This window comes from Rana temporaria, chromosome 4, assembly GCF_905171775.1.
Source record: "Rana temporaria chromosome 4, aRanTem1.1, whole genome shotgun sequence".
Taxonomy (NCBI): Eukaryota; Metazoa; Chordata; class Amphibia; order Anura; family Ranidae; genus Rana; species Rana temporaria.
In genome coordinates, this window is record NC_053492.1 from 427,950,899 (window position 1) to 428,478,477 (window position 527,579).

At 44.8% G+C, this 527,579-nt stretch overlaps 5 protein-coding genes and 2 long non-coding RNA genes across 14 annotated transcripts; 5 read left to right on the plus strand and 2 right to left on the minus strand.

The window, feature by feature from the left end:
* The first annotated feature begins 85,703 nt into the window (after positions 1–85,703).
* Positions 85,704–235,087, plus strand: RAB3GAP2 (RAB3 GTPase activating non-catalytic protein subunit 2). Its single transcript, XM_040351419.1, has 34 exons — positions 85,704–85,886; positions 111,317–111,381; positions 119,768–119,891; positions 122,238–122,319; positions 123,213–123,260; positions 128,058–128,133; positions 131,148–131,249; positions 134,941–135,040; positions 150,404–150,502; positions 164,605–164,753; positions 164,833–164,912; positions 170,725–170,954; positions 182,174–182,390; positions 184,351–184,494; positions 184,861–184,943; positions 185,375–185,439; positions 187,042–187,132; positions 189,112–189,239; positions 193,482–193,695; positions 195,655–195,752; positions 198,141–198,246; positions 200,509–200,669; positions 200,909–201,137; positions 202,837–203,007; positions 204,486–204,598; positions 208,520–208,586; positions 220,137–220,207; positions 220,327–220,362; positions 223,668–223,742; positions 224,068–224,286; positions 228,197–228,286; positions 230,314–230,532; positions 231,963–232,121; positions 234,506–235,087. The coding sequence occupies exons 1-34, from the start codon at positions 85,787–85,789 to the stop codon at positions 234,656–234,658; spliced, it is 4,164 nt and encodes a 1,387-aa protein (XP_040207353.1). The 5' UTR covers positions 85,704–85,786; the 3' UTR covers positions 234,659–235,087.
* Positions 151,793–156,150, minus strand: LOC120937887 (tigger transposable element-derived protein 1-like). Of its 4 annotated transcripts, none has more exons than XM_040351425.1 (5): positions 155,836–156,150; positions 155,555–155,726; positions 154,994–155,445; positions 154,433–154,884; positions 151,793–154,325 (listed from the first exon to the last, which is right to left on the minus strand). In XM_040351425.1, the coding sequence occupies exon 5, from the start codon at positions 153,985–153,987 to the stop codon at positions 152,026–152,028; it is 1,962 nt and encodes a 653-aa protein (XP_040207359.1). In that variant the 5' UTR covers positions 153,988–154,325; positions 154,433–154,884; positions 154,994–155,445; positions 155,555–155,726; positions 155,836–156,150; the 3' UTR covers positions 151,793–152,025. The 4 variants fall into 4 exon arrangements, with proteins under 4 accessions (XP_040207359.1, XP_040207358.1, XP_040207357.1 ...); XM_040351424.1 differs by having other exon boundaries at positions 154,994–155,165; positions 155,274–155,445; positions 155,555–156,150; XM_040351423.1 differs by having other exon boundaries at positions 154,433–154,604; positions 154,713–154,884; positions 155,555–156,150.
* Positions 235,088–236,142: 1,055 nt separating the features above from the next.
* On the minus strand, positions 236,143–324,756 carry IARS2 (isoleucyl-tRNA synthetase 2, mitochondrial). The gene is made up of 23 exons (XM_040351420.1): positions 324,496–324,756; positions 319,908–320,030; positions 318,565–318,724; positions 310,686–310,834; positions 310,475–310,524; positions 300,130–300,239; positions 297,260–297,350; positions 294,465–294,580; positions 293,639–293,808; positions 290,862–290,952; positions 288,257–288,408; positions 282,938–283,098; positions 261,772–261,874; positions 258,884–258,980; positions 254,034–254,142; positions 250,327–250,429; positions 245,327–245,452; positions 242,825–242,956; positions 242,065–242,171; positions 239,566–239,711; positions 239,261–239,451; positions 237,434–237,578; positions 236,143–237,324 (listed from the first exon to the last, which is right to left on the minus strand). The coding sequence occupies exons 1-23, from the start codon at positions 324,688–324,690 to the stop codon at positions 237,182–237,184; spliced, it is 2,970 nt and encodes a 989-aa protein (XP_040207354.1). The 5' UTR covers positions 324,691–324,756; the 3' UTR covers positions 236,143–237,181.
* LOC120937888 lies at positions 270,073–272,011 on the plus strand. Its single transcript, XR_005748765.1, has 2 exons — positions 270,073–270,449; positions 271,827–272,011. It is a non-coding gene; the product is annotated as an uncharacterized LOC120937888 (long non-coding RNA).
* Positions 324,757–328,431: 3,675 nt separating the features above from the next.
* On the plus strand, positions 328,432–360,355 carry BPNT1 (3'(2'), 5'-bisphosphate nucleotidase 1). The gene is made up of 9 exons (XM_040351426.1): positions 328,432–328,540; positions 337,941–338,068; positions 339,596–339,700; positions 341,070–341,177; positions 345,969–346,017; positions 346,182–346,273; positions 348,524–348,721; positions 350,723–350,828; positions 359,848–360,355. The coding sequence occupies exons 1-9, from the start codon at positions 328,480–328,482 to the stop codon at positions 359,994–359,996; spliced, it is 996 nt and encodes a 331-aa protein (XP_040207360.1). The 5' UTR covers positions 328,432–328,479; the 3' UTR covers positions 359,997–360,355.
* A 14,861-nt stretch (positions 360,356–375,216) lies between these two features.
* EPRS1 (glutamyl-prolyl-tRNA synthetase 1) lies at positions 375,217–511,949 on the plus strand. Of its 5 annotated transcripts, XM_040351429.1 has the most exons (36): positions 401,235–401,373; positions 419,104–419,188; positions 423,365–423,464; positions 428,708–428,864; positions 431,758–431,879; positions 433,290–433,384; positions 436,426–436,552; positions 438,726–438,918; positions 441,856–442,027; positions 442,218–442,451; positions 444,357–444,441; positions 446,694–446,753; positions 446,983–447,003; positions 458,550–458,660; positions 462,792–462,928; positions 463,820–464,027; positions 465,594–465,706; positions 466,801–466,918; positions 469,098–469,380; positions 469,414–469,523; positions 470,793–471,014; positions 472,897–473,136; positions 474,156–474,383; positions 478,092–478,375; positions 478,499–478,550; positions 481,868–482,077; positions 483,175–483,247; positions 484,763–484,842; positions 484,968–485,069; positions 490,212–490,367; positions 491,281–491,478; positions 496,989–497,162; positions 499,868–500,028; positions 503,948–504,026; positions 509,034–509,098; positions 511,652–511,949. In XM_040351429.1, exons 1-36 carry the CDS (start codon positions 401,334–401,336, stop codon positions 511,800–511,802), a joined length of 5,046 nt encoding a protein of 1,681 aa, XP_040207363.1. In that variant the 5' UTR covers positions 401,235–401,333; the 3' UTR covers positions 511,803–511,949. The 5 variants fall into 5 exon arrangements, with proteins under 5 accessions (XP_040207362.1, XP_040207363.1, XP_040207361.1 ...); XM_040351428.1 differs by lacking the exons at positions 401,235–401,373; positions 446,983–447,003 and adding an exon at positions 375,217–375,357 and having other exon boundaries at positions 469,098–469,523; XM_040351427.1 differs by lacking the exon at positions 446,983–447,003 and having other exon boundaries at positions 401,236–401,373; positions 469,098–469,523.
* LOC120937891 lies at positions 381,015–381,340 on the plus strand. The gene is made up of 2 exons (XR_005748766.1): positions 381,015–381,057; positions 381,138–381,340. It is a non-coding gene; the product is annotated as an uncharacterized LOC120937891 (long non-coding RNA).
* Positions 511,950–527,579: the final 15,630 nt, after the last annotated feature.

Here is a 527,579-nt window from a genome sequence, read left to right on the forward strand (position 1 = left end):
TAGATATATAGTAAAACCTTGGATTGGGAGCATAATTTGTTCCAGAAACATGCTTGTAATCCAAAGCACTTGTATATCAAAGCAGATTTCCCCAAAAGAAATAATGGAAACTCAAATGATTCGTTCCACAACCATTTATTCACAAATCCTTCGGTTTATAGGCCATAGAAAAAGATTATAGCAATGTGGTTGTGTAACCATAAAATGTCCATCCACAAATGGAAGGCTCCACAAGGGGGTTAAAAGCAAAATCCAGCAGGAACTACAGAGTATAAAAGAGAAGAGAGGCGCCTCTAAGTGTAGCAATATGTTGCTAAATGTTGTACCTTCATTAAATGTAACCATATGGCTACACGTAGAGGCGCCTCACTTGTGTATCAAGACATCGCTTGTATATCAAGTCAGAGGGCCAGATTCCCGTACATCCTGCAAGCACTTGCTCCGTAATTTGCGGCGGCGTAGTGTAAATGGCCCGGCGTATTGCCGCGTAATTCAAAGGGGGCGGGTTGTATTCAAATTAAGCGCGCCCCCACGCCGATCGAACTGCCCATGCGCCGGGCGGAAAAATAGCCCAGTGCGCATGCTCCAGCTCACGACGGAAAACGTCAATGACGCCGACGTGAGCGCCATTGACGTAAAGTCGTATTCGCGGACGACTTAGTAAAACGACGGAAAAAGACGACGTGGACCCGACGCCATACTTAACATGGCATACGGCGGACTGGCGTAAGGTTACCCCTCATATAGCAGGGGTAACCTTACGCTTACGGAAACGACGTAAACGACAACGACGCGGCGCAAATTCGTTCCGGAATCGGCGTATCAGGCTCATTTGCATAGTCAAATGAGAACTGAACGTAAACGCCACCTAGCGGCCGGCGTCGAATTACATCTAAGATCCGACGGTGTAAGTGACTTACACCTGTCGGATCTAGGCCGTATCTATGCGAAAATGACTCTAGGAATCACTCGCATAGATACCCGGGGCCAAAAACAGAGATACGACGGTGTTTCCTGAGATACACCGTCGTAACTCTTTTGAGAATCTGGCCCAGAGTTTCTAAAAAAAAAATCAGCTTGTCTTGAAAAATGCTCTCAAACCAAGTTACTCTCAAACCAAGGTTTTACTTGTAACTAAAAACGACAGCTCCATGTTTACCTGTTAGCAGATGTACAGTAGCTGTGCTTTTCAGTGCCAAAAAAAAAAAATACATTTCTACCTCTACAGATTATCTATGAACACATTTTTTTCATTTTCTGTAACTTAAAGTGGAGTTTCACCCATTTTTTAGTTTATTAAAAGCCAGCAGCTACAAAAGCATAGCTGCTGACTTTTAATAATCAGACACTTACTTGTTCCAAGGTCCAGCGATGCGGCCACCCAGAGCCTCGCTCCTCTCCCCCTCCTCTCCTCGGTGCCGTCATAGCAACTGTGGTCACCCGGCCGTGACGGCTTACGGCTTCACAGCCGGGTGCTCACTGCGCATGCGCGAGTCGTGCTGTGCTCTGCTATTGGCCAGCCAATGCGCTCTGCTATTGGCCAGCCAATCTTATGCGCTCTGCTATTGGCCAGCCAATCTTCTGGGACCTGTGACGTGTCCCAGAAGATCGCTGGCAGAGAGGGGCCACCTAGGCGGAGAGGAGGAATCGCCTAGGCGGCCAAGAGGAGACAGTGGGACAGGAAGTCCCTCTGAAAACAAGGTAACCACTCCCTCCCCTAAAAAAAAAATACGTGACAAATGTGACATGTCAGGGCACGAGGAGTGCTTAAAGCTTTTGGGTGGAACTCCACTTTAAATATTAGGGCACTTGCCTGTCTAGGGAGCCTGCAATGTCAGCACCCGGATTGACTCCCGGGTGCTGCCACCGCTATCCTGGTAAAGGAACCCGGCAGTAAAGCCTTTTGGGTTCACAGCTGGTTTCCTACTGCGCATTCGCGAAGCATGCTGCGCCTTCTAATTGGCCCGGCAGCAGGGGAAGGAGGAGGGGGGTGAACTCCTGGAAGATCGGGCCGCGGCCCCATCTCCGGAAGTGGGGAAGGGAACCTGTCAAAAACAGGCCCCCCTACCCCCCCGAAAGGTGTTGAGGAAACAAATAGGTAATCTTCATATTTAGGCCACACAATATAGAAAGATACGTTATAACACAGGTCAGCAAGTCGCAACACGCTGTTGTTCATTATATTCAGATCGCTTTTCAGAGGGCAGTAAACTGCCCCGCCTGAAAGAGCCTTCATCACCCCTCTCTGAGACCTCCAAAGCCTGCACTGCTCCTTTTTCCATAGGTACAAACTGGCAAGTTCACGTGATATAAATTTGAATGATTGTATGAAAATCGTTCGGTGGTTGGATCGCACATGTTAGACCTGGCCTTCTTTGGATATAAGAAACTAGACATGCACTGCCGAAAAATGATTTTGTTTTATTCGGGGGGTTTTCGGGTCATTCTTGTTATGATCGCAATTTGTAAATTAGAAAATCGGAAAATGAGAAAGAAAATCCAAAAATTCTAAATACCAGTAATAACTAACAATAACTATTAAATGATAGGTATTGGAATTTCCTTTCAAATTTTACTTTTCGTGAACTAAACTAATACAAATTTATCCGAAGTTACAAATTATCCGAAATAACGAATGCTGCATCAAAACAAATGGAACTGAACAAATGAATAATAATAATAAAACGTTTGTATTATTTATTATTATTAATTTGTTACGTTCCATTCGTTTAGATACGGCATTCGTTATTTCTGATAATTCGTAACTTTGGATAAATTTGTATTCGTTGCGTTCACTAACAGCCAAATTTGAAAGGAAAATACAATACCTATCATTTAATAGTTCGATATTATTTCAGCTTTTCGAATTTACGAATTTTCGAATATTAGAATTTAGGAATATTCAGAAAAATGAGTTAAGTGGGTTTTCGGTAATTCGGATGTTTCCGAAATTAACAAATTTTTTGAAATTTGTTTAAAAACGAATACAGAACAAAACGAATTGCACATGTTTCTAAGAAACCCGTGACTGATTTCCACCTCCGAGTTCCCCTCGTACTTAAATGGATTCTATCATTTTTTGTATAAGTGAAAGGATTGCTATAGCTGGAAAAAGTTAACATTTACCTTCTGATAACTTTATTTAATCACCTTATCTCTTATCTTGCATGGATTGCCAATATTTGTTTTGAAACCTCCATCACCCTGTGAAATACCTCGGAATTTGGCTATAAAGTTTCTTGAAGTGTATCTAATGCCGCGTACACACGATCATTTTTCGTCATGAAAAAAACGTTGTTTTTCAAAAACGTCATTAAAAATGATCGTGTTTGGGCTTCACATCATTCTTCAGGTTCTGAAAAACGACAAAAAAAAAATTCGAACATGCTGCATTTTTTAACGTCGTTTTAAACAATGTCGTTTTTCGGGTTGTAAAAATTGATCGTGTGTGGGCTAAAACGACGTAAAAAAACCTGCGCATGCTCAGAAGCAAGTTATGAGACGGGAGCGCTCGTTCTGGTAAAACTACCGTTCGTAATGGAGTAAGCACATTCATCACGCTGTAACAGACATGCTGAAAAACAACGTTTTTTTTTCATGCTGAAAAATGATCGTGTGTACGTGGCATTACACCAATGTTTTTCTTTAGTTTCAGGTAGAGTGGGAAAGGGTTAGAAGCCCTTTCAGTTTTTTTTTGCTTTCAGTGTCCCCATTAGGGAGCTTCACCTTCTCTGTTTTTGTCCTGGTGATCATTGTAACCAGCAGTGTTGCCAGCCGTCAGTATTTTTACTGGCAGCCAGTAAAAACCGGGCACTTTTCTCCTGCTAGTAAATGCCAGTGACAGGAAAAGGTTGGCAGTTAAAAATATGGATCTGACGCTAAGCTCGGAACTATACATGTGCAGTTCCGGTCCAGAGTTGGCCGAGAACCTTTGAGTGCATGCTACAGTGCGTTCAGGCAGCAATGGTGGGGGGCGGGTCTGGTGGCGGAGGTGGTGCCTGAGCGTGTCATGTGACATCATAGTGCAAGAGAACCGAGCAGAGCAGCCGGAGCTTTGGCAATATCTACCTTAACCGCTTGCCGACCAGCCGCCGTCATTATACTGCGGCAGATCGGCTTGTTCCCGTAGCTGTACGTCGGTCCCTTTAACAGCTACAGCAGGCGCGCACCCGCTGCACGGCAGGGGAGCTGATGCACGTGGCCGGCGGCCGCAATGTCTGCCGGCCACCCGCGATCGCTCCACAGAGAGCCAGAATGGGGATCTGTCAAGGTAAACAAACATATCCCCGTTCTGACAGGGAAGATTGTCATACAATCTGTATGGCTGAATTTGCATCGCACACACATCGTATGTGATTTGCACAGCAAATCACATGCGGTGTCTGACATTGCAGTGTGGACCGGCCCTTAGTGCTCTTAACTGAGACAAGTGCACACTATATAGAGGGATATGCTTTGTTCATATTTCATAGCTGAGGTTTACAACCACTTTAAGACAGTATTTTCTCTATGGTCTCTAATGTAACGGTTTCCTTTCTTTGGGTTGATTAATTTTTTCTACCTTTTGTAAATAATTTAAGAAAGCTTCTTTGTACTTTCCTTCCAAGATCAAATCAATATTATTTTGATCTGTTGTTGGGCCCTTAAATGGCATGGGGCCCTGGGGCACTGAGGCCTCGTACACACGACCGAACATGTCTGCTGAAACTGGTCCGTCGGACATGTCCGATGGTTAGTACGACTCATCGGACATGTCCGCTGGTTATGACGTATAACCAGCGGTCCGAAATCCCACGCATGCGTCTAATTAATTCGACGCATGCGTGGAAGCATTGAACTCCCGTGTCAGAGAACGTTGGTGTCTTCTACGTCACCGCGTTCTCTGTCCGCAGGGATTTTGGTCTGATGGTGTGTACACACATCGGACCAAAATCTCCCAGCAGACATGTCCGATGAAACGGGTCCGCGGACCGTTTTCATCGGACATGTTCGGTCGTCTGTACAAGGCCTGACTGTTCTACATTATGACCTAAAGCTGTGGTTTCCAATCGTATTGATGAACAATGTATCATACTTATTGCATCCCTTTATTGGATCCTCTTCCTCATGTTATACTTGATGTAACCATCATACTGTCGCGCTAATCTGTTGAATTTTTTATTTTATTTATATATATATATATATATATATATATATATATATATATATATATATATATATATATATATATATATATATATAAATTTTTTTTTTCTACTAATAAAATCATTTTGTAAGAGAGAAAAAAAAATGGCATGGGGCCCATAGGCCAGTGCCTACTCTGCCTATTTGCTAATCCGGTAATGTACGTGATCAGCAATCATAGGAAGACAAGGAGCAAGTCTGGGACGAGAGGGATAAGGTAAGTAAAACTAGTTTTTAACCCCTTACAGCTTCTGTACTAGGGCAGCACAGTGGTGTAGTGGTTAGTGGTTAGCACTTTCACCTAGCAGCAAAAGGGTCGCTGGTTCGAATCTCAACCACAACATCATCTTCCTGGAGTTTGCATGTTCTCCCTGTGTCTGTATGGGTTTCCTCCGGGTACTCTGGTTTCCTCCCACACCCCAAAGACATGCTGGTAGGTTAATTGGATCTTGTCCAAAGTGGCCCAGTATATATATATACAGTATGTGTACGAATGTGTGTCCCAAGCATGTCGAGATCCTATGGGGTAAATGACCGCACTAGCCAGGCAGACACTGGCTGCAAAAAGCGCCTTGAGGCGATTCAGCTCGCATTTGTAGCGTTATACATGTTACTCATTCATTCATGTGACTGCTGTGATTTTTTCTGTGACAGGCCTTGGTCAAGGCTTCTGATTGGGATCCAGTGGGATGGATTCCAGACCAGAATATCAGAATCCATGACGGAGCTGTTGACACTGAGGCAATTTTCATGCGTTTTAGCTCTAGAAATAGTGCCTGAAAACTGCCTCCCATTCATTGCAATGGGGTCTTTCACACCCAGGTGGTGCACTTGCGTCATTAGGGCTGTATACATCGCTCCCAAAACGCCCCTGCCCATTGAATGAATGGGCAGCGCTTCTTAAGGAGATTTTAACCCCTTTTTTGGGGTTAAAAGCGCCCTGCTAGTGGGCAAAAAGCGGTGCAAAACAGCTGTAAAGTGCCGCTAAAACGAGCAGCGCTTTAACGTGAACGCACGGGTGGCCCTAGTGTGAAAGGGGTCTAAGTGTATTTGGAGTACACGCTCTCAGCACACAGTCTCACGCCGCTCTGAGTGGCAGCTTTGCGTTAAAGCCCACCTTTCTTGCCCCCTGCACATATGTGTTGCGTGGTGTGCAATAGACTAATGTTCCCCCTAAACAAGGACAAGCATTTAACCCTTGCAGTGAGGCCTTGGATTTCTCCTGTCGTTCAGCTTTAAAGCTTTCTTAAGGCAGAAGGACTCGTTTTGGCATTTGGTCACATGACTATTAGCAGTAGGAAGTATCTCAAGAATTCTTTAAATATTTCTGCATTTGTATTTTTAAATTGGCCTTTTCCTGTGTCCTGTCACTAAAGTTCAGGTTTAACTTTACTGCAGCAAACTGCCAAGAGCGCTTGAATCATCTTCATTTTATTGAGCGGGGAAGCCTGCATGCCGGCCAATGTTCAGCTGCTTGAATGACATCCACTTGGAGGAAGAACACTTCATTCCTTTGTGTTGATGTCACAGACCACACGTGGGAGGGAGATCCTAAAAACACTGAAAGTTTTATTAGATGATCATCACTTTCAATATTAAAGGCCTAGTACCACCACCATCGTTGCTTTAAGGCATGTTTCCTATGTGGCTGTGTGCCACACGCTAGTACGTTAGTCTTCTGTCGTGTGCTGAGCTGCAACACACCATCATCAGCGAGGTGCATTGGCTGCCATTCAGAATAAATGGTGACAAAAAGCATCAATACATGTAACATGTGTAGCTGTGCGTTACATGCTATAGTCGCAATGTGTAAATGGGCCCTAAAGCTGAACTCTGTGTAAATGGGGCAGTGTATTATTTTCAAAACAACAAAGGGCCTGTTTACACTTGCATTGCCTTCTGAAGAGTGAGCCATGGTACACTGCATTTCAGGAAAATGTTTTATCATTTTACAATAAAAGCACTGTGTTCTGCGTTACAGGCCTCAGACAAGCGTTCAGAGCACTGTGTGCATTAAAGGCCTCCTCAGACCACCCACCAGAGCACTGTGTGCATTACAGGCCCCCTCAGACCACCATCCAGAGCACAATGTGCATTTACAGGCCTCCTCAGACTGTCCAGAGCACTGTGTGCATTTACAGGTCTCCTCAGACCACCATCCAGAGCACAATGTGCATTTACAGGCCTCCTCAGACTGTCCAGAGCACTGAACATTTATAGGCCTCCTCGGACTGTCCAAAGCACTGTGTGCATTACAGGCCCCCTCAAATCAGAGTCCAGAGCACTGTGTACATTTACAGGCCTCCTCGAACTGTCCAGTGCACTGTGTGCATTTACAGGTCTCCTCAGACCGTCCAGAGCACTGTGTGCATTACAGGTCTCCTCAGACTGTTTAGAGCACTGTGTACATTTACAGGCCTCCGCAGACCGTCCAGAGCACTGTGTGCATTACAGGCCCCCTCAAACCGTCCAGAGCACTGTGTGCATTACAGGCCTCCTCAAACCGTCCAGAGCACTGTGTGCATTACAGGCCGCCTCAGACCATCCAGAGCACTGTGTGTATTTACAGGCCTCCTAGGACTGTCCAGAACACTGTATGCATTTCAGGCCCCCTCAGACCACCATCCAGAGCACAGTGTGCATTAACAGGCCTCCTAGGACTGCCAGAGCACTGTATGCATTTCAGGCCCCCTCAGACTGTCCAGAGCATTGTGCATTACAGGCCCCCTTAGACCACCACCCAGAGCACGGTGTGCATTTACAGGCCTCCTAGAATTGTCCAGAGCACTGTGTGCATTTACAGCGCTCCTCGAACTGTCCAGAGCAGTGTGTTCATTACAGGCCTCCTTAGACCATCCACACCACTGTGTTCATTACAAGCCTTCTTAGACCGTCTAAAACAGTGGTTCTCAACCTGGGAGTCGAATGATGATTGGCCAGGGGTCACCAAATCCTGGGCTGTTCCTGAAGCCCGCACCACTCTCCTAGTTTTTTCGTGGCCGCCCAGCTGGGCTATTCCTGGAGCCCACGGCCACCCACTCAGCCTCTTTGCAGCTGCCCATTCACTTCACAGCATGGCTGGGGGGAAAGAGACTAGAGGTCAGCTGACTGGTGAGGAATGTGAAGTGGGAGGGGCTGGAGGAGACCCTATCTCCTGATTTCGGCATAGGTGTCACTGCTCGAGACACAGTGAATCCGAAGACACAGCGAGTAAAACTGCCTGTGATTATAGTTGCCATTAAAAGTCCCCGCTACAGTTCTCAGATCAGCAGATGCCCTTGATCAAGAGCACCTAAGTTGGCTGATCAGAACTCCCCCCAACATTGCCACTCATCCCAACTCCCCGCCAGCACTGCCACTCATCCTGTTCCCCCCACCAAGGAGTAAGATGAGGAATAAAAATAGAGAATACATAGAAGGGAGAGGAAAAAAAGGGGAGGAACAAAGAAAACGGGAGAGAAAGAATAAGAGAGAGTGCAATAAATACGGCTAGAGAGAGGGATGGGGGGGGGGGGGCAAGAAATTAGGATAGAGAGAGATAAAAGGGAAAGAAAGGAGAACAAAGAGAAAGAGTGGTACAAATTAAAATGTACCATAAGGGGTTTACTACTGTTCGAGTGGAAGGGACTTGTCTTGCCTTGGATACGGACAACCCACGCTACGAAAATAATTTTACTGTTAGGGGTCCCCACAACATGGGAAGTTTTATGAAGGGGTCACGGCACTAGAGAGGTTAAGAACCACTGGTCTAGAGGGTGGGGGACTTCCTGTCCCACTTCCTCCTTCCGTCCAGGGACCACTAAGGCGATACGTCATATCGCCTTTTAGCGGCCCCTCCTTGTAGGCGATCACCTGGAATACGTGACAAGTCCCAGGCGATCGCCTGTCCAATCAGAGAGCGCTGCGCCGTTCGCGCATGCGCAGTGAGTGCCCGGCCGTGAAGCCGAAAGCTGTCACAGCCGGGTGCCCACAGCTGCAGTGGAGGTGCCAGCGGTGAAGGGGGGGGGACGGGAACGAAGCTCCCAGCGGCACGTCGCTGGACCGTGGAACAGGTAAGTGTATGTTTATTAAAAGCCAGCAGCTACACTTTTTGTAGCTGCTGACTTTTAATAAACATAAAAAAAGCCTGGAACACCCCTTTAAGCACATCGAGTATTATAATAAGAGGCGATAAGCGATATGACAACAGGAAAAATCATAGGACAAAACAAGGAACCAACAAGTATCAGGCGAACACAGGGATGGACTGACCATTGGGACTACAGGGAGTTTCCCGGTGGGCCGATGGCTCAGTGGGCCGGCTTCAGTGACAGCGGACTGCCGTCCCCCTCTCCTCCTCTGTCTCTCCCTTCCCACAGCGATCACCTCCTCTCCCTCCCCGCAGCGTTCACCTGGGGGGAACAGAGATGCAGGGGGAGGACCAGAGGAGCAGGGGGGACAACAGAGGAGCATGGGGGAGGGGACAGACAGCTGACTCAACAGCTATGGCCTGGGAGTTTCTCGCTTCTGCCTAATCTTGTCCCATAAGGGGGGGCACGGAACTGATTCTTTGCCCCGGGTTAAATAATGTCTAGCTTCCCCACTGGTACTGCCTAAGAGGACCAGTACCAGCCATTCTACTCTAATAAAAGTAGAACGGCTAGTGAAGGGGGAGAGCGGGCTTGGGTGGCTGGGGGGGGGGGTGTGTGGGAGTTGCCCAGCTGCCATGGGAGAGACCTGTCAAAGTGGGCCAGTCTGGATGAAGTCCAGGGCCAAATTTCTGTCCCAGTCCAGCCCCGGGCGAACATAGTACAGCAGGGTACATTCCAGATTTTGTTAACAGGATAACATCTGAACGGACCAGAAATACCCTATCGTCGCACATGATGGGCCTGACTCTAGAGAAATGCTTAAATAATGCCTTATAATTTAACTAATCCCATTGGATTTTAGACAACTAAAATGATTGTAATCGATTAAAATGTACTGGAGATTTTAGTCAACTAAAATACGACTAAAACTAAAACAATTGAGATGACTAAAATATGACTGAAACTAAAATGGCATTTTAGTCAAAAGACTATGACTAAAACTAACTCAAAATATGACAATAAAATTACCACTGTTTATGTTGCAGGTGATTAAACACATATTTACTCTGCGTTCAGGAACATTAAAAGAATGCGCCAAACTCGTCTTTCCGGAGAAACGTTTTTGCGATATTTACTCGATGCCCACAGAATGGCATAAACTCAGGGGCAGATCCACAGAGCGAGTACGCCGGCGTACTTTCAAATTTCCTGCGTCCTATCTTTAGTTTGAATCCTCAAACCAATATACGACGGCATCTGGGTAAGATCCGACAGGCGTACGGCTTCGTACGCCTTCAGATCTTAGATGCAATACTTCGGCGCCCGCTGGGTGGAGTTTGCGTTGTTTTCCGCGTCGGGTATGCAAATTAGCGATTTACGACGATCCACGAACGTACGCGCGGCCGTCGCATTTTCTAACGTCGTCTGTAGTCGGCTTTTTCCGGCGTATAGTTAAAGCTGGTATTTTGCGGCGTATAGATAGACTTGCCATGTTAAGTATAGCCGTCGTTCCCGCTTCGAAATTTCAATTTTTTATTTTTTTGCGTAAGTCGTCCGTGAATAGGGATGGACGTAACTCACGTCTGAGTTAAAAAAATGAAGTCCTAGCGACGTCATTTAGTGCAATGCACGGCGGGAAATTTCGGGACGACGCATGCACAGTTCATTCGGCGCGGGGACGCGCTTCATTTAAATGAATCACGCCCATTAATCGCCGATTTGAATTCCGCCGCCAGAAATACACTACGCCGCCGTAACTTACGACGCAAAATCTTCCAGGATTCGACTTAAAGCCAGGTAAGATACGGCGGCGTAGCGTATCTCTGATACGCTGCGCCTATCCAATTCTATGTGGATCTGGCCCCATGTTTTAAGGAATTTGAGGGAAATCTTTATGCAGGGTATTGCTTAGGTACAATTACAATTTCTAGATGTTCCCTATAACATAGCAAATCTTTATGTTTTAGGTTCAGGTCCACTTTAAATCAAAATGCAACTTAGCCTGAACAGCGGTGACGGCCAAGTGATTACACAACTTGGGAAGGACATTTGCTTGCTCCAAAAAGGAACTAGAAGCTATTGACCTGGAATGTCATTCTTGAGAGCGCAACATGATCCTTGCGTTATTCAGGATCACACAAATGCATGTCTCATGAAAAAATGATGACCGCGCACAACGGAGCCATGTGCATTAACCCCAACACTCCCGCCTCCAGCTGCCTCGCTGCCTGCAGTGGCTTGTTAGTGTAATGTGTCACCCCGGAGAAGAACATGACTAATCTACATTTTAATGTGTGCGCCTTGCCTGACAGTTACTCAGGATCAGGGCGGCTCTGGGGTACTTCTTTATCATATGGGAGACGTTATTAATGAGCCATTTGGTGCAGAAGGCCTAGAATTCATTTATCATCTTTTTATTTTTATCACAAAGCAAAGGAGGGGAAAGATTTTAGTGAAGTGGAATCTGCATTTTGTTTATTGAGCTGCTTAGGTGAAAGTTGCTTTAGCACTTAATTTTTTTCTTTGTTTTCCTTATATAAATAATGATTGGGGGGGGGGTATAGTTAGGGTAGTTTATTTTATTTCATTTAGTGTACTTTTTTTGTTTTGTTTTTTTCTGTTTTGTTTGAAAAAATAATTATTAGGGAAAATAAACTTCATGATAGGTTTCAGAATGGCGGCTGGTGCTCTATATATTTCGGGGAGGGGACGGCAAACAAACCTGCCCTCCTCTCTCACACAAACGCCCCCCCCCCCCGGGAGACGGACAGGAAGGCAGCGATCGGACAGGAAGGAGGCGATCGAGTCTCAGGACCCGCTTCCTGATTGGCCGGGAGGAGAAGCAGGAAGACATTAGAGAATATTCATTTGCAAATGTCACACAACTGGGTGGGCTCAGGGCGCATTGCTTTGCACCACAAGCCCACTCTTTTTTTTTTAAGCCAATTAGAGCCCCAAGCTCATATTATGGGCACAGAGTCTGCAATTGATGGGGCACTGTTGGCTGCATTTGCTGGGCAGAGTGGCTGCATGTTATGGCCACAGAGGCTGCAAATGATGGGGCACAGTTGGCTGCATTTGATGGGCACATAGGCTGAATTTTATGGACACAGTTGGCTGCATGTTATGGCCACAGAGACTGCAATTGATGGAGCACAGTTGGCTGCATTTGATGGGCACAGAAGCTGCATATGATGGGCACAGAAGCTGCATATGATGGGCACAGTTGGCTGCATATGATGGACAGAGTGGCTGCATATGATGGACAGAGTGGCTGCATATGATGGGCACAGTGGCTGCAAATGATGGGGCACAGTTGGCTGCATTTGATGGACACATAGGCTGCATATGATGGGCACAGTTGGCTGCATGTTATGGCCACAGAGACTGCAATTGATGGGGCACAGTTGGCTGCATTTGATGGGCACAGAAGCTGCATATGATAGGCACAGTTGGCTGCATATGATGGGCACAGTGGCTGCATATGATGGGCACAGTGGCTGCAATTGATGAACACAGAGGCTGCATATGATAGGCACAATTGGCTGCATATGATGGGCACAGTGGCTGCAATGTATGTTTTTGTTTCAGTATTTTTCAGTTAGTTTGCACCCCCCAAAAAATTGTGCGCACCAGCCGCCACTGATATATATATAAAATATATATATATATCAGTAAAAACATGCGCGTGTGTGTTTGAGCTTTGGGGTGCACACCCTAATGCAGTAGGATGCCAACACATATTGTGAGGGATATGAATCGAGGAAAGGTAGAAGTGTCAAGGTCGTGGAAGAAATGAGAAGGCACACACCAGGAGAGTCTGGTACCAGCTTGGACCAATGTAACTATGTATAAACCACACCTGTAAGATCCCTGTGGAAGCTTTCAATTCTCATACCAAGTGACTGCCCTGCAGCTTTGAACACAGGAGGTTGCCGCCTTTGTATGCAGGGCCGTTTGAAGGTATTTGGGGGCCCCAAGCAAAATGGATATCGAGGCCCACGCACGCAAAGCCCCCCTCCCAATGTTTTTTTTTACTCCCCCCTCCCTATGTTCTTTTTACTCCCCCTGCCCCAATCCCTACCAGGTTCATACCGCGTGGCAGGAGATTCAGTTTCCTGTTATCGGAGGACTGAAAGGAAGTGTGCACTTCCTGTCAGTCCAACCGGGAACAGGAAACTGAACTCCTGTACCGCATGGTATCCAGACTGACAGGAGTCCAGACTGACAGGAGGAAGTGGATCTCGGCCACGCTACAGAGAAGGGGAAGGGACGACTCGAGGCAGCAGTGCTGCAGGCTCTCTATAGAGCGCTCAGGCAGCTGCAGCATATAGGAAGCTTAGCGCGTCAAAGGGCCCTGCTTGGGGCCCCAGGCTAGCTTGGGGCCCCAAGCAATTGCTTGGTTTGCCTGCCTTGTAGCGACAGGCCTGTTTGTATGAGTACCATTCAAAGAGCTCTTTGCATTTTCTCAATGAATGCAAAGTGTTCTTTAACCACTTAAGGACCTTGGGTGTTTTTCAGATTTAGTGTTTACAAGACTAAAACATTTTTTTTTGCTAGAAAATTACTTAAAACCCCCAAACATTATATATATTTTTTCTAACACCCTAGAGAATAAAATGGCAGTCATTGCAATACTTTTTGTCACACCGTATTTGCGCAGCGGTCTTACAAGCGCACTTTTTTTGGGGAAAAAAATCACTTTTTTGAATAAAAAAATAAGACAACAATAAATTTGGCCCAATTTTTTTATATATTGTGAAAGATAATGTTACGCCAAGTAAAATGATACCCAACATGTCATGCTTAAAAATAGACCTCAGATCTCATATTTAGACTTAAATGCAAAAAAAAAAGAAATGGAAATTTTGTCATTTGAAAAAATTACAACAAAAAAATGTGCCTTTAAGACGCATGGGCGGAACTGACGTTTTGACATCACTTCCGCTCTGCTATGCTATGGGGACGGGTGGGGGCCATCTTGCCCTCACTCGCATCCCCACACAGCAGGCTGAAGGACCCGATCGCCTCCGCTCCGGTAAGCGGCGGGAGAGCGGCGGGAGAGTGGGGCCCTCTCCCGCCGCCGATAACGGTGATCTCGCGGCGAATCCTGTGCCTTTGTGATTTGCTTTGTGTTTTTGTTTTTTGTTCTGTTTAACCACTTAAGGACCGCCTAACGCCGATATACGTCGGCAGAATGGGTCGTAGGCGCGCGCACCTGACCTGGTCCGAAGCTCCGTGACCGCGGCCCGCCAGTGTCCCGCGATCGGTTACTGGAGCTGAAGAACGGGGAGAGGTGTGTGTAAACACACCTTCCCCGTTCTTCACAGTGGCCGTGTCATTGATCGTCTGTTCCCTGATATAGGGAAAGACGATCAATGACATCACACATCCAGCCCCGCCCCCCTACAGTTAGAAACACATATGAAGTCACACTTAACCCCTACAGTGCCCCCTAGTGGTTAACTCCTAAACTGCAATTGTCATTTTCACAGTAATCAATGCATTTTTATAGCACTTTTTGTTGTGAAAATGACAATGGTCCCAAAAATGTGTCAACATTGTCCGATGTGTTCGCCATAATGTCGCAGTCATGGAAAAAATCACTGATCGCCGCCATTAGTAGTAAAAAAAAAAATATTAATAAAAAATGCCATAAAACTATCCCCAATTTTGTAAACGCTATAAATTTTGCGCAAACCAATCGTTAAATGCTTATTGCGATTTTTTTACCAAATATTGGTAGAATATGTATTGGCCTAAACTGAGGGAAAAAAAAATGTTTTATATATTTTTTGGGGATATTTATTATAGAAAAAATTTTAAAATATTATTTTTTTTTCAAAATTGTCGCTCTATTCTTGTTTATAGCGCAAAAAATAAAAACCGCAGAGGTGATCAAATACCACCAAAAGAAAGCTCTATTTGTGGGAAAAAAAGGCCAATTTTGTTTGGGAGCCACATCGCATGACTGCGCAATTGTCAGTTAAAGCGACGCAGTGCTGAATCGCAAAAAGGGGCAAGGTCCTTAAACTGCATATTGGTCCGGGTCTTAAGTGGTTAACACATATTTGCTTTAGGTCACAGAATAAATATTTACATGACTAAAGTAGCAACAGGGACCCCTGGTGGTGGCTACAAGAAGTAGAAAATTCTAATAAGCTAATTAAAAGGACACAATTGTTGCTTTGAATTTAATTAATGCCACAATTTAAAACACGTTCCGCATATCATTAAAGACATTGACCAGGTAGAAGAATCTCTTGCAACCAAGTCATCGCAAATATATATTTACAGGTTAAAAATTGTACATATGTGATTATTCTATAGACTTATCAATGGATTGTCAGGTATTGTAATGTGTTCTATACGCATACGGGGCTTTGAAAAAGAATATCAGTAACAAGTCAAAGAATATTCCAACATTCCAAAGTCTTCTTGGTGAGTTGTGCAGCTAGATTTCATCTGATTCATTTGAGTTGTTTTCTTAAAAGAGATGTGTGAGATTTGAAAAAAAGAAAAAACCTTTATATTCACCTAGGTGGATACAGCATCGGTTTAATGCTGCAGCATCTGGCTCCCCCTGCCATGAAGTCCGAGAACTGAGTGGTGAAAGACTGCTGATCTCTCAGTTCTAAGGTCCCGATTTCCGCGGATTTCTATGCGATGGAGTGTACTCACCATCGCATTGAAATCCGCGCCAAAATCCTCTGGCAATGACGTGTCGCGGCGACGTGCGCGACGCTGTCATATAAGGAATTCCACGCATGCGTCGAATCATTACGACGCATGCGGGGGATCCCTTCGGACGGATGGATCCGGTGAGTCTATACAGACCAGCGGATCCATCCGTTGGGATGGATTCCAGCAGATGGATTTGTTTGGCATGTCAGCAAATATTCGATCTGCTGGAATCCATCCCAGGGGAGATATATCCGCGGAAACAGATCCGCTGGAGTGTACACACCATAGGATCTATCCGCTGAAACCCATTTGCTGGGATTTTTCAGCGGATGGATTCTATCGTGTGTATGGGGCCTAAAGAGTTTCCAACACATTGGCATAACATATTTTTGCAATTTTTTCACTATTGTGTGCCTTATGAGTCCCTGACCTCACCATGAATCTGAATGAGTCAGCAGTAAACAAATGATCAAAAAATTTCAGGAAACTCAGTAATACAAAATGTAGATCTATTATGCCGCGTACACGCGACCGTTTTTCATGACGATTTTTAAAATTGGTCATTAAAAACGCTCGTGTGTAGGCTCCAGAGCATTTTTCATGACGTGAAAAATGGGCATTACAAATTTAGAACCTGCTCTATTTTTCCTCGTCGTTTCTCACGGCGTTGTTTTTCTTGTTGTGAGAAACGGTCGTGTGTAGGCTTTAACGACTAAGGAAAAAACGTGCATGCTCAAAAGTAAGTGATGAGAAGGGAAATTTGCATAATCAGCCCAAAGGTTGGCACCATTCGAATAAAACTTCCCCTTTATAGCGCCGTTGTACGTGTTGTACGTCACTGCGCTTTGCTCCAGCATTTTTTATCATGATTGTGTGTATGCAAGGCAGGCTTGAGAGGAATCACGTCGAGAAAAACGTTGCTTTTTTCCATGACATGAAAAACAGTCGTGTGTACGCGGCATTAGGATCAGGCCCAGACTGGCCATAGGGCACACCGGGCATTTGCCCGGTGGGCCAGGGCCGCCTGGCTCAACCTCAGGCCGCGGTCCGATGCCTGTTGATGACCGGGCTGCACAGCGGGAGGTACATTACATTACAGTGTGGGGGACCGACTCCGTGATTATCCCGTCACCAACCGACCTCGCAAACAGGCGGTTGCTGGAAAATTGGCTGCTCAGTCTAAATTGCACAGGCCTATTTTTTATCCCAGTCCGGGCCTGATTAGGATAGTTACATCTACACTCACCCCACTTGCAAAACCATGTTTAATGTCAGCACAGCATTATGTAAGTATTCCTCTAGTTTGCCATGACATGATTGAGAGGAACACTGGCCACACACTGGAAGATAAAATGTAATTGATCTACATGTACGGGCCAAAAGTAAAAAAAAACTGTACTTTTCTTAACAGTATAAACAAGATATTATATGAGCAGTGTGGACACAATGATTGCTTTATGACATCTTTGTTAGTTTTTCTGACTCGCAGAACTGGAAAAGCAAACAGTTCAGCATAACAATTTCCTCACTTTCAGACGTAACTGTTTCCCAATCCGGACCAGACGTCGTAAAGTTTAATATGACAGAGTTGCATATGATATGTTATGTGTGGACGGCAGGTGATGTCAGGAAAAGACAATTGTAAAAGCAGCCCAATGCCCAAACAGATGTAGTAACAGGTGTAACTCTTGTAAGATGATATTTGTATGACTTTAAATAGACACCACCAAGATACAATTTCAAATGATTACAGTATTCATTTGGAAATATAAACAAATAAAAAAAATAGTAACCAAAATGATTTTAAATATTAAAAATGGGCATGTTATTCCACCATTCAAATAAGGGGCGCCCACCAAAAAGGTTAAACCCCAACCAATCACTAAAATGATGTATAAGCTTTAGTATGTTAATGTCATTTCAAAAGTGATTTTCAATCATCTTTAAATCAGCAACTTTCATTTAAAATGATCCTTGTGGATCTTGCCATGAAGGTCTTCGTTCAAACCCTTTCTGTTACAGGGTATCAACACCCATCCCTGTCTTTCAACTGTGCTCCTATGTTGTCACCCTGTCACAGCTTCCAATGGAGACTACACGTGGCTGCTTCAACACACATTACATAAGCCAGGCCACAGGGAACCTGGACATGTGAACCAACTCACCTTGCAGGCTTAATGGATGTGTAGCACCCTAATGTTTAGGCAGGGTTGCTAGTAAATTTACCTGCCAGGCATAGTTGCCTTGGCCAATTGATAGGAGATCAATTGATTCCACCCTAATTCTGGAATTGCTGCACTTGTCTTTTCTGTCACTAGATGGCCGGGTCTATGGTGGCATTAGTTAAGACAAGGGCATCGCAAGAACAGATTACGGAATAGATAGGGTATCTCAGCCAATGGGCAGAGATCATCTTGGGTCCCTTGGCCTGCTGGGAGAGCCTATTTATTTGGGTGAGGTCAGGTGATCTGAATTCTGTGCCACCTGGAGGGCCGTCTGGGTGGATGTGTGTTGTGCTGCCCTGGGCTGCTAGGTCAGAGCCTGAGGCCTATCCTGGGACGTCTGGCTGCTAGGCTGTCTGAGGGCCTATCTAGAAGCAAGAGAGCAGCGTAGGGTTGGGATTGTGGCTTGCAGTCCAACCAGAAGTAACGGTTCTGCCGACATGAGAACCGGTCATGGTCAGAGGTAGAGGGGAAGCCGTCTACTCTAAGGGACCATACATCTTATTACCAGGGACCACAGTGAGTAGCTGAAACATGTACCAGAGCAGTATTCTCACCAACCGGGGACGGTGAAGAATTGGGGAATTTCAGCAGGTGACAAGCCAGGGACCCAGCCAGCCGAGGTGAAGCTTGCAGAGCAGCCTTGTGTGTCAAGCCAGGGACCGAGCAGGCCAGTGGGGTGACCCTTGAGGAGTATCTTGGATGCCAAGCTAAGGGCCCAACAGGGAAGCGGAGGTGACACTTGAGGAAGATACTGAGCGAGAGAAGAGCTCAGGAGATCCAGTGGCAGTGGATCAGCAAGTCTAGTGAGAGTGACTGAGCTCGGTTGAGTGAAGATAAACAATAGGAGATTGTGGAGGAAGTAAAGAGTTCGTATAACCTTTGTTAGAAACTGTTCAAGATCGTTGCCATAGGAGACAGCGTGTCTACACATGCAGATGTCGTGTCTGGCTGTGTGCCTTTCCCTGCATGGCTGTCTACCTATAGAAGACTCGGAGTCTGCTAATCAACTTGCATCTACTAAAGAGTGTCCTGGCCCTAAACCCTCTCTCCCACAGTTCTGTTTAAGAGACAATAAATCTCTTTGCATTTAAGAAATGTCTGGTGTCCATGAATCTACCTTGCACTACACCCACCATGCCTTGTAACCCCCTCTACACAGAAGGATGTCAGCTATCCCTAACTCTGGAGGTTCTCATTAGACCAATGGGTGCCCGGGACTTGGCTACAGATGCAACCCCACCTATTCATGTGAAGTGTCCATGGGATAAATACCTCCAGTTTGGAGGACTGTGAAGTTATCTAGTGACTCTCTATTATGATATATGTTGCAGGGTTTCTTATCTATTAACTATACAATTGTAGCCTGAATTGTTCTCAATCTTCCAAATCAAGTGGATGGATAGTACAGTATGTTAACTGCTAGTGGGTCTACACAAGTTGGGAATCTGTTGCAGTTTATTTCACATTGAGGAGGGTTGCCCTCTATGCTCCAGCGCCCGCTCAGGAAGCCACTGTGCCGGTGCTATTCTGTGTTGAGACGAGTGCTGTGTGGTTTTCATGGACCGGTCCCTGATGAAGCAAAGGTTTTCGAAACGTGTCACTACATGAAGACCCTTTTGCATCAGCATTAATCTCCAATGCATATTTAAAACACAGTGAATTGTATTGGCACCATTATTGTTTTAGTGTAATGAATGTATGGTTTTATAACATTTATAGCGCCTTGTCCTGGCCTGTACAGTCCGATATCTCTTTGCTCATTCTCCATATCTATTACATAAGTATGGTCAACTATTGTCACCATTAGGTAACCCTCCATAAGAAAGTACTTGTGGACAGAAAATCACTGCAAAGAGAAGTCAGCACTGCTCTCTGCATTACCATACTGTGAATGAAAGGAACCATGGTGACCCCTCAGCGGGTAGGCCTGTGACACCCTGCCAGTACATTTCTTGGTATTCCAGGCTGGTAATCATTCAAACCAGGGCACTAAGGACACCTTATGGAGATAAAGAAGTACTGCAAGAAGGGGGGGGGGGGGCGGGGGGCTGGATTAAGGAAAGTACTGCAGCTTGGGCTGCTTTTTTTAATTATTTAAAAAACATGCCCAGTGTAGTAGATTTGACAGATTAATATACAATAGCAGGAAACAGATCCTTTACGTTTACTGCTTGCTTTCATCTCTAGATGTAAAATAAAAAACAAACCACATCAATTTAAACATGAATGACATGTCATTATCATGAAACCACTGGCATACTCCACAAACCACAAAAGAATAAAAAAAACCCCACACACATACAGGCTCAGTTCAACAAGCTATAATGATTGCTATTTTCAGAAATAGGTGCTAAACAAACTTTGACATTTTTGTCTGTACTTACCTTACTAAAATGTGCTGAAAAATGTGCTTGGCTTATTATTCTGGGAGACTTCGTTTTCTTGCCATGTGTATTTCTTTTTATGTACTGTGTGTGTGTGTGTGTGTGTGTATATATATATATATATATATATATATATATATATATATATATATATCAATCCTTTATAGATACATATAGATAGATACAGTAGGTAAGGTTAAGTGAGGGTTTAAGGTTAGAGTATGATAAATGGTGGATGTCATGTTAAGGGGTGTGTACATCTTATCTACCCTGGTCATGTCCTCTCTCCTTTCATCTTCATCATCCTGGTAGATGGCAGCTGATTTTTATGAAGAATGTCTTAATACATTTTTTTATTCATACTTCTTTCAATGAAATGAAGTTTGCCTGTACCGTATTATGCCCCACACCATGATGTTGCCACCTCCAAACTTCACTGCTGGTATGGGGGTGTTGTTGGGGTCATATTTCAGCGCCATTTGACCTCCAAACATGGTGGAGTTCAATTTTGTTCTCATGTGGCTAGACTATATTCTCCCAGTATTTCACAGACTTGTCTAAATGTTGTGCAGCAAACTTAAAACAAGCTTCGAGATGCTTTTTCTTCAGCAATGGAGTCTTGTATAGTGAGCGTAAATACAGGCCATGGCAGTTGAGTGCATTACTTATTGTTTTCTTTAAAACAATTGTACCTTCTAATTCCAGGTCTTTCTGAAACTCTCCCCAAGTGGTCCTTGGCTCTTGGACAACTCTTCTGATAATTTTTTTACTCCTCTGGCAGAAATCTTGGTGAGGAGCACCTGGTCGTGGCCGGTTTATGGTGACTTCAGGATTATGGTTCCAACAGTGCTCACTGGAACATTCAGAAGCTTAGAAATCCTTCTGTAACCAGTGCCATCATTATGTTTTGCAATAAGGATGCTTTGGGGGTCTGTGAGCCCTCAAAGCACCATGTCCCCATGTTGATGGGGACAAGGGCCTCATCCCCACAACCCTTGCCCGGTGGTTGTGGGGGTCTGCGGGTGGGGGCCTTATTGGAATCTGGAAGACCCCTTTAACAAAAGGGACCCCCAGATCCCGTCCCCCCCTATTTGAGTTTTTACCCCTAACATTTCACAAAGAAAGTGTAAAAAATTAAACAAAAACACACAGACACAGTTGGGATAAGTCCTTTATTAAACACCATTTTTTTTTTTTGGTGCGGAGTTCCTCTTAAAATCCATACCAGACCTTAAGGGTCTGGTATGGATATTTGGGGAGAACCCCACTTCATTTTTTTTTTTTTATCAATGACTTTCAATGACTTTTCTCTGTATTGCCGACAATTCATTACAGCCGCGAGTAGTTTTAACCACTTGCCGACCGCGCACCGCAGTTATACGTCCACAAGGTGGCTCTGCTGGGCGAGAGCACGTAATATGACGTCCTCTCTTCCAGCCGCCACTAGGAGGCGCGCGCGCGCCCCCCGCTCGCCCCCTGACTCCCGTGCGTGAGCCCGGCGGGCGCGATCACCGCCGGGCACACGCGATCGCTCGGTACAGAGCGGGGACCGGGAGCTGTGTGTGTAAACACACAGCTCTCGGTCCTGTCAGCAGGGGAAATGCTGATCTTCGGTTCATACAATGTATGAACCGAGGATCAGTGTTTCCCCTAGTGAGGTCACCCCCCCCCCCCCCCCCACAGTAAGAACACACCCAGGCATACTTAACCCCTTCCCCGCCCCCTAGTGTTAACCCCTTCACTGCCAGTGGCATTTTTATAGTAATCCAATGCATTTTTATAGCACTGATCGCTATAAAAATGCCAATGGTCCCAAAAATGTGTCAAAAGTGTCCGAAGTGTCCGCCATAATGTCGCAGTACCGAAAAAAAAATCGCTGATCACCGACATTACTAGTAAAAAAAATATAATAAAAATGACATACAAAATACCCCCTATTTTGTAAACGCTATAACTTTTGCGCAAACCAATCAATAAACGCTTATTGCGATTTTTTTTTAACGAAAAATATGTAGAAGAAAACGTATAGGCCTAAACTGAGGGAAAAAATTTTTTTTTATATATTTTTGGGGGATATTTATTATAGCAAAATGTAAAAAATATTCATTTTTTTAAAAATTGTTGCTCTATTTTTGTTTATAGCGCAAAAACTAAAAACCGCAGAGGTGATCAAATACCACCAAAAGAAAGCAGGACCCAGGTCCCCAAACACTTTTTATGACAATAACTTGCATACAAGCCTTTAAAATTAGCACTTTAGATTTTTCATGTTTGTTTTCCATAGACTTTAACGGTGTTCGGATGTTCGAACAAATTTATTGCCTGTTTTCCTGTTCTGATGTGAACCGAACTGGGGGGTGGGGCAGTGACCATTTCCTCCTGAAAAAGCGGTTGTTTCCATGAAACATGTTGAGGATTTATTGTACATTGAGGATTGATTATATCTTCTGCCCTCAGCCGATGTCTGAGGATATTACATTACCACCATAAATTGTTCTTACCAGTTCAATAACACATGATTTGAAGATATTATTGTTGTTTTTGTTCGTATATGTGAATATGTTTTTTTTTTTTATATTTTGTATCATCAAAATACTTTTTTTTTACTACATTATTGTAAATGTTTGTGTCCCGAGATAGTCCATTCTCCTTTTTTCTGGGTACATAGTGAGGAGTGCCCCAGTTCTCTATAACCACTATTGCAAGGATGATGGTACCCCCATACCCTTCAGCCCACCTGATCCGTTAGAAGCCCACACTTTACGCAGATGTGGTGGCTGCATTCGCTTTCTTTTCTGTGAGGAAAGACAGATCGTAAGCTCCTAATAGCTAGGAACCACGATCTGTAATTTCCTCTAAGGTCATTCCCATCCTCCTACAGTTAGAAACACATGAGGGAACACAATTAACCCCCTTGATCGCCCCCTAGTGTTAACCCCTTCCCTGTCAGTGACATTTGTACAGTAATCAGTGCATTTTTATAGCACTGATCGCTGTATAAATGCCAATGGTCCAAAAAATGTGTCAAAAGTGTCTGATGTGTCCACCATAATGTCGCAGATCGCCGCCATTACTAGTAAAAGAAAAAACTTAAAATGCTATAAATCTATCCCCTATTTTGTAGATGCTCTAAATTTTGCACAAACCAATCAATATATACACTTATTGTGATTTTTATTACCAAAAGTATGTAGAAGAATACGTATCGACCAAAACTGAGAATTACCACCAAAAGAAAGCTCTATTTGTGGGAGAAAAAACCCGTAAATTTTGTTTGGGTACAGCGTCGCAAGACCACGCAATTGTCAGTTAAAGCGACACAGTGAATCGCAAAAAATGGCCTGGTCATTGGGCTGAAGTGGTTAAAGGGGTTGTAAAGGTACATGTTTTTTCCCCTTAATGCATTCTATGCATTAAGGTAAAAAAACATTCGAGGATTAGAGGCTCCCCAGCACCCCCGTTTACTTACCTGACCCCTCGAAAGTCCTGCGCCGTGAACGCGCTGGCTTCTCGGCCAGGCTTCTCAGCTCATTCATTGGTTGATTGATAGCAGCGCAGCCATTGGCTCCCGCTGCTGTCAAGCAAATCAATGACGTGGCGCGCCGGGGGTGGGGCCGAGTGATACAGTCGGCGGCTATAGCTGCCGGATGTATACCGGGAGTGTACCCGCAAGCTAACCCCCTTGGGAGAGAGCTTCCCATGAAGGGGGTTAGCTGATGTGAGAAGGAGCCGAGACAGTCGCCGAGGGACCCCAGAAGACCAGGATCGGGGCCACTCTGTGCAAAATGAGCTGCACAGTGGAGGTAAGTACAGGGGCGGACTGACCATTGGTTCTCTCGGGCACTGCCCGAGGGCCCCATCAGGGTTACCAGGCTCAATAAAACCAGGGACAGTATGTCAAAATCTGTGTTTTTTTTACATCTGTCCCTGATATGTCCAAAACCAACATGCTTTTGATGTGAAAATTCTGAGATTTTAGCTGCCTTGCCTATGCAATGCCTCCTGGCGTGGTGGCCATCTGTAAGCCCGGGGGCCCCATAATCTTCTATCGCCCAGGGGCCCCATGAGTTGTCAGTCCACCCCTGGGTAAGTATGACATGTTTATTATTTAAAAAAAAAAACAGAAATCTTTAGTGTCCCTTTAAGTTTTTGAGCAGTCAGTCTTTTTACTGGAGAATGGATATGCTGTGTGGCAGATTTAAAATACTGAAAACATTTTGAAATATCATTACCATGCTATGATGTATATGTGATTATAGTGATTGGGCTGGATTCAAGAAGCAATTGCGCCTGTGTAACCATAGTTACACAGCGCAATTGCTTACTTGCCCCGGCGTAACAAATGCTCCTGATTCAGGAACCTTGTTTACGCCGACTGCAGCCTAAGATATGCGCGGCATAAGGCTCTTATGCCCGCATATCTTAGGCTGCATTCTTGCGATGGCCGCTAGGTGGCGTTCCCGTTGTGCTCAGCGTATAGTATGCAAATTGCATACTAACGCTGATTCACAACGTTACGCGAGCCCTGCGTACGCAGTTTACATCGTTTCCGTACGGCGGTTTTCGCGTAAGGCTGCCCCTGCTATTAGCAGGGGCAGCCAATGTTACGTATACCCGTCGTTCCCGCGTCGTGAAATTTCAAATTTACGTAGTTTGCTTAAGTGATTCGTGAATGGCGCTGGACGCCATTCACGTTCACTTTTAAGCAAATGACGTCCTTGCGACGTCATTTGCCGCAAATTGCATGTCGGGAAAGTTTCCCGACGGAGCATGCGCTCTACGATCAGGGCGGGAATGCGCCTAATTTAAATGATTCCCGCCCCCTACGGGATCATTTAAATTGCGCGCGCTTACGCCGGGCATTTTGCCGGCGCGCCCACGCAATTTACGGAGCTACTGCTCCGTGAATCAAGGGCAGCGCAGTAAATTTGCGGGGGCGCAGGGCAAAAACGTTGCCCTGCGCCTCCGTAAAAAAAGCGCAAATCTACCTGAATCCAGCCCGCTGGATTTAGATCTGCTTTAAACTTGGCCATTCTTCCTCAGGGTGTAGAATCTTACAGTACAGTGAGGGTTAAGCTGACGTTTAGGAATACATGACATGTCCGCAAGACTTCGGGGTGGAATTAGGATCGGTTACAGTGAGGGACAGATGGACAGAATCAATAGCACTAAAAGTCTCTCTCTTTACTATTGTCCAGGGACTGCAGTGTACTCTGGGCTGGAGGTGAGGATATTGAATGCAGCATCCAATCCATTCCCAGATAATACTGCAGAATCATTGCTTGAGACAGCAGTACCATTATGTGTAGGATATAAAGATCGCCACAAAAACTGCCTTATGCCAGGTGATGTGCGTTTGGAATTCCATCCTTTAAGAGTAAAACTGTACTATATTTCCTTGAGCAGTATTGTCATTTTTACTGTAAAGTACATTTAAATGCAACTTTCCCATATTACTTTCTTGCTCTAGCATACTTCCGCTAAAGTAATAACATATGCAGAATTGTAGATACTCCCTTAGGAAACATACAATTTTGGAAGCTTTCCATCGGCTTTCAATCATAGCAGTCTGCCACTTACTGTTGTAGGCCCAGATCCACGAAGAAGTTACGTCGGCGTATCTATTGATACGCCGCGTAACTTCTAGGATGCTCCGGCGTATCTTTGTTTTGTATCCACAAAACAAGATACGCCTGAAGCTGTGCTAGATCCGACTGACGTACGTCTTAGTACGCCGTCGGATCTAAGGTGCATATTTACGCTGGCCGCTAGGTGGCGCTTCCGTTGATTTCCACGTTGAGTATGCAAATTAGCTAGATACGCCAATCCACAAACGTACGTCCGGCCGGCGCATTTTTTTACGTCGTTTACGTAAGGCTTTTTTCGGCGTAACGTTACCCCTGCTCTATGAGGAGTACGCAATGTTAAAGCGGTGGTTCCCCCTAAAACAAATTTCTAACAATACATTCGTAAGACCCGTTACACTGCGGGTAGGCTGGCTTTTTTTTTTTTTTTTTAGTACATTCCTCGATCTCGGCCCTTGGCGGTGGGCGTTCCTAGTTGATTGACGTTCCTTTGACGGGCGCATACTGCGCGTCACGACTTTCCGACAGAAGCCGAACGTCATTGCGCAGGCGCCGTATAGAGTCGGCTCTATACGGCGCCTGCGCAGTGACGTTCGGCTTCTTTCGGAAAGTCGTGACGTCACGTATGTGCCCGTCTGAGGAACGTCAATCAACTAGGAACGCCCACCGCCAAGGGACGAAACGCCGAGATCGAGGTATGTACTAAAAAAAAAAAAAAAAAAGCCAGCCTACCCGCAGTGTAACGGGTCTTACGAATGTATTGTTAGAAATGTGTTTTAGGGGGAACCACCCCTTTAAGTATAGACGTCGGGCCAGCGTCGAATTTTCCGTTGTGTACGTCGTTTGCGTAAAACGTTCGCGAATAGGGCTTTGCGTAAATTACGTTCACGTCTAAAGCATTGACTTGCGACGTGATTTCGAGCATGCGCACTGGGATACCCCCACGGACGGCGCATGCGCCGTAAAAAAAAACGTCATTTACGTGGGGTCAAGTAGAATTTACATAAAACACGCCCACATCTATATCATTTGAATTCCGCGCCCTTACGCCGGCAGATTTACGCTATGCCGCCGTAACTTTAGAGGCAAGTGCTTTGTGAATATAGCACTTGCCTCTCAAAGTCGCGGTGGCATAGCGTAAAAACGATACGCTGCGCCTGCCTAAAAATAGGCCGATCTACGTGGATCTGGCCCGTAGTTGTTTCCTGGTATCAACGAACCCAACAATACAAACTCTGATGGAAATGAATCAAAATGAATGCAATGCTAGTTGAAAGATCATTTCCCAATTTCCATTAGTTTTCATCATTCTGTCACTCAAAACCGCACGAGGATCAAAATGTTATCTTACAAATGTAGCACCCTGCTCTCAAAGATAGGGGCGCTATTTCAAATTTTAGGGGATATCTGGGCCCAGACTTGTTGAATTATATGCACATTTGCATCTGTTCTAGCTGTGGTACTGCCTGGTAGTATTTTCCCTTGTTGCCACTTCAGGCTCATGTTGGAACGCAGGTGTACCATGGTGTATTGAGTGTCCCTCCCCGGCAGTGGTACGGTGGGAGTGGCAGGCTGTCGGAACAGGACAGGCAAAACAGGCGCCGAGCTGGCCTGGGGCCCCAGCAGAGCGCCGCCGCTGCTTCCTATAAATTCTGCAGCCTGTAGCGTGGCCGAGCTCCTTTCCTAATTCCACCTGCAGTCCAGCTGGGTACCGTAACCACGTGGTACAGGAGATTCAGTTTCCCAGTCGGACTGACGGGAAGTGCACACACACTGCTCACTTCCTTTCAGTCCGGCCGGGAACAGCAAACTGAATCTTCTGCAGCGCGGTATGCAGTAAGGGGGGGTAAAAAGAACATGCAGCAGCAGCAGCAGCTGTATGCGGCAGTATGCGGTAGGGAGGTGGGCAGCAGCTGTATGCAGCGGTATGCGGTAGGGAGGGGAGGGGGGGTTAAAAAGAACATGGGGGGAGGCAGTCAGAAGAAGTACTAGCCGACGTTCGGCAGCAGCAGCTGTATGCGGCAGTATGCGGTAGGGAGGTGGGCAGCAGCTGTATGCAGCGGTATGCGGTAGGGAGGGGGGATTAAAAAGAACATGGGGGGAGGCAGTCAGAATAAGTACTAGCCGACGTTCGGCAGCAGCAGCCCCTTGCTTGGGGCCCCCAAATTCCTTCAAACAGCCCTGGGAAGTGGTGACCCCGCTGCACATGCTGGGAGGGGATACTGTAACAACACAGGATAAAGATAAAAAGACAACATTAAAGCGGAGGTTCGCCGGTAAAATGCTGTTTTTACCCTTAGATTGATGCTCATTTAGTCTAGGGGAATCGGCTAGTTGTTTTAAAATCCGAGCATTACTTACCGTTGTAGAGGGCGATCTTCTCCGCCACTTCCAGGTATGGGTCTTCGGGACTGGGCGTTCCTTCTTGATTGACAGTCTTCCGACGGTCGCATCCATCGCGTCACGATTTTCCGAAAGTAGCCGAACGTCGGTGCGCAGGCGCAGTATAGAGCCGCGCCGACGTTCGGCTTCTTTCGGCTACTCGTGACGCGATGGATGCGACCGTCGGAAGCCTTTCGGAAGCCTGTCGGTCGACTGTCAATCAAGAAGGAACGCCCGCTCCCGAAGACCCATACCCGGAAGTGGCGGAGAAGATCGCCCTCTACAACGGTAAGTAATGCTCGGATTTTAAAACAACTAGCCGATTCCCCTAGACTAAATGAGCATACATCTAAGGGTAAAACAGCAAAAAAAGCATTTATGGGTGAACTGCCGCTTTAAAGCGGCATTTTACCCATAAAAACTTGATTCAAAATAATGTTCTTTAGTAAGGAAAATACATTCCACATTAATAATTATGCTACCAAAAGTAGTGTGTGCTGTAAATTGCCTCCAGCAATGTTCCTCTTTCTTCTTGCTGGAGGCCACCATTTTGTAGAAGCCCAGGGCCCCTGAGCAGCATTAAATCTTTAGGTTGTCAGCAGACCGCCCTCTTAATTTTAAGGCAGTGCCAAAAAAATAGAGAGCAACTGAGCATGTGCAGAGTGGGGTGAGACGGTGAATTACTGAATTTTAAACAACATAGACATGTATTTTTAATGTTTTGCATACCTATCATAATCCTGTATAATATAACAATAAACTATACCTGAAAACGGGCTGACATCTAATGATCTAGCAAGACTTCATTTTCTGAATAAAGTTCCACTTTAAGCAACAGAAATTGAGGTAAATTGCTTACTAGCTTTAAAGGGGTATTCCACCTTTTGCAAAAATATAAAAAAATGCAACCAAAATAATAAAAAAATTGTGCATGTATTAAATGTTTGCAGAGACCACAGAGCATTGCAACCGTGATCAGTTCATCTGCCCTTTACTCTTCCCCCAGCTCCAAGTCCATATGGAAGTGCAGACCTTCAGTTAGGGGGCTGGAGGGACTTTTCAATGGACTAAAATGCGGTGATGTTACATATTTGTGCTCCATTCAGACCTACGAGTCCCTTTGCCATGTTGGCAGATGAGAATTTAGTGCCAAAAATATTGTGACACCCCTCCAAATCATTGGATTCAGGTGTTCCTATCACCTCCACGGTCACAGATGTAAAAATCAAGCACCTAGGCATGCAGACTGCTTCTACAAACATTTGTGGAAGAATGGGTCACTCTCAGTTGCTTAGAGAATTTAGGCGTGGTACCGTGATAGGCTGTGCAATAAGTCCATACGTGAAATTTCCTTGCTATTATATATTCCATAGTCCACTGTTATTGGTATTGTAACAAAGTGAAAGCAACAGGGAACAACAGCCACAACATTTTTGGGGGGTGCAAACAAACTGAAAAATTATTTAAAAAAAAAAAAACATCAATTGCAGCCTCACTGTGCCATCAAACGCTGCCACTGTGCCCATCAATTGCCGTCACTGTGCCATCAAACACAGCCACGATGCCTATCAATTGCAGCCACTGTGCCATCAAACGCAGCCACTGTGCCCATCAATTGCCGCCACTGTGTCCATCAAAAGCCGCCACTGTGCCCATCAAATGCCGTTGATAAGGATTGTTAACCCCTGACACAACTTCAGGGCAAACCCATTCTGCCATTGACCCAAATTATGAAAGCATGCAGAAAACTGAGAGGGAGATCTGCTTCTTTCGGTGTTCCAACGTCAGAGAGACCAAGCCCTTTATTTCCTATAGCTTTATAGACAAAATGACATCATACACATGAGCACATGTGTATGGTTTAGTCCATATAAAGCAGTGGTTCTTAACCTTACTAGTGCCGTGACCCCTTAATAAAATTTCCCAAGTTGTTGGGACCCCTAACAGTAAAATTATTTTTGTAGTGTGGGTTGTCAGCACCCAAGGCAAGACAAGTAGTTTGCGCCCCTAACCCACGAACATTTAGCGCGTCCCAGACCCTTCCACTCGTACAGTATTAAAACCCTTACGGTACATTTTAGACTGTACCACTCTTTGTTCTCCTTTATTTCCCCTTTATCTCTCTCTATCATAATTTCTTGTTTTTTTACACCCATCCCTCTCTAGCTGTCTTTCTTGCTCTTTCTCTCCCTTTTTATTTGTTCCTCCCCCCTCTTTTCCTCTCCCTTTCATGTATTCTCTATTTAATTTCCTTCTCTTACTCCTTGGTGGGTAGGTGGGGGGTATGGGATGAGCGGCAGTGCTGGCGGGGGGGTTTGGGAAGAGTGGCAGTGCTGGTGGGGGGGGGGGTTGGGATGAGTGGCAGTGCTGCGGGGAGTTCCGATTGGCCAACTTAGGTGCTCCTGATCATGGTCATTTGCTTATCTGAGTACTGTAGTGGGGACTTTTAATGGCAACTATAATCACAGGTAGTTACTCACTGTCTCCGGCTTCACTGTGTCTCCGACTTTGTGGTGTTTCTAAGCAGTGACACCTATGTCGAAATCAGTAGATAGGGTCTCCTCCAGCTCCTCCCACTTTACATTCCTCACCAGTCAGCTGACCTCTAGTCTCTGCCCCCCAGTCATGCGTTGAACTGAATGGGCGGCTGCAAAAACAGTGAGTGGGCAGCCGCAAAAAGGCTGGGAAAGAGAGTGGTGCGGGCTTCAATAACAGCCCAGCATCTGGAGACCCCTGGCAAATCATCATTTGACCCCCAGGTTGAGAACCACTGATATAAAGGGTCTCTTATTACACGTCCCTTGGCATCGTGGCACACTTCAGACTCACAGGGTCCTCCACTCACAGGGGCTTTCTTCACTCAAGCTCACAGGGGCTTCACTCAGAGCCATATTTGCTTCTTCGGTGGAAGAAGGGAGGAGGGGGTCAAAGGAGTGAGAGTGCATCTGTCTTTACTCAATCATTTCCTGAACCTAGATTTTTAACTCTATAATCTGTTGCTTCATTTTAAGGATAATAACACTTGTTGCAATACCCGCACAAATATATATTTATCAAGAAATAAAAGAAATAAAAATAAATAAAACAATATAATGAAAGAAAGGCAACTTTTGAGTGATTTTAGCACAAAGTAGCATATCATAAAATATTAATTTTAGTAACTTCCATCACACCGTCACTGTGCCCATCAAACGCCGCCACTGTGCCATCAAACGCAGCCACTGTGCCCATCAAACGCTGTTACTGTGCCATCAAATGCTCCCACTGTGCCATCAAATGCTGCCACTGTGTCCATCAAACGCCGACAATGTGCCCATCAAACACAGCCACTGTGCCCATCAAATGCAGCCACTGTGCTCATCAAACGCTGCCAGTGTGCCATCAAATGCTCCCACTGTGCCATCAAATGCTGCCAGTGTGCCATCAAATGCTGCCAGTGTGCCATCAAATGCTGCCACTGTGCCATCAAATGCTCCCACTGTGCTATCAAATGCTGCCACTGTGCCATAAAATGCTCCCACTGTCTGTGCCTATCATGGCACCTACCCTGTTTCAGTGGGGCAACGGGTGACGGCGGTGGGCAGCAAGCGGTGTCCTCCATTCTCCTCGTTGTCTTCTCCCATCCTCTCTTCCCATCCTCTGCTGTAATTGGACGCCTGATAGGCGTCCAATCACATCGCTTGTCGTTTCAGCCAATCAGGTGATGGGTAACAGACCCGAGCACCTGATTGGCTGAGATGCCTCTCACCTATTCATCTGATTCACACCTATGCATTTTTAGTGCTTTTTGCATTATGCAGATTTGCACTACAGAACGTGCCCCATAGGACACCATGTTAAATGGACTGTAGTGCAAAATGCAAAAAGCACTAAAAATGCATAGGTGTGAATCCAGCCTAAGACTGGGATGCTATTAAAGTTCATGTATGGGTAAAGGCAAGTGTCCCAATACTTTTGGCAATATAGGGTATCTTTGAATTGATAATATGGTTGTGCTGGTGGAGCCACGCACAGCCGCACTAAATAAAATAAAAAGCTGGAAGAAGGGCCCTGCAATTTATGTGAGTGTTGGAGGGAGGGGGGGGGGGGGGGTTAGGGAATGCAACCAAGTTGCACTGGCAATGAAGAAGAATTTCACTCGTCTACACACTTATGCACCTTTACACGCCTATACTCAACATTACTCAGGTCTTTACGCACAGTTTTTTTACTCTTTCTGTCAACAAGTTCCTGAGTAAACAGCAAATTATGACATCCATGTGCAAGGAGCCCTAAACCTGGACTGTGAAGGACAGCAGGAGGCTAACTGATTGCCGTGGGCAAAAAGAAATGTTTCAAACGCACTATATTGCCAAAAGTATTGGGACACCTGCCTTTTCACACACATGGGCCCGGATTCAGATACATTGGAGTATCTATCGGCGGGGCGTAACGTATCTCAGATACGTTACGCCGCCGTAAATTAGTTCGCAAGTTCCATATTCAGAAAGAACTTGCGCCCTAACTTACGGCGGCTTAACGTATGTGGTCCGACGTAAGCCCGCCTAATTCAAATCTGGATGATGTGGGCGTGTTTTATTCAAATTTCATGTGACCCCGCGTATTTTAAGTTTTTTATGAACGGCGCATGCGCCGTTCGTGAAAGAATCACAGTGCACATGCTCGAAATTACGCCGCAAATCGTCATTGCTTTAGACGTGAACGTAACTTACGTACAGCCCTATTCGCGAACGACTTACGCAAACGACGTAAAATTTTCAAAATTTGACGCGGGAACGACGTCCATACTTAACATAGGATACCCCTCATATAGCAGGGGTAACTTTACGCCGGAAAAAGCCTAACGTAAACGACGTAAAAAAATGCGCCGGGCGGATGTACATTTCTGAATTGGCGTATCTACCTAATTTGCATATTCGATGCAAAATCTACGGAAGCGCCACCTAGCGGCCAGCTTAAATATGCAGCCTAAGATACGACGGTGTAAGAGCCTTACGCCGGCCGTATCTTAGTAAAATTCGGGCGTATCTTGCTTTCTGAATACAGAAAGAAGATACGCTGGCGCTTCGTAGCACTTACACGGCGTATCAATAGATACGCCGACCTAAAGGCTATCTGAATCCGGGCCATGAACTTTAATGGCATCCCAGTCTTAGTCTGTAGGGTTCAATATTGAGTTGGCCCACCCTTTGCAGCTATAACAGCTTCAACTCTTCTGGGAAGGTATAGGAGTGTGGAAAGTTTGACCATTCTTCCAGAAGCGCATTTGTGAGGTCAGGCACTGATGTTGGACGAGAAGGCCTGGCTCGTGGTCTCTGCTCTAATTTATCCCAAAGGTGTTCTATCTGGTTGAGGTCAGGACTCTGTGTAGGCCAGTCAAATTCCTGCACCCCAAACTCGCGAGCCAGGCCTTCTCTTCCAACATCAGTGCCTGACCTCACAAATGCGCTTCTGGAAGAATGGTCAAACACTCCCATAGTCACACTCCTAAACCTAATAACTAATAGGGCATGTGAATATATGTTATTACCCTGGATTGATCTCACATCCATCCATCCTTGTTTATGGCAACAGTCCTATATTCACTTACTTATTTCTCTGTATATGCACAGAATCTGTATATTTCATATTAGGTTGTCATTTATTATTGTTATTATTCCATCTATATATTTTGGTGGTATTATCAATTTTTCACATATTCACTTTTATATATTTTTTTGGTGTTATTACTAACTCAATATTGAACCCTATGGACTAAGACTGGGATGCCTTTAAAGTTAATGTGCGTGTCCCAATACTTTTGGCAATATAGTGTATTTGACCCTCTATTGTATTTGGAGTTCTTTTTAAAATATATTTAGCACCTTGATTAGAGAAAGGTGATCTCAACCATTGCGCCATAGTAATAACTGACACTGGAAGTGATGCTCTTATTATTTAGTGACCATTGCTGACGTCACCGACATGTCAGTGCATTCTGGTCAACCAACTAATCACTCATCATCAGCTTTGGATATGTCAGCGTTACATTTTAAAATCAATAAATCACAAGTAATGTTGTATTTTTCTGGGAAGGCCAGATAGACATCATTGCCCATCCACATTTTCCTGAAATGGAAAACTGGGACCATAAAAATCTGTCATCCTTCCTCTCATGAGGAAATCTCCACACACAATTCAGAGTGGCTGGATGTGATTTTGGAAAATGAATATACAGTAATTTTAGAATTCATGCATAATTCAGTAAAATACACCCCCACCTACCTTGTGCTAGGTACTTACTTTTATCTTGCTTTGCCATTTCTCAGATCTCTGACAACATCATCCTGCAAATTGCTTAGCGAGGTCAACAATGGCACACTCTGGTAGTGGTGGTCAGCTTTCTTGATGTGGGGGGCCTCAAGTGCAACACTCATCATCGCCAAAGGGCCGCACATAAAATTCTGTGAACATTCAGTCTCAGAGACAGCAGGCACACAACAGGACATTGTCAAAGACCATGGGAATGACACACGAGATAGTCAGAGACTGCGGACATGATAAAAGAGATAGTCAGAGACTGCGGACGTGATACAAGAGATGGTTAGACACTACAGACATGATACAAGAGATAGTCAGAAACTGCGAACATGATACAAGAGATAGTCAGAGACTGCAGGCATGATACAAAAGATGGTCAGAGACTGTGGGCATGATACAAGAGATAGTCAGAAACTGCGGACATGATACAAGTCATGGTCAGAGACTGCGTCATGATACAAGAGATGGTCAGAGACTGTGGACATGATACAAGAGATAGTCAGAGACTGTGGACATGATACAAGAGATAGTCAGAGACTGCGTCATGATACAAGAGATGGTCAGAGACTGCAGACATGATACAAGAGATGGTCAGAGAAGCAGACATGATACAAGAGATGGTCAGAGACTGTGGGCATGATACAAGAGATAGTCAGAGACTGCGTCATGATACGCGGATTGTTTTTCCATGATACAAAAGATGGTAAGACACTGCAGACATGACTCAATATGTCAGGGACTGTGGACATGATACAAGAGATAGTCAGAGACTGTGGACATGATACAAGAGATAGTCAGAGACTGTGGACATGATACAAGAGATGGTCAGAGACTGTGGACATGATACAAGAGATAGTCAGAGACTGCGTCATGATACAAGAGATGGTCAGAGACTGTGTCATGATACAAGAGATGGTCAGAGACTGCAGACATGATACAAAAGATGGTCAGAGACTGTGGGCATGATACAAGAGATAGTCAGAGACTGCGTCATGATACAAGAGATAATCAGAGACTGCGGACATGATACAAGAGTTGATCGGAGACTGTGGACATGATACAAGAGATAATCAGAGACTGCGGACATGATACAAGAGATGGTCAGAGACTGCGTCATGATACAAGAGATGGTCAGAGACTGTGGACATGATACAAGAGATGGTCAGAGACTGCAGACATGATACAAGAGATGGTCAGAGACTGTGGGCATGATACAAGAGATAGTCAGAGACTGCGTCATGATACAAGAGATAATCAGAGACTGCGGACATGATACAAGAGATGATCAGAGACTGCGGACATGATACAAGAGATAATCAGAGACTGCGGACATGATACAAGAGATAATCAGAGACTGCGGACATGATACAAGAGATAATCAGAGACTGCGGACATGATACAAGAGATGGTCAGAGACTGCGGACATGATACAAGAGATGGTCAGAGACTGCGTCATGATACAAGAGATGGTAAGACACTGCAGACATGACTCAAGATATTGTCAGGGACTGTGGGCATGATACAAGAGATGGTCAGAGACTGCTGCAGGAAACTGTGGGAGATTGTTAACATGAAATATGAGTTGTTGGAGAATAATAGCATGCTTCAAGAGACAGTAATAGACTGCAGACATATTACACAAGCCTGCTAGATAACTGGTATTACAGGGCAATATGGAAGCACAGGTTAGTGTCTGTAGGGGCCTAAAGGCCATACAAAATAGGCCAGAGGGCCGGTTGTGGCCCCCGAGCTAAAGGCTGGCACCAGGTCTCTATGGCATGTGCCTCCCGTGACAGTAACAGCCTAGTGATTTCTTGATTAAGCCCCAGTTTCTGTATTGTGGGGAGGCGGGAGGCATGTTACACACCTATAATTACCTTTACTGCACCAATCCTACCATCAGCCTATAAAACATGTCCTTACACTTGTGATATGTCTCCTGCCTCCCCTCCCAGTGGCAAACATATCCCTTTAAAAATATATAAAATTGCCCTATGTTAGACAACAGAGTGCCCACTGCAGAGCTTTTTGGGGATTGTTTTTCCATTGTGGTTTGCTATAATTCAATTTTTTGTGCCTTCAAGACCTGATTGCCTAGACCCTAAGTATAATTTTTTTTTATTAGTACAAAGTAAATTACTTACATTTAATCCAAAGTGTCCCTCATTTTGGTGCTGGCTCAAATAGTAGAAAATGGAATTCCTCTGCTGCCCTCCCATACCCTGCAGCTTTAGAACGGCGGGAAAAAAAGACATGTTCTCTTTTTTTTCCCTGCAGTTTTCCTGATGAGAAAACTGCGATGGAGCATACACACGGCCTGGATTTCTGGCCAAAAGCTCTCATGGCAGTTTTCCTGCCGGGAAAACCAGTCGTGGGTACGAGGCATCAGAATCAGCATCTATAGCAGCTGCTATTTTTTCCATACTGATCTCCAAACTGCAGCCCACAGGGCTTTCCTTTCCTTTAGTCAGCCCTTGGGGCACTATTCTGATACAACGCACTATTCCTTTCTATGACACCAACAGCATGGCATAATTCCTTCCTCTGACACCAACAATGGGGCAATATTTCTTCAACTGAAACCCACAATGATGAATAATTCCTACTAATATAAACAATGGAACACTATTCCTCCTACTAATACCAATGATGAGGCACTTTTCCTCCCACTGACACCAACAATGGGGCACTATCCGACCTACTAATACCAATGATAAGGCACTATTCCTCCTCCTCCTGACTACAGGTGTAATTTTTTTTATTCCCATTGACCACCAAGCCTTGTGCCTCGTACACACAATCGCGATTTCCGACAAGAAAACCGTGGTTTTTTTTCAGCAGGAAAACGGCTGAAATTTGTCTTGCATTTACACGGTCACACTAATCTTGGCTGAAATTCCGACCGTCAAGAACGCGGTGACGTACAACACGTTTGAATAGCTGAGAAAAATGAAGTTCAATAGGCAGTTCGGATCTTCTGCTTCGTCCTGACCTGGCCACCTTTTTCTACAATAGTTCACTCTCATCATCACTAGATACACTTGCTCCTCTAACCACACCGAATCAGGCCCAGACGTTACAACCCTGGCAAACTGACAACAGTAGAAATCTCAAGAGACATTGTCGTGCTCTTGAACGACTGTGGCATAAAACCAAATGCCCGCAGGACTTCACCCTATATAAATCTGCCCTTCTAAAATACAATTCCTGCCTCCATGCTGCCAAACAAGACTATTTTGTCTCTCTTATTAATACCTTGTCATCCAGTCCCCGTCGGCTCTTCTCAATTTTTAACTCTCTGCTTTGTCCCCCACCCCCTCTACCCACTAACTCACTCACTGCCCAAGAGATTGCCAATCACTTCTGTAACGGTCACCACCGTTTACGATGTTCCATTCCATCGCCCGACGACAGCTTATCCAACACTTCAACCATCCAACAGACACGATCCATTCCCCCAGAATTAAGATGAGACACAAGCTCTGTTCTTTCTGGTTTCAAAATTAATGAACGAACACTTTTAATGGTTCCTTAGCTTTCTTATATACAGTACAAATATGTTACAGTAATCAAAGGAACAAAGACACACTCCACCCACACATCATACAATGGGGCTTCAATCACATTCTTTTAGATAATGACATTCAGGTGAGTTAATTACTACTCATTACCCAGACGGTCTGGCTCTTCGACAAGTTCCCCTCACCTGTTACACAAAACAAATTCCTTTACTAAACATAATTGACATGCTAATTCCCTACCCCTGAAAGGAGACATATGACCTTTCAGACTTAATTAGTACAATGGACACAGAACGTAATCACAGCAAGATACTTTAACATCCCATAATAGCCAGCCAGGATGACTCTCAGTTTCAATCCACATCACCACAGTAGCAGACTTAGTTAGCATCTCAATAGCCTATTGACCTGGTGTGGGTCAGCATGAAATCACCTGTAATATGTCCAGATCTCCTGCAATACATGAATTATTATTTCTCAGTCACCCTATGCCCAAAAGGGGCATAGGATGCAGTGGCGGCCCGTCCATAGGGGGCGCCCGGGCGCCGCCCCCCCTCCCCAGTCAGAAGAAAAAAAAAAAAAAAAAATTATTTAAACCTGTGCCTTTAAAAAAAAAAAAAATCCTAAAAAGGTCCTTATGTGCACTGTGTCCGCGCGCCGGGCGCCGGGGACAGTGCGGTAGGAGTAGCGCCACGTCTGTGCAATCACGGGATTGCAGACGTGGCGCTACATTGGCAGCCAAAATATGCCATTGTGGCGCTTCCCAGCGCGCCATATGCTTCCGGCGCGATGGACAGTAGTATTGTCATTGGCGGGCGGGTGCATACACTTTCTATGTGCACCCGCCCGTCTCTGTGCTAGTTCCGACGTCACTGGACAAACAGGAAGTGACGTCGGCACTATCCAGCTCAGTGCGCCCGTTCGTGGAACAGGTAAGCTGCATTCCATGTCTTCCCCTCACCCCAGTTTGTACTGTTCTGTGCTTCGGCGGCAGCAGCAACAGCATCGGCGGCCGGCACACCCCCCCACCCGCTTATTGAGACTTCAACATGCCGTCAGGAAGCACCACCCCCCCCCCTCCCGCTGGTTGAAAACTTTTTTTAAATGTCTGCCGTCAGGAAGCACCCCCTATTATTGTTTTTTTTTTAAATGCACATTCACTGCCTGATCCCCACCCATCCACCTCGGAGCCTTTTATTGTAGTTAGACTGCTGGGACTTTTAGTTCTCCATCTTCTCCTGGGGCTAATGGAGAAGATGGAGATTGGAGAACTACAAGTCCCAGCAGGTTATACATACAATAAGGCTCTGAGGTGGATGGCATGCACCTGAGCCCAGGAGAAGATGGGGAACTACAAGTCCCAGCAGGTTATAATATAAGGCTCCTAGGTGGATGGGTGTCTTATATTATAACCTGCTGGGACTTGTAGTTCCCCATCTTCTCCTGGGCTCAGGTGCATGCCATCCACACCCATCCACCTCAGAGCCTTATTGTATGTATAACCTGCTGGGACTTGTAGTTCATCTTCTCCTGGGGCTCAGGTGCATGCAATCCACCATCTATGGGACTACAAGTCCCAGCAGTGAGAAAAACTGGACAAAGATGGTGGATTGCATGCACCTGAGCCCCAGGAGACGATGGAGAACTACAAGTCCCAGCAGGTTATAATATAAAGCTCCGAGGTGGATGGATGACTGGACAGTGACACAGTGGGGACAATTGGCACAGCGGCATTAATGGGCACAGTGGTGACAATTGGCACAGTGGCTGCGTTTGGCATGGCACAGTGGTGACAATTGATGGCACAGTGACCACAATTGATGGCATGGAACAGTGGCTGCATTTGATGGCATAGCACAGTGGCTGCAATTCATGGCATGGCACAGTGGTGACAATTGATGGCACAGTGACCACAATTGATGGCATGGAACAGTGGCTGCATTTGATGGCATGGCACAGTGGCTGCATTTCATGGCATGGCACAGTGGTGACAATTGATGGCACAGTGACCACAATTGATGGCATGGAACAGTGGCTGCATTTGATGGCATGGCACAGTGGCTGCATTTCATGGCATGGCACAGTGGTGACAATTGATGGCACAGTGACCACAATTGATGGCATGGCACAGTGGCTGCATTTGATGGCATGGTAAAGTGGTGACAATTGATGGCTCAGTGGCTGCGTTTGATGACATGGCACAGTGGCTGCGTTTGATGGCATGGCACAGTGGTGGGAATTGATGGCACAGTGGCTGCGTTTGATGGCATGGTACAGTGGTGACAATTGATGGCACAGTGGCTGCGTTTGATGACATGGCACAGTGGCTGCGTTTGATGGCATGGCACAGTGGTGCGAATTTTTTTTTTCTTTGTTTGCGCCCCCCCAAAAATTTTGAGCACCAGCCGCCACTGATAGGATGACCCTAGACCCAAGAGTCATTAATGAAGCTGGCACAGGAGTACCCCCCATCCTTCAAAGGTCTCTGGGTGTCACGGGCCATTCCGTTACAACTTCAAAGACAAGATTGATGCAATTCGTGAGGACACCTCCACTATCCGTATATCTTTACCACCCAACATAACTTGCCTAACTGCACTTTCAACACTCTTCTCTTTTGAATTGGCTACTATTAAAGAGGTTACAAATCTTTTCTCAGATGCCCACCTAACCAATTGTCCCTTGTTTCCTCACAACTACTATGGTCACCCTCTTCTTCTAGCCTATGCTCCCTCACTCACATCTTCAATCTCTCCCTCTCTAGTGGCGCCTTCCCCTCCCCTCTAAAACATGCACAGATCACTCCCATACTTAAAAAGCCCTCACTGGACCCCACCAACCTGAACAACTTAAGACCCATCTCATTGCTCCCATTCACCTCTAAACTTTTAGAACGCCTAGTCTACAACCGTCTTGGCTCCTACCTCAATGAAAATAACCTTCTTGACCCCTTACAGTCTGGCTTTCGCTCGCAGCACTCCACGGAAACTGCCTTACTAAAAATCACTACCGATTTACTAACTGCTAAAAGCAACAGCCAGTACTCCATACTCCTTCTACTTGACCTCTCTGCAGCCTTTGATACCGTTGACCACCCACTTCTTCTTAATAAACTCCATTCCCTTGGCCTCCAAGATTCTGCTCTATCCTGGTTTTCTGCCTATCTATCACAGCGCTCCTTCAGTGTTACCTACAACTCTGTCTCCTCCTCTCCATTGCCCTTCTCTGTGGGGTCCCCCAAGGCTCTGTTCTTGGACCACTTCTCTTCTCTATCTACACCTCCTCCCTTGGTCACTTGATAACCGCCCACGGCTTTCAATACCACCTATACGCCGATGACACCCAAATCTACCTGTCTACTGCTCACCTCACTCCTTCAGTCTCCTCTCGCATTACTAACTTACTAACTAACATCTCAGCATGGATGTCGGACCACTTCCTTAAAGGGGAGTTCCAGCCATTTGTATGTTTATTAAAAGTCAGCAGCAACAAAAAGTGTAGCTGCTGGCTTTTAATAAACAGGCACTTACCTGCTCCAGCGCTCCAGCGACGCGCCGGCCGGGGCTCCGCTCCTCTCCCCCCCTCCCCGGCCGGCGTCTTCATTTTCAGTGTGGGCACCCGGCCGTGACAGCTTTCGGCTTCACAGCCGGGCACCCACTGCGCATGCGCGAGCGGCACTGCGCATGCGCGAGCGGCGCGGCCCGGCGCCGCGCCGTGTAATTGGCCAGGAGATCGCCTAGGACCTGTGACGTGTCCTAGGCGATCGCCTACAGCAGCCACTTCCTGAAGGCGATTAAGCTTAGTCGCCTACAGGAAGGAGGAAGTGGGACAGGAAGTCCCACTCGTGCTGAAGCCCCCACTCCCCCCCCCAAAAAAATTACATGCCAAATGTGGCATGTAAGGGGGAGAGGAGTGGGTTAAGAGGAAGTTCCAAATTTGGGTGGAACTCCTCTTTAAACTAAATCTCTCTAAAACTGAGTTGGTAATATTCCCCCCTGCTCGTGCCCCCCTCCATGACTTTTCCATCAAAATCAACAATGCAACCATCAGTCCCTCCCCTCACACCAGGGTACTAGGTGTAATCCTATACTCTGACTTGTCATTTCAGCCTCAAGTACAATTGTTGTCAAAATTTTGTAGAATTCACCTCCGTAACATCTCTAAAATTTGCCCCTTTTTAACAAATGAAACCACCAAACTCCTCTTTAACTCCCTTGTTATCTCTCGCCTTGACTATTGCAACTCCCTTCTCATTGGCCTGCCTCTCTATAGGCTATCCCCTCTTCAGTCTATCATGAATGCTGCTGCCAGACATATCCACCTTACCAACTGCTCAGTGTCTGCCAAACCTCTCCTCCAATCCCTACACTGGCTCCCGATCACCCAGCGAATTAAATTCAAAATACTAACCACAACCTACAAAGCCATGCACAACTCTGTCCTGAGCTACATCACCAATCTTGTCTCCAAACTTATCCCAAACCATCCTCTCCGCTCTTCTCAAGACCTCCTGCTGTCAAGCTCTCTCGTCTCCTCCTCCCATGCTCCTCTCCAGGATTTCTCCAGAGCCTCTCCCATCCTCTGGAACTCACTACCTCAACCTGTCCGGCTATCCCCTACTCTTGCTACCTTCAGACGATCCCTGAAAACTTACCTCTTCAGGGAAGCCTATTACATCTCCAACTAATCTTTTACCACTTCCATCAGCTCATTCCCCACAGTTACAACCTTTTGTGCCACCTGCCCCACCGTATTAGATTGTAAGCTCTTCTGAGCAGGGCCCTCTTAATCCTCTTGTATTTTATTGTATTGTAACTGTATTGTCTCCCTTTTATATTGTAAAACGCTGTGTAAACTGTTGGCACTATATAAATCCTGTATAATAATAATAATAATAATAATAATAATTCTGAGCATGCACATTTTTTTGGCGCGTAGTAATTGCATACAGACAAACGCAATTCGTGATAGAAAATTTTCCTGTCACAAAAATTTAGATCCTGCTCTTAATCTATTCTTACCCGGAATTCTGACAGAAAAAGTGCGATGGAGCATAATCACGGTCGGAATTCGTGAGAAAAAGCTTACATCGCACTTTTCTCTTTGGGAATCACAATCGTGTGTACGAGGCATTAGGCATTGTTTACACCCACACTGATGCACTTTTTAGTCTTGCTAACCACAGTCCGGTCCCCCTAAAGTATAAAGGGCACTAAAGAAAAGTTTAGAAAGTTTGGATATCTATGCCCTGAATCAAAAAATATATAACTTTCACATAAGTCAATCCCATAACAATTAGCCTACCCCTCCTTAGCACTTAGTCACTAAGGTGAGCCTTTAGAGTCTGGTTCAATAAAAAAGTTAAAAAAAAAATAGTTCCCCAGAAAAGTTAAAATAAGGAAGGCAACTTTTGTTGAAATGCATACTCTATCTCTGTTGCTGTCCCCCACAGAAAGTCCTCTCAATCACTGGATGGTCCTACTTTTCTAGGTTGAATAATGTATACTGCCCAGTGTCAGTCAATCCACTTCCTGTGAGCTTAGGGTGTAGAGTACCTTCCCCCTGGGGGATGTCATTATGCCACCCTGGAGAGAGAGAATTCAGCAGAGTGGTGCTACATCATTACATGGTACCACTCTTTACACCGGGGGTTGGCAACCCGTTGATCGTGGGCTACCCATCAACCATGACAGATGACGGTAGACCACAAAGAAGTCCCACTGTTGCCAACCCTTTGCTCCAGAGCAGTGCATACGCACACTCCCAAGCTGCAGAGGCAGCCCTTACCCCTGATGTCCCAGCACCATACCCTCCTGACATCACAATACCATTTCCTCCTGACTTCCCAATACCATACCTTCCTGACACCCCAGCCTTACTGACCCTCCAGTACCATGCCCTTCTGACCCCCCAGTATTATGCTCTCCTGACACCCCAGCCCTACTAATCCCTCCAATACCATACCCTCCTGTCCCCCCAGTGCCATGCTCTCTTGAGACCCCAGCCCTGCTGATCCCCTTGTATTGTGCCCTCCATATCTGCCAGTACCATAAAATCCTGAACCCCCAGTACCATGCTCTCCAAACTCCCCTGCATTGTGCCTATCTGACTCCCCCCCCCCCCCCCCATACCTTGCCCTCTGGATCTCCCTGTAGCATGTCCTCCCAACCCCTACCATAAATACTACTGACCTCTGTACGCCGCCCTACATTCTACTGACCTCTGTAGGCCGCCCTATGTCCTACTGACCTCTGTACGCCACCCAACATCCCACTGACCTCTGTACACCACCCTACATACTACTGACCTCTGTTCGCCACCATACACCCTACATTCTACTGACCTCTGTATGCTGCCCTACATCCTACTCACCTCTGTACACTGCCCTACATCCTACTGATCTCCGTAGACTGCCCTACATCCTACTGACCTCTGTACACTGTCCTACAAATTACTGACCTCTGTACACTGCCCTACATACTACCAAGCCCTGGAGGCTGCCCTACCTACTACTGACCTCTGTACACTGCCCTACATAGTACTGAGCCCTGGACGCTGCCCTACATACTACTTGCTCTGGACAGAAGCGCTGCTAGAGACTATAACAGTGATAAAGCCCAACTAAATCTAGCGGCGCTTTACTGCTAACACACCCCCACCCCAGTGTGAAAGTAGCCTTATTTAGTTTTCTTTGATACAATTGTATCTGCTAATTCCAGGTCTTTCTGAAGCTCTCCACAAGTAGTCCTTGGCTCTTGGACAACTCTTCTGATAATTCTTTTCACGCCTCTGACAAAAATCTTGCAAGGAGCACCTGGTCGTGGCCGGTTTATGGTAAAATGATGATATACAGTATATACTGTATATAGATATGGATATCTAGATATAGATATCTATATACATGTATATAGATATATCCTGGCAGGTTACGTTAACTCAGATCTGCCACAGGCAGTGGAATTGGGTTGAGTTGGTGAAGGTCAGGGACGTGATCACTGAGCTCTGCTTCTGAAGCCCTGATTAAACTCTTATGTGTATTCCAGGCTCAAGAGAGGAAATCCTCTGCTAACAATGTGACAGGCAGATTAGAATATGGGCTGCAGATAGTATGATCTCATGACATGTACATTCTGTAGGCTGCCCATAGACGGCAGATATCTGAAAATCACAGGCTCTGAGACATGTTTCCTTTATGTATGGCCAAGCACCACAGCCAGCCCCTGAAAGTTAGCAAAGTTGCTTTTAGCATAGGAGCATTGATAAAAAAAACATATTCAGCATCAACATCAATACATATATACAATACAATACAATATCACAGGAAATAACTGAAAGAAATACTTGGTACCCAGTGGTAGCGTTATATCAAAGGAAACAGACACCAAACCAGGAAGTAAAGGCAAGCTTAATACATTTTCAGCCAATAGAGCTGGTAACTAGGCAAGCATTATGGCCCAGATTCACAGAGAGCGGGCGCACATTACGCCGCCGTAGCGCAAACAATGTACGCTACGCCAACGCAGAACAGAGACGCAAGCATGGAATTCACAATGCCAGTGCTCCCAAAACTGCGCTGGGTTTCGAAGGCGTAAGCCGGCGTAGGTGGAAGTGGGTGTGAGCCATGTAAATGAGGCATGACCCCATGCAAATGATGGGCCGAGCGCCAGACAGATACGTATCATGAACTGCGCATGCGCCGGGACGTGGACGCATCCCTCTGCGCATGCTAATTACCACGTCGGAACAACTGCCTAAACTACGCCGGATCACTGCGTACGGCGTGAACGTAACCTACGCCCAGCCAGACACACGTCCAACGTAAAATACGCCGGCTTGTTTTCCCTGGTGCAGACCTTTGCATGTCTGCTGCTGGGTTACACCTCCTTTATGGGGCATAACTTTACGTCGGACGTACAACTTACGCGCACCTCGCGTAGCCTGCGTCGGGCGCACGTATATTCGTGAATCGCCGTATTTTCCTCATTTGCATATTTGAATGGCTAATCAATGGGAGCGCCACCATGCGTCCAGCCTAAATGTGCGGCCACCCTACGCCGGCGTAGGCATGTTACGTCGGCAGGGTAAAGACTGCTTTTAGGCGCATCTTAATTTGTGGGTCCGGCGCACAGATACAATGGCGCACATTTGCACTTACGTCGACGTAACTTGTTATACGTCGGCGCAAGTGCTTTGTGAATCTGGGCCAAAATGGATTGACAATGGTAATAACACAATTTAGCATACAAAGTAATTAACAGTAAGGACTAGGCATAAGATTATATTTGACATTAAAAATCAGCATAAACAGTAGCAAAGCCACCTCAAGTGCAGTAGTGGTCAGTAGTAAGTTTTAATCTCCTGGGTACTGGAATTGTACTGCTAGAGCGCATGTATGGTGCATGATGGTGGCAATGCTAGTCCTAGACTGACTGGTTATGCACTGTCCAAAAGAAAAGAAGGTCGTAGAGGAGGGGGGCAGGGGAACAAAGGGGACTTGCAGAATAATTATTACGGGAGAGACTGTCCTTTGGAATGTTCTTCTGCCGGCTATTGCTGGGGCCCTTTATTGCCCCGTACACACGGTCAGGATTTCTGAGGGGAAAAAGTCAATCGGGAATCCCGATGGGAAAAAAAGAGCAAGTTCTCTTTTTTTGCGGGACGTTTTTGGCAGTTTTCCCGTCGGAAAAACTCAGATGGAGCATACACACGGTCGGGATTCCTGGCCAAAAGCTCTCATCTGAGTTTTTCCGATGGGAAAACCAGCCGTGTGTACGAGGCATAAGAGTGTAAACGACAGTATATGTACAGTATAGTTTCAGCACAGGTGCATGGTAGATGTGGCCCAGATGCAGTAAAGGTTTAGTATAATGCGGTATAGCATTGGTATAGGTGCAGTCTGTAGAAGGGGGGCCGCCTTGGTCTCTACCCAAAGGCCTCCAGTGATTAGCGCTGGGAGGTAGAGGGTGAGAGGAGGCTCCAATCTACCTGTGGCAGTGATGCAGGTGTGGACGATGCTGTGCTGCCCCTGGGTGTCTTCACTCCCAGTCTCAGCTCTCCGCTGGTATGGTCTCCAGCTGCCAGGCAAATAATCAGACAGAGGTGCTCTCTTTCTAATTCCCTCGGCGTCAAGAGGAAGACATTTCATGGGCACTTTAAAAAAAAATCATCTCTCCATTCCTCCTACTGTGAGTGAATATTGGCATCTGCAGTGTAAGAAGTCCATTGGCCCCATTAGTTTACTGCATAGAAGTCTATGAGCTTGCTTGACTTTAGCTCTCCCTCTGCTGGCTGGAGGAGAATGGTGCAACATATCATCTGTATCTCTGTAGAGGGAGAGAAGACTGTCTCCATATTGCTGTAGCCCAGCACCTGGCTACACTGACCCTGTGAGGTACTGTTGGAATTCTGGCTGTAGTAGATCACAGATAACCCAAGGTAAAGTGAGTGAGGTTTCTTGTTGTAGCAGAAATTAACTGTTTGCATTGGTAACTTACTGACAGGTTGCATCTGTTGCCTGGAACTGGTTTAGTTTATTTCATATTTTTCCAACACATTCTATAGAAGATTCTGAGGCTGTATAAATAAAAGATCATTATAGTAATATATAGTAATATATGAATTGCTCCCAAACAATCCAACCACTACCAAACCTTTACGTTACCCAGCATACATACACAGGTATAGGAGATGGGACCTCTAGGGCAGGTGTACATGGTTGGTATTCATCTGTCTTCACCCATCACAATTTTTGATAACCAGAAGAGAAGAGAGTTATTCTGTATATGCATAAAAGGATTCTACAGAAGCATTAGAAGTGACAGGTCACGTGACATAATGGTTTGAGGTCCCCTGGGTAATGCGTTACACTGGGCTGGCTGTTCTGCTCAAGCAATATGAAAAATTACATTAGCACGGCTAGCAGTAGTGTCATACCACAGTGCCAGTAACAGGCTGCAAACAAACCAATTCAACTGGAAAGCAGGAATTTCCAATTCAGAACCACAGGCATATATGTCATCGTGCGTAACAGCATTGAGGAATGCAGGGCTTTCACTTAAGGGAGCATGGTGACTACGTGACTAGTATTTTTCTATTGTAGCACTGGAATCCTTAGCTAGAGAAACTATACCACTAGGGCCACTATCTGCATGGAGTTTATATATCCTGCCTGTGCTTGCATTGTACTTGTACTGGTCTTTCAGCTGTCTCCCAAAAACATACAGGTGGATTAAAGGGTTATTGCACCAAAAATGTATAGTTGTTGGTGAGTTATACCACCTCACAGTCTCTTCTGTCTCTCAGGGTCTCTATTGATGAGATCTCTGCGGTGAGTTTGAATCTACATATATATTGTGCACAATACGACTGGTTCCCATTATCCCTAGGGGGTGTTTGTTGGGTGTATTTAGGGTATTTTTTTAATTTAGCAATGTATTTATTATAAAAAAAAAAATGTGACCAGCAATTTGCCCAGTGAAAGTGCATGTACATGTGTTCTGTGCAAATGTCACTAAAAACAGTGCTATTTCATGCACTGGTCAACTGATTTTATTTAATTTAAAATGGAAATGATTACATTTGACCACTAGCTGGTGCCATAGCTCCCAACTGTCCCTGATTTGGAGGGACAGTCCCTGATTTGGAGCAATGTCCCTCTGTCCCTCATTCTCCTCATTTGTCCCTCATTTTGGTCTGATCCATATAGATGTATATAAAATGCACTTTTTATCTATCAAAAAGTGATTACCAGTGCTAAACCTTTCATCTGATTTCTAAATTGCTGCATTTGTAAATTCCAAAAGCCAATATAAAGGAATAGTGGTAAAAAAAAGCACTTATGGGTTTAACAAATCGTGTTTTTTTGTACAATTCTCCTTTAAGTGGGTGTGGCAAGGGGTGTGTCCTATGCCTGCATCCTTTTGCTGATAGGTGTCCCTTATTCCCATCTCAAAAAGTTGGGAGGTATGTGGTGCTAGGTAACATATGAATTTCCTGTGATACGTCTAGTGGCCAGAATGCGGTATTTGATAGATACTGGTGTAGCGCTACCCCCGCAGGAGTCGCTGTTTGATTCAGGATCGGCTTTCTAGGTTACCTTCTTGACTTGGTCTAGGGGTGACTTCTGTGAGTGTAAATAAAGAGCAAGTGTCCAGACACAAATTCAGTTTCAAAGCTTTATTCCAAGGCCCAAACTGGCCAACATCAACAGAGCAAAGGGAAAAGGCTGATGAGCGTAGAGGAACTTTAGTATCAGGCCTTTGGATGTTAGGAGAGAGCAAGCCTGCTCTCAGCAATGATGCAGATCAATTCGTCGCCACCCAATCAGGGTGGGTAAAGTGCCCCTGGACAGGCAGTTATCTCAGGCCTGGCAACCGGAGCGTCACTTGCAAAAAATCACTGGGAGGATACAGGCCTCTGCCACAGGCTGGACAATTTAGGATTTAGAAAAGTCAGTTTGAGTAAATCCTCCCAGTTAGTTCAATCAATGTCACCCACTGACAGCTTGAGCATACCTGTCATACAGTGGGGCGACTGGATCTTTGGTGGTTCGTCTAGGCCTTCCGGACAACCTCTGGTTCTAGGTTCTCCCGAGCCAATTCCCACCGCACAGCTCCTGGCTTGGGATCCTTTCAGCAACAGTTTGGGACCCAGCAAGCCGCTGGGGTCCCTCTCTAATTAATGTGCATGATGCATGACCTCGGCATGGCAGGACGCGGTGGCGGGGCCCATGGATGCGCGTACCCTGAAGGTGGGTACCGCACCTGGAACTCGGGCCCCGCAAGAACAACCCGCCAAAAGCGGCCGCCACAGATATATCCCCCTCCCAGCATGCCCAATGAGGGAAAACCCCCCCTGATTGGCTGCTTGAAGGGGATCCCCCAGAACCCCTCTAGCGCCAAATGCCGCCCAGGGGTGTCAACGCACCCCTGGCGCGCAGACTGACCTACAGGACAGATTCTGGAATTGGCAGCAGCCTAAATTTCCATAATTCGTGAATGGGAGTGATTAAGCCTCCCATTCCCCACTAATTTTAGTGTAGTGCCCGTACTGAAAGTAGGGGGGCGCTACACTGGGGAGTTTAAAGCGGAGTTCCACCCAAAAATGGAACTTCTGTTTTTTGGATTCCTCCCCCTTCACATTTGCCACCTTTCAGGGGGGAGGAGGAAGCAGATACCTGTTTAATCCAGGTATTTGCTCCCACTTTCGGGGGAAAAGGTCACCGCGGCGACCTGCGACACGTCCGTCGCCTACTTCGCCCCCCCACGCTGTCTTCTGGGAGACACACAGGTCCCAGAAGACAGCAGGGATCAGTGATATTTTGCAGCGCCACTCGCACATGCGCAGTAGGGAACCAGGAAGTGAAGCCACAAGGCTTCACTTCCTGATCCCCTTACCGAAGATGGCGGTGACAGCAGCCGAGAGCCGAGCGACAGATCGGCTTCGGATGCTGACATTGCGGGCGCCCAGGACAGGTAAGTGTCCATATATTAAAAGTCAGCAGCTGCAGTATTGTAGTGTAGCTGCTGACTTAAAAAAAATATTTTTCGGCAGAACTCCGCTTTAAGTGGTTCTAAAGGGACTGTCTTAGCACCTGGTTTGCTAAGGAGGAACCCGGAGGTTGGACGAGCAGACAGCGCCAAGAGGGGACTGTCAAACAAGGAGGTAAGGGACCTTTCTGTGCAATATTATTGTCCAGAGCGGGTAACTATAACATATTTTTTAACAAAAAAAGTATCTCTTATTAACACCTTAAACCACCTGACAATCTCTTCTATTCACTGGGTCTCTATTGGTAAGATCTCTGCGGTAAGTTTGAGTTGGAAATTAGGGCAAGAAGCTCTTACTGTTAGAGAATCAAATACACATAATACCCTGCGACTAACTGAAGTCACCAGTCTTCAAAAGATCCCCTCTGCAGGGGAAGACCATTCAGCTTTTATCTGCCTTCTCTGGCCTGAATTTCTTCTATTTTTGGGCAATCTGCTTCCGTATCTTGCAGAGAAAACCCAGTGGACACAGCAGGGCAGCCACCCAATGGTCACCGTGTGAAAACCCTTCCTTTTGTTTATTATGTTGCTTAGGAGTAAATTTGTTTAAAAAATTAAACTGTTTAAAATAATAATAATTTTGTTTGTGTTTTTTGGTTTAATTTGGGTTAGTTTATTTCATTTACATGTGTATTTTTTTATTATTTTTTTTATTTGCATAGCAACTTACCCAGTGAAAGTGTTCATACATTTGTTCTGTGTGAATGGGGAAAAAACAATTGCTCTTCTATTTCCTGTGCTGGTCAAATGCTTTTTATTGATTTAAAAGGGAAGATTTTGCTTTTTGCCACTAGATGGCTGAAAGTATCATATGAATTCTTAGTGCACTTTCATTAGACAAACTGCTGTGCAAGTTTTTATTTTTTTTTTCATGATTACACCCTTTGGTGTTCTATCTGTTCCTGTTTTTTTCATTTTTTGTGTATTTAAAATATAAATGTACTAATTCTAAAGAGGACCATTTTTTTTTGGCACAAGAACAGGTGCGGGATAGTTGAAAAACATTTCTGAAACCTTCAGAAGCCTTTTAGGGCCCATTTATACCTTAAAGGCATAGTCCATCTTTTGCAAAAAATACAGTAAATGCATCCACATTAATAAGATAATAAAATGTGTATATATACCATTTTTGTATTGAAGCCTGTAAAGGGGTTGGGGAATTCAACCATGTTTCAGGTTGCACCCTAAATATTGGTATGCATTTAAAGCCACCAAAAACACAGCCTTACCCTATTAGTTACCCGGTTTTAGGGAGCTTTCCCCGAGAACAAAAATGTTCCAAATTTCGTTCCTGGTTCAAGTGGGAGTAAACTCCCTTGTATGATTTCTACCTATAGGTAAGCCTATAATAAGGCTCACCCATAGGTACAGTAAATATCTCCTAAACATGCGTTGTCAAGCGATCGCCAGGCTGCCCGCCAGCCCCATACTTATTCCATCCAGGTCGCCGGCTTTATCGGCTTCCCCTCTGCATCTCTTCCCAAGTCCCAGTGGTTGCTTCTCCTCCCAGCCAATCGGGTCTTAGGACTCCCAGCCAGTCAGGTCTTAGGACTCTCAGGCAATCGGGTCTCAGGACCCGCTTTCTGATTGGCTGGGGGGAGAAGCAGGAAGACATTAGCGATTATTATTTCGCTAATGTCACACAAGTGGGTGGGATCTGGGCTGTCAGGGCCGCTCAATTGTTGGCAAATTGCCAGCTCCTATCTCTCCATAGGGACTCAGCTGTTGATGATCCTGCTCGTCAGTCCTGCCTACTTAAGCCTTTCAGTTCAGTTGCTTTCTGCCTTCGCCTTGGTCAACATCACAGAGACTATCTCCTGGATTCCTGTTGAAGATGTGCTTGGCTGACGTCAATTCTGGCTCCTGATCCGGATTGCTGTTTTACACGGTCTTCTCTGGCTCGCTGACATTTGGCTTGGCTTACTATCTGATCCGGTTCCTGAACTCTGGCTATGTTTATCTTTTTATTATTATTATTATTAAACAAGTGTGATTTAACTGTACTTCTGTCTCGGTCTGATTCATGGTTTCTGACAGGGGCGCAGTGCTCTGCGGTGGCCACTGGTCCGGACCCCCCAGGATCCGGAACCTGTTTTTTTTTTTTTAAATCTCTGTGATCTATCTTTACTGCACTAAAGCTATGGATATATATGTAAGGCTTCATGCACATGGCCATAGGGACCATACAGTGTGCGGCGCCTGCACAATTGCTCTCTCTGGACCTACAGCTGTTGCATACAGCCTCCCATTGAGATTCATTTAGAAGATGTGGCTGAATGCAGTTATGCACCAAGGGTTGTGTAAATCATCTGTATGTTTGAGGTCATATCTTCCAAGTGCAGATAATGTGCGTTCAGGGCAGACACTCATGTGGGTGCTTTATGAAACCCCTGGAGCATTAGTCACGTACAGCCACATCTTCTAACTCATCTCAATGGGCGGCTGTGTGCTTCAGCTGTGGGTCCTGGAAGATTGCTCACACTGTATGGCCATGTGCATGAAGCCTTAAATAAAGTGCTCTTTAGACAAAGCAAAGCATAATTGTTCTGTCCCTTTAAATCACAGACTAACGCACTCCCAAAACAGACACGCTTGGTCTTTATAACATAAGCAGAGCATGTAATACTTCTCAGCGTACAAGGGAAATACTTTTGCATAATGGTAAAATTGTCCATTAGGAGGCCATTTTTGGGAAATCCCACTACCTGTATTAGAGATGGCTACAGTAAGAGGAATCTGATTATTTTACATCACACTGCAGCATCTCTGAATGTAACACTGAGCTACCATTCCTAGGAGAATGCCATGACTGCACAGGGTGACACTAACAGGCCTCTGATGCCACCTAGGGGCAGTACTGTCTCTGCAGGTTGATGTGTATGACAGCATCAGCTGGAGGGGTCAGACTAATGTACTCTGAGGCTCTTTACTATTTAATGTCCCCCGATCAATTTAAAGTGCATGGTGGCCTGCAGTTTACAACAAGGTCATTGCAGTCTGCTGGTCATCACACTTCTGAGATCTCCAGGAGACAGTCCACCCAAAATGGATTTTTCAGGTATAAGCAGATGCTGGAGTGTGTATGTATTTTTGCTAAAACACGTAATCTTTAACATGTTAATGCCATTTAAAATTAAATTTCAGTTTTTAGTTTTAATTTAATTTCATTAACGCTGAATTCCAGGATTCATATTTAAAGATAGGGGGCCAGATCCACAAAGAACTTACGGCAGCGTATCTATTGATACGCCGCGTAAGTTCTACGATGCGCCATTGTATCTTTGTTTTGAATCCACAAAACAAGATACGCCTGAATGTGGGCTAGATCCGACTGACGTACGTCTTAGTACGCCGTCGGATCTTAGATGCATATTTACGCTGGCCGCTAGGTGGCGCTTCCGTTGATTTCCGCATAGAGTATGCAAATTACCGTATTTATTGGGGTATAGCGCGTATAGCACGCACCCGTAAAGTTGCCCGAAATTCCTGTGGAAAAAAGATTTTTTGTACTTACAGTTTTGGTGTCTTGCGCGGCGTCCATCGGCTGCCTCGTCGGGTCCGGCGTCCGTCTGCGGCTTCGGGTGTCCTCTTCGTCGGGTCCGGCGTCCTCTCGTCCTCTCCGCTCGTTTCCCGCGCCGAGTTTGAATACTGTGCCGACATATACAGAGCGCAGTACACTCGTGTATAGTCGGGTAGGCTCGGCTACTCTCGCGCCAACGTCCTGTACGTCCAGGACGTCAGCGCGAGAGGAGCCGAGACTGCCCGACTATACACGAGTGTACTGCGCTCGGTTTATGTCGGCACAGTATTCAAACTCGGCGCGGGAAAGCGGGTATTGGTGTATTTTGCGCACCCACGATTTTGCCCTGATTTTCAGAGCAAAAAAGTGCGCGGTATACGCCGATAAATACGGTAGCTATATACGCCGATTCTCAAACGTACGTCCGCCCGGCGCATTTTTTTACGTTGTTTATGTAAGGCTTTTTTCGGCGTAACGTTACCCTTGCCTCTATGAGGTGTACGCAATGTTAGATATGGACGTCGGGACAGCGTAAAATTTTCCGTAGTTTACGTTGTTTGCGTAAATCGTTCGCGAATAGGGCTTTGCGTAAGTTACGTTCACGTCAAAGCATTGACTATTTGCAACGTAATTTCGTGCAAGCGCACTGGGATACGTCCACGGACGGCGCATGCGCCGTTCGTAAAAAGCGTCAATTACGTTGGGTCATACCAGATTACCATACAACACGCCCACTCCAAGCCTGCTTTGAATTACGCGGGCTTACGCCGGCAGATTTACGTTACGCCGGCCCGCATATGGGAGAAAGTTCTTTGTGAATACCCTAGGAGCCACTCTGATTTACGGCGGCGTAGCGCATATGAGATGCGCTACGCCCGCCTAAATATACGCCCGTTTTTGTGGATCTGGCCCAGGGTGACCAGACATCCCTGGTTTCCAGGGACAGTCCCTGGATTGAGGACACTGTCCCCGGACCAAGTCTGTCCCCGGACCAAGTCTGTCCCCGGATTGGATTTGAACAGAGGCTGGGGCAAGTGCAGAATTATCTGTGCCCCTTTCTGATGATCATGTGCTGGTTGGAGCGGAGGGATTATTTCTTCAGTTTTGGGCGCATTCCGATTCAGCTCCGCTCACATGTTCTTCTGCCTTGGCTCAAGTCCCGGCCAGCCGCCTGCCTGTTTATCTCCTTCCCTTCCCTGGTGGAGTGATCTTCCTCCGCTCCCCACCCAGTAGTAGCCAGGGCCCGGAGAGTAAGACTTGACAGGCTGTGAGGCGGGCGGCAGGAGGGATGGGCAGGGAGTCGCTGATTGCCTCCATTACTATTAAAAAAAAAATATGTCCCCGGATTTCATTCAAAAAATCTGGTCACCTTATTTAAGGAGGAACTGCAGTCTGCTCATATAATTTGTAATAAAAACATCTTTGTCATTCTGAACGTTCCCTCGAACTACTTTGCATATCATTTTATATATACTGTGATTCTGTACTTGCCAAATATACTGCAGAAATCTCCCTCCACTGAGTCTGCCTGCAGCCATTTTAACTGTGGGCAGCTGAATCTCCTGCCTGTTCACTTCCTGAATTTACACAGACACATGGAAGCACGCCCCCAGCTCTTATTGGCCCTCTTCTGACTCATCCTCCCTCCCTTCCTGGCAAACTCTCACTAGAGTGAGAGAGAGAGAGAGCTGTGCATGATGTCATAAACCTAGGCTAATGACCAGACAAGAAACAGGAAGTGGGCTGTATAAGGTATTTACTGGCAAAAAAATGTTTTACTATCCAAATTTAAAGCGGAGGTTCACCCAAAAAAACATCTATATAGTAAGGTGACCAGATTTTTAAAATGAAATCTGGGGACATATTTTTTCTTTACTAGTAATGGCAACAATCAGCGACTCTCTTCCCGTCGCCGCCCGCCTCACAGCCTCTCAAGTCTTACTCTTTGGGCCCTGGCTACTACTGGATGGGGAGCGGAGGAAGATCACTCCGCCAGGGAAGGCAAGGAGATAAGCAGGCAGGTGGCTGGCCAGGATTTTAGCCAAGGCAGAAGAACTTGCGAGCGAAGCTGAATGGGGATGCGCCCGAAACTGAAGAAATATTCCCTCCGCTCCGACCAGCACATGATCGATCGGGGGGGGGGGGGTGTAATTCTGATTTTTTTCATTTTAATTCTGCACTGATTGTCTTTGAAATTGCCCATGCCCCCAATTAAATCCAATCTGGGGACAAAACCAGGCACAGACTGAGTGTCCTCAATCAGGGGACTGTCCCCTGAAACTGGGGATGTCTGGTCACCCTACTATATAGGAGCACACTCCTTACACTACTAACATGTACAGTAGCCACTTTTTTTTTATGTTGTACATACCGTATTTTGCCTGGTTCAGATTCGGCTTCCGGTAACTCCGAGTAGGTGTTTCTAGCCTGAGGCACAATGTAATCTGGGAGTTCACCCAGATGTGTCATGTCCTTCCGAAAAAGGCACCCTGGTGCATAAGGAACCCCCCCCGTACTGCGCAGGAGCGTCACGAACCTCAATGGAGTTTCCTAAAGTAGCCGAACATGTAGAGCTGCGAGTCAGCTCTACACGGCGCCTGCGCAGTCAGCTCTACACGGCTCCTAGTCAGTTCGCAGGCGCCGTGTAGAGCTAACTCGCAGCTCTACATGTTTGGCTACTTTCGGAAACTCCGTTGAGGTTCATGACGCGCCTGCGCAGTACAGGGAGGGGGCTTCTTATCTGCCCGGGGTGCCTTTTTCAGCAGAACACCGTCCACGGCTTCCAGGAAGTCAGTGCTTGTGGGCTTCACAATGCCCACAAGCAAAATAGAAACTTTATAGAGCTAATTTTAAAAGTTTATCTTTTGCACGAAAACAGACAGGGGAGGTTTGAAGTCACCAAACAAGTGAGTACTAATTGGTGATCTACAAACACATTGAATGCAACCAAAAAAAATAAAATGATCTACTGTGGAACCCCCGCTTTAAAACAACAAGGGCAGAAGATGAAATTTGTTTTTTGACTTTTGTTTAAAGCGGTGGTTCCCCCTTAAAAACAACTTTTTTTTATTCCACTGGCCCCCCACATTACAATCGAATTAAGGCTATTATTTTTTTTTGTCTGCTGTACATACCTTGATACAGCATCTTCACCCGTGCATCCGGGTTGCGAGTCCCGCGGGAGTGGGCGTTCCTCACATGTGTTTGATTGACGTTTTTCGGAAAAACGAGCTCCCCCCTGTCGCGTAAGCCGCGTCACGGTTGGCGAAAGGAGCCGAACGGCGAGTCGGCGCTATACTGCGCATGCGCATCGCCGTTCGGCTCCTTTCGCCAATCGTGGCGCGGCTTACGCGACAGGGGGGAGCTCGTTTTTCCGAAAAACGTCAATCAAACACATGTGAGGAACGTCCACTCCCGCGGGACTCGCAACCCGGATGCACGGGTGAAGATGCTGTATCAAGGTATGTACAGCAGACAAAAAAAAATAATAGCCTTAATTCGATTGTAATGTGGGGGGCCAGTGGAATAAAAAAAAGTTGTTTTTAAGGGGGAACCACCGCTTTAACTTAAACACATTGCTAATAGCACTAGCAACATGTTTATAGTTTAAATACTAAAAGTTGCACAGTTTAGCACTGAAAACAGCCATTTTAGGTGCTTTTTTTAAGTGCCAGTAAAAAATTGGTGTCGTTCGTAATTTTTAGGCATCTTGCCAGTAAATTTCACTTGAGGGGGTTGGCAACACTGCCCCCAAGTATGTTTTTGTATTTTGTATAGACTCTGACCAGGTCTCTTGGGCTGGAGCACCCCTCCCCCTCTTCATTACCTCACATTAGTGGCCACCAGTGTATAGGAAGAATCCCTGTCAGTTCTCCCATATAGAGGAGTTTATCTCCCAAGGTTGAGACATTAGGTTCTTTCATTCTATTAACAGAATAGGACCCACTAATTCGGGGTACTTTGTCGCAGTAAGTGGGCTTAGCACTATATGACCATATAGTGTGACCAAACCCCCTTTTTTTTAATATGTTTGGGTGTTTTTAATTAGCCTTGCAGGATAAATGTCATTTTTGCATGTGTGCGCTATAATCTGTTTTGTACTGTCTTTGGTCTTATAGCAGCACCATCTTAGATGTATAGCATTTTTTGGGTGTGCCCCCCAAGTATGTTTTTGTGTTTTGAGTCTGGGTACTGACCCAGTTTAAATGGCCTGTCTGGCGCCAAACGGTCATGGTGTGCACGCCGCATGCGCGCCAACGGTGCTCTCACAGGAACTGGAGTCACTGGCTGTCTTCTATGGCCACCATCTTGGACGCTGGCATGCCCTTCCTGACAGGGGCAGCCTTTTTACAGAGCCTCAGAGCGGTCTGGGGGGAAATTGCCACCCTCCTCCCAGGCCCAGTCTGCCCCTGCCGGTGCGGCGCCCCCGTCTGATGTGCGCTCTAGGCTGGCGCCTACCTTGCCTATAGGTAGCGCCGGCCTTGCTCGAGGATCCAATCATATATAGTCACATGACTGACTTCCTAGGCCAGCACATGATCTTTGGTGAAGAGGAGGAGCTACCAGTTTTCTCAAACTGATGTTCCCTGTCACATGACCAGTCAGCTGACTTTCTGCCATGGTACCCAGTAACAGTGGTTTCTGCGACCTCTGTACCATTTACGAGTTTGAAGGAGCTGGGTAGGCAGGGATGCAAGAGATCATACATGAACGTAAAGTCTTCTTTAAAAAAGTATGGGGGTTTTTCTTTTTCTACCATCATACTTACCTAGGTGGATGCTGCATCTGTCCCCCAGCGCCTATGCACTGAGAAAGGAGCGATCAAACATCACCAATGGCTCGGTTCTCTCAGCTCTGCCTCTCCTTCATGCTCACTGTGCTGAGCTCTGGAGGGGCGGGGAGCGTCCGTCTATGTCTCTCAGCGGCTGAGACAGGCATCAGTCCAGGCACCTGGCGGATCCAGACATTATTGTCGGGATGACGCGGTGCCTGGACTGATTCCTGTGACGTCAGAAAACGGGTCACAGGAGGGCAAAACGAATTGCACTCCTGTGACCCATATGAGAAACCCAGCCAAACAAGCTCAGCCAGGACTTCTCCTTTAATTCTGCATCACTGTGTATAGCAATGCTCGGAATAAAACTGGCAGCCATACACAACGTAGCTGAGTGACTTAGCCCTACCTTAACAGCCTGAACGCCATTCCTGTCTGGAAATGTACATCAATCTAAAGGAGTTTTCAAGCCAAGTAAATCAATCTTTCATACGTTATTAAACATTTTAATTGCATTGATCTACTTTCCATGATTACTCATGTCCAGAGTCTGAGTCAAATTTAGTTCTGCGCAGTCATTTTGTGGGATTCTTTTCAATCTTTAATGCTTTTATTGGCTGCTTAGAACAACTTATTATTGCTTTTTTGTATTATTATCACTAACTTCCAAATCAACAAGAATGACACCTTTTAAAGATGCATTAGCTCCACACATAATGGATTATGCCATAGTAGGTGGCATTAGGCCGGGGGGTCAGCAACCTGTAGATCATGATCTACCAGTATAATGCGGACAGGTGACTGGTAGATCACAGTCTGGGCTTGCTGACCCGCCATTCCAGAGCATCAAATAGAGTGCAATGCAGAGGGACTACTTGTAAAGTTGGAGCTATAGAAGGGAACAAGAGCCGCATAAGCCAATGCCTCCTCTGTACATAGTTACATAATTAGTCAGGTTGAAAAAAGACACAAGTCCATCCAGTTCAACCACAACAAAATAAACAAACAAAATAAAAAACACAATACAATCCCATACACCCAACTCCATACCCACAGTTGATCCAGAGGAAGGCAAAAAACCCCAGCAGAGCATGATCCAATTTGCTACTGCAGGGGAAAAAATTCCTTCCTGATCCCCCCGAGAGGCAATCGGATTTACCCTGGATCAACTTTACCTACAAATATTAGTACTCAGTTATATTATGTACATTTAGGAAAGAATCCAGGCCTTTCTTAACCACTTCCTTACTGGGCACTTAAACCCCCTTCCTGCCCAGAGGACTTTTTGCGATTCGGCACTGCGTTGCTTTAACTGACAATTGCGCGAGTGTGCGACGTGGCTCCCAAACAAAATTGACGTCCTTTTTTCCCCACAAATAGAGCTTTCTTTTGGTGGTATTTGATCACCTCTGCGGTTTTTATTTTTTGCGCTATAAACAAATATAGAGCGACAAAAAAAATTGTACTTCTTGCTATAATAAATAGCTAATTTTTTTTTTTTTTTTTTTTTTTTATTCTCAGGCCGATACGTATTCTACATTATTTTAGTAAAAAAAAAAATCGCAATAAGCGACTGGTTTGCGCAAAAGTTATAGCGCCTACAAAATAAGGGACAGAATTATTATTTTTTTTTTACTAGTAATGGCGGCGATCTGCGATTTTTATTGCGACTGCGACATTATGGCGGACACATCGGACACTTTTGACACATTTTTGGCACCGTTCACATTTATACTGCGATCAGTGCTATAAATATGCACTAATTACTGTATAAATGTGACTGGCAGGGAAGGGGTTAACACTAGGGAGTGAGGAAGGGGTTAAATGTATTCCCTATATAGTGTTCTAACTGTGGGGGAAGGGGGGTGACTGGGGGAGGTGACCGATCTGTGTCCCTATGTACAAGAGACACAGATCGGTCTCCTCTCTCCCTGACAGCACTGCTGTCTGTGAGAGCCGGCAATGAGAAATTATCTCATATGTAAACATATGAGAACGCGGAAAGGGGCGGACATCAAATGACAGCGCCCCAGAGAAGTAGAACCTCCCTGCGGCCGTATATAGTCGTACGGCCGTCGGGAAGTGGTTAAAGCAATCTACTGAGCTGGCCAGAACCACCTCTGGAGGGAGTCTGTTCCACATTTTCACAGCTCTTACTGTAAGAAACCTTTCCGTATTTGGAGGTGAAATCTCTTTTCCTCTAGACGTAAAGAGTGCCCCCTTGTCCTCAGTGTTGACCGTAAAGTGAATAACTCAACACCAAGTCCACTGTATGGACCCCTTATATATGTGTACATGTTGATCATATCCCCCCTAATTCTCCTCTTCTCCAGAGTGAATAAATGTAGTTCTTCTAGTCTTTCCTCATAGCTGAGCTCCTCCATTCCTCTTATCAGTTTGGTTGCCCTTCTCTGCACTTTCTCCAGTTCTCCGATGTCCTTTTTGAGAACTGGTGCCCAAAACTGAACTGCATATTCCAGATGAGGTCTTACTAATGATTTGTACAGGGGCAAAATTATATCTCTGTCTCTGGAGTCTATACCTCTGTTATACAAGAAAGGACTTTGCTCGCTTTGGAAACCGCAGCTTGGCATTGCATGCCATTATTGAACTTATAATCAACTAAAACCCCCAGATCCTTCTCCACTACAGATCCCCCCAGTTGTACTCCCCCTAGTATGTATGATGCATGCATATTCTTATTCCCCAAGTGCATAACTTTACATTTATCTACATTAAACCTCATCTGCCACATAGTCGCCCAATCAGACAGAGCATTGAGGTCGGCTTGTAAATTGGAGACATCCTGCAAGGACGTTATTCCACTGCATAGCTTGTTGTCATCAGCAAGACAGAAATGTTACTTTTGATCTCAAGCCCAATATCATTTATAAAGATATTAAAAAGTAAGGGTCCCAGCACTGAACCTTGGGGTACACCACTGATAACCTTGGACCATTCAGAGTAAGAATCATTAACCACGACTCTCTGAATTCTGTCTTTCAGCCAGTTTTCTATCCATTTACAAACTGATATATCCAATCCTGTAGACTTTACCATACACATGAGCCGTGTGTGCGGAACTGTATCGAACGCTTTTGCAAAATCCAAGTATACCACGTCCACAGCCACTCCTCTGTCCAGGGTTTTACTTACCTCTTCATAAAAGGAAATCAGGTTTGTCTGACAACTTCTGTCTTTCATGAATCCATGCTGTCTGTTGCTTAAAGCGGTTCTCCACCCTAAAGTGGAGTCCCGCTGATCGGAACCCTCCCCCCCTCCGGTGTCACATTTGACACCTTTCAGGGGGGAGGGGGGTGCAGATACCTGTCTAAAGACAGGTATTTGCACCCACTTCCGGCCCGGCAAAAGACGGGCATTCCGTCACATCCCGTCGCCCCCCCGTTGTGTGCTGGGAACACTCGGCTCCCAGCACACAGCGGGAGCCAATCGGCAGGCGAGGCGCGACTCACGCATGCGCCGTAGGGAACCGGGCAGTGAAGCCGCAGCGCTTCACTTCCTGGTTCCCTCAGCGTGGATGGCGGGGGGAGCAGCAGAGAGACGAGCGATCGCTCGTCCTCTGCTGCGATCGGCGCTGGACTCCAGGACAGGTAAGTGTCCTAATATTAAAAGTCAGCAGCTGCAGTATTTGTAGCTGCTGGCTTTTAATATTATTTTCCCATGGCACATCCGCTTTAAATAGTTTTTTTCCAGCAAGAACTCATCCATGTGGTCTTTTATTAAACGTTCCAGTATCTTCCCAACTATAGAAGTTAAACTAACAGGTCTATAGTTACTTGGTAAAGACTTTGTTCCCTTTTTAAATATGGGCACCACATTGGCCCTGCGCCAATCCAGTGGTACTATTCCTGTCATTAATGAGTCCCTAAATATTAGATACAGTGGCTTTGAAATGACAGAGCTCAATTCTTTTAGGATCCGTGGATGGATGCCATCAGGTCCAGGTGTTTTATACACCTTTATTCTGTCTAAATATTTTTGGACTATATCACTTTTGAGCCATTGTGGATTTGGGGCTGTGTCACTACCACCCCCATTATGGACATGAGCTCCCCCATGCTCCTTTGTATACACAGAGCTGAAGAAAGCATTTACTAAATTAGCCTTCTCTTTGTCCCCAGTCACCCACTGTAGATTATTTTGTAAAGGGCCTACATGCTCAGACTTCACCTTTTTACTATTAATATATTTAAAAAAAAAATTGGGGTTTGTTCTACTATCTTTTGCAATCTGTCGTTCGTTTTGAATTTTTGCATCCTTGATTTCCTTTTTACATATCCTGTTATATTCTTTGTAACATTTAAACGACACTAGTGTTCCTTCATTTTTATATTTTTTAAAAGCAACTTTCTTATTGTTTATAGCTTTTTTTAACGTTGACCGTGAGCCACATAGGTTTTATTTTTAGCCTTTTAAACTTATTGCCCATGGGAACATACTTTGCAGTGAGGTTCCACACAGTCTTTTTGAAGAATTCCCATTTCTGTTCTGTGTTCAGCTGTGCCAATAGTCCCTCCCAATCTAAGTCCTGGAGAGCAGCCCTCATCCTTGGAAAATTTGCTCTCTTAAAATTTAGTGTTTTAATATTTACTGTATGTATTTCTTGCTTATAGTTAACATTAAATGAAATCATGTTATGATCACTGCTACCCAGGTGTTCCTTTATCTGAACATTAGTAATAAGCTCTGCATGGTTTGAGATTACCAGGTCCAACAGGGCATCATTCCTAGTTGGGGCCTCAATAAACTGCACCATAAAATTGTCCTGCAATAGGTTTTTAAATTTTTGTCCTTTAACTGTCCCAGCAATGCCATTATTCCAGTCAATTTCTGGGTAGTTAAAATCCCCCATTATTATCACCGTCCCAGCCCTTGCAGCCCTTTCCATCTGTGCAAGGAGCGGAGTCTCCACCTCCTCATTCATTAACATTGGGTGGTTTATAACAAACTCCAATGATTAATTTTGAACTACGCACATCTGTATGCAGTTCCACCCATAATGCTTCAGCCTCATCACACTCTCCATCAACCAGGTCTTCTTTCACGCTTGCTTTGAGGTCACTTCTCACATAGAGACAGACCCCTCCACCTTTCCTTTTTACCCTGTCTTTCCGAAAGAGAGCATAGCCAGGAATATTAATAGCCCAGTCATGTGAGGATTGAAGCCAAGTTTCAGCAATACCGATTACATCATAGCCCTCTAATGCACCAGAGCTTCCAACTCACCTGTTTTGCTTGGCAGACTTCTGGCATTGGTGAACAAACACTTAAATGTATTGTTACATTTTTCTCTGGTGTTTTTCATATAATTTTTAGTAGTACAAATGGCACTATAATTTCCAATGGCTGTTTGCAACATGGGAACTTTCTTGTCACCTGCCATAACCCTCCCCCATCTATCCCAATTCCACTCTCCATTAATGTCTGACCACTAACTGACCTGTGTGCCCGATGTAATTTTAGTTCACCCTCCCCCTCAAGTCTAGTTTAAATAATCCTCCAGCATTCCCATAAACCTCTCCCCCAGCACAGCAGATCCCCTTCCATTCAAGTGCAAACCGTCTTTAGCATATAGGTTGCACCCCAATGAAAAGTCAGCCCAGTGCTCTAGAAACCCAAATCCCTCCTTCCGACACTAGGTATTTAGCCATGCATTCAGCTCTCTAATCTCCCCCTGCCTTTCCTGTGTTGCGCATGGCACAGGCAATATTTCAGAGAATATCACCTTGGAGGTCCTTCCCTTCATCTTGCAGCCTAGTTCTTTAAATTGATTCTTAAAGTGGAGTTCCACCCATTTTTTTATGTTTGTCTGTGCTGCATGCCCTAATCTCATAGTGTTCAGAATGGACAATTTTTATTTATTTTGTTGCTTGTAAATACCTTTATTTTGTAGTCCTTTATTACTTCCTCCTCCTTATTAGCCTAGGCTATTAAGTCACAAGGCTATTCACAAGGGTTTCTGGGATAGGCATCATGTATCCCAGTAGTCATTGCAAATAGCCTATTTGCATAGAGAAGGGGCGGCAACTTCCTCTGACACTCCCGTTGCTATGGAAACCTGACTGAAACCTATTACAGCACTGAGCATGTGCGAGATCTGCAAGGCTGAAATCCAGGAAGTCATACAGTCTGGCTTCATGATGCCCACACTTAAGATGGCCACGGTCTATTTCTAGATTATAAACTAACTAAATGCTCTAACAACCTAACAAAACGGACCTTAGTTTACAGACTAACATTACTAGACTACATTAAGCTTGTGTATTACAGGGGTATTTATATTTAAAAAGTGAAATTGTGGGTGGAACTCCCCTTTATGGAGCCTCCACCTTCCATGTATACTGTCATTGGTTCCAACGTGGACCCAGACAGCTGGGTCATGCCCAGCCCCTCCCAGTAATTTATCCACCCGGTCCATTACATGCCGAACCCTGGCACCAGGGAGACAGCAAACCATTCGGTTGAGCCAATCCTGGCGACAAATTATTCTATCAGTCCTTCTGATTATAGAATCCCCTATTACCACCAACTGTCTAGGCCTACCTGCACTGCCCCCCCCACCTTTACTAGATGGGTTGCTCTCCCGCCTGTTAGGGGTAGCAGTAACATCTAGGGCTGCCACCTCTGTGTTTGCCACCTCCACATCTTCACCCAACTTGGCAAATTTGTTTTGATGCACAAATACAGGACTGGCCTTCCTTTTCTGCAAGCCCCTTCCACTCCCTCTAACTACATTAACCCATCTTCCTATCTGATAATCCTGACCCTCCACCCTCCACATCAACCTTACTGACCACCTGCTCAGCGAGCAGTGCTGTAGTGCCGGCTCCTGTCCCATGCGGCGTAATACCAACTGAGTGGTGCCAGCAGCAGGAAAGAAAGATCTTCAGGTCAGTGTGAGACAATACATTGGGCATAATAATATAGGGCTGCTTTCACACAGATGTGCTGCAGTTTACCCACACCTGGGTGCAGTACACTGTACCTGCAGCTTTCTTGAGGGTTTGCTGCACTTAGCCATAGACTTCTATTATATCCTGCTGTTTTTACCACCCCCAACTTTACGTGTGACTGAGCCCTTGGGTGCAGCTGCTGAATGCAACTAAGGGCTCATTCAAGTGCTGCTCCTCCGAAAAGCGATCCAAGTGTGTGTTGATAGGTGGTGAGGAGGAAATATGTTGCCTTCTCACCATCTGATTTAAACCCATGATTGCAATGCAATGCACACATTTGCGACACAGTAGTACTGCAATTAAAGGTTTAAATAAGGTTTGAGGAGATGACACTGTGCCCGGTGATCTTTGACTTCTCCCGTATTGTTCAGGTAGATCTCCACCACTTTAAGGCTGCCTACCCCTTGCATTAGGCCATGGATACACTAAAGGATTTCTCTATATCAGCACAAGGTACTTACCTGAATGACTAGTGTCCCTTGCACTGATGGCTGCTATAGTCTTTCTTTGACATCTTCATTCCTCTTCGCTTCAGATACCCACGCAAGCTGTGATCCTCTAATACTGCAAGGTTTAAAGCGGAACTAAACTCTCTCAATCAACATTAATTAATTGTAATCCTTATACTGTTAGGCCTCGTACAGGCGACCGGATCTATCCGCTGGGATTGATCCGCGGATCAGTTCCAGCAGATAGATCCGGTCGTGTGTACGTCCGAGCGGACATTTCCCGGCGGATAAAAATCCAGCCGACGGATTCCCAGCGGATAAAAATTTCTTAGCATGCTAAGAAATCTATCCGCTGGAATCCAGTCCAGCGGACTGATCCGGTCGTCTGTACAGACTCACCGGATCAGTCTGTCCGCTCCCCTCCCTCGCATGCGTCGTTGTCACGAAAGACGTGTTGTTGTGCCCCGACGCATGCGCGTTGGGACGCGTTTGCGCGCGCATGCGCGCATCATTGTGCCTGGCACGCGCGCGCGGTGCCAAGAAACGCTATTTAAACTGCCTGATGCCTCTCCATCTTGCTGACCAGTCTACAGCGTTTACCTAAGAATCTGCACCTGTTACCTGTTGATCTCCTGTGTACCTGACCCGGCTTCCTGTGACCTTCCTTGCCTGCAACCTGCCTATGACCCCGGCTTAACCTGACTACGGCTCCTGCTTAAACCCTGGCTCTGTCTCTGCCCGCCTATGTTATTGACCTAAAATGAGGAAAAAAAAGTTGCGCTAACTGTAAATATTGTAAACCAGTAGCAGCTAGCACCAACAAAAGACAATATTGTGTACAAAGAATAAAAAAGAAAAAGTGCAGCGCTGAGTATTCAGTGAAATGAATCAAAAAATATGGTAAATAATCAAAGTTCAGTGAAAAATCAAAGAAATTTAAAAAAGAAAAAAGAGGGGGACACACCCCCGAGTAATGTGACAGGTAAATAACCTGAAAGGCAGCTAGAAAATGAGATCTAGCTGGATAATGTGTAATATAAACACACCGTGATAAGTGAGGGGACACAAAAATCAATGATAATGAGAACCTCAAATGAAGTCCATATAATTTATACGTGAAACTCCAAAATGTAAATGTGATAGTCCAAGGTCAAAATGGCTTATACAGTCCAAAGAAATATATATATGCAATGTATTTCCTTTTTTGGAGTTGGTCAGAAGTTCTTTGTGGAAAAGACCAAATGACTGTAGAGGAATGGAAGATGTTGTGATCTTCTCAGGTATGGAACTCAGATGTTCTTAATAAGCACTTGGAACCTCATCAGCAATCCATAATAGTATCCAAATAAACAAGTATAAAGATGGGTACTCTTACCGGAAAGTGTGGACATACACGTCAGCGACGGTATGTCAAACACGCATGTACGAGCTCCTAGGCAGCCGTGATGTCTATGGGGAAGCTGTTTGATGTGCCAGCCTTTAATCCGCCAGGACGGGTCCAATCCAATGAGAGGAGACAGCTCGTGCAGGTGTGGTTCTCAGATGAAAGAGTGTAGTATGCAGGCCAAACGTAGAAACCATGTAAGGGAAAACGTACTCACATAGTGCGGTTAATCCCAAAACAAGCCTGCTGAGCAGAGCTGGAATGGGGAGACTGTAGAGAGAAGCAGACAGGCCTGGTGTGATCTGGGAGGGGGAATACAATGACACTGCATAGAGGAGGGAGCAAAACAGGAACATGTGAGAGGCTCTCACATGTTCCTGTTTTGCTCCCTCCTCTATGCAGTGTCATTGTATTCCCCCTCCCAGATCACACCAGGCCTGTCTGCTTCTCTCTACAGTCTCCCCATTCCAGCTCTGCTCAGCAGGCTTGTTTTGGGATTAACCGCACTATGTGAGTACGTTTTCCCTTACATGGTTTCTACGTTTGGCCTGCATACTACACTCTTTCATCTGAGAACCACACCTGCACGAGCTGTCTCCTCTCATTGGATTGGACCCGTCCTGGCGGATTAAAGGCTGGCACATCAAACAGCTTCCCCATAGACATCACGGCTGCCTAGGAGCTCGTACATGCGTGTTTGACATACCGTCGCTGACGTGTATGTCCACACTTTCCGGTAAGAGTACCCATCTTTATACTTGTTTATTTGGATACTATTATGGATTGCTGATGAGGTTCCAACTGCTTATTAAGAACATCTGAGTTCCATACCTGAGAAGATCACAACATCTTCCATTCCTCTACAGTCATTTGGTCTTTTCCACAAAGAACTTCTGACCAACTCCAAAAAAGGAAATACATTGCATATATATATTTCTTTGGACTGTATAAGCCATTTTGACCTTGGACTATCACATTTACATTTTGGAGTTTCACGTATAAATTATATGGACTTCATTTGAGGTTCTCATTATCATTGATTTTTGTGTCCCCTCACTTATCACGGTGTGTTTATATTACACATTATCCAGCTAGATCTCATTTTCTAGCTGCCTTTCAGGTTATTTACCTGTCACATTACTCGGGGGTGTGTCCCCCTCTTTTTTCTTTTTTAAATTTCTTTGATTTTTCACTGAACTTTGATTATTTACCATATTTTTTGATTCATTTCACTGAATACTCAGCGCTGCACTTTTTCTTTTTTATGTTACTGACCTGGCTTGGACTATCGACTACTCTCTGGACTTACCCTGATTCCTGAACCACTTACCGGTGTTCCGCCCAGCTTGCTCACCTGCCTGATTCCTGTACCTGCTAGTGCCATATCACCGCCTCTGCCTGCTGCTTGGTGCTTCTCCTGGGGCCAGCATACACCTGCCTGCTATCGCTTCGGGACCGCTACCCAGCTTTACCATCGGGCACTTGTGCCCCTCCGGACTCTTGACCCCCTGTCCATTCTACCAGGAGGTCCTGAGTCGGAGGCTTACGAGAGGCCGCTCCCTGCACGTTGAGCTCCATAACCAGGTACGTGACAGTCGTAATGATTCGACGCATGCGTGGAAGTATTTACCTTCCATGGTCGCGCACGTCGCCGCGTCATCGTCGCGGCGACGCCGCGACACGTCACTGCGGATGTATTCCGCACGGATTTCGATCTGATGGTGTGTACAGCCATCAGATCCAAATCCGCCAGAGGATTTATCCGCTGGAAACGGTCCGGCGGACCGTTTCCAGCGGATATCCTCTCGTGTGTACGGGGGCCTTAGCATTAGGAAATAGAAGGGAAAGTATATTATCAGCTTGCCAACCATATAACTAAAATATACGGTGGCAAGGCAACCCTGCTGCACCAGATCACGCATTAGGTACCTGAACTAGCACTTCCGGGTAGGGGGGCGTGATTAAACAGCAGATACCAATCACCGGGTGCCGATAATAGATCACTCCAGCTGGCACCCACATATCATCTGGGAAACAGACAGGACAGGGCTCTGCCTCCTTGACACTCCTCCTGCACTCACTTGCTTGCAGACTCCAGCTGATCAGGCACAGTCAGATTTGGCAATGGCCCTTTGCAGGCAGGAACTTGAAGCCCCTAGTTGTATAGCAGGATGCAGTGATGATCAGCTTATAATTTTCCTTCTGTGGTTACTGGTCCCAGCACCACCTTTTCAGGCACTGCCAACCCACCTGGCTGCAGCTGCCCCTTTCACTAGCCCTCAAGGCTAACTTTCATCTACAGTCCTCCAGACTGACTCCTCTCACCAGCCTATCCGGCTGACTCTCAGGAGGCCCTCATAAATATTCCAGGCAGCTCCTCCTAACCTCCACCCACTAGCTCTAGAAGTTTCTACAACTTTCTAGACCAGGGGGAGGCACCGAAGGAGCTGTCAGGATGAGTCATCCAACCCTGACCCAGATTCACAGCTCAGGCTTAGCCCTGAGATAACTAAAGCTGCCTATACTAACAGAACCTACACTACAAAGCCTATCGAGGTGCTCAAAGGAGTGTAATTCGTTAATAATACGTTACTGTAATAATAGCGGTGTAAAAAAGTCCTCTTCACAGTCCACCAATCACCAATGTACCACCACGTGAACACAGGAAGCCCCTCTCGGGGATGCACTTACCACAAGGATAAGTATAATTTGCCTTCAAAAACCAGCAACCTTCCTTCTCTCCTTATTTGAACCTCCTTTCACCGTGTATAGAGATGAGATCCACTTGGGCTCATGCAAACAACAACAAAGTGCACTCCATAGCGTGATACTGTTTAAAACTTTATTGTTTCCCCATGTGCCCCCCCTCTCTCAATATATACATACAAAGTAAAATTTCAATGCCAGCAGAAGTGCGAATGCATAGATGCTCAATACACGGTAGATGTAGTTACCGGTACCGCCAGCCGTCTGTGTGATGTCCAACACTTCCGGGTATAGCGCCGTAGAGCGCAAACGTCACTTCCTGGTGTAGCGATGAGACCACCGCTCTGACGTGTTTCGTCCCTTCCGGACTTCGTCTGAGGGCGTCAATAACGAAAGCACATAAAACGAAAACCGAAAGATACGACATAAACAAATGCTTTATTTTCGTTTTCATTGCGATTGAATGTGCCTAACCTTAACTCTATTAGTCCAAAATTATTTTACATAAAGAGAAAAGATTCAACATTATAGAGACATGAAGAGGAGTCGACATAGAGAGAAAAGAGTCGACATAGAGAGAAAAGAGTCGACATAGAGAGAAAAGATTCGACATAGAGAGAAAAGAGTCGACATAGAGAGAAAAGAGTCGACATAGAGAGAAAAGAGTCGACATAGAGAGAAAAGAGTCGACATAGAGAGAAAAGATTCGACATAGAGAGACATGAAGATTCGACGAAGTAGCTAAAAACATACGATCGAAGCAAGTGGACATTTATGGTGAAATGCTCCGCCCATAGGCTATAGAAGAATTCTAATGTTGGTTGACTAGTAATAATAATTAATAAAGATAATTATTACTAGTCATACAACATTAGAAATCTTCTATAGCTTGTAGGTGAAAAATTTGACCACAAATGTACGATTGCGGCATCGTACACTTTCGTTGCTCCGTTTTTTTAAAGATTTATTCAAATCTTCTTTTTTTTTTTTTTTAGATTCCGTCGAATCTTCTTAGAACATTCGACATTCGACAGCCTTCAATGACAGATTCGACCTTAATTAATTTGGATTTTCGGACGAATGCATTTTTTTAACGAAAAACAAAATAAATAAAAACGAATTTCGGGAGTAACTAAATAACTTTATTTTTCGGACGAAAACAAAATTCCGTTCCAAATTAGTTTAGCGATTTTCGACAAATTTGGAAATTTGGAAATATCCGAAGTAGCGAAAACCCTTGTAACCAATTATTCTGAATATTCGAAAACTCTGAATTTATGAATTTTACAATTTTTGACATTTCCGGATTTAAAATTTATAAATTTACGAATTTAAAATTTACGAAATTCTAAAATTCAAAAATCTGAAAATTTTCTAAATTCGAAAAATTCAAAAATTCTGAAATGCGAAGATTCAGAAATGCAAAAATTTGGAAATTCGAAAATTAGACAATCCGAAAATAAACTAAAATTTAAAAGAAGAACGAAAATACAAAATTAAAAAATCTGAAATAATAACTAATAATAACTTAATTATTACTAACTATTTAATTACAGGTATTGGAATTTCCTTTCAGATTTGGCTGTTAGTGAACATAATGAATACGAATTTATTTAATACGAAAGTTATGAATTTTCCGAAGTAACGAATAGCATTTATATATGAATGTAATGTAATGAATTAATAATAATAAATAACAATAATAATAAAAACGTTTTATTATTATTAATTATTAATTTGTTGCATTCCATTTGTTTAAGGCTCCATGCACACTGAAGCTGATAAACTGCAGTTTATTGGCGTTTTGGCTTTTTTTTTTAAAGTCCATAAACTGAACTCTATGTTAGCCTATGTGCCCATGCACACCTGGGCATTTTTTAGTGTTAATGAACTTTGGAGTTTATTGGCTTTTTTCTGAACGCCCGAAATTTGTGTTCATAGTGCCGTTTTTTTGCCGGAAAAAACGCTCAAAAAAGCAGGCGCCAGCGTTTTTTTAGCGTTTTTTTATCCATTAAAAAAAAAAGTAAAAAAGAAGAAGAAGAAAAAAAAAAAAGCTACAATGAAAAACGCTGATTTAGGCTCCATGCACACTGAAGCTGATAAAAGCTATAAAGAAACGCAGTAGCTTTGCAGGGAGCCTTTCAACGTTTTTTAGCATTTTTGCAATAGCTTTAATCAGCGTTTTTCAGTGTAGCTTTTTTTTTTCTGACTTTTTTTTTTCAATGGATTAAAAAACGCAAAAAAACGCTGGCACCTGCGTTTTTGAGCATTTTTAAGTGTTTTTGAGCATTTTTAAGCGTTTTTTTTGCGTTTTTCAGCATTTTTCCCGCCGAAAAATGGCACTTTGAACGCAAATTTTGGGCGTTCAGAAAAAAGCCAATAAACTCCATAGCTCATTAACACTAAAAAATGCCCAGGTGTACATGGGCACATAGGCTAACAAAGAGTTCAGTTTATGGGCTTTAAAAAAAAAAGACAAAACGCCAATAAACTGCAGTTTATCAGCTTCAGTGTGCATGGAGCCGCTATTGCAAAAAACGCTAAAAAACATTGAAAGGCTCCCTGCAAAGCTACTGGCGTTTTTTTTTAAAGCTTTTATCAGATTCAGTGTGCATGGAGCCTAAATGCTGCATTCGTTATTTTGGATAATTCGTAACTTTGGATACATTTGTATTCAATGTGTTCACTAACAAATTTGAAAGGAAATTCCAATACCTATAATTTAATAGTTCGTTATTATTAGTTAGTTATTATTTCAAATTTCTGGATTTCGGATTCTTAAATTTTCAAATTTTAGAATTTCTGGATTTCGGATTTTTGAAATTCTGAAATTTACGAATTTATGCATTTTGGATTTTAGAATTTAAGAATTAGCAAAATTTGGAATTTCCGTATTTTAAAATTTAAGAATTTTAGAATTATCAATTTTTTTCCGGATTTTCGAATTTTGGAATGTACGAATTCATGACCCGAAAAAAATTAAAATAAAATAAAAAAGGAATGAAACGAAAACAAACTCATTTTCGGCAGTGCACATGTCTGTAAGTGATAATTAGAAGTTATCCATTAGCAAGTTCTGCAGTGCGAGCCCCCACTCTTTTCCACTATTAGGCTCCCCACTTGTATAGCCTCTGGAGAACTCATAGGGACAGGTTACCTACCATCATTTTCACATGTAATATTCCGATAAAAGACATACTAGAGTCAGTGTGCTGATCTGGGCGCATACAGCTCATTGAAACTACAAGTCCACCTGCCGCAGTGGCAGACAGGATTTGTAGTTCATTTCTTTACAGATCCCTGCAAATGAATGACACGTATGTTACACCCTAAATACGGGTGGAGGGTAACATATTACTGAAGCTGAACTTACCCTTGAACAAACTTTTTCCCCCAGAGTTTTGTATTTTACTTTAACCTCTTAAGGACCGCCTAACACTGATATACGTCGGCAGAATGGCATGGCTGGGCACAATCACGTACCTGTACGTGATTGTTAAATGCCCAGTCGTGGGTCGCGGGCGCGCGCCCGCGACCCGGTTCGGGGATCCGTGACCGCGATCACCGACGGAGTCCCGCGATCGGTCACAGGAGCTGAAGAACGGGGAGAGGTGTGTGTAAACACACCTTCCCCGTTCTTCACAGTGGCGCTGTCATTGATCGTCTGTTCCCTGATATAGGGAAAGTCGATCAATGACGTCACACGTCCAGCCCTGCCCCCCTACAGTTAGAAACACATATGAGGTCACACTTAACCCCTTCAGCGCCCCCTAGTGGTTAACTCCCAAACTGCAATTGTCATTTTCATAGTAAACAATGCATTTTTATAGCACTTTTTGCTGTGAAAATGACAATGGTCCCAAAAATGTGTCAAAATTGTCCGATGTGTCCACCATAATGTCGCAGTCATGAAAAAAAACGCTGATCGCCGCCATTAGTAGTAAAAAAAAATTATTACTAAAAATGCAATAAAACTATCCCCTATTTTGTAAACGCTAAAAATTTTGCGCAAACCAATCGATAAACGCTTATTGCGATTTTTTTTACCAAAAATAGGTAGAAGAATTCGTATCGGCCTAAACTGAGGAAAACATTTTTTTTTATATATTTTTTGGGAGATATTTATTATCGCAAAAAGTAAAAAATATTGCATTTTTTTTCAAAATTGTCGCTCTATTTTTGTTTATAGCGCAAAAAATAAAAACCGCAGAGGTGATCAAATACCACCAAAAGAAAGCTCTATTTGTTTGTTTTTTTTTGCAAATATATATTTTATTGAGAAAGCACATATGGAGAAATTCCAACATTACAACAAAGACATACATGTCTTTAGAAAAGAGGTACAAAAGGGTTATGTACACAGTTCAGCTAACATTGTAAGATGACATTGTATTTAGATACACTTAAAGATCATTTATAGCGACATGTATGTTGCAATCTATACCAACATGGGTGGCATCAAAGAGCCAGAACCTCCCCGTGCTTAATTTTATCTTAAAATAGAAGTAGAAGTGAGATCAGGTGTAGCAGAGAGAAGAGGGGGGAAAAGGGGGAAGAAGAAGGAAAAAAGAAAAAGGGGGGGGATGGAATGGGGGATACAGACAGGGTTGGAAGTAGACGGCACCGCTTCCGACCAACGTGACATCAAGATCCTCGTAGGGATGCTCCCTCGTCCGAGAAAATAAAAACGTTCCAGATACCCCATACTTCAGTAAAGGCCTCGCGTTTATGTTGCGCGAAAGCTCTATTTGTGGGGGAAAAAAGGACGCCAATTTTGTTTGGGAGCCACGTCGCACGACCGCGCAATTGTCAGTTAAAGCGACGCAGTGCCGAATCGTAAAAAGGGGCCTGGTCCTTTACCTTCATATTGGTCCGGGTCTTAAGTGGTTAATTAAGCGCAGCATTTTGGTATAGAGGAGGGGGGGTAAATAAGGTCAAATTGTTGCACTTTTTAGTAAAAAAAAAATTCACACGTTTGTTTTAAAAAATTCTACAAAAAAACAACCTATAAACACAATCCTTTTGTCATTTCTAGTGACAGCTGCAGATAGAAGGCTCAGATTTATTTCTCTTTCATAAATTCTATCTGTGAAGAAGCAATAACTTCTTATGTAAAAAAATATAAACAAAAAATATATATATTTGCATGTGGTGTACTTTGATCACAATTCTGGGTCACATTTAATTATTTATGATCTCAGGAAGAAGACTGGATCTCAGGAATGCTGGCATACCTAATAAATAATCATTTCAGGAGAAATGTACTTATATGTTTCAAAACAGTGTGTCATCGGATTCTGTTACATAATAACGTTGTTCCACTATTATCAAGTGATATCATTTATATGCCATCTACTGGGCATGACTGGATTTATTAGCACAGGGATAGCTTGGCAAGGTCTTCTGGAGGAGATATTTTTATTTTAAAGTTGAGTTCCAGCCTTGCCTTCAGTCTTGCTAGGTTGTATAGACTCCTCTTCTGTAATGGAACAGCTTACTCTGATTTCACTGCTCACTGTGCGGTGCATCCTCTAGATCAGTGATCTCCTAACTGCGGCCAGGGGCCAGATGGGGCCCTTTGCTTGCTTTTATCCGCCCCTTGGGGCACTGTTCCATCCACTGATACCAACGATGGGGCACAATTCCTTCCAATGACATCAATGATGAGGCACAATTGCTCCCAATTACACAAACAATGGAGCACAATTCTTCCCAATGACATCAATGATGGGGCACTATACTTCCCAATGACACCAACGATGGAGCACAATTCCTCCCAATGACGGGGCAAAAATGTTCCCAGTGACACCAATGATGGGGCACAATTTATCCCAATGACACTAAAGACAGTTACATAGTCAGTCAGGTTGAAAAATACACTAGTCCATCCAGTCCAACCATAATAAAAATTATAAATAAAATAAAAAATATCGTACAATCCAATATACCCAATTCTATACCCACAGTTGATCCAGAGGAAGGCAAAAAAACAAACAGCAAAGCATAATCCAATTTGCTAAAGCAGGGGAAAAAATTCCTTCCTGATCCCATGAGAGGCAATCGGATTTTCCCCGGATCAACTACCTATAAATGTCAGTACCCAGTTATATTATGTACATTTAGGAAAGAATCCAGACCTTTATTAAAGCATCCTCTTAATGACACCATTGATGAGGCACAATTCTTCCCAATGACACCAACGATGGGGCACAAATCTTCCCAATGACACCAATGATGGGGCACAATTTATCCCAATGACACTAACAATGGGGTACAAATCCTCTTAATGACACCAATGATGGGGCCCAGTTTATCCCAATGACACTAACGATTGGGGCACAAATCCTCTTAATGACACCAATGATAGGGCACAATTTATCTCAACGACACCAACAATGGGGCACAAAACTTCCCAATGACCAGTGCCGCCCCCTCTCTCCTCGCCACCCCCCTCTATGCAGTGGATAGATTCCTGCATAACTGTGTTACACCGTCGGATCTTACCTGCAATTTAAAAATGGCGTGGGGGGCGTTCTCGCTGATTTACGCTGAGAAATATGTAAATCAGCGAGATACGCGAATTCACGAACGTACGCGGACCCAACGCAGTGTCGTTACAATGTTTCCGTAGCGGTTTTCCCGGCGTATACTTACCCCTGCTTCTATGAGGCGCAGCCAATGTTAAGTATAGGCGTCGTTCCCGCGTCGATTTTGAATTTTTTTACGTTGTTTGCGTACACCGATTCAGAAACCCGCGCGCCGCAAGTTACGCTCACACCGAAACCACTGACTAGCGACGTCAGTGGGAGCAATGCACGCCGGGAAATTTCACGGACGGCGCATGCTCATTTAAATCGGCGAGGGGACGCGCCTGATTTAAATAGTACACTCCCCCTAGCCGCGGAATTTGAATTCCGCCGGGGGGTTTACGATCCGCCGCTGCAAGTTTGGAGGTAAGTGGTTTGTGAATTACCCACTTGCCTCTCAAACTTGCGGCAGCGGATCTTAAATCACATAGATCACGCGGATCTAAAGATCCGCTGATCTATGTGAATCTAGCCCGATGTCTCCAAATGAGGGGGGTCCAGGGGAAACCGCCATGGGACAGCCCGACCACCACGCCACACAACATCTCCACAGGTGTAATGAGTGTAATCAATCTAGAATGTTTGATCTAAAATATATAAAAATAAAAAGTCCAGGCCCTTCGCCTTTTTATCCTGAAGCTGAGCCCAGTTTATGAGTTGATCTGTAAGTCTTTGATTAGTCTGCAGCTTTTTAGTACATAACGGTGCCCCTTGGAGGGCATTATATGCTAATGAACTTTTTTCCTTTCCCCTTTAGTTTAATTACTGCATCCCACTCCTGATGAGTAGTTATAGGCTACGAAACGCGTAGAGTCCACAACCAGGGGTACCAAGACCAGTCTGCCTTAATCATGGCTTTTTATATTTCAATATTTCATTCTCTGAATATCATGAATTGAGATGTATTTTGCATGTATGATGTTATCTTGAATCTACTCTGTTGATCATGCTCATATAACTATTTATATCGTTATTTTTTATCTTAAATGTTTACATTAATTATTTTTACTATACATTGTATGATTGTTTACTGATAAATTCATTATTTATATTTAAAACCTATTAACACTAATGTCAATGTTATTATTACAATTATTATTATTGTTATTATCATTATTGTTATGTTTAATATTACTAATATTATTAACTATAATGAATTGATTAAATGTGTGGGTGTCATGAGGGCCACGTACCTGAGGTGAAACCAAAGTAGTAGGAAGGCCTCCCTTGCACCTCGGGTCCTTGAAGCCTCTGGAGATGGAGACAGAGAATTGATGGACACCGAGTGGCACGGGTGCCAGGGGTGTCCACCAAGGGGTGCCAGGGATGCGGAGCACCGTGCAAGCCTTAGTTCGAGATCCAAGCCAAGGTCAAGTCCACTCTGGCAAAGAAGTACAGAAGGGTTAATCAGAAGAAGAATGGTCGAGATCCAAGCCGGGGTCGGTTCCAATCTGGCAGCTGAGTACAAAAGGGGCAAAGAAGTAGAATGGTACAAATCCGTGGTCAAATGGCAAGCATCAATCAATAGTAGTCAAATAGGTTTCCAGGTCACAACAAGTTCAGACAGATCACACACTAGCACAGGAACAAGGGGGGACTGAAGATAATCCAGCAAGTTGGCAGTGTCTGGGCTGGGCTGGGCTTATATAGGGTAGTTTGAAGTCACTTCCTGTGCGCCTCCCGGGCATTTTCCCACCTTTTTCCCATCAGGTTGAGGTCACTTCCTGTGCGCCTCCTGGGCATTTTCCTGCCTTTTTCCATCAGGTCTTCTGCGCAGGGGCGGGTTGGCGCACTGAGGCGTCTTTGGCACATGCTCAGTTGGCACTGATTCCGTCTTGCGACAATGCACCATTGGTGCATGCGTAGTAAGCCCTGGACTCTTACTGTGGGGCAGTCATGCAATTCATTGCATGATTGCGGCATTACATTGCATCAATTTTTATTAAATTATATATAATTGAATTACATTTTTATTTTATTTTTCAATATTCACTGCATAGACATGTCTCATATAAAGTCCCACTACTCTTTCCTCTTTTTATATATCTATATAGGCACAAAGTTACATAAGCTTAATGCAATGTGGATCAATGAAAGCCATATGCAAATCACAAGACATTTACGATACAAGTGTACTGTATAAGAATATGCAAATCATGTCAGTCATGTTATTTACATATGCATTATCATATGTTAGTCGTGTCCTTTACATTACAACAATACAGAATAATAAGTCAATAGAGAGTGAGTTTATGAATAAGCCAATACTAAGTGAACTTATAAATAGCCCTAGGTCAGTCATACTCTCATTTACATTACAAAAGAGTCTTAGGCCGCGTACAGACGACCAAACATGTACAATGAAACCGGTCCGCCGGACCGTTTTCACCGTACATGTCTGCCCGGGCATTTCTGTATGGTGGCTGTACTCACCATCATACAGAAATCTGCGCGTAAACAATACGCGGGGCGTGTCCGCGCCGTCGCCGCGACGATGACGCGGCGACGTGGGTGGCCCTGCCAGTTCAGTGCTTCCACGCATGCGTCAAAGTCATTCGACGCATGCGAGGGATGGCGGGCGCTCGGACATGTACGGTAGGTCTGTACAGACGACCGAACATGTCCGAGCGGGCAGGATTTCAGCGGGCTGTTTTAAAACAAGTCCAGAAATATTTGCCCGCTGGAAAAAGGCCCGGCGGGCAAATGTATGCTGGAATCCTGTCCGCTTGGGCCTCCGCGGACCAGTTTCAGCAGACATGTTCGGTCGTGTGTACGGCCCATTAGGCCTCGTACACACGAACGGACTGTCCGTTGAAAACGGTCCGCCGGACCGTTTTCAGCAGACATGTCCGTTCGGAGATTTCTGTCTGATGGTTGTACACACCATCAAACAGAAATCCGCGCGGACACGATACGCAGTGACGTGGCCGCGACCATGACGCAGCGACGTGCGCGTCCCTGGAAGTTCAATGCTTCCACGCATGCGTCGGCTTTCGGCCGAGCGGACATGTCCGGTGAGTCTGTACAGACGACCAAACATGTCCGACGGACAGGCTTCCAGCGGACATGTTTCTTAGCAGTGCTAAGAAACATTTGTCCGCTGGAAACCTGTCCGATTCCCGGAAAATTGTCCGGTCGGACGTACAGACGACCGAACATGTCCGCTGAAACTGGTCCGACGGACCAGTTTCAGCAGACATGTTCGGTCGTGTGTACGGGGCCTTATAAGTAAGTCATACTGCTGCTAACAAAGACATCTTGTTCATTACATTTATTTATAGGAAATACATACCGTATTTATCGGGGTATACCGCGCGCCGGCGTATAATGCGCACCCCAAGCTTAGAAAGGTAGTTTAAGAAAAAATAAATAAAACTTACATTTTTGCCCTGCGTCCATCGGCGGCCTTGTCCGGCGTCCGTCTGCGGCCTTGCGCGGGGTCCGTCCAGCCTTGTGGGTGTCCGTCTGCGGCTTCCTTGCGCGGGGTCCGTGCAGCCTTGTGGGTGTCTGTCTGAGGCTTTGGAGGTGTCCGTCTGCGGCCTCCATCCAGGTGTCCGTCTCCGTCCAGCGTGTCCGTCTGCGAGTCCATCCGCACCTTGCCCGGGGTTGCAGCGGTGTTTGTTTTTAGATTTGGCGCCTCGGCCGAGCCGAGAGGAGCCGGATTTCCTGTGTGTTCGGCTCCTCTCGGAAAAAGTGCGCGTTATACGCCGATAAATACGGTATATAGCTGAGCTGATGTTCCTATAGGTTCAAGGTTCTAGTTAAAGGGGAAATTTGATACAATACACAATATTAGATACAACCAGGGCTGGACTGGGAAAGAAATTTGGCCCTGGACTTCATCCAGACTGGCCCACTTTGACAGGTCTCTACCATGTCGGCTGGACAACTCCCGCACCCCCCCGGCCACCCAAGCCCCCTCTCCCCCTTCACTAGCCACTTGCCATTCTATTTATTAGAGTAGAACGGCTGGTACTCTTATAGGCAGTACCAGTGGGGAAGCTAGACATTATTTCACCCAGGGCAAAGAATCAGTTCGGTGCTCCCCCTTATGGGACAAGATTAGGCAGAAGTGAGAAACTCCAAGGCCATAGCTGTTGAGTCAGCTGTCATGCTCCTCTGTCGTCCCCCCTGCTCCTCTTCTCCTCCCCCTGCTTCTTTGTTCCCCCCAGGTGAGTGCTGTGGGGAGGGAGAGGAGGTGAGCGCTGCGGGGAGGGAGAGACAGAGGAGCGGAGGGGGAGGTGGTCCACTGTCACTGAAGCCGGCCCACTGAGCCATCGGCCCACCGGGAAACTCCCTGTAGTCCCAATGGCCAGTCCATCCCTGGATACAACCATTGTTAACATAATCTTTTATAGCCTTACCTTAAAGCGGGAGTTCACCCTAAAAAAAATTCTAACATTACATTGAGCATTTTTTTTTTTTTGCCGTACATACCGTTGTATCGTTATTCCCCCCCCCCCCGGCTTCCGGGTAGTGAATCCTGCGGGAGTGGGTGTTCCTATGCACAGGCTAAGTGATTGACGTATGACAAAAGCTTCCCCCCGGCGCATACGGCCGCGTCACGAGTTGCCGAAAGAAGCCGAATGTCGGTGCGCAGGTGCCGTATAGCGCCATATAGAGCCGACTCGCAGTCGGCTCTATATAAGCAGAAGTTGCCCAAAGGGTGGCGCTAAAGAGCTGAAAAACCAAGTAGATTATTTTTTGCTTATGCTGTGCCGTGAGTATCGGGTCTCCCATATTGATCTTCTACTTTGTGTAACCAGCTCGCAGTAGTTGGTGGTATTTGTTGTTTCCAAAGTAGAGGAATGCAGGACTTGGACGCAATTAATAAATGTTCTACAATCGATTTTTTTCATTTCAGGATCATTAGGAATCTCATAATTTTCAGTGTGTGCTCCCTATCACAGCACAGAAGGGTATTTATGTAGTGACATGTAGAGACATTTTATGCAGCAATATATCTGAGCCTATAACATGGCCAGTTCATCTGTATTTCAGGAAATGGATCACAAATCCTAACATATGCGGAATTAGTCTGTTACTTATTAAAGGGGTTGTAAAGGTAAAAGTTTTTTCACCTTAATGCATCCTATGCATTAAGGTGAAAAAACATCCGATGGTACCGCCCCCCCCCCCCCCCTGGGGGCGTTCATGTGATGTTCTTGGTTTCCCAGCCTGGCCGTTGATTGGCTAGGCTGGGCGGATTGATAGCAGCGCAGCCATTGGCTGGCGCTGCTGTCAATCACAGCGGATGATGTTGTCATCTTCACATTACAGATTGTAAAGGCTGAAGGTTTTTTTTCTACATAAAGGTAAAAAGAACTTCTGTGTGCTGACCCCCCCCCCCCCCATACAGCCTCCCCTAATACTTACCTGAGCTGAGCCCAAACATTCCAGAAATGTGCACTAGAGCCTTGACTGTCCCAGGGCTCCTAATCCTCATTGGCTGAGACAGCAGCGGGAGCCATTGATTCCCACTGCTATCAATCACAGCCAGTGAGGCAATGAGGAGAAAGCGAGGGACGGGGCCAAGTCACAGCTCTATGTGTCTTATGGAAGCACAGAGACAGTTTTAGGAGCGAGCATGCACCAGTGCCCCCATAGAAAGCGACTTGCTATTGGGGGCACTGGTCAACAGGGAGGAGCCAGAAGTGCCGGTAGGGGACCCAAGAAAAGGAGGATCAGGGCTGCTCTGTGCAAAGCCATTTTTAAAGCTGAACCTTTAATGTCACTTTAAGATTGAAATGGAAATGTTTTTGAAGATGACTTGCAAAAATGTGGGAAATTGAGGTTGACTCTACATTCTGCACAACGTTCCCATTCTTCCCACTCAATCTGGGGCTCATCAGACCTCATTATCATCCCGGTCTCTGATTACTATCCACTGACTTCCCTGCTTCTTCGGTTCCTCATCATGTGACAATGCTTGGGCCTATAGATTGGATACTCAGGCAACAAACATTGCACTGTACGGGGCCAAAGGAATGTCATGCCCCATTACTGGAAGTGCCAAGTGTTTATTTTCCAGGCAGTGGAAGGTAGATACACTCTGTTTCTCCATAGAATCTATTACTATGCAAAATATACTGTAGGCAAAGCACAGGTTCACTTTAAAGGAAATTTTTACTTGTCAGTATTCAATAAATGGACTATTGAATGCTGACATTGCTGAGCAGTTCCTTCAATCGGATTGCATTCTGGACAGCGTTGGGCTTTTCTGCTGTATCCACAGGATTCTCTGTGATTGGATGCAGCTGGTCACATGGTAAAGAGCTGCTGTGATTGGCTCTTTACCCTGATCAGCTGTGTCCAGAGGACACAGCAATCACAGAGCGCTCCCGATGCACACCGCAGGGAGCGCACATGAGGTGCAATCATGAGAGGACATCTATAGACGCCCTCCCGGAAATGTGTGACTGTGCTGTTGCCATCATTCGGCTATGGCGCAGTTGTTAAGGTGTTGAAGCGGATATTAAACCCTCCTATCTATTACAGCCTAGGAAGATGCTTCTGTTTGATCTTCAGCTGCCATTATGCTGCACATGTGGTCAGTTATGACACCAGCCACTTGATGGTTTGACAGTTTAGTTGTGGACATAAGCAAATGTGACAGTTAGCAATCCCGGCATTCCAGGAATGTAACCTTTAAATTGATGGATTTAGTTCCGCTTTGTGATTTACTGCTCTTCAGGGGCTCTGGACTTCAGCAAAATTGCAGTTTCCTGCAAGAACAAACAGGAGAAATACTGGAGGCAATTTACAGCACACACTACTTTAGGTAGCATAATTATTAATGTGGAATGTATATTCCCTGCTAAAGAACATTGGGCCAGATTCACAGAAGAGATACGACGGCGTATCTCCTGATACACCGTCGTATCTCTGTGTTACGGCCGTCCTAACTATGCGACTGATTCATAGAATCAGTTACGCATAGCTAGCCCTAAGATCTGACAGGTGTAATTGAATTACACTGTCGGATCTTAAGATGCAATTCTAGGCCGGCCGCTAGGTGGCGAGGCCATTGCGGTCGGCGTAGAATATGCAAATGACTAGTTACGGCGATTCCTGAACGTCCGCGCTGCCCGTCGATCGAACTTTACGTCGTTTCCGTCGAGATACGCTGCGTAAAATTAGGGCTGAGCCCTAGGTGTTCTAAGCCATGTTAAGTATGGCGGTCGTTCCTGCGTCGAAATTTAAAAAACAACGTCGTTTGCGTAAGTCGTCCGTGAATGGCGCTGGACGCCATTTACGTTAACGTCTAAACAAATGACGTCCGTGCGACGTCATTTAGTGCAATGCACGTCGGGTAATTTTCCCGACGGAGCATGTGCAGTACGTTCGGCGCGGGAACGCGCCTAATTTAAATGGTGCCCGCCCCATTTGAATTAGGCGGGCTTGCGCCGATCGGATTTACGTTACACCAACGCAAGTTTACAGGTAAGAGCTTTGAGAATCAGGCACTTACGCTGTAAACCTGCGGCAGTGTAACGTAAATGGGATACGTTACGCTGCCGTGGAGCAACGTAATTGTATCTGAATCTGGCCCCCTATTTTTTGATTAAGTTGTTATGTATAAAGTTATTCTTTAATATGCACAGTCTGGAGGAAAGAAGGAAAAGGGGAGACATAATGAAACCTTCAAATACATCTAGGGGGTGAATAAGGTTCAGAAGAGCAGAATTTTCAATATGAACTCAAAATCAAGAAAACAGGGACATGACCTCACACTAACTGGAGGAAAACTATTCGTAGAAAGTATTATTTTACAGAAAAGGTAGTTGATGCGTGGAATAAACCACCAGCAGAGGTAGTGAGACAGTCAACAGTAAATGGCTTCAAACATGCTTGGGACAAACGCAGATCTATAGTCAGAATAAAAAGTTAATAAAAAAAATGGACTACTCTATCTTTTTTCTGCCATCGCTTTTCTATGTTTCTATCAATGTGCCATCGTACAATCATATCTAATAGTAGATCAGACCCAATGGGCTGAGACTGGGAAAATATTTATTTAAAGACTTCCAGTGACATTTTCTCCTCTCACATGACATAAGAGCGGCTCTGACATCATACATTTTCAAATACAATAACTTTGCATGGTTGGAATCCTCTTAGAACAACTTCCAGGGACATTTGGTGTACCAGGCACAGCCTGGAAAGATGGATTTCCTTTTGCTGTGATATGCTGTAATCTTGATAAAGAAAAATAATTAAAAATAAATCAGTGAATAGACACGAATCTATTGTAAGGGGCTCCAGTAAACTGCAGCGCACACAGACTGGGCTTTCCAGGAACAAAGATGGATGCAGGAGGTCTCGTTCAGACATCATGTGGCTTTTTCAGTTGCCATGGTAATGGGGAAGCCTCGGGCTGGGCAGCGGGGATGCAGGTTTGGGGAGGGCGCATGCGTAGCACCTTCCTCCGCTCTCTCTGACAACTCACCAGGATGACGCAGTTCCGGGTTTGCAGTTCGGCAGCTGGAGGGTGACAGGAGCCCGGAGAATGGCCTGTACCCTGCTGGAGTTCTGCCGCTTCCAGGACCTCATCCCGGTCCGTGACTTCCTGTTCCCCCAACTCAGGGAGGAGAAGAGGAACACCACCGGTGAGTGCTCAGTGACAGGGGGAGGGGGCTGTCCATCTGTTGCGCCGTGTATACACTGTGCTGTACATCATATACACTGTGCTGTACTCCATATACACTGTGCTGTACATCTGCTGCGCCTTGTATACACTGTGCTGTACATCTACTGCACTCCATATACACTGTGCTGTCCATCTGCTGCGCCTTGTATACACTGTGCTGTACATCTGCTGCACCCTGTATACACTGTGCTGTACATCTGCTGCACTCCATATACACTGTGCTGTACATCTGCTGCTCCTTGTATACACTGTGCTGTACATCTGTTGCACCCTGTATACACTGTGCTGTACATCTGCTGCACTCCATATACACTGTGCTGTACATCTGCTGCACTCCATATACACTGTGCTGTACATCTGCTGCACTCCATATACACTGTGCTGTACATCTGCTGCACCCTGTATACACTGTGCTGTACATCTGCTGCACCCTGTATACACTGTGCTGTACATCTGCTACACCTTGTATACACTGTGCTGTACATCTGCTACACCTTGTATACACTGTGCTGTACATCTGCTACACCTTGTATACACTGTGCTGTACATCTGCTGCACCCTGTATACACTGTGCTGTACATCTGCTGCACTCCATATACACTGTGCTGTACATCTGCTGCACTCCATATACACTGTGCTGTACATCTGCTGCACTCCATATACACTGTGCTGTACATCTGCTGCGCCCTGTATACACTGTGCTGTACATCTGCTGCACCCTGTATACACTGTGCTATACATCTACTGCAATCCATATACACTGTGCTGTACATCTGCTGCACCCTGTATACACTGTGCTGTACATCTGCTGCACCCTGTATACACTGTGCTGTACATCTGCTGCACCCTGTATACACTGTGCTGTACATCTGCTACACCTTGTATACACTGTGCTGTACATCTGCTACACCTTGTATACACTGTGCTGTACATCTGCTACACCTTGTATACACTGTGCTGTACATCTGCTGCACCCTGTATACACTGTGCTGTACATCTGCTGCACTCCATATACACTGTGCTGTACATCTGCTGCACCCTGTATACACTGTGCTGTACATCTGCTGCACTCCATATACACTGTGCTGTACATCTGCTGCACCCTGTATACACTGTGCTGTACATCTGCTGCACTCCATATACACTGTGCTGTACATCTGCTGCACCTTGTATACACTGTGCTGTACATCTGCTACACCTTGTATACACTGTGCTGTACATCTGCTGCACCTTGTATACACTGTGCTGTACATCTGCTGCACCCTGTATACACTGTGCTGTACATCTGCTGCACTCCATATACACTGTGCTGTACATCTGCTACACCTTGTATACACTGTGCTGTACATCTGCTACACCTTGTATACACTGTGCTGTACATCTGCTGCACCCTGTATACACTGTGCTGTACATCTGCTACACCCTGTATACACTGTGCTGTACATCTGCTGCACCCTGTATACACTGTGCTGTACATCTGCTGCACATTGTATACACTGTGCTGTACATCTGCTGCACCCTGTATACACTGTGCTGTACATCTGCTGCACTCCATATACACTGTGCTGTACATCTGCTGCACCCTGTATACACTGTGCTGTACATCTGCTGCACCCTGTATACACTGTGCTGTACATCTGCTGCACCCTGTATACACTGTGCTGTACATCTGCTGCACCCTGTATACACTGTGCTGTACATCTGCTGCACCCTGTATACACTGTGCTGTACATCTGCTACACCTTGTATACACTGTGCTGTACATCTGCTACACCTTGTATACACTGTGCTGTACATCTGCTACACCTTGTATACACTGTGCTGTACATCTGCTGCACCCTGTATACACTGTGCTGTACATCTGCTGCACTCCATATACACTGTGCTGTACATCTGCTGCACCCTGTATACACTGTGCTGTACATCTGCTGCACTCCATATACACTGTGCTGTACATCTGCTGCACCCTGTATACACTGTGCTGTACATCTGCTGCACTCCATATACACTGTGCTGTACATCTGCTGCACCTTGTATACACTGTGCTGTACATCTGCTGCACCCTGTATACACTGTGCTGTACATCTGCTGCACTCCATATACACTGTGCTGTACATCTGCTACACCTTGTATACACTGTGCTGTACATCTGCTACACCTTGTATACACTGTGCTGTACATCTGCTGCACCTTGTATACACTGTGCTGTACATCTGCTGCACCCTGTATACACTGTGCTGTACATCTGCTGCACTCCATATACACTGTGCTGTACATCTGCTACACCTTGTATACACTGTGCTGTACATCTGCTACACCTTGTATACACTGTGCTGTACATCTGCTGCACCCTGTATACACTGTGCTGTACATCTGCTACACCCTGTATACACTGTGCTGTACATCTGCTGCACCCTGTATACACTGTGCTGTACATCTGCTGCACATTGTATACACTGTGCTGTACATCTGCTGCACCCTGTATACACTGTGCTGTACATCTGCTGCACTCCATATACACTGTGCTGTACATCTGCTGCACCCTGTATACACTGTGCTGTACATCTGCTGCACCCTGTATACACTGTGCTGTACATCTGCTGCACCCTGTATACACTGTGCTGTACATCTGCTGCACCTTGTATACACTGTGCTGTACATCTGCTGCACCTTGTATACACTGTGCTGTACATCTGCTGCACCTTGTATACACTGTGCTGTACATCTGCTGCACCTTGTATACACTGTGCTGTACATCTGCTGCACCCTGTATACACTGTGCTGTACACAAGTTGCGGCGTAGCGCAAATGGGCCGGCATAAGCGCGCGTAATTCAAAGTAGGCTGGTAGGGGGCGTGATGTATTTAAATGAGGCTTGACCCCATGTAGATGCATGGCCGAACGAACGGAGCATGCTCAGTATCGCGTCGTATTTACGCCCAAAGATACGTCGGCTCAATGCCTGCGACGTGAACATAACTTGCGCATAGCCCTATTCGCGTACGACTTACGCAAACGACGTAAAAAGATACGCTTGTTCCGACGTCCATACTTTGCATGGGCTGCGCCACCTAGAGACCAGCTTTATCTTTACGCCGGTGTATGTCTTACGTAAACGGTGTAACTAATTGCGACGGGCGTACGTACGTTTGTGAATCGGCATATCTTGCTCATTTACATATTCAACGCGGAAATCTAGGAAGCGCCACCTAGCGGCCAGCGTAATTATTGCAACCCAAGATACGACGGCGTAGGAGACTTACGCCGCTCGTATCTTGGCCAAATCTATGCGTAACTGATTTTATGAATCGGGCGCATAGATACGACGGTGGCCATTCGGACTTACAACGGCGTATCTGGAGATACGCCGTGGTAAGTCTTTGTGAATCTGGGCCAGTGTGTTCTATGCTTTGTGCTTCCATCATAAATCCGGCCTGTGCTGATGGATTATCTGCTCTTATCCCCATTACTGCATCTCTTCACACTTTTATCATGTACTAGGGAATGCCATATGTTATAGTGTTCTTAATATTTCTATTGCCTGTATTGAGTTGGTGTATATACACTATATTGCCAAAAGTATTGGGACACCTACCTTTACATGAACTTTAATAGCATCCCAGTCTTAGTCCATAGAGTTCAATATTGAGTTGGCCCACCCTTTGCAGCTATAACAGCTTCAACTCTTCTGGGAAGGCTGTCCACAAGGTTTAGGAGTGTGTCTATGGGAATGTTTGACCATTCTTCCAGGAGCGCATTTGTGAGGTCAGGCACTGATGTTGGATGAGAAGGCATAATTCCTCCCAAAAGTGTTCTATCGGGTTGAGGTCAGGATTCTGTGCAGGCCAGTCAAGTTCCTTCACCCATTCATGAAATTGTCCAAAATGTCTTGGTATGCTGACATCTTAAGAGTTCCCTTCACAGGAACTAAGGGGCCAACCCAACCCCTGAAAAACAACCTCACACCATAATCCCCCCCCCCCCCCCACCATAATCCCGCCTCCACCAAATGATTTGCACCAGTGCACAAAGCAAGGTCCATAAAGACACTGATGAGTAAGTTTGGGGTGGAGGAACTTGACTGGCCTGCACAGAGTCCTGACCTCAACCCAGTAGAATATCTTTGGGATGAATTAGACTGGAGACTGCACACAGAAGGTTTTTTACCTGAATGCATAAAATCCATTCAGGTAAAAAACCTTGTGGGCCAGATCCACATACCTTTTACACCTGCGCTGCGTATCAGAGATACGCTACGCCGCCGTAACTTTTCCGTCTTTGGTTCGAATCCTGAAAGCTTGCGCGCCGAAAGTTACGGCGGCGTAGTGTATTTCTGGTGGCGGAATTCAAATCGGCGGGTAGGGGGCGTGATTCATTTAAATGAAGCGCGTCCCTGCGCCGAATGAACTGCGCATGCGTCGTTCCGAAATTTCCCGCCGTGCTTTGCGCGAAATGACGTCGCAACAACGTAATTTTTTGAACTTAGACGTGAGTTACGTCCATCCCTATTCACAAACGACTTGCGCATAAAAAAAAAAAATTCAAAAATTGACACGGGAACGACGGCCATACTTAACATGGCAAGTCTATCTATACGCCGGATAATAGAAGCTTTAACGATACGCCGGAAAAAGCCGACTAACGACGACGTAAGAGAATGCGACGGCCGCGCGTACCTTCGTGGATCTCTGTAAAATGCTAATTAGCATACCCGACGCGGAAAACGACGCAAACTCCACCCAGCGGGCGCCGAAGTATTGCACCTACGATCCAAAGGCGTATGAAGCCGCAAGCCTGTCGGATCGAAGCCAAAAGCCGCCGTATCTTGGTTTGAGGATTCAAACTAAAGATACGACGCGGCAAATTTGAAAGTACGCCGGCGTACTCTCTCTCTGGCCCTGTGCCTTTAGAACCACTTTAAGGGGAATTTATATAGCCATCAATGTGACTTTCACCAAGCATTCACTGGTGGTGAAACAATCACTGTCACTTAAATCACATGGACCTGGAGGATTAACCTGTAGTGAATGTCAGATTAATTTCTATATAACTGCCCCTTAGGCTTTGCTTAGCTGAGTTTTTACAGCTACATTTATACCATGAAATTTCCAGAACATGAATAAATACAGAACCACATACTGTAGCACTGCATCTGTCTGTTCAATGACTCCGCTCTTCAGGATTGTGGTACCGGAGTGGCAGACCCATCTATCGGATGGAACATCGCTTTGTATCAGTCACCCAATTCATAATGAATGAGATGGAACTTGGCTCCGTCATACTTTGTATTGCTCAACACACTTTTTAGGTCTACATTCACATGGGTGGCTACAGGCGGCTGTACTGCAGATGCCGCTAAATGCCACCTGTGGACGCAGCAGCACTCTGGGCTAAGGCCACATGCCAGTTTGTGTGCGGCCAGAACTGCCATCCCTGAGCCAGGAGCAATTTTGCACTTGCAGTTTGTTGCGATTCTCTAATGGTTTTTAGCTTGACAGTTGTGCCACGTTTGTGCGTTTTGCTGTGATTTGGATTTGTGGGCAGAAATCGCAATTCCAAATCGTCTATACTTTAAGGACTTATTCTAACTGATTACAAAATAAAAGAAGAGCCATTGCAGCCCCTTTAGTTGTCCACATCTGTTCCTGCCTGTCATGGACACTTCTTATTGGATGGGCAGCAGAGGGGTTTTCTCAAGATCTAGATGAGGAGGACATCATTGGAGGGAGATGGCAGGGGACCAGGGACCTTAGGGGGGTAATACCCTAACAGAAGAGGAATCAGCAAAAGGGACACACCATACTGACTGTAAGTTCTGATTATGATTTTGGTTGCCCTTCAATACTGGGCACTTTCACCCCCTTCCTGCCCAGGCCATTTTTCAGCTTTCAGCGCTGTCACACTTTAGCCTTTGTACACACAATCGGATATTCTGACAACAATTGTCTGATGGACGTGTTTTGTCGGATAATCCGACCGTTTGTATGCTCCATCGGACAATTGTCGGAATTTCTGACAACAAATGTTGGCTGTACATGCTCTCAAATTGACTAAAAAACAAAGTGCAAACACGCATGCTTCGAACCAATGCTAAACATCAGACAACATTAGCAGAAGTTGGCCAAGGGGTGGCGGTAAAGAGCTGATAAACCATGTGGTTTGGTGAATGTTGGCAAATATAAATGTGATTTAGCCTAGGTTCACACTGCTGCGAATTCAAAATCGCGGTAAAATGCGCGATTTTACCGCGATTTCGCGGCCGCGATTTGCCGTGATTTCGGCCGCAATTTAATGTAAATCGCGGCCCGAAATCGCAAAAAGTAGTACAGGAACTACTTTTTGAAATCGCAGATGCGGCGTCGCACTGATTAGGACAGTGCCATTGCCGCCGATTTGAGATGCGATTTGACATGTCAAATCGCATCTCAAATCGTTCCAAATCGTACCCAGTGTGAACCAGGGCTAAAGGTAGATATTAAGGTAAAACAACATATTTAACATATAAGGGCAAATTATTTAGTCACATCTCCCCCTGCCTCCATCCCCCTCTGCCACCAACACCCCTGCCCCCCCCTTCTGCGGTGCCAAAATCTCCCCCTGCCTCCAATCTCCCCCAGGCTCCCTGCCTCCATCGTCCCCTGCCTCCATCCCCCTCTGCGGTGCCACCAACAACCCCTGTCTCCATCCCTCACCCTCTGCGGTGCCTCCAATCTCCCTCTGCAGCCACCATCACCCCCTGCATCCAATCACCCCCTGCATCCAATCACCCCCTGCATCCAATCACCCCCTGCATCCAATCACCACCTGCCTCCAATCTCCATGCACTGTTCCAAGCCGAACCGATCTCGGATATTTTTACTGGCACATTCCTGCAACCACGGACATTTATGAACGGGGGAAAAAAGGTTGGCAACCCAACTTGGTGTCATTGAGAGAAACTGTGCCCCATTGTTGGTGTCATTGTGAGGAATTGTCCCCCCATCATTGGTGTCGTTGGGAGGAATTGAGCCCTATTGTTGGTGTCATTACGAAGAATTGTGCTCCATCGTTGCTGTCATTGCAAGGAATTTTCCCCCATCATTGGTATAATTGAGAGGAATTGTGTCCCATCTTTGGTGTCAGTGGGAGGAATTATGCCCCAATGTTGGTATCAGATGAAATAGTGTCCCAATGGCCGGATAAAATCAAGCAAAGGGCCGCAGTTTGGAGACCACTGCCCTAGATGAACAAACACGAGAGCTCCAACAGCCATGAAGCTGTTTGTAGAGTCATAAGTGTTATGCCGCGTACACGCGATCAGATTTTCTGTCGGAAAAACCTTGGATTACGCTCAAGCTTGGCTTGCATACACACAGTCACACAAAAGTTCTCTGAACTTTCGACCGTCAAGAACGCAGTGACGTACAACACTACGACGAGCTGAGAAAATGCTTCTGAGCATGCGTCGGAATTTTGCGTGTCGGAATTGCCACAGACGAACGGAATTTCCCAACTGAATTTTTTTCCGTCTGAAAAAATGAGAGCTTGCATCGGACTTTTGCTGGCGGAAATTCCGATTGTGTGTACGCGGCATAGGCGTATGCCAGAAGGCCAAGCCTAAAGATGTCCCCAGGCGTAGACTGATCACATCTGGTATAGCTTTCCTCAGATTACAGTACAGTCATGGGGTCTATGGATATCGGCAGACTCTGCTTTTTAGAGCCCATTCACACAGGGGCGGCACGACTTTGGGGGCGACTCGGCAAGGCGACCTGAAGACAACTTCAGAGGCGACTTGCAAAATGACTTCTGTATAGAAGTCAATGCAAGTCGCCCCCAAAGTCGTACAAGAACTTTTTTCTAAGTCGGAGCGACTTGGCTCGCTCCTATTAGAACGGTTCTATTGAACAGAGCGGTACGCGACTTGCCAGGCGGCTGTCACCCCTGACGGGTCGCCCCTGTGTGAATGGGCTCTAAGGGAAATCGTTCCTAAATCGGCCTCTTGATGAACAATCTGTGTCTGTCTGATCTTTGAAATAAGACCAGGTTGTCTATTCTTCCTCTCCACCCTTTCTTACCAGCCCTGATCTACAGATTTCTCACAGATAGGTGTGAATTGGAGCTAAGCTGTACCTAAAAATTGCCTTCTAAATTGTATCCTTGTGTTTTGGGGTACGCTTGTATTTTCCTAATCAATTTTTCCAGATTTCTGTAGCTCATGGCGGGCTCGCTTTCCGTCTCCCGCATTGTTATTCCACGCTTCTCTGAGAATGACTCATCTCCATTCCCAGAATTAGAACGTGCGTATTCAGCCAACATTAGTCAACGTGATGTCAAGAGATTACTTTGCAACACCTCGACGCTCTGAAAATATCCTGACGTCAGCAGGACAGGAACAGCTCCACAGAGCAGGCAGTAAATGAAGATGTTGGTGCATTGCTTTTTCAAGGCAATGCGATTTTAGAGGTAGAACATTGCTTGGGAAGGTCATGTTTACTGTAATATGCTCCATATGCTTTAGACTTCTGATTTGCCGACGTCACACATGCATGGGGTATTTCTTTTTTAAATTAAAATATGTTGTATATTTCCTATTTTCATTTTGAGCACTGGTTGAACAATTACGATGAAAGGATGAAAAAACCCCATTAACAACATGTATCCAAAAGACGGCCCTGTTTTCAGTCTTTCCTGTTAGTGGAAGTACATTCTCTCTTCCTTCTTAAAGCAAACCTGTGATTTGCCAATTAAGATATATTTTTTTTTTTTTCATTCACTGTCAGATCCAGCCCCGCCCCCTGGTCCTGGGACTTTGATAGACAGATCACCTGTCCAATCCTGGTGATGGGTGATCTGTCAATCAAAGTTCCCCCGGCCAGGGGGCAGAGCTGAATATGACGTTGAGTGGCGGGAACACGGCAATTAAAATGAAAACTGTTATCACTGTGTTCCCCGTGTGGCGCTCTAAACACCCAGGCGGCTCTCCTGTTCCTCCCCTCTCCTGCACAGGGGGGCTGCATGTGGTGGACACGGGCTGCATGTGGTGGACACACGGCTGCATTGGTGGGCATAGGCAGCCTGCTTTGGTGGGCACAGATACAGTTGTTGTTAATATTTATTTTTATAACTTAATTCTGCATAAAACATTTAAGTGTCATTTCATGAGATAATTAATGAGGGTGTGTTTCCGGGCGAAATTGGGGGCAGGGCGGGCTGGGTGGGGCAACTGGTGGCGAGTAAACTTTGAAGCCTGGCTAGTAGCTCAGGACTTGAAATTTTGAGCCCTGACTCAGAGAATCAATAGCCCTGTGTAAGCTACAGCTCTAGAAATACATAGCCAAGCACAGGTTCACCTTAACCACTTGCCTCCTGCCCAGGCGAAATTTCAGCTTCCGGCACTGCGACGCTTTAACTGAAAATTGCATGGTCATGTGACGTGGCTCCCAAACAAAATTGACGTCATTTTTTCCCCACAAATAGAGCTTTCTTTTGGTGGTCTAAAGACGTCCTCCCGGCAATTGAGAGCCACCTTGTGGCCGTCTTTTGTTAATAGGCAGGATGCCTAGTGGTTAAAGTGAACCTGTAGAAAAATATTAGTGGATCATTCCAAGCTAAACATGCTTTAGCACAAAGTGACATTCCACCATAGCCTGACGCCCTCCTGATCTGCTTCTACTTCCTCTTATTCCCCCCCCTTCTGGTATTTGAATAGGTACTTCTGAAGGGAATCGGGGACTCCAGACTGCCCGTGTGACACAAAACGCAAAGGACAGCACAGCTGTTTACTACAACTCCTTCACATTACAATGGCGATGGGGCACTTGGTAGGTGGTCCTGACCCCCTACCTATTATTCCCCAAGCAATGCATCCAGAGGGCTCAGTACACATTCTATAATGATGAACAACCACTTAATGGACGCTGAGAGCGAGGCTTATATTCCTGATCAGAATAAAGACAATAAAGCTTCCCTTCTGGAGTGCATAGAAAGGTGTAATATCATTGTACAGGTTAATGGTCAGGAGTATGGTGGCCCTCCTGCAGACTGGGTCGGAGAAGCTTCTTCACTTGGGACAGAATTTTTTATCAACCATCTCTCTTAAAGTGGAGTTCCACCCATAAATATAACATTACATCAGTAGTTTAAAAAAAAAATGTCATTAGTCCTTTAAGAATTTTTTTTTTTTTTTTTTTTTTTTTAGATGCCTTCAAAGTGTTGTTGCTAGGCAGAATAGTTAATCTTCCCACTTCCTGCACCTAGGTGCTTAAGCTTCCTAACCTACACCGCACAGACTCCTGGGAATGTAGTGGGTGTAACTTTCCAGGAGTCTGTGCACTCCCCAGTCTCGAAGAATCATGTGACTTGGACAGTACAGGTGCTGAAACCTGATCTGAAACCTATTACACTGCTTGTGCAGCACTGAGCATGTGCGAGATCTGCAAGGCTGAAATCCAGGAAGTCATACAGTCTGACTTCATGATGCCCACACTTAAGATGGCTCCAGTCAATTTCTATTTTATAAAGTGTCTAAATGCTGTAACAACCTAACAAAACAGACCTTAGTTTACAGACTAACTTTACTAGAATACATTAAGCTTGTGTATTACATGGGTATTTATATATAAAAAGTGAAATTGTGGCCGGAACTCCGCTTTAAGAAATCTATGAAGCTAAATTAATTCCACATTTTCAGACTGCTGGAATATTGTAGGAGTTTGTCTCATAGACTGTTGCTGGATAATCTGGGGTTGGGTTTTGTAATGTCTTGTTACGTAGGTCTATCCCATTGTTCTATTTTTTAGATTAGATTAATCTTGTAACCACTTTAACTTGTTACTAAATTATTGTGGGATGTTATATGTTTGCTGATTAACTTACTGTTTAATTACCTTATTTATCGGCGTCTAACAAGCACCTTTTTACTCTTAAAATCTAGGGAAAATAGTGGGTGTGTGTTATACGCCGATCGGCTGCCTCAGAGGGAAAGGAGGTAACGAGCGCCGCCGAAATAGACAGAGCCGAGTGTACTGTGTACTCGACTCCGCTCGCAGTCACGCCTCCTAGCATTTACATCCTGCTATTGGACCGGTGTTATGTCCATCATAGGAGCCGGGCCAAGGGGCGGGACTGCGGGAGGAGCCGAGTACACAGGACATCCGGCTCTGTCTATCTCGGTGGCGCTCGTGAGTGACTATTTTTGATTTTTTTATATGACTATCAGACTTCCATGGTTGAAATGGTAATAAATATAGTGTTTGTATATTAATTGCATTAACCACTTAAGGACCGCCGCACGCCGATGTACGTCGGCAGAATGGCACGGCTGGGCACAAGGGCTTACAGGTACGTCCCTTTTAAGATTACAGCCGTGGGTCGCGTGGTCCTAAACTATGTGAACTGCGCACCGCAGGACCCAATCTCCGCCGGTGTCCCGCGATCGGGTCACAGAGCTGAAGAACGGGGAGAGGTAAGTGTAAACAAACCTTTCCTCGTTCTTCCTAGTGGCAATGTCGGTGATCGTCTCTTCCCTGTCATAAGGAGCGACGATCAGTGACAAGTCACGCCAGAAAGAATCACACACTAGGGCACACTTAACCCCCTACAGTGCCACCTAGTGGTTAACCCCATTCACTGCCATTTTTATAGCACTGATCGCTGTAAAAATGGCAATGGTCCCAAAAATGTCTGATGTGTCTGCCATAATGTCGCAGTTACGATAAAAATCGCTGATCGGCGCCATTACTAGTAAAAAAAAAATATTAATAAAAATGCCATAAAACTATCCCCTATTTTGTAGACGCTATAACTTTTGCGCAAACTATCAATAAACGCTTATTGCGATTTTTTTTTTTTTTTTTTTTTTTTTTACCAAAAATATGTAGAAGAATAAGTATCGGCCTAAACTGAGGACAAAAAAGGTTTTTTTATATATTTTTTGGGGATGTTTATTATAGCAAAATGTACAAAATATATATTTTTTTTTTCAAAATTGTCGCTCTATTTTAGTTTATAGCGCAAAAAATAAAAACTACAGAGGTGATCAAATACCACCAAAAGAAAGCTCTATTTCTGGGAAAAAAAGGACGCCAATTTTGTTAGGGAGCCACGTCACACGACCGCACAATTGTCAGTTAAAGCGGCGCAGTGGCCTGGTCCTTTAGCTACAAAATGGTCCGAGACTTAAGTGGTTAAGGAACTCTCAGTGGCACATGGCACCGTCTGGGTCTGGTTTACTGAAGATATATCGCTGCTCAACCTAAACTGAGCCACGAAGCTAATGTGCAAATGCCCATTTCTTGGCATTTATCAAACTAAAAATGACTGTCGCTAATCCAAAAGAGCATGCTTTAAGATGGCGGTTTAAAGTGTGCCTGTTGGGCAAGGCTGCAGATGGACACTGATCATTCTGCAATGATGGGCAAGGCTGCAGATGGACACTGATAAGGCTGCATTGATGGGCATTTTTTCCTCCTAAACTTCCCTCCTAAACTTGGCGGTGCGTGTTATATAACACGCACCCTAACTTTAAGAGGGAAGTTTCAGGAAAAAAACTTTCCACAGCCCCCTGCGTATAACACGCAGGCACAGTTTACCCTCTATTTTCAGGGTAAAAAAGTGAGTGTTATATGCCAATAAATACAGTATGTGTCTGAGTTTCAATAAACAGTCATTATTTAGGTTCTTATCCCAACATCTTGTGTGTGTGTATGATGCTTGAGGTAACAGGGCTGGTATTGGCTCTCGGCCTACTGAAATGGTTTGGAGGGCAGGAGGCGTTGTTTGGCACAAGTACCTAATTGGGGTGCCAAGCGGTTCAGTCACGATAACATTGGATGCTCTTCTTCATCCAACTCATTGTGGACAAGCTTTAGTCTAGCGTTGATGAATTGGTACCCACCAGGTTTATATGTTGTGTCTGTATTAGGAAGTTTTCCCTTTTACTACCTGTCTGTGGGCGCAGCCCAACTGCAAGGGAGAATTTTCAGACCCCCCCCCCCCCTAAAATTAGCTAGAGAACTTGTCCTATAAGTGTTGTGGTGAGCGCAGGCACTGCTAATGTCAAATTTGAAATGAAATATATTGTTCATCATTTTTCTTTAAAGAATATGTCCTTATCATTCAGCAGATGGCTCGCTGTGGGTACACAGATTTGCCTTCCCATCTGAGCTGTAGATTGCTGTGTGGAAATGCATAAATTAGTCATTATTTTCATTAAGAGCTCAGCACTATGTTTGTTATAGAAAATCATGCAGTGGTCCCTTGGGGCACCTGATCTAAGTATCCCCTGTCACTGTGCTGGTTTGAAGGCTAACCATAATCAGGAAATGAGAATTCTGGGAGAGTTCAGTACACTGCACAGAACAGGACTGCTGCTCCCATAAAGGGGCAGATACATGGTCCACAACCCCCCCCCCCCCCGGACCAACAGTAAAACAAAACAACCAGATGTATCCACGGAGGCCATTGTCTGTCTTGGTCCACGATCCCAGACAAAGTGCAGTTAAAGGACCAAAATATTACGGCACTGTGAGCTGAGGTAGAATAGACACAAGAGGGGGTTCCAGGGTCAATACACAGTTCTGCAATCCTATCTTCCATCCAGTGCAGCCGAAGGGTGCACCCGGGCATGTATCACAGTAGGCAGTGCAGTCAAATGTGGGCAAGAAAAAAAAAAAGATAGCACAAGGGGAACTGGTCGATTGGACAGGGATGATGGTCAGCCAACCATTAATGGAGAGGAAGCAACGACACTAGCCAGGCCACGAGCAACTCGTCGTATGGCAGGAAAAAGAATACTGTATTTAATGTTCCGCTCCCACAGCCCCACTTTGACCTGATTAAAAGACCTGCGGAACTTCTGAGACTTAAGGGAATAATCAGGGAAAAAGGGAGGCTGCCATTCTGGTACTTCAACTCAACCGCTTTGCGAGCTGCCCTGAGGATCTCATCCCGATCTTTGAAATTATGCATCTGGAAAATCAGGATGCGGGGGTGGGCTCCAGGCGGTCCCAGAACAGGTGGGATCCGATGGGCACGCTCCACTGTGAAATATGGCGAAAACTGCACAGCCGGCAATGGGCCCCTCAGTAGTTCTTCCACAAACACCGTAGGATTTTTTCCTTCCACGCCCTCAGGCAGGCCAACTATCCAGAGATTGTTCCTCCTATTCCTGTTTTCAGCGTCATCCACCTTATTTTCCATGTGGACCCTCGCCTGGAGAGTGCGGAGAGATGCTGAGTGCTCCAGAACGGTGTCCTCCGTCTGCCCCACTCGCTGTTCCACCTCTGCCACCATCGAGCGGACTTTGTCCATATCTTGTCGGATAAGATCGACATCTAGTTGCACAGCTTCTATTTTATTTGTCCGTGTAGCCAGGCAGGTCGCAATCGCCGCCATCACCTCCTGAAAGCCAAGCCTCATCTCAACCGTCTGCTCCTCTGTCTCCGACGCCATATTGCGGGAACACTCTTATGCCCAGTACACGCCATCGGTTCATCTGATGAAAACGGTCCGATTCCCCTTGACAAAATGAGCATCAATCTAAGGTTAACATTTTTTTTTCGGGTGAACTCCCGCTTTAAAGCGGGGGTTCACCCTAAAAAAAATGTTTTCTTTATCTACCATCCCATCCAGCATACTAGCGTCAGCTACAGTATGCCTTTTTTTATTTTTTGCGCTGTACTTACCGTTTAATCGTCCAGTTTAGTTTCAGACTCCGGCGGGGAAATAGGCGTTCCTATGAAGAGGGGAACATGATTGACGTCCGGCTATGGCGCGTCACGCGTTCCGAAAATAGCCGAAATTGGACTCGGATATATACGCCGCCTGCGCAGTCAGCTCCTAGTCTGTGCGCAGGCGCCGTGAAGAGCCGAGTCCTACTCCGGATATTTTCGGAACGCGTGACGCGCCATAGCCGGACGTCAATCATGTTCCCCTCTTCATAGGAACGCCTACTCCCCGTGGGAGTCTGAAACGAAACTGAAGGATTAAACGGTATGTACAGCGCAAAAAAAAAGGCATACTGTAGCTGACGCTAGTATGCTGGATGGGATGGTACATAGTTGTTTTTTAGGGTGAACCTCCGCTTTAAGCAACTCCTTTGTTGCCTCAGCGGTATGTTTTGGGTCATTGTCATGCTGGAAGACCCATCCATGACCCATCTTCAGTGTTTTGGCTTAAGGAAGGAGGTTCTCATCCAAGATTTTTACAATACATGGCCCTGTCCATTGGACCCTCAATGCGGCAAAGTTGGTCTGTACCTTAAGAGAAATGGCACCAAAGCATAATGTGTACACCTCCATGCTTGACTGTAAGGATGGTGTTCTTGGGGTCATAGTCAGCATTTTTCTTCCTCCAAACACAGCAAGTCCCTCTCCTCAAGAAGGCCCATGTACAGTCATGCCAATGAACATCTAAATGATTCAGAGAAGAATTGCGAAAAAGTGCCGTGGTCAGATGACGCCAAAATTTACATTAACCCGACTCACCGTGTTTGAAGGAAGAAAGAAGAATTCTAGCAGGAACTCTCCCCTGCTAGAATTCGCTGATCATCACTTGCAGCCATCGGCTACAAGTGCTGATCAAATGCTAGTTTTCCAGCATGACTGCTCATCAGAAGCCAGTGATTAGACCAGCTTCTGTTGGACAGACCGTGGTACACATGCACTGAAAGTTGGCTGGTACCTGTTTAACTAGCTGACTTTAGGTACATGTGTGTCCCGGGTTTTAAGCAAGCAATGTTGTGTTGCCAAGTGCATCTTCAGCTCTATTGATGTACTCACAGAAACTGGATCCCCCACAGTCCGTATCCTCCTGGATCCCCCCCATACCTCTTACAGGTTTTTTTTCTTTGCCATTCACCTGTTAGGCTCTATTCGCACTGGTGTGATTTCTGATGTGATTTCAGTCGCATAGAATCACATGACAATGGAAATCATTGACAATGGAAATGACATCAATGCAACACGACTTCAATGCAATTTTAAAAAAGGTCCCTGCACCCACTAGCATCTTAAAGTTCCACCCAAAAGTGGAACTTCCAATTTAAAGGGGTTGTAAAGGTACAATATTTTTTTTCCTAAATAGCTTCCGTTACCTGCAGTCCTCTTTCACTTACCTCATCCTTCCATTTTGCTTTTAAATATCCTTCTTTCTTCTGAGAAATCCTCACTTCCTGTTCTTCTGTCTGTAACTCCACACAGTAATGCAAGGCTTTCTCCCTGGTGTGGAGTGTTGTGCTCGCCCCCTCCCTTGGACTACAGGAGAGTCAGGACGCTCTCTACGTTGCAGATAGAGAAAGGAGCTGTGTGTTAGTGGGCATCCTGACTCTCCTGTAGTCCAAGGGAGGGGGCAAGCACGACACTCCACACCAGGGAGAAAGCCTCGTATTACTGTGTGGAGTTACAGACAGAAGAACAGGAAGTGAGGATTTCTCAAAAGAAATAAGGACATTTAAAAGCAAAATGGAAGGATGATGTTTTTTAATTGTTTTTCACTGACAGCTCATTTGTTTACATTCTGCTGTCAGCTAGTCGGAGATCAGTGGTTGTTAGGATGCTGGTGGTGCTCGCTCCTTAACAACCAATAACTCATCCCTGCAGTCTGACCACGGGGTGAGTCAAGAACGCAGTAGTATCATAATCGCATTAAAAATGCAACTAAGTTGCACTACATAGTCACACTGAAAATCGATTCAAAATGGGCTGCAGTAGTGCGAATCTAGCCTTGCAGGATAAAGTAGTGGCGTGAAGGTTGTATCATTTTTTTTTTATTTATCTCTTTTCTTCCAAAGGCAACGTTTGATTGCAGTCCGTTCCCTCCAGATCGACTATATGCATGACAATGATTAAGAAGCCATTTACTATTTTGCATTATGTCATTTGTTACTGTTCATTGTGGTAAGATGGCCCATTAAAAAGCAATGGGCTTCCATTGTGCACTAATGTGATTAAAAATGTACAAGGCCCACTTTATTTATTTAATTTTTTTGCTTTTATTAATACATAATATGCCTTTATAAATACATTCTTGTACACAAATCCATTTCCATATAACTATAAAGCCCTGTACACACGATCGGTTTGTCTGATGAAAATGAACTGTTTTTTCATCGGACAAACCGATCGTGTGTGGGCCCCATCGGTTTGTTTTCCATCGGTAAAAAAAAAAAAAGAACATGTTTTAAATTTTTCCTATGGATAAAAAAAACGATCGTGTGTGTGGAAGTCCATCGGTCAAAAATCCACGCATGCTCAGAATCAAGTTGACGCATACTCGGAAAAATTGAACTTCATTTTTCTCAGCACGTCGTAATGTTTTACGTCACAGCGTTTGGACACAGTCGGATTTTTGACCGATGGTGTGTAGGCAAGACTGATGAAAGTCAGCTTCATCGGATATCTGATGAAAAAATCCATCGGATTCGATCGCGTGTACAGGGCATTACAGAGGTTCAGCAATCGTGGACAGGAAGTGGTTACAAAGAAGCCCCAGGAGACCGGCAGAACTGAGATGCAACAAAGAGTAAAAAAAAAAAAAAAAATGGTGACAATCGTATTTAAGTTCCCATTTTGGACCTATTTATATCTGTGCACTACATTTAATGCAAGCGGGTTATGTCGTGATTAAGGCAGCCCATTAATTTGAATGGGATGTCTAATGTACCAAAAGACATGCAATCATCATTTTTAGTGCCGCAGCCCACCACAACGCATAGTAGTGCATTACCATGTGTTGCAGTGTGTTGGGGTAACATTCAGTTCTTTGGCATCACAACGCACAAACCCGCATAAGATGCATTGACCTGTGTCGCAATGCTCATCACAATGCAACAGTGACTCCAGCCTTATTTAACCACTTTAGCCCGGGAATGATTTGCCCCCTTAACCACTTAAGACCCGGACCTTTAGGCAGCTAAAGGACCTTGCCAGTTTTTGCGATTCGGCACTGACAATTGCGTGGTCGTGCGATGTGGCTCCCGAACAAAATTGGCATCCTTTTTTTCCCACAAATAGAGCTTTCTTTTGGTGGTATTTGATCACCTCTGCGGTTTTTATTTTTTGCGCTATAAACAAAAATAGAGCGACAATTTAAAAAAAAATGCTATATTTTTTACTTTTTGCTATAATAAATATCCCCCAAAAATATATATAAAAAAATATGTTTTCCTCAGTTTAGGCCGATACGTATTCTTCTACCTATTTTTGGTAAAAAAAAATTGCAATAAGCGTTTAATCGATTGGTTTGCGCAAAATTTATAGCGTTTACAAAATAGGGCATAGTTTTATTGCATTTTTATTATTTTTTTTTTGTTTTTTACTACTAATGGCGGCGATCAGCGATTTTATTTATTTATTTTATTTTTTTCGTGACTGAGACATTATGGCGGACAATTTTGACACATTTTTGGGACCATTGTCATTTCCACAGCAAAAAATGCATTAAAAATGCATTGTTTACTGTGAAAATTACAATTCCAGTTTGGGAGTTAACCACAAGGGGGCTCTGAAGGGGTTAAGTGTGACCTCATTTGTGTTTCTAACTGTAGGGAGGTGTGGCTGTAGGTGTGACGTCATTGATTGTGTTTCCCTATAAAAGGGAACACACGATCGATGACGGCGCCACAGTGAAGAACGAGGAAGCCGTGTTTACACACAGCTCTCCCCGTTCTTCAGCTCCGGGGACCGATCGCGGCGATCGGGTCCCGCGGTTACGGAGCTTCGGACCGGGTCGTGGGCGCGCGCCCGCGACCCACGGCTTGGCACTTGGAGGACGTACAGGTACGTGCTTGTGCCCAGCCGTGCCATTCTGCCGACGTTTATGTGCATGAGGCGGTCCTTAAGCGGTTAATGATCAGGTCATTTTTTGTGATGCAGCACTGCAACGGAGTCCGCCTCGTGTGAATGAGGCCTTAGACTCACCACTGTTGTGGGGGAGTCCACACTTCATGGTAAGAGTACCGATCTTCTCCTTTCTGGTGGTGGCTTCATAAGCGTATAGTGGTGACAGTATCTGCATGACGTCAGAATCAATATCAACTATAGACTCTAGTGGATTGATGACTGACTGTCTACTTTATATCGCACATGGGATTTTAATTTTTTATGCTTATATGTGTATATACTTTGCTATTTTATTTTTTCTCTTGTTTTTTTTGTGTGTGTGAGTGGAGATTAAGGCCCAGATTCTCAAAGGCGTTACGACGGCGCAACACCATTTGCGCCGTCGTAAGTCCTAATCTGGCCCCGGGTATCTATGCGACTGATTCTTAGAATCAGTTACGCATAGATACCCATTAGATCTGACAGGCGTAATGCCCCGTACACACCATCACTTTATGTGATGAAAAAAAACGACATTTTCTGTGAAGTAAAAAATGACGTTTTTGAAACTTCAATTTTCAAAGACGAAGTTGCCTACACACCATCGTTTTTCTCACAATGTTCTAGCAAAGCGAGGTTACGTTCTCACCACTTTTTCCATTGAAGCTCGCTTCATAAGTAGCTTCTGGGCATGCACGGGTCGTTTTAAACTACGGTTTTTACTACACACGGTCAATTTCTGTGAAGTAAAAAATTAAGTTTTGAAAAACGACACATAAAATTGAAGCATGCTTCAATTTTTTTTTGGTCGTTTTTTACAAGACATAAAATGACGTTTTCCCCCACACACGGTCAATTAAAGTGACGTTTTTAAAAACGTCGTTTTTTTTCATCACATAAAGTGATGGTGTGTACGGGGCATCAGGCTCTTAAGCTGTCAGATCTTAAATGCAATTTTTTTCCCCGCCGCTAGGTGTCGCCGACGTCGTTTTCCCCGTCGATTATGTAAATTAGCAAATTACGACGATTCCCGAACGTACGCGCGCTCGATGCAGAGAATTTACGTTGTTTCCGTAGCCTTTGCGACGCGTAAAGTTGCCCCTGGGTCTATGGAGGCGCAGCCAATGTTAAGTATGGCCGTCGTTCCCGCGTCGAAATTTAAAAAATCTATGTCGTTTGCGTAAGACGTCCGTGAATGGCGCTGGACGGCATTTACGTTAACGTCTAAGCAAATGACGTCGGTGCGACGTCATTTAGCGCAATGCATGTCGGGTAATTTACCCGACGGAGCATGCGCAGTACGCTCGGCGCGGGAACGCGCCTAATTTAAATGGTGCCCGCCCCATTTGAATTGGGCGGGCTTGCGCCGAGCGCTTTTACGATACACCGCCACAAGTTTACAGGTAAGTGTTCTGAGAATCAGGCACTAACGCTGTAAACCTGCGGCGGTGTAACGTAAATCACATACGTTACGCTGCCCAGGAGCAACGTACTTCTATGAGAATCTGGGCCCAAGTTCTCATCTCTCCCACATAATTTGTGTCACAGACACCCTATATATATTTTTTTTTCTCACTTGTTTTGCATCACAACACTTATCGGTGCCATTAGCCATACGTTTAATTGCAATAGTTTTGTGTATGATTTTCTTGTTTATACATTGTTTTTATATTTTGTCATTTTTGTGACATCCTACATTAATAGCGCCGCACTTGTCTTCCTTTCCGCAATCACAGTGAGAGCTGGTTGCCGAAGACATACATATACGTGATTCTGCCTGTAGGAGCCGCCACGCCGCAGTACATGTACGTGGGGCGGTCGGCAAGCAGTTAATAATAATAAAAAAAATATCAGTTTATGGGTTACAGTGCTTTATCAAGATAAGCCTAGGTTCACACTGCTGCGAATTCAAAATCGCGGTAAAATGCGCGATTTCACGGCTGCGATTTTTGCCGCGATTTCGGCCGCAATTTAATGTAAATCGCGTCCCGAAATCGCAAAAAGTAGTACAGGAACTACTTTTTGAAATCGCAGATGCGGCGTCGCACTGATTAGGACAGTGCCATTGCCGACAATTGCCGCCGATTTGAGATGCGATTTGACATTTGATTTGACATCGTACCCAGTGTGAACCAGGGCTTAATGTCATTTGCGCCTTCTTTAAATTTTCTGCTCTGGTGGAAAAAAAAATCGGTTTTATATTGTAATCTTTTTATTCTTCATGTCATATTGTTTTCTCTGAGATTTTTTTTTTTTTTAATTGACAACTTCATATGCTCTGAAAATGACAGTGACTAAAAATAATGTTCTGATTGAGATTGATGCTCGTTTCCAGTTTAAAAGGACTGTAGAGGGTTTTTTTTTTTTTTTTTGTGTGTTTCTTTTTATGACGGCTGCTCACCGCCCACCAACTGATCTCTTTACAGGGACTGATAGTACATCCATGTATTGGCAATGCTGTTACTATGGTAACCTCGTACAATACTTTCTCACTGGGGCCTCAGCACAAAAAAATATCATAGAAAAGGAAAAAATCCAGGATATAATCTGACAGAAGAGATCTCCCACCCACACACTGTTCTCTGTCTAGAGATATTAATTATCATACACAAAGTTTTACTTGGTAAACATAATTAGATGTTTGAGGATGAATCACGTCTTCATAAGCAGATTTTCTTGTTTGGCCAATGTGGATGAATTGTACAACAGGTATGGGTGGGAGATGGTCTGATGTGCCTACACACCATCAGTTTAAAAACCGATCGAGTCCAACGCGGTGACGTAAAACACAACAACGCGCTGAAAAAAATGAAGTTTAATGCTTCCATGCATGCGTCAACTTGATTCTGAGCATGCCCGGGTTTGGAACCGATGCTTTTGCGTATTAACGATCGGTTTTGACCAATCGGTCAGGCGTCCATTGGTCCAATTTTAACCACTTGCCGCCCACCAATGACAAATTGACGTCAGTCTGACACCCCGCAACACCGATCAAGGTAAAGAGTATCTCACGGAGACTCTTTACCACGTTATCAGCCGTGTCCAATCACGATGTAAACAGGAAAAGCTGGTAATCTGTCAGACGCGAGTAGAGGAGAGCTGATCGGCTGCTCCTGTGACAGGGGGGGTTTGTGCTGATCGATTATCAGCACAGCCCCCCCGAGGATGCCCACTAGACCACCAGGGATTAAAAAAAAAAAAGTATGCCATCCTAGACCACTAGGGATGAGAAGGACACAAAAAAATGGATGCCAATCAGTGCCCACAATGAGCATCACTGGTTGGCAGGCATTGTTTGGCATCCATTAGTACAACACATACGATAGTGCCCATCTATGCCCATCCATGCCGCCTATCAGTGTCCATCCGTGCCGCCTATCAGTGCCCATCCGCGCCGCCCATCAGTGCCGCATATTAGTGCCTATCAATGCCACCACATCAGTGCCACCTAATCGGTGCCCATCAGTGCTGCCTTATCAGTGCCCGTCAGTGCAGTACCATCAGTGAAGGAGAAAACGTACTTATTTACAAACGAAACAAAAAAAAAACGTTTTTTTTTTCTAAATTTTTGGTCATTTTTTTTTTTTTTTTTTTTGCAGAAAATAAATATCCCAGAGGTGATCAAATACCACCAAAAGAAAGCTCTATTTGTGGGTACAAAATTATAAAAATTTAGTTTGGGTACAGTGTAGCATGACCGCGCAATTGTCATTCAAAGTGCAACAGCGCTGAAAGCTAAAAATTGGTTTTGGCGGGAAGGTGTATAAGTGCCCTGTATGGAAAGACAACAGACCAATGGGGCGTACACACAGTCAGTTTGTATATACTTTATTTTTTGTCAATAGCATGGTGGGTGGATTTGTGCCAGTCACAGGATTGTCACGCCCCTCCAGCCTGTGTTTTAGGATAAGAGGGAGGTGAAGCCTCCATCAATCAAGATGCAATATCCTGCCCCCATTGTGTTTAACTGGTTAGTATTCATGGAGGAGGGTGGGAGGGAGGGAGTTAGCTGTCATTTACCACTGTGTATACACCCACATGTGTGACTCTGTAGTCACATTTGGCTGCTCAGATGTGATAGGGTGGAAATGCGCAGCATAGAAACTCACTGAAAACTGAGCATGTGCAGATCTGCCAACACTGCTGCAAAATTCCTAGCTGAATTGGGGGATATGCATAGAAGGAGGAGATGGAGAGCAGCAGGATCATACAGGTTTTTTTTTTCCAGAAAATGAATTTCATAGTCCTGTATGAACTGCATGTAATACATTATTTATTGATAGTTTTTTTTTATGATGTGGGTTTAGTGACACTTTAAGACATGAGTGTTCTCACCTAGGAAGTGCCCGAACAGGTACCTTCATGGCAAGATCACCAGGTATTGTTTTATTAAAGTCTATATATAAAATTACCTAAACAATCAATTAGCTGTACGCTGAGGGCTTGCAGGTGACCGGCAGACCGGGCTATGTTGCCTAAGCTTGTTTGTACTTCTCCTAAGGATCACAGGAGTGCAGTTAGTTCTGTACTCCTGTGACCCGTTTGCAGCAGACAGCAGGCTAACCTGACATCACAGAGGCGGTCCAGGCTAGAGAAGGATCGGGACCATGAAGTTGAAATCCGTCCGCATGCCTGGACCGGCATGTGGCTCAGCCTCTTAGCGAGCCCCTGAGAGCCTGAGCAGACCGCTCCCGCCTTCTCCACAATCCAGCGATCCAATGAATGAGGGGGGGGGGGATTTAGAGCAGACAGTGGTGATTGACGGTCAGCAGCTCTCTGCCCAGGGAGTCCTGAGAACCGAGCGATCGGTGGTATTTGATCGCAAGGTTCTCTGTCTTGGAGCCGGCGGGGGACAGATACAGCAGCCACCTAGGTAAGTATGATTCTGAAAAAAAAAAAAATAAGAGAAGTATGTATTTTTTAACAGCAGCAAATAATTGTCAGGTGATCAGGCTGGCTGTGTGGTCTATCAATACTCTAAATTTCAGGACTGGATGGCTAGAAATACTTTATGCTGCCTCATAGTGTGCTGATGCACACCTAACTGCACACCCCCAGCACTGTCAGCGAGCTGTCACAGAGAGCTCCTGATCACCGATTACAGTTGGGAGCTGGTAGGACGGCATCCTGATTATTTGATCGCTGTGACAGCCAATCGGTCTCTATACACAAGATCCCCTTGAGGGACCAGCTCCCTCAGGGAAGAAAGGGGTTAATGGTGTTTTCCTTGAATTTAGAGTTTTGAGTGTACTGACTGAAAACCTGCAATGTATTAGCTTTCTTTATTTAACATCATTTCAATGACTTGGTGATATGAGAACAGTTTGGCTGGAAGTCGCAACAAGGTATAAGGCCAGGCAAAAATAAGCCGTTTGCAGAAGAATATTCACAGGCGGTCAGTTAATTAAAATTCTGCAAGCTGTATCATGTTGTTACTCCAAATCTCTTCCAATTTATTAGCCTGGACCTCCCTTGTAAGCGCAATTATAACGTATGCTGTATTTAAACCTCTGACCCTGTGCTTGGGCGATGACATCATTCTGGATGAATGCGTTTTATGCTGGCGATTTAACAAAAAAAATTATCCAGAGGAAACGGACCAAGAAATCGATAGATCGATCTATCTATCTCTTGGTCCGTTTCCTCTGGAATATATATATACTCTATTGGTCCGTTTTTTATATAAGCCCATTATGTTGCATATATATAATAAATAAATATGTGTGTAAGTGCAACATAATGGGCTAAAATGCGTCTTTTGCAAGAAAAAAAAAAAAAAGGAGGAAGTAAAACCCTGATGGGTTTACTTCCTTTAAAGAGGAAGTAAACCCTGATGGGTTTTACTTCCTCCTTCTTTTTTTTTTCTTGCAAAGACGAGGAGGAAGTAAAACCCATCGGGCTTTACTTCCTCTTTAAAAAATTAAATATTGTGCATATATATATATTTTTAAAGAGCAAGTAAACCCTGATGGGTTTTACTTCCTTTTTTTTTTTTTTCTTGCAAAGACGCATTTTAGCCCATTATGTTGCACTTACCTGCAAAGGAAGCCTGCAATGTCACCGCTGTCCCCACTGTGTGGAAGCATCCCTCTTCCTTCCGGGGCCATGGACTCCGGCTCTTTGACTGTCTGGAGTCGCTTGACGTCACTCCCATGCATTAGCGCAGGAGCCGACGGTCATGGCACGGGCCCTATAGAAACGGCACGATCGTGCCCTTTCTTTAGTGCGCATGCGCCAATGACGTTGGCGCAAGCGTATATGGTAAATATCTCCTAAACTGTACAGGTCATGGTTACATTTAATGAAGGTACAACATTTAGCAACTTATTGCTATACTTAGAGGTGCCTCTCTTCTCTTTTATACCCTGTAAAAAAAAATGTTTTGATATACAAGTGCTTTGGATTACAAGCATGTTTCTGGAACAAATTATGCTCACAATCCAAGGTTTTATTGTACAGCCTTCAAAAGGATTTGCAAACGGTGCTCATGCAGGATAACATAATTCAGCTACGCATGTTCTGTTATAGTGTTGATTTCATTTATCTGCACTTTAATATGTATTTTTCTTCCCCCCCATATGTTATACAGATAATTTGTCCAGCTGGGAAAATGAAGACTGGGGATCGTGGGAGGAAAATGAGAATAAACCTCCGGTAAGGATTATTTTTCTGGTTGGGTTTGTCATTTACCTGTATATTGTGTGTCAGGGCTTGCCTCAGTGGGGAAATGTAGCTTGCTTTTACAGCTGGAAACGCATCCAGTATGATGAAGCGACAAGGCCTACTGGGACAACATCTGATGCAATATAATTCTTTTTATATAAAATCTGTAGAATTGGATGTCAATGTAAAAAGGACCTGTCCTCAGAGCAGCACAATACATTTCTGCTTGCACAGGTTCTTCAGCCAAACAGGATCTTTCATTAACTTTATAAGTGTGCATGACTGCATTCCTCACATGTCCCAGTATACAACAGTAGCATCATTTTGTAACAAGATAAAAATGCAACAAACAGACCCAAGGCGCTCAACCATAGAATGGGCTAGCAGTTATACAATATGTAGTGGTAACATGCATCCTATTGACCAGGGACGTGCAGTCAGGGGAGGCAGGTGAGCCAGAGCCTCAGCTGCCATGAACATATAAAAAAAAAATGGAACTTAGAGGATCGTAGCTTGGCAACCTGAGGTCATAGAGACCCCAAATAGGGGGTAGATAGCCGAAGTCCTACCCCACCACTGGTAAAAATTTGGGGCTTCTACAATCTATGGTTCCAGAGATACGGGGCTCCTTGCACAGCCTGTTAGAAGCTACATACAGAGCGGCCAGTTTAAATACAAGCTGGCACACTGTTTGCAGCAGACTGAGAGGTTGAGCTCACATTTCCTCTCCTCACTTCTTGTCAGAGGCACTGATCTCAATGGACAACTACAGCTGATCCCAGCGAGCCTTCTGGCTGGTATGTGAACCTTGAGCCTATTTCCATCACAAGTGCTGGGCCCTCCATTTAGTGTTTGAGGTTTGGATGAGACTTGGGCTTTTACCTTTTGAAATTAGACTCTGTTACCACAGCAATCTGCCTGGAAGTGGGGCAGCGGGTACCTGTCAAAATCAGGTACCCACAAGGCCCCCCTCTTCTATGGTGGCACACCGAGAAATGAGGACCAAGGAGCACTGGTGGGGACCTACATGCGGAGCGGTCGCATATATGCGGCCTTGGTTAGTAATAGTAAGTGACCGGATTTATATTAAAAAAACGCAGGATGAAAGGACATACATTTAAAAAATGCTAATTGTGGTTGGAACCCCGCTTTAAAGCACTTACCGTGCAGGCAGTTACCGAAAAGCTCCCAATGCATACTAGCGATCAGGAGCTTTTCCATCATGTGACAGCCAATCAAAGCAATGCCCGCCTCTTGGCTTATAGAACCCTTAAAGGGCTGGGTTGTGGTAGGCAGGAAGGAGTTAAAAAGAGAAAACTAGGGTTTACTATCACTTTAATAGAAAAATAAAGAATTAAATCCCTCTCCAATGAATTCCCAGGTCGCAACAATAACGCCAGAGCACATTGGCATTCACTGTGCGGGCATCAAGTGCTCACCTAAGGAAATGCAATCTCATTAAAGTTGTTAGATAACATGAACCTGTAAAAAAAAAAAAGTCACCATCATGCTAATTGGTGCTCTGGTCCACCCGAATCCCATCTAAATGTTACTCTAATCATTTACACAATTTTTTTTCCGCTGTGTGCATAGCAATGTAGCGTTGAAAGAAGAATAAATCTCTCCTATAGTAAAACGCATACTGTGTTCACTTTGAGCTTTACCATTCTGCCGCAGTACATGAAAATCGCACTAATGTGACATCACTTTATTCAGTGGATCATCGGAAAAAAAATTGCAGGAAAATGCAATTTTTCTGTTTTAGTCCCAACAAAAAAAAACAAGGAAGTAAAAATATATGTATCCAAACTTGCCACCAAAATAAAGCCCTAAGAGCCCATTCACACAGGGACGACTTTGGATCCGACTTCAAGTCGCCTCAAGTCGCGCTGCATGAGAAAATCAATGTAAGTGAATGGAGCCGTCTTAATGTACACTACTGCAGTCGCAAAAGGTTCCTGTACTACTTCAATCAGACTTCTAGGCGACTTGTAAGTAAGGTGACCAGATTTTTTAAATGAAATCCGGGGACATATTTTTTCTTTACTAGTAATGGCAACAATCAGCGAATCTCCGCCCGCCTCACAGCCTCTCAAGTCTTACTCCTCGGGCCCCGGCTACTACTGGATGGGGAGCAGAGGAAGATCACTCCGCCAGGGAAGGCAAGGAGATAAGCAGGTGGCTGGCCTGGATTTGAGCCAAGGCAGGAGAACATGCCAGTAAAGCTGAATGGGCATGTGCCCGAAACTGAAGAAATATTCCCTCCGCTCCGACCAGCACATGATCATCAGAAAGGGGCACAGATAATGGGAAAAATACAACCCCCCCTATGCTAGTAGGCACAGCGGAGCGGGGGGTGTGTAATTAAAAAAAATGTATTTTAATTCTGCACTGATTGTCTTTAAAATTGCCCCTGCCCCCTATTAAATCCAATCTGGGGACAAAACCAGGGACAGACTTGGTCTGGTCCTCAATCAGGGGACTGTCCCCTGAAACCAGGGGGTGTCTGGTCACCCTACTTGTAGGCAACTTGTACCCATTAATTTCAATGGAAGTCGCCTCAGAAGTCTGATCACTGTACATTACGTGAAGTTGCCTTGTAAGTTGCCTCATGTTGCGCTGTGATTCATACTCAAGTCGTGTCCAAGTTGCCTCCCAAAGTCATGCTGGAAGTCGTGTTGCCCCTGTGTAAATGGAGTCTTACTGTTGCAAAAATAAAAAGATATATGATGTGTTGGGGTAGACTCCATATTACACTAAAAGCTATTACATGTGGAACTGGGTCATCATGGATAATATAAAAAAAATGTAGGGGGGGGGGAGGCCCATGGCTCAAATGGTTATTGGGTGTATTGAGGGATTTGATTCATGAAACATTGGGTCTCAGTCCACTTGCCACTCACCAGGGTGTAATTTTCACAGGTGGAATATGGTTATCTGTGCAGAATTGCAGGAATTTTTTATTTTCATTTTTTTTTTTTTTTTTTTTAGCCCTGCCCCTATTTCAGCCTAGGTCAGAATGATGTGTACCTGGTCCTGCAGCTTCCTTGGATACTTGCATAACATCTCTCAGGAGGCAGTAGGATCAACACACAGTGTAACGGTGGAGGGGGGCGTCCTGAAAAACAGTCTGTGGAGGGGGATGAGTCCAGTGCGCATCAGAGCTAGCTGCCTAGCTAAAGAGGACCAAGAAGAGGCAGCCAGCTGAAGAAGACGGTGGACTGCGGTTGGACAGCGCTGGATTCGCTTTGCAGGTGAGTAAGTGCTTTGATGGGCACTACAGGTAAGTGGGGGGGAAAAGCATGGGGGAGGAGGGGGTTGAGTACTGATTTATGGATGTTCCTAGCATACACTGTGATAAGAGTTTGTGTGTGTGTGTATATATGTATAGATACTGTATTTATTGGCGTATAACACTCACTTTTTTACACTGATAATAGAGGGTAAACTGTGCCTGCGTGTTACACGCAGGGGGCTGTGGAAAGTTTTTTTCCTGAAACTTCCCTCTTAACCACTTCCCGACCACCGCGTGTATATGTACGTCCACAGAATGGCACGTACAGGCAAATGGGCGTACATGTACGTCCTTGTCTTCTAGTGGGTGGGGGGTCCGATCGGGACCCCCCCCCCCGCTACATGCGGCGGTCAGATTCCCGCGGGGAGCGATCCGGGACGACGGCGCGGCTTTTCGTTTATAGCCGCTCCGTCGCGATTGCTCCCCGGAGCTGAAGAACGGGGAGAGCCATATGTAAACACGGCTTCCCCGTGCTTCACTATGGCGCTGCATCGATCGAGTGATCCCTTATATAGGGAGACTCGATCGATGACGTCAGTCCTACAGCCACACCCCCCTACAGTTGTAAACACACACTAAGTGAACACTAACTCCTACAGCGCCCCCTGTGGTTAGCTCCCAAACTGCAACTGTCATTTTCACAATAAACAATGCAATTTAAATGCATTTTTTGCTGTGAAAATGACAATGTTCCCAAAAATGTGTCAAAATTGTCCGAAGTGTCCGCCATAATGTCGCTGTCACGAAAAAAATCGCTGATCGCTGCCATTAGTAGTAAAAAAAAAAAAAATTATGAAAATGCAATAAAACTATCCCCTATTTTGTAAACGCTATAAATTTTGCGCAAAACAATCGATAAACACCTATTGCGATTTTTTTTTTTTTAACCAAAAATAGGTAGAAGAATACGTATCGGCCTAAACTGAGGAAAATAAATAATTTTATATATGTTTTTGGGGGATATTTAATTTATTACAGCAAAAAGTAAAAAATATTGAATTTTTTTCAAAATTGTCGCTCTATTTTTGTTTATAGTGCAAAAAATAAAAACCGCAGAGGTGATCAAATACCACCAAAAGAAAGCTCTATTTGTGGGGAAAAAAGGACGCCAATTTTGTTTGGGAGCCACGTCGCACGACCGCGCAATTGTCTGTTAAAGCGACGCAGTGCCGAATCGCAAAACCTGGCCTGGGCATTTAGCTGCCTAAAGGTCCGGGGCTTAAGTGGTTAAAGTGGAGGTTCACCCTAAAAACGATTTTTATTACATTAGAGCCAGCATAGTAAGGACATTTCATTTCGGCAGGTTTTTTTTTTTTTTTTCTCTGTACTTACCTTTATATCCCGATTTTTGTCCAGGGCTTCCGCGTTCTGATGACTCCGGGACTGGGCGTTCCTATCCCAGCCTCAGGGTTCCGATGACTGCGGGGCTGGACGTTCCTATCCTTCCGTTCGATGATTGACGGCTTGTGAAACAGGTGACCGGTCGCACAACGCGCGTCACCAGATTTCCGGAAATTGTCGAGCTGCGAGTCGGCACTATACGCCCCCTGCGCCCGCCGTGTACAGCTGACTGCGCCGTATAGTGCCGACTCGCAGCTCGGCTATTTCCTGACATCTGGTGCCACGCTTTGTGTGACAGGTCACCTGTTTCACAAGCCGTCAATCATCGAACGGAAGGATAGGAACGCCCAGTCCCGCAGTCATCGGCACCCGGAAGCCCTGGACAACATCAGAATATAAAGGTATGTACGGAGAAAAAAAAATTACCTGCCGAAATGTATGCTGGCTCTGCTAGATGCAATTTAAAAAAAAAATTGGGGGTGAACCCCCGCTTTAACATTAGGGTGCGTGTTATATGCCTGTGTGCATAATACGCTGATAAATACAGTATATAAAATATATTTGCATCATCTATGCAATATACATCAAATGTGATGTGCTTGTATAACTCCTCAAGAATGTCCCTCCACCTTTTCGTTTTGGGACAATACTGACCCTTCTATGGCCAGATTAAGTTGCATATGGTGCAAGGAAATGAACTGAAAACATTTGTTTGTTTGACCCTTTTTTTCCAGGTTTCATAATCCTTTTTTTTATAGCGAGTTAAAGTAAGGGAAACAAATGTATAATCATGACATCATCTCTGCGCTGGCTATTGTTTAATGTACTGTATTCCTTGCTGGCACCATGCCCGGCTTCTCCCTGTATGACTTCTCATGTGACGGGCGATGCCCAGCTGGCAGCTAGAGACAGCTGCTGCCCACACAGGGCCTGACGAGAACATTTGACCTGGATTTCCCACTGTCATATTTTCTGTATAATGAAACCTGCAATTATATTTTACACCAGTTATTTTGGCTCAGCAGGCACTGTACCAGCCTGGTGGGGGCACAATCCTAATTTATGTGCATTCTGGGATCAGTGTATAATGTGTGATATGACTTTCCTGTATGTATCATTGAAAGTATATAACTGGGCTAAGTGGGGAAAAAAACAACACAAAAAAAAGTATGCAACATCTCTGCAACACAAACTCTCTTTACAAGCTATGCAAGTACAGAAACATACCTAGATCTGTCAAAAATATACCGAGTTCCTAACTCCCTGTTTGAACTGACAACGCGGCCTCTGCTACACTGAAATCCCATGTAGTGTTGTCAGTCCTGCCTGAATTCTCCTCTCCACCCCTACACCTCTTACAGTGATGAGGAGAGGGGGAGGATTACTGTAGTTCAGCAAGGAAAGGGTTGACAACACTGTTTGGGATTTCAGTGCAGCATAAGCAGAATTGTCAGGTTAAACAGAAAGTTAACAGTTCACTCGTTTTTATGGCATAAACGTGTATCTATTGTCAAAAATGTTGCTAATACTTACCAGCTGTGTGCAATAGTTTTGCACAGAGCAGCGCCAATCCTCCTTTTCTTGGGTCCTCCGTGGGCACCCCTGGCCCCTCCCCGTTTCGAGTCCCCCCCCCCCCTTAGCAAGCCACTTGCTAGGGGGGGGTACTTGTGTGGGCCCAATCCCAAGCCGCAGTGTGTGTGTGTGTGTGTGTGTGTGTGTGTGTGTGTGTGTGTATTGACATATATCCGAAAAAAGGAATAATAACCAGACAGAGTTTAACCTCAACCGCAATGCATCCCTAGATAAATGTATATTATATAGGGGGGACCTGGCAAAATAGTTTAATACATGTAACAATAAATAATACAATAAAGAAAATTACCTTATAAAACACTAATATTCTAGAAAATGCCAAACCCACTATCCAACTAATAAAATAAAATCATAATTGGCCAGTAATTTAAAAAACGGACCCATGACAGCTACAGGAAAATTGTATAAGCTTCCCCCCACCCCCACTCCCAAATTAGGGGGAAGCAAAGAAATAATGTCAAGTGTTTATTATAATACAGGATTTATTAACCACTTAAGACCCGGACCAAAATGCTGCTAAATGCCCAGGCCCCTTTTTGCGATTTGTAACGGTGTTGCTTTAACAGACAATTGCGCAGTCGTGCGACGTGGCTCCCAAACAAAATTGGCGTCCTTTTTTTCCCACAAATAGAGCTTTCTTTTGGTGGTATTTGATCACCTCTGCGGTTTTTATTTTTTGCGCTATAAACAAAAATAGAGCGACAATTTTGAAAAAAATTCAATATTTTTTACTTTTTGCTATAATAAGTAAACTTTTTTTTTTTTTAGTTTGAGATGGAGAATGGTGTGTGTGTTTTTTTTTTTTTTTTTAACTTGATGGAGAATGGTTTGAACCCCTGTCAGGTTTTTATTGCTGTCTGTGTATCCAATGGGAAGATTAACCTTACTACCTTTATAGGTAAATCTGAAATAAATAAAATATTTTTTGCACTACAAAATCACCAGAAGAAGCCTTATATATTACTTTATCTTAAAGAGGGAGTTCACCCTAAAAATAACTTTTAACATTAGATTGATGCTCATTTTGTCTAGGGGAATCGGCTAGTATTTTTAAAATTGAAGCTGTACTTACCTTTTTAGAGAGCGATCTTCTCCGCCGCTTCCGGGTATGGGTCTTCGGGACTGGGCGTTCCTATTTTGATTGACAGTCTTCCGACAGGCTTCCGACGGTCGCATCCATCGCGTCACGAGTAGCCGAAAGAAGCCGAACGTCGGTGCGGCGTTATACTGCGCCTGCACACCGATGTTCGGCTACTTTCAGAAAATCGTGACGCGATGGATGCGACCGTCGGAAGCCTGTCTTTAGACTGTCAATCAAAATAGGAACGCCCAGTCCCGCAGCCCATACCCGGAAGCGGCGGAGAAGATCGCTCTCTAAAAAGGTAAGTACAGCTTCGATTTAAAAAAAAAATAGCCAATTCCCCTAGACAAAATGAGCAGGAATCTAAGAGTAAAAAGTTGTATGTCCGGGTGAACCCCCGCTTTAAGTAATGACAAAGTTATTGCCAAAAAAAGGCCCATAGCACAGTTAGTTTTTTCTGTTTGCCCTTAAAATCCCGCTGTATTGGGGGGTACTTATGCCCTTTTAGCGTTTTTTCCTATGCTGTGTTCCAGGTGAGTTTACAGGTATATGTGCTGAACTGCCTAAAGTGGCATTCCAATATAACCCTAACTTATCTTAAAACTTACCCCTGCCCCCTCCCAACATCCATACTATCCTGTGGAAGAAGGATCTGTATACTTACTTAATTTCAGACTGCTCTGGTCACATGATTCGGTTCCCCTGTGTCAGCTAGTGGTGGCTTCAGGGGAGAGGAGGGAGCGCCGACAGCGACTGGGCCATAGTAAGCCTATGGGTGACGTCAATGCTCCCAGGCATGCCGGACATTAAGATTTCTGTCCTCTTCCCTGTAGCTGCCATTGGCTGACACAGGGGAGATCACGTGACCGGATTGGAAAGTATATACATCTTTCTTGCACAGGTTAGTTATTATCGGTGTTACGGGGGGAAGGGAGCAGTTTTAAGATTAGTTAGATATATCCCAGAATTCTATTTTGGGATACTTGCAGACATAATAAATGTTTGGTGTTCATAAAATTCTTTGTTAAGATGGCAGCAACATGAACATTGTATCTTACTATACACAGGCAGAAGAGGAGGTTCCCAGCAAAGCCCCCTCCGTCTATTGGCTGCAGGACTGCGTCTTGTCCCTATCACCCACCAATGACCTCATGGTGATCGCCCATGAGCAGAAAGCGGTGTTCTTAGCACGTAAGATATTCATCTTTTTTTTATAAAGAATTCTTCAAGATTTGTGTTTTCAGCTTCAGCCAATACTATCGCTTCTACAACACTTTTAGCTCTAACTCCTGTGGGGGTTACCATGCAGGGCGCGCTCCTGGGTCATAAAATCGGCATCCATAGCCGCCGATTGTATGACTCGGCCCCGCCCCCCCACTGGCCTCGTCATTGGATTTGATTAACAGCAGCGGGAGCCAATGGCTGTGCTGCTATCAATCTATTTAATGAAGAGCCGATCCGCCATGGGGAGAACGACGCGGGATCGCGCCCTCAGAAATTCGGGGCTCAAGTAAGAAAAACGGAAGCTCGGGGGGCGGAGATGCAAGGTGTTTTTTCACCTTAATGCATAGGAAGCATTAAGGTGAAAAAACACGAAGCTTTACAACCCCTTTAAGCCTCGTGCACACTGGATGTTAAAATAACGTTAAAAAAAAATGGCAGTAGCTTTGCAGTGAGTTTTTCCGCCCCCCCTCTTGTCGGTGCCACCTGAACACACTGTAGCAGGCGCTTGCATGGTCTTGGCCAGCTCCGCATGAGCAGTTCCGAATCAAGTGTCATATCCATATTTTTACTGCCAACCTTTTCCTTTCATTTGCATTTGCTGGCAGGAGAAAAGTGCCAGTTTTTTACTGGCTGACAGTAAAAATTCTGACAGTTGCCAACACTGCTTTAACATACAGTCAGGTCCATAAATATTGGGACATCAATATAATTCTAATCTTTTTTGCTCTATACACCACCACAATGGATTTGAAATGAAACGAACAAGGTGTGCTTTAACTGCAGACTTACAGCTTTAATTTGAGAGTATTTTCATCCAAATCAGGTGAACGGTGTAGGAATTACAACAGTTTGTATAAGTGCCTCACACTTTTTAAGGGACCAAAAGTAATGGGAAAGATTAAAATTCATAAATCAAACTTTTTAATACTTGGTTGCAAATCCTTTGCAGTCAATTACAGCCTAAAGTCTGGAACGCAATGACATCACCAGACACTGGGTTCCATCCCTGGTGATGCTCTGCCAGGCCTCTACTGCAACGGTCTTCAGTTCCTGCTTGTTCTTGGGGCATTTTCCCTTCAGTTTTGTCTTCAGCAAGTGAAATGCATGCTCAATCGGATTCGGGTCAGGTGATTGACATAACATTCCACTTCTTTCCCTTAAACTCTTTTGGTTGCTTTCGCAGTATGCTTCGGGTCATTGTCCATCTGCACTGTGAAGTGCCGTCCAATGAGTTCTGAAGCATTTGGCTGAATATGAGCAGATAATAATATTGCCCGAAAAACACTTCAGAATTTATCCTGCTGCTTTTGTCAGCAGTCACATCCTCAATAAATACAAGAGAACCAGTTCCATTGGCAGCCATACATGCCCACGCCACGACGCTACTACCACCATGCTTCACTGATGAGGTGGTATGCTTTGGATCATGAGCAGTTCCTTTCCTTCTCCATACTCTTTTCTTCCCATCACTCATCTGTCCATAGGATGTTGTTCCAGAACTGTGAAGCCTTTTTTAGATGTTTGGCAAACTCTAATCTGGCCTTCCTGTTTTTGAGGCTCGCCAATGGTTTACATCTTGTGGTGAACCCCCTGTATTCACTCTGGGGAAGTCTTCTCTTGATTGTTGACTTTGACGCACAAACCCGACCTCCTGGAGAGTGTTCTTGATCTGGCCAACTGTTGTGAAGGGTGTTTTCTTCACCAGGGAAAGAATTCTTCGGTCATCCACCACAGTTGTTTTCCGTGGTCTTCCGGGTCTTTTGGTGTTGCTGAGCTCACCGGTGTGTTCTTTCTTTTTAATGATGGTCCAAACAGTTGATTTGGCCGCACCTAATGTTTTTGCTATCTCTCTGATGGGTTTGTTTTGTTTTCTCAGCCTAATGACGGCTTGCTTCACTGATAGTGACAGCTCTTTGGATCTCATATTGAGAATTGACAACAACAGATTCCAAATGCAAATAGCACACTTGAAATGAACTCTGGACCTTTTATCTGCTCCTTGTAAATGGGATAATGAGGGAATAACACACACCTGGCCATGGAACAGCTGAGCAACCAATTGTCCCATTACTTTTGGTCCCTTAAAAAGTGGGAGGCACATACACAAACTGTTGTAATTCCTACACCGTTCACCTGCTTTGCATGTAAATACCCTCAAATTAAAGCTGAACCTCTGCAGTTAAAGCACATCTTGTTCGTTTGATTTAATGTTGATATCATGTTGATATTATTATATGTGACTCGTCTACTATGGCAGATTTGGTCAAGTGTTGGTCTATCAGACTGTGACGTTCCTTTTCCTTGGATTTCTAGCTAAGTGGAAAGCAGATGGGAAGGGAAAAGAAGAGATACAGTATGAAGTGGTTTGGAGCGGTTCTCTGAATGCAGACGATAGGTACGTTGTGCTCAACCAACATAATGTACAGAATCAAGTCTTATTGCAGTAGCCTCAATATGGTTCCTAGAGGTGACACAAAAATGCCGCCTCCTACCCATGTTCAAAGCCGAACCTCTTAAAGGACAGGTTTATCTTATGATATCCTAAAAACCTTCTTACCGTAACCTCTAACCTATTCCAAGCTACACCCTCCCCTCATCCCCATACATACACACGTCAGGTGCCTACTTTCCTCTTTCTAATGGCCTCCCACAATGTTTACAGCTTCAGTGCAGAAATCTTGTCTGACACCGCCAACTCCTGCGCAATAACTTCACATAAAGTTGAATGCGCCATAACCACCATACCTATACCTATTGTACTGTGTTTTTAAAGCGAAGCAGCATATGCTGACATAAAATCTTCCGCCTAATTTTCCTGTGCTGTATTCTATTAAATATTTATTTATCAGATGTGTGTGTGTAAAATATATATAATATATTATATATAGCGCTGACGATGTATGCAGCTCTTTACATACTGCACAATCGTATCAGTCCCTACCCTCTGTTTTGCTTGCAGCCTAAGTTCCCTGTCTTGCATGCATACATATAAACACAAATACACACGCACATAGATTGGATCTGAATACCCTACCAGCATATTTTTGGAGTGTGGGATGAAAAAAGAGAAACTGGAAGAAACCCATGCATAGGAATAACATGTAAACTTCATGCAGATAGGGCCCTGATCGGGATCTAAACCAGGGACCTCAGTACTGCAAGGCAGAAGTGCTAACCACTAAACCTGCTGCCCATATTGACTTATAGGATTATAAATGTCAGCTGTTTGTACTGTATATTACTTTTTATGCATTCACTTAACCGCATACTATGTTGGTTGCCTTGCAGTGAGTTTATCAGCAGTGCACTATGTATCCCACTTGCAAGCCAAAAAAGGTAACTTTTGTTTAATGTCTTCCTTTTCGTCTTACACCTGTGTACAATGTTATTCTGAATTACCTGCTGTACGTAGTTACAAATGTTTTAAAAAGCGTGTGCTTTGTCCATGCAGGACAGAGCAACAGTATTGCTTTATAGTCCACATACTCCCTTTTTCATGTATTGCCTCTTTGTTCCATTAAGCTGATGGGAGCGAATAAAATACCAAGTACTTCCAGGTAATGAGGAGCATATGACTCCACTAGATCAGGGGTGTCCAACCTTTTGACCTTCCTGAGCCACATTGGAAGAAGAGGGGGTTGTCTTGGGCCACACATACTGTAAAATACACAAAAAATAAGGATAGCTGATGAGCAGAAAAAGTTGGGCAGATCACAAGTTAAAGGGGAGGTTCACCCTAAAAACGACTTTCTCTTATTACACTGGCCCCCCACATTACAATACGATTATGCCTATTAGTTTTTTTTTGATGCTGTACATACCTTGGTACAGCTAATTCACCTGTGGCTTCCGGTTTGCGAGTCCCACGGGAGTGGGCGTTCCTAACATGCTGGTGATTGACGTTTTGACAAAAAACGAGCTCCCCCCCGTCGCGTAAGCCGCATCACGATTGGCGAAAGGAGCCGAACGGCGATGCGCAGGCGCAGTATAGCGCCGATTCGCCGTTCGGCTCCTTTCGCCAATCGTGACGCAGCTTACGCGACGGGGGGAGCTCGTTTTTTGTCAAAACATCAATCACCAGCATGTTGGGAACGCCCACTCCCGCGGGACTCGCAACCCGGAAGCCACGGGTGAATTAGCTGTACGAAGGTATGTACAGCATCAAAAAAAAACTAATAGGCATAATCGTATTGTAATGTGGGGGGCCAGTGTAATAAGAGAGAGTCGTTTTTAGGGTGAACCTCCCCTTTAATGATCAATATAGATAATGTACCTATCTGAGTAATGCAACTTTTTAAAGATTTTTTTCATTAAAAAAGTAAAAGAGGGTAACAAAAAATGAGTGCAATATTTGACACTGTTTGTGATAAACTAACAAATCAATATCTGGTTTGATGGATGTAGTAGCAATTCTCAATGAATTCTCAAGGTGCTCATCAGATATTCTAGTTTGTGTGCTTTTTGCCCTTCGTGTGCTTCGTCCTTGAAAATAGTTGCTCACAAATCTAGGTGCTGCCAAAAACTGATGACATAAATAAGGTGTGATTGGGAAGTTGAAAAACGTATAAAAGTCCAGTAAAGAGACATTGTCAAATTTATCTTCAGTTAAACACACTTTTGCTAAAAAATAAAATGTTTTAAGTAAGTTGATGATTTTGTGTTGGGCCACATTCATAGCCGTCTTGGGATGCATGCGGCCCATGGACACCCCTGCACTATATGATATGGAGACAGACAGAGAGGGAGCTGACAGGCAAGAAGGTGGGGTTAAGGGGGTGCGGGCGGCAGAGGAGAGCAGGGCAGCGTATGATGGAGGGACACACTTTGACCACAGTGATCAAGGCAGAGCAGCCCTGGTTATTGTGGTCTGAGTAGAGAGGGCATACAGGAAGTGTCAGTTTTTTTTTTTGGGGTTAATAAACGCTTTAAGTGAGCAACAGAGCAGATTCTTATGCCGCGTACACACGATCGTTTTTCGGCATGAAAAAAAAACAGAAGTTTTTAAAAACGTCATTTAAAATGATCGTGTGTGTGGGCTTCACATCGTTTTTCGGCTTCTGAAAAACGACAAATTTTTTTCCGAACATGCTGCATTTTTTTACGTCGTTTTTCGTGTTGTTAAAAATGATCGTGTGTGGACAAAAATGACGTTTTAAACCCGCGCATGCCCAGAAGCAATTTTTGAGACGGGAGCGCTCGTTCAGGTAAAACTACCATTCATAATGGAGTAAGCACATTCATCACGCTGTAACAGACAAAAAAGCGCAAATCGTCTTTTACTAACAAGGAATCGGCTAAAAGCAGCCCAAAGGCGAATAGAACTTCCCCTTTAGAGTGCCGTCGTACTTGTTGTACGTCACCGCGCTTTGTTCATCATTTTTCAAAAACGATGGTGTGTGGGCAACATCGTTTTTAATGATGAAGTTGGAAAAACGTCGTTTTTTGGACATGTTGAAAAACTTCGTTTTTTTTTTTCATGATGAAAAACGATCGTGTGTACGCGGCATTAGACTTCTGGTAGCCAAACAGAGCAATGGGGGAGTGGAGGAAGGGTATGTACTGCCAGGCTGTAGTAAACAAGTTACTTTGACCTGCATAGGCAAAGCACAGCTTCACTTAAAAGAAATTATGGGGGAAATTAACAAAGAGTGGTGCAAGCACCACTCTTCTAAAGGCAGAAAATTGAGCCGATTTTGCTTCTAATTAACAAAAGGGCAGTGTTGCCAACCTACCAGATTGAAATTGACGCAACACCCAAAATTTACTGGCACAGCCAAGTTTTTACAGACATTTCCAAAAGTTACAAAATTACAGTTTTATGTGCAAATTTGAGTATTTAGGCTACAAACAAATACAATATGCAATTAGCAATATGATTTAAGGTAGATATTAAGGCAAAAAACATACTTCTTATTTTATTTTCGATATAGTAAGTAAGTAGCTCAGGGACAGGACTCAGGAGGGCAAGGCATTAGAATGGGCAGCACACACACATAAAATTGACTCTCCTAGTGACACTGACAGCAGTGTGCAGCAGCACAGATGATGAGACCTCACTGACACATCACGTCCCAGTGACAGTCTCTCTCCAAGCCAAGTGGTCTCTCCATTCTAAACAGCACTGATGGTCCCAGCCTGCATTGCTCCCATACCGCAGACCCACACACGAGGCTCTGGCTGCTACGGCTTGGCTCCATTGCACTATGACATCACATGACACACTCAGGCACCGCCTCCACCAGAGCCGCCTGATCACACTGTAGCAGGCACTCGGATGGTCTCGGCTGCCTCCGGACCAAGCCGAGCGTCACAGCCATATTTTTTACTGGCAACCTTTTACTGGCAGGAGAAAATTGCCTGTTTTTTACTGGCTACCAGTAAAAATACTGACGGTTGGCAACACTGCAAAAGGGGCACAAGCTATGTTCTACTGTTACTTCTCTGTGTTCTACACTGTGTGCCACAGCACAAAGCAGTAGTGGGAATTCCTCTGTCCATTGTGGGGAGGAAAGAGGAGTGGAAAGAGGAGCTGACGGAGATCTGCGGCAGTTTTTCTTAAACAAAACGCTTGCAACCTCTTTCTTAATGAGTCGTTGCACCCACTCCAGTTTCCAGTTTCAGGTTCACTCTGAAATAGAAACTGTTGTGGGTAGTGCAGATAAACCTAAGACGGGTCTATCTGCTTAGGTAATGTGACGCACACCACTTTAGACAGGTTCCTGCACCAGTTTTCTGGCGCATAAGCTTCGTTAATTTCCTGAATTGTTTATAAAGTTCAGCATCCTATAAGCAGTCAGTATTTGGTTCAGGAGAAGGAAAAACAGACCCTCTGAACAGCCAAGTGTGCAAGTCCTTCTTTACTCCATATTATTTTCCTGAGTCAAACATTTCTGTGCTATTAACTCTTAATTCAATGTTGGAAAAAAACTCATTTTTTTGAATTTTTTTATACTTATTGTCCTTTCTGTCCTGTATGTCAGGGCAGTCCACAGCTTTAGTCCCCTTATTCCGCATACACACGACCGTTTTTCATGGCGAGACAAATACGTTTTTTTAAAATGGTCATTAAAAACAATCGTGTGTAGGCTCCAGAGTATTTTTCTCTACGTGAAAAATGGGCATTAAAAATGTAGAACATGCTCTAATTTTTCTCGTAGTTTTTTACGTTGTTTTTTACTCAGAAGCAAGTTATGAGACGGGAGCGCTCGTTCTGGTAAAACTAGTATTTTGTAATGGAGATAGCACATTCGTCACGCTGTAACAGACTGAAAAGCACGAAGACTGAAAAGAGCGAATCGTCTCTTACCAAACTTTTACTAACACGAAATCAGCAAAAGCAGCCCCAAGGGTGGCGCCGTCCGAATGGAACTTCCCCTTTATAGTGCCGTCGTACGTGTTGTACGTCACAGCGCTTTGCTCGAGCATTTTTTTTTCCACGATCGTGTGCATGCAAGGCAGGCTTGACAAGAATCACGTTGAGGAAAAACTGTTACTGGCATCACAGTAAACTATCTGTACTTATAGTAAGATACTATCTGTATCTTACTTTGAGGAGTGTCCACTTTCTTTGAGGAGTGTCCACTTTCTTTGAGGAGTGTCCACTTTCTTTTGAGGAGTGTCCACTTTCTTTTGAGGAGTGTCCACTTTCTTTTGAGGAGTGTCCACTCTCTTTTGAGGAGTGTCCACTCTCTTTTGAGGAGTGTCCACTCTCTCTTTTGAGGAGTGTCCACTCTCTCTTTTGAGGAGTGTCCACTCTCTCTTTTGAGGAGTGTCCACTCTCTCTTTTGAGGAGTGTCCACTCTCTCTTTTGAGGAGTGTCCACTCTCTCTTTTGAGGAGTGTCCACTCTCTCTTTTGAGGAGTGTCCACTCTCTCTTTTGAGGAGTGTCCACTCTCTCTTTTGAGGAGTGTCCACTCTCTCTTTTGAGGAGTGTCCACTCTCTCTTTTGAGGAGTGTCCACTCTCTCTTTTGAGGAGTGTCCACTTTCTTGTGGCCATATAACTTTATTGTGGGCTAGTATCTCCCCATGTATGGCCTCTTTAAGTCAGCAGTGGGTTTTTCTTTTCATATTAAAAATGTTGAATCTGTGTTATATCACCGTTCCAGTAACTGACTCATGTCTGCATCTTACAGGACCTCCACCGGGAGGCCAGATTGGACTTGTATAGTTGTAGGATTCACATCTGGCTATGTCCGGTTCTATACTGAGGTTTGTACTTTTTTTTTATATTGTATTAAAAGCTTCTTAGACACAGGCATTATATTTAATCCATCTCCAGCAACAATTTTGAAACCTTTTTTGGGTTTTTATTGTTGCCTGTGTCCCAAATTTGGGATATGAGCTTAACGAGGACAACAAATGAAATTTGACAGAAGTTTTAACTCTTTCTTTCTTTGCTATAAAAGTGCTTTGATTGCTTTCTGTGTTCCCATTGGGAGAGTCAACTTACTTCTGTCTCAGACAGAGAAGCAACCTTAAAGTAGTATTAATGTCTCAATGGCCACACAAGGAACCCCTGTATGCACAGCCCATGTCTAGGGTCCACAATGGCTGCTGAAGGACACGGATCGAAAGAAGACCAACAGATACATGCAGAAGCCACAAACTACCTTTACCTCTGCATGATTGTTAACTTTAGAAATGTTTTAGGCCAGATCAGTTTCTATACATTGCTTATTAAATTTCTCTCAAACACATGAAGCAAATATTGTCTGAATATGATTCCTGTGTATTCTTACTAGAATCTTGTTATGCTTCCAAGTGTGCTTGGTATTTCTTCAAGATCTGTGCAGTAATCCAGTGTGAGACTTTCCCTCTGTGCAGGAGTGTCCTGTAATAAAGACCGGTCACTTCTGCTCTCTCTCCTTGTGCAGGGTGACTGGTCTTGTATCCGCCCCTTCCTATAGTTGTTTGCAGGAAGCCCTGTCCCTTGCATACCTTTCTCTCTGTTTGGGCTATCTCAGGACAGAGAGATCACCACCACTAAGGTAAAAATGTAATTAGCAAAGGCAGTTGATGCACAAAAGTGCATTTATATCCTTTGTGGTTATTGAGGCTTTAACCACTTAAGCCCCGGACCTTTTTGCAGCTAAATGCCCAGGCCAGGTTTTGCGATTCGGCACTGCGTCGCTTTAACAGACAATTGCGCGGTCGTGCGACGTGGCTCCCAAACAAAATTGGCGTCCTTTTTTCCCCACAAATAGAGCTTTCTTTTGGTGGTATTTGATAACCTCTGCGGTTTCTATTTTTTGCGCTATAAACAAAAATAGAGCGACAATTTTGAAAAAAATTCAATATTTTTTACTTTTTCCTGTAATAAATATCCCCCAAAAACATATATAACATTTTTTTTTTCCCTCAGTTTAGGCCGATACGTATTCTTCTACCTATTTTTGGTAAAAGAAATCGCAATAAGCGTTTATCGATTGGTTTGCGCAAAATTTATAGCGTTTACAAAATAGGGGATAGTTTTATTGCATTTTTATTATTATTATTTTTTTTTACTACTATTGGCGGCGATCAGCGATTTTTTTCGTGACTGCGACATTATGGCGGACACTTCGGACAATTTTGACACATTTTTGGGACCATTGTCATTTTCACAGCAAAAAATGCATTTAAATTGCATTGTTTATTGTGAAAATGACAGGTACAGTTTGGTAGTTAACAACAGATGGCGCTGTAGGAGTTAGGGTTCACCTAGTGTGTGTTTACAACTGTAGGGGGGTGTGGCTGTAGGACTGACGTCATCGATCGAGTCTCCCTTATAAAAAGGATCACTCGATCGATACGCCACCACAGTGAAGCACGGGGAAGCCGTGTTTACATACGGCTCTCCCCGTTCTTCAGCTCCGGGGAGCGATCGCGACGGAGCGGCTATAAACGAATAGCCGTGCCGTCGTCCCGGATCGCTCCCCGAGGGAATCCGCACGCAGCGGGGGGGGGGGGGGGGTTGCGATCGGACCCCCCACCCGCTAGAAGGCAGGGACGTATATATACGCCCATCTGCCTGTCCGTGCCATTTTGCGGACGTATATAGTCGTGCGGCGGGCGTTAAGGGGTTAAAAACTATTAGCTAGATTCAGGTAGGGGCGCGCAACTTTAAGGCGGCGTAGCGTATTGTATTTACGCTACGCCGCCTTAAGTCAGAGAGGCAAGTACTGTATTCACAAAGTACTTGCCTCCTAACTTACGGCGGCGTAGCGTAAATGCGGCGGGCGCAAGCGCGCCTAATTCAAAATAGGCTGAGGGGGCGTGTTTTATGATAATTTCGTTTGACCTGACGTGATTGACGTTTTTTTGGAACGGCGCATGCGCCGTCCGCCTACATTTCCCAGTGTGCATTGCGGCTAAGTACGCCGCACGGTCCTATTGATTTCGACGTGGACGTAAATGACGTAAATCCCTATTCAGGGACGACTTGCGCAAACGACGTAAAATTTTCGAATTTCGACTCGGGAACGGCGGCCATACTTTAACATTACTATTCCAACTATTTGATGGAATATCTTTAGGCCTGATAATGCGTTACGTAAACGGCGTATCTGTACTGCGTCGGCCGGGCGTTCGTGAATAGGCGTATCTAGTGATTTACATATTCTACGCCGACCGCAATGGAAGCGCCACCTAGCGGCCAGCCTAAATATTGCACCCTAAGATAGGACGGCGCAAGCCGTCGTATCTTAGATAGGTTTAAGTGTATCTCTGTTTAAGAATACACTTAAACTTGGGTCGGCGCAGATTCCGAGTTAGGTCGGCGTATCTACTGATACGCCGACCTAACTCTATGTGAATCTAGCTATAAACCTCCAGTGCTGAGGCATAAGTCACATAGGGGGTTATTTACGAAAGGCAAATCCACTTTGCACTACAAGTGTAAGCTACAAGTACAAAGTGCACTTGAAATTGCACTGAAAGTGCAGTCGCTGTAGATCTGAAGGCGACATGCAAGGAAAGTAAAAAACAGCATTTTAGCTTGCACATGATTGGATAATAAAATCAGCAGAACTTCCCCACATTTCAGATCTACCCCTCAGATTTACAGCGACTGCGCTTCAAAGTGCAATTTCAAGTGCACTTTGCACTTGTAGTTTTCACTTGTAGTGCAAATTGGATTTGCCTTTCGTAAATAACCCCCATGGTCTCTGCTAGCGCAGGAATCACAGAAGGTAAAATTATTTGGACATAAACTGTGTTTACTTCCTTGCTTTCATTTTTTCCAGACTGGAGTGCTGCTTCTTGCCCAGCTTTTGAACGAAGACCCAATCCTGCAGCTAAAATGCAGAACTTATGAAATACCCAGGCACCAGGGAGTGACTGAGCAGGTACTACAATGGCAGATGATGTACTTTTCTAAAATAGAGATCAGGGATTTTTTAGTGTCAGCAATGTAATTCTTGGTAAATAGTTGTCAAATCTTTTTTTTTTATATACATACTAGCTGAATACGCGGCGTTGCCCGGTCTTCCTATCTTAACCTTTTGGGGAGGAAAATCATAGTAATATAAATATACCCATCTTTTATATAAGGGTGTAGGTAAGAGTTAATGTAACTGTCATATATTTTTATTTGGCATATAAGTAATATGTGTAGCAGGTATTATTGAAATATCTCCAGGCGTACAGAAGTTATGTGGGAACATACATTTCCCATTGATTTGCATGGGACTTTAAACAAAAACCCCGACCCTCACAAATGGGGGAAGTTAAGGGATAAATTAACTATCCTATAGTTTAAGTGGACATATAAGTAACATGTGACCAAGTGTTATCGAAATATCTACAGCCGTTTGGAAGTTATGAAGTAACATGTATTTCCCATAGAGTTGAATGGGACTTTAAAGGAAAACCCCGACCATGGCAAATGGGGGTGGGTAAGGGTTAAACCACCTATCCTATGTTTGTTGCTGACATATAAGTAACATGTGTGCCAAGTTTCATGTTAATATCTTTAGCCGTTTGGACGTGATGCTGGAACATACATACACACGTTGAGTTTTATATATATATAGATAGATTCAATCCATTAGCACTGCTACCACTAATATCACTGTGATAGTGTTTATTACTGCGATAACAAAAATGATCGTGATATATTACTGCTGCTAGATGTTTAGGGTTGGTGTTGGGGGCTAGGTTTGGTTTAGTTATGTTTTTGGGAATTAACCACTTCCATACCGCAGGCCGTCATATGACGTCCTTGGCTTTCAGTGGTGATATCTGAATGATGCTTGCAGGCATCATCCATAGTTACATAGTAGGTGAGGTTGAAAAAGACAAGTCCAACCTATGTGTGTGATTATATGTCAGTATTGCCTTGTATATCCCTGTATGTTGTGGTCTTTCAGGTGATTATCTAATCGTTTTTTTTAAACTATCAATGCCCCCCATTGAAACCACCACCTGTCATTTTTTTAAGCGGGCGATTCCCTACACCATAAGAATGATCGTAGCGGCAGTTCAGCCGATTGTTATTAGCGGCTACAGGAGGGGACATTCAACCACCCCACCCCCCGCTGCCCTCCAGTGCTTCTCCGGGCTCTCCCGTGCGATCGGGGACCCGGAGAAGGAATCCGCCAGCGCCGGAAGGAAGTCTTATGCCGCGTACAGACGGTCATTTTTTGTGATGAAATAAAATGACATTTTTAAAAATGTCAATTAAAATGATCGTGTGTGGGCAAAATGTCATTTTATGTCTTCTGAAAAATGACAAAAAAAAAATTCGAACATGCTCAAATTTTTTGTGTCGTTTTTCAAAATGTCATTTTTTGTGTCAATGAAAATGATAGTGTGTGGGCAAAACGACGTTTTTAAACCCGCACATGCCCAGAAGCAAGTTTTGAGACGGGAGGTAAAACTACCATTCATAATGGAGTAAGCACATTCATCACGCTGTAACAGACAAAAAAGCACGAATCATCTTTTACTAACAAGTAACCAGCTAAAAGCAGCCTCAAGGCGAATAGAACTTCCCCTTTAGAGTGCCGTCACTTTGTTCATCATTTTTCAAAATGATGGTGTGTATGCTACATCGTTTTTGAAAATGAAGTTTCAAAAATGTCGTTTTTTTTCATCACTTCAAACGTCATTTTTTTTTCATCACAAAAAATGACCGTCTGTATGGGGCATAAGAGAAAACCGAGGGCCAGCTGGTCCCCGGCAATCTTTATGACTCTCGGAGACCAGGGAGTGAAGTTATGACGTCACATCTGGGCTGCCAGAAGTAAACAAAGCCGAGATCTTGGCTAGAAAGCATCAGATTTCCAGCCTGGAGGAGAGATGCATCTCTCCATAAAGAGGACCGATAATGCACTATTCCCATTACGAGGGATGTTTACAGGGAAAGTGTAAAAACAATTATTTTTAAAAAAAATTAAACGCACACGCAAGTCACACCCGCATATGTAAACGACGTTCAAACCACACGTGTGAGGTATCACCACAAACTTTAGAGCGAGAGCAATAATTCTAGCCCAAGACCTCCTCTGTAACTCTAAACATGTAACTTGTAAAAAAGGTTAAAGTGTCGCCTATGGGGATTTTTAAGTACCAAAATTTGGTGCCTTTTTTTTATTTTTTTTATCATGTTTGTAAAATTACTGCGCAAATACTGTGTGACGTAAAAACTTGCAACAACCTCCATTTTATTCCATAGGGCAGTGATGGTGAACCTTGGCACCCCAGATGTTTTAGAACTACATTTCCCATGATGCTCAACCATACAGCAGAGTGCATGAGCATTGTGGGAAATGTAGTTCCAAAACATCTGGGGTTCCAAGGTTCGCCATCACTGCCCTAGGGTGTCTTCTAAAAATATATATATATATATATAATGTTTTTGGGGGTTCTGAGTAATTTTCTAGCAAAAAAAATATGATTTTTACATGTAGGAGAGGAGTGCTGGAATTTGGGCGGTATGGAAGAGAAAAGGAAGCGTATCCACCTAGTGCACTAAAATCACATTATTAAATAAAAACAAATGCCTAATTCATTGCCGTTGCTTTATTGGTTGAACTAGATGGACTTGTGTCTTTTTTCAACCAGACTAATTATGCGACTATGTTGTATACAGCCACACTGGGTAGGGAGGGGGAAAAGCTACTACCACAGGCTAGCAGCGTAGTGGAAGCAGTTCTTCTCTCACAGCTTCGGGTTGCTGTTAGTCCAGACAAGATGGGTGTCTAAACTGCAAAATGATCTAATCATGAAATTGTTTATCTGATAACACAGTGCCTTAGCTGCACTGAAATCGCAACCCGGTGGTGTTGGCTCTGCCCTGTTTTATTCTGCTGAACTACCATCCCTTCTTTTCATAATATAATGAAGAAAGTCATCTGTAGTCCAACACAAGTCCAAGCCCACTGTTTCATTAAAATTTACAAGAAACTCCTCTAACCCATCCCTTCGGATCTAACTTGTGCTAAAAGTCCCCCACCCAGCATCTTGCTTGCCTCTAAGGATGAGCTCCAGCGTGTTCGCATGGTACACGTGCAGAGCCCGCCAGGAAGCCTGCCCGGCGCTGCGCTAATCACAGCCAGGGAGACATTTCCCGATCTCTGCAGCCGAGCATCGGGCGCAGCGCCGTGCAGACTTCCTGGCGGGCTCTGCACGTGTACCATGCGAACACGCTGGAGCGCATCCTTACTTGCCTCTATTAGAGAAACGCATCTTGCAGAATGGTAACTTTACCTTTGGCCGCCGCACCTGTGCTCTGAGCTCTTATAGAATTGTATGTGACTGTCTTGGATGCTGGAGCTGCATCCCTGAGGTTCATGAGGTTTCCATGCACATTCGTTGCCATTGCCAAAGAGGATTTATGACAAAAAATAACTAAACCATGGCAGCTTTGTACATAGGAAAGAAGCTAGGGTGTGGAAATCAGGTTAGTTCAGGAGGGTAGGGATTTGAGGAATTTCTTGTAGAGTTAAATAAACAGTAATCAAAAAGTGTGGTAATGTCACGTATACTATATGTCTTCCTTTCTTTGCCTTGATGTGTTTTTGTTTTTTGAACAAGCATGAAGAAATGTCCATCCTGTACCCGTCTGCTTTCGTAACAATTGATGGCTTCAGCCTTTTCCAGTCCCTCAGGGCGTGCCGCAATCAGGTAGCCAGAGGTAAGTCGCACTGATATCCCATACCACTCATCAGTGTTTTATCACAATAGAAAAAAGTTTGCACTTACGATCAGTTCTCATATGTACGTGTGCGTATCTGTACAGATAATGTCCTGTCCATTTTGTAGGCATGTTGCCATGGAATCCGCATGTTTCTGTGAGGGTGGATGTTACATGTTTAATTAACTTACAGTACATTTCCCTCATTATTCTCCATATCCATCAATGTGACTTTCAGGGAATAATCGGGAATCCGACTATACAATCTAAAAATCTGAATATGCAACGCATTGGCCATCCAACAGTCATGCCTGAATAGAAGATATTAAAAACAAATATGCTGAGTATTTTCTCCATATTGAGACCAAGGTGAAAATTAGCCATCTAAAACGATCTATTGGAAAATGTTGTCAATTAATATTGACTCCCCTTGCTCTGATGGAACTTTACCCATCATTTATACTGCCTTAAATAAAAATGTTATTGTACCCCTCCCTGATCGCATTTAGCTTTTTTTTTATTATTGTTATGTTCAGTATTCAAAAAAATATATATTGTCCAAACCGTTGCTATCTCTAGCCAGTAGATGGAGCTATGGGAGACTTTTTTACATTTATCTGCCTTTTTTTTTTTTTAGCTTCTCTGTTTTACATCGCTCAATCGTCTAAAGCTGGCCATAGATGTGTTGCATCTCCTCTGGTTCAGCAGGAACCGGCCAAATTTTGATCCATCTGTGGCTGTTCCCATTCATGAGAAGTCTATCTATCGATTGACTTCTCATGTACAGTCCTGCTGTAACATATTGCTTCTATCTACACATGCAGTGAATTCTGATGGCAGAGGAGTCCCATTTTCAGAATACAATGACTCAGTGAGGGTGGGGGGGGCATCCCTGCATCCTTGCATTTCTGCATCCCTGAATCCACATCGAATGTGTGGATGGGGGAAGCTGTTCAATTGTTTTCATTCAGCCCAATGGCTGAACACACAAACTGAACTATGAATGGCTGGCTTTTAGTGTCTCACGCCCACACCTGAAGTATTGAGAGGAGTGACTGCTCCCCCTCCCTCCATCTTCCTGCTTGCTATATTCACTTCTCATAATTAGGAGTTTCACACCAGGAATCTGGAATTGGGCTAAAGTTAGGTCTTGTGACCAAGGCTTTAGACATGTAGGGGCAGATCCACAGAGCAAGTACGCCGGCGTATCTACTGATACGCCGGCGTACTTTCAAATTTCCCGCATCGTATCTTTAGTTTGAATCCTCAAACCAAGATACGACGGCATCTGGGTTCGATCCGACAGGCGTACGGCTTCGTACATCTTCGGATCGCAGATGCAATACTTCGGCATCCGCTGGGTGGAGTTCGCGTCGTTTTCCGCGTCGGGTATGCAAACAAGCTTTTTCCGACGATCCACGAACGTACGCGCGGCTGTCGCATTCTCTTACGTCGTCTCTAGTCGGCTTTTTCCGGCGTATAGTTAAAGCTGCTATTTTGCGGCGTATAGATAGACTTGCCATGTTAAAGTATGGCCGTCGTTCCCGCGTCGAAATTTGAATTTTTTTTTTTTTTTTTGCGTAAGTCGTCCGTGAATAGGGATGGATGTAAGTCACGTCTAAGTTAAAAAAATGACGTTGTTGCGACGTCATTTAGCGCAATGCACGGCGGGAAATTTAGGAACGACGCATGCGCATTTCATTCGGCACGGGGACGCGCTTCATTTAAATGAAACCCGCCCCCAACCTGCCCAATTTCAAATCCGCCGACAGAAATACACTACGCCGCCGTAACTTACGGCGCGAACGCGCTGAGGATTCGAAAATGCGCCAGGTAAGGTACAGCGGCGTAGCGTATCTCTGATACGCTGCGCCGTTCCACATGTATGTGTGTTTTTTAAGTGTGAGCACAAATATAATTTTTCATAAGCCACTATAGATATAAATCCACTTTGTATGCAGTAATTCGAGATTTTCCTAGCTTGTGACGGAAAATATTAATTATATGAAGACAGGAGGCGAGTATCTTATGCATTATCTTTCTTTAATAATGCCCATAGCAGAAATACAGTAAACATTTATTGTAACTTAAAAAATTCAAAGAACTACCCTTCCCAGCAGCCCCTGGGCCAGTGTAGCCCCTCCCAGACCGTAGCCTATATAAGGGACTGTCTGAGGTAACCTATTCCTCTTTCTTCATGCGAATTAGTGTAAACAGGAACCGAAAATCCAATTAGACATCTCCGCGGCTGCCGGGAACCTTCTGACCGGAACACAACATCCGAATCTGGAGGAAACGAAAGGACAAGGCCAACACGGACCAACTTCATCCGGACCAGCTTCATCCCAATGGGGACTATAGGAAACCCAAACCATTCGGAGCCGACCGGTCAGTTGTCCTCAGGAACATGGACCAACGGATTCAGTCAACGGCATCCCGACTCCGGATCTGGAACGCAGTAGGAACCTCCATCTGCGGTGAACTAAACCCATGGATCGAAACGGACAGCAATCCCAACGGGGATAGTGAAAACGAACTCCCAGGGCGTACCAGCCTCCGACTTGCAGAGTGCGTGGTTCATCAGTCTAGAACGAGAGAGAGACAACCTCGTGACAGGGTTGGGTTGGGAGGGAAGATACTCGCCTCCTGTCTTCATATAATTAATATTTTCCGTCACAAGCTAGGAAAATCTCGAATTATACATCAGACAGGAGGCTCATATCTTATGCAAGTTCAAAGCTATAACAATGCATATGACCAATAACAATCAAAATAATCCACAACACTGACATAGATATGTGTACCTCCTGTTCAAAGCGGGATTGGCGGAAAAGCGGTCGCTGACAACAGTCCGCCGCTATAGTAAGTCACAGAGGAAACCGGGAAGAGAGGATTAACGTAGGAAACGAGGAGTTGAAAGACTTGCGAAGATCGCAGCGAGGCCGTCAAGGACATATAAGTCTGTAGACAGCGGACCACATACAGTTGTGGATGTGCGGGGAAGAACGGGTAGAAAACCGATCGAAGTACCGTCTGGTCCAACGCACGACGGAAAAAGACTTGAGTCTCTGAGGCGAGGAATGACGCCTGGATATGTCCAAAGCCTTGACGTCTGACCCACGATGATGGAAATCAGACACAAGAAGACAGTAAGCTCGAAAGACAGTAACCTCAAAACAGAGTGTCAACGTCCCCCAGCCCGAGAACATGATCATGACCTTGGAAAAATCCCAAGTGTGCTTGTACATTGGGCGATTTAAACTTCACGCCTTCAAAATTGACACACCAACGGATCCAAAGAGTCCGCCCGATAATTGGCTATTACAGACCCTGGCGCTTGAACGGGGTCGACCCGTCGTTGATCACGCCAAGTAACCCAGAGTCCCCAGGTAGATCGAGATGCCGATCTAGTCCCGGGGCCCAGTCCAAGGCAGGGAATCCCTAGCTGTTCCCGAAAGGTCGTAGTCTGCGACCGGAACCCCGATACTAACCATGTGAGGAGAGGTAGGATGTGCTTCGTGAGTAGAGGGTGCAGATCCCTGTTCGGACCAGCGAGGAGGTGGGGGAATGAGGAAACAACCTGGGGAGTTCCACCGTCATCCTCAGAAGGAGGGGAAACCATGGTTGCGTCGGCCACCACGGAGTGAACCGCACGACTGATGCCCTCCGGCTCGCTAAGTGAAGGAGGACCCTGAGGGTCACCGGGAACAGGGGAACGCGTAATGTGTCCCCTGTGACCACGTTTGGTGGAGGGCGTCCACATGGTGCGCCTCCGGATCCGGCCTTCGGTTGTAAGAGCGCGGAAACTGGTGGCTGATACGGGGAACGAACAGGTCCATAGAGAAGGATCCGCAAAGTGAGCGAGGATCAGGGACCCTGACCGGTGCGGTCGCCAATCGTTGGAATCGGTCAGGTAACGAGAATCCAATCTGCCACCCTATAGGGATAGTCTGTGGCATATCCCGCAATCGGGACGATGTTGCATTCCAGGCAGAAGTGCCCGAAGTCTTACTAGATCCGCTAGGATTCTGGATCAGGGGCCCACCAAGCGATCGACGTACCGGACTGCGGGTATGTTGTCCGAACGCAATAGCACACAGCAGATGGACGTGCGTGGCAACAGACTTCCGATGGCAAAAAAGGCCGTCAGGGGTGTACGTGTTGATGTGCAGCCGAGGGTTCTCTGCGGACCACGTCCTACCGGAGGACGAGGGACTGCACCGAGCACCCCAGCCGAGGCGGCTGGTATCCGACCCTATGATGAAATCCGGTGAGGAGTTGAAAATGTCTCGCCGTTCCGTTTGACGGCATGACGTAACCACTACCGTAGGTCCACCATGGCTTCACTTAGTTTGTATAGCGAAGCCCCTAGCGAAGATGTAGAGTCTCGAGTCTCTGGAGGGTTCGACAGTGAAGAGGGGCTGGAGAGTGGCCTGGATTGACACCGGGAACAGGCCGACTAAGCGAGTCAGTCCGCGTAAGGACACCCGCTGCTGCCCAGCATGATACTGATGTCTTTGCGGATGGCGGCTAATTGGGTATGGGTAGCCGAAGGATCGCTCGGTTGGTGTCCACCAAGAACCCCAAAAACTCTATCTCCTGAAATGGGGAGATAATAGGTGTTCGTGATCTATGAGGAGTCCCAGATCGCCAAGCGATCCGACCATCCAGGAGGCGTGTTCGCTCGCTAGGCGAGGGGAACCAGCCATTAGAAGTAGGTCGTTCAAGTAGATGTTCAACCTCACCCTTGTTCCACAGGGCAGTAAGTTGGTGAGATTTCTCAAGCTCCCACCCGACGAAAAACCGCCTTTCTTCTTCCTGATCGGGAAGATGTTGTTGAGGAAGTTCAAAGAGAGCGGGTCCATCTCTACTATCGGCTGTTTGGTCCAAGGTCTAGCAACCTGTTGTCCATTAGGACGGTGTTTAGGTTTGAAAAACCGAATGGGATGGTGAACCAGGTATACGCCTGGTAATATAACTCCATTTGTCCTACCGTCTTAAAGATATCATCAATTAGCGTCATCCCATTGTGCTAGGTCAACCGGCTTACAGAGGCGGTAGCCTGCTCACTAAGGCGTAGGGTTAGGTGATAGGTCCAGAGATCTAAGACCCAGTACTGTGAGGTCCCAAAGGCCCTCTCTATTCCCTTCCTGGAATACTGAATGATTATGGGATCCACCTCTGGAGTGAGCACCACCGTATTTGGTAATGGAAGGGTGAGTATTCCACCCTCAACTTGTCCGGTTAGCGTACCGATCGATCTCCGGGTCCAGCATTCGATCTATTGGATCACCTCAGGTAGAGGTGCCCAGTCACCGGAGTGTGGGTGGCCAATCACCTCCTGATCGAAAAATGGTACTCCACAAGAGTCCAATAAGGTTTTACCCTGGGACCTAGGGTTGGCGTCGTCATGGAGCGCCATGTGCCCACTGCCCACATAATCATCATCATTATCATCATCATTTTCATCCTCAGACTCAAAGGTGTTAGCCGCCTCGTACTCCGCAGACGACTCTGGAAGAGTCCACGAGGAGTCTGGCTCAGTCCGTCTAGCGGATCGCTGCCTCTGCATGTGCATCTCCCCGAGGCTCGGGGGTCGATTGGAGTCTGGGAAGGCAGTGGGTCGGCAGGCCCGGGAGGGTACTGCCTGGGGCATGTTATTTACTTCCCCTGCCGGGGAGTCCGTGGGTCGGCAGTCCTGGGAAGGTACTGCCTGGGGCATGTTATGTACTTCCCCTGCCGGGGAGTCAGAGGGTCGGCAGTCCTGGGAGGGTACTGCCTGGGGCATGTTATTTACTTCCCCTGCCGGGGAGTCCGTGGGTCGGCAGTCCTGGGAAGGTACTGCCTGGGGCATGTTATGTACTTCCCCTGCCAGGGAGTCAGAGGGTCGGCAGTCCTCGGAGGGTACTGCCTGGGGTATGTTATTTACTTCCCCTGTCGGGGAGTCAATGGGTCGGCAGTCCTGGGAGGGTACTGCCTGGGGCATGTTAATTACTTCCCCTGCCGGGGAGACGGAGGCCACATTAATGTGACGGCGCATACGGGACGCCATGCCCTACTCAGGGGCGTTATATCCTTGCCGGGAGATCCGGACATAGGGGTGCATGTGGGTTGGAACAACCGATGCCCTGGTAGTCTGGACGGACCTACCGACCAGCTCAGGAACCAGTGCAGCACTGAGGTAGGTAGGGCCTTCCAGGGCTGCGTCCACCACTTCAGTGGCACCAGTAGGGAGTAAAGGATCTGTCGCCAGCCACAGGAGAAGAGTCAGCTGTCTGCGGACAGCACGGCCGTGCAGCACAGGAAGATACGGAAGTTATGTACTATAACTTGTATAGTAATTTCTATAATTCATTCAATTATTGTTATAATTTGTTTATTATATATATATATATATATAATGTATTTATTTATTCAATTATATATAAAGTATAGTTTAATAGTTTATATTTTAAAATGTGTTTATTATATATATTTATTTATTTATTTATTTATTTATTTATTCAATCGTATAGATTGTATAAATTATTTATTTATAGACATTTATGTTCATTGATTTATTTATATTTATTTAATAAGTCAATAATTTATTCATTCGTATAATTATTTAAATGTATTATTTATTTACATGTATTAATATATTCATTATATGTAGAATAGACTACAGGGAAATAAATTCCCAGAACAAGAACTGATGTTAATGTAACTGAAGGTGAAGGAGTGACAGAAGCAGGGGAGGGGAGGAATTCCCCACCAGCTAGGTGTGACAGAAGTTAGATGAGGGGAGATATTCCCCACCACAAGGGGAGCTAGACGTGAGGCTCGGGGCCGTAGTCTCGCGAGACTACGGCCTAACGTGATTCGCATAGATCAGTGAGATCTACACAGAGTTCCAACCATACAGCCGCCCGCACCCTGGCATGGCGGCGATGGGGAGAGACGGCCTAGCACATGGAGGATGGGGTCCCCAGGACAGGTCCGCAGCAATGGCGCCGTCGATTCGCGACAATAGCGCGATTGGTGCAGGGAGATCCTCACCGCCATGCCCCCCTCAGAGATGAGACGCTCTGAGGAGAAGGAGAAGAAGGGAGGTAGGAAAAAAGGCGCCGAGATGTTAAAATGGCGCCGTCCTACCTCCAGTCAGAAGACGAGCAGTGTGCAGAGCGCACCGGGGGGAAACAAAAGAAGCAAAGCAGCGGTATATTGTAAAATAAACAAATAAAAAAGCCCAATGACTGTAAGATGTACACATCAGAGGAAACCGCGTTCTCTACAAAACGGGTGGCACAGATAGCAAAGTGGGAAAAGCATACAGCAAAACTAAACGTTTATCATTTTTAGAAATATCAGTTGTGCTTCATAAGACAGAAGGTTGAGGTGGCGCATGCGCGGGCTACGGTGATGGACGCCTGATCCGTGTGCTCCGCACCAGGCATACACCACGGCGCCCCTAGCCCCGGTTCACGGCCACCCCAAACCTCAGCGGGACCACTGACGGACTCCCCGGGACGGCGGGCACACTTTGGCCCCCCCGGCGAGCAGAAAGGCGGTGAATTTCGGCCGTTTCAGAGGGCTGCAGCTCCGTGAGGAGATTTCAAGATGGCCGCCACGCAGCAGCCGCCGGCCCTGTCACACAGCCTGACTGAAAATGGATCACACAGGTCGGTGCAGCCCTTCCTTTCCCCACTACAACTCACCCTAGAAGTGATGGGGAATTCCCCACAATCTTCTCCCCTGTCCCTGGAGGTTATTAACCAAATAAATGGGCATGAGGTGACTGACCTAACTCCCTCATCCCTGGGAGCAATTTCAAAGCTACCACAAAATCACCTCAGTCATGAGGCGCATCCGATGGGCCCTAATGTTTTAATGGATGATTTATTCCTCAAATTTTCAATGCTATTAGAAAGAGGACTATCTCAAACAGCTGCAAAAATCACGAATGACTTAAAGGGAGACTTTCAAGCCCTGGGCTCTAGAATTGAAGCCATTGAAAGCAAAATGGAGGAGACAGTGGCAGCTACCTCACAAAACTTTGGCCAAATTCAAACACTACAAGACCAATTGGAAGTGGCACTATCTCGCATAGACGACCTCGAGAACAGATCGAGAAGATCGAACATTAGAATTAGAGGGCTCCCAGAGTCCATTCTGAATGTGCTAGAGGCAGTACAAGACTTAATCAAATATCTCATACCAAGTGTTGCCCCCCAGCATTTGGAGCTGGATAGAGCCCACAGAGCTTTAGGGCCACCCAGGAAAGACGGTTCCCCAAGGGATATCATCGCTAAGCCACATCACTATTCAATAAAGGAGGAGGTTATGAGGCAGGCAAGATCTAATCAGAATATAATGTGCCAGGGACATCAGGTACAACTCTTCGCTGACCTATCTCCTTCCACTATCCAGAGGCGTCGATCCCTTAAGCCTCTTCTGCTAGCTTTAACCCAGAAAGCAATCAGATATAAATGGTCTTTCCCTTTCGCAGTAAAGTTCACTTTCAACGGCAAGCCCTACGCCTTCTCCACCTTTCCGGAGGGGGAAGTCTTACTCCTACGCCTGAAAATCATCGCACAAGAGGCAGACATGGACACTTCCAATGCTGGCCAAGGATCAAATAAGCGTGCCATCCCCACTAGCCCTCCAACGCCTCTATGGAAGAAGAACAGAAACAAGAAAGCCAGAGATGACGGAACCACCTGAAAAATGTCCCTCCTGCTTGAATAGCAGGTGCTTCACTGACTTGTTGCTTTGCCCAGGTTGGGCTTATGGGCCTGACTGGATGTCTCTTTATTGCTTCCCTCGGCCCATCGGTGCTTTTCATTTTTTTTTTTTTTTGCCCACCGAAGAAGAAAAGAAGAAGAGAAGAGAAAACATCTTTTTTTTTTTTTTTTTTTCTTTTTTCTTTCTTTCTTTCTCATGATTCCTCTTGACTGCTCGCCCCTGAGTTCTTAGCTAATCTATAGGTCCCTTGATTTGCAAGAATTATCTTCTTAGTTTAACAAACCACTTTTGGTTCCTAGCGGGGGGAAATGTGTTTAGTCTCCCATTTTGACCATCCAGGGGTCTCTAAAAAAAATTTTTTTATTTATTTTTTTTAATTTCTCTGTTATATATATTATCCGTTGACATGCATTCATAGGTCTTATTTAAAGGGGTGTGTTTGTTTTTCCGCTGGGGCCCTCCAGCAGCCGGGGCGGGACCCCCCGCTTTCCTTTTAAGGGTGGCGGGTACCCGAATTGGCTGTTGGGGGCTTTTCACTTTTTTACAGGTGATGATTTTCTGGTTGTGCACCGTTCATTTAATTTTAAGTTCTACATTAACTTCATGGGCGCCTGGTCTAGGCCTGGTACCAATGCGCCTCCTTCCAACCTTCGGACGCCTAAATGGTCTCCGGGGGATGGACAGCTTCCCCCTTTTTAGGGGAGGCTGAATACGGTTTCATTTACGTGAGCGTCTGGGGTTCCTCCCTCCGGGCGCTCCTTTTTCCTTTTCTAGGAGAGCTTTCTGGTTCTATTCTTTCCTTTCTACCCTTCCCCAAACCACTGTCCCTTATGCATCTATGTGCTAGCCTAACATTTGATATGCCTTTAGGTTCCTCGTTTAATCGACTCATCCCGAGTGACCCGAAACTACAATGGGTGAGTGGGGGTTGTTTATGCGGCAGTGCGGACTCTGAATTCAATGGCTAGCTCAGTGGATCTCAATCTCCGCATTGCCTCTCATAATGTCCAAGGCTTGAACTCCCCGATCAAACGGAGAAAGGTGATGGACCACTATAGATCCCTTCATTTCGATATCATTATGCTACAGGAGACTCACTTTCCTGTCCGGTACAGCCCCACATTTCTCCACCAGTATTTTCCGCAATTCTATCTAGCCAGTGCCGAAAACAAAACAAAAGGGGTGGCTATTCTGTTTTCCAAAAAATGCGCATTTGTCAAAACTTCTGACATTGCTGACCCAGAGGGGAGGTTTTTACTAGTGAAAGGCAAGATAGGGGATCAATTATTCTCTCTTGTATCTTATTACGCCCCTAACAGGGGGCAAGCCAAATTTTTCAAAGCAATGTTGGAAACCCTTTCTCCTAACTTAGAGGGCACTGTAGTCTTCGGGGGAGACTCCAATATGGCCCTAGATCAAGGATTGGACAAAACAAAACCACCTGGGTCCAGACTGATACGTCAATCGAGAGAAAGCCTCAAAATCACCAAGCTTCTGCATGGCTTTGGCCTTGCTGATGCGTGGAGAGAACTCAATCCCTCTAAAAGAGACTACACTCACTTCTCTCACCCACACCTTACATATGCTCGCATTGACCACATCCTGACGCCTGCTACAACTCTACCGGCAGTTTTGTCTGCTTCCATTAGGGACTCAGCAATGTCAGATCACTCCATAGTTTTCATCTCACTCAAATTGGGTGTCAGAGAGGGCTCGCGCACGTTCTGGAGACTGAATGAGTCATTACTCACTGAACCATCCAGAGTCCAGGAGATAGGCTTGGCACTAATGGATTACTTTAAACTTAATGACACTGGGGATGTTTCTGATGAAACACTCTGGGCTGCTCACAAAGCCTTCATCAGAGGAAAGCTCATCCAGATATCCTCGCGTCTTAAAAAGGAAAGGATAGCTGACATAGACAAATTGGATAAAGAATACATCTCCCTTAAGGAAATGCACAAAAAAAAACCATCAGGAGTCCCCACTACCATGCTTGACAATGCCAGGTTGGCCCTGAACCTGGCTCTAACAACCAGAGCAGAAAAGTCAATCAGATGGAGTAAACACAAATTTTTTACTCAAGCTGATAGAATTGGTCCTCTGCTTGCAACCAAACTATCCCCCAAATCCAAACTGCTTTCCATGCCCAAAATTAAAATTGGGGGGGACCCTCCCACGACCAATCCTGCCAAGACTCTAGAAGCTTTCCATAGCTTCTATTCACGCCTTTACGACTCTCACACATTGCCTACCACTGACCTTCCTTCGCACTTTTATGAAGGTCTCCCTATCCCTTCTCTTTCAACAGCTCACAAGGACATACTGGAAGCCCCAATCACAGAAGAAGAGGTGAGGGAAGTAATCAGAGGTCTACGCACGGGGTCAGCCCCAGGACCTGATGGCCTTTCCATCCCTTACTACAAATCCTTTATGGATATACTCACACCTCATATGGTCAGATTCTTTTACTCCAAAGCCAAGGGCGAACAATTTGATTCCCAAATTAATACGGCATTTATCACTGTTATCCCCAAACCTGACAAAAATCCTGAAGATGTACAAAATTATCGTCCGATTTCCCTTATTAACAATGACCTCAAGGTCCTCACTAAAATTTTAGCAAACAGATTAGCTGGGTTTATTGGACAATATATCCATGGGAACCAAGTGGGTTTTATACCTGGCAGACAAGGCCCAGACCAAATTAGGCGAGCAATAGATTTAGTTTCAATCCTACAAACCAATTGGCCGGGAGGGATCCCCCAGAAAGGGTTCTTACTGTCTCTGGACCTTCAGAAGGCCTTTGACTCCGTCTCTTGGGCATATATTTTCAATATCCTCGAACGCTGGGGATTTGGGTCCAGATTTCTGGGCCTTATTGGAGCCCTGTATGCAAACCCTAGAGCACTGGTTAGGATCAACGGTCACTACTCCAAACCCATAGAGATCAGAAGAGGCACACGACAAGGTTGCCCCTTGTCTCCTCTTTTGTTTGCTATCGCAATTGAGACCCTGGCTATTGCCATAAGACAGAATCCCAATATATTAGGGGTACGATGTGGGGAACAAACCCACAAATGTGCCCTATTTGCGGATGACATCCTGTTATTCTTGACCTCTCCCATCACCTCCCTCCCCAACTTATGTCGTACCCTGGATGATTTCTCCAAAATATCGGGCCTCTCTGTCAACTATTCCAAGTCTCAAGCACTCAATATATCCCTTACCCCCCAAATGGTTTTAGATCTTAAACAATCCTTTGCATTCTGTTGGAGTGAGTCCTCTATACGATATCTTGGCATAGCCTTGTCCGCCAAGACAGAGGCTCTCTACAACCTTAACTACCCCCCTATCTACAAAAAACTGGAAGCAGATCTTCTTGCTTGGTCTAAATTTAATCTCTCTTGGATAGGTAGGATTAACTCAATCAAAATGACCCTGTTCCCTAGACTTTTATACTTCTTTCGCTCCCTTCCTATCCCTATTAGGAGGAACCACCTACAATCCTTTCAGAGTAAACTGCTTAAATTTATATGGGGCAAGTCAGGATATCGTGTACCACAGGACACACTTTTTCGACACAGAAGAAAGGGGGGACTTGGATTCTCAGACCTTCACAAATATTTCCTATCCGCCAGATTGGCTCAATTATCCTCCTTATACGCCAGACACAATATACCAGACTGGGTCTGCATAGAGGAGCAGGCTGTTCCCACTGCTCCTTTAGACTACCTTCTTTGGTCCCCTATCAAATCTCGTCCATCTATTTTATCCCCAGTGCTGTCACAATCGTTTGCTCTATGGGATCGACTCAGACACAACACCTGTCTAACTTCATATACCCGTCCTTTAGCCCATATTTTTAACAACCCTGATTTCCCTCCCGGATTACAATCTTCGGAGTTTAAGTGGTGGATAGACAAGGGGCTGTACCGGATAGGACAGTACTTCACTTCTAGTGGACCGATCTCCCTAGCTTACTGCACTCATACCCTGAAACTCCCTGAATCGGAGAGGGCCCACTTCCAACAGATTACAAAATTCCTCCATACCGTCTGGAAGTCTAAGCCCTTACCCCCTGACTTTACCCCATATGAGATCTGGTGCAATCAGGCCGTGGAGCGGAGAGGAGGTATCTCGACGATCTACTCGGCCCTCACTCATCCAACAACCAAAACGTCTTATATGGAGGCCTGGGAAGCAGACCTCCAGGTAAGCATTAGCCAAGAATCTTGGCATAAAGCATTCTTTAGTTCATTTCAAGGGATTCAGGGAACATCCTTGATAGAGGCTAGTGTAAAAGTCATCACCAGATGGTATCTCACACCCTCCAGATTGGCTGCCATGTATCCCGGTGGGGACCCCCAGTGCTTTAGGGGATGTCAGCTACGGGGCACTATGTCTCACATATGGTGGGAATGTCCTAGGATCCGCTCCTTCTGGAGAATTATTTTTAATATGCTACACAAGGTGACAGGTAGCCGGATTCCTAGGACCCCCGAAGTGGCCCTCCTAAATGCCCAACCCCCACGCCTAGCCAAATCAACACAAAAACTGGTACACTTTATTCTACTGGGTACAAAAATTACCATTGCCAAATCCTGGAAACAACCTAGACCACTAGTCTCGGCTGTCAAGCAGAAAATTTCCTGGATCATGACCCAAGAAAAACTATCTAGCATACTGGCTAATACTTCAGAGATGTTTCTTGAAACATGGACTCCATGGGCGGAATATATTGGTGTCCCTCTAGTCCCCGCAGGTAACCGAGTCTAGCTGCTTTTTTGATTAAACTAAGGCTTCACACTCATCCTTCCTTCCCTGCCCCCTCCTTCTCCTCTTTCTTTTCTTTCCTACCTAATTACCTTTATATCGCTATCCCTTTGGTTCTGAATACTCTTGTCTTATTACCTGAGCGATCATTTTGGGGTTATGGTCTACAGTAATATTATACTTAAAGTATGTTTTGTTGCTTGTTATTTTTTTTTTTTATTTTTTTTTTTATGTGCAACTTTACTTTAGTATTATAAAGGGGGGATATTCTTTTGGCCTCTCCCAGCTCTTAGTGAGCCTCTTTCCCTCATTAGTGAGAGGGTGGGGGGGGGAGGTGGGATGTAGGAGTTGGGAGCCTTCCCCTTGACACAGCGGGTTCCCTTTCGGGGTGTCGAGGGTTTGAGCTCCTGATTACCTTCGAATCTGAGTGCCTATACACATGGCTATGCCTCCACAGGCCTCGATAATTTTTAGTGAGCCTGCATTGTATGGCCTACCGAGCAGAACTACTAATTTCTGGCTTACCCCCCCCCGGATTTTCTTTTACTGTTTTAACTGTAATGACATGTTCCATGTTCCATTTGCAAATGGTTTTGATCGGCCCCTAGGGGCTTTATGTACCAAGGAAAAGCTTATAACTTGACTGTAATCCTATTTCAAATGTCAATAAAAATGTATTGAAAGAAAAAAAAGACAGAAGGTTGATAGAACAACACACAGATGAAGGTCTGAGGGGATCAGAGGGTATATACAGATACAGGTGGAAGTTGAAGGGAATAGCGGAGGAGGGAAAAACCTCCGTAGCTGTAATAAAAGCCGGGGTGGGAGGGGGGGGATCCCCAGCACCCTGTGGAAAGACGATGTGACATTAGGATCTACACAAATTAAAAAGGCTGCTGATAACCAAATAACAAGCAAGCCTACATAAAAATTATAAACATAGAGTAATGTACTTATCTGAGTTCTGGCTATGAGCAGAAAGAAAGAGGAATAGGTTACCTCAGACAGTCCCTTATATAGGCTACGGTCTGGGAGGGGCTACACTGGCCCAGGGGCTGCTGGGAAGGGTAGTTCTTTGAATTTTTTAAGTTACAATAAATGTTTACTGTATTTCTGCTATGGGCATTATTAAAGAAAGATAATGCATAAGATATGAGCCTCCTGTCTGATGTATAATTGCCATCGTAAACCCAGATCTATACCTTGTATCGTTGACATGCAGTATTTACTGTGCTGCACATAGCCTGTGATGAGAGCAGAGCTGTGGGAGGCACCCACTACAAGCTACCAGCAGAAAACTACAGGAAGGGGCGGATACAAGACCAATCACCCTGCAGAAGCAGAAAGGGCAGCAGTGACCAGTCTTTATTACAGGAAACCGAGGCAAAGTGCAGGAGGAGTTTCATGCTGGATTACAGCACAGATCTGAGAGAAATGCACAAAGCACACCAAGATTTAAGTGAATATCTTGTATTTGGACAACATTTGTTGAGCCCAGATTTCAGTTTTAAGGGCTTTTTCATAAAACGGCTGTATGACTTTATAAAGAAAAAAATAAATAAAAAATCTTCTGGTAAATTGTAGGTAGCATATTGGTGTGCTACAATATGTGTCTTGACAAAAATGAAGGCCCATTTTATTTTAACAAATAAGGAGTAACCTACTGCTAGGAGGAGAGCCTGGTCAATTCAAGTGACTGAGCCCTCCTGTTATTAATCTCCTTCTCTGGTATGCAGAGAATACTTTAAGGATGCTGCAGAATTCATTAAAAAAATCAGCATTTTCTGTCGCGTGGATAGTGGGTTTCGCTCTTTGTTTTATACTGTACATATAAAATATGTCTTGTTTTAATGCATTCACCAGCTGCTGCTTCTGGCAACGAGAATGTCCAGCCCCCTCCGCTGGCCTATAAGAAGTGGGGCCTGCAGGATGTGGACCGCATTGTTGATCATGCCAGCGTGGGTGAGTTTCATATTCATTGCAATTTTACATTATTAGAGATCTAGTAAGAGAAGAGAAGTGCTGAAGCACAGACACCTTGTGTTACCTAAAACTACAAAAGTAGTCTTCGTCTTTAGTATTGAAAAAGTGATTTTCATCTTTGAAAAAGTAGGGCTAGTCCTATTATCATAACAAGGACCTCCTTAGGCAGTCCGGTAGAGAAGCTACAAGCAATTAGTGACCAGCCCTGTCTGGATAACTTAAAGGGGTTGTAAAGACAAAAATATTTTTCTCTTAAATTAAAGTCTGACAGTAGCTGATAAAGTAAAAAGTAATGTTTTACATTATAACTAGTTTGATACCTGTTGAAATCGAGCTGTTTTATTCACCTCCGTCACTCCTGAATCATTTATTCTCACTGACTTCCTGGTTTGCGGTGCGCATTCATTCTTGCTACATCACGGCCTAGTGGGAACTACAGTTCCCATTAGGCTTAGCCTCCATGCCTGTGAGTGATAAGAGAGCATCTTGACGCAGGGCTGTAGTCATAGGGAGGGGGTGAGCACATTCTGCTTTCCACCATGCAAAACAGCTCGGATGCTGGTGGAAAGCAAGAAGAGGAATGACAGGAAATGGCATTTTCAAACCTGGATTATTGTATTTTGGAGGTCAAAAGGAAAAACGAGGTAAGTGATATTTAAATGCTCTAACTTACAGCAATCAATTGATCTAATAAAAAATTAACCTTTAGTGTTCCTTTAGGAACACTTTGTAACAGAGTTCTCCAGGCCATTCTCCTACAGCCCAAAGTCCTTGACAAATGGGTACAAGTTATGTAGGGGGATTTGTTTCATCTCTGTATCACCTGAGGATAGCCCCTTCACTGGGTATAAGTAAGGGTCTACAACCAATTTAATGTCAGCTTGTATACCCTGGACCTCCAAGATGGATGGCCTCAATAGGGACTCAGGGATCCAACATAGGCACTTGCAGGAACCACATGGTCTCTGCACATCATCACTCTTGACCAGGCTTACCTAAAAGTGAACCTGAACTCAAAAATTTTTAAATTTGTTTTCTTATAGGCAACATCTAGCAATGTTAGTTATGCCTAAACTGTACTCTAATTTGCCTTTTTGTCCTAAAATGTTCCTAAAAATTGTAGTGCATCTCCTGGTATGTGAGGATGCCTATGCACTCCTGTCCCTACAGCCTATTGGCTGTATATTGGCAGTGTGAGATCATATAAGGCATTCCTTACCAGGTTAAAAGTGGGATTCCTTGGTGTCACTATGCTGCATACTACAGGCATACCCCGCTTTTACGTACACAATGGGACCGGGGCATGTATGTAAAGCGAAAATGTACTTAAAGTGAAGCAATACCTTTTTTCACTTCTAAATGTGTGCACTGCATTGCAATAGTCATTTACAAGCATAACTGATATGAATAATGCATTGATAACTAAAATAAACACAATATTCAAATAAAAATTGTAAGCTTACCCCATCTCGTTGTTGCAAGGCCAGAGCAGCTGAGATAATTCATTGTGGTAGGAAGGGTGAAGGCATACAGGTATCTTCTGTTTCACTAGTCAAATCTTCAAAGGCGAGACGCTTTCTTGCTGGCGAAATGGGTGTACTACAAGAAGAAATCAGAGTAGGAGCAGGACTTGATGGTGATGTCAGAGCTGGAAATGGACTGTCAGGTATGCAGGTATCTTCTGTTTCACAAGTCAAGTCTTCAAAAATGAGGCGCTTTCTTGCTGGAGAATTGGGTGTACTACAAGTAGCAATAGGAGCAGGACACGGTGGTGATGTCAGAGCTGGAAACAGACTGTCAGTTGATGATGATCCGCGTGCTGATGGACTTTTAGAAAAGTATGTTTCTATGGAGGTTTGAAGTGTAGCTCTCTTTTTCTCCCTGTAGATTTCTTTGTAACAGGCATAAGCCCCTGAGATGTTAGCATTGACTTTGGAACTTCTTTCAAAATCCCTATCATGCTTTTCAAATAGAGCCATGGCGCTATCAAGATGACGGAAAGCTTCAAAGAGAATTTTTGTTGTTAAACCTTCAGGCTGATGATCAATGATCTCAACCCCATCCTGCACATCTTCTTCTCTCTCCTCTTCAAGTTCTAGAAGATCTTCATTGCTGAGGGACTCTGTGTGGGACGCAAGCAGTTCAGCAACATCTTCTGGCTCCACTTCCAGCTCTAACTGCCTTGCCATATCTACAATATTTTCAGTAACAGTAGCTACATGATCTTCACAGCCTTCTGAATCATCAACTAACTGTGGGCATAATTTTTTCCAGGCCCTTTTCATTGTGGTTTCCTTTATGTCATTCCAAGCATCTCTTATAGTTTTAATGCAATCCAAGATGTTGTAGCTTTTCCAGAATTTGGATAGGACTTCTTTACCGTCTCCTTCTTCTTTGTCTATTGCTGCAATACACTTAATGAATGTTCTTTTTAAGTAGTTTAACTTGAAGGCGGCAATGACGCATTGATCCATTGGCTGCAGTAGTGAGGTAGTATTTGGTGGTAGGAACTGCACTCGAATGTTAGGGTTCAGCTCATCTAGTGTTCGAGGGTGTCCAGGGGCATTATCAACAAGCAGCAATATGTGGAAAGGGATATTGTTGTCCTTGCAATAGGCTTTCACCTCTGGAACAAAGCAGGTGTCAAACCAATCTTCAAAAAGGGCTGCAGTAACCCATGCTTTTTTGTTAGCTCTCCAATGCACTGGAAGCCTAGTTTTAACGTAGTTCTTCAAAGCTCTTGGATTTTCCCATCTGTAAATTAGCAAAGGCTTTAGCTTTAAGGTACCAGAAGCATTGCCACCTAACAGAAGGGTTATTCTATCTTTAGCTGGCTTGTAGCCTGGCATTGATCTTTCCTGTATTGCGATAAAGGTTCTTGCAGGCATCTTCTTCCAGAATAGACCAGTCTCATCCACATTAAAAATCTGATCCATGGAGTAGCCTCCATCTTGAATAATTTTGGCAAGCTCTCTTGGATAGCTTTCTGCAGCCTTATGATCTGCAGCAGCTGCCTCTCCTTGTATTTTAATGTTATGTAGGTTAGACCTTTTCTTGAACCTATCAAACCATCCACGGCTTGCAGAAAATTCTGCATCCTTTGCTGTCTCACCTTTCTTAGCCTTCAGGTCATTGAACAGACTTAAGGCTTTAGTTTGTATAATTGCCTGGTTGACAGGAACATGACGTGTAGTCTGATTTTCTATCCAAAGTATTAAGAGTCTCTCCATGTCTGCAACAATGCTATCTCTTTTTCGAATTGTTGTTGTGTTAACAGGTGTAGCACTCTTAATTTCTGCAAGAAGTTTTTCTCTGTTTTTTATGACGGTGTTAACTGTAGTCCGAGTGTAGCCTAGCCTTCGGCCTATTTCAGCTTGAGTTACACCTTCATCATACAACTTAATCATTTTAGCCTTCATATCCAAAGTAATTGATTTACGGCTTTTTTTGGTACTATCTGCCATTACTCAATGCCTACCTGGCAAGCAATGCTGGGCTGGCTGGCGGACACCTCTGGGCAATGCTGGGCAGGCACCTCTGGGCCTTGGTACTGGCTAGTGGGTACCTCTGGGCCTTGGTACTGGCTGGCAGGCACCTATGTGCCTTGATGCTGGCTAGCAGGCACCTATGGGCCTTGGTGCTGGCTGGTGGGTACCTATGGGCCTTGATGCTGGCTGGTGGGTACCTCTGGGCCTTGGTACTGGCTGGCAGGCACCTATGGGCCTTGATGCTGGCTAGCAGGCAACTATGGGCCTTGGTGCTGGCTGGCGGGCACCTCTGGGCTGGCAGGCACGCTGGGTACCTGTAACAATGAAAATAACAGTGGGGGGGTCAGGGGCTATGATGTGGGTCCAGGGCTGGTAGTGGGGGGGGTCAGGGCCAATAGCAGGGGGGGCGTACGGTACTTACGATTATGCAGACTGTGGCTGGTGAACAGCTCTGGGCTGGCGGCACCTCTGAGCAGCGCTGGGATTGCTGACAGGCTGGTGGGTACCTCTGGGCCTTGGTGCTTGCTGGCAGGCACCTCTGGGCCTTGGTGCTGGCTGACGGGCACCTCTGGGCTGGCAGGCACGATGGGTACCTGTAACAATGAAAATAACAGTGGGGGGGTCAAGGGGCTATGATGTGGGTCCAGGGCTGGTAGTGGGGGGGGTCAGGGCCAATAGCAGGGGGGGCGTACGGTACTTACGATTATGCAGACTGTGGCTGGTGAACAGCTCTGGGCTGGCGGCACCTCTGAGCAGCGCTGGGATTGCTGACAGGCTGGTGGGTACCTCTGGGCCTTGGTGCTTGCTGGCAGGCACCTCTGGGCCTTGGTGCTGGCTGACTGGCACCTCTGGGCTGGCAGGCACGATGGGTACCTGTAACAATGAAAATAACAGTGGGGGGGTCAAGGGGCTATGATGTGGGTCCAGGGCTGGTAGTGGGGGGGGGTCAGGGCCAATAGCAGGGGGGGCGTACGGTACTTACGATTATGCAGACTGTGGCTGGTGAACAGCTCTGGGCTGGCGGCACCTCTGAGCAGCGCTGGGATTGCTGACAGGCTGGTGGGTACCTCTGGGCCTTGGTGCTTGCTGGCAGGCACCTCTGGGCCTTGGTGCTGGCTGACGGGCACCTCTGGGCTGGCAGGCACGATGGGTACCTGTAACAATGAAAATAACAGTGGGGGGGTCAAGGGGCTATGATGTGGGTCCAGGGCTGGTAGTGGGGGGGGTCAGGGCCAATAGCAGGGGGGGCGTACGGTACTTACGATTATGCAGACTGTGGCTGGTGAACAGCTCTGGGCTGGCGGCACCTCTGAGCAGCGCTGGGATTGCTGACAGGCTGGTGGGTACCTCTGGGCCTTGGTGCTTGCTGGCAGGCACCTCTGGGCCTTGGTGCTGGCTGACTGGCACCTCTGGGCTGGCAGGCACGATGGGTACCTGTAACAATGAAAATAACAGTGGGGGGGTCAAGGGGCTATGATGTGGGTCCAGGGCTGGTAGTGGGGGGGGGTCAGGGCCAATAGCAGGGGGGGCGTACGGTACTTACGATTATGCAGACTGTGGCTGGTGAACAGCTCTGGGCTGGCGGCACCTCTGAGCAGCGCTGGGATTGCTGACAGGCTGGTGGGTACCTCTGGGCCTTGGTGCTTGCTGGCAGGCACCTCTGGGCCTTGGTGCTGGCTGACGGGCACCTCTGGGCTGGCAGGCACGATGGGTACCTGTAACAATGAAAATAACAGTGGGGGGGTCAAGGGGCTATGATGTGGGTCCAGGGCTGGTAGTGGGGGGGGGTCAGGGCCAATAGCAGGGGGGGCGTACGGTACTTACGATTATGCAGACTGTGGCTGGTGAACAGCTCTGGGCTGGCGGCACCTCTGAGCAGCGCTGGGATTGCTGACAGGCAATGCTGAGCACCTATGCTGAGCACCTCTGGGCCGACAGGCAATGCTGGACTGGCTTGCTGGCAACGCGCAGGACGTTTTGCCTCTTCCCTCACAACTCTGGGCGGCAGCTCCGCCCTCCAGATCATACTGCAGCTGCGCGGCGCGGGAATGTCCGTAATTGCGAGGCACTTTACGTACACTTGCGGGCATGTCCGTACTCGCGAGTGTACGTAAAGTGAGTGTCCGCAAAGCGGGGTATGCCTGTACTCTTGCCGCTGCTTAATTATTCCTTCATCGGTCACGGGGGTGGAGTAGCTCTGACGTGAGGAAGCCAAGTTCTGCTGCAAGCTACAGTATCTCACAAAAGTGAGTAAACCCCTCACATTTTTTTAAATATTTTATTATATCTTTTCAAGTGACAACACAGAAGAAATGATACTTTGCTACAATGTAAAGTAGTGAGTGTCCAGCTTGTATAACAGTGTAAATTTGCTGTCCCCTCAAAATAACTTAACACACGGCCATTAATATCTAAACCACTGGCAACAAAAGTGAGTACACCCCTAAGTGAAAATGTCCAAATTGGGCCCAAGTAGCCATTTTCCCTCCCCCGTTGCCATATGACTCGTTGGTGTTACAATGTCTCAGGTGTGAATGGGAAGCAGGTGTGTTAAATTTGGTGTTTGCGCTCTCACTCTCTCATACTGGTCACTGGAAGTTCAACATGGCACCTCATGGCAAAGAACTCTCTGAGGATCTGAAAAAAAGAATTGTTGCGCTACATACACTGCTTACTGCATCAAATTGGTCTGCATGGCTGTCTTCCCAGAAGGAAGCCTCTTCTAAAGTCGATGCACAAGAAAGCCTGCAAACAGTTTGAAGAAAATCATACTAAGGACATGGATTACTGGAACCTGTCCTGTGGTCTGATGAGACCAAGATAAATTTGGTTCAGATGGTGTCAAGCGTCTGTGGCAGCAACCAGGTGAGGGGTACAAAGACAAGTGTGTCTTGCCTACAGTCAAGCATGGTGGTGGGAGTGTCATGGTCTGGGGCTGCATGAGTGCTGTTGGCACTGGGGAGCTAAAGTTCATTGAGGGAACCATGAATGCCAACATGTACTGTGACATACTGAAGAAGAGCATGATCCCCTCCCTTTGGAGACTGGGCCAGAGGGCAGTATTCCAACATAATTACCCCAAACACACCTCCCAAGATGACCACTGCCTTGCTAAAGAAGCTGAGGGTAAAGGTGATGGACTGGCCAAGCATGTCTCCAGACCTAAACCCTATTGAGCATCTGTGGGGCATCCTCAAACAGAAGGAGGAGGAGCGCAAGGTCTCTAACATCCACCAGCTCTGTGATGTCATCATGGAGGAGTGGAAGAGGACTCCAGTGGCAACCTGTGAAGCTCTGGTGAACTCCATTCCCAAGAGGGTAAAGGCAGTGCTGGAAAAATAATGGTGGCCACACAAAATATTCACGCTTTGGGCCCAATTTGGACATTTTCACTTAGGGGTGCACTCACTTTTGTTGCCAGCAGTTTATACATTAAAGCGTCACTAAAGGAATAATTTTTTTTAGCTAAATAGCTTCCTTTACCTTACTGCAGTACTGGTTTCATGTCCTCATTGTTCGTTTTTGCTTTGAAGTTGCTGTAATTCTGCTGTGATCTCCACACTTCCTGGTTGCCTGATTCCTTATAACCATGGTACTGGGAGATTTTCACGGTGGTCTAAGCTGTCATTACTGTGTGTCTAAAACTCCTCAACCAATCAGATTCATTTTAAAAACAAAACACTGTCCTGGATTTGTTTGTTTTCTTTCTCGTACATCACGGGACACAGAGCGGCATATTCATTACTATGTGGGTTATATGGAGTACCTTCAGGTGATGGACACTGGCAATCTTAAACAGGAAGTGCCCCTCCCTATATAACCCCCTCCCATAGGAGGAGTACCTCAGTTTTTTCGCCAGTGTCTTAGGTGTTGGTCATGGAATAGCTTTGCCTCCGCATCCTTGGGATCAAGGCAGGCTAACCGGATCTGTCCAACGGCCTCAGTGCTAAAGTGGACAGTACCCGGGCCCCCAAGCGGGGGGTCTTTTGCCTACAATGCTTCTCTTCCAGAGAGCTGGACCCTGGGCCCAGGACTTAGAGCCTTTTTAGTGCCTAAAGAAACCTGTTTGCCAGGGTGCTGTATGGGCCCAGGACAGTGGGTACCTTCCAGGACCCCAGGGCCTGAAGGTCTAGTACGCTACCCACGGAGATGGGAGAAGATTGGACCACTTGCGGTGCAATGTCCTGCGGCATGGAGCAGGTAAGAGGGGGGCCTGCGGGACTTGGTTCGCAGCAGGCTCTCCAGGGGATTTCTGTGGGGGAGTTAGCCTGTGTATGCTCTAGCATTGGCAGTTGGGCCACTATGTCTATTTAAGGGACAGGATGGTCTGTGGAGGGGCTCCCCAAGATATTGGATCTCCCTGGTCTGTTGCTGTGTACATCTGGCTGCGCGCTAGGTTGGCAAAGGGGGGCTGTGGGCCCATACCTTGCCAGAACTAAGGTTGTGTCTGGAACCTACCTAGTGTTCATACCTGGCTGGGTGTCACAGGCGGCTGGGAAGGGCTTCAGAAGCCTCAAACGCTCTCCTCTGGAGGTCCCACGGCATCCTCATGGCTCCTGCGTGCCCCCCCCCCTGTAAACGGGCGCGTGCGCGTGCACGAATTATAAGAAATTTTCGCGCCGTTGCGAGGGGGGAGGGCGGGGTTGCACGTTCATAGGAGGAAGGGGCGTTCCCCTCCTCCATGCTATACAGCTCATTCAAGAGCTGAGCTCGGACCAGGAGGACACAGAGCGGCAGCGCTGATAGACAGTGACACCCAGTGGCGCAGGGAAGTATTGCAGTTCTGGAATTCAGAACTAGCTATTTTTTTGTCTAGCCTAGTAATTCCCTATGCAGCAGGTGGATAGTAGCAATTTTTGTGTGGGCGAACAGTAGTGCTTTCTGAAAAAAAAAAAAAAAAAAAAAAAAAAAAAAACGAGAAAGAAAGAAGTTTTCTTTGAAAAAATAAAAAATAAAAAACAAAGATTTAAAAAAAAAAAAAAAAAAATATATATATACTGGCACATACTGGGCTCCCCACCAGGTTTTTGGACATCAGTAGTACTGCTGTTCCCTAAACCCCTAAATTATCTCCTGGCTGCACCTGTCAGTTGGTGTAGCAGGGGTACCTCGGTTTTGTACCATGGCTCCCAAAGGCTCAGGATCAAGAGGTACAAAAGGGGTCAAAAAACAAAAGGGTTCCCCCTCGGATTCTGAGGAGACGAGTCAGGCTATGCCAGTACTTTCCCCACCTGTTAACCCAGTGGTGGCTGCCTTGGTTGAGCCAGTAGGGGGATCTGGTGCGGAGGCTAGCCCAGATCCACCCAACCCTGTGTTTGTCACGGAGGACATGCTAGCCGCCTCCCTGGGAGGGCTAGAAAAAAGATTAGCAGCTATGATCACTAATTCCATTTCAGGCAAGAAGCGGACTAGATCCCCTTCACCTAAATGTGTTTCCTCAGATGCGGAAGTTCTCTCTTCAGAGGAAGTAGAATTTCAGGAGGATCTATTGGACCGGAACCTAGAAGGTTCAGAGATTGAGGAGTCTACTGTGGACGAACCATTTTCAGCCTCCCAAGCAGAGGGTCTGTGGGTTCAGTCTTTGACAGACATGGTCCGCGTGGCGTTTAACTTGCCCCTACCAGAACCTCAGGCTAGGGCAGTTTCCTCTTTGGGCTCTTTAAAAGCGCCCTTGAGCAACGCAGTTTTTCCGGTCCATCCTCTGTTGGAGGAATTGATATTTCAAGATTGGGTACGGCCAGATAGAATTTTTCTGCCGCCTAAAAATTTTTCTGTGATTTACCCTATGGAAGAAAAGTTTTCTAAGAAGTGGGCGCTCCCAGCTGTGGACGCAGCCATCTCATGTGTAAATAAGTCATTAACTTGCCCAGTGGAAAACATACAAATGTTTAAAGACCCGGTCGATAAACGTTTAGAAACACTTTTCAAGGCTTCCTTTGCTACGGCAGGAGCAGTGGTTCAGCCGGCTGTGGCTGCTATCGGGGTCTGTCAAGCTTTGAAAGATCAGACAAAGCAGATGCTTAAAGACATCCCTGCCCAGCAGGCAGAGGAATTAGCTGATATTCCTAGAGCTCTATGCTTTGCGGTAGATGCTATAAAGGATTCTATCCAGCAGGCGTCTCGTTTGTCGCTAATTTTAGTGCATATGAGGAGACTCTTATGGTTAAAAAACTGGGCGGCCGAACCCCCATGCAAAAAACTCCTGGCAGGTTTTCCCTTCCATGGGGGACGTCTCTTCGGAGAGGATCTGGATAAATACATTCAGACTATTTCAAGTGGCAAAAGTACCCTTTTACCAGTCAAAAGGAAATTCCGGGGTCCTGCATTCAAAAGGCAGCTTTCTCCTGTTCCGGGACCCTCAAATCCCAGGCAGTATCGACGGCCTGCTGCGCGAGCAAATTTTAACATTAAGTCGCAGGGACAGGCCCCTGGGGGCAAGAAACCATGGTATCGCAAACCAACAAAGCCAGCCCCTAAGTCTGCTTTATGAAGGGGCGCCCCCACTCACTCGAGTGGGGGGAAGGCTTCGTCTCTTTGCAGAGGTTTGGAAAGCCAACATCCCCGACAAATGGGTCCAGTCATCTGTGGCCACAGGCTACAGATTAGAGTTTCAAAAATTTCCTCCACCTCATTTCCAGGAATCAAGGGTTCCGAACGATCCAACAAAAAAGGCCTTGTTGCTAGCGGCATTGGATCGTCTGCTTCGCCAGGGCGTGATAGTAGAGGTACCAGCCCAAGAGAAAGGGCTAGGTTTCTACTCCAATTTGTTTGTCATACCAAAACCCAACGGCGATGTCAGACCAATTTTGGACCTAAAGAGTCTGAATGTTTACCTAAAGGTCCAGTCATTTCGGATGGAATCCGTCCGGTCAGCAGCCGCCGCGCTCCAGAAGGACGACTTTCTGGCGTCTATAGACATAAAGGACGCTTACCTTCATATACCGATCTTTCAGCCACATCAAAGATTTTTACACTTCACGGTGGCTCAGCGTCACTTCCAATTTGTGGCGCTCCCTTTCGGGCTGGCTACGGCCCCCCGGGTATTCACGAGGGTCCTAGCTCCAATTCTAGCCAATCTAAGAGTCCAAGGGGTCACGGTCCTAGCATACTTGGACGACCTCTTAATCATAGATCACTCGTCTCCTTGCTTGGAGCGAGCAGTAGCCCTCACGGTTCAGTACCTGGAGAGGTTCGGTTGGATCCTAAACCGAGAAAAGTCAGCATTTCAACCCTCAAAACAGTTGGAATATCTCGGCATGAGGTTAGACACGGCTCAGCAGAAGGTATTTTTGCCCCGGGTAAAGGTCAAAGCTATCAAGGAATTGATTTGATTGGTTCTAAGCAAAAGAGAACCAACTATTCGCCTATGTATGCGTTTACTAGGCAAGCTAGTGGCCACATTCGAGGCGGTACCTTACGCACAGAGCCATACTCGCGTCCTACAGGCAGCCATTCTCACAGCTTGGAGCAAGAAGGCCCAGGCTTTGGAGTTCCCTTTAACTCTATCATCAAGAGTCCGGCAAAGTCTGGGGTGGTGGTTAAACCCTCAGAATCTGCTAAAGGGAAAATCTTTCACCCCCATAACTTGGAAGATAGTGACCACAGATGCCAGCCTGATAGGCTGGGGAGCGGTCTTGGAGGGTTACACTCGCCAAGGTACTTGGGCAGAGGCGGACAAGCAGCTGCCCATCAATATCCTGGAGCTCAGAGCGGCTCGGCTAGCCCTCCTGGCATGGACATCCAAATTGCAGGGGTCCCCGGTGAGGATACAGTCAGACAATGCCACAGCTGTGGCATATATAAACCACCAAGGGGGAACCAGGAGTCGCGCCGCTCAGAGAGAAGTGAGCTTAATTTTTCTATGGGCAGAAGCTCATGTACCCTGCATATCGGCAATATTCATTCCCGGAGTGGACAACCGGCAGGCGGACTTCCTAAGTCGCCAAACTCTGTCGCCGGGGGAATGGTCTCTACATCCCCAGGTCTTTCGGACCATCTGCCAGAAGTGGGGTGTGCCAGACGTGGATATCATGGCATCAAGGTTCAACAAGAAACTAGACAGGTTCATGTCCCGGATAAGGGACCCGATGAACTGCGGAACCGATGCGTTGGTGTGCCCTTGGCATCAGTTCAAACTTCTGTATGCCTTTCCCCCGCTACAGTTACTACCCCGCCTGTTACACAGGATCAGGGTGGAGCACAAACCAGTCATCCTGGTAGCTCCAGCATGGCCCAGGAGGGCATGGTACTCACTAATCCTAAAGATGGCAGTGGGGGACCCTTGGACGCTTCCTCTACGGCCAGACCTACTCTCACAAGGCCCGATCCTCCACCCTGCATTCTGGCGGCTGAATCCCTGATTCTCAGGGGTAGAGGGCTGTCTAGGCAGGTAATATCTACCCTGATCAGGGCTAGAAAGCCGGTCTCCAGGGTGATTTATTACAGGGTCTGGAAGACCTACGTAGGCTGGTGTGAGTCGAAGAAATGGCTTTCCCGCAAGTACACCATTGATCGAGTTTTAAGTTTTCTCCAGCTAGGAGTGGATAAAGGCCTGGCATTAAGCACAATCAAAGGACAGATTTCAGCTTGTCAGTGTGGTTTCAGAGGCCGTTGGCCACCCACTCGCTGGTTAAGACCTTCATACAGGGGGTCTTACGTATTAATCCTCCGGTTAAGTCACCACTTTGTCCGTAGGATTTAAGTCTTGTTCTGTCAACTCTGCAGAAACAACCGTTTGAGCCGTTGGCTGAGATTTCTTTGGTTTTTCTGACAAGGAAGTTGGTATTTCTGGTTGCGATAGTTTCCGCCAGAAGAGTGTCAGAATTTGCAGCCTTATCTTGTAAGGAGCCATATCTTATTCTGCATAAGGATAGGGTGGTTCTCCGTCCTCATCCTTCCTTTCTACCAAAGGTTATATCCAGTTTTCACCTGAACCAGGATTTGGTACTACCATCCTTTTTTCTGAAGCCTACTTCCAGAAAGGAAGGGTTGCTGCATACCTTGGATATTGTCAGGGCCATGAAGGCCTATCTTAAAGCTACAGAGGAAATTCAGAAAACAGAGGTGTTGTTCATTCTACCGGATGGGCCCAAGAAAGGGCAGGCAGCTGCAAAATCCACCATCTCGAGATGGATTAAACAATTAATTACTCAGGCCTACGGCTTGAAGAGGTTGCCTCCTCCTTTGTCAGTAAGGGCTCATTCTACAGGGCCATGGGCGCCTCCTGGGCAACACACCATCAGATCTCTATGGCTCAAGTATGCAAAGCGGCAACCTGGTCTTCAGTCCACACGGTTACTACATTTTTCCAGGTGGACGTAAGAAGGAATACTGATACAGCCTTTAGGCAGGCAGTGCTGCAGGCTGCGATTTAAGACCCTCGGAATCGGGGGCACCCTTGAGTTAAAATTTAAATTTAAATTAAATTTTTCTCGACTAAGTTGGATTTATTATTATTTGAAGAGTATCTCTGAATTAAATCCTTGTGTCTTGGGAAGATTTCTCCCTCCCCTCAGTAAAGCATTGCTTTGGGACATCCCACATAGTAATGAATATGCCGCTCTGTGTCCCGTGATGTACGAGAAAGAAAAAGGGATTTTTAATACAGCTTACCTGTAAAATCCTTTTCTTGGAGTACATCACGGGACACAGAGCTCCCACCCCTCTTATGGGAAACATTTTTGGGAGGCATACTGCTTGCTACAAAACTGAGGTACTCCTCCTATGGGAGGGGGGTTATATAGGGAGGGGCACTTCCTGTTTAAGATTGCCAGTGTCCATCACCTGAAGGTACTCCATATAACCCACATAGTAATGAATATGCCGCTCTGTGTCCCGTGATGTACTCCAAGAAAAGGATTTTACAGGTAAGCTGTATTAAAAATCCCTTTTTTGTTCTGCGAGTCTTCCCGACTCACCTCTCACCCGGAACTTCATGTATGTCCTTTAAAACCAAAAGTGAAACTAGAGGCACATTATATGATAGATTAAATTCAATTTTTTATCATTTTTAAAAGCAATCAGATAACTTTTATGTCTCTATACCCAATAAACAGTCATTTCAGCAAAAAATGTTTTTTCCTTTAGTGACCCTTTAATGGTTGTGTGTTGAGTTAGCCTAGCCTAGCCTAGCGGCGACGTAGCGAATGCGAAAAACCGTTGTGGATCGCCGTAACTCCTAATTTGCATACCCGACGCTGGTTTACGACGCAAACTCCCCCCAGCGGCGGCCGCGGTATTACATCTTAAGATCCGACAGTGTAAAACAATTACACCTGTCGGTTCTTAGGGATATCTATGCGAATCAGTCGCATAGATAGAACAACAGATACGACGGTGTATCAGGAGATACGCCATCGTATCTGCTCTGTGAATATGGCCCTGTAAGCCTAAGGAATGGAGAAAAGATCAGCTGCAGGAAGCCCACAGGAAATACTGGTGACTAGACAGACCATTGCTCTCTGCTTACATTTTTTGGGCATGGCTTCCACAGTGCAAGTTCTCATTCATTCTGAATGTGAGTATAGAATGTAATTCTTCCTTCCAGGTACTTTTGCCTTGTCTTGTGTCACAATAGTTTTTTCCTGTTTTCAGGTTTCATGGCTCTCTCTCCATTTGACCAGATGAAGACTGCCTCCATTTTGGGAGGCTTTAATGCCGCTATAAAGAGCAACCCCCCCACCATGTCTCAGTATATTACTGTGGGCACCAATCCATTCACAGGATTCTTTTTTGCTCTGGAGGTATGTATGTTAGTAGTTTAGTCATGTCTGTTGTGTTATGCTTAATTTACCCTGTCACTTACCATGTTTATCTGTACAGGGCAGTACACAGCCATTATTGTCTCACGTGGCTCTAGCTGTTGCCAGCAAACTCACCTCGGCCCTCTTCAATGCTGCCAGGTATTGTGAACCATTTCTGCCAGCTCTATGATAATCATGTCATTTTCAGGCAGGCAGATGGGATAGAGATAAAAGAAAATGGGTGAAATCCATTCACTATGCCTGTGTATTGTTAAATTAAAACTATGGCCAGGTTATGTACATATTTCTATCAAGCAGTAAAGGAGCATTAAAGCAAAACTGCACCACTGTAGCTGCTCCCGCTTCTTAATCTCTTTGCAGTGTTGTAACAGATTAGCTTACCCTACTGACCCTCCTATTAGTGCCTTAGCAGCTCATCTTCCCCTTGTCATCGGTGCCTTAGCAGCTCATCTCCCCTTGTCATCGGTGCCCATGCAGCTCATCTTTCCTTGTCATCGGTGCCCATGCAGCTCATCTCCCATTGTCATCGGTGCCTTAGCCGCTCATCTCCCCTTGTCATCGGTGCCTTAGCAGCTCATCCCCCCTTGTCATCGGTGCCTTAGCAGCTCATCTCCCCTTGTCATCGGTGCCTTAGCAGCTCATCTCCCCTTGTCATCGGTGCCTTAGCAGCTCATCTCCCCTTGTCATCGGTGCCTTAGCAGCTCATCTCCCCTTGTCATCGGTGCCTTGGCAGCTCATCTCCCCTTGTCATCGGTGCCTTAGCAGCTCATCTCCCCTTGTCATCGGTGCCTTAGCCGCTCATCTCCCCTTGTCATCGGTGCCTTAGCAGCTCATCTCCCCTTGTCATCGGTGCCTTAGCAGCTCATCTCCCCGTGTTTCACATTACTTACAGTGGCTCAGCAGTTCAGCTCACCCTGCTCCCCCTTCCAGCAGTAACTCAACAGCTCACACCTCTCATCATAGGCAGAGACTCTCAGAGGTGTTTTGTAACAGGGCCAGCTGCCTGCTAATCTATTTTAGCAACCTCCCCTGACAGAAATGTCAGGCTGCTTTTATCTGATGTGTCAGAATTTGTCAGGAGTTATCAGACTGATAACAGAGGAACGGTTTAGGAGAGAACTATGGGACTTAGATCTTTGAAGAGAGATAACAATACTGCAGATATATGTGCCCAGCTCAAATTTCATGACTCGGGTTTACATTCACTTTAAAGCGGGAGTTCTCCCATAAATGTTTTTTTTAACTTTGATTCCCTTAGATTGATGCTCGTTGTGTCTAGGGGAATCGGCTAGTTGTTTTAAAACCCGAGCAGTACTTACCGTTGTAGAGGGCGATCTTCTCCGCCACTTCCGGGTATGGGTCTTCGGGAGCGGGCGTTCCTTCTTGATTCAGTTCAGTGAGGGAGTAGGACGCTTCCCGACGAGTCTGCTCTCTCCAGGGACCAGACAGATAGCCAGCTAGACACCGCAGACAGGCAGGCAGGCTCCTACAATCTTTGCTGCATGAATCAACTTGCAGCCCATAGGACCGGCTCCTTCCTTCCCTTCGTGGGCCCCTCTCTTCAGGTAAGACCCTGTCTTTCAGGGCCATCTTTCCACCCCCAGGAATCGCTAGTGACCGTCCTTTTCAGGACAGCCACTCCAGCGATCCAAATTGCGGCCGTTTACCTTCTCTTAGAGCCGCATGCACACCAATCAGTCACCCATAATCACCCCGGCCATCCGCCGCGCATAGCAGCGCTTTTTTTCTGGCGATCTGCGGCTCTTTCCCGCATCCGCGCCAGACCAGGCAATATTCGCGGCCGCCGCAATTAGGAAAGACCGCGGCTTCAGCCGCGGCCTAGCGGTGCGCCGCAAAAAGTAGCACTGACAGCCTGGAAATTTTCCTGGAATTGTCAGGGATCATCCCCCTATCCCTGGAGGATCCCATCCTCCCCTGGATTAACAACCAGCTCATACCCACCAAGCCAAACAGCCCCCAAACCTGAGGCCTGTGGCCCGGTCGGCGGCCATCTTGGTACTCCTCAGCTACAGTGACACCCTTCTTCCCCCCCTTCCCCCCCCCCATTCCAAACAGTACTTGATCCAGGGTTTCGTCCGATCGCCTTTCAGGGATCAGGAAGGAATTTTTTTCCCTGTGGCAGCAAATTGGCTTAGCACTGCCAGGGTTTTTTTGCCTTCCTCTGGACCAAGGCCCAAGCGAGAGGATTCAGCGAATCTTCCCTCTATTGCAATTAATCCCCCCCCCCCCCCCGCTGACTGGCAACAATGGTTAAACTGCGATACTCTGCAGAAACGATTTGGGGTCTGAGACAATTTGCAACAGTATTACCAGCCGTCACCAAAAAGGCCTTAAAAATAGACCAACTTTTGAGATTCGATCGACGATCAACCATCAAAAATTTCAACCATTTAACCCAGCTCAAGCACATATCATGTGCTTTGATCAACACAAGATCGGCAGTAAAACACCGATCAGAAATCTACGATTTCTTACTACAAAACGATCTAGACTGCCTCTTTATCACAGAAAGCTGGCTTTCAGACGACTGCAACACCATTCTCGGAGAATTGGTGCCAGAAAATTATCGAATTATAACGGAAAACAGAATAGGGCAAAGAGGAGGAGGCCTGGCGGTGATCCATAAGTCTCATATTGCAATCACTAAGCCGGTCCTTCAAAATCCTCTTCCATTTATGGAAACCCTTACTCTTCAACTTCAAACTTCCCCCCAGGAGACTGTTCACATTCTCCTCTGCTATAGGCCACCTGGGCCAAAATCGCAGCTTCTGCCATCATTAACGGAGTTCATATCCACTTACTCCCTTAACAGCAAACATCTTTTGCTGCTCGGGGATTTCAATCTGTGGGCCAACTCCTCACAGGATCCCATCGCGGAGGCCTGCATCGATCACCTGGAAGGATTAGGACTACAGCAACTTATATGCGGACCCACGCATGCTTCAGGTCACACACTCGACCTAATTTTCAGACAAAATCTGAAAATAAACATTTTGGGAGATGAACCTTTGCCATGGACAGACCACCATGCAATTAGCTTCATAATTTCCAAAATTCCACCAGTGATAAAAGCACCCAAGCCGGTGACAATACACTGGGCTAGATCTCAGAAGAAGCTCCATTCGGAACTCTTCAAATCTACCCTGGGAAACCGAATCGAAACTATTCATCCTCAGTTAACAGCCTCAGATACACTGGATGCCATAAATGCAGCTCTGCTACAATCAGCCGACTTAGTAGCACCGAAACGCAAAGTCCGCATCCGGAAAAAAAAGTCCGGCTGGTTCAACAACCAGCTGTCCCTACTGAAGCAAGAGCGCAGAAGGGCGGAAGCCGCCAGGAAAAGAAGCCCTGCAGAGGATAACCTCATCATCTACAAGGCAATAACAACACAATATCATAAAGAAATCTTCAAAGCCAAGAAACATCATTTTTCTATGGCGATTAACAGCGCCATGAACCGCCCCCGAGAACTCTTCAAGATGGTCACCCAGACCATGAATCCGGGATGTCTTGAAGTCCCCAATTCAGACACCCAAGAGTTCTGTAATGAACTATCGGATTTCTTCATCGACAAAATCGAAAGAATCCGGGTAAGTATTCTGCAAAATAATACCCCCCTCAGCCCCCTCTTCAATCAACTACAAAACACCAACAGAAACCTTCTACAATCAACTAAGTTCACTCTGGAACCGATCTCCATCGATACCACCAAAAATATCATTGGTGCGTTGCGGAACAGCACAGCACCCAATGACATCATTCCCACCAAGCTGCTGAAGGAATGCGCCGACATTCTGGCGCCTCCCATCACACAGCTTATAAATCAGTCATTTAAGGAAGGCATAGTGCCATCCCTGCTGAAAGAGGGCACAATCCAGCCCATCTTGAAAAAACCTAACTTGGATCCCAAGGACCCAACTCACCGCTGCCCCATAACAGGCCTAAATATTCTCTCCAAGATAATGGAGAAAGTAGTGGTACAACAGCTGCAACAGCATCTGGATACCCACAATCTACTCGATCCATTTCAATCAGGTTTCCGTCCCGGACACGGGACAGAAACGGCCTTACTCAAAATATGGGACGATGCCCTCGAGGCCGCAGACGAGGGAGAATCCTGTCTCCTGGTTCTGCTGGACCTAAGCGCAGCCTTTGACACAGTAGACCACAAAATGTTACTGATGCGACTGGCCGAGGTAGCCAGAATCGCAGAAGGTGATTTACCATGGTTTTCCTCCTTTCTTGAAAACCGATCACAAACAGTTAAATTGGGTTCTTTCACGTCGGAAAAGCGCACGGTGTCATGTGGAGTCCCCCAAGGATCCCCCCTATCACCGGTGCTTTTCAACATCTATCTTCGCCCTCTCTTTGATATTATCAGTAGCCAAGAACTACTCTATCACTCTTATGCAGACGATACGCAACTGTATTTTCGCATCTGCAACAAAAAGGATCATCATCTCAGGTTAGAGAAATGTCTCTCTTTGATAGAAAACTGGATGACTAAGAGTTATCTTAAACTCAACAGTTCCAAAACAGAACTTCTTATGTTTCACGCCAGCCGAAAGAGTCAACTGGCAACAAACTGGACACCATCGCCCATTCTGGGACAAATCATCACCCCTAGCTCCAAAGTCAAAAGTCTAGGAGTCATTTTTGACACCCTCATGACAATGGACGCACAAATAGGGTCAGTAGTCAGCGGCTCGCACCATTTGTTGCGCCTACTACGCAGACTTATTCCATTTATCCCCAAAGAAGACGTAGCAGTCGTGGTGGGAACAATCGTGAATTCCAGACTGGACTATGCTAACGCCCTTTACCTCGGGCTCCCAAAGTACCAAATCGCTCGTCTGCAAGTCGTACAGAATACGGCCGCTAGACTGGTGACTGGGAAAAGGACATGGGAATCAATCTCACCTTCGCTGAGAACCCTTCACTGGTTGCCAGTAAAAGACAGAATTGTATTTAAAGCACTCTGCCTGACACATAAGTGCATCCATGGGAAGGCTCCGCAATATCTTTGCGACAAGATAGAACCTCACAATTCGAATCGCGTTCTGCGATCCACCGACCAAAATCTGGTCAGGGTACCAAAAACCAAATACAAATCCAAAGGAGAAAGAAGGTTTGCTTTTCAGGGTCCGAGACTATGGAACACTTTACCAACCAGCATTCGGTTGGAGGAAAACCACCTGACTTTCAGAAGACAGATTAAAACTCTGCTCTTTTGATGTCATGAGACACGAACAACTAGCGCCCAGAGGCGATTCAGTTCGCATGCGCCGCGCTTTATAAGTTTTTCATTCATTCATTCATTCATTGACAGTCTTTCGACAGGCTTCCGACGGTCGCATCCATCGCTTTACGAGTAGCCGAAAGAAGCCGAACGTTGGTGCGGCTCTATACTGCGCCTGCGCACCGACGTTCGGCTACTTTCGGAAAATCGTGACGCGATGGATGCGACCGTCGGAAGCCTGTCGGAAGACTGTCAATCAAGAAGGAACGCCCAGTCCCGCAGCCCATACCCGGAAGTGGCGGAGAAGATCGCTCTCTAAAAAGGTAAGTACAGATTCGATTTTAAAACAACTAGCCGATTCCCCTAGACACAACGAGCATCACTCTAAGGGTAAAAACAGCATTTTAGCGGTGAACCTCCGCTTTAAGCTTTCCTTGCTCCTCCTTCCTCCCAGCAGTTTCTTAGCAGCTCAGTCCTCACTTTCAGTAGCGTCAGCTTCTCTTGCACCCCTTGCCATTCAGCATTTCATTATTTTCAGCCTTCTAACCTCTAATATAAACACATAGCATTAGCTCTGGAAGAGGCAAGCCTCGCTTTCCTATGAATGGTCAGAAAAGAACAATATTCATGAATTATCTTTAGTTTACTTACATGCTTTGTGTGATGATGACTTTTCTTTTGTCCTAGTGGTTGGCTGGGCTGGAAGAGCAAACATGAAGAAGAGCCACAACAAAAACAGAAGCCTAAAGTAGAGCCCGCCACCCCCCTGGCTGTCAGGTTCGGCCTCCCCGACTCCCGTCGCATTGGAGAGAGCATTAGCCTTTCCCCGTGTAACACGCTAGCTGCGGTGACCGATGACTTTGGAAGGGTCATTCTGTTGGATGTGGTTAGAGGAGTGGCCATTCGAATGTGGAAGGGTAGCGATTTTATTCATATTTATTCATTGCCATAGCAGAATGGTTTTCATGATTGTAAAAACATTCCAGCCTCTTTTTGCAGCCGGCCATATGTAATAAGGTAGCCACCCATCTTATAGACTGATTCTTTCATTTGCTAAGTTTAGGAGTTAACTTTTTTCTACAGAAATACTAAAGGATCAGTCCACCCAAAATGTATATTTCAGTTGATGGAACATGAAATCACTGGACCCCTGTACTGTTTTTCTCAGAAACCTTATTAGGCTGGGTTCACACTACGGTTTTCCCGTCCGTCAGCCGCATACGATTTATATGAAAAAACGTATGCGGCTGAAACGGACGGGAACGTATGGAACCGCACATATGTACGTTTTCCATTGACATTAATGTTAAAGGAAAACGTATGCGGTTGCCATACTGTTTTAAAAACGACCGCAAAACCGTGGTTGAACACGGTTTTGCGTACGTTTAAAAAACGTTTTGCCAGCAAATCGTACGCACCCGGATGCATCTGAGTGCATACGATTTGCAATGCATTCTCTATCTATACGTTTTCCCGTCCGGGCCCGTACGTTTTCAATACTGAAATCGTATGCGGCTGACGGACGGGAAAACCGTAGTGTGAACCCAGCCTTAGTGAGATCTCTGTGCCCAGTTCCCAAGTCTATAAGCTGGCTGTGCCCATTGTAAAGACCCTCCGCTTCAACTGCTCTCTTTTTATTTCTCTTATAATATTAGAACTGTAAAACACAAAATTTACAGAAAGAAAAGGAACAGAATTTTTCAGCACTTTCCTATATAAAGTTCTGATTGCACTTTCTTTACAGGGATAAAATATTTCTGGCCATCAAATGGATGATAAAGTAGATGTAAACCTAATAAGTAATATCTCAAAACATAAAAATCTCATATAATCTTTAACGTGTTAATTTAATTTATTGGCACACTGGACGTTTTTATAGCTGCTGTTTTTGGCTTTAGGTGTTTTCTTTTTCTGCGGCTCCCCAGCATGTTGGCAGAGTTGTTTTCTGGCTGGAACCCCCCCCCCCCCCCCCCCCCCCCCCCCCCCCCCCCCCCCCCCCCCCCCCCCCCCTGTAAAAATGCTCTAACTCTGATAAAAGCTTAAAAACGCTGATAATGATGGCTATTTAGCGTTTTTGAGCCATAAGCTTTTGTGGGCGTATAGTTTTTAATAAAAAAAAAAAGCTACAATGTTACAGCTAAAGAATGCTTAAAAACTCTGCAAAACTCATTCTACAGCTACAGCGTTCTACATCTAATGCTATTGACGTTTTTAAAACATCCAGTGTGCATGAGGGCCTATAAGTAATTTTTAATGTTCTTACAGTGCCTTGAAAAAGTAATCATACCCCTTGAAATTTTCACATTTTGTCATGTTACAATCAAAAACTTAAATGTATTTTGTTGGGATTTGATGTGATAGATTAGGGGTCTCCAAACTTCCTAAGGGCCACTTTTCTGTTGTTCAGACCTCAGGGGGCCGAACTGTGGCCAGTGGGAGCAGAAAATGTCCTGCCTTCAATAGTAGGAATAGTGACCCATATTCAGTATTGGGGGAGGAGTAGTGTCCCATTATTGGTATCAATAGGAGGAATAGTGACCCATATTCAGTATTGGGGAGGAGTAGTGTCCCATTATTGGTATCAATAGGAGGAATAGTGCCCCAAGGGCCGGATAAAGGCAGGCAGAGTTTGGAGACCCCTGTGATAGACCAACACAAAGTGGCACATAATTGTGAAGTGGAAGGAAAATGATAAATGGCTTCAACATTTTTTACAAATGAATATCTGAAATTTGTGACGTGCATTTGTATTCAGCCACCTTTTACCCTGATACCACTAAGTAAAATCTAGTGGAACCAATTGCCTTCAGAAGTCACCTAATTAGTAAATAGAGTCCATTTGTGTGTAATTTAATCTCAGTATAAATACAGCTGTTCTGTGAAGCCCTCAGAGGTTTGTTAAAGAACCCTAGTAAACAAACAGACTTTTGAAGGCCAGGGAACACACCAGACAGGTCATGGATACAGTTGTTGAGAAGTTTAAAGCAGGGTTAGGTTAAAAAAAAAAAATATCCCAAGCGTTAAACAACTCACTAAGCGCTGTTTAATTCATCATCCAAAAATGGAAAGGGTATGGCACAACTGCAAACCTACCAAGACATGGCTGTCCACCTAAACTGACAGGCCAGGCAAGGAGAGCATTAATCAGAGAAGCAGCCAAGAGGCCCATGGTAACTCTGGAGGAACTGCAGAGATCCACAGCTCAGGTGGGAAAAATCTGTCCACAGGACAACTACTAGTTGTGCACTCTACAAATCTGGCCTTTATGGAAGAGAGGCAAGAAGAAAGCCATAAAAAGTCCCTTTTACAGTCTGCGAGAAGCCATGTGGGGGACACGGCAAACATGTGGAAGAAGGTGCTCTTGTCAAATGAGAACAAAATTGAACTTTTTGGCCTAAAAGCAAAACGCTATGTGTGGAGGAAAACTAACACTGCACCATCCCCACCGTGAAACATGGTGGCAACATCGTGTTGTGGGGATGCTTTTCTTCAGCAGTGACAGGGAAGCTGATCAAAGTTAATGGGAAGATGGATGGAGCCAAATACACGGCAATCTTAGAAGAAAACCTGTTGGAGTCTGCAAAAGACTTGAGACTGGGGCGGAGGTTCCTATTCCAGCAGGACAATGACCCTAAACATACAGCCAGAGCTACAATGGAATGGTTTAGATCAAAGAATATTCATGTGTTAGAATGGGCAGGGCAATGGGCCTGACCCCCGCGGGATGACGTGGTGCACGTGACGCACGCACGCCGAGGGAGCAGCAGCTCGCGCCACGGATCGGACCTTACGACGGGGGATGGAGGAAGCCGGAGGACTCGAGGGTGCATCGGCGGCGGCAGGAACGGTGCAGAGTGGGAGACTGCAGGGCTGCTAGACCGCCGATCGTTCCCTCCGCGAGGCCGCTCTCCCCCGCCGTCTTAGCCGAGGCCCCCCCTCTCTTCCTCACTCTCCCCACCGCTCTCTGAAGGAGGAGTTGTACCGAGCGGCACAGACAGCGGGGAACAGGTGCTGTTGTCTGCAGCGTCGTACGGTGGGTGCTTATGGCTCTCGGCCCCCCGTGGATCACGGCTCCTCATCAGTCCTTATGGAGCCCAGAAAAGCATTGAGGTAATATTTATGCAAACCTTCTTCTTTTTTTTCCTATGGAAGCACTTCTACAGGATAATTAACCCAGGTGGACAATCTGAAAATGCAGGTAATGGTTAGAACCTTACTTTGTCAGCGTTTGCCATTGAGTTTGTTTTTCTCTCCTCCCTTCTCTGCTATAGAAAGACAATGTAGCAATTTACCCACAGATACCTCAGAGCTGCTTCAGTAAGAGCAAAGAGTGAACTCACTAACGAGGGGACTTGTGGTATCTGGCAAAATTTGCTATACAGCAGAGGGGTACCTGGAGTGAATGTGGCTTACACAAGCTCTATTTGTCTCTCCTCATACATATTTACACAGAAATCCATGCCTCTATGGGTTGATAGCCTTACAGACGGCAGACATTCACTCTGGTAGACAAGCACAAAAGCACCAGCCATCTCATAGACACGGCACCTGCCTCCACCAATTAAATTTAAAGCCTGGAAGGGGCATGTTTCGAAGCACTGTCTGAAATCTCAGGGGTTGGCAAGTAATACTCCCTATATCGCCGGGTCATCTGGAGGCGAACTCAGTGCTGGATGGTGTTTGACTCTCCTGCCCAAGATGCCCAATCGTCTCAGGCCCACAAGCTCTTAGGCAGCATACACTACGGCCCAGGGCGAAGGGTGCTAGATGTCTGAGAGACCCTAGATCTTGCATCTATAAAAACGTCTGCTAAGTACGGGAGGGTTGAGAGGAAGTTATCGACGGCCATCGTATGGCATGTCCCACTACACACTAGGCGCTGACTAAATTATAAAGCAAAGAAAAAAGAAAAGGAAAAAAAGAAGGGGGGTGCAAATACAGCCCATACCATAGGACTGTCGCTGCGTAAAAACCGCAAGGCATCCCGCAGTGGAAAAACCCCAAGATAATTTCAAATCCAAATAGGGAGTGCTCAGCCTTTATTACCAAGGACGTGCAACCCTCCTTTTCAAAAACCCGTCTCAGCGCAAGCGGGAGAATCCCCGGCCCATCCCTTGTTTCTCTTAATTAATGGAAACACCCGGTGTCAAATACTCACCAAGATTTAATTAACACCCCCAAAATTGTGCAAAATTGCCCCCTAGGGAGTTATAAAAACTTTCATAAAAAAATAAAAAAAATAAAAAAGGGGGAGGGGGAGAAGCTCCTCATCCTCCGATCAAACTGGGGAAACGCATCAGAGCGATAAAGAAATATAACATGAATAGATCAACTAGGGGGGCGGCCCCGAAAATACCTAAAGATACCTCCACTACCAGTACGATCAGACACTATATGACGCCGGAAGGAAGTTCTAAGAGCCCAGGGCTGATAAAAAAAACAGAAAAAACTGGGACAAATAAAAAGGGAATAGGGGGGGCAGAAACCCCAAGCGCGGATACCTCAACAGAACTTGATCATGCAGTCAGCCAAATAGAAGACCCTAGCTTGGACTCTCACATTCCCACAAAGGGGGAAATGGATGCTATGTTAAGGAGGTTGGAGAATGTAATAAGAGAGGAAATCAGCACCCTAAGAACGGATTTATTCCATACGTTAGAACGGGTAGAGGAAGCAGAGAAAAAAATAGAAAAGCAGGATCTTGAACTAAAAGAATTAAAAATCCAACATCTGAATATGAAACAAAACCAGAGGTTACTGCAATACCGTCTAGAAGACCACGAGAACCGTAACAGAAGGCAAAACCTAAGGATACGAGCGGTTAAGGAGGAGAGGGGCGAAGACCTGAGGAAAATTCTCAACGATTTGTTCCTTCCCCTCCTAAACAATGGTTCGGAAGGCCCCCTCAAAATAGAAAGGGTACATCGAGTTGGAAAGACAAGGGAGGGAGGAGGAAACTGGCACAGGGACATAATTGCCAGGTTCAGACACTTCGAAGATAAAGAGGAAATCTGGCAAAAACTGAGAAGAAAGCCTCCCTTATCCTATGACGGGACTGAGATCCAGATCTTCACGGACTTGGCCTGGGAAACCCTGTCCAGAAGAAGGCACTTAAAACCCTTATTGGAACAAATGCGGAAATCTAATATAAATTACCAATGGGGCTTCCCGGCTTGCTTGATAGGGTTTAGAGAGGGTATATCAGCCAAATTAACATTCCCTGAGGAATTGGTAGGGTTCTGCCGTAAACTGGATATACCGTTGATTGAGTTACCTGATTGGGTTGAATAGGGATGGGTTGAATAGGGACTAGAAAATAGCGGCCCCCTGGGGTGGTCCTGAGAGATTGGCATAGAGGGGGGGAGAGGGGGAGGGGACGGAGGGTGGGTGATCGGAGAGGGGAACAAGTAGGGAGGATCCGTTCCCCCACACATATAAGATCGATCTCCCGGGAAATTCCAGGAGACAATGTATGGGAGGGGCGCTGAGTGCTACACCTCATCCAAAAGAACCGACGGGGAGGGGATACTGTGGATCCCCACGGTTCAGAGGCGATGCATGGGCCTAGGCAAGGGGGGGGAGGGGGGGATCGAGGGGTGGTTTTGGAAGGGGAGAGAATATTCTCCCCCTTCAAAATAGGGAGGGAACAGGGAAAATGGCTCCCAGGGGATCTCTTAGAAAGTCCAGCAAGTTCACGGAACGATCCAGTAATAGGAAATGACTGAAGTTAAATTTTTATCCTACAATGTAAAGGGTCTAAATTCAGCTGTCAAAAGACTAAAAGTCTTGGCTGAGCTGGAGCACCTCAGAGCAGATGTGGTATTTATCCAAGAATCTCACTTGACCATTGACGCAAACATTAAATTATACTCCCCGGTATACCCCGTTTGGTTTTATGGTGACTCCATCTCCAAACGAGCAAGGGGTGTGGCTATCGGGTTTACAAGAGGCTTTGGATTCACGCTTGAGGCGAGGCTGACGGACCCCGAAGGGAGATTTTTATTTCTCAAAATAAAGTTCGAAAATGTAATCTATACTCTAGCAAATATATATGCACCAAACGTACACCCAACCCAATACTTAGGTAAAATTTTGGGAAAACTGAATAACTTTGCGGAGGGATATATAATACTGATGGGGGATTTAAACTTTGTATTTAATCCGACAGAAGATAGTACGTTCCGTGGGAAGGTGACAAAAAATGAGCATTTGCAGAGAATCAAACATAAGCTACACGAACGCCAATTAGTGGACGTTTGGCGGATTTTTCATCCAAAAGAACATGACTACACATTTTTCTCCCCTCCCCACGGAACGTACTCTAGAATAGACTACATCTTGGCAGATCACGGGCTGCTAGACTCTATTACAGAGACTGAAATTGGAATCATGACGGTGTCAGACCATGCTCCAATAACAATGAAAATTATATTATCTACACAAAAGAGGCAGAGGCCGGTGTGGCGCCTAGATGATAGCCTGATCCGAGATGAAGGAGGGGCTAGAAGAGTGGAGGCCGAACTAAAACAATTCTTTCATATCAACGATACAGCGGGGATTTCCAGCGCAACCCTTTGGGAGACGCACAAAGCGTATATCAGAGGAATTTTAATTGCCGAGGCCGCTAAAAAAAAAAAAAGAAAGGAAAAATAAAGCCAACTCCCTGAGGAAAGAGATAGAGACCCTAGAAAGTAAACACAAAGAGCAAAGATTAAAAGAGACCTACCTTAATCTAACCCTGAAAAGAGATGCACTTAAGGAAATCATGGAACAGGAAGCAAGGTACAAACTAAACTGCATCTCCAAGGAGAGGTACATATGGGGTAATAAACCAAGTAAGCTGTTAGCCAAAATGGCCCAAAAAAAGAAAACTAGGAACTACATTGAAAAAATTAAGGGGAAAAATGGGAACTTGGCTCATGCAACTCCCGAAATCGCAGACAGTTTCAAAAACTATTACGAGGAATTATACACAATAAAACACCCAGGTTTGCAGGAAGGGGAAAGGGAAGAAGAGACTAGAGACTTTCTTGCAAAGGCAGGACTCCCTAGATTGGAGGAGATGGAGAGTTTGGATATGGATCGCCCCATAACCGAGGCAGAAATTAAAATAGCACTAAATACCTCCACGGGCGGAAAAAGCCCGGGTCCGGACGGGTTCTCAACCATGTATTATAAGAGATTTAGCAATATATTGATTCCAAGGATGTGCAAATATTTTAATGGGCTAGGCTCCGAATTCGAAGCCAGCAGTGAAGCAACAGCGGCCGTGATCACGCTAATATTGAAAGAAGGGAAGGACAGCACTCTCTGTTCGGGATACAGACCTATTTCGCTGTTAAATGCAGACATCAAGCTGTTTGCCAAAATCCTTGCAGGACGCCTGAAGGGGGTTATGCACTCTTTGGTGCACCCCGATCAGGTAGGATTTGTACCCAACAGAGAGGGCAAAGATAATAGCCTAAGGGCAATTCTCCTGCTTCAGACCATTAGGCAGAATAAATCCCCCGGTCTATTCCTGTCAGTTGACGCTGAGAAAGCTTTTGACAGGGTAGACTGGGGGCTTATGATGAAGACCCTTACTATCATGGGAATAGGAAATAGGATGTCCCGTTGGATTGAAACACTGTACCTCCATCCTACCGCAAAAATTAAAATAAACGGAACGTTATCGGAACCATTCGAAATGAAAAATGGAACAAGGCAGGGGTGCCCCTTATCACCCCTTCTCTTCATACTATCCTTGGAGCCACTATTGGCTACTATCCGTAAGGATCCCGATATCAACGGAGTAGGAGTAGACGGGGAGGAACATAAATTATCGGCCTTCGCCGATGATATTTTATTTTATGTAACCAACCCGATCAAATCCATTTCAAAGCTCTCCAAAGTATTGAAACAATACGGGAATATTTCTAACTTTAAAATAAATATAAATAAATCAGAAATTTTGAATATAAATTTAAATAAAAGAGAGGTAGGATTAGTAAAAGAAGTCTGTGCCTTTCCCTGGACTAAAGAACTAAAGTACCTAGGTATTAAACTAGCCAATACAGTACAGAAGATGTATAAAATAAACTATGTTCCCTTACTAAATGAAATCAAGAACGAATTAAAAAACACGGTAAACAAACCTATATCTTGGATCGGACGTATAAACATGCTGAAGATGGTCGTAGTCCCAAAAATTCTTTATAAATTTTTACTGGTACCAATCGCCCTTCCACAGCAATTTCTGAGCATTCTGAATACCTTGCTACTAAACTATGTATGGAAAAACAAGAAGCATAGAATTTCTCTCTCCACACTAAAACAGGTAAAGCTGCATGGCGGGTTGGGTGTTCCGGACATCAAAAGTTACTATAAAGCGGCGGTCCTATCGCGGGCGGTTGAATGGGCCCGGGACAGGCCAGATAAAAGATGGGTGCAAATTGAGAAGGCGCTAACTAGCAAACACTTGAATAATATCATATGGATCCCTACACAACACAGAGCACTAGATCACAAAACACATGAAATAACAAGACACACATTAAGATTATGGGATAGAACTCAGGCACAACTAGAGGGGAAATTTAATTCCCCACTAATGAATTTAAAAGAAAATCCTTATTTTGCACCTGGGGAAAACAAAATTGGCGGGAATTGGATTAGGAAAGACACAGTGCACTTAGGAGATATTATTAATGACGGAGAGATAATGACCTACGGAGATTTGAAGTCCAAAACGGACTACTGGAATCTCGATAGGTGGCATTACTCTCAGCTGCATCACTTTGTGTGGCACCTCCCCCGCCCATTACGGACGGAGGCGGAGCTCACCCCACTTGAGAGGATCTGCAAATCCAAGAATTCAAAGGGCACTATCACTAAACTCTACGGGATATTGGTCAAGATAGGGTCTCGGGGAGAAGCACCCTTCATAGACAAATGGGAAAGAGAGTTAGGTATCACGAGAGGGACAAACACTTTTCAGAGGATTATTCAATTAACTCACTCATCTGCTATAGATGTCCGCACAGCCGAAGCAAATTACAAGTGCCTCTCAGGGTGGTATATCACCCCTGATAAAGCTAATAAATTTAAAGCAAGCCAGCCAGCTGAGTGCTGGCGGGGTTGCTCAGAAATAGGCACGATGGCCCACTTATGGTGGCTATGCCCAAAAATTCAAAGCTATTGGGACACAATATTGACCCAAATAAAGGTTATAACGGGGGAGGAGATAAAGAAAGACCCCTGGGTCGTGCTTTTCCACGGCAGTCTTGAAGGGGTAAAAAAATACAAGCAGTCTTTACTACCCCATCTCTTAAACGCAGCGAAGAGACTCATTCCCAAAAAGTGGCAGGAGAAGGAAAGCCCCCATGTCTGGAACTGGATAGACGAAGTAGAGGAAACGTACAGGTTAGAAGAACTAAGGGACAGTCACCTGGAAAGAAATGGGGAATATAGGGAGAAATGGGCAAAATGGAAGGAATACAAAAAAACATGGAGCTACGCTGAAAGAGTTAGGGTTTGTTAGGAACAGGAAATGTGTAAGTGGGTATCAACCCACATGCACCTCCCGCTCGCCCTTCTATCGACTACTTTCAGAGGGATATTCAAAAATAGTTCCCTTTGCTGAACTTCTCAGGGGATATGTTAGAAGAGAATAGGACGAGATCCCTGGGAGCCATGGGGGGTGGGGAGGGCGTAAATAATTGCAAAAATTCTTTTTCTGTTAAATATTATTGGGTTCCGACCAACAGGGCGTAGGGTTAATGCCTTTTTGAACTATTGGTTGGCCGACTCAGAATCCGTAATACTTATGAATTAAAAAAAAAAAATTGCAGAATAAATACCACATATGATGCAAACCACAACTTGAGACGTAAGAAGCATCAAATCATGAGCTGGTCTCTAGAATTTGGTAAATGAAAGCTGAGGTGGTAAAAAAAAAAAAAAAAAAAAGAATGGGCAGGTCAAAGTCCAGACCTAAATCCAATTGAGAATCTGTGGCAAGACTTGGAAAATTGCTGTTCAGACACTCTCCATCCAATCTGACAGAGCTTGAGCTATTTTGCAAAGAAGAATGGGCAAAAATGTCACTCTCTAGATGTGCAAAGCTGGTAGAGACACCCCCAAAAAGACTTGCAGCTGTAATTTCAGTGAAAGGAGGTTCTACAAAGTAATGACTCAGGGGGGCTGAATACAAATGCACACCACACTATTTTCAGACATTTATTTGTAAAAACTTAGAAAACCATTGATTGTTTTTCTTCCACTCCACAATTATGTACCACTTTGTGTTGGACTATCACATAAAATCCCAATAAAATAGATTTACATTTTTGGTTGCAACATGGCAAAATGTGGAAACTTTTAAGGGGTATAAATGCTTTTTCAGGGCACTGTAAGGCTGGGTTCACACTATTGTGAATTGGATGCAGAATCTCCGAGAATGTGAATGGCTCTCTTTGAAGCCGGTTCTCATATCTCCGATGCGGCTCCGGTGTGAATTTTGCACAGGAGCCCTTTGCGTCTTTTGGTCTGTTTTCAGGTCCGAATTCAGCCCAAAATTCAGGGTGAAATTGGACCTATAACGGTGAACCAGGACGCACAGGACTCCTGCTGGGAGCCGCATTGGCATCCCGTGTGAACCGAGCCTTAATGTGCTACTTTAAAATAATATCTGGTGATCCTGCCATGAAGGTCTTGTCTGGCAAGTTCTTTTTGTGGGGTGACAGTGCTCTGCCCCATCTCACAGTTGATCACTTGAGTTGTTACCCTGTCACATGCTGATCTAGTGGAAGCTGATGCTCATAATATAGGCATGTTTCGCTACTGTTAACATAAAGAAGCCCCCCCTAAAAAATACAATGCAGCCTTTTTGAAGTTTGTGTATACAGGAAGTGGCTGCAGAGGGGCTTCAGGAGATCAGCAGTGCTGAGTTGCAACAACAGAGGAAAAAAATGTGGTTTACATCTACTTTGCCTGTTTCCAATACTATTTGTCTCGGCATTATGGTTAGCTATATCCAGCATTCATCTGACATCCAGTGATCTAGCAGAGGCAGGGGAATTGCATATGAGGTTGTGTTTCAGGAAAAAGAGGTAGTGTGGATTCATTTATCATTCCTCCTTGGTTGGTGTCTTTTCAGGCTATCGAGATGCTCAGATTGGATGGATGCAAATTACGGAGGACCTACAAGAGAGAGAATCTGAGAGAAGCCATTATTCTCCATTTGGCAGTGTTCAGGGTCCATGCCGCGTGGCCCAGTTCCTCGTCATCTACGCCCCCAGACGGGGAATCCTGGAAGTGTGGAGCACGCAGCAAGGACCCCGTGTTGGAGCATTTAATGTGGGCAAACACTGCAGGTGGGGACCAGTCAGGAGACTAATCAGTTCAGTAGAATAAATACAGTGGAACCTCGGATTACGAGCATAATCCGTTCCCGGAGAATACTCGTAATCCAAAGTACTCGCATATCAAAGCGAGTTTCCCCATTGAAGTCAATAGAAACTAAAATATATTGACTTCAATGGCATGCAATACCGCATGCAGCCAGAGGTGGGGGGGGGAGGCGCCGGAGAGCCTTCGGGAACACTCTGAAAGGCCCGTGGACAGCTCGGCTGAACTCGGGAAAACCTTGGAAAGGCTCAGGAACCGAGTATTTCCGATCGTTTCCGAACGGCACCGATAGGCTCCGCTCGGCATTCGTGCCCCCTCACCTCAGGCCAAACGCGGTACTGCACAGCGCTTTGGTTTGAATCCTGCTCGTTTTGCGAGACAACACTCACAAGACTTGCAAACCGAGTTCAGATTTAAAAAAAATGCACTGCTCGCAGTAGCGAAACGCTTGTTAACCAGGTGGACATCAAGTGACTTTTGACCAACTTTCAGCTTCAAGACAAATTGGGTGCAGTGGTGCAATCTATAAAACCTGGTCCAATGTATTAATAAACGTGGACCCAGTAGTGTATTTAGGATTTGTGCTGACCTAGGCTTAACTTAAAGGGGTTGTAAATGTAAAAAAAAAATCCCTAAATAGCTTCCTTTACCTTAGTGCAGTCCTCCTTCACTTACCTCATCCTTCCATTTTGCTTTTACATGTCCTTTTTTTCTTCTGAGAAATCCTCACTTCTTGTTCTTCTGTCTGTAACTCCACACAGTAATGCAAGGCTTTCTCCCTGGTGTGGAGAAAGCCACTTGAGGGGGCGAGCACTAACACACAGCTCCTTTCTCTATCTGCAAAGTAGAGAGCGTCCTGACCCTCCTGCTCGCCCCCTCCCCCCTCAAGAGCCTTTCTCCACACCAGGGAAAGAAGCCTCCTATTACTCTGTGGAGTTACAGACAGAAGAACAGGAAGTGAGGATTTCTCAGAAGAAATAAGGACATTTAAAAGCAAAATCGAAGGATGGGGTAAGTGAAGGAGGACTGCACTAAGGTAAAGGAAGCTATTTAGGGAAATGTTTTTTTTTTACCTTTACAACCCCTTTAAGGTGAAAAAACATCAGATGATGTCAGCCCCCCCCCCCCCCCCCCCCAGCCCCCGTTTTACTTACCTGACCCTTCGAAAGTCCTAAGCTCGTCCCCGTTATCCTCTTCGAGTTGAAGCCCAGACGTTAATTGGCTGCAGTGGATGGGTGAAAAGCAGCGCAGCCATTGGCTGGCGCTGCTGTCAATCACATCCAATGGCGCGGATGTCTGTGTGTAGTTGCTGCGGGGAGGAGCCGCGACAGCCGCCGAGGGATCCCAGAAGACCAGGATCGGGGCCACTTGTCTTGACAGGGATGGTAAAAAGTAAACTGACAGGGGCTATAACCCTCCCTTACTCTATCCAAAATGAAAAAAAAAAGTGTTGCCTATAGTTCTACTTTAAGCTCAAATTTCTGATAATTTTATGGGGAGGACTAAGAAGATATAACCATGCCAATGGTGCAGCAGAAACACATAGCACAGTGAGGAAGGTTTGTGGTCTAGGATGATAGGACAGTCAAAATTGGAAGCAGCGCCCCCTTCCTACAGTTGCGGAATGCCGACCGCCCGCATACCGGAAGCGGTGCGGCCGCTTTATGGGGGCACTGGACTAATTTGCCTCTAAGCCCAGTCCGGCCCATAAGACTGACGCTGCACTAACCGTATAATGCAAGCCGGTGGGGACTCTTTCTGTGCTGCCCCCCTGCAAAGTGCTTCCCTAGGCCTGGGCCTTGTTGGCCTAGGCCAGAATACAGCATTGCGTGGACCAATATATTGTAATAAATGTAACTGTAAATGTATGTGAAAAGAACTAGTGCCCTTTATGTTTTAGCTCACTGAATCATTTTTTTTTTTCAGATTGCTGTGTCCTGGGTATAAGATCATGGGCTTAAATAACGTCACCAGTCAGGGTTGGCAGCCGCAGACGTATCAGATTTGTCTGATTGATCCGGTATCAGGAAATGTACGGACAGTGAACATCCCATTCCACCTGGCACTCAGGTAAGAGAGCTAAGCCACACTTTGAATAAAACATCGCTATGGGCCTCATGTATATTGGAAAGTGCATATCTGCTCTCCTTTATACTTTGTAGTAATACTGCATTCTGTGACCTGTCCATTCATAATATTCATGCCTTGGTGTGGAGTCTGTGGTATCCTACAAAGTTTCCTCTATTTAATGCAGCAGAGAGAAATCTGTTATTGAAGGAGAGCTGGTCAACCCCCCTTTTTATTTTTTTTGGGGTTACAATGCTTCTGTCTGAACCTCGGTCACTTACATTGCATCAAGCACTACTGTATGTGAAGGATATATTTATGTGCTGTGTTTTCATATTCCTTTTTTTTTTTCATTGTTTCTTGTTCCAGCGACAAAAAGTGTGAACGAGCCAAAGACTTGCATCTAGTAAAGAAACTCCGCACGTTATTAAAAGCCAAATCTCCAAATTACGGTAATTTAAATATTTTACGCTCTTATATTTTATTATTTGTGGGATAATGTTATGTTTCGTCATTGCACTTTAAAAGTACCGGTAAATAAAAACTGCTACTGATTCAAGTGAGCAGTTTTTTTTTTTTTTTTTTTTTTTAGACAACTCAACTGTGACAGATATGTTGTTTTTCTAGAATTGGCACTGGGTGGCGCTACACTGTTGAATGAACAAAGCATGTTAAATGGCCCATGTATAAAGAGCATATTGAAAGCAAATAGTCTTACCAATGGCAGCCAATTGGCTTACAATTTATGTAATCTAAATCTGAAAATGAAATAAGGATTCTGGATGGTTGCTTTTAAGCACCCGCAAAAAAAATTCAAGTAGCACACTTCTCAAAAAATGATGTAGACTTAGTAGTCCTCTTTGTTGTATTTTTATTTTTTCAGAGCAACTTGAAGCAGAAGCAAAGGAGGTTCTCTTAGACATTAAATATCCAGCAACTAAGAAACAGGTATGGTAATATTATTATTATTATTATTATTATTTTTATAATACACGATTTATATAGCGCCAACAGTTCACTTTACAATGTAGAGGGGGGAGAGCACAATTACAGTACAATACAGTAGGGACAGGAGGGCCCTGCTCATAGAGCTTACATTCTAAAGGGAGTGGGTGGTGGTACAAAAAGTAATCGCTGCAGGGAATAATTTGATGGGGGTGGCTCAGGGACAATTGTTAAGTGGGTGTGGAATAGGCTTCCCTTTAATAAATGAGTTTGCAGAGATCAGGGGCTGAAGGAGAGGTCAGAGTCAAGGACTACACCCAACACCCTAGCATGTGTGGAGGGACCAATGGTTGTGCTGTTGATCTTAATGGTAAAGTCATGGGGGGGGGACCGGGAAGGAGGAAATATAACAAGCTCAGTTTTAGAAAGATTGAGTTTGAGAAAGTGGTGTGAGATCCATACTGATATGTCATTCACTAAGTTTGAGATCTGTGAGGAGATCGAGGGGGTCAGTTGAGGAGTGGAGAGATAGATATGGGTGTCGTTAGCATAGAGGTGGTATTGGAAGCCATGGGAGGTTATCAACAGGGAAGAGGTATAGAGCGAGAATACTCGGGGCCCATGGACGAAGCCTTGGGGTACCCCAATAGGAAGAGGAGCGGAGGAGATGGAGTTGTAAGTGATACTGAAAAGTGACACATACCGTATATACTCGAGTATAAGCAAAGTTTTTCAGGGCTGGAAATACCCCTCTCGGCTTATACTCAAGTCAGTGTACCTTGGGCGTCCATTTTTTAAAGCTTGCGGCTTCCTTCTGGTCCCATCCCTTTCTGTGATAGGCATTTGACACTGTGTTCAGTGTTCCGCTTATCACGGACGTTCTTTCATCCTCGGACTCCCAGCAGACACTGTGTTCAGTGTTCCGCCTATCACAGGCCTTCTCTTGTCAGAGGATGAAAGAACGTCCGTGATAGGCAGAACGCTGAACAGGACGGGACCAGGAGGAAGTCGTTTAAAAAAAATGGACACCTGCATCGCAGCCTGTCAAGAATTTCAGGTACGCTCTTTTGACTTATCCCCCTCCCTTCCTGGCAAACTCTCACGAGAGTGAGCGAAAGAGCTGTGCATGATGTCATAAGCCTAGGCTTTTTACCAAACAAAACACAGGAAGTGGGCTGTATAAGGTATTTACTGGCAGAAGAAATAATGTTTTACTATCTAAAGTTAAAACAAGGGCAAAGGATTTGTTAGATGGAAAGTTGAAAAAAAATTACTGAAGGTCCACTTTAATAATGGGCTTGTACAAGCAAACATACCAGAACTTCTATTCGAGGAATCTATGATTGGTTTTTGTGTCTTCAGAGTGTGGATTCCTGTTGCTTCTCACTCACTGGATCTTCCATTTGTGTCCCAAAAAAAGTTGACATTTATTCCAGAGAAGTGAGTGACAGCTGTCCCAGCTAATAAAGTCTAAGCTGCAGCTTCTTCTCTCCTTTTTTTTTTTTTTACAGGGATTTGGCATATATGGTGTGCAGATCAATAAGATGTGTCAGCAAACTGACATTGTATAATTTCAAGTACCTTTTCTCTTTTCTGTATATCCAGGCTTTAGAAAATATCCTCGCCAGCACCCGCATTCCTCTCTCCTCGCTTACCAGTATTACGCAGGCTCTAATGGATTCTTTACAGAATCAAGGTAATGGCTCATAGGAAAGCTATCATCTCAATCAATATTCCAAACGTGACATTTACTTTTTGCAGAGTACTTCGGTAGATTGTTTTAGGTAATTTTGATATGGCCACAGAATTGATGCACCAGGCAGTGGCCACCTGTAAGGCATGATAAGCACATGTACCTGTGTTTTCCCTAACCTTTCAGACATATACAAGATACTATGGGTATTTAAATCTGACTCAAGGGGTAACTGTGTTTTGGTGCAACCGTGTCAAGTGTCCATTATTTATCAGCTTTGAATTTGCATTGCACCTCCAGGTTAAAGTGGTTCTAAAGGTAGATTTTTTTTTTTACCTTAATGCATTCTACATATTAAGAGAAAAAAACCTTGGGGTGCATCTCCTTCCCCAGCCCCCTATACATACCTGAGCTCCATCTCAATCCAGCGGTGCGCTCTCCCGGGTCTCTCTCTTCTCATTGGCTTACACAGCCATGGGAGCCATTGGCTCCTGCTGCTGTCAATCACAGCCAGTGAGCCAATGAGGAGAGAGTGGAGTAAATGAACAATGTCCATTCACAGGAGCATGGCTCTGCAGCAAGCCTGCTCCAATACCCCTATAGCAAGAGGCTTGCTATTGGGGGCACTTGTTGGGGAGTAGGAGCCAGGACCGCCGGCGGGGGACCCAAAAGTAAAGAATCAGGGCAGCTCTGTGCAGAGAGCAGGCAAGTATGACATGTTTGTTTTTTTATTACAACCTTTAGAATCACTTTAAGGTCTTAAAATTTGCCTGAGCAGGGATAAGTAGGGTAGGAAACATTCAGGCATTGCTGTAGCGGAGGTGGCAATAAAATGAACATTTTTATCCAGTAAACCAATTTAAAATTTGCTTATGGCAGTTAACACATGCGTCCTGCAACATGCCTGTACTGCAAGATTTTGTTTGCACTAGTATGTGGCACAAGTGCATGCCAGGAGTGAGAGTGGCCATATGTAGGAGATAGAACTATGATGTGGAAGCTGGGTGAGACAGTGGAGGGAAGGTTAATCCCCATAATGATAAATGGGAGCTGACCATTTCTTTACAGTAAAATTTGACTACCCCCAAAACCCCATTGCAGATTCTGTACACCCACTCCCCCTCCATATCTCTTTTGTAGCCAAGTGAGTTGTTGGGCTGCTAATGTTCACTTAAGTAGGGTGTTGATAGTTCTTTTGTGGCACAGCTAGTAGGGTTTTTAAAAATCTGCTGAGATCTATAAAGTGCTGCTATTTAGCTCTCAATGCCCCTGGTCCAACTGAATACCAAGCCTTTTAGATCAGACAAAGCTTTCCCACATCCTGGCAAGGTCAAATCTTGCCTGCCACATTTCACAGATTCCCTATGGCATGTGAGGCTAATCAATGGGAATGTGTTGTGGTGGGCGAGATCGGGTATGCTCTGGCACTACTAGGAAGCTTTACCAGATCAGAATTGCCCAGCATTTGGTAGCGCACTAAACCTACTACAGATATGGTGCCTGCACTTCATACCTGCCATTACAGGGCCCATTCACACCAGATGCAGTGGGATGCATTTTTGACTGCATAGATGGTCCAAAATCCAGGTTATCCCATGGGTATAGTTCACACTAGTGCAGTGAAAAAAAGTAGAGCATGCTGCAGAAACGCACGCAAATGCAAATAAATGCACTGAAACACACTGCAGTACACATAAAAGCCCAAAGTAGATGGAAGCGACCTCAAAGAAAATGCAAGCTTAGGAAAGATGCACTGCAAATGCACATAAAAAATGCATGTCAAATGCACATTACTGCACATGCAAAAATGTCCAGTTTCAGGTGTGAATTGGTCCTAAAACAGTAAATTCAAACAGAGCACAACAACAAGATAGCTTTCTGTGGGCCCCAAGTCTGCCTAAATAAGCCAACAGACATTTAATTTTGTACTTTTGATATAGTTTTGTATTACTTTGATTCCTTTTGTGTTTCCCTTGGTGCAGAGCTGGAGTGTGTGGATGAAAGTCTACTGGTCTTCTGTCAGTCCAAATTAAAGCTTCTACATCTCTATGAATCGGTCCAGAAAATCACTTCTGTCACCATGGAAACTGCCTCCACTCCCTCGACTAAAGTAAGCATCAGTCCTGAAAAATAGTCCTTTTACTCTAGCAAGGGTCCTTTGATGAAACAAAATCACAGAGCATAAAATAAATAAACATTTCACATAATCCCTGGAGGTAAGGGAAACCATGTTGAGCATTCAGCATTCAGTAGGTAGACATTCTGAAGGCGAATTCCAGGCAAACTGCTAAATACAAAGATGAAATACATTGATGGGAGCTTTTAACCTGCTAAAAGGTTTGTATTTTTGTCTATTCAGAATTTACACTGCCCCATCTGACGGCAAAGCCCTGTCCTGCAGGGCAGAAGACATGATTTTTCTTTGCTGGAGTTAAGTAACGCTTCCAGGTCCTGTCCCTCCCCAGCCTGTGGCTGAAAAGTTAATGGAGAAGCAGCGGACTGATGAGCTCATCTCTGTCATTCTGCTCTCTCCTTCAAATCTGAGCTCTGTTGTGCAGTGTACTGCAGAATGGCGGATACCATTCATTTTCGGAAACATACGCTTCTTGCATTTTAAAAAGTACAATTCTAGATGTATTAAAGGGGTTGTGAAGGTCCGTTTTTTATTTTCTAAATAGGTTCCTTTAAGCTAGTGCATTGTTGGTTCACTTGCCCTTTTAAAGCAGATTAAACAGCACAGTGCTTGTGCAGTGTAATCTGCCCCTCTCTAGAAGGTAAAAAACCTGTCTGAACCTACAACTTCCTGTGTTCACCTCTCTGTGCTGACCACAATAATCGGGGCTGCTGAGCCCTGACTACCGTGGTCAGTGTAGTCCCTACGTCATCTGCAGTCCTGCTCTGCTCTCCTCTCTTCCCCTCCTCTCTGCTTCTCAGCTCCACCGCTATTATATAAAAAAAAACATAGAAATGGTCACTGCCAGCCCCTTTATTGCAAATAGGCATAGTACATGTAAATAGCTTTTTAGAGCGATCTTCAGGCCGGTCACATGACTCTCTGCCAGCCAGGGACTGAGCGGCCATGTGATCACCCCGGCTGTCGTCAGAATGAGATCTCACCCCCTCCTGCAGAAGCCATGTATTGGAACTGTAAAGCAGCCACGAGTCACGTGAACCGGCCTGAAGATCGTTCTAAAAAGGTATTTACATGCCTTGTTTTTATAAAAGACTTGTACAGTGTGGTATGCATAGCTCTAATAGAGGGGTTAGCAGTGATTTCTATGTTTGAGTTAACAAACACTTTAAGTTATTATGGCCAGCTCTGCTTATAATGTTTAAAGTGGAGCTCCTCCCTGAAGTGGAACTTCCGTTCATCGGATTCCTCCCCCCCTCCGGTGCCTCAATTGGCACCTTTTCAGGGGGAGGGGGATGCAGATACCTGTCTAAGACAGGTATTTGCACCCACTTCTGGGCATAGACTCTGCGGTGACCTGCGGGCAGTACGTCAGTTCCCGCCCCCCCCCCCCCCCCCGTTGTATTCTGGGAAATGCACGGCTCCCAGAACGCAGCGGGGAACAGGGAGGATGGCACAGGGCGACTCGCGCATGCGCAGTAGGGAACCGGGCAGTGATGCCGCAACGCTTCACTTCCTGATTCCCTCACCGATGATGGCGGTGGGGACAGCCGAGAGACGAGCGATTGCTCGTCTTCTGCTGCCGACGTCGCTAGACTCCAGGACAGGTAAGTGTCTATATATTAAAACTCAGCAGCTGCAGTTTTTGTAGCTGCTGGCTTTTAATATTTATTTATGTTTACGGCAGAGTTCCGCTTTAATGAGATCCTCTTTTTTTTTTTTTTTTTTTTACTTTTGTGTTGTTCCATATTTTTATGACTAAATTTCAGTACAGAATTGTAAATTCTTCCTCTAGTGGTAATCTGTATATAAACATTACAATTCAAAACCCAACTGAATGAATGTTGAGATAAGGCAAACCATTTTCTCTTTCGTTCATGGACGGACACAGCCTTAATCTTGACAAAGTGGGTATTAGCCTTCCTTTAGGAGTGACTAGGCAGAAATTGTTAACTTCAAAGCTGAACTGGCTATATCCACTCAGCCTGCACTAAGCAGCTCAGTTTTTTTCTGCCTAGTTAGGGAGAAGACATGGCTCCCCTTTGGGCCCATAGGCCTGGAGGTTTTTTGATTCCAGATGGAAATCTCATTATTTTATTTATTAATATTTGTTCCTGTGATCTTCGATCAACTGCCGACTGGGCGACAGGCTGGATCCCAGATCCTTGTAGTCCCCCCAGTTTCGGCTATCGAGCGTGTGCCGACCATAGTTACGCACTGGGGCATCCACAACATGCTCTACGGGTGGCCGGTGAGCTATACACTCCAGGGCTTGCATAGGACAGGTCTACAGGGCTGAGTCGCAGTAGCCTGGCTGACAGTCGCCTCCGTCACCATGCGGAAGATGGTCTGTCTGGGATGCTTCCTGCACAATCCTCAGGAAGGTTAAGTATAATACCCTGCTTCGGCAGGAAGACAGAGCTGGCCATTCCTGGGGAGGTGAGTAAAGGTTCCATCTTTCCCTTCTCCCCTCCCTTCCTTCCCTCCTCCCTAGGCTCTCTGAGCTAGCTGCTGGGGCAGGGGGTTCTCCTGGGGAGGGCTTCACCTGGGGGTAACTGTGCATATATGTCTGCTAAAGCATTGTTATACGTTGCTTAAAAAGATTTTGCTTACCTGTGTGTCCTGCTCCATGCTGTAGGCGACCATTTTTGCTGTGATCCATGCTGTATTGCTCCATCTGCACTGGCGGCCATGTTCTTGTGGCCGCGCTGTATTTGGCCTCTATCTTCTGCTTGGCGGCCATCTTTGCTGTGATCCAGGTGTTGTTTGACTATTCATGCTCGGCGGCCATGTTCTTGTGGCCGCACTATGTTCTGCTTCTAGCAGCCGCTTGGCGGGCTTTATCCTAGGCTCCTGGCTCTTTCTACACCCAGTGGTCATGCGCTTGTGTACCGTGGCATTGGTTGGTCTCGATCGACTGCTCGACAGCCTGTTTTTCCCTGAGATCCATGCACTGGCTATGGTCGGCGGCCATGGTTTTGTGTCCTCACTGTGGGCTTCTAGCTGCTGCCCGGCGGCCATGTTCTTGTGGCCTGCAATCGTTATTGGCCTCTAGTGACCACTCAGCGGCCATTTTGCCATCTATCAAACTGCACTTAAACGGCACAGACTGACAGACACACGCTGCTGACATTGTCAGACTGCATATGTGACAAGGAAGCAGCTCTACTGGCGGACAGCAGCATACTACTGTTCCAGGGTGGCGAGTCCTCTGAGTGGGAACCTCTCGTCTCTTCTGCAGCTAGGAGAGTGGGTTACTGTGTCTTGCCTTGAAGTCCCTGTGTCAGGTGTGTGGGTCAGCATGGCGTCAGAAGCAGACTCTTTTTCCCCTGTAACACCTGAGCTTGCAATTGATGCCCCTGCACCCTCTGTATCGGTGGACGCTATGTCGGCAATCCCAGATGCCTTTGTTGCCAAGGTGGAAGCAGCGCATGGGCAAATGGGGGCTAGAAAGCGCCCCCTCCCCCACCATCTTCTGGGCACAACTAAGATGCGGAGCTGGGTCCAGCCAGAAGTTCAATTTTATGCTGTTCCCACCCCTCTTTTTGACATTGCTTTGGGACGTCCCACTTTGTCAAGATTAAGGCTGTGTCCGTACATGAACGAAAGAGAAAATAGGATTTTATACTCACCATAAAATCTTGTTCTCTGAGTTCATGGACGGACAGAGCACCCACCCCTCTTTTTTAAGTTTGTACTGCTTTTGACAAACCAAGCTGCTTGGTGCAGGCTTAGGGGATATAGCCAGTAGGACCTGGGCGGGGCTTTTCAGCTTTGAAGTTAACACTTTCTGCCTAGTCACTCCTAAAGGAAGGCTAATACCCACTTTGTCAAGATTAAGGCTATGTCCGTCCATGAACTAAAATCATATTTTATTATTTTTTTACAATCTATGTAATTTTGGCTCCGTTCACCATAGATGCAACTTGAGTCACACAGAATCGCATGACAATGAAAATCAGATTGTTTTCAATAGTGCTCATTTACATCAATGCAACTCAGCACAGTGTGATTTTGGAAAAGGTCCCGCTACTACTTTGGTGCGATTCTACTGTGATTCTGGCCCCATGGAAGATGCAAACCACATCCAAGTAACTTCCAAGGAGCACTAGATGGTTGCAATGAAAGTTGGTTCAAAATCTGATTGCAGGAGTGTGAACCCAGCCTTAAATATCTTACCTTTTATTTACATCATAAGAGGTCACTTTATGTGTTTTGCAGGAGTTGGCCCAGTTATTAAGACTGGAGGAAGGTGAATTGATAAGACTTCAAACTATAATCAGAAACTACAGGCAGGAACACATCCGGTCTGGCGTCCGCTTTGCAGAGGATGAAGATGGAGTGCTTCCAGTCAAGACTTTCTTGGAGTACCTGGAGTGTGAACAAGACTCTATTTCTGTGAAGAAGGTCAGCACGGAGGAATATATTGCTTTAGGTAAGCAGCTTTGGTTAACTATTTCATTTTCTAAAATGCCATTTGAATGCAGCCGGTCCTTTATATGTGAAATAATAAAATAATAGCCCATGTCAGAGGGATTTGGGCTTGGATCGATGGCATCAGTTTGAGACGCTTCTGTGATCATTCAGATTTCATTGAAAGATGCATTTGGCCTGCTTAACCACTTCAGCCCCGGATTATTTGGCTGCTCAATGACCGGGCCATTTTTTGCGATGCGGCACGGTGTCGCTTTAAATGTCAATTGCGCATTTGTGCGATGCTGTACCCTAGCAAAATTTACGTCCTTCCCTCCCCCAAATAGAGCTTTCTTTTGGTGGCATTTGATCACCTCCTGCGGTTTTTATTTTCTGCGATATAAACAAAAGAGTGACTTTTGAAAAAAAAAAAAAAAACACAATGGGGGTTATTTACGAAAGGCAAATCCACTTTGCACTACAAGTGCACTTTTAAGTGTAGTCGCCTTAGATCTGAGGGGGACATGCAAGAAAAATAAAAAACAGCTTACACATGATTGGATGATAAAATCAGCAGAGCTTCGCCTAATTTCAGAGCTTCCCCTCAGATCTACAGCGACTGCACTTCCAAGTGCAGTGTGGATTTCTGTTAAGTAAATCAACCCCAATATCTTTTACTTTTTGCAAAAATAAATATCCCAATTTAAAAAAAAAAAAAAAAAGTTTTTCCTCAGTTTAGGCCGATATTATGTATTCTACTTATTTTTGGTAAAAAAACAAAACAAAATAAGCGTATATTGATTGGATTGCGTAAAGGTTATTGCATCTACAAAATAGGTGATAGGTTTATGGCATTTTTATTATTATTTTTACTAGTAATGGCGGTGATCAGGGATTTTTATCGAGACTGCAGTATTGCGGCAGATAGACCAGACACTTTTTGATTTTTTTTTTTGGACCGGTGACAATTATACAGCGAATCATGCTATAAAAATGCACTGATTAAATGTCACTGGCAGGGAAGGGGTTACCACTAGGGGGCGATGAAGGGGTTATCTGCATTCCCTAGGTGTGTTCTAACTGGAGGGGATGGGATTGACTAGGAGGAGAGAAAGCTGTTCATACTTAGTATGAACTCTCCCCTGAGAGAACTGGGATCTGTGTGTTTATACACACAGATCCTGGTTCTCGCTTCATCACAAGCGAACGCGGGTGCCTGGCGGTAATCGTGCTCGCCGGGCACTTGCATCGACTCCGGCGGCGCACGCCCCCTAGTGGTCAAAAGGCGAACCAATGTACGTTTACTTCTGTTCGCCCAGGGGACCCAACGTGCCCCAGTACAACTTGACTTATCTGGGAATAAAAAACCCATATGAAGCAAACAAAATCTCGTTGACACGGACCCTAATACTGTACACAATCCCATAGCAAGCTCGGCACAATTGGCAAAGATTTCAATCAAAAGTGATTCATTTTTATTTATACTTTCTTCAGTTTGCTCCGCTTTAGGCCCCTTTCACAAGAAAGGTGCGATCAGGTCCACCGGTCAGTTTTTCAGGGGTTCCTGTCAGACAGTCTATAACGGTCTCCAGTCTTCTGCAAGATTTCGGAGTGCATCTGGGGGAATTGGTGCTCATTCAACCAAAATAACTTTTGTGAGGTCAGATACTGATGTTGGATGACTAAAGCTGACACCCAGCCTTCCAGTTTACTCCAGAGGTGTCAAGTATGGTTGAGGTCAGGGCTCTGTACAGTCCATTTGAATTCCTCCACGTCAGGCTGGTCAGACCATGTCTTTATGGAGCTGGCTTTGTGCAGAAGGGCAAAGTTCTGCTGAATCACAGAAAATTGCAAGGTTGGAGGCACACAATTGTGTAAAATGTCTTTTATGTTGTAGCTTTAGGAGTAGAGTGGTGATGTCAGCTCACTGTCCAGGAACTGTTCTAACAAATCTTTTATATTTCCATTCTGCTCTGCACAGGAAGCTTTTTCTTCTGGAAGTGTCTACATGGGGAATGTTCCACCCAGGAAATGTGCCAGACTCTGGAGAGTGCAGGACTAAGCCCTCAGCTACTCCTGGTAGGACATACTGTACTGTAATCAATGCTCATCAAGTCATGTAGTACAGGAGAGGATGGTACAGGCCAGAAGGCTGCTGACTGGTTAGAAATGACTGTGGTATAGGCTGTTTGCTTGAGAGGAGAAATCAAGTTTCTCAGATAGAAGTAGTAGAGGTAGCCGTTGCTCTGCCACTTTAAAAGGCGTTTCCGAATTGCCATGTATAGGCCAGTAATTGCTTTCAGAAGATGTTAAAGAGGAAGCAAACCCTCTGTAATTTTTTTTTTAAATACACCTGCAAGAGAAAGGCATAATGAGCTAGTATGCACAGCATACTAGCTCATTATGTGGCACTTACCCGAGATCGAAGTCTGCCTTGGTCCCGTCCACGGCCATGTCCCCTGGAGCTTCTTCCTGTTTCCGCCGCTCCGGCGCTGTGATTGGCTGGAGCGGCGGCGATGACGTCACTCCTGCGCATGTGCGCGGGACCGACAGATCCGCGTGAATGCGCGAAAACACAGCATTAACCCCGCTAATGCCATTCACAATTACGGCACGCTCAGAGCGCCTGCGCCGTAGACAGCGGTGCCTGTTTTTGTGAAAATATCTCTATGACCGTGTAGGTTAAGGAGATATTTCTTGCGCCTACAGGTAAGCCTTAATCTATGCTTTCCTGTAGGTGCAAATTGTAACAGTGGGTTTACAACCACTTTAAAGTGATATTAAAGTCAGATTTTTTTAAAATAACAAACATTTTATACTTGCCTGTTTCTGTGCAGTGCTTTTGCACAGAGCAGCCCCGATCCTCCTCTTCCCGAGGTCCCTCCAAGGCCCTTCTGGCCCCTCCCTCCTGCTGAGTGCCCCCACAGCAAGCAGCTTGCTATGGGGGCTCCCAAGTCGAGGCCTCCCTTCTCTCATCGTATTGGCTCACTGACTTTGATTGACAGCAGCGGCAGCCAATGGTGCCCACTGCTGTGTCTCCGCCAATCAGGAGGAAGAGTCCCAGACAGACAAGGCTCTTGTGCAACATCGATGGATCGCGATGGGGCTCAGGTAAGTATTAGGGGAGCTGCTGCACACAGAAGTTTTTTTTTTTTTTTTTAACATGATGCATTAAGATAAAACCTTCTGCCTTTAGAACCCCCTTAAAGAAACTGTCACCTGCCCATTCAGGGAAGAATGACAGGGCCTTTTGATTGCCTATTTGTTCCACCTTAGCAAGGTATTCCCACCCATCTAGGTGAATGACATCACTGAAAACACTGTCACACTGTCACATGGGGGAGGCACATGCCCCCCCCCCATACCCATATGCTTAGATTCTTGTTTTAGAGTGCTGTGCAAGCTAAATCCTGTATAATAATAAATTGGAGAAGAGGCACATTTCTCATTGCCTATCTTGCCAATACTTTTGCTCTGTTTCTGCCTTTTACTGTCACATCTATCTATATATATATAAAACTCAACGTGTGTGTGTGTGTGTGTGTATGTATGTATGTATGTATGTTCCAGCATCACGTCCAAACGGCTAAAGATATTAACATGAAACTTGGCACACATGTTACTTATATGTCAGCAACAAACATAGGATAGGTGGTTTAACCCTTACCCACCCCCATTTGCCATGGTCGGGGTTTTTCTTTAAAGTCCCATTCAACTCTATGGGAAATACATGTTACTTCATAACTTCCAAACGGCTGTAGATATTTCGATAACACTTGGTCACATGTTACTTATATGTCCACTTAAACTATAGGATAGTTAATTTATCCCTTAACTACCCCCATTTGTGAGGGTCAGGGTTTTTGTTCAAAGTCCCATGCAAATCAATGGGAAATGTATGTTCCCACATAACTTCTGTACGCCTGGAGATATTTCAATAATACCTGGTACACATATTACTTATATGCCAAATAAAAATATATGACAGTTAAATTAACCCTTACCTACACCCTTATATAAAAGATGGGTATATTTATATTACTATGATTTTCCTCCCCAAAAGGTTAAGATAGGAAGACCGGGCAACGCCGGGTATTCAGCTAGTAAACCTATAAAGTCTGGTGACCACACCACTCGCTGTCCCACTGAATTTCAGAGTGCTTGTGTTGAAGTATATATGGATGTTGATCACTGGACCATCCCTGAGTATAGAATTGGTTTGTCTGTGAATATACAATATCCTATAAAGCAGTGGTCATCAACCCTGTCCTCAGGGCCCACTAACAGGCCGGGTTTGCAAGATAACTGAAATACATCACAGGTGATATAATTTGCTGCTCAGTAAATGCAGTATTCTAGTCTGCATCTCCCCAAGATAATACATAAAACCTGGCCTGTTAGTGGGCCCTGAGGACAGGGTTGATGACCACTGCTATAAAGTGATTTGTCTTGTTTGTCTCGTTTCAGTCCTTGCTCCTGAAAGTCTGGCTGTCAAAGGAGAAAGAGATGACCGAGAGACCACAATCCCTGTGCTGCCTGCATAGCATGCTGTCTCTGCTGAGTAACATGAAAGGTGGGTGCCGGGCTCTGTACTACAGACTCTGGGGGGCATATACTGGAACACACGACTGATTTTTTATTTTATTTTTTTGTTAGCCATACCTTGGAACAAACTTAATGAGTGTCACATTTTTGCATAATTTCAGCAAAACAAAGGAAAAGGCTTTAGACCCAGTGATATCATAGTAAAATGTCTCAGGTTTTCATCTCGCCCTTAAAGCGGAACTCAACCCATTGATTTAACAGTTTCTCAAAACAGTTACTTTTTATGGCCCGTACACACGATCCGAATATCGGACAAAAACGATCGTCCGAGGAAGAATAGGATTTTCGGATCGTGTGTCCACTACTTTCGAGAGCCGATCACGACAGTTCATCCGATATTATTCGATCGGACAAGCACGAAAATTTTCCTCGTACAATGTCAGATCGTACGATTTTCGTTTAGTCAGTATAGTTGTCGTCCGAAAATACAATACAAATACATTACAACACATGACATCACTTCCGATTTTTTTTTCTGTCGTACGAGAATTTTCGTGACTTTAATAACCCATTTCATTTTACTTGCAACTATTAAGCAAAACAAGTCGTACGATCCGCCGTATGATATTCGGATCGTGTGTTCGGGCCATAAGGGATGACGTGAATGATAACTGTCACAGTTGCTTGTGCTTTCAGCCGAACTGTCAAGCCATCGAATGTCTGGTGTCATAACTGATCACATGTGCAGCACCATGGCAACTGAAGATCAAATACAGGCCAAGATGGCAGTTTCCTCAGCTGCAAAAGATAGAAGTGTTTAGTTCTGCTTGAAATGCTATACGTTGGCTCAGTGTAGCGGTCTGTCACTTTGCTCCATAAAGCTGAACTCAAGGCAGATTTAATAAAGCTCCATAAATACAGATAATTTTATTCAGATTAATAACATACAGCTAGTACAAATATCCAAATCTGTTTTCAGATTAGTCATCCCCAGCAGCACCAGGAAATGGAGGGGCATTACTAAGAACCAATCAGCCTTTGCTGCAGTCACCTGAGGACAAAGGCCGTGACAGCTGATACATCCCCTTGTCTATCCACAGCGCCCAGGTGTAAGAGGGAAAGCCGGCAGCGCTTTGAGCTGGGCACACAGAGGGGGTGATGATTAGATGTGGCAGTACAGGAAGGTGGATCATAGGGGGAGGAGGGGGGCGGCAATTGCGCCAGTGATGCACTGTGTGCGTCTCCCTTCAACAGCTGAAATTTGGGAGAGGGGGTGAAAACGGCTTTCAGCTGCTGCAGAGAGAGACGCATGGTGCATTGTACCTGTAATTTCCCAGTCGCACCGATCCCCATGTGTGCCGAGCCAGCCCCCCTACAGGAGGACTGGTTGTCCCCCTATCAGCAGCCCTGCTAAGAGGGGGTAAACAAAGTGGATGACTGTCACTGTATTGTCCAGGCTTCAGGTAGGAAGCTGACATTAGTGTATCGTACTTTAAGTGAACAGGCACTGGAAATGTCTTCTTTATCGCTTCGCTACCTAGTGAGTCACTGATATGGAATAAGAAAGCATCTATAAAAGTTCCAACTCCCAGTCTGCAAAGCTTCTTTAATTAAGTACTCTGCTGACCCTTTCTGTTGGTCCACAGTTTGACAATCGTGAGGTCCGCCCCTTTCCCCGGCTTCTTCCGCTTGCTGGACTTTGGCCTTCTTGATTGGCCAGTGTGGAATAATGTCACTCCCACGCATGCACAGGAGTTTTTCATCCCGGCACATTGCCAGTGTGTGCAGCTCCATGTACATTCCTTGAAGGATTGCAAATAGACAGGTAAGTGTATTTTATCGCAGAAGAGACATTCAGGCTGGGTTCACATGTCTGGCCGCGGTTCCCATCCTGGGGTCCAGTGCGTCCCTGTTAACCTCTTCAGGTTCGAATCAGGTCTGAATTTTTGCCTTAGTTCACACCTGAACCAGACCCAAAGACGCACTGGACCCTTTTGGAATGACAACCGCGGACACACTGAACATGTGTGAACCGGCTCCATTTAGAGCTGGGCACACTCGCCTGTCATGCAAATTGGATGTGGGGAAACCAATATGTGAGCCGGTCTCAATGTATCTTCTGCAATAAAAAGTCTGCCTGTTTGCAGTCTTTTTTTTTTTTACATTTACTTTCTCTTTAAGTAGTAAAGAAAGGATAAGGACAACAATGTTTGTAACTTTGAATAGATGTTAGCAATGGTTCCGTACTTGTGTCATGACAGGTTGTATTTTATTTATTTATTACTTACAGTGGCCATTGATGAGTCTTGGGACTTGCAGTCCGTCTCCCCCTGGTGGCAGCAGATGCGTACTGCATGTGTTCAGTCTTCCAGCAATGGAGCTGCTCTTCTGTCGGCTCATGTTGGGCACTCGGTTGCAGCCGGCATCGCCAGTGCACTGGCAGAGAAGAAGGTAAGTGTGCAGCATGGCTAGGTTTTTTTATGAGCACAATTCTGGCCATTCCCAGGAGTTCTGGAGTTTATAAGAAATTAAACACTATGTATTATTCTACTATTAATATATAATAATTTAGCTGCAGTAAGATTTTTTTTATACCTGCCTTGAGTTCAGCTTTGTATATTAGCACTTTCTAGTGGTGGATTAAGGTATTACTACTTTGCAATGACCACTTATGTTCTGTCTTCTGTTAGCTTCCCAAATCTTTGCAGGAAGATGATGTGGAGTCAATGACGGACTCTTGGGAAGCTCTGTCTCTGGATACAGAATACTGGAAACTTCTTCTGAAGCAACTAGAAGACTGCCTCATCCTACAAACACTGTTGCAGTGTAAGGGAGTGAGGAGGTCAGCTAGAATATCCTCCCTGCAGGTGGAGCCACTTGGGAGACCCTCTGTCAAGAAGCTGCTAGAAGGCGGGAAAGGTGAGTGGGGCCAGTCCTTTAAAACAATCCCTTCCTAAGAGAATGGCAGCCAATGCCAGTCGCCTTTTAAGACACAAAATGTCTGACTAGTAAACAAACCAACTGGGTATAGAAAAGCTGGCAATATAAATCAAATTTATATTTGCTGTATCAGGCAAATCTTCAATCTGGAGGAGCCATGCAGAATATTATCAGCTGAACAGAGCCTGCAGCCAATCAGGTGCAGCCACTGTTGAGATATATTGACCAGCTATCAGAATACAATAGCCACATCGGTCAGTTTGTCCAATTGCACTGTTTGGCGAGGGTGGAGGATTCTGTTTTCTTTTTCTCATTCAATCTGCAGTCTAAATGAAATAAATCTATGCATGTCTAACCTGTTTAAGCCTCTGTGCCTATCAAGCAAAGCCTCTGTGCCCATCAAGCGCCGCCACTGTGCCCATCAAGCGCCGCCACTGTGCCCCATCAAGCGCCGCCACTGTGCCCCATCAAGCGCCGCCACTGTGCCCCATCAAGCGCCGCCACTGTGCCCCATCAAGCGCCGCCACTGTGCCCCATCAAGCGCCGCCACTGTGCCCCATCAAGCGCAACCACTGTGCCCCATCAAGCGCAGCCACTGTGCCCCATCAAGCGCAGCCACTGTGCCCCATCAAGCGCAGCCACTGTGCCCCATCAAGCGCAGCCACTGTGCCCCATCAAGCGCAGCCACTGTGCCCCATCAAGCGCCGCCACTGTGCCCCATCAAGCGCCGCCACTGTGCCCCATCAAGCGCCGCCACTGTGCCCCATCAAGCGCCGCCACTGTGCCCCATCAAGCGCCGCCACTGTGCCCCATCAAGCGCCGCCACTGTGCCCCTTTAAGCTCCGCCACTGTGCCCCTTTAAGCGCCGCCACTGTGCCCCATCAAGCGCCGCCACTGTGCCCCATCAAGCGCCGCCACTGTGCCCCATCAAGCGCCGCCACTGTGCCCCATCAATTGCTGCCCCAGTGTGCATCCCCCGCCCGGCACTTACTTGTTTCGGGTCACTGCGCTGTCCACCATGTTCCGAGTCCTCGATGTGTTCTCCTGTCCTCTTCCCATCCTTTTGCTATGATTGGATGCCTGATAGGTGTTCAATCACAGCGCCTGTCGCTTCAGCCAATCAGGTGACAGGTAACCAGACCCGAGTACCTGTTTGGCTGAGAGGCGGGTCAGTGTTAGGGAAGCGATTTATTCGCTTCCCTGACACAGCACCAAGTAAACAGCGAACACACAGCATTGCGCTTGCTGTTTACCATTTTGGAAGCCTATTAGAGGGGCCAGACACCTGAATAGGGGGCGGCAGCGGCGACCATTGATGGATTCATGCAATGCATCAATCTATATATGGTGAGAGAGGGGTGTCAGGAAAAAGGGGCGGCGCTCCTGCGCCCTTTATGAACGCACCGCCACTGCCTTGACCAGAACAAGCATGCATATCTGTAAAGTCAAACCTCCTTATTTGCATACTTGTTCCAGGTAAGGAACAGGTAAAAATATCAATTTGGGTGAAATGGCTGCAAGATTTTAGGCAGGCAAGTTCAATCACTATCGCACTAAATACGACTTCACAACAGATACAAACAGGAGCAGCTTTGTTTTCCTTACTCCAAAGTTGCCAGAATGAAATTCCAAAATGCCGCATGCACACGGGTAATCGCTTTGCTGTTGTTGGTTCCAGGTGGTGTGGCAGACACTGTGGCTAAGTGGGTCTTTAAACAGGACATCAGTCCCGATCTGCTGAAGGTGGCTCGGGAGAAGAGAGACTCGCACAGCGTACCGGAGCCGGGAGAAGTGAGCCCAGTGGTGGCCATCCTGGAGACTGCTGGAGAGAGCGTCAGTGATGGGCAAGGTAACGAACATTGTTCAGCTCTTCCACACAATCAGAAAATCAAAAACAAAATTATTGCGCTTGTAGAACATACAAGCTGCTGGCAGCACCACAATAGGATGGATTGTGAATAACAAATATAAATAAAAAGTTGCCGCACTGAACAAATGAGAAAATTAAAATGTGACAAAAATATATTTTTATATGGTAAAACAGATCATATTATTGTCCATGGTAACCAAACAGGGTGCAAATTCCTTTGGATAGAAGCTGCCGTGATGTGCATCCCATATAAGTGAGCATGACAAATCAATGAATCGGTTACCCAAGTGCACCTGCACCAAAATATGAAAGGGTTGCCTCCATGCCAGAACCAGTGGATTGTCGGTGCAAGGTCTGGCAGGGGGAGGTGCAATGTGCGTTTCAGTGCATCACACGTTTACTTTTTTCTTTAGCCCTTATTTAAAGTGTCATTTACTGAGACTTCATTCATGTCTTCGCACACTAGCGTAGTGCATTGCGCTGCATTGTGGTGACACGCGGTGCCATTCCACATGCCGCAGAAAAAAGAAGTATGTCTGCATTTTTCTGCACTACATTACACTGCACCATGAAGCACATCACTCCAGTGTTGTAGTGTGAACAGGGCACATATAGCTAGATTCACAGAGAGTTACAGCGGCGTATCAGTAGATACGCCGTCGTAACTCAGAATTTACGCCGTCGTAAATTTTAAGCGTATTCTGGAAACCAGATACGCTTAAATTAGGCTAAGATACGAGCGGCGTAAGTCTCCTACGCCGTCGTATCTTAGGGTGTATATTTACGCTGGCCGCTAGGTGGCGCTTCCGTTGTCTGCAGCGAATATGCAAATGAGCAAGATACGCCGATTCAGGAACGTACGTGCGCCCGTCGCAATTAGTTACGCCGTTTACATTAGAGATACGCCGGCGTAAAGATAAAGCTGCTCCCTAGGTGGCGCAGCCCATGCAAGGTATGGACGTCGGAATAGGCCTATCTTTTTACGTCGTTTGCGTAAGTCGTACGCGAATAGGGCTGGACGTAATTTACGTTCACGTCGAAATGGAGCAATGCACACTGGGATATGTCCACGGACGGCGCATGCGCCGTTCGTTAAAAACGTCAATCACGTCGGGTCAACAGTCATTTACATAAAACACGCCCCCCTGTTCCACATTTGAATTAGGCGCTCTTAGGCCGGCCCATTTACGCTATGCCACCGTAACTTAGGAGGCAAGTGCTTTGTGAATACAGCACTTGCCTCTCTGACTTACGACGGCGTAGCGTATATGCGATACGCTACGCCGCCTCAAAATTAAGCCGGCATACCTGAATCCAGCTAATAGAAAACAATTGTTTTCTTTAGTCCTTGGGATGACTGGTGTTTATCCAGTGCGGAAAACCCCCAGTTACCGCCCATTATGTGAACAAGCCCTTATTGATTTTAAAACTGATCTATGTTTCCTTTTCGTTTTCAGTGTTAGAATTGCTGAGTTTGGTCTACCAGCATTTTCCATGTAGCCTTGATCTGGACGTGTTGCATGCTCACTGCTGCTGGGAATATGTGGTGCAGTGGAACAAGGATCCAGAGGTAAAATCCTGTGTGTTGCATACAAATCATGGAAATGTTGTGTTGGGATATCCATGCTGTCTGTATTCGTAATGAAGTATTGCAGTTTGGGAGAGGACGTAACATAAGACACTCCATGAATGACTGCATGTACTCTGCTGGGAGAATGAACACTAGAGTAGGCACTCCAAGATTTCCCATAAATCACCTACAGACATAATAAGAATAAGTGTCTCTAAACGGTGGGTGTGTATGGGTGAGTATACAACGAGAAGTAAAGAGTTAAAAAAAAACGATTTAAACTCCACCACAAAAGAACTACATAAAATATTTATAGATTACTCACTGGACTATAATAAATTCATATTTTATTTATCAAAAAATAGATACCGTATTTATCTGCGTATAACGCGCAGCCCAAGCTTAAGGGAAGTTTTAAGGAAAAAAAAAACTTGCATGAAAAAAACGTACATTTTGAATGCTTGTCGGTGTGCGTCTGCTGTCTTGCCCGGCGTCCATCGGCAGCCTTGTCCGGCGTCCGTCTGCGGACTTGCGCAGAGTCCATCCAGCCTTGTGGATGTCCATCTGCGGCTTGCCCGGCTCCTCTCGGCGGCCTTGTCCGGCGTCTGTCTGCGGACTTGCTTGGAGGTGTCCGTCTGCTGTCTTGCCCGGCGTGTATTTTTGAGTTTGGCGCCTCAGCCGAGCTGTACAGAGCCAGATTTCCTGTCTGTTTGGCTCCTCTCGGCTTCTCTCACGGTCCTGTGGGCGGAGCCGAGCTGAGTGCGCAGTACACTCGGCTCGGTCTATTTCGGCGGTGCCCAGAGACAGCAGGATCGGCGTATATCGTGCACCCACGATTTCCCCCTGATTTTAAGGGGAAAAAAGTGTGCCTTTTACGCCGATAAATACGGTATATGCAAATTGTGTAATGCATTAAAATGGTACCAAGCCCACATTATACAGACCTAAAAACATGCATACATGAGAGATATAAACCCTCAATGAGCCCCTACAAACATCATTGTACAATGCTTTGGTAGACATTTATCAAATACTCAGAAAATATAAAATAATAATATTGATCCCATGCATGGTGGATAAATGGAACAATGGATACAAAGAGTCCAGTACTTTGTGAGGCAAAAGTAAAACAAGCCAATGATAATATCCTTGTGAAATGTGAGAAGTATCAATACTCCAAGGTGCCAGGTAAAGGAACAAGCGGAGAATGATGGGTCTCTGTGTATTCTGCTGTCTCCCATTGTCTGTAAACAGAGGCCTATTGATACTTATGACAGTCGCCTATGGCACAGTAATGGCAAGGGGCTGCAGTATGATATTGAACAACAAATGTCTGTTAAATCTGTGCACTAATTATTACAGCATATAATACTATATAAATCTGAACTCGCACATATTTAATAACACAATTTAAAGCGGAACTTCAGTAATTTTTCCATCTATTAAATCTTCTGTCCTTGTTGTCCTTTTAACGTTGCATAGTAGAACATTTTTTTTTTCTGCCAGTAAATACCTTATACAGCCCACTTCCTGTTTCTTGTCTGGTCATTGGCCTAGGCTTATGACATCATGCACAGCTCTCTCTCACTCTCGTGAGCGTTTGCCAGGGAGGGAGTCATACGAGGGCCAATGAGAGCTGCAGAGCTGGAGGTGTGTGTCTGTGTAAATCCAGGAAGTGAACAGGCAGCAGCTTCAGCTGCCCACAGTTAAAATGGCTGCAGCCAGACTCGGCGGAAGGAGATTTCTGCAGCATATTTTGGAAAGTACAGAATCACATTATATATAAAATAATATGCAAAGTGGTTGGAGGGAAGCTTCAGAATGGCAAAGATGTTTTTATTACAAATTATGTGAGCAGACTGCAGTTCTTCTTTAAAGCTAGACTGGAAATCTGAATGTAATTGCAGATGGACATGCAGTTTTTTTTTTTTTTTTATGTTTTAATTTACATTTTTTTTTTAAATAAGAATTGTCTCTTGACAATCAGTCTGACTGCACGGATTGGTGGGTGGCATGTGAGAAAACATGCTGCACCCTCTCAGTAATACCCACTACATGGGCTATACATGTAACATTGCTGTGGAGGAGAGATGAAGGTGGGGCGATGGTTGCACTGTTCTTCCAGCAGGGACGTCCCACAGGGAGAGCCGGTGCAGCTTTGTATTTTACTGTCCTGTCAGTCTAACACCATGAGTTTGTGACAGGAAGGAACCGAGTGATGACTTCATCAGTGTCCTTCTGTTACTTCATTGTCCAATCAACAGGCGAGGAATGAGTCTTGACTAAACTTTATTGTTCAACCACAATGGTTAAAATTGAGGTCAACAACTTGACCGTGTTGTCTAGATTGTGAGACTGGTTTACAAGAATTATTAGTCCTTTGACAGGTAAACAATACTCATGTATACATTTAAAGTTGAAGGTTAATCTGCTTATATTTCACCTTCCCCTTCCCAAATCAACATACTAATGTCATGTTTAACCACTTCCCATTCCAGCCATAATCATATGACGTCCGCAGGAGGGATCTCCCATCCTAGGCGGCATCATATGATGTCTTGGGCTTCCCGGCCATCTAGGGGGCATGCACACCGCATCACTCGAGAGCCGATGCGCGTGCGCGCCAGGCACCTGCGATTCCGGTAACAGAGCCAAGGATGTGGATCTGTGTTTTTTTTTTTTTTTTTTTTAACGCACAGATCCACGTCCTGTCATGTAAGAGGAGATCAATGCAGTGTTCCCAGTACAGAGGAACACCGATCTGTCTCATCCCCTTGTGAGTCCCCACCCCCCACAGTTAGAATCACTCCCTAGGGAACACATTTAACCCCTTGATCACCCCCTAGTGTTACCCCTTCTTTGCCAGTCACAGTTATACAGTAATCCGTGCATTTTTATAGCACTGATTGCTGTATAAATTTGATTGGTCCCAAAATGGTGTCAAAAGTGTCCGATATGGCTGCCGCAATGTCGGTCATGATAAAAATCGCAGATCGTCGCCATTACTATAAAAAAAAAAATGTTTTAAATAAATCTATTCCCTATTTTGTAGATGCTGTAACTTTTGCGCAAACCAATCAATATATGCTTATTGTGATTTATTTATTTTCTCCCAAAAAATATGTAGAAGAATACGTATCGGCCTAAATTGAGGAAAAAAATAATGTTCTTTTTAAATTGGGATATTTATTATTGCAAATAGTTATATATATATATATATATATATATATATATATATATATATATATATATATATATATATATATATATATATATATATATATATATACATTTTTCGAACTTACCGCTATTTTTTTGTTGATGGCTCAAAAAATAAAAACCGCAGAGGTGATCAAATACCACCAAAAGAAAGCTCTATTTGTAGGGGGGGGGGGGGGAGAATCATAAAACTTTCATTTGGGTACAGTGTTGCATGACTGCGCAATTGCCATTCAAAGTGCGACAGCGCTGAAAACTAAAAATTGGCCTGGGCAGGAAGGGTATTGAAGTGGTTAAAGTCTTCTTTTTTATTTTTATTACATATCTTATTTCAACCTTGGCCCCAGTGACATCATCACTGGGTCTGTCCTCCTAAGTGCCAGCCCATTGCTTATATCAGTATTTGGGGTCTGGCAGGGTGATTGTACATGGCTTCCTGAAAGTGTCACAGAACCCGGCCTCAGTACTCCCCTCAAAATCCCCCAGTCCTGATATAAGGGGAGGAGAGGAGGAGTTCTGCAAATGCTTGTATGATTAGGTAAAGGCGAGTTGGGTAAATCACAGGACTGGATGGAAAGAAATCCAAATCCTTTGACCTTAAATAGAGTGTGGGTAGCAGTGTTGGGGGGAAGGGATGTATAGTACAAGGTCAGGGTGCAGGTGACCCGCTTTTTGTTTTATGGGTGTATTCTTTCTCTGCAGGAAGCTCAGTTTCTACTTCAGTCTGTGGAACATTTGAGGAGAATCGGCAACGCACATGTCCAGTTTGGTATGTAAATACAGAAAAGCCCTTGGTTAGGGGGAAATGATGGAGGGCATGAAATAGACTTGACTAGACAAATGACTACCTAGACCAGGGGGGCTCAACATGTGGGTTATATGCAGCACTCGTAGCCCTCTGATGTGGCCCTTGACCTCAAATTAGGAAAGTGCACCTCTATTTTATCCTGCAGGTTTGGTACGCTTTCTGAAAGTGCACCACATCTGTAAGTTATAATAGAAGTCTATGGCAAAGCACAGATAACTTGCAGGTGCACTGCACCGCGGTGGGGGGTAAACTGCCCCGCATCAGTGTGAAAGCAGCCTTATCGGGGGCTCAGAACAGAAAGAGCTCGATTAGATTCGCAGTTTGGGGGCAGTAAAACCCCATAGTTGAGATGTATTTTTAACCACCATCCAACCCCCCCAACCACTGGTGGTGTAGCTCCAGGGGTCGCAATGGTCCAGAGGGCCCGAGCGGCAGGACAGGAAGGGCATATATAGAAACAAATCCTCTCTGATTTCCTCCTGCAACCACTGAAAGACAGCTTCTCCTCCTCTCCCTCCTGCCGGCATTCAGTAGCTGCCGGAGGAAAATGCTCATTATTCAAAAAATAAATAAAAAACATACTAAATTCTAAACCCATTTCATTTCATTGTGGCCCATGACCGGTTACCAAATCTTTTAAGTGGCCCCCGCTCTTCAAAAGGTTGAGCACCCCTGACCTAGACATTGCACAGTGTTCCTGAAAAAAATGACTGAATAGTTATTTTAGCATTTATTAATACAAATAATACCGGAGTGTAAACCTTAACAATGAACTTCTCCTATTTTGTCCTTTTTAGTCTGTGAAGTATTTTGTTACAAGTGCAATAAAATACCCGTTGATATTGGCAGAAAATGTGAGCTGACTTCCTGTGCTGACTGTTATCAGTTACATTGTTCCTAGCTATACACGTGGACTACAAAACCCCTCCTTTTCTCTGTTATGAAAGGATTGGAGAAGCTTTCTGTAGCCCTATCCAGTTTCTGTCTTAGCCTAGGTTCACATTGATGCCGCTTGACATGTGCTATTGCTGGCAATGGCACTGTACGGATTGGTGCGACTCCGCATTGATTCCCAAAAGTAATTTCTGTACAACTTTTGGTGACTTTGGTATGCGATTTGTATAGACATCTGTGCAAGAACCCCCTCTGAAATCGCCCCTGAAGTCGGACTGACATGCGGGAATAAAGCCGAATTCACACAATTACAATCCCGCTGTCAGTGTGAACCTGGGCTCAAAGTGATCGTAAAGTCTGGAAAAAAAATTCCCCCTGCGAGGGCATAATGTGCTAGTATGCATCACATGCTAGCACATTGTCAAAGACCTTTAATACGAAACCCTCCAGCAGCACGCCGTCACCGCTGACATGGCATACATATATCATCACCTGGTTTTCCTTCCGGGTTCCCGGGCTCCGGTCCTTTGAATGACAGAGCCGCAATGATGTCACTCCTGCGCATGGGCACAGGAGTCATGGTCGTGGCACAGCACTCTGAATGGCATACTCGCCCGCTGCAGAAATAGTATCTCCTAAGGGCCCTTTCACACGGGGCGGATCAGTAATGATCCGCCTCCGTGTGTCTGTAAGCTCAGCGGGGATCGCTTCGTTGATCCCCGCTGAGCCGCCGGAATACAGGGCGGTCTCCGCACACTGTGCAGGGACCGCCCTGTCTTTCTCTTTCGTTCATAGACGGACACAGCCTTCATTGACCTTAGGTTATGCTTCTTCCTACCAGGAGATTTAGGCAGAATTCTACAGCACTTAAGGTGTTAAAAAACTTTCCTTCATGCCGCTCCTCCCAGGGGGCGTGGCTCCCCCAGGCATAACCCACACCCTGCTTTAGCAGCCTCAGTTTGTTTTCTGCCTAACGACAGGAGGTCAAGGCTCTCTCTGGAGTTCCTGGACTCTGGAGTTTTTTTCTGGCGATTTTTCTCGTTTTTTTTTTATTATTTTTCCTGCATTTTGAATCCTGCGATTCTTCTATCGACAGCCGACTGGGTGACAGGCTGGGTCCTCGACCCTTGTAGTCCCCCCATGTTCGGCCATCGAGCGTGTGCCGGCCCTCAGCTCAGCTTTGGGACGTCCACGACAGGCCCTGTTGCTCCAGGGGCGGCCAGGGAACTTCGGTTCTAGGGCACACATATGACCGGTCTCTATGGCTTTGTCACAGTGTGTCTGGCCGACAGCCATGCAGTTTACGGACGTTGGTTCTGTCTGGGATACCTCCAGCCGGGTAGTCGCAGGACAGGTAAGTAGTGGCCCCTTACTCAGGTAAGTGGTCTGGCTGGTATTTTCCCTGGGGAGGTCGACTGAGGGTCCGCCCTGCTTTCCTCTCTCCCTTTCCTCTCCCTCCTTCCCCTGACTGGGTAGTGGCTGTGAAGGGGGGCCTCCTGGGTTTTCTTTGTTACCACCGGAGCCCGTGTGTTGTTGGGGGACTGTGTTGTTACTCTGGGGGGTGCTGCTGTGTGCTGCTGTGTTCTATGAGGTCATTTTTACCTCAGACAGCGGCCGTCTTGGAAATCTCCTTGGTAACGCTGTGATTCTTTTCTGAGGTGACAGACAAAGCACAGCCAGTGCTGCTGTGTTCTATGAGGTAATTTTTACCTCAGACAGCGGCCGTCTTGGAAATCTCCTTGGTAACGCTGTGATTCTTTTCTGAGGTGACAGACAAAGCACAGCCAGTGCTGCTGTGTTCTATGAGGTAATTTTTACCTCAGATGGTGGCCATCTTGGAAATCTCCTTGGTAACGATGTGATTCTTCCCTGAGATGACTCAGCACAGCCTCTGGTCTCTTCTACCAGTTTTAGTGCTGTGAAACGCTGTGAATCTTCCATGAGGTGAAGACACATCACAGCCAGCACATCAGAGCACACCTGAGGTTTTTCAGCTCCCTCTGCAGCTGGGTGGGGTGGTGAATATCGGGGGCCCCCATGCTCTGCAATAGCAGCAAGGAGGTGACCAGTGGGGTTTTTTTTGTCCTGCCTTGCAGGGTGGGTGACTCAGCGCTGACACTATGGAACTCAAGCTATGCCTGAGTTAACCCTTAACGCCCCTCCCCCTGCCACATCTGTTATGTTGGCTGTCCTGGGTTTCTTGCCAGGTTTGAAGCAGCTAGTGCCCGGATGGGGGGTAAAAAATCGCCCCCTCCCTGAAACCTGCTTCTGGGGATGACACAGAATCGCTGTTTTTTTCTGGTTCTGTTATGTCAGAGGCTGCGGGTTTTAACCCTTTATGGATAGTGAGGATGACTCTGCTGCAGTCAGTTGCTGGCAAGAATTTGTTGGAGCTCTTGTTTCTGCGGTGCGTGAGACTCTAAAAATTGAGGATGTGGCGGAGACACTTCCGTGTCAGTACCAGCAGACTACCACGCACCGATGAAGGGTTTCCTTGTGTTCCTTATTTGGACTATATGTTATACAAGGAATGGGATGCAGGAAAAAGAAATCTCGCGCCAAATGAATTACACTAAATTATATACTTGATAAATCAAGTGACTAACTGAGTGAAGCTGCTCCCAAATAAAATCAGGTGACTGACTTGCATATATTGTATAGTGAGGTGAGGGGCGCTATATCAAAATAGTGGATGCGTGTCACAATGTGCGTTTGAGTAGTACACAGTGTAACTGTGTACCCAAATCTATGTGAAAAACCAAACAGATTATAGTCTAAACTCTATAAGTACAATAGTGCCAAATGCTGTGGAAAATAAATAAAATATATAAAAAAAAAAATTTAAAAGAATGTCTAGCAAATAAATAGTTAAGTGCAAAATGGATCCAGTGTTGTATCAAGTCCAGGTGCAAAATGCAAATAATCCAATCCCAAATCGCAGGGAAAAGTGCAAATGCTAAAGTGCTTGTGAATCTTCAAAATAGCCAAAGTGCGAGATAGAAGTGATCCGCCTTCACCTATAGGTCACCAGAATAATAATGGATGGCTCCTTACCACACGGTGTTGACCAGATTACTTAAAATATGGTCGATCAGGCTTGTTTTAAATGAGGATCAGCAGGGTCTCATTGGATTCCAATGTCAGCGATTGCAGCAAATGGTGTACCAAGAAAGGAGAAGAGATACCACCATAGTGTAAAACCATTTAATATACAAAAGTTAAAATTACAATGCCAAATGGCCTCTTACTGTTGCTGGTGCCCGTTCCCGGCACTGTGGCTGTAGGTGGTGGGGATAGTAAGACAAGATAAGAGATGGCCGCGTCCTGGTCCACTAGCGTGCGTTCCACCGCTAGTTGTCCATCAACCAGTGAGACCGGAAGTGCGTGGCTATGCGTGTGCGCTCGGATACCGCCTCGACGTCACGTTTCAGTTAAACCGTCTTCCGGAAGCGTATCCAGCACACGCAACAGACATCTATTATATAGGTCTGTTTATCAGCCTGTGGGAGGGGCAATCGGATCATGTGACAGCCTCTGTCCCAGTTACCAAAGCTCACATATTAAACACATTATGGCTGTGCAAACTGTCTCCAATCATAAATCAATACATACATGTATCTGCTCGCTGCTTAAAATACCTGAAATGTATCTTTGAATTCTTATTTGGACGTGTTGAATTTGTTTAAAACTCTGGCATTTTTAATATGCTATGCAATGGGTCCATAGTGTTCTGTGCGCCATCTAGAGGGGTTATGTGGTATTGTGCAAAATAGCACCAGTATTCTAAATCCATCTAGATGCAGTGCGTTTTTAGTTCTCCCAGTTATATTATTATTTAATATGTGTGCCATTTGCGTAGCCTGTAAATTAGTTAAAATAGGTTATAAAATAATAAAAATTATACAATCCTACTCGAGTAGTACAAGGAGTGTGTATGTAACTTTAGTTGTAAAACAATCAAAATTCTACACTCCAAGGCTCAGGTGGTGCAAGGAATGTGTGTTTTCCCTCTACCCTTTTGTTTTGTGTGAGCCCAATTCAAGATGGGTTGACCGATGGGTGATGTGCAAACTGCCCAGCCCCTTGGAGTGGGGATCTCCCAAAGTCCTCTGGGTGTGTGTATGGAATGATGCACTAAACTGTTTGTTTGCTCACCCCATAGGTCTGCCGTTCACGCATCAGTTAAAAAACAATTAAGGTCGAGCTCTATATTGAGCCCTAGTGGTCGCATAGTCCTTAGACGATGTATCCATTGAGTCTCGTTCTGAGATACTGCCTTAGTAAGGTCAGTACCACGCCAATGTTTGGTAATCCTATCAATTCCATAGAATTTTAACAGACTCGGGTCCCTGTTGTGGTACAAGTCAAAATGCTTAGACACGCTGTGTTCTGGGTACCCTTTAATTATATTGGCCACGTGTTCGTTTATTCTGACTTTAAGTTCGCGGGCACTCTGCAATACGTGGGCCGGACTACCCGCGAACTTAAAGTCAGAATAAACGAACACGTGGCCAATATAATTAAAGGGTACCCAGAACACAGCGTGTCTAAGCATTTTGACTTGTACCACAACAGGGACCCGAGTCTGTTAAAATTCTATGGAATTGATAGGATTACCAAACATTGGCGTGGTACTGACCTTACTAAGGCAGTATCTCAGAACGAGACTCAATGGATACATCGTCTAAGGACTATGCGACCACTAGGGCTCAATATAGAGCTCGACCTTAATTGTTTTTTAACTGATGCGTGAACGGCAGACCTATGGGGTGAGCAAACAAACAGTTTAGTGCATCATTCCATACACACACCCAGAGGACTTTGGGAGATCCCCACTCCAAGGGGCTGGGCAGTTTGCACATCACCCATCGGTCAACCCATCTTGAATTGGGCTCACACAAAACAAAAGGGTAGAGGGAAAACACACATTCCTTGCACCACCTGAGCCTTGGAGTGTAGAATTTTGATTGTTTTACAACTAAAGTTACATACACACTCCTTGTACTACTCGAGTAGGATTGTATAATTTTTATTATTTTATAACCTATTTTAACTAATTTACAGGCTACGCAAATGGCACACATATTAAATAATAATATAACTGGGAGAACTAAAAACGCACTGCATCTAGATGGATTTAGAATACTGGTGCTATTTTGCACAATACCACATAACCCCTCTAGATGGCGCACAGAACACTATGGACCCATTGCATAGCATATTAAAAATGCCAGAGTTTTAAACAAATTCAACACGTCCAAATAAGAATTCAAAGATACATTTCAGGTATTTTAAGCAGCGAGCAGATACATGTATGTATTGATTTATGATTGGAGACAGTTTGCACAGCCATAATGTGTTTAATATGTGAGCTTTGGTAACTGGGACAGAGGCTGTCACATGATCCGATTGCCCCTCCCACAGGCTGATAAACAGACCTATATAATAGATGTCTGTTGCGTGTGCTGGATACGCTTCCTGAAGACGGTTTAACTGAAACGTGACGTCGAGGCGGTATCCGAGCGCACACGCATAGCCACGCACTTCCGGTCTCACTGGTTGATGGACAACTAGCGGTGGAACGCACGCTAGTGGACCAGGACGCGGCCATCTCTTATCTTGTCTTACTATCCCCACCACCTACAGCCACAGTGCCGGGAACGGGCACCAGCAACAGTAAGAGGCCATTTGGCATTGTAATTTTAACTTTTGTATATTAAATGGTTTTACACTATGGTGGTATCTCTTCTCCTTTCTTGGTACACCATTTGCTGCAATCGCTGACATTGGAATCCAATGAGACCCTGCTGATCCTCATTTAAAACAAGCCTGATCGACCATATTTTAAGTAATCTGGTCAACACCGTGTGGTAAGGAGCCATCCATTATTATTCTGGTGACCTATAGGTGAAGGCGGATCACTTCTATCTCGCACTTTGGCTATTTTGAAGATTCACAAGCACTTTAGCATTTGCACTTTTCCCTGCGATTTGGGATTGGATTATTTGCATTTTGCACCTGGACTTGATACAACACTGGATCCATTTTGCACTTAACTATTTATTTGCTGGACATTCTTTTAAATTTTTTTTTTTATATATTTTATTTATTTTCCACAGCATTTGGCACTATTGTACTTATAGAGTTTAGACTATAATCTGTTTGGTTTTTCACATAGATTTGGGTACACAGTTACACTGTGTACTACTCAAACGCACATTGTGACACGCATCCACTATTTTGATATAGCGCCCCTCACCTCACTATACAAAGGAATGGGATGCACCGCAAAAAGTTTGTCAAAAAACTTTGCAACCCGTTACCCCCTTGAGGGATCCCGCTGATAGGAGAGTGGAGGCCGTGGCCCGCTCCCTATTCATGGTGGTGGGTTCGGCGGCGAGGCCGGCTCTGGCCGGGGCCCTGGTCAGGCCCCGACTAAAAGGGCGAAGCTCCTGCTGCAGGAGCTGGAAGAAGGACCTCTAAGGTGGCCTTGGTGATGGCCGTTAAGGGTGAACGGTCCTTTTGGGTCTTCCCTGACTGGCATCATTGAGGATGCCACGGGTGGTAAGCGCATGCTGTTCCCACAGTCTGGGAAGGGCTAGGGACCTCGCCCTGTGCAAGGACCCTCCTTGCCTAGCTCTGAGCGTTTTTTCGCTCGCCCTGTGTGGTGGGGGTAGGTCTACATGGTGCTTGAATCCCCGCTGCGGGGTAGCAGTGCACCGGATACCGCATGCCTAACAAGTCTGCGGACATACCTGCTTCCGCCTGAAGGTCTGCTCCCGCCCGTGTCTCAGGTGGGAGACTGGCTTCGCATTGCGAAGTGTTTTCCTTGGGGTACAAGATTGAGTTTCTCTCTTGTCTGCCAAACAGGTTTTTTCCCTCCGGCTTCTGGCCTCCTCCGGTTCGCCGGTTGACTCCGTCAGGGGCTGTCCAGGATCTTCTGGTCAGGGGAGTGATTGTGCCAGTTCCCTCGTTGGAACGGTCTCTGGGTTTTACTCCATTCTGTTTGTGTCCCCACGGAGGATGGGGCCCGGTCGATCCTGGGCCTCAAGTCCTTCGTTTTGTTTTGTCAATTTTCTGACATCATGATGTCATGAACGTGTACCTGCATATCCTCAAACCACCGGAGATTCTGTGCTTTGCGGTCGGGGGGGACCATTTTCAATGGTGTCCTTCCCATTCGGCGGGTTTTCACCAAGGTGCTCGTACCGATACTGGCCCGGCTGTGACAGCGGGGGTTTGTTATCATGGTATGTCTGGACGACATTCTCCTACGAGCTTCTTCGAGCTCTACATTGGTGGAGCCGTGTCTATCACGTGTCAGGCTCTCCGAGTGTTCGGCTGGTTTCTGGATTGTCCTGAAATCAGGGTTGATTCCGTCTCAGGGATACCTGGGACTGGTCCTGGATTCCTCCGGGGCGGGAGTGTTTTTCTCCTAGCGGAAAAACTTCAGACTCTGCTATCTGCTGTGCAGCAGTTGCCGACCCAGAAGCGGTCATCTCTGCGATTCTGCAGGAAGGTTCTGGGTCAGTTGGTAGCCTCTTTCGAGGCGGTTCCGTATGCCCAATTCCACGCCAGGGTACTACGGAGGGAACTGCTGTCACGATGGGACTAGCTTCCGTCATCTCTGGATTACCAGATTCAGTTGAGTCATCTGATCATGTCACCCCTGGGTGGTGGCTGGCGTTTCCGGTGCTTCGGGCCGGAAAGTCATTTTTCTGCAGGCCACTGGACAGTGGTCACGACGGATGCCAGCCTCTCCGGTTGGGGAGGGGCGCTTGGGGCACCCAGTCAGCCCAGGGGCACTGGACTCAGGTGGAGTCCTGCCTACTGATCAATGTTCCGGAGCTCCGAGCAATCAAGCTTTGCCTTACCAGGTGGTCCCTGGATCTACAGGGCCGACCGGTCAGGATCCTGTCCGATAACACCACGTCCGTGGCGTAGGTTGATCATCAGGGAGGCACATGGAGTTCTGTTGCAGCGACGGGGGTCGCGCGCATCCTTCCGGTGGGCCGAAGGGTCTGTTCCGGCTCTATCGGCCGGGTACATTCCGGGAATACGGAATTGGCTAGCCGACTACCTATGTCGCACTGCACTGGGCCAAGGAGAGTGGTCTCTCCACCCGCAGGTGTTTCGGGGTCTGTGCCGAAAGTGGGGCACTCCGGACGTGGACCTTCTAGCGTCCCGTCTCTATTGGTAGGTGCCACGGTTCGTGGCCAGGTTTAAGGACCCGTGGGCGGACGCGTCAGGCGCGTTGGTGGCTCCTTGGGGTCGCTGTCGCCTACTTTACACCTTCCCTCCTCGGAAGCTTCTTCCTCGCCTGCTGCGCAGAGTAGAAGCTGTAGGGATTCTATCGGTCCTGATTGCCCCAGATTGGCCGCGCCGCTTCTGGTACGCGGACCAGGTGCGTCTGCTGGCAGACGCCCCCTAGTGTCTTCCCCTGGGAATTGATTTTCTGTTACAGGGTCCGATCTTCCACCCTGTTTCACAGCCACCGGCCTTAGCGGCGTGGCTGTTGAGAGCCAGGGGCTTAAGGACCGAGGCCTATTGGGCTCGGTGGTCTCTACCGTGCTGCCTGCACGGAAGTCTACCTCACGTAGGTTTTTTCCTCATACATGGAAGGCCTACTTCTCTGTGTGTGGGGAGATGAACTGGCACTCTCGTACATGCGTGGTGTACAGGATTCTGCTGTCTTTGCAGCAGGGAGTGGTTCAGGCTCTCGCCTTACGTACGGTTAGGAGCCAGATTTCTGCTCTGGCTGTTTTTACTTGCAGCGACCCTTGGCATCGCACTCCTGGGTGCGTGCGTTGGGTCAGGGGGTCTGGCAGGTGGCCCCTCCGGTGCGCCCTCCATTACCCCCATGGGACTTGAATTTAGTCCTTTCAGTGCTTCGGGATGCTCCCTTTGAGGACATTCGGGAGGTTTTTTGTTTATTGTCACAAAAGGTGATTTTATTTCTGGTAGCAATTACCTCGATCAGACGAGTGTCTGTCCGTTCTGGCGGCCTTGTCTTGCAAGGCTCCCTGCTTGGTCATCCGTAAGGATGAGGTGGTGCTGCGGCCGCAGCCGTTTTTTCTCCCTAAGGTCGTTTCGGCTTTTCACTTGGATGGGGACATTGTTCTACATCCTTATGTCCTCAGCCGAAGAACCCGAAGGAGGCCACTTTACATTCTTTGGATGTGGTTCGGGCCCTTCGAGTTTACTTGTCGGCGACAGCTCCGTTCCGGAAGTCGGACTCGCTGTTCGTGTCTGTGTCCGGTCCCAGTAAGGGCCTGGCAGTCTCGTCGGCCACCATTTCCAGGTGGATCCAACGGATTGTGCTTCAGGCCTATGCCCTGAAGGGCGGGCGCTCCCTTTCGGGTCATTGCGCATTCGACCAGGGCGATCGGGGCCTCTTGGGCTTTCCGACACCAAGCCTCTGTGTTACAGGTGTGTAAGGCTGTGACCTGGTCGTCGGTCCACGCTTTTTCAAAGTTTTATATGGTGGATGTGAGTGCATCTTCTGATGCCTCCTTCGGCCGCAGGTGTTACAGGCGGCAGTTTAAGGTTGGAGTTCCTCCGTTCCTCCTTAACTCCGGTTTTTGTTTGGGGTGTAACCTGTTTTTGCTGTGTTATTTTTCCCACCCCTCTAATTTTTTGACACTGCTTGGGGACGTCCCTAAGGTCAATGAAGGCTGTGTCCGTCTATGAACTCAGAGAAATGGATTTTACGGTGAGTACAAAAATCCTTTTTTTCTCCGCTCTCCCCTATGGGGGGATCGGATGAACACGGACCGTGTGTCCGTGTTCATCCGATCCGATCAGCTGACGGAAGAAAAAATAGGACATTCTTCCGTCTGCAAAATCGTATCTTTGCGGAGGCGGGTGATTACGGGTGTCAGCGGATGTTTATCCGCTGACACCCGCAATCACATAGGGACCAATGTATGTCCCGTTTTCATCCACAAATGGATGGATGAAAAAGCGGACATGCGGTCCGCACGTCTGAAAGGGCCCTAAATGTTGCATGTTTTGGAGATATTCCTTGTACCTACAAATAAGCTTTATTATAAGCTTACTTGTAAGTACAAGTCACCAAGTGGTGTTTCCTCCCTCTTTAATGATACAGTACAATGAGTGAGTGTTGTCACCCTAGGACAGGAAGTGTGTTACTGGCAGGATCTTTAGGTGACAAAGGAAAAAGCCAGGGAAAAATTCTCCTGAATAGTGATGAGCTTGAGTCTGAACCTAAAACACAGCTCTAAGTGCCAGACCAATGAGCTGCAGACAGGCGCATCTACACCTATTCCAAGGGGTGGGAATGCTTGTGACACCGTTGACCTAATATGACCATGTGACAAATACCAACCAGTGCCGAGCCCAAATTAATCCCTACTCCTGATGAGTGATGATGGGGCAGAAGCAGAGTGGAACAAGGAGAACTTCTGCTGGAAGAGACAACATTGGGCTCCATGTTTTGTAAGATCCCATACAGGGACATTTATTAGCTTTGCACAGGTAAGGGGAAGGAAGTTTTTCTAGAAGTATAAATTATGGAATAGGAGACGTGACTGACATTAACATCAATACAAATGAAAAGCCGCTGATTTTGGTGTGTTGATGTTCTTGTCATTCCAGGGCTGTCTCTGATGATGTGGAGCACCTTCATTATAAAACGCTTTTCATCAGCTGCATATCTCATAGATAAGGTGAGTGAACACAGACCAGATCTGCATTATGTGTTAATATTGTGTGAAATCAAAGTGTAGAATTCTGTGTGCGTTTTCCTGTAGATTCAGCATAATGTATAACGTGTCTCCTTCTATAGGTTGGAAAAGCCCCGAAGGATCGTTTGTGCAGGAGGGTACGTCCTGATCATCGATAAAGGAACGATGCAATAGTGTACAATGTAGCATCAGTTGCAAGACCATAATACTCATGTATATAAACGAACCGTTGTAAACCTTCCTGTTTTTTCACCTTAATGTATCCTATGCAATAAGGTGAAAAAACACCTTGCAGTGTCCGACTTCCCAGCCCCCCGTTTTACTTGCCTGAGCCCCGAATTTCTGTGGGCGCTATCCCGCGTCGCTCTCTCCACTGCTTCTCCGCTCTTCATTGGATAGATTGATAGCAGCGCATTCATTGGCTCCTGCTGCTCTCAATTAAATCCAATGAAGCGGGCGTCAGGGGGCGGGGCCGAGTCATACACTTGGCTTCTATGGACGCCGAGTGTATGACACAGGAGCGCGCCCGCAAGGTAACCCCCTAGGGCAGTGATGGCGAACCTTGGCACCCCAGATGTTTAGGAACTACATTTCCCATGATGCTCGACTATACTGCAGAGTGCATGAGCATCATGGGAAATGTAGTTCCAAAACATCTGGGGTGCCAAGGTTTGCCATCACTGCCCTAGGGAGAGAGCTTCCCAGAGGGGGCTATCTAATGCGGGGAGGAGCCACCGAAGGGCCACTCTGCGCACTACGAACTACACATTGGAGGTAAGTATGACATGTTTGTTATTTAAAAAAAAAAAAAAAAAAAACCCTGAACCTTTTAATATTCTTTTAACTACTTGCCGACCTGCCGCCATCGTTTTACGGCGGCAGGTTGGCTCCCCTGCACGAGAGCCCGTAGCTCTACGTGGGCTCTCTCGCAGGCTACTAGGGGTGCGCGCGCCCCCCGCCGGGCACCCGCGATTGCTCGTTATAGAGCGGGGACCGGGAGCTGTGTGTGTAAACACACAGCACCCGGTCCTGTCAGGGGGGGAAACGCTGATCCTCTGTTCATACAATGTATGAACAGAAGATCAGTGATTTCCCCTAGTGAGGCCACCCCCCCCCCCCCACAGTAAGAACACACCCAGGGAACATACTTAACTCCTTCCCCGCCCCCTAGTGTTAACCCCTTCACTGCCAGTGGCATTTTTATAGTAATCCAATGCATTTTTATAGCACTGATCGCTATAAAAATGACAATGGTCCCAAAAATGTGTCAAAAGTGTCCGACGTGTCCGCCATAATGTCGCAGTACCGAAAAAAAATCGCTAATCGTCGCCATTACTAGTAAAAAAAAAAAATATTAATAAAAATGCCATAAAAATATCCCCTATTTTGTAAACGCTATAACTTTTGCGCAAACCAATCAATAAACGCTTATTGTGGTTAATGTTGAACTCCAGCTATAAAGGCACAAGTCATTGCAGCTCTGCATTTATCATCCTTAAATGTATTTCAAAATGTATTTTATGCAAGCAGTGTAGGGAAAATGTCCTGGCATCAGCCTCTTGCAGTCCCAGTACAGCAGAACTCAGGCTGGGAGCGGGAGAAGCAGCCCTAGTTGCTAGACAGGTATTCTGCGATGCAAGCTTCCTGAAAACATCACAGAACCCTCAGCTATGATGTAGTGCGCTGGCTCTTGGGAGGATAATAAAATTCCATTATGGATAGATGTCAGTCTAGAGGTGTGGGCATTCTTAGGTAACCTGTATTTGCATACAGATCGCCCTAGGCAATGCTCACATCTGATGTTGATCGTCCCATGGTTGTAATCCAATCAATGAAAGGGGTGGGCCGAGGACAGCGAGGCTGGAGAGAAAAAGGGCTAGATGAGAGCTGGACGGAGCTTTCCCCACTGTCAGAACATACTAATCAATGTAGTTGGTAGATCGACTTCTGTACAGCCAGTCTGCCCATACATGTATCAGAATTGGTCAGTCCCCGCTGAATCAGCCGAACTTTGATCCATGTACTTTTAATGTTTTCTGTTTTTAATGTTTTTTTATGTTTAATGGCTTTAGGGCTCTTTCACATGGGCGGCCCGTTCAGGTCCGCCTGCCAGTTTTTTTTGCGAACCTGAACGGGCGCTCCGTGCTCCTCTATGGAGCCGCCAAAGTGTGACGGAGGAAAAGCCAACTTTTCCATCCGTCTGGCGGATCGGATCAGGTGAACACAGACAGACGGTCCGTGTTCATCCAATCCCCCATAGGGGAGAGCGGAGAAAAGACAGGGCGGTCCCTGCACAGTGTGCGGGGACCGCCCTGTCATCCGCCGACTCAGCGGGGATCAACGGAGCGATCCCTGCTGAGCAAGCGGAGGTTCACGGGGCCGATCATTACTGAGGGGCCTTAATGTTTTGTATATTGGCCACTAAATACAGAGTAGATTATTCATTACAATGGCTCTTCCAGTTAATAGTTGTTGAGATAAGATATCGGCCACATGATGAGGGCCTGGTTTGTAGAGAGTCAGGAGACTCCCCAAATGTGAGAAGCCGTAAAGCACAACCATAGTGTTGCACTGCAAAGCAGGAAGATGAGTCCACATATATTATGAGCAAAAATAGCTGCCCGTGAGTACCATATAATTACACCAATGTCGCTTGTAAATGCCAAGGCTTGGCATCATAAAATAACCTTTCTCTTCCGTTCATAGACGGACACAGCCTTCATTGACATTAGGGTTTTGCTTCTTCCTACCAGGAGAGTTGGTAGGAAGAAGCATAACCCTAATGTCAATGAAGGCTGTGTCCGTCTATGAACTCTGAGAAATGGGTTTTACGGTGAGTACAAAAATCCTATTTTCTCTTCCGTTCATAGACGGACACAGCCTTCATTGACATTAGGGTTCTGCTTCTTCCTACCAACTCTCCTGGTAGGAAGAAGCATAACCCTAATGTCAATGAAGGCTGTGTCCGTCTATGAACTCTGAGAAATGGATTTTACGGTGAGTACAAAAATCCTATTTTCTCTTCCGTTCATAGACGGACACAGCCTTCATTGACATTAGGGTTATGCTTCTTCCTACCAACTCTCCTGGTAGGAAGAAGCATAACCCTAATGTCAATGAAGGCTGTGTCCGTCTATGAACTCTGAGAAATGGGTTTTACGGTGAGTACAAAAATCCTATTTTCTCTTCCGTTCATAGACGGACACAGCCTTCATTGACATTAGGGTTATGCTTCTTCCTACCAACTCTCCTGGTAGGAAGAAGCATAACCCTAATGTCAATGAAGGCTGTGTCCGTCTATGAACTCTGAGAAATGGGTTTTACGGTGAGTACAAAAATCCTATTTTTTAATGTCAGTTCACAAAAAAGTTCATTTTTGATATTTTTCATTTTTGTGATAAAACCATTTAAGCTGCTTGTTCCCCTCTCTCCCTCGTTACAGGATGTGGGTATGAGTGACACCTCTACAACCTCCTTCATGGGAAGCTGCTCTGATCTCCTACAAACAATGATGGAGGTAACCCTGACTATTCTGCTCTTCTATCTTTGTTTCTCAGGAGCTTCTTTCAGTAGGTGGTTAAAGGATATAGATCAGGGGTCTCAAACTGGTGGCCCTTCAGCTGTTGAGGTATTGCAGGGCTGCCAGTTGCAGGCATGACTCCCACAGGCAAAGGTATGATGGGACTTGCAGTTTCGCAACAGCTGGAGGGCCACTAGTTTGAGACATGTGATATAAATATACACCTTATTTTTCTAAAAAGATAATGTATTATAATGCTGCCTCCTGGCCTTCTTGTGAGTACACAATGCAGCCTTACCAGAGTGTGTGTTGGTCTGTACAGGCTGATGTCAGCAGTGAGGAGATGTTGGCTCCGTTACTGGAGGTAGAAGACTCCTGGGTGGCGATGGAGGGTCCCAACTCTATTGTGGAATTGGCTCTGGAGCAGAAACACATTCACTATCCGCTGGTAGAACATCAGTATGTGCTCTCCGCCGTCATGTACGCCATCATGAAGTTCTCACTCAAGTCCGTTAAACCTTTATCTCTGTTTGACAGTAAGGTGAGTGCTAGAACCCCCTTCTGCATTTATTGATATTTGCCACACGTCATTGATGAGCCTTGTTGTTTAGCACATATTTTCAACATATTACCTGTCTGAAGGACACCAACCCTTACTTATTAACCCTTTCACAACCAGAGACATTTTTTTTTTTTTTTTGCATGCGTTTAAAAAATAAATAAATTACATCTCAAGATTGCTCAAACATTATATATATATATATATATATATATATATATATTACCATTATTATCAAATCCACCCTGTATTATAGCTGGATTCAGGTAGGGCGGCGTATTTTTTAACCAGCGTATCGTATTTACGCTACGCCGCCGTAAGTCAGAGAGGCAAGTGCTGTATTCACAAAGCACTTGCCTCTTAAGTTACGGCGGCGTAGCGTAAATGGGCCGGCGTAAGCGCGCCTAATTCAAATTGTGAAGAGGTGGGCGTGTTTTATGTAAATAAACCATGACCCGACGTGATTGACGTTTTTAACGAACGGCGCATGCTCCGTCCGTGGACATATCCCAGTGTGCATTGCTCCAAAGTACGCCGCAAGGACTTATTGGTTTCGACGTGAACGTAAATTACGTCCAGCCCCATTCACGGACGACTTGCGCAAACGACATAACATTTTCAAAATTCGACGCGGGAACGACGTCCATACTTAACATTGGCTAGGCCAGCTTTTTGTTCGACTTACTTTACGCCTGAAAACGCCTTACGTAAACGGCGTATCTTTACTGCGACGGGCAAGCGTACGTTCGTGAATAGGCGTATCGTGCTGATTTACGCATTCTAGGCGGAAATCGGCGTTCACGCCCCTAGCGGCCGGCGGAACTAGACAGCTAAGATACGACGGAGCAGGCAGTCGTATCTTGGCTACATTTAAGTGTATCTCAATTTGAGAATACACTTAAATGTACGACGGCTTAGATTCAGAGTTACGACGGCGTATCTACTGATACGCTGGCTTAACTCTTTGTGAATCTAGCTATTAATGTCTTGTCTTTAGAACGACTTTAACTGACATCATATACAGATCTAAGCTCATCGCTTACTCTGTATGAAAACTATTTACAAAAGTAAAATTATTACTTTGTATCTCTGTTCTGTTCTTTTTTTTGCCAGTAGCATCTGCTTTTTTGGATGTCATTTTAAGGCATTTGTTTTGCACTTATTTGTGCAGATTTATGCGTGTATATGTGCGTTCACGTGGACCGTACATTCCCAGGGAAAACGTCATTAATATTTATGCTCATATGGGTGTATTTGTATGTACAGTTGTGTGAAAAGTATTCGCCCCCTTTCTGATTATTTTTTTTTTTTTTTTTGCATATTTGTCACATTTATATGACTCGGATCATCAAACAAATGTTATTATTACACAAGGATAACCCGAGTAAATACAAAATGCAGTTTTTACATTTTATGGTTTCATTTATTAAGGCACAAAAGCTGTCCAAACCTGCCTGACTTTATGTGAAAAAGTATTTGCCCCCTAAACCTGATAACTGGTTGTGCCACCCTTTGCGGCAGCAAATGCAATCAAGTGATTGAGATAACTGCTAATGAGTCTTTCACATTGCTGTGGAGAAATTTGGGCTCGCTCTTCTTTGCAGAATTGTTTTAGTTCAGCCACATTGGAGGGAATTCCAGCATGAATGGCCTGTGTAAGGTCATGATACAGCATCTCGATTGGATTTAGGTCCAGGCTTTGACTAGGCCACTCCAAAACCTACATTTTGCTTTGTTTGAACCATTTGGAGGTGGACTTGCTGTTGTGTTTTGGATTATTGTCCTGCTGCATAACCCAAGTGCACTTGAGGTCACAAACTGATGGCCGGACATTCTCCTTTAGGATTTTCTGGTAGATCTCAGAATTTATGGTTCCATCAATTATGGAAAGTCGTCCAAGTCCTAAAGCTGCAAAGCAGCCCCAGACCATCACGCTACCACCACCATGTCTGACTGTTGGTATGATGTTCTTGTTATGAAAGGCTCTATTCATTTTATGCCAGATGTAACTGGACGCACACCTTCCAAAAAGTAAAATTTTTGTCTCATCAGATCCACAGAATATTTGCCTAAAAGTCTTGGGGATAATCAAAATGTTTTTTGTTAAAGCGGGGGTTCACCCTAAAAAAAAAAAATTCTTTATCTACCATCCCATACAGCATACTAGCGTCAGCTATAGTATGTTTTTTTTTTTTTTTGCTGTATTTACCGTTTAATCCTATAGTTTCGTTTCAGACTCCGGCGGGTAAACAGGCGTTCCTATGAAGAGGGGAACATGATTGACGTCCGGCTATGGCGCGTCACGCGTTCCGAAAATAGCCGAAATAGGACTCGGATATATACGGCGCCTGCGCAGTCAGCTCCTAGTCTGTGTGCAGGCGCCGTATAGCGCCGTGAAGAGCCGAGTCCTACTCCGGCTATTTTCGGAACGCGTGACGCGCCATAGCCGGACGTCAATCATGTTCCCCTCTTCATAGGAACGCCTACTCCCAGCCGGAGTCTGAAACGAAACTAAAGGATTAAATGGTAAATACAGCAAAAAAAATAAAAAAAAAAAACATACTATAGCTGACGCTAGTATGCTGTATGGGTTGGTTCATAGATGTTTTTTAGGGTGAACCTCCACTTTAAATGTGAGATGAGCCTTTGTGTTCTTTTTGGTCAGCAGTGGCTTTGGCCTTGGAACTCTCCCATGGAAGCCATTTTTGCCCAGTCTCTTTCTTATTGTTGAGTCATAAACACTTATCTTACCTGAGGCAAGTGAGGCCTGCAGTTCTTTAGATGTTGTTCTGGGTTCCTCTATGACCTCCTGGATGAGTCGTCGTCATGCTCTTGGAGTCATTTGTGTAGGCCGCCCACTCCTGGGAAGGTTCACCACTGTTCCAAGTTATCTCCATTTTAGATATTGGCTCTCCTCGTGGTTCAGTGGAGTTCCAAAGCCTTAGAAATGGCTTTGAAACCCTTTCAAGACCGATACATGTACATTACTTTGTTTCTAATCTGTTCTTGAATTTTCTAGATTGTGGCCTGATGTGTGGCGTTTTGTGATCTGTTAGCGTGCTTCGCAGCTTGACAGCTTCTATTTATGTGATTTCTTGATTCAACAGGTCTGGCAGTAATCAGGCCTGGGTGTAGCAAGTGAAATTTAACTTGGCTTTCCAAAATAATTGTGGTTAATTACAATTCATTCATGATTCAGCAAGGGAAGGGGCAATTACTTTTTCACATAGGCCAGGCAGGTTTGAACAGCTTTTTTCCCTTAATAGATTAAATAATTTAAAAACTGCATCTTAGATTTATTTGGGTTATCTTTATGTTATATTAAAATTAGTTTGATCTGAATCATTTAAGTGTGAGAAATATGCAAAAAAAAATAAAAAATCAGGAAGGGGGCAAATACTTTTTCACACAGCTGTATTTACACGTGCCAGGAATGCAGATTTTTTTTTTTACTCTAGTAAGAATATGCAGCACTTGTTTACGCTTGTGTGTGAACAATGGGCAGCATTTAAGATCAGTAAAGGAAAATAAAAAAAATGCTGTGCTGAGCTTTTTCAAACTCCTGTAGTGTGCAAGGGGCCTACAGTGGCTGCAATTAATACGTATCATTTCTGGCAAATGTGAGGGGAGCTGCAGTAGGACAACAGAACAGGGTGTACCACACACACCCCTATTTTTTTTTTTGGGGGGGGGGGTGTTATGTGTAACCTATCTTTTTTGTTCACAACAGGTTTAAAAAGCTGCTTTCAAGTATATTTTACAAAAACACTGAAAGAACACAAGTTTCCTTCTAAGGGGCAGGAAAAAAGAATCTGAACACAGACAAGTGTTTGGTGCATCTTGGGAGCCATTACTGCTGTTTTAATGTTGTACATTTTTGTATTTTATTCAGGGCAAAAATGCCTTCTTTAAAGACCTCACTTCAATTCAGTTGCTGCCAAGCGGAGACATGGACCCCAGCATAGTGAGCCTCCGACAACAGGTATCCATAATGAGAGCTTTTTTTTTTTAGTAACTTATTGCTGTTGTATAATATCAATCAGTTGGTTTTGATGCTGCGACCTGGGTGCATCTTCTTTATAGCACAGGGACTGGAATCTTACTGATCAGAGTAGTTTTGGCAGTGACAAGATTAATATGGATTTTGGAAAAGTTAACTTCCTTTAACCCAGTGTTTCTCAATTCCAGTCCTCACGCCCCCCCAACAGGTCAGGTTTTCAGGATTTCCATTATTTTGCACAGGTGATTTGATCAGTTTCACTGCCTTAGTAATCACCACAGCCTTTTCATCTGAGGGAAATCCTAAAAACCTGACCTGTTGGGGGGGGCCTGAGGACTGGAATTGAGAAACACTGCTTTAACCACTTCAGCCCCGGACCAGGCCACTTTTTGCGACTCGGCACTGCGTCGCTTTAACGGACAATTGCGCGGTCGTGAGACGTGGCTCCCAAACAAAATTGCCATCATTTTTCCCCCCACAAATAGAGCTTTCTTTTGGTGGTATTTGATCACCTCTGCCGTTTTTTATTTTTTTGCGATATAAACAAAAATAGGGCGACAATTTTGAGAAAAATTCTATATTTTTAACTTTTTGCTATAATAAATATCCCCAAAAAATATATATAAAAAAAAATGTTTTCCCTCATTTTAGGCCGATACGTATTCTTCTACATATTTTTGGTAGCGTCTACCAAATGGGGGATAGTTTTTATTGCATTTTTATTAATACTTTTTTTCTAGTAATGGGGGCGATCAGCGATTTTTATCGTGACTGCGACATTATGGCGGACACTTTTGACACTATTTTGGGACCATTGTCATTTTTACAGCGATCAGTGCTATAAAAATGCACTGGTTACTGTAAAAATGACACTGGAAGTGAAGGGGTTAACCAAGAGGGGGCGCAGTAGGGGTTAAGTGTGCCCTAATGTGTGATTCTTACTGTGGGGGGGTGTGGCTGGGCGTGTGATGTCACTGATCGTCGTTCCCTATACCAGGGACCAGACGATCAGTGACAGGCTCACTAGGAAGCACGGGGAGAGGTTTGTTTACACCTCTCCCCGTTCTTCCTCTCTGTGACCCGATCTGCAGGTCCTCAGGTGCAACTTCCTCCCCAGCAAGGAGAACAGTGAGCAGCATAATAGTGACATCAACCAATCTGGTGGGACTCGCAGTCAGAGGCATCAGTGCCTTATAAAATCTCACATTACATATATTCAGCTATGAGGCTCAAGGATCATGAAGTACACCGCTATTTTTCAAAAGATTTTCAAAACAAAATGTCAGTCTTTCAAGGTACTACTTTGGCACAGTTAATATTTCTGGGTGCTCTCTTTAAGGCACATAATCTCTTTTTGAGTTCAGGTCCACTTTTTATATTTTAACTACTACCCATTAATCTTAACCGCTTGAGGACCGCCACACGACGATATACGTTGACAAAATGGCATGGCTGGGCACAAGGGCGTACACGTATGTCCCCTTTAAGATCCCAGCCGTGGGTCGCGAGCGCGCCCGGTCCTCTTGTCCGTAACTGTCCCCGCGGGAATAGCAGACCCGATCGCCGCCGGTGTTCTGGACACTTCCTGGTTGTCTGTTTCCTGATCACCACAGTACTGGGAGATTTCTCACTGTGGTGACTAATCAATCCAGTTTCGTTTTACAAAGCATCACTGCCCTCTATTGGCTCTTTGTCTCTGTACATCAGAGAACCAGGAAACAACAGCAAAAACAAAACTAAACAGCAGGTACATTATATGATTGGTTTTTATCTATTTTTAATCCGAATCCGTTAACTATTATGTCTCTATACCCTGTAAACAGTAAATTCAGCAAAAAAAAAAAAAAAATTTCCTTTAGTGACCCTTTAAACTCCCATTTCTCTTGCCTTTTGTAAAAAGAATTCAAGTAACTTCAGCTTTTACCATTAGGTGGCGCTGCATGTAAATTGTGTGCACAGTTTTCCTTATGGGCTCTCTGACCGGTCCCGTTCCTCTGCTGTCTCTCCAGTTCTTAATGAAGTTGATCAGTGCAGCTGTCCAGGCTCAGTTTCAGTCACAAATTACAGTGAAATCAGAAGAAGTGATGGCAGATGTGCCGGGTAATCCGGTGGACTGGCCTGCACTTGCCGTGGAGCTTTCATCACATCTTCAGGTGAATGAAGACACTCTGCGACGCCACTATGTGTGTGAGCTTTACAACTACGGGTTTGACCACCTGGCAGAAGAGGTAAGTGCTATCAGAATTAACTACCGGTAAAAGCATATAATGGAGATTTGGCACCATCTGCTGGAGGCCTAAACACATGACAGGTTTAAGGGAAGCTTGTACTGTCAGAAATATGAGGGCTTTGTCGAAAATGCTAGTTGCCTGGCTTATTTCAGCAATTATAATTTAAGGCTGATTTACAAAAAGGAGCTCAGAATAAATTGTGTGATTATCTACTTCTATCCATGAATATGAAAAGCAAATTCCTGTTTTCTTAATTTGTCTGCACACCATAGGCGTGCGCACAGGGTGTGCCAGGTGTGCCCAGGCACAGATTCCCCCTACTGCCTAGGTCCCCGCTCCTTCCCCTTGCAGCAGTTCTGGCTTCCTGACTCTCCTCTTCCTCTGGCTGTTGCTGCAGGAATGTTTTAGGATGTGTGGGCATGGGGCCAATAAATATGTAACTTACCGGCCCCTTCCCTTTCATTGTGAGTGATCGGTAGTACGTGTTTGAGCTTTGGGGTGCACACCCTAATGCAATAAGCTGCCCACTCCTATGCTGCACATGATTGGATAATTGAATGTTCACAAAATGTATTCTGTAAATCAGCCTAATTGAGTCCCTGAACTGCAAAAAGAATGCAGATTAGAGACCGGATATCGGCCTCTTGCCGTCTGTGTACAGAAGGGCGGGAGTGAGAGGAAAAAGAAGCACAAGGAACCAATCACTTTAGGTGCTTACAAGAGGATGCAGATATGAGGAGAGAGCAGAGTGAGGGAGGTTCGCTTATTACTGTGCTGCTTCTCTTTTCACTGTCCAGTCACAGTCTGGATTGGGTTCAGGACAGCCTGAGCTCAGAGGAAATGGGTTGAATGATGGCAGGCATCAGACTGAGGACATCTAGTGGCAAAAATAAAGTACTGCAGGGGAAATCTCTGCACTAAAAGGGGAATATTGCAGTGCTGCTGGATTTGTTATCTGATTTTATTTTTATTTTTTTTAAGGGCCGATTCACACCAAAAAAACGCACTCCAGATGCATTTTTGCATGCACGTTTTTGGCATGTTCCTAGATGCATTACAGATGCTTTTTTCCTGTTTTTTTTTTTCACTGTACCAATGCGTTCCAGTGCATTTGGGTGTGTTTTTGATGCGTTTTCTGTTCCAGTGCAGGAAAAATACAGCATGTTCTACTTTCTTTTCTGGAACTGACTGCACTGGTGTAAACTATTCCATTGGAAACCATTTGACCTACTTCCCATAGGTTTTTAATGCAGGGGAAAAAAAAGAACTGTATAAGGTGTGAACTGACCCGCAATCTGATTTTTGTCTGGATTTCCCCTCAGTCATCAGAATTGGGGTACTTAAGCCACTGCCAGCTCCTTGTAATTGTTAGATATTATTTGTGGCATAATATTACTGCTTTTGTGTTTAATGAATATTTCTGCTAGGCCATTCTACAAGTGCTGGATAAGGAGGTGCTGGCATCCCAACTACTGGTCTTGTGTGGACAGAGACTGGCACATGCACTGCTGCACACACAGACAAAGGAAGGCATGGAGCTGCTGGCCAGACTGCCACCAACCCTCTGTACCTGGATCAAAGCAATGGTGAGCGCTTGCTGGGCTGACAGTTTTCTGCATGTGGGGCGTTTCATAAACTAGCAGGAGAGCCAAAGGATAATGAAGCAGGAGTGGGGGTATCAGGGTGAGATACAGAGTCACTGCTGAATAGGGGATGAGGGGGGCTGAGCTGCAGAGTCATTCCTTGGAGGAGGGGAGCGGGGAGCTGAGCTGAAGAGAGAACACTTTTGCTGTCAGTTTTACGGATGTATTGCTAGCAGTGATACAAGGACTGATGTCCCATGTTTGCTCCTCTGACTGGGATACACACTGTTGCCCTCGTTTGTGATAATCCCATATTGCCTTTATTTGGTTGGGGGCTAGAAGAGTTCTCTAATGGCCATCCAGATAATGGGAGGCCCGTAGACGTGGTGTATCTTGGATTTTGCAAAAGCATTTGATACCGTTCCCCATAAACGTTTACTGTACAAAGTAAGTTCTGTTGGCATGGACCATAAGGTGAGTACATGGATTGAAAACTGGGTACAGGGGCGCGTTCAGAGGGTGGTGATAAATGGGGAGTACTCTGAATAGTCGGGGTGGGTAGTGGGGTCCCTCAGGGTTCTGTGCTGGAACCAATCATGTTAAATGTATTCATAAATGACCTGGAGGATGGAATAAATGGCTCAATCTCTATTTGCGGACAATACAAAGCTAAGCAGGGCAATAACTTCTCTGCAGGATGTGGAAACCTTGCAAGAAGATCTGAACAAATTAATGGGATGGGCAACTACATGGCAAATGAGGTTCAATGTAGAAAAATTTTAAATCCATTTGGGTAGCAAAAACATTAATGCAATCTACTCACCAGGGGGAGAACCTCTGGGGGAATCTAGGATGAAAATGGACCTGGGGGTCCTAGTAGATGATAGGCTCAGCAATGCCAAGCAAAGCAAACAGAATATTGGCATTAATAAGGGGATTCACTCCAAAGATAAAATAATTCTCCCGCTCTACAAGACTCTGGTCCGGCCGCACCTGGAGTATGCTGTCCAGTTCTGGGCACCAGTTCTCAGGAAGGATGTACTGGAACTGGAGAGAGTTCAGAGAAGGGCAACAAAGCTAATAAAGGGTCTGGAGGATATTCGTTATGAGGAAAGGTTGTGAGCACTGAACTTATTCTCTCTGGAGAAGGGATATGATTTAATGTACAAATACCGTACTGGTGATCCCACAATAGGGATAAAACTTTTCAGTGAAAGGAAATTTATTAAGACACACGACCATTCACTAAAATTAAAAAAGTGGTTTAGGCTTAAACTGCATAGAGGGTTCTTTACTGTAAGAGTGGCAAGGATGTGGAAATCCCTTCCACAGTCAGTGGTCTCAGCGGGGAGCATTAATAATTTTCAAAAAATGATTAGATGAGAAACTGAACTACCACAACATACAATGTAATACTGCCATATAATCACATACATGGGTTGGACTTGTGTCTTTTTTTCAACCTCACCTACTATGTAACTACAGTGTATTGATTATTTGATTATGTAACCATTGGATTTTCTACTGCTACACACTAATTTAATGCTGGGAGGGGGTGACATTGCTCGGGGAGGTATAGTTTATGGCAGCTTGGTCCTGCAAGACTGGTTTTGCTGTCAATTGGTTCTATATTTTGCATTTTATATTTTTGTGTTCATTCCTTTCTTTTTTATTCAAAAGTTTTCAAAAAAATTAACTACTCAGTGACTGTAACTACAGAAGTCAGAGTGGTATTGTTTTGAAACTAATACTTGTTAAGAATATTAAAATTACTTGCCTAGCCATACGGTTTACAGTGACATTTTATGCATTTTACTACAAAAAGGGAAAAAAAAAATCTCAATGTGTATTGACTGAAATCCTTTTTTCCCTAATTATATAATGAAGATGGAGGCGGCCAATATATGTGCTTCTTCCTGCTGCTCAATAACTGCAATTGACTGATTCTGTAGCTTCACAACCATTAGAGGGTGAAGGGGAGATGGTAATGTAGCTGCTAAAAATCATTTTCTATTGAAAGATGTTTGTAGAAACACATCGCATAGTTATGGAGAGGAAAGAGGCTGGTATTGGCCATATTGTCCCATCTCTGAGTAAAACTGTTGTATTGGTTATTTTTAGCCAATTGCAAGGCAGTAGCTGTGTTGGGTAGCACCTGTCTATGGGGACCTTATGGGAGAAACATATCGACTTATTTCTTTTTTTTGAGCATTAATCAGAACATAGGGAATTTCATTTTTTATTACAAAAAGTAGATCAATGAAATCTGTCACAGAATAGAGAAGCGGTGGGACTCTCACAGCACCCATTACCATTGAGGAATAGAGACTGGAATCTACACTTTAAAAGAGGAGCATTCTACTAAATCTGCTTTGTTCTTCTTTTAGGATCCACAAGATCTCCAGAACACAGATGTGCCAATCTCCACCACGGCCAAAATGGTAGACAAGGTTGTTGAACTTCTCCCAGAAAACAATGGTCAATACAGCCTGGCCCTGAACCTCATAGAAGCTGTGGAAGCCATGTTGTCTGCATTGTGACAGTGCACAGGTCCGGACTGCGTTCTATATGAAGGCTAAACCAGCCATCCTCTCTAAATCCATTACTAATGATACCAAACAATCCTACTCCTCCCAACACTGACAGTTGAGTTATGAGTGGGATGGATCACCGTCCAGCTTCTTGGAGGCTCCAGTAGGGAGGGATCCCAACCGCTTGTGTCCTCACACAGGGAAGATGTCTCCACTTTGACTCCCTGGTTATTAGTTTTGCGCTACGGAGAACTCATCAGGGGAGGGTTACGTCATTTGGTGGAGCTTGAAATTCTGGATGAAATTTCTTCGAGTGGAGTCCTGAGCAGAAACCAGCAAGTGTGCAATACTGAAAAGATCATCTTCATCCTTGTAAAATGTTCCACCACAAAATAATATGCAAATACCTATGATTGAAGAGAACCTGTCCCCCCCCCCCCCCCCAGATCCCTGTTTTATTAATGGAAGGAAATTGCCATGGCTTACTGTAAAGCAAGTGGGCAGGTCCTGTCACTGTATATCAGAAACCGGACACTGCCTTCGCTGATTTCCATATTAACTCCTAGAATCAAAGTGCTCTTACTGGCCGCCAGCATTCTAGAAAGCTGCAGATACACCTTGGATTGTAGCGAGTAGTATATAGCCATGTCTCAGCCCAACCAATGTGGGAACGGGGTAACTTTTATTTAAAGTCCGATTGCATTGTCTGCTATAAATGTATCAGATTATAGTATTAAAAAAAAAAAAAACACAGATGTGAAATCATTTTTTAAAGTTATTACAGACAAGCCTGGAGGACCAGCACAGCGTCCCGGGTATCTGCAGACCTGATTACTGCGCCACAGTCCTTCAGCCAAGTCTACAGACAAATGATTTACTAATATGCAACATTATCATTTTTTCTCTTAATACTTTCTATGTGAACCGAAACGGGGGACATTTCTGAACAAGGTTGCATTTTATTTCATAGTATGCGAGTGTATACACAACATTCCGAATACATAATCCCACTGTTATGGCTGAGCTTCGGCAAGTGGCAAACCACTTGGGATTTTGTGATTCTATGTGCCAACTCTGCAAATGTTTTATGGCTTGTGCAACTTCGTGGTAGAATTCCAGGATATAGCCAACTACTCTTAAAAATCCCCCTTAAAGCGTATCGCCGCCGCAAAAAAATATTAAAAGTCAGCAGCTACAAATACTGCAGCTGCTGACTTTTAATATATGGACACTTACCTGTCCTGGAGTCCAGCGACGTCGGCAGCAGAAGACGAGCAATCGCAAGATTTGTTTTGACTGGAAAGGGGGCGAGCTGCCCGCCGAGTAAAGAGGATAAGCAAGTAAGATTTGTAAGAGGTGGTGCAGCAGCCAGAAAAGGGGCATACATCATTAAAGTTTTTAATTACAATTTTTGGCCATACTTCATTAACAGGAGTTTAACTGTAGAGTCAAGCAGTCCAGTGAGCATCCGTGTTATATAGAAAAACAGACTCTTCGATATTAACTTATTTATTAATTTACCAAGAAAATATGGCCTAATTATCATCTTAGTGTTTAATATCATATTAAACAAAAATAGATCTGCAGATTCTAGAGACTGTATAAAAAACATACAACAGAAGGAGGAATTTTACACTGCACACCCGGCTCTGGTCAGCCACTATGATTCCTCATTATCTGATCACATCCTCCTGATAAAGTAAATTATAACTAAAGTATAAAACAAAATAACTGCCAACCCCAAAGTGCCTTTGTTCAGGTACACGGGTTGTCAGTTTGTCATTTTTTTTTTTTTAATCCAAAGAACTTAAAAACATTGATTAGGAAACTCTTTGGCCTCGTGCACACTGGGGCTTTTCAACGCTTTCTGGCGGGAGCGGCTATAAAAACGCATTTTTGCGAAAGCATTTAGGAGCGTCAAATGCTCAGGCATTTATTGCATTGGCTCGAATATTCATTTATTTTGGCCATTGAAATAAAAAATGCTCAAGCGCCAAATGCACCTAGCAGGTGCATCAGGCAGAGGGAGAAATGCCTGGAAAAGCAACATTTGTGAGCACAAGTGTGCTTGAGGCCCAACAGCCAACACAGATATGCAAGCAGACGTTTTACAGGCTGAATTTATTTGAAATAGAGGCAGCTGAATGAATATATGTCCAGCCTAGAAAATAGATGCTTCCATTTCATGCGACAAGTCCACTGCAGGGTAATACATTTCCTTTTCAATAACTTAAGAAATGCTTGGCATATGTATACCAGACTTGGTTAAATAATGGCTTTGCACTTATTTGGGGGTTTCATATCCCATCATGCATTGCCAGCCTGAAACATCAAAGGTGATTAGAGCCTTAATGACCAAGTGATGCCTTTCAGTGATTGTTCTGCCCCCTAGAGGCCATTAGTGCTTCTGCAGGTATTTCCTTTGCAGCTACTGCAGTCCTTAGGTGTTTACAGATAAGAGAGGCCCATATTACCATTTAATAGTCTGCAGACATATGTATTATATTCCTGAGTCCTCTGGTATCACTTGCTCTATTTCCCAGCGATGGCTTCCAGGCACCGTGGACAAGGCGTCAGTGCGGAGGTGGCGACGTATTTCCTGCACCTGGGGCAGCGCTCTTTGGTACTTTTCTGAATCACAACTTTATACGACTCGTTCTCACAAATGTCCCCACCTAGGAAAAATAAATGGTTTGTGTGAAAGGTTAGATAGAAGGTGATTTGGTTAACATGATGATGCTTTGCAAGAGCCGTTTATAAAACCAGCAGGCCAGGTTTTCCTACCTTCTAAGTTGATAAGGAAAGATCCATTGAGCACAATGGCCCCTGCTTGTAGATCCAATGGTAACTCTGTCACGAGGCTGGTCTGAGACACCATTAATAGTTCATTGAGCTGTGATGTGCTGGATGTCTCCACCATCTGCAGCGTCTGAGAGACAAAACCGTATGAAGCAATCAGTCAATGACACATCCAGAGGATCCACAGCATTTTAGTAATCGAGGGTCAAGATGGAAAAATACTCCTCTGTGCTCGATATTTATGTACAATTATAACTTCATCGACAATTTGATAATGAAGGACGTATATCAAAAAATTGCACCACGCTCCAGATAAACTCATCTGTGACTTCCGGAGTCTAAGCGGCCATAAATGCTGATAGACCTCCCCTCACCTGCGTGAGTAGGGGCACCCCTTTACTGTCAAGAGGACTTTGGGGGTCCAGTTCTCACAGAACTAGTGGGAAGGGTGTGTTTTTACCAAGTTACATTCTAGATCAGGGATAAGCAATTAGCGGACCTTCAGCTGTTGCAAAACTACAAGTCCCATCATGCCTCTGCATGTCATGCTTGTGGCTGTCAGTCTGGCTATGCCTCATGGGACTTGAAGTTCTGCAACAGCTGGAGGTCCGCTAATTGCCGATCCCTGTTGTAGATGAAGGCATTCAAGGATGGGCCAAACAGCCGTTTACCCTCCAAGGTAAGCCTCTCAATTTGCTTCTTGCAAAGAAGTTCCATCGACTTACACTTTAACCCCTTCCATACAGGGCACTTATACACCTTCCCGCCCAGACCAATTTTTAGCTTTCAGCACTGTTGCACTTTGAATGACAATTGCGCGGTCATGCTACACTGTACCCAAACAAAATTTTTATCATTTTGTACCCACAAATAGAGCTTTCTTTTGGTGATATTTGATCACCTCTGGGATATTTATTTTCTGCAATTTTTTTAAAAAAATAACTGAAAATTTAGAAAAAAAACTTTTTTTTTGTTTCTGTTATAAAACATTGTAAATAAGTACGTTTTCTCCTTCACTGATGGTACTGCACTGACGGGCACTGATATGGTGGCATTGATGGGCACTAATAGGTGGCACGGATGGGCACCGATAGGCACTATCGTATGTGTTGTAATAATGGATGCCAATCAGTGCCAAACAATGCCTGCCAATCAGTGATGCCCATTGTGGGCACTGATTGGCATCCATTTTTTGTGTCCTTCTCATCCCTGGTGGTCTAGGGTGGCATACCTTTTTTTTTTTTTGCATCCCTGGTGGTCTAGTGGGAATCCCTGGTGGTCCAGTGGGCATCCTAGGGGGGGGCTGTGCTGATAATCGATCAGCACAAACCCCCCCTATCACAGGAGCAGCCGATCGGCTCTCCTCTACTCGCGTCTGACAGACGCGAGTGAGGAAAAGCCGATTACCGGCTTTTCCTGTTTACATCGTGATCAGCCGTGATTGGACACGGCTGATCACGTGGTAAAGAGTCTCAGTGAGAGACTCTTTACCTTGATCAGTGTTGCGGGGTGTCAGGCTGACACCCTGCAACAACGATCGCCACGATGCGCACCCAGCGTCTTAAAATTCTGAGGACGTCATATGACGTTCAGTCAGGATTCTACAACCACTTTGCCGACGTCAATATGTCATTGGTGGGCGGCAAGTGGTTAAACAGTAGCTTTTATTGGAGGTTGCACAAATAAAAGGGGTACCACTAGACATATTATATCAGTTGAGAATAAAACAAATGGGTAACATACATCCCATATAATGCCCTCTATGAATGGGAATGTTAGTACTTTATAAAGCAGAACCTTGGCCATTCTCACCTCCATCAACTCAAACAACAGTCCAGGTTCAATGACAACTGTGAGTTCATACTCAGCGGTATTCTTTCCCGGAATGGCACCCAGAAAGATGTCTCTAATGGAACAAGCGGCCTCCACAGCTTCTACAAGGCCAGGTTTCCTCCACACAGAGTTGGGCACTATCCAGCCTCCATGGAAAACACTTTGGTTTTCTGCTCCATCAGGGCAAAGGACAGAAAAAAAAAAAGATTCCATTACTGAAGAGTACAATTTCAGGAAACCAACAAGGTCTCTGGGTTACAAAGATCAAAAAGAACATCAGATACCTTTGTTATAAGGCAAATGCTGGAACACTTCTTCTGCAAGGTGTGGAAGGATGGGTGCAAATGAGCGTACCACAATATCCAAAGCCGCAGCCAAGACTGTCTGACAGGAGCGGCGCTTGGGATCTTTCGCCTCCTCGCAGTAAAGCCTGAAAGTGTCACAAACAAGACAGAGATAGATATACATATAGAGAGTTTTACAATCCACAGTCCCCGTAATAGAAACTCACACACTCCAGGGTCCCTCCCAATCCATATTCCTAAGTAAATCCAGCATGCAACGACCCAGCATGCACTGGCCAATGTCACACGGGGGCGATGCCACCCAGTGAAGTTGCCTGGTGGCCCCGCCCTTTAGCTATTGGGAACTGTCAGATGACTGAGCTTGCAGACAGCAGGAGCCAGCAACGGGTCCAGGCCTCATCATCTAAGATCCACATCAGACCCGAAGTGCGCTCCTTAACAACCAGCTGTTGTTAAAGACACCTGTGGCTGTCGGCTCCAAAAATTTGCATCTGAACTGTATCTGGAAATTGCAGCTGAACTGTATCTGGAAATTGCTTTGGAAACTCGGTGAAAAGCGGACGGGACACCGGACATGTGTGGACCTACCCTAACACCGACTAAAGCAATGCCTCAATGTGTATGTTACCCCAACATTTCATATTTTCGATAAGTCTCTTTTGTAACAAGCACTTTTATGAAAACATATCCGGTTCTCTTTGTATTGCTTCCTTTGTGTGAAATACCTGGTGGTCCTGCCAATCCCCCTGCTTTCCAATTTCAAACTGACCACACTAGGTATGAATGCACATCCATCTCAGCATGGTCAGTTTTTTCCTTTGGATTCTATTTGGGAGAACAGCCTGCCTGTACTCCAGTTTTCAGACTTGTGCTGACACCCCCCCTACACATCTAATCACTGGGAAGATCAGTGTGCCGCTGTTTCTCTGCCTCCTGCTGACACAGTGTCCTCCAGTACTGTGAAGTGAGCAATCCGGCGGCCATGGGACTTCCATCTTTACCAGGTCTTCCTTCCAAGTTCCATGCCTTCGGCCGTTCAAAAGGCGATGAGCAAAGGAGTCACATCGTAGGGGGAACAGATCGGGAGCCGTAAATGTTTAATGAGCTGTGCATACGTGGCTCAGTGTGCATGGTGGCTGACAGGCAGGAAAAAGCATGCATGTCAGAAGGGACCAATAGGGTCTCTTCTGTCATAAATACCCATAAATACCCTGGCTGTCTATTACGTTTACAACCACTTTAACACGTTACCTACCAAGTCATTGTAAAATGACGTAGGCGGGAACCCTCCCTCCTTCAGAGTGGACGTCCTTGCATTCCCGGGCGGCAAGGAGGCGCGCGCACCCCCACCGCATTGCTCGGGACCCGGTGCGCGTCCTCGGCGGCCGCAATGTCCGCCGGGCACCCGCAATTGCCCTTAATTACGACAGGACCATGGATCTGTGTGTGTAAACACACAGATCCATGTCCTGTCAGCGGTGTTCCCAGTACAGAGGAACACACATCGGTCTCCTCCCCTTGTGAGTGCCCTCCCCCTTACAGTTAGAACACACCTTAGGGAACATATTAACCCCTTCCTCGCCCCCTAGTGTTAACCCCTTCCCTGTCAGTCACATTTACACAGTAATCAGTGCAGTTTTATAGCAATAATCGCTGTATAAATATGAATGGCCCCAAAAATGTGTCCGATATGCCCGCCGCAATGTCACGGTCACAATAAAAATCGCAGATCGCCGCCATTACTAGTAAAAAATATATAAATAAATAAAAATGCCATAATTCTATTTCCTATTTTGTAGATGCTAGAACTTTTGCGCAAACCGATCAAATAGGCTTATTGCAATTATTTTTACCAAAAATATGAAGAAGAATACGTATCGGTCTAAACTGAGGAAAAAAGTAAAAAAAAAAAAAAAAATTATAATATTTATTAAATCAGAAAGTAAAAGATAGTGTTTTTTTTTTCAAAATTGTCGCTCTTCTTTTGTTTATAGCGCAAAAAATAAAAACCGCAGAGGTGATCAAATACCACCAAAAGAAAGCTCTATTTGTGTTTGGGAGCCACGTCACATGACCGCGCAATTGTCATTCAAAGTGCGACAGCACTGAAAACTAAAAATTGGTCTGGGCAGGAAGGGGGTGAAAATGCCCGGTATTGAAGTGGTTAAGCTGATAATCATTTCCAATTGTGTTACTTTGGAGTCATCACACCGAATGCATGCCACCCCAATGTTGGTTCATTGCTATTATCCTGAATGGCTTGCTGGTCTCGGGCTGTCTTTTCTTGTCACATGCTGAATACAGTCTAGTGATGTTTGTCTTGCTGCATGTCAATAAATTGCCCAGCCTGCTGCCACAACCTGGACATAAAGTATCAGTTATGCCCGTCCATCAGTTGATCTGGACACCATGTCAGGACCCATCGATACACAAATAATATATATTATACACACAGCCAAGCAGGACACATAGTTCTACCTGTCTTTTATTATACTGAAGTAGAAGCTTGACAGGTCTCTGGTGATCAGGGCCTCCAGCAGACGAATAACTTTTCCAAACTCGTAATTCTTATAGGCCTCTGTTACCTGGAGATATACAGTATATTAAAAACACTGCAAACAATGCATTAATACAGGTCAACATAAAAAAGAAAACCTGTCATGGCAAAAATGTCTGCCACTACTAAAAAATCACAGCTGCCCCGTTGTATACTCTGGCTTCTGTGCTTTCTAAGTAGTAGATCTGTATTCTATGACACCTAGGCGACTAGTAGTTGTAGCGGGTCAGCAATGGCAGCTTATGTATTTTTGTCATGACAGGTTTGCTTTAAAGGGACCCTCTCCGAGGGTCAACACAATAAAACACATTACGCTGTGAAGAAAGTGGTATTGTACACACCCGATTGGTCAGTCCGTCTGTAACGTTGCCAATCTGTCCGGCAGCGACTAGGTATCAGCCAGATGAACCCAAGCAGCCAGCAAGGGGAGAGGATAGTCAACCAGCCTGAACAATCACATCAGATTGGGAGCTCTGCTACAGAGTAACGTTTTAGCTGATGGAGGAGTGCGGACAATACCCCTTTCAGGTTGGTGCCTCTATCATTTTCTTAGCACCCTTAATAGGGTCACTTTAATAAAATCAATCATTGCGCTTATTTAACGTAATAAGCAGCCCTTCAGCATCTGAGATCTGTAAGTCCTATAATGCCATGCCAACAGCTGGTCTTCACCATCATTACCTTGCTGGCGTAGTCCTGTAGCATATGCAGCATGTACTGATCTACGATGTACATCTCTGGGCCGGGCACGGAGTCCGTTTCTGGGCTGAACTCAGACAGGTTACCCAACATGAAGCGCAGTGTGTTCCGCAGCTGAAAAAAAGATACACAAGAGGTGAAGCTAGAGGATGCACTTGTCTCTCCAACAGTAAGGTTGAAGTGTTTGTAATTATTAAAATAAATAAATAAATAAATAATGGATCCTGTTCCCTTAACCTCCCTGGCGGTAATCCCGAGTGTGGCTCAGGATTAAATATCAGTCCCATTAGAGGTAACCCCGAGCCACACTCAGGATTGAATCTCAGAATCCCGGTTCAGGTTACTTACCTTGTCCCCAGGATCCTACGATTTCCCCCCCCGCTGTGTCTGCGGGCTGTGTCCTCCACCCAAGACCTCTGTGTGCCAGGCTCTGTTCCATGCGAGGGGGTGGAGCCCAGCGGCAAATTCAAAAAGTACAAAAATCATAACACATACAGTACACTGTAATTTTACAGATTATATTACTGTATGAAATTACTTCACATCCCTTTTATCCCTAATGCTTTGCCCAGTGCCCTGCATGTAATTTTATATACTGTTCTTTCTGACAGGAAACTGTAGATTGTCCATAGCAACCAAAAAGTGTCCCTTTATGTCAAAAGTTGTTTTAGACCAGCTAGAAAACCGTGATAGTAAATTAGAACACTTGCAGAATTGAGCGATAATGAATTGTGGGGAAATTTATTTTATTATTTTTTATATTTATAGTTATTATATTATATATTATGATTTTGTCTTTCAAATGTCGTCATACCCGGGATGTCTACTAGACTCTTGCTTGGACAGATTTAAGTGAGTTATTCCTAAGAATTACAGGCCTGCAATATAAAACGCAATATTCCTATGCAAAACAATCTACTGCTTTGAGATTTAAAAATCTGACATAATCATACCGCCAGGGTGGTTAGAGCAGGTTATACAGCACAGTGCAAGTGCTGTGCAATTTGGCCCCCTGTATCACTTAAAATACCTGGCTGACCCTGCCTGGTTCTGCCCTCCCCCCTGTAAACTGACCACAGTTAATAGTGGCTGCTGAGCCCTGACACCGTGGTCAGTTTACGTGCCTCCGTCATCCGCAGCTTTCCTGTCCCCCCCAGTGCTGTATAAAAAACATGCCTCTTTCTAACTTATTTCAGAACATCTCCCAGCGCTCACGTGACTGCTCGCCGCTCTCCTCCTGGCTGACAGCATACCTAATATATTATAAAAAAAAAAATACCATTTACAAACACTCTAAAGTACCAAAAAATAAATACTGTGTTAATGTTTTTTTTACCATCCTTTCATCTAGCTGCTGGGAGTGGAGTCATATGACTTACTCTATGTGACAACACTGGTGCATGACCCAGCATTACTGCATAGGGATAGGGTGAGCCCTGTGTAAGCTCTGTATACTAAAACATGGAGCTTGCACAGGGTTTCCTTTCCTCATTTCCAGCATTTGAACACAGCAGGAAGTAAAGCCGAGTATGTGTGGCTGGTGAGGGAGCATTGAACCAAACTTGTTGATTTTTCCCTGCTAGGACAAAGCACAGGAAATATTTATCAGCTGAGAAAACGACTGGAGGAGTGCGAAAACATCTTCAATATTACTGAACAAAGCCAGCTGAATGCCAACAACTACTAGCTACCATGACTTGGATAAAGGAGAACTTTCACAGACATACTTTTTTCTTTAAAGTAGGGATGTACCGATACCGGCATCTCTGCTAGTGCAGATACCAAGCATTTGGAGGGAGAGGGAGGGAGAGGGAGATAGAGATAGAGATGGAGATGGAGATGGAGATGGAGAGAGAGGCAATAGCGCCATCTAGTGGGCAGTTTAAATAATGTAATTAAACGGTATCGTTGCAACCCTACTTTAAAGCATATATAAACCCATTCTCTAAAAATCACATATAATCTGGCATGATCCATGTTAACTCTTATAAATAAATACAATGTTTTGAAATCTGAAGCATTCATTTAAATATTACCTGGTAATCCTGCCATGTAGATTCTCATTTTATCACTTCCTGTTATAGGATGACAACTCTCTAAACCCCGTCTCTCAATTGTTATCCTGCATTGTCACCCTGTCACACAGGCTTTCGATGGAAACTACAAATGTTTCAACACATTATGCAAGCATGGCATGGTTGTCACCCTCACGAAACCCACCCTGTAATAATATGTCATTCACCCATACACAGAAACGGCTGCAAATAGGCATTTGGAGATCAGCAGCACAGAGATTAAACCGTATGGAAAAAAAAGTGAAAACAGTATTTGATTTTTTTTTATGTTTTGGTTACAGAGCTCAAGCAAACAATTGTTTATTCACAGTTTACGTCTACTTTAAGTGCTCCAAGCTTTTTTTCCATAGAATGATTGCAGCTGTAAACTGCGCCGGCTCTCAAACATCACAGAAACATCCAGACTTACCTTACTGATATCCTCCCGTGCTGAATTCAGTACTGTAGGCCCAATGAGAACTTCAGTAAAGACATTGGACTCCGCTACCCACCAGCGTAGGACATCAGCTCCATAGGCCGGCTCCTTTGTTTTGTCCTGGGGTAAAGAAAGCAATAGCACTCTTTAGTGACACGTTATGAAAATATGTATTTATAAAATCATAAATAATCACAAGTGATATGTTGGATTAAAGCTGAAGTTTGATCTGCTTATATTTTGCATTCCAGAACATCACAGCACCCTGCTGCAGTAGTCCTTTCAAGGGCCAGGGGGCAGTATTAGTTCACCTTTACAGAATACACTTTAAAGTGGACCTTCAGTCATTTTTTCATCTTTCCATCTATTAAATCTTCTGGCCTTGTTGTTTTGACTTTGGATAGTAAATTTTTTTTTTGCTGCCAGTAAATATCTTCTCCAGCCCACTTCCTGTTTCTTGTAACACAAGCTTCTTTTGGGAAAGTTAAATGTGTGGATTAAGGGCTGGTTCACACCACAAAAAGGCACTCCATATGTGTTCCGGATAAGTTTCTAAATGCAGGTTTTTTTTAACAAGTTTTTGGTTCATTTTTGATAAGTTTCCAGATGCCTTTTTTCTTTTTATCCAATTTTTTTTTCACTGTACCGGGGTTCAGTGCATTTCAATGCATTTTTGATGCGTTCCAGTACAGTCCAGGAAAAATGCAGCATGTTCTACTTTTCTGGAATGCCCTGGTGTGAACTATACCATTGGAGACCATATAACCTACTTACCATGGGTTGATGATGCATAAATAAATAAAATAAAAAACACAGTGGACTTGGTGTGGTGTGAACCGACCCTTCGTGCTGCTTTAGAGTCCAGCTTGGACAGGAAACAACAATTATGGATCCCCAACAGCTCTTACAAAAAAAACAAACACTACAACAACTGCTACATTATAGCAGCTTTTTTATATTTTTTTTCAATCTTAATGCAGCCACCCCAGCTCCATCTCTGTCCAGCGTCACTGAGTGTCTTAGCTGTCCGAGATTCTCCCTCCTGATTGGCTGAGTCACAGCAGCGGTGCAATTGGCTGCTGCTGCTGTCAAAGTCAGCTAGCCAATCAGGAGAGGGGATGGGGCCGGGTTGGGGCTCGGTGTCTGAATGGACACAGGGAGCTGTGACTCGGCTCGGGTGCCCCTATAGCAAGCTGCGTGCTGTGGGGGCACTCAACAGGAGGGAGGGGCCAGGATCACAGAAGAGGAACCCAAGAAAAGGAGGATCTGGCCTGCTCTGTGCAAAACCAACTGCACAGTTGGTTTTGTAACTGTCTGTAACTCCACACAGTAATGCAAGGCTTTCTCCCTGGTGTGGAGTGTCGTGCTCGCCCCCTCCACAGGAGAGTCAGGATGCCCACCAACACACAGCTCCTTTCTCCATCTGCAATGTAGAGAGCGTCCTGACTCTCCTGTAGTCCACGGGAGGGGGCGAGCACGACACTCCACACCAGGGAGAAAGCCTTGCATTACTGTGTGGAGTTACAGACAGAAGAACAGGAAGTGAGGATTTCTCAGAAGAAATAAGGACATTTAAAAGCAAAATGGAAGGATGAGGTAAGTGAGGGAGGACTGCACTAAGGTAAAGGAAGCTATTTAGGGAAAAAAAATTGTACCTTTACAACCCCTTTAAGTGTGCTGCGGTTTGGGCAATGACCCAGTATGCAGTTAAAAAATAAAATAAACACAAGATTTTGATGTTTGGACAGAGATGAGTTTTGGAAGACGCCCAAGCTCATCTCTGTTAAACCCATGTCTGGATCAATCCTTTCAGTTTTATTTTCCTGCAGACTTCCATTACCACTAGTCTAGTACACATGTCTTTCAGCTGCACCAAGATCTGATGAACAGGGACCCTCTGTGCCCCTGAAACACATTTTATGGTAGAAAAATTCCACTAAATTTGAACTGTACTTTACACACAATGAAAAGGTCATGTGACAAGTGACGCAACGCGTCAGGGAGGAGCCTAGCGACGACACCCAGGAGATACAGAGTGAGAAGCTTATTATTGTATCTGATCGTGTTTATGCACTGATTCTATTTGACTGAATGTGAGTTATTATATTTACATCTCAGGCATTATAACCAGCACTAGCATATTGCGCTGTGTTTTACTAGCTCTGGTTTGTTTGAGAGCTATGGTACATAAGGCAATCCGAGAATAGGAACTAATGTGGAAACACCTGAAGTCCTTACTAAATCGGTCTTTAAACAGACTTTATTCAAACAGCAGGGATCTCTCCAGTGATTAAAAACACTAACAGGACTTTATCCATATAGCAGGGATCTCTTCAGTGAATACATACTACCAGGCAAACTCATCTCCACCAGTTTTTGTGGAAGTTTTTATATATTTTCTTTGATATCTTAATATATTTTGCACAATCAGTGGTTTATTGCATTGCATATGTGACCATTGTTTTTTTTTCATGTGCTGGATTTTATTAATTGTGTTTCACATTAGAAGGTTGATTTTTGGCGCAATTTCACATATCTATTCAATTTTGTCAGAAGACATTTTTTGAGTTGCGGCTTTAATCATTTGTTTATCTTCTACTTCTATTTTTTGAAAATTCACATCAGAGCTTGAGTCACTTTATTAATTTACACACAATACTGTACACACTTTTCTCCTTGCATATCACCTAAGACACAAGCTGATCCTCGGCTGCTACTTTTTGGAGAGAAATTGTTCCTCAGGTGTGAACACCTACTAAAAAGAGCTTTAGCCCTACTCCATCTTTAAGAGTGAGTGAGTGACTTGTATAGCGCAGCAAATGCGAACTTAATCGCCTCAAGGCGCTTGGAATCCAGCGTCGTACCGGTCTTTCAGAAGAGGTGGGTCTTTAGTTTTTTCCTAAATGCCTGATGGTTTTCCTCTAAGCGGATGGTGATGGGTAGTGCATGGTTAAGCTCTTCGTATCCAGGCCATTGTATTTTGACGGCCACAAAGTGGCTCTACAATGCCGGGAGGACGTCTATTGACGTCCTCGGCTCCTCCGGCCACTGAGGTGCCTATGCACGTGCCCGGCGGCTGCGATGTCCGCCAGGTACCCGCGACCGGCCGTTACACAGCCAAGGACGTGGAACTGTGTGTGTAAACACAGAGCTCCACGTCCTGTTAGGGCGAGAGGAGATCGATCTGTGTCCCTTGTACATAGGGACACAGCATGGGTCACCTCCCCCAGTCAGTCCCCTCCCTCCATAGTAAGAATCACTCCTAGGGAACACATTTAACCCCTTCCTCGCCCCCTAGTGTTAACCCCTTCCCTACCAGTCACATTTATACAGTAATCAATGCATATTTATAGCACTGATTGCTGTATAAATGTGAATGGTACCAAAAATGTGTCAAAAGTGTCCGATGTGTCCACCATAATGTCGCAGTCCCAATAAAAATCACAGATCGCCGCCATAACTAGTAAAAAAACAATTAATAAAAAAAGTGTCATAATTCTATCCCCTATTTTGTAGGCGCTATAACTTTTGCGCAAACCAATCACTATACGCTTATTGTGATTTTTTTTTACCAAAACTATGTAGAAGAATACGTATCGGCCTAAACTGAGAAATGTTTTTTTTTTAAATGGGATATCATAGGAAAAGTTAAAAATATTGATTTTTTTTGTCAAATCTGTCGCTCTATTTTTGTTTAAAGCGCAAAAAAATAAAACCGCAGAGATGATCAAATACCACCAAAAGAAAGCTCTATTTGTGGGGAAAAAAGGACGCCAATTTTGTTTGGGAGCCACGTCGCACGACCGCGCAATTGTCAGTTAAAGCGACGCAGTGCCGGAAGCTGAAATTTCGCCTGGGCAGGAAGGGGGTATATGTGCCCAGTAAGCAAGTGGTTAAGACCATTTCCTCTGTTGGTGAATCTTACATTAGTCCTGCAAAAGGCTACAAGTAGAAAATGACATTTCATATATATTACAAATATGGGTATTATTTGTGACTTTCGCGTTTACGCTCAGCCATTAGCACAGCAATTTTTTGTTGTTGTTCTAAATAGACCTCTAAGCCCACGTTCACACCAGTGCCATTTGTCATGCGATTTGACAGTTCCAAGTCGCACAAAAAGTTGCACACTACCAGTAATGGAACCGTTCATATTGCTGCAACTCATGTGTCAGTGATTATGAAAAAGTTTCCTGCACTACTTTTTTCCGATTTCATAGCGACTTGCATGGTTAAATGAAGTCACCACCTGCAATGAAATCAGCAGTGCAAATCGCACCGATATGTGGCTTTGAAATCGTGCTGAAGTGGCGAGATTTCAAAGCCGCAGCAGTGTGAACCTGGGCAAAGTGTGGCGAACGCTTAGCAAAGCGATAACAATTTGTGCTAGTTGTACAGAAGCCAATGATATTTTGCACAGTATTAAGATGGTGGCTAGGGAGAAACCGATACTGTTTTCTTTTACTGGCAAGTACCGATCCGTTCGGTCAAGTACTAGCCGATACTGAGTACCGATACCTTTGGAGGTGCGATTTGAGTCCATTCAAAAATAAAAGGGCTCAAATCACACTGTAAAGAATTGCATGCGATTTGAACAGGAATGCGGTGCGATTTCTGTCTGAATACCATGCGATTTCCCGCACTGTTCCTGTGTGAACCCAGGCTGAAATCACTATGGCAAACTTGGGTTCACACAGGAGCGTTGTGGGATCGTATACGATTCTTTGCCGTGCGATTTGAGCCCTACAGGGTCAAATCGCACCGCAAAGGTATCGGTTTCGGGTATCGGAGCATTTTCACAAATACAGTACTCGTGAAAATATTCTGCATCAGCTCAACCCTAGTGGTAGCAATAAAGATATATAGGAAGAACAATTCTATTGTGTAATATAGATATTTTTATTACAGGGTTCCAATATTTACAAAAAAAAGATGTTTGTTTGAGTAACGTATAATAATTCTTATTGATAAAGATACCACAGTAACCATCTTACCTGCCCCCCATTTATGACGACATCTGGGTCCACCACATTTCCAACGGATTTAGACATTTTGTCTCCTGTTTCAGACAGAACGAATCCATGGACTATCACATTCCTAAAAGACACAAAGACAGAATGACAGCGCACGTCACAAGTTTTATTTAATCAAGAGTTAGGCCCCTTTCACACTGGGGCGGGAGGTGCGGTGGCGGTAAAGCGCCGCTATTTTTGGCGGCACTATACAGTCGGAATTGCGGCAGTATTCGGCCGCTAGCGGTGCGGTTTAAACCCCCCGCTAGTGGCCGAAAAAGGGTTGATACCACCTGCAAAAGGCCTCTGCAGAGGTCAGGTAACTATTAGGGGGGGTTGCTGAACACAGAAGGTGTTTTATCTTAATGCATAGAATGCATCATCCACTTTAGGACCCCTTTCACACTGTAAAGAGCCTAAAAAGGAGCCTCATCTGCAATTCCAGTGTCAAAGCACGAGTGCTTTCACACTGAGGCGCTGCACTGGCAGGGCGTCAAAAAAGTCCTGCAAGCAGCTTCTTTGCAGCGCTCTAGGAGTGGTGAATACACAGCTCCTAAAGCGCCCCTTCCCACTGAAATCAATGTGAAGCACCTGCAAAGCGCCATTTTGTGGGCTTTTTTTAACCCTTTATTCGGCCACTAGCGGGGGTAAAAAGTACCCTGCTAGCGCCCGAACAATGCTGGTAAAGTGCGCTAGTTTTAGTGGCACTTTACCAGCATTTTTTGGGCGCTGGCAGTGTGAAAGGGCTCTAAAGTGTAAGCTAAAACTTTAAGAGCCCTTTCACACTGCCAGCACCTGAAAAAACGCTGGTAAAACTTGTAATGCTTTACTGGCGTTATTTGAGCGCTAGTGGCCGGATAAAGGGTTAAAAGTGCCCACAAAGCACCGTTGCCAAGGCGCTTTCCACTGATTTCAATGGGAAGGGGCGCTTTAGGAGCGGTGTATTCACCGCTTCTGAAGCGCTGCAAAGAAGATGCCTTGCCAGCACACCGCCTCAGTGTGACAGAACTCGGGCTTTCACATTGGGATTGCAGATGAGGCTTCTTTCAGGCGCTTTTTTTAGCGCTAAAGCACCTGAAAAAGCCCCAGTGTGAAGGGGGTCTAATACTTTTTGATAAAATGAGAAAGGGTTCGAATTCGTATGCTGTGCAGGGGCTGCATTTGACCAAACAAGGCTTCACAGACAGTCCTATTAATTTTAATTGGGATGCAGCAGCTGCACAGACACAGCCGCTTCTTCCAATTTGACAGCCGTGCAAGTGCACGGTCCCAAATGCATCCAGTGTGCAATCGGGGCCATGCACCGCATACACGCTGCTGTCAAATTGGGAGTAGCGGCTGTGTTCCAATTAAAATGAATGGGACTCTGCCTGCACAGGGATACACAGAATACTGATACATCCCTTGGGGGCCAAACACAGCCCTTGCATTAGCAAGTGTATAAGGCCTAAAATCTGATGGGGGTTATAATCCTAATAATCTTTCCCCATTCTAGCCAAAAGGAGAAAAAAAGTTTTTTGGCTTGATATACAGAATCAAACTGATCTTTCCACAGGCATGCAGAATCTTGTTGGCAAAATATTCATGTTCATATAAGGGGCAGGCATTGTCTTAAAGGAGTTGTAAAGGAAAAAAAAATTCACCTTAATGCAATCTATGCATTAAGGTGAAAAAACATCTGATGATTAAGCCCCCCCCCCCCCCCCCCCCGACTTACCTGACCCCTCGAAAGTCCCGCGCTCGGTCCCGAGATCCTCTTCGCCGCTCAGCCTGGCCGCTGATTGGCTAGAGCGGATGGAGAGCAGCGCAGCCATTGGCTGGCGCTACTGTCAATCATATCCAGTGACGCAGCGCGCCGAGGTCGAGTGATACAGTGAGCGGCTATGGCCGTTCGCTGTATCACAGGAGCGCGCCCGCAAGGACTCATCACCATGTGAGCTCTCTCGCATGAATGTGATGAGTTCTTGTGGGGAGGACCAGAGACAGCCGCCAAGGGACCCCAGAAGACGTGGATCGGGGCCACTCTGTGCAAAACGAACTGCACAGTGGAGGTAAGTATGACATGTTTGTTATTTTAAAGAAAAAAAAATTAAAATAATTGAGTGACCCTTTAAGCCAGCCATAAATCGAATCTTTGCCAGTTCAGCAGGGACCAGCCCAGATTCAATCCATCTATGGGCAGGCTGATTGTACCCAAGTCAATCCATTGATTAACTTGGGTACAACCAGCATGTTGAATTTTTAACATGCGATTAATAACAGCGGATATAGCCGCTAGCAGGAGAACACAATAGCTCTGCGGGATAATCTATGGCCGGCTTTATAAGCACATACCATAATACACAGTACACACATCATGCTCTATTAAACACTTTGTTTCACACACAACCATTAGTGAATACAACATCCTGTGATAAAGTATAGTAAGGTGCAAATTCTATATTTCCTCATCTACTCCACACCATCCAATACAAGAAGTAATCCAGGAATTCATTGACAATTGCTTCCCAGCAAACAAACATTTATTTCCCGGTCACTGAGTTATACTTGGTAACCACATTTTAGCCGTTTAGCACTATAGGGCATAAAGTAATAAAAGAAACGATAGCACCCCAATGTACACAAACCTTGGCCTGCACTTCTGTAAAGGTTGTTTTTGTACAGAAGACCAAAGAGCAAAGGTCAAACAGCAAAAATAGATTATTAATGTCATTTGTTTGCACAAGGATAGAATATAACTTAGAGCAAAGGGAATGACAGAAAAACTAAAGGTTAAAAAAAAAAAAAAAAAAAGCATGGGATGGGTTGTTAATGAAATCTAATAAAACTACCTATTTTATACAATGAATGATACTAATGCCTACCAGTCTTAAAGCCTTAGACCCCTTTCACACTGGGGCGCTTTGCAGGCGCTATGACACTAAAAATAGCGCCTGCAAAGTGACCCGAAACAGCCATTGCTGTCTCTTCAGTGTGAAAGCCTGAACATGCTCTGTTAACAGGTTTTGTGTCACTGAAAAGTTGGGCAGGGAGTTCAGTAACGCTGTGCTTGTGGTACTACCAGGCTCAGCATTACTGATCAGTGTGCAACTCTAGATTCAGCTCTGCAAGAGAGCGGGACTTTTATTCTATTGATTGTACACAGAATATTGGTCAAAGCAAAAAAAGTGCATGATCAGTTTAGAAAAAAAGAAAAATAAACAAACATATCTAAAACATAAACATAACTAAAGGCCCCATGCACACGAGACGCTGCTAAACTCGAGTTCAGAGGCATTTAATGTTATCCTATGTGTCCATGCACACAATCACGTTTTTTGGCGTTTTAAAGCAGTTGGGTTTATGTCTGTTTTTTCAGATGCAAAATTTTGGGTTCAGAAGCGTTTCATTTTTGCGTTTTAAACTTTGGGAGGGTCTACAATGTCTTTGAGATAAGCGCTGACAGCCGCAAACACGGTAAAACCCCGCTAATCGCGGCAAAACGCTGCGCAATTCACGGCAAAAACGGGCGTTTTAAACGCCGGTTTTTGCCTTTGAAAACGTGAGTTTAGAGGGGTTTGTAATTGCTTCTCGTGTGTATGGGGCCTTAACATTTCTGACAGAATTAACACACTTTTTTTCTGTACTTGCTGCATTTTCAAATAGATAAAACACAGATGGAATGTTAGAATAGAAACTCTGGTACTTACTTATATGGTGCTTTGTTCCTGGAAGCCACACTGGTGAGGAGAGAAGACTGAAACCATCCTCCGAGCTGGTCCTTGCCTTCAATATACACATCTGCTCTCTGCTCTGCATCTGCAACAAAGTGCACAGGTTGAACCTTTCAAATGGAAACAACCTCATACATAGAGGACAGAAAAATTTGACTCACAACTAGACTTCTAACTTAAAGTCCTATACAGTTAAACCTTGGTTTGAGAGCGTTTTGTCATGTCACATCTGAGTATAAAAGAGAAGAGAGGAGCCTCCAAGTGTAGCAATATGGTTACATTTAATGAAGATACAACATTTAGCAACATATTGCTACACTTAGAGGCGCCTCTCTTCTCTTTTATACTCTGTAGTTCCTGCTGGATTTTTCTTCTAATCCCCTTGTGGAGGCTTCCATTTGTGGATGGACATTTTATGGTTACACAACTTATCACATTGCTATAATCTTTTAATATGGACTATAAACTGAAGGATTTATGAATAAATGGTTGTGGAACGAATTATTTGAGTTTTCATTATTTCTTACGGGGAAATTCACTTTGATATACAAGTGCTTTGGATTACAGGTGAGCGCCCTCACCCCAAAGCACCCTGTCCCCATGTTGATGAGGACAAGGGCCTCTTCCCGACAACCCTGGCTGTTGGTTGTCGGGGTCTGCGGGTGGGAGGCTTATCGGAATCCAGGAGCCTCTTTAATAAAAGGGCCCCCAGATCCCGGCCCCCCACCCTATGTGAATGAGTATGGGGTACATCGTACCCCTACGCATTCACCTGGAGGAAAAAGTGTAAAAAAACACTGCTCTCCGGTGTCGTCTCCGCGCTCTTCGGTTCTTCTCCCTTCTGCCGGGCTACTCCGCTATCTTCTTCCAGCTCTTTTACTAGCGGCGGCCCGGTCTTCTCCATCGTCTCCTCCCGCTCTCCGTTGTCCTTCTGCCGGGCTCCTCCGCTATGTTCTTCCAGCTCTTTTACTAGTGGCGGCCCGGTCTTCAACGTAATCTTCTTCCCTCTTCTCTTCTTTGATGTTGACACAACGCTTCCTCCTGTTGTAATGCCGGGTGCGCAACAATTTATAAAGGCACGGGGCGTGGTCACCGGGTGATATCACCTGGTGACCCCACCCCTTATGTCGTCACCACCCGGAGCATGATGGGACTGCAACGTAATAAGAGGCCTATATAAATCGTTGTGCACCGCGCACACGGCATTACAGCTGGAGAGATCGTTGAGTTAACATCAGAAGAGAAGGAAGAAGACGATGCAGAAGACTGGGCCGCCGCTAGTAAAAGAGCTGGAGGATGATGGCGGAGGAGCACAGCAGAAGGCAGAAAGAACCGGAGAGCAGGAGAAGTCAGAAGAAGACCCCCGAAGTCGGGAGAAGACCGGGCCACCGCTAGTAAAAGAGCTGGAAGATGGCGGAGGAGCCTGGCAGAAGGCAGAAAGAACCAGAAAACTGAGAAGTCGGAAGACCACCAGAGCTGCCTAATAAATTACTTTAAAAACCTGGGTATGGCTACGATGAACCCAATACTCATTCACATAGGGTGGGGGGCCGGGATTCCGATAAGCCCGCCCACAGACCCTGAAATCAACGGCCAGGGTTGTCGGGAAGAGGCCCTTGCCCTCATCAACATGGGGACAGGGTGCCCCCCCTGCCCCAAAGCACTCACCCTCATGTTGAGGGCATGCGTCCTGGTATGGTTCAAGAGGGGGGGGGGGGGTTTGCTCGTCCCCACCCCCTTTCCTGACCGGCTGGGCTGTGTGCTCGGATAAGGGACTAGTATGGCTTTTGGGGGGACCGCCACACAGTTTTTTCGGCATAGGGGTTCCTCTTTAAATCCATACCAGACCCAAGGGCCTGGTATGCTCTTGGAGGGGAAACCCATGCCGTTTTTTTTTATTTAAAATTTGGCGTGGAGTTCCCCCTCATGATTGATACCAAACGCAGCTGAAACAGTGCACTGCGATTACCTGCAGTTATGTGTAGATAGCTGCGCCAAATCGTTCCTGGACACACAGTCAATTTTATTTTTTCTATTTGTACATAACCGCATGTAACGAAACCGCAGCTAAACGCAGTGTGTGAATGGGGCCATAGGAAAGCATTGTGTGCTTTTAGCTGCGGTAGATAACTTGAGAATCCACAGCAAAAAGCACCATTCTATCCGTCTGTGTGAAAGGGGCCTAAAGTTCCACGTTAAGTGCAGGGAGGCAAAAGAGATCTGTGAACGGACTTCAGCTTATCCGAATTTCAGCTCTTTTAGACTGGAGACAATTAAATTTTCCTTGCCCTTGACAATTCCTGTCTTTCTTTTCACTGTCACACTATAAAAACCCAATCTAATTGAATAATAATTACACACAGGAGCTGTGGTGGCTCAACGCGATTGGCACTGCGCTGACAAGCCATTCACCTCTGCAGCTAGGGGTTCGGATCCTGGTCTCGGCTACATGTGAATTGAGTTTGGTGGTCTCAGCCCGGCTCCCGGTGGGTGTGCTATGCGAGGTAAGCCTGCGCTTAGTACGCCCACCACCCTCCCACAAAAACCACCACACTTACACGCACTCGAAATTGGGTAAACATGCACGCACTTTGACCACGCGGTCTCTAAAAAGAGAGGCGAAGGACTAAAGGGGCAGGTTGAGTGGGCTAATCCTCTCACTCCCTTATGGCGAGTCCCTCTGCCCCGTTGGGCTTCAAAGCGGAGCAGGTAGGGCGGGCTGTGTGGGAGGACCCCCTCACGCACCCACCATTGCCACCCGGGGCATGGAGAAAGGTGGCAGATTGCCTCTGGGGGAGGCCTGCCTACTCCCAACTCCTGCAGTCCGGCTCCTCTCTCAAGTACACGCACAAAATACACTTAAAAAAAAAAAAAAAAAAAGCAAATATTGTATATAGCATCTCCAGCTACCGTTGAACTAGAAGTGTAAGGTGGGTCAACTCTGCCCAGAACTGCAGTTTCACATCAGTCAAACTAAAGCTTGCCCGGTTACAGCATCCTTGTGCCAACTGTACCATAGTTTCTACCTGAAAAGGCAACAGATTTATATAAAATAAGATCAGTCGGGTGAATAGGTGATCTCGGGCATAATCTAAAGCTTTTGTTTGCTTTAAATCTGTGGGTCAGCATTAAAATGTGAGCAGATATGGATGTTGTAAAGCACCAATTGCCCTGTTAAAAATTAAGCAAACAGAGTAACAATGTTTACTTACATGCTGATTGGCTCAGCACAGTCTTCAGCAAGGGCTAGGTTTTACAACCTGGGGGCGGACATCTAATATTTTCTAAAGTTACTAACAAAGGAACAATCCCAGGGGTCAGAAAGCTTCACAAAAATACCAATTAAACAATGATGTAATTACTAATATACAATATATATATATATATATATATATATATATATATATATATATATATATATATATATATACACACACATACAACAACCCCAGACAAGTGAAATCAACTTGTGACCTATTAGAATTATAAAAAAAATTAAAATAAAAACTGCAGACAGTCCATTAATACTGAAATGGGTACCGGTACACTCCAATGTCACCTTAGATTTATGTTAGCAGTCTTGCTGCGATTTATACATGAGTAACTTCTGAAACTTATACTGGAAAATGCTGCTGCGGGCTCACTGCTGCGCTTATTACATGAGCCAGTGCATTTGGGTAACATGAATCATGGTAAGAAGTAGGAAAAAAATGAGAGAATTTGGAGTACAACCCCTGAAAACATTCCATAGCAGGGATTGGGGCAATGACTCCTTGTTTCAATAGCCAGGTATACACATAATGGAAACTGCCCAGGCACTGATGAGACATGGAAGACTGGAAATGAGAAACAGGCAGGGAAAGTAACTCAGCTTTGAAAGTGTGAAGTGAAAGGGGTTCTTCTAGGACGTAATAAAAGACTTGCAGGCCTGCCCTTTAGGCTTCTTCCACTGGGGAAGGTGGGAACTCTTACCCCCCGCAGAATACTTAATGGTAGCATCCAACAGAGACCGAATGATATGTTGTCCCTCGAAGGCTATAGGGAGTAAATGCTTCTTGCTAGTGAATTCCGCAGTCCAATACTACCAACCTCAGAGCCCTGCATGAGTGCACTGACAGAAGACCAAATATAATAAAAAAAAATGATTTAAAAGGGGAAATAAACTCTGGTTTTGTTTTTTCATGGGCCCCAGGGAGGTTTATGCCATTAAGTTCTAGTATGCACAGCATATTAGCACATTATGAAAGAGCTGTCAAACGAAGTCCTCCAGCACTTTGTTGTCAATGTTCAGGGACTTGTATCTTCTCCTGATCTTCCAGGTTTGCTCTGTTCAGCTTCTTGAATGGCCAGGCCACAATGATGGGAGTGACATCAATGATGTCAGTCCCATGAACGTGCACTCTGAGCTGCACAAGCATGGCTCGGTGTACATTACCACTGCCAGCCAGGGAGAAGTATTTATGACAGAAGGGACCCATGGGGACTTTTGTCCTAAAAACCTTGCCTGTTAGAGGTTTTAACAAAGTGGGGTTCTGCTTTAGCATTTTGTTCCCTCAGAAACTGAAAATGGAATCTGATTGGTTGCTTAAACAGCTTCAGTTCTGTTCCAATAAACAAGGTTTATTTTTCTCAGTAGATGACAGTGTTGGAATAGTGGAACAATGTCTGTAAAATATCTTTGTACAATGACACCCAGAAACACACATTTTTGAACACATCTACACACCCCGATTATCACAAATCAAACTTTCAACCACACAACACTTGCTGTTTTCAAATACTTGGCTCTTGGCGTTTGTCTTGTCCTGATTATAGGAATCGCATACCTTCCAACACATGAGCCCATGATGTTCCACTGTCGAACCAAATGTCCAAAACATCCCGTCCAGGCTCATACTCCAACACTTCAACGCTGCTACCTGCCTGGTAAAATATGTAAAATTAGGATTATTGGTTTACCTGTAAAATCTTTTTCTTGGTGTACATCACAGGACACAGAGGGCTTCATAATTATGACTACTTGGGCTATACTGCCACCTTCAGGTGAATCGACACTGGCCATAAAAAGGCAAGAATTCCCTCACAAGCATAACCCTCTCAGCTCAGCCTCAGATTTGTAGCAAGCAATGAGGAAAAGACAAGAAGGGAGTGATCTTGGTGTCCTGTGATGTACTCCAAGAAAAGGATTTTTACAGGTAAAATTTAAAATCCTAATTTCCTTATCGTACATCACAGAACACTTCATATTCGTGACCATGAATACTTTTGGTCATGGGATGTCCAAAATTATTAAACATGAGGCTAACACGCCCCAAGGCAACAAGGTCAACATCCCCAAAACCCCCAAAAGAGACCATGGGGGAAATCCACACTACAAAATCATCTGCATTAACTTTTTCCCAAAACTGTTTTCCACAGTCCACCTGGTAGAACTTTGCAGTAAACGTGAAGAAAAGAACAGGTAGCAGCCAAACAGAAGATTGATGCTGAATAGCCCAGGAGGCAGTGACACCCCTTCAGAGGCGTTTCTAGGGGGGTGCGGGAGGTGCGGTCCGCACCCGGGTGACACCCACTAGAGGGGTGACACCATCCCGACATTGAGGATTTTTTTTTTTTTTTTTTTAGCTGACATGCCCAGCCAGAGGCGTACTAAGTCGGGGGCGGGCACAGTGGGGGGTGTTAGGCCGCCCCCCCCCCGTGACTGCAGCAATGACAGTGCTGAGCGCTGCGGAATCGGAGTGACATTTAGGCAGGCAGTGCCGAATGCCGAGCGCCGCGGTACAAGAGGAGGGGGGGTTGCGGGGTGACACCGTGGCACCATCCATCCCCTCCTCTCACAGCCACGAGCTGTTAGCGGTGCTCGGCACACAGGCACAGCCGAGTGAAGCCACCCCCCCTCCTCTCTGTTTGTGTGTACAGAGGGGGAGGGGCCAAGGGGACCTTCTGTCCATGTGCCGTGACCGTCGCTGTGATGATCTGAGGTACTGAATGGGGAGGGGGGGTGGTTTCACTGAGAGGGGGGGTCTGCACTGAGGGGGTGTCTGCACTGAAGGGGGTGTGAACTGAAGGGGGTCTGTGTAACATGCAGGGGGTCCAGAGCTGTGGGGGCTGTATAATGTAAAAGGGTCCAGAGGTGCAGGGTTCTGTGTAATGTAAAGGGGTGCAGTGATGCAGGGTACTGTGTAATTTTAAAGGGGTCCAGTGATGCAGGGGGCTGTGTAATGTAAAGAGGTCCAGAAGTGCAGGGTGCTGTGTAATGTAAAGGGGTCCAGAGGTGCAGGGTGCGGTGTAATGTAAAGGGGTGCAGAGCGCTGTGTAGTGTAAAAGGGTCCAGAGGTGCAGGGGGCTATGTAATGTAAAGGGGTCCAGTGGTGCAGGAGGCTGTGTAATGTAAAGAGGTGCAGGCAGCTGTGTAATGTAAAGGGGTCCAGAGGTGCAGTTGTGGAGAGCCACGGGTGCCAAATGCTCTAGGTACGCCCCTGGCCTATAGGCTCCTGAGATGTGAATTCCGGTCCTGGAGAAAGAGAGGTGGGGGGAGGGGACAAAGAAAAATGGAGAGAAAGAAGAAAGGATAGAACGAACAAGAAAGATGGATAGGGAGAGAGAGAAAGGGGAAGAAAGGAGAACAGAGAGAAAACAGTAGGGTAAAAAATATTTGGAAACGGTTATTGGGGGGGGGGGGGGTGTGACACCATATTTTACTGCACCAGGTGACACCAACCCTAGTGACGCCACTGCACCCCTTGCAAAATGGGCCTTGATTAGGAAAGGAGGACACTTTCCTGTGATACCATAGGTCTCAGAAATTAGCCGACTGATCCAACTAGAAATACTGGACTGAAATGCAGCCTGAACAAAAATGGGGAACAAACAGTGAATCAGACTATCAAAGCTACAGCCTTCAGATAAATTCAAATAGTTAGAATAACATTCAACATGTCAAGCACCTTCTTAGGATGTTTAGGATAAAGGAGGATAAAGGAGGCCCCACAGGTGGAGAAATCCGTGTCCATAGAATTTTTAGCAATAGGTCTCTGAAACAGAGCGGTCAAGGCCGAAAGGAGGGAGGTGTAGGTTGGCGCTGTTCTAATGGGAGAGGCAACCGCAAGGTAGCCTTTAACTATGTGTGTACCCGAAAATTATGAGGTGTGACCGTGAAATGTGTACCACACAGTAAGTAAAATAAAGGAAAATTTGAAAAAAAACCTTTAAGAATTTTTTTTGAGTGAATAAGTGTTGCACCCTCGGCCGGGTGTTTACTAATATTCCAGTGAATTCACGTGTGTATAAGTAAAAGTAACAGACAAACGACCTTTGCCAAAAGAGTTTAAAAAAATAATAATATTAAAATAATAGAATTGAAAATGAGTGAATGTGTGTGGTGTGTAAACCACACAGAATTTGTTGCAAATTCCGCACAGCATCAGTGTGAACTGGGCCATAAATGGAAAAAACCCTATTTAATAGTTCTCTTTTAATCTGGTCATATTACCAAATATGATAAATTAAAACTGTAGTCCTTGCAGTGAATTAATTCACAAATATAGTAAGCTGGCAGGTTACACAGAAACCCTCCTGATCAGGAATATACCTGATCCTTGTGCACAACCCGCCACAAAAACCAGACCAGCTACCATTGTTTACATCTGTCACTTTACAGTCAGGCACTAGAAATGTGGGTACTTGATGAGGTTTACCCCGGCAGTGAGGATACCTGTTTGAGCACGGTTTTTGGAAGTAATTCTTCTATAGGGTGTGTCCACCATACATCACTACCATGCTGCTCCACCAGTTTAATGATATGCCCAATGCTGTGCCTATAGAAAGGAAAAATAAGATAGAGCATCTTGATGTACAGAAAAGGTATGTCACTTATGCCATTTATTAACACATTTTACAACCATTACTTCTATTGGCATTAACAGGATTTTCTAAAGAAACCAAAACATTTATAGCAATTTATTTACAGTAACTTTGTAACCAAAACTTTTTCGTTTTTCATAAAACAGAGACAGATTAGAGCACCTTTCAAGTTTTGTATGTGTTCTTTGGGGAGATTTCTCCTCACTTCCTCTCTGAAATTTTTAAAAAGTGATTACTGTATTATTTTAATGGAAACTACAGATATAGAAAATACTGAAAATAACTTCCGAGATAACATTTACATGTTTTAGATCATTTGAAATTTTACAGGTCAGCTTTAGATCTATTTAAAAAAGAGAAGTGTGGGGCTTATTTTTTTTAAAAACACGCCTTATATTCACCTAGGTGGATGCAGCATTGATCCAATGCTGCATCTGTCCCACCTCTGCACTGAGAACCAAGCGATCAAACATCGCTGATCACTCAGTTCTCCCCTCAGCACTGAGCAGAGAGCAAAGTCACCAGCTCTCTGCTCTACAACTCCAGTGCTCACTAGAGCATTGGGCTTGAGAGGGGAGGGAGCAGCTGGCTCAGTTTCCCAGCAGCGCAAATGTGAGGCTGAGCCAGTTGCCGATCCAAATACCTGGATGGATCCTGACTTTCCCTAGCCTGGACCAGCTGAGTGACGTCAGCCGACAACGGACTTTCGCCCTCTGTTGACTAAAAACAGGTCACAGGCGTGCGGAACGCACTGCACTCCAGTGATCCATAGGAGTATGGTAAAAAAAGCTTTGACCATACTCCTGTTAGGGTTATGATGGTCTGTATGATGGAAATAGACTGGAAATCTGGTAGTATATGTGCATACCTAAAAAGACAGTGCCAACATGCTTTTCATTTATGGGCAATGTGGAGATGCAAAAGTTATAAGCCAAAAAAAAAAAAAAAATCCAGCAATTCTGAGTTTGTCTTCTGGTTCCTTTATAAACTCTCAGAAAGGGGCAGGACACAATTGCTTTTTTGGTTCTTATTTTTAGGTTCCTGTGCATCCAAAAAGCAGAACAGACATCACACACCTAAACAAAGCTCTGTATTATCAGGTTTCAGCACACATGTCAGTTTAAACTAGTCAAGTAATTACAAGGTCAGTTTATTCTTGTGAACACCATCTAGTCATCATAAAGACAAACTTCACCTTTGGAAGACCATGGAACAAAAGCAGATCAATGCAGATAGCACAGAATAAACATAATATAACACGCCCAAGCAATGATTGTCTGTCTCTGCACTGATAAACTGTGGAGGGGAAAGGGTGACCAGTAATGAGATCATTCTAAGGACAGGGCAATGAGGAAAACCGAGCCAATTGTGGAGTCAGCAATCTCTTGACAGAACTGGGCGAATTATCAAAGAGCAGAGTAAATCAGACAGTGCTAACCGTGTATACTTCCGTATAAGCCAAGTTTTTCAGCACATTTTTTGGTGCTGAAAATGCCCCCCCTCGGCTTATACTGGAGTCACCTTTTTGCACCTGATCTCAGTTTGGCTGAGTTGTCTGCCAAAAATTAAAGTGTTTGTTAAATGCCCCCCCCCCCCCCCCCCCGAAAAAAAAAAAAAAGAATCCTGCTCCTTTAAAGCATGTTATACGACACAGTGCTTGTCCTGTGTCATTTGGCCGCCTGTAACACCTAAAAAACCTGGCTGATCCGGACAGTTTCTGCCCACCCCCATGTAAACTGACCACAGTGTATCGGGCCCAAGAGCCCTGACACTGTGGTCAGTTTATGTGCCTCCGTCATTCGCAGTTCTGCTTTCTGTCTCCTGTGTGCTTGTGTCCTCCTCCCCCCTCCCAGCTTGTGACAGTGCCGCCCCCTCGACTCCTGTTGCTCAAAACTGTCATTTGTATGCACTATCTGTGCTTTCTCCTTGTGCAATGTCTCCTCCCGTGTGCGATTTATAGAAAAAAAATGCTGTAAATACCTCATGTAAGAGCAGAGATCAGCTATCACATGGCCGGTGGCGAGGAGGTATTTACAGCATTTTTTTTTTATAAATCACCCACAGAGGGGCACTAAATAAGGAGACAGTGCGGATGGTGCATACTTGTTAGGGTGGCTTAACAACCACTTTAAGGTCCATAGATGACCAAATTGACTCCACAAAAGTGGACTTAAAAATCACCTGAATCTGGTGGAAAATTATTGACTGAACAGTGACTGCATCTTTTTCCTGCAGCTACCTGAATACAATAGCTGGCAATGGAGATTCCTTTGTCCACACTGTTAGAGTAGAAGGGGGAATTGATTCCATGAGAGAATCGAGCCATATATGCCAGGCTTACATTTTGTAAAACTACCCATTCAGTTTAAAAAAAAAAAAAAAAAAAAAAAAAAAAAAAAAAAAGGCAAAAAACATTTTTGTATAGATGTAAAAAAATATAAAAAAAAAAAAAACCATTATAAATACCTTCCCCCCCCCCCCCTTTTTAATAAGTGATCACATGCCCTCTGTTCTCAGCTGCATAAGAGCTGTGGGGAGAAGTATAAGCAAAAGCACACTGATCTTCCCAGTGAATGGCTGTGCAGTGGGGGTGCCAGGACAAGTCTGATTACTGGATGAGAGCAGGCCGAGTTCAACGCATAGCTAGAGAACTGACCACGGGCGTGCTCTCCTGCTTAGTGTGGTCAGTTTTTAGTAGAAAAGCAGAGTGACTGCTTTAAAGGGTAACAACAAAAACATCCCCAGACTTCTGGAGACAGCTCAAATATAATGGTAGGCAACAAGAGGGTGCTTGCAAACATACTGTATTTTAAAAGGCGTTAATACTATGATAAAAGTTAATAGAGTCTCAAAGACAATACTCGCTGTAAATGTCGTTTTCTGCTCCATTCAGATGTTGTATCTGCATTATCCATTAACTGAACAACCCTTGCCTACCATAAAACTCGCTCATCACACGCAAATGCTTATTCCCTTCATTTATATCGCATATTCTCTGAAAACGTAATGCAATTCACAGCACAAATAGCTGACAAATATTTGCTAAACCCTTAATCATTAACCATGATTACTGGCCCAGATTTAATTGCTGGGTACTAAAAATAAAAAGAAACAAAAAAAAAATTGTCGGAAATCATATAAAATGTAAGTGACTTTGCCAGACAACCAGCATAGAAAGTGCAAGTAATATGGGGAGAGGTGTCCTACGTGGGCAGGCACACAAATTCCTCTGCATTCTTGCACTTTTACACCATTCTGCGAGTGCACAAACAGGTTCACATTCACAAAGACAGCTAACGCCCAATGCATGAAACTTCTTAAAACACAACAACAAAATCAAATCCCATGGCAACTCAATTTAACATTCCGGACCAGAGGCAGAAAGGATGAGAAAGTATGAACTATCTGTTGTGCTCTGATTATTTTTAACAGGAGAGAAACTGCAAAGTGACCAAATAATGCAGATAGGTAGCGCAGCTTATATCTGAAAAATTACCGTATATACTAGAGTAAAAGCCGAGTTTTTCAGCACATTTTGTGGTGCTGAAAATGCCCCCCTCTGCTTTTTCTCGAGTCACCTTTTTGCGCCTAATCTCCCGGACTTTGGGGACCCGGTACCAGCCGGCCGTAGGTCTCCTGGACGGCTACCTTGGCACACATGTAGCCCCACTCTTCCTCTGCGAATTTGCAAAGTTTGTTGTCCGAGGTATATACGGCCGAAGAGCATCGATTTTTCAAATCGGGGGACACCTCCCATAGACTCTCATGTTAAACGGTAATTTCTCCGGTGACTTTGGGGACCCGGTACTGGCCGGTCATAGGCCCCCTGGACCCGGAACTAAAGCGCTTTGTTGTCTAAGGGACCTACGGCTGGGGAGCACCGATTTTTCAAACCCGGGCACCCCTTCCATAGACTCCTATGTTAAACGTCAGTCTAGTCATGGACACAGTGAGGCATGGGCACAGTGAGGCACAGGGAGGCACAGGGAGGCATGCAGATGGACACCCTAGGCTTATACCTCGAGTCAATACGTTTTCCCATTTTTTTGTGGTAAAATTGGGTGCCTCGGCTTATACTCGAGTATATACGGTAACCAAAACTTGCATGGCCCTAGTGTTTTTTTCAATTGAAAAATAAGGTTTTAGTATTAAAATACTACTTTTAAAAACTTAGTGTTCAATAAAAAAAAAAAAAATCATTTCACAATCCTTCTCAAAACCATAATTTAGGGCCCACTCACACACTCCCGTTCCTATGTGTTGTGCTAATGCACAAGTATTGTGTCACACTATAATACCGATTTCATTATCCTATTTGTGGCCATCATTTAGGGTCCCACTTTCACACTAGCGTGCGGTGTTACACACGTGTTGTGTCATGCATCAACTTGTGTTGTGTTCCGGCCACCCATTAATTTTGAATGGGCTGCCAAAACACAATAACAAAATGAACATGCAGCATTTTTTCTGACGAAGCACATCACAACTCATGGTAATGTGTTACCCTGTATTGATTGTAGTGCGCTTGAACGTATGTGTGTGGGTGCCGTGTTGCCTTACGGCCAGTTCACACCACATGCAGTCTAGTGCGTTGTTTTCTGCATCAAAAATGCATGGAAAGCAGGTCAAATGGTTTCCAATGGCCTAGTCTACACCAGTGGGGTCAGTTCCATGTCGTTCCAGTAAAAAAAAAGAAAAAAGAAAGAAGAAAGAAGAAAGAAAGAAGAAAGAAAGAAGAAAGAAAGAAGAAAGAAGAAAGAAAGAAGAAAGAAGAAAGAACATGTTGCATTTTACCTGCAATGGACTGTACTGGAACGCGGTGAAATCCATCAAACATTCCAGAATGCACTGGAAAGCATCAAAAATGCACCAGATCCCAATACAGATAGGAAAAAAACCAGGAAAAATTAAGAAAAATAAAAAAGCATATGGAATGCATTAGGGAATGCATCAAAAAACGCACTGGAACGCAGCAAAAAAAAAAAAAAAAAGCATTAAAACCGTGCATGGAGAAATGCATCCAGAAAACGTATCTAGAGTGCATTTTTGTGGTGTGAATCAGCCCTTAATGCATTGGGGTGCCATTCTAAAGAGCACTGCAGTGCACATACATACAGTATCTCACAATAGTGAGTACACCCCCTACATTTTTGTAAATATTTTATTATATCTTTTCATGTGACAACTTACACTTTTCTACAATGTAAAGTAGTGAGTGTACAGCTTGTATAACAGTGTAAATTTGCTGTCCCCTCAAAATAACTCAACACACAGCCATTCATGTCTAAACCGCTAGCAACAAAAGCGAGTACACCCTAAGTGAAAATGTCCAAATTGGGCCCAATTGGCCATTTTCCCTCCCCGGTGTCATGTGACTCGTTAGTGTTACAAGGTCTCAGGTGTGAATGGGGAGCAGGTGTGTTAAATTTGGTGTTATCGCTCTCACTCTCTCATACTGGTCACTGGAAGTTCAACTGGACACCTGTCAAGACCCTGAAACAGAGCTGCAGCACGGTGGCCAAGACCATACAGCAGTTTAACAGGACAGGTTCCGCTCAGAACAGGTCATGGTCGACCAAAGAAGTTGCGTGCACATGCTCAGCGTCATATCCAGGAGGATGTTGTTTTTGGGAAATATGAGTGTTGTCAGCATTGCTGCAGAGGTTTAAGGGGTGGGGGGGGGGGTCAGCCTGTTAGTGCTCAGACTATACACCGCACACTGCATCAAAGTGGTCTGCATGGCTGTCGTCCCAGAAGTAAGCCTCTTCTAAAAGATGATTCACAAGAAAGGCTGCAAACAGATTGCAGACTAAGGACATGGATAACTGAAACCATGTCCTGTAGTCTGATGAGACCAAGATAAACTTATTTGGTTCAGATGGTGTCAAGTGTGTGTGGAGGCTACCAGGTGAGGAGTACAAAAGACAAGTGTGTGTTGCCTACAGTCAAGCATGGTGGTGGGAGTGTCATGGTCTGGGGCTGCATGAGTGCTGCTGTCACTGGGGAGCTACAGTTCATTGAGGGAACCATGAATGCCAACATGTACTTTGACATGAAGCAGAGTATGATCCCCTCCCTCGGAGACTGATTCCAACATGATAACAACCCTAAACACACCTCCAAAATGACCACTGCCTTGCTAAAGAAGCTGAGGGTAAAGGCGATGGCCTGGTCAAGCATGTCTCCAGACCTAAACCCTATTGAGCATCTGTAGGGCATCCTCAAAACGGAAGGTGGAGGAGCGCAAGGTCTCTAACATCCACCAGCTCTGTGATGTCATCATGGAGGAGTGGAAGAAGACTCCAGTGCCAACCTGTGAATCTCTGGTGAACTCCATGCACAAGAGGGTTAAGGCAGTGCTGGAAAAATAATGGTGGCCACACAAAATATTGACGTTTTGGGCCCAATTTGGACATTTTGTTGGCAGAGGTTTAGACATTAATGGATGTGTGTTCAGTTATTTTGAGGGGACAGCAACTTTACACTGTTATACAAGCTGTACACTCACTACTTTACATTGTAGGAAATTGTAATTTCTTCAGTGTTGTCACATAACAAGATATAATAAAATATATTTACAAAAATGTGAGGGGTGGTACTCACTTTTGTGGGATACTGTACACAACGTGAACATGTCATTACAAACAACCCGGTCACAGCGGTGTGTTTAATTTCAAATGTATGGGGGGGGGTTGGAATATCTGCTGTCCTATTAAAAAATGACTACACTTGGCACGAGTATCATATCTCTCCAATGAAAAACATAAATTGCAACCAAAATATATTCATTTAAAAATTGTGGGGTAGGGTTGGAGAATATGTTTGGAGCAGGGGTCAAGTCCTGGGGAAAAAAGTGTGGGAACTCCCACCCAAGATCCACTCCCCCACCAAAAAAATAAAAATGATACGCTCATATGCCTAATTACTAAACCTTTTTTTTTTTTCGATCCACTGTACCTTAGTAATCCTTTACGTTAATGGATTAATGGAGAAGCAAGTTCTTTCTAAATCCCGCGATAACTCGCGGCAGACCTCCGCAATGTCTCCTGGGAACAATGACAAAAGCTCCCAGGAGACATTGCGGCATCGAGGAAGTGACAGAATACCCGCACACTACCCTATGAATCCATATACAGGAAGCGGCCAGTAACAGGATTACTAAGGTTCGCCTGCCCCTGACAGTGACTCGAGCTGGGCATCGCCGCTTAGTGAAGGATTGGCTCGGGCGGCTCGGCTTCTCTCGGCTGCTCTAGTCCTGCAAAGGGAACCGAGTTCCTGCTGTGAAAAAAAGTGCAGGAACTCCGTTCCCACGCGTTCCCGCAGGACTTGAGCTCTAGGTTTGGAGCCCATATTTCTCTGCGTCTTTCGGTCTTGGTCTTACCCTCATCCTCTCATTTCTTGTACCGGTTTCACTATCACAGGAGGTGAAGGAGAATCTCCCACCTCCCCAGCGAAGATATTGAAAAGAGTTCCAAGAGCCTGTGTTGGTGGTCTTTTGTTTGCATCCAACGGGTTTTGTACTCCAATAAATGTCTTTGTGAATGCAAAACCCACTTAAAGTCATTCAAAGCAGGGTCAACTACACCTGTCAATTAATTCTTACTGACCTCAGAAGAATCTCAAACTGATGTCATCAACAACTCTTACCCACTTTATTTCTACTGGGCTTCAGCCAAAGTTTGGTTTCAGGCAGCAAGGGGAAATGCAAGAACCCTTGTCAGGTTTTATTTCTGTCTACCTGTCTGTGACCGTCCTGGACAGACTTCTGCTCACTTTTTGTCCATGTGACCAGTGTTAATTTAGTTGACGAAAACATTTTCATCACCAGAATATTTCCAGTGACAAAAACTAAAATGAAAATCAATTTGAATTTTCATCAAAAAAATAAAAATAAAAAAGGAAAGAAAATGTGAGGGGTGGACGTTTACCAAAAGTAAACTTCTGCTTTATAACATGACTAAATGTGTGTCTGTAGTTTGTTTAAACCTCAATACCATAAATAATAACATGTAATTTAGATTTTTTTCTCCTGGAATATATAATGTTGGTGCTATATAAATCCTGTATAATAATAATAATAAAAATAATGAGTTTGGAAATTCTAGAGAAATGCTTAGATAACGCATTACACACAGACGAGGCTCATTTGCTTCTTGCTTAGGAACTTATCAGGCTGAAATCTGCCAGCTCCTCTCTTGGTATCAGAGTCCATAAAGGCGATAAGGCTTCCTTGTAAAACTTTGCCCTGAGCTTATAAACCATTATCAGCCTGTGCTTGCATTACGTGTCAGCCGACGGTTTCCTCGCTTTGCAGGCTGTGTACGCGGGGGAATATAAGCTTCGTGACAGCAGCCAATCACTAGCATATTGATCATGCCAGATGAGGAGACTTATCTGGCCTGGAGGCAGTCTAACATCAACTGCTAAGCAATGAAAAAGAAACATTTCCTGCTCTTGACTGACACTCTCCCTGGATTTCAACAAAAGCACATGAGACTGGAGCCTTCTCTCTACACCAGAGTGACACAGGTAGGAACTCGTGTGACAAGCTCAGGTCCCATTCTACTCTACAGCAGACGTTTTGCTTCATCAGAGTTCTCTCCACCTTGCTGATTGCAGTCACCGGGGACAAGTCCAACGAGCCTTCCGAGGGTTTGTATGGATGTCAGACGCTTCCATTCAGAAAAGTAGAGAGACGTTAAAAGTTGGGTATTTAACTTGCAGACAAGCTCACATAGAAGGGTCAAGATGCGGATAGTGAAGTTGTGATTTTTAGATACAAGAGATGCTTGCTTATCCAAACCAACATTTGGCAAAATTACTTTTATTTAAACTAATTTCTTTAAGGATCAGTTTAACCAAAACTAAAACAAACAGGACTTAATCCCACCAAATATTTTTTTTTTTTTTTTAAATCCCTTTGGTAGCAAGATGAATTTTTCATCCATTCTACATAACAGAGAATGCAGAAGAATGAAGGCCATTACTGAGTGCATAAGGGGTGGGGAACGATGCATCAAGATTATGTTACTGGAGTTCAAAAAATATTTCTAATGCCGGGATGCGTTTCTGCCCATCAAAATTAATGCAGACGCAAAGTTCACTTATCGTTTAAATTGTGTTTGGCAAATGTATTTTAATTCATAGTTTTTTTAGTATTTAAAAAAAATGGGGGATGTAATATGAAAGGGGGAACAGAGTTTTTACATTTATGTTTTTTTAGAGATTTGTTTTTATATCCTTTTTATTACAAGAGAATTCAAATGGCAGGGCAACAAATATTTTATTTTTTGAAAATATTGATAGATGCCATCTAGTTTTTGTTTTTTCCCAACAGAAAAATGAACCTACATTTTATAAATTCAAATAACAATGCATTTAAAAAATAAATAAATAATGTATATATAAATATAAATATAAGATTAATTATATAGCTAGAGAGAGCGCACTATATATTGCTATATATATATATATATATATATATATATATATATATACATATACACACACACACTTTTTTTTTATCCATCTATAGATATTGCTATGCCTAACCACGTGCTATGTGACTTATGGCACCCTGGAGGTTAAGATTTTTAGAGGTTTAACAAGCACAGAGGCGAGCCTCTTGCCGGTCACTTAACTCAAGGCTGCCACCCAGACACAAGTATGAGCCTGGCACAAGCTATGCACTTAGCCGCCAAAGACAAGGGCAATGTATTTATTTTTATATCTTTATTTAGGGTATGCGGTTTGTACAACATGACAAGGCAATCTACTTTAGCTTTAATGGAACAGGGTTTTGTTGAAATAGATGTTGGTATGAAGCCATTAGTACAGGGTGTGACTCAGTCACAGGCCATGTGCAATCTACATTCTGATTGTTCTTTTTTGTTTGTCTATTTGCAGGCATGTCAGCAACGCAACACCTGAGGCTTCAGCATTCAACGAGGCGCGGGACGCGGAAAAGAAGAGGGAAGACCTGTAGTGTGTATCAGGTGTAACAGCAACTCCATGTGGACTGATTAGGATTCCAGTGGAGATGCTGTTACTTTTGATGGGCACTTGCTGACCAGCCAGGAAGAGGATTCAGAGGAGGGAAAAAAAAACACGACATCTATATTCCGAAAGAACAACTTCCCTGGGGCAATAGCCTAGTGGACTTTATTCAAAATGGTAACCAGGAAGATGACCTATGAATTGACAGCCAGTTATATCTCATGTGTCTGTCATTTCTGTAGGCCAATATTCTGGATACCCTCACCAGCAGAACTATAGTTATCCTAGGGAGCTTGTAGGCCACTGTCTAGACCAGGGGTCCTCAAACTACGGCCCTCCAGTTGTTCAGGAACTACAATTCCCATCATGCCTAGTCACGTCAGTGAATGTCAGAGTCTTCCAATGCCTCATGGGATGTGTAGTTCTGCAACGGCTGGAGGGCCGTAGTTTGAAGATCCCTGAAGGAAGGGTGTGCGAAGCTGACCAAAGGCATGAATGTGGTCAGACAATTCAACTGCTAAATGATCGTTTTTCAGAACAATCACAGTACAAGCATGTACACTCGTAATGGACAACAGACTACTGTACTTCTACAGAGTTGCTCCCAGGAGTGACTATTGGATAGACACGCGGAGGAATCCATAGGAATGAGTGTCAATGCTGGGGCAGTTCTCTGGAACCATTATCTGGGATTACATGACTCTTAAAGTGTCATTAAACCCACATCATTAAAAAACATCAATAAATGGTGTATTACATGCTGACTGTACTCAGACACTACGAGAGTCGCTTTTTGAATTCTGCAAAAAACCTGGTTGATCTTGCTGTTCTCTGTCTCCCCCTCCTGTCCATGTCCCCACTGTAGTTGGGGATTGTGCAGTGTCGACAGTATTTTCGCACTATCACATCTGAGCAGCCCATGTGACTAAATAGTCACACATGTGGTGTATACACAGTGGTAAATGACAGCCCACTCCCTCAATTCCCACCAACAAGCTAAACACAATGGGGGAGGGATACTATATCTTGATTAATGGAGGCTTCTCCTCCCTGTTATTCTAAGACACAGACTGAAAGGTTGTGGCACAGCCTGTGACTGGCATAAATCTGTCTATACCATGTTATTGCCAAAAAATAATAATGATTTATTTTCAAATATATTTTTGTATGACAATTTAAAACCGTTTATTGATATTAAATATTTATTTTTATTCTGTTTTCCAAAAGGCTGTGTTTGTTTTTGTGTTTTGAACAAGTGACCAGCAGCAGAGGACTAAAAGTGCCTACTGCCACTGTTTCCCTGTAAACAGGCTGGCAAAGAGCTTGGTCATGTGGCAGCTGTATATTGTGTCATTACCCACAAAAAGAAAAAGAAAGGATAGTGTAAACTAAACTGTGGAGGTGGAATGTATCACTGAGGAGAAGAGCAGACAGGGAGCTGGAGCATGCTCACTGAGGGTGTAAAACGAATAATAATCAAGAAGCCTGCAGTGCTGCTGACAGGAAACAGAAAGTGCTCTTCTTTCTATCTACACTATAAAGGATTTACTACATAAAGTACAAGCCATGCACAATTACTGTATTAAAAAGACAATACATGTAATGCAAAACAGACCATAAAAACAAATAATGAAATAGGGTTAAGTTCATGTTTATGATGGAGTTAGAAAATAACTACTTTGAATACATATATAAAAATATGCAAAAGCAAAGGACAGTAAACCGAAATGCTTTAAAAAGTGGATGTAAATCTGATTTATTTTTATTTATTTTTTGCTGGCACAATTTAGAGTATAAGATTTCCTATCATCTGTGCCCAGTCTTGCCACACAGAGTTAATCCAGCTCTGAGCAATCCTCTTATTGTTCAGTGAGATAAATCTTGACAAACTGAGAAAAACTTTGTCAAGTCCTCCCCCTTGCTTTGAGTGACAGGTTATTTACATATCTCATGCACTAGCCTGAGACAAACATTATTTTTTAATTCCCACCCCCACTCCTTTTCTGAAGTCATGTGGTTACTTTTCTGGATTTTGACTGGATGTTAGGGATCATAGCAGAATTTAGTATAAGGAATACACAAGAGAAAATGCATGTTGACAAGGGGAGTGGTGGGCGGGGAGTCTACTGATATCACGACTCCACCCACCGAGCTCCAGACAACAGACCCATCCACAGAATCTGCAGCTTTTCAGTTCTTAGAACAGACAGAGGGGAGACATTTGACAGGTAAGGATACATGCAGGAGACATGTATATCCTTATAGATCAGCACTATGGCAGTAGTTTAGAAAGGATGAGAGTGGGTTTACATCCACTTTAAGCTAATCTCTTACTAAATGTAACTCCCTTAATGAAAAATCAGCTTTACCAGCTCTACTCCTGCATGTACTGTGCGATTAGTACATAGTGAAGTAGATGCAAACAGTCTGTAAGCCAACATATGAGGTTATTTTTTTCAAATATCCATATAAAATACTATTTTGGCTTCAATCTGTACAGTGTGTTGTCCATCTCTTGGTAAAGTAGGGAAGCAAGGTTTTACATACATTAAAAATCTATTGTTTTTTTCATAAAACTGACATTTAATCCGCTTGCATCTTGCCTTCCCCAATTTCAAAATGCTATTGAAATATTTAAATAAAACCATTTCATTACATTACATACCCTTATTTAAGAGGCATCATTACTGGGCTAGTGTGCTTTTCTATGCAATGCTGGAATATAAGGAGTGGTAGGAGAGGCTGGCAGGACGTGTACATAGCGTCCTGCCTCAGTACTAATCTCAAGAGGGGGAAAGCAGTGGGCTGGCTCTTAGGAGGAGTTATGCAAACAGCAAAATGCCTTAACCACTTAAGAACCGCCTCCTGCACATTTACGTCGGCAGAATGGCACATGCACGTACAGGTACGTCCTGTGCTAGTACCTAGCCGTGGGTCGCAGGCGCGCGCCCGCGACCCGGTCCGAAGATTCGGGACCCGATCGCCGCTGGAGTCACGCGATCGGTCCCCGGAGCTGAAGAACGGGGAGAGCTGTATGTAAACACAGCTTACCCGTTCTTCACTGTGGCGGCGGGATCGATCGTGTGTTCCCTTTTATAGGGATACACAATCGATGACGTCACACCTACAGCCACACCCCTCTACAGTTGTAAACACACATGAGGTCACACATAACCCCTTCAGCGCCCCCTTGTAGTTAACTTCCAAACTGCAACTGTCATTTTCACACTAAACAATGCATTTTAAATGCATTTTTTGCTGTGAAAATGACAATGGTCCCAAAAATTTGTCAAAATTGTCCGAAGTGTCCACCATAATGTCGCAGTCACGAAAAAAAAAAAAAAAAAAAAAAACGCTGATCGCCGCCATTAGTAGTAAAAAAAATTTTTTTTTATAAAAATGCAATAAAACTATCCCCTATTTTGTAAATGCTATAAATTTTAGGCAAACCTACCGATAAACGCTTATTGCGATTTTTTTTTTACCAAAAATAGGCAGAAGAATACGTATCGGCCTAAACTGGAGGAAAAAAAAAGTTTTTTTATATATTTTTGGGGGATATTTATTATAGCAAAAAATATTGTTTTTTTTTTCAAAATTGTCACTCTATTTTTGTTTATAGCGCAAACAATTAAAAAAAACAGCAGAGGTGATCAAATACCACCAAAAGAAAGCTCTATTTGTGGAAAAAAAAGGACGTCAATTTTGTTTGGGAGCCACGTCGCACGACCGCGCAATTGTCTGTTAAAGCGACGCAGTGCCGAATCGCAAAACCTGTCCGGGTCCTTTGGCTGCCTAAAGGTCCCGGGTCTTAAGTGGTTAATGGGTGGATATCTGTCTGGAGGAGTGGGCATTCACATGACACACACACACACACTGCAATGTATACACTACCACATGACACACACACTGCAAGTGGGAAACCAGCGCTTTAAACTGCAGCCTTTGTGTTACACACTACAATGTTGGATCATGTGAAGTTCTCCGCTTATCATGCGTTACACTCATGCTACAATGTGGTATTGTGGTGTTATTGTTTCGTGTTCATTGTAGACTATGAGCTCAGCGGAGACCCTGGAGCACTTCCAGCTACGCTGGCACTCCCCCCTGCATCCAGCTCCCGTCTCCTGTGGTAGTCTTGATTCAAAGCCCTGCACAGCTATACTGTATATGTGCACTGCACCTCCCAGCACTCCTGTGTCCTGTGTGAATGGTTATTTTTTAATTTCTTCACTTTCTCATGAATAAAGATGCACAAAGCATCCTTATTGATGAGAAGCACTGAGCAGGAACCTATGATCAGCTCCTCCCATCCTGTATATACCCACTGGCTCTATGGGAACAGGGTCACTTCCTGGAAGTGATGTCACTAGCCTTCAGTAACCACACCCATTGGCTGATCCTAGACTCAGAACAAAGAGGGATTGAAATTATGTGACAGGCACTGGATACTGCAAAATAAAGGTAGAAAAACAGGGATGTTTTCATTTTGAGACAGAAGGCTGAACTTAGCTTACATTAGTGATTGCAGGGGAGAGTTTTGCAGGGGATAATTTAAAGTAGTTGTAAACCCAACCACACAACTTGCACCTACAGGTAAGCCTAGATTAAGGCTTACCTGTAGGTGCAAGAATTATCTCCTTAACCTACACGGTTAAGGAGATATTTTCAAAAAAACGGGCACCGATGTCTACGGCGCATGCGCGGCGTAGACAAAGGCGCAGGCGCACTGAGCGTGCCATTTTTTGTGAATGGTAAATGCGGGGTTAATGCCGTATTTTTCGTGCATGCCCGGGGATCTATGCATACTAGGTCATTATCACTTTCTCTTGCAGGGTTTTAAAAAAAAAAAAAAAACAACAGAAATTAATGAGGGTTTTCTTCCTCTTTAAAGCTGTGGTTCACCCTCAATAACAACATTCTACCATTAAATCAAGCATAGTAGCGTGAGCTACAGTATCCCTTTATTTATTTTTTTGGCCCCGTACTCACTGTTTAATCCCGGAGATAAGTTTCAGGCTCCCCGCGGGGAATGGGCGTTCCTAGTCAGAGGGGACAATGATTGCGGCCAGCTATTGAGCGTAACGCTCTTCACGGCGCTTCTGTGAGGCCTGACGCGCCATAGCCGGCCGTCAATCATATTCCCCTCTGACTAGGAACGCCTACTAGACTGAAACTTATCTCCGGGAATAAACTGTGAGTACGGCGCAAAAAAATAAAATAAAGGCATACTGTAGCTCACGCTACTATGCTAGATGGCATGTTAGAAATTTTTTTTTTTTTTTTTTTAGGGTGAACCCCCGCTTTAAATTAGGCTTTCCTTCCATTTTAAAGTAAGGCTGAAGTTCAGCTTTAACAAAAGCAGTGCACAGATGACTGAATGAACAGGCAACAAAAACAATGGGCAAAAAAAGTGAACACGATGTCAATTGGTTCAATTAAAATAAGTTTACATTTAAATGCATTTCCACCTACTATATGAAGTTGGTGTAAATCCCACAGCCAACTTATAGCTACAAGAATAAAGTCACAATCCGGTATTTGCACTGAAATTCTGTAAATGAAACTGTGAAAATACCCTAAAATCATCTTCTAAAGTCACGTCACACAATCTTGCCCATACACAAATCAAAGCCCCACTTCAGCACTGGGACTGGTCACATGATTCTAGAAGGCAAACCATCCCCACCACTTCACAAGAACTACATTGAAAAAGGCTATATTAATATCTACACAACAGAGAAGTGGGCAAACGATTTTTTTTCTTTCCAACAAAAATGCATTGATTGATGTGAAACGCGTTAGCTATTCTCCTCTGTTTCTCCATGATTTGACTGCTGTACACTGGATTTTATTTTCTACAATAAAGATGCCTTTTTCATGGTGCAGAGCCAGCACCTGTCAGCTGCTAGTAGGGCGGCCGCGGGACACTTTCCTGTGAAGTTTCAAAAGCTTTGAGCGCGGCAATCTTTTTCTCCAACAAAAATGTACCTTTAACTTTAGCCAAATACACAGGCCTAATTTTAAAAAAAGCACAAAAAAAAATAAAAATTATTAGGGCTGCAACTAATGATTATTTTCATAATCGATTAGTTGGGCGATTATTGTTTCGATTAATCGTATAATAGCCTTTAAAAAAAAAAAAAAATGCATCTTTAAAAATCTTTGGGACAATTTGTTGGGCAGATTACAAAACACAAATTGCCGAAAAAAAACACATTACATGCTTTTCTGCAGCTTCTCAATTGAAGTATATTGAACCAAAAAAATAAAAAATAGCACCGCTTTGCGTTAAAAAGTCCTTGCCCTTTCCAAATAAGTAAGCGCCGCACTTATTATTTATACTTTCCAAATACGCAGCAGCTGAAAAAAAATCATGGATGTGAACGTGTCCCATAGGAAAACATGTAACTGAACTGTAGTGTGTTTCTGCAAAAACACCAAAAAACAGGAAGTGTGACCCAGGCCTGAGATGTTTAGCAACATAATTGGGTTAAAAAGACAAAAATAAGTACAATAAGAGCAAATAATCGCTACTGTAAGGGGTTAATTTTTTTACTGTGGGACAGTGAAAGTAATATTTAGACCCCATTCACACGAGGCGGACTCCGTTCCTACGGAGTCCGCCTGCTCCCGCCAGCTCAGCGGGAGATCAGTCCGCAGATCTCCGCTGAGCCGATGGATGACAAGCTCCTCTCTGCTCACTGAGCGGGGAGGGGCTTGTCGGGCACCGCTGTCTCCTATGGAGCGATCTGATGAAAGCGGACAGCATACCCGATCCGATCTGCATGGATGGATGGGGACGTGCCCTCCATACGTCTGTTTTTAGCGGATCGGATAGGGTCGGATGTCAGCAGACATGTCTCCACTGACATCCGACGCTCCATAGGGATGCATGGAGCGGCCGTTCAGGTCCGCCGTCAAAACTGACAGGCGGACCCGAACGGTCCGTTGTGTGAATGAGGCCTTACAGTAGCGATTTTCTTTTTTGTACTATAAAGGGCAAATTTTGTTACTGGCCGATTAATCGATTATGAAAATTGTAATCGATTAATTTCATAATCGATTAGTTGTTTCGGCCCTAAAAATTATACACATTTAATGAAGAGGCACACAAAACACACTGCGTGTATATTTTGTGGTTACATTGGGTCAGAGTGGACTTGGTTGTCTTGGTATACTGCTTATTCATTGCTCAACCTTCCTAAAAGTGTCAGAATAGCCAAATTATAAATCATTCATATCAAATGCAAAACAACCAACAAAGTAATACTCAAAACAAAAGAAATTCAGCATGCCAGGAAAAATAAAAATAAAAACTTATTTTAAGAGGCGCTGGCCTTTTACCTGACTGTTTTAGATGAGAGATTGTCACGCACATTCCCTATAAAATCCACTCACGTGACAGACAATAAACCTCTGCAGTCCAGCCAGATACAATTTAAACACTATCGCTTCCTCAGCAAATGATAGGAGTGAACAGAACAAATTTACCCTTCACCCCTTACACAACTTGTTTGTTTTACACTATCCGGCAAAACCACAAAACTACCGGAGATGGAGGAGTCGCGCAAACATCTCCGGAAATGCAGATCTAATTTCACTGGACTGAATCTGAAATCAGTTTGCAAGTAAAAACTTCTGCAGGGAAATCCTACTAACTCCAGGCAATGTGATCAAAATCTACCTAAAGTCCAACTCCGAGCAAAAAACTCCCCAGTATTACAGCAGGTATACAGTGCATTTCACTGGCAGAAAACAAACCTCCTCTCATGCTGGCTTTATTCTAGAGCGGTCAAATCGGTTTGTTTACATGCTGGGATTGTGGATTAATATGTTCATGGTGCTGCAAGCCTCAAACTCCAGCATTACAGGCCCGTCTCCTATTAAGCAGGCCATAGATTGTGCAATTTTCTTTCCTCCAACCACAGGTTGAGAAAAAAAAAAAAAAAAAATGCTTGATTGCCCTAATTCAGTCAGAGAAGTCTCTCCCTCTCTCCTTGTATTCGGATAGCGGGAGGTTTCCCCACGGTCCAAATACAATGATCATTACCGGTGGCTATAGCAGGAACCAGGCGAATTTTGATCCATCTATGGACAGGCTGGTTATAATGAAGTCGATCCATCAACAAACTTCAGTACAACCAGCCTGTCGGGTCATTTTCGCCCGACATCAGTGATCATTGTAGTCTGCCAGTGGGGAATGCCAACAGCGCTCCCTGTTGCAGGAGGGATTCCCCATCACCACTGCCTGTGTTGATGGGGGAATCGAGCTTTTGCATCATCTATTGCCTGCCTAAAGGGCCGAACACCCAGGCAAAACATCGAGCTGCATTGGTGGTTCAATAAAAAAAACAGCCGACATTTGCAGTGTGTTTACAGCAGGCGGTGCGTCAGAAGCAAGCCGCTCTGGGCCAGCTCATGTCAAAGGGGCATGACTGAAAAAGGTTTGTCGATCGGGCATCCAGTCAGCATGCTGATTTAATGGCTGAGAGCGCTGACCCCTGTTAAAACATAATAGCTCAGCAAGGGAGATCTCTGTACTAAAATCGCATAGTAAGTAAAGCGGGACTTCCCGCGCCCACTGGGTTGAACGAAAAAAAAAAAAAAAAAAACCTAATAGTGTGTACCAGGCTTTAGTCATTCACAAATCAGAGCCTGGGGCCATATGTTTTGTAACTAGCCTGGAGGAGAGAGGGGTGGAGATGTGACCGTAGCACTGGGGTTCTGCAGAACTTACATTTGTGTGGGCAAGAAGTACAGCGGAACCTCAGCATGTAAATGAACAGATTTGGCAGCTGTAGAATAAAGCCAACATGACGGGTTATACGGAATGTATAAGAAAGCAGAAAAAGAGACACCTTCGAAGGCTGGAGTCACACCTATGCAGTTTTAGTGCATTTTGCAGATTTGCACTACAATCCATTTAACATGGTTTTCTATGGAACACGTTCTGTAGTGCAAATCTGCGAAATGCAAAAAGCACTAAAACTGCATAGGAGTGAATCCAGCCGAAGTGTAGACAGTATAATATTTAATGAAGCAAAGTATAAAAACACTCACATGGGAGGTAAATATGGGCCAGCATGTCAGGATGGGGAGTCTCCGTTAAAGCGGAGCTCCACCCTAAAGTGAAACTTCCGCTCATCGGAAACCTTAACCCCCTCCGGTGTCATATTTGGCAACTTTCAGGGGGATACCTGTATCTGCACCCACTTCCGGGAGTCCACTCTGGGGGGGGGGGACTGCGGGTTCCGCCCCCCCCCCCCCGTTGTGTTCTGGGAAACACGCAGCTCCCAGAACACAGTGGGGACCAGTGAGCATGACACAGCGTGACTCATGCATGCGCCGTAGGGACCCGGGCAGTGAATCCGCAATGCTTCACTCCCTGGTTCCCTCACCAAGGCTAGCGGTGGGGGCAGCAGAGTGACGAGTAATTGCTCATCTTCTGCTGCTGAGGTTGATGGACAGGTAAGTGTCCTAATATTAAAAGTCAGCAGCTGCAGTATTTGTAGCTGCAGGCTTTAAAATATTTTTTTTTTTTTAACAGCGGAGTTTTCGCTTTAAGTCTGTCAAACTCTGAAAAGCAGGCTTTTATTTAAAAAAATGGTTACTAGAAACCTGTGCTGAGCAAAAACACAGGGACTGCCACACCTGATCCTTTATTCTAAAAATGTTAGGTGTTTGGCTCCTATGCTGATCTACTGATTACAGGTGACCAGGAACAAATATGCTGACCAAGAGAAAGCCAAGAAACCAGAGACAGCCAAGCAATTTCAGAAGGTGGTCAGTAATGGCAGACAATATATTTCCCTCAAAATAGTTTTTCTTTAAAGTGTGTGTAAACCCTACAATTAAATCATCATATTGGCTTGCCTTTGGTCTGATAAACAACTGAAAGTGTTTTATATCTGTTGGATAAGAATAAAAGAAAACTAATACAACCAGCACATCAAAGGGACAGGTAAGCTGCAACTGGGTTCAAATACAGTTTAACCCTTTTCACTGCCAGGCCATGCGCTTCACTTTAAACCTCAGGTGACCAGAACACTTTTGCTATATTTCAGTTTGTGTAAAAGCCCCCATCCTCACCCCACCACAACCATATATTTCCTAAAGTACAGGACCAGTAGAATAATAAAAAATAAAAAATGGTGCTATTGATCCCACGATAGTTATCAAAATTAATGATAATTAAATATCTGTACATTTTTTAAATTGCACCTTTTTGCGAAACTCAAAAAGGTGTGCAAAACTGTAATTAGTTAACTTATAAAAAAAAAAGGAGTATATGAAAAGTAGATGTTACCAGTGCAAAAAAGACTAACTTCACGACTAATTGTTTTTTTTCTGCAATCAAAAATGCATATCACCCTTAAATGAAACACCAGAAAATATTATACAATGGATGGATTGCACCAACCTTAAAGTGTAAACCAAATTATGTGCAACCAATTTTTCACATTACAGTGTTTATCCTATACTCCTATATAGTGGAACCACTCTACTGTATATATATATATATATATATATATATATATATATATATATATATATATATATATATATATATATATATATATATATATACTTCTAATTAAAAAAAATATATAAATAGGCACTAAAAATGCATTCCCATGTGCCTGCAATTAGGCATGCCGTGCAAAATACCCCCATGGCAACAAATTGCAAGTCATAGCTTTAATAACTTTTAAAATTATAGAACACACAAAATAATGAATGCCACCAATTAATATGTGATATGATGCATCCCTCGACTTATTCCAATAAGTCCATGAACATTGTATTGCAAGATCATAAAAATAATAAAAAAAAAAAAAAAAAAAAAGAGAAAAAAAAAAGGAAAAAAATACTCTATTATGTTGAATAGTCCCAGATAACAGATAACTGGTCTTTGACTTTTTTTGCGTGCTAAACCCCATTTTCATAAATACTCCACCTAGTGGCCATCTGTATGTCACAATGGGCGACATGGTTTTAAACAGAAAATATCCACCTACCTGTTCATCAGTGGCTCTTGCGTCTCCTTGTGATAAAACACTGGGATTGGGACTCCCCAACTACGCTGTCTCGATATACACCAGTATGTTCGTTCTTCTAGCATTTTTAACATGCGGTTGGTGGCTGAGGCCGGAACAAACTTCACTTTCTTTAAAGCTTCCTGTGACAAAAAATAAAAGTAATTCTTACACACATAATCTAAAGTAGTAATATCCATCAGTTACCCACATACAATATACATCTTAGTTTTCCCCAGGGAAAAGCTTTTTAAAGCGATACATGCCTATGAAACAACGATCCTGGCAAACACAATCCACCTTGTGATATGTAATGATCCTACACAACAAAGTTATCAAGTAAGTTATCCACTTGAAGACCAAGCCTTTTCTTGCACTTTTTGTTTAAAAGTTTAAACCAGTATTATTGGCTAGAAAATTACTAAACACACACACACACACACACACACATATATTTATTTGTCACACAGTATTTGTGCAGCGGTTTTTGAAACGCAATTTAATAAAAAAAACAAAAGCAAATTATACCCCAATTTGTGTGTAAAATATGAAAGATGTTACACGGAATAGCTAGATACCCAACATATCACACTTTAAAATTGCGCACACTCATGGAATGGCAACAAAGTACGGTACTTAAAAATCTCCATAAGCCACAAGCTAAAACTTTTTACAGGTTAACTGTTTAGAGATACAGGGGAAGTCTAGCGCTAGAATTCTTCCTCTCGCTCTGACATTTGCCCCGATACTTCACACGTGAGGTGTAAACAGAGTTTACATATGCGTGCACAAATTGTGTATGCTTTCGCTTCGGCACACGAGCACGGAGGAATAGGGGTGCTTAAAAAAATAAAAGAAAATTCTTATTAATTTTCTTTTTACACTGTCCTTAAATTTTTTTATCTGGCATAGAAATAAGGATGGAGAGATTTATGGAGAGATCTGGAGTAAAAAAAAAAAAAAATCTCTTCTTTACCTTTAAAAGTAAAAAGATCAAAAATAAACATTTGATTACCTAAGCGATCCGAGGAGAAGTTATCCTTTCCCCCACCCTTCCTCCCGGCAGTCTTCTGGGACAAATCACATGTCCCAGAAGACTGCTGGACCATTCAAGAGGCGCAATGCAGCTCAAAGATATGCAGTATGCACTTGGTTGTGAAGCCGCAAGCTGTCACAGCTGGGTGCCCACAGTTGAAATACTGGCTCCAGGCAGAGGAGAGGGAGAAAAGCGATGGTTTGGGTGACCACTAGGGTTGCCACCTCATCCCTTTAAAAAGGAACACATCTGAATTACACAGATTCTGGGGCTAATTTAATGCAGGTAAGGCACCAAGTGAGTTTAATTACCACCTTAATCAGCCACAGAACCTGTGTAATTCAGATGTGTTCCTTTTTAAAGGGATGAGGTGGCAACCCTAGTGACCACATTACTGGAAACTGGGACAGATGAGAGAGGGTGTCAACAGCCTTGCAATCCAATTCTGCAGCGGACCAAAAACCGCGTCCTGTGCGAGCTTGGTCGGAATTCGATGCAAATTCAGCCATACTATACGCATAGCTGAAACCGGATTGCACAGAGATCGCATGTGATTTGCACTGCAGTGCGGTGCAAATCACATCCAATGTCGGACATCGCACCAGTGGGAACCGGCCCTTAATTGTAATATTGGAAGAATTACCTGTTTGACATGTGATTACATCCAGAACCTTACTAGTGGGATGACTGTGCGGAGTTCCTAATTCTACATTTGCTTTGCCAGTTATGAGAGGCTCTCACATGCCATGTTGCATTTTTTATTTTTTTTTGGAGAATGTTGCAGAAGGAGAAAAAATAGGACGCCAATTTTGTTTGGGAGCCATGTCGCACAACCGCGCAATTGTCAGTTAAAGCGACGCAGTGCCGAATCGCAAAAAGGGGCAAGGTCCTTAACCTGCATATTGGTCCGGGTCTTAACCGGTTAACAAATGGAACAAACGTCTCCCTATGGAGTAAGCTACACAAGTAGGCATTTTGGGGTGATCACTTGCACACAATTACAACACTACAAACTAATTTAACTACTTGGTAACCGCCCTATAGCCGAAATACGGCTACAAGGCGGTTCCCTAACTCTAGGAGGGCGTCAATATACGTCCTCCCAGAGAGTCGGAATTGCGCGCCCGAGCGGGCGCGCACACGCGATCACCGGCGCTCGCTGGGTCCACGGGACCCGCAGCAACACGGATCGCGGTAAGGAGCCAATGGAAGCGGCTCCTTACCACGTGATCGCGCCGTCCAATGACGGCGCGATCACTTGTAAACAAACCGGCGTCATGTAATGACGCCGGTTCCTCCCTCTCCTCTCTGTACCGTTCGGTACAGTGTGAGAGGAGAGGGAGGGGGGGGGGGATCGGGCGGCAGCAGCAGCCGCCGCACTGTGGGCTGGATCTGTGACAATTGCAGTCACAGATCCAGCCATCCCTGCGCAATACTCTGCAGTAAAAAAAAAAAGATAAAGTAAAGTAAAGTGCAATACTCTGCAATACCCCCCCATACTCTGCAATACCCCCCCCCCCATACTCTACAATACCCCCCCCCCCATACTCTGCAATACCCCCCCCCCCCATACTCTGCAATACCCCCCCCCCCATACTCTGCAATACCCCCCCCCCATACTCTGCAATACCCCCCCCCCCATACTCTGCAATACCCCCCCCCCCATACTCTGCAATACCCCCCCCCCCATACTCTGCAATACCCCCCCCATACTCTGCAATACCCCCCCCATACTCTGCAATACCACCCCCCCATACTCTGCAATACCACCCCCCCATACTCTGCAATACCACCCCCCCATACTCTGCAATACCACCCCCCCCATACTCTGCAATACCCCCCCCATACTCTGCAATACCCCCCCCATACTCTGCAATACCCCCCCAATACTCCGCAATACCCTCAATACTCCAATACGTCGCCTATGGGGATTTTTAAGTAGCAACGTTTGGCGCAATTTCACGGGCGTGTGCAATTTTGAAGGGTGACATGTTGGGTATCTATTTACTCGGCGTAACTTCATCTTTCATATTATGCAAAAACATTGGGCTAACTTTACTGTTTTTTTTTTTTTAAGCACAAAACAGTTTTTTTTTTAAAAACACGCGTTCAAAAAATTGCTGCGAAAATACCGTGCAAGATAAAAAGTTGCAACAACCGCCATTGTATTCTCTAGGGCAGGGGTCTCAAACTCAAATTACCTGAGGGCCACAAGACAAGTTTTCATATCCCATGGGGGGCCGCATGCAAACTTTCAAACTTCAAAAACAACAGTACTGGTGTCAGCGAACACATTATTAACCCCTAGCACTGGTGTCAGCGAGCGCATTATTACCACCAGCACTGGTGTAAGTCAGGGTTTGACAAATTTGCTTGGAATCTAGGAGCCAGCTAAAAAAGTTAGGAGCCAGGAAACGCACCCCGGCCCGGACGAGCTTGCGCGCAGAAGCGAACACATACGTGAGCAGCGCCCGCATATGTAAACGGTGTTCAAACCACACATGTGAGGTATCGCCGCGATTGGTAGAGTGAGAGCAATAATTCTAGCTCCTCTGTAACTTAAAACATGCAACATGTAGATTTTTTTAAACGTCGCCTATGAAGATTTTAAAGGGTAAAAAAGTTTGTCGGCATTCCACAAGCGGACACAATTTTGAAGCGTGACATGTTGGGTATGAATTTACTCGGCGTAACATTATCTTTCATAATATTAAAAAAATGGGGATAACTTTACTGTTGTCTTATTTTTTAATTAAAAAAAGTGTAATTTTTTCCCAAAAAAGTGCGCTTGTAAGACCGCTGCGCAAATACGGCGTAACAGAAAGTATTGCAATGATCGCTATTTTATTCTCTAGGGTGTTAGGATAAAAAATATATATAATGTTTGGGGGTTCTAATTAGAGGGAAGAATATGACAGTGAAAATAGTGTAAAATGACATTAGAATTGCTGTTTAACTTGTAATGCTTAACTTGTAATACCAACGGCCACCACCAGATGGCGCCAGCTCACATCTGGTGGTAATAACTTGTAATACCAACGGCTCACCACCAGATGGCACCAGCTAAAAAAAAAAAAAAAAAAAAAAAAAAAATTTTTTTTTTTTTTTTTGCTTCCACCCTGCCTGAGGGCCATTTATAACTGGTCCACGGGCCGCAAATGGCCCGCGGGCCGGTACTTTGAGACCACTGCTCTAGGGTATTTGAAAAAAAAACATATATAATGTTTTGGGGTTCTATGTAATTTTTTAGCAAATAAATGATGATTTTTACATGTAGGAGAGAAATGTCAAAATTGGCCTGGGTGCTCCAGAACGCCTGATGGTGCTCCCTGCATGTTGGGCCTCCGTATGTGGCCACGCTGTGTAAAAGTCTCACACATGTGGTATCGCCATACTCGGGAGGAATAGCAGAATGTGTTTTGGGGTGTAATTTGTAGTATGCATATGATGTGTGTGAGAAATAACCTGCTAATATGACAGAAACTAGAATTTTTTTTTTATTTTTACAGAATTTTCAGTCTTTTTTCTTTTATAGCGCAAAAAATAAAAACCGCAGAGGTGACCAAATACCACCAAAAGAAAGCTCTATTTGTGTGAAAAAAAGGACAAAAATTTCAGATGGGTACAATGTTGTATGACTGAGTAATTGTCATTCAAATTGTGAGAGCACCGAAAGCTGAAAATTGGTCTGGTGATTAAGGGGGTTTTCGTGCCCAGTGGTCAAGTGGTTAAAACGCCAATAGGTTATTTAGTGGCCTTTTAAAGGCTGATCCCTTACTTAACCCCTATCCATTAGAATGCATGTGCTTTCACTGTTGGAGATACTACACCTCACATGCCTGTGTGACTCCAAAACATTGGACTACCTGCTCTGTGATGTGATCATGCTTCAATAGAAAAAAAAAAAAAATCAGTTTGGACGCTACTTGTTGATCTATGGTGTGCTGGCAAATATCTTCAATATCATTTCCACTGTTGGAGACTCTCATAAATTTACAAGAGTTAGGAGTGCAGGTAATAAAGGGTGCGGTGAAGTGACTCTGAAGCTTACGCATGCGTTTGCAAATGTTTGCCAACTAAACTCCTGTTTAACGTATACTGTCATACAGGTTCATTTGGTTGGTAAAGCAGACTGGTTGGCGAGTCGAGCGGGGAATTTTCTCTGGATTGTCTTGCATGCGTTGCCCTTCCATGTGCTCCTTGCTTGCTGTGAAGGACAGTTATACGTGAGGGCAAAAGCCATTTGTTTGTTACTGATCCCTTACCTGAGCTTTGTCTTTAATGTTGGCGGTGCTGACAAACCACTGTTTGCTGGCACGAATAATAACAGGCTTCTTGGTCCTCCAGTCATATGGGTAGCTATGTACAAAACTCTCTTCCTTTAGAAGGTTCTTGGAACTTAGTAACATCTGTATGACTGAAAATAAAGAACACATTATGAACTGCTGAATATAGCTATATCTGTCTAACAAATACCATATTTATTGGAGTATAACACACAGGTGTATAACATGCACCTTCATTTTAAGAGGGAAGTTTCAGAATGAATTATTCTTTTTTTAAATAAACAACTTTGAAGCAAAATAAGGGTCAGTGCCCTTCAATGCAGTCTCCCCATCTCCCATCAATGCACCTGATCAATGCCCATTTGCAGCATCAATGCAGCCCAATCAATGCTCATCTGCAGGCTCGCCATCTCTGATCAATGAAGCCTGAACAGTGCAGAAAACCACTGAGCCGTCCTCTCCCGTTTACTCAGCTCTCATTCGTTAGTCACTCCACCATTGGACTAGCTCCTGTGATAGACAGAACACTGGTCCAGTGCCGGTGGCGGGACTGTGTGTGACGTGAGAGCCGAGTAAACTGGAGATAACGGGTCAGTGAATTCCGGCAGCGCTCACCCCCCTCCAAGGTACACTATCGGCGTATAACACACAACGGTGATTTGCCCCCCTATTTTCAGGGAGGAAAAGTGCATGTTATACGAAGATAAATACGGTAATTAATCTTACAAGCCTTAAAGTTTAAAGATAAAAAAACAAAACATTTTGCTACCTTACTCAACTTTAAGCTGGTAAAACTATTCATTTTTTAATACAAGCTTCCTTGTTTCTTATGTATCAGCTAGTTCTATTAATATGAGCGATTTCTGTCCTAGGACGACAATGCTTACTTGGACATACACCTCCACCAGCAGACCTTACTTTCCGGCCGTGAGCTCTGTGTCAGCAATATGATTGGGATGGCTTGTTTGCTCTGAGAGACTCACACTCAATTATACTCAGGACACCTGTGGTAATTTAACTAGCCATTGACTAGTGCTGCCTATCAATATTACAATACCTCTTTGAGCTTAATTTTTACTTTTTCTATATGACTACATGGAATGCACTCACTATGACCGTTTGAGACGAAACCCCAATTCTGTGAGCTGGCCATAAGCCCTCTCTTTAGTGTGGTCTCCCCTTTCATGTTGTATTACCTATATAGAGGAACTAAACTTCATGGCCATTCCGTATACATATACTTACTTACTTTCTGTGAAAAATACTGATAAACTCCTGAACAAGGGTCATATCGCGAAACATGTTGAGCTTTTAAGCCCCAAAAATTGCATTTTGTCCCCACTCTGTTAAGGGAACCCCCAGTGGTCATTACACTTATTGACCCGGTCCCAGCGGCTAGAGTTGGATGTGCCGATTACGCCTATATAAGTACTGTATATACTCGAGTTTAAGCTGACCCGAGGACCTAATTTTACCACACAAAAAAATGGTAAAACGTATAGACTCGAGTATAAGCCGAAGGTGAGAATGCAGCAGCTACTGTAAGTGGAAATAAGGGTCAACAATGCCCATTTGCAGCCTGACCTCACCGTGCCCATTTGCAGCCTGACCTCACCGTGCCCATTTGCAGCCTGACCTCACCGTGCCCATTTGCAGCCCGACCTCACCGTGCCCATTTGCAGCCCGACCTCACGATCGCCCTCTCGTTCGAGAGGACGAGAGGGCGATCGTGATAGGCGGAACACTGAAGACAGTGTTTTCTGGGAAACCAAGTGTTCCGCCTATCACGGAACAGCACAAGAAGTGCGATTTTTTAAAACTGCACACCCGCCGTCTATGTCACAGACTCGGGTACACAGATCGGATTCTGCAGTGGGCAAGGTACTGACTCGAGTATAAGCTGAGGGGGTCATTTTCAGCCCAAAAAAAAAAAAAAAGGGCTGAAAAACTCGGCTTATACTCAAGAATATACGGTATGTATTTTTCAGATATTTTTGTACATCTGTTATTAATAAAAATTACAAATTTTTACTACATTGGTGCCAGTAAAGTCCACGATTCTTCTTCAATACAATTAACCTAGTAGTTACTAGGACGTGGCACTTTCTACCATTATTTATACACCCACAGTACCATCCTGTGGTGGTGTATCTTTGCTAGTTAAATTGATAATGCTTACTTAGCATGAGTTTATGCAGAAGCAGTTTTGCCAACTTAGGATGCATGCTTCCACTGCCTACAAGTGTACGTGCCGACACACAGCACACCTGCACACTGACGGCAATGGAGCATTGGGCATGTAACCCAGTGAAAACTTGTCGTGTTACAACCTGAAAAAGTGTTGCCATGACTGTGCATCTCACGCACCCATTGGAAGTAGCTTTAGATTGGAAGCTCCTCGAGAATAGGTACTGATGTGACCGTATAGTATGTAAAGTGCCATGTAAACTGACGGCGCTATATAAAAAACTGTAATAAATAAATAATAAATCATCACAGCTAAATGCATCTCTCTAAATAGCTGTCCCAAACACTTCAAATTCTGGGGGTCCTTGGGCATTTTTAAAAATAGCATAAAACATACCAGCTTCATTGCCATCTTCAAGTACAGCTTTGGTTTCTAAATCAGCCCCTGCTCCAGAAGTGTAGCAACCAGCTTCATCCACCAAGCAGTCCTTCAAAAAGAAACAAATCATTTACAGGGAAACTTTAGTCAGAAAACGTACGTGCTGCTAAATCAGATCAGGCTGGCCCTTTTGCAGGTATAGCTATGTAAAACATTAAAAAAACAAAGTGTCTATACTGTTTAAAATGCAGTAGTAATGCACATTTTCTCCCTACTCTGTTGCGCTCTGTTCTCTTCACTGTGCCTAAAATCATAGCCACTAGAGGCTGATCAGCTGATAGCTTTAAGATTTACTGCTGGTGAAGGGGGAAGAAAGCAACAGAAATGACACAGACTGTGCTGAGGGAACATGATTAGGAAGAGAGAAAAGAAAAGCAGTAGAGGCGACAGGACAACTCTGCTGTCAGTGAGACACAAAAGAGTTACATTTACAAGGAAAATTTCCTATCTTACCTCCCTAATAACTTCTCCTTTTTCCCTCATCAGTCTGTGAAATTCAGCACTGTAAAGTTTCTGTCTGCCTTCCTCTCTATCTAAACCAAGACATACAATCGTGGCTGGAAATGTCCATATTTTAATTACAGAAATGGGCACATTATGAAATCTCCAACTCTCTGAACACCAGTTACTGACTCAAACTCACTGATGGTCAACAGTAGAAGGGCTCCTTACACAAGTGATCAGTAAAGGAATAATTTAAAACTTTTTTTTACTTTATTGCCATCACAAGGAGGTCCAAAAATTCTACTATGCCATAGCATAATGCAGGCACTAGGTTCTATTTAAAGTGGTTGTAAAAGCTGGACATTTTTACCCTAATGCATTCCCTGCATGAAGGTAAATAAAAGTCCCAGTATTTGTATGTATGTCTGCAGGGCCGATCCTCCCTATAGGCTCACTATGCAAGCCGCTTAGGGCCCCGCAAAGCTGCAAAGGGCCCCCCAAATTACTAGAGGCCCAGCCTGGTGAGAAGACATTTTCGCCCCCTCACCCCGCTTCTAAACTCGCTGGCTGAGTCATTTCCGACAGCAGAACACCCCCCCCCGCTTCTCAACTTTCTTTAATGTGACATGTCACTGTCGTCAGCGCCCCCTGCTTCTCATTTTTAATGTGCCATGTCATTTTGCTTAGGGCACCAGGGAGGTCAGGATCGGCACTGTATGTCTGGCATCATAAAACAGAGGAGATGTAAGATTGTGCTTCCTGTAGTGTAGTATAGATGTATCTTCTGTTCAGCAGATGAGCGTATGAAGTTCAATATGGACATCTCAGGCACAGGGTTGCTAACTTTCAGTAAATTTACAAACAGTTTGTAAAATTTGTAATTTTTGCATCTGTCCATAAATGTCCATTATGGACATGTGGTCTGTATGTCCGTAATGGACATTTATGGACAGATGCAAAAATTACAGATTTTACAACCGTTTGTAAATTTACTGACGGTTGGCAACCCTGCTCAGGCACCCGGGAAGGAAAGATAAGCCCGGGACGAATGGCATGCCGGGGTTGCAGCTACACATGCATGCTTTACAACTGCCCGAATCACTTCAAAAATAAAACCAGCAGCTCAGTGAAAATGTAAAAACACTCGGCAGCGAGTTTGTGTACATGCTGGTACTGCCACTGCCGTAATATTAACAGATGTCGCAGTGAGAGGTTAAAGTAAACCTTTACTCCCACCACATTGATTTATTACATGAAGCACTGAAAAGCATGCTTTCCACTAAGAACTTATAACACTGCTTGCATACTTTAAAAGCGCTTTGTGTGCATCTGAGCCAGTTAAATAGCTATGTCTGACCTGTTAGTTAAAGGGGTTGTAAAGGTAAAAAAAAAAATCCCCCAAATAGCTTCCTTTACCTTAGTGCAGTCCTCCTTCACTTACCTCATCCTTCCATTTTGCTTTTAAATGTCCTTATTTCTTCTGAGAAATCCTCACTTCCTGTTCTTCTGTCTGTAACTCCACACAGTAATGCAAGACTGAGCCGGCAGCGACACACCTTCATTCCCCCCATCTGGAGTGTGGTTCGAGGGATATCTACTATTGTGTTGTCGACAAGCCCATTATGCTGCTTCCTTTGTGAGTAGTTTATCAGATTTTTATTAATTAAATTGTTTACGGTAACACACTAGGCTGGTGCGCCTTTTTTCTTCTCTCCCCTATGCAAGGCTTTCTCCCTGGTGTGGAGAAAGCCTCCTGAGGGGGGAGGGGGTGAGTAGGAGTGTCAGGACACCCACTAACACACAGCTCATTTCTCTATCTGCAAAGTAGAGAGTGTCCTGACTTGCCTGCTCGCCCCCTCCCCCCTCAAGAGGCTTTCTCCACACCAGGGAGAAAGCCTCGCATTACGGTGTGTAGTTACAGACAGAAGAACAGGAAGTGAGGATTTCTCAGAAGAAATAAGGACATTTAAAAGCAAAATGGAAGGATGAGGTAAGTGAAGGAGAACTGCACTAAGGTAAAGGAAGCCATTTAGGGAAAAAAAATTACCATTACAACCCCTTTAAGAGACTAAGTGAGCCATCCTGTAGTACGTGTATTCTACTAGACCAATTTTACAACACAGGCTGGGAGGTGCTGCTCCAGCTTAGAGCTCACAATTTGCTGGCTTCAAGTGGTAAATATGAAACCATTCATCTGCAATATTTAATATGCACCCATTTCAAAAAAAAAAAACACACACAAGAAAATTGCATGATGCGATTTTTTTTTATTTGAGACTAACCTAACTTACCACTGATAATTTATGATGAGAAGCGACACTGTAGTCTTCAATGCCATGGGCAGGTGCAGTGTGCACAAGGCCTGTACCTTTTCCCATGGTGACATGATTGGCTGGGACAAATGGAGAAAGCCTTCCTGGTATTGTGGGATGATCACATAGCCCGTTTTCAAGATCTGTTCCTGCAAGATTAAGAACAGCAATAGCATAATTTGATAATAAGGATCCACTTACTTGTTCCAGGTCAGTAATTCAGAAAATATTAAAGCCAAAAGGGCAGCACGAGTGCCAAGCAAAAAGCATTTTTAGGAGATCAGTAATGAAAATCCCTATATTTAATTTTAGAAAACGGTTTACTTTAAAATGACTTCAGACCAAATTGGCCCTATAGTGTGCATGTATCTAAATAACTGGTGGAACATTACATTTATGCAAGAACTAATTTGAGTGGTCTGCGTTCTCTTTAAAGCGAGCCTGTGCTTTGCCAATGCAGAGCAAAAAAAGAGTTTCACTTTAAAGGTGGGTCCCATCAACTGCACATAATCGCACTCTGCGATAGGAGGCTGGTCACAGCGCTGGAGTTTCTCTGCATTTAAATTTGTGCACTGCTTAGCCAAGGAACTTCCCCTTAAAAAGGGTTACATGATGTCAGTGCTGTCTGGGTTGATGCATTTCATACTATCTGTGGCCCTCTCCTGTCCCATGCTTGCAATCACTAGAGTTTTCGGTAGCATTACATTAATTATGTGTGGCCCTTTGGTGATGTCAGAGACCGTACTTAAGACTTCCTACTGTATATCAAGAAAGTTAACCACCACTGATCTACATGAACATTTACCTTTAAATGTTGAAATTATTTCAAACTTCGTTCCCAGGGAAAGTGCTGTGGAATCAGTAAGTTCAGTAGCCAGAATATAAAGCTCTCCTGATGTCAGGCACTTCACCAAAGAATATCTGGAATCACAGAAGCAAATTCAATGAAAAGGCATGTCACCAGTATAGCATAATTAACTTAATGTACCGTATGCAAATATTTTGAATCAAGTATCATTATATATGTACATACAGTTAGGTCCATATATATTTGGACACCGGCACAATTTATATTTTTTACAGGTATTTACCAAAACATAATTAAGCTGTAGTTACCGTATATAAAGGGATATCAGCTAAAAGTGCACACTCTCAGGTTTAATTTGAGGGTATGTACGTCCAAATTGGAGGAAGGGTTTAGGAATTACAGCTCTCAGGCCTCATGCACACGTTTTTCTACGTTTTTACAGCAGCTGTTTTTGGCAGTAGACGTTTTTTTCTACAGTCATTAAACTCACCATCATGTTATCCTATGTGTCCATGCACACAAAGACTGTTATCAGCAGTTTTTGGGCAGTCGCATTTTTGAGCAGTAAAAAAACCCCGAAACTAGTGGGTTCTGAGAGACGTTTTTCAGCTGTAAAAACGCTCTAACGCTGAAAAACATCGATAAACGCACAAAAACTTCACTCACCAGCGTTTAACGTTTTTGATCCCCAAAAAATACGCCAAAAAACTAACGCAGAAAAACACAAAAAAACGCTATTGCAAAAACTTGGAAAAAGCTGGAAAAAAAAGTTTAAAAACTCACTGCAAAGCTACTGGCATTTTTATAACGTTATTTTAACGCCCAGTGTGCATGAGGCCTTAAAGTGATTGTAACGTTTTGTTTTTTTAACCACTTCACGCCCAGCCTATAGCAGGCGATGGTTCCGTTATCCTGACTGGGCGTCATATGACGTCCAGCAGGGTAACAGCCGGCACGCGCCTGTGGGGGTGCGCATTGCGGTGATTGGTGCTGCGGCTTGTCAGTCTGACACACCACTACACCGATCTCGGTAAAGAGCTTCCGACAGAGGCTCTTTACCACGTGATCAGCCGTGTCCAATCACGGCTGATCACGGTGTAAACAGGAAGAGCCACGTGTCGGCTTTTCCTCTCTCGCGTCTGACAAACACGAGTAGAGGAGAGACGATCGGCTGTTCTCCTGACAGGGGGGGGGTCTATGCTGATTGTTTATCAGCACAGCCCCCCTCGAATGCCACCAAAATGGCCACCACGCTGGACCACCAGGGATATGCCAATCAGTGCCCAGGCAGCTGCCAATCAGCAATGCCTGCCACCAGTGATGCCTATCAGTGTCATCTATCAGCGCCCATCGTCCGTGCCACCTTATTAGTGCCCATCAGTGAAGGAGAAAAAAAAAATATTTAGAAAAAAATATAAACAGAAACAAAAGAAAAACTTTTTTTTTTCAGTCTTTTTTTATTTGTTTAGCAAAAAATAAAAACCACAGAGGTGATAAAATACCACCAAAAGAAAGCTCTATTTGTGGGAACAAAATTATAAAAATTCTGTTTCGGTACAGTGTAACATGACCGCACAATTGTCATTTAAACAGAGACAGCGCTGAAAGCTGAAAATTGGCTTTGGCGGGAAGGGGGGTGTAAGTGCCTGGTGTTGAAGTGGAAAAAAAACATGTTATACTTAACTCCTCTGTGCAAGGGTTTTGCACAGAGCGGCCCCGATCCTCCTTCTCTGGGGTCTCACTGTGGCGCGGAAGGCGTGCGTGCGTTGCACAGCGGGGAACCCAATGCGCGTGGCCGGCGGGCGTGATCGCGTGCACACACACACAAAAATCCCTGTGCTGTCAGAGGAGACAAGATAGATTGTGTGTTTCTACAAAGTAGAAACCACGATCTGTCATCTCTCCTAGGTACTCCCATCCCCCCACAGTTAGAACACACAAAACAGGGAACAGAGTTAACTCCTTGATCGCCCCCTAGTGTTAACCCCTTCCCTGCCAGTTACATTTACATAGTAATCAGTGCATACTTATATCACTGATCCCTCTGTAAATGTCAATGGTCCCAAAAATGTGTCCGCCGCAAAAACCACAAAAAAAATAAATAAAATAAAAATCGCAGATCACCGACATTACTAGTAATAAAAAAAAATAATAATAATAATAATAATAATAAAAAACGCCACATAAATTCCATAAATCTTTACCATAGTTTGTAGACGCTATAACGTTTGTGCAACCCAATCAATATACGCTTATTGCGATTTTTTTTACCAAAAATATGTAGAAGAATATATATCGGCCTAAACTGATGAAAAAATATGTTTAAAAAAAAAAATATTGGGATATTTGCTATAGCAAAAAGTAAAAGAGTGTTTTTTTCAAAATTGTCGCTCTTCTTTTGTTTATAGCGCAAAATATAAAAACCGCAGAGGTGATCAAATACCACCAAAAGAAAGCTCTATTTGTGGGAAAAAAAGGACATCAATTTTGTTTGGGTACAATATAGCACGACCGCACAATTGTCAGTTAAAGCGACGCAGTGCCGTATCGCAAAAAAAGGCCTGGTCATTGAGCAGCAAAATCTTCAGAGGCTGAAGTGGTTAAGAAAAGAAGGTGCTTTGTTTTACAAATCTATTGGCAAGTAACACCGTCCCAATATGTCTTTTAGCTGAGTACTTCTAGCTTTTAAGCTAGAGCCGCTTTTCTTCCCCCAAGATAAAACAATAAAGAAAAGCTGTACATTTTTAGTACATTTTTATATAAACCATTAGAAGTAAACAATAGTGACGTACGATGAAGCCGGCATATAACAGATAGCCTGATTAGCAGGAATGGTCCATGGTTGCGTTGTCCAAATCAGAGCACTAACCTTCATGGTGCCATCTACAAATGAAAGACTTATTTAGTGAGGATTTTTGTACACAAGCACACACTCTACTCTGCTTCAATCAAACATTCTCCTAACCACTTAATTTCTCACGCCTGTACACCCCTATGGACCAGTTGTTAAACTCAAAGCCAAAAAGTGTATAAAATTGCAGCTTGCCAATACATTATCCTGTTGTTGTGTGCATAACACATTTGTGGAGGAACAGACTGAGCTGTCAACAACATCTCTCGGTTCCCACCAATGATCCTTTAGCTGGCAGAACCAGCTCCTGATCATGTGACCAATGTAACAGACAAGCACAGTGGTAACATGATCACGGATCCTTTCTGCCCCCTATGGTTGATCTATTGCAGTGGTTCTCAACCTTCTTGTGCCGTCACCCCTTGATAGGGGTCCCCACGACTTGGGAAATTTTAAACAGTAAAATTATTTTCATAGAGTGGGTTGAAAGCACCCAAGGCAAGACAAGTAATTTGCGCCCCTAACCTGTGGACATTTAGCGCTCCCTGATTGGCTTCCACTCAAACAATATTAAAACCCCTTATAGTACATTTTAGGATGTACCACTCTCTTTGTTCTCCTTTCTTTCCCTTTCATCTCTCTCAATCCTAATTCCTTGTTTGTTTCCCCATCCCTCCCTCTGACTGTCTTTCTTGCCCTCTCTTTTTTCCCTTTCTCTCCCCTATTCTTTGTTCCTCCCCTCTTATCTCCCTTCCTGGGAGAACAGTGCGGGCTTCAGGAACAGCCTAGGATTTGGTAACCCCTGGCAAATCATCATTTGACCCCTGAGGGGGTCCCGACCCCCCAGTTTGAGAATCACTGATCTATTGGATTGTATTTTGGGACTAGTGTCTGTCTTTACCCACTATTAATCACAGTGGCCTGGATTCAAGAAGCAATTGCGCCTGTGTAACCATAGGTTACACAGCGCAATTGCTTACTTGCCCCGGCGTAACAAATGCTCCTGATTCAGGAACCTCGTTACGCCGACTGCAGCCTAAGATATGCGCGGCATAAGGCTCTTATGCCCGCATATCTTAGGCTGCATTCTTGCGATGGCCGCTAGGTGGCGTTCCCGTTGTGCTCAGCGTATAGTATGCAAATTGCATACCAACGCCGATTCACAACGTTGCGCGAGCCCTGCGTACGCAATTTACGTTGTTTCCGTACGGCGGTTTTTGCGTAAGGCTGCCCCTGCTATTAGCAGGGGCAGCCAATGTTACGTATACGCATCGTTCCCGCGTCGCAAAATTTGAAATTTACGTAGTTTGCGGAAGTGAATCGTGAATGGCGCTGGACGCCATTCACGTTCACTTTGAAGCAAATGACGTCCTTGCGACGTCATTTGCCGCAATGCACGTCGGGAAAGTTTCCAGACGGAGCATGCGCTCTATGATCGGCGCGGGAACGCGCCTAATTTAAATGATTCCCGCCCCCTACGGGATCATTTAAATTGCGCGCGCTTGCGCCGGGCATTTTGCTGGCGTGCCCACGCAATTTACATAGCTACTGCTCCGTGAATCAAGGGCAGCGCAGCAAATTTGCGGGGGCGCAGGGCAAAAACGTTGCCCTGCGCCTCCGTAAAAAATGCGCAATTCTACCTGAAACCAGCCCAGTGTTTTTGCACTTTATCGCTATTTGTTTGAAAGGTTGGCACCCTCTTACTTTAGTTTTAATTACACAGTTTTAATTAGTGTCAGCGCCAGTCCTGGTGAAAAAAAATACATCTAAAAAATCGATTTGCTAAAAATCTGAATCGATTTGACCTTGCAACTCGATTCACGATTCAAATCAATTTTTTTTTCCCAGCCCAAATTCTGCCCCATCGTTGATGTTAGTGGGAGGGATTTGCCCTTTCACTGGCGTCAGTGGGAAAAATAATGGTCCATCGTTGGCATCAATGCAAATAATTATGCCCCATCACTGCTGTCAATGGAAGGAATAATGCTCCAAGGGCCTGATAAAGGCAAGCAAAGGGCCCCACCTGGCCCCAGGATGTAGTTTTGGAGTCCTCTGCCTTATGCGATAGCATTGGGCAGGTGACAGGTATTCCTAATGGAGACATCAGGGATCTATTAGACCAGGAGAAAGATGCCTGCCTCAGACAACTTTCCCCCCAACCCAAGGCCTCCTATCAGGTGTCAAACATCCCAGGAGACTACAGGACCAGTCTTACAGTGCTGCCATTTCTCCCACGTGCCACAACCCACTTCCAATTTCAAGATAGTGGCACCAGAGAGTAGAAACCCAGTGACAAATCAACTGCATGGAGGACAACGCTGCACTCCATGGGCTGGCAAGTGTTTGCTTCTATAAAGTCAGCAGCTACAGTATTTCTGACTTGTATTTTATTTTTTTATACTGGAGTGAAGTTCCTCTTTAATGACATTTAGAGCTCCATTTTTAATGCAGAGCAGATATTGCTAGGTTAGTCCACACCATGGCCTGAATTTCGTGGCCCATTCATAAAATGCAGGCAGCAGGAGCCTGCGGTGTCCTAAGGAGTTATCACTGCTTAAAGCAGCAGAGAGACCCCTGTGATTGATAAGAGCAGGTCAAATGAGTGACAGATCATGCAACTGGGCCTGATGATTTTTATTTTATTTTTTATTTCTTTTGCATGCAAATGAATATTCTTCTGCTGATTTCAGAGTCCCAAAGCCAACAGAGAGTTAAGCACGCTTGTAAGCAGACTGCAGGGGACAATTCCTCATTAATCAGGCAGTATGTAGTTGTGTAGAAAAGGTATTTACATTCTTCTTTTACAGTTACCTATTACAGATGCCAGATTGGGTGGAGGTTTCTGCAAAGGAAACTTTGCATAGATAGATCTGCTGACATGTTGCTGGTTATATTCCAGTTCTGCTTCAGCCAGTGCGGTTCTAAAAAGGTAGAGAGAAAAGTAAACTGTACAGCCAGAGTGAAAAGTACATGGGAACTTCACAAAAAATAGGTGTACAAACATGCAGCACAGACCTGGAGCAGTATGTCATCTTATAGGAAGTTCACCATGTTTTTAGCCTTTCCTGTGAAGGACACCCTCTAGTGGTTGGAAACAGCTTTGCAACAAATTATATTGTATATTAGGTGACTAAAGTGGTTCTAAAGGCAGAAGTTTTTTCTTTATCTTAACCCCTTGGCGCTGGCCGTTTGTAAAGTTACCGTTGCTTAAAGCGTAACTCCACTTTTGTTGGGGGAAAAAAAAAAAAACATTCCTCCCCTGAGTGATCTATGTACATTTCAAGGATTAAAACAAATGTTGTTTCAGATTCCTTGCCTTATGTTATTCTGAAGAAATCCCTGTGTTTGCATGTGCCTCGGTTCTGAGTAGGTCTAATACAGTGTTTCTCAATTCCAGTCCTCAAGGCGCCCCAACAGGTCATGTTTTCAGGTTTTCCATTATTTTGCACAGGTGATGTGATCAGTTTCACTGCCTTAGTAATTACCACAGCTGTTTCATCTGAGGGAAATCCTGAAAACATGACCCGTTGGGGCTCCTTGAGGACTGGAGTTGAGAAACACTGGTCTAATAGGAGTGGTTTCATAATTATCTGTCAGCTGCAGGGCTATGATAAGGAAGCTGCTGGGCCTGCATCTCTTTAGACGTGTTCCTATTGGAAATATATCACCAAAAAATAAAAATTATGTTGCAGGGGATGCCTGAAATCTGACTCGTCTCTTAGGCAGACTTCTTGGAAAATTGGTGAGCCAATCACACAAGCAGGATTTTATGTTTCTGGGGGGTGGTCAGTACACACTCTGTGTACAGAACAACTCCAGGTAGCCATATTGCATTGCATATTATAGAAATTTACAGAGGCTGCCGATCGAAAAGGAAAGGTCATTTTTAATAACATTCAATTACAATATGACTTGTATCACAATTGTTATTGTAATTATTATTTCTTCATTTGCTATTTTTTTCCCCCACGAAGGTGGAGTTACCCTTTTACCTAAAGCTCCCGATCGCTGCTTGTGAACAGGAGTTTTCGGACCAAGTGACCACGTGTTCTTAAGCCGTGTCCTGGCTCCCGGCGTCATAAACCTCTTACAGGGCTGGGAGGGTTCTATGCATTAAGATAAAAAACCTTGTGTGCGCAGAAGCCCCCCTCAGTCTCCCTGAATGGACACACGGAGCTACGGCTCGGCTTGGGTGCCCCCATGGCAAGCTGCTTGCTGTGGGAGCATCCAACAGGAGGAAAAGGCCAGGAGTGCCAGCGAGGGACCCAAGAAGAGGAGGATCTGGGCTGCTCTGAGCAAAACCACTGCAACAAAGGAGGCAAGTATAACATTAATGTTTATTTTATATTTAAAAATAACAAACAAGGAGACTTTAGCCTCATACACAGTCATTTAAACGCTGTACCTGTGCTCTTTTGCAGTCTACTAAAATAAGTCTACTGTTAAAGTGAACCTGTTCTTTACCCATAGAACAACAAAAAATAGGATTTTTGTACTCACCGTAAAATCCATTTCTCTGAGTTCATGGACGGACACGGCACCAATTGACCTTAGGGTATTATCCTCCCTTTTAGGAGATTGACTAGGCAGACAAAACAACATGTTAAGTGTTTAACACTCCACACGGTACAGTACCTCCCAGGGGGCGGTTCCCCCGGGTACATCCCCCACACTCTGCTCTGCAGCCCCAGTTCGTAACAAGCAATACAAACAAAGGAGGGGTGGGTGCTGTGTCCATCCATGAACTCAGAGAAATGGATTTTACGGTGAGTACAAAAATCCCATTTTCTCTTCCGTTCATGGACGGACACAGCAGCAATTGACCTTAGGGACGTCCCCAAGCAGTGTAAAAAAAATAAAAAAATCAAGGGGTGGGAAAACACAGCAAACCAAACTTCACCCCAAACAAACCAGAGTTCCTCAACGGAGGAACTTCAACCTTAAACAGCCGCCTGCAAAACCTTGCGGCCGAAGGAGGCATCCGAAGATGCACTCACATCCACCTTGTAAAACTTTGAGAAGGTGTGGACTGACGACCAGGTCGCTGCCTTACACACCTGTAAAACAGATGCTTGATGGCGGAAAGCCCAAGAGGCACCAATTGCCCTCGTCGAATGTGCCGTAACCGGAAAGGGGGGCGCCCGCCCCTTTAAGGCATAGGCCTGGAGCACGACCTGTCTGATCCACCTAGAAACGGTGGCCGACGAGACCGCCAGACCCTTCTTAAGACCAGTCACCGACACGAACAGTGAATCCGACCCCCAAAACGGAGCCGTAGCAGACAGGTACACCCGTAAGGCTCGAACCACGTCCAAGGAATGCAACGCAGCCTCTTTTGGGTTCGCCGGCCGAGAACACAAGGATAGAAGAACAATGTCCTCATTAATGTGAAAGGCCGAAACCACCTTAGGAAGGAATGACGGCTGCGGACGCAGCACCACCTTATCCCTGTGGGTGACCAAATAGGGAGCCTTGCCAGACAAGGCCGCCAACTCAGACACCAGAAAAACCACCTTCTGGGAAAGAGTCAATAAAGGGATTTCCCTAATGCTCTCAAACGGAGACTTTTGAAGCACCGAGAGGATTTAATTCAAGTCCCACGGAGGCAGTGGAGGACGCACAGGAGGGGCAACATGCCGAACCCCCTGCACAAACGTACGCACCAGAGAGTGCGCCGCCAAGGGTCGCTGAAAGAAAACAGCCAGAGCCGAAATCTGCCCCTTAGGCTCCTTTCACACTTATACGACTTCAAAGTCGTGCGATTTTGCCGCGATTTGGGATCAGTACAACTTCGACTTTGCCACAAATTTGGCATTAACCAATGAAAACATACATGGTGTGAGGCAATTCCTTTTCCTGCCACCGCAGTTGTCATTGCTGCTGCAGCAGTAGCAGTGCATGAGGAAGAAGAGACCCCACGGTGCCACCAACGCGTCCGACGCGTCTGCCCACTGGTCTCTTGACCTGGCCACGAACCGTGACACCAGAAGATCCACGTCTGGAGTGCCCCATTTCAGACACAGACTCTGAAACGCCTGCCAGTTCTTTACGCCCGGAATGTAAACGGCCGAAAGAGCCGGAACGTTCCTTTTGGCCCACCAGAGGATGTGAGCGACTTCCGCTGCTGCAGCCGAGATCCGTGTGTCCCCTTGATTGACATATGCCACAGCCGTGGCGTTGTCCGACTGAATCCTGACCGGGCGGCCCTGCAGTCTCAGAGACCACTTGGAGAGGCACAGCCTGATCACCCAGAGTTCCAGGACATTGATTGGCAGGTGAGACACTATCCGAGTCCAGCGTTCCTGGGCTGACTGAACACCCCAGACTCCCCCCCCAGCCAGATAGACTGGCATTCGTTGTGACCACCGTCCAATGGCACGGCAGGAACAACTCCCATGCCCGAAGCACCGGACACGTCAGCCACCACACTAGGGAGGACCTGACCAGGCGACTCACCCGGACTTGGTAATCCAGAGACAAGGGGAGCTTGTCCCAACGCGACAGAATTTCTCTCTGTAACACACGAGTGCGATATTGAACATACGTAACCGCCTCAAAAGAGGCCACCATCAGACCCAGAACTTGCATACAAAAGCGAAGCGACGGCCACTTCTGGGTCGCCAACCACTGCACCGCAGTTTGCAGTGTCTGTAGTTTCTTTGTGGGAAGAAAAACTCTCGCCTCCGAGGAATCCAGGACCAACCCCAGGTATTCCAGGTGCTGGGACGGTAACAACACCGACTTCTGAACATTTAGCAGCCAACCGAATTCCTGGAGGGTCTGGCAGGTGATGGACACATGCACCTCTAATTCTGAGCTTGAAGAAGCTCTCAGGAGAAGGTCGTCCAGGTATCCTACAATAGCGATCCCGCGCTGCCTTAGCAGGGCCAGAATCGGGGCGAACACCTTGGTGAAAACAATTGGCGCCGAAGCCAGGCCGAAAGGGAGGGCCACAAATTGAAAGTGGTCCTCCCCGACCGCAAAGCGCAGAAATCTCTGGTGCTTTGCGCATATGGGGATATGCAAGTACGCGTCCTTGATATCCAAGGACGCCAGGAAGTCCCCTTGATGGAGTGCCGCTACTACAGAGCGAACCGACTCCATCCTGAACTTTTGCACTCAAAACAAAACAGTTGAGGGACTTGAGATCCAGGATTGGACGGACCTCTTCCTTCTTGGGGACTACAAACAGATTGGAGTAAAACCCGATCACCCCCCTGACCAGCAGATCCTGAACAGCCCCAAACAGGGCCTCCCGACGACCCGGAGGAAGCTGGAGGTTGGAAGGAAAAAATCTGTTTGGCGGACAAGAGAGAAACTCTATCTTGTACCCCGAGGAAACTAATTCGCAAAACCAGCGGTCGGAAAGAAAAGACATCCCCCGAGCCGCGAAGCCGGCCCCCCACCCGAGAGACAAGCGGGGGCAGACCTTCATGCGGAAGCAGGTTTGTCCGCAGGCTTGCGGAACCAGGGGCGCCTTAGTGCCCTGGAAGCATTTACCTGCCGCACCGGGCAGACAAAAAAAAACGCTTGGGGGCGGTAAAGGAGGGCCCCTGCCTACAATGAGGCTCCTTACCCTTACCAGATTGTGGGAGCAGAGTGCCCTTACCTCCCGTGGCATCCTTTATGATGTCATCTAGAGAAGCCCCAAAAAGCCTTTCACCCTTAAAGGGTAAATCCACCAAGGCCTTCTTAGAAGACTGGTCCGCATACCAACACTTCAGCCAGACAAGGCGGCGCAACACCACCGCATAGGCCGAGGCCCTGGAGAGCAAGGGAAGCGTATCTAGGGCTGACTCACAGACAAATTTTAGGCCCTGCACCAACTGGTCGGCCAGCGCCACACAGTCCGGAGGGGCTTGATGCTCCTCCAACTCATGAAGCAACAACTTTGCCCGTTCAGTAAGTGTCTGTGACACTAGAGCCCCAGCCAAGACTGGTCTCACCGCCGACCCCACCACTGTGAACATGGAGCGGGGCGACAGCCTCAGCTCTCCTGTCTGCGGGGTCCTTGAAAGCGGGAGCCGCTTCCACAGGCAACGTGGTTGCCTTGTTCAGTCTGGACACAGGGGGGTCCACTGACGGGGGAGAGGTCCACTTTTTCAGGAAGTCCTCATCAAAAAGGATAACGGACCGTAAAGCATTTTGGAACAGCAAAAACCTTTTGCGGGCAATCCCATTCCTTGTACGAATTTTTTTCCAGATAAGGAACACAAGGAAACACTTTCGCAATGCGGGCCGGCTTGCGGAACCCAAAAGGGACCACCGGTTGGAGGCATCCGGGACAGAACCAAAGTCTGCGCAGTTACGGCATGGCTGACGGCCCGGCACACTGTGACACGGACATAGAGCCTGGTCATATGTGTGCCCTGGAGCTCATAGCTCACCGGCCACCCCTGGAGCAACAGGGCATGTCGTGGACAGCCCATCGAGTAGCTAAAGGCCGGGACACGCTCAATGGCCGAACTTGGGGGGACTACAAGGATCCAGCCTGTCATGCAGTTGATAGTAGATCTCAGGATCCAAAAATGCAGGAAGCCATGTCATTCTCCTTGCTAGGCAGAAAAAAACGGGGCTGCAGAGCAGAGTGTGGGGGATGTACCCGGGGGAACCGCCCCCTGGGAGGTACTGTACTGTGTGGAGTGTTTAACACTTAACATGCTGTTTTTTCTGCCTAGTCAATCTCCTAAAAGGGAGGATAATACCCTAAGGTCAATTTCTGCTGTGTCCGTCCATGAACGGAAGAGAAAGGTTTATTTTAGCGTATATCTGAAGTTAAAACTTTGTTTTAGCTATTAGGATATAGACAAAAATCTGTCACAATTATATTTAGGTCATCAGTTTTCAATTGAGGAAATTTCCATCAAATTAATCCTGTCCCATAAAAACAAGAGGAAGTGAGAGGATAACTCCCCACAAATAGAGGGATATACCCTCATAGACAGCTGTCACTGCAACAGATTTCCCCCTTGGAAAACTAAAATATATAATATGAAAACAGAAAAAGACCAAGTGGCCCTTCAAGTCTGAACCTCTATTACTGTTGCAAAGACAACAAAAAAATGTGGATTTGGATTTTCAAGTTTCAATGACAATCGTCACCAGTATAAATAGAGAAAGTGAGTCTTCCCAGTACGGACAGCAGCTGACTAATTGTAAATGACCAAATGCCGTTGACTGGTAACTGAAACTTATTTTAAAATGTAACTTAAAAAAAAAAAAAAAAGGGGTACTAACCCTTCTACAGTAACGAAAACTGAAAAAAAAAAAGAAAGTTTAAATATAGAATAGCAGCCCCACCAGCTGTTCATTTCTATGTTTACCTTGGGTAGATTTAGATAAGCGTTTAAACTTCCCTTGTTTCTGAAGCCCCATCTGCTTCCGGATCACACTCCTGAGGTTACAGACAGGCAGTGGGTAAGTAATGTCATGCCTTCTCACCACCTGTTTTAGCCCCATTTTTGTGTACAATCATGCTGCAACCGCATTCAATTCACGCGATTTCCAGGGTGTTTGCGACGCTTCCCTATTGACTTGCATGTATAGCATTTGGTGTGCTTACCACACACCGATCACCATATATTGGGTCAACTTTGCATTGTGCCAAACCAACATCCTCTGCCTATTACAGCTTAAAGGGGGTGGGTTGGTTGACAAAGACGTGTCTCAACGAGGCCAAAGAGTCACAGACTTCCTCTTGCAGCTGTACTGAAAACAGTAACTAATGTGAGTAAATGCAAATTCAGGAAGTCTGTGGGGGTCCTCCTTTATCCATGTCATGGTATAACTTGCATTTTTAGCTCCGCTTGTAGGGGTTATTGGTCCGCAGCCCAAGGATTCACATTGAGGTGTGGTTCCGTTGTGATGCTATGTAAATGCAATGAGTCAGTGCGTCACCCGTTCCCCATGACGCCGCTAATCTGTAGCGAAACGTACGTTGGGAGGCTGACGCACTGACGTCATCGCTCATGGACGGGTGTCTGCATGCCGGCCGGCTCTATTTTCTATTACGTTTTTATCTTCGTTTTTGTGCAAGTGTAATTTTTAATCATTAAATCCTCCTCTTAGTCTGTATTACATTATGTGAGTGTTCTTTATTTATGGGGGATACAATTGCTGGTTTCCTGGGTCGTCTGACATATTATGAAATGTCCAAAAAATCATAAAATGATGCATAATGCAAACAGAGAATGCTAAGGAAATAAGTAGGCCAACACTTTTTACGCTAAACTAGAGCTTATTCGCAACGTACCATGTTTAGCCCTACTCCATACATACAGGCATACCCCACTTTTAAGTACACAATGGGGACCAGAGCATGTATATAAAACGAAAATGTACTTAAAGTGAAGCAATGCCTTTTTTCACTTCTGGGGCGTCAGGGACTGTAGTGGGGGGGGGGGGGTCAGGGAGTGTTTTTCCAAGTAGCAGGGAATCTGAACTATCCGTGCACAGATTACTCAGCTGCAGCTTTAGCTTGAGAGCTACTTTACATACACTCACGGGTATGTCCTTACTCGCGAGTGTATGTAAAGTGAGTGTACTTAAAGCGGGGTATGCCTGTATATAACTCAGGGGTCCTGGGAAAAAAAGTGTGGGAACTCACCCAAGCGTGAACAGTGCTCATCAAATGCAGCCTGATCAGAGCCAATCAAATGCAGCCTGATCAGAGCCAATCAAATGCAGCCTGATCAGAGCCAATCAAATGCAGCCTGATCAGAGCCAATCAAATGCAGCCTGATCAGAGCCAATCAAATGCAGCCTGATCAGAGCCAATCAAATGCAGCCTAATCAGAGCTAATCAAATTCAGCCTAATCAGAGCTAATCAAATTCAGCCTAATCAGAGCTAATCAAATGCAGCCTAATCAGAGCCAATCAAATGCAGCCTAATCAGAGCCAATCAAATGCAGCCTAATCAGAGCCAATCAAATGCAGCCTAATCAGAGCCAATCAAATGCAGCCTGATCAGTGCCCCAGTAATGCAGCCTGATCAGTGCCCCAGTAATGCAGCCTGATCAGTGCCCCAGTAATGCAGCCTGATCAGTGCCCCAGTAATGCAGCCTGATCAGTGCCCCAGTAATGCAGCCTGATCAGTGCCCCAGTAATGCAGCCTGATCAGTGCCCCAGTAATGCAGCCTGATCAGTGCCCCAGTAATGCAGCCTGATCAGTGCCCCAGTAATGCAGCCTGATCAGTGCCCCAGTAATGCAGCCTGATCAGTGCCCCAGTAATGCAGCCTGATCAGTGCCCCAGTAATGCAGCCTGATCAGTGCCCCAGTAATGCAGCCTGATCAGTGCCCCAGTAATGCAGCCTGATCAGTGCCCCAGTAATGCAGCCTGATCAGTGCCCCAGTAATGCAGCCTGATCAGTGCCCATCAAGAAATGGTCAGAGACTGCCTGATCAGTGCCCATAAGCTCAGCCTCACCAGTGCCCATCAATGCAACTTGATGTGGGGGGTCAGCTGTGTCAGGGTCTCTCACCTTAGCGATGTCAGCTCAGCAGGTCCTTGCACGGCCTCCTGGGGGGCTGATGCTCCTGGTCCAGGGGTCAAGTTGTTGCAAACCAGCGTCTAGCCCCACAACCAGAGCCAGTCACATGCGCGTTACGACTCCCTGGAGTGCTCCGTCTCTCTCCAAGACTCTGGGAATTTCCTCTGCGTTGCTCTCAGTTCTCCACCCTTTCCCATTCTGCACAACTCCCCCTAGTCTGTTTAATACCTCTTACCCCCAGTCTGCACCCCCCGTACCCCTAGTCTGCACAACCCCCCCCCCTTCCCCAGTCTGCACAACACCCCCCTTCCCCAGTCTGCACAATTACCCCCCCCTTCCCCCAGTCTGCACAATTACCCCCACCCTTCCCCCAGTCTGCACAATTACCCCCCTCTTCCCCCAGTCTGCACAATTACCCCCCTCTTCCCCCAGTCTGCACAACTACCCCCCTCTTCCCCCAGTCTGCACAACTACCCCCCTCTTCCCCCAGTCTGCACAACTAACCCCCTTCCTTCCCCCAGTCTGCACAATAAGCCCCCCTTCCCCCAGTCTGCACAATAACCCCCCCTTCCCCCAGTCTGCAAAATAACCCCCCCTTCCCCCAGTCTGCACAATAACCCCTCCCCAGTCTGCACAATTACCCCCCCTCCCCCCCCCCCCAGTCTGCACAATAACCCCCCCTTCCCCCAGTCTGCACAATAACCCCCCCTTCCCCCAGTCTGCACAATAACCCCCCCTCCCCCACAATTATCCCCCCAGTCTGCACAATTACCCCCCCTTCCCCCAGTCTGCACACTTAACCCCCCCCCCCCAGTCTGCACAATTAGCCCCCCCTTCCCCCAGTCTGCACAATTCCCCCCCCCCCCCCCTCAGTTTGCAGGGGGGGGGAGTAAGAAATGAGAGAGAAGTAGAGGCAAAGAAAAAAAAAATTCAGGGGGGAGAGGGGGTTGTGCAGATAGCTCAGTTACCTTTCAACTCAGGTTAGTCACATGAGTCCAGGAAGACATGCAGATACAGCCCGACTCCTGTGTGTAAAACCAACGAGGAGAGGAAGGATGGAAAAGAGCATTATGGCACTTTGGCTCCGCCACCTCTACAGGTGCTAGGGTGAACTGCACCCCATCACTAGAGTCTGGACTTTGTTACGGCGGCTGCTGGAGGAGGAATAGGCGGACCAAGGGAGGGGAGGACGGGCCGCATTGATGACAATGGGAACGGCGTTCCTGCTGTGGAAGAACTACAGGAACGTCGTTCCCATGCATTCCCGCAGGACTCGAGCCCTGATATAACCAATCCACAAGGAATCTGTCACTGCGGAACCACCAATAATAACTTGTGAGTACACACGCCCTTTGTATAGATGCATCTGTGGGGCCGGGAATGCTTTTGCTGCTTATGTTTAGTGGTCCACAGTGACAACTTCCTGGCGGGATTGCTAAGGCTGGATTTGAACCAGTATCCAAAACACACCTGAGCTCATCCCTACCCAGCATTTATATCCACACAGGTAGCACAAGTCTAGTTTAATGTGACAAACTGTTACTACCTAAGCTATACTGTATATTCAGGAGCTGTACAGTGTAGAGTATGCAAGATAAAAGATACAAAAATAGCGTAAGGATCTCGGTCACAAGAAGAATACAAACGAGGAATCATATCACTTACTTTGATGATGGAGACCAAAACACAGGTCTGTAATCCTGATAAATATGCCCCTGCAAGGCAAAAATTTGAAACGTAACTATCCAAAAGTCAAGCAGTCACTAGCCATAGGTACAATACAAAGATTACTGGACCTCTATATGATTTTTTAGAAAACCTTTCACACAAACATTATGCAAACCCTCATAAGCACAACCCACAAAAAGCTCAATACCTTTTCATGCATTTTGCTGAAGACATCCAACTGTTTTGCCTCGTAATTCTTATCAAAGGTGCAATAGCACTTTTCCCAGTCTGCCATCACTCCCCAGCGAATGAATGATGATTTTTGCTTCTCTATGGCTTTTTCTGCAAATGCCTTGGCTAAACAGAAAAAGAGCATATAGTTTTAAATAATAATAAAAAAAAAAAATTATGATCTCTTTATCAAATGCATTTTTCTCCATCACTCATTGAGGGACATTGCTTTATGATATTAAGCAAAATAGGGATGTACTGCCACCTACAGGAAACTAAAGGCTGAAGCTATAACCCCTTCCACTTCACAACTGCTCAGTTTTGCTTAGTGTCCTTAGGAGAATAGTTGTACTCCACCATAACTCAGAAAACTGGCCTACATTGTGACAATCATGGGAAAGAAAAGTAGAATTGAGTAAAATAAAATAGCTTTTAAGGTGGACACCATCAATTCCAACAATAGAATGCAATTCCTTGCCCTAGGAGGGCAGCAAATATACAATTCAATAACCCACTACTGCATATATTCAGCTTGCCCAACCTATTATAGGATCATGCTGACAGAAAGTATGTCACAATGTATGACAGCTGAAAAAACACCTTCTGACTGGTTATTGTAGATAAATGGTAAGTCAGGAGTGCGGCAGTTTTAATTTTGTAGGCTTTTTCACCCCTTTATTTTCACCTGGGCATCAAGCCTGTGATTTTTCAACTTCCTTTGGCATACCAAATTGTCAAGCAAAATGGACTGAATTCATGTGCGCAACAGATTACCATCCTTAGTAAGTGCAACATGGGAGACTTTATAGAGATCAGATAGGGTCACCAGTTTAGAATGCAACATAGTCCACAGTCCTCTCCAGATCCCTTGGTGACAGTCGCACCCAGGCACCCTATCCTCTACCCCCCACCCTCTTGGTTTTGTTTGTTTCCCTATTCTGCTCCTACTTCCCTTGTGGCTTCTCCCACATGGACTGTTTTTTTTTCCTCTAGACTATGCCTGTTACATTCTTTCCCATATGACTCTCCTAGCTATCTCAAGCTCTTGAGTAACTAGTGTTACCAAACCGCTGCTCCTTGTGATTTCCCTGCAGCCATAAGTTCCAGAACTGTTGTTCTTTGTGATTTGCTGTGGCCATAAGTTTCTCCATCATTTTGATTGTATTATTCTTCAAAAACCACAAACCAATTTTTAGGAGTATAGGTTGTTTCCAACGTACTGGAATGTAGATTTTTACTGCATTTATCAGGATACATAGTAGGTGAGGCTGAAGACACAAGTCTATCAAATCCAACCCATGTGTGTGGTTATATGTCAGTATTACATTGTATATCCCTGTATGTTGTGGTCATTCAGGTGCTTATCTAATAGTTTTTTGAAACTATTGATGTTCCCTGCTGAAACTACCACCTGTGGAAGGGAATTCCACATCCTTGCCGCTCTTACAGTAAAGAACCCTCTACGCAATCTAAGGTTAAACTGCTTTACTTTTAATATTAATGTGTGGCCACATCGGCAGAATGGAACGGCTGGACACAAGCACGTACCTGTACGTCCTCTTTAAGTGCCCAGCTGTGGGTCGCGGGCCCCGGTCCGAAGCTCCATGACCGCGGCCGCAGGACCCGCGGACCCGATCGCCGCCGGAGTCCCGCGATCGGTCCCCGGAGCTGAAGAACGAAGAGAGCTGTGTGTAAACACAGTTTCCCCGTTCTTCACTGTGGCGCTGTCATTGATCGTGTGATCCCTGATATAGGGAAACACGATCAATGATGTCACGCGTCCAACCCCGCCCCCTACAGTTAGAAACACATATGAGGTCACACTTAACCCCTTCAGCGCCCCCAAGTGGTTAACTCCCAAACTGCAATTGTCATTTTCACAGTAAACAATGCATTTTTATAGAATTTTTTGCTGTGAAAAATGACAATAGTCCCAAAAATGTGTCAAAATTGTCTGATGTGTCCGCCATAATGTCGCAGTAAAAAAAAAAACGCTGATCGCCACCATTACGATTTTTTTTTCTTAACCAAAAATAGGTAGAATATGTATCGAATATGTATCGAATATGTATCGTCCTAAACTGAGGGGAAAAAAACATTTTTTTAATATATATTTTTGGGGGATATTTATTATAGCAAAAAGTAAAAAATATTGCATTTTTTTCAAAACTGACGCTCTATTTTTGTTAAAAGCGCAAAAAATAAAAACAGCAGAGGTGATCAAATACCACCAAAAGAAAGCTCTATTTGTGGGGAATAAAGGACGCCAATTTTGTTTGGGAGCCACGTCGCACGACCGCGCAATTGTCAGTTAAAGCGACGCAGTGCCGAATCGAAAAAAGGGGCCTGCCCCTTTACCTGCATATTGGTCTGGGTCTTAAGTGGTTAAACTCCCTTCCACGGAAAAGTATTTTCCCTATTGTGGGGTCACCAGTATGGTATTTGTAAATTGAAATCATATCCCCTCTCAAGCATCTCTTCTCCAGAGAGAATAAGTTCAGTGCTCGCAATCTTTCCTCATTACTAATATCTTCCAGTCCCTTTATTAGCTTTGTTGCCCTTCTCTGGACTCACTCCATTTCCAGTACATCCTTCCTGAGGACTGGTGCCCAGAACAGAACAGTATGCTTCCGGTGAGGCCGGACCAGAGTCTTGTAGATTGGGAGAATTATCGCTTTATCTCTGGAGTTAATCCCTTTTTTAAAGTGCAAGTAAACCCCCCTATCGTTTTCAGCCAAGGAAGCTGCCACCTGTGTCTGTTTAACCACTTCCATACCAGGTACTTACGCAGCTTCCCGCCCAAGCCAATTTTCAGCTTTCAGCACTGTCGCACTTTGAATGGCAATTGCGCGGTCATGCTACACTGTACCCAAACAAAATTGGCGTCCTTTTTTCCCCACAAATAGAGCTTTCTTTTGGTGGTATTCGATCACCTCTGCGATTTTTTTTTTTTGCGCAACAACTAAAAAAAGGCTGAAAATTTGGAAAAAAAATTACGTTTTTATTTTTTTCTGTTAATTTTTTTGTAAATAAGTTTTCTCTTTCAATTACGGGCACTGATATGGCGGCACTAATGGGCACCGATGAGATGGCACTGATGGACATCGATGAGGTAGTACTGACGGGCACAGATGAGGTGGCACTGATTGGCGGCGCTGGTATGCGGCACTGATGGGCACACATAGGCGGCACTGATGGGCACACATAGGCGGCACTGATGGGCACACATAGGCGGCACTGATGGGCACACATAGGCGGCACTGATGGGCACACATAGGTGGCACTGATGGGCACACATAGGCGGCACTGGGCACTCATAGGCGGCACTGGGCACTCATAGGCGGCACTGGGCACTCATAGGCGGCACAGATGGGCACGCATGGGCGGCACTGATGGATACTTATGGGTGGCACAGATGGGCACTGATAGGTGGGCACTGGGCATGGATGGGCACTGTGGGGTGGCACTGGGGTGGCACTGATGGACACTGGGGTGGCGCTGATGGACACTGGGGTGGCGCTGATGGACACTGGGGTGGCGCTGATGGACACTGGGGTGGCAGCACTGATTTTTGCCAGGTTGCCAGTCAGTGCCCCTTTGTGGGCACTGACTGGCATCTTTTTTTTTTTTCTTTATGCTTTTTTTTTTTTTTTTTTCTGTCATTTTTTTTTCTGTCATTTTTTTTTTTTTTTTGCCCACCCTGGTGCTCCAGGGTGGGCATCCCTGGTGGTCCAGTGTGGCGATCCGAGGGGGGGCTGCGCTGATAAACAATCAGCGCTAACCCCCCCTGTCAGGAGAGCCGCCGATCGACTATCCTCTACTCGCGTCTGTCAGACGCGAGTGAGGAAGAGCCATCGGCGGCTCTTCCTGTTTACATCGTGATCAGCCGTGGTTGGACACGGCTGATCACGTGGTAAAGAGTCTCCGCCGGAGGCTCTTTACCGAGATCGGAGATGCAGGGTGTCAGACTGACACCCCGCATCACCGATCGCCGCGATGCGCGCCCCCACGGGCGCGCGCGGCATGAAATCCTGCAGGACGTTCTAGAACGTCCTGTCAGGATTTCATAACCACTTCCCGGACGTAAATCGGCCATAGGCCGGGCGGGAAGTGGTTAACCTACAACTGCCATGGTGCTGCACATGTGATCAGTTGTGACACCAGCCATTGGATGGTGTGACAGTTTGGTTGAGTGCACAACCAATGGGAGTGTTACATTTCCGGCACGTGGCAGAAATTTAACTATTTTATGGATGGGTTTACTTCCGCTTTAATGCATGCCAATATTCCGTTTGCTTTGTAAGCAGCAGCTTGGCATTGCATGCCATTGCTGAGCCTATCATTTACTAAGACCACCATGTCCTTTTCCATCCTAGATTCCCCCAGAGTTTCTCCCCCCAGTGCTTTAAAAAAAATGTTGCCACCCAAATGCATTATTTTAAATGTTTCCTTATTAAACCACATTTGCCATGTAGTTGCCCACCTCATAAATTTGTTCAGATCTTCTTGCAAGGTTTCCACATCTTGCAGAGAAGTTATTGCCCTGCTTAGCTTAGTATCGTACGCAATCTAGTTCAGGTGTATTAATAGATATTGTCAGAGGTGTCAAATGATGGGGGAATGCTCCAATTCATCACAACATGCTGCAGCACAGCTCTGCCTGAATTGCAGTGTGAATGGGACACACAGAAAACAATTGGTTTGTGTGTGTCCTTGGAGTAACAGGAGGTTTGCAATGTGTGAATTTGCCCTAACAATGGGGCATCTGTCATCTGCTGTCCTTCCTCTCCCCTGTAGCCAGTGCTGGGAGCCAATCACATGACCAGAGTGTCTGTAGATTAGGTACATAAGCATCTTTCCTTTACAGGGTAGTTAGTATAGGGCAGTGATGGCGAACCTTGGCACCCCAGATGTTTTGAAACTACATTTCCCATGATGCTCCAGTACACTGCAGAGTGCATAGTCATTATGGGAAATGTAGTTTCAAAACATCTGGGGTGCCAAGGTTCACCATCACTGGTATAGGGCATAAAATTGGGGTGGGGGCTTAGTTAGGCTTTTACTAGGCTTGGACTTTAAGCCCTGGTTCACACTGATGTGGTGCAGGAAGCGCAGCGGTTCCTGTACGTTTCTCCCACCGCATAGCAAACGTGATCTGCAGAGGGCGGAAATTAAAAGTTGACACCTCAAAAGCAGGTCACAAAACGCAGTGTGTTCTCCTGAACCGGATCACATAAGTGTAAACACACATGCGTTCCGGTTCCCGTGTGAACAAATAAAAGCTGCCTGCACCCCTTTCATGCAGATGCGGTGCAATCTGAGCCATGAAAATGAATGGGTTCAAATCACACTGCACAGAATCGCATATTATTTACACAGGAATGCGGTGCGATTCCGGTGCGATCCTAGGCTTGAGAATAAATTATATTAAAGCACAGTTGTCCTTTAATTGTGCTCTGTAGTGCTCAGAGAGCAGATGGCTTTGAGGGGCATATTGATCAAACCTACATCACATACCTACAACAGATCACCCCTAAAAGCAAGCATCTTACAATTAACAAGTCAGGAAATAAGCTGGCTCCTTGCATCTTTTACGCTTCAAACCAAAACTATAAATATGATCAAGTGGGAGAGGGATCTATCCCAAACCTTTTCATGGGAGGAATGGCAGAAAGCCATCCATATTAATAATACCTCATCTTCATGTGTAGAACACTGGGAAAACGCCCCAAAAATACTAAACCGCTGGCATTTGACCTCATACAGACTCCAAAATATTCCCTACCTCATCCCCCATATGCTGGAGATGTGACACCCATACAGGTAATTTACTACACACACTTTGGGATTGTAAAGCTTTATGTAGCTTTTGGAATAATGTATCCTCCTTTATTGTGTCTTTCACTGGAAACCTAAAGATACTCACTCCAGAATTGGCCTTATTAGGTTTAAAACTAGACATTTATCCTCCCCATTATAGAACTGTAGTCGCCAATATCCTCACAGCAGCAAGGCTCACCATAACAAAATTATGGAAATCTACCTTAGCACCTAATTTATCAGAAGTTATCCAGAGACTCAACACTCACTATGAACTAATGTTAGCGCACAAAAAAGGTTTCACAGCTAAATTCACAAAAAATTGGAATGAATGGATTACACATCCTAGGGCCTATCATTTTCTGAAGAATTCTAAGAACTATTGATGTGCTCCTGTACGACTACGCTCTCAAATTTGGTCGGATATTAAAGATAACTTCCGTCTCGCCTCCCCTTCCCTTTTGTTACCCCTTTATGTTTGTTCTTGTTCTATATTATATTGAGTCATTATCCCTTGTTTACAGTATGATCCCGTTGGGGTAAACAGGGATTTGTAGTTACTTGATTAACCACTTGGGATCCGCGCTATGGACGAAAGACGTCCACACGCGGCTCTCAAGTGCCGAGTGGACGTCTTTGGACATCCTCTTGTTGACATTCCCCGTGCGCGCAGCGGGGAAACAACGTGCCCGGCGCATCAATGGGAAGCCGATGCGTGTGCCTGGCGGCCGCAATGTCCGCCAGGTAGCCGCGATCGGCGGTGACAGCAGGGACGTGGAGCTCTGTGTGTAAACACAGAGCTCCACGTCCTGTCAGGGAGAGAGGAGACCGATCTGTGTCCCTTGTAAATAGGGACACAGCATCGGTCACCTCCCCCAGTCAGTCCCCTCCCCCCACACAGTTAGAACACACCCAGGATACACATTTAACCCCTTCCTCACCCCCTAGTGTTAACCCCTTCACTGCCAGTCACATTTATACAGTAATTAGTGCATTTTTATAGCACTGATCGCTGTATGAATGTGAATGATCCCAAAATTGTGTCAAAAGTGTCCGATACGTCCGCCGCAATATCGCAGGTCTGACAAAAAAAAACATAAATCTATCCCCTATTTTGTAGGCGCTACAACTTTTGCGCAAACCAATATTCGCTTATTGCGATTTTAACAAAAATATGTAGAAAAATATGTATTGGCCTAAACCGAGGGGAATTTTTATTTTATTTTTAAAAAAAATGGGATATTATTATAACAAAAAGTAAAAAATATTGTGTTTTTTTTCCTAATTTTCTGTCTTTTTATGTTTATAGCGCAAAAAATAAAAATCGCAGAGATGATCAAATACCACCAAAAGAAATCTCTCTTTGCGGGAAAAAAATGATAAAAATATAATTTGAGTACAGTCTTGACCGCGCAATTGTCATTCAAAATGCATCAGCGCTGAAAGCTGAAAATTGGTCTGGGCACGAAGGGGGTTTAAGTGCCCAGTAATGAAGTGGTTAAGCAATCGAACATTATCCAATCGGACAAATGTCCTACAATATTGCCGTTAAGTATGTTGATAGTTCGTTGCCTACCCAGGCACATATTTGATAACGATGTATGACTAAGACACTGAATTATTTTTTGTTTCCTTTAAAAAATACAATAAAAATATTTTGAAGAGAAAATAAGCCGGCTGCCATTTTTGACAATAATTGTTGCCTGCCTGTCATGCAGACACGCTGGCTTCAATACTATGAACCAGGGACCTGGAACAAATATCTACATAAGGAGAAGGCACTGGATGGGGACTTAGACTATTAATCATAACATCTGCATGACAGGTACATTTTAAAAAGGTACAATATCTGTTTGGACAGGCAGCTAGTAGCATGAATCTAGTTCAGTTAAAACCTCCTTAATCTTTGTTTTTAACAAGAACAGCCCCATACTTCATACATAGCTCTTCTGCCTTAATTGTTTTCTGTAGTTCTGCAAACTTTTTATGCCATAACATTATCGAAGTAATTTGTCATTGCTCTTATGTTTCCCTACCTCTACTTCTGATTTCCATAGGTGTCAGATTGTCGGCTTTGTCTCCAAGGTCAGCCAGGGCTTTTAGTTCTATTGGTAACCCATGACAATCCCATCCTGGAACATAGGAAACCTTGTACCCCCGCATCATATGGAAACGATTTGTAATGTCCTTTAGGATCTGAAAGACAAATGAATGTTAAACTGACATCTTCAGTAATTTGTTTAAGATATTTCTGGTTAAGTTGTTGAGCAAAGCTTTAAAGTGGTTGTAAACCTCAGATGTAAAGAATGCATATCCCTCTATAGTGTGTAGTAATTGTCTCAATTAAGAGAAAAAAGGACGCCAATTTTGTTTGGGAGCCACGTCGCACGACCGCGCAATTGTCAGTTAAAGCAACGCAGTGCCGAATCGCAAAAAGGGGCTTCAGGAAAAACTTTTATTTTTAATTTTGGATAGAGTAAGGAGAGAGTATAACCACTGTCAGATATATATATATTTTTTTTGTCATCTGTGTCTGATTGCAGAGATTTCCCTTCACTTCCTGTCCCAAAACCAAACAGGAAGTGAGAGAAAAATCCCTGTAAATCAAGTAAATTCCCTGGGGATCCCCAGGTCATCAGAAGTAATGCACCCATTGGAAGATTCCCCTCGATTACTTTTCTGGTGACAACCCAAAATGTGGGTAATTTCTTTTACTTTCACTGATAGAGGTAAACAGGACCAATAGCGAGAGTGAATCTCCCGAATGAGGGCACAGAACACAATAAAAACGGACAGGTGTTCTCCACTCTATCCAAAAGGGGTAAAAAAAAAAAAAAAAAAAGTTTTGCTTTTAGCTATACTTTACGCTTTCACAATAGAGCCTGGCTACTACACAGACCTTCACCAGATTCTGTGTGCTCCAGCTTTAGTAAATCTCTCCAACTGTCCAGGGGTGCATGTTTTCCCAGATGATTTCTCTGTTTAATTTGTGTATGATACAGTCCAGGTTGCTAGCAGTCGTAACATTCTTAGTGAGAAAGCAGTAGAAAGGTACAAATTTACAGTAGGTGAGGTGATACTTTGTTGGCTGAGCATTTAGATAACCAGCCAAAAGATACTGACTACATTTTACCATCTACTGCTGTCTATGGCCAATATGGTACAACAAGGTGCAGGAACAAATAAGACTTCTTCAGTTAGCATAAGGCAATGCTGAAAGCATGAAGACAACATAAAATGCTTAGGTGGGGTTATTTAGTGAAAGTGCAAAATAAAAAATAAACCTGCACTTTAATGGGTAAAGTTTTTTACCATTTAGCTACACTGTCACTGGACAATTGAGATATAACCCATGGGTGATCCAGTAATAAACTGTTACCTTATTCAGTGCGTGTCCAACGTGGGGGTCCCCATTAGCATAGGGCGGTCCATCGTGCAAGCTGAACTCCTTCTTGATCTTTCTGGTTCTTTGCCAGTTGTAAAGTTGTAGGAAGTTACACTCCTGTGTGGGAAAAAGATGGGAAAACGTTCATACACTCCCCCCAGCAGATACACGCCCCACCTCCTCCTCCACATTCCCCCAGCAGAGCGCCCCTCCTCCTCCACGCTCCCCCAGCAGAGCGCCCCCTCCTCCTCTACGCTCCCCCAGCAGATACACGCCCCCCTCCCCCAGCAGAGCGCCCCCCTCCTCCTCCTCCACGCTCCCCCAGCAGAGCGCCCCCCTCCTCCTCCTCCACGCTCCCCCAGCAGAGCGCCCCCCTCCTCCTCCTCCACGCTCCCCCAGCAGAGCGCCCCCCTCCTCCTCCTCCACGCTCCCCCAGCAGAGCGCCCCCCCTCCTCCTCCTCCACGCTCCCCCAGCAGAGCGCCCCCCTCCTCCTCCTCCTCCACGCTCCCCCAGCAGAGCGCCCCCCTCCTCCTCCTCCACGCTCCCCCAGCAGAGCGCCCCCCTCCTCCTCCTCCACGCTCCCCCAGCAGAGCGCCCCCCCCCTCCTCCTCCACGCTCCCCCAGCAGAGCGCCCCCCCCCTCCTCCTCCACGCTCCCCCAGCAGAGCGCCCCCCCCTCCTCCTCCACGCTCCCCCAGCAGAGCAGCCCCCTCCTCCTCCTCCACGCTCCCCCAGCAGAGCAGCCCCCTCCTCCTCCTCCACGCTCTCCCGGCAGAGCGCCCCCTCCTCCTCCACGCTCCCCCGGCAGAGCGCCCCCTCCTCCTCCACGCTCCCCCGGCAGAGCGCCCCCTCCTCCTCCTCCTCCACGCTCCCCCGGCAGAGCGCCCCCTCCTCCTCCTCCTCCACGCTCCCCCGGCAGAGCGCCCCCTCCTCCTCCTCCTCCACGCTCCCCCGGCAGAGCGCCCCCTCCTCCTCCTCCACGCTCCCCCGGCAGAGCGCCCCCTCCTCCTCCACGCTCCCCCAGCAGAGCGCCCCCTCCTCCACGCTCCCCCAGCAGAGCGCCCCCTCCTCCACGCTCCCCCAGCAGAGCGCCCCCTCCTCCACGCTCCCCCAGCAGAGCGCCCCCTCCTCCTCCTCCACGCTCCCCCAGCTGAGCGCCCCCTCCTCCACGCTCCCCCAGCTGAGCACCCCCTCCTCCTCCACGCTCCCCCAGCAGAGCGCTCCTTCCTCCTCCTCCTCCTCCACGCTCCCCCAGCTGAGCACCCCCCTCTCCTCCACGCTCCCCCAGCAGAGCACCCCTCCTCCTCCACGCTCCCCCAGCAGAGCACCCCTCCTCCTCCTCACACGCTCGTGGAATGGCGCCAAACTTCGGTACTTAAAAAAAATCCCCAAAGGCAACGCTTACATTTTTTTTTACTAGTTACATGTTTTCAGTTACAGAGGTCTAAAGCTAGAATTATTGCTCTCGTTTTAACGTTCGTGGCAACACCTCAAATGTGTGGTTTGGACACACATGCATTCGCTTCTGCGTGCGAGCACACAGGGACAGGGGCACTTTAAAAAAAATAATGTATTATTGTTAATTTTACTTCAAAAAAATAATTTTGACACTTTAAAAAAATGTGATCACTTTTATTCCTATTACAAGGAATGTAAACATCCCTTGTAATAGGAATATGGCAAGACAGGTCCTCTTCACAGTGAGATATAGGAGCCAATAAGACCTCACATCTCACCACTAGGCTGGGAAGCCTAAACAAAAAAAAACAATCACCGCTTCCCAGCCGAGGCGGCGCCGTTTCTTTGAATGCAGAGGCTGGGCATGACATCATAACATCGCGCCCTTCCTCCGACAATCATAGAGACTCCGGCGACCATCTGGTCCGCCGGAAATCTCTATGATCAGCACCCGGGGCCAGCGGATCCGTTCTCCGACTCACCGATCGCAGCGGTGAGTCGGTAGAAGCACCGGGAGAGGGGGGGGGGGACGTCCCCTTTCGCCACACGTAAGAACGATCAAGTGGTGGAAAAGCCGCTATATGATTGTTCTTATGGTGTAGATAATCACCGGCTGAAAATGTCGATATCTGAATAATGCCTGTAGCTCCACCCATCATTTAGATATACCACCACAAAGCCCAGGACGTCATATGACAGCCTCTGGGCGCCAAGTGGTTAAAAAAAAAGTGTGAAATGAAAAACTCCGGTGGGTGCAACAAGATGTCTGCTTACCCCCTTCTCAGTGTATCCTTACTGTGGAGGAGTGGAGCAAGATGTCTGCTTACCCCCTTCTCAGTGTATCCTTACTGTGGAGGAGTGGAGCAAGATGTCTGCTTACCCCCTTCTCAGTGTATCCTTACTGTGGAGGAGTGGAGCAAGATGTCTGCTTACCCCCTTCTCAGTGTATCCTTAGGCTCCATTCACACTAATGCGTTTTTTGGTGCATTTTGCAGAAAAGCAGGGACATTTTTTAACATGGGTTCCTATGGAACATGTTCACATCAATGCTTTTTTGTGCCTCTGCGTTTTTGGAAAGGGTCGGGGACTGTTTTCCCGCAAAAAGCAGCGTTTTGCATGTAATAGAAGTCAATGGACCCGCATTTTTTTTTTTTACCTGTTTATAGCTGGTTGTTAAAGCGAGTTCACCCGGAAAAATTTTTTTTAACATTAGATTTGGCCTAATTACGGGAAGCAGAATCGGGTGTTTTAATTAAAATCAATGCAGTACTAACTGTTTTTAAGATAGATGTTCTCCCGCCACTTTCGGGTATGGGCTGCGGGACTGGGCGTTCCTATTTGATTGACAGCCTTCCGACGGTCGCATACAGCGCGTCACGAGTTGCCGAACGTCGGTGCGGCGCTATACGGCGCCTGCGCACCGACGTTCGGCTACTTTCGGAAACTAGTGACGCGCTATATGCGACAGTCGGAAGGCTGTCAATCAAATAGGAATACCCAGTCCCGCAGCCCATACCCGGAAGCGGCGGGAGAACATCGATCTTAAAAACAGTAAGTACTGCATTGATTTTAATCAAAACACCCGATTCTGCTTCCCGTAATTAGGCCCAATCTACTGTTAAAATTAGATTTTTTTGGGTAAACCTCCACTTTAAATGAAATGTAAAAAAATTAAAATGGATGTAAAAAAAAAAAAATTTTAAAACGCAAATCGCGGCAACATCGCGGTAAAAACGCAAGTCAAAAAATGCAGCAAGCACCGCAAAAATGCTCAAAAGCAACATGCATAGGTGTGAATCGAGCCTTAGACCCCTTTCACATTGAGGAGTTTTTCAGGCGGTACAGTGCTAAAAATAGCGCTGCTATCCCGCCTGAAAAACTCCTGCCCAGCTACCTCAATGTGAAAGCTGGAGGGCTTTCACACTGAGGCGATGCGCTGGCGGGAGACAAAAAAAATCTCCTGTCAGCAGCATCTTTGGAGCGGTGAGAGGAGCGGCGTGTATACCACTCCTTCCCATTGAAAACAATGGGAAACCGCGGCAATACCGCCCGCAATGCGCCTCTATAGAGGTAAGGTAAGGATGAGCTCCGGCGTGTTCGCATAGAACATGTGCAGAGCCCGCCAGGAAGTGAGCACGGCGCTGTGCTAATCACAGCCAGGGAGACATTGTCCCGATGCTCGGCTGCAGGGATCGTGAAATGTCTCCCTGGCCGTTATTAGCGCAGCGACATGCTCACTTCCTGGCGGGCTCTGCACGTGTTCTATGCGAACACGCCGGAGCTCATCCTTAGCGGGCGGTATTAACCCTTTATCGGCCGCTAGCGGGGGTTAATACCGCACCGCTAGCGGCCAATTCCCGCAGCAATCCCAGCGGTATAGCGCCGCTATTTTTAGCGGCGCTATACCGCCACCGCGGCTACAGGTCCAATGTGAAAGGGGCCTTACTGTGGAGGAGTGTAGCAAGATGTCTGCTTACCCCCTTCTCAGTGCATCCTTACTGTGGAGGAGTGGAGCAAGATGTCTGCTTACCCCCTTCTCAGTGCATCCTTACTGTGGAGGAGTGTAGCAAGATGTCTGCTTACCCCCTTCTCAGTGCATCCTTACTGTGGAGGAGTGGAGCAAGATGGCGGCGGCGACGAAAGAACACTTCTGTTACACTTTCTGACAGGTCGCCTAATCTGATGAAACACCCAGACAGCCATCAGGTGTTTTAACCCTTCACTAGACAAAAAACAAAGTTTGTTTATAGTGTAATGTCCGGCCTACAATAAGGTGCATAGTTATAAAGTAGCTAATATACATTCACTATGGGTGAATTTTCCCGCGCTTCACGTGTTTTACATAAACAAGTGATTTGCTGTGAATGTTGGGTGAAAGTCACATTCACAGCTTTATAAATCTGTCCCCGAATTATTATACAATGTGGAGCTTTATAAATGACAGGAGTGAGTCCAGCACAGTCCATAGGAGGTGTGCTCTGCTAATACACACCCACATGCCCCCTCACTGTCATCACACAGGCCTGACTCCTCCCTCAGCTGTCGCCCTTAGCAACCAGATTCCTCCCGCCTGCACAGTTGCTATGGGCGACAGCCCCAGAGACTCGCTGCCCCTCCCCCTGACCTCCTGCAGGCGGCGCTCGGTGGTGACGATGTCCTCTGGGCTGCGGCGGATAGGGAAGTCGGTGTGGGGGAGCAGCACGGTGTCTCGGTATTTCTTGTGCTCCGGACTCTCCTGGCTGCTGCTCAGTCCCGAAGCCGCCCTCACTCTCCAGGAGTAGCGGCCCCCCGGTAGCCGGCACCTCAGCAGGGTCAGCATGTTCCCTGTCAGTGTGTACGGGAAGTACGGAGAGAGGACGGCGGCCGGAGAGGAGCAAACTTCCTGTGCGCGCTCCCGGCGCCTCACTCTGGAGGATCACTGCTATGGCTCTTATCGCTAGTATTTTATTTACTAGAATTTAATGTAAACCTCCCCAATATGTATATATTTTCTGAAATCAGAGACCCTGGAGAATAAAAGGGTGGTCGTTGTCATTTTTATTTTACATCACACGATATTTGCGCACTTCTTTTAGCAAAAAGCGTATTTTCAGGGAAAAATACAATAGAATGAATTCTAGTGGAAACGCACACAATGTAATACCTAATTTTTGGTCAAATATAAAAGATGGCGTTGTGTCGTGTAAACAGACACCAAACATGTCTTAAAGTTGCGTACGCCAGTGGAAAAAAAACAACGATACCCCAAATTCTCCACACACAACGTTTTAAAGCATTTGCAGGTTATCAGTTTATAGTTAAAGTGATAAGTCTCCCTATGAGGTAACAGCCATTTTCTGCATATTGTTTTGGCTACGGTAATAACCCCATCTCTGTGTATGAACTACAAGTCCCAGCATGTCCCCATACACCTCTATGGAGGATTCTCTGTGTATGAACTACAAGTCCCAGCATGTCCCCATACACCTCTATGGAGGATTCTCTGTGTATGAACTACAAGTCCCAGCATGTCCCCATACACCTATATGGAGGATTCTCTGTGTATGAACTACAAGTTCCAGAATGTCCTCATAAACCTCTATGGAGGATTCTCTGTGTATGAACTACAAGTTCCAGAATGTCCTCATAAACCTCTATGGAGGATTCTCCGTGTATGAACTACAAGTTCCAGAATGTCCTCATACACCTCTATGGAGGATTCTCCGTGTATGAACTACAAGTTCCAGAATGTCCTCATACACCTCTATGGAGGATTCTCCATGTATGAACTACAAGTTCCAGAATGTCCCCATACACCTCTATGGAGGATTCTCTGTGTATGAACTACAAGTTCCAGAATGTCCTCATAAACCTCTATAGAGGATTCTCCGCGTATGAACTACAAGTTCCAGAATGTCCTCATAAACCTCTATGGAGGATTCTCCGTGTATGAACTACAAGTTCCAGAATGTCCTCATAAACCTCTATAGAGGATTCTCTGTGTATGAACTACAAGTTCCAGCATGTCCCCATACACCTCTATGGAGGATTCTCTGTGTATGAACTACAAGTTCCAGAATGTCCTCATAAACCTCTATGGAGGATTCTCCGTGTATGAACTACAAGTTCCAGAATGTCCCCATACACCTCTATGGAGGATTCTCCGCGTATGAACTACAAGTTCCAGAATGTCCTCATAAACCTCTATGGAGGATTCTCCGTGTATGAACTACAAGTTCCAGAATGTCCTCATAAACCTCTATAGAGGATTCTCTGTGTATGAACTACAAGTTCCAGAATGTCCTCATAAACCTCTATGGAGGATTCTCCGTGTATGAACTACAAGTTCCAGAATGTCCCCATACACCTCTATGGAGGATTCTCTGTGTATGAACTACAAGTTCCAGAATGTCCTCATAAACCTCTATGGAGGATTCTCTGTGTATGAACTACAAGTTCCAGAATGTCCTCATAAACCTCTATAGAGGATTCTCCGCGTATGAACTACAAGTTCCAGAATGTCCTCATAAACCTCTATGGAGGATTCTCCGTGTATGAACTACAAGTTCCAGAATGTCCTCATAAACCTCTATAGAGGATTCTCCGCGTATGAACTACAAGTTCCAGAATGTCCTCATAAACCTCTATAGAGGATTCTCTGTGTATGAACTACAAGTTCCAGAATGTCCTCATAAACCTCTATGGAGGATTCTCTGTGTATGAACTACAAGTTCCAGAATGTCCTCATAAACCTCTATGGAGGATTCTCCGTGTATGAACTACAAGTTCCAGAATGTCCTCATAAACCTCTATGGAGGATTCTCCGTGTATGAACTACAAGTTCCAGAATGTCCTCATAAACCTCTATGGAGGATTCTCCGTGTATGAACTACACGTTCCAGAATGTCCCCATAAACCTCTATGGAGGATTCTCCGTGTATGAACTACAAGTTCCAGAATGTCCTCATAAACCTCTATGGAGGATTCTCTGTGTATGAACTACAAGTTCCAGAATGTCCTCATAAACCTCTATGGAGGATTCTCCGTGTATGAACTACAAGTTCCAGAATGTCCTCATAAACCTCTATGGAGGATTCTCCGTGTATGAACTACAAGTTCCAGAATGTCCCCATACACCTCTATGGAGGATTCTCCGTGTATGAACTACAAGTTCCAGAATGTCCCCATACACCTCTATGGAGGATTCTCTGTGTATGAACTACAAGTTCCAGAATGTCCTCATAAACCTCTATGGAGGATTCTCCGTGTATGAACTACAAGTTCCAGAATGTCCTCATAAACCTCTATGGAGGATTCTCCGTGTATGAACTACAAGTTCCAGAATGTCCTCATAAACCTCTATGGAGGATTCTCTGTGTATGAACTACAAGTGCCAGCATGTCCCCATACACCTCTATGGAGGATTCTCTGTGTATGAACTACAAGTCCCAGCATATCCCAATAGACCTCTATAGAGGATTCTCTGTGTATGAACTACAAGTCTCAGCATGTTCCCATAGACCTCTATGGAAGTCTCTCTGTATGAACTACGAGTCCCAGCATGTCCCCATAGACCCCTATGGAGGATTCTTTGTGTATGAACTACAAGTCCCAGCATATACCCATTTTAAAAAAAAATGGAGATAAAAATCATTTTTGTAAAAGAAAAATCAATTTTGGTCCAACAACAGCAATTCAGACACAAGAAAGTGGTGTGCACTGGATCAGATAGGTTTGTCTATCATATTGGGCACAGTCTAGTGGTAAGGGCAATGCCCCCCATTAGACAGGTACCAAGATTGATTCCCGTTCCATACATGCACAGGTAAGAATAGTTAAATTCCCTTTTTAAAGCAATTACACAAATCAAAAAAGCAAATAACCCCAAGATGTTTTTTGTTTTTTTTAATTACAAAACATTTTTGGTTCTGTGTATGAACTACAAGTCCCAGCATATTGCCATAGACCTCTATGGAGGATTCTCTGTGTGTGAACTACAAGTTCCAGCATGTCATCAAAGAACTATATGGAGGATTCTCTGTGTATGAACTACAAGTCCCAGCATGTCATCAAAGAACTATATGGAGGATTCTGTGTATGAACTACAAGTTCCAGCATGTCCCATAGACCTATTTGGAGGATTCTCTGTGTATGCACTACAAGTCCCAGCATGTCCGCATAGACCCCTATAGAGGATTCTGTGTATGAACTACAAGTCCCAGCATTACCCCATAGACCTCTATAGAGTATTCTCTGTATGAACTACAAGTTCCAGCATATCCCCATAGACCTCTATAGAGTATTCTCTGTATGAACTACAAGTTCCAGCATATCCCCATAGACCTCTGTGGAGGATTCTCTGTGTATGAACTACAAGTCCCAGGATGCCCCATAGACCTCTATGGGGGTCGCTCTATATGAACTTGAAGTCCCAGCATGCCCCCATAGACTTCTATGGAGGCCTCTCTGTATGAACTACAAGTCCCAGCATGTCTGCTCTCTGCTGTGGGCATAGTCCTCAGAACTATTGATGGATGAAAGCGTGACTCAAACAATCTGGTGTTTTTTAGGACCCAGGAGCAGCGGCGGTGAACCAGGAAGTGTCTCTGAGTACAAGGAGAGTGTTGCAATGCTCTATAAGCCTTTTCACCTCTTGGCAGTCCATTCTCTATACAGGATCAGAGGTGCAGGTATGCAATGTTCACAGCAACTAAATCAGAACCGTGCATGTCTGTTCTTTTTACCTTTTATTGCTGGATGTCACACGTTTCTAGGGAGGTTGACCTGTAGTTATAACCTTTGTGGCAAAAACACATTTTGTTAGGATCCATTGTTTCTATTCTGGGTTTTCTTTTTTATTTCCTTGTTTTTGTTTTTTGTGTGCATTCTTACAGCCTGTTTGTGAGGTTTTATGCGGGACATGCTTGGGTTATTGTAGTTTGATAAAGCTGTACTCTAGGCATAAAGAGCAAACTAAAGGGGTTGTAAAGGTACAATTTTTTTTTTTTTTCCCTAAATAGCTGCCTTTACCTTAGTGCAGTCCTCCTTCACTTACCTCATCCTTCCATTTTGCTTTTAAATGTCCTTATTTCTTCTGATAAATCCCCACTTCCTGTTCTTCTGTCTGTAACTCCACACAGTAATGCAAGGCTTTCTCCCTGGTGTGAAGTGTCATGCTCGCCCCCTCCCTTGGACTACAGGAGAGTCAGGACGTGCTCCACGTTGCAGATATGGAAAGTAGCTGTGTGTTAGTGGGCGTCTTGACTCTCCTGTAGTCCAAGGGAGGGGGCGAGCACGACACTCCACACCAGGGATAAAGCCTTACATTACTGTGTGGAGTTACAGACAGAAGAACAGGAAGTGAGGATTTCTCAGGAGAAATAAGGACATTTAAAAGCAAAATGGAAGGATGAGGTAAGTGAAGGAGGACTGCACTAAGGTAAAGGAAGCTATTTAGGAAAAAAATGGTACCTTTACAACCCCTTAAGCCTTGCTTTTAACCACTTTAGGAGAGGACCTTTTTCTGACATTTCAGTATGTTGCTTAGAAGTGAAAATCAGTATTTTTGTTAGAAAATTACTTGGAACGCCCAAACATTATATACACATGTACGTTGCAATATTTTATGTCACACTGTATTTGCACGGCGGTCTTTCAAACATAATTTTTTTTGGGGGGGGGGGTACACTTTTTTAATGATTTTTAAAAAAACAAAACGGGAAAGTTAGCCCAATGACAGCTGACCATGTGATGTAAACAGAGCTGGTAATTGGCTATTTTTTTCTCCTCGTGCTGATAGCATGAGGAGAAAAAAAAAAAGCCGATCGCCGGCGGCTGACATCGGTCCCGATCAAGGAGAGCAGCCGCCTGCTCATCTGTGCCACCTAACAGTACACAGCAGTGCTGCCTACCAGTGCCCACAGTGCCACCCATCAGTGTCACCTACCACTGCCACCCATCAGTCCTGCCTTATCTGTGCTTATCAGTGCCCACCAGTGCTGCCTCATCCGCGCATATCAATGAAGGAGAAAAATTACCTGTTTGCAAAATTTTATAACAAACTATGAAACGTGATAAAACCACCAGCGGTGATTAAATAGCACCAAAAGAAAGCTCTATTTGGGTTGTATGACCGCGCAATTGTCATTCAAAGTGCGTCAGTGCTGAAAATTTGGTCTGGACAGGAAGGGGGTTTAAGTGCCCAGTAAGGAAGTGGTTAAAAGCGAAAAATAAAAAAATGTAATTTTTTCATTTAAGAAAGTCGATGGCCAAGAACGGGAAGTGAGGTCAGAGGTCGCTCCGGTCCTCCAAGAGCATAGAGCCAAGTGAGGGCCATCTTTCCCTCATTTGACATCCTGCCTAGCTATCGACAGGTCCGGTAAACCCAGAAACAACCGGTAGGAGGGGGGGCACCTCTCCCGTCGCCTATATGCATATCTCTTCTGCAAAAGAGAGCTTGCGGTATAAAATAACCTACCTGCATGCTCATCGTCTGCTTTGGAATGTACACTAAGCTGTGCAGCTCAGTTCATACTCGAGCACAGTGCCTGGATGTCTGATGTCGTCCAGCACCGGCCATTGTGAACTACTGCAGCCCGACACCTGGAAGCAGCCAGAGAGGGACGTGACACCATTAAAGGGAGGTAAGTATCACAAAGTTTAGCTCCACTTTAAAGTGGAGTTCCACCCATAAATATAACATTACAGTAGTTTTAAAAAAATGTCATTAGTCCTTTAAGAAAAAAAAAAATTTTTTTTAGATGCCTTCAAAGTGTTGTTGCTAGGCAGAATAGTTAATCTTCCCACTTCCTGCACCTAGGTGCTTAAAGGGGGGGTTCCCCCTAAAACAAATTTCTAACAATACATTTGGAAGACTGCTTACACTGCGGGTAGGCTGGCTTTTTTTTTTTTTTTTCTCGTACATACCTCGATCATATCGCCGTTTCATCCCTCGGCTTCCGGATACGAGTCTTGCTGGACCTAGTTGATTGACGTTCCTCCGACCGGCGCATACTGCGCGTCACGACTTTCCGACAGAAGCCGAACGTCATTGCCCAGGCGCCGTATAGAGTCGGCTCTATACGGCGCCTACGCAGCGACGTTCGGCTTCTTTCGGAAAGTCGTGACGTCAAGTATGCGTCGGTCGGAGGAACGTCAATCAACTAGGAACGCCCACCGCCACAAGACTCCTACCCGGAAGTCGAGGGATGAAACGGCGATATCGAGGTATGTACGGAAAAAAAAAAAAGCCAGCCTACCCGCAGTGTAAGCAGTCTTCCAAATGTATTGTTAGAAATGTGTTTTAAGGGGGAACCACCGCTTTAAGCTTCCTAACCTACACCGCACAGACTCCTGGGAATGTAGTGGGTGTAACTTTCCAGGAGTCTGTGCATTCCCCAGTCTCGAAGAATCATGTGATTTGGACAGTACAGGTGCTGAAACCTGATCTGAAACTTATTACACTGCTTGTGCAGCACTGAGCACGTGTGAGATCTGCAAGGCTGAAATCCAGGAAGTCATACAGTCTGGCTTCATGATGCCCACACTTAAGATGGCCCCAGTCAATTTCTATTTTATAAAGTGTCTAAATGCTGTAACAACCTAACAAAACGGACCTTAGTTTACAGGGGTATTTATATATAAAAAGTGAAATTGTGGCCGGAACTCCACTTTAACTTCTTGCACAGTTCTACAAACTCCTCTTCTGTACAGAAATATCTTACTCTGATTTCACTGCACTCTCTAGGCATTAGAAGTTGCAGCAAGTCATGTAAGCCATTTTTTGGCTGGAGATCATCCAGCATCATCCCGCCCTTTACTCCCCAGCCTGCCAAGTCCATGGCCTACCCCTTTCATTCATTGGATTTCAGTTCTTTCAATCATTGAGGCTCAGCATCACAAGCGTTACCTTGGGCAGTCTACATACACCAATGTCCCTCCTGTACCTTTTCAGAAGAATGGAGCTTGTCACAAGTGTAAAAAAGCCAATCTAGCTGCTAAGGAATTTCAGAGGGATGGTCACTGCTGAATAGGCCCTGAAAGTAAACCAGCGTTTTTGTCAAAATATTGCAAAGTAACAGGTTCACTTTTCTAGGGTGTCTTTAACCGTTTCAGCCCCCCAGAAGATTTGGCAGGTCAATGACCAGGCCATTTTTCTGCCATGCAGTGCGGCATCGCTTTGAAAATTGCGCGGTCGTGCGATGCTGTACCCAAACAAAATTGACGTCCTTTTTTTCCCCAGAAATTTAGCGTTCTTTTGGTGGTATTTGATCATCTCTGCGGTTCTTATTTTTTGCGCTATAAACAAAAAAATAGTGACAATTTTGAAAAAAAAAAAAAACACTATTTTGTACGTTTTGCTATAATACCCCCAATTTATCATTATTTTTTTTTAAAAAGCAATTTTTTTCCTCAGTTTAGGTCGATAAGTATTCTTCCACAGCGTATGTTGATTGGTTTGCACAAAAGTTAAAGCGTCTACAAAATAGGGGAAAGATTTATGGCATTTTTAGTATTATTTTTTACTAGTAATGGCAGTGATCTGCAAATTTTATCGTGACTGCGACATTATGGCGGACAGATCGGACACTTTTGACGCACAGTTTTGGGACCCTTGACGATCATACAGCGATCAGTGCTATTTAAATTCCCTGATGTGTAAATGTCACTGGCAGGGAAGGGGTTCCAGGAAAGAATTTCACATGGGTGATAATCGTAAGAGAATCCAGCAGGCTGGTTGTATTGGTACATTCAGCCTGCCCATTAATGGTTGGAATTGTGTATGGCTGGCCTAAGTGTCAATGAGTTCAGTGACTTGAGATATTCACCTTTTGCTCCAGCACAGAAATCTACCTGACTCACGGTGATTATGCAACAATGAGTGGATATCTTCTTATAGGCTTTCCATAATGATCACTAGAACAATAGCTGCTATAAAAGTGAACCTTTAAAGCGAGATTTCTTTACTGGAGCTAAGTTGAGGTCATCAGTGTCATTGACACATAAGTTGAGGAAAATGGAAAGATAGCGCTGAACCCATAGGTTTATTTTATTGGTATTGTTATCTTAAAGGGGTTGTAAACCCTCATGTTTTTATGTATTAAGGTAAAAAAGCCTCCGTCACTGAGCAGCCCCCACCCACCCTCCTTTACTTACCTGAGCCAGTTCGTTCACCCCGCCGGAGATGTGCTCTACCTCTCTGGCCAGGGTTCTCGGCTCTTGATTGGATAGATTGATAGCAGCGCAGCCATTGGCTCCCGCTGCTGTCAATCAAATCCAATGATACGGGAGCCAGGGGGTGGGGCCGAGTCCGGTATTCTGTGTCTATGGACGCAAATGCTGGACTCGGGAGCGCGCACGTAAGGTAACCCCCCGGGAGAGCACTTCTTCTAGGGGGTTTACTGATGCAAGGGGAGCCACGAGCGCCATTGGGGGACCCCAGAAGAGGAGGATCGGGGGGCCACTCTGTGCAAAATGAACTGCACAATGGAGGTAAGTATATGTTTGTTATTTATAAAAAATAAAAAAAACAAGGATTTTACCCTTTTTTTTAGGGTATTACTGATGGTGTAAATCAGTGGTCCCCAACCTTTTTGGCACCGGGGACCGGCTGCATGGAAAAACATTGTGCCAAGGCCCGGCGAGGGGGGGGATGTACGCATATGCGGGGGATAAGTGATTTTTCGCGGGCAATTTATCGGGGCAATAGCTGGTGTTGTGCTGTTGGCGCTTCAATCATCACAGCACCATGGTTGGTATGGTGTCAGAATGATTGAAGCGCATTATTTCTTATAGTACATTGTAATATAAATGAAATAGTTCAACTCGCCATAATGCAGAATCAGTGGGAGCCATGAGCGTGTCACTTGCCATGTTGCCTGCCACCAGATAAGAAATGTCACTTGCCACGTCACCTGCCTGTGCTACCAGATGAGGAATGCCACGTCACCTGCCTGTGCTACCAGATGAGGAATGCCACGTCACCTGCCTGTGCCACCAGATGAGGAATGCCACGTCACCTGCCTGTGCCACCAGATGAGGAATGCCATGTCACCTGCCTGTGCCACCAGATGAGGAATGCCACTTGCCACGTCCACTGCCTGCCACCAGATAAGGAATGCCACTTGCCACATCACCTGCCAGTGCCACCAGATAAGAAATGCCACTTGCCACATCACCTGCCAGTGCCACCAGGTGTGGATTGTCACTGCATTTGTGGCACTGGTTCAGTGGTCTTTGAGTGAGGGCGGGAGAACGGAGATGCAGGGCAGGCGGTGAGAGATGTAACCTCTCTGCTCCTCACCGCACCTCCAACATTCAACATGCTGTGAGTAAGGGCGTTGGAGCGCTGATGCTAGGCGGGCGGAGAGAGATGTCATCTCTCTGCTCCCCGCCGCAGCTACGACATTCCGCACGCTGTAGAGGAAGAGCAGTGACGTTAGGTGGGGGCGGAGAGAGATGTCATCTCTGCTCGCAGCACGCTTCTCTCATCCGCCCGCAGCCCGCCTTTCAGATCCACCGGGCTCTCACCTGCCGCCTTTAAATGTCATGCGGCCCGGCTGTAGAGGCGCCGCGGCCCGGGGGTTGACGATCACTGGTGTAAATGACCTGGTTCCTGGGCAGGCGGCTTCTACACCCCAGAGGATCTCCAGTCTCCCAGGCTTGTAGTGTGATGTAAAAAGTGTTGAAATTGAATGTCCAGATAGGATACAACTTTATTCAATTAAAGATTAGGGGTACAACGCAAAAAGTAGTCAACGCATTTCAGGGGTCTAAGTGCCCAATTCATCAGGGCTTGACTGGCAACCAGAATGGAACTGGACCTACAATGGTATATTTTTCCGGTGTGAATTCAAAGCACAGGCAAAGTCAGCTGCTGACTAGGCCTGTACTTTGAATTCACACTGGAAAATAAATACCATTGTAGGTCCAGTTCTCTTCTGGTTTGTTCACTTGGTTGCCAGTCAAGCCCTGATGAAGGGGCCACTTAGACCCCGGAAGCACGTTGGCTACTTTTTTTAAATGTACCCCTGACCTTTAATGGAAAAAATTGTATCTGGAGCTCTTAGCAGTGGTGTGAGGCTTCGATTTCAACTCTATTGACACTTAAGGCCCCGTACAGACGAGCGGACAGTCCGATGAAAACGGTCCGCCGGACCGTTTTCATCGGACATGTCCGCTCGGAGATTTCGGTCTGATGGCTGTACACACCATCAAACCGAAATTTGCGCGGACAGACAGCGCAGTGATGTGGCCGCGACGATGACGCGGCGACGTGCGCGACCCTGGAAGGTCAATGCTTCTACGCATGCGTCGAATCACTTTGACGCATGCGAAGGATGGCGGCCCAGCGGACATGTCCAGTAAGTCGTACAGAGGACCGAACATGTCCGACGAACAGGCTTCCAGCGGACATGTTTCTTAGCATGCTAAGAAACATTTGTCCGCTGGAAACCTGTCCGATCCGCCGGACATTTGTCCGGTCGGCTGTACACACAACCGAACATGTCTGCTGAAACTGGTCCGCGGACCAGTTTCAGCAGACCTGTTCGGTTGTGTGTACGAGGCCTAAGTGTCAACCACTTGATGCAAAAGTCCATCTATAACAGAGCACCCAACTGCATCCCCAAAGATTTTCTGCAGTGCTCAGCCTGAAATAAACCTGGTAAATAAGGCAGGGCAATGAACAAAGATGATGTGCAAAAATGAGTAACTTAGTGAGATTTCAGATATATTTACTGAATGAGGGATTCTAATTGATTGGAGTGGTTTAAAGTTTTTACTAAACCCACATCATATAATAATAGTGTATTACATGCTGTTCATGTGCGAGTTACTCGGTCACTATGAGATTTGCTTTATGTATTCTGCAAAAAACTTGGTTAATCCTGCTGTACTTTGTCTCTCCCCTTCTGTCCAAGTCCCCAATGCAGCTAGGGAATTCACTCCTCCTACATGCCCACTAACCAGCTAAACACAATGGGGGTGGAATATTACATGTAGATTGATGGAGGCTTCACCTCCTATAAGACACAGGCTGGAGGGGCATGACTGGCAGAAAACTGTCCACACCATGTATATTTTTTATTATTATTTATATACAATTTAAAACTGTTTATTGATATTAACCACTTAAGCCCCGGACCATTTTGTTGCTAAAGGACCAGGCCCCTTTTTGCGATTCGGCACTGCGTCGCTTTAACTGACAAAGACTCCGGCGGCCATCTGGTCCGCCGGAAATCTCTATGGTCAGGAACCGGGGTCAGCGGATTCGTTCTCCGACTCGCCGATAGCTTAGGTGAGTCAGTAGAAGCACCGGAGGGCGGCGGGTGGAAGTCCCCTCTCGCTGCCCGTAAGAAGATCAAGTGGAGGAGCAGCCGCTATGATCATTCTTATGGTGTAGGGAATCGCCGGCTAAAAACTACAATATCTGAATGATGCCTGTAGCTGCACCCATCATTTAGATATAGCCCCACAAAGCCGAGGACGTCTTTAGATGTCCAGCCGTCGGCAAGAGGTTGAACTCCTGTGGTGTGAAATTTGGTGGTCTGGATACTGTTGCAGAAATCCCTTCTCACTTCCTATCTCAGGGACACAACAAAAAAAATAGAAGAAAACTCCTGTAGTGAACATTTCTTATTCTGGAGACAACTCCAAAATATTGGATTAAGGGCGTGTTTAACAATGAGGCGACCAGAGACTGCGGATGTACTGCAGGAGATGTCCTTTTAGGAGCATTAGCATTTTTACAGTACATGAAGGAAAAAGGAAAAAAAAGCTCAAAACAGCATTTAGGAGCGCTCAGCATTTTATTTTTATTTTCTGCTGGAAAAAAACGCTCCAAAAATCTGTACAAAAGCAATTTTTTTTTTTTTTTTTTTTTATGCTCCTAGATGCTGAAGCTCAAAAATGCCTAAAGTAATGTGCATGGACACATAGGATAACACTATTTAGCTTCTAGCAGCAGAAAAAAAAATGTTAACAGTTTAAAAAAACTCCTAGGGCCAGATCCACAAAGAACTGCCTATCTTTAGGCAGGCGTAGCGTATCTCAGATACACTACGCCGCCGTAACTTAGAGCGGAGGTTCCTTATCCAGAAAGAATTTGCGCCGTAAGTTACGGCGGCGTAGTGTAAATGTGTCAGCGTAAGGGCGCGAAATTCAAATGACTAAGATGTGGGCGTGTTTTATGTTAATTCATCTTGACCCCACGTAAATTAAGTTTTTTTTAACGGCGCATGCGCCGTCCGTGGGGCTATCCCAGTGTGCATGCTCGAAATCACGTCGCAAATAGTCAATGCTTTCGACGTGAACGTAATTTACGCAAAGCCCTATTCGCGAACGTTTTACGCAAACGACGGAAAATTCGACGCTGTCCCGAAGTCCATACCGAACATTGCGTACGCCTCATAGAGGCAGGGGTAACGTTTTGCCGAAAAAAGCCTTACGTAAAAAAATGCGCCAGGCTGACGTAGGTTTGAGAATCGGCGTATCTAGCTAATTTGCATACTCTACGCGGAAATCAACGGAAGCGCCACCTAGCGGCCAGCGTAAATATGCACCTAAGATCCGACGGCGTACTAAGGATCTAGCCCACATTCAGGCGTATCTTATTTTGTGGATACAAAACAAAGATACGGCGGGCCATCCCAGAACTTAAGCGGCGTATCAATAGATACGCCGCTGTAAGTTTTTTTGTGGATCTGGCCCCTAGTGTGCATGAAGCCTAACCCCTCACCACTTTATCCAAAACGAGGAAAAAAAAAATTCCATTACATACAGTTTAATCAATATATGAAATTCAGCCTTCTCAATTCACAGTACAACTGAGAAAGTCACTTTGTTTTTTTACCCCTTTAACCCATTCACCAAGCATGATGGTTTTTTTTTCTCCCAGGATGACATCTCCAGAAAGACAGAATTTTAGAAGGACTTTTTTTTGTAATTACTCATAAGACAACTTGCTGTTCTTTTTAATTTTCAAACTTTTCAGCAATGCACAAGTCATTGCAGTAAAATAGATCAGATCTTTATAAACATACTTGGTGTAGGCTCCAGTCTGAATAACATTTCCTTTTTTTTTTCTCCTAGCTTTTACAATGTCCTCAACCACCAATGTTTTGACCAGGGTGGTGGCGAGTGCTCACTCCATAGCTGAAAAAGCTGGAACCATCGTCCGAAGTATTATGAGTGGAGGGGATCTGGGTATTGTGGAAAAGGTTATGATGAATATTTTTGTTAATGTTTATTATTATTATTAAAATATATAATGCAGGATTTATATAGCGCCAACAGTTTGCGCAGCGCTTTGCAACATGAGGGCACACAGTACAGTTACAATACAATTCAATACAGGAGGATTCGGAGGGCCTTGCTCATTAGAGCTTACAATCTAGAAGGGAGGGTCAAGTGATACAAGGTAGCAATAGCTGTGGGGATGAACTGATGGACAAAATAAAAATACACTTGTTAGGTAGGGGCAAAATGGGCTTCTCTGAAGAGGAGGATTTTTAGGGATCATCGAAAAGCAAACAGAGTAGGAGATAGTTGGACAGATTGGAGTAGAGAGTTCCATAGGATGGGAAAGGCTCGTGATCCTGAAGGCAAGCAAGGGAGGAGACGACGAGGGTGCTAGAGAGCAAGAGTTCTTGGGAGAAACCAACACAATGATTAGGTTGGTATTTTGAGACAAGACTAAAGCAGAAGCAGTTCCCTCTGCACTCCTGTGATTCGTTTTCATCAGACAGCAGACGGAAGCCCTCTGTCGGCTGACGTCACAGAGCTGGCTCAGGCAAGATGGCGATAATGAATGGCGGGAACTGCCCACATGCCTGGACCTGCACCCATCTCAGCGAGCCAATGAGAGCCTGAACCAGCTGCTCCCGCCCCCTCCACAGCCCAGTGCTCCAGTGAGCATGGGGGGGGGGGAGCAGAGAGCTTCTGACTGACAGTCACCAGCTCTCTGCTCAGGTTGCTGTGAGAACCAAGCCATCAGCGGTGACCGCTCACTCTGTTCTCAGTGTTAGAGGTGCCGGGGGACAGATGCAGCATTGGGTCGTTGCTGCATCCACCTAGGTAAGTATGATTCTTAAAAACATCTCTTTTAATGATGTAGCTGGGGGGCGAGTTGTGGATGGTTTAGTAGGTTGTTAGTATTTTGGAATTTAATTTGTTGTTAAATAGCAAATGTAGACATGATGTACCCACTGTATATGATTAAAACTGTTCATAGAAAATAATTTATATAGACCTTTATATGGGTAAAATAAAATTGCATACTGTACATACAAAAAATATTAAATTCCTTTAAAGGAAACCTTTGAGAGAAATCTATGGAGGATGCCATTGTCAACCTCTTCTGAAATTGCTACATTCCTGGCTATCATGCAGTTCCATTGTTTTTTTTGTACTTTGAGTCACTGACCGGAAGCCAACATACATATCAGGAGTCCTGAGTGCGCTCAGACTTTGGAAATGTTGAAGCCAGAGACAACAAGAAACCTAGCATTTTCAGAAGGAGATCCGCAATGGAGGCCTCCATATTTCTTTCATGGCAGGTTTCCTTTAGGGAAGTGCTTGATCTAAACACAATTTAGCCACGTTAAGTGGTGTGGATAAGAAGTCTAAAGCATTACATGTTTCTTCCTTGTCCCAGTCCTCTTCCAGCCAAGTATAATTCTGTCCTTCTCTTATAAATAAATACATAAAATGATGATACTTAAATATTTGCCATTTTTTGTCTCTAGACTGGAGCAGATGACCTGCAGACTGCGGCTGACCGTCTGGTTCAACAAAGTATATGTTCCTCTCTTGCAAGAAAATTCCCACAGCTAACCATCATCGGCGAAGAGGTATTCATTATACTTGTGGAAAAATTTACATGGCAGGTCAACCAGTACTGCAGATATTAACCACCTCAATATCGGACACTTTGTCGCACTTTGAATGACAATTGTGCGGTCATGCAACACTGTAACCATATAAAAAAAATGTACACTATTTTGGGACCATTGTCATTTTATACAGCGAACAGTGCTATAAAAATGCACTGGTTACTGTGTAAATAACACTGGCAGGGAAGGGGTTAAGTGCTGGGGACGAAGAAGGGGTTAAGTGTATCCTAGGGAGTGATTTTAACTGTGTGGGGGCTGGGCTATGAGTAACATGACAGTGATCACTGCTCCCGATTACAGGGAGCAGTAGATCACTGTCCTGTCACTAGGCAGAATAGGTAAATACCTTGTTTACATGCATCTCCCCATTCTGTTGCTCTGTGACACGATCGCGGGACACCGGCGGACATCGGGTCCTGTGGGCATGGACACGGAGCTCGCGGCGGGCGCCCGCTAGGCGGCAGATTTAAAGCAACGTACCTGTACGTTGCTTTGCCTGCCCATGCCATTCTGCCATTGTATATATGTTAGGCAGTCAGCAAGTGATTAACCACCACTGGGTTTTTTATTTTTTGCTAAACAAAAAAAAGACTGAATATTTTGAAGAAAAAAAAACGTTTTGTTGCTGTAAAATTTTGCACATAAGTGATTTTCTTCTTCACTGATGAGCTGCACTAATAATCAGGGCACTAATGATCAGTGCCCTGATTATCCGTATAAATGTGCCCTGTCACACAGGAAAGCCAGTTATCGTTTTTTCTTTCCTCAGACATAGACAGCGCTGTGGTAAGGAAATGCTCATAACTTGCATTTGTTTACATGTGATCAGCTCTGTCCAATCACATCATTGGCTCTTTACCCTGATTGCTGACGTGCTGTGTCCATGGGACACAGCTTGCCACGGAACGCTGCCACCAGGGGGGCGCGCAGCATGGCAAGAATGGGAGGACCCATATGACGTCTTCCCAGAACAAGAGCAGTCCCGTCTGGGTTGCTGTACAGGCTTCAGATTATTGGCAAGTGCAAGCACATGTTGGAAAATTTTGGATAGTGCAAAATTAGGTTCAACTGTGCATAGAAACCAATCAGCTTCCAGGTTCTTTTGTCAAAGCTTAATTGAGCAAGCTGAAGTTAGAAGCTGATTGGCTACAATGCACAGCTGCACCAGATTCTGCACACTCCAGTTTTAGTAAATCAATCTCTAGGTTTCTATGTGACCTACAATACATAAGAAAAAAAGTCATCACCACACAATTACTCGTCCTATACAAATATCTGTATATAATTCAGTAATATTTGTTGTTGATAAACCACCCTATTATCACAGGACTTGCCCCCTACCGATACCGAAGAGTCACTGATTGAAACCGGGGAATTTGCAGAAATTCTGAAGACCACTTTCCCAGCTCAGTACAGCAGCATTAAAGAGGAAGAGGTAAGCACAAGCTTAGGCCTGAGTATACTGTATTTGTGTCTTGGGCAGTCATAGGTTATTTTTTTTTTTTTTTGTTTTTTTTACTGACAGTGACCTGGGCATTGCATCTGTTTTCATCTGTTTTTTTTTTTTTTTCCTTCTGGATCATATTTTCATTAAGGGCACTTGCACGGGGGGTGCGTTGGTGGTAAAGCCGTGCTTTTTAGCTGAAAAAGAGTTAAAAGCTTCGGTAGCGCTGGCCATTGATTTCAATGGAAGGGGCATTTTAAGAGTGTTGTATTCACCGCTCCCGCAACGCCCCAAAGATGCTGCTTGTAGGACTTTTTCCCCCATCCTGCAAGCGCGCCGCTCCAGTGTGAAAGCACTTAGGCTTTCACACTGGGTGACATGGGATGCGTTTTTCAGGAGCTATTTTTTAGCCCTTTAGCGCCTGAAAAAACGGCTCAGTGTGAAAGTAGCCTAATAGATAACATTTATAAACTTCTTGTAATGAAAGCCTAAACATATGCTTGTGCTTGTGGAGGCTCCCAGCCATATGAGACTTTAAATTGTACAAGAGCATCTACTGTGTATTCTAACTATAACTACTGTGGATAACATTGTGGGTACAGCTCAGTGGCGGCTGGTGTTCAATTTTTATTTTTTGGGGGGGTGGGGGATGGCAAAAAAAAAACCCTGCCAGGTCCGCGCTCGCCTAGACACGTGATGAGAAAGGTCAGTACACAGAGGGTTAGGGTGACAGTACAGTCAGTCAGTATACACACAGAGGGAGAAGCCACCATTGACAGTACAACAGGATAGGGCACTGAAGAATGCACAGAGGGATGGGGCACAGAAAACAGTACAGTCGGTAGGTGTGGGTACAGACAGGTTGGTGCACCCTGTGGGTACCATGATAAAGTGTGGTGTCAGTCACACACAGGGTGCACTGGGTGACATGTGCCAGCCGTTGGCACTCTTCTGGTGCCGTTCTCCTGTCGGGGCCACTCTCGGTGAACTCTGCACTGCCTACCTGGAACAACTGGAGTACGTCCGGTTGTCGCAGTCATCTGGCTCACACATTCCTTCCTGCTCTCCAGCGACAATGGCTGGGGCAGGAAGCGAGTGCAGTAAGAGACCCTGTGTACTGCTGTGCCTGTGTGCGGATCACCAGACTACTTTTCCAGACACGCATCTTTTTTTTTTTTTTTTTCCATCCTCCTCAGCCACCAATTGCAGTGGGACTCGAAGTGTAGACACTTGGACTGTTGTGCCCTATGGCCAGTACAGGCCTACACCACATCAATGGCCATGACTTCCCGGGCCTTCTCCTCCCAGTTAATCCGGTTTTAAGATCCGCCTCCTGTCTTGGTTGGGAGGCGGAGCTGGAAAACAATAGCGTATATTGATTCGTTATTGTCACAAGTGGGTGGGTTCAGTGCGCCTTGAATTCAACCTTTTTGAAGCCAATTGGAGCCTCAGGCTCTAATCATGTGCTTCCAAAAAAGAAACTTGTAGAAACCTATGAGTCCGAGACGCCCCACATGGAAATTAGGCACCCCTTATGGACCGGCTGCTGCTGGTACAGCTTAATGAAATCATGGTGTTTAATTATAATGCATAGTGATTTTAAAATATTTCATATTAATATTTTGTGTTTTTCCTTCAAGCCAGCAGATGGCGCTTTAGGCTCCTGTTAACATGTTATCTCAAACTGTTTTCCCCCCTCTATCAAAATAACTTTGTTTACAGAACTCGTCGCTCAAGCTGATGTAGCGCCTGTGTTCTTTCTGTACAGGTGCTATTTTAAATTTAAGGGGGATGAGAGAGTTAGTTGGCTCTCATCCAGTTGATTTGGCTAAATTGGGCCTCTGTTTCAGCTGGGCTGTACTGTTGGTTCATTCTGTGTTCCTGAGGTGCTATACCACCCCGGGGCGACAGGTGGCAGCAGTGGAGTCCAGGCTGGGGTGCCTCTTGCTAGCAGCCAATCAGAAGTGTTTTTCCCTCGCGGGGCATGCTGGGGGAACGTACTTCTGGAGCAGATGCCTTTGGGCGGGGGTCTTGTTCCGGGTGTGGCACCCACCTTCAGGGTGACCACACATCACCGCCCCCCGACGATGCGGCCTACCAGGCCGGGGTGCGTGTGCCACGAGCTGTTCTGTTCCTGGACCATGTTGGCCCGGAGCATTTGAAGCTATGGCGGGGCCCCATTAATCTACTGGGTCCCCAATTCTGAGGAGATCCCAAGCGAGATAGCTGTTTGGTGGGGAGTCTGTCTGAGGAGCACCAATGAGAGGCTGGCGGTCCAACGGGGCCTAGACAATCCACCGGGGATCGAGGTAACCAGACACTGATGGGGTGGAAGTTAGCCACTTGTCAGTCGGGAACCTAATTGGAAACTACCTGAGCGAGATCCAGGCCCGAAGAAGTTTACTGAGGAGAACAGTCTTCATATTCTAAGTTCTGAGGCCAGGTCTGTGGCAGAGACCTGTTCCTCCCAAAAGTGCCGAGTGATACCCTGGCTGCCAGGTCGGTGTGAGAGGCCTGTCCAGGTACACTATACCCACTCCGTCTGGAGTGGCGACGAAAGTGAAGTGTCGTTGGAGGCAGGACTGCTTCCGTTCTGTTATGCCTGAATCTGCTAATCCTTCTCCTCACCCATTTTTGATCTATCTACCTCAAGTTTTACTGTTTGCCGTGTTGGCAGAAATAAAAGCACAAGAAAGACACCTGCTGTTTGGACATTCCATCATTGCTGCTCTCATCATCATCTACCCCTAGACGCTCACAGAGGTAACACGCCATCCCTATTCTATCTAGCGGCTCCTTCGGGGGTGAGCGATACACTGAAATTTGCACAAAAAGGTGAAGGACTTCTCCCTTTATCGTGCAGCTCAGTCTAAAGCCTCGTACACATGCTTAGATTTTTGGACGACCGAACGTTCGTTTTTTGTCGCATGCTAGTCTCATGTCAAAAGTGAAGAGGTTACTCACAATACAACATTTTTTGTACGACAGAATACAACGTCAGAAGTGACGTAATGTGTAGGCTTGCTCTTACGATTTTTTTTTTTTTCGTACGAAACCGTACTAATGAAACGAAATTCGGACGTTGAGTTCACATCTGACAAAAATTTTATAGTCTGCACATCCCGCTTTTGTCTGGTGAAAAACCGAAATCGGCTGTCGAAAGCACCGTACTAACATTACGAAAATCAGCAGACAGCTTGTCGTACAAATTTTTCCACCTGATTTTCGGATCGTGTGTACGGGCCTTAAAGCGGAGTTCCACCTAAAAATGGAACTTCCACTCCTCGCCCCCTTACATGCCACATTTGGCATGTAATTTTTTTGGGGGGGAGTGGGGGCTTCAGGAGAAGGGGACTTCCTGTCCCACTTCCTCCTTCCGCCGAGGGGCTGGAAAGGTGATTAGCTTAATCGCCTTTTCACAGCCCCTGCCTGTAGGCGAGCGCCTGTCCAATCGGACGGCCGCTCGCGCACTGCAGCTTGCGCATGCGCAGTGGGTGCCCGGCCGCGAAGCCAAAAGCTGTCACTGCCGGGTGCCCACACTAAGAATGAAGACGCCAGCCAGGGGGGGGCGAGGAGCGGAGCCCCGGCCGGCGCGTCGCTGGAGCTGTGGAGCAGGTAAGTGTCTGTTTATTAAAAGCCAGCAGCTACACTTTTTATAGCTGCTGACTTTTAATAAACTTAAAAAAAAGGTGGAACACCCCTTTAAGATTTTAGTGAGAGCCAGCCCTCCTGAGAGGGGATATCTGCTGAGTTGTATCTTTGTTGGGCATTAAATGTTTTTGTGTACTTGTATACTTTTTGTATAAAAGAATATAAATATATATATATATATATATATATATATATATATATATATATATATATATATATATATATATATATATATATATATATATTATTATTTATATATATATATATATATATATATATATACACACACTTAAAAAAAAAATAGAAAAATTACCCCAAACCATTGTAGTTTCCCTTTTAATTTTAATGCACTAGCATTTCTTGACCTGGGGAACATTTTTATAGTTGTGGTGTTTTTTTTTTTTTTTATAATATTCAGCCACTTATAGTAATGTGCTTTAAAAGCATGAAACATTCAAACATGAAAATGTTGCATTTTAAAAGAGGTGTGTGTGTTTTTTTATTATTTATACTTGCCTAGGTAGCCAGCATCAGTTTCTTGTAGGATATGCATTTAAATATGCAAACTGTAAAAGTCTCTAATTGCATATCGACTTCAGCTGTTGGCCAGACTGCACTGTAGAATAGTATTGAGCTGATAGGCAACACCACAGCTCACCTAATATCCTCTGAATTACCAGCAGGTTTACTTTACCCCAGGGGTGGTAATGGAAACATCACTGAACAGAATTCTGAGCAAAACAGGGCGCTTGGAAGAAGGTACTTTGAGGCTCAGTTCACACTACTGTGATGCAATTTTCAGTGTGATTATGTAGTGCGACTTTGGATGTGGTTGGCATATTTTATGGTGTCAGATTGCTCAGAAATTGCACCAAAGGAACCTTTTACAAAATGGCACCTCAGTTGCCTTGATGTAAACCGGCACCATTGAAAATGTGATGTGATTTTATTTATTTTTTTCCTTGTCATGCGATTCTGTGTAAATTGGCATGAGAAATGGCACCAGTGTGAGCCAGCATTTAGGACTAGCAATCCAGGAGTCCCACACTCCTGACATTAGTTTGAGATGACAGATTCCTTTAAATTTGTTTCTTTTAGAAAATATGACCAGGCCTATTTCCTGTTTTTCAGTTGGTGGTGTGGGTGGATCCTTTGGATGGCACTAAAGAATACACTGAAGGTTTGTCCATTTTTCTATTTATTGATACGGCCTTGGAAAAATAAATTGCATTCATAAAGTGTAAGGGTGACTTCAATGAACCTTCTAGCAGTAAGTGTGCTGCTGTTTTTAATATTCAGACTATATATACCAATTTTGTATTTTTATTTATTTTTTGTCTCTAGGTCTTCTGGACCATGTCACTGTTCTAATTGGGATAGCATATGAAGGAAAAGCAATCGCTGGAGTGATAAATCAGCCCTACTATAATTACAAGGTAAGTGTTGCTTCATCTTACCAGGCCTATATCCGCTATCTTCTGTTCAGTTTTCGGTGTATTATAAAAGAAACCAGGATAGAAATGAAGGCTGAAAGTTGAATTCGGGGAAACTTAAAGAGTTGTAAAGGAAAAAAAATGTTTTGCCTAACATTAATGTCTGCAAGGTAGACAGACAGAATAGTGTAATGATTCTGTTAAAAAACAAGTAAATACCTATTATTAAATTCCTTCATCTATATCACCTCCGGCGTTCTAGTTTCTGTTCTCTCATTCACCTCCTGGTTTGCGGCGCTTGTTCATGCAAGAACTACATTTCCCAGTACGCATTGCGGCACGCCCAGTAATTCACACCTCCTTGAAGTCTCCAACACGTAGAGAGCGTCCTGCCACACAGATGTAGTTCCCAGGAGGGGGTGAGCACGTCACTGACACCGCAGTAAAGCCTCCCTTCACGGCGGTGAGTAACAATCGGATAAGCAGGAAGTGAACAGAACAGAGAAGAAATAGAGCAACTTCTGAGCAAAAACAAACAATGAGGAAGTGAAAAGAGGAATGTCTGCAGGTAAAGGATGCTGAAAAAATTTTTTTCCTTTACAATCCCTTTAAAGTGGTTATAAAGGCAGAAGTTTTTATTTTGATGCATTCTGTGCATTAGGATAAAAAAAACTGTGTGCAGCTGTCCGGGACTCCCCTTCTCATTGGCTGAGACAGCAGTGCAGCACCATTGCCCCCCGGCTGCTGTCAATCAGTCAGTGAGCCAATGAGGAGAGAAAGGGGACTCTGTGTCTGAGTAAACACAGGAAGCTGTGGCTCGGCTCGGGTGCCCATATAGCAAGCAGCTTGCTGTGGGGGCAGGAGGAAGGGGCCAGGAGCACAGAAGAGGGACCCGAGAAGAGGAGGATCTGGGCTGCTCTGTGCAAAACCACTGCACAGAGCAGGTAAGTATGACATGTTTGTTATTTTTAAGGGGAAAAAAGACTTTAGTATCACTTTAACAAAACTACCCTTGCAATGTGGCTCTCCCCTGCACTCCAAGGATTAAAGTGATTTGTAAACGATCACCTTGTAAAACAACCCATTCAGTTTAAAAAATAAATGTAAGGGAAAAATTTGCGTATAGATATAAAAACAATTATAAATAAATAAAAATAAAGTGTATTTTATTTCCCTTTTTTAGAAGCAATCGCATTCCCTCTGTTCTCAGTTGCATTAGAGCTGGGGGAGAAGCAGCAACACACTGAACGGCTGTGCAGAGGAGGGCGTGTCAGAACAAGTCTGATCATTGGAGGACAGCAGGCAGGGTTCCCAGCATAGCTAGCTAACTAACTAACCACGGTGTGTTCTCCTGTGTGGTCGGTTTTTAATAGGAAAGCAGAGGGACTGTCAGGAACTCCAGGGATTCCACACAAAGGAAGCATTACAAGATGAACAGGATATTGTTTCATACAAGTACATGGTATAGTGGGCACATATCCTGAATATGAAATGCTGGGTAACAAACACTTTAATGCTTGTTTTTTGCCTAGGGTACCAGGAAAAAGCACTTTTACTTACTCTATCCCTCTCCCCTCTGGCAGCCAGTGCTCCCCTCCCCTTTTTTTTTTTTTTGCCGTTCCATGTTGTGGATGAACCCTCAGCATCCTCGCATGCAATGCAGGATTGTTGATCCTCCGTTGTATATAATGTTACACTTGTCACTGCTGGCCAGCGCTCTAAAGAGAAGGGGCATCAGAGGACCGATCATGTGGAAGAAGGAGCCTGCAGAAGATGGTTAATTAAATAGTGCTTGGAACTGGTGCCGTAGGCAAAAACAAGTGTTTAACCTCTGCAGTGTGGGGGAAGCCCCATTACAAGGGTAATATTTTATTTTCCCCCGAGTTCAGCTTGAATTGACAGGGCACAAATGCCAAGAAAAAAAAAAAACAACAAAAGTTCCAATCCTTCCCAACCCTGTCTAAGGCTAGAACGTGGTTTGGCTGGAGTTTCACTTAAACCACCATTAAGGTTTCGAGTTTGACATGTGATGGCGAGTTATCAGTTGTGTGCATGGTGCTCGCTCAGGCCATTCTTGTACATGGAAAAACATTTGTTTCTCTGTCTAATAAGACGTGAAAACCAGGCCATGTGTTACACTTTTCATATGTTGGATTCTTGTGTTTCGTATAGATTTGACTTTAGTAACTCTTTTACATTGCTATACTAAAATACAATTATTTTTTTTTCTAACTGTTTTATACTGTATTACAGGCTGGTGATAACACTGTGCTGGGAAGGACTATCTGGGGTGTCCTGGGTCTTGGGTCTTTTGGGTTTCAACTGAAAGAGGTCCCAGAAGGACAACACATCGTCACCACTACCCGGTCTCACAGCAGCAAACTAGTGAACGACTGTATTGATGCCATAAAACCTGATAAGGTTGTGCGTGTGGGTGGTGCAGGGAATAAGGTAATTATCCTAGTTCATAAACCAAGAGGGGGGAAGATTGGGACTTTGAATGATGCATGGTAACATGCTACTCCATCCCTGGTTCTGTATAAGAAAATAAAGGTTTGGGACTTTGAGGCGTAAATTCAGGACCAGCAAGCAGTCAAGGTAGATTTTTTTTTTTTTTTTTCTCTACAGCCATGAATGATGAAATTGTAATATCATACATGGAAAGCATAATAAAGCAAAACCAAGTGGATAATCATACTGTATGTCGGCAATGTCCTAATATATTGCATGGTAAAAACAAATGAATAAAACTGTCTTCCGCATCAACAGATCAATTGGGCAACAACCCAAAACATTGAATTGCCGTATTACAATATAGTACAATTGAAACCTATTGAAAGAACGAACTGTAGAGCATGTAGCATTAGTGTAATCCGACGAGTTTGTGGGATAATATACACTCTTCAGGGGCAGATGCTGCCTAAATCTATAATAAAACATAGTATAAATATAACAGTATTCAAATAGTTGACCCAGGGAAAGGTTGATGATTGAAGCAGAGGACAAATAACATCTCTGGATACTTACGTTGGCCTGGTATGTGTGGCTAGATGGCGAGGGCCACTAGATATGTCCCCTGTGGGAGCTGAGGTATCGGGGCGCAGGAAGAAACAGGGAGCACTTAAAGTCCCCAAAGAAGAGTAATGAGAATAGGCTCCTCTATCTTTGGTTATAAATGTGTAATTATTTATGATAGTATATAAAGTAAGAAAATAGGGTGAGCCCATAACCAAATGAAGGGGAATAGAAATCAATAGAGTGTGGAAGTAGACGTAGGGCCCAGAACCGTGACCATTAAATTAGAAAAAACTGAGGTATAGAGTATAGTGATATGGTATGCAACATACCAGGGTTCAACCAAGATTGGACAGTTGAACCAAGTAGTGCAAACTTTGGGATTAAGAAAACTTACAGTGAAAGGGCCTTGAATTAGCAAGGCTAGGATACGGAGCCAAAATAAGATTGTGTGCATGGTGAGCTGCACAAGGCGGTGTACTGCCCAGTGAGCGTGGCAAATACTCCCTGTATGGCCTGCGTCCTGCCCAATGTCACGCTGACATGACGGTGAATGGGAGGCATCCTCGCCAGAGCCGCCCACTGAGGATTGGACATCTCACAATGTCAGTCAAAGGTGGATAAACGCACGCCGGCAATGCGACGCCCATGAGGGCATCACACTCAAGGCGGTGGTGTGGCACCAATGCGTGGCGGGTAAAGCCGGCCGATCCCCGCCATCAGGCTAGAAAGGGGAGAGGGAGGGACATTGGATCGCATCGCAGGTCCCGAGGATGGAAAGCACATGGGCCCTAAACGCCCTCATTCAAAGTCCCAAACCTTTCTTTTCTTATACATTATCCTACATCATTGGCTCTAGGAGGCTAGGTTTAGAAGTACATCTAAACCTGCTGATTCTCTGAAAAGTGATCCAAATGTGCGATTGACATGCAATGAGGAGGTCATGTGACACCTATTTTTTATTCTTTTAACCCCATTTTTTGCTGAACAAATACTCTGCAAATGTGTGCATTGCTTGCCTTTTAAGGTGCTTCCCCATTTGCTTGAATGGGTAGCATTCGGTGGGCTTGCCAACTGCCGATCACAACATGTTGGGTACTTTTTCCTGCAGATGAACCTAGCCTAAAACCGTTTTTATAGCAATCAGACTTTGTTAAAAAAGCAGTGCAAAGATAAAAACCATGTGTAAACCTGGCAACCAATCGTAAATCATCTCTCGGCTAATACTACTACAATAATCTAAAATCTGGTTGGCTTCTAGGCGATAATAGTATGAATCTTGCATAAAAGAGTGTCATTTTATACATATGTGCCTCAGGAAATGTAATCTCTGATTTATGGTTTATAGGGTGACCAGAAATGTGTTTTTTGCCCCAGTTTTTATAAATGATTCCCATTACAGCTGCATTGGACTAACCAAGTTTTAATCCTTTTCAGATCATTCAGTTAATTGAAGGGCAGGCTTCGGCCTATGTATTTGCCAGTCCTGGATGTAAGAAATGGGACACATGTGCTCCTGAGGCTATCCTGCATGCAGTTGGAGGTGAGCAACCCTGAATGCAGTACTGATCTTCCTCTCTTCTGCTAACAAGTTTCCTGGAATGTTAGCCGCACACACACTGGTAGTTTTTTGTCAAGTAGGTTTTAGTTACAAGAACAAGGCTATTTACCATCATCCTTGTATTGTGAACTGTTAAGGGTGAGTGCCCACATTTCATGGCATTTGTTTTTAATTGACAGCAGCTGCTTTAAATTGCTAGAAAATTAATGTGCATGGCCAACATAGAAAGGTATTGATAATATGCAAAGTACATATCCCCTGGTACACCGTAGGTAATCCTGGTACACAGTGGCGGCCCGTCCATAGGGGGCGCATGGGCGCCGCCCCCCCTCTCCCCAAAGCCAGTAAAAAAATAAAAAAAAAAAAATGAAGAAAAAAATTTTTTTTTTGGGCCCTTTAAGAAAAAAAAAAGGTCCTTTAAGACGGTGCATGTTCAGGGTGAGCGCCGGTCAAAGACTCAGAGCACTGCTATAGCATCATTGAAGCGTCATGCCAATGCAGCAGGCAAGACGCTTCATTTGCAGTTTTTTTTTAAGCTCTGTGGCTATGTGCTGTGCGCCATGAGCCAATCACTCTCCAGTGTCTCCACTCTCCTCTCTAATTGGGTCCTGCTGCTTCCTCACTGCAGAAGGAAATGGGCGGTGCTTTCCCCAGGGCAGTGTTACTTTCGCTTTTGACTCCAGGAGGACTAAGGTAATTAACTTTATTAAAAACACTTTATTTGTCTCATTGTCTGTCCTGTCCAGTGTCCCTGTCCACCCCATCATGTCCAGCACCTTATGCTGTATGCTCAGCCTGTACTGTAATCGGACTGAGAGAGGACAGGAGGGAGGGGGAGGGTGCCGTGCTTCACATCTCCTGTCTGTGTGTGAGGGCTTAGAGTGCCTGCGTCCTGCAGCTGTGCTTTACAAATCTCTTATCTCTGTCTGCCTATCTAATCTATCTGACTGTCCTGCCTGTCCCCCCTCTCTCTCTCTCTCTCTCTCTCTCTCTCTCTCTCTCTCTCTCTCTGTCTGTCTATCTGTTTAATTATCTATCTATCTCTCTATCTCTCTATCTATCTATCTATCTATCTATCTCTCTTTCTATAGATCTATCTATCTATCTATCTATAGCTCTATCTATCTATAGCTCTATCTATCTATCTCTCTTTCTATAGATCTATCTATCTATCTATCTATCTATCTATAGCTCTATCTATCTATAGCTCTATCTATCTATCTCTCTTTCTATAGATCTATCTATCTATCTATCTATAGCTCTATCTATCTATAGCTCTATCTATCTATCTCTCTTTCTATAGATCTATCTATCTATCTATCTATCTATCTATCTATAGCTCTATCTAACTATCTCTCGATCTATAGATCTATCTATCTCTCTCTATCTATCTATCTCTCTATCTATAGCTCTATGTCTCTATCTATCTATGTCTCTATCTATCTCTCTCTCTCTATAGATCTATCTCTCTCTCTCTCTCTCTATCTATGTCTCTATCTATCTATCTATCTATCTATCTATTAGCTACCTCTGTCTAATTATCTATCTATTTATCTATCTAATTATCTGTCTGTCTATCTATATCTATCTGTCTGTTTAATTATCTATCTATCTATCTATCTATCTATCTATCTATCTATCTATCTATAGCTCTATCTATCTATAGCTCTATCTATCTATCTCTCTTTCTATAGATCTATCTATCTATCTATCTATAGCTCTATCTATCTATAGCTCTATCTATCTATCTCTCTTTCTATAGATCTATCTATCTATCTATCTATCTATCTATCTATAGCTCTATCTAACTATCTCTCGATCTATAGATCTATCTATCTCTCTCTATCTATCTATCTCTCTATCTATAGCTCTATGTCTCTATCTATCTATGTCTCTATCTATCTCTCTCTCTCTATAGATCTATCTCTCTCTCTCTCTCTCTATCTATGTCTCTATCTATCTATCTATCTATCTATCTATTAGCTACCTCTGTCTAATTATCTATCTATTTATCTATCTAATTATCTGTCTGTCTATCTATATCTATCTGTCTGTTTAATTATCTATCTATCTATCTATCTATCTATCTATCTATCTATCTATCTATCTATAGATCTATCTATAGCTCTATCTATCTATCTATCTATCTATCTATCTATAGCTCTATCTATCTATCTATCTCTCTATCTATAGATCTATCTATCTATCTATCTATCTCTCTTTCTATAGATCTATCTATCTATCTATCTATAGCTCTATCTATAGCTCTATCTATCTATCTCTCGATCTATAGATCTATCTCTCTATCTATAGCTCTATGTCTCTATCTATCTATGTCTCTATCTATCTATCTATAGCTCTATCTATCTCTCTCTCTCTATAGATCTATCTCTCTCTCTCTCTATAGATCTATCTCTCTCTCTCTCTATAGATCTATCTCTCTCTCTCTCTCTATCTATCTATGTCTCTATCTATCTATGTCTCTATCTATCTATCTATCTATCTATCTATCTATCTATTAGCTACCTCTGTCTAATTATCTATCTATTTATCTATCTAATTATCTGTCTATCTATCTATCTATCTATCTATAGCTATCTGCCTAATTATCTATTTATCTATCTAATTATCTATCTATATCTGTCTGTCTGTTTAATTATCTATCTATCTATCTATCTATCTATCTATCTATCTCTCTATGTCTCTCTATCTATCTATCTATCTATCTATTTGTCTGTCTATCTAATTATCTATAGCTAGCTGTCTGTCTGATTATCTATCTATCTATCTATCTATCTATATCCATCTAATTATCTATCTATATCTATATATCTGTCTGTTTAATTATCTATCTACAGCTCTATCTCTTTATCTATCTACAGCTCTATCTATCTATCTATCTATCTATCTATCGCTCTCCCTCTCTCTCTTTCTCTGTCTCTCTCTATCTGTTTAATTGTCTATCTATCTATCTATCTATCGCTCTCTATCTAATTATCTATCTATATCTGTCTGTCTGATTATCTATCTATCTATCTATCTATCGATCTATCTAATTATCTATATCTATATGTCTGTCTAATTATCTATCTAATTATCTATCTGTATGTCTAATTATCTATCTATCTAATTATCTATAGCTCTATCTCTCTCCCCCTCCCTCCATCTATCTATCTGTTTAATTATCTATTTATCTATAGCTCTATCTAGCTATGTCTCTCTATCTATCTATCTGTCTGTCTGTCTATCTAATTATCTATCTAATTATATATAGCTCTATCTCTCGCTCCCTTCCCCTCCCTCTATCTATCTATCTATCTATCTATAGCTATCTGCCTAATTATCTATTTATCTATCTATCTATCTATCTATTTGTTTTATTATCTGTCTGTCTATCTGTCTCTCTGTCTGCAGGTCCCATTGTCTGCGAGTGGCGGGGGGGGGGGGGGGGGGGTTGACTGGGGTTTTGTTTGCGCCCCCCAAAAAAATAGAGCACCAGCCGCCACTGCTGGTACACAGTAGTCAGATGATCAGAAAGCTCCCGGGCGCAAGTAGCTGGTGTTGGGGGCTAACATTGTTTGTCTTAAACAGACCTACATTAATCAGACCTACATTTAACTGCGCTATTGTAGTCTGGCAGTGGGGGGACTCCTCCTCTGTCAGAATACACTGATCAGAGCTGAAGCCGGTTGGCTGCAGTACTCAACGAACAAAAATTCCAGAGTCAATCATTAGATTAAGGTGACCAGATTTTTAAAATGAAATCCGGTGACTCTCTGCCCGTCGCCGCCCACATCACAGCCTGTCAAGTCTTGCTCTCCGGGCCCCGGCTACTACTGGGTGGGGTGCGGAGGAAGATCACTCCGCCAGCGAAGGCAAGAACATAGGCAGGAGGCTGGTCAGGACTTGAGCCGAGGCAGTAGAACATACAGAAAAAGGGGATTACCGCTCCAGGTGGGTATGCTGGACAATCAATAGCTTTTCAGGAGACCAGGAGTGCCGGCAATGCACAAGGTAAAACGTAGAGGCTAGAAGAATGGACAGCCGCACTTCCAAAAAACCCTTAGGTTGTCTTTATTATAAAATGGGTGAAAAATGCACTACAAAATACAGCAAAAAAAGAGGAGATAACAGCCTACGCGTTTCACATTATATTCAGTGCTTAGTCATGGCTAACAAGCAAATGAAACATACTTCAAATATATGTGATCCCAACAAAGGACATGTGGCCAGTGCTGATCAATTACAAATGGGAACCAATTAGTTAAAGGAACTCCCAAAAGTGGATTGATGAGTGTTATCACATCAAAATAACCCATATAATCTCACTTAAAAAGCACACCAACACACGCAGTAAAAATAGAAGTAAAAAAAAAAGTGAAAATGTATATATACGTGGATATATCCTAGCTGAAATTGGTGAATGTGTATGTGAACATACATAAATGTATAACAAATAATACATATAATTACCACAGTTACCGGAACCACATCATATATATATATATATATATATATATATATATATATATATATATATATATATATATATATATATATATATACACATACATACATACGTACACACAGCCGTACCAGACTGTAGTACTATATGAAATGTTGTGACAGCTAGTGAACAAAAAGGCTAGGACAAAAGTCCCGTGTATTTGAAACAGTGTTGTGCATAAGTGACATGTGTGTTTGTATAAATGAAGCCATATAGACTTTCAATGGTGATTGTGAATCAAATTTAAATATTTATGTGTATGTGGAAATGACCACATATAATACAGGAACAGTATAGCTTTTATCCAAATAGATGGCGGTTGTATATCAAGTAGAAAAGTCTGCCATATCAAAAGTAGATTGACTCTGGACAAACCTGTAAATAAAATGAAAAATATTTTAATAATAAACCTAAATTGTGCTGAATCACAATATATGTAGATGTAGTTGTGTGTAAATAAACATCGAGAAAATCAGTTGCCGGTGTGTGTATATCAATAAATGAGTATGAATGTTTGTTCGTGTGAATCGCTTATAGTTGTCCCCAAGTTTAAAAAATAAATACATATATATATATATATATATATATATATATATCCACTTCCATACCAGGTACTTACGCAGCTTCCCGCCCAAGCCAATTTTCAGCTTTCAGCACTGTCGCACTTTGAATGGCAATTGCGCGGTCATGCTACACTGTACCCAAACAAAATTGGCGTCCTTTTTTTTCCACAAATAGAGCTTTCTTTTGGTGGTATTTGAATACCTCTGCGATTTTTTTTTTTTTGCGCAACAACTAAAAAAAGGCTGAAAATTTGGAAAAAAAAATACGTTTTTATTTTTTTCTGTTAATTTTTTTGTAAATAAGTTTTCTCTTTCAATTACGGGCACTGATATGGCGGCACTAATGGGCACCGATGAGATGGCACTGATGGACATCGATGAGGTAGTACTGACGGGCACAGATGAGGTGGCACTGATTGGCGGCGCTGGTATGCGACACTGATGGGCACACATAGGCGGCACTGATGGGCACACATAGGCGGCACTGATGGGCACACAGGCGGCACTGATGGGCACACATAGGCGGCACTGATGGGCACACATAGGCAGCACTGATGGGCACACATAGGCGGCACTGATGGGCACACATAGGCGGCACAGATGGGCACTCATGGGCGGCACTGATGTATACTTATGGGTGGCACAGATGGGCACTGCTAGGTGGGCACTGGGCATGGATGGGCACTGTGGGGTGGCGCTGATGGACACTGGGGTGGCAGCACTGATTGTTGCCAGTCAGTGCCCATTTGTGGGCACTGACTGGCATCTTTTTTCTTTATGCTTTTTTTTTTTTTTTTTTTTTTTGCCCACCCTGGTGGTCCAGGGTGGGCATCCCTGGTGGTCCAGGGTGGCGATCCGAGGGGGGGCTGTGCTGATAACCAATCAGCGCGAACCCCCCCTGTCAGGAGAGCCGCCGATCGGCTATCCTCTACTCGCGTCTGTCAGACGCGAGGAGGAAGAGCCATCGGCGGCTCTTCCTGTTTACATCGTGATCAGCCGTGGTTGGACACGGCTGATCACGTGGTAAAGAGTCTCCGCCGGAGGCTCTTTACCGAGATCGGAGATGCAGGGTGTCAGACTGACACCCCGCATCACCGATCGCCGCGATGCGCGCCCCCACGGGCGCGCGCGGCATGAAATCCTGCAGGACGTTCTGGAACGTCCTGTCAGGATTTCATAACCACTTCCCGGACGTAAATCGGCCATAGGCCGGGCGGGAAGTGGTTAAATATATATATAATATATATATAATATATATATATATATATATATATAGTGTATATATATATATATATATATATATATACTACTTGGGATCCCCAGATAGTCCTATTGATTGTCAATAGACTCCACCAGTATGTATGTGTTTGATCTAAATTTCCAGACATACACATGTGGCTCTCCGTATCGTAATCATGTAGAACATACAGGTTGGGGCTGAATGGGCATGCACCCGAAACTGAAGAAATATTTCCTCCACTCCGACCAGCACATGTTCATCAGAGACGGGCACAGATAATGTAAAAAAAATACCCCCCCCCATTAGGCTAGTAGGAGCGGGGGAGTGTAATTCAGAATTTATTTTTATTTTTTAATTCTGCACTGACTGTCTTTGAAATTGCCCCAGCCCCTGTTCAAATGCAATCCGGGGACAGACTTGGTCCGGGGACACTGGTCACCCTACATTAGATCGACTTCTAACAAAAACGGGAACGGGCATATTTGGATTGAAAGTTGTCCCTGCTGAACCAGTCAAATTTCGATCCATCTATGGGCAGCTTTACCCTCTAGCGAAGAAGGAATAGCATAATAAAGCAGCTGCACAGACTGGAAAAGAAGGAACAGGCAGGAGATAATACCGCAAGCTGCTAGGATGTCACCAATTGGTCAGATAGGGTATGCCACCTTGTCCTTTGTCCTCCTTGATCTGAGTTTTCCATTACTCAAGGCTGGACCAAAATAAAACCGTTGATATTGCGAGGGACAAATATGTATATTTAGACCACCCTAAGGCCCCTTTCAGTCTGGGGCGGGAGGTGCTGGTGGCGGTATAGCGCTGCTAAAAATAGCGGAGCTATACCGTCTGATTTGCCCCGGGATTCGGCCGATAGCGGTGCGGTATTAACCCCCGCTAGTGGCCGATAAAGGGCGCATCGCGGGCGGTATTACCACGGTATCCCATTGTTTTAAAGGGAAGGAGCGGTATACATACCGCTCCAAAGATGCTGCTGACAGATTTTTTTTCTTCTTTCCTGTCAGCGCATCGCCCCAGCGTGAAAGCCCTCCGGCTTTCACATTGAGGTTGCTGGGCAGGAGTTTTTCAGGCGGTATAGCAGCGCTATTTTTAGCGCTGTACCGCCTGAAAAACTCCTCAGTGTGAAAGGGATCTAAATGAGAGTTCTAGGGCCAGATTCTCGTACATCCGCGCAATTTTGGGCAGGCGTAACGTATCTGATTTACGTTACGCCGCCACAAGTTTTTCAGGCAAGTGCTTTATTCACAAAGCACTTGCCTGTAAAGCGGCGGTGTAGCGTAAATCACGCAGCGTAATTCAAATTCGGCGGGTAGGGGGCGTGTATCATTTCATAGAAGCTCGTCCCCGCGCCGAACGAACGGCGCATGCGCCGTCCGTAAAATATCCCAGTGTGCATTGCTCCAAATGACGTTGCAAGGACGTCATTGGTTTCGACGTGAACGTAAATGACGTCCAGCCCCATTCACGGACGACTTACGCAAACAACGTAACTTTTTAAAATTTTGACGCGGGAACGACGGCCATACTTGACATTGTTGCGCTGCACTTAGGCCACCATTTAGCAGGGGCAACATTACGCCGGGAAAAGCCTAACGTAAACGTTGTAACTTTACTGCATCGCCCGTGCGTACGTTCGGGAATTTGCGTATCTAGCTAATTTGCATACTTGACGCGGAAATCGATGGAAGCGCCACCTAGCAGGCAAAAAAAAATTTGCAGTTACGATCCGACGGCGTAAGAGACTTAGGCCTGTCGGATCTAATGGATATCTATGCGTAACTGATTCTAAGAATCAGTCGCATAGATACGACGGGCCAGATTAGGATTTACAACGGCGTACATGGCGCTGCGCCTTCATAAGTCCTTTGAGAATCTGGGCCCTAGTGTCCATTTAACATTATTAGAAGAAAAAATATTTAGTATTGTTGGCATTATGGAATTTGATTCACAGATCAGTTTATTTACTCCAGTATAGGAGATTAACAGATTTGTTCATCGAATTCTCAAGTAATCTGGGGTGTTGATCACCTTTGAGCCAAATATCATATTGTGAAAAGCACATTTTAAAGGACACGTGTACTAAAAAAAAAAAAACATGAATGCTGCATTGCTTTGCTGTTATGTAGATTACAAAGTTTCATACTTTCTGAACGACTCGCCTGAAACAACTGTGCAGATCAGGTGTGGTGACTTCACTAGCTGCATGCTTGTGGGTTTTTATCTTTTTTTATTTTTTTTTTATTATTTATTTAATTGTCAAGGTATTTGGCAGAACAATACAAGATATGGGTTCTTGGCTCTGTCCAGAACTTTTTTAGTAAGATCTCTGTGCTGAGTTCCTGGGTCTGCACACCTGCTGTGTACCCATTATGAGGTGTTCCCAACTTTCCTGCTTCATTTTTATTTTATATTATCAAGAATGTAACGGGGCGCTCTGGAATACATAAAAGTAGATGAGATCACCTAAAACTCCCAGGTGGACAGGCGTGGAGAATTATGAGAAGGAGCTCTCACTGTTGGAATATCCAAATGATATAGAAAGCCATGGGCTGACTCTGCCCACCAGACTCCACTCATATTTAAAATATATATATTATTTTTTTGGTTGGCCTGTTTAATTAAAACTGAGTTTAACCGGTTTATCAACCAACTACACTGTTTCCATCTCTTTTACAGGCAAACTCACCGATATCCACGGGAACTCATTTCAATATCATAAGGATGTGAAGCATATGAACTCTGCGGGAGTTCTTGCAGCTCTGCGTAATTATGACTTCTACTTTTCTCGAGTTCCCGAATCTGTGAAACAAGCGCTGGTCCCATGACTATGATGTACCTGGAAGACTTGGACGGAGGTGCAGATGCACTACCAACCAAATGGGTTATTCAAGTGACTTTATCTCACAAAACCGTAATGAAAAGACCACGGACTTTGTAAAAGCAGCCTCAACTCTGATTTCGTTTAACAAGCTACGATTTATTTTTTATTTTTTATGTTTTATAAATTCTCTCAAGGGATCACTTAAATATGGTAAAAAAAATAAAAATAAGTTGTGCTGTGACTTTATATTGCTGGAAATGTTGATTCTTCTGGTGAGTGAAGCAAAGATCGATGATTGCCGTTGTTTTCTTTATGTAATTTTTTTAATAAAAGAGCAAAGAGCTCTCTAATCCACCATTAAAATGTGCTAAAGTGACTTGATTTGTTAAAGCAGAAGAACATGTTAACTTTCAAAATCTTCACTTGGGGTCCTTTCACACGTACGGACCGTATGTCCGCATTTTCATCCGTCCGTTTGCGGATGAAAACGGGACATACATGGGTCCCTATGTGATTACGGGTGTCAGCGGATGACCATCCGCTGACCCCCGTAATTGTCCGCCTCCGCAAAGATCCGCATTTGCGGACGGAAGAAAACCCTATTTTTCTTCCGTCTGCCGGATCGGATGAACACGGACATACGGTCCGTGTTCATTCGATCCCCCATAGGGTAGAGCGGAGGAAAGACAGGGCGGTCCCTGCACAGTGTGCAGGGACCGCCCTGTCAGCTGCCAGCTCAGCGGGGATTTTACGGAGGATCCCCGCTGAGCTTTTGAGGGCACACGGAGCGGATCATTACTGATCCGCCCGTGTGAAAGGGCCCTTAGGCTGTGCAGCATTGACCAGCATTGCTTAACCACTTCCCGCCTGGTCAATAGTCAATTGATGTCCGGGAAGTGGTTGTGAAATCCTGACTGGACGTCTATTGACGTCCTGCAGGATTTCATGCCGGCGCGTGCCCATCGGTGATGCGGGGTGTCAGTCTGACACCCTGCATCTCCGATCTCGGTAAAGAGCCTCCGGCGGAGGCTCTTTACCACGTGATCAGATGCGAGTAGAGGAGAGCTGATCGGCTGATTGTTTATCAGCGCAGCCCCCCATCGGATGCCAACACTTGACCACCAGGCAGGGCCGTTTGAAGGAATTTGGGGGCCCCAAGCAAAATGGACATAGAGGCCCCCCAACCCCCCCCCCCCCCTGCACGCACACAAAGCCTACAGGAACTGGTGGGCGGCCTCCTCCTGGCGGCTCCGGACTGTGAGGGAGGGAGGAGGAGGGGAGAGGGAGCCGGAGGGGAGAGGGAGCCAGGCAGGACACGAGTGGTGCATGGATATAGACCGACGGTAGCGGCTGCTAGATGGCGGCGATCTTACCGAAGGCCGGGACAGACTCGTGTGCGGCGCGCCCAGGGGTGTATTTAGGTTTTGTGCTGCCCTAGGCCTGGTGAAACTCGCGCACCCCTTCCTTTTTAAGACTCGTCCTGTCATTTTCGAGGGATGAGGACAGGGGGACAGGGTGGGATGAGAACAGGGTGGGGTGAGCACAGGGGGACAGGGTGGGGTGAGGACAGGGTGGGATGAGGACAGGGTGCAGGGTGGGATGAGTGCAGGGTGGGATGAGTACAGGGGGACAGAGCATCTTTTAATTTTGGGGGGAGAGGGTGGTATGGGGATATGTGCTGGGGAGTGATTTGAGAGGGAAGATGATATGTGCTAGTGGGGGGAATCGAACCCCCCACTAGCACATATCATCTTCCCTCTCAAATTACTCCCCAGCACATATTCCCATACCACCCTCTCCTCTCCCATCACTTCATTCGTTCACCTCGTATCTGCTTCCCCCCCCCCTTACCTCCTGGTTACTGTGTGCAGCACGGCTCTCTCAGTCACTCGTGTCTCTTCTCGGCTCCTCCTCCTGGCTGTGTACACATTGACCCAAGAGGGGGGAGGAGCCGAAGTGTGACTGTGTATTGCAGTCAGTGGAGAGAGGGACGGCTGCACTGTAGCCAAATGACGCTGCGGGGCTGCGGTACCCCGGGCGGCAGATGTCCGGGTGACCGCGCAACTTTGCGGGGGTGGCGAAACGGCCCCCCTCCTACCGCACAGCTGAATCCTGGAGTTCAGTGCAACTGCACGCTTCGGCAATGAACTCCAGGATTCAGCTGTGTGGCTCTCCGTAGCAGCAGGCAGACAGACGAGCCAGCTTGGGGGGCCCCTTCCTAGCTCGGGGCCCCAAGCAATTGCTTGGTTTGCCTGTCCTGTTGCGACGGGCCTGTCACCAGGGAGTGCCCCCGGTGCTCAATAGAGCAAAAAAAACAACAATAAAAAAAAAAATTAACACAATCGATGCCCACAAATGGGCACTGACTGGCAACATGGGCACTGCTTGAAATGATGCCCAGCAATGCCATCAGTGCCACCTCTTAGTGCCCATCTATGCCCAGTGCCACCCATCAGTGCCGCCTATGAGTGCCCAGTGCCACCTCATTGGTGCCCATCAGTGCCACCTCATTGGTGCCCATCAGTGCCGCCATATCCGTGCCCATAATTGAAAAAGAAAATGTACTTATTTACAAAAAAATTAACAGAAATAAATCAAAAAAAAAAAATTTCCAAAAATTTCGGTCTTTTTTTTAGTTGTTGCGCAAAAAATAAACATTGCAGAGGTGATCAAATACCACCAAAAGAAAGCTCTATTTGTGGAAACAAAACTATAAAAATTTCATTTAGGTACAGTGTAGCATGACCGCGCAATTGTCATTCAAATTGCGACAGTGCTGAAAGCTGAAAATTGGCTTGGGCAGGAAGGTTCGTAAGTGCCTGGTATGGAAGTGGTTAATGCATACACAATTCAAAGGCAAGGCAGCTTTGCTTTCAAAAGATGTAGCTCACAGCAATGTGCTGTGTTGGTGTGAAGCAGGCAAGCTTGATCTGTTTATTAAAAAAAATCCTTTAGAATCACTTTAATTGAACAAGCTGAAGTTGGAAGCTGATTGGTTACTCTGCACAGTTGCACCGGATTATTGTGCTCCAGTTTTAGTAAATCCCCCTCCATTGTGTCACTGCCCCACCTCCTGCAGCTTTTTGGATTTCTGTTGAACGTTATGAGATTTGTGTCCGGACTTATAATCTATCACCCTCTTTATGCCCACACCAGGCCTTTTGGGTGCCATTCATTTTCAATGGCACCTAAATGCGGTGCAGTTTAGCTGCGATTATTGCGACAAGTCGCAAAGCTTATTGCCCAAAGAAGCTCCTTTTTGGGCGACAAGGTTTGCGGGTTGTGGTTTTCCGCGATTTCAGCTTGATCATTGCTGTAAAACTGCATTGCGTTTTAGATGCCATTGAAATTAACGACACCCGAACATGCGTTTTGCCATTCCGTTAGTAATCTCAATTTGCACTGCAATCGCAAAACAAGAACCCAAAACGCTGAATGTGAATGGAGCTTAATAGAGCTCTGGATAGCAGTCACTACCTGATAGGAATTCCAATTCTTTTCCCGCTCTATCCAAAACTAGAAAAAAAGGTTTGGCGTTGCATATACTTTGTTTTGAAAACATTGTAAAAAAAAAAATATATATATATTATACACAGTGTATGTATATGTGTGTGTGTGTATATATATATAATATACAGGTGGTTCTCAAAAAATTAGCATATTGTGATAAAGTTCATTATTTTCTGTAATGTACTGATAAACATTAGACTTTCATATATTTTAGATTCATTACACACAACTGAAGTAGTTCAAGCCTTTTTATTGTTTTAATATTGATGATTTTGGCATACAGCTCATGAAAACCCAAAATTCCTATCTCAAAAAATTAGCATATTTCATCCGACCAATAAAAGAAAAGTGTTTTTAATTTAAAAAAAGTCAACCTTCAAATAATTATGTTCAGTTATGCACACAATACTTGGTCTTGAATCCTTTTGCAGAAATGACTGCTTCAATGTGGCGTGGCATGGAGGCAATCAGCCTTGTGGCACTGCTGAGGTGTTATGGAGGCCCAGGATGCTTCGGTAGCGGCCTTAAGCTCATCCAGAGTGCTGGGTCTTGCGTCTCTCAACTTTCTCTTCCCAATATCCCACAGATTCTCTATGGGGTTCAGGTCAGGAGAGTTGGAAGGCCAATTGAGCACAGTAATACCATGGTCAGTAAACCATTTACCAGTGGTTTTGGCACTGTGATCAGGTGCCAGGTCGTGCTGAAAAATGAAATCTTCATCTCCATAAAGCTTTTCAGCAGATATAAGCATTAAGTGCTCCAAAATCTCCTGATAGCTAGCTGCATTCACCCTGCCCTTGATAAAACACAGTGGACCAGCAGCTGACATGGCACCCCAGACCATCACTGACTGTGGGTACTTGACACTGGACTTCAGGCATTTTGGCATTTCCCTCTCCCCAGTCTTCCTCCAGACTCTGGCACCTTGATTACCGAATGACATGCAAAATTTGCTTTCATCCGAAAAAAGTACTTTGGACCACAGTCCAGTGTTGCTTCTCTGTAGCCCAGGTCAGGCGCTTCTGCCGCTGTTTCTGGTTCAAAAGTGGCTTGACCTGGGGAATGCAGCACCTGTAGCCCATTTCCTGCACACGCCTGTACACGGTGGCTCTGGATGTTTCTACTCCAGACTCAGTCCACTGCTTCCGCAGGTCCCCCAAGGTCTGGAATCTGTCCTTCTCCACAATCTTCCTCAGGGTCCGGTCACCTCTTCTCGTTGTGCAGCATTTTCTGCCACACTTTTTCCTTTCCACAGACTTCCCACTGAGGTGCCTTGATACAGCACTCTGGGAACAGCCTATTCGTTCAGAAATGTCTTTCTGTGTCTTACCCTCTTGCTTGAGGGTGTCAATGATGGCCTTCTGGACAGCAGTCAGGTCGGCAGTCTTACCCATGATTGCGGTTTGGAGTAATGAACCAAGCTGGGAGTTTTTAAAAGCCTCAGGAATCTTTTGTAGGTGTTTAGAGTTAATTAGTTGATTCAGATGATTAGGTTAAGAGCTCGTTTAGAGAACCTTTTCATGATATGCTAATTTTTTGAGATAGGAATTTTGGGTTTTCATGAGCTGTATGCCAAAATCATCAATATTAAAACAATAAAAGGCTTGACCTACTTCAGTTGTGTGTAATGAATCTAAAATATATGAAAGTCTAATGTTTATCAGTACATTACAGAAAATAATGAACTTTATCACAATATGCTAATTTTTTGAGAACCACCTGTGTATATATATATATATATATATATATATATATATATATATATATTCTCTCTCTTCTTTTTTTTTTGTGACAAAATACCTTTTTTTGAAACCTTTTTTTATTTTATTTGCTTAAAGGTCCTTTAGACCTAAAATTACTTTTCACATCTTGCCCACAGGGCGTCATTTCTACTTTTATTTTACCGAGATCGATCTTGGCTGATTAATGGATGGAGCAATGCATAATGCAACACAGCTTACGGTCCTAAAATAAAACCAAACAGCCACTTGGAAAGATTCTAATGGCTTTCTGTAATTGGTTCTCCTTTATTGTTGATGGTGATTCAGCTGCTTCTCTCCATTAGAGCTGCATTCTAGGATGTTCCATACCAATAAATGTTACCGTACCTCACTGGGCGTGTTTTGAATATTGTTATTTGTGAAGCAAGGTTCCGGTTCTCCTTCAGTCTAATAAAAAACCTCCAGGGCCAGAGATAGCTGACATCCTTCGGTATATGGTGGGTTGTAAGGCATAGTGGGTGTAATGCAAGGTAGATTGATTGGGCGCCAGACACTTCTTGAATGCAAAAGAGATTTTATTTCTCTTAACAGAACTTTGGAAGAGAGGGTTAGGGCCAGAACACCCTTAGGTAGTTTCAAGATTAATTGGCAGACTCCAACATGAGGTTAGCCATGTAGGGAAAGGCATCCAGCAAGACGCCACATCTGCATGTGTAGGAATGCCATCTTCTATGCCAACAGTCTTTAAGAGCCAGTTCACACAGGGGAAACAGGACTCTGGGCGCGACTTTGCGAGGCGACTTTAGCGCGACTTACAAGGCGATTTCAAGTCGCCTCCAGGACAGGCGACTTTGCCAGTGGCCAATCAAACAGTAATCTTCTCTGTGGGAGGGAGGGGTTTGCCTGAGAAAACGAGTTTCTCTTGCTGTAAAGTTGCTTCAGTTAAAGGAGTTGTAAATTAAAAAATTTTTTTGCTGAAATGACTGTTTATCATATAATGTACCTACAGTTTCTAGTTTTGTTTTTGCATGTTTCCTGCTTCTCTGCTGTACAGAGCCAATATAGGGCAGTGATGGTTTGGAAAACGAAACTGATTGGTGCTGTGGGGTTTTAGACACACAGTAATCACACCTTGATTAGTGATCACAGAGAGAAAGCTCCCAGTACTGTGGTTATCAGGAAACAGACAACCAGGAAGTGTGGAGATCAGAGAAGAATTACAGCAACTTGAAAGCAAAAACGAACAATGAGGACATGAAAATGGCACTGCATTAAGGAAAAGAAAGCTATTAAGATAAAAAAAAAATTCCTTTACAAACCCTTTAAGACTTGGAGGCGACTTCCATTGAAATCAATGGGTACAAGTCGCCTTGAAGTAGTACAAGAACCTTTCCTGAAGTCGGAGCGACTTCAGTAGTGTACATTAAGACGGCTCTCATTGACTAACATGTAATTTGACATGTCGTGCGACTTGGGGCAACACAAGTCGCCCCCCCAGGTCGTAGTGTGAACCGGCTTTAACAGTTCCTAACACAATTGTTCTTCTATTTCCACTACAATCACTTCTTGTAGTTCTTCAGCCCACTGAGCTCCCAGTCTCTCATTCCACTAGATAATTCACTGCCACTGAATCCCTTGAGCTCCTCCAATCTTCACGTTGGCATCTTCCTCAAGCGTCACCCCTGCCTCTCTGCTTGATCTGTAGCTTGGCACTCAAGACACTTCTCCAGCCTGCTCGGTCCCTGGCTTGACACACAAAGCTGCTCTGTAGTGTTGAGCAGAATACGCCATATTCGATTTCGCGATATATCTCGAATATATAGTCGAATATTCGAGATATATTCGCTAAATTCGAATATTCGTGATATTTTATCGAAATGAAATGATTGCGAATTTTCGCTATTGCGAATGCGAAAATAATTGCGAAGGAGCACTCTGATTGGCTCAGAATATTCGTGATATTTTGCACTCTGATTGGCTCAGAATATTCGTGATATTGTATCGAAATTTCGCAAAATGCGAATGCGATATTGATGGCGAAATTTCTGAAGGAGCACTCTGATTGGCTCAGAATATTCGTGATATTTTACAATACAAAATAATTGCGAAATTTCGACAAATGCGGAAGGAGCACTCTGATTGGCTCAGAATATTCGTGATATTTTACAATACAAAATAATTGCGAATATTCGACAAATGCGGAAGGAGCACTCTGATTGGCTCAGAATATTCGTGATATTTTACAATAGAAAATAAAAAGTGTTTTGCATTGGTGGTGATTCTTTACTCTATCCATCTGTCACAGCCGTTTGTCAATCAAACACCTTGAAGATTGAACACGTTCATGCTGCATGCTTTGGACTTTTTTTCACTTCACATATCAAAGACATTTTTATGAAAGATTATTTTTCTATTATTGGGACTATATTTCTTTATATATTTGTTTCACTGTGTATTTCACAAGTTATTTGCGCTTGCTTATTTTATAATTTGCCCACATGTCTTGTCACTAGACATATTTTTTATTCTTGTAGAGCGACTCCATTTTCTGTCTTGTATTAATTTATGTTGTATAACATTTTTGAGTTGCTGCTGTATTCTCCCCTTTTTTTAAGGTATGCGCAATTTTTTCCTTCTTACAAAAAAAATTAATATCAAACATACAAATATTCATAACAGAAACATACACAAAGCCCCCCCCTTTTGCATCAGAGACAATCAGAGTTCTCCTACCACAGTTATCGAAAATTCGCAATCATTTTCGCATTCGCATTAGCGAAATTTCGCATTTTTTTTTTTATATTCGGCAACATAAAAGGATCGCCTCAGCTTAGCTACTCGGCCCAGGGTCTCTAATCATACCAGCAATGCTTTTAGACGTCGATAGGATGTGATCTGTTTTCAAAATAAAATTGAAAAAATGCGAATATTCGGAATAGCGAATATTCACCGCGAAATTCGAAATATATCGCGAATACTCGAATATGCCATATTCGAGCCGAATATTCGCAATACGAATATTCGTGAGCAACACTACTGCTCTGCAAGCTTTATCTCCGCTGGCTGGGTCCCTGGCTTGATACCCACTGAAGTTTCCAGATTCTTCACTGTCCCTGGTTGGTGAGAACACTGCTCCGGTACTTGTTTCAGTTACTCACTGTGGTCCCTGTTAATAAGGTGGATAGTCCCTTACAGGCGACAGATTCCCTTCTACCTCTGACTATGACAGGTTCTCAGGCTGGCAGATTCGTCACTTCTGGTTGCAAATCGCAGTCCCAACCCTGCACTGCTCTCCTGCTTCTGGATAGGCCACAGACAGCCTAGCAGCCAGATGTGCCGGGGATAGGCCCAAACTCTGGCCTGGCAGCCTGGGCAATACAACAAACGTCCACCCAGACAGCCGTCCAGGTGGCACAGAACCCAGATCACCTGCCTTCACCAGAATACATAGGGTCTCCCAGCAGGCCAAGGGTTTCAAGAAAACCCCTGCTCATTGGCTGGGATACCCCATATACCCATAACCTGACCTTGCATTGCCCTTTTCATATCCAATGCCACCAAGTACCCGGCCACCTAGCATCAAAAGAGAGAAGTGAAGGCTGTGGAGAGCACCTGTTTAAAGTTGTCTATCCTCAGCCTTCGCAGATACTACAAGTCGATTGGGGCAAGAATTTCGCTATGGCTGGGAGTGATACCCAGAGCCCACCAGCCACCACCAGAGTTGTGCAGAAAGCTGCTACCCCTGCCTCAACAATTACCCCAGGACCCAGCGTACCAATTGCTCCTCGAGGCTGCAATCGGGCCCAACTGCTTGCCCTAATGTCCTAACCACCAGGGAAAAGAGTACCGGAGCAGGCTAAGCCAATGAGGAGTGCAAGCAGTGTGCCTGTAGGGGAGGCAATGCCTGTAGCCGTTAAAGGGAATAACACATTTGTGCCAGTAAAGGCAAGTGTCCAATTTAATTATATCCTGGCCGAAGAGTGTTCTACCATAGTGGAATCGGACGTTCCATCTGATGGGTTATCGGAACTGTTTTTGGGCACTTTGTCCTATAGTGGGAAGTGGAGTGACAGTGACGAGGAGCCAATGAGTGATGTGCAAGAAGGTCGCGTTCCCTCTGTTGCTGCCGCCAATGTAAAAATTAAGCTGTCTGCCAATGCGGCTTTGCGGATAAGTATCACTAGATCCTTTGAGTAGGATCGTTGTGCTCAATGGGTTCCCAAAGTTCGCACTATCACGCCCATACTTGTAATCAAGCCTAATCCTAAGCAAGATGTGGTTGTTGGGTGTTCGGTTCAGCATGCTTCAGAAGCACGAGTTCTGCCCGGACATGGAGACCCTAAGACCTTGCCTCAGCTGTCCAAAATACAACGCAATAAAATAATAATAAAAATAAAAAAACAGCCCTTTGGATACAGATTAAATAATATCAATAAACTATTTTAACCACTTCCCGACCAACTCACATACATATAAGGTGACAGGTTGCCTCTCCTGCGCGAATTGCCATATATGTACGGCGGTTCCTTTAGGAGCCGTAGCAGGTGCGCACACCCGCTGCACGGCAGGAGACCCGATGTGAATGGCCGGCAGGTGCGATCGCCGCTGGCCACCCGTGATCGCGGGTACGAGAGCCAGAACAGGAATTTGTGAATATGTAAACACACAAATCCCTGTTCTGACAGTGGAGGAGAGACAGATTGTGTGTTCCTACTAAGTAGGAACAGCGATCTGGCTCCTCCTCTAGTCAGTCCCATCCCCTCACAGTTAGAAACCCATATAGGGAACACATTTAACCCCGTGATCGCCCCCTAATGTTAACCCTTTTCCCAGCCAGTGACATTTATACAGTAATCAGAGCATTTTTGTAGTACTGATCGCTGTTTAAATGTCAAAGGTCCCAAAAAAGTGTCAAAAGTGTCCAATCTGTCCGCCACAATGTCGCACTCCCATAACAAAAACGCAGATTGCCGCCTCTATTAGTAAAAAAAATGCCATAAATCTTTTCCGTATTTTGTAGACGCTATAGACTAATGAACAGACGGAGACAGTCCCATCTCGTTCTACAGAGCATATAAAAGTATGCCAGTCTCCTCCTCCCATTAGATCTGATGAAAATGCGGAAGCATTGAAACGCGTCATCACTACGAGCCCCAGTCTGACGTCACTTCCTGTCGTCGAGAGCCGTGTGCGCTCCAGGCCGAAAGCACGCCGCCGATCAGGTACTTCCGGGATTCGCTGTTCCCGCAGTGCTCTGCCTCCCTTCTTTCCTGGACAGCAACCAACAATATCTTCACCAGAGAAGCCACCATCATCGTCTGACGACCTACAGTGACTACACTTCCCCTTTTTATGAGCACATTTTGTACTACTTTTTAGTGAGTAGCCATTTGGCTGTTTTAATGAATTAATAAATTCCATATTATCAGACATAATGCACTTAGTAGGCGCATTTTTTCTTTTTCTTTTTGCCATTACAGAGTCTTGCTTCACTCTCCAAAGTGCTGCCACTGTGTATATGTCATTTTGAACTGTTTATATACGAACTTTAAAGGGGTGTTCCAGTCATTTTTAATGTTTATTAAAAGTCAGCAGCTACACAAATTGTAGCTGCTGGCTTTTAATAAACATGCACTCACCTGCTCCACGTTCCAGCGACGCGCCGGCTCTTCTCCCCCCCTCTCCGGCCGGCGTCTTCATTTTAAGTGTGGGCACCCGGCCGTGACAGCTTTCGGCTTCACGGCTGGGCACCCACTGCACATGCGCGAGCGGCGCTGCGCCATCCGATTGGACAGGCGATCACCTGGGACCTGTCACGTGTCCCAGGCGATCGCCTTCAGGGAGGGGCTGCCAAAAGGCGATTAGACTATTCGCCTTAGCAGCCAGGAAGTCCCACTCCCCCCCCCCAAAAAAAAATTACATGCCAAATGTGGCATGTAAGGGGGCGAGGAGTGGATTAAGCAGATGTTCCATTTTTAGGTGGAACTCCGCTTTAAATATTGGGACTTTCATGACCATCCTTTTTATTATTATCCAGTTACTGGTCTTTTTGTTTCCCTTCCTCCCCTTCCCTTTTTATAACAATTTATTTATCAACTGTTAACTTTTGTGGTATTGTGGTTCAAAGCTCCCTCTTTTGCGCCATCATTGTGTTTGTTTTTTCAGAAGAATTGGGGTGACCTGAGATGGGAAGGTACAAGAATGGGGGTGATCTGAGGTGTGTAGGTACAGAAATTGGGGTGATCTGAGATGGGAGGGTACAAGACTTGGGGTGATCTGAGGTGTGTAGGTACACGAATTGGGGTGATCTAAGGTGTGTAGTTACAAGAATTGGGGTGATCTGAGGTGTGTAGGTACAGGAATTGGGGTTATATGAGGTGTGTAGCTACAGGAATTGGGGTGATCTAAGGGGTGTAGTTACAAGAATTAGGGTGATCTGAGGTGTGTAGGTAGAATAATTGTGGTGATCTGAGATGGGAAGGTACGAGACTAGGGATGATCTAAGATGGGAAGGTACAACACTTAGGGTGATCTGAGGTGTGTAGGTAGAAGAATTGGGGTGATCTGAGGTATGTAGGTACAGGAATTGGGATGATCTGAGATGGGAGGGTACAAGAATATGGGTGATGTGAGGTGTGAAGGTACAAGAATTGGGGTGATCTGAGGTGTGTAGTTACAAGGATTGGGGTGATCTGAGATGGGAAGGTACAAGAATTGGGGTGATCTGAGGTGTGTAGTTACAAGGATTGGGGTGATCTGAGATGGGAAGGTACAAGAATGGGGGTGATCTTAGATGGGAAGGTACAAGAATTGAGGTGATCTGAGGTGTGTAGTTACAAGAATTGGGGTGATCTGAGGTGTGTAGTTACAAGAATTGGGGTGATCTGAGGTGTGTAGGTAGAAGAATTGGGGTGATCTGAGATGGGAAGGTACAAGAATCGGGGTGATCTGAGATGGGAAGGTACAAGAATGGGGGTGATGTGAGGTGTGTAGGTACAGCAATTGGGGTGATCTAAGGTATGTAGGTACAGGAATTGGGGTGATCTGAGATGGGAGGGTACAAGACTTGGGGTGATCTGAGGTATGTAGGTACAGGAATTGGGTTGATCTGAGGTGTGTAGGTAGAAGAATTGGGGTGATCTGAGATGGGAAGGTACAAGACTAGGGATGATCTGAGATGGGAAGGTACAACACTTAGGGTGATCTGAGGTGTGTAGGTAGAAGAATTGGGGTGATCTGAGGTGTGTAGGTACAGGAATTGGGATGATCTGAGATGGGAGGGTACAAGAATATGGGTGATGTGAGGTGTGAAGGTACAAGAATTGGGGTGATCTGAGGTGTGTAGTTACAAGGATTGGGGTGATCTGAGATGGGAAGGTACAAGAATGGGGGTGATCTGAGATGGGAAGGTACAAGAATTGAGGTGATCTGAGGTGTGTAGGTAGAGGAATTGGGGTGATCTGAGGTGTGTAGTTACAAGAATTGGGGTGATCTGAGGTGTGTAGGTAGAAGAATTGGGGTGATCTGAGATGGGAAGGTACAAGATTCAGGGTGATCTGAGATGGGAAGGTACAAGAATGGGGGTGATCTGAGGTGTGTAGGTACAGAAATTGGGGTGATCTAAGTTGTGTAGGTACAGGAATTGGGGTGATCTGAGATGGGAGGGTACAAGACTTGGGGTGATCTGAGGTATGTAGGTACAGGGATTGGGTTGATCTGAGGTGTGTAGGTAGAAGAATTGGGGTGATCTGAGATGGGAAGGTACAAGAATGGGGGTGATCTGAGATGGGAAGATACAAGAATGGGGGTGATCTGAGGTGTGTAGGTAGAAGAATTGGGGTGATCTGAGATAGGAAGGTACAAGAATTGGGGTAATCTGAGATGGGAAGGTAAAATAATTGGGGTGATCTGAGATGGGAGGGTACAAGTCTTGGGGTGATCTGAGGTGTGAAGGTACAGGAATTGGGGTGATCTGAGGTGTGTAGGTACAGTACTTGGGGTGATCTGAGGTGTGTAGGTACAGTACTTGGGGTGATCTGAGGTGTGTAGGTACAGGAATTGGGGTGATCATATGTGTGTAGGATAGGTAGAAAAATTGGGGTGATCTGAGGTGTGTAGGTGCAGAAATTTGGGTGATCTAAGGTGTGTAGGTACAGGAATTGGGGTGATCTGAGATGGGAAGGTACATGAATTGGGGTGATCTGAGGTGTGTAGGTGCAGAAATTGGGGTGATCTAAGGTGTGTAGGTACAGGAATTGGGGTGATCTGAGATGGGAAGGTACAAGACTTGGGGTGATCTGAGGTGTGTAGGTACATGAATTGGGGTGATCTGATGTGTGTAGATACAGGAACTAGGGTGATCTGAGATGGAAAGGTACAAGAATTGGGGTGATCTGAGGTGTGTAGTTACAGGAATTGGGGTGATCTGAGGTGTGTAGGTAGAAGAATTGGGGTGATCTGAGATGGGAAGGTACAAGAATTGGGGGTGATCTGAGATGGGAAGATACAAGAATGGGGGTGATCTGAGGTGTGTTGGTAGAATAATTGGGGTGATCTGAGATGGGAAGGTACAAGAATTGGGGTGATCTGAGATGGGAAGGTACAAGAATTGGGGTGATCTGAGATGGGAAGGTAAAAGAATTGGGGTGATCTGAGATGGGAGGGTACAAGACTTGGGGTGATCTGAGGTGTGCAGGTACAAGAATTGGGGTGATCTGAGGTGTGTAGGTACAGTACTTGGGGTGATCTGAGGTGTGTAGGTACAGGAATTGGGGTGATCAGATGTGTGTAGGATAGGTAGAAGAATTGGGGTGATCTGAGGTGTGTAGGTGCAGAAATTGGGGTGATGTGAGATTTTTTTATTTTTTTTTGAAAAACCTATGGCGTGTGTAACACACCCAAAAACTTCACCCGGTGCAGAAAAAATGTGGGGTGATCTGAGATGGGGAGGTACAAGACTTGGGGTGATCTGAGGTGTGAAGGATAGGTAGAAGAATTGGGGTGATCTGAGATGGGAAGGTACATGAATTGGGGTTATCTGAGATGGGAAGGTAAAAGAATTGGGGTGATCTGAGGTGTGTAGGTAGAAGAATTGGGGTGATCTGAGATGGGAAGGTATAAAAATTGGGGTGATCTGAGATGGGAAGGTATAAGAATTGGGGTTATCTGAGATGGGAAGGTATAAGAATTGTGGTGATCTGAGATGGGAAGGTACAAGAATTGGGGTGATCTGAGGTGTGAAGGATAGGTAGAAGAATCGGCGCCTGATCTGAGATGGGAAGGTATAAGAATTGGGGTGATCTGAGGTGGCAAGGTATAAGAATTGGGGTGATCTGAGGTGGGAAGGTATAAGAATTGGGGTGATCTGAGATGGGAAGATATAAGAATTGGGGTGATCTGAGATGGGAAGGTATAAGAATTGGGGTGATCTGAGATGGGAAGATATAAGAATTGGGGTGATCTGAGATGGGAAGATATAAGAATTGGGGTGATCTGAGATGGGAAGGTATAAGAATTGGGGTGATCTGAGGTGTGTAGGTATAAGAATTGGGGTGATCTGAGATGGGAAGGTACATGAATTGGGGTGATCTGAGATGGGAAGGTACATGAATTGGGGTGATGATGATCTGAGATGGGAAGATGGTCTTATCTGAGGTCTATGACGTGTTTTTGCTCTAACACTTGTACACAAGACACTCTCTAGTGTGGTAAAGCTCACTGACCCCTGAACTAGACTATTACCACGCTAACTCCCAGCATTGCATCAGCAGCCGATTACCTCATGATGAACAGAGCGGGCTCCCCCAGCGGCATCTCTGGGTACAACAGGAAGCTCTGTAATAATCGCGAGACTGGGCTGTAACCATGGTGAGGGTACGCGGCGTCCAGGCTATGTCTCCTAAGGTATCAGCTACGCTCTATAGACCTGCCTTGCCCATAACAAAGATGGCGGCGCGATATGCATTGCCCATGATGGCCCCGCTGTAGCGGAAGTGTGCACTGTCAGTGGGTCGGAGGAGGGCACCGGAAGCGCCTGTGCTCTTTCTCATTCAGTGGCAGCCTGCGGGATCCGGAGCAGGAGAAAGAGAAACAGAATGGCACCACACATGACCGTGTCCAGCAGCCCTCCACTGGGTAATGACATCCTGCAGGGGGCACTGTCACCTCCATAGTTCAATGTGATTGCTGGGATCGGGGCTGGAGAGGCGAAGAATGTCTCCAGATGGGGTGCTGGGGAACTATTTGTGGTGTATTACATGTGTTCCCATGAGCTGAGCTCAGGGTGTGGGGTGAGGGCAATGCCATGCTCTATTTTAGGGCTTTTCTGATTAGTCCTCAGATTGTGGAGGATTTTATTGAGTGATAAAAGAATTGGAGATGACAGAGCAAATGGCATGTTGATCAGCGCCTAATTCGTTGGGGCCCCGGCAATCGGAGCCCGATTCTTTGGGGCCCCGGCAATCGGCGCCCGATTTCTTGGGGCTCCGGCGATCGGCGCCCCGATTCCTTGGGGCTCCGGCGATCGGCGCCCCGATTCCTTGGGGCTCCGGCGATCGGCGCCCCGATTCCTTGGGGCTCCGGCGATCGGCGCCCCGATTCCTTGGGGCTCCGGGGATCAGCGCCCGATTCCTTGGGGCTCCGGCGATCGGCGTCCGATTCCTTGGGGCCCCGGCGATCGGCTCCCGATTCCTTGGGGCTCCGGGGATCAGTGCCCGATTCCTTGGGGCTCCGGCTATTAGTGGGTCCTTGTAGGGCGCCATCCTATTCCCTAGGGCACGCTTCTATTCCCTGATGTCCTCAAAAATAAACCACTTATCGCTGGGGCCCCAGAGAGTGGCCCTGCAGTTTGCTGTGGTCCAGGTGGATGGTGCACTGATTGCTGGGGTACCTAAAAACCTTCCCACTGATCATTGCTGCCCCAGAAAGTGTCCCTATAATCACTGGGGTCCCCAAGAATTCCTTACTTATCACAAGGTCCTGAAGAATGGTTTGCTACTACATGTGATCCTAGAGAATGGCCTACTGATCGGTGTGGTCCCTGCTGATCACTGTTGTCCTGGAGAGTGTCCAACTTGATCACTGGAATTCCAGAGAATGGCCTGCTGAGCAGTGGGGTCCTGGAGAATAGCCTTTCTGATGGCTGGGGTCTTGGAGAATGTCCCTGGTGATTCCTGGGGTCCCCAATGTTGGCCCATTGATCACTGAAGCCCTGGGGTCCTAGATATTTTCACGCTGATCACTGCAGTCCCAGAGAGTGTCTCCCAAATCTCTGCATTCCCGTAGAATTGCCTACTGATCATTGGGGTCTCGGAGAAGAGCCCATCTGATGGCCTTGGTCCGGGGAAATGTCCCTGCTGGTCACTTGTGTCTCCTGCTGATCACTGGGGTTCCAGGGAGAGTGTCCCTGCTGATCTCAGGGGTATTGTATAGTGTCTTTGCTGATCATTGGGGTCTTCAAGAATTTCCTACTGATCACTATGGTCCCAGTGAATGGCCTGGCAATTATTGGGGTTCTTGAGAATGGCCCATGTGATCACTGGGGATCTTGGAGAGTGACCCTGCTGAGCACTGGGTTCCTGACGAATGTCCATTCTGATCACTGGGGTCTTGGAGTGTCTCTGCTCATCACTGGAATCCCAGAGAATGACCCACTGATCAATGGGGTCCTGAAGAATGCTTGGGGCCCCAGAGAGTAAGGGGCTGATCACTGGAGTCCCAATGCATGTTCGCTTTATTACGGGAGGGCCAGAGAATGGCCTGCTGATCTCTGGCATATGGGAGAGTGTCCCCACTGATTGCCTAGATTCTAAGTAGTGGCATTTGTCTACACATCCCAAAGTGTTGTTTTGCCGGTCTTCTGGAATCCTGAATTTTGTTTTAGGACTGTATTTCCCTATACTTTCAGTCTTGGACCCTTAAAGGTCATCCCGACAATAAAGTCTGGATCCGCCAGGTGCCTGGACCCATACACATCTCAGCAAGCCGCTCCCTGCCCCTCCACAGCTTAGCGCTTCAGCGTGGAGGAGCAGAGTGGAGAGCTGCTGATTGACAGATGCCCACCCAGTGTGGGTGGGCATCTTGGTGGTCCTGGGTGGGCATCCGAGGGGCGGGAGCTGCGCTGATAAACATTTAGGTCAGACCCCCCCCCCCCCTTCAGTCAGGAGAGCAGCCTATTGGCTCTCCTTTCAGATGCGAGTGAGGAAAAGCAGAACAACTTCCTGTTTACATCGTGATCAGCCGTGATTGGATGTAGCTGATCACGTGGTAAAGAGCCTGACATGCTGCACCACCGATCGCTGTTGTCATATTGCAAGTTAAAAAGTGACAGTTGCCTTTCGAGAACTTTTTAAATTGATTTTATATTTTTAAATGACAAAAAATCTGAACTGGATGTTAACTTTGTGCTTATCTGTGGTGCAGGCTGAAAGTAGAATTAAAGGCAAAACTTTTTTATTTAGTGGAGAGGGGTTAGATCACCTGTCAGGTTTTGTTGCTGTCTATTTTCCCGTCAAGGAGGCTCACCCTCTCTATTTGTCATGTTTACTGTTCTCACCGAGAATGAGGGCTGGTGACTTGTCGGTATGGTTCCTCTATCGAGATGGTTCCTGTAAGGACTGCGCAGGTGCAATCCTTGCTGACGGAAATCTCCGAACCATCTGGATAGCCTGAAGCATATCATCAGATCACCGGTTCACACTGGTGCGATGCCAAACATCGCACGTGATTCGCACCGGATTGCTGTGCAGATCACATGCAATGTCTGTGCGATGCAATTTTAGCCGTAGGAACTGTATTACTGAACTCGCATCGCATTCGGACCAAACTCGTGCAGGACCCGTTTTTTTTTTTTTTTTGTCCGCACCAGAATTGGTTCGCATGGGTGTTCACGCCCATGCGATCTGATTCTGAAAATCGGGTTGCATTTTGCAAACTAAATGCAGGGGTGTCGTTAACAAACGCTCCGCAATCATTTGGCATGAACAGGTTTGCGATTTAGGTGCAGATTTGCTGTGAATTCGCACCACGTCCCTGAAAGAAAAAAAATCCTACTCTCAATGATTGGTGAAAAATGAATTGTGATTGGCTGTGGATTGCTGCTCTTTGCGTTGTTCTGTACGTTTTATGGCTTTGTTTATTATGTTCTCTTTTCACTCAGTTTCATCAGCAGGCAATACTTTCTCCCTGCTGGAGCTTCCGCTTCTTTCATTGATGACAAATATGATCTTTTACACCTAGTTGCATCATTGTGTCTTGTACCAAACCAAGGGCTCAATATACTAAAACTCAGAATCGGCTTCCAGGATTGTTTTTTGTCTTCGGCTGCATTCACACATGATCTTGAGCGGTTTCGCCCTGCGATTTCAAATGGCTGCAAAACACGGGACGCGTTTGCGATGCCATTACTTCTAGTGGCACCCTAATTGCCCTGCAATGTTTGGCGTGCTGCAATCGCCGCAGATCACAACATGTGACTCTGTCGCCCAAAAGAAGCTTGTGTTCCTGTTAGAGTGACTATCGCAGAAAAACTGAGGCATGATTGGGGCGCCATTAGAAGTAATGGCATCTCAAACGCGTTCTGCAGCCATTTGAAACCGCGGGATGGAATGGCGGTGATTCCACCCGCGGTCATGTGTGAATGCAGCCTAATTGAACAAGCGGCAGTTAGAAGCTGATTGGCTACCATGCACAGCGGCACCAGATTTTTCACTTTCCAGTTTTACGTGGGGTATACACTATGAGAGAATCGGAAAGAAAAATGTCAACTGGCCACCCGCGATCGTGGGAACGAGAACCAGAACGGGGGTCTGTCAATGTGAACGGACAGGTGCCCGTTCTGACGGGAGGAGAGAGAGATCTGCTGTTTCTAGTGATTAGGAACAGCAATCTCTCTCCCCCTCCAGTCAGTCCCATCCCTCCACAGATAGAAACACCTCCTAGGGAACACATTTAACCCCTTGATTGCCTGTATTGTTAAACCCTTCTCTGCCAGTGACATTTACAGTTATTGGTGCATTTTTATAGCTGTATAAATGTCACTGGTCCCGAAAAAGTGTCTGATCTGTCTGCCGCAATGTTGCAATCCCGCTAAAAATCACAGATCACCGCCATTACTAGTAACAAATAAAAATTGCCATAAATTACTTTTTTTGTAGATGCTATAACTTTTTTTTATTTTTTACCAAAAATATGTTGAAGAATACAGATTGGCCTAAACCAGGGGTAGACAACCTGGGGCCCTCCAGCTGTTGTGGAACTGCATTTCCCATCTGGCAGTTACAATTAATCCCAGAGGCATGATGGGACTTGTAGTCCTGCAACAGCTGGAAGGCCGCAGGTTGCATACCCCTGGCCTAAGCTGAAGATTTTTTTTTGGATATCTATTATAGCAAAAAGTAAAAAAAATATTGTTTTTTTTTTTTAAATTGTTTATAGCTCAAAAAATAAAAAACCGTAGAGGTGGTCATATACCACCAAAATAAATCTCTATTTGTGGGGAAAAAAGGGCATCAATTTTGTTTGGGTACAACATCACACGACCGCGCGATTGTCAGTTAAAGCGACGCAGTGCCGAATCGCAAAAAATGGCCTGGACATTAAGAGGGAAAATCTTCCGGTCTGTAAGTGGTTAAACAAAAAAAAAAAAAGACTTTGCAGTACTGTTAGTACCATCCTCGTTTTTCTTCTGTAAAACAGAGGAAACCACACGATCGTTCATCCAATTTTCTTACAGTATGTACTATGCAACCCCCAAGTGTCCTCACCCGGCATCGGCCCCGTGATTTCTTTCTGAGACGGCTGTGGCCGCGGTTCAGCATTGCTTGTCTGGTCTGATCTTATTGCTGTCTCATGCTGCTTTACTCAGCTCTATTAAAGTTATTTACTAGTAATAAGTATAATTGAGATCCGGGCAAATGGTGTGCAACGAAACACAATAATACATAATTGACACCAATAAAGGTGGAATTATTTTATATAGGAAGAAGCTATAGAAAAGTCATAAAAGAGATTAAAATCTTAATATTGTAAGACAACCATATCATTTAGAAATACAGTTCAATGATGAGAAGAATATGATAAATTCAATAGTGAGACACGCATTGCAAAAGTGGAAGGGAGTATAATTCCTGCTGCTGCATGTGGACACTCCTTCCACAGCTGGTGGGGCGGGGAACAAAAAAGAAGCTCAACCGCTAGTGTGAACAAGCCTTGTCATCATATGCAATTGAAAATATCCTAAACCAGTGATGGTGAACCTTGGCACCCCAGATGTTTTGGAACTACATTTCCCATGATGCTCATGCACTCTGCAGTGTAATTGAGCATCATGGGAAATGTAGTTCCAAAACATCTGGGGTGCCAAGGTTCGCCATCACTGCCCTAAACTAAACGTATTCAACCAGAAAAGGAAATATGTGGGAGACCTGTCAGGGTTTTTTTTTTTTTTAGGCAGACGTGATCGGGCCCTCCAGTCTCCTCTATGGAGTGGAGGGTATCTGTGGACATGTGTGCAATAACACCCGCCGATATCCGATCTGATCCTATCGGCTAAAAACGGATAGATGGAGTTCTGTTCCTCACCAGTCTGGTGGATTGGATCAGATGGCAGACAAGTGGTCTATGAAGGATTGTAAAAACAGACGATTGTACCACACTTTATAAAAAGAATGATTGATATTCCTCTTTCAGGCCTCTAATCTTTTTGATTCATCTATCCCTTTTTTTACAATCTCATAGGGCGCAATCAAGCTGCAGCAGTGGAGCCGGCCAACCCCACACAGAGCCAAGCCCCACCCTCGCCGGATGTACAGGAAGTGCAAAATGCCACCACATGGGGTCAGTGTCATAGAGCACAGCTTCAGGTAATACATGTAGGCCTGCATAATTGTAATACATGTTTTTTTTCCACATTTCAGGAGGTGTTCGAGCTATTGGGGGCAGATTGGACACCTACAGTGCCCAGGTCATAATTGGGGAGCTCATGTCCTGCAGGGCAGAAATAGAGGACACAAACCTCGCCTTAGAGAAGATTTTAAAGAAAAACCGAAAGGTGGACCAAAAACTGAAGAATCTCATTGATGTGCTGGGGAGGGTTTTAAAAAAAAAAAATAGATGTAGACAAGTATTTCAAAGCAAAAATATATTTATTGACAAAAAAAAAAAGAATTAAAGAATTTCTATTAAGATATTTTTTGAAAAAATAAAAATGACACATTTCAAGTGTGATACAATAAATATTTTTGGATACTCAACAATGTGTGGCTTCTTATTATATCAATGCTGCCTAAAAGAACAAATCTAGATTTGTGGTGTTTACATTGACAATTTTGGGACCATTGTCATTTTCACAGCAAAAAATGCATTTAAAGCGGTGGTTCACCCTGCAGAACAACATTTCAGCATAAAATCCGGCATAGTAGCGCGAGCTACACTATGCCGGTCTTAATTTTTTTATCCCCGTACTCACGGTTATATCGTACATAGACGATTCCGTCTGCCGCGGGGAATGGGCGTTCCTAGCAAGAGGGAGGGTGATTGACGGCCGGCTCTGGCACGTCACGCTCCCCGAAGACAGCCGGAGTAGGTCTCGGCTCTTCACGGCGCCTGCGCACAGGCTATGCGCAGGCGCCGTGAAGAGCCAAGCCTATTTCGGCTATTTCCGGAGAAGCGTGACGTGCCAGGGCCGGCCGTCAATCACCTTCCCTCTCCATAGGAACGCCCATTCCCCGGAATCTTCTATGTACGATATAACAGTGAGTACGGGGATAAAAAAATACAGACAGGCATACTGTAGCTCGCGCTACTATGCCGAATTTAATGCTAGAGGGAAATTTTTTTTTTTTTTTATATAGGGTGAACCCCCGCTTTAAAATGCATTGTTTACTGTGAAATTGACAATTGCAGTTTGGGAGTTAACCACTAGGGGGCGCTGATGGGGTTATGTGTGACCTCATGTGTGTTTACAACTGTAGGGGGGTGTGGCTGTAAGTGTGACGTCATCGATTGTGTATCCCTATAAAAGGGATCACACAATCGATGACGCCGCCACAGTGAAGAACGGGGAAGCTGTGTTTACACACAGCTCTCCCCGTTCTTCAGCTTCGGGGACCGATCGCGGGACTCCAGCGGCGATCAGGTCCACGAGTCCCGCGGCCAAGGTCACGGAGCTTCGGACTGGGTCGCGGGTGCGCGCCTGCGACCCACGGCTGGGCATTATACTATCACGTACAGGTACGTGATTGTGCCCAGCCGTGCCATTCTGCCGACGTATATCGGCGTTAGGCGGTCCTTAAGTGGTTAAAGACCTAAAATGACTTTCACATCTTGCCCACAGGGCATCATTTCTACTTTTATTTTACCAGGATCGATCTTGGCTGATTAATGGAATGAGCAATGGATAATGCAATACAGCTTACAGTCCTAAAAGTGGGTGTTACATTTGACAGGAGCATCACCAACCTTCCATGGAGCTAATCTATATATGAATTATGCTAAGTTTGGCTTTTAAACCTGTATAAGTATCCATGTGGTAAGCATAGTTAGGGAGGAAGCCTTAGGGTCATGACCCTACAGAGAAGATGGAGGTTGGAACAACCCAACCTGCTGGAAGGAACCTTTCCCAGCAGACAGACGTACCATCATAACATCTATTTCCTCCGTCTGTAACTTTCTGAAGTATCAACCTGCAATGATGTTTTACCAGCTGTAACAATGTAAGCATAGATTTTTTGTTTGCTGTCCTGAAGAAAAAACATTGTATAATGAAGGAAACCCGAGTCTGTATAATGGGAACAACGCGTGAAGGAAAGAGTTTTTGACATATCACATGACACGTGTTAGAGGAAAAATGTCCTGTCCCCTCTGTCTCTCTCCCCCTCCTTCCCCCACATTTTAACATTGGCGAGCCAGCCAGGAGACAAGATTCTTCAAAGAAAATAAGGACATTATTCTTCCAAGAAAAGCAACGAACAAAGATACAGCAACATGAAAATGCAACAAGAAAAATCACCAAAGAACGAAAGAAGTTAAGACTAAGTTAAAGGACATTGTTTATTGCTTGTTTTTTTAAGTGCACAGGAAAATCATTCTAAACAAGGGGTAAATATGTTTTTTATATAAGTGGGTTAACATGGGATGGTTAAAAATCTCAAAGTTCAGAAGTAAATTCCTGTAATATTCGGGAATTGAGATTTATATATATATATATATATATATATATATATATATATATATATATATATATGCAATACAGGCATATAGCGGTAGTAGGGTAATTAATTAATTAATGCCAGAGTGTAAAGAAGTTATTTTATAGGGAAACTAAGTTTAATGCTGCTAGTATATGTTTAGGAACATTTTAGGCCTAAACAACAGAATGTGTTATTGCATGTCATTCAAAGCACAAACAGGGGCAGAAGTTTAAAGGAAAAACTATTGATTAAGATTATGTAAGAACTGTATAAAATTCAGTTAATGGAAAACAACAAGGTATTTAGTATTTAACAAAAATCCTACAGATTTGGTTGCAGAAAATAATAAGTTAAGGATTGAGCAATTTTTACAAAAGATTCCAAACTTGGTTTTGGTTATTAAATTAAAAGCAGTAGATTGTTTACTTAAGTTTACCCAGGAAAAATATTAAAATATGAAAGTTTTGTTCAATCCAAAATTAGCAAAAATAGAAGAAAAAACTATTGTTAAAAGTTTTTATAATTGACTATTTCTGATAAGAATGAGGATTTTGTTTGGAGGAATTTTCTCAGGAAAATGGCCAATTCACAGTTCATTAGGCTGGAACTAATCTGTGAGTTTCGTGAGATTGTCTCCTAAACAATTTTTCTCTAGTCGTCTTCCAGGACAGCCTCTTGAGACCTTGGGCTCCTCCCTCCGGGACAGGAAACACGTACACCCTTTTCTTTAAAGGGCAGTCCTCCAGGTCTCCTCCTCAGTTATTTGTGTTTCCTGCCAGAAGGGAAGGAGCACGTTAAGGGACTAGAGAATGCTGGACTTCCCTCTCTGCCTTGGTACCCCTCTGTTCCTGGTCGGAAGAGGAGGTCACCAAGTTCCTGCTGCTGTCCCTTACGCTCGGGGAGAGCGGGGACCCTTGGGGCTTAAAATCCTCCCCCCTATCCCCAGTACCTGACCTCGGTAGCGTGGATTTTCCACAGCAGGGGACTCAGCATGGCGGCGGTGACTGACGCTGGCTTAGCCATGCCGCTCGGCACTTACTTCCTTCTTCCGGAGCGGCGCTGAGGGGCGGGGGCGGATTCGTTCCTCGGGCGGAAGTGCGTCAGAGGAACGAGTCATCAAGGGGCGCCGACGGATGTGGTCCCGTCCGTCAACAGGCGCAGCAGAGGAACGAAGGCTCCGGAGCGGCGTGTTACAAGGCAGCAGCGCTGTTTACAACACGGGGACTGATGGAGGAAGCGAGGGCTACAGACTCCGGGTCCACCGGCTCCGGCATCTCCCAGGTAAGGGGGCGAGGCCGTTCTGCCTTACTCTGGGGGATTAGGTCTGGAAGCAGACCACTATCACTTCTCCCTCCCTGGGTGGGGAACTTTGGTGGAGGGACTCCCCCGCACTTATTTTCTGACTATCTCACAGGGGTGTGTGGTCATAGGGGCTTTTCTGACGATTGTGCTTGGCTATGTGTTTGCTTGCAGGTCAAAGCTCAGGACAAGACAGCAGTCCAGGCCCCAAAAAGAAAGTGCGCTGTGTGTGGGGAGAAGTTAGGCTCTAGCTGGAAAAAGCCTCTATGTGCTGAGTGCATCGCCAGTTTAGTTAAAGACGACTCCACTGCTGAATGTCATAAAGTTTTGATATCTGTCAGGGACGAATTGGCATCCACCTTCAGCTCCTTTTGGGGGATGATGGATAGGGTGCAAATGCCATCCCCAATTTATAAAGCCTCTAGTGCACCATCCTTGGTAGCCACTCCCAGAGTGTTTGAGCAGGAGGAAGAGGAGGCTGGTGGGTCCACACGGTCCCAAGCCTCTTCCCAGATGGACTCGGCATCGGGCTCAGAGGTAGAGGAAGATTCCTCCAGGGATAAGATATAAGTTATCTCTAGAGGACGTAGGAGAATTGCTTAATGCTATCTACGAAACCTTAGAGATCCGAGAGGAACCGGTCCAGTTATCAAAGCACGACCAGTTATACCAAGGGTGCGGTGCTCAAAAGACCAAGGTCTTCCCTGTCCACAAGTCACTAATAGAAGCTATCTTGCTGGAGTGGGAGCAGCCAGAAAAAAGGCCCTTTTTTGCGGGGAATTTAAAAAGGAGATTCCCTTTTGAGGATAATGCATCACAGCCCTGGAACAAAAACCCCAAGCTTGATGCACCCCTAGCCAAGGTCTCTAAAAGAACCGACCTGGCCTTTGACGACCTTGGATGTCTTAAGGATCCCATGGACAAGAGGGGTGAAATACTACTCAAAAGAGCATGGGATGCCTCCACCATTGCACTAAAACCCGCTCTGGCGGCTACGTGCGTGGCTAGGAATCTAGAATGTTGGCTCAATCAGCTTCAAGCCCACATTACAGCGGGTACTTCTAGGCAACAGATTTTAAAATCTTTCCCGTTGCTTATGAAAGCTGTAGGCTTTCTAGCTGATGCTTCTTCTGAATCAGTGAAGCTGGCAGCTAGATCAGCTGCCCTGGTTAATGCGGCCAGAAGGTCAGTCTGGTTAAAGACGTGGACCGGAGATGCAGCGTCAAAACTAAAACTCTGCGGCTTGCCTTTTTCGGGGGACCATTTGTTTGGTCCGGGCCTCCAAGAGGCTTTGGAAAGGACGCAGGATAAAAAGAAAGCTTTTCCCGAGAGAAAGAAAAAAGATGGGAATAGAAAGTTTTTTCGAGGGTTCAAGCAGAACCAAAAAGACGATAACCGTCCTAAAAAACACTGGGCTAACCAGAAAGGACGAGGTCGAGGGGGAATCTTGTTCAATCCTCCTCAGGCTACCCCCAAAACCCAGTGACATTCAGGTCCCTGTGGGAGGAAGACTGGGGGAGTTCCTCCTGCAATGGACAAAGTCTACAGTCAGTCCGTTTGTTTTGGATATAATAAAAAACGGTTACAGACTAGAATTCCTGTCCCCTCCCCCTCCATTACTTCTAATCACCCAACTACCAAAAGATCGGGAGAAAGCGGAAGCCTTAAGCCTCCTCATAGGAGACTTATTAGACCAGAGAGTCTTGGTGGAGGTTCCCCTAGCGGAAAAGGGTCTAGGAGTGTATTCACACGTGTTCGTGGTGAAAAAACCCTCAGGAAAATACAGACTGATATTGAATTTGCGCCCCCTGAACAAGTTTGTCAGGTACAAGCGCTTCAGAATGGAGTCGATTTTTTCAGTGACCAATCTTATCTTTCCAAATTGCTTTATGGCCACGGTGGATCTGAGGGACGCATACCTGCATATCCCAATTCGCCCGGAAAGTCAGAAATTTCTGAGGTTGGCAGTGAAGATGGGGTCGACAATCAAACATTTCCAGTTCAGGGCTCTCCCCTTTGGACTGTCGTCCTCCCCAAGAATCTTCACCAAAGTGCTGGCAGAAGCCTTGGCGCACCTGAGAACACGGAATATCACAGTGATTCCATACTTAGACGACCTCTTATTCTTAGCCCCATCAGGTCCCCAACTAGAGAGCGACCTAAGGGTGGCCCTGTCCTTCCTGAGCTCCTTAGGGTGGTTGGTCAACAAGGACAAATCACAACTGGTACCTTCCCAAAAAGTCATGTATTTGGGATACAGAATTTCCTCGGTGGAAAGAAAGACCTTTCTCCCACTGGAAAAATTCCACAATGGTCCTCTTCAGAAGTCCTAAAGTCATCAAACCAAAAGGAGCTGTTGGCCGTCCTAAGAGCCATACAGACTTTCGGGAGTCGCCTAGTAGGACAACACCTACAAGTAAGAACAGACAATGCGTCTACGGTAGCCTACCTAAACAAACAAGGGGGCACAAGAAGTCCAGCCCTTCAGGCCACGGCGACACAAATTCTAAGCTGGGCAGACAAGAATTTGATATACCTTTCGGCAGTCCACTTGAAGGGATCTCTAAATACCCTGGCCGACTTTCTCAGCAGACAGTCGGTAAATCAGGACGAGTGGTGTCTGAACCAGGTTGTGTTCGAGCAAATAGTGTCTCTCTGGGGATTACCAGAAGTGGACCTATTCGCAGCAGAAGAGAACAAGAAAGTTCCAGTGTTCTTCTCTATCCACCATCAGGACAGGTCGAAGGGCATAGATGCCTTCGCCCATCCCTGGCATTTCAACCTAGCATATGCCTTTCCCCCAGTGAGATTAATTCCCAGGGTAATTCAGAAGTTTATCAGGGAATGCACGGACCTGATTCTGGTCACGCCGTTTTGGCCGAAGCGGCCTTGGTTCACCAGCCTAAAGAGACTGGCTCTATATCCACCTTGGTCACTTCCGGAAAGAAAGGACCTACTGTCCATAGGTCCGGTTCTTCACCCTCGGATAAAGAGCATGAAATTAACTGTTTGGTTTCTGAGGAACAACTCTTAAAAGCCCGTGGCTTTTCAGATAGGGTAGTGAAAACCCTACTGGAATGTCGCAAGCCAGTGACAAGGGCTATCTACTCCAAGATCTGGAAAAAGTTCAATTCCTGGAGGTTGGAGCAAGGGTCTTTCCAAACTAACATTCCAGCAGTGCTGGATTTTCTGCAAGCTGGGGTAGAACTGGGCTTATCCATAAGCACCCTCAAGGTACAGGCTGCGGCCTTAAGCATTTTTTTGGAGACTCCCCTTCAGCAGGATCGCTTTGTTAGAAATTTTTTCAAAAGCCTGGCAAGATCCAAGCCCGTTAGGGTTAAAGCATGCCCTACGTGGGATCTCTCGCTGGTACTAAAAGCTCTCACCAACAAACCTTTTGAGCCGCTGGAGGAATCTTCTCTGAAGCATGTGACATTAAAGACAGCATTTCTAGTCGCCATAACCTCGGCTAGGAGAGTTAGTGACCTTCAGGCCCTCTCTATTAGAGAGCCCTTCCTGAAGGTTTTGGATGATAGGGTCATTCTTAGGACGGACCCAAATTTTTTGCCAAAAGTGGCATCGACCTTCCACAGAACTCAGGATATTATCCTACCAACTCTGCATTCCTCGTCAGAGAATGATGAGGGGGAATTGTTGTCCCTACTGGACGTTAAAAGAAATATTTTATTTTATTTAGAGGCCACTAAGCAGTTTAGACTTAGTGATTCCCTTTTTGTTAATTTTTCTGGTACCCGTAAAGGTTACGGGACGTCTAAATCCTCTATAGCCAGATGGCTGAGGATGTTAATTACTGAGGCTTATCAGATAGGGGGTAAAGAACCACCGATTGTCAAAGCCCACTCTACCCGGGCAGTTGCAGTTTCTTGGGCAGAGAGAGCCGGAGCTTCCCCGGAAGAGATCTGTAAGGCGGCAGCCTGGACATCTTATTCAACCTTTGCAAGACATTATCGGTTGGACCTTATGTCAGATAAAGATCAGGCCTTCGGACGAAGGGTCCTACAGACAGTGGTCCCACCCTAAAAAAGAGTAAGTTTCTTGCTTATCATCTCAAGAGGCTGTCCTGGAAGACGACTAGAGAAAAACCGGAGTTAGGCTTACCGGTAACTCTGTTTCTAGGAGTCTTCCAGGACAGCCGGAGTTTTTCCCACCCGGTGTCAATTTAGGAACTGGTAGTGTGGTAATGATCTAACGATGTGTAGATTGTGTCTTTCAGAGTCTTCTGTTATTTCTCGGGCAAACTGAGGAGGAGACCTGGAGGACTGCCCTTTAAAGAAAAGGGTGTACGTGTTTCCTGTCCCGGAGGGAGGAGCCCAAGGTCTCAAGAGGCTGTCCTGGAAGACTCCTAGAAACAGAGTTACCGGTAAGCCTAACTCCGTTTTTTTGTCATTACTATAATCAAGAAACATCATATTATAACTTAATGTACATGATTTTTAGCATATGTACAAACCAAATATGTTTAAAAATTTTAAAAACGATAAAATGAGATTGGTTTAGACAAATTGTATAGTGAATGGGTAGCAATGATTGACAGTGACACATCATTTTCTGGGAGTGTGACATGTAAAAGAATGTACTATTAACAGAGAAATGGAGGTCGAGTTACAAAGCAGATGGTCAGTCATGCCGTGACAGTTTTTAACTTCTATGGATCAGAACACATTTTTCCAGAAACTTGGAAGAAGGTCCATGGATGAGAAAAAAATATATATTTTAAAAGATATACTAAAGTAATTGTTTTGAAAAAACACGTGGGTTTTGCACCATTTGTTTTGAACAACTAAAAGTGTTATTTTGATACATGTCAAAATACGCTTTGACTAAGCTAGTGACAACTAGATGTTAAAAAGTAAGGTCAGTTGAAGCTAAAATTATGCAGTTGATAAAGCCACAGTTATGTAAGTAAATCATGCAAAAGTTACTTTATCAATTTTTCAGTGGATATTTATTGGGAAGAATCCATTTATATCTATATATATATATATTTATGTATATTTATATTGGCACAGATGAAACGTTCTGAGTATCTGTCTACACTGAAAAATTATCCTAAGACTTGTTTGTTTAGCAGTCAGAGTGACAGGGCATGTGGATCAATTAATCATACTGTATGATTGGTTCAGAAAAAGTACTTAAACATGATTAAGTTTCTTAGAAATAAGATATTTAGGAAAGCCCAACCTAAATGTTCTTTTGCAAAATTAATATGGTTATAAGAAAAGTATAGTAAAAGAAAAATACAATAATCTAGTAAAAATATTACTTTTACAAAATATAATTAGTCACAGAATAAAATGAGGGACGATGAAAATTTTGTCTCAGTACAGACTGATAATGAAGATATAATTAATTGTAAAATTTAACAGTGATTCAGCTGCTTCTCTCCATTAGAGCTGCATTCTAGGATGTTCCATACCAATAAATGTTACCGTACCTCACTGGGCGTGTTTTGAATATTGTTATTTGTGAAGCAAGGTTCCGGTCCTTCTTCAGTCTAATATAAACCTCCAGGGCCAGAGATAGCTGACATCCTTCGGTATATGGTGGGTTGTAAGGCATAGTGGGTGTAATGCAAGGTAGATTGGGCGCCAGACACTTCTTGAAAGCAAAAGAGATTTTATTTCTCTTAACAGAACTTTGGAAGAGAGGGTTAGGGCCAGAACACCCTTAGGTAGTTTCAAGATTAATTGGCAGACTCAGAGACTTCAACATGAGGTTAGCCATGTAGGGAAAGGCATCCAGCATGACGCCACATCTGCATGTGTAGGAATGCTATCTTCTATGGCAACAGTCTTTAAGAGCCGGTTCACACAGGAGCAACGGGACTCTGGGTGCAACTTTGCGAGGCGATTTCAGCGCGACTTGGGGCGACTTACAAGGCGACTTCAAGTCGCCTTCAGGACAGGCGACTCTGCCAGTGGCCAATCAAACAGTAATCCGCTCTGTGGGAGGGAGGGGTTTGCCTGAGAAAACGAGTTTCTCTTGCTGTAAAGTTGCTTCAGTTGTGACTCTAAAGGTCAGACGTCTGTGCAATGTATATTGTGCAGATGAATGACTTATTGTCGGAGACGTAACGTCTGGGGGATAATTATCTAAAAGAATGTGATTGAAGCTCATCGTGTGATGTATGGGTGGGGTGTGGTTTTGTTCCTTTGAGTACTGTAACATGCTGTAACTGCTTAAAAAGCTCAGAGCTGGCCATTAAAGTTGCCTTGCATTTGAAACCAGAACACAGAGCAAGTCTCGTTATTCAGGGAAATGGGATGTCTGATGGACGGTTGGAGTGTCAGATGAGCTGTCGTGGGTTGATGGAAGGTCATAAACGGTGGTGACCGTTACAAAGGAGTTGTAAATTAAACTTTTTTTTTTTGCTGAAATTACTGTATAGAGACATAAATGTTAACTGATTCCTTTTAAAAAATAGATAAAAATCAATCATATAATGTACCTGTAGTTTCTAGTTTCGTTTTTGCATGTTTCCTGCTTCTCTGCTGTACAGAGCCAATATAGGGCAGTGATGGTTTGGAAAACTAAACTGATTGGTGCTGTGGGGTTTTAGACACACAGTAATCACACCTCCTTGATTAGTGATCACAGAGAGAAAGCTCCCAGTACTGTGGTTATCAGGAAACAGACAACCAGGAAGTGTGTAGATCAGAGAAGAATTACAGCAACTTGAGAGCGAAAACGGCACTGCATTAAGGTAAAGGAAGCTATTAAGATAAAAAAAAAATTCCTTTACAAACCCTTTAAGACTTGGAGGCGACTTCCATTGAAATCAATGGGTACAAGTCGCCTTGAAGGCGACTTCCATTGAAATCAATGGGTACAAGTCGCCTTGAAGTAGTACAAGAACCTTTCCTGAAGTCGGAGCGACTTCAGTAGTGTACATTAAGACGGCTCTCATTGACTAACATGTAATTTGACATGTCGTGCGACTTGGGACAACACAAGTCGCCCCCCCAGGTCGCTGTAGTGTGAACCGGCTTTAACAGTTCCTAACACAATTGTTCTTCTATTTCCACTACAATCACTTCTTGTAGTTCAGCCCACTGAGCTCCCAGTCTCTCATTACACTAGATAATTCACTGCCACTGAATCCCTTGAGCTCCTCCAATCTTCACGGTGGTATCTTCCTCAAGCGTCACCCCTGCCTCTCTGCTTGATCTGTAGCTTGGCACTCAAGACACTTCTCCAGCTTCACTCACTGGCCTGCTCTGTCCCTGGCTTGAAACACAAGGCTGCTCTGCAAGCTTCATCTCCGCTGGCTGGGTCCCTGGCTTGATACCCACTGAAGTTTCCAGATTCTTCACCGTCCCCGGTTGGTGAGAACACTGCTCCGGTACTTGTTTCAGTTACTCACTGTGGTCCCTGGTAATAAGGGGGATAGTCCCTTACAAGCGACAGCTTCCCTTCTACCTCTGACTATGACAGGTTCTCAGGCCGGCAGATTCGTCACTTCTGGTTGGACTGCAAATCGCAGTCCCAACCCTGCACTGCTCTCCTGCTTCTGGATAGGCCCACAGACAGCCTAGCAGCCAGATGTGCTGGGGATAGGCCCAAACTCTGGCCTAGCAGCCTGGGCAATACAACAAACGTCCACCCAGACAGCCGTCCAGGTGGCACAGAACCCAGATCACCTGCCTTCACCCAAATACATAGGGTCTCCCAGCAGGCCAAGGGATTTAAGAAAACCCCTGCTCATTGGCTGGGATACCCCATATACCCATAATCTGGCCTTGCATTGCTCTTTTCATATCCAATGCCACCAAGTACCCGGCCACCTAGCGTCAAAAGAGAGAAGTGAAGGCTGTGGAGAGCACCTGTTTAAAGTTGTCTATCCTCAGCCTTCGCAGATACTACAAGTCGATTGGGACAAGAATGTCGCTATGGCTGGGAGTGATACCCAGAGCCCACCAGCCACCACCAGAGTTGTGCAGAAAGCTGCTACCCCTGCCTCAACAATTACCCCAGGACCCAGCGTACCAGTTGCTCCTCGAGGCTGCAATCGGGCCCAACTGCTTGCCCTAATGTCCTAACCACCAGGGAAAAGAGTACCAGAGCAGGCTAAGCCAATGAGGAGTGCAAGCAGTGTGCCTGTAGGGGAGGCAATGCCTGTAGCCATTAAAGGGAATAACACATTTGTGCCAGTTAAGGCAAGTGTCCAATTTAATTATATCCAGGCCGAAGAGTGTTCTACCATAGCGGAATCAGACGTTCCATCTGATGGGTTATCGGAACTGTTTTTGGGCACTTTATCCTATATTGGGAAGTGGAGTGACAGTGACGAGGAGCCAATGAGTCATGGCTGCCGCCAATGTAAAAATTAAGCTGTCTGCCAATGCGGCTTCGCGGATAAGTATCACTAGATCCTTTGAGGAGGATCGTTGGGCTCAATGGGTTCCCAAAGTTCGCCCTATCACGATGGAACGCGGTGACGTCAGTGTGCGTCTTCCCAGACGAAGTTTCGTCATTAACAGACGTTCTCAATGGGGAATGTCGCACAACTGCCGCAAATGTCAGTTAAAGCGACGCAGTGCCATATCGCAAAAAATGGCCTGCTCAGTAAGGGGGCAAATCCTTCCTGGGCTGAAGTGGTTAAATTGTCATACCAATATATATTTGAAATCAAGTCTTTTTTTTTTTTTTGCCAATAACATGGTGTGGGCAGATTTCTGCCACTCACAGGCTGTGTTAAGCTAAGGTGACCAGTTTTTTAAAATTAAATGTGGGGATATATTTTTTTTTCTATTGGCAAATGGTAAACTATTTTATAAGCATATTTTCCGCAAATCATATATGTAGCCAGGAGCCTGTCTCCCTCTAGTGTTGGCTTGGACATGTTGTCATTTCCTAGAGCATAGAGCAGGGATATGCAATTAGCGGACCTCCAGCTGTTGAAGAACTACAAGTCCCATGAGGCATAGAAAGACTCTGACAGCCACAAGCATGATGGGAGGCAGAGGCATGATGGGACTTGTAGTTTTGCAACAGCTTGAGGTCCGCTTATTGCATATCCCTGGCATAGAGAGAAGCAAAGCATCATGGGATGTGTAGTTCAGAATGCTGGAGTTTCAATTCCAGCAGGTCTGGCCTAAACTACAACTAACAGACTGCTGGGAGAAAGGAAAGACTGCTGCGAGAGGATATAAAGGGCAGGTCTAGGCCTAGATTGCTCTCTTAGGACCCCGGCCTGGATCTGCCAGCAGGAACTCTGTGCTGTGTGTGTGTGTTGTGGCCGAGTCGCGGCCTGCACAAGAAAGAGTTACCAAGCTGCATCCAGAGGGACATCTGCGAACAGCAACACCTTCCTATCTTTCAGCGATCTGGAGGCAGCTCCTGCTCCTTCCACGCTACCAGCATTTCAGATCTGGGTGGGCCGTGCATGGTGCGACGGAGGTCCGATGCAATTCCCTGAGCCAGGACCTAGAGAGAGATCCTAAAAAGCCATCACCATCTTCATTGTTGCTACTGTACCAGCAACTTCAGTCACAATGTTGGTGAGCGGGCACCTGCCCATTTAATCATATAGACATTATATACAGACACCATTGTCTATGCTCACATCTCTGGTACCTGTAGTGACACCGGATGCAAGTTCATTTAATTCCATAGACACTGTATACAGAAAAAAACTGAGTGAAGGGTTCAGGAGTGTGCTACTTACAGAGTGCAGAGTTCAGGAGTCCGTTACATAAAGAATGCAGGGCTAAGGAGCATTAGTCTAATGAACAGATGGAGACAGCCCCATCTCGTTCTACAGAACATATATAAGTATGCCAGTCTCCTCCTCCCATTAGATCTGATAAAAATGCGGAAGCATTGAAACGCGTCATCACTACGAGCCCCTGTCTGACGTCACTTCCTGTCGCCGAGAGCCGTGTGCGCTCCAGGCCGAAAGCATGCCGCCGAACAGGTACTTCCGGAATTCGCTGTTCCCGCAGTGCTCTGTCTCGCTTCTTTCCTGGACAGCAACCAACAATATCTTCACCAGAGAAGCCACCATCATCGGCTGACGACCTACAGTGACTACACTTCCCCTTTTTATGAGCACATTTTGTACTACTTTTTAGTGAGTAGCCATTTGGCTGTTTTAATGAATTAATAAATTCCATATTATCAGACATACTGCACTTAGTAGGCGCATTTTTTCTTTTTGCCATTACAGAGTCTTGCTTCACTCTCCAAAGTGCTGCCACTGTGTATATGTCATTTTGAACTGTTTATATACGAACTTTAAATATTGGGACTTTCATTACTATCCTTTTTATTATCATCCAGTTACTGGTCTTTTTGTTTCCCTTCCTCCCCTTTTTGTGGTATTGTGGTTCAAATCTCCCTCTTTTGCACCGTCATTGTGTTTGTTTTTTCAGAAGAATTGGGGTGACCTGAGATGGGAAGGTACAAGAATGGGGGTGATCTGAGGTGTGTAGGTACAGAAATTGGGGTGATCTAAGGTGTGTAGGTACAGGGAATTGGGGTGATCTGAGATGGGAGGGTACAAGACTGATGGGTGATCTGAGGTGTGTAGTTACAAGAATTGGGGTGATCTAAGGTGTGTAGGTAGAAGAATTGGGGTGATCTGAGGTGTGTAGATAGAGGAATTGGGGTGATCTGAGGTGTGTAGTTACAAGAATTGGGGTGATCTGAGGTGTGTAGGTACAGGAATTGGGGTGATCTAAGGGGATTAGTTACAAGAATTGGGGTTATCTGAGGTGTGTAGGTAGAATAATTGGGGTGATCTGAGATGGGAAGGTACAAGACTAGGGATGATCTGAGATGGGAAGGTACAAGACTTGGGGTGATCTGAGGTGTGTAGGTAGAGGAATTGGGGTGATCTGAGGTGTGTAGTTACAGGAATTGGGGTGATCTGAGGTGTGTAGGTAGAAGAATTGGGATGATCTGAAATGGGAATGTACAGGAATTGGGGTGATCTGAGATGGGAAGGTACAAGAATGGGGGTGATCTGAGGTGTGTAGGTACAGGAATTGGGGTGATCTGAGGTATGTAGGTACAGGAATTGGGGTGATCTGAGATGGAAAGGTACAATAATTGGGGTGATCTGAGGTGTGTACGTACAGGAATTGGGGTGATCTGAGGTGTGTAGGTAGAAGAATTAGGGTGATCTGAGATGGGAAGATACAAGAATGGGGGTGATCTGAGGTGTGTTGGTAGAATAATTGGGATGATCTGAGATGGGAAGGTATAAGAATTGGGGTGATCTGAGATGGGAAGGTACAATAATTGGGGTGATCTGAGATGGGAAGGTACAAGAATTGGGGTGATATGAGATGGGAAGGTAAAATAATTGGGGTGATCTGAGATGGGAGGGTACAAGACTTGGGGTGATCTGAGGTGTGAAGGTACAGGAATTGGGGTGATCTGAGGTGTGTAGGTACAGGAATTGGGGTGATCAGATGTGTGTAGGATAGGTAGAAGAATTGGGATGATCTGAGGTGTGTAGGTACAGGAATTTGGGTGATCTGAGATGGAAAGGTACAAAGTACAAGAATTTGGGTGATTTGAGGTGTGTAGGTACAGGAATTGGGGTGATCTGAGGTGTGTAGGTACAGGAATTGGGGTGATCTGAGATGGGAAAATACAAGAATGGGGGTGATCTGAGGTGTGTTGGAAGAATAATTGGGGTGATCTGAGATGGGAAGGTACAAGAATTGGGGTGATCTGAGATGAGAAGGTACTAGAATTGGGGTGATCTGAGATGGGAAGGTAAAAGAATTGGGGTGATCTGAGATGGGAGGGTACAAGACTTGGGGTGATCTGAAGTGTGCAGGTACAAGAATTGAGGTGATCTGAGGTGTGTATGGACAGTACTTGGGATGATCTGAGGTGTGTAGGTACAGGAATTGGGGTGATCAGATGTGTGTTGGATAGGTATAAGAATCGGGGTGATCTGAGGTGTGTAGGTGCAGAGATTGGGGTGATCTGAGATTTTTAATTTTTTTTTGAAAAGCCTATGGCGTGTGTAACACACCCAAAAACTTCACCCGGTGCAGAAAAATAGGTACAAGACTTGGGGTGATCTGAGGTGTAAAGGATAGGTAGAAGAATTGGGGTGATCAGAGGTGTGTAGGATATGTAGAAGAGTTGGGGTGATCTCAGGTGTGTAAGATAGGTAGAAGAGTTTGGGTGATCTGAGGTGTGTAGGTAGAGGAATTGGGGTAATCTGAGGTGTGTAGGTAGAAGAATTGGGGTGATCTGAGGTGTGAAGGTATAGGAATTGGGGTGATCTGAGATGGGAAGGTACAGGAATTGGGGTGATCTGAGATGGGGAGGTACAAGACTTGGGGTTATCTGAGGTGTGTAGGATAGGTAGAAGAGTTGGGTGATCTGAGGTGTGTAGGATAGGTAGAAGAATTGGGGTGATCAGAGGTGTGTAGGATAGGTAGAAGAATCGGAGTGATCAGAGGTGTGTAGGATAGGTAGAAGAATTGGGGTGATCAGAGGTGTGTAGGATAGGTAGAAGAATTGGGGTGATCTGAGGTGTGAAGGTATACGAATTGGGGTGATCTGAGATGGGAAGGTACAGGAATTGGGGTGATCTGAGATGGAAAGGTACAAGAATTGGGGTGATCTGAGGTGTGTAGGTACAGGAACTGGGGTGATCTGAGGTGTGTAGGTACAGGAATTGGGGTGATCTGAGATGGGAAGATACAAGAATGGGGGTGATCAGAGGTGTGTTGGTAGAATAATTGGGGTGATCTGAGATGGGAAGGTACAAGAATTGGGGTGATCTGAGATGGGAAGGTACTAGAATTGGGGTGATCTGAGATGGGAAGGTAAAAGAATTGGGGTGATCTGAGATGGGAGGGTACAAGACTTGGGGTGATCTGAGGTGTGTATGTACAGTACTTGGGGTGATCTGAGGTGTGTATGTACAGTACTTGGGGTGATCTGAGGTGTGTAGGTACAGGAATTGAGGTGATAAGATGTGTGTAGGATAGGTATAAGAATTGGGGGGATCTGAGGTGTGTAGGTGCAGAAATTGGGGTGATCTGAGATTTTTAATTTTTTTTTGAAAAGTCTATGGCGTGTGTATACAAGACTTGGGGTCATCTGAGGTGTGAAGGATAGGTAGAAGAATTGGGGTGATCAGAGGTGTGTAGGATAGGTAGAAGAGTTAGGGTGATCTGAGGTGTGTAGGATAGGTAGAAGAGTTGGGGTGATCTGAGGTGTGTAGTATAGGTAGAAGAGTTGGGGTGATCTCAGGTGTGTAGTATAGGTAGAAGAGTTGGGGTGATCTGAGGTGTGTAGGTAGAAGAATTGGGGTGATCTGAGGTGTGAAGGTATAGGAATTGGGGTGACATGAGATGGGAAGGTACAGGAATTGGGGTGATCTGAGATGGAAGATACAAGAATGGGGGTGATCTGAGGTGTGTTGGAAGAATAATTGGGGTGATCTGAGATGGGAAGGTACTAGAATTGGGGTGATCTGAGATGGGAAGGTACTAGAATTGGGGTGATCTGAGATGGGAAGGTAAAAGAATTGGGGTGATCTGAGATGGGAGGGTACAAGACTTGGGGTGATCTGAGGTGTGCAGGTACAAGAATTGAGGTGATCTGAGGTGTCTATGGACAGTACTTGGGGTGATCTGAGGTGTGTAGGTACAGGAATTGGGGTGATCAGATGTGTGTTGGATAGGTATAAGAATCGGGTGATCTGAGGTGTGTAGGTGCAGAGATTGGGGTGATCTGAGATTTTTTTTTTTTTTTTTTAAAAGCCTATGGCGTGTGTAACACACCCGAAAACTTCACCCGGTGCAGAAAAATAGGTACAAGACCTGGGGTGATCTGAGGTGTGAAGGATAGGTAGAAGAATTGGGGTGATCAGAGGTGTGTAGGATAGGTAGAAGAGTTGGGGTGATCTCAGGTGTGTAAGATAGGTTGAAGAGTTGGGGTGATCTGAGGTGTGTAGGTAGAGGAATTGGGGTAATCTGAGGTGTGTAGGTAGAAGAATTGGGGTGATCTGAGGTGTGAAGGTATAGGAATTGGGGTGATCTGAGATGGGAAGGTACAGGAATTGGGGTGATCTGAGATGGGGAGGTACAAGACTTGGGGTGATCTGAGGTGTGTAGAATAGGTAGAAGAGTTGGGGGGGCCTGAGGTGTGTAGGATAGGTAGAAGAGTTGGGGTGATCTGAGGTGTGTAGGATAGGTAGAAGAAGTGGGGTGATCAGAGGTGTGTAGGATAGGTAGAAGAATTGGGGTGATCAGAGGTGTGTAGGATAGGTAGAAGAATTGGGGTGATCAGAGGTGTGTAGGATAGGTAGAAGAATTGGGGTGATCTGAGGTGTGTAGGTAGAAGAATTGGGGTGATCTGAGGTGTGAAGGTATACGAATTGGGGTGATCTGAGATGGGAAGGTACAGGAATTGGGGTGATCTGAGATGGAAAGGTACAAGAATGGGGGTGATCAGAGGTGTGTTGGTAGAATAATTGGGGTGATCTGAGATGGGAAGGTACAAGAATTGGGGTGATCTGAGATGGGAAGGTACTAGAATTGGGGTGATCTGAGATGGGAAGGTAAAAGAATTGGGGTGATCTGAGATGGGAGGGTACAAGACTTGGGGTGATCTGAGGTGTGTATGTACAGTACTTGGGGTGATCTGAGGTGTGTAGGTACAGGAATTGGGGTGATAAGATGTGTGTAGGATAGGTATAAGAATTGGGGGGATCTGAGGTGTGTAGGTGCAGAAATTGGGGTGATCTGAGATTTATTTATTTTTTTTGAAAAGTCTATGGCGTGTGTATACAAGACTTGGGGTGATCTGAGGTGTGTAGGATAGGTAGAAGAGTTGGGGTGATCTGAGTTGTGTAGGATAGGTAGAAGAGTTGGGGTGATCTGAGGTGTGTAGTATAGGTAGAAGAGTTGGGGTGATCTGAGTTGTGTAGTATAGGTAGAAGAGTTGGGGTGATCTGAGGTGTGTAGTATAGGTAGAAGAGTTGGGGTGATCTGAGGTGTGTAGGTATAAGAATTGGGGTGATCTGACGTGTGAAGGTATAAGAATTGGGGTGACCTGAGATGGGAAGGTACAGGAATTGGGGTGATCTTAGATGGGGAGGTACAAGACTTGGGGTGATCTGAGGTGTAAAGGATAGGTACAAGGCTTGGGGTGATCTGAGGTGTGTAGGATAGGTAGAAGAATTGGGGTAATCAGAGGTGTGTAGGATAGGTAGAAGAATTGGGGTGATCAGAGGTGTGTAAGATAGGTAGAAGAGTTGGGGTGATCTGAGGTGTGTAGGTAGAAGAATTGGGGTGATCAGAGGTGTGTAAGATAGGTAGAAGAGTTGGGGTGATCTGAGGTGTGTAGGTAGAAGAATTGGGGTGATCTGAGGTGTGAAGGTATAGGAATTGGGGTGATCTAAGATGGGAAGGTACAGGAATTGGGGTGATCTGAGGTGTGAAGGTACAGGAATTGGGGTGATCTGAGGTGTGAAGGTACAGGAATTGGGGTGATCTGAGGTGTGTAGGTAGAAGAATTGGGGTGATCTGAGGTGTGTAGGTAGAAGAATGGGGGTGATCTGAGGTGTGAAGGTATAGAAATTGGGGTGATCTGAGATGGGAAGGTACAGGAATTGGGGTGATCTGAGATGGGAAGGTACATGAATTGGGGGTGATCTGAGGTGTGAAGGTATAAGAATTGGGGTGATCTGAGATGGGAAGGTATAAGAATTGGGGTGATCTGATGTGTGTAGGTAGAAGAATTGGGGTGATCTGAGATGGGAAGGTACGTGAATTGGGGTGATCTGAGGTGTGTAGGTAGAAGAATTGGGGTGATCTGATGTGTGCAGGTAGAAGAATTGGGGTGATCTGAGATGGGAAGGTAGAATTGGGGTGATCTGAGATGGGAAGGTATAAGAATTGGGGTGATCTGAGATGGGAAGGTATAAGAATTGGGGTGATCTGAGATGGGAAGGTATAGGAATTGGGGTGATCTGAGATGGGAAGGTACGTGAATTGGGTTGATCTGAGGTGTGTAGGTAGAAGAATTGGGGTGATCTGAGATGGGAAGGTATAAGAATTAGGGTGATCTGAGATGGGAAGGTAGAAGAATTGGGGTGATCTGAGATGGGAAGGTACATGAATTGGGGTGATGATGATCTGAGATGGGAAGATGCAGGAAGTTGGTCTTATCTGAGGTCTATGACGTGTTTTTGCTCTAACACTTGTACACAAGACGCTCACTAACCCCTGAACTAGACTATTGCCATGCTAACTCCCAGCATTGCATCAGCAGCCGATTATCTCATGATGAACAGAGCGGGCTCCCCCAGCGGCATCTCTGGGTACAACAGGAAGCTCTGTAATAATCGCGAGACTGGGCTGTTACCATGGTGAGGGTACGCGGCGTCCAGGCTATGTCTCCTATGATATCAGCTACGCTCTATCGACCTGCCTTGCCCATAACAAAGATGGCGGCGCGATATGCATTGCCCAAGATGGCTGCGCTGTAGCGGAAGTGTGCACTGTCAGTGGGTCGGAGGAGGGCTGTGCCGAGCATGTGAGTGACGGAAGCGCCTGTGTTCTTTCTCATTCAGTCGGGAGCTTCGTGGCAGCCTGCGGGATCCGGAGCAGGAGAAACAGAATGGCACCGAACTTGACCGTGTCCAGCAGCCCTCCACTGGGTAATGACATCCTGCAGGGGGCACTGTCACCTCCATAGTTCAATGTGATTGCCGGGATCGGGGCTGGAGAGGCGAAGAATGTCTCCAGATGGGGTGCTGGGGAACTATTTGTGGTGTATTACATGTGTTCTCATGAGCTGAGCTCAGGGTGTGTGGGGTGAGGGCAATGCCATGCTCTATTTTAGGGATTTTGATTAGTCCTCAGATTGTGGAGGATTTTATTGAGTGATAAAAGAATTGGAAATGACAGAGCAAATGGCATGCTGATCAGCGCTTGATTCTTTGGGGCCCCGGCAATCGGAGCCCGATTCTTTGGGGGCCCACGGCAATCGGAGCCCGATTCTTTGGGGGCTCACAGGAATCGGAGCCCGATTCTTTGGGGGCCCACGGCAATCGGAGCCCGATTCTTTGGGGGCTCACGGCAATCGGAGCCCGATTCTTTGGGGGCTCACGGGAATCGGAGCCCGATTCTTTGGGGGCTCACGGGAATCGGAGCCCGATTCTTTGGGGGCTCACGGGAATCGGAGCCCGATTCTTTGGGGGCCCACGGCAATCGGCGCCCGATTCCTTGGGGATCAGCGCCCGATTCTTTGGGGCTCCGGGGATCAGCGCCCGATTCCTTGGGGCTCCGGCGATTAGTGGGCCCTTGTAGGGCGTCCTCCTATTCCCTAGGGCACGCTTCTATTCCCTGATGTCCTCAAAAATAAACCACTTATCGCTGGGGCCACAGAGAGTGGCCCTGCAGTTTGCTGTGGTCCAGGTGGATGGTGCACTGATTGCTGGGGTACCTTAAAACCTTCCCAGTGATCATTGCTGCCCCAGAAAGTGTCCCTATAATCACTGGGGTCCCCAAGAATTCCTTACTTATCACAGGGTCCTGAAGAATGGTTTGCTACTTCATGTGATCCTAGAGAATGGCCTACTGATCGGTGTGGTCCCTGCTGATCACTGTTGTCCTGGAGAGTGTCCAACTTGATCACTGGAATTCCAGAGAATGGCCTGCTGAGCAGTGGGGTCCTGGAGAATAGCCTTTCTAATGGCTGGGGTCTTGGAGAATGTCCCTGGTGATTACTGGGGTCCCCAAGGATGGCCCATTGATCACTGAGGCCCTTGAGATTTTCACGCTGATCACTGCAGTCCCAGAGAGTGTCTCCCAAATTTCTGCGTTCCCGTAGAATTGCCTACTGATCACTGGGGTCTCGGAGAATAGCCCATTTGATGGCCTTGGTCCGGGGAAATGTCCCTGCTGGTCACTTGTGTCTCCTGCTGATCACTGGGGTTCCAGGGAGAGTGTCCCTGCTGATCTCGGGGGTATTGTATAGTGTCTTTGCTGATCATTGGGGTCTTCAAGAATTTCCTACTGATCACTATGGTCCCAGTGAATGACCTGGCAATTTTTGGGGTTCTTGAGAATGGCCCATGTGATCACTGGGGATCTTGGAGAGTGACCCTGCTGAGCACTGGGTTCCTGAAGAATGTCCATTCTGATCACTGGGGTCTTGGAGAATGTCCCTTCTGACCTCCTAAGGACTGAGGTCTTGGAGTGTCTCTGCTCATCACTGGAATCCCAGAGAATGACCCCTTACTCTCTGGGGCCCCAAGCATTCTTCAGTGGGGTCCTGAAGAATGCTTGGGGCCCCAGAGGGTAAGGGGCTGATCACTGGAGTCCCAATGCATGTTCGCTTTATTACGGGAGGGCCAGAGAATGGCCTGCTGATCTCTGGCATATGGGAGAGTGTCCCCACTGATTGCCTAGATTCTAAGTAGTGGCATTTGTCTACACACCCCAAAGTGTTTTGCCGGTCTTCTGGAATCCTGAATTTGGTTTTAGGACTGTATTTCCCTATACTTTCAGTCTTGGACCCTTAAAGGTCATCCCGACAATAAAGTCTGGATCTGCCAGGTGCCTGGACCCATACACATCTCAGCAAGCTGCTCCCTGCCCCTCCACAGCTTAGCACTCCAGCGTGGAGGAGCAGAGTGGAGAGCTGCTGATTGACAGGCAGCAGCTCTCCTCACGGGGATCTGTGAAAACTGAGCCATCGGCAATGTCCTGTGACTCCGTTCTCAGTGTAGAGATGCCGGGGGACAGATGCAGCATCAGACCCATGCTGCATCCACCTTGGTAAGTTATAAAAGGTGAAAAAAACAACAATCCATACTTCTCTTTTAAGTCGCTCATCAATAGTCTAGATCTCAGGTGCACGTCCTGTGGGACCAGACTTTAAATCGGTTATATTTTTGGGGTTGTCCAAGTTACATTTATTGGTTATTTATTAGCCACTTCAATACCAGGCACTTGCACCCCCTTCCTACCCATGCCAATTTTCAGCGCTGTCGCTGTTGAAATGACAATTGCGCAGTCATGCTACACTGTACCCAAACAGAATTTTTATAATTTTGTTCCCACAAAAAGAGCTTTCTTTTGGTGGTATTTGATCACCTCTGCGGTTTTTTATTTTTTGCTAAACAAATAAAAACAAAGAAAAGACAGAAAATTTGGGAAAGTTTTTCTTTTGTTTCTGTTATAAAATGTTGTAAGTAAATAAGTAAGTTTTCTCCTTTATGGGCACTGATAAGGCGGCACTGACAATGGGCACTGAAAGTCTACACTGATGGGTACTTATGGGTGGCACTAATATACGGCAGTGGTGGCACTGAGCCATCCCTGGTGGCACTGACAGGCATTGTGGATGGGCACTGATTGGCATATCCCTAGTGGTCTAGGGTGGCATACATGGTGGTCCAGTGTGGGTGGGCATCCGAGGGGGGGGGGGCTGCGCTGATAAACATTCAGGTCAGCCCCCCCCCCCCCAGTCAGGAGAGTAGCCAATTGGCTCTCCTTCCAGATGCGAGTGAGGAAAAGCAGAACAACTTCCTGTTTACATCGTGATCAGCCGTGATTGGACGTAGCTGATCACGTGGTAAAGAGCCTCCGTCGGAGGCTCTTTACTGAGATCGGTGCAGCGGTGTGTCAGACTGACATGCCGCACCACCGATCGATGTTGTCATATTGCAAGTTTGAATTGACTTTTATATTTTTAAATGAAAACAAATCTGAACTGGATGTTAACTTTGTGCTTATCTGTGGCGCAGGCTGAAAGTAGAATTAAAGGCAAAACTTTTTTATTTAGAGGAGAGGGGTTAGATCACCTGTCAGGTTTTATTGCTGTCTATTTTCCCATCCAGGAGGCTCACCCTCTCTATTTGTCATGTTTACTGTTCTCACCGAGAATGAGGGCCGGTGACTTGTCGGTATGGTTCCTCTATCGAGATGGTTCCTGTAAGGACTGCGCAGGCGCAATCCTTGCCGACGGAAATCTCCGAACCTCGGCCGGCATCCAGGCTTATTCCTTAACATCCCAGTGGATTGGAGGATGTTAAAAAAAGAGCCAGGAGGCCAAGCGAGCTACTTACCTCAAATTCCACGTCGCCCTGGAGGTTCTGTGATTTCCGTCAGCAAGGATTGCGCCTGCGCAGTCCTTATAGGAACCATCTCGATAGCCGGAACCATATTGTCAGATCACCGGTTCACACTGGTTCGATGCCAGACATCGCACGTGATTCGCACCGGATTGCTGTGCAGATCACATGCAATGTCTGTGCGATGCAATTTTAGCCGTAGGAACTGTATTTCTGAACTCGCATCGCATTCGGACCAAACTCGTGCAGGACCCGTTGTTTTTTTTTGTCCGCACCAGAATTGGTTCGCATGGGTGTTAACGCCCATGCGATCTGATTCTGGAAATCGGGTTGCATTTTGCAAACTAAATACGGGGGGTCGTTAACAAACGCTCCGCAATCATTTGGCATGAACAGGTTTGCGATTTAGGTGCGCATTTGCTGTGAATTCGCACCACGTCCCTGAAAGGAAAAAAAAACACTCTCGATGATTGGTGACAAATGAATTCTGATTGGCTGTGGATTGCTGCTCTTTGCATTGTTCTGTACTTTTTTTGGCTTTGTTTATTATGTTCTCTTTTCACTCAGTTTCATCAGCAGGCAATACTTTCTCCCTGCTGGAGCTTCCGCTTCTTTCATTGATGACAAATATGATCTTTTACACCCAGTTGCATCATTGTGTCTTGTACCAAACCAAGGGCTCAATATACTAAAACTCAGAATCGGCTTCCAGGATTGTTTTTTGTCTTAGGCTGCATTCAAACTTGATCTTGAGCGGTTTCGCCCTGCGATTTCAAATGGCTGCAAAACACGGGACGCGTTTGCGATGCCATTACTTCTAGTGGCACCCTAATTGCCCTGCAATGTTTGGCGTGCTGCAATCGCCGCAGATCACATGTGACTCTGTCGCCCAAAAGAAGCTTGTGTTCCTGTTAGAGTGACTATCGCAGAAAAACCGAGGCATGATTGGGGTGCCATTAGAAGTAATGGCATCTCAAACGCGTTCTGCAGCCATTTGAAACCGCGGGACGGAATGGCAGTGATTCCACCCGCGGTCATGTGTGAATGCAGCCTCATTGAACAAGCGACAGTTAGAAGCTGATTGGCTACCATGCACAGCGGCACCAGATTTTGCACTTTCCAGTTTTATGTGGGGTATACACTATGAGAGAATCGGAAGAAAAATGTCAACTGGCCACCCGCGATCGTGGGAAAGAAAACCAGAACGGGGGTCTGTCAATGTGAACGGACAGGTACCCGTTCTGACAGGGGAGAGAGATCTGTTGTTTCTAGTGATTAGGAACAGCAATCTCTCTCCCCCTCCAGTCAGTCCCATCCCTCCACAGATAGAAACACCTCCCAGGGAACACATTTAACCCCTTGATTGCCTGTATTGTTAAACCCTTCTCTGCCAGTGACATTTACAGTTATCGGTGCATTTTTATAGCACTGAGCGCTGTATAAATGTCACTGGTCCCGAAAAAGTGTCTGATCTGTCTGCCACAATCCCGCTAAAAATCCAGGGCTCGACAAATCCCGGTCGCCAGGTCGCCATGGCGACTAGAAATAGGGTCCTGGTGACTTGGCTTGGAAGGGGGGCAAATTTTTTTTTTTTTGTGAGCTGGTGCCATCTGGTGGTTAGCCGTTACAAGTTAAACAGCAATTCTAATGTAATTTTTCACTATTTTCACTGCCATCTCCTTCCCTCTAAATAGAACCCCCAAACATTATATATATTTTTTATCCTAACACCCTAGAGCAGTGATGGCAAACCTTGGCACCCCAGATGTTTTGGAACTACATTTCCCATGATGCTAATGCACTCTGCAGTGTAGGTGAGCATCATGGGAAATGTAGTTCCAAAACATCTGGAGTGCCAAGGTTCGCCATCACTGCCCTAGAGAATAAAATGGCGATCGTTGCAATACTTTCTGTCACGCCGTATTTGCGCAGCGGTCTTATAAGTGCATTTTTTGGGGAAAAAATTACACTTTTTTTAATTAAAAAATAAGACAACAGTAAAGTTATGCCCATTTTTTTTTTTATATTATGAAAGTTAATGTTACGCCGAGTAAATTCATGCCCAAAATATCACGCTTCAAAATTGCGTCCGCTCGTGGAATGCCGACAAACTTTTACCCTTTAAAATCTTCATAGGCGACGTTTAAAAAAAAAAAAGAGTTACAGAGGAGGTCTAGGGCTAGAATTATTGCTCTCGCTCTACCAATCGCGGGGATACCTCACATGTGTGGTTTTAACACCATTTACATATGTGGGCGCTGCTCACTTATGTGTTCGCTTCTGCGCGCAAGCTCGTCGGGACGGGGTGCGTTTTCTGGCTCCTAACTTTTTTAGCTGGCTTCTAGATTCCAAGCAAATTTGTCAAACGCTGCATAAATCTATTACTTTTTTTGTAGATGCTATAACTTTTTATTTTTTATTTAATTTTTTTACCAAAAATATGTTGAAGAATACAGATTGGCCTAAACCAGGGGTAGACAACCTGGGGCCCTCCAGCTGTTGTGTAACTACATTTCCCTTAAGGCATTGCAAAGCTGGCAGTTACAATTACTCCGAGGCATGATGGCACTTGTAGTCCTGCAACAGCTGGAGGGCCGCAGGTTGCCTAAACTGATGAAGAATTATTTTGATATCTATTATAGCAAAAAGTAAAAAAAAATATTGTTCTTTTATTTTTTTTTTAATTGTTTATAGCGCAAAAAATAAAAACCGTAGAGGTGATCATATACCACCAAAAGAAATCTCTTTGGGTACAACATCGCACGACGGCGCGATTGTCAGTTAAAGCGACGCAGTGCCGAATCGCAATAAATGGCCTGGTCATTAAGGGGGAAAATCTTCCGGTCTGTAAGTGGTTAAACAACAAAAAAAAAAAGACTTTACAGTACAGTTGGTACCATCCTCGTTTTCCTGCTGTAAAACGGAGCAAACCACACGATCGATCATCCCATTTTCTTACAGTATGTACTATGCTTTAGCAAATCAACCCCCAAGTGTCCTCACCCGGCATCGGCCCCGTGATTTCTTTATGAGACGGCTGTGGCCGCGGTTCAGCATTGCTTGTCTGGTCTGATCTTATTGCTGTCTCATGCTGCTTTACTCAGCTCTATTAAAGTTATTTACTAGTAATAAGTATAATTGAGATTCAGGCAAATGGTGTGCAACGAAACACAATAATAAAATAATTCCACCTTTATTGGTGTCAATTATGTATATAGGAAGAAGCTATAGAAAAGTAATAAAGGGGATTAAAATCTTAATATTGTAAGACAACCATATCATTTAGAAATACAGTTCAATGATGAGAAGAATATGATAATCTCAATAGTGAGCCACGCATTGCAAAAGTGGAAGGGAGTGTAATTCCTGCTGCTGCATGTGGACACTCCTTCCACAGCTGGTGGGGCGGGGCATAAAAGCGTAGCTCAACCGCTAGTGTGAACAAGTCTTGTCGTCATATGCAATTGAAAATATCTTAACACCCTAAACTAAACGTATTCAACCAGAAAAGGAAATATGTGGGAGACCTGTCAGTTTTTTTTCTTTTAGGCAGACGTGATCGGGCCCTCCAGTCTCCTCTATGGAGTGGAGGGTATCAGTGGACATGTGTGCAATAACACCCGCCGATATCCGATCTGATCCTATTGGCTAAAAACAGATAAATGGAGATCTGTTCCTCACCAGCCTGGTGGATTGGATCAGATGGCAGACAAGTGGTCTGTTTACACCTGACGGCCCATAGAGGAGAGCAGGCTGTGTCTGCTCAGTGGGGATCAGCGGACAGATTCCCTCCAATGGAGCCCTCCCGGTGTGTAAGGGCCGAACACCACAGTCACTTCACTTCATGTAGCACGATTTCAAAGTAGCACTCCTTCAGTTGGTACTTGGGAGACACCTGTGCGTCTTCATTCACAAGTCATTCCTGAACTTGTAAAAAGTAGCGCAAGAGCTTTCAAAATAGACTCGGATGGAGTTGGAATTGCACCATTTTGTCCGCTTCCATTGCGGACAATAGGATGCTACTTGCCATGCGATTTGAAACTATCAAATCGCATTACAAATCGTACTGCTGTGATGGGGGGGGCTAAAGTGTATGGGGAGTCCTGTGCTCAAGTACTGTGTGATGAATTGGCTACTGCAGAGAGTGACCTGCTGTACAGAATGGATACAATGTTGCAGAGACAAAACTCCTTTGTTTGATGACTTTACTGAACTGAAACCTTTCTCAGAGCACCTGAGAGAAACAATGCAGTTCTCTATCTGTACAACATTGTATCCATCCGATAACCGTGCACTCTGCAGTATCTGATTCTTTATAACAGGGGTCCCCAAACTTGTTTCAGTGGGAGTAATTAGTTGTACCCCATCATTGGTGTCAGTGGGAGGAATTGTGCCCCATCATTGGTGTCATTTGGAGGAATTGTGCCCCTTTATTGATGTCATTGGGCCCCATCGTTGGTGTCGTCGGGAGGAATTGGGCCCCCGTCGCTGGTGCAAATCGCTTGACAAGTTGTTCCTGATTGTCGGCAATGGAATTGTTCAAATTGGTGCAACGCCAACTTTCGTGCCACACTGATTTGAAAAAAAGGTTCCTGCGCTATTTTTTTGCAATTTCAGGTGCACCTTGCATAGACATCTGTGCATGAAGTCACACAAATATCAGCCAAGTCAAACCTGAAGTCGCACTGACCGTCTGAAATCGCTTGACTTTAAAGTCAGATTCAGTGTAAATGGGGGCTAAACCTTTTTTTTTTTTTTATTGAAATCACAAACGTGGTATACCGTATTTTCCGGCGTATAAGACGACCCCCTAATTTTCCAGGAAAAAATGTGGTTTTGGGATATACTCGCCATATAAGACTACCCCCTTCCTACTAGTCTTTCTGGAAGCTGAGGGGTAGCCAGAACCGCTGACAGAAACAGGCTTTTTTCAAATCTCACTGTGCCATCACGTGCCCCAAACTGTGCCATCACGTGCCCCCACTGTGCCATCAGTGCCATCACTCACGTTTTGTTGATTCTGACAAGCCGATGACAGTCTCCGTGCTGCGAGCGTCCATGATTTAAAAGCCGCGCCTTCTTTTCAGACTGTCCTGTGATAGGCGGAACACAAATTTTCCCAGCAGCGCCTCTGTTCTGTGTTCAGCCTATCACGGACGTCCTCTCGTACGAGGATGACCTCGTACCTCCTCTTTGGCGAGTGCCCCCATGGAAAGGGACTCCTATGCGGTCACACACTCGAGCCGCTCTGTCTATTGACACAGACCGGGCAACTCGGCCCCTCCCTTCCCGCTCCCTTGTCACAGCATTTGATAGCAGCGGAAGCCAATGGCTCTCACTGTTAACAATCTGACCAATGAGGAGAGACATAACGGCTCTTCTGCATGTTACTGTGTTGGGCTTAGGTAAGTATAATGTGGGGGGGGCGCTGGTGGCATTCTGCAGCAGAGAATTTAGTTTTTTATCTTAATGCATAGAATAAGTTAAGATAAAAAAAACTTGAGGCTTTAGGCCTGGTTCACACTGGTACGTTTTGAGATGTCAAATCGCATCTCAAATCGGTGGCAATGGTCGGCGATGCCACCTTCCTAATCGGTGCGGCGCTGCATCAATTTCAAAAAGTAGTTCCTGTACTACTTTTTGCGATTTACATTGACATCTGTGCAGAAACCTGGAGCGGCGATACCGGGAAGACACGCCGAGGAAAGATGACATCTCCCTCGGCGTGGACCAGGTAAGTTCCCGTAACCTAGTTCCAAGGTAAGTATTTCATAATGAGCTAGTATGCGGCTCATTATGGCTTTTGCTTTACAGGTATGAAAAAAAAACACCAGCGGCTTTACTACCGCTTTAAGAACCACTTTTTATGTTGTAGCTAATTGATCCATTTTGTGCTTCATGTGCTATTTATTTAGCTTTCCCAGGTTTTCTTGCATATCATGCACCCTGTCATTGCTCATCTGCTTGAACAGGTGCTGTGCGTTTAGAGCACTTGCTTTGATCTTTCTGTATAAGGCTTCTTCTTATTCTGCTCTGTGGTTTTATTGTGTTCTGGCTGACAGTACATCTGGCTGTGTATTCCAGACTCAGAAACCTCAAGGACGTGACTGTTCTGCATCAGCTGTCTGTGTGTTGGTTCAGAGACCTTAAGGGGAAAAATCATCTGACAAGCGTGTAAACGCACAAATATTGCAGACTACACACTGTGCTGGTTCTCCGACACAACTGCCCTGTATGGCATCGGGAGGGTGACAACACCTTTCAGATCTTGCAGTTCTGCAGACACTGCGGGGAATTGACTAAAACTGGTACACACAGAATCAGATGCAGCTGTACATGGCATCCAATCGGTTTCTAGGTTTTATTGTCAAACCTTAAAAAAAACCAAAAAAAAAACCTGCAAGACAAATAATGAGCTAGTATGCTATGCCTTTATTACTTGCCTCAGATCGAAGCCCCACAGCGCACAAAATGCATGCACAGTGTTTTCCTTGTATTCCAATGGCTCTAGTTGGCTTTAGTTCACACCATGCAGTCAGTTTCTGAAACTGACTGCATGGTGTGAACTAGAGCCATTGGAATACATGGAAAACACTGCATGCATTTTTAGTGCAGAAAAAAAGGCACATGGAACTAGAGGTGCACGATTAATCGCGGAGAGAATCGCAATCTCGATTCTCCCCGCCCGCGATTCTTCCGTGTTCACCGCTGGTTCCACGTAACCAGCGTGGAACGCAAATGAAAGCGATTTTGAAACCGACGTCAGCAGCCTGCGCCGCTGGATAGATGTCTGAGCTTCTCTCACAACAGTAGTTTGTATCCATGCGCCACCCAGTGGTTGCCGGCGGTACTGCTCCTGATGTATTAAACCTTCTCACAGTTCTGTACAACTGTGTGTATCCATGCGCCATCCAATGGTTGCTGGCGGTACTGCTTCTGATCTATAAAAAAAGAGACCAGTGATATGTCTATAATGTTAAAGACCATATAACTCCTATGAAAAAATCAGAATCCAAGTTTTATTCTGCTTTTTTTATAGGAGTTATATGGTCTTTAACATTATAGACATATCGCTGGTCTCTTTTTTTTATATATTCATATTTTCAGATAAATCACAGGTTTATTAATAAATTATTTTTTTGGGGGGGGGGGGGGGGGCATTACATTTTTGAGAATCGTGAGAGATTGGTGAGAGAATCGTGATCTTTTGTCTAAGCAAAAGAATCGTGATTCTCATTTTGACCAGAATCGTGCAGCCCTACATGGAACTCAGTGTTGCTAACCTACCAGATTGAAATTTCCTGGCACGACACCCAAAATTTACTGGCGCAGCCACGTTTTTACTGGCATTTCACAAAAGTTACTAAATTACATTTTTAGGTCCAAATTTCAGTATATAGGCTACAAACACGTACGCTAGGCAAATGGCAATGTGATTTAAGGTAGATATTAAGGTAAAAAAACATATTTTTGTTATTTTCGATATAATAAGGGCAAATTTAGTCACATCACCCCCTGCCACTAACACCCCCTGCCTTCACCCCCCCCTGCGGTGCCTCCAATCTCCCCCTGCCACCACCCCCCTCTGCAGTGCCACCATCACCCCCTACCACTAACACCCCCTGCCTCCAATCTCCCCTGCCTCCGTTGCCTCTATCCCCCTCTGCTTTAAACCCTTAAGGACCACCCACTGTATATATACTGTGGCAGGGCAACCCTATTGCACAAAACGTACCCGTACGTCGTTTTCGTGCGGGTCCGGCTGCCGTGATGTCCGCCGACCACCCGCGATCGCTCTTTAGAGAGGCAGAACGGGGAGTACAGTGTAATTTTTACCTCTGATCACCGTAAGGCCTCTTTCACACTGAGGCACTTGGAAAACTGCCAGTAAAACACTGAGTGCTTTTGAAGAGCTTTTCAGGCGCATTTCAAGAGCTTTCAATTAATTTCAATGGAGAGGGGTATTTTTTCACTACCCTGTCAGCGCACTGCCCCAGTGTGAAAGCATTAATTGATTTTAAAAATTACTGATCACCGCCATTAGTTATAAAAATCCTGTAAATCTTTCCTCTATTTTGTAGACGCTATAACTTTTGCGCAAACCAATCAATATACGCTTATTGCGATTTTTTTTTTTTATTTTTTTTTTTTTACCAAAAATATGGAGAATACATATTGGCCTAAACTGATGAAGAAATTTGTGTTTTTACATTTTTTGGGGGGGGGGGGGGGATATTTATTATAGCTAAAAGTAAAATATATATATATATATATATATATATATATATATATATATAAATTTTTTTTTCAAAATTGTTTTTTTTTTTTGGGTTGTAGCGCATACTGGTCATTAGGGGGAAATTCTTCCGGTGCTTAAGTGGTTAAAGACCTAAAATGACTTGCACATCTTGCCAATAGGGCGTGATTTCTATTTTACCGAGATCGATCTTGGCTGATTAATGGATGGAGCAATGCATAATGCAACACAGCTTACGGTCCTAAAATAAAGACAAACAGCCATTTGAAGGATTCTAATGGCCTCTGTAATCGGTTCTCCTTTATTGTTGATGGCGATTGAGCTGCTTCTCTCCATTAGCTCTGCATTCTAGGATGTTCCATAACAACCTCACTGGGCGTGTTTCTGATACTGTTATTTGGGTCATATAACAAATATTACAATATTACAAAAAAATAATAATAAATTGCATTAGGTGTGTGTGTGTGTGTGTGTGTGTGTGTGTGTATGAGATATATAATATCTATATTCTAATCGGGGCTTGACAAACCCAGGTGCCAGGTCGCAATTCCGACTAGAATTAGCGACCTGGCGCCTGGGGCGGCACAGCTGGGTTAACACCCCCCCCCCCGCGATCGTGTTGGCCGGTAATTGAGGGAGTGGCTTTGCGGCCTTCTGCAGGCCTATGCTTCTTTCTGGAGTCTAACACCCTCTTCTGGTGGCCGTTGGTATTACAAGACAACCAGCAATGCTAAAGGAGCTTCCCTGCCTGTTTTCATTGCCCAACAATCTCCTTCTCTTAGAACCCCCAAACATTATATATATTTTTTTATTCTAACACCCTAGATAATAAAATGGCGGTCGTTGCGATACTTTCTGTCACACAGTATTTGCGCAGCGCTCTTACAAGCACACTTTTTGGGGGAAAAAAAATACACTTATTTTAATTAAGACATCAGTAAAGTTAGTCCAATTTTTTTTTTTATATTGTGAAAGATAATGTTACACTGAGTAGATTGATACCCAACATGTCACGCTCGTGGAATGGCGACAAACGTTTACCCTTTAAAATCTCCATAGGTGACGTTTAAATTCTGCAGGTTGCATGTTTTGATTTCGAGTTTTCCCGCAAAACAAAGAATGAGTGGAAATCTCACTAAGGCTCCATTCACACCTAGGCGTTTTCATGCCCGCCGCTATTGCAGCCTGCAATACGCTGGAGGGGTGATTTAACATTGTCGGCTATGGAGATGGTTCACATCTCCACGCCGAAACGCCTGAAGCTCAAAACAAGTCACTGACCCTTTTTTTCAGGCGTCTTCGGCGTTCAGCCATATTACACAATGTGTAATCACCCCTCCAGCGAAAATGGCGGTAAAAAACGCTGCGTTTTGTCGCGGTAAAAACGCAGCAAATCGCCTACGCCTAGGTGTGAATGCAGTCTTACAGAAACTGTCATTAACACCTAAGTTTATTTAACCACTTCAGCCCCGGAGGATTTGGATGCCAAATGACCGGGTCACTTTCTCTTTCGTTCATAGACGGACACAGCCTTCATTGACCTTAGGGTTATGCTTCTTTATACCAGGAGATTAAATCTCCTGGTAGGAAGAAGCATAACCCTAAGGTCAATGAAGGCTGTGTGCGTCTATGAACGAAAGAGAAATGGATTTTACGGTGAGTACAAAAATCCTTTTTTTTGCGATTCGGCATTGCGTCTCTTTAACTGACAATTGCGAGGTCTTGCGACGTGGCTCCCAATATAATGCAATATTTTTAACTTTTTGCTTTAATAAATATCCCCCCCCCCCCCCCCCCCCCAAAAAAAAAGGAATTTTTGATTCCTGGCCGGAGGGCGGGCCATCGTATTGCATGATGGTCACTTAACACTCACTCTCCCACCTTCTTTCTCCCCCACTTTCTTTTTTATTATACCCCCGTGTTTGTCACTTTGTCTTTTTTGTTTGGTGCACGTTATGTACACTGTGTGATTAGTAGGGTGCCGGTCCTCAGGCCAGCCCTAGGTAAGTGTCTGTTTATTAAAAGCCAGCAGCTACACTTTTTGTAGCTACTGACTTTTAATAAACTTAAAAAATGGCTGGAAAACCCCTTTTAATTTGCCTCCAGGTCCCGTTCTGTCGCCTTGTGAACATGGGAGGTCGGCTGCTCAGCAAAGACACTATTCAGAGAATGCTTTGCATTTTCTGGTAGGACAAGGTGGATTGGAAGGTCAGTGGTGTCCCACTCTTACTGTCTCTGACACACCAAGGTTGGTTGGATACCAGTGCTGGGGTTCTACGTGCCATCCTGCGTCCCTATAGTGGTCAGCTGGTGATACCACAGAAATCAGCGGGGGTCACGTATGTCAAGTAGAACTCCTCTTTACCAGGCTGGCTGGTTCATTTATCTGTCTTTGCAGTGACCAAGTTGTTTTAATTTGAGCAGTTTGTGATGCAAATGGAAATTTTGTAGAAAGCATAAACTCTGGGCGTGTGCAAAAATGATCCATTAATCAACAGGAGATACGGAATTTGCACTGGTAGAACCGGTTAAAAAAAAAAAAAAAAAAAAGTTTAGAGTAGAATAATCATCCAGCGGTACATTACATCAGGGTTTGACAAATTTGCTTGGAATCTAGGAGCCGGCTAAAAAAGTTAGGAGCCAGAAAACGCGCCCCGTCCCGATGAGCTTGCGCGCAGAAGCGAACACATACGTGAGCAGCGCCCGCATATGTAAACGGTGTTCAAACCACATGTGAGGTATCGCCGCGATTGGTAGAGCGAGAGCAATAATTCTAGCCCTAGACCTCCTCTGTAACTCAAAACATGCAACCTGTAGATTTTTTTAAACGTCGCCTATGAAGATTTTAAAGGGTAAAAGTTTGTCGGCATTCCACGAGCGGACGCAATTTTGAAGCGTGACATGTTGGGTATGAATTTACTCGGCGTAACATTATCTTTCATAATATTAAAAAAAATGGGGATAACTTTACTGTTGTCTTATTTTTTAATTAAAAAAAGTGTAATTTTTTCCCAAAAAAGTGCGCTTGTAAGACCGCTGCGCAAATACGGCGTGACGGAAAGTATTGCAACGATCGCCATTTTATTCTCTAGGGTGTTAGGATAAAAAATATATATAATGTTTGGGGGTTCTAATTAGAGGGCATTTCAAAATAGTGAAAAATGACATTAGAATTGCTGTTTAACTTGTAATGCTTAACTTGTAATACCAACGGCCACCACCAGATGGCGCCAGCTCACATCTGGTGGTAATAACTTGTAATAACTTTTTGCCCACCTTCCAAGCCAAGTCGCCAGGACACTATTTCTAATCCCCCTGGCGACCGGGATTTGTCGAGCCCTGCATTACATCCATATCACTGTTGGCGATGCTCTGTACATAAATGTAATAGAATAAGAAAAACGTAATAAAAAGAAAGTAGAACTGTGGCCAGACTATGAGCATTGTCATAATTATTGAAGTATATGTATAACCAAACTTTTTTCATTTGTTTTGGGTGAGTTACATGAGTATGAACAGATTCAAACCGTTGCCACTTTATTTTTATGTCTGCATTCTGTTGAGGAAATCTTCCTTCACTTCCTATCCCAGAGATGCAACAGGAAGTCTCCCAAAGTGATGAGATTTCTTCTCTTAGTGCTCTTTTATACTCTTTTATACTGATGCATTTTTGGGGTAAAAGAAAAATACATGAAAAATGTATGCCTTTGAATTAGAGCTGCACGATTAATAGTCAAGAATTGTTATCGCAATTTTTTTTTTTTTTTTTTGCGTTCTTGACAATGTATTTCCTCATCTTTTGTATGCAGAGAATTACCTCTGCTCTCAGCCATCAAAAGAAAGGAAGAAAAAATCTGGGCAGTCTTCCAAGTAGCAGAACTTTCTTTTTCAGTGGAAGTTAAGTCTAAGTCCCCTTTACACTGGGCGCAGGAGGCGCGCTGGCGGTATAGCGGCGCGATTTTTAGGGACGCTATACCGTCATCTTTACAGAGATATTCGGATGCTAGCGGTGCGTTTGGTGCATTGCCAGCGTTACCGCAGTTTCCCATTGATTTCAATGGGAAGGAGCGGTAAACGCACCGCTCCAAAGATGCGGCTAGGAGGACTTTTGGAGCAGCCCTGCTAGCGCACTGCTTCAGTGTGAAAGCCTTCGGAAGGCTTTCACACTGAAGGCTGCAGGGCATGTTTTTTTTTCAGGTGGTATAGCAGCGCTTTTTTTTATCGCTAAACCGCCTGAAAAACATGTCGGTGTGAAAGGGGCCTAAACATTGTAACAATTTTTTGTCTTTTACATCAAAGGAATAGACTTCTGTATGTAAATTAGGAAAGTATAACCATTTAAACACTAAGGGCCAGATTCAGAAACAAATGCCTATCTTTAGGCGGACGTAGCGTATCTCATATACGCTACGCCGCCGTAACTTTGAGAGGCAAGTCCCGTATTCAGAAAGAACTTCAGAAAGAACTAGCGCGCCTTACGGCGGCGTAGCGTTTATGGGCCAGCGTAAGCCCGCCTAATTCAAAATAGGCTGATAGGGGGCGTGTTGTATGCTAATTGTGACCCCACGTAATTGACGCATGCGGCGTCCGTGAAAGTATCCCAGTGCGCATGCTCCAAATTATGCCGCACGTCTAAAAATGCTTTAGACGTGAACGTAACTTACGCACAGCCCTATTCGCGTACGACTTACGCAAACGACGCAAAATTCGACGCTGGCCCGACGTCCATACTTAACATTGGCTACGCCTCATATAGCAGGGGTAACTTTACGCCGGAAAAAGCCTTACGTAAACGACGTAAATCAATGCGCCGGACGGACGTACGTTTCTGAATCGGTGTATCTAGCTCATTTGCATATTCTACGCGTAAATCTACGGAAGCGCCCCTAGCGCCCAGCGTAAATATGCACCCTAAGATACGACGGCGTAGGAGACTTACGCCGCTCGTATCTAGGCAACAGTGAGGTGTATCTGATTCTAAGAATCGGGCGCCGAGATGCGACGGCCCTCATTCGGAGTTACGACGGCGTATCTGGAGATACGCTGACGTAACTCCTTTCTGAATCTGGCCCTAAACCTTTTTCTGACATTTGTTGTTTTCAAGTTAAAATAATTGTATTTATTTTTCTAGAAAATTACTTAAAACCCCCATATCTATCTATCTCTATCTATCTCTATCTATCTCTATCTATCTCTATCTATCTCTATCTATCTCTATCTATCTCTATCTCTCTCTATCTCTATCTATCTATCTCTATCTCTCTCTATCTCTATCTCTATCTCTATCTATCTCTATATCTATCTCTATCTATATCTATCTATATCTATCTCTATCTATCTCTATATCTATCTCTATCTATCTCTATCTCTATCTCTATCTCTATCTCTATCTCTATCTCTATCTCTATCTCTATCTCTATCTCTATCTCTATCTCTATCTCTATCTCTATCTCTATCTCTATCTCTATCTCTATCTCTATCTCTGTAGGGACCCTAGAGAATAAAATGGTGGTTGTTCCATATTTTATGTCACACTGTATTTGCACACTGATTAAACCTGATGGGGGGGTTTTAACACTTGAACAGTCTATTCAAAACTTAAAAAAATAAAAAAATTGGCTGAGGTTTGTCTTTATACTTTTAAAGTACCAGGGATTATGTTAAAGGATAACTCCACTTTCGCAGGGAAAAAAATGGCAAACTATTATTATTATTAAATAAATATTATAATAATTATAAAATCGCTCCCATTCACTTTTCACGGACAAGCAGCTATTTCTTCAAAATGGCAAAAGGTAGAAATCTCCAACAAAGCTTGTTAAAATCCCTGAAATGTACGTAGATCACCCAGGGGGGAATGTTTTTTTATTTTTAGCACAAGTGGAGTTACTCTTTAAGGCTCTATATAAATGTGATCAGTATAGTGTTTTTCAAAAACAAAGTACTTTTTTTTTTTTTTTAAAAGCTATTACGTGAATTTTCTTTTCATAACTGTAATGTCCAGTAGTCTTGGATAGTCTTTTCAATGCTTTTGTGTTCTCTTCTTGCAGCTGTACTGTGGACTGTGGACCATCTTAAAGGCAAAGTAGAGATCCATGTGGAGGATGGGAAGGAGACTGTCCTGCGTGAGTCAGAGTGAGTGTCGGCTCTTTGCCATTATGAACGTCCCTGTTATTTTTCTTGATCTCCGTTGTTCTCCTCATCATGTGTGATGTGAACGATGACATTGGGCCTGGTACACGTTCTTTACACTCATAGAATATACTCGTCTGAATGGCTTCCAAGAGTTCTTGTTGGCACTCCACTGTGGCATGGTTGAGCATTGCCTGTGGCATTTAATTTGTGATGATACGGCAAATGCACATCATACTTGCCGACCCTGTTGGGAGAATGCATGACATTCAGGCTAATAAAGGGGCGGGGGCTGCTTATGGTGGGTGAGCTCCACTTTACCTGCTTTACATTTTATGCATTAAGATAAAAAGCCTTCTGTGTGCAGTAGCCCCCCCTAATACTTACCTGAGCCCCCTCTCTGTCCAGCGATGCCCACGACTGTCTCAGCAGCCATGACTCTCCTACCTGTTTGGCTGAGACACAGCAGCGGCACCATTGGCTTCTGCTGCTGTTAATCAAAGTTGGCTAGCCAATTGGGGGAGAGGTGGAGTGGGGTCGGGGCTCCATGTCTAAATGGACACAGGGAGCTGTGACTTAGCTTGGTACCCCCATAGCAAGCTGCTTGTTGTGGGGTCACTGAACAAGAGGGCGTGGCCAGGATCACAGAAGAGGGACCAGAGAAGAGGAGGATCTGGGCTGCTCTGTGCAAATCCACTGCAACAGAGCAGGTAAGTATAACAGGTTTGTTATTTTTATAGGGGGGGAAAAAAAAGTCTTTACAATCACAAGTCCTCCAGCAGCAGTGAGAATTACAAAAAAAAAAATTCTGCAGTACCCAGCTTTATACCAGAATGGAATAATTTATTCTTGCCATAAGATCTCCTCAGGCTTCTGGGACAAGCATCATCCAGCCACGTTCACACGGGCATATGTGTATTTTCTGCACCAGTGGTGGCCCTTCATGCAGGGTGCATGGGCACTATCCGTCCTTTCCATGCAACCGGCCCCCTAATCTACATGCCGGGCGCATGGATTCCAATTGTGTTTTTTTCCCCCGAAGCGCTTGTTTAGAGCCAGAGGCTCTGATAGGCTTCAAAAAAAGATGGGCTCGGGGCCTAGTTGTGTGACAATAGCGAATTAATATTGCAAATGACCTGACCGACTAAGCCATGACACGGTGGGGGGAGTGGGGCGGGAGACCCGAGCAACCTGGGGGGTCTAGGTATGTATGCAGCTATGGGTGCTTTGCTGCCAACCCCCCATAACATTTTCCACCTGCCGCCACTGTTCTGCACTGAACGCAGGTTCTTACTGGCAGAGCTAGCAGAAGATAGTATGTACAATAAGCATCTAATGTACCGTATTTATCGGCGTATAACATGCACTTTTCCCCTCTGAAAATAGGGGGCAAATCACGGGTGCGTGTTATATGCCAATAGTGTACCTCGAAGGGGAGGAGGGGGACGAGTGCCGCCGTAATCACCGAGCTGTCATCTCCTGTTATCTTGGCTCTAACCTCACACACGCAGTCCCACCTCCGGCATTGGACCAGTGTTCTATCAACCACAGGAGCTGGTCCAATGCGGATGGCAGAGGCGGGACTGTGTATGTGATTGCCGACTAAGAGCCGACTAAACGGGAGATGACGGCTCGGTGATTTCCTGCACTGCATGAGAGATGGTGAGGCTGCAGATGGGCATCAGGCTGCATTGATGGGAGATGGGTGCAGATCAGGCTGCACTGAGACTGTAGATCGGCACTAATCAGGCTGCATTGATGGGCACTGATCATTATTTTGCTTGTGGTTTATTAAAAAAAAAAAATCCTGAAATTTCCCTCTTGCAATTGAAGGTGCTTGTTATACGCCGATTAAATACGGCACAGTAATGATGCAAAGCGTGGCACCGATATTCTCACTGCTCTTTGGATCATTGAGGATCCTCCCTCTGCAAAACGGGTGAAGAAAAAGAGACCCCATATGCATCCGATGATCCAAAGATGGCTGAAAATGGTTAAAATTGCTAGAAAAGAGTTTATTTGCACAGCTAACATTCATTTCTGGTTCTTGATGCATAATCTAAATAGAAGCCGAGTGGATCTATCTGCAGTGGTCGATCAGTTTTCATTGAGATTGATGGATGGCCAGTGAATATTTTGCTGTCCTCTTATATAGTTCTCAGATTCCAGTTCTGAGATTTCAGTTTCATCCACATGGAAAGGAGTCGGTGTCAGAGCTGTACTCTGTTATTATTGTAGATTACAGTAAAACCTTGGTTTGAGAGCATAATTCGTTCCAGAAACATGCTTGTAATCCAAAGCACTTGTATATCAAAGCATTTTTTCTACAGGGTATAAAAGATAAGAGAGGCGCCTCTAAGTGTAGCAAAAAGTTGCTAAATGTTGTACCTTCATTAAATGTAACCATATTGCTACACTTGCTCTCTTCTATTTTATACTCAGTTGTGACATGACGCTACTCTTATATCAAGACATTGCTTGTATATCAAGGCAACATTTATTAACCCTTTCATGCCTAAGCCTATTTATGAAATTTTGGTGTTTACAAGTTAAAATCCATATTTTTTGCTAGAAAATTACTTAGAACCCCCCAAACATATAATATATATATATATATATATATATATATATATATATATATATATATATATATATATATATATATATATATATATATATATTTTTAGCAGAGAATAAAATGGCGATTGTTGCAATATTTTATGTCTCACGGTATTTGTGCGGCTGTGTTTCAAACGCAACTTTTTGGGAAAAATTAACTTTCATGAATTTAAAAAGAATGAAAAAGTAAAGTTAGCCCAATTTTTTTGCATAATGTGAAAGATGTTACGCCGAGTAAATAGATACCAAGCATGTCACGCTTTATAATTGCACGCACTTGTGTAATGGCGACAAACTACGGTAACTAAAAATCTCCATAGGCGAGGCTTTAAACTTTTTTTTTACGGTTACCAGGTTAGAGTTACAGAGGGGGTCTAGTGCTAGAATTATTGCTCTGACGATCGCGGCGATACCTCACATGTGTTATTTGAACACCGTTTTCATATGCGGGCGCGACTTCCGTATGCGTTTTCTTTGTTGCGCGAGCTCGCGGGGAGGGGGGCGCTTTACATAGTTTTTTTTCTTATTTATTTTTATAATATTAAATTGCGTTGTTTTTTTTTTTACATTTTAATCACTTTTATTGCTGTCACAAGGAATGTAAACGTCCCTTGTGACGGGCTCTTTATGGAGGGATCGGGGGTCTAAAAGACCCCCGATCCCTCCTTTGCACTTTAAAGTATTCAGATCGCCGAAAACGGCGATTCTGCATACTGTGTACTTTTTTAAATCCGGCGCCATTGGCAGCCGAGAAACCCGGAAGTGACGTCATGACGTCGCTTCCGTGTTTCCATTGCGGAGACTGAATCAAAGCCGTTTACGGCTTCGTTTCAGTCTGCGCCTGGACACTGGAGGCGCCGGATGGAGGATCGGGTCTCCCGGTGGGACGGGAGGCACGGTCAGAGCGGCGAGAGGAGGCAGGAGGGGGGATGTCTCCTCCGGCATAAAAACCGAGAAGCTTTTAGCAGCATCGGTTGTTATGTCTGGATAGCCAATCGCCCGCTCTAAACAACGGTACCAGGATGATCATCCCGGTATAACCCCCAAAAGCCGAGTGTGTGTGTATATATATATATATATATATATATATATATATATATATATATATATATATATATATATATATATATATATATATATATATATATATATATATATATATATATATATATATGTGTGTGTGTGTGTGTGTGTGTGTGTGTGTGTGTGTGTGTGTGTGTGTATATATATGTATGTATATATGTATGTGTATATATATATATATATATATATATATATATATATATATATATATATATATATATATATTCGGCGTGAAAGAGTTAAAACCTTTTTCTTGTCTTGCAAAACGCTCTCAAACCAAGGTATTACTGTACTGATCCATAGGATGTCCTCAGACACTGTAATTTAGTGCTAACCAGTGGGGATATCTTGCTGCTTTAGTCCTGAAGAGATTTATGGAACCAGCACCTGATTTCACATTTCTGCAGCCATTCAAACCTATAATAACTGTGACTGGGGTAGGCCTATAATATCCAGGGATTTTTTTTTCTCTTGCAGAGGAGTGACCTTCAATGATGTGAACTCCATTATCCGGTACCTGGCCCGACTTGCTCCTGAAGCTGGACTGTACGGCTCAAATCTGATGGAGCAGACAGAGGTATGAGAAGCCTATGATCAATGGTCACATGACTGCATGTTTACCTCAGGCCTTCTTTATAGGTTTTTTTTGGAAGGTAAACCAATTTTTTTAATGAAAACTAAAACCGAGAAAAGAGTTGGGTTTTATTTCCTGTCTGTGCCCCTCCTCATCGGCCCCGATAATATTGTCACATGGCAGAGAGTGATGAATTGTCACGGGAGGCAAAGGACAATTGTGACCTCTTTTCCTATTACTGCTCTGTAAGGCTTTATGTACACGGGCCTAAACGATTTAAAGCGGGAGTTCACCCAAAAAACAATTTTTAACATTAGATTGAGGCTCATTTTGTGAAGCAAAATCGGGTGTTTTTTTTACAATCGAAGCAATACTTACCGTTTTAGAGAGCGATCTTCTCCGCCGCTTCCGGGTATGGGCTGCGGGACTGGGCGTTCCTATTTGATTGACAGGCTTCAGACGGTCGCATACATCGCGTCACGAGTAGCCGAAAGAAGCCGAACGTCGGTGCGGCTCTATACGGCGCCTGCGCACCGACGTTCGACTACTTTCGGAAAATCGTTGCACGATGTATGCGACCGTCGGAAGCCTGTCAATCAAATAGGAACGCCCAGTCCCGCAGCCCATACCCGGAAGCGGCGGAGAACATCGCTCTCTAAAACGGTAAGTACTGCTTCGATTTAAAAAAAAAAAAACACCCGATTCTGCTTCACAAAATGAGCCTCAATCTAAAGTTAAAAATTGAGTTTTTGGGTGAACCTCCACTTTAACTTGACAGATGATAACCAACGTTTAAAATGGGGATCTCAAACTGACTGCCCTCCAGCTGTTGCAAAACTACAAGTCCCATGAGGCACTGCAAGGCTGCCAGTTACAAGCATGACTCCCACAGGCAGAGGCATGATGGGACTTGTAGTTTCGCAACAGCTGGATGGCCGCCAGTCTGAGACCCCTGGTTTTAATACGTCCTAAACGTCTGTTTACCAGCAACAGTGTACATGAGGCCTAAAGCCTCGTACACACGATCAAATTTCCATCTGACAAATCCGTGGAATTTTGTGCGAAGGGCGTTGGACGTGAACTTGTTCTGCATACAGATGGCAGAACTTTTTCAGCCAACATACACGAAACGACGTGTTTTTTCTGCTCTTTAGCGCCATCCTTTTGGCAACTTCTGCTAGTGTTGTGCTATGGTTAGCATGGGTTCAGAGCATGCGCGTTTGTGCTTTTGGATTTTTTTCCGACGGACTTCTGTACACACGATCGGATAATCCGATGGCACACATTTGTTGTCGAAACATTTTGAAAGCATGCTATAAAACATTTGTTTTTGCAAAATCTGTCAACAATTGTCCGATGGAGCAAAACAGTCGGATTTTCTGACAAAACCCTTCCATCACACATTTGCGCTAAAGGGCCGCCCTGCTGCAGTATATGTACGTGGGGCGGTCCTTAAGAGTTCAATGTCCGTTTCATATGTAAAAAAAATACCATCCTCCTCAAGTGTGGGATACTCAAAAATAATAATGAGAAAATCATCATAGGGTACACTTAAGGACCGCCTCCTGCATATGTACGTCAGCAGAATGGCACAGCTGGGCACATGTACGTACAGGTACATTCTGTACTAGTACCCAGCCATGGGCGCGCGACCCGGGCCGCGGGTCCCGCGGACGCGATCGCCGCTGGAGTGCGGCGATCGGTCCCCGGAGCTGAATAACGGGGAGAGCCGTGTGTAAACACAGCTTCCTTGTTCTTCACTGTGGCGTCTGCATCGATCGTGTCATCCCTGTTATAGGCAGACACAATCAATGACATCAGTTCTACAGCCACACCCCCCTACAGTTGTAAACACACTTCAGGGAACACATAACCCCAACAGCACCCCCTAGTGGTTAACTCCCAAACTGCAACTGACATTTTTACAATAAACAATGCATTTTAGATGCATTTTTTGCTGTGAAAATGACAATGGTCCCAAAAATGTGTCAAAATTGTCCGATGTGTCCGCCATAATGTCGCAGTCATGAAAAAAATCGCTGATCGCCGCCATTAGTAGTAAAAAATTTTTTTTTTTATAAAAATACAATAAAACTATCCCCTATTTTTTAAACACTATAAATTTTGCGCAAACCAACCGATAAACGCTTATATATGCGAGAGAAAGCTCTATTTGTGGGGAAAAAAGGACGCCAATTTTGTTTGGGAGCCACGTCGCACGACCGCGCAATTGTCAGTTAAAGCGACGCAGTGCCGAATCGCAAAAACTGGCCGGGTCCTTTAGCTGCCTAAAGGTCCGGGTCTTAAGTGGTTAAAACTCAGTTGAATCTTGCTGAATTGACCCTATTGTCAAGGTGATTTTTATTTTTTATTATTGAATTAATAAAGGAACGAGGTGCAAAATTGTTGATTGGGTGCCAGCTGACAGGGGAGATTCTTTTATTCAGCCCAGGTTCACACTGGGTACGATTTGGTACGATTTCACATGTCAAATCGCATCTCAAATCGGCGGCATTTGCCGGCAATTGTCGGCAATGCCACTGTCCTAATCGGTGCGACGCCGCATCTGCGGCGCTGCACCGATTTCAAAAAGTAGTTCCTGTACTACTTTTTGCGATTTCGGGCCGCGATTTACATTGAACCCTGCACAGATGTCTCATAAATCGCGGCCGAAATCGCGGCAAAATCAGCCGCGAAATCGATTTTGAATTCGCAGCAGTGTGAACCTAGCCTCAACACTGTTTAGCATGGATGGAGGCATCTATTGGATTTCTGTTGTTCAGCCCGTGGGCTCAACGAATCTATACATGTATGGCCAGCTTTAGGCAGTTGACACAGAAACAAGTATCCCCATTGTAAGATTTCCTGTTCTGGCGACAACCCAAAACTTAGCATTTTTCTCATTTTCGGTTGCTATAACAATGGTCACTTTAAATGTTACTTCCAGAAAAATATAGATTCCACACCTATGCGATATTTTTTTTTTTTTTTTTTTTATGATGCAAATATGACCACGGGCCGAAACGCTGAAGATGTGTAACGCAGATCTTCCAGGATTGTGAGTTCTGAAAGTAGTGGGGAAAGATTTCTGTAACTCCGGAGCCGTGGAGTGCTGAGCCTGGCTGACGACTCTCTGTATTCAGGAGATTCTACTTTGGGAGCGCAGCTGTTCTGCCACGTTTGCTCAGCTGCTGGGAGGCTCTTGGCTGGTTTATCCTGCTCTGTGTAACTCGATTCTCCCCCCCCTTTTTTTTTTTTTTTTTTTTTTAAATGCATCTACCAGAGAAACGTGATGGCACAAAAAAAGTGGTCCATCAAGTCTTTTTTTTTATTTTAATGCATTATTTTCCTTTCTATTTCTTTTTTTTTTTTTGCATTATTTTCCTCTTTCTTTTTCTTTCTTTCTTTTTTTTTTTTTGTCTGAAAATTGATCGACGTTTGTCCCAAGCATGTTTGAAGCCACTTACTGTTGACGGACTCCATACCTGTGTTGGAAGTCTATTCCAAGCATCGACTATCCTTTCAGTAAAATACTTTCTAAGATTAGTTTTGAACAATGGCAAGGCGCTTAAAGCGAAACAGTCAAAACTGGGTTTAAAGCCATACTAAAGTCTTGTTTGTTATTTTTACTGAAAAAAAAAAAAAAAAAAACCTACTTACCTGCTCTGTGCAGCCCAGATCCTCCTCTTCGCCGTCTTGAGTGCCCCCCACAGCAAGCAGTTTTCTATGGGGGGCACCTGAGTCATAGTTTTCTGTGTCCATTCAGACACAGAGCTGCGGCCCAGCCCTGCCCTCTTTTTATCCTGATTGGCTGACTTAAAGGGGTTGTAAAGGTAAAAGTTTTTTCACCTTAATGCATCCTATGCATTAAGGTGAAAAAACATCCGATGGTACCGCCCCCCCCCCCCCCCCGAGCCCCCGTTTTACTTACCTGACCGTTCGAAATTCCCGGGCGCGTTCATGTGATGTTCTTGGTTTCCCAACCTGGCCGTTGATTGGCTAGGCTGGGCGGATTGATAGCAGCGCAGCCATTGGCTGGCGCTGCTGTCAATCACAGCGGATGACTCGGCGCGCCAGGGGGCGTGGCCGAGTGTTACAGTCGGCGGCTATGGCCGCCGATGTATCACGGGAGCGCGCTCGCAAAAGCTTTCCACCATGCGAGGGAGCTCACATGAACGTGGAAATCTTTTGCGAGGAGGAGCCGAGACAGCCGCCGAGGGACCCCAGAAGACACGGATCCGGGTCACTCTGTGCAAAACAAACTGCACAGCGGAGATAAGTATAACATGTTTGTTATTTTAAAAAAAAGAAAAGAAAATGCCTTTAGTGTCCCTTTAACACCTTGATCTCCCCCTCGTGTTAACCCCTTCCATGCCAGTGACATTTATACAGTAATCATGACTATTTTTTAGCTCTGATCGCTGTATAAATGTCATTGGTCCCAAAATATTGAATAAGTGTGCGTTCTGTCCGCCGCAATGTCGTAGTCTCGATCAAAAATCGCAGATCACTGCCATTACTAGTAAAAAAAATAATAATAATAAAAATGCCATAAATCTATCCCCTATTTTGTAGACACTATAACTTTTGCGCAAACCAATCAGTATATGCTTATTATGATTCTTTTAAATTTTTTTTTACCAAAAATATGTAGCAGAATACATATTGGCCTAAACTGAGAGACTTTTTTTTTTTTTTTGGGGGGGGGGGGGGGGTATTTTTATTATAGCCCTAAAAATATTACTCCCCCCCCCCCCCCCAAAATTGTCTGTCTTTTTTTTTTTTTTTGTTTGTTTATAGCGCAAAAAAATAAAAACGCAGAGGTGATCAAATACCACCAAAGGAAAGCTCTATTTGTGGGGTACAGCGGTGCACGACCGTGCAATTGTCAGTTGCGGTGACGCAGTACTGTATCGCAAAAATAGCCTGGTCATTAAGGGGGTAAATCCTTCCGGAGCTGAAGTGGTTAAAACCGTTATATGCACATTTAGCCCAGTAGCTTCATATCCGAAGCTTTATCTGTCTAATCTAAACCCACGATTCTGGATGTACAGTTGATTACAGAGACCTAAAAGAATGATTTGGGGATGTCTGCACCCACTTTCCCTAAATGGGGAATAAAAGGTCATTATTACAATAAAAAACAAGAAAAAGAAACCTGACCTTTTATCATTCTGACTGTTGGGATCTGCACTACATAAACCTTTACAGTATATAAAAGGCTGAATGTTGCTTTTGTCTTTTAGGTCAACCACTGGATGGAGTTCAGTCAGACCCGTCTTCAGGATAAGTCCAGCTTCCCTGCTGCTCTGCAAGAACTGAACCACTGCCTTTCCCTCCGGACCTACTTAGTAGGGGACTCCTTGACACTCGCTGACATCAGCGTCTATTCCTCCTTGGCAGGTACTGGGATAGGGAACAAGGGCTAAACGTTTAAAGCTACACTCTAGGGCAGAGGACTCCAAACTGTGGCCCGAGGGCCAAATGCGGCCCTTTGCCTACCCTTATCTGGCCCTTGGGGCACTATTCTCCCACTGATACGAGACACTATTCTGCCAACTGATACCAAAAATGGGGCACTATTCCTCTTAATGATGGGGTACTATTCCTCCTAATGATACTAATGATGGGCACTATTCCTCTCAATGATACCAATGATGGGGTACTATTCCTCCCAATGATGGGGTACTATTCCTCCCAATGATGGGGTACTATTCCTCCCAATGACGGGGTACTATTCCTCCCAATGACGGGGTACTATTCCTCCCAGTGACGGGGTACTATTCCTCCCAGTGACGGGGTACTATTCCTCCCAGTGACGGGGTACTATTCCTCCCAGTGACTGGGTACTATTCCTCCCAGTGACGGGGTACTATTCCTCCCAGTGACGGGGTACTGTTCCTCCCAGTGACGGGGTACTGTTCCTCCCAGTGACGGGGTACTGTTCCTCCCAGTGACGGGGTACTGTTCCTCCCAGTGACGGGGTACTGTTCCTCCCAGTGACGGGGTACTGTTCCTCCCAGTGACGGGGTACTGTTCCTCCCAGTGACGGGGTACTGTTCCTCCCAGTGACGGGGTACTGTTCCTCCCAGTGACGGGGTACTGTTCCTCCCAGTGACGGGGTACTGTTCCTCCCAGTGACGGGGTACTGTTCCTCCCAGTGACGGGTCACTGTTCCTCCCAGTGACGGGTCACTGTTCCTCTCAATGATGGGGAACTATTCCTCCACCCTATACCAAATGATGTGATGTTTACTCCTACTTTTGAAAAATTCCACTCCTGATGGCATTCAGGCCCCCCTAAAGTTTGATGGTCGGTAAACTGGCCCTTGGTTTAGAAACCCCTGCTCTAGGGAAAGTAAAAATTCTCCCTTGCAGCGAGGCTGCCCCAATAGGTGTTGTGGACCACAATAAGCAGTTTTCTTTACTGATCACAGAGGCTCTTTCTCCAGGTCGTCAGACCAGTCCCTGCTCCCTATTCTCCCCTTTGCTGTGGCAGTTGCAGGTCCTTTATGGTCAAGTAGAATACAGAGCCCCTAGCCCTGTACTGGAAGTGAGGATTCTGACGGACATTCCACTGCCATACAGGAAGGAGCGGATAGTGCTGGCTGCTGGGGAAACGGAGGATCGAGTAAATTCGGCTTCTTTTACACTGGTGGAGTCTCCACTGATCTACACTGGGCAGGAGGATGACAGATCTGTGTCCGCTGTGCGGACACAGACACAGACACATCCTGTTGTTCTCTATGGGACGGTCTGATGGAAATGGAATGCCTGTATAGGATCGGGTTCTGATGTCGGCGGGTGTCAACGAACACATGTCTGTTGACATCTGCTCCATGGCGAGCAATGGATGGTCCAATTGGGTCCACCTGAAAAACGGACTTCACTCAGATTTATACCATCTAGTGAGGAAGCAGGGCTTTTACCTTCATTACCCTGCCCCTTTTAAAGCCCATTCCAGCCCCAGCAGAACCCCAGTCACTTTCTACTTTTTTACCTTTTGCTTTAAATATACTTAAATGACAATTGCTTACCTAACTACGGGCATTTCTCCCTGGTTCTATGTAGTGTTACACTGAGCTCTTAAATACGAAAGTTTACTGTTCGAAATGTTCCTTCTACTGTACAGTTACCACTAGGGTTGCACCGATACCGAGCATTTGTTCTCGTGTAAATGTTCCGATGCCTAATCCGATACCTGGACAGCCTTAGAGATGATCGCTGCTGCTGTGGGGGCAGTTACAATCACGGATCTCCCTGTGTGGCTTTCAATAAAGCAGCTGACAGCTGCTTCTCCTTCTCTCCCTCCCGCAGCTTTCAGCTGCTTTAATGAAAGGCACACAGGGAGATGGGTGATTGTAACTGCCCCCGCCACCGCACCGATCACCCCCGACTGTCCCCCTCCGTGCTCTCTTCTGGGTCCCCCTCTGTGCTCCCCGTGTTCTCGGTGTGTCCCCCCCCCCCAGATCTGTCAGGATGAGTGAAGGAAGGAGCCAGTAGACATGTCCTTTACCGACTCCTTCCTCTTCAGAATGAACAGTCAGTGATCACTGAATCTGTCTGTTTATAACTGAGCATCGATGCTTCAGTTTATGACTGGAGTGGAGCATCTGTCCATTCATTTTCAGTGCAGCTGAGGCTGCAGAGAAGGGAACAATGGATCTTTGTCCTTAGTCCATTTCCCTGTCTCAAAGGGGATATGTCAGGGGTCTGTTTATCTGACATCTCACAAAAGCCCCATACCCCAAACAGGGCTGATAAAATAAATAAAATTAGATTGTAAAAAATATTTAAAAGTTACATTGGAAAAAAATAAGAAAACACTGACACCGTCCAATCCCCTCCAAAAAAGAAAGCATTGGAAAAAAAAAAAAATCTATCTAATATATAAAAAATTAAATAGGATAAAAACGACTGATGCAGTCCACACTTCATCAGTGCTGCATATTAGTGCCACTGTCACATGACATAAAAAAAAAAAAGTATCGACGAGTACTTGGGGGGGGGGGGGGGGGGGATCGGTACGTAAAGGTGGTATCTGTGCACCCTTAGAGGGCATGAGCAGCAAAGTTCTTGCCAACCCTCTCCAGTGTCACACCAGACCTCCCTGATTTCAGGAATTCAGTTCTGAGAATGGGAAGGTAATGCCAATCTTGATCATTTCCAGTATGGTCCCTGGTTGGCATATCTTACTGCCTATTATGTTTTTTTCCATCACTCTTTACACTGCTTTACCGAATAATTTCACTAGCGCCCTTTCTTACTCGTGTTCCATGTTTTGTTATCTTGTGCAGTCAGCAGCTTATGGCAAGCCGAGTTGAAACAGAACAAAGCTGCTGTCAATGTCCGGCGCTGGTATATGTTTCTGGAGCCCAGTGTTCCCTTCCGAGGAGAGCTTAGTGTCAGCGTGTCTGCGGTAAGTAAATAGATTATCAATAAATCCACTGCTCCTGCTTCCTGTCAGTCTTTGTTGTTGCTGCTCTCCAAATTAAAGGGAAACCATATGCAATTTTCTCCATCTCAACACAGATAAGTGTGTGTCTGTTTATGTGTATATTATATATACATAGATGTATCACACACAGTATATTCACAATTAAGGCTATGTGCACATAAACAGAAAGATATGTATACAATCTTTGTTTCTCAGAAAAATATTTAACACCACGTCCAGCTATGATTTCTCAGAACATGGGTTTTATAAAGGGAGAACATAAGTTATTTGCACTGTTACTGATTGAAACATCAGAGCCCTTTAAATGATTGGGGGGGAGATGAGTCACTGCTTTGACTCATTTACTTGTGTTGACATTTCAGCTTGAGCTACAGAGCTCTCTTAACAGGCTTTTTCAAACACAGGGGGCTAAGGAGCTCCTATAACCCTTAAAAAGAAGCTGAGAGCGCCACCAGCCATTTGCATATGAAAATATTTACATGCCATGGGAACAAAATAGGGAGAATTTTCTTTTAAAATTTACATTTTAGTAAACCCCATCACAAAAAAAGACACTGGGGTAGATTCAGGTATAATTGCTTATTTTTGTGCGGGCGTAGCGTATCTCAGATACGCTACGCCGCCGTAACTTAGTGAGGCAGGTTCTGTATTCACCAAGAACCTGCGCCCTAAGTTGCGGCGTAGCGTAAATGTTCCGGCGTAATCGCGCCTAATTCAAATTGTGAAGAGGTGGGCGTGTTTTATGTAAATAAAACATGACCCCACGTAAATGACGTTTTTGACTAACGGCGCATGCGCCGTCCGTGAATGTAACCCAGTGTGCATGCTCCAAATTAACCCGCAAAAAGCCAATGCTTTCGACGTGAACGTAAATTACGCAAATCCCTATTCGCGAACGACTTACGCAAACAACGTAAATTTTTCAAAATTCGGCGCGGAACGACGTCCATACTTAACATAGGATACGCCTCATATAGCAGGGGTAACTTTACGCTGGAAAAAGACCAACGTAAACAACGTAAAAAAATTAGCCGGGCAAATGTACATTTCTGAATCGGCGTATCTACCTAATTTGCATATTCAACGCGTAAATATACGGAAGCGCCACCTAGCGGCCAGCCTAAAATTGCAACTAAGATACGACGTCGTAAGAGACTTGGGCCGGTCGGATCTTAGTCAAATCTATGCGTAACTGATTCTATGAATCGGGCACATCGATACGCCGCCGCACACTCAGAGATACAACGGCGTATCTCTTACCTGAATCTACCCCATAGTACGCCCAGCCCTGTACTGTGTGTTTTGTCTTTGTCATTTAAATCGACAATATGAAGTCTCCTAAATAAGTTAATCTGTGCCTATTCTTCCTAGCCTGCTGAAAAGAAGCAAGATGTTGGAAAGTTTATTGAGCTTCCTGGTGCAGAGGTGGGGAAGGTGGTGGTGAGATTCCCCCCTGAGGCCAGTGGGTAAGTAATCCTGAGTGTAGGCCCAAGCACGTGGCCTCCTTTCGTCTATTTTTTTTTGCAACCAGGTTCCACTTTTTTTTTAAAGCCTTTCTTCTGGGCTGCTTCTTGTATGTTGTCACTCTGTCATTTTACTGTCATTGAGAAACTCTGATCATTGATAAAGCGGGAACCATTCAATGAACTCCTGCTGTAAAAGGGTAAGTTGGAGTTTAGGGTTTGTGCTGGGTCTGGAATTATGAAAGACGCCTGCGGCTCTCTTGGTTAAAGACCTGGACTTTTATTCCTTTTTTCAAACCCATCCTTCTGCTGACTGCTAGGGAATAGTCAAGAAGCAGCAGAAGACCGACGGAGAATATAGCAAAAGCAGGGAGATCCTTGCACTGTAGACTCTCAGGTACAGCTTCCTCTCCAGCAAAGGGTGCAATAAGCAGTACAGTAGTGACCTCACCAAATCTTACACCAAATTACTTGATGCAAGTAGGCAGAGGCAGCAGTGCCTTAGATCTTGCATCAGGGGTAGGCAACCTCGACCAAGTCCAATGAGACATTGCACAACCCTAACAATCACAGGCATGACTCCTAGAGGCAGAGGCATGCTGGGTTTTGTAGTTTCGCCACAGCTAGAGGGCCGAGGTTGCCTACCCCTGTCTTACACTATATGTACAGCTATGAGGCTCAGGGCACTGATATGCCTAGGCACAGCAAGCATACGCCTGTTTTTAGGGAGCATATCATGACAAATGTAATTGTAATCTTCTTAAAGTTTTAATGGTTTAACAGCAGTTGTTTCTACACAGTACAAGTTCAAAATTTGAACTCCCTAAAAATACAGCTCTTCTTTTTTTTTTTTTTTTTTTTTTTTTTTTATAACACGCAAAATAGAACTATTTTATAGCCTAACGTTATACCACAAGAATGCCCTGTTAGTGCTGAGTAAGATGGTTCAGCATATTAAAAATAACAACATTCTCTGAAAACTATTGACAAACCTCGAATGTTTGCTAACCAAGCAAGTATCTTGAGGCGTTGTCTTGAAACACACCTTCAGTTCTCAGAAGAGAGGTGATGGCTGCATATTGATGTTTTATGAGTGAGCTCTGCAGCGCTGTCTTTTGAACACACTAAGGAAATTTTCCTTGATTTTTCTATCCCTAAAACAAAAAAAGGGTTGTGCCGTTGTCGATAGGACAGAGAGATGGCATTAAAAAAAATGCCACAAGTTCTAATCCTCCTTCACTTTACTGGGAATGCGTTTTTCTGTGTTCTTGTTGGAGAGATTTAAATGGCTCCCCATACAGACGGGAGTGAGGGGGGATATATTGGCAATCTAGATGCAGGCAATAATGCAAACCTTTTTTTTTTATTTTTTTTGGAGTTGAGCTTAAAGGAGTTGTAAAGGTACAATTTTGTTTCCCTAAATAGCTTCCTTTACCTTAGTGCAGTCCTCCTTCACTTACCTCGTCCTTCCATTTTGCTTTTAAATGTCCTTATTTCTTCTGAGAAATCCTCACTTCCTGTTCTTCTGTCGTTAACTCCACACAGTAATGCAAGGCTTTCTCCCCGGTGTGGAGTGTCGTGCTCGCCCCCTCCCTTGGACTACAGGAGAGTCAGGACACTCTCTACATTGCAGATAAAGGAGCTGTGTTGTGTGTTAGTGGGCGTCCTCTCCTGTAGTCCAAGGGAGGTGGCGAGCGTGACACTCCACACCAGGGAGAAAGCCTTGCATTACTGTGTGGAGTTACAGACAGAGGAACAGGAAGTGAGGATTTCTCAGAAGAAATAAGGACATTTAAAAGCAAAATGGAAGGATGAGGTAAGTGAAGGAGGACTGAAGGTAAAGGAAGCTATTTTGGAAAAGAAATTGTATTTTTAGAGAGATTTTCCCCAATGGGGTTTTTAGGCAGCTTGAGTAAAAAATTTGGATGCGTAAAAAAAAAAAAAGGTTTTATTAAGGATAACGCGTACAAAAAGGGGAAAGGGAAGTAAAATTAAGATGTGAGTTGCGCTATTACAAAAGCATTAAAATTCCATACATTGACAGTACACAACAAATATTTGTAAGGCTTGATACTCTGAACATAAGCATATACAAATAAGTCCTAACACGTTCCGACCCTAAGGGTCTTCTTCAGAGGTTTTGGTTATTACTGAAAATAAATTTACAAATAATCATTAATATTATATCTTTTATCAAATAAATTGAGGTAAAGAATCAACGTAAAATATATTTTACCAAGTTGATAAGTATGGAACAGTCCAAATCAATCTTCCTCATGGCAAACGGAGGAGGACCCGTTGGTCCCCTGGATGATGTGCCGACCTGAAGGCGCTCCCCCACTTAGGTAGCTGCCAAGTGATCTAGTGTAACTCTACAGGAGATCACCGGATGCTGGGCGACGCCCGAAAAATTGTACCTTTACAACCCCTTTTAAAGGGTAACTCCACTTTTGTGGGAAAGAGAAAAATAACAAAAAAATTATTCAACTGCTTTTTTCGGCGTAACGCTACCCCTGGGTCTATGAGGCGTACGCAATGTTAAGTATGGACGTCGGGCCAGCGTCAAATTTTCCACCGTTTATGTTGTCTGCGTAAAACGTTCGCGAATAGGGCTTTGCGTAAATTACGTTCACGTCGAAAGCATTGACTATTTGCGACGTGATTTCGAGCATGCGCCCTGGGATACCCCCACGGATGGCGCATGCGTCGTTAAAAAAAAAAAAAAAAACGTCATTTACGTGGGGTCAAGTTGAATTAACATAAAACACGCCCACATCTTTGTCATTTGAATTCCGCGCCCTTACGCCGACACATTTACACTACGCCGCCGCAACTTACAGCGCAATTTCTTTGTGGATAAGGAACCTCCGCACTAAGTTACAGCGGCGTAGTGTATCTGAGATGCCCGCTTATATTTACGCCGAGGTACATGGATCTGACCTCTGTGATTAAATCAGCTACTGAAAGTCCTTAAATACTGAGTGTTTAATATCACTTTAAAGTGTAAGAATGTTTTATGATAAAATTTCTCATTGTTTTCTCAGGTATCTGCACATTGGACATGCCAAGGCTGCTCTTCTCAACCAGCATTATCAGGTGAACTTCAAGGGGAAACTCATTATGCGGTTTGATGACACCAACCCAGAGAAAGAGAAGGAAGACTTTGAAAAGGTAACGTAAATGATCATGTTGGCGAAGTTATACTTGAATATCCCCCCCCCCCAACCACCAAAGTTAAAGCCAAATAGAAGAAGAGAGGTGTACCACCATCTAAGGGCCCTTTCGGACAGGCGGATCCGTTTTTAGACATCCGCTTGCTCAGTGGGGATCGCTCCGTTGATCCCCGCGGAGCCGGCAGATGACAAGTTTGTCTTTGCACACTGTGCAGAAACGCAGCGGTCAGATCTCCGCTTTCCTTTATGGGGGATCCGATGTAAATAGACCTTAGAGTCCGTTTTCATCCGAACCGCCAGATGGAAAAAATAGGGTTTCCATCCGTCTGGATTTAACGGAGCGGGTCTGGTCGGTTGTCAGCGGACATGTCACCGCTGACATTCGTCACTCCATAGAGATGTATGGAGGTCCCCCGAAAAAACTGTCAGGCGGATCTGAACGGTCCGCTTGTGTGAAAAGAGCCTAAGTGTAGATTTATTTTAACTCTGCAATGCTCGGCCGCTTCCCTGACCAACTCTTCTGCACTTAATCGACTCTACTTACATTACCAGCTGAAGACTATTTAATATGGGAGTACTTGCAGATCCTGGACTGTTGTTAAATGCAGTTGTCATTTTACCACCGTAAGTGCATTCATGCATGTTTTTATTTGTTATTTTAATAAATCTACACTTGGACGTGAAAACTCGATGGCGCCGAATAGAAAACTTCTCGGTCAAAGTAATTTTCAGACAGTGTATGCGGTTTTTGTTCAGAAACTACATTCATTTTAAAATTGAATGTTAAAGAGGAAGTAAATCTGTTTTTTTTTTTTCCTACAAAAAAAAACCCTGCGAGAGAAAGGCATAATGAGTTAGTATGCATAGCATACTAGCTCATTATGAATGATTTGCCTGAGATCGAGGTCCCCGAATCGCTTCTCCTTCCCCTTCTCCGCCGCCTCCATGTCCCCTCCACGCGTCTTTCGGGTATCGCCGCTCCGGCGCTGTGATTGTCTGGAGCGGAGATAATGTCACCCCCGCGCATGCGCGCGGGACTAGCATGATCCCGCACATGCGTGCGGTACCAGCACAATCCCGCGCATGTGCGTGGGACTGGCATGAGCCCAATCATAATGCCGGACGCTCAGTGCGCCTGCGCCGTAGACATCGGTGCAGTGTTTTCTGCAAAAATCTCCTTAACCGTGCAGTTTAAAGAGATATTTCTTGCACCTACAGGTAAGCCTTAATGTAGGCCTACCTGTAGGTGCAAGTTGTCAGAGTGGGTTCACAACCACTTTAAAACTAAGAAATTTTCAAACAACATTCTTTTATGCCCCTATAGCAAGGTAAAAAAAAATTCTGCTCTTAGAACCACTCACTTCCTGCCCAGGACTACATGTCCCATGAGGCATTGCTCTTCACACATTCAGATGTTCCTTAGGCACTTACTGACATGTATGGGGGTTGTACTGAGCTGTATGTGTGCTGCGCTGTATTTCCTGATATGTAAACAAATAATGCATGGATATGCAATAATGCTGTATGCAGGCCAAATAATTGGCTGGCCGATTAATCGATTTATGAAAATAATTAACAACTATTTTCATAATCGATTAGTTGTCGAATAATCGGTTAGTTGTTTCGGCTTTACATCAGTGGTAGAGACACATAATTGGGGTACTCAACAGGCCAGTATATAAGATGAGTCGGCACAGGCTGGCTGCTGGGCCCATTCACACTTTTAGGTGTGTTCACTTGCGATAATCAAGCCCATTTCTTTGTAATGGGCCCAAAACGGGTACAAACCAAAATAACGCACTTCACTTGACCTTTGCCATGTCAAGTACATTTGTTTTGGCGTGCGATTAAAAATGAATGACGGCACACCCCATCGTGTGAATGCAGCCTTGGAGATGACAGGAGTTGGAATCCATGAATAACGCACTATAACTATATAACAATAAAATGGAGGACTTGCGAGATGCTGGTTTATTTTCCCCCTGCCTTCTGTGTGGTCATCATAGTAATATTCTGCTTCAAGGAGAATTGGTCAGCCAAGTCCTAAATCTTGGCTTGAAACACTCTTGTCAAAACTAATAAAGAAAATGAGTGGATACTGCAGACGTAAAGATTTCGATTTTTTATTTTTATTTTATATAACTGCTGAAGCTATTATTTTTTTGTTTTAGGTTATCCTGGAAGATGTCTCCATGCTGCAGATCAAGCCCGACCAGTTCACATACACCTCGGACCACTTCGAGAAGATCATCCAATATGCTGAGAAGCTTATAAATGAGGGGAAGGCTTATGTGGACGACACGCCCCCTGAACAGATGAAAGCAGAACGTGAACAGAGGACGGAGTCCAAGCACAGGAGTAACTGTAAGCCATGCATTATGGGTCATATGAATACTTTGAATTGGAACTCCATGCGGATATAAAAGACAGCAATTTAATGCAGCACTGCATTTATTAACCACTTGCCGACCTCCGCACACCGATATACGTCAGCAAAATGGCAGCGGTGGGCAACCTTTAATTTGTGGCACGATGGGTGCGCCCCCGTCGTGCCACACATTGTACCTGTACACCCATTTTCCCACCACTGCCACTGTGCCGACGTATATCGGCGTGCGTCACGTCAAGTGGTTTATGAATGCCACACTCTCGGTGACCGTGCCAGCACGCCCCGCGAACTCGATGCGGCCCGTGATCGTGTCACGGAGAGGCAGAGTGGGGAGATGCCTATGTAAACAAGGCATTTCCCTGTTCTGCCTAGTGACAGGACAGAGATCTACTGCTCCCTGTCATCGGGAGTAGTGATCGCTGTCATGTCACTGGTAGCCCCCCCCCCCCTCCCACAGTGAGAATAGCTGCCTAGGACACACTTAACCCCTTGATCGGGGCTGAAGAGGTTAATACATCTTTAAAAAAAAATTGTTTTTATTTATTTTTATTGCAAACTGTGTAAGTACCCACATTTTTATTTGGTAATGACCTCTTTTAATTGGGGGAAATCACCCAGCCCTAGTAGGTGTCAGCAAACGCAGTCCATACATAACAAGTATTTCAGTGTCGCCTGTGAGAATAATAACGATTCCATGTACTGCCCACTAACACATCCAGCTTTTATATCTAAGGTTTGTCGTCATTAGAATATCTTTACAGGCAGAACCTTATTCATGGCCATCCTTGCTCTAGCCAACACTGGCAGCTGTTATTGGAGACGGCATATTCATTTCATTTAGAGGTCCGTGTCCCACAAACGTGGAAACTGCTTTTATCCCATTTTGCAAAGTTATTTGCAGATAAAAAATACTATAATATGGGAAATATTTGGGCTGCCTTTCCTGACCCTCTGACAAACCGAGTTTGTGCAGACTAATGACTAGTACACACAATCAGAAAATCTGATGAAAAATAATCGCTTTCAAAATTTTTATGCTGGAGAGAACGGCATGATGCCATTAGTAGCGGCACGCTCATCGGCGCTGTCTTTCTTGGGAATATCTCCTTAACCATGTAGGTTATGGAGATATTTCTTGGACCTGCAGGTAAGTCTTAATCTAGGCTTACCTGTAGGTCAAAGTGGTCTGTAAGGGTTTACAACCACTTTAAGGTAACACTACCACTGCTCTCAGCATGCATCGTTGATGATCTCACAAGGGGGCAGGATAGCCCAGTGATGTCACTGGTTGATTCCGCCTCTTAGTTTTTTTAGCGGTGGCAGCAGGAAGGAAACAAAGCTGTAACTGTCATGTTGGATATAGTTCGGGCCATTTTTTTTTTTTATTTTTATTTTTTACTTTTTTTAAATAAGGGACTTGTCAAAAACTTGGTTCCTGTGTGTTTTTTTTTACCTTTGACCATTCTTTTGTGAATGATTAGGACTACTATGTACCCCATATCCTGTCATATGTGGGGCCAGGATCTGGGGGCTCTTGTTCAAGGGGGTTTTAAAATTTCAATAGGTCACTCCCTCAACCACCGGGCAAGGTTTCGGACCCCATGCTTTTTGTATTTGTTGAGTCGGCTCAACTTTTGCTTAGCATTCTGTTGATATGTCATGGTTGTGTTAAGACGTTGACGGGTGCTGGAGCTGAAATGTCACATATAGCAGTGGTAGGAATACCACTACTTAAAGTTTCAGTTCCTGCCCTTCTGCGGTAGAATAACATGCAAACGCATGTTAAATACCGCAGAATAAAAAATATTAACTTGTGCAGTATTTACAGTAACTCTAAAAACAAAGAGGAGAGTTCAATACTGCATGAGTTATTTTAACTCCAATAAGCACGCTGTATTTTACTCTTCGTGAATTGACCTCAATGTCTCTTTGGACTGGCTTTTGAAAATATTAGGAATGCTACTTGTGGCCAGAACACCCATAGATAAAGCCTAGGGAACAGACTGGAAGGCTCTCCCTCTCTGACTATTCAGAAATGTCACTTTCAGGGGTGGACTGACCATTGAGTCACTCGGGCACTGCCCGAGGGCCCCATGCCACTAGGGGGCCCCATCAGGGTTGCCAGGCTCAGTAAAACCAGGGACAGTATGTAAAAATCAGTTTTTTTTTAGATCTGTCCCTGATATGTCCGAAACTGACATGCTTTTAATGTGAATATCCCAAGATTTTAGCTGCCCTGCCTCTGCACTGCCTCCTGGCCTGGTGGCCATCTGTAAGCCAGAGGGGCCCCATAATCTTCTATTGCCCGGGGGCCCCATGAGTTGTCAGTCCGCCCCTGGTAACTTTCTTTTCTCCACTTCTGTATTAGGGACCCCACCTCTAGCTTGGCTCCCAGTCCATCTGCAAGGTCTGGCACTCGAAATCTGTCAAAAAGCCTTTCTAGGCATGAAGGTGCACCCCTGCTTTGTAGTGTGGGGGACCCTTGTTAAACTTTGTGGATGTTTGCATCGCACTTTAGTGCAGGAGAGGGTATCCCATGGCTATAAATTGGAGCTTTGCTTCCTGCCCCCTCCTCGGTTTCTCACCTTGAACCTTCCTGAGTCATTGTACAAATTAGCAGAACTCCATTGAACCCTCTCTGGTGTTCTAGATTAAAGTGTCATTGCCCTGGTTCTGTCCAACCTGTTCACTATTCCCAAACCCACAACCCCATCTTGGATCTCAAAGCTCTTAATGTCTTGATTCGTGTGGAATCCAGCAAATCTGAAGACCAATGAGACTTCCTGGCTTCTGTGAACATCAAGGATGCTTACCCCCCCCCATGTTTGCATGTTTATAGCACATCAGCGTTCCCTAAGCTTTGCTGTGGAGTATGCAATTTTTCTTCAACAATTCTATTTTTCCCTTTCCAGCGGTGGAGAAGAACTGGCAGATGTGGGAAGAAATGAAGAAGGGCACAGCATTGGGACAAACCTGCTGTCTTCGGGCAAAGATAGACATGAATTCCAACAATGGCTGCATGCGAGACCCCACCCTGTTCCGCTGCAAGACCCAGCCCCACCCACGGACAGGAAACAAGTACAAGTAAGTGCAGCATGACTACTGCTGGTTGGCTGATTTTATAATAAAATACACTTCTAATTCTATAATTTAGTTCTTCCTTCTCTGCTATAAAATGCCATTTTAGTAAATGGAAGTCTACAAGTTTAGACTGTGTGTTTTCTCATTATTACTCGGCCTGACATGTGACATGCACTTTGCTTTTTCTTTCTAGCATCTATCCCACCTACGACTTCGCCTGCCCCATAGTGGACAGTGTAGAAGGAGTGACACATGCTCTGCGTACAACTGAATATCATGATCGGGATGAACAGTTTTACTGGATCATCAATGCTTTAGGGATCCGAAAGCCCTACATCTGGGAATATAGTCGTCTGAACCTTAATAACACCGTGCTGTCAAAGAGAAAACTCACTTGGTTTGTCAATGAAGGCCTTGTAGATGGCTGGTATGTATAAAGTCCAAGTACGTTACTGGTTCATGTTTGGCTACATTTTGGTGATTACCGATTCCGACAGGAAGACCTTCTCAACAAACAACTTCTAAGCTGTACTTTGTAGCAATAATTGAAATCCGAAATTCACCCAGAATCAGGATACATCAAAACTTATTTGCGAAGCACTGTTTATCTAGAATGGCTGCATATTATGACACCATTTAACCACCTGACCTCCAGAAGATTTATCCCCCTTCATGACTAGGCAATTTTTTGCTATACGGCACTGCGTCATTTTAACTGACAATTGCCCGGGCCAAACTGCCGGTAATCGGCTTTTCCTGACTTGCGTCTGTCAGACGCGAGTAGAGGAGAGCCGATCGGCTGCTCCTCTGACAAATTTAGTTTGGGTACAGTGTAGCATGACCGCGCAATTGTCATTCAAAGTGCAACAGTGCTGAAAGCTAAAAATTAGTCTGGGCGGGAAGGTGTATAAGTGCCCTGTATGGAAGTGGTTAAGGGACCAGGATTTTTTTTTTTTTTTTAAGGGACTGCACAGAAATGGTGATCTCTGCTTAGGCACGCTGGCTGGCATATTTTTTCTTTTACCTGCATGAAATATAAAAGCAGACATGGTATAAACATCTAGATTCAGACTTCTAGTGCGTCTATAGATGAGGAAAATGAAGCAGCATGCATTAGGCAGTAAATCCCTACTTCTCTAGGATATATATTTATAACATTTATGCATAGTTCTATTTGTTCTATGTAATTTTAAAGGCAGATATTAAATCAAAAAAGCATAACTTAAAGCGGTGGTTCCCCCTTAAAAACAACTTTTTTTTATTCCACTGCCCCCCCACATTCCATCACGATTTTTTTTCCTGCTGTACATACCTTAGTACAGCATATAAACCCGTGCATCCGGGTTGCGAGTCCCGTGGGAGTGGGCGTTCCTCACATGCTGTTGATTGACGTTTTGCCCAAAAACGAGCTCTCCCCCCGTCGCGTAAGCCACGTCACGATTGGCGAAAGGAGCCGAACGGCGATGTGCATGCGCAGTATAGCGCCGACTCGCCGTTCAGCTTCTTTCGCCAACCGTGACGCGGCTTACGCGACGGGGGGAGAGCTCGTTTTTGGGCAAAACGTCAATCACCAGCATGTGAGGAACGCCCACTCCCGCGGGACTCGCAACCCGGATGCACGGGTGAATATGCTGTAGTAAGGTATGTACAGCAGGAAAAAAAAAATATGTGCCTTAATCGTGATGGAATGTGGGGGGGGCAGTGGAATAAAAAAAAGTTGTTTTTAAGGGGGAACCACCGCTTTAAGTTGGCCATAGATGGTTATTTTTTTTATTTTTTTTCCTTTTTGTTCATCCAGCGAGCTGAATGGATAAAATAAGATTTACAAACGAGATGCAATGAATTCCCCCTGGCTAGACACTGTATTATGACAGCCTGTCCCGCTGCTGTCAGAATACGCTGATCAGTGGCTGCAGCTGCTGATTGTGAAACATTTTCCAACATTTAAGAGAAGTCGATTGACTTCTGTCAAGAAGGGGTGGCCACACACTGATCGAAATTCATCCAGTCCCCATTGAACCAGCCAAACTGAGCAATGCAAGGAGAATGCTAAGTCATGTAGAGATGAGCTCATCAGTGTGCTACTATTTTATTTTATTTTTTTCACTGTCCATCTCCTGTCACAGTGTGCGTTGGAGATGTAAATAAAGGTAAACTGCAGTGGTGAAAGATGAAGTACCCTTACTTTAATAGACAGGGTTGTGCTGTGTGGCAGGGCTGTGTATATCTCAGGCTGCATAGACTTTAGAAATTCAAATCATCTGACAGGTAAAATTGCTCCCTCGTATGCCTCTGTTTATTTAGCTTTAAAATACTAATGTTTCTTTTTCAGGGATGATCCCAGATTCCCAACTGTACGAGGAGTTTTAAGAAGGGGCATGACTGTAGATGGGTTGAAGCAGTTCATTGCTGCCCAGGTTGGTACAGAATACTTAATTTTTTGGTGGAGAAATGGCAAATGACATTTACCTGAAAGTAATATTTTATTTTCCAATGATTTTTATTTAAGTACCGTATTTATCGGCGTATAACACTCACCCCAAGTTAAGCCTTGCCCAGTGTCCATCTGCAGCCTTGCCCAGTGTCCATCTGCAGCCTTGCCCAGTGTCCATCTGCAGCCTTGCCCAGTGTCCATCTGCAGCCTTGCCCAGTGTCCATGCACCTTGAACGTTTAAAATTACCGCCGCGGAGCCGAGATAGACAAAACCGGATGTCCTGTGTACTCGGCTGTAGTCGGCTCCTCTCGCAGTCCCGCCCCTTGCCCAGGCTCCTGTGATGGACATAACACCGGTCCAATGGCGGGACTGGGCGTGATTGCGAGCGGAGCTGAGCCTAGCCGAGTACACAGTACACTCGGCTATGTGTATATCGGCGGCGCTCGCTCCTCTTCCCCCTCACAGACAGCGGGTATCGGCGTATAACACGCACCCAGGATTTCCCCCTGATTTTAAGGGGAAAAATGTGCGTGTTATATGGCGATAAATACTGTATTTCAAAGAAGTACAAAAGCCATTGTGAAAACATGTAGCATGGGAGAAATACAAATGTATCTCCTGATACATTCTAGCATAGAAAATCATAGTGAACAAAGTGGAAACATTACGGTATCCAATGATTACATAACCACCTGTAATACAATGCAATTATCTGCAATCAGTAACTCTACAGGAGAATACAACACAAGCAAGTATCTTCTCTGCATCACCATTGAAAACTCCACTATGGAGAAGTTCTAGAATAACACCAACAGATATCAACCTTATGTCAGCCCTGGCCCCCTCTCCACGAAAGAAAAGACGGATAACTGAGAAAATTTTCCGTCTTTTTTTTTTTTTGTTTTTTTTTTTGTTTAACAAAAAATTAAAATCCCCAGCACTGATTAAATACCACCAAAAGAAAGCTCTATCTGTGTGAAAAATATGATAAGAATTTAATTTGGGTACAATGTAGCAATTATCATTGAAAGTTCAATGGAACTGAAAATTGGTCTGGGCAGGAGGGGGATTTAAGTGCCCAGTAAGCAAGTGGTTAGACTTTTTTTTTTTTTTGGGAAAATTCAAGTCCAAAGTCCCTTTTTAAAATGTATTTTCTATTAACAGGTAAATAAAATTGACACCACAATCCCCTCATTCAGTGTGCAGTTTTACATGTGCGCATTTACATGTGTTTTGTGGTACGTTCACACGCGCTCGTGTACATTTATATGAATTAAAATGCAGCACACTTTTTATTTTAAATGAAAGCTTGACAATGGTGTAAACTAGGCTCATTGGAATACATTAATATTTCTTGCCTATGTGCTTAAACTGCAGTTTGAAAATGCGTCTGTTGTAAACAAGCCCGTATGGCTACTGACAGGCTGCATCATATGTATAATTTTGGTTTTGCCCATAGTAGCACTCTAAAGGGTAACTTCGCTTTTGTAAGGAAAAAAAATGGCAAAAAAAAAAAAAAAAAATCGAACATATACAATTGCGGCTGAAGTCATATTGTAATTGAATGTTTGTTATTAAAAATTATCTTTCCTTTTCAATCTACAGCTTTGTAATTTTCTGTAAAATGCAATGCAATATGGCTACCTTGAGGTGTTTTGTACACAGAATGTGTACAGATCACCACCCAGAAACATCATTTCCTGCTTGTGTGATTGGCTCATTGATTTTTCCCTGAAGTCTGCACTGAGATGCAAATCAAATATCGGGCATCCCCTGCAACAAAAATGTAATATTTGGTGAGATACTCCTAATAGGAAATGGCATCTTAAGGGATGCCGACCCTTAAATCTTCCTTATTAGAGGTCCTGTAGGTGCAGCAGCTGACTGATTATTCATGAAACCACTCCCATTAGGATCACTTGCCACATGGACACAGACAAACACACAGAGATTTCGTCAGAATAACAAAATGGTAGATATCTGCAACATCGTTTAAAATCTTTGTAATGTACGTAGATCATCAAGAGGGGGATGTGTTTTTTTTTTTTTTTTTCCTTTTTACCCTCAACAAAAGTGGAGTTACACTTTAAGATCCGTATCCTGATGTGTTGGCTTAGTGAATTTAAAATTTGTGGAATGATGATTTGAAAATCCTTTATGCTGTGAGATGATAGGCTTGCTCACAGGAACATCTGGACCAAATTTTTATCTTACTTACTTCTGTTCTATTTTAGGGATCTTCTAGGTCCGTTGTGAACATGGAATGGGACAAAATCTGGGCTTTCAATAAGAAGGTAAGAATTGACTCCTCTATATGTTTTTGGGTGGAATGTATAGTGTGCCCCCCCCATGTAACTGACCCAGTAGTCTGCAGTGCGTTGTAGAATGTCCTGCAGGCTTGTTGGTCCCTTAGCCCCCCCTAGTGTTCATGTTATTTTGCCCCAACCAAACGTTGACTTGTGGGAAGGGAACTTGGCGTGAAATTGATCTGAAAACTCTGCATTTCATTTCTCTGCTTTCAAGCTGCGAGCTATCTGTAAGAAGGTATTACTACTCATTGCTCCTATTAGTTTTTTCTTTCCCGTTGCATTTTGTTCGGCATATAGCCAACATTGCTTACTTTTTTTAATTTTGCGATGCAAATAACACAATCGCATTGCATCACTGCTTAACTGACTCGCAGCTGTAGCTTTAGAAAACATTGTGTGCTTTGCAAGGTGCATTCACTGCTGTATAAGGAGGGTCAGGTTATACTTTGCTTGTACTGACCTTTATGTCACAGTGCCACATACTGACATGTGATTTGTGTTCTGTTCTGTAGCCACCCCCAGGCATTTCTGTGTTTCAGCCAAAGACAGGCTTGCTTGGTATGGCTGGGTTGTCATGTCAGTTTATCTTTAGTGTCTACTTACATTATCAGAACAGAATACCAATATGTATTAAAGCTAGATTATAGAGAATAAATTGTTACTTGAGAGATAAAATTTGGAAATTACAATAAAGTTTTAGTATGGTTTTTAAAAATTATAAATTTTGAGTAATTGCTATGCTTATGAGAAGGGACAATAAAATTCTTGTCTGGGGATCGATGCTTTGGTTATTGTATTTTCAGATACAAATTTCGAAATTTTCTCTAGTGGTCATCAGTATATTGGGTATTGTTATGCTTAAAGTGTCCACGCAGGGCAAAGCAACAGGTTCTCTTTAATGTTTCCCACCATGGGAACCCTTTGCTTCATTCCAATGTTGCTCTTTTTGGCTGCTGGAAGCAGGAAAGACACCCTGCATAAAATATGAGGCACTCAATTTGCAGCTTACGCAGGACTATAGATTCTACCCATGTAACGGCTCTGGTGCTTGGTGATTTCCTTGCGTTTCCTTCGCTCCTGCCAGCTGAACAGAGCAGTGGGGATGGTAGGTGAACATGTGCTGCTGGGGAGATTAAGCAAACTTGTTGCTTTGCTTGCTTTGAAGTGTACCTGTGGACCAGATTTTAAGAATAATCCAACAATGGGATGATGATTCAGAACACCTACCTCTGCCTACATGGAGGATCTGTTAAATTCCAGAGTGTATTTGTCCATCAATAATCCTGGAGATTCTCTATAGAGCAAAAAGCAATCAGGGCTAAATGTGGCCAGCTAATTCCTGCACCCCTCATTACAAACTGTGATGGGTAAACCTGATCAGCCAACATGGATCTAAGGGGAGCTGAAGGAGGTGTGCCACAGAACAACTATAGGATGTCCGGTTACCGGCCTAGGCTGTTTGCCCATGGTCTAGGCCAGGGGTCTCCAAACTTTCAGAACAAAGGGCCAGTTTTACTGTCCTTTCAGACCGGACTATGGCCATCAGGAGTAGAAATTGTCTTGGCGTGGGTGGGAATAAACATTGCACCATTTGTATTAGGGGGAGGGAGGAATAGCGTCCCGTCATTGTCCGTGGGAGGAATAGCGTCCCGTCATTACCCGTGGGAGGAATAGCGTCCGGTCATTGTCTGTGGGAGGAATAGCGTCCCGTCATTGTCCGTGGGAGGAATAGCGTCCCGTCATTGTCCGTGGGAGGAATAGCGTCCCGTTATTGTCCGTGGGAGGAATAGCGTCCCGTTATTGTCTGTGGGAGGAATAGCGTCCCGTTATTGTCTGTGGGAGGAATAGCGTCCCGTCATTGTCTGTGGGAGGAATTGCGTCCCGTCATTGTCCGTGGGAGGAATAGCGTCCCGTCATTGTCCGTGGGAGGAATAGCGTCCCGTCATTGTCCGTGGGAGGAATAGCGTCCCGTCATTACCCGTGGGAGGAATAGCGTCCGGTCATTGTCTGTAGGAGGAATAGCGTCCCGTCATTGTCCGTGGGAGGAATAGCGTCCCGTTATTGTCCGTGGGAGGAATAGCGTCCCGTTATTGTCTGTGGGAGGAATAGCGTCCCGTTATTGTCTGTGGGAGGAATTGCGTCCCGTCATTGTCTGTGGGAGGAATTGCGTCCCGTCATTGTCCGTGGGAGGAATAGCGTCCCGTCATTGTCCGTGGGAGGACAAGCGTCCCATCGTTGGTGTCTCTGGGAGGACAAGCGTCCCATCGTTGGTGTCTCTGGGAGGACAAGCGTCCCATCGTTGGTGTCTCTGGGAGGACAAGCGTCCCATCGTTGGTGTCTCTGGGAGGACAAGCGTCCCATCGTTGGTGTCTGCAGGAGGAATAGCGTCCCGTCGTTGGTGTCTGCGGGAGGAATAGCGTCCCATCGTTGGTAACAAAAAGAGAATAGTGCCCCGTTGTTGTCAGTAGCAGGAGTTATGCCTTATTGTTGGTGTCAGTGGGATGAAAAGTGCCCCAAGGGCCAGATAAAGGTAAGCAAAGGTCCACAGTTTGGAGAATACTGGTCTAGCATAACCATGCACTCTTCCGTTGCCTTAAGCTGTTGTTGATTTTCCAATAATACTGTATTTATCCGACAAGTAGGTTGCTTGTGCTGTCTGACATACCGCTGACCACTAGAGAGAGTTCCAATTTGCTGTATTTGAACATGATTATGAAGTTACAGAACAACAAATCTTTATAAATCTTGAGAAAATGTACTTTGACGCAATTACTCAAATTGTTAATTTAGCACTTAAAATGCAGTGAATGCATCCTGCTTAAAGTGAAATCTGTCGGTGACTTTACTCCTCTCCCACAATATTCTCTAATAACTTGGTTGGTTCCGTAGCATGCGCAGCGTTCCTAAATTAGCATGTGCCATAGACTTTAAAGGGAAACTTCCAGCTTTTTTTTTAAAACTAAACAAAAATGGGTTTGTCAAATTTAATTGCAGTTCCTTGCCTGCTTCTGTTCTCTAGGTGTTGAGATAGAATTGCAGGTATCTCAGCAAGTATCTCATCAAGTCATTTATTTAAATTTTATATGTCTGTACTTAGATTTGAGACCTGCCAACCCCCTTGCTGAGAGAGAGTGTCTTCAGGACCAATAACTGTGCTCTCATTGGAAATAAAATATTAAATGGTTGATACTTGGCTTTAGGAATTCAGGTTTAGAACAGAGCAGGGAAATTGATGCCTGAGCAATGAAGTGAAACTTTATGAGTTCTGAGAAGCACTTGGAAGATACTTTTTTTTTCCCTTACCAAGGTAATAGGTGGCACCTTGTGATGAATGCTCTTAAAGCGGTTGTAAACCCGCATATCATTTTTTTTTCTACACCTGCAAGGAAAAAGCCATAATGAGCTAATATGCACCGCATATTAGCTCATTATGAAATACTTACCTCGGAACGAGGTAGGTAACTTACCTGGTCCACGCCGAGCCGAGCCTCGGCGGGTCTTCCGGGTATCGCCGCTCCAGCGCTGTGATTGGCTGGAGCGGCGATGCCGTCACTCCCGCGCATGCGCGCGGGAGATTTCCTTTCCGGCATGGGTCGGCGGGGCCGGCCCTTCAGCCGAGGATCCCCCCTGCGCATGCGCCGCTGCAATCAGCGGCGCATTGCGAGGGGAATATCTCCTAAACCATAGAGGTTTAGGAGATATTCTTTATACCTACAGGTAAGCCTTATTATAGGCTTACCTGTAGTGAAAAAAGTGGGTTTACAACCACTTTAAGAAGGTCTTTGACTTGGCTCTCATTCACACTGGACGTTTTTACAGCTGCTCAACGCACCTAAACGCTAGGTGCGTTTAGTGCTTAAACATTAATTAATTTCAGTAGCCAAATAAATGATTTGTTCTGGCCAATAAAATGAACGCCCAAAAGCTTAATGCTGCTAAAAGCTCCTAAAAGCTTTAGACACTTTTACAAGCATCAGGCATTTTCTAGGAGATTTAAAGTGTTTGTTAACCCCCCCCCCCCCCAAATAAATTGAGATTCTGGTCCCTTAAAGCAGATTAAATAGCACAGTGCTTGCGCTGTGTAATCTTCCCCTCTCTAAACTGTAAATTACCTGGCTGATCCTGCCACTTCCTGTGTCACCCTCTGCGCTGACCACGAAAATCAGGGCTGCTGAGCTGTGACCACCGTGGTCAGAGTACGTCCCTTTGTCATCCTCAGCCCTTCTCTCTTTTCTTTCCTCTCTCCCCCTCCACCCCCTCCTCCCTGCCTGTCAGCTCCGTGTTTTGTGTCCGTCTCTGCCCCTCCCTTGCTGCTATTAGTAGAAATGAAAAATTTTAAATGGTCGCTGCCAGCCCCTCTATTATAGGCAGGCATAGCACACGTATAAGTCTTTTATAAAAACGAGGCATGGAAATACTTTTTAAGAGCGATCTTTAGGCCAGTCATGTGACTCGCAGCCGGTTTCCAAGGCTACTGTAGGAGGTGCTGAGCGGCCATGTAACCTCCCTGGCTGACGTCGAAGCCTAAAGATGTGACCGGCCTAAAGATGGCTCTAAAAAAGGTATTTAAAATGCCTTGTATTTATAAAAAACATGTGCAGTTTGGTATGCCTGCCTATAATAGTGGCTTCCAGTGAGTTATACTTTTGGGTTAACAACCACTTTAAACGCCTTGTGTGCATATGAGACCTTAGGGCACTGACAGGCCGATCGAGCACACCTGTCAGTTTTTAGGCAAACCCGATGGAGCCATCCATTGCTCTCTATATCAGATCCTGTCCGTTTAAAAACAAACGGATGGAGATCTGTTCCCCGTCTGTCCGGGGGGTTCGGATTGCCCCATAGAGAACAGCGAGCTATGTCTATGTCCACTCTGCTTAGCGGACTGGTAACGAACCTTCATCCACCTACTCACCGGACAGCAGGCAAATCCACTTGATGGATTCCACCCCATCTGAAAGGGGCCTTATAGTCAAATACTTTATTTTTGCTTTAAGCAAATTAACTAAACTATCAGATTTTGCTTCAGTATTTACCTTCAAAAAGGAGTTTTTAGTTTTGATTTCTATGTACACTTCTGAGATAGACGGTCATATACAGAAGCAGGAGAGGAGGATTCTGGGAAAGGCCAAAATACCATTGCAGTGGTTTCAATGCAAATTAATTTGCCGTCTTTTGGCAATTATGATTGGGCGGTGATTGAAGTGAAAAGGTAATCTCTGTTATGACATTAAATGACAAAATGGCTTGAATAGCAATTCTATCTATTATATCCATTTCCTAATGAGCTGGCGTTTCCTTTTAAAGGCTGATTTCATCAAGTATTAATAGAATGAGTGAAACCCTGGTATCTAGGACCCTGTGATTGTGTTGTGTTCAGGGACTGGCTGGCATGCATAGGATGATGTCAGGGCGGCCCTTGACCTAAATACAGCAATAATCTTTTTCGATAAGGGCCAATCCCTAACATGGGAAACTGGGGGGGAGATTCTTGATAAATGTATACGGATTCTCCACATAAGTGGCAATTTTTCTTTCTGACTATGTTGTCTCTTAAAGATGGGTGCAAGCTGTCCCTTCCCAACTCTTTTGATGGTTCAAATGATATAACGTTTCACTTTAAAGTATATCTAAAGCCAAAAACTTTGTTTTACTTTATGAATATAGTAGGGATTGGGGTTTTATTGCCATTTGTGTCCTTGCTGTGGAAATGAACCATTTCTGTTTGTCCTAGTGACCATTGTTACTGGAACAAAAAGTTTGGCTTTAGATACTTTAAAGCAGGCGTCTCAAACTGGCGGCCCTCCAGCTGTTGCAAAACTACAAGTCCAATGAGGCATTGCAAGAATGACAGTTACCAGCATGACTCCCACAGGCAGAGGCATGATGGGACTTGTAGTTTTACAACAGCTGGAGGGCCACCAGTTTGAGACCCTTGCTTTAAAGCATGGGTCTTCAAACTACGGCTCTCCAGTTGTTGAGGAACTACAATTCCCATCATGTCTGTGAATGTCAGAGTTTTACAATGCCTCATGGGATGTGTAGTTCCGCAACACCTGGAGGGCCGTAGTTTGAGGATCCCTGCTTTAAAGGAACACTGTTATTTTTCCCATTCAGGTCAAAGTGACGGTGCTTTCTGATCCCTCATTCTACCAGAAAGATATATTCAGCCATCCACGTTCCCTTGCTGCCTTCTTGCATTGTTGAAACTGTTGCAGGAGCTTCTGGGTTTGGACAGCATTTGACTTCCCCCCCCCCCCGTGGCAGTGCTCCGGCCTAAGTGGCCAATCATTGTCCCATGCTGGGGAGGTGACCTCATGCTCCCGGGTAATCTCAGGCCTAAGTGGCCAATCATTGTCCCATGCTGGGGAGGTGACCTCATGCTCCCGGGTAAGCTCAGGCACCATCTCACCATAATGCGTATCTAGGTTGTACTCCTGCAGCAGGAAGGCACTGAAGAAGCATGTATTGGCGAGTATACTTTGCTCATGGAGTGGGCGCTCAGAAGGGAAACTGTCACTTTGTCCTGAATGGGTCTGGTGACAGTGTTACTAAACTATGTGGGAAAAACTTTTAAGAGCCTCACTTTAGAGATTAAGGTTGCTACATTTAGGCTTTTGAAGTAAAACTGTAGCCTCTTATATTAATACAATATATATATATATATATATATATATACTCAGATTGCTGATCAGGGTTGTAAAACGTATATGTAATAGTTTTTCAATCGTTCTATCATTCATTCCAGCCAGCCCCTGGACTCGCCTTGGTCTTGCAGATTTGCAGTTTAACATTTGCTTGTTTAAGCATTTTTTTTTCTTTTTTTTTTTTTTCTGTATAGCATGAAGCTTTCTCCCTGTGTTTGTGCCTCCCTTCCGTTTAAATGCAATGTCCTCTTGAAAATGACATTAACTGGTCTTGATTCTAGATGTGTGTTTATTAATAACGTAGATAAAATCACGCTATCTCTGCTTTCACGAGATCACAGTTCTGTAGACCTGTAGCCTGTTTATTCATTATTTTCTACGCTAAACACTATTGTATTCAACAAACCAATCACAGGTCTGTCTGTCAGCTGTATGCGAAGAATAGTGGGACTTGTAGCTCTGCAGCGCAAAAAAATTTATTTCTATAATGCGTGGGTTCTGAACATTTTTAGGAATCCCCAATGGATTGCCCTAAATAGGTCATTATCGTCGTCGTCGTCATCATCACCAGTCCTATTAGGTACCAGTATGACCACAAAAGATTTTAGTGAGCAGAGCAACTAAAAGATATCCTATTATTTTTATTTTTTTTAAGCTTCAAACCCCCAAGCTAGCTACATCTAATGATATTTTGTTGTTCTTGAGCAGGCAAATAACAGTTTGCTCAGCTATCACCTGACACAAGTCCATTTCTCAACATTGATTTCTGGTTATAGGATAGGTTCACCTTTAGGAGCATTTTAAATTTGTATTTTTGGTGTAGGGCTGGCCATGGGTTGAACGGAAAAAGGGCCAATTCCCCTGTCAACACACTCTTTGCTGATGGGGGAATCCGTCCCACAGAGCTATTGTGTTTTGCTGGCAGGAAGTCTTCCCCGCCGGCATAATACAATGATGAGTATTGCCAGCTTATAGCCAGAGGTACTGATTGAACATGAAAAACCAGACGGGCTGGATTTCGGCAAGTTGATAGATCAACTTGTGTACAACCAGCTAGCCCATACATGGATTGAAATTTGACCCATCCTTACTGAAGCAATCAGGGGCGGACTGACCATTGAGTCACTCGGGCACTGCCCGAGGGCCCCATGCCACTAGGGGGCCCCATCCGGGTTGCCAGGCTCAGTAAAACCAGGGACAGTATGTAAAAATCTGTGTTTTTTTTTTTTAGATCTGTCCCTGATATGTCCGAAAATGACATGCTTTTAATGTGAATATCCCAAGATTTTAGCTTCCCTGCCTCTGCACTGCCTCCTGGCGTGGTGGCCATCTGTATGCCAGAGGGGCCCCATAATCTTCTATTGCCCGGGGGCCCCATGAGTTGTCAGTCCGCCCCTGGAAGCAATTCATGTATGGCCGGCTTAAAGGGGAAATTCACCCTAAAAACAACTTTTTCTTATTACACTGGCCCCCCACATTACAATACGATTATGCCTATTAGTTTTTTTTTTGATGCTGTACATACCTTGGTACAGCTAATTCACCCGTGGCTTCCGGGTTGCGAGTCCCGCGGGAGTGGGCGTTCCCAACATGCTGGTGATTGACGTTTTGACAAAAAACGAGCTCCCCCCGTCGCGTAAGCTGCGTCACGATTTGCGAAAGGAGCCGGCGCTATACTGCGCATCGCCGTTCGGCTCCTTTCGGCAATCGTGACGCGGCTTACGCGACGGGGGGAGCTCCTTTTTTGTCAAAACGTCAATCACCAGCATGTTAGGAACGCCCACTCCCGCGGGACTCGCAACCCAGAAGCCACGGGTGAATTAGCTGTACCAAGGTATGTACATCATCAAAAAAAACCTAATAGGCATAATTGTAATGTGGGGGGCCAGTGTAAAAAGAGAGAGTCGTTTTTAGGGTGAACCTCCCCTTTAACATGTAAGATGCTCCATTTTCTCTTTGTGACTCAGCCGGGGAGATTCCCCCTTTCCATTTGTCTTGAGATAGAATGTGATGGGAAATACATCTGATGCCGCGTACACACCATCACTTTATGTGATGAAAAAAAAAACGACATTTTTAAAAACGTCAATTTAAATGACCGTGTGTGGGGGAAAACGTTGTTTTATGTCTTGTGAAAAACGACAAAAAAAATTGAAGCATGCTTCAATTTTATGTGTCGTTTTTCAAAACGTTGTTTTTTGTTTCACAGAAATTGACCGTGTGTAGCAAAAAATGACATTTAAAACAACGTTTTTAAACCCGCGCTTCCCCAGAAGCTTGTTATGAAGCGAGCTTCAATGGAAAAAAAGTGGTGAACGTAACCTCGCTTTGCTAGAGCATTGTGAAAAAACGATGGTGTGTAGGCAACGTCGTTTTTGAAAATTTAAGTTTCAAAAACGTTTTTTTACTTCACAGAAAATGTCGTTTTTTTCCATCACATAAAGTGATGGTGTGTACGTGGCATAAGATGAGAATTCCATTCACTTTGGAGAGGTTTCGTCTCACTTCCTGTTGCGCCTCCAGAACAGGAAGTGAAAGTAAAAAGAAAAACATTTTGCACACGCTTGAATGGATATTAAGTCACATGAGCCATTCTAACACATTTCCTTGGCTCATAGATTACAGTTGGGCTTATTCAAGAAAGCAACAATCGATACATAATGCAGAAACCCATAGCAGCCAATTAGAATGAATCTTTTGATGATATGGATAAGACCAACTTGAAGTATAACTAAAGACAAAACTTTTTTTTATTCGTTTTGAATGGAGTGGGGAGGAGTTAGAACACTTGTCAGTTTTTATTGCTGTTTGTGCCCCCGTTAAGGAGATTCACCCTCTCGATTTGTCCCGTTTACCATTATCATTGAAGGTGAAATTTAAAGAAAAGCCCACATTTTTTGGTTGTCCTTGGAAAAGTAATATACAGGAAATCTTCCAATGAGGACACTAGTTCTGGTGACCTTGGTGTCCCCAAGAATTTCCTTTTAATTTGCAGGGATTTCCTCTGACTTCCTGTTTGGCTATGGGACAGGAAGTAAAGGAAAATCTCTGCAATGGGACACAGATGGCGGGAAAAAAAAAATATGACAGTGGTTATATCCCTCCCTTGCTCTATCCAAAATAGAAAAAAAAGATTTTGCCCATAGTTCTACTCTATTGGTTTCTTTGAGGTATTGCGCTTGCACTTTATCTTCCTACTGGCACGTCAAATCATGTTTGCAGTAGTTTTACAAAAAATTTCATTAAATTTGTTGAAACTTGAGAAATGCAAACCTGAATGCATTCAGTGAAGAATAGAAAGTAACGAAATTAAAAAAATGGATAGGTGTAACGAAGTTGCATTGTTCAAAGTAAACTTGTACAGAAGTTTTATTTTAGAAATATTAACAAAATACTAACTTTTATCCATGAAGCTGGGGATTTGACCCATCCCTTCCACCCCATAACCCTCACTTTTGGTTAACCATGCCAGCCATTACAGTGATGTGCCAATATCAAGGCTCAGAGGCAGTGGATATTAACATAATAGAACAGCCTGGATTTGTGGCCTCTGCCATTTAGACTAAGTTCACACTTAAGCGGCTCTGCAAACTGCATTTTGTGCAGGTACGGCAGCCCAATGGGCTGTTGTGCCCATGTTTCAGGCAGGAAAAAGGTCCCTGTGTCTTCTTTAAAATGCAGTCTGAAAGAAATTGCATAGTGCATTTGCAACAAGCTGCCTTTTCAAATGTGTGGGGTGCTAGTAAGAATGAATAGCAGCCCAATACATCTGCTAAGGAACAGCAAGGTTTGCTTGTGGTTTCAGGAACAGGTGCAATTGACGTGCTTTTCCGCACCCACAACCACCCGCACAAGTGTGCACCTAGCATTAAGGTCTGCTGTGCCAAGGTAAACATTGACACAGGTACACTTTTATTAAATTATTTCAGGAAAAATTATATTTCAGAGTGATCAGATTGCTGTTGCATCTTTAGCAGCCAATAAAAAGATTTTTTTTTTGTATGACAGGGGGAGGGGGATCTTCTCCCCACACCCACTGTCCCATTTTCATTATAGCTTGGCCATGCAGGGCTCCACCCATGCATCCACGTTCTTCATTCACAGCAATCTGTGAATGAGAGAACTAAAAGTACTGTCAACCAATGCGGCAGACTGCTTGTAGTTATTTTAAAGTCAGCAGCTACAAATACCGCAGCTGCTGACTTTTAATATATGGACACTTAACTGTCCAGGGAGCCCGCAATGTTGGCTCCCCAGCCATTCTTCATATCGGGTGCAGCCACTGCCATTCCTGGTAGGGGAACTCGACAGTAAAGCCTTTCGGCTTCACAGCTGGTTCTCTACTGCGCAAAGTGTGCTGCGTTTTCTGATGGGCCCAGTGGCGGAGGACATTTTTTACTCACACTGGCAACAGTCTGGTCCCTCTAAAGTCTGATGGATAGTAAACAGGCCCTTTATTTAGAGATTTTGGAGACTCCTGCTCTAAGGTAACAAAGCATAGGAAAATGATCATGTATTGCAGAGATTTACTGCATATGGGTTATTCTCATTTGCCATACTCTTTTATGGTGCACTATTTAGCCCCTCCGGGGCTCCAGTACAGAAATCTGCTGGCTAGAAACCCTTCTCCTCGCTACTTACCACAGTCATTGCCGTGGTCCCATTCGGGTATTAATCTTGGTGAAGCTCCATCTACTTTTTCCCTATTTAATCCATTTTAGGTTGGCTACTGGTCCTACTAGCAGCAGTAACATGAAAAGGACATCAGTCTATCGGCCTTTATTCACAAAATATTTAAAACAGTGGGAAAATTAATAGGTACAACTTTCTGTGCTGATACCTTGATCTCTCTGTTAAAAACTTGTTAATGGTTTGTTGAATTGTAGTATTTCTTGACATACTTTTTTTTTTTTTTTAAATGTAGCATAAAACAAAACGCACACACTATCTTCAATTTATTTTTATACACAGGTGTAAAATTTATTAAAATTTAATTAAATTAAAATTTTAAGTAAGTGCATTAGGTTTCCATTTCCGATTTTATAAAAGACCAGTTACTGTCTGTGTACTTTTAATGATGGTTCTATCCACAGGTTGCATATTCCTAATCTGCTTGTGTGTTTGTCTCGGCTAGGTGATAGATCCTGTAGCTCCACGGTACACTGCCCTGCTGAAGAGCCAGGTCATCCCAGTCAACATCTTGGAAGCAAAAGAAGGTGTGATAGAAGTGGCCAAGCATCCCAAGGTTCCTATACTCTATTATTTATCTTTTCATATGTTTGGCTTTTTCACAAAATATTATCAAGATGTATCTTCAACCAAATTTTCTTTTTTTAACCACTTGCTTACTTCCTGCCCAGGCGAAATTTCAGCTTCCGGCACTGCGTCGCTTTAATTGACAATTGCACGGTCGTGCGACGTGGCTCCCAAACAAAATTGACGTCCTTTTTTTCCCCCACAAATAGAGCTTTCTTTTGGTGGTATTCGATCGCCTGTGCGGTTTTTATTTTTTGCGCTATAAACAAAAAAAGAGTGTCAATTTAAAAAAAAAAAACACAATTTTTTACTTTTTGCTATAATAAATATCCCATTTAAAAAAAATAATAATAAAAATGTTCTCAGTTTAGGCCGATACGTATTCTTCTACATATTTTTGGTAAAAAAAAAAAAAATCGCTATAACCGTATAGGGACTGGTTTGCGCAAAAGTTATAGCGCCTACAAAAAAGGGGACATAATTATTTTTTTTTTTATTATTTTTTTTTTTTTACTAGGAATGGCGGCGATCTGCGATTTTTATTGGGACTGCGACATTATAGCGGATACATCGGACACTTTTGACACATTTTTGGGACCATTCACATTTATACAGTGAACAATGCTATAAATATACACTGATTACTGTATAAATGTGACGGGCGAGGAAGGGGTTAAATGTGTAGCCTAGCGAGTGTTCTAACTGTAGGGGGAGAGGACTGCCTGGGGGAGGTGACCGATCTGTGTCCCTATGTACAAGGGACACAGCATCGGTCTCTTCTCCCTGACAGGACGTGGATCTCTGTGTTTACACTCAGAGATCCACGGTCCTGCTCAGTTACTGGGCAATCGCGGGTGCCCGACGGCCATCGTGGCCGCCGGGCATGCGCATTGTGTTCCCAGTAACGCGACGGGTGCGCACGCCTTTGGCGGGGGGCCCCCTAGCGGCTTTAAAAGCAGAGGACGTCATATGACGTCCTGTCAGAATAACTGAGCTACCTTGCCGCCGTCAATTGACGGTGGCTGGTAGTATAGTGGTTAAAGAGGAAGTAAACCATCAGGGTTTTACGTCCTTTTTTTTTCCCCTTCAAAGTAAAAGCATAATTATGTTGCACTTACCTGCAAACGAAGCCTGCGGTGTCCCCTCTGGTGGCCGCATCCATCTTCACCCCTCTTCCTCCTGTGACTGGCCGGGGGCGTAAAGTCATTCCTGCGCATGCATTCTGGAGCCGCCAGTCACGGCACGGTCCCTTTAGAAACGGCACGACCGTGCCCTTTCTTCAGTGTGCATGCGCCGTTGACGTTGGTGCAAGCGTATATGGTAAATATCTCAGTTTTAGGAGATATTTCCAGTCCCTACAGGTAAGCCTTAATATATAGGCTTACCTGTAGGTAAAAGTGGTGTAACTAGGTTTACAACCACTTCATGGTTCGTGCAGCAATTCTAATTGGATTCCATGTCACCTTTTTGTTATTGCTCTCTTTGGCCTAACTGTATATATTTATCCTCCCTTTCCTTTTGTCGTCAAGAAGTAAGAGAAAATCTCCAATGTTGACAGGGACAATAAAAAAAAGCAGGTGGAGGCTTGTGTCTTTTCCCCACTCAAAGAAAATTAAAAAGTTTAGACTTTAAAGCGGCTAGAGTTAAATTTAGCCAGAACCTTTCTTTATAGGTTTGAGAAAAGATGGGAGTAAATACAGCATTTTCCTTCTCTTCCTGTTCCAAAGCGAACAGCCTCAGATGATACACAGGAATGAAACAAATCTCCCTACATAAGTTTTACATGCATATCTGCTGTCTTCAGCTTTGTATACTGTTTAGAAAGTGTACATGGTGTTAGGAGATTTTCCCTTCTTTGTTGGCACTGCAGTGAAGCCTGGGCATACAGCCAAGACAGCTGATTGGAGTAAAGGCACACACCCCCCTCTCCTTATAGGTAGAGACTTATTGTGGGGGCAAAGCTTCTTCCATACTCCATCCAAACCAAACCTACATTTTAAATGTGACTGATGAAAGCATTCTTTAAGAAAAAGACTTTAAGTCCTCTTTCACACTTAAACGACTTGTCCCACGATTTGGTGTGCAAAATTGCATGACAAGTCATTCTCCATGATTTTCAATGACTTCCATTCATATTGGCACGACTTTAAGTCATGTCGACTTCAAAGTAGTCCCTGCACTACTCTGGTCCAACTTCCATGCGAGTTGATATCCATAGACCTCAATGTTAAACCCTCAAGTAGCATGCAAATTGTACCTGGAACCCTCCCTCCCTCAGAGTGGATGTCATATAACATCATTGCATTACCGGGCGGCTAGGGGGCGTGCGCCCCCGCCGCATTGCTCGGGACCTGGTGCGTATGCCCAGCGGCCGTGAAGTTCCACCGGGTACCCGCGATTGCCCGCAATCACGGCAGGACCATGGTTCTGTGTGAGTAAACACACAGATGCATGTCCTGTCAGCGGTGAGGAGGCCGATGTGTGTTCCCAGTACAGAGGAACACACATCTTTCTCCTCCCCTTGTGAGTCCCCCTTCCCCTACAGTTAGAACACACTTTAGGCAACATATTTAACCCCTTCAATGCCCCCTAGTTTTAACCCCTTCCCTGCCAGTCACATTTAAACAGTAATCAGTGCAGTTTTATAGCACTAATCGCTGTATAAATGTGAATGGTCCCAAAAATGTGTCAAAAGTGTCCGATATGTCCGCCGCAATGTCACGGTCACAATAAAAATCGCAGATCGCCACCATTACTAGTAAAAAAAAATAAAAGTAAATAAAAATGCCCTAATTCTATTCCCTATTTTGTAGATGCTAGAACTTCTGTGCAAACGTATACGTATCGGTCTAAACTGAGGAAAATATAAAAAAAAAATTATGATATTTATTAAATCAAAAAGTAAAAGATATTGTGTTTTTTTCAAAATTGTCGCTCTTCTTTTGTTTATAGCGTAAAAAATAAAAAACCGCAGAGGTGATCAAATACCACCAAAATAAAGCTCTATTTGTGGGAAAAAAAGGGCGTAAATTTTGTTTGGGAGCAACATCGCACGACCGCTCAATTCTCATTCAAATTGTGACAGCGCTGAAAACTAAAAATTGGTCTGGGCAGGAAGGGGGTGAAAATGCCCTGTATGGAAGTGGTTAATAATTGCACACTCATCTGTCCCAGGATCCAGCACGGTCTTTATCAGTCTTTGGTCACCAGCATACTAACTGGGCAGCTGGCTGCGACCGCTTGCGGCTTCACAGCCGGCCGCTCACTGCATGCGTGAGCCAGGCTGCACTTATCTGTATGTATGGCCCTGCAGCTTTCTGGGACCTGTAAAGTGTCCTTGAAGGCTAAAGCCGAACTTCAGCTGAGATCACCGATGCGATCTGACCGGAAGTAGGGGAATTGAGTACCTGAATGAGGAGGAAGAAGAGCAGAAGTTCCGGTTTAAGTTAAATATGTAAAAAAGTTAACAAAAGGCAGTTCTGCCACGATATAGGCCCATTGTTAAAGTGGGTTGTAAACCCACTTTAAAAAAAAAAAAACACCCACAAGACAAAGGCATAATGAGCTAGTATGGCATACTAGCTCGTTATGTAATACTCACCTGGAATCTAAGCCCCCGCTGCATTGCCCGACACAGCACCGGCCAGTGACATGTCATCCTGGACTTCCGGGTACCGCGGCTCCGGCGATGTGATTCACTGGCGCCACAATGACGTCAGTCCCTTGCATGTGTGCAGGAGCCACCAGTCACGGCATGACCTCCTTTAGAAACGGCACGATCGCCGTTTCTAAAGTGCGCCTGTTGCGCCGTTGTCTACGGCGCAAGTCTCTATTGTAAATATTTCCTAAACCGTGTAGGTATATTTCTTGCACCTACAGGTAAGCCTTAATCTAGGCTTACCTGTAGGTAAAAGTGGTTGTACGGGGTGTACAACCACTTTAAGAATTTACTTTGAAGAAAAAATTGCCAAACCTTCAGAAGCACTTATTTTTTTTATCAGCATTTCTAACATTAGAGAGACTAAAGGCAACTTTTGAAATCTCATCATGTTAAAGATTCAGTGAGATTTTTGTGATTTGGATTTACATGTATGTTAATGGTTTGAGGTTTGTTGTTCAGAATGCCGAGGTTGGTTTGAAGCCAGTGTGGTATGGGCCGAGAGTTCTCATCGAGGGAGCAGATGCTGAAACATTGTCTGAGGGCGAGACGGTCACTTTCATTAATTGGGGAAATCTCAACATCACCAAAATACACAGGTAAAAATATTTGTTGCGTTTTAAAATCTTTGTGGTTATTTATTTTATCGTGGGTTGAAATAGCAGACCTCTCATTTTTAAAACAGAACCAAATCTCTGCTTTGAAAAAAATGCTGACCTTAGGCTTTTATGACGGAAGAGACTCTGTATGTATCCTATGCTATAAAGGTTTCTTTCAAGGGGCGGGCAACAGGAACGGCTGCCATGGGCACTGTGGTATTATGCGAGGTAGCGGGGCACCACAGGCTGGGGTGGGGTTTGTGTTGAGAAGGGGAGTGGGGGGGGGGGGGGGGGGGGGGGCGGGGGGTAAGAATTGTTCTAGGAGGGCAAATTTGTGAGGTGTGCTAGGAGTGGTGATTTGGGGGGATTAGTGTTGGGAAGAAGAGGGATGGGAGTAGAGGTTTTGTGCTGGAAAGGGGAATTTGTGCTATAAAAGTAATATAGTAGAGTGGCAATACTTTTTTGGGGGGGGGGGCAATTTGGCAGGTTTGCCCTGGGCTTTGGGTGACATTGTCCCGCCACTGAATGCAACACAATGTGCAGCTATTTTTTTCCTCCTCTATACCCCATGACAAGGGTAACAAAAGAGGAATATATAGGGGAAAATATAAGGCGAGGATCCCAACAATCCTTGGTATTGGGTGTAGCCCCATTATCAAAGAAACGGGAAAGAAAAAGGACGAATAAGAAAAGCAGGGTGGAGCTTGGGGGGTAGGAATAGGTAGAGGACGAGAAGAATGTATGGGAAGTAGGGAGGGTCTGGGAAGCAATAATGAAAGCTCCAACATCTCCCACTCCCCTAGCCCCATGAGGCCCAAGGGAAAGGGTAATTGAGTCAAATATCAGGTCCCAACGGGTTAATTTATATATTTTTTTTAAATTTAATTGCAGGGACTCCAGTGGGAAAATACAGTCTCTGGACGCCAAACTGAACCTGGATAACAAGGACTACAAGAAAACCACAAAGATTACTTGGTTGGCAGACACGGATAAAGCTCCCTTAATTCCCACCACATGTGCCAACTATGACCACCTGATCACCAAGCCAGTCCTGGGCAGAGATGAAGACTTCAAGCAGTATGTTAACAGAAGCAGCAAGGTGATTGTTTTACTGAATGGGGCTCCTCATCTACCCCCTTTTTTTTTCTTTCTGCATTTGAGTGAGAGCACAGTAGCGACTAAAGGTTGTAAAGAAACCCTTGAAGAAAATAATTATGGGTTTTCGGCACAGGATTGTTGTGTAGTTTGCTGACGTGAAACCTAAGAGAAGTAAACACAGAATGAACCAGGTGTATGTAGTTTGCTTCCATTCCGTCTAACACACTATTGGCAACCATTTGTGAGACCTATCTCTCTCCATCCTTGCAGGGTGCGAACAACTTTGTAAACCATAAAAAAATCAAATTTTTGTAAAGTCAAAGATCTTTTTAAAATGACAAACGTGATACACCTACCTGCTTTGTGCATTTGAATTGCGCAGAGCGGCCCTGATCCTCTCTTCTCAGGTCCCCCGCCGGTGCTCCTGGCTCCTCCTGTTCTCGGTATGCCACAATAGGAAGCCACTTACTAGAGTGGCACACTTGCGGGCGTGTTCTTAAACCACGCTGCCTGCGTCCATGAACAGAAAGTGTGGCTCAGCCCTGCCCCCCATTATAGGATTTGACTGAGCAGCAATGGCTCCTGCAGCCTCAGCAAAGCCTGTGAGAGTGAGGAGAGCTGCATGGGGCTGAATTGAGTGAGTTAAAGTAGTGTTCTGCCCAAAAAAAAAAAAGTGTACAGAATGAGACCATATGGAATGGGGAATGTACAGAATGAGGCAGTGTGGAATTGGGAATGTACAGTGCAGTGTATTAAATCTGAAAGTTTGGCATAGGGGATGTACAGGACACTGTAGAGAATGCAGTGGTGTGGAATATGGAATGTACAGTGCAGCGTTCAGAAATAAGAGGCGTGTAATAGGGCATGTAGCAGAGTGAGAATACAGTTGCCCCCGTACCCCTGGGGGCCCGAATGATACGCTACTGCCCGCTCTATGTCTTTTAGTTGCAAGTGTATTACATTTATTAAATTGACCCACTGGCATGATTTTTGCTTGGTACGTTCTCTTCTGTGAGTCCCTGGCCTCCCCCTTGCGCCATCCTGCTTGTATTTAAATGAGGGCATTGCATGCATGCCATCTGCAGATTTACCAAAGTGGTAAAATGAATGAAGAATAAAATGACAAATAAAGACCAAGTGCCTGTCAATCAGTCTGTTGCCAACCAGCCAAATACAAATATTTGATTTCGGTGATGTTAAGCTATCCATAGTAGATGGAAAGACTTGGTGTATGCTCAAGCTGAGGTCTTCATACTCAGATCTTTACCAAGCAACTGCCTCATTTGGGACACAGCTTTTGAAACCTAGGGAAGTTGATTTAACTTTGAGAGACCAGACTGTTGTGCAAAGCAAGTTCTCAGTATCGTAGTAGTCTTTGTGCTGCTTGGGGGCAATACTTGTATAGCTGACCCCCATTAGTCATCAGATGGAAATGTTCTTGCATCATTTTGGTTTGGTAGGTAGCCATTCTCTACTTACAGCATGTGTGTGTTTATTTAAAAGTATGTGTGCGCCAGATGAGTATTCTGTACTTCTTAATTCTGTTCTAAAATTTGCCTTATTACAGCAAGAAGAAGTGATGCTGGGAGACCCTTGTCTAAAGAACGTGAAGAAGGGTGACATTGTCCAACTCCAGCGGAGGGGGTTTTACATTTGTGATGAACCCTATGAGCCAATCAGGTAATGATTTACTGCACCATGAAAATATGATCTTGGGTTTGTTACATGAGCAATCCTGACTCTCCAGCTACAGAATTGGGGAGTTAGGGAGTTGGGGAGTTACTCCCTTGCTTGCCAAGCCGTTTCTGCTTGCAATTTGGAAATGCCGCAAGCCGCAAATTGTGGGATGCCCTTTGTTCACTGCGAATTACATGCAATATCTGGCATGACACACGTATGAACCGGGACTAATAGTGTGTATGAGGGCTTTAGGGTAAGAGAAACCTTTTCCTGTCATTCTGCTGTCTAACATTGGCCCTACCATTCACACTATATACAGTATCTCACAAAAGTGAGTACACCCCTCATATTTTTGTAAATATTTTATTATATAATTTCATGTGACAACACAGAAGAAATTACACTTTGCTACAATGTAAAGTAGTGAGTGTACAGCTTATATAACAGTGTAAATTTTCTGTCCCCTCAAAATAACTTGATCCACTGCCTTGCTAAAGAATCTGAGGGTAAAGGCGATGGACTGGCCAAGCATGTCTCCAGACCTAAACCCTATTGAGCATCTGTGGGGCATCCTCACATGGAAGCTGGAGGAGCGTAGGGTCTCTAACATCCACCAGCTCTGTGATGTCATCATGGAGGAGGGGAAGAGGACTGCAGTGGCAACCTGTGAAGCTCTGGTAAACTCCATGCACAACAGGGTTAAGGCAGTGCTGGAAAATAATGGTGGCCACACAAAATATTTACACTTTGAGCCCAATTTGGACATTTTCACTTAGGGGTGTACTCAGTTTTTTTGCCAATTGTTTCAGACATTAATGGCTGTGTGTTATTTTGAGGGGGCAGCAAATTTACACCGTTATACAATCTGTACACCCACTACTTTACATTGTAGAAAAGTGTCATTTCTTTAGTGTTGTCACATGAAAAGATACAATAAAATATATTATAAAAAATGTGAGGGGGTGTACTCACTTTTGTGATATACTTTAAATCGGCCTCCACCTTTAGAGACTGTGTGCTGACATTATGAGCAGCCCAGAGTGTCGAATCTTTGCACCAAACCTTTTCAGTTTTTATCCTTTTATTTTCTCTAGTCCACACAGCTGCAAGGAGGCCCCGTGTATCCTAATTTACATCCCAGATGGTCACACCAAGGAGATGCCAACGTCTGGATCTAAAGAGAAGACAAAGGTGGCCAGTGTCAAAAAGGAGGTAAGCAGATGAAAATGAATAGATAATGAGTTCTCAACTTCAGTTTTACAGAATATTTCCATTCTTTCATAATAAAGGTACAAAAATTAAAGTGAACTTTTACTCCAGTTTAACCAAAAATCTGGTACAAGCGATTTGTCTTGCTGGAATGGATACATAAAGGGTAGCAGAAGGGATGATACCCCTTTCTTGAGGAAAATGCCCCTTCCGTGTGTGTGACATTTATGTAGGCTTGGGTCATGTGACAACTGCTGATAAGAGAGGGCCTGCTTGTCTGAACTAGAATGGGTGAATTTGAAGGCTACCATTAGGCCCCTTTCACATCGAGGCGTTTTTCATGCAGTACAGCGCTAAAAATAGCGCTGCTATACCGCATGAAAAATCATGCCCTGTAGTGTTCAATGTGAAAGCCAATGTGAAAGGCTTTCACACTGAAGCGGTGCGCTAGCAGGAGCGCTCCAAAAGTCCTGCTAGCCGCATCTTTACCGCGGTATAGGAGCGGTGTGTTCACCGCTCCTATACCGCGCCTTCCCATTGAAATCAATGGGAAACCGCGGTAATATCGCCCGCAATGGGGGTTAAAACCTCACCGCTAGTGCCCGAATATCGCGGTAAATACGACGGTATATCGGCGCTACAAATAGCGCGGCTATACCGTCACCGCGGCTCCACGCCTCAATGTGAAAGAGGTCTAACTGACTGCATAAAAAACAAAAAATAGTTGCCTGACTGTCATGCTGACCTAATGGCTTGAGTTTTTTCTTGGGCACAGGCTTGGACCAAGTGTGGAAGCATTGGCTGTCCTTATTTCTTTCAGTATGGGTTTCTGTTAGGAAAGTCCTGTACTGTGAAAGATGTGGCCAGCAAGGCAGTCAATTGCCAGCATTGCTTATAGTTTCCCTGTAGATGATCTTTTCATCATTTCTGACATGCCTTGCACTACTGCAGCTCCTCAGGTACAGCTTCCTCTCCAGCAAGGAGAACAGTGAGCAGCACAGTAGTGACATCCCCTAATCTAACTCCAAATCAGAGACTAGCAGTCATGGGCAGCAGTGCCTTAGTTCTCACACTGCAGATATACAGCTAAGAAGCTCAAGATACAGCTGTACCCAGGCACAAGAAGTGCTCTGCTGATTTGCTGAAGGAATTCAAAACAAAAGTAAATCTAAAGTGTTTTATTATAGGTACACTTGAATGTACTTGAAATGTATTGGTTTGTTCAGATTTCCTTAAAGCAGAGGTCCGCCTAACAAAAAAAAAAATTATTAAAAGCCAGCAGCTCCAAATACTGCAGCTGCTGACTTTTAATATATAGACACTTACCTGTCCAGGGTGCCCGCGACGTCGGCAGCCAAAGCCGATCTGTCACTCGGCGGCTACCGCCGCCATCCTTGTTAAGGAAATCGGGAAGTAAAGCCCTGTGGCTTCACTTCCTGATTCCCTACTGCGAATGCGCAAGTTGCGCTGCGCGTCCTCACTGGTCCCTGCTGTCTTCTGGGATCTGTGTGTCTCCCAGAAGACAGCGGGGGAGGACAGAGGCGTAGGAACTGGTGTAGGTCACCTGATCGATGCGTGGAAGTGGGAGCAAATACCTGTATTACATCAAAGCACTCTGTCTGACGCATAAATGTATTCTGGGAAATGCCCCCCAATATCTATGCGAAAAACGAAAAGCTTACAACCCCAATCGCATTCTGCGATCCTCCAACCAAAATCTACTCCAAATTCCCAAAATCAGATACAAGTCCAAAGGAGAAAGAAGATTTGCTGTCCAAGGCCCTCGACTTTGGAACACTTTACCAACTTCCATTCGGTTGGAGGAGAAATACTTGGCCTTTAGGAGAAAGATCAAAACCCATCTCTTTTGAGGTCAAAGGAGAAATGGTCAAACAAGCGCCCAGAGGCAGTTCAGTTCGCATGTGCAGCGCTCTATAAGTTTTTCACTCACACAGGTATCTGCTCCCCTCCTCCCCCCTGAAAGGTGCTAAATGTGACACCGTAGGGATGGGGGTGGTGGGGGGGGGGGGGGATTTTCCAAAAAGTGGAAGTTTCATTTTTGGGAGGAACGCCGCTTTAATTTGCTGCCAATACATCCATATTCAGGGTTTTCGTGATGCATGGTCACGTTTCCCAGCCTGTTTAATACGGATTTACTAGTTTATGTCTCTGTTGTCAACAGGCCAAGCCCAAGCCCAGGGGAAAGTCTGCAGAAGAGGTAGTGAAGAATTCTCCAGCCCCAGCGCCACAGCCAGCAACGGTTTCAAGTAGTCCTTTAGAACTGTACAACAAGGTCACGGCTCAGGGAGAACTTGTACGGGACCTCAAAGCCAAGAAAGCGGAGAAGGCCGATATCGATGCCGCAGTGAAAGTTCTTTTAGCCTTAAAAGTGGAATACAAGCAGGCAACGGGGCAAGACTATAAACCAGGAAATGCCCCTGTACCCACCACCACCACTCCCAGCCCCACCACCACCACCACCCCCAGCCCCACCACCACCACCACTCCCAGCCCAACAACCACGAACAGTGATCCTAAAACATTGTATGATAAGGTGACTGAACAAGGGGACTTAGTCCGGAAACTGAAGACTGAAAAAGCACCCAAGGTAAAATTTGTATAGAAAAAACTTCTCTGTGGAAGGTTGATGTAGGAATTAAGTGGTTCTCTCATATGTGTATTACTTACCGTATCACTGATTTGTAGGTAGATTAAAAAATGTAATTGTTTTGGATTGAAAATGATCACATGAACGTTACTAATGTTTTCTATATCCTTATTTCTTCGGAGAAATCCTCACTTCCTGTTCTTCTGTCTGTAACTCCACACAGTAATGCAAGGCTTTCTCCCTGGTGTGGAGTGTCATGCTCGCCCCCTCCCTTGGACTACAGGAGAGTCAGGATGCTCACTAACGCACAGCTCAGTCTTTTGACTCTCCTGTAGTCCAAGGGAGGGGGCAAGCACGACACTCCACACCAGGGAGAAAGCCTTGCATTACTGTGTGGAGTTAGACAGAAGAACAGGAAGTGAGGATTTCTCAGAAGAAATAAGGACATTTAAAATTAAAATGGAAGGATGAAAGAGAGAAAGGGTTGGGACTTTAAATGAGATGTGTGTTGATGCAAATAGTATGTATAAGTAAATAAATAAAGTTGTATAGCGTAATAACCAGGCTCAAACTTACCAACTAAATTGCAAGCCGAATTCAACTGTCTAACTTAGTATGTTAAAAGCAGAGGATTGGTTGCACACATTTGCAAATATATGGATAAGCCACAGGCCGCTTAAAAGTAAAATGGAAGGATGAGGTAAGTGAAGGAGGACTGCACTAAGGTAAAGGAAGCTATTTAGGGTTTTTTTTTTTTTTGTTACCTTTTACAACCCCTTTAAATGCATTCTGAAGATGAATTTTTGTAGCAAAGGCTGTATGAAAGAGTTGGCAGAAGCCTGTTGGTAAAATACGGGTTCCTGGGCGCTAGGAAAGCCATGCAGTTCTGAATGGTGGTCGCTATAGAGATCACAATGGTCCTATTTGTACATAGCCGCTAATCAGCAATGGTTGGGGCCAATAAAGATTTTCACCTTTCTCTCTGAAAGCAATAACCCCCATTGATCATGGGCCTTGTTGTAAAGTACTGGTACTATACAACAAACATTTGAGGAACCAATAATGCATTTGCTTTATACCAAATCCATGGGCTGCATTCCTAAAAAAAAAAAAAAAGACTCCTTCCACATAGTTGCCTCTGTTTGCTGGTGATGGGTACGCTCTGGATTTTGCTTGCTTTGCTGCTTTTTAAACTCTGCATGTATGTTTTCCTCCTAGCTCTTTGCCTTTCTCTCAGTGCACACCATGTTTTCTTCTGTCTTATACTAGCCTCAGGTAGATGCTGTTGTGAAAACCCTCTTAGAGCTGAAATCCGAGTATAAACAATTAACAGGGAAGGAGTATAAAGCAGGCACCCCTCCCGTAGCTGCGAGCAACAATCCTGCACCCTGTCATTCTGCTCCTCGATCGTCTGATATCACCGCAATTTACAACAAGGTAGCCGAACAAGGAGAGCTCATCCGACAGCTCAAAAGCAAGAAGGCTCCTAAGGTAGAGTACATGGAGGACACAAGTCTGTCTCTGTGCTTAGTATAGCCAGCTAAATTCATGGACTCATCTAGACCTATTACCTGAGTTACCAAATTGTGAAAATCTTGTCTAGTCTTTTTCAGTTATGTTGGTGAATTAAAGTATAACTAAAGGCAAAACCTTTTTTTTTAGTTTTGGATAGAGTGAAGAGGAATTGGAGTCAGTTTTTATTGCTCTCTGTGCCTCCCTAAGGCTTGGTTCACACTGGAACCGGCTGTGGATCGAACAGGAATGCTGTGCGTCCCCGTTCTCCGGTTCAGGGTCGAATCTCTGCCTGAAATTCAAGGCTGTGGAGTCGGTAGATAAATGTTTCGACTCCTAAATGTTCCGACAATCTAAATTTAGTAGCAGTCGGAGTCGGTGCATTGTTTGCTGACTCCGACTCCAGGTACCCAAAATGTCCTCCGACTCCAGGCACCCAAAATGTCCTCCGACTCCACAGGCACCCAAAATGTCCTCCGACTCCACAGGCACCCAAAATGTCCTCCGACTCCACAGGCACCCAAAATGTCCTCCGACTCCAGGCACCCAAAATGTCCTCCGACTCCACAGGCACCCAAAATGTCCTCCGACTCCACAGGCACCCAAAATGTCCTCCGACTCCACAGGCACCCAAAATGTCCTCCGACTCCACAGGCACCCAAAATGTCCTCCGACTCCACAGGCACCCAAAATGTCCTCCGACTCCACAGGCACCCAAAATGTCCTCCGACTCCACAGGCACCCAAAATGTCCTCCGACTCCACAGGCACCCAAAATGTCCTCCGACTCCACAGGCACCCAAAATGTCCTCCGACTCCACAGGCACCCAAAATGTCCTCCGACTCCACAGGCACCCAAAATGTCCTCCGACTCCACAGGCACCCAAAATGTCCTCCGACTCCACAGGCACCCAAAATGTCCTCCGACTCCACAGCCCTGCAAAATCATCCCTGAAACAGAGCCAAAGACGCAGAGCGCTTCGCAGCCGCCCTGGAAATATGCGAACCTTCTCCACAGAGAGCCGGTCACATTCTCCTGCTATGCGAATTGGATACAGGGAAACCCACATCCAATTCGGATATGTGTGAACCCAACCATAGGGAGCCAACCCCTCTCTATTCGTCTGGTTTACCGTTACCATTGAAGGTGCAAATGTAAAAGAAAATCCCAAATTGAGTTGTCACCAGAAGAGTAATAGAGGGGGATTCTTCTAATTAGGACACTAGTTCTGGGGGTCCCCAAGGGATTCCCTTTATTTGCAGGGATTTCCTTTGACTTCCTGTTGGCTATGTGACAGGAAGTGAAAGGAAAGCTCCCCAATGGGACACAGAGGGCAACAAATAAACTGATAGGGGTTATAACCCTCCCTTAGGCCCCTTTCACACTGATACGTTTTTCAGGCGGTTTAGCGCTGCTATACCACCTGAAAAAATCATGCCTTGCAGTCTTCAATGTGAAAGCCCACAGGACCACTCTGAAAGTCCTGCTAGCCGCAACTTTGGAGCGGTATAGAAGCAGGGGTGTTTACCGCTCCAATACCGCTCCTTCCCATTGAAATCAATGGAAAACTCTGCAGAGGTGCATTGCGGGCGGTATTGACCCTTTTTCGGCTGCTAGCGGGGGTTAAAACCGCACTGCTAGCAGCCGAATATCACTGTAATTATGACAGTATAGCAGCTATACCACCACCGCACCTCCCCTGCCCCGTGTGAAAGGGGGCTTACTATAATCAAAATGGAAAAAAAAAGTTTTGCCTATAGTTCGACTTTCATGCAGTGCTCACACAGATTGTTTCCAATGCTTGCACTTTGCTTTCTTCGAGCTTTCCCTTCCTATGCTGTTCTCTTTTCCTCCTCTTTAGAACGAAATTGATGCTGCTGTGAAATCCCTCCTAACCCTAAAAGCAGAATACAAGCTGCAAACTGGTGAGGAGTATAAGCCTGGGTGCCCCCCGTCTTCTCAGCCTCCTTGCAAAACCTCTGCACCCGCAAAGTGCTCTGGTCAAGCAGATGCCACCTCCGCAGACCATGCTAGTCTTTATAACCGAGTTGCTGAGCAAGGAGAGGCTGTCCGCAAGCTGAAATCTGAAAAGGCTCCCAAGGTAAAGAGCTGTGAAGGCTGCTGGTTGTTATAGGTGTGACTTCTTGCCCTAAATATTCTAATTTTTCAGAGACCTTGTTGCACTGCTTTGGTAAGCAGTAGGGGTTGGGTTGAAAACTTGGCACTAAGAAAGAAATTAAACAAGGAAAAACGCATATGTGGAGTCCGTGTGTCGCGCACCCCGAAAATGCAAAAACAAAAATGGGAAGTTCCCCCAGTGGGGTTTTTTAGCGGCATGATGTTCTTAATAAATAAGAGTGGTTGGATGATATTGAAGTTAAAATCTTTACTTGGTTTCAACATTGAATTACAATAAAATGTACAACATGGTTGGAGCATTTGTAAAATAGTGTAGATAATATACATATAGTACACTCTGATTATACATGAATATAAAAATAACAGTGGCAAAAAACAACAACAATACAATACATGTTACATCATGATTCAATTGGTTTCCGTATGAGTACCCCGACGCGTTTCGACCTAAACTGTCACGGTCTTCTTCAGGGGAATTGTACTCACTCAAGGGTTAATGAATTAACATGTAATCAGAGATGGTTGCTGAGAAGTAAAAATGATCCAAAGACCCCCATAGCAAGAGAAACCCCCGTTCCGCTTGACGGGAACCCACCAAACCGGGCTTACAAGGAGTCACAAGTGTGGACCATAGGGGGGAGGAGACGACCGGAAGACACATAGGCTCCATCCTAATGTATGTATGTATCTGTCCCAGGATCACATGGGACAGATCCTGGGACAGCTCCCTGGGACCTTCCCATTTAAGAAAGAAATTCTACCTCTTGTTTGCTGTACATAATTTATGGATATTGGCTGTTCACGTTTATGCAAATGCAGGACTTGTAAACGGCCTCTGAGCTGTCCTGGGCATAAGGATATTAGAATGTTTGATGCTGTACAATTAGGGTTGTCATTAGATATCATTGTTTTAACTGTAGCTTAGTATAACATTTAATATATGCCTACTAGTTTTGTTGATATATGCCTCTCTTTTTAAAGGACAAGGTAGACGAGGTAGTGAAAGCTCTACTTGCTCTGAAAGCAGAATACAAAGAAAAGACGGGTCAGGAGTACAAACCAGGGCAGCCGCCTACAAACACAGCAGTAAAGACCTCTGTCAATGTGCAGGAAAAATCCTCCAGCCCTTCAGAAGCTGAAGAACTCTATAACAAGGTGTCCAGGCAAGGCGAAGAGGTCCGAAAACTGAAGAGCGAAAAAGCCCCAAAGGTACATTTTCTTATCCTCCTTAACACTGTTTTTATTTTATTTTTTTGTAAGCACGATTTAGAAATCCAAAGACTAGGTTTACCTTAAAGATTTTGCGCACATATTTTTTGCAGAAGAAAATATTCATTATTATTTTTTCCACAGCCTGCAAAGTATTACACCTGCAGATGCAATCACTAGCTTCTGAAAACTCTTCCTTCAGCTCCCTCCCTGTACCACAGTATGCGCTTTCAGTTACTGATTGGAACGAGTGTCAATGGACTATGAGTGTGGTGATTACTGCACTTGTGTTCCATTGAAAGTCTATCTCCATTATGACAGATGGGACTTGTAGTTCATTCATTCATGTATCTCTCTGAATGAATTACGCGACTGCATGGGCAAAATGGAGAAAGTTTGAGTCCCGACATGTTACACCCTAAATATGGGTGTAATACAGTGGTCATCAACCCTGTCCTACAGGGCCCACTAACAGGCCAGGTTTGCAAGATAACTGAAATACATCACAGGGGATATCATTTGCTTCTCAGTGATTGCAGTATTCTAGACTGCATCTCCCCATGGTAATACATAAAACCTGGCCTGTTAGTGGGCCCTGTAGGGCAGGGTTGATGACCACTGGTGTAATATGTTGGAAAGGGTTGAGTTTGCCTTTAAAAGAGAGTCCACCTAGAACTGGTAATTGTTCACCTGTCAGACATAGTATAGAATGTCTGTGATCACCGACTCATTTGACTACACTATAAAGTAGGGTTGCACCGATACCACTTTTTTTTTAAGACCGCTACTTTTTTTTTAAAGTTCTCACCGATACCGATTACCGATACTTTATTTTAATATCATGCGGCGGTGGCACTAATATGCAGCACTGATGGGTTGTACTGATGAGGCGTGGACCGTTGGTAGTTTTATTTTTTATATATATATATTTTTTTTTTACAATGCCTTCTTTTTTTGGGGGGGGGGGTTGTCGGTGTGTGTGGGTTTCCCCCCCCCCCTTTTTTTTTTTTTTGACAATTTAACCTCTTAACAATTTTTTATTAGCCCTGTTGGGGGGCTTTGGTGAGATATCGGGGGTCTAAACAGATCCCGACATCTCCCCTTTGAGATGGGGAAAGGGGCAGAGGACACAGATTCCCCAGTCCCTTTCTCTGCAGCCTCAGTTGCACTGAAGATGAATGGACAGGAGGCAGAGGCTCCTCGACATTTTATAAACTGAAGCATCGTAATCACAATTTACGATACTCCGTTATGAGTGGACAGAGTCAGTGATCATGGACTCTGTGCATTCAGAAAAGGAAGGAACAGGTAAACGACATATTTACCAGCTCCGTCTTCTGCTCTCCACCCTGACACATCCAGGACGAGGGGAGACTGGAGGAGGACCCGGAGAGCACAGACAGGGACCAGAGCAGACCTAGAGAGTTGGCGGAGGACACGGGACAGTCGGGACGATCGGTGTGGGCAGTTACAATCACCGATCTCCCTGTATAGCTTTCAATAAAGCAGCTGAAAGCTGCTGGAGGGAGAGGAGGAGAAACGGCTGTCAGCTGCTTTATTTAAAGGTATACATGGAGATCAGTGCTTGTAACTGCCCACACCAATCATCTGTGATGTTGCCAGGCTCCTCCTGCTACACCGACGACGCAGGTATCGGGTCAAGTATTGAAGCATTTGCACAAATTCAAGTACTCGTGCAAATGCTTGGTGTCTGCACCAATACTAGTATCGGTGCAACCCTACTATCGGGGGCAGCAGTAAGCAGGAAACTTTATTGCTAGTCATAGTAACATTTTTGGGGTGGAGTATTTCTTAGAAAGATCTCCCAGAATGGGTGTCCCTTAGAAAACTTGTTAGGCCACCAAGGTCCACATATAACTTCGTGTTTTCATGCTTCGAATACAGTATGGAGTAAGTGCCGCACATATGCTTTTGAAATATAAAAATCATTCTCCCATGCTGCATCAACAATGCTGGTATTATGTAACCCATCTACTAGTTTGGATGGAGGTTGTATAAAAAATGTCCTCATCAAGAGACAATGAGCATGTTCGGAGTTCTCCAAGGAATGTAAGCTTTTCAGATCTGGGAAAAGCTTACCACATGTTTCTTTGTAAAAAGGTATATTTAATAAATAGCCCAGTGAATGCATGTCCTTCAACTCTTATAGCTGCTACAGTCCTTTTGTATATCCAATTCCCTAACCTTCCTCAGAATCATGATTATGGCTGACTACAGGTAAAAAGGCCACTAAAGCTCCGCTTGCTTAGTCACCTGTAGACAGTCTGCTGACTAGAAGCACTAAGTTATAGTGTGAAACGCGTCAGCTTGAATCCCATTTTATGTGACATGTATGCTTTGATACTATTTTTACAATAAAAGCAATATTTTTTGGAGTGCGGCTGTCCAGACATTTCCCTTCATTTTGCACTGCTGACTCCTGTGTTTCCCCGAAAATAAGCCCGGGTCTTATATTAATTTTGGCAACAAAAGTCACAGTAGGGCTTATTTTCGGGGTAGGTCTTACTATGTAATGTGCTGTCTTCTCTCCTCTCTCTCCCTGCCTGACAGGAATCCCCAGTGTGAACTGAGTTATTAAAATGCTTGTAAAATCCTATAATCCACTCTATTACAGTATTATATAATATACAATGTGTGTGTTTCTGTAATATAATTGTGCCAAATACCTTCGTTATAGTGCCGCTCTGTGCTTCTGTGACCCACCTGAGCTCTCTTCCCCGCAATTATATTACAGAAACGCACCCATTGTACATTATATACTACTGTAATAGAGTGGATTTAGGATTTTACAAGCATTTTAAACTAGGGCTTATTTTCGGGGTAGGGCTTATATTGCAGCCTGAAAAAAGGGATTTCCAAAAGACTTGGAAAAAACACTGCGCTAAACTAAATTAAAAAGAACGTAAATGCTGCCAGTACCAAAAATTGTAGATACAAATTTAAAGAACGTGTTATAATATGAGGTACAGCGCATAAACAATATTTAAGTGAAAAAAATTGATGGTGACACCAACAAAAATGAATAGGTTAATAATTGATATCCAAAAGAACCCCAATGAGAGGTTGTGTAAATTATGGAACTTCAGAAATAGTATGTGAAAACCAAAACTTCAACCATAAAAAATGAAAAAGATTACTGGTAAATAAGTAGTTCATGTAGTCCAAAAACCTATTAATTTTTTTTTGGTGTCACCATCAATTTTTTCACTTAAATATTGTTTATGCGCTGTAACTCATATTATAACACGTTATATTGCAGCCTTCCTGAAAAATAACGCTAGGTCTTATTTTCGGGGTAGGTCTTTTTTTCGGGGAAACACGGTAAGTGAGGATGAGCTCCGGCGTGTTCGCACAGCCCACGTGTAGAGCCCGCCAGGAAATTGCCACTGCGCTAATCGCAGGCAGTGAGACATTTCCCGATCTCTGCAGCCACGTATCAGGACAATGTCTCACTGCCTGTGATCAGCGCAGAGCCGACTTCCCGGCGGGCTCTGCATGTGGGCTGTGCAAACATGCCAGAGCTCATCTTTACTAGACAGTGACCAGAAGTACAAAGCCGCTCTGAGGTTGCCCATGTGCTCTGTCCTCCTGTATTGGACAGCACTGTGCAGTGTAGCCCTGATCTGTTTTTGTTTGTGTATTCTCACTTTGTGGTTGATATGAGCGTCATACTGTGTTGGCTTGCAGGAAGCCGTGGATGCTGCAGTAAAGCAGCTTCTGGACCTCAAGTCTCAGTACAAGGCCCTCACAGGAATGGAGTACAAGCCAGTGACCGCCGTGGGCTCAGTGGACAAGAAACCCAAAGAGGACAAGAAACCCAGAGAGGACAAGAAGCAGAAGGAGAAAGAGAACAAGTCTGAAAAACAGAACAAGCAGACCAAACAGGGTGAAGGGCAGAAGAAGGAGCCAACAAAGGACAATGGTTCCTCAGGAGGACCCGGAGATGGGCAGGGCCCAAAGAAACAGACCAGGTATGACAGCATTGCTGGCTAAGGATGCAGACTTCTCAAGGCTGACTTACCTTGGCAAAGCTCCTAGCTTGCAAAATGACTGCTCACTTTTATTCATGTGTCCGTATTTTTTTTATTCTTCAGGCTGGGACTGGAGGCCAAGAAAGAGGAAAACCTGGCAGACTGGTTTTCTCAGGTAAGGGCTGTGTAACTAGAAATCCTCTTCCTCTTATATTGACTTTGTCTTGCCGCTGTGCCACAGGCTTAAGGCCCGTACACACGATCGGATTATTCGACGGGAATTGTGTGATGACAGGCTGTTGTCAGAAATTCCGACTGTTTGTACGCTCCATCGAACAATTGTTGGATTTTCCGTGGACAAATGTGGGATAGCATGCTTTAACCACCTCAATACTGGGCACTTTCACCCCCTTCCTGCCCAGGCCATTTTTCAGCTTTCAGCACTGTCACACTTTGAATGACAATTGCGCGGTCATGCAACACTGTACCCAAATTACATTTTTATCCCACAAACAGATCTTTCTTTTGGTGGTATTTGATCACCTCTGCGGTTTTTATTTTTTGTGCTATAAACAAGAGCGACAATTTTGAAGAAAAAAAAAAGCAATATTTTTTACTTTTTGCTATAATAAATATCCCCCCCAAAAAAAAAAAAAAAAAAATATATATATATACATTTTTTTTCCTCAGTTTAGGCCGATACGTATTCTTCATATTTTTTGTAAAAAAAAATCGCAATAAGCGTATATAGATTGGTTTGCGCAAAAGTTATAGCAGCTACAAAATAGGGGATAGATTTATAGCTTTTTTTTTTTTCTTACTAGTAATGCCGGCAATCAGTGACTTTTTTTTTTTTTTTATATCATGACTGTGATATTGTGGCGGACGTATCGGACACTTTTGACACTATTTTGGGACCATTCACATTTATACAGCGAACTGTGCTATAAATATGCACTGATAACTGTGTAAATGTGACTGGCAGGGAAGGGGTTAATACTAGGGGGCGATCAAGGGGTAAATTTGTACCCTGGGAGTGATTCTAACTGTAGGGGGAGGGGACTGACTAGGGGAGGGGACCGAGCGGTGTCCCTATGTACAAGGGCCACACCATCGGTCTCCTCTCCCTGACAGGACATGGATCTGTGTGTTTACACACACAGATGCACGGTCCTGCTTAGTTACTGGGAAATCGCGGGTGCCCGGCTGACATCTTGGCCGCCGTGCAGGTGCATCGTGTTCCCAGTGACGTGGCGTGTGCCGCAGGTGGTGCGCCCGCCCCCTAGTGGCTCGGAAAGGCGAAGACGTCTTATAACCTTTCGCCCAGAACGAGAGGCTTATCGTCCTGCCTTCATATGACGGCGGGCGGTAGGCTTATGGTTAAAATTGTCCGCCAACATAAGGGTGTTGTCTGATTATCCGATTGTGTGTACACAAGTGCTTCGAACAAAATTCCAAAGTACAAACACGCATGCTCGGAAGCAATGCTCACCATAACATTAGCAGAAGTTGCCCAAAGGGTGGCGCTAAAGAGATTAAAATACACGTTGTTTCGTGTTTAATGGCTGACAATTCTTTGCCGTTTCTATGCTATATAAGTTCCTGGCCAACACCCTTCGGACAAAAGTCCTACGCTTTGTCCGCAGAAAATTTGATTGTGTGTATGAGGCTTTAGATTATCTTGCTGAATGCAGTGAGTTGTGCTTTCATATAAAATGTAATCTAAATGACAACCGTTTCTTTGAGACAGATTTTCTTTAGTTGATTCCCCTGCATCACTCAGTACAGCCCGCATAGTTAAATTCCTTTCTCCTCATTCCAGTGATCTTTGTGTGGTCCTCACAGGCGCCGCACAGCCTCTGTCAAAAACTGGGTTGTCTTCTTCCTGCACATGTGTACCACGGCCCTGTTTGTTCCTATGGGAGAGTTATTCTCTACTGACCCGATGAGGCCACCGTGAGTACTGCAGTCCCATAGATATGAGTCAGGATGCTTTGCACATGCGCAGTAATACGAGGACCTGGTAGGGACAATGCAAGAGTTGCTTTAAAATGTACCTAATGCAAATGCATCAAACTTGAACTACCATAATTCTAAAGGGTGATACAAACACTGCATTTTAAAACCACTGTTAAAGGACAAGTATGGCCAAAGCTTTTTTTGGCCATACTTTTGTGGGTCACAGAAGTGTACTTCTGTATTACTGTGACCCAAATTCAGCCAACAGCAGACTAAAGTCTGCTGTCGGTTGACGTCAAAGGGCTGCTTCACGCTCTGCATGGATCCTGACAGTAATGTCAGGATTTGCCCAGATGCCTGATTGGCGGACCGCCCAGCCTCTCAGTGCGCTGCTAAGCCTGAGCCAGTCACTCCCACACATTCTTCAGCCCAGTGTTCCAGTAGAGCAGAGAGCCGGTGACGGTCACCTTTCTGTGCTCATAGTGGACCAGAGAGCTGAGTGATCGGTGTTCTGATCATGGAGTTCTCGGTGTAGAGCCAGCAGGGGATAGGTGCCGCAGCTATCTGGCTGTGTATGTTTGTTTTTTTAGTATCGCACACTTTTTGTCCAGCTGGTGATGGCTATTTTCTTTTAACTGAGCCATCGCCAACTGGCGTTCGATGCGTTCTGTTTTTGGCATGATCTGCCCACCAATTTCTGATTTTTATGGGGTGAAAGCAGAACTACCATTTTTAATATTTAAAGCAATCTTATCTATCCATCCATGTCTCCAGGGGATGCATGCCATCATTTTGGCCTAGACCAAATCCCAGGAAAAATAAGTTTAAAATATGTAAATATAATATACCTTCCTATCTATTTACTAATGCTGGCAGTATAATGTCGCGTACACACGATCATTTTTCGGCATTAAAAAAAACGACGTTTTTAAAAACGTCATTTAAAATGATCGTGTGTGGGCTTCACATTGTTTTTCGGCTTATGAAAAACATAAAAAAAAAAAAATCGAACATGCTGCATTTTTTCACGTCGTTTTTTAAAATGTCGTTTTTCGTGTTAAAAATGATCGTGTGTGGGCAAAAACGACGTTTTAAACCCGCGCATGCCAAGAAGCAAGTTATGAGACGGGAGCGCTCGTTTTGGTAAAACTACCGTTCATAATGGAGTAAGCACATTCATCACGCTGTAACAGACAAAAAAGCGTGAATCGTCTTTTACTAACACGGAATCCGCTAAAAGCAGCCCAAAGGCAAATAGAACTTCCCCTTTAGAGTGCCGTCGTACGTGTTGTACGTCGCCGCGCTTTGTTCATAATTTTTCCAAAACGATGGTGTGTGGGCAACGTAGTTTTTAATGACGAAGTTGGAAAAACGTTGTTTTTTTTCATGCCGAAAAATGATCGTGTGTACGCGGCATAAGGATTAAAAATAGATAATGTTGACTGAAAGATTTGAGTTCCTCTCTCAGCTCTGGAGGGCTATGCAGTATACGTTTCTGCTGGTTCTGATTTTTCAGGTTTTCTCTCCCCACAGGTGATCACAAAAGCAGAAATGATCGAATATTATGATGTCAGTGGCTGCTACGTATTGCGTCCTTGGTCTTTTGCTATCTGGGACTCCATAAAAAATTTCTTTGATCCCGAAATTAAGAAGATGGGAGTGGAGAACTGCTACTTTCCCATGTTTGTGTCTCAGGCCGCCTTGGAGACAGAGAAAACCCACGTTGCTGACTTTGCCCCAGAGGTAGGTAAAGGTGGAGGTGATCTGTGTTGGCTGATGGACGACTTTCTGTTCCGTAGCTTTTTCTTGTCAGTAGAGCCATGCACAGTGCAGAGTTGTTGGACGGTGTTGACTTATGGTTTTATAACCTGATTGACAGATAAAAAAAAGACAGGAATGTAGCTCTGTATTTGTGAATAAATCGGTACATTTATTTCTTTAAATTCAAGCAGCGTAGGTGAATTTACTCGTATCAGTCTCCTGCAGTCTCTATACAGAAGAGCTAAAACTAGGAAAGGGGGGAGCATTGCAGTGCTCAAATACTACTAAGGAGCACTGCTTCTCTTTTCCCTGTCCAGTCACAGGCCTAGGGAAACTGAAGCAGAAAAAAATAGGTCTCCAACCCTGCCAGGCAGGACTGTACTGTATCACAGAACTGTGTAAGACCGGATGGAGAGAAACAATTTTTTTGATAGGCAGAACAGCTCCCTTGTATGTATTTGAGTATTTAGTGATTTGCCTGGAGCGCTACTTACCATATATACTCGAGTATAAGCCGAGGCACCTAATTTTACCACAAAAAATGGGAAAACTTAATGACTCGAGTATAAGCCTATGGTGTCCATCTGCATGCCTCACGGTGTCCATCTGCATGCCTCACGGTGTCTATCTGCATGCCTCACGGTGTCCATCTGCATGCCTCACGGTGTCCATCTGCATGCCTCACGGTGTCCATCTGCATGCCTCACTTTGCCTCACTGTGCCCATGCCTTGACTGACGTTTAACATGGGAGTCTATGGAAGGGGTGCCCGGCTTTGAAAAATCGGTGCTCCCCTGCTATAGGTCCCCCGGACAACAAACTTTGCACACTTGTAGAGGAAGAGTGGTGCTACATGTGTGGGTCCAGGGGACCTACGGCCGGCCGGTACCAGGTCCCCAAATTCTGGGAGATTAGTCGCAAAAAGGTGACTTGAGTATAAGCCGAGGGGGGCATTTTCAGCACACAAAAAAACTTGGCTTATACTCGAGTATATACGTTATTTGTGGGTAACTGGCAGCTTTTATGTTCATTTAGGTTTTTCTACTACTCACTACAAATTTCTTTAAATTTTTTCTGCAGGTGGCTTGGGTTACCAGGTCAGGGAAGACGGAACTGGCTGAGCCCATCGCTGTTCGACCCACAAGTGAAACTGGTAAGTTATTATTAGAGTTGGGTAGTAAGTGTGCTTTAAACAATGAAAAGAGAGAACTGACCATGGATACATTTTAAGCTGCATAATGCATTTTAAGAGGAGCTTCACCCAAAGGGGCAAGTCCCGCTGTATTTTCTCACCCTTGCCCCCCACCCTCCTCCTCTGCCACATTTCGATTGTATTTTTTTTTGGGGGGGAGCAGGTACTGGCTCCCAGTTCTGCTTGGATAGCCTAGCAGATGTACCCCCCCCCCCCCCCACTGCCAGCGGCCTTCTGGGTCACGTCGCAGGTCCTAGAAGGCTGTTGGACCATTTACAAAGCACAGTGCGGCGCAGCTGGCTTCCCACCATTATTACCCCGACACCGGAGACAAAAGACCAACAAAGAAAATGGATCGGATTAGGAAAGCGCTGGGTCGTGGGACAGGCAAGTGTCTGTTTTATTAAGTCAGCAGCTACAGTTTTCTATCTGAAATTCCGTTTGTCTATATGGAATTCTGACGGAGAAAAAAACACGCATGCTCTGAAGCATTGAACTTCATTTTTCTAGGCTCGTCATGGTGTTGTACGTCACTGCGTTTTTGACGGTCGGAATTTGGTGTGTGTGACACATCCCGTTTTTTTTTTGTGTGCAATCCCAGCCTGCTCGGTGCCACCCCAGCCTGCTCGGTGCCACCCCAGCCTGCTCGGTGCCACCCCAGCCTGCTCGGTGCCACCCCAGCCTGCTCGGTGCCACCCCAGCCTGCTCGGTGCCACCCCAGCCTGCTCGGTGCCACCCCAGCCTGCTCTGTACCCCCCCCCAGCCTGCCCTGTGCCACCCCAGCCTGCCCTGTGCCACCCAGCCTGCCCTGTGCCACCCAGCCTGCCCTGTGCCACCCAGCCTGCCCTGTGCCACCCAGCCTGCCCTGTGCCACCCAGCCTGCCCTGTGCCACCCCAACCTGCCCTGTACCACCCCAACTTGCCCTGTACCACCCCAACTTGCCCTGTACCACCCCAACATGCCCAATGCCATCCCAACCTTTCCCATGCACCACCCCAACCTTTCCCATGCACCACCCCAACCTGCCCTGTACCACCCCAACCTGCCCTGTACCACCCCAACCTGCCCTGTACTACCTTAACCTGTCCTATACCACCCCACTACACCAACCTGCCACTATACCACTCTATACTACCCTAACCTGCCACTATACTGCCCTATACTATCATTTACAGGGGCTGGTTTGGAGTGCGCCCTGTGCGCTGCCTGCTTGGTGCTGGGCAGCCTAGAGAGAGGGGGGGTGACACCATGTTTTACCGCACGGGGTGACACCAACCCTAGTGACGCCACTGCCCAGCGGCTGGGGGGGTAATGAGTAAAATGTAGTATTACAACCTTTTCCCATACTTATTGGGACCCTCTCACTGTTGAGGGTATTTTTTTTTATTTATTTAATCCTGAAGTTCAGCTTTAACACAACACATTCCATAAACAACTATGTGTGACATATACACACTTTTGTGTTTCTTTTGCAGTTATGTATCCCTCCTATGCAAAATGGGTTCAGTCTCACCGAGACCTCCCCATCAAACTTAACCAGTGGTGCAATGTTGTGGTAAGTGCAGATCAAAGCATCTTCAGTTTAAATGTGATCATTTTTGTCAGATTATCCGTACTTCGCTTGGGTATTTCTGTAAGGTATGTCAGTCAGACTAAAGAAAACGGTTTTGTCTTGTACAGAGATGGGAGTTTAAGCACCCCCAGCCGTTCCTGCGCACCCGCGAGTTCCTGTGGCAAGAGGGACACACTGCCTTTGCTACATATGAGGAAGCTGCAGAGGAGGTACGTAACAGTCTGCAGAGTTTATTATTAACCTGGAAGTCAAGTCTCCATTCACAGCAAGGACATGAGATCCACGGGGGGACACCAGAGGGGGGAGTCTGTTATTTATTTGAAGACTAAAGCCTCATACACGTGATCGCACAAAGCATAGGACTTTTGTCCGAAGGTCGTGGGCCAGGAACTTCTATTGCATACAAACGGCAAAGAATTGTCGGCCAACAAACCCAAAACTACTTTTTTTTTATTTATTTTTTAAGCTCTTTAGTGCTACCCGTTGGGCAACTTATGCTAATTTTGTTTTGTTATTGTGAGCATTGCTTCTGAGCATGCGTGTTTGTACTTTGGATTTTTTTCCGACTGACTTTTTTTTACACACGATCGGAAAATCCGACAAGACCCAATTGGTGACAATTTTAAAGTAGGTCTATCCCACATTTGTTGTCGGAAAATCCGACAACAATTGTCGGATGGAGCATTCAAACGGTCGGATTTTCCGACAACAGCCTGTCTTCGCACAATTCCCATCGAAAAATCAGATCGTGTCTATGAGGCTTAAAGGGTTAGTAAAGGAAACATTTTTTTTTATCTTAATAGCTTCCTTTACCTTAATGCAGTGCTGTTTTCATGCCTTCATTTTTCGTTTTTGCTCTCAAGTTGCTGTAATTCTTCTCTGATCTCCACACTTCCTGGTTGTCTGTTTTCCTGATAACCACAGTACTGGGAGCTTTCTCTCTGTGGTCACTGGAGGTGTGATTACTGTGTGTCTAAAACCCCACAGCACCAATCCAGTTTTGTTTTCCAAACCATCACTGCCCTGTATTGGCTCTGTGGCTCTGTACATCACAGAAGCAGGAAACAACATGCAAAAACGAAACTAGAAACTGTAGGTACATTATATGATTGATTTTTTTTTTTTTTTTTTAATCATTTTTAAAAGGAATCAGTTAACTATTATGTCTCTATACCCTGTAAACAGTCATTTCAGCAAAAAAATGTTTTTCCTTTACAACTCCTTTAAGGCTAGCCACATGCTGTTTGAATTTTGCTGATTCTTGCTGAATTGGCTAAAATTCAGGCCTTAGCTGGCCATGTTGGCGTTACCCTGCTCGACTAACTTTGATTGAAAAATTGCTGAAGCTGAGTGGAAATTTTAGCTTTTGAACAGCGATTGCAGCCAATCAGATGCAGTCACTGTTTTGGTATTCAGGCAGCTACTCTTTGAATACAACAGCTGACAGGGTAGACTCCCTCACCTGTACTATTTAGTGTGGAATGCTGAATCAAGTGATATCTCATGGGGTTGAATGAAAAAAATCTAAACACAGTTAGTAAGGCCCATTTTAAACGAGCCAAATCCATTTTCTCAGCAGGTGATCTGTCCACTAATCACCACCTGAGCAGAGCGGGCGGATGACAGGCCCTTATCTGCTTATGCAGAGCGGACGCAGCCCACTCTGCTCTATGGACAGACTCGGGCTGCTTTCACACCTGAGCTTTTTCAGCTTGTAAAATGCTCAAAAGGCAAAATCCCATTCATTTCAATGGCACCTGTTCACATCTGAGCGATGTGACTGCCCTCCGATTTGATGCGGACAGGAACCTTCCCTTCTGTTTTTTTTTTTTATTGGATTGGACGTAGGCAAGTGTAAAAATCCATTTGCATCCTCCTCTCCATAGAGGAGAATTGAGGGTCCTATTGAATCCACCTGAAAAATGGACAGCTTGATTGGATGGTACCGCTCATGTGAAAGGGGCCTTATTTTAGAAACACTTTAAGCCAGGTTAAGTTGACTTTATAATTTGATTTCTAGAGGACTACGGGCATAGAGCTGCAGGAAGAGTATATGTGTATTTTTATTTTTTCATAAAGGTGAACTTATTTAAAGCTGCAAGAAGCTAAAAAAAAAATAGTTGCATTCCTATAGCTGGCCACTAGATGGCAACCTCAGCACACTACATCGGCTCTTACCTGTCCTTGGTTTTATTTCCAGCTGTCTTGTGTCCTCATTTCACCCCAGAAGAACTCATTCCCGTAGGGTCATATAAGCAGAGATTTTCCTGAACTCTAATAGACAAGAAGTTTCATTTTTATTCTCCCCCAAACTTTTTTTTCTTTTTCCATGTAAGTTTGGATATAAATATCCCCGGCTCCTTATGCGCTGGAAGTTTACAGAAAATGTTGCTACATGAGTGACTTGGTTTAACTAATAAACAGTCTGATGGCTTATTTCTTTGCTTGCTTGTAACTGAAGACTGTAGTGAAAGGAGCCAAGCTGACATCCTGTACTGCTCCGATTTGTTGAAAACTCCATTAATAAATCCACTTAGTAATTTATAACCTCACTGTTTGTTGTGCTTAGGGAGCAGGCTCGCTCTTTTGGCATCTTTTGCTGCTTTAATAAATGCTTGCGCTAGGATAGAGCTTAGAAGCAGGTTATTTCAGTCACTGAGCCAGACTTCTCTTTGGTTGCATTATTAGAAGTATTGAGCCCCTTTAACACGGGCGGACCGTAACGGACGCTTCATGCACCTCCATGGAGCGACGGATGTTAGCGGTGACATGTCCGCTGAAATCCGATCCGCTAAAGTGTGATCGGATCGGATGAAAACGGACTCTACAGCAGAGCTGTATCCTGGCCTAGGCCAGCACTTTGCAGGGGGCAGCATGGAAAGAGTCCCCGCCGGCTTGCGCTTCACTGTTAGTGTAGCGGCAGTCTTATGGGGCAGACTGGGCTGAGAGGCAAATTAGTCTAGCGCCCCCATAAAATGGCCGCACTGCTTCTGGTATGCAGGCGGCAGGCATTCTGCAACTGTGGGGGGTGGGGGGGGGTTCTGCTGCACCATTGGCATGGTTATATCTTCTTAGTCCTCTCCATGAAATTATCAGAAATTTGTGCTTAAAATAGAACTATAGGCTATTTTTCATTTTGGATAGATTAAGGGGGGGGGGGGGGGGGGGAGGGTATAGCCCCTGTCGGTTTATTTTTTACCATCCCTGTCCCATTGCAGAAATTTCCCTTCACTTCCTACCCCATAGCCAAACAGGAAGTGAGAGGAAATCTATGCAAATTAAGGGAATTCATTGCCCCCCCAACCGGCCCTCAGAATTACTGCCCCCATTCAATTTTTTTAGGGCGGGTCTTAAACAGAAAGGGGCGTGGCCTTGCCAGGAAGGGGTGTGTCATATTTAAATTAGGGGTTGCGCGAGTTTAGTCAGGCCTAGGGCAGCACAAAAATTAAATACCCCTCTGCTCTACAGTCCATCTTCATCCGATCCTCCATAGAGGAGAGTGGCGCTCTGACAGGTCAGTCCCTGCACAGTGTGCAGAGACAGACCTGTCTGCTCAGCAGGGGATCAACGGAGCGATCCCCGCTGAGCAAAGCGAAGTCCGTACACGGACACGTTCATGGGAAAGGGGACTTAAGAAGTTAATGGCTGCTATGTTATTAGGTGTGCCTCAAACATTGCTTTTAGCCCTGATTAAGGGAGCCCATTAGAACCATGGAAACACATTGGTTCACCCTTTCGACATTTTATGATGGAATAAGCTCATCATAGTGTCTCAGCATTTTGTCTGATGCTTCTGATTTTACGGTATCTCATGAATTTCCCCAAATGTTCCCTTAAGGGACATCTTCATGACTGTGAGCTGCCAACCAGGGCAGTCAATGCAGTTTGTATCCTGGCTGTGAGATTGGTCTTGACTCAGATTTATTATACCTAGTCAGCTGAAGGCAATTTTACCGAGTCTGCAGCAAGCTGGGTGTTTAGGGGTTAGCTGCTACTTGGAGTAGTTATCAGGTGGGACAAGTTTGATAAATCAGGCCAGGGTTTTAACCACTTGCCATCCGCAATACATATATATACACCCCCCTGTGTATAACACGCAGGCACAGTTTACCTTCTATTTTCAGGGTAAAAAAGTGAGTGTTATACGCCAATAAATACAGTAATTTACCGGGGTTCTGGCTAAAGCTATTGGCCATAATCACATAATTGAAAAACAAATTTGCAGCCGGCGATTTCTCTTTCTCATAAAACCGATCCGAGCTGGCAGTATTTCTCAGGCTTACCGTTTTTTACCGGCGACGACCCAAAACGATCTGATGGTTCCAGCAGCTGACCATAGAAGTGAACAGAGACCAGACGATCCCTGATCACCATTTATGATCTTGGACAGTCATGTTGGCATGCAGAGCCCCTCGCTGTGGGCACACCAGGAAGAAGAGCACACCCTGGCCGCACACGCTGACTGACCATCCATACGAGCTGTATCTCGTCCACACCGCACCCCCCCCCCCCATCGAACTACATCTCTCACAAGACTCTGGTGCAGTGGTGACGTGTCCGGGGTGGGGACCTTGCTTTACCGCCAACGCCCCTGCGCTATCAATGTGAAAGGGCTCTAAGAAGACATGTTACTTTTATACTCATCAGCGATGTTATGATAAAACTTGGCTGGCTGCCTGGGGTTTTTTTTTTTTCAGCTGCGAAATCTTGCTGCATTTGTTAAAAAGAATCATGAAATGCAGTTTTAAAGATAGGGAAGGGAAAGGAATCGCGATTTCGATTCTTAATGAATAATCGTGCAGCTCTAGTCTGCGGCAGTACCCTCTCATCATTTGTTCAACTTCTGTCAAAGGGACATCCTGGAAAAATGTACTGTGGAGCAGTAGCTGTAGCTAATGATCAGTGTATTCTGACAGTGGCAGGTACCGCTGTCAGAATACAATGTCCAGGGGGGGTCCTTCATCCACCTTGTTTGTGGATATGGGGGAGGAATCCTTTTATTTTTTTTTAGCCAGTGGGATAAATGATACCTGCTGCCCTTTTGAACCATCTGCAGTGAATTGCTTTTCAGAGGCGTTTGACAGGTGGTGTAGAGACGTCTGATTTAACATTTCAAATACTGCACCACTATTCAGAATAGGGCACGTGGTTACAGGGCAGTTGCAGCATGCCCCCATTCCACTGCCTTTGCATGTCAAGTGGGAGGGCTGTAAAAATGCGGCTTAGCAAAGTCATAATTAAGTACTTTACATTAGGTGACTTGTTACAGAACACATAACTATATTAATCTGCATCTTTTACATCTGCCTAGAGTTCAGCTCTAACGTTTTTTATTTTGGTTTCCATTGTAGGTCTTGCAGATCCTGGATCTCTACGGCCGTGTCTATGAGGACCTCCTGGCTATTCCTGTAGTGAAAGGAAGAAAGACGGAGAAGGAAAAGTTTGCAGGAGGAGATTATACAACCACTGTGGAGGCATTTATATCAGCCAGCGGCAGAGCCATACAGGTGAGTAAAAATAAGTGATTGGTCCAAGGATGTACCTAGTAAGGAGTTCCTATTTTTCATTGGTTTATTATGACTACCCCAGTAGGACAAATGTGAAATGAGGAACTAAACGGCCTTGTATAAGTTCGGACCTATTCAATAAAGAATTTGTATCACCAAAACGTAAGAATTCTTGCCGACTCTTCCAGGGGATCAGGTGCATGTATTACACCTATGGGAAATAAGCATCAGCACAGTAGGGTATAATGTAATTACAGGAAGGTTAGAACCAAGCAAGGCAGAGTTGCAGGGAAGCAATTAGGGGGCTACTGGCTGCTGGACCAGAGGGGGCGTTGTTGAGCTTTAGCAGCAGTTGGTGCTGCAGTAAGGGAAAGCTTGGCTTAGCCACCTCTGCTACACAAGCCTTTCTGCTCTCTATTTGAGCATAGTAAGACATGCTCCTAAATCTTGTGGACAGCCTTCCCTAAAGCATTGAAGCTGTTATAGCTGGAAAGGGTGGGCCAACTTAATATCGAACCCTATGGACCAAGACTGGGACACTATTAAAGTGTGTAAAGGCAGGTGTCCCAATACTTTTGGCAATATAGTGTATAAGAGGTTCTACTACGGGAGCTAGACATTGAAAAAGTAGTCGTAACACTTGGTCCTATTCTGATCTATGGCAGCTTTGGGATATAGAAGTTGAATTTGAGGAGGCTGAGGGCAATAGAATGTTATTTTTTGAGTTAAGACTGTATACTTCTTAAATATTTCTCTTTAAACCAGAGATTGGTATCACTTTAACTTTACCTAAAGGCAATTTAAAACTACATGTCCACCTAAGACTATCCTGTCCAATGCTGCTATGCAGTTTCCTTTCAGAACCAATGGCTGTGTGAATACAATTTAACATGGTGTTGACTCCTCATTTCAGGGAGCTACATCACATCACCTTGGACAGAATTTCTCCAAAATGTTTGAAATTGTTTTCGAAGATCCAAAAACTCCTGGTGAAAAGCAGTATGCCTTCCAGAACTCATGGGGTCTTACCACCCGAACGATAGGAGTCATGACCATGGTCCATGGAGACAATATGGGTCTTGTGCTGCCACCGCGAGTGGCCTGTGTGCAGGTAAGTTGGAAAAAGCCTGCGTCTCTTCATTTTATGGTGCCTGGGGGTGAATATATATATATATATATATATATATATATATATATATATATATATATATATATATAACCATTCCGAGACCCTTTACTTGGGTTTTTCTATAGGTACTGCGCTTTTAAAGTTGTGTAAAAGCAGGGCTTTCACAAACATTGATTATTATTATTGTACAGGATTTATATAGCGCCAACAGTTTGTGCAGCGCTTTACAACATCGGGGAAGACAGTACAGTTTTAATACAGGAGGGATCAGAGGGCCCTGCTCATTAGAGCTTACAATCTAGAAGAATCTTGATGTGTCTAATATGTATAGGTAAAGGGTTAGAGCTGAATTCTAGGTAAATGGCTAAATACGCATATAATATACACATAAAGGGGTTGTTTATCTGTACATTCAGTCTTAAAATTTACGCAACACAGCCCAATCTAGTGGGGCAGAAGACATAACTTTTCCCTACTGCAGTCAAGAAATTTGGATCTCTTCCACGGCCTGTAACTAAACAGTGAAAGGAGAAGTGGACTGATGTGTTCACCGCTTTGCCACTCAGATTTTCTTTCTCCTGTCAAAATTATTATTATTTTTTTTTCTCCAGATTTTATTTTTGAGAGAAACGTATTTTTTTTTTGGCATAAAAAAAAAAGTCGCCATTTCATACTATAAGAGCACCATTACATTGAATGTGACAAGTCAAGCCGTTCCCAAATACTTAAAAGTATTCATAGCTATTCAGAAACATTTTAAAACCTTTAGAAGTATTTCATAAGTACTCAAACTATCAGAATTTAGACAAATTTTACTTGTTAACACATGAGCACCGCAGCATGTCTGATTGATTGGCTGCTTGTGCTGCTTCTCCCTCTCTGAGCTTTGCTGTGTAGTGGATTGCAAGAGACTAAGGCCTCATTCACACGACGGACCGTTCGGGTCCAACTGTCAGTTTTGACGGCGGACCTGAACGGCCGCTCCATGCAATCCTATGGAGGGTCGGATGTCAGCGGAGACATGTCCGCTGACATCCGACCCTATTCGATCCGCTAAAAACAGATGTATAATCTGAAGAAAACGGACATGCTGTCCGTTTTCATCAGATCGCTCCATAGGAGACAGCGGTGCCCGACAAGCCCCTCCCCGCTCAGTGAGCAGAGAGGCGCTTGTCATCCGTTGGGCTCAGCGGAGATCTGCGGACTGATCTCCCACTGAGCTGGCGGGAGCAGGCGGACTCCGTAGGAACAGGGTCCGCCTCGTGTGAATGGGGCCTAATACAAGGTAGAATTCAGGTACTTACCCTGCTTGCTTTTAAAAAATGTAATTAATAGATGTGTTAATCAAAACAAAGCTGCATAGATTACTTTTTTTATCTGCCTGGAGTTCAGATTTAAGGGAAAACATTTCATTTATTTAGTAACTAAGGATAAACAAAGGCAAGTTAGGACATGTCTTTTGTATACTTGTGACTATGGGGTGGTGAATGCCTCCGCTGCTTATGACTGTCTGTCCACAGTGACCGCTTCCTGAAAGGATAGCTCAGGTAGGCTTAGACTTGTGTACAAACACACCTGAGCTTATCCCTATTAGTAACCCTGCCCACGTAATACAGGAAAAGCCTTTCTTTATCAAACATCCCAGAGCACAGGGTATCGTCATATCCATCATGATAGGGTTATGCTGCCACCTTCAGGTGATTGGACATCCCCTCACAGGCATAACCCCTCCCAGCCAGTCATAGCTTCACGTTTTTGCTAGTGCCTTAAAGGGTCACTAAAGGAATTTTTTTTTTTAGCTGAAATGATTGTTTACAGGGCATAGAGACATAATAGTTAACTGATTCCTTTTAAAAATGATTAAAAAATAGATAAAAAAACAATCATATAATGTGCCTGCAGTGTAGTTTCGTTTTTGTTGTTGTTTCCTGGTTCTCTGATGTACAGAGAGCCACTAGAGGGCAGTCAGCCAATAGAGAGCAGTGATACTTTGTCTAAAACTCCTCAGCACCAATCCAGTTTCGTTTTACACACAATAATCACATTAGTGACCACCGTGAGAAATCTCCCAGCACTGTGGTTATCAGGAAACAGGCAACCAGGAAGTGTCCAGAACAGAGAGGATTTACAGCAACATTAAAAGCAAAAACAAACAATGAGGACATGAAACCAGGACTGCAGTAAGGTAAAGGAAGCTATTTAGCTAAAAAAAAAAATTCCTTTAGTGACCCTTTAAGGTGATGGTCATGTCTGTGTTCTCTATGCAAAAAAATTGGTAATTAGATATTTTTTCTCAAGAGTATGTCCTGGATTAGGAGACTGACTTATGTGGATCAGTTGCATATATCGGCAAAGAGAAATGGTACCCAGATGGGATACGCAGAGATTGCCTGTAATGTTGCCATTTGGCGCTGGATTTGGGGTAATGGGACTCTGTGCAATGATATATTGCCTGGTGGACTGGCAGGGTGCTCTACAGGTCCAGGGCGATGTTCCCCTGCTGGGTTGTCATGTCCCTGAAGGCTCTTGCCTGCAGTTATGGGTGAAGTTTGTACCTGGTGATGGGAGTGAAAGGGGGGTAGGTCTCCATGTACCTGGCTTACCCATCTATTTTTTTTTCTGGCTCCCTCCCTTTGTGACTACAGTGTGGCTACATTGTGTTTGCTTTGCACTTCTTTTCCTCCTGGCCACCCCAAGCAACATATAGTGGTGCAGGAGCTTCGGGACAGTTCTGGAGGCTGTTGGTGCCAAATGCAGGGGGTGTCTGATATCGCTATCTGCTTCTCTCGGCTGACTAGGACTGCTATTTAACATTAGTCCTTTCCTATTGTCGGCAGGCCATGGCTCAGTGATGAGGGGGATATGGATCTGGGGTAGAGGGTTCCCAAACTTCTTACAGGGAGTCCCCGAGTTAAAAAACATTTGACTTGCGTACAACTCCTACTTACGGATGGGTGGCTGCGTGGCCAGTTTTCGACAGCGGGCACATTCGACGGAACATCGAAAAAAAACGTATCTACCGTTCTGCGCATGCACAGCCACTTTTCGACGCGCGGGCACGTTCGACGGAACATCGAAAACAAGCGTATCTACCGTTCTGCGCATGCACGGACTCTTTTTGACGCGCGGGCACGTTCGACGGAACATTGGAAAACGATGTATCTGCCTTTCTGCACATGCTGTTCCGACTTACGAACACATTCGACTTAAGAACAAACCTACAGTCCATAACCAGTTTGTAACTCGGGGACTGCCTGTATTGGGTAGAGAGGAACCTGGTCACAGTTTTCCTTTACTATATTCCCCAAGACCCCTTTCACACTGAAGCGTTTTTACAGCGTTTTATACTCTGGGTGGATTCCTGAAGCTGAAGTCATGCTTAGCTAGAAGGTGTTATGGTGTCTGATCACCTGACAGGGGCAGCATAACCCCTTTTGTAATCAATGTGAAGGTACCTGGCGTCTTGTGATGTACTCCAAGAAAAAGGTTTTACAAGTAAACCAAAAATCCAGTCTATTACAGCTATAGCATTTTCATGTTGCTTGATTTAAGAAACGGCTCATGATTTATAATTGGGTGCCACTGGCTACACTACTTGGCCTTGGCTGACAAAGAAGAGGAGTGCTTATATATATATATATATATATATATATATATATATATATATATATATATATATATATATATAAACATTTCACCATTTACTGTATATACAGTTTCTCTAAATTATTGACACATTATTTGGCATGCTATGAAAAATATTAAACCAGTTTAAAGGGGATTTATCTACATTGTGCATTATCTGTGCATATGCACAGGATTTGGTGGATAAAATATTGGTCTGCTGAACCTGCTTGTAAGAATGTCTTGTATGAATGGCTTTTGGTAGTGAACACCTATTTGGAGAATCCCTTCATAAATTCTTCAAGGAAGTCATTGGGGAGAAGGTGATTCTACTCCACAATAAGAAGCCGAATGCCGCGTACACACGATCGGAAATTCCGACAACAAAACAGTGGATTTTTTTTTCCGACGGAATGTTGGCTCAAACTTGTCTTGCATACACACGGTCACACAAATGTCGGAAATTCCGAACGTCAAGAACGCGGTGACGTACAACACTACGACAAGCCAAGAAAAATTAAGTTCAATGATTCCGAGCAGGTCCCAATAAAGTACTTTGCTTCTCTTCCTGTATTTTGTTTATTGTTAACCACTTAAGCCCCGGACCAATATGCTGCTAAATGCCCAAAGGCGTTTTTACAATTCGGCACTGCGTTGCTTTAACAGACAATTGCGCGGTCGTGCGACGTGCCTCCCAAACAAAATTGGCGTCCTTTTTTCCCCCACAAATAGAGCTTTCTTTTGGTGGTATTTGATCACCTCTGCGGTTTTTATTTTTTGCGCTATAAACAAAAATAGAACGACAATTTGGAAAAAAATGCAATATTTTTTACTTTTTGCTATAATAAATATCCCCCACAAACATATATAAAAACATTTTTTTTTCCTCAGTTTAGGCCGATTCGTATTTTTCTACCTATTTTTGGTTGGTTTGCGCAACATTTATAGCGTTTACAAAATAGGGGATAGTTTTTTTGCATTTTTATGAATTTTATTTTTTTTACTACTATTGGCGGCGATCAGCGATTTTTTTCATGACTGCGACATTATGGCGGACACTTCGGACAATTTTGACACCTTTTTGGGACCATTGTCATTTTCACAGCAAAAAATGCATTTAAATTGCATTGTTTATTGTGAAAATGACAGTTGCAGTTTGGGAGTTAACCACAGGGGGCGCTGTAGGAGTTAGGGTTCACCTAGTGTGTGTTTACAACTGTAGGGGGGTGTGGCTGTAGGACTGATGTCATCGATCGAGTCTCCCTATAAAAAGGATCACTCGATCGATACGCCGCCACAGTGAAGCACGGGGAAGCAGTGTTTACACATGGCTCTCCCCGTTCTTCAGCTCCAGGGAGCGATCGCGACGGAGCGGCTAAAAACAAATAGCCGCGCCGTCGTCCCGGATCGCTCCCCGCGGGAATCCGCCTGCCGCACGGGGGGGGGGGGGTCCCCGATCGGACCCCCCACACACTAGAAGGCAAGGACGTATACATACGCCCTTCTGCCTGTCCGTGCCATTTTGAGGACGGAAATAGTCGTGCGGCGGGCGTTAAGGGGTTAAGAGATCATGTAAGGATCCCAGGTTAATGAAAACTTTGTGGGGGAGCATCTCTGTGGTTGAGTCATTGCCATAGAAACATTTGTAAAGGGGAGGAGTTAGTAAAAGGACGACGCCCATGTGGGGGCGCCTGAAATATTTCTGCACCCAGGCGCCTGTGACCCTAGGATCGGCCCTGACTACAAATCTGTTTTGCACCAGGAAATATTTGTTTTGTATGATGATTGCATTTGATTGTACATTTTTGGTTTGTCCATCACACACATGTTGGTTTTGTTTTAAATTTTTTATTTATTTTTTCTCCCAGGTTATTGTAATTCCATGCGGGATCACAAACACATTAGCTGAAGCAGATAGAGAAGCCCTTCTGCAGAAATGCAATCAGTATTTAAAACGCCTTCTGAATGTGGACATCCGAGCACGAACAGATTTACGTGACAACTACTCACCCGGTTGGAAGTTCAACCACTGGGAGCTTAAGGTGAGGACTATAGCGTGACGCTGCATGTTTGTGCCATCCATTCATCTCATGTCTGAGGATATTCACATTAAGAAAAAATATATTTTTCAACATGTATAAGGGGTCATAAGACGGAACCTTTTATTGTTCTTTATGGTTTCCTCATCCAGCCATAATGTACTGTAAAAATAATATATTTTAAAACATAACATAAAAGCAATAACTCCTTGTACTTTATGTGTGACTGATTGGTATGCTAAGTTCAGACTGGTTAAACATTGGCATTCATTTGTAGATACAGTATCTTAGTAATTCTTTTTATTGAACAAATTGCACTGAATTTAGAGAGGAAAACCAATGTTTTTCATAGCAATCGGATGTTTCAAAGTAAACAGTTTGTTGCAATTTTTTTTTTATAAAACATTAACCAACACCTAGAATTACAGGCATCTTGAGGTGCCAGTATATAACCTCTCTGTCATATGCTAACCCCTCCCAAAGCACCCCCCCCCCCCAGCCATGCCCATATTTTCAATACGGTCACCGGAGGGCCAGTGCCATGGGTGACAGGTAATGTTGGCAGCACCACACAGTAAAACATTTTTATTTTCTCCATACAAGCTCCCTCTGTTGCTGCTGGACATATTTGAATAAAACGAGGCAGAATAGGCGAGGGTGGCATAGGTGTTTGATCCACAGACCTGCAGTCTAGAGAGGTCTGGCTCAGCAGGAGTGGGGCACCTACTTATGTATTATCCTGTGTTGTGCAGAGATTTGTTGATGTCTGCAGCTGCAAAATCTTCTGGGGCTAATGGAATCTGCAGCTACTACTTGAGTCCAGGCTCTGGTGTCAGGGAACACAGAGCAGAGACTGCAGCCGGCCAGGGAGCCCAGGGCGAGTGACGTCATCAGTCAGATATTTTCACGGCAGCATTGGACTTTCTGTGCATCAAAGCATCTCGATTCCCCACCACAACCTCTGGCTGGGAAGTTAAGATCTGGGCCAAAAAACTGTATTTATGGGTGCAGGGCTCTCAGATCAGGTAAAGTGATACTAAAATCACATGGTTTAATTTAAACTATGTATTGAAAGTTTTTTTACGATGTAGGTTTAGTCACATTTTAAAGTGGTTATTAAGCTACTCCAATGACATTGCTACAATCCCCTCTGATAAATTAAATGTCCACAGTGTATGTGTGTTTTTTTTTTATTTTTTATAAATGCCCCCTGTGTACCTCATTTTATAGCGCCGGTTGGGCTTATATGATGGGCCGTCTTTCTCCTATTTCTATCTGACAGCTATATTGGGTGGGCTGAGAAACCCTTGGTGAGGTCAGCCAGGAGGAGAGGAGGACAGAGGCGGCCAGTCACGTATTTGCTGATCGGCGCTATGAAATTAGGTACACATGGGCATTAAAAAAAAAAAAAAAAAACATACACTGGGGACATTATTTAACCTAGCAGAGGGGATTTTAGCAATGTCATTGTGTTATAGCAGCAGGAGGGGAGGCCTTGGGAGTGGACAGAGCTGACAGGCAGGGAGGGGGGAAAGGACGGGGAAGAGCAGAAATGAGAGCTACAGATGAAGGAGGCACGTTATACAGGGGGTCAAATTACACGGCACAGGCACTGTGCTGTATAATATGCTTTAAGGGAACAGGATCAATTATTTTTTTTTTTTTAGGGTTATAAACACTTTAAGTCTTATACGATATTTGATGCAGTGCATACAAGTGGACCTGTACTTTGTCCATGCAGAGCAATGCAACATGTTATGTTAATCCCCCTCCCCTGTTGGCAGCGTATACTCATCGACCCGACACTCCTCCTTCATTCTGTTTTGCTACCAGGAGGAGGAAGAGCCAACCTATGTGAGCTAAAATGTATAGCTTATACATTAAAGCCTTTTTATGTTGCTGAGCTCACCAGTGCGTTATTCTTTGCTCATAATGTACCAAACTGTTGATTTGACCACTCCTAATGTTGCTGCTATCTCTCGGATGGATGTGTTTTTTGTTTTCACTTGCATAGACGGCTCCTTTGAACGCATGATGTAGGTTCACAGCAATAGATTCCAAATACCACACTTAGAATCAACTCCAGACCTTTTACCTGCATAATTGATGAAGAAATAAACAAATGAGTAGCCCACACCTGGCCATGAAGCTTTTGATTCAATTGTCCAATTACTTTTGGTCTCTTGAAAAGGGGGGGGGGGGCATTTCTTAAGAGCTGTAATTCCTAAACCATTCCTCCGATTTGGATGTACATACCCCCAAATTGAACCAGAGCATATGCATTTTTAGCGCATATTCATTATATAAATATAGCTTGAATATGTTTTGGTAGATACCTGAAAAAAAAACGAAAAATTGTGCCTGTGTCCAAATATATATGGACCTAAAATGTCAGTGTTTTCCATGAAGCAGTGTAACTGTCAATGGGTCAGAAGGGCTTTTACAGTAATAAAGGCATTGTCCGACGTTCTTACTTACCGCATTCTATGAAAAAAAAATTATTGGTTGTTTGTACCAGTTGGAAAGTCTAGCCATCATTTCTTGTCCTCAGGAAGTACAGATAAAACGCCACAGAGTCACAGACTGCAATAATAACCTGACAAAAACTCTAACCCTTACTCACTTGGGTCAAAGTAAAATAAGGTTTTTGGCTTTAGTTTGGCTTTATGGAGGTCAAACTTGTTACATTTTTTATATGTTTTTTTTAGGGTGTTCCTATCAGGCTGGAAGTGGGCCCTAGAGATATGAAAAGTAACCAGTTTGTAGCAGTTCGACGAGACACAGGAGAGAAACTGACCATCGCCGAGGACCAAGCAGAGACTAAGTTAAAAGATATTCTGGAAGAGATTCACACCAACCTCTACAACAGGTAATATATCTGTCAACGATTTCCATGTTTATTCCTAAGATGCTTAAAGGACACAGACCACTAAATAGGACTTTTTAGGGAATCAACAACTTCAAATACATTAATGATCACCGTTTATTAGTACAGGTTAAAAATATTTAATCAATATACAATATTAAAATTGATGCTGTTACAGCAAATTGGTTCAAGGCAAAGAACAAATAATGTAAGTCTGTCAACCCATGTAATGATGGAAATAGAGATTGGCTAACGCGTTTCAAATTTATTATGTTATAGCTTTCTTCTTTAGGAGCAAATTATAGTCAACGTGGTTATCTATAACAAAAAGGATAGTATTGGAACATTTGTCTATTAACATATTGCATACTATTCATAATATAAATATACACTAACCCAAGTAGAGAGGATCAAGCACAAGACGGCATCATATAAAATCCAAAGAGGAAAGAGGTCTTTGCACCAGATGAAGGTGCCAGACCCAGAGCTCCCATCCCTTTACCCACTGGGGGGATGGAGGTGCCCCACCGAGAGATGCACACCATCTTCACAAAGAAGGCCAATCTACTGGACAAAGTAAAAATAGAACGCTAATGGCTGATATTACTTGGTGCTAACACACGACATACACTCTTTCCTGCCAAGATGGCATTAAATAAGCATCTCCCTGCTGCTGCTTCTGTCTCAGTGTGGAACCTTCTTCTGTTCATTCTGCCTGCAGTGAGGCTAGGTCAGCGCAGGCCACTCAACACTCTGGTATTGACCATTTCTGCGAACTAACTTAGACATACAAAGAAATGACAGAATGATAGCAGCTGTCTGCCGGTGTTTGGAAATAATTGCACAGGGAGCAATTGCCTACGGTTCGCAACAGATGATCACCCCTGGACACAAGCTACTTGCATCCAGAAACCCCCATCTGTACTTAACCAGGTAATTGATCCCTGTGCAATTACTTTTGAACATTGGCGCATAGCTGTGGCCGCTTTCAGTTTTGCTTTGTACAGGCTTCCCGACCACGGCTGTCCACACACACATGAGATCTAGACAAAGGATTTATGCAAGATACCTGCTGCACCATAGCTGATTTGGCCATATGGATGAGGCCTAAGTCTGCCAAATCCACAGCAAACTCTTCTCGTCACAGAGCACTATGCACTTTTTCAGGGGAGATATGGGGAAGGTCTATTTGACTTTGCAAATGCTAGGACTGCTTGCATCTTCAGTTCCTGAGTGCAAGTGGTGCTGTCCTAGGGTTACAAATTTGAGGATCTTTCCCTCTCCTCGCTTTCTTACCAACCTCCCGTCTCTGTGGCCTCCCGTCTCTGTGGCCTCCCGTCTCTGTGGCCTCCCGTCTCTAACTGATCTTTATTGGACACTTTGTAGACTCTTAAAGCGGAGTTCCACCCAAAAATGGAACTTCCGCTTATCCCACTCCTCACCCCCTTACATGCCACATTTGGCATGTAATTTTTTTGGGGGGGGGAGTGGGGGCTTCAGGAGAAGGGGACTTCCTGTCTCACTTCCTCCTTCCGCCGAGGGGCTGCAAAGGCGATTAAGCTTAATCGCCTTTTGGCAAGCCCCTCCCTGTAGGCGATCGCCTGGGACACGTGACAGGTTTTGGGAGATCGCCTGTCCAATCAAACAGCGGAAAGCCGGGCCGCTCGCGCATGCGTAGTGCCGTTCGCGCATGCGCAGTGGGTGCCCGGCCGTGAAGCCGAAAGCTGTCATGGCCGGGTGCCCACAGTGACAATGAAGACGCCGGCCAGGGAGGGGGGGAGAGGAGCGGAGCCCCGGCCGGCGCGTCGCTGGAATGCTGGAGCAGGTAAGTGTCTGTTTATTAAAAACCAGCAGCTACACTTTTTGTAGCTGCTGACTTTTAATAAACATAAATATTGGCTGGAGCTCCCCTTTAGTAAGGTCCATGTCACAGAGCAGTTTTGAAGCTTCTACTCCAAACTGTCCCAAGCCGGATGAGGCATTCACCCTAACCTGGACCTCAAGATTCAGTTTGCTTATCTTCAATTACAAAAATTTGAAATGGAATTGTCAAGATCTGTCATCACTACCCCTTACTGTGGACTTCATTGAGTTTATTTACATGTACACATCTTTCCAGCACAGTTTGGCTCTTTCGTTCAGCCTGTCCACTATACACCAATATGCTGGCCTCAGTTTTGACCCTCTTGCACGCTTGAGGTATCCTATAGTGGCCTTCTTGGATGAACTCCAAGAATGAACAGTTGGCAAGGGCTCTGAAGGACAATGTGCCTCTGGTTGTCCAGATGGGTCACCCCGGGCTTCCTCTTCCACCATTGCTAGTTAGCTCAGGCAGTTCATTTTTTGGGCTTATGCCCTCAAGGAATGGGTTTCGCTCTTTGCTATCATGGCCCATTCCAACAGATCTGTTGGTGTTTCTTGGGCCGTTCAGTAGCAAGCATCCTATTTGCAGGTCTGCAAAGCCTCCACCTGGTCTTCCACTCATAACTTTTCAAGTTTTACCAGGTTGATTTCCAGGCCTCTGCTGATGCCAGCTTCAGTCGCAAGGGGCTTAAGTTGTTATCTGAGAGTTTGAAATACGTTGACCCTTGTTTTTTTTGTGAGTCTGTTTGCCACTGTTTACTATATTGTCATCCCCAATTTTGACTTGCCTGTAAATTCCATGTCTTGGAGTACAGTATGGCTTTTGCTGGTGTCCAATCACCTGAAGGTAGTGACATACAACCCATGGTTAAGGACTACAGAGCCTGTGCCATGTCCTGTATAAGGATAAGCAAATTACAGGCAAGTCAAAATTTTCTTTTCTTTTTTTTTTTTTGGTGTAAAGGTTTTACATAAATGAATAAAAGCTGACCGGTAACCAAGTAAATGGTTTGTCTCAAACCTCCCTCTAAGTGCCTTTCTGGGCATCTTGGCCTTTTAAAGGAAGTTGAAAAACAGACTGGCAGGATCAATGGCTGAAAAAAAAGCCCTAAAAATGCAGTCAACACATCTAAGTGCTGGTAATCGGCAATGCTTTTTTTGAGGGCTTAGGGCTGGTTCTCACTGATGCGATGTCTGAAATCGGATTTGATTTGCATAAAACTCGCACAGGGCCCTTTTTTTGGTCCACAGTAGAATCGGATCTCATTGGGTGTTCACACACCCATGCGATCTGATTCCTGTCCGAGTTTACATTTCTTGTAATAGAAATAAAAATGTAAAAAAAGAGTGTAAACATAAAAAAGTTAAGTAAAATAAAAAATAAAACCAAATTTTTTATTTATTTTTAAAACCCCCCTGTCCCCAGTAGTTCGCGCTCAGAAGCAAACGTGCACGCAAGTCCTGCCCACATATGTAAACGCTGTTCAAACCACACATGTGAGGTATCGCCGCGTGTGTTAGAGTGAGAGCAATAATTCTACCACTAGACCACCTCTGCAACTCTTAACTGGTAACCTGTAAAAAAAAATTAAAGCGTCGCCTATGGAGATTAAGTAACAACGTTTTGGCGCCATTTCATGAGTTTGCGCAATTTTAAAGCGTGACAAGTTGGGTATCTTTTTACTTGGCGTAACATTATCTTTCTCGATATATAAAAAAATTGGGCTAACTTTACTGTTTTGTTATTTTTTTAATTCATGAAGCCGTCTTTTTCCCCCAAAAAAAGGCGCCTGAAAAATTATTGCGCAAATACCGTGTGAGATAAAAAGTTGCAATGACCGTCACTTTATTCCCTAGGTTGTCTGCTAAAAAAATATATATAATTTTTGGGGGTTCTGAGTAATTTTCTAGCAAAAAAAAAGATTTTTACATGAAGGAGAGAAGTGGCAGAATAGGCGCAAGTATGGAAGTGGTTAATTGTGATTGTATTTTTATTTTTGTAAACCTTGACAAAAACATTCTAGTAATTTGGTTGCACTCTTCTTGGCTTTTAATTTAGGGCACTGAAAGATCTGACGACCCACATGGTGGTAACGGATTCTATGGAAGAATTCCAGAATCAGCTGGATACAGGAAAAGTATGTGTTTTTATTTATTTTTATTTTATTTGTTTTTTTTAGGGAAGGAGGATTTGGCTGAATATTAAACACAATTCCTAAAACTAGCACACCAGAAAACGATCCTTATTTATTAAATTTTTTTTTATATATATATATATATATATATATATATATATATATATATATATATATATATATATATATATATATATATATATATATATATATAATATATATATATAATTTTCAGGTTTGTGTCAAAAGATTTATGGTCATGTGGCTAAAATAATGCTCCATATCCTGGTGTTAAAGCCTTGTGAATCGATTATATAATGTAGGCTCCTACCTTTCCTGGCCGATTTTCAGGTTTTCTTAGACCATCATGTTAATCCTTTCCTACCAGCGATGGAGAATGGCATTTATCCTGATGGCGATATCAATTGATCATACCTATACTGGGCTAGATTCAGATAGAATGGTCTATCCGCTCGGCGTAACGTATCTCAGATACGTTACGCCACCGTAATTTAGGGCGCAAGTTCTGTATTCAGAAACAACTTGCACCCTTAGTTACGGCTTGCACCCTTAGTTACGGATCTGGGTCGGCGTAAGCCCGCCTAATTCAAATGTGGATGAAATGGGCGTGTTTTATGTATATTAACTGTGACCCCGCGCATGTGACGTTTTTTACGAACGGCGCATGCGGCGTTCGTGAAAAAATCCCAGTGCGCATGCTCAAAATTCCGCCGCAAATCGTCATTGCTTTCGACGTGAATGTAAATTACGTCCAGCCCTATTCGCGAACGACTTACGCAAACGACGTAAAATTTTCAAAACTCAACGCGGGAACGACGGCCATACTTAACATAGGATAAGCCTCATATAGCAGGTGTAACTATACGCCGAAAAAAGCCTAAAGTAAACGATGTAAAAAAATGCGCTGGCCGGACATACGTTTCTGAATCGGCGTATCTAGCTCATTTGCATATTCTTCGTGTAAATATACGGAAGCGCCACCTATCGGCCAGCGTAAATATGCAGCCTAAGATACGACGGTGTAAGACACTTACGCCGGTCGGATCTTAGGGAAATCTATGCGTAACTGATTCTATGAATCAGGCGCATAGATACGACCCCGCACACTCAGAGATACGACGGCGTATATCTGGAGATACGCCGTCGTATCTTCTCTGTGAATCTACCCCTGTGTGTATATAATAAGCCACTTGTAGTCTACATCAGAAGCCTGTGTGACAAGCAGAAGAACAGTTGGGATACAGGGACAAGCAGATGTCACCATAGAACAGGAAGTGCCTAAATAAGGATCACCAGGAAATATGCTAATGAAAAATTCAGATTTAAATAGAATTAAAATTAAACCGATATAACATTTTTGAAGATCAGATGAAAAGTGATTTTAGTCAGAAGTGTGTGTTTTTTTTTTTTTTTTATCTTGAAGCATTCTATGCATTAAGATATAAAACCACCTGTGAGCAGAAGTCCCCTTAATACGAACCTGGGCTCCATCTCGATCCAGCGATGTTGCACGAGAGTCCCGGCTGTCCAGGACTCCCCTCCCCATTGGCTCCTGCTGCTGTCAGTCAGTGAGCCAATGAGGAGAAAGGAGGCAGAGCCAAGCTGCAGCTCCATGTCTGAATGGACACACAGAGCAGTGGCTCGGATGCCCCCATAGCAAGCTGATTACTATGGAAGCTCTCAGCAGAAGGGAGGGGCCAGGAGTGCCAGCAGAGGAACCCATAAAAGAGTAGGATCAGGGCTGCTCTGTGCAAAATCACTACACAGGGCAGGTAAGTAGAACATGTTTGTTATTTAAAAAAACAAGACTTTAATATGACTTTAACAGGTTGGAGTTACATATACATAAAAGGAATGGTACAGATCCCCCAAGGGGTTCTTTATTTTATCCTGCCTCTGCTGTAGTGACTGTAGGATTGAACCAGAGGACATGGTCCCTGCAATGTATTGCACCCTCTTCCCATCAGTTGCCAACATCACAACCTGTAGGTGCACAATGGTGAAACCGACACTTTGACACATCTTGCATTACACAGGTTTTCAGTCCTAGGCATCAAGAATTGCTCAGCAGAAATCGCAGGTGCTTGCCAAGCACACATGTTGATGTCTGTGTGCATTGCATCAAAATTATGAATAGCAAAAAAATGGGAAATGGCACCTTATGAACACCTAGGCAACTTACCTAGCATTGCATTGTTTTGTTTTTTTCTATTTGATTTTCTGGTGGAACGAGCAATATTCCCTACATATAAGTATTGTAGATCTTTCACTTCCTTAAGCTAACTAACTTTGAAGTGGTTCTTAGTATTTTTCGACCCTAATGTATTTCTTGCATTAGGTTAAAAAATGTTTAGGCATCAGTATCCCCCTACTCCCCTCCTTTTACTTACTTGAACCATCATTTTATCCAGCGCTGTGCACGTCTGCAGCTCTTCTCTCCCCTCAATTCTGGGTCTCACAGACTCTGCTGGGGCAGTGGGAGCTATTGGCTCCCACTGCTGTCAATCAAAGCCAGAGACTAGAGAGTGAGGGGCAAGGCCAAGTCCCGCTGTCTGTGTCTATAGATGCAGACGACAAGGCTTGGGAGCGAGCCTGCACGAGTGCCCCCATAGAAAGTCTCTTTCTATGGGGGCAATAACTGGAGGGTAGGAGCCAGGAATGCTGGCGAGGGGTCTAAGAAGAGGAAGTTTCGGAGCCACACGGTGCAATTCCATTGCACAAAGCAGGTAAGTATAAACCTGTTTTGTTTAAAAAAAAAAAAAAAAGCATTTACAATCACCTTTAAAACCATTTACACAAAATAACCTCTTCCTAAAATGGCTTCAAATTCCAGATTTCTATCTAGATAAGAAGCAATAAAAATATCACTGCGAGATTTGTCTCTGATAATGTAAAGGGCGTGCACTTTTTCAAGGTTGATCAGACTGATGATAATTTACATCAACAGGAAGCCATCGTTTTTACTGAGCAATGGCATAATTTGTCCTTTATGGCAGGTAATTGCACAGCTATAAGCTTCTGCTGTATCCGACAGCAGAACTCCATTGTTGGCCTATTGGGCTCTGTAAGATCCTATATTATCTTGTTTCTAGATCATTCTCTTGGGTTACATGGCCACTGTCCAAACGTTTCACAATTTTCTTAACTTCCCTAAAGGGGTTTTAAGAGCAATCGCTGAGGGACACGCAAATGTTTCAAAGGCTCAGCGCAGATCACGTTATTGGTGCCAAAATGCATAAATAAAGCAGAGACAATTTAATTTAACACGGCCCTTGCAGGGAGTGTGTATAGCCGTTTTTTGTATATTTTTTTAATACAGTTCATTTCAGTTAGCTACATATTAAAACAAATCCAAAATTAGTTGCTAAAAATCGAATTTTAACGTAAAAATTTAAATTAAATAATTCTCGTGATAAACAGAAATAAATAAATCCAGTCAAAAAAATTCAGTGGGAAAAAAAAACATGCAAAATGAATGTCCTTCTGTGCACTGATTTAGGACCAGATTCACATAGAACTGCGGCGGTGTAACGTATCGTAGATACGTTACACCGCCGCAAGTTTTCATCGCAAGTGCCTGATTCACAGAGCACTTGCGATGAAAACTACGCCGGCGTCCTCCGGCAGCAAGGCGGGCCAATTCAAATGGGCGTGTGCCATTTAAATTAGGCGCGCTCCCGCGCCTGACCTACTGCGCATGCTCAGTTGCGCAATTCCCGCTGTGCTTTGCGCGCCGTGATGTCATTTTTTCGAACGGCGACGCGTGTAGCGTACTTCCGTATTCCCGGACGGCTTGCGCAAACGACGTTCATTTTTAAATTTCGACGCGGGAACGACGGCCATACTTTAGACAGCAATACGTTTGCTGACTAAAGTTAGGGCACCTAAAACGACGACTAACTTTGCAACGGGAAACTAGACTAGCGGCGACGTAGCAAACGCGAAAATCCGTCGGGGATCCGCCGTAACTCCGAATTTGCATACCCGACGCTGGTTTACGACGCAAACTCCCCCCAGCGGCGGCCGCGGTACTGCATCCTAAGATCCGTCAGTTTAAAACAATTACACCTGTCGGATCTTAGGGATATCTATGCGTAACTGATTCTATGAATCAGTCGCATAGATAGAAACAGAGATACGACGGCGTATCAGGAGATACGCCGTCGTATCCCTTTTGTGAATCTGGCCCTTAGTTCATCGGTGTATGTCATCGGTGTATGTCATCAGTCTTCAAACTTTTCAAACAAAGGGACACTTTATTGTCCTTCAGACTTTAGGAGGGCCGGATTGTGGCCTGCAGGGGCAGAAAATGTCACAGGCCCAGCATCAGTGAGAATAAATATGGCCTTAGGGTTGGTGGTCAATAGGAGGAGGAGTATTCCCCCTATTAGTAGGAGGAATAGTATCCCATCATTAGTATCCGTGGAAGATATAGTATCCCATTGTTGGTGTCAGTGGGAGGAATAGTGCCTCATATCGGTGGAAGGAATTGTGTCCCAAGGGCCAGATTAAGGCTATCTGGCCCTCGGGCCGCAGTTTGGAGACCCCTGGTGTATGTCATCGGTGTATGTCCTTTGTGAACTTCTTTGTGTTAAACGTGCGATAGTGCTCCACATATGATCAAAGTGTCACCACTCTTGTGGCCCCCCCCATGGTATTATCCTCACCTCAGGGTGTGTGACCTCGCAATCAACGCTGGAGTGCCTTCTTTGGGCTCAATTAACAAGGAATCTCTAGGCTCCTGTGCTTATCCTTCGATCAATGTCAATCCTGAGGTGCTTCCAGCCCACCAATTTCTAACCAACAATCTGTTAAAACGCAATACACCTAATGTGACTTTTCACTGCTCTCCTAAAGATCGGACTAGGATGTCTTCTGCTTGTGCCCATAGACATAGGAATTAGTGGCCATTTAAATTTGTATAGAACATATTTTTGGGTTTGGTTCTGCCAGGTGAGACATTTAATGTGCTTTTCTTTTCCTCTGCAGATTGTACAGATTCCATTCTGTGGGGAGATTGACTGTGAGGACTGGATAAAGAAGACCACCGCCAGGTAATCTTATCTAACAGTGCTCACATATATTATAGTGCCACTGTAAGATTTCATGTTCTGATTTTTTTTTCCCCCACAATTGCAGTCTGTAGTGGAGATTCAGTAAATCGGGGTATACACGCACAGTTTTTTTTTTTTTTTGTTCAACCAAGGGTTTGAATGGGGAAAAAAAATGTAGCGCTCCCAACATCCAGCTATGTGGATAAGGGGGGTCTCCCTTGCCATACTGCTGCATTTTTGGCAGCAGGGACATCCTAGGTGGATGCAGCATTGGATCGATGCTGCATCTGTTATTACCGGCTCTGCAGTGAGAACTGAGCGATTAAACACCACTGATCACTCAGTTCTTCCCTCCACTCTGAGCGGAGAGCCCTGACTGCCAGTGGGCTGTGGAGAGGGCGGGGAGGGGCTGGTTCAGGCTTTCGGCGGATTGCTGAGAGGCTGAGCCAGCTTCCGGCCAGGCTTCTGGTCGGATACCGATAATATGGTCAGGATCTTTCCCGAGTCTGGAACTGCTGATTGACATAAGCCAACAGCGGGCTGAAAACAGGTCACAGGAGTGCAGAACGAACTTGTACCCCTGTGATCCATAGGAGAAGTATGGCTAAAAAAGCTTTGGCCATACTTCTCCTTTAAAATTTGGACATGTTGTTTTCTGATAGAATCATAATGTGTGTGCATACAATTGTTTCTGCTTTGTGATCATAATGCATGCTAAGAGCCACTGCTACTGAGAAGTTGGCCCACTTCTCACTTGCCTCCTTCTGCCCTCTCTGCCATTCATATTGCTCACTTTACTATTCTCCAGCAATGCACCGCATACCAGTTGAAACGTTGATGGCCCATATAACAGTGATACACAAAGAGGGGAAAGACCCGGCTCAATGTACAAGCTATCGCCCAATTTCACTGTTAAATGTGGACCTAAAGATTCTCATGAAAATACTCTCAACCAGACTATTACGACATATACCCACTCTAATACACTCTGATCAGGTAGGATTTACGCCAGAAAGGGAAGGTAGGGAGACCACGCAAAGAGTGGTATCCACAGACGCAGAAAAAGCATTTGACAGAGTTGACTGGTCTTTCCTGAGGGGGACCATACAATGTATAGGGTTGAAGAGGGGGATGCAGAACTGAGTCATGAGCCTCTATTCCTCTCCAAAAGCTAGAATCAAGATAAATGAGGTACTTTCAGAGCCCTTCTCTATCAAGAATGGAACACGACAGGGCTGTCCATTATCTCCCATTATCTTTATTTTGACACTGGAGCCATTTCTACGAACTATATGGGCCAACCAGATATTGGGGGCATCAGATTAAAAGGAAGGGAACATAAACTGGCTGCATTCGCGGACGACCTGTTGTTCTTTATAACCCTCCCAGCATTGTCCCTGCCGTCATTAATGACTGAAATGGATAAGTATAGGAGACTGTCCAATTTTAAGGTTAACTATAATCAATCGGAAGCAATGGGTATTGAGACGAGTACAGCACTACAACAGCAGCTATCAATTTTTTTGCGTTTAGATGGACATACTCACATATAGGTTACCTCGGGACAAAAATACTTAATAGACTGAACAGGATATTTGAACTTAATTTTGTGCCCTTGGTACGACAGATTAAATTAGATCTACAGAAATGGGATAAGGAGGCGTTTACGTGGTTTGGCAGAATCAATATTCTCAAAATGAATGTAATGCCAAGACTATTGTACTTTCTACAGACCTTACCTATTAAGATTCTGGTGGGTTACTTGAGAGAGTTGAGAATAAGATTGGCAAGGTTTGTTTGGGCTGGAAAACCGGCCAGAATTCGTAGAGACATTTTGACCCTACCAAAAGAAAAAGGTGGTGTAGGGCTCCTGGACCCGGAGGGGTATTATGGGGCAATACATTTAGCAAGAGTGCTGGATTGGTGCGCACTTCAAAAAGAAAAACCATGGGTACACATGGAACAAGTAATAGTGGAGATACCCCTGGAGGGGGTAATTTGGCTAAAAAACAGAGACTATACCGCAAGCAGTAAAGCAACATCCGACAGTGTTCATGACACTTAGTGTAGTTAAAAGGATACTCAAAAAAGTTAAGGCATCCACTCTGCTGAACCCGATGACTTCTATCATGGGCAATCCAGAGTTTGAAATGGGTCTAAAGGACAAAAAAAATTTGATGCTAAAACGACAGGGAAAAAGCAGATTTATACATTTTATGGTTGACAATCGAGTAATGTCTAGAGAAGAGTTGGACAGTGGGTTTGAAGAAAGTCTAGACCCTTTCAGGAGAATGCAGTTAAATGCATTTCTTAGATCAATTTCCATGCGAACAAGAGAATTTTTTTTTTTTTATCAGAATCAGCTGTTTTCAGGCAATGGAATACAAACCATTACATATAACTAATGTGTTTTGTGCTGTATCCAAAAAAGTAACCTTCCTCTTTAACTGTTTTTATGCAGTGTACTGTTTTGCATGGTAAGTGCTGTAATGAACTGAAACGTTGTCTTGGCTCATAATTCCAAACTTCTCCTCCTTTTCTGTTCTGATACAGGGATCAGGATCTAGAACCCGGAGCGCCTTCTATGGGAGCCAAGAGTTTGTGCATCCCCTTTAAGCCACTGAGAGAGCTTCAACCTGGAACAAAGTGCGTGTGTGGCAAGAACCCTGCCAAGCACTATACGCTATTTGGACGCAGTTATTAGTAGTCACCCGGACCCCGTACCGAGCTGTTTATTTTTATTACCTAACCTTAAAACAGATTTTAGAACCCATTGTGTGTGCTGAAATGCTTCCCATTTCTGCACATACTTTTTTCTGAGTACATCCCAGATAATAAAAGCTAAAGGAAATGATGTGTCTGTCATTACTGATTACTGTTTTCTGTGCTGAACAACCTGGCATGTTGGGTCTATAAACACTTCATTTTTTTTTATCCATTTTATCATCATCATTTATAAAAATCAACAGATCTTGTCAATCACATCCCCGTTTTCTTCCATATTGCACCTCTGCAGCCATGAAAGAGAAAGTCTTGTGCTTACTGGACAGATTCAAATGTATTTTACATTTTGTCTGTTACATAAGCTATCATGATGTGTATTAAAAGTGTAACACAGGTAACGGCAACCTGTGGCGTGCAAGCCTGGTTAGGCATGCTATGGCTTTTTAACTGGCAACCAAAGCCCCACTGTCATAGGCTGCAAATGGCAGCTAATTAGCATGTGAATTACAAAACATGTTTGTTGGAGAACCTTTGTGAACAAACACCAGACAGGTCAGGGATAAAGTTAGGGGGAAGTTTAAAGTAGGGTTAAGTTTTATAAAAAATATCCCAAGCTTTGAACATCTCATGGAGCACTGTTCCATCCATCATCCGAAAATGGAAAGAGTATGGCACAACTGCAAACCTACCAAGACATGGCCAACATGGAGAGCATTAATCAGAGAAGACTTCTGAAAGACCTGTACAACTCTGGATGCCAGCGCCTAGAGGCGATTAAGTTCGCATTTGTTGCGCTATAAAAGTTACTCACTCAGAAGCAGCCAAGAGGCCCATGGTAACTCTGGAGGAGCTAAAGAGATCCACAGCTCAGGTGGGGGAAATCTGTCCACAGGACAACTATTAGTAGTGCACTCCACAAATCTGGCCTTTCTAGAAGAGTGACATTGTTGAAAAAAAGCCATAAGTCCCGTTTGGAGTTTGGGAGAAGCCATGTGGGGGACACAGCAAACATGTGGAAGAAGGTGATCTGGTCAGATGAGGCAAAATTAAAAAGTAAAACGCTATGTGTGGCAGAAAACTAACACTGCACATCACACTGAACACACCATCCCCACTGTAAAACATGGTGGTGGCAGCATGTTGTCGGGATGCTTTTTATTCAGCAGGGACAGGGAAGCTGGTCAGAGTTGATGGGTAGATCGATGGAGCCAAATATAGGGCAATCTTCGAAGAAAACCTGTTAGTCTACAAATGACTTGAGACTGGGGCGGAGGTTCACCTTCCAGTAGGACAATGTCCCTCAACATACAGCCAGAGCTACAATGGAATGGTTTAGATCAAAGCATATATCAATGTGTTAGAATGCCCCAGTCAAAGTCCAGACCTAAATCCAATTGAGAATCTGTGGCAAGACTTGAAAATTGCTGTTCAGACGCTCTCCATCCAATCTGACAGAGTTTGAGCTATTTTGCAAAGGTGATCGGGCAAACATTTCACTTTCTAGATGTGCAAAGCTGGTTAGAGACACCCAAAAAGACTTGCAGCTGTAATTGCAGCCAAAGGTGGTTCTACAAAGTATTGACACAACACTTTTCAGATATTTATTTGTAAAAAAAAAAAATCAAAACGATTTATCATTTTCCTTCCACTTTACAATTATGTGCCATTTTGTGTTGGTCTATCAGATAAAATCCATTTACGTTTTTATGTGGAAAATGTTAAGGGGTATGAATACTTTTTCAAGACCTCTTATTTTCGGCAGCAAATGCAAGTTAGTATAATTGCATTCATTCTGAATGGCATCCCAACTAACACACACAATCTATGCCTAAATGTAAACCAACTTTAGGGTCTCTGCTCTGGCATCTATGTCCCCCATTCAGTGCATTCCACTGAGGGTGTAGCTCAGGCTAGGAGTCTGCCCTAACTCCATGTAATCCACGAGACCAGTACAGAAAAATTGCACATGATTTAAGTCCAGTGTGTAATGGGTGATCGTAGTCTCAGCCGAACTCTATCCAGGCCACACTCTCGACATTTTTTTTCCACCCTCGGGTCCTCCATGACCAAGACCTTTTGGGTGGGGCTGAACATGTTGGGGGGCATGGGTGGATGGAGTTAGGCTGCTATTACACATTAAGGGCCAGATTCACAAAGAGATACGACGGTGTATCTACAGATACACCATCGTATCTCTGACGTAAACTGGTCCTATCTATGCGCCTGATTCATAGAATCAGTTACGCATAGATAGGGCTAGATCCGACAGTGTTACAATGTGTTACACTGTCGGATCTTTTTTTAAATTTAAAAATGGCGCCGGGGGCGTTCCCGCTGATTTACGATAAATAATATGTAAACCAGCGAGATACGCAAATTCACGAACGTACGCGGACCCGTCGCAGTCATCTTACGTCGTTTCCGTAGCGGTTTTCCGTCGTATACTTACCCCTTCTTTTATCAGGCGCAGCCAATGTTAAGTATAGCCGGCGTTCCCGCGTCGAATTTGAATTTTCCTACGTCGTTTGCGTACGCCGATTCACGAACATGCGCGTCGCAAGTCCCGCTCACGTTGCAACCACTGACGTCCTAGTGACGTCAGTGGGAGCAATGCACGCCGGGAAATTCCCCAGACGACGCATGCGCATTTAAATCGGCGTGGGAATGCGCCTGATTTAAATATGACACTCCCCTAGCCGCGGAAATGGAATTCCGCTGGGGGATTTAGGATCCGCCGTCGCAAGTTTGGAGGTAAGTGGTTTGTGAATTAGCCACTTGCCTCCTAAACTTGCGGGAGCGGATCTTAATTCACGTAGATCGAGCGGATCTATAGATCCGCTGAGCTATGTGAATCTGGCCCTAAACCTTTTTACAATATTGTAAACATTCCTTACATAAAAAGTATGGGGTACATACTGTACTTCCTGTCTTTTTGAGGGCTAAAAACACAACACATACACAAATCCAAACACTTCCCTTGGAATAGTAGCACCCTGGAGTTTAGGCAGGGTTGCTTCTCACAAATTTACTTACCATGAGTAGGTATCCTGGTTGCTTGAGATCTATTAATTTCTCCTTAAGTTTGGCCTTGTTGCACTTTTCTCTTCTACCGCTAGGTGGCCGGTTACTTGGTGGTACTAGATATGAGAAGGGCAACGCAAGGTCAGGTTATGGGTACATGGAATATCTCAGCCAATGGGCAGGGGTTTTCTTGAGTCCCTTGGCCTGTTGGGAGAACCTATATATTTGGGTGGAGTCAGGTGATATAGGTTCTGTGCCACCTGGACGGCTATCTGGGTGGGCATGTGTCGAATTCCCTGGTATGCTAGGCCGGTAATTGGGCCTATCCCGGACACATCTTGCTGCTAGGCTGTCTGATGACCTATCCAGAAGCAAGAGAGCAGGGGACTGTGGCTTGCAGTCGAACCGAAAGTGACGGTTCTGCCGGCCGGAGAACCTCTAATGGTCGGAGGTAGAGGGGAAGTTGTCACCAGTAAAAGAGTAGCCACCCTTTTACCAGGGACTACAGTGAGTAACTGAAGCAAGTACCAGAGCAGCATTCTTGTCAACTGAGAATGTTGAAGAATCTAGAAACTTTAGTGGGTATCAAGCCAGGGACCCAGCCAGCGTCAAGCCAGGGTCCGAGCAGGCCAGCTTGAGAGGTAGTTGGGTGGGTAGACTGGGTCTGCACTTTTCAAGAGGTCCTGTGTTTTCCGTCCCAAAGGAGGAAGTTTACAAATAAAGAACCTGTCCAGGGGAATACCGAGCACAAGGTTGGTATCTCAGGAGATGCCTGTTGCTTCATCGAGGGGCCCATTGTTTCTGGGAGGCTGGATGATGGTTGCCTACCAGACCCCAAATCACTAAAGCTGTTTTGAAGGAGATCCAGGTGCTAAATTCAGTTGAGGAGGATTTCAGACCAAGAATATCTCCACACTTTGGGAAGGTCCGTGGCAGGGACTTTGCTAAAGCTCCGAGTGACACCCTGGCTGGTGAGAGAGGCCTTTCCAGGTGCACTGTACCCACTCTGGCCAGAGTGGCGAAGAAAGTTGTCGTTGGAAGCAGGACTGTTTCCAGTAACCAGTTAACCCTGAATCCGCCATTTTCCTTTTCTTCTATCCATTCACCTATTACTACTTTTACCAATTACCATTTTACCCGGTTGGGTAATAAAGCACAGAAAAGACATTGACAGTGTGGACATTTTCTTTATTACAGCTCTCATCCAGTACCCTACTGCGGAAAGATAGAGGTAACGTGCCACCCAAATCAAACCAGCAGCTCCTGCGGGGGTAGTGCTACAATAACAATTTATGAATATAATTTTCAAAGGCTATTAAAAGCAGTATTACACTTTTAAAGTGTACAAAATACTACCATAGAGCCCCAGTGGTGCAGCATGGGTTGCCAGCGCCTGGGGCAAGGCAAGTATTGCACTCCCTAACCAATGGACCATTGACACTCCTTGAGTCCATTTACACACAATTTTATTGCATTTACATATTATTTAATAAATACCAAAAGGCATAAATCCATAGAATTGTATACCATACAGTACAGAGCATCAGGATATATTGGTAGAGAAATTGCAGTTTGTGTTCAAAGATAAGTTGGTCAACGTGTTTTTCACGGGAGCCCCGCTTCTTCAAGACTACATTAGCATATACAATATATAGCTCTTGACTGTAATGAGGATCTAGAGCTGTCATATGCACCGTCAACGAGTGGTAAAACATCAAAGTCTCCAAAGAGAGTTACGCATATCGACCCATGGGACCTACCCACCGAACAAGGGATGAAAATGTTTTCTGACGTAATTTGGACACCATTATCCAGCAGTAAGCCAGCATCATATTTTTCTGTACAAAAGGGTTCCAGATATGACAGGCCTGGTGGTATACTTAAAACGGTTCTTGTAGACCATCCTTGGCCCTCAAATGGATAAATCAATCAACAGCACGAGCTCACGCTACCAAAGATCAAACCTGATCGGTTCATGACTGCTATCAATTCCACCACAAATTTAAATGAAAGAGAACAAAAAAAATGTAAAAAAGGCAACAGAGAGTGTGATTGCCAAACAGCAATCAATCATGTTGCTGGGACAGGTGGTAGTTCTAAAGAAGACTAATAAGTAGCGTGAACATAGGTGGAGGTAAAGCACCGTTTGCTAATGGACCCTATGCAGATTGTCAACTGTCCCTATTCCTCTACAGCGGCACCAATAAATTTACATCATGGCTGCCCTGACCCCCTCCCTTTGATAGGGATGCTAAGCCCGGTATTTTAAACCTGGCAGCTATTGTCTAAAGGTTATCCAAAATGCAAAGCATATTGGGCCAGATTCAGGGCATCATTACGGCAGCGTAACGTATCTGATTTACGTTACACCGCCACAGGTTTACAGCGTAAGTGCCTGATTCTCAAAACTCTTACCTGTAAACTTGCGACGGTGTAACGTAAATGCGCTTGGCGCAAGCCCGCCCAATTCAAATGGGGCGGGCACCATTTAAATTGGGCACGTACTGCGCATGCTCCGTCGGGTAAATTACCCGACGTGCATTGCGCTAAATGACGTCGCACGGACGTCATTTGTTTCGACGTTAACGTAAATGGCGTCCAGCGCCATTCACGGACGACTTAGGCAAACGACGTGGTTTTTAAAATTTCGACGCGGGAACAACGGCCATACTTAACATGGCTTAGAACAACTAGGGCTCAGCCCTAATTTTACGCGGCGTAACTCGACGTTAACGACGTGAAGTTAGATCGACGGGCAGCGCGGACGTTCGGGGATCGCCGTAACTAGTCATTTGCATATTCTACGCCGACCGCAATGGCCTCGCCACCTAGCGGCCGGCCTAGAATTGCATCCTTAAGATCCGACAGTGTAATTCAATTACACCTGTCGGATCTTAGGGCTAGCTATGCGTAACCGATTCTATGAATCAGTCTCATAGTTAGGACGGCCGTAACACAGAGATACGACGGCGTATCAGGAGATACGCCGTCGTATCTCTTTTGTGAATCTGACCCTATGATTTTACTATAAAGCGGGCCATAGATGAGTCCATTTTTTCCAACCAGCCAATTCCCTTCTCCACATAGTTGAGGTGGCAATCCTCCCTGGTGTGCTTGTATTTTGACAGCGGGGAGACTTTCCTGCTGTCAGAATTCACTGATCGAGTGTAATTTCTCCAACAGGGAGGTTGAACAGAAGTCAATTGGTAGATCACTGTGACCATAAATGGATCAGCAGGACCAGCCAAATTTTGATCCATGCATGGCCTGCTTAATTCACTACTAATTGAACTAGCAAGAATTCAAAACCAGCAGTGCTTGCTAAATGATATTGTTAGAGCAAGGGTGTCAAACTCAATTTCATCATGGGCCGCATTAGCATTATGATTGCCCTCAAAAGGGCCAGTTGTATCTGTATAATTAGATGTCCAGTGCATCCCCTCCCCTTACATTATATGTAAAGAGCCACCCCACCATCAGAAGTTGAATCCCCCACTTTCCCTTACATCACAGTGCACCCCCCTTTCCTTATGCTACTGCTGGGAAGAAGCTGGATACATTGATTGAAAGTAGAAAGAAAGGGTCTGGAGGAGGACCAGAAGAGAACTGGTGCTCTCCTGCAGCTGCAGGAAAAGTGCGAGGGCCATATGAAATGACCTGGAGGGCCGGATTTGGACTTGTGTTTGACACCTGTTAGTGGCTTTAGTAGCCTCTGCTGCAGTTGAAAGTGCTGTATCTTAAGTTGCATCACTGTCAGTATTTTTAGGTGTTAATTGCTGTAGTTGGCAGGGCCATTTGAAGGAATTTGGGGGCCACAAGCAAAATGGACAACGACAGGGCGGGGTTGAGAAGCTTGGGGATGTGCTGCTGTCGGAAATGACATCCGAGTCTTTTCAAGTTCAGAAGCGGGGGCGGGGGGTTCGGCCACTACCGAAAATGGCTTCTTAGTTCTTCCTCCTCCCTCATCCTCCTTCCTCCTCCCGTGCAGCGAGCGAGTTGCGAAGTTGCGAGGGAGGGGGGCCCAGCATGCCAGCTCGGGGCCCCAGGCTAGCTCTGGGGCCCCAAGCAATTGCTTGGTTTGCCTGTCCTGTCGCAACGGCCCTGGTAACTGGTATTTATGGGGTGTATTTAGGTGCTAGGGGACAGGATGTCATTAGCCCTTAAAGGTTGTTACAAATTATTATTTTCTTTCTCCGCTTCCCTTCATCAAGTACCTAAACTTACCTTTGCCATTCAACATGCACTCAGTCTTTATCTGTAACCCTGAATCCGGAGACATAATTTCTAATTATTTTCCATAAAGATATACTGCAGTAATTACATTTATTACAGTGACGGTGGTTTATCACCAGTGATCATGTAACTGCTCAATTTTCTCTTTATTACATTTCAATGCACGCTTGACAACTAAACATATCACCTCTGATAGGTCTATCTAGTATAAATCTACAATAAAATATTATTGCAGCAATATTGCTATTTACACATTTGTGTAGCTGACCCAGCAGGACCCAAAATGTTGCGTGAGTACGAGAAAGAAAGGCTTAGTTAGATATTAGATTGTTTCATATCCTGAATACGCACGTATTATTCTTGTTGTGGTTGCAGTGCCGGAGGAGAAATTTTCCTTCCATCCTCCACGTGATCCCAACTGTCCTTTATTCCATGTTAGCCAAATTCAGCCAAAACTTGTTTTTGTTGGGGAAGTAAAGTGAAATACCCAAGCCCCCCAACTGGTTCTTTAACAAAATTACCCAGTGATGGGTGCTGCAATGTTAATGTCTGCATAGCTTGGCATCATCAGGATAGGAAGAGTGAGGCAGCAGCATGGTCTGTTCAGGTAATTTACACATGACACCAATGAGGGGGGGTATTTTTTAGCACTGACACTAGGAAATTGTTCTTTTGGCTGAACCTTTTTCACTCCCACTAACCAGCAATGTAGGGGCCCTCTGCTACCTACTGTTGTCCAATGTACTCTATATGCTATGTTGTATGTTACATGCTCCTTACCCCTGCATTCATTACACCATTTTGTACATTACATACTTCTGACTCATGCATTATATATGAACTCCTGCTTGACTTAGCTCAGGTTTTCACAATAGGCAGAATAAGGCAGAGGCAAAGAAAACAGAACATCTGTTCAGGTAAGTATGCTATTTGTGTTACATGTTCCTGACCCCTGCAGTCTATACACTTGTACCTTACATACTTTAGACCCATGCACGCTAGTTGCACATTACATACTGCCGCAGTCTGTAAAACTTAAAGGGGTAGATCCACAAAGAAAGTACGCCGGCGTATCTATTGATACGCCGGCGTAATTTCAAAATCCCCGCGTCGTATCTTTGTTTTGAATCCTCAAAACAAGATACGACGGCATCTGTGTTAGATCCAACAGGCGTACGTCTTCGTACGCCTTCGGATCTTAGATGCAATTTTTCGACGTCCGCTAGGTGGCGTTCCCGTCATAATCCGCGTCGAGTATGCAAATTAGCTATTTCCGATGATCCACAAGCGTACGTAAATCGAATTTTTTTACGTCGTTTCCGTTCGGCAGTTTGTTCGGCGCGGGGACACGCTTCATTTAAATGAAACACGCCCCCCTACCGGCCCAATTTGAATTCTGTGCCCTTACGCCGCGAGAGATACACTACGCCGCCGTACCTTCCGGTGCAAATTCTTTCAGGATTCAAAGAAAAGTAAGTTACAGCGGCGTAGCGTATCTCACATATGCTGCGCCCACGCAGATGTATGTGGATCTGCCCCAAAGTGTTTGTTAACCCCCCCAAAAAAACAGATCGTGTTCCCTTAAAGTGGTTGTAAACCTGGATAAAAAAAGCCATGACTAGCATACTAGCTCATTATGCATTACTTACCTTAGATCGAAGCCCCCAAAGCCATCCTTGTCTCCCCCTCCGGCCGCAGACATCACTCCGGAAGGTTACTTCTGGGTATCACCGCTCTGGTGTTTTGATTGGCCGGAGCGGCGATAACGTCACTCAGCGCATGCGTGCGGGAGGCGGCAAATACGGCATTGCCGGTTTTTATTAATGGGATTCTCACTGCGGCCTCGCCGTTGTCTACCTTTTGGAAAATATCTCCTCAACCGTGTAGGTTTAGGAGATATTGCAAACACCTACAGGTAAGCCTTAATCTAGGCTTACCTGTATGAGAAAAGAAAGAAAGTTTACCGCTCAGAGGTCCCAGAGAACTGCAAAGTGGAGTCCAAACTCTTGGGTGCAGGCACTGCAATAGTATGCAAAAATGTATAAGAAAGAACCGGGACGGCCGCACTCCAAAAATAAATAAGCTATGAATAAGCACTGTATGAGAGTGTGAAACGCATTAGCCCTTTTTCCTGATTTTTTGCTGTGACATCCATGTTGTGACCAGTTTTTATTAAAAGGAACAACTTTTTATTTTTGGAGTGCGGCCGTCCCGGTTCTTTCTTATACATTTAGGCTAACCTGTAGGTGTAACTTCCTGGGGGGGGTTACAACCACGTTAAAGCATGTTATACAGCACAGTGCCTGTGCTGTGTCATTTGGCCCCCTTTATCACTTAAAAAACCTGGCTGATCCTGCCTGGCTATACCCTCCCCCCCTGTAAACAGACCACGGTATATCATAGCTGCTGAGCCCTGACACCGTTGTCAGTTTATGTGCCTCCGTCATCCGCAGCCCTGCTCTCTCTTTTTCTGTCCTCTCCCACCTCCCTGTGCTCCCTGTTAATGCCAGCGCCCGCCCCCTCTGCTCCTGCTCCTCTCATAGCTAATATAAAATCATCCCATCCGCTCTGTAATATAACAATAGGTGTACCTGTACCTGTGCTAGATAAAAAATATGCTGCTCTGTGCCTATAATCACAGCAGCTTCCGGAAATCACATGACTGCTTGGCTCTCTCTCTCCTCTCTTCCCCTCCTCCCCAACTGACATCCGTGGGAGTGATCTGCCCCGCCCACTGGAGTTTTCAGCCGGGCAGAGGAGAGAGCAGAGGAGTCACGTGATTGCTGGGAGCCGCTGTGATATAGGTACTGATCAGCATATTTTTTTTATATAACTCAGGCACAGGGGCACTTATAGTTCTATTACAGAGAGGATGGGATAATTTTATATCAACCACTTTAAGCTCTGGAGCAAATGCTCTTTGCAGAATGTAACTACGTGTGCAAAATGCACATTCTATTTGCCTTTAGTAAATCAACATCATTATTTCTCACTAGCAGTCTGTTTTCATTTCATATTCATTGTTTTTATTTTTCCAAGATCCTTTTCCTGATCAATGCAAGAACATACAACATGGAGATAAAATATTAGAAACACAATATAGAAAGATATATATTAGGGCTGTTACTGATTAAAATGTTCATGTTCAATTAATCGATTTTCTTTTAATCGATTAATCGACTAATGTTGATGAATTATAACGCACATACAGGTCCAACTACTTTTGGCTGATCTCCTTGCATTGCAACTCTGCATTAGTCAGTGGTAAATGTGGTATACACTATATACTAGTGATGGCGAACCTTGGCACCCCAGATGTTTTGGAACTACATTTCCCATGATGCTCATGCACTCTGCAGTGTAGTTGAGCATCATGGTAAATGTAGTTCCAAAACATCTGGGGTGCCAAGGTTCGCCATCACTGCTATATACAGTGCCTTGCGGATGTATTTGGCCCCCTTGAACTTTGCGACCTTATGCCACATTTCAGGCTTCAAACATAAAGATATAAAACTGTAATTTTTTTTTTAAGAATCGACAACAAGTGGGACACAATCATGAAGTGGAACGAAATTTATTGGATATTTCAAACTTTTTTAACAAATAAAAAAATTGGGTGTGCAAAATTATTCAGCCCCTTTACTTTCACTGCAGCAAACTCTCTCCATAAGTTCAGTGAGGATCTCTGAATGATCCAATGTTGACCTAAATGACTAATGATGATAAATAGAATCCACCTGTGTGTTATCAAGTCTCCGTATAAATGCACCTGCACTGCGATAGTCTCAGAGGTCAGTTTAAAGCGCAGAGAGCATCATGAAGAACAAGGAACACACCAGGCAGGTCCGAGATCCTCGGATCTACAGCGACTGCACTTCCAAGTGCAATTTCTTGGGCTGGCAGGAATGCGTAAAGACAGATGATTAAAAAAGCTACAAAATTTTAACTGCAAAATATAATAAAAACCAGGGTTGAAAAATGTACTGCTGATTGTCATAGTTGTTCTTACCTGCAGCTTCTAGTACTCAGGATGAGGATGTTGAAGTTATTGGAATAATTAATATAGATGTAGCTTATAGCACTTGAGATCCAACAAGCTTGTCTTGCATGCCAAGTACAAGTACGAGGCATTTTACAAAACAAATGGCTAAACTCAGAAAATAAATTGAACCATGTTCTATGACCTTACTGCAGGATTAGACATGAACTGTCATTCGTTGATAGCTATATTTTTCATGGATCTCAATGCTTACTAGTACCAGTAGTACCTTGAGAGAACACCCCTTTACAACTTGCACATGAGTGAACTATGCTGGTGGCCAGGCTTGTATGCCCAAGTACTAGCTGCCATTCAATCTGCCATATCCTTATTCTGCTTGAGAGAAGCTTGCTATTTAGGGGCGGACTGACAACTCATGGGGCCCCCGGGCAATAGATTATGGGGCCCCACAGTATACACACACACATACACACAGAATACACATAAGCACACTGAAAGGGTACTGGAGAGGCGGGGCAGCTATAATCTTGGAATTTTTAGACCAAAAGAATGTCGGTAAGGACATTTCAGGGACAGATGTAAAAAAACACAGGTCCTTTTTCAGATGCACCTGTGGACTGCTGATTTGTTATACATTGATAAGTTATTACAGTAAATGGTTAGAAGTAGGGTTGTCCCGATACCAGTATCGGTATCGGGACTGATACCGAGTATTTGTGGGAGTACTCGTACTCCCGCAAATACCCCCGATACTGAAATAGAATACTTGCCCCCGCCGCCGCAAAGCCGCCGCCGCCGCAAAACGCAAAGCCGCCGTTAATCAGCGTGCGGGGAACATTACAGCTTTCGTTTGAATAGCTGTATCCCCGCCGCGTATAGACACTCCCCCTTGCGCGGGATTGGACGGATGATCTGTCCAATCCCGAGCAAGGGGGAGTGTCTATGCGCTGCGGGGATAGAGCTATACAAACGAAAGTTGTAATGTTCCCCGCACGCTGATTAACGCGGCACGTGCGGCATCATCAAGGTATGTGGGACATGGCTGCAATATGTGGGGGGACATGGCTGCATTATGTGGGGGACATGGCTGGAATATGTGGGGGACATGGCTGGAATATGTGGGGGACATGGCTGCATTATGTGGGGGACATGGCTGCATTATGTGGGGGACATGGCTGGAATATGTGGGGGACATGGCTGCATTATGTGGGGGACATGGCTGCATTATGTGGGGGACATGGCTGCAATATGCGGGGGACATGGCTGCAATATGTGGGGGACATGGCTGCAATATGTGGGGGACATGGCTGCAATATGTGGGGGACATGGCTGTAATATGTGGGGGACATGGCTGCATTATGTGGGGGACATGGCTGCATATGTGGGGGGACATGGCTGCATTTGGGGACACATTTAAAAAAAAGTATCGGTATTCGGTATCGGCGAGTACATGAAAAAAAGTATCGGTACTTGTACTCGGTCCTAAAAAAATGGTATCGGGACAACCCTAGTTAGAAGTTGCATTAATCTCAAGTATAAAATTTGATACTCTAATTACATATTGCAGTCTTAAGCAGAGAAGGTAACCCAAAGGAACTAATGTCTGAAAATGAACTACAATTTGTTTAATATGAGGTTCATTCCAAGCGAGAGAAATATTGTGCATATGAAATCCTTAATTTATTATCTCCAAGCAAATGGAGACATTGAGAGATTTAAAAAAAAAAGCCTTATGCCGCATACACACGATCGGAAATTCCGACAACAAAACCGTGGATTTTTTCCAGAAGGAATGTTGGCTCAAACTTGTGTTGCATACACACGGTCACACAAAATTCCGACCATCAAGAATGCGTTGACGTACAACACTACGACAAGCCGAGAAAAATTAAGTTCAACGATTCCGAGCATGCGTTGACTTGATTTTCGAGCATGCGTGGTTTTTGGTGCGTCGGAATTGCATACAGACGATCGTAACTTCTGACAAGAACTTTTCCCGTCAGAAAATTTGATTTGAGAAACAGCTCTTAAATTTTTCTTGTCGGAAATTCCGACAGAAAAATTCTGATGGAGCCTACACATGGTCTGACTTTTCCGACCAATACCTCACATTGAACTTTTCTTGTCGAAAATTCCAACCGTGTGTACGCGGCATAAGAGAAGCTCTTCAGACTTCAAATCATGCAGGAAAATCTTGGAAAGTTTTTTTTTTTACTACAGAGTTCTTTCATGTCTACAGAGCTACCAAACATGCAGCCACACAAGCATCACCAGCTGATCTACTGTATAGCACACAAATGCACAGTAAACTACATGCCACTGAAAGTTGCTAAGCTCAAAAGATAAAGTAAGGCATTTGGAAATGAGGTGCAACGTGCAAGAATACAGTTTCAGGCTAAATGCACACTAGGATTTTACAAAATCCCCAAAAAAGCTAGAAAAAAAAAACACTGGATTAAAAATGCTGATAATAGCATTTTTGTCCCAGCTTCTAGTAGCATTTTAGTAGCTTTTAGAATCTCCAGAAAAACATTTACTCGCTTGTTATCTCTTGCTTTGACGATTGCAACTCTGTTCTCATAGACCTACCCCTCCATAGGCTATCTTCTCTTCAGTATATCAAGAATGCAGCTTCCAGACTCATCTACCTTACCAATCACTCAGTGTCTGCAACCCCTCACTGCCAATCCCTACACTTGATTCTGATCGCCCAGCGAATTAAATTTAAAATACTAGTCACAACATAAAAAGCCATATACAACTCTGCCCTTAGCTACATCACCAATCTTGTCTCCATATATCAACCAATCCATCCTCTCCACTCCTCTCAAGACCTCCTGCTCTCAAGCTCCCTTGTCTACTCCTTCCATGCTCATCTCCAGGACTTTTCCAGAGCCTCTCCCATCCTCTGGAACTCTCTCACTCAATCTGTCCAGCTATCTCCCACTCTGGCTGCCTTGAGACGATCCCTGAAAACGAATCTCTCCATGGAAGCCTATCAGGCCTCCAACTAATCTTTTATCACTTCCATCAGCTCATCCCCCACAACTGTCTGAAGGGCACATATAGAATGTCAGTTGTCTTGCATCTCTTAGGCAGGACTTTTCTGAAGTTTAATTTGACGAAGGACATTTTCCTATTCCTGCTGATAACAACCACACTTGAAACCAGGAACCTGAACCATCTAGACATGCATGTTCCAAGAATCAAAAGGCTTTCTGTGTGGGTTATGTGATGTCATTAAAATGAATAGTACTGTTTTCTGATAAAACCTTTTACATTGTTGTTGTCTGTATTTTTCATTTTCTTTTTGGTGTATTACGGATGCTTAAACTTGTTAATAAAGTAATCTATTCTGCCTTGCAGAATACAGGACACAGCTCAATGGGGTTGATTTTCTACAGGCAAATAGACTGTTAACTTTGTAAGGATATTTGCCCCAGAGCTTAGTGAATGGGGTAGAGCTCTGCTGACTTTCATCATCCAATCATGTGCAAGCATAATTGCTGTTTTATTTATTTTCCTTGCATGTGATTGATTGGGTATTTTTGCAAAGTTAAATGTCACTACATTCATTCAACTCTGGGGCAAAATCCCTTGCAAAGTGCAACTTCCCTATTTGCTTGTAGTAAATCATCTTCAATGAGTGTGCTCCCACCATAACACAGGTTACATGTCTATTTTATAATACCATTAAAAACTCAGATGCCAACTGTTTTTCCTTTTATTTTAAAGTGGATGTGTAAACCCTCCATACACCCAGTAAAGTGAACAGCCTCAGATGATACACAGAGATGAACCAAATCTCCCTACATACGTTTTACACATATATCTGCCGTCTTCAAATTTATATACTGTTTAGAAAGTTCAGATCATGTTAGGAATTTTTCTCTTCCTGTTTAACACAGAGTGTGATGTCTGGGCATACAGCCAAGATAGCTAAAATTGCTGATTGGAGGAAAGGCACACACCCCCTCTAATCATAGGCTGAGACTCTCAAGCCTCGTACACATGATAGGTTAACCAGAGGACAACGGTCTGAAGGACCGTTTTCATCGGTCCAAACCGATCGTGTGTAGACCCCATAGGTTATTTAACCTTCGAATAAAAAAATGTCAACTTGCTTTAAAATGTAACCGATGGATTGCTAACCGAATGATCAAGTCAAAACCGATGATCGTTAGTATGCAAAACCATCGGTTAAAAATCCACGCATGCTCAGAATCAAGTCGATGCATGCTTGGAAGCATTGAACGTCGTTTTTTTTCAGCATGTCATTGTGTTTTACGTCACCGCGTTCTGACACGATCGTTTTTTTAACTGATGGTGTGTACGCACGACGGACCATCAGTCAGCTTCATAGGTTAACCTAGGACAATGGTCCTTCAGACCGTTGTCCTCTGGTTAACCTATCATGTGTACGAGGCTTCAGAGGTGTTTTGTAACAGGGCCAGCTCCCTGCTAATCTATTTATAGCAACCCCCCCGACATAAATGTGTCAGA

What these genes read in the sequence shown, in the direction of transcription:
- IARS2 (XM_040351420.1), bottom strand. Translation starts at nt 324,690, where the DNA reads ATGCTGACCCTGCTGAGGTGCCGGCTACCGGGGGGCCGCTACTCCTGG. An exon ending in CTCATCATAAATTATCAGTG is followed by an intron (nt 290,953 to 293,638) that starts GTAAGTTAGGTT and finishes TTCTTTTTGAAG; the next exon opens with GACTGCTTGGTGGATGAAGC. An exon ending in GCATTTGCCTTATAACAAAG is followed by an intron (nt 239,452 to 239,565) that starts GTATCTGATGTT and finishes CTGATGGAGCAG; the next exon opens with AAAACCAAAGTGTTTTCCAT.
- LOC120937887 (XM_040351425.1), bottom strand. Translation starts at nt 153,987, where the DNA reads ATGGCAGATAGTACCAAAAAAAGCCGTAAATCAATTACTTTGGATATG.
- EPRS1 (XM_040351428.1), top strand. Translation starts at nt 375,318, where the DNA reads ATGGCACCACACATGACCGTGTCCAGCAGCCCTCCACTGG. An exon ending in GTCCAGCAGCCCTCCACTGG is followed by an intron (nt 375,358 to 419,103) that starts GTAATGACATCC and finishes CTCTTCTTGCAG; the next exon opens with CTGTACTGTGGACTGTGGAC. An exon ending in GAAGGCCTTGTAGATGGCTG is followed by an intron (nt 442,452 to 444,356) that starts GTATGTATAAAG and finishes TTTCTTTTTCAG; the next exon opens with GGATGATCCCAGATTCCCAA.
- RAB3GAP2 (XM_040351419.1), top strand. Translation starts at nt 85,787, where the DNA reads ATGGCCTGTACCCTGCTGGAGTTCTGCCGCTTCCAGGACCTCATCCCG. An exon ending in ATGTCCGGTTCTATACTGAG is followed by an intron (nt 128,134 to 131,147) that starts GTTTGTACTTTT and finishes CATTTTTTCCAG; the next exon opens with ACTGGAGTGCTGCTTCTTGC. An exon ending in CCGCAATCAGGTAGCCAGAG is followed by an intron (nt 135,041 to 150,403) that starts GTAAGTCGCACT and finishes TGCATTCACCAG; the next exon opens with CTGCTGCTTCTGGCAACGAG.
- BPNT1 (XM_040351426.1), top strand. Translation starts at nt 328,480, where the DNA reads ATGCTCTATAAGCCTTTTCACCTCTTGGCAGTCCATTCTCTATACAGG. An exon ending in AGCCCTACTATAATTACAAG is followed by an intron (nt 346,274 to 348,523) that starts GTAAGTGTTGCT and finishes ACTGTATTACAG; the next exon opens with GCTGGTGATAACACTGTGCT. An exon ending in TGGGTGGTGCAGGGAATAAG is followed by an intron (nt 348,722 to 350,722) that starts GTAATTATCCTA and finishes AATCCTTTTCAG; the next exon opens with ATCATTCAGTTAATTGAAGG.